Source organism: Notamacropus eugenii, chromosome 6, assembly GCF_028372415.1.
Source record: "Notamacropus eugenii isolate mMacEug1 chromosome 6, mMacEug1.pri_v2, whole genome shotgun sequence".
Lineage (NCBI taxonomy): Eukaryota > Metazoa > Chordata > Mammalia > Diprotodontia > Macropodidae > Notamacropus > Notamacropus eugenii.
In genome coordinates, this window is record NC_092877.1 from 117816714 (window position 1) to 118393429 (window position 576716).

Genomic DNA, 576716 nt, shown 5'->3' on the forward strand with positions numbered 1-576716 from the left:
TTCCGCAAAACACCATTATCACATAGCAAAATCAGAGTTGGAATTACGATATAAATAACCAATTACCTGCAAATGCAATTTTTGGAAGACATGTCAAAGGAAATCTTTGAGCAAAATATATGCTAGTTGTTTTCCCAGTGCTGCCTTTATATCAAAATTACTGTGGCAGAGCCACAATGGTGCTGCTTACAAAGGATTAACACTTAGGGGGAAATGCTTAGTGCTGTGCCCATGGATTTAACAACATTAATGGGAACTCGCACAGTTAAATCCCTCTACATCCCACTGACAATGTGCCCTTTGGTGTCAACTTTGCCTGACAAGATATTTTCAGTGATTCCAAAAGGTGAAATTTCTTATGGTGGAGCAAGATTAGTGGCTAGAAGAACTGCATTGTCACAGATATCACAAAGTATTTTTTTAAAAACGCCAAAGGGGATTTAATCTTATAGACGTTTTCTGTTAGTGGATAGAGAGATTTAATGCCATTTGGACACATGGGTGGCGGGAGGGGAGACAAACTTGTTTCATTTTTTCGATCGTATTCTTGCTTCTCTTATATGCATTCTAAATGCCTAAAACTTGTTATTCTACACTGCTAGAATCAAAACAATGGCAAAAGTACAAGCAGAGTATAGCATACACAGAATTCCCAATATGACCACCCCACCCTAACTCCAAAGTGTACCTAGATATGTAGCAAACTGTACATAATATACAGACATTTTCAGTAATTATTTCAAGAAGAGCAAACTAAACCCAATTTTATAACACAGAAAAATAAATATACACCCTGTATTGTATTTGCATTAATCAAGCAATATGTTTATACACTAGTCTCTATAACTTAATGCTGTGTAACAGCATTTTAAATTTATAAAACAAGAAATCTATTAAGAAAAAAATCTAATCATATTGCTCTTCAATACACTTCTGTAGACAATTAAGACTTGAAGTAAACTTCAGTAAACTGCAGCTTTTGTTAGCCCACAAATGGTTACAAAACCATTTCCATTCAAGTAAGTCATTGGAAGTATTAACATGTGCTGCCATAATTCAGGATATAAAGGTGCTTTACATATGTATATATTATATTTCACGTACAAAGTGTTGTGGGAAGCATTTTGTTTCTGCAGAAGTACAAGAAAATGGTTACCCTTAGCACAGAATATCCATTTCCTTGCTTAATGTGTGTTGTACTTTGACTTCATGATAAATGAAGGCAGAAGGAAGTAATGGAGATTTCCATCAAATACTGCTTACAAATTTTGTGGCTAAGGTCCTTGCTTGCCTTAGGTTATGAAATCACCGTTTCATTTTTTTCTGTTCCTTTTTGTCAAAATAAATCTCACGGCTAGTTTACAAAGTGCAGAATTAATCACTTGAGAAGTGACGTCAAAACAGAGTTATAATGGCACCATCCCATTGACCAGCTGGACCTTCATTTCTTGAAGGCTGTTCATTATCTTCTTCTGGTGACCGACAAGAGTCACTCCCAGTCGTCTCAAATCCCTGCATGAAGAAAGCACATATTGGGTGGATATATTTATTCAATTCCTTGCATACCTCAATATTTCACACTGATTTTTGCACTGAGAAAGTGACAAAGGTTATGCAGAAACAGACTGTCATCTCAAGATAAAACTCTGGAGGTCAAATTTTCAAAACTGTGCCTGGAAAATCTTTCTTTGGACACATATTATTTTGGTAATACAAAATCTGTATGTCCTTCTAACACTCTACAGTAGTTGAGAATGAATTTGTGTACATGCAAGCAGACAAAAACTTATGAGGGCACAACGTTCACAAGGTAGTTTTTAAAATGTTCCCCTATAAAGGACATTTTTGCTATAAGAAGTAAGCAGAAAGCATTTTTTTTTCATATTTCCATAAGTAGTTGAAGATACAATTCCATGTTTAAGTGGTATTCAATGGATATATTAATTCAATTCTGTGTATACCTGAATATTTAATGCTGATTTTTGCACTGAGGAAGTGCACTGGCAGACTTTTCAGTCAACATGAATACTAACAAAAAGTTATTAAGTCTACTATATATTTGTGATTACAGTACTTTCAAAACATTGTCCAAAAGTTCATTTTTACACAGAAAGATGAAATATGAATGCTTTCTTCCTTTACCAAATAATAAGTAAAATATATTGACCCAAAGTACATTATAAAGATTACATGAGAGGAGAAAGAATTTTCAACCAAGAGGGCTTTTTTATGATTATCTGTTAATCAACTTTAATAATCAAAAGCACAGTAGAGATTCATATTACTATACCAAGTGAGCGCATTATGAATGGCAAATAGAAAGCAGAGCCCACAATTCTTACAGATTATATCATAGGAAATTCATTAAATCTATTGTTGTTAGAGAATGATTATGATTTGTCAAATGAGCAATTAACATATGAAATGGGGAATTTTAAATAACTTTGTCATCTTAAAATTCATTGAACCAATGAAATCCTTAGAAAATTCAACCATAATTTTCATATTATATGAATCAGGGAAAACAAATCAAAGAAATTTTTTATCCGACACATTTTTGTTTCAGTATCATTTTTATAATTATTTTTGTCATGTATAAAACTAGCACTCCAATTTGAATGGCATAAGAGTAAAGGCAGACTTGTCAATAATTTTAGAAGTTTTAAATACTACAATCATTTTCATTATGAAAGTTAGGAAAAGAAAAAAGGACATCATGAAGGTGGTTTTTTATTAGTACAAGCAGATGTCATAAATATTAACATTCAAAAGTATTTAATTTTATCCTACTTTCCTTAATATATGGGTAACAGGAAGTATCTATTAACAAGTAGTAAAAAAGAAAAAAAGAAACTGATTTATCACTGGCAATGGACAGTCATTGATCTCCCTGATGAATCTTTATCAGGTAATGGATAATTAATTTTAAAATTATCTGTATTTATGCATACTAAGATCCAAAGTATTAAAATGTGGGTCACGATACTAGAAATAGAAGATAAAATGTCTCTAGCTCTCATTCTCATTCCCAAAAGACTTTTAAAATTTAATTTGTAAACAAAGTACATTTAATTATAAAATGAATTACTCTACTATAAAATAATAAATATTTGGAGCATTATGATATAGTGGAAGGTAGTAGAGGTCTTGGTTTTCACTTTCATTTTAACATGACCAAGTTGTATGTTTACTTCCCTTTAAAAGAATCAGGGAAAATGGGTGACTTTGAAGTTCTTTTCATCTCTTCTGCTGTAATGCTGGGAAGCTAGATGGTTCAGTGAATAGAGTATTGGGACTGTAGTTAGGGAGACTGTTCTCTGTGAGTTCAAATCTGGCTTCAGATAGTTATCTGCTGTGTGATCTTAGGGAGGTAATTAATCCTGTTTGCCTCAATTTTCTCATGTATAAAATAAGTTGGAGAAGGAAATGGTAAATGATTCCTTTGTCTAGGAAATCCCAAATGGGCTCAAGAAGAGTCTTACACAACTGGAAAATGACTGAACAATGACTATAATGATATGAAACTTAATTGCCTTTACCTATGTACAATAAAATAATAACAATCAGATAAAAGGAGACCCTCTTCCTCTTACTGTTCAGGTGGCCAGAAATTCTCAGGTTTATATAGGAATTTTAGATTCAATGCCAACTTTGCTCATTTCTTTGTGAATACAAGTTATAATATAGAAAGGTGTTTATGGTTTTTTAGTCTCAAGATTATGAGAATGTAAAATTTGTTTGGTTTATATAAAAAGTATGTCTAGCCCAGGTAGATGAATTTTTGAGAAAAAAGGGCATTTTTAAAAGCTCAATGACTCATTGCTCTGAAAATAATCTAGCATCTTCTTGTAAATTTTATCGAATATCTTAAATTATATGTTAAAATTTAAATTCTGTAGAGTCCTATAATTGCCAATGGCAAAATTGATTTCATAGATACCATATTCTAGGGAGATATAAAAGTATAACAACATTAATATTAATAATACAAGGAATAGCTAAAATTTACACAGTGCTTAACATTTTACAAAATCCTATAAATTATTTCATATGCTCCTCACAACAACCCTGTGAGGTAGGGAACACAAGTGTTACTAGGTCCATTTTGCAGACAAGGAGACAGACATTCAAAAAAGTAGACGTACACAAAGGCAATTAATGGCCCAAAAGAAACAAATTATTTTTTTTCCTAAGAACTTAAATTGCACCATACCTACCCAACAGCAAAAGTGTTAAAAAAATAAATAGAACTACATATCTACACTATTGAGTTAACCAACCGACAACTTACATACAGTAAAAGGGCTATCTTATTTTTTCCTTTATATAAATAACTGTCTTAGATATAGATAAGACTTACTTTCTGTGAAGAATCCTAGGGGGAATTAAGTTCAATTCTGTGTAGAATCTGAACTTTCAAAAGCTTTCATATCTTACTAGCCTATGTAACTTTATATGAATGCCTACACATCTAGCTTCCTTTCTAATGGATAAGTAGAATCTGTTCTTTAAAGCTTATAAAAGATTTAGGTTTTATTTTAGAGGCATTTCCTTCCTTCCTTCTTTCCTTCCTTCCTTCCTTCCTTCCTTCTTTCCTTCCTTCCTTCCTCCTTCCTTCCTCCTTCCTTCCTTCCTTCCTTCCCTCCCTCCTTCCTTCCCTCCCTCTTTCCTTCCCTCCTTCCCTCCTCCTTCCCTCCTCCTTCCCTTCTTCCTTCCTTCCTTCCTTCCTTCCTTCCTTCCTTCCTTCCTTCCTTCCTTCCTTCCTTCCTTCCTTCCTTCCCTCCCTCCTTCCCTCCTCCTTCCCTCCTCCTTCCCTTCTTCCTTCCTTCCTTCTTTCCTTCCTTCCTTCCTTCCTTCCTTCCTTCCTTCCTTCCTTCCTTCCTTCCTTCCTTCCTTCCTTCCTTCCTTCCTTCCTTCCTTCCTTTCCTCCCTCCTTCCTTCCTTCCCTCCCATTGGCACATCTTATTATGCAAGTCACTTTTGTTCTACGTACAGCTGAGATGCACAAAGAACAGACCCAAACACGCACATTTCCACAGGCACACATTATGAGAGGATGGGAGTTAGTGAATTCTATCACGTCATTCTCTCACTTGTAAGACAGAAGCGCTTTAACCATTCTGTGGCGATCAACTGTTTGCCATATCTGACTTTTCCTATCTAACTCTGAAAAAATGCTATAAAGTTTTTTAAAAAATATTTGCATCATAATTAAATAATATATGAGTAACATCAAATGTAAAGATTAGAACACATGGAGGAAGGGAAAATGTTATATGGCAATGATAATTTGTATCATTATTGTTATATTCAAGCTTTCTGAAAATCACTATTAGTGTCTTCTCATGACGATATACTAGAAACTTGAAACAACTTTAACAGTGGGTGTGACCTTAACTATATTCTCTATGTATTCAGATAATAAGAAAGTTCTATAAAACACTCAGCTTTTAATTAATTTTACTTTTATACCTGGTGTTATTTCTTTTCCTTTTTTTATTTTCCGATTTCATAATATTCTTCCCAAATTATACCTCAACTGAATAAATCAATAGTATTAAGAAAATGAAATTTAAAATAAATAATTTAAATTCAAAATTTAAAATAAAGAAAAGTGTGTTTTTGATGACTAGATCACTGGCACAGGCATCACTTGGAAAGATTTTCAATAAATTCTTTTGTATTAGGAGCCCAAGTGTGCCTTTTTATTGACCTTATTGTACTGGTTAGCATCAGGTAATATGTAGCTAGAGAGAACTGTAAATGTGTCTTGTTTAGGTTCATCCAAAATCATCAATCTGTTCTAATTTTTACCATATACCCCATGTAATCTTAAAGTAATATTCAAGGCCAGTTCCAATGAATATATAATAGTGGTTTACGGATTCAAATATGAGAACAGCATTATTACATAAAGTACAATTCAAGCTCAACTGACAATATAAGATAAGTTTGGGAAGAACTATAAATGTGACGACAGGTCACTGGGTGAGATTAAAATCCAGAAAACGTCTCATATAATTTCTACAATATTTTTTTTGCTCATACCAGTCTGAAGGCTGTTTGATTTTTAAGTCTTTTAAATCCGGAGTGTAGAAAAAAACAGAATAAAAAAAAGTTAAATTCATGTTTCAGTCAACTCAATTATTCAGAACTGACTTATCTGCTTTGTGCATTATCCATAGCCCCTGCATTTCTCCCTTCTGTTTTACACAGCTCTGAGGCTTATCGCTTCTCACTAGACCCACCACCAATGACTGGATAAAAGAAGGGAGGGGATGATTAAATACATGTACATTAAAGCTCAGTATGTCTCCTGAATCTTTCACCACAGTTACAACTTAAAATTGGACCATGTAAAATTTCAGGCTGATTTAAACCATTGAGATTGCAGCATAAATTTATCTGTATTAGGAGTCAGAGCTAGTGGATGGAGAACACTTACTCCACTTTTTGGCTGATATAGATGAGAAATTCCTAGAGGGTTATACCCACATTTATAATGCACAGAATATTATGCATATGTAGATATGTTATCACAATGTTAATTACGATGCTTCTCTCTCTGCCGTAAGAGCTGAAATGATTCATATCAAGTATTTGGCTTCATTATGCAAAAGCATGTACAGTTTAAAAATATAAAATACATACCCTTAAAAATAAGTGCAACACATCATAACTTATTTTCTGTGCCTGTACTGTCATTGTCTACGATTTGTTTTAACCTTTCTTGCCAATGGTTCCGTTATCTAAATAATCAAAAGTTGACTGTGTCGGTCTGATAGGCAATTCAGAAAGCAAGCTGCTACTCTTTCCTTAACTTACATCTTTGAATTTCATTCACAGCTCACCTAGAACACACAATCATCCTGTAGGCACCACAGAACCTCAGTTCTGTGTTGTAGCACAGACTACATGTTTTTGTCATTGCCATGATTGTTATTCATATGAATACTCAATATCATGAAGCAGCAATATTTAGGTTCTGAGATGCACAGACTAACTTACATTGAGTTCAGTAGATTGACTGAACAGAAAGACCACTCTATTGTCTATTTATAACAATCTCCACACCTGGATGCAAGTAGGGAAACTTGCCACTACAAGCCCTGGTCCTCTTATTCCCTTTCCTCACCTGTAAAGTGAGGACACTGAGACAGATAATTTTTAGGATTTCTTTCAATTTTTAATCCTATTACCCAGTGATGTTATAAACAATGGTATGTCTAAGATCCCTCTAAAACTGATGGGACAAGGTAATACCTATTTCCTTTGATTAGCTTTTGGCATCCAGGGCCCTTTAGTTTGCTGGGATTTGATTTGGAGTATAATTATCTGGTATATGTATGCACGCCTGTTGTTAAAGCACTCTTTCAAATTCTAGTTAGTTTTCCTCCTTAGCCTGGCACTGTTTCAGGACACAATGTTTTGTTTGTTTATTTTCTGTAGTTCTTTCCTTTGCTTTGATGATGGGATCCATAAAAATTAATATTTAAATACAACACATAATGATTACACAAAATCAGAGTCTGATTTCTAAAAGCTTATTTGTCCCTTTTGCTCATCTCCCAGTTCATTTTATCAACAGCTGGGAATTTTAGCAGTATTTTGCTGACTTTTTTTAAAACAAGAAGCAGCCAAATAAATGAATGTCTATTTCTCCACTTCTCATCTTGACCATATGCTTAACCTGTTCATCTCTTTCTATGAGTTATTTAGCATTCTATTATAATGAAAATGCTCTGGAAATTAGTAAAGAATATTTGGAAGAGGGACAGTTAATGAAGAGATCTGAGTTGAAGACCAATATTTCCACATTTCAGTTATTTCTTTATGGTCATGTGTGGCTATCATCTCAGTGTTCTGAATGGGGACTCCCCAGGTTCCCCATTATCTATGGACCCTCTATGTCTGATTACTATCAAGACTCACAACAAACATAATAAGTAAGGTCTTCGAGTAGTTCTCTGAATAACGTCAATTTCACCTTGCTCTTCCACCCAGGTATCAAGGACACAAAAAGACAGGAGAGTAAGTGGGTAGAGACAAAATAGCAAGAATGCAGAAGATATGAAAGCCCTGTAGTCAGTCAAGAGTAGTTAATGAGGCAGGGAACCAAGGTACAAGATCAGCTGCAAAACAGGAATTAAATAGGGAAGAGAAAACATAGATCCAGAAAAAAAGAAAGAAAGAAAAGACCAGTTAAAGAAAAAAGCAATAAAAATAAGAAAAAAAAATAGAATGGGAAGACGAATATGGGAAATATCAAAGACCGCCCCCCCAAATTTTTGTTTATAAAAAGGTGTCCCCACAGGAAGAAAAGAAGAAATTAGAAACTGTTACAAAATTATTTAATGTAACTTCAGTGATGAGAAGAGCAGTAAGCAGGCCATGAAGTTCAAAAACTTTAAATATGTAGCAGTTTTAATGACAAAAGGACACATCATTTAATGTAAATATGTTTATTATACATTTACAAGTAATCTGACAATGGGTAGAAGAAATACCTACAATATCATTTTAATATAAAATGACAAATAATGAATTTAATAAATTAAAATGACATTTTACTGAAAAATTAAATAGCAATCATATATAAATATTTTAAAATAATCAGTATATTTTTCAGTCCACTATTTGCAAAGTAGCACTGACATAAATCCTGTAGAGTAAGGACTAATAGTGTGTATATTCTGTATGACATTAGGTAGCTATTGTTTGTGTATTGTGGGGAAGGGCATAGGACAAACTGAGATTTCAGGCCCATTTAATAACGGGTTCTGAAGATGAGAAATGCTGATGCTATGGGAATGACATGATCTTGGCCACAGTTAGGAGTGCAATAATATTAATATTACAACAAGGTTGGTGTGAGAATGTTTATTGGGAATTGAATGGAATATAGAATATGAGGCATATATAGTGCTTGGAATAGTTTTAGCACCGTTCTTTAATCTCTCTTTTTTTGAAATATTGGTGATTGCAATGGTCTTGGGCAACTCTCTCTTCCAAGCAATGCCTCAGAGGAAGGAAGACCTAGGTTCAGATTCAAAATCTGATTCCTACTGGCTGTGTGAGCCTTCGCAAGTAACTTAATCTATCTCTCATGATCCCAGGTAACTCTTAAAACTACACATTGAAAAATAATTGCTAATTTGCATTTTAACCTGTTTTCACTAATGTTATTTTAACATGGAAATTTATAAATGGAACTATCTCTTCAAAATAAGTTCTTTACAGTAAATTTCCATTAAATTTCATAACTTTGATAATTTAATTAAAAAAACTATACTGCATCACCCTAATTATGGTCAATTTTTATAAATAACAAAGATAACATTAAGGTAATTATACATACAGAAAATATAATAAAAATTCAAAGAGACATTAGGGAATTCACCAGTTAATTGTAGTGATTTTTATTTCATAGGATTTGATCAATTGAATCTTTTATGTGCAAAAGAAAAGGACACAATTGGTTTTACAGAGCTTGCACTAAATAGCTAAGCAAAGGTAGCATCTGATGAATTCTTGCATAATTAAAATGCAAATATGTACCACCTATCAATCCAATGAGAAAACATTAGCTTTTATTAAGTTAGGTGTTACCTGGGCATCATTACACCGAGTCAATAAGACAAGGTGTAGTTCCTAATTTTTTGTCACTTCATCAGCCTAGCCACACCAATTGTGCTTACATTTTTTTGTATTTACATTCATGTAACATTTATGTTATATAGTAATATAAAAACTGTGTCAAGAAAAAAAGCATCTTTTTTTTTTCACAACACAAAGCAGCATCATACTAGAGAACTAGTCTTCCATTTATTTAAACCCAAATGCTATTTGCTTAAGGTAAAGAAGTAAATGTACTTTAGATATGTGACACTGATTTCAAGTTGACTTCTACCATGCATTTATTTGTTAACAACAACACAGATTAAAAAAAAAAAAAAGATGAAGCTTCTTTGGAAGCTGTTGAACATGGACAAAGATTATTTGATTTTCCTTGACCCTGTCCATACCGATTTTCAAACATTTTGCTTTTCACCACAAATAATGTGAAAATTATCAGAAAAAAAATTACTCACTCCAAGGTCACCTGAGCCACAGCATCCATTGAACTGTATCCATTTTCCATGAAAATCTCAGTATACCGTCCCATTTTGATGGCTTCCAGCCATTCACCCACTGATCTGTAGGCTCCAGTTCCTAGTGGACCATGCTCTGTCAACAAGTTTGATACTCTAAAATACATTAAAAATTATGAATGGCTTCTTTTAAAATGAAAGTATATCAGTATTTTCAACTATATCAAGAAGTGTTTTTTCAATATTTACAATGACTTTTTTCATATGAAAGTAAAATATTTTCTCTCTTCCCCTTTTTAGTTTAGGGTTTTACTGTCTTAGGGTTAAACACAATAGACTTTCAACTTAAAGAGAACATGAATTTGATCTAAAGCAATCATTGACAATTTAGCATATAAATGTAATACATAAATGAGAATTATATGAATTCACAAATGTAACACATTTAGAGAATCTTCATGTGGGCTTTAGAATGAGGAAGTCGTGATTTTTAGTCCCATCCCTGACTGTTAGAGATTTTGTTACCTTGGGCTATTTGTGTAACTTTTCTGTACCTCAAGCAAAAATCTAGGATTTACCTATTAAATTACAGATAAATTATGGTTAATCAAACATTTATTTATTTATAATTTATGACAAGGATTATAATTTATAATAAAATATTAAACAACAGATCTTTCAAATATATTGGAAATATCTTCTTGGAACTGTTCATTTTAAGAACAATATACACTGGGTCAATTGTCCTAGGTCATCAGTTATTTTTAGGCTTTACTGAAAAAAAAAACAAAAAACAACTGCATAGATATATCCTGATCACTTCAGAATTCAAAGAATTATCCATTATTTTAATGCAGGGTTATAGAATGATGTTACGTAAAAGCCCTGAGTGTAGAAATTAGGAAACAAAACACAACTTCAAGCCTCTGGCCAAAGATTTAAGCAGACTGTCTTGCTGGTATGATATCAAGTCACACTGGAATGCTGATGATCACAAAGAAAAAAATGACATTTGAATAATGATCTCTTCTAATGAATACAGCTAAAGCTTATTTTAAATGGAACCAGTTGTAAAGATGGGGATAAGAGAAGGGAGGGGTGTGATAGAAGGGAGGCCAGATTGGAGGAAGGGGTAATCAGAATGCATGTTTTTTTGGGGTGCAGGGAGGGGAGACAGAGGGAGAAAATTTGGAACTTAAAATCTTATGGAAATGAATACTGAAAACTAAAAATAAATAAATAAATATTCAAAAAAAAAAAGAAAAGAAAAAAGAAAATGAAGAAACTGAAGGTCAAAGAAGTGGAGAGACCGGCCTAAGGTTACCTAGGAGGAAATGAGAAAGATGGGAAACTGACTGCCATCTTCTGTCAAGTCCTTTGCTTTACCTACTAGTCCACTGCTGTGGGCAAGGGTGACACTTGTCTCCAGAGATTAAGCAAAAGATCTTTTTGGGAAAGCTAAAATTATTCCAAGTAAAGGGAGACTCCATTCTCCCTCATCAGTGTTATCATCTGGGCAATGTCATCATTACCTTGATGTCTGCATGTGTACCAGAAGACGGCAGACACATTAGGAAGTCACCTAGAAGAAAGAAGCAGCAGCAGCTGATGACAGCAGCTGTATTATGCCTGTGGAACTGACCTCAACAAAAGCCCAAAGCCTGAGAATAAGTATCAGCAAGCCAAAAAAAAACCCCACATAATTTAAAAAACAATAAGATTTGATTGACACAGGTCGCTGATGCAGTTTTCTCCTTACTGTTGATACATTGCTCTGGTGACCTTACACAGTTTGAAATGGTTTATGATTCACTTTATTACAAAATAAGGTCCACCAAAGTGGAGTCAATCTGATCTTCTGATTTAGCAGATGTCCAGGGTTGAGTAGATCACCTCTACCTATCCAGATAATCAGACAGGTGGCTCTTGTGGAAAGAAGAAGGGCTATATCTAGCCAAGTGAAGTATAATATTCTTGTTTAGTATCTGTTCTATGGGGCAGCTAGGTGGTGCAGTAGATAGAGTGCCAGTGCAGGAGTCAGGAGGACCTGAGTTCAAATCTCACCTCAGACACTTGGCTCTTACTAGCTATGTGACCTCGGGCAAGTCACTTAACCCCAATTGCCTCATCCTGGGTCATCTCCAGTCATCTTGACAATATCCGGTTACTGGATTCAGCTGGCTCTGGAGGAGAAGTGAGGCTGGTGACCTGCACAGCCCTCACTCACTCAAAACAAAAGTCAAGTGCAAGTCATGTCATCATTTCTCTGATGGCACGGTCTTCTTTGGCAATGAAGGATGAATACACATCTTTTCTATGCAAATATAACTCATTTTGTTGGCTGCTAAATGCCTGATGACAGGGTAGCTAGAGGCCATAGTGGATAGAGTGCCAGACTTGGAGTTTCTGGAGGATCTAAAATTCAAATCTGACCTCAGACACTTATTATTTGTGTAACATTGGAAAAATCACTTGAACCTGTTTGTATCAGTTTCTTCTTTTGTAAAATGAGCTGGAGAAGGAAATGGCAGGACCTTTGCCAAGAAAAGTCCAAACACAGCCATGAAGAATTAGATATGACTGAAAAAACTAAGCAATAATAAGTACCTAATGAGAGTCTTATTTTATTCTGACCTCATATACTTATTAGTTCAATTTCCCTGGGCAAATGAATTAACTCTGTTTTCCTCAGTTTCCTCATTTCTTTTCCTATGTATTTTACATGTAGCTTACTCACATATTTTTGAAGAAAGAGGTAAATAGAACAAGGGAAACCCTTTCTACCATGGCCACGATATTATAGAGGAAAAGCAACTTTTAAAGGCTTAAGAACTTGAACCAATAGAGTCCAGAAGACTGATGACAAAGCAAGCTTCCCATCTCTTGGGGACCAGATGATACACTGTATGTATAGAGTAAGACATTCATTTTCAGAAACAACCAAAAATTTGTTTTTTTCTCACTCTACATTTTGTCACAAGTGAAGGATTTTGTTTGGGGGAAAGTAGAGGAGCAATAGTGTTGAAAAAGAATAGAGGATCAATGAAAAATCTAAAAATACTTAAAAGAGAGTCAAAGAAGATTCAGTACTGAATAAGTATAGAAAGGGAATGTTATTACTACCACATTAATATATATGTGTACATATATATATGTATATATATATACACAAATATACATATATAAAGATATAGATGGTTTTATACTTCAATATACAATTATCTTACAGTCCTCCGAATTTCTTTGTTTTTAGCAATCTAAAAATTTGCTCTGATTTCATAGTACATGATGAGGGAAAAAAATAAGAATGAAAATGGTCAACATTTACTCTATTCAAGAAAACTTCTTGGGCTATTGTTGTACCTGCTTGATGCATTAACCAGCGTCTTCAAGCTGCTTGGGTTACGAATGAGCTTGTCCAACATGCTGACAATTTCATCAAACTTGGGTCTGCTGTTTCGGTCCTTCTGCCAGCAATCCAGCATTAACTGGTAGAGAGCAGCAGGACAGTCCATAGGACTTGGCAGACGGTATCCTTCCTCAACAGCTTTGATTACCTGAGACAAAGCAGATTTTTTTTTTAATCCCAGAAATTTACGATCTCTTCTTGGTAATATTTTCCACTATGCTCCTCACCTTTTTTGTATTCCTGGCCAAAAGAATATAGGTGAGGCTCATGAAGGTTGGGAACATAATCAAAATGAACAAATTTAAATTTTCTTATATCTATTTCAAAAATCCAGAAAACAAAACATGAACTACGTAATTAAATTAGAAGAACGATGAATGACAATTATTACTACTTAAAATTGATGATTTGTAACATTTTTTGAGAAATATATAGGTATATGTAATTCTTTTTTATTTATTTTTGTTTTATAAATATATCAATATTTCCAGAAATGTTACCTCAACGGTATTTTTATAAGGAACATTTAAACACAAACACATATTATTTTAAAATAATTAATATACAGTTTTAAAACATTAAAACCAAGTTATGCTTTAAATGACAGATAAGTCAAAGGCTAAAGAACATAATTATCTCATGTATCATTCATTATGTAAGAGTCTGGCTGCTTATAATCAACCACAGAGAATTGCCTGGAATCTGGAATGAATGCACACTACCGAGCATATTAAAAGTGGAATATTTAGTGGCTGGTTTTCAATGTATGTATGAAAGAAGAAACTTATAATTCTGCTGCATTATTTTTAAAAATATATTTATTCTAAAGAAATTTGAATACAAAGTGCTGTTATGGATTATTTAAAAAAACAGATTTGTTTATCATGTAGTACAAAGCAATACAGATTTCAATCAGATATAGTTTTTTCATCTTAAGGAGGTATCAAATATAAATAGCAATAAACAATGTCATAATACTCCTGTTCAATTATATCAACTACTATATCTAGTGGTGTTTTTCCTAATTATTGTTTTCCTCAGAGGGTAGTTGTTATCACAGATGAAAAAAAATAATTATTATTTCTATATGAAAAAAATTCATTCGGTGGTGCCAAAAATAATTTTTTCTCGGTATTTCCCACCTTGGCTTTCAGTAAACTCTTCTCTACTTCTTCTTGTACTCTTTTTGATTATTCTCATCTCTCTTTCTGTGGTTCTTCTTTGTCTGCCCAACCTCCCCAAAATGGATCATCAGTCACCAGTACTACTACCCCAGGGTTAGATAATTAAGGAAAATGATTGTAGTGTATCAACTCTGGGTAACAATAATGGGATGAGAGAGGTCATATTCGATCTTTAAGATATCAGACACTTAGAGAAAAACATTTGTTGGTAAGTAAATGATATTTCTCCAAAATCAAAATTATATCTGAAAAAAACAACATATATTAAATGTGATTACATAGACTTTACCATCATTAGGAAGGAGAAGATGAGGTCATGCTACAAATATCATTTGAAGGACTGAAAGATTACGTTGAAAAAAACAATTCTTAGAAGTGTATAAGGGGATTATAATGTCTTATATTTCAAGAAAGTTTTATAGTTACAAAACTCACGTACATGATCTCATTTGGTCCTTATCCTATGGCAGATGGTACAAGAATGAATATGCCAATGTTACAGATGAGAAAACTAAAGCTTATGGAGATAAAGTGTTTTCTCATGCAGAATGTTCTTTTGAAAGTGTTAGCTTTCAAAAATAAATTTGAGGAATATTTTATTGCCCTCTTTAGTAATTATATAATCGCCAGAAGGTCAGGACCTAGATATTTTCAAATGAGTGGAAAGATGTCTCCAAATGAGCTAGACAGTGGTTCTGCATAGGTTTCCTAGTCATTGGAGGGGAAATGGCCATGGACACCGAGTGCTAAAGCCTTTGAAATTCATAGCGCCAAAAGGTTTCCCTGATTTCATATAGTGTGATATTATGCCAATTTACCAGCTATACAGACAATTCGGTTCCTTTTTATGAAAATCACACTGCCAAACTCAGAAGACAACAAACTGCTGACTGAAAAGAAACAATTTATAGTAGTGTTTTCATGATGGTTATATGAAAGAAATCTTGTTTATTTCAGGAGAAATTTGAAAAAGGCACCCCTAAAATAACAGGATTATACACACTTCAGACTTTCCATTGACTTTATCTGGTAATGCCCCTTTCATTGACTGTGGCTATACAGACGATATAATTATATGTAACGGACACGCCTATATATAGGAAGGAAGACATGAAAGAATGCTTGTATAAGTTGTTTCCTATCACATATTATTGTAATTGTAGAATTTGTTTCATAATTAGACAATGCCTTGATGGTTATTGTGTCCAATCCTATTAGGTTATAGATATAACTGAGGCCCAGAGAGGCAATGAATTATCAATGATTATGAATCTAATTTGTAGGCAAAGCAAGAATAAAACTCTTTTTTTCTTGACTCCAAAATCAATGTTTTTCCATTGTGCTCTTCCTTTTTCTTCATTACATACGTGTACACACTCACACAGAGAGAGGTACACACATGGAGACTCCATTAGAGAGTGAGCACTATGATACTTTTGATAAATTATTTTGAAACTGTGACAAAAATACAATTTCAAATCATTTTTATCACTGATCAAGAGCAATACTTACTTGGTCAACAAAATTTTCATCTTAATCTAGGTTTTCAAATGTTATTTTTGGCAAAGAAAAGAAAAGAAGGAAGATATTGTGAATAGTTAGGATGTCAAGGACAAAAACCATGAAAATGCCCTCATGTTTTGTTGGTATGTTTGTACCTGCATACATAAGCATGTGTATATGTCTATGAAATGACTATTACAAGCCATCTAAAATCATTGTTTTAGAAAAGAAACAAAAAATTTCCCTGACATCCTACTGTTCAGAAATATTATTCTGAATGTCTAGATAAGAAGAACTACAACTATCCAAGGTCAATTTACCAAGACCTACATTTTCTTTGGAGAAATGCTAAAATGTAGTTTTGGTCACATTACAGTTTGTATCAAATTTGATTGGAAGAGTACAAGGACAAAGTTTTGCTCGAGATTTTCTTGTCATGATGTGGAATTTGATCCTGAGTTATGTTTACACTTCACACAACCCAACTCTGATCCTGGTCTTAATTTGTAACTGCTAATTTAAATGGCAAAGGAAAAGTGACAAACTTTTTATACACTAAAAGGTCAAATTCTATTGACTAATAAGAGAAATAAGATACTCATTTTTGAAGTGAAATGAATTGACTTCCAAGTCCCTCATATTCTATTTAATCAATTCTTTCTATTGTACTTCATCAGGCATTCCTGAATCATCTGAATCATCTCCTTGATACTTGACCCAAGGGAATCCAAATAATTAAATAAGGTTTTGCCCTTTTCCCAAGAGTAACTGGTGAAACAGAGCTCGTATTTGACTACAACTTTACAGGCATTATTTATCCCACTGAGCCAGATTATAGCATGGATTTACTTCTAGAAAGGTGAGAAGTAACTATTCCATTGCATTGAAGAATCAGTACAGATGAATGGTTCTCAGTTAATACAAGGTGCAGTGGAAATGATTCATATTTAACTTCACATGAAGAAAATTGTCATTTGCTAGTTTTCAAAGAGTTATTCTAACCTGGAGGGCATCATTGGTAATATCACTATAAACAAAATTTTGTCTCTCTTTATAAACATCAAAACAATACTAAATGTAGCACAACACATTTTTCAGTACTTGGTATATCAGACAATGTGCTAAGTAAGACAAAGAAAAACATTCCCTGTCCACAAGGAGTTTATGTTTTAATGGGGGAGACAATATACAGTAATTGGCATGTACAAGATAATTATAAAGTAACTGGCCATTAGGACCAGAAGAAACCTCTTGGAGGAGGTGGAACTTGAGATGAGTTTTGAAGGAAACTGGGCAATCTCAGAACCAAACATTCTGAGAGAGAAGACTGCAGGTATTATAGATAGCCAGGGAAAAGGCAGCGAGACAGATGGAGCATCATATGTGAGGAACAGCCAGTAGAATAGCAGAGCTAGATTGTAGTGTGGTGAACAGAGCAATATGTTAAAAATTCAGATAAGATAGGAAGACCTTTCTACTAGGAAGATAAATATAGGCTATATCCCACATCTAAAATATATTTGATTCATTCACATTTGGATCATTTCAATTTACCTTTAAGTTATGATTTATGTCTTTCCGACTATTATTATTATTTTTGGTCTGGGTGTGGATGGAGGGGGGCAGTTGCACAGGGAAAAGACCAATAATCTAGAAAAAGGAATTCTGGGATTGAGTTGGTCATTTATCCAGGGATCATATAGCTCATTACCTTTACTGGGGATTTTATCATGAAACTTCAAGAGTTATAATCGCATTAGGTCTACCATCTCTTATTACATTTATGAGCTTGAAGCATTTTATTTATTAATTTATTTGTGGAAAGCAAGGTTTTTCAGAGTTAACAAAGAAAAAGGTGGGGCAGCAAAGAGGGTAGCAGACAGACTGGCACCAGTTCAGCATACCATGCTACGTTTGAAGTTCTGTTATACACTATGCATGTTCTTGGCATTGACACTTAAATCAATAGTGTTAACTCAATTTAGAAAGTGCTACCTCTTCTGGCAAAATATAATAAAGGGCATAAAGAATCTGTAATGCTCAGATATCGCTTCCTTCATGTTATGTGGATATGTGCTTGGAAAATCAACTATCAGTAGAAATGGGAGCTGCTGAATCTCTGTGGTTTAAGCAGAAAAGGAAATGTCACAGGGCACATATTTTTCTCAACAACGTGTTTTCAGGTGAATACCTGATGAGACTAAGCTTCAGTATCCTGCTACATGCAATAAATTCAGATTTTCTATAAACAAGGAGTTTAGAGTAGTTAAGATTAAACAAAATATGCACCAAATTTCTATTAATTCATTAGTGTGTGCTCCACCTACCTACATAGATATTTTGTTTTAGTGTAGAATTTCTATCAGCTTCTATGAGTGAAAAAAATTGTACCACTTGATTTCCAGCCCTCTAGGAATGAGCCTTCAACTCCTCTTCAACCTACAGACATTCACGGAACCCATTCACTACAGGTATCCAAAACTTTTCCGGCTTCATAGAGTATGTCATACCTTGCACATAAGAATCTAGGGTATGAATATGTACAACCATAATTGTAGCAGCTCTTTATTGTAGTGGAAAAGGAATGGGAAGTAAAAGAATGCCCATCAATTGAAGCACCAAAAAATTATGGTACATTAGCATAATAAAATATTTTTGCTCTGTAAGAAATAATAAAGGGGATGTTTTCAGAGACAAATGGAAGAAGAAATGTATGAATTGATGTAGACTGAAATCAGCAGGACCAGTCACCTCTTCACCATCATGTCTATTTGTATAGCTTTATTGTTTTAGCAGTCAATTCTCACTTCGTGTGATACTTTCTGTCATCTTGCAGTCCATGTCAATAATTTACATTTATATAACAATTTGAAATTAGCAAAATGCTTTCTTCACAACATTTCCTTGAAGTGAATAATTCAAATCTTATTAACACAATTTTACAGATGAGAAAACTAAGGTTCAGACAAGTTAAAGGACTCCCAGAAGGTTATATAGCTAGTAGCAAAGTTGGGTTCTCAGTCAAAATAAGGAGTACACAAATCCTGGATGAGAAAGTAGTTCAAATCGATCTGTTTTGTGTCAGTTAGCTTGTGGTATGTCCTTAAAAGTGCTTGAACAATTGTGTTGGGTTTTTTTTTTTGCCCAAGTCCAGTAGCAGAGACAAGTATTCCAGTCAAAGAACTGGACTCAAATCCCAGCTAGGGTTAGGGTTGGGACACTTAGGGTAAGTCACTTTGGTGGCAACTTTTCTCATCTGCCAAATGAGAGGATTAGGTTACTTGGTTTTAGAGATCCTTTCCCCCTTTAGATATATACTATAATTATGGACTGAAATAGAGATAAGTACCATTGTCATACAATTGAATCATCTGATGAAAATAAATTTTATGTATCTAAAACACGACTTTTCATATAACTGAATAACAGTTATGGAAAATAGCTAAAATAATTTTATCAGAGGAATATTGGGGAGAAAGCAAACAAATTCTTATTTTTCAACTCTTTTTAAAAAATAAAATGTACCAAAAGATCCATACTTTTAATAAGTAGAGGCTGTATGCTTGGTTTGGTACTTACGTCCTGATTAGTCATCTCCCAGTATGGTCTCTCTCCATAGGAAACCACTTCCCACATCACAATTCCATAACTCCAGACATCACTGGCAGAAGTGAACTTGCGGAAAGCAATGGCTTCAGGTGCGGTCCACCTGATTGGAATTTTTCCTCCCTAGGAAAGTATGTATATAAATAAATAAAATAACAGTCTTAGAGGCATCCAGGGATACACTTTTCTCACCTGAAAGACTTTGGAAAGAGATGTAAAATTGTAAAGTAAATCTGTTTGACAGCACTTAGTCTCTTTCTGCATATCTTAGCCTATGAGTGTTTGTAGACTGACTACTAATTGCTTGTCCAGAAAGGACTGCAGCTTTAAATTCTATTTGAACCCCAGAGCACATATAGGATCCACATCTCTATTATGTTGCTTTGAATGTGTCCATGAATAAGGGAAGGCAGGCAGTCAAGCCGGTCAGTAATAGACCTACGTACATACATACATACATATGTATATATATGTATATATATATACGTATATATATACATATATACGTATATATATGTATATATATACGTATATATATATACGTATATATATATTTCTTCATAACTTTCAGAGAAAAGCAAAGAGAATGCAAACATTTTATATTTCTTTCTCTTCCCTTTCTACCTTCATTTCATAAAGATTCAAATTAAAAAAAAATTCCTGAGGTTTGAATTGTCCCTCACATGCCTTTAAGGAGCTTAACTGTAGGCAAAGTCATGCCTGAAGGTCAGATCAAAAAGAACAAATACGTCACTTTGGGAGTGGTAGATGAGTGGAAAGTTCACACATATGTGTACACACTTGGTTTGTTTCTTCTGGTTTTAGATTTCTGGCATATTTTTGTGTGGGTAGCACATTTGATATTACCTGGTCAAAGGAAATAAATAGAAATGGAAGCATAAGACAAATCTCACCAAATTACCCATTTTTAAAAATTATTCTGCTTGATAATTGCAATGGATAATTCTTTTTTAAATTCCCTCAGTTCAAAGAGGAAATAATTTTATTAATTTTATCTAATTTAAGTTGAAAGTATTTTTCCTAGTTCTTTAGAAAAAATAGACAGACAACCAAATGCTGCTTTTTGTAAGCTATTTTGTTTTTATTTTTGAGATAAAGTCAGGTGAAATTCAAATATTTGCTTAGGAAAAGGATCAACCATACTCATATCAAAGAGTAAAGACAACTCTCTATCTCAGAAATCCTTGATATAAACTGCTGGAATTTCCATTTGAGGAAAAAAAAATAATGCTTAAAATTATGTGCCAAAAGTGTGATATATAGACCATGACCATGGGACCATGATATATATGCAGAAAGCATTGAGCGGCATCCCACTCATTTCCAGATGAGCAAACTCTATGAAGATCAAGCCCTTTACTTAGTCAAAGCTGTGAGAGCCATGTTCTGGTAAAATCATGAAGACTATTGTCTGAGACCCCCACTGGCTCTTCCTCCTTCTTAGCAGCTGCTGATACCATGAAACTCTAGCCCCAACAGAATTTTTGCAAAGGAATTTTTGGAAAGAATTATTTTACAAAATAATTATTTTCATATAATTTCCATATATTCATGGTGATACCTATGGTAAAGATTTCTTTAAAAACTGCCTTATGAACTAAGATTCATGTAGGCACACATGGACATGTCCAGATACACACACACACACACACACACACACACACACACACACACTCAAAGAGGGAGTGAGAGATAAAGGGCAAGGAGTGGATAGAGATTCCTTCCTTTCCTGGAAACTTTCCCAGAGATGTGCAACTCATTTGCAATTTATATTCTTGAAGCATATTGCCTGAGGCACTGAGAGAGTTTAAGAGGCTTGTTCATGATGACACACCTAGTATATGGGAAAATCTTTTAGATTCTATAACTTATATCTGCTTCACTGTATTGTCAATCATCCATATTTATTTACATGTGATTTGTGTATCATATACCCTGTCCAATAAGGACAGAGGTCTATGTCTTTAGTAACCTCAGTGACTGCAGCATAAGGCTCTATAAATTGGGTGTTTAGTAAATATATGTTAAATTGAACTGACTTGATGTCTGAGAATTCTATTGATAGAGTAGAATTTCCATTGTCTATTCATTCAAATTAAAGATCTGAGATCATTTAAAAGCTTATATGGTGTTTCTAGTTTTTTCAAAGTGCTTTAAATGCATTATCTCTTTAAAGAAAAAACAATTCAGAACTATGAGAAATATCAAAAAAATTTAGCTACCAATTGAAATCTTTTGGTCTAAACATTCAGCAATCCATGCCAGATTTGCTAAGAATTCTGTTTATTGTGAATTACACTGAATAAAGTACTTAGTGAAATTTGAGTATGGCTACACTAATAGCATGCTGGAAAACTTAGTGACAGAATGTTAATAAAAAATAATGCTTATAATTTTAACAAATGAAGGTCCATGGCATATCTGTATTCAATGGAAAAATGGGATAGCAATAGAGGATATGGCAGAGGGGAATGACGTACTGGGTTACTACTTGGAATGTGTCCTACTGGAAACCCTATAATCTCTACTCTCTGAGCAATCAACAACCTTCATTCAGAGCGGAAATATAATCATTCTCTTAGCTCCAATTTTGCTCTAATGGAGCTGCTAAGAAAAATCTATACTTATTCCTTCTGTGACTCTGTCTACCAACATAAGGTAAAGTGAAGAATTAAATTAAAAAACTAGATAGTATGGGTTAAAAATGCCTTTGCCTAAAATATTCTTATAATTAAGATAAATGGGAAGGATATGGATTCATATTAAAAAATGCCTCAGCTTTCATAGTTAAAATTATTATACACAATTGATATAATGAAAAAACCACTTATATGAATAAAAATCTATCTAAAACATTTGGAGGGAACTTGAAGGTAAAGAAACATCAAAAAGGAAGGTAAACAACCATAATTTCCTTCTCAAGAAAGAAGGGTTGGCTTACAACAACCCTTAAATGGATGTCTCCAAATGTGTGTGCCTATTCTGTCTTGGGATTTGGTTTGCATAGTTGATATGATGGAATTTATAAATTAAAAAAAAGAAACACTTTTGATTTAGTGTTAGAGAATTGAATGCTACTGAAAAGTGACTTTAAAAGAGTAACTGGAGGATGAACTTTAAATACACACAGATGTATAGATATAGATACATGCACATTAAGTAGAAGCATAGGCATTTTTCTATAGGAAGGCAAATTTATAACCCAGATCAAATTGGGCTAGGTAGCTTCTTTTCTAGGAAAGAAATAGTGTAGGATTCATGGTAAATATCCTAGTATGAATTGAGATTCATGGCTGGAGATTTCTTGAAAGACAACTATACAAGAGAAACTACTTTTTCATTGACATGAATAATAAACTTATAATATCATAAGATATTTCTACAAGTAATTAAAAAAAAAACTTGGCATCAGTTTATTTGTTGTTAGAAGGTAAAAGTATAGATGTTGGGTTCAAGTTAATTCTATGTTCTAAGGAACAGGCAAATCTTTAAAATAAAATATTCATAATTTCTTTTAGTATAATGGCATGGGACTGATTTCTCTTATTATTGATACGGTTAGAACTTACTCGCGTGGTGTATGCTGCTTCAGGGTCATCTTCTAGTACTCTGGAAAGTCCAAAATCAGACACTTTGCATACCAGGTTACTGTTGATTAAGATGTTTCTTGCTGCAAGATCTCTATGCACATAGCCCATGTCAGAAAGGTACTTCATTCCAGAAGCAATGCCCCTCAGCATTCCTACTAGCTGAATTACGGTAAATTGCCCATCATTTTTCTGGAAAGAAAATGCAGAAGTATTAGTCTTACATAGAAATATAATGAGCAAATCATCAGTGTTGGGGCTGTCATAGCTGTGATGAATAAAATATATTGCAAATCTTACCTTTAAAAATGTATCTAAAGAGCCATTCTCCATATATTCTGTCACTATCATTACTGGCTTACCTAAAAAGAAAACAAAGCCACATAGTTTTTTTTTTTAATTTCATAAATGTATTAAACATGCTTTTGCAGATAAATAGATTAGGAGAATATGCTTCTTTGTGTTTTAACCTATTCATACTATGTAGTGATTTAAACTAATTTAGAAGTATCAATTTATTCATGATTTTAAAATATTTTATTAAGGTTCAAAATTTAATATAGTATCAACCAAGCAACAATTAGTAATTACTAATATTATGTTGAGTGCTATGGAAACTGGGTGTATGTGAAGACATCAAGGTGGTATGAATATAACCTAGGTAAATGAGTGTTTTAAACTATTACCCTGCCATCGTCAGATACATCACATTATTTAGTGATGAGTGTTGAGACAATTCAAAATTCTCATGCTATTATGTGACAGTTCGATAGTACACATTTACTTTTGCACTGAACTGAAATCGTAACCCCTAAACTGCACCCTCACACATGACCAATACATAGCTCCCTAAAAACATTTCTAGTTTCACTACTTTCCTATAAGGAATACTTCAAATTGAAGGTAGCATTTTCCTTTGTGCCTTCTATCTCCATGCAATGCTTAATGGGGTTCCTTTTACTTAAAATACGCTTATCCCATCCCTACCCACCAAAATCTTAGTAATACCTGAAAATTCAGTTCAAATCCCACCTTTTCTGTAAAACATTTATTTGTAGGCAAATTTATGTCTCTTTCCCTTAGACCCTTTTAAAATATTAAATGTTCTTGAAAACATAATTAAAACTTGTTTTAGTAAGGTAAGTTCTTTTGCCTTTTTTGCTTTCTTTATCTGAGATAAATGTTGTTTGATATGTCTGTCTCCTCTTCGGTGGCTTGAGTGGTGCTTTGAACATAGGGAATGGTAAAGAAATGGATGCAGAATGAGTAAATGAATAACTGTTTTACCTAGATAAATCTTAGTCTGACAAAGATAGGCTTTAACATGGTTGGTTAGTCTTGTCCCTTGATATCAACAGTATAGCATCTTAAAATAAAAACTGTTCCTACCTGTAGGACAAATTCTTTATCTCACATACAGCCATAAATGACATATGTTAATCTAAGGCTCTTGCTTTTAGGGAAATAACAGTGAGTAAAAATGTAACTGTGCATATATGTATATTTATAGACTATATATGCTTTCTGTATAATAATAAATACTGAGAAATATTCTCTTAGATAAATTAAGAATATCACTGTATAAGAGAGAATTATATATGATTCATGCAAATATGCTTGTACCATCACAAGCCAATCACGAGTGCATTATAGGTTACTTCCTGTTATTTACAGGAAAATATAAGTACTTTCTTGCTATTTACTGAATTCAAACCTGAACCTGCTTATTTATGTAGGCTATCATTTGCAGAAATTTTAAAAAATGGAGATAAGTATTATAATACCTAAATAGCATTTACACACAAAATATTACTTTAATAATTTTATTAATCTCAATAGGGTGACAAGATAGTTTTTAACATAGACAACTCTTATTTGGGAAATGTAGGTTCTTTTGATGATACTTGAAATATGACATGTTCATTTGATTAAAAGTAAAATATAAAAAGGAATGTTTATAATATATTATATAAAATATTTATAATATACAAGAATGTTTCATATCAAAATTTCATTACAAAGCATTGTTGCGCACAGCTAAGGGAAACTAAGAAGTTACAAAAAATACCATTTTTGGTTCATTTTCACTTTTTAATTTTAGCACCTCCCTCATTGCCCCAAAGAACTGTATTCTACTCATCCCTTTCCACTAACCTTTTTCAGTCTATTCTTCCCACAACCTCCTTTTGATGTTTAGTATAGGCTTGCCCTCTATTCAGTATTCAAAGTCTTGGATCTCTCTCTTTCTCTGTCTCTCTCTCTCTCTGTGTCTCTGTCTCTCTCTGCATGTCTCTGTCTCTGTTTCTGTCTCTCTGTCTCTGTGTGTCTTCCTGAATTTCTGTGTTCATTTCTGTTTTTGTCTTCTTTCTGTCTGTCTTTCTCTCTGTCTGTCTCTCTCTCCCAGTTCTGAGGTCCATAGAAATTGATGGTCATTTAGCTCTTAGGCTAGAAAGTAGACAGTCAGCTAATGGATACCATTGTAGCACATAATCACAGAATTCCAGAGATGAAGGAGATCTCATCGGTTTTTAGTTCAATTTATTTCAGTCAAATTCTCTCTACAATGTACTAGACAAATGGTCATCCAACCTTTGTTTGAAGATCTCTAATGTGGGAGAACCAGTACTTTTAAAGGCAGTTCATTTCACTTCAATATGCCTCTAATTATCATGAAGTTTTCAGAATACCAAGTCTCAATTCGCCTTGTTGCAAATTACACCTAATTGATCATAAATCTAACTTGCCAGAGCATGCAGAAAAACAACCACAAAAAAAAAAAAAAAGAAAACACCCTGTATCTTTTTCCATTTGAAAGCCCTACAAAGATTTTCAGTTATCTCTCATCTCTATTTCCCACCAAGTATTCACTTTTATAAACAAAATGCATGTGATTTCTGTTGTGCTTATTTGGATGTTATCCTGCTTTTTTAATGTTCTTCTCAAAATACGTTGCCAGAACTGAACACAATATGGTTCATGTGGTCTGATGAGGATGTAACCCACAAGTCCCAGATATTGCATCTCTTTTAACACAGCCTACTAGTTCATTGACTTTCCTATCTGTCATAACATATTGTTTATTTATTTTGATCTTTCAGTCTGCTAAAAGCTTCCCCTCATCTTTTTGAACTGCTGCCTAAACGTCTATGCTTTCCCCATATCAACCTTGAAGCTGATTTTCTGAATGAAAATATATGATTTAACATTTAATCATACTAAATTGCAGTTTATTTGATTAAGCTTAATGTTCTAGATTGTAAAGATGTGTTGGAATTCTGATGAACATCTATGAGGTCAGTTGTTCTTTCTAGCATTTTGTTATCTACAAAATTGATAAGTTTGCCAATGATACCACTATTTGCATAAGGGATAAAAAAACATAAACTATAGGACCAAGAACTGATCTCTGAGGTACTCCACTGGTGACTTCCTTTCAAAATGAAACAAAATATTAACGAAAAATGTTTGGACCAAGCTATTCAATCAGAGTTAAATATATGTAATTGTATTTTCCCAAAAGGTCAGCATTTATCATATACTTTGCTAGATGAACTTTACGTCATTAGTCCATTAGTTAAACAAATGTTTAAAAAAAGGAAATCATCTTTTCAAATCAAATTTAGGTTTGTCTCACTCCTAGGTAAGTCTGGCTGAAGTTCCTTCCTAGTATATCTTCTGGGGACATAAGAATTTGACTCTGAGTCACATCTCTATAGAGAGGATAAAATATTATTCAATCTCATAGAAGTATACAAGGTAGGAAGACTTCAGACAAATGATGCATTTTAATTTACTTCAAAAAAAAACAAGTGCATTACTTCAAAAAGAGTCAGGATACCTCCCCTTTTCTCTCCAATGTGTCTCTGATTTTCAGGGACACACATAGTGCTCTGGAATATTTCCCTGGGTAAGGACCCTTGTATGGGGTCAGAACCTGAGGTTTGAAGATAAATGAACAACTCACCTGTACTGTTGACCCCTCTCAAATGATTTATAATGTGTTTCAAGGGGTATTTATGTTTTAAATGAGAAAAAGTTAAATTAAAATAAGGAATTTATAGTGGTTAAATTTCTAGTATCAAGATCATGCCTGGCTGGAACCAGGAGGGGCTGGGTTTGGAGAAGAAGGCTGTCTATTCTTAAGTAAAGGGGCCTTCATATACAGTGACATGTAGCCAATTACTTTATCTATATCCAACCTTTTTTATATATTCTATATGTCCTTTGAAACCTCTTGCTTTTCCCCTCATGTGATTAACATACAATTCAGTTCCCTGCTCCTTCTTTACACTCATTTTTCTTGATGGAATTTCTTTCCTTCCCTCCTCCCCACTCATTTTCTACTTTTTAGAATCATCTATCAATAGAATGAGTTGACTGCAGGTATTCTGTAGACTGATGAACTTTAAGCAGGAATGAGTTAAAAAAATCTTTATGAAGTACTTGTTTCCTGGTTTAATGAACACCTTGGCCTTCTACCCAGACTTTATTGAGCTCGGAAGAAAGATACCATGCCGTAAACAGGATGCACCCATCAAAAATCTTATTAACATTAAATAATACACACACAGAAAGAGGAAATAATTACTTTTAAGAAGTTGGACACCTGGAATGCATGCTGTGCAATTTTTCAGGCAGCATCATCTGTGTTTAAGAGACATATTAATTATGTATGACAGCAAAGGCTGTAACAACAGAATTTTTTTTAAATGTTATTTGAGAAGCGTGATAGGGACTTAAAGCACCTCTCATATTTGAGAAGATTTGGGGAGGTATGAGCAATCAAAAATAAAAGTTTGCAAACAGGTATGATATTCTTTTGTTGACAAGAATAATAAGACTCTTCAAATCCCATTTGATTAATTTTCATGCTTGAGTCATTTTCATGCTAATTATATATAGTTTGGCTCAGCTTTTAGATCTCATTTCTCGCTAGCTTGCAAGGATGACATAGCAATAATTAATGTGGTTTCCTCTAGTCCTTGTAAATTCAATGAAATCCTCTAAGAACATGCAAGTTATTTTTATTTAAATCAATTTCCATGAAGTGGCATGAAATATAGACCAGAGAAGCTGTCAGTCATATTAAAATTGTCTAATAAATGCCTATGCATACAACCTCTTAAAGCTATGTCATAACATGATTATAATAAACTTTAAAATTAGTTTTTATTAAGATACTAGGATATTTTAAGGAAAGAATATTAAAATGTCTGTGCTTTTCTTTCATGCAAAGAAACTGCTGATTAATTACCGAACACTTCAGAAATTAGGGACATGGTTTCTAAGCTCATTACTAATTAGTAACTTAACCTCCTTAGGCCTCAACTTCTCATCTGTAAAGTGGTCTCTAAGGTCCCTTCCATCTTGTTATCTCTGATCATAAATCTAAAGTCAACAATTATAATCATATAGATTTGAGAATTTTGAAGACTTCAAGATAAAACCTACGCATTAAAAAAAGTGGTTAAACCCAATAATATTACTGAATCCTCATTCTACTTGAATTATTTTCAGTTTTTTACACATTTTTCCATGTCTTAGATACATTTTCCTCCATGCTTGCCTCACAAGATAATGATCTGTTGGTTTTCCTCTTACCTGTCTGATGTTTCCTTTTCAGTTTCTTTTTTATTTAATATTTTGCTTTTCCCCAATTACATATGAAAACAATTTTTAACATTTATTTATTTTTTGAGTTCCAAACTCTCTCCCTTCCTCCTTCTTGTAACCCCTCCCATTGACAAAGGAAGCAATTTGATATGTTAAACATGTGCAGTCATGAAAAATATATTTCCCTACTAGTCATGTTTTAAAGAAAACACAGACCAAAAAAAAGTTTTAAAAAGTATGTTTAAATCTTCATTAAGTTCTTTCTCTGGAGATGGAGAGCATTTTTCATCATATCTCCTTTAGAATTTTCTTGGATAATATTGCTTAGAATAGCCAAGTCATTCACAGTTGATCATCATACTGTATTACTATTACTATATCTAATGTTTTCCTGGTTTTGCTTATTTTACTCTGCATCAGGTTATGTAGGTCTTTCCAGGTTTTTCTGAAAGCATCCTGCTTATCATTTCTTACACTTGTTTCAGTTTCTTTTGCTGAACCATATTCCTTGTACTACTCAGTAAGGAGGAATATTTCCCAAAGCTCTGTGTTGCACCCTCATCTCTCTTTTCTTTCTACATTCTTCCTTTTGCTAATTTCTTCCAACTCCATGAGTTTGAGTGTTACCTCAATGTATATTATTCCAAATATTCCCTCACATCCAGTCCCATGTTACCATTTGCTGGACATTTACATCTGGATGTCTCATAGGCAATGGAAACTCAATGTGCCCAAAATAGAAACCATTTTATTATTTAATATTTTTATTTCATATTTGAATGACAACTATCGTTGTAATTCAGGTTAACAGTCATGGAATCATTCTTGACTCTTTTTCCTTACCACTCATTAAATCAGCTGGTAACCTTTGTCAATTCTTCCTCCATATCATTCTGCTAGCATAGACCCTAATCACCTCTCAATACGCTAACCCTAAATACTCTCCTTAATTCTAGTCAATTACTCTTCTCTCTTCTGGGCAGCTATGTGGTGCAGTGGATAGAGAACCATCCTTAGAATTAGGAAGACTCTTCTTCATGTGTTCAAATTTGGCCTCAGACTCTTACAAGCTATGTAACCCTAGTCAAGTCACTTAAGAGTGTGTGTCTCAGTTCCTCATTTGTAAAAAATGAGCTGGAGAAGTAAATGGTATACCATTCCAATATCTTTGCCAAGAAAAGTTCAAATGGGGTCACAAAGAGTTGGACATGACTCAAAAATGACTGAACAACAGCACTCATCTTCCATTCATCTTCTATATGGGAGTCAAATTCCAAAAACCTGGATTTGATTTCTAGGACACTTTCTCCATTTTATTCAACTATTCAATAGCTCCCTATTTGCTCTATGTTAGAAAGTAAAATCTTGAAACTGTCATTTAAAGTCTTTCACAATGTATTGCAAGTTTCTATTCATATTTCATATAATTCCTATTTATATACTCTTTAATATAAGCAAACTGAAAGACCAGATTTATGATGGTTTAATTTTATATTTGAAAATAAAGAGGAAATTTCAGAAAATGACTTTCATTGCCTATGATGCATCATTCTAAATATATGACTTAATTCACTAAGAATTTATGAAGCAGCTACTATGTGCCAGGTACTTCTATGGGCAGTCAGAATACAAAGGAAAAATAAAAGTAATTCCTGCCCTCAAAGAGTTTGTATTTCATTGCAATTATTAATGAGTCTTTAAAATTATTCATATCTAAATAAGACACAAAATAAGCATAAAAACAGCTAAAGGATTTCACCAGTGTTTTGAAACACATCCTAGGGGTGGAGGCAAGATGGCAGGGTAGAAGGATGGATATGTTCTAGCTCTCCCCCTATAGCCCATGAAATACATGTAAACATGACTCTAAACAAATTCTAGAGCAGGAGAGGCCACAAAACATCAGAGTGAAACTGGTTTCCAACCCAATACAACCTGAAAGGCTAACAGGAAAGTCTATCACATCAGACTCAGAGGGGAGCATAGCATAGCCTTGATGCACTGCACTGTAGAACTGGCTTCAGGGCATGAAATCACCAGGAACAGCTGTAGTTCCCAGATTTCTCAACCCATAAATGCCAAAGGTAGCTTTAAAGATCAATAAGAAAGCTCTTTCACCTGGGTGAGAGGGGAGTGCAGTCTAGCCCCAGCCTTGAGCCCAGGACTGCAACAGCATTCAGTTTTGGAGCACTTGGCCTAAAGACCCTGGAGGAATCAAGCAGCTGATCTGGGTCTCATTTCTGAGTGGCCTCCTGGGGTGAGGAGGAGTGCTGGTATGGTGGAGCTGGTGGTGGCTGTGGAAAATGAAACCTCCTTGCAGTTAAAGCACAGAAAAGAGTGCTTGTGGTTGCTCACAGATCACAACACAGTCCAAGAGAGGAGTAAACCACTCTCCCTTGATTGTGCTACCTTGGAAGAACTGAGAACTTACAGGTCCCTAGAGTATACCCTCCATTTGACAAAGTCAAGTAAATGGCTTGGAAAAGGCCCCCGAAAGGGAAAAAATAAGCCTGTAGAAGGTTACTTTCTTGATGAAAAGGTATTTTCTTACATGGTTTTGGACGAGGAAGAACAAAGCAAACCATCAGGGAAAGACATCAAAGTCAAGGCTTCTACATTCAAAACATGCAAAAAAATATGCAGTGGTCTCAACCAATGGAAGAGCTCAAAAAGGATTTTGAAAATAAAGAGAGGAGGAGGAAAAATTGGGAAGAGAAATGAGTGTGATGCAAAAAAATCATGAAAAGCAAGTCAAGAACTTGCTAAAAGAGACCAAAAATATGTGGAAGAAAATAATAACTTTAAAAATAGACTAACCCAAAGAGGAAAAGATGTCCAAAAAGCCAAAGAGAAGAACAATGCTTTAAAAAGCAGAATTGTCCAAATGGAAAAGGAGGTTCAAAAGATCACTGAAGAAAACAGTTCTGCAAAAATTAGAATGGAGCAGATGGAAGCTAAAGACTTTATCAGAAATCAAGAAATTATAAAAAAAAAACCCAAAAGAATGAAAAATTAGAAGACAATATGAAATACCTCACTAGAAAAACAACTAACCTGGAAAATAGATCCAGGAGAGATAATTTAAAAATTATTGATCTGCCTGAAAACCATGATTAAATAAAGAGCCTAGACATCATCTTTCAAGAAATTATCAGAGTGGATCCAAGGTGGTGAAGCACAAAGATGTACCTTCTTTAGCTCTCCCCCCATATCCCATAAAAATGACCCTAAACAAATTCCAGAGCAACAGAAGCCACAAAATGATAGAGTGAAAGAGATTTCCAGCCCAAGAGAGCCTGAAAGGCAGACAATATTTGCACCGGGCTCAGAACACAGTGTAGCCCTGGCCACCAGCGACAAACAGGCCTCAGAGGCAGAATCCCCAACAGTAGCTGAGCTTCCCAGATTGCTCAACCCACAATCACCAAAGGCAGCTTCAAAGATCATGGGCAGAAAAGCTTGCAGAAGCTCCCAGACAAGAGTGCAGGCCAGGACAGGAGCTAACTCCTCTCACTTGATTATACCACCTTGGTGTAAATGAAAGCCTACAAGTCTCCAGAGTATATGCTCCTTTTGACAAGGGACTCAAAAGAGAAGTAACTGACTGGGAAAATGCCCCAAAAAGGGAAAAAAATAAGACTGTAGAAGACTACTTTCTTGGCAAACAGGTATTTTCTTCCATCCTTTCAGATGAGGAAGAACAATGCTTACCATCAGAGGAAGATCTAAAAGTCAAGGTTTCTGTGTCCAAAACCACCAAAATAAATATACAATTGTCTCAGGCCATGAAAGAGAGCAAAAAAGATTTTAAAAATCAAGTAAGAGGGGTAGAGGAAAAACTGGGAAGAGAAAGGAGAGTGATGCAAGAAAATCATGAAAAGTGAGTCAACAGCTTGCTAAAGGAGACCCCAAAAATGCTGAAGAAAATAATAACTTTAAAAATAGGGTAACTCAATTGGCAAAACACATGCAAAAAGCTATGGGAAGAAGAATGCTTTAAAAAGCAGAATCAGCCAAAGGGAAGAGGAGGTTCAAAAGCTTACTGAAGAAAATACTTCTTTAAAAATAAGAATGGAGCAGATGGAAGCTAATGGCTTTATGAGAAACCAAGAAATTACAAAAAAAAACTAAAAAGAATGAAAAAATAGAAGATAGTGTGAAATATCTCACTGGAAAAACAACTGAAATGGAAAATAGATCCAGGAGAGACAATTTAAAAATTATGGGTCAAATTGAAAGCTATGATCAAAGAAAGATACTAGACAAATAATTTCATGAAATTATTAAGGAAAACTGCCCTGATATTCTAGATCCAGAGGGCAAAATAAGTATTGAAAGAAACTAACAATCACCTCCTGAGACTGATAAAAGAAACTCCTAAGAATATTGTAGCCAAATTCCAGAGTTCCCATGTCAAGGAGAAAATATTGAAAATAGCTAGAAAGAAACACTTTGAGTATTGTGAAAATACTATCAGGATAGCACAGTATCTAGCAACTTCTACATTAAGGGATTGAAGGGCTTGGAATATGATATTCCAGAAGTCAAAAGAACTAAGATTAAAACCAAGGATCACCTACCCAGCAAAACTGAGTATAATACTTCAGGGTAAAAGTGGTTATTCAATGAAATAGAGGACTTTCAAGCCTTCTTGATGAAAAGACCAGAGCTGAATAGAAAATCTGACTTTCAAAAACAAGAATCAAGAGAAGCATGAAAAGGTAAACAGAAAAGAGAATCATAAGGGACTTTGTAAAGTGAAACTGTTTACATTACTACATGGAAAGATAATATTTGTAATTCTTGAAACTTTTCTCAGTATTTGGTTAGTTGGTGGGATTATACACACACAGACACACAGACACACACATATACAGAGACAGAGGCAGAGAGAGAGAGAGACAGAGAGGATAGGGTGAGTTGAATAGGAAGGGATGACACCTAAAAAAATAAAATTAAGGAGTGAGATAGGAATATATTGGGAAGAGAAAGGGAGAAATGGAATGGGGCAAATTATCTCTTATAAAAGAGGCAAGAAAAAGCTTTTTCAATGGAGGGGAAAAGGAGAGGTGAGAGGAAAAAGTGAAGCTTACTCTCATCACTTTTGGCTTAAGAAAGGAATAACATGCACACTCAATTTGGTATGAAACTCTATCTTACACTACAGGAAAGCAGGGGAGAAGGGGAAAATAGGGGTAGGAGGATGATAGAAAGGAGGGCAAATGGGAAGGGGGGGTTATTAGAAATAAAAACTTTTGGGGAGGAACACGGTCAAAAGAGTGCATAGAATAAATGGGGGACAGGATAGGATGCAGGAAAATATAGGTAGTCTTACACAACATGACTATTATGGAAGTCACTTGTAAAATGACACATATGTAACCTACATTGAATTGTTTGTCTTCTCAGTGGTAATGCGTGGAGAAGGAGGAAGGGAGAGAAGTTGGAACTCAAAGTTTTAGGAATGAATGTTGAGAACTGTTTTTACATGCAACTGGGAAATGAGAAATACAGGTAATGGGGTTTAGAAGTTTATCTTGCCCTACAAGAAAAGAGAGAAGATGGGGATAAGGGAAGGAGGGGTGTGATAGAAGGGAAGATTGATTGGGGGAAGGGTAATAAGCATTTAGGGGTGGCGAGATGGGAGAGATGGAGAGAAAATTTGGAACTCAAAATTTTGGGAAATGAATGTTGAAAACTAAAAATAGATAAACATTATAAAAAAGAAATTATCAAGGAAAACTGCCCTGATATTCTAGAACCAGAGGGCAAAATAGAAATGGAAAGAATTCACTGATCACCTCCTGAGAGAGATCGCAAAAGCAAAACTTCCCAGAATATTATAGTCCAATTCCAGAGTTCCTAGGTCAAAGAGAAAATATTACAAGCACTCAGAAAGAAACAATTCCAGTATTATGGAAATGCAATCAGGATAACACAGGATTTAGCAGCTTCTATACTAAAAGGATGGAAGAGCTTGGAATATGGTATTCCAGAGGTCAAAGGAGACAGGATTAAAAATAAGAAGCCCCTACCCAACAAAACTGAGTACAATACTTCAGAGGAAAAATGGAATTTCAATGAAATAGAGGACTTTCAAGCATTCTTGTTGAAAAGATTAGAGCTGAATAGAAAATTTCACTTTCAAATACAAGAATGAAGAGAAACATTCAAAGGTAAACAGGAACGAGAAACCTTAAGGAACTCATTAAATTTGTACGTTTATATTCCTACATGGAAAGATGGTTTTGTAACTGATGAGACCTTTTTAAGTATTAGGGTAGTTAAAGGGAATATCTATATCTGTCTGTCTATCTATCTATCTATCTATCTATCTATCTATCTATCTATCTATCTATCTATAGATATAGATAGATAGATAGATGTAGATATATGTAGGTGTGTATGGGTAGGTATATATGATATATGTGTATGTATGTATATGTACATGGTTGTATGCATATTTGTATGTATGTATATGTATGTATATGTGTATATATATGTAACATGTGTATATACATGCATATATGTATATGCATATATATGTGGGTGTGGGTGTATACACACACACACATAAACAGACAGAGGGCACAAAGTGAAATGAATATGAAGGGAGAATACCTAAAAAATAAAATTTACTGGTATGTACTAGCATTAACAGAAAGGGAAAGGCAGAATGTAGCAAATCATCTCATATAAAAGATGTAAGAAAGAGCTTTTACAATGCAGGAAAAGGTGGGGGGAAGATGAAAGGAAATAAATGAGCCTTAGTCTCATGGGATTTGGCTTAAAAAGGGAATAATGCACTCAATTGGATATGGAAATCTATTTTACCCTGCAGGGAGGCAAGGGGGAATGGGATAGGAGAGGGAAGATAATAGAAAGGACAGCAAATTGGGGAAAGGGATAATCAGAAGCAAATACTATTGTAGGAGGACAGGTCATGGGAGAGAATGGAATAAATGAGCAGCAGGATAGGACAGAGGGAAATGTGGTTAGTCTTTTATAATATAACTATTATGGAAGTCCTTGCATTGTTACACATGTATGACTTATTGAATTGCTTGTTTCTCAAAGGGAACAAATGGGGAGGGAGGGAGAGCATATGGAAATCAAAGCTTTAAGAATGAATGTTAAAAATTGTTTTAGCATGCAACTGGAAATTAAAGTATACAGGCAATGGAGGATAGAAATCTATTTTGTCCTACAAGAAAATAGAAGGAATGGGGAATGGAAGAAGGGTGGGTAATAGAAGGGAGGACAGATTGGAAAATGGCTTGGATGGGGTGCATGCTGTCCTAGGGTGGTGGGTGTGGAGAGCTGAGGAGAAAATTTTGAATTCAAATTCTTGTGGAAGTAAATGTTGAGAACAGAAAAAGAAATGAATTTATATATCTATATATATCTATATATATATATATATATGTATATATAACACCTTATGCACAAATTTCAAAAGAAAGGTTTCCCTACAATTGGAGAAAATGTTCAGACCCTTCTGTTTGTGTATGAGTTTGGTTTAATGGTACATAGTCCAAAGATACTACAGAGTCTACTTTGAAATCCATAGCCATTTAAAATAAATGGATATAGTAACAAATTTTCTTATTTTTATAGTGCTTTGAAGTTTTCAAACTGATCTACCTAGATGATCTTACTTGATTACTTAAAAGGTAATAAAATTGTCTTTAACATTTTGTTGGATCAGTGGACAAAGTTGTGAACTAATACGATGGCTTCCTAGCTGAGTCCAGAAAGTTACATGGACCATTCTGCTGGCCCCTAAGGATTGACTGATGGCCCAGTATCCCTAACATAGAGGCAGAAAAGCTAAGTTCAGTTGAATCAATTCTCTTACCTTCCACTTATGTATAGTGTGGATCTTTTATTAATTTCTAGATGGACAATGTATGTCTCATTTTTTAATATCAGTCCTGAGGTTCCAATCCAACCTGATCAACATGGTCTATTTACTAATTCTATTATTATTTCTATTTTGCAAATGAGAAAACTGGAACTGAGAGATGCTAAGTTACTTGACCAGAGTAAGAGAGGTAGTATATATCTGAATTACATTATTTTAAACACTATGTCAGATTGTCCCTCTAGGGGAGTAAAAAAGTTCTTTTCCCTGATAAATATATACAATCTGATTATTCTTTTCTATCTGTATCCCTTCTGGTCAGTACAGGTAGATAATCATCTGGGCCCACAGAGAGAAAAGGGAAGCAAATAGGAGAAATTAAATTTGGGAAATGGTATAAATACAAGCTTTCCCCAAGGAAGACATTGCATTTCCCAATATTCATACTTAATAGTGATGTTATTTACTTATGAATCATGAGAAACAAGTAACTCTAGAGAACCAAAATTATACCTTACTCAAAAAGTGATGGAGAGACTCCTGGTGGGTGTAAGATGTCAGTACTTTAAGTATCTATCAATTCATCATCAGGAAGGGGTCTGCTTCTTTTGGTGATGACAATCTCAACTCTTTACCATTTCACAGAATGATTTGTGGAAATTCATAGTATCAAAGAATTAAACATTTAGATTAGTAAGGCATGATAGCAGTTATGAAATTTAATGCACTCGTTCACAGATGAGGAAAATTGGGGCTGGGGTTAAATGACTCAGACAAGTTGACATAGGTAGCAAGCAGTAGAGAACCCATCAGTCCCAAGTCCTCTGATTTGAAATCTTGCCCTTTGCACTCTATTTCATTTCTTATTTTTGTTTCTGGGGTTGAAATACTTATCATCTTTCTTTCAACATGGTTATGAGCATTTCTAAAGCAACGTAGTATAGTCTCACTCTACATAATAAACAGTGCACATATTTTTATCCCCATTTTATAGAAGAGAAAGTTGAGGTTGAGAGTTGATCTGAGAAGTGACAGGAAGTCAGCCAGTATTTGTAAATGCTAAATAAGGTATTTAATGACTACATTTGTATCAAGAACCATAGACAAGATCAGAATTCCTACTATCACGGATCTGATGTAGGCATAAAGAAAAGGCAACATCTAAATTACTGTGTACATACAAGATGAATACAGATTAAATGAAAGGTAATCTCAGAGGGAATCCAATAGCAGAACTGCGACTAGACAGGGTAGAAATCATAGAATGTGGAATTTAAACACAGTCTTGAGGAAATCCAGGAAAAATGGCAGGTCCAGATAAGAAGAAAGAGAATTTAAGGCACAGGGGACCAACAATGAAAGCTCATGAAATAATGAGAGTGTCAAATGTGACAAACAAGCAAATGTAGTTAAGTGTAAAGGGACTGGAAAGGGAGGGAAGTGGCATGTTATAAATGCCTTAAAATACCAAATAATCTATTTACATAGGATCCTAGGTGAAATAAGAGCCACTGGAGTTTATCAAATAAGGACATCAGGTTGGTCAGATCAGCGCTTTACTAGAATCTCTTTGGTAGCTGAGTACAGTGTGGTTAGGAAAGGGGAGAGACATGAAGTGTGATCAACAAAGAGGTTATTGCAATCATCTGGATGTAAAGCAATAGGTATATCAGTAACTGCTTGGGTGGAGATAAGGCAATGTCTGGGAAATTCTGTGAAGGTAGGAACAAGAAAACCTGAGAGAGAATTGTACTGTGAGATGATTTTGTGTGAGGAGACAAGAATGATAACTAGGCTAGGTGACTGGAAGAATGGTGGCATGGCAACAACATCAAGAAAGCAAAAAAAAGAGAGTTTTTTGGGGGGAGGAGGAACTTAATGAATTCTATTTCTGGACACTTTGATTTTGATCTGCCTAGAGAACATTCAGTTTTAAATATCCAAAGGCAATTGGTGATGTGGAATGAGAGGTCAAGAGAAATTAGGACTAGATATGGGAATCATCTTCATAGAAATGATGTGAGATATTAGAGCTCATAAAATTACCAAATAAAATGCAATAGGAGGAAAAGGAAATGACTCCAAGAAAGACCCTTGGATGACACATAAGAGGTCCCTAATGGAGAATGAACATGTCCAGGGTATTACCAGGAGTGATGATATCCATCAAAGGAAACTGGAAGAGTACTCATTTTAGGTATCAAGCAAGCCTAAAGAGAAGAAAGTATCCAGAAGAGGCTGATGGAGAATAGCAAATGCTGCAGACAAATCAACATAAGGACTCAGACAGGACGTCATTATATTTGGCGATTAAAAAATCATTGTTCCTTTTGGAGAGGGTAATTTCAGTTGAATGATGAGATGAGACAGTGCAAATAGTTTAGACTGAAAGGGCAGGAGTTTCATACACACACAAATATATATATATATGTACATATATACATATATATAAATATATACACACATATGTGTACATTTATATACATACGTACATATATATGTGGATAGATAGATAGATAGACAGACAGAGATAGATAGACAGGGATAGATAGATCAGTAGCTATCAGGGATGGCTGGATCAAGTGAGATTTTTTTTTCCTTTTCCTTTCTTTTTACAAGGTTGGGGGAGACATTAACATGTTAATTAATAGGCAATGGCTAGATAAGATGAGAAGAGATGATAGTGAAGATTAGTAGTGGGGATGACCAAGTAAGGAACCTTCTGGAAAAGATTGGTAAAAGGGTACAAGTAGAATGTTTTGCTTTGGAAAAAAAAAAAAAGAACCACCTCTCCATGTAAGAAATGGATGAAGGAAGAGAGAGCAGGGGAATATGTCTGAATGATAATAGACATATATGAGAGGAGAAGAAGGAGCTCTCATAGAAAGACTGCATTTTTTTCAGTGAAATATGAGGTAAGGCCCTTAGCTGAGAGAGTGGGGCCTGTCTTTAACTACAAATCCAGTGTTCTTTTCACTATGAATAACCATTTCCTTTGTTTTCAAACATCCTTGTAAAATTCAACTACAGTTTCATTTATTGATAGTCACTAATGACCTATAATCAATCACAGTAAAACCTGAATGTAACAAATAATCAGTTGATTACTTATTTGCAATATTTACATGATTCATGAATTTGCTAATGAGTTTTTCCTGAGGACTTTGGTCTGAGATCAGCATAATTACAGCATTCAATTCCATTCTATTCCAATTCATTTCATAAACTTTTACTGCATATATAAAGAGATAGTTTAGCTTAGTGTAGTGCACACTGTCACTTAAATGAGGAAAATATGCATTCAAATTCTGTGTCAGACATTTAATAACTGTGTAGATCTTGGTAAGTCATTTTACTTCCCTAGACTTCACTTTTTGTCACATGAAAAATGAGAGATTGAATTCTATGACCTCTAACATCCTTCTGCCTTTAGGTCTATGTTCCATCCTATGTACAACGCATTATTATCATATAAACAATAATTCCCACATAATGTTCAATTTTCTTAGAAAAAGATATGAGATGTTTTTCTTTAAAAATGAAAAAATATATGTATTTTAATAATTTGTCTTCCATAACATTGGTAGATAAATACAATTAACAAGTATATTCCGGAATATCAATAAAAACATTACATTGACAAACACAAACAGTCGTAAACTTATAAGCCACAATTAGGTCAAATTTTTTAAACAGTCTATGGCACCTGAATGTGCCATCCCCTTGGGAATGGAAGGAGTTATTCCTCAATTATGCTGTAAATAGTATTTTGCAAAGTATTTCCAGTCTCCTATTCAGTTTAAATTTAGCACAGCTCCATGCCTGACCTAATTTTAGATCAGGTAAATGTGTCCTAAGGCTCTTGCTTCCACTTTTAGTCTTTGTTCTGATTATGAAAAATTTTACATCACCTCAGGTTTTGAAGACGAACTCAACATTTGGCAATTCTATGATGTGCAAGTAGTGGTTCTGAATTCATTAACATAAAAACATCTAAGAAGAGCAGCCCCTTGGCTAATTTCCACAACAGGTAATACAAGGTAAAACAGCTCATGAGAAACTCAGGAATGCAATGATGTTTGGATGGGAGAGAGAGCTGACTCACATATTTTTTTTTTCTTTTCTGCCATTTTCTGAATCTGTTGAATAGCGTAAGTTGGCACTGTTGAGCATTTCATCAAAGTGCCTTGCATTGAAAATGAGCTATTTGAGTCAGGAGCTGTGGGTTTTTAGTCATCTGTCAGCAAACCCCTGCAGACAGTATCTCTCTTTAGGATGTGCCACGTTTAGCAACAGATCACAAAAGGATTTCTGAGTGAGGTCCCTTATTTCTAGCACTTAAAGCAATGATACAGAAAAAAAATGGAGCATCCTTATAGCCTTATCTGTGGGAGCGCTACTCCAATCTCCCCACCCCAGCTCCAATCAGAGAAATCACAAGATTTAGTTGCACTTATGCCTCATTATGTGTGCTGCAGGTTGAGAGTGATTGCCGAATATATTAGCATCAGATCAGAGAGCATGAAATTAAGGACACAAATAAAGTGAGTTTCAACATGGTAAATTAAAAACAAGTTGCAGACTTCCTAAGTTGAGCATTCATAGCTTACCTTTGTGAAGGAAAAATATGATTTCAATGCACACAGAACAAGAAATAAAGACAAAGATTCACCTTAAAAGCCATTGTTTTAGTTTGCCTATTAATGTTGTCATTGAGAGGTCATACTCAGAACAAGGTATTGGATTAAAAAAATTAAATGGAAACATTTTAAGCATGATTCATCATCATCCCCTATAATATTTCCACTTTATACTCTGGACCAAAATTTACGTATTTCAACTATGGTTACATTTATGGCTATAAAGAATGCAAGCATTTTGTTTCAGTTAAATTCAAATACATTTATTAAACTCATATTTTTCTAATTCCTGGGTAAGATAGGAGGTTTAAATAAGGCCCAGAACCTGACCCCATGGAGCTTACAATTTGTAGGCATTGCTGGGAAGGGACATGATATGGTCCATAAATAGGTAACTAAAATATAGAATTATAAATGACATTTTGTATGTATAAAACACAATGCTAGAAGACATGTAAAGGGTCTAATTTTGCTGGTTGAGAGTTCAGTGAAGACTGTGAAAGCTTGAGAATTTGAGTTCGTTTTCATAGCATAGGCAAGAATTCATCAGGAGAAGAGTGGACATTCTAGCAATAGGGAACCATAATTAGTCATGGAATTCAATATCCAATTGTTTATTGGTTTTAGATCACTTGAATTCCTAAGATGTTTTTCTAATTCCTCCTTCCTTTTTCTTTACAGATAGCACTTTTTTTCTATTTCCGTCATCTCTTTTAAATAGGCTTCTTTCCCTGAGGAACTAGTTTGCCCTTGAGTGACCTCACTATATATTGCCTTAGCAAGGGTATCCCACAAGCAGCATTTTGTTCGAGCAAGTCATATTAGTCTTGAAGAAGTAAAAGGGCATGATGGACAAAACACATAATGGAAAAATTTACTTTTAATCAAGTACTGTTTTATTACCTTGTTATATCTCCCCAGTGTTTCTCTTCCCTAATTACCCTTTAGGAGAAAATTCTCTTTAAGAAAATAAAATTATATTACTATGATAGTGTTAGTCAACATTAATTATGCTGTTCCTTGGGATCAGAGACAGGACTATTGAGCCAGCATTAGTATAAATGTATTTTAGGTATGATTTTCAATTGTGGTGGTAGGTTTGGAGTTAGGTATTTGCCTCTCTTTTCTTGCAGCATCTGTTACTAATGGCAAGCTACTATGTAATGAAATCTGAGGTAACTTTCTACTGAGCTAATCGGTGGAATGGATAGATTGCTGGCCATGGAATCAGAAAGAGTTGAACTCAAACTTGTCTTAACACACTTACTAGTATGACCCTACATAAATCACTTAACTTCTGTCTGCCTCATTTTCCTCAGCTGGAGCATAACTCCCCAATAACTTCCCCACCCAAAATAGCATCTTTCTTTGAAACAAATTGGTAAAGCCATGCAGAATGAATCAATACCTTGGCCATGTCTGAAAATGTATGAGAAATCCACACCTCTAGTCTACAACCTCTTTGCTAAGAGGAAGAAGGCAGCTGATTAAGACCGGGCTACAGAATTTAGATAAACTACGCTGCTTGTCTCATGGAACCAACACTTTAGGAATAACAAATACAAATAATTATAGGATGATACTACATGGATATATGAATATATTGTAATATTACTATACAAAATGTAAGAAAAGAATGAAAAATATTTATCAAACATTTACTTAATAAAGTTATTTTATGAGGTTAAAAGATAACGACAATTGCAAAGTGCTTAACATAATGATTAGTACAGGGGTGGGAAATCCGTGACCTCAAGGCCATATGTGGCTCTTTAGGTCCTCAAGTGTGGCCCTTTTACTGAACCCAAATTTCACAATCCCCTTAGCATTTATTCTATAAAATTTGGACTCAGTAAAAGCCACACCCAAGGACCTAGAGGGCCACAAGCCCTAGCACATAGAAGGAAGTTAACAAATGAATAATTGTTCCCTTGTTCCCCAATTTTTATTCTAGAATTATCTCTGTTTAACTAGCCGCTGTGGTGGTGAAAGTGGGGGAAGGGCAAGAGTCACACTCAGCGGTGGCCTCATTAATGCTGTACTATAGCGACTTGAGTTAACTTGCACGCACCCAGTCGATGTTCCCTAAATATTTGCTGAATTGAACTGAATAACATTTGCTGAGCATACATTGTACGAAGAATCCTCTTCTGGGTCATTTGAGGAGACATGAAAGAAGTCCATGTTCCAAAGTCTACGACCAATAGGGGAGCACAAATTAATGCCCGAGCCCAGTATTTCCAGTTGTCTCACTTAATAGGGTGAGTGTATTAGGAGATCTCAGAAAAGTGAAAAGAACACATCAGTGATCATGTTCCAAATCCATTACACTGAATGTGTCTTTGGATCAGGGGTTCTTAAGTTGGCTTATGCCATGGACCACTTTGGCAGTCTGATGAAGCCTGTTCTCAGAAAGTTTTCATTTTAACGTTAAACTCTGCTATTGAGGTATTTTCCAAATAGCATGAAAAGCCCTGGATTTTGAGATAAAGACCTTTGGTTTAAATTGCCACTTGGCCATTATGTATATAGTCCCGGGCAAGCTACTTCCCTGGGATTTTAGATTACTGCTCTGTAAAAAGAGGGGCTTTGACCAGATGACTTCAAAGGTCTTTTTCGGATCTGAATCTATGATAGGAGACAGACAAATCTAGAACTTGCTAGTGCACCTAAGATTCTTATTATGCTGCAGTAAATGTTAAAGAGTTGTTGTTTTTCTGTCATTTCAGTTGTGTTCAACATTTTGTGTTCAAACTTGGGGTTTCTTGGCAAAGATAATGGAGTAATTTGTCATTTTCTTCTCCAGCTCATTTTATAGATGAGGAAAGTAAGGCAGATAGAGTTAAGCAATTTTCCCAGGGTCACAAATCTTTTAAGTGTCTGACACTAGATTTGAAATGAGACCAGAAGCTCTATCCATGGTACCATGTAGCTAATGGGTCATCTTTCCTTATCTGTTTTGAGCTATGTTACCCCAGTGATCTGAGTGGCAATAATTATATGCTAAGGAGATATAGATGACTTAGAAGAGAGCAATATTGTTGATTATTATATTTTTTCTTCCCCCTTTCCTCCAAATTGAGAAGTATCTGCTCAACTGAATGTAAGAAAACTAAGATCTGACCACTAACAGCCAGAAATTATTTTTCTTCTTTCCTTCTTCTTGTCTTTAGGAGAGACTTACTACCAGTCTTATTGAGTACAGTAAGGAGATGGAAGTACTGCCTACTTTGATTATTTTGTCCTTGAAATAGAAATTCTGAGAGATCATGCTGGGGCAGGGTCAAGAAAAGTAACTTGTTGCTATTACTGTGGTGGGTTGCCCCAGGAGATATAGTAGAAGAGTCGAACTTGAACCCAGAGCTAGAAAAGTCAATCAAAGACTATTGTGTAAAGGGTACCAAATTCCAGGTGTAGAATCAAAACGTCTTGGGACAAGTCAAGACACCTATTCAACTCTTCTAGTATTCCTTGTTGTTTTTCTTTGGTTTAATATCAAATCCACAAGGGGTCTAACCCATCCAGACCTTATTTTAATTTTTCCATGATCTGACAAGAGTGAGGGAAGTACTATGCAATTGTCACTCAAATGCTCTAAGAAATAATGACAGGAAATTTTAAGAAGACGACTGTCAAAAATTCTTAATAGTGTTCTTTGCAATATGGCAAAATAAACAATATGACTAAAATGCTGATTGCCTGCATAATATACAGAACAATGAACTGAGTGAAGAAATTTCCCAGACAATATGTTAAGACTTTGGAGTTTAGCCTTTTTTAAAAAAAGATATTAAACAAAACAAAAAACCTAATATTTCTATACATACAGTAGAATACACAGAAAAAGGACACTATAAGAAACTGTAAATCTCTTTTATATCATTTGAATTTTTTTTTAAATGTCTGTAATAGTTTTTCGATGTTACTTTCAAAAATGCCTCGTTAGTCTGTGGCTCCTTTTGTTCTGTGCATTTAAAGAAAATGTTATAATGGCCCTCTGTAACAGCAATTTAAATGGAAAGATCTTTCTCATTCATTAATAGGCCCATGTGACTTGCTTAAATCACCTGGAAGCCTAAGTCACATTATGTGAGAGGAGCTTGCTGAACAGGTGGAACAGGAAGGATGGAGCAGAACCAGGAGGAAGTGAATGAATACAACCAGGAAAAGGAGAGAGGACACAGGCAGGCAGGCACAGCAAGGTTCAGGCTCTGGTCAGGAGCATCTGCTTGTAAGAAGGGCGGGCAAATGGGGTAGGCTTGGGAATGGCTTTACCCTCCAGAGTGATAATCTATATTGACTTCTTCATCACTATGACAGATTTCACTTTGTGGTTCTGGAATTTGGTTTCTGGTGTCTAAACAAATGTTTTTCTTCTGCCTTCTATATGGAGAGTCTTTTATATTTTGCAATTGAGAACTACACAGGAATATTTATAGTCACCACCAGTGCTGTGAATATTGCCTTGGCGATATACACCCTCTTTTGTTTTTTTTTCCTTTTTCTAGCCCCTCCTTCTACTTCTAATAATGCGAAACAAGATAAAGAAAGAAAAAAAAAATAAAAACCTAGTCAATCACAACAAACCCAGGTGATCCTATGTAAATCATATGGCTTGGTGAAGTGGGTGACATGCAGAAATCTAGAATATTCTATGCTTGTGCTCTAGAGAAGCATTGATAGGAACACTGGACTGGTTGCTTGAGTATAATACCACATGGTATAAAAATTACATAGTCTCCATTTAAGCAGTACTTTAAGTTTTGGAAAGCACTTCACAGACAATATCTCACTTGATTCTCACAATGATCCTTGGACACAGGTAGTAGTATTATTATCTGCATTTACATATGAAGATACTAAGGGGGTGTAATGGTAATTTAAATGGGAAGCTCTTTCCCATTCATTAATAGGCCCATGTGCCCTTCCTGGGTCACATGGGTCTAAATCACATGGAACAGGAAATCATTAAGCAGGAAGAGGCAAGGCTAGAGCAGAGCTAAGAGGAAATCTGGTCAGAGAAGTCAGAACTGAGGGACGGAGAGGACACAGGCAGCTGGCTAGCATGAGTGAGAGAGCTTGTTTGTGATTTGTTTAAGGGAGCTGGTTTGTGGCAAGCCTAATAGAGGGAAGCCTTGGGGATGGTGTTGTTCTCTGCATTGTTATTGTTTATGGATTTCTGTTACTATGATGGATTTGGCTTTTTGGTGTCTGAGTAAATGTTTTGGTTCTGTCTTCTCTATGGAAGCTATTGCCTTTTGCGATGCCAAATTGCACAGGTACATTCATGGCTGCCATTAACACTGTGAATATTGTGTTAGTGCTACCTGTAGAGAGAGTAATATTTCCAGGGTGACACAGCTAGTAAGCATGTGAGGCAGAATTTGAAATTAGGTCTTCCTGATTCTAGAATCAGCACTCTATCCATGATACCATGTAGCTTGCTATTCCTCTCTAGTTAATTAATATTAAAGGGTCATCCCTGAATTCCTGCAGACTTAAAGACATTAGCATAATAACTGATGTGAACTGCTACATCTACTATTAAAGCCCCTAAAAAATGAGCTAGGACACCAAATAAGTATCTATTTGGAATATACCAGAGCCTCAGAAGTTTCAAAATAGATGGGAAGCACTAGACATCATTTTGTGATCACAAGACTACAAAAAAGTCTGAGCCAAAATTGAACAGGTTGCTACTGATTTAAGGGAAATAATGAAGCCCGAGGGACATTTGTCACTGGGACATTTTCAGTCTTTTAAGGCTGCTGCTTTCCAGGGAGCTATTAAAATACCTCAGGGGAGAAAAAGAAAAAAAAGAAATACAGCTGTCGACACAAGGCTGCTTAAGCACAGCACCTGTGGATATACCATTCATATCAGAGCCATGTTCCCAGCCTTTGAGGATTGTGTTTCATTAGGATAAAGGGAAGTGGGATTGGGACAAAGATAACATTAACACCATTGCTGCTTCTTATCATTAACTGATTACTATTTCTGTGAGGTTGGGTTATTATTGAATTTGCTAGTTCTTGCAATAACCTTTAAAAATTCACCTTTACTTAAAAGCAGAGCTTATATACAGATAAGCTCAAATTGCCCAGGAATCTTTTAAAACAGGAACACATCATTTCAAAGCTACTTAGAATTAGAAAATATTAATGTCATCTATATCTGTTTTCCTTCTGTACTAAAAGCCACAACTTATCACATAAAGTGAAAGAAAATTGGAGTTTAATATTCAGAGAACATAATCACATAGAGGTAGGTACATACTTTTGGTCACAACACCTTCTAAATGGATGATGTTGGGATGATCAAACTGCCCCATGATACTTGCTTCCCCGAGGAAATCTCTCCGTTGTTTCTCAGTATAACCCACTTTAAGGGTTTTGATAGCCACAGGAAATTCTCTTTTTCCTGGTAATTTTAGACGTCCACTGCAGACTTCACCAAATTCACCTGGTAATGAAGATGAAGGATATGGGGAAAGCATTCATTTTGAGTCAAATGGCTCAAATTAGGGCCAGTTGACCAACAGACCATTCAAATTACTGGATTTTATTTTTATCTATTAGCCTCAGAGATCCCTTCCTATTCTAGATCTATGCAACATACAATCCCTAGCTTTTGATCCTTCTGCTAAAAGCATCTTCTGATGTTTTATTATGGCTTGCAACTGACTGAGGGTATTTTTCAAGTCCATCCAGTGAAAATGAAACTCATACTTACTTGGACGTTTTCCAAGTACTGGCTCAGTAATGGACTGTGTGTTTCAACTTTACTTGATTAGAACAGAATGGGCTTCTTACCAGTAGACTGGTCACCACACTTATGGATTTTTAAAAAATACTTAATCTGTGATCTATGTATAAATACCCACAAAGGCAAAGATTTTTAATAGAATGTATTGTTCAAGTATGCTCATATTATGCTATATCTTACTGAATATAGATTTTCATTCTTGAGCCAGAAAAGACAATTAAGAATACTCAGAGGGAGAAAAATATCCAAATAAGAAACTCAGAGAAAACAATAAAATGTTAAAGTCATGACTTTTTTTCATCCTTATAACCCAGCTAACCTGGATTAGAACTATTAACAGAAAAATAATTTTGAACTAGTACATTTCTGTTCACCTGCCTCTTTTTTCTTTATTCAATGGTGGTGACAAAGATAGTGAAGTGACTCAAAGGGTATTGAATGAGGAATAATGATTGACAAAAATGATGAACATTAACAACAAATGGGGTTGACAAACTAGATAATCAAAAGTTGGTATTACTTGGCTGAAATAAAACAAAATTGTTGTCATGAAGAAAGCTGAGTTATGTAGTTGGCTGTTAATTTTTTTAACCCAAGAGTTTGATATATGTTCATTTACATGAATTATGCTATTGTGAAATAGAAAAGAAGTAGCTTAAAAATCTGGTCTATTACTTTACATTTGAGAAAATTAAACCACATATTTAAAAACAATTTCTGTATTCTAATGCACTGATGAACACAACATGTATACATTAATTTATAAATATGAACCAAGATTTTATATTTAAAAGGCATTTTCATACCTGCTCCAATAACTCTCTCAATGGTGATGCATGAAGCTTCTATCTCCTTGGCAAATTCATGGACAGCCTGATTAGGGTCCTCATAGGTATGTGGATCAATATAAGTTCTGACTCCTGGCAGTTTAACTGTAAAAATAAATCAACATTAAAGTAGAAATGATACTAATTGATGAGGTGCATTGCAAATTTCATTAATATATTACTGTCTTTAAGTCTCAAGTAGCCAATAACTTGTTTTCTAAGGTATTTAAAAAATAGTACTGCCATGGCACAAGTTTTATTTTTAGGATCAAATATTTTAGAATATATTGTTAAAGTCTATGACTATGTATGTATGTGTGTGTGTATATATATATATGTATATATATATACATATATATGTATATACATATATATATGCACATAATTCCTTCCCTCTCCTTTTTCATCATTATCATCATAATCATCACCATCATCACCTTCTTCTTCTTTTTCTCCTCCCTTTCTTCTTTTCTATCTTTGCATCTTTCTTTTCTTAATTGCATGAGACTCTAAGTAGTTAAAGAACTTGACAGGGTCATTTTGTCAGCATCTGTTAGAGGTTAGAACCAGGTCTTCTTTATTCTAAGCCAAATTCTATACAAATTTATATATACATATATATATATATATATATATATATACACACACACACACACACACACATATACGCATATGCACAGAAATAGATATATACATATACATAAATCTATATGTATGTGTATGTGTGTATCTATATCTATCTATATCTATATAACATATAGATGCACACACACTTACCTCCCTTTGGGGGAGGAGTGGGTTAGGGAAGGTAATTTTATCCAGGAGTTTGACAACAAAACAGAAGGGAAGTTTTAGTATTTCATGTACAAGCACAGCTAAATATTGACAAATTTGTATATACACAATAAAACTTGAAAGTGAATCTTCCTTGGTGATTGTGCAGGGGGACATTTAGTAAAATCAGAAACACTACATGTTGTGCTTGGTGTTTACTTATCTTGGTGTGGTAGCTCAGATCATTTTGAAAATTCTAGACACATCATATTTCATGAAGCAACGCTGGAATAATTTTAATGAACCAGAGAGCATACATACGTTTTATATTTCTTTGTTAAATTATACTACTTTAAATTTCTACAACCTTTGAAAACCATCCATGTCATTTGAGACTAAGTGGTACACATGACCTGTTCAAGAAAATTCTTTACTACAAGAAAACAGCAAAGTAAAATTAGGAGGGGAGAAACGCTTAATGAGGGAATACTGAAGTTTTTTTTTAATCTCATTTAGACACAGTTTCCATAATTAATATGATAGATTGTTTTCTCCATTGAGTTTATATAAATTAGAATTGACCTAGAGACTTAATTTTCATACTATGTAAGAAGATTTTTTTCATACTATGTAAGACGATTTTATTGAAATTCCTGCAGTGTTCAAAAGTTGTTGCAAAAAGATGCTCATACTCAATCAATTAATTTTCAATGCTAATCAACATGCATAAATACTATATTCTTTACAGATTTGATATTAAAAATAGCAAACCTATCATTTGATTAATTACATTACTATACATATCAAGAAATGTAAACTTAAGTCAGAGAGAACTGTGGGGAAATTTGTACAATATGCTTACTGTGCCCATTATGAAAATGCATTTTTTCCTCTTCCGGGTCTTGTTTCGCTTTGCTGTAGCCACACCTCCTGGAACAGAGTAAGCATCAATCAGTCACAGATGTCAATCTATTGAAGCAATTCATTTACAATAAATAAGTAGAGGAAAGAGAAAGAGAACTTAAACTGCTGCCCTTTAGAAATACATCATACCTCACATTTATAGCATAAAAAAGAAGAGCAAAATAATCCCATTGATTTAATACCACTCCTACCTCCCACTCTTAGTCCATAAGCTCTTTAAACACTTGACTGAAACAATCAAAATCTTCTGACATGAATTCCTTCATCTTTCATCCTCTCAGTCTCAAGATATCTTCCCTTATTCTCTAATGTTTCCCTCGAGCTCCAAAGGAAGATGTGACTCTTCTTTTCCACCCTTGCACCTATCCTGTATATTCCATGGTTTCCTCTTTCTTCATAGACAATGGCAAATCAACTAAATCTTCCATTTTGAATCACTAAGCCTTTTTCTCTCAACTATTTCCTTCATGTCTTCCATAATCTGAAAAAACTTTACTATCTGCTTGAGCTCACATTTTATCTTCTATATTTTTTCTTCTGGAAACCAATGCCATAAAGATTAAAACAACCTTAGAGGTAACAAAATGCAACCAACACTCACTCTAGTTCATTTACATACTCAGTCAAAATCCATTGGATGAAACAACCATTCCAATGTACTGAAGACTGTTATATATATTGGTGTACCTTTCATAATGAAACTTCATCATAGCAAGCATACATCCCCAGTCCCTTCTTCCTTACCCTTCCTTTCCTCAACTTCTTGTAAACTGAATTTTGCTCCTACTGCTATATGTAAATTTCTCTAGAATGTCACTGATCACATCTTTATTCCATATTGCATCTCAAATTCATCAATGTTGTCTCTCTCCCACAGGTATGCCGGAGTGAGCTCAAATTAACTTAAAAATCCAATTTTAAATTTTCCATTGTAGTATTTACATTTCAGTTAAACATTTACAAGAAGACCCCTGTCCTCTCTTTCTTTCTTGACTGAAAATTTTTTCCCTTTGATTCCAAAAGAAATCACTTCCTGGTTCTTCTCTTTCCTGTCTGAAGATTGTCTAATTCTTTACTGTCCCATATTATTTTCCCAACCAATGAAAGAAGGTGGATACTCCCCAAAGTTTTGTCCTTGGGTCATTCCTCCTATATGTGTATTCTTACTCTTTTATCTCTTCTCTCCTCTTATCTCCTCTCTCTTCCATACTACAGTGTTCACTGCTCTTAATCTTTATGAAACGATATTGATCACATTTTTGATTGCTTAAAAATTTCCTGCCACCTAAATACTTAAATTCCTTTGCCTAAGACTTAAGATCCAGTTTGTTTTCGTCCCAAACTGTGTTTCCAGGTTTATTTCTCCCTATCTCCCTTCTAGGATTTTAGATTCTACTTATACTAAAACACTGTTTGATCCATAGTTACATCTCACATTGTTCTATACTATTTCATCTGCAAAAAAGGCTGTGTCCTCTCTCCTCTACCCATTCAATCACTTGCTACTAAATCCATGAAGTCTCCCTTTATCTTCTACAATGTATGCAGCTTTTCTCTATGCTAAGGCTCCCATAACATTTTGTAGCTTTCCTATGACATTTATCATATTTTAGCTTGCTTTTGAGTTCTTTGTTTATGTCTCATTTCCCCGACTAGATCTTGGGCAGAAACCAAATCTCATTTGTCTCTACAGCCACTTACATAATACCTTGTGAAGCAGGTGCTAAATAATGTTTGCAGAATGAATAAATGAATGCATGAATACATGAATGGATGATGTTTTTGGTTGTGTCCATACAATGATGAAAAATGTTTGGGGAAGGAAGGAGCACAGTCTGTCACACAAAGGTGAGTAATGATACCTAAGAACCATACAAATGTGACATTCAAACCTCTGTTAGAAAAACAAAAATGTCATTTCATTTAATTTTATTTTAACAAGCAAAAAATAACAAAATTTTCACAAAATTTATTTCCTGAGGTAATTGCATATTCTGAAAAAGAAAATACTCAATCTTTCATAGAGGATCAATAAACTTTTTTATCCTAATATTGGCTTGAAGATGTTTATCTTATATGGAATGTCACAAAAATGCACTCAAAGAGAGTATTTCATGGTTTCATAGTGTGTCTTGTAAAATAATTTGCATTGGGATAATAAAGAGGACAAGGTGTAATAGGGACAACTCTTTTAAAGCCTGTTATGCTATTAATTATAAAATTTAAGAGAGACATGATTAGAGTAAATATAGTGTTTCTTATTAAAGGCCTAATTTTTCATTAAACAATAGTAAATTTTAATGAGTACTAAGAGAAGACAAGAAAAATACTATCAGATTTTTCAAGCTGTACTATATTAACTAATTCAGATTACTTGATTAAATAGTAATTAAATTGAATAAACTACTCACTATGAGTAAACTATGAGATTAGCTAATTAATTCATTTCCTGCTCCTTGGTGAGATTATACACAAATAGAATCATAGATTTAGAACTGGAAAGGACTCTGGTGTCCTACAAGAACTCATTCACATCCCACTGATATTGTAATTCAGTGAAGATTTTGATAAAAATAGAAAAAAAAAAATATACCTTTTATGCTGAAATCATGCTATGTTCTTTTAAAGATGAAATTCAATTTATTTTAAACAACCTCTTCAATTTTATTAACATTTCTTTTTTGTATCTGCTATTTTTGGCTTCTATTGATTTATTTGTCTTTGGAAATATTATATAATCGTATTTAGATCTGGAAGATTTTTTGGAAATCATCTAGTTGAAACTTTTTTTTTATTTTACAGATAGGAAAATTTAGGGCCATGGAAGACTCAAAGGTTGAAAATGAGAGGCAAAGTTTCAACCAAAACCCCTCTAGCATCATACGGTGGGCTTTTTCAACTAAATTATCCTCCTTCTCAGGGAAAAATTAATTATCTCTCTCATACACATACATATCAATAATTACTTATATATTTTAAATATACATCTATTATACACACACACACACACACACACACACACACACACACACATACTGTGTGTCTACACATGTACATATACCCAAACATCCAAAAAAGCATTTGCCATATTTTCTGAGATCCAGGTAATATTTAAAAGTACACATCTAATACAAGGCATTCTTGAACTTATAAATTTACACTGATAAATACACTTGTGTATTGCACGTGCGCACATGTACACACACACACACACACACACACAGAAGTCTTACAGTTTACCTTCAAAAACAAATATCCCTTTCCCCCAAGAAACAGAACCTAAGGTTTCAAAACCATTCTGAAGTTATCTTTGTCATTAAATGAGTCTAGTGAAAATTTAAATTGTATGCAAATTCCTCACATGAAAGTAGAAATAAAACTTTAAATCTCTTCTAAAAATGATTTGGGAATACCTTTGTGCAGAGTGGATAACATTTTATTACCTAGGGTGAGATTCAGAAGGGCAATAGAATCGAGTTATTTTTGACTATGGGCATCTCTGGAGCTCGATAACATATACGGCAGCATGTTGCATTAACATATAAAATTAAGTTCTGAAACCCCCCAAAGCACCATTAAAACAAGCCTCAACAAGACATACCAAGGAAAACTGCAGCTGGCATGGACTTGCAGGCAAACAGTGGTTCAGCATCACTAACAAAGCATTGCAGGAAACCTGTTCATTCAGTATTATCTTCTGTAACTGCTCCAGATGTATCATTTGAACCAATCAAATAGACAATAGATATGCTACTCTTGGCATAAATTATATCCCCTGCCTTCTGGAACATTTTTTTTTTCTGAATGGAGAAGTTACATTTTATACATTTTGGTTCACATTATATTTTTAATGTACTTTGAAACATTATAAAATAAGTAAAATAAGGAGTTTATTTGGAGTTTGAGGCTAAACTTCCAAAATTGCTCTTCCATTAATTTTATCATTTAAAAGAATATCTTTTTTGGAAAGCTACTTGGAAAAGAGAAATTGCCTCATCTATCAATTCATTTTCAACGTGTTTAATAGCAATAACAATAATAATAAAAGGTCTAGGTTTATCACATTCATCATTAATATTAAATGTTTATGAATAATTTAGAAGTCATCACAATTTTCATTAATCTAGAACAGTGACTGTTACATTTTGATGTGGCGATACCTGGTTATCTTCAAAATCTTTTCAAGGAGTCCATGAATTCCAAATTTTGATTATAATAATAGTATTACAATATTAATACATACTAAATATTTTAATTTCCAATATGATAAAAATCAATAGATATAATTCAAATAAGGGATTTGAATTTGGAGGGGACACTTACACATTAAGACCAAAAAGTCTGAGGATCAATTCAGCACATATCGTGTGTGTCTGTGTCTATGTGTATAAGATGAGAGAGAGAGAGAGAGAGAGAGAGAGAGAGAGAGAGAGAGAGAGAGAGAGAGAGAGAGAAAGAGAGAGAGAGAGAGAGAGGAGAGAGGAGAGATTGGTACTTTGCAATTTCTCATTTTATATGAAATAAAAAATAAAGTAACACTGGCACAACGTGGTAGAACTCATGAGAATTTACTAAAAAATGCCTTGTTAATTCCTGGAATTAAATTTGAGATTGTGGGATAAGATGATACCATTATATACATGAGATAGAACTCATACTTTACTCAATGACATTAAAAGATGAAATGAATAAGCAACAAGAATGAATTTAAGGTGAGTTATTCTCTAGAGAGTAAAATTTTTCGTTTGCAGTGTAGAAGCCTTTTCACTATTCTCCTTTTTTCACATTACCTGCCTTTGGCAGGGGCAGGGGTCCTCATTTTTAATTTTCTGAAAAATTCAGACAATACATTGCTTAGCCATGGAAATAAGCACCTCTGTTTTAAATCTGTTTTACTGCTTTGCTACATAATACTCATTACCCTGTTTTACTTTAAAGAGAAAACATTCTAAAGGAAACTAATTTTCGGGAAATGGTGAAGCTTATATATTTCTCTTCTAGCAAAATGAGAACTCCGGGCAACGTTAGACTTTGGGAAAACCACATTAATAGGAATATATACTCTCATGTTTTGACAGAATAATGGCTCCAGCCATTGCATAAAAGCTTGGTTAAATACTTTTATTGCTGAAATCCTGAAAAGGATCAGTTACAGCTTTCTTGGAAATGGCTTGGCTCTTCAAGTTCAAGGATTTGCCGTCACTGAACAAAGGAGGTTTTGAATTAGATATTGGCAGTCTTGACCACAAGAAATGAAATTGCAAAAAAATATTTTTGATTAGTGGTGACTATAAGGGACATAAGAAGATTCCTAATTATAAATGCATATAATAAACACAGAAAACATGGGGTTACATTTTATATTGCAATTTCTTCTTTTTACAAAAGGTAATAATCTGCTGGTTGATACAGTGAATAGGGATGGTTGTCTTGAAAGCAAATGTTAAGGATATGGGTTAGATTATTGTTATTTGCAAAATGAAGATACTAACATACCTGCTGACTCCAAGGGGATTTTGAGGTCCTAAGAGATAGAGTGAGGTAAATAGAAGCTACACCTACTATATGATGACTCTTTCATATGACAAAAAAGAAATAAAGCCTTCTCTAGTTGGAAATGTCTTTTTATTTGAATTAGGGGATAGTACAAACAATCATTAATGATTATTAACCCATTGCAAACTCCTGAGTATAATGGAGCATAATCCCTCACCAATGAAAAACACTGATCAATGTAAAGAGTAAAAAGAGAAGTTACATGCTTTCATGTTAAAGAGACTACACATTGTCTTCCCATCTTCACTTCCTAAATATCCTATCAAGTAAAATTATTTTTAAAAATATCTAAAATAACACCTCCCCACCCTGAAATTGGCAAAATCATATTCCGTGAATTAAGAATTTTCTTCGAGAACAGATAGGTATGTATTTGAAAGTAAAATGATAACAATGCTTAGTCTGTTAGTTTGTATAATCTTTACTTATGTATTGGACTTTTAATACTTGAAAACAATGTATAATATGTGAGAAAAGTGAGAAAAATGTATCTTTGCAAACATTTGCGTAAGCATATCTGCTAGCAAATTCATAATGATCATTTAAATATTTAATAGAAGCTACATTTTATTTTTCATCACCTCAGTGGCAATTAATGTGTAATATAGTTTCTGCCTCATTCCACAGAAACAAAAAGAAATATCATTTCAAAACAATGCATGGTTACATTTTAACAAAGTAATCCTTCACCTAAAATTTAATATTCTATTCACATCCAACAACCCTTCACATCTGCCTGCCACAAAACACTTTAAAATGAAAGTCTAGAATTATTACAAAGGGATGGCTTTAGTCTTTGTGCCTCCTAGGTTTCCCAACTGTATAAAGGGGGATAATATTCCCACCTATCTCTTGGGCAGACATCTTTTGAGGACTAATGAGATAATGTCTGCAAAAGGGTTGCTGAAAGAAAGATGCAGCAGTTAAAACTGCTTCTATCAAAATTCAGGAGATCTGGGCATTATTAAAAAAATGTGGAAAGGTTATTAATAGAAACTATCATCTAACATAGTTTGTGGGTTTCAAAGTGCTTCAGGATTCCTTTTCACAGTTTTTTTTTTGTTTAGCAGTGACAATACAAAGAGAGAGACTAGAATCATTATCCTTGTTCATTGATGAAAAGATTGAGTTATTAAAAAAATCATTTGACTTGTAAGTTCACAGAATAAGTCAATGATCAGTCTCATTTGAAAACTGAATGCTTCTGAATTTCCATGCTGATGTTCAGCATACTGAACTCCATTTCCCTTACGACTTGAGCCTCTCTAAGGAAGCAGGAAAAGGCAAGAAAACACAGAAACTAATGAGTCAAGGTAATAGGCTGACATATGCTTGAATTCAATGTAAGCAAATTTAAAATATGCCAAAAAAGGTAATTAGGGGAATATGGGATTTTCAAAAGCCCTTTTCTTTGTCAGTGTTCTAGCTATACATTGGCAGACTTAATATAAACATGTTTTACTGAGTATAAATATTATTATCCTTTTAGGTAAAGAGGTTTGCATTATGAATATAGGAAAGTCTAGTGTGGGAAAAAATGTTCATTACATTGAAAACAACATATCTCAGCTTTGATGTTTAACTCTTTGATTTAAGAATTGAATGAACAAGTTATTTATTCTCACTTGAAGGGATAGAAATCAGAAGGTAGTTTATTGTTAAAAATGCACATTCCAGTTTCCCAGTATGGATCTGACAAATTTGAGGTGCTCCTCATGCTGAAAACAGTTATGATTTTTAAAGATTACAATATTTTAGGTACATTATTTTATCTGAAGAGAAAACCTCTCTGTCTCTCATAACAGTTACATTATTCAAAACAAAACAAATAGATGACCTGATCAGAAGAGCAAAGATTACCTCTTCTAAATAATCTACTTATACCCAATGGTACAGTGAGGATAATTTGTTCAATATTCAAGTGCTATGAAGATCATCACATTTAGAAGAAAATCCTTAGGTTTAAACAGAAAAGGAAGAAATATTGTTAGGTACAATTCCTGACATCATCTGTAATGGAGTGGTCAGTTGAAAACGGGAGGTTTGGAGTAGACAGATGAGGTATAATGTTAGCTTTTTTTTTAACTATTATTATTATTTTGGATGGGTGGTGCCCAGAATAGTTCTGAGATAATAAAGTTCAATCACACAGGACAGACCAGTATTGATCAGGTTACTGATAATCATCAACAATTGTGTGTTCGTCCTTTGTTGCTGAAGAAGACCGTGCCATCAGAGAAATGATGACATGACTTGCACTTGACTTTGTTTTGGGTGAAGGAGGGCTGTGCAGGTCACCAGCCTCAATTCTCCTCCAGAGCCATCTGAATCCAGTGACCAGATATTCATCAGGATGACTGGAGATGACCCAGGATGAGGTAACTGGGGTTAAGTGACTTGCCCAAGGTCACACAGCTAGTGAGTGTCAAGTGTCTGAGGTGAGATTTGAACTCAGGTCCTCCTGACTCCTGCTCTGGTGCTCAATTCACTGCACCACTTAGCTGCCCATAATCAGCAACATTAATATTGGCAACACGGTACATATTTTCAATTTTTTTTAAAAAAAGTCTATCCTTAAAATGATAATTTATGGATGTTCTAAAAAATTTGATGTTTTTCATTTCAATTCTTGGGTCTTATGTGGAGACACTGCACTGTCTTGAAGCTAATAGTTTGTATCCTTGAAAATCTATGAAGGCAAATATTTACCATAAACTACCATTCCTTCTGCCTGTGTAAGACTAAGCCCCATATGGCTTCAAGGCCACACTTTTCCCACCCTTGGACCAAGGCATGCTGGAAACATACTTGAAAAGTATAGAGACAGCCAAAGAGGTAAAGGGTGGAGGCTAAAAGAATTATAATGAGATCATTGAACAAGAGCTGGATAACACCATTTTCATGTGAGGAAACTGAGGCAAAATCAGATTAAGTGACTTGCCCAGAATAACTCAGGTCTTCCTTATTCCAAGTCCAATGGTTTGTTTTTTTTTTCATTTTTAATTTATATATCTTTCATAGTGAGCAGTGAAATGTATGGATGTATGCATATTTATGTATATGTATAGATACACCACTTTAACTTTTTTTAATTTTTGGTGAAAGAGAGAAAGAGGACTTCTTATCCGCATCAACAATTGAAAGATTCATAATTCGTGTCTTAAATCAATTACATGAAATCAATATACTATTTGACACAACTCCACCCATCACTTTCCATCCTACAGTTTTTAGTACTGTGTTCTATATCTGCATTCGAGGTAGAGTAAATGAAAAAAGACTTCTAAAAGTATCTCTTAAATGAAACATGTGGCACTTCTAATGATCCAAGACAATGCTTTAAATAGTGATTACATTACTACATCCTAGAACTTAAATAAGTAGCTTTTAATATTGATAATGGCCCCGAAACATAGATACAAGTGCCATGCCAATGGGGTCAGGAGAACGCTAAAATTGCATGTTCTCTCTATATATTTCAATGAGAAATAAACAGGAATCCTGGGTTAAGAATCTAAATATTTTTGAATATCTTTCAGATTTAGCTAAAAACTTGCATTAAAGCTGAAAGAAAAGATGGAAATTATTTAGTTCAAATCTCTTCATTTCACATATTAATAATAAGAATAAGCCTAGTAATGACAAAGCAACAACAGTTGCAGTATGAGAGAGGAAGTGGTTTCTTTTTCATGGTTACACATTGAACCAACGGCAGAATTTTACTATAAGCCAACCTCCCAGAACTGATGTTCAGTCCTATGGAATAATCCGGCCTCTCTTGCTTGGAATTCAAGTCTGGGGCTGAAGTTTGATTGGCTTGAGCATGACTACAGACCAGGTTTCACAACCAACCATCTCAGATGCAATCTGGAGCACATTTCATCAACCATTCACTAGCCACAGACATACAGCTGAGTAAACCACACCTAGCTTATTTCTTCTTATTCCTCAGGCAACAGTAATTATATGTCAAGTACCATTCCCTCTGGAAAGGACATGACAAAGACTTTTCCGTGGCCCTAAACACAATTCCTGTTTTAACATGAAGTGTAAAAACTAAAATAATAAGATAGGGATTATGATCTTATTCACAAAATAAACAAGATCACCTTCCTTCTAAGTTCTTAAGGTAATGTTTTATAAAAATAAAAAAAAATTGTTTTCAAAAGACTTAGATATACTTCATTGTTAATGATAATGGCCCACATGCTTTAGTTTTCTCCTCATGAAAATATAAGCTCCCAGAAGGCAAGGACTGAGTTCCATGTTTTTTTGTTTGTTTGTTTGTTTGTTTTTGTTTTTTGTTTTTTTACTCTATGGGACCTAGTAGAGTGCCTGATCTATAAGTTTAATAATTGCATTTCATTCATTCATCCATTACAATTCTGGATACTGCTCTTTTATTTGTTAGAAGTTAGCATTCATATTATATGAACCAAAGTGCATTCAGGCCTCAATTAATTAAGCCTATAAGACTATTTCTGTACAAGAATATGAGTCCAGAGGGTCTGGTGTGATGTCCTTGGATAGTTCACCTGCAAAAGCATTCTTCCCATGGTGACCTGGCAATAGCCTTACCAGGAGCAGCTTTTTTCCCCCTCTAGATTCATCTAGAATTCATGTTTTTTTGTCATACCTCCCACAGATTCATTAGAATTAAAATAGAAAGAATCCAATCATTTCTTTGACCATTGAAACTGTTGAATCAGAGTCACCAGATATTTCCGTACCTACTACTACAACCCAGAATCAATCTCAAAAAATATACTTTCTCACAAGATGATGTTAACTACAAAATGGAAGATTTTATATACATTGGTAAGCACTGTGGTAAAACTTTATTGTTCTTATAATTTAAATTCCTTTTTTATATTTAACCATTTTTGAGTTTCTATAGTTGTATTCCAAGGGTAGAGTTTTGCCCACAAAAGCTCTGTGACAATAAATATTTTTGTAGGAATATCTAGTTCTCTTTTGCCTGTTTTACTGATACCAAATCAAATGGAAATGGAGGAATTAGAGGAAAAATGGAGGAATTAGCATTGAAATCCTCTGTTAAAGGCCATCAATAAATCTGAGGAAACAAAGCATGCCTTGTGATTGGAGAGTTGTCAAGGTAGCCTTGGGTTTTGCAGAGCTTCAGGGTCTTTTTGAGATAAGTTTTGAGAGAAGAATCAGTGCATTTCAAATTATGTTCCATAATACCAGCAAATCCAACAGCATGTTTTAGAATTATTGTGAATAAACAATTTGGTTGCTCATGTTATCATAGCTGAAGATTTCTGCTTGTTTTATTATGCTCAGGTCCCAGAATAAACATGAATACTAATGAAGTAACTTTTAGGAAATCCACACATGTTATTAAACCAACATTTTGAAACTGCATTTCTGTGATTGAGAAGATGGCTCCATTCACCAAACCAAAAAGACTTCCTTAGTTTTTAATGTAGACTTTTATAAAAGATAGCATTTTCCAAAGGGCTTAGATTTGCTTATGTTTTCATAAAATAATATTATTGGTTGTCTGTCTCATCAGCTTTTAAGTTGACTTATCCTTACACAGGCAACTACCATAGCATGCTTATTTTGGGACTGTTTTTTTCTAGTTTTCTCCTTTTGATAATTTGGAAATCTTCAAATGATAGTTCCGAAAATAGATGGACAATTTTAATTTTTGTTATGTATCACAATTTATTTTAGGTGGGTTTGTCTCTGTCCTAAGTAATTATAAGTAGAATTAAATATCAATTTTAACAATGACCTACTTTCATCCAATGAGAAATCAATTTTGAAGGATTTCTTTGGGCCATTAATAAATCTTCTCATTGTTTAGTCTTTCAGGGGTGAAACAATTATTTTCTCTTCTCTCTTAAATGTGGATTGAAAGTTTGAGAAATCATTTTTGCTTTATAATATAAGTTGGTCATTACTGTCCATAACTTTTTTTTCATAACATGCCCAATTTACCTTTAATTGCTCATTTGGTACACACTATTTATTATTTTATTTCTTTAGATTCCGACTGAGAAGATTTTTGTCACTATTGTGTCTCCATCCCTTAGTGTTGTTGTGTAAGCTTCTTGAGAGCAGGAACTGTTTTAGATTTGCCTTTGTATTTTCAAAGTTAAGCATGGTACTTGGCAGAATTCTTTTTTAAATCAAACCTTTCATTTCACCAGTATTGAGAGCTTCTGGTGAGGAACTTTCATTATTAAAGCAGATCAGTCAATCACATTTACAATTTATAGTTTTAGAGAACTGCCTTTTGAAAATGAGGGATTAGGTGACTTTCTAATGATTCTAGAATGTCAGAGGTGGGATTTATATATCCACTTACCATGTCAATATTGCACTTTACTTAAAAAGGAAAAGTTTAATTGAATATGACACCACAGTAGCCATCACACACAATTTAGTTACTAGTCTTTATGTATTCACATGTTTTTAAAGTCATTGACAAAATTACGTCACAAAACTCACAGCTTTCCATATTGGAAAAAAATAGGAAGATTATAGCACTTCAGACCTTTGTGATTAATCCCACTGACAGTCCAAATTTTAGAGCATACATAGGAGCAAACTCATTCATTAATTAACCATCTACTTAACTTTATCTTGAAGATTTTTACAATTGAAATCATTTCTACACTATGACCTGAGGAAACACTCTCTAACTTTGGTCACAATTCAACAATTTCTTTATTTCTCATTGTAAATGATCCACCTGTATATAGAGGCATATATTTTTGAAATAACTTAAAATTTCCTTATGTAGTAGGAACCCAGCAAGCAGAATATTAAAACATTGTTCTGGTATTTCTAGAATTCCATGAAATATATCTCAGAAGATTTCAACTTTATTCATTTTTTGACTAAAAAGATTAAACCTATATAAAAGTATAAATTATATCCACTAACTAGAATAAGTGAATCAGTAGCAATTTTGGTGGTTGCAAGATATTGACATATGCCTTGTTTCAAACACATAGGGACGATATGTAAATTTAAGGAAAGCAGTATGGCATGTCAGTTGCATGGTTCTTTCTGAAGGAATGGCAAAGTCAATTCAACATGAAACCTATAATATGATAATTTCAGATATGATATGATTCTTGCTACATGGAAAGCATGCCAAATGTAGAATGGATATGACATCACTTCTAGTGCCATTTGTTAATCCTTTCCTTTTTCCTTTATCCCCAACCCATATTCAAACATTTGCTAAAATCTATTGATTTCTCTTCAACAAATCTCACAGTCACATGATCACCAGACTAGGTCAGACCCCTCCTCATCTCTCACCTGACTTATTCCAGCAGCTTTTTAATTGATCTCTCTGTGTCCAATCTCTCCCATCAATAATCTGTTCTCCATAGAACCAAAAAACTGATATTTCTAAAGCACAAATGAGACACTATATTCCCTGATCAAGAATATTTAGCGATTCCCTATTTCCAGGACAAAATGTAAACTGCTCTGTCTATACTTTAAAATCCTTTACAATCTGATTCTAACTTTTTACAACTGACTTGTAACCAAACTGGCTGAATTGCTGTTCTCCCAACATTGCATTGTAAATCCCATCTCTGCACATTTATCCAGATTGTCTCACATACGCAGAAAGTTTGTCTTCCCTTTTCTCCACTACTTCTTTGAATCACCAGTTTGCTTCAGGCCTCAACTCAACTGTCTGTATTTCCATGAAGCTTTTTTTTCCAATTCATCTAGTTGTTAATATATTCCCTTCTCTTCCTCCCCCAAAGAAAACAATATCAAAAATTTAAAGAATTTTACTTCTCTCTCAAAACAACTCTCTCTCTCTCTTTCTCTCTCTCTCTCTCTCTCTGAATGGAAAAACATTGAGGACAAAAAATATTTAATTTTTCTTCTTTGTATCCCCAACACCTAGCTGTGCATCTTGTATATAGTGTTTAAAAATGGTAATTGAATGAATAAATAATACAACCAGTATGACAGCTTTGATATAGAGATATAGATATTTGGCTCTGTTCTTACACATAGTATTTTCATATATGTATATATATATATATATATATATATATATATATATATAGTTTGGAATAATTTATTGCAGAAACATTTATTGGGTAACTTTTGGGGCATCATCTTAATTTTAATGAAACAATATTGTTTTACAAAGAGCCATTTTTATCTAATACAATGCCCTAGTATAGGGCACATGAGGTGGGGAAAACTGTATACTGCAAGTAAAACAGAAGAGTGAAATACTCAAGGGGAGCACTAACCATATTAGACTTGGATGGGCAACAGCATACAGGGAAGAAGCCCTGTCACAGTCACATTCACAGCAACTGAAAAGGAAAAAAAAAAGCCCAAGATAAGGCATAGATCCCACTACTCTAATGCCACATACAGAAATGTGAAACTTCATTTGTCAATTTTGTTTCTATAAAGATCTGATAATAAATGTGTAGAATCAAAGGTTTGCTTCAACAACTGGTGTGTGTGAACGAACTTGAGAGAGGATTGTACATGGAGACAAAGAGATCTGAGTTCAAATCACTTACTAACCATCTGATCGTAGTTAAGCCACTTTACCTTCCTTAGCCTTTGTCTCCTCATCTATAAGATGGGAACAATAATAGCCCCTACCTCACTGGGTTGCTTTGAGAATTAAGTGTGATAACACATTGAAATGATTTGCAAACCCTAAAGTGTACTTTCGCATTTAATTAACTTATTGTGAGGGCAGTTCAAGAAAATCATATAATAAAATAATTATAAATTTGACACTCATATACAATTTTATCAAACAGACTGAAATTTTGAAATCAAGAATGATATTTAGTATTTTATTTCTAATTCTCTTTTATGCATGTCTCTTTTTTGCTTTCTCATAGTAAATGAAGATATCTACAGAATGAGGAAGATGCATTCATCACAGGACATGATTCTTTCATTTTTAGTATCATTTGTACTGTGAATGATATGGTTGCTGTTATAAAAAAAAAACAAAACTGGAATAGGTTGGCTACGCTAGTCAATGACTACTTGTTCCTCATACTTCCATTGCAGAATTTATTATAGTTCTGACCAAAGAAAAATCTCACTTTAAATAAGGTGCCAAATAATCTTTGTCTATAGCAAGGTTTAAATGATCAGATTTCCACTATGTGAACCTATCAAAAATCTTCACTTTTAGTTTTTAGAAATACCTCCCTACACCATGAACTTGACAATAACTCTCAAATTTATATGATAATGCTGATAATGGTGTCATGTGAAATATCTAATTGTACTCTTTTATATTTTCCAATTTCTGGCTTATAAACTCAACTACATTATACTATAAAACAAAAATATATTTTATCCTAGCATCTAGTCATATAATCTCAAAATCTAAATGGAGTCCAAATTGATGATATTTTTGCATTGATGTACTCAGGAAAGTATGTTTGTGCCTATACTTAAATATAAAATCTTCAATGTTCCTAGTACATAAAATAAAAATAGTTAAGCTACCCTCTGAAGTTATATCATCTAGACTGTTCCTGTCTTCTATATACCTAAGATCATGCATCTCACTTTGAAGAAAGTGATCAGTCTAAATTGGGGGGGGGGGGCAGTGCACTCTTTTATAATCTTTAGGCTTCACAGAGAGTTAGGTAGGGTGGTGATGACTTTGGTTAAGACAACTGTTCTAGATATTTCTGGGCTATAGGTAATTTAGATTTGATTTATATCATCGAAGAAGAGTGTACAATATCACTGCCAATATTTTGGGAGTAATATATTTTCTTAATATATTTCCAACAGATGTATACTAAGGCACATAATACTGATTTGGTCAATGTTGCTTCCTAGTGCAAACATAATTATCATAGAACCTTATAATTGGAAGGGACATTAAACACCATCTAGTCCAACCTTTTCATTGAACAGATAAGCAAAGTAAGACTCAGAGAGGAGAAATTGCTTGCCAAGGTCATATAGAGAGGGTGGAGCTGAGTAAGCATCTGAAGATACATCCTCTAATTCCAGAACTGACATTCTTCCATTGTATCATGTTGATTACTTCTTAATATATTATAAGCAAATTCTACTGTAACATTGTCAAATCTCAATCTAATGTATTTCTGACAGTCTACCATTTATATGTCTATGCTATAATAATTATTTTGTACTTTTTATTTCAGGTGCTGAGAAGGATATCAGATCCAGCCCATGTTCTATTATACCACATTGCTTTCTTACTAGACAGTAATATATATATACATATATATATTTATATTTATGTATGTATGTATACATACACACAGAGACTGTACGTGAGCTGAAAATTGGCTGTAAATGGAAGATTGTTTTGTTTAGTTTGGACAGAACTAGATTAAAGCAATTGCATACAATAATGAGTGTGGTGCTTGGGCTTGAATATTTACTTGGACATATGGCCCTGGGCAAGTCTCTCTGGGTTTCAATTTTATTATTGTTATAATGAAAATAACACCTTCATTTCTTACCTGACAAGTTTGTTTAAAGGAAAATAATTTTATAAACCATAAAGTGGAAAGTCACTTAGTCATATATAAGATCTATCTTTCCTTTAATCCCACTTCCAATATTGTCTTTCAAGATTACTCCAACATTAATTGATTTCTTATTCTCCTTAACTGTTGGAGCCTATATTATCTATTACATGTAACTATTGATGTACTTTAAAAGGAATACTTTTCTCCAGAACTATCTTGTAAGTTCATTAGAATTAGGGATTAATATTTATGTTAGGGCAAAGAGAACGTTAAAGTGAATTTTATTGTATTATCAGTATGATTTATTGTATTATCAGTAATAGTAGTAATAATTGAAATGATTAGTAAACATTGAGAAGCAGCACCAATCAGAAGACTTAGTGTTTTATCAAAAAGTCTTTTATCAAAGTGATTAGACTTGTTGATAGATGAAGAAAATGCTATAGACATGAGCTATCTATTTTTTTAAAGCACAGAGATTTGCTTTTAATTCCTTTTTTTAGTTGCAAATTCCTTCTCTACCACTGCCTCTCTTCCATAAACTGAGAAAGAAAAGAAAAACTCATTAGAAATATGTATAGTCATACAAAAAATTGTGAATTATCCATATTTTCAAAATAATGAAAAAGGAAAGCCTTGTATATATGTATATGAATGTATGTATTTCAATCTACCCTCTGAGTCCATCAATTCTCTACCTAGAAATGGATAGCATGTGCCATTTTGAGTCTTTGTAATTGATTAGTCAGGGTTTTGCACAGTTACTAAATTATTATTTTTAAATTTGATTATCTTAATAATTTCTTATTATTGTATATTATCACCCTGGTTGTTCTCACTTTTGCACCCTATCTGTTCATATAAATCTTCCCAGGTTTTTCTGATGCAAACCCACTTCATTTATTACAGAATAAAAATATTCCATCACATCTGTGTTAAAGAGAGAACAACATATATTTTTAGAAGGGAATAAAAGACTTCAAATTTACAAATAAATATGAGAGTGGGAGAATAGGATAAGGGGAGATATAGAAGAATGTCTAGAGAATTAATGGGATTGAGATAAAAAACAAATAATACATATAATTGGGAAACTATAAAAGTCTACTAAATTTGGACAGAAACAAGAGGGCAAAGGGTAAGTGTGGGGGGTGAGAGAGGATAAGGTGGGATCTTTGGAGGGAGAATGTAGGGTCCCTATTGGTGAAAGCCATAACAAGGTCACATTAACCACAATAAGAGCTGGTATTTCTGGATATCTATCCAACAGCATTAGTCTCTTTCTTTGGTATCAAACTTGCCCACTCTTTGGGGTGAGAGGACCATGACTACTCATGGGCAGGGGAATTTTGGATCCTACGGGGGGTGGTAGGTTGAGCACCTAGGTAAGGTAGCACATGAGCACCTAGGTAAGTGAGCACGTAGGGCAAGGTAGAAGGTAGAAGTAAAATAAAGGAGTCAGGAAGGAAAGAAAATAAGAAATTCACACGAATATAAAACACAGATCTAGAGTAGAATTTATAAGGAAAAAAAGCAGGAGTAGTAATCATGGTCTCAAATAAAGTTAGAACTAAAACTGGCTTAATCAAAAGAGAAAAATAGGGAAACTACACTATATGTCATTCATATTAATCAGTGTTTTTAGACTATTAAACAACTTTACCGTATAATGTTGGAACACTGTTGTGTTATCAGAAATGATGTGCTGGTGGACTTGGAAAAATATGGAAATACTTGAACTTATGAAGGAAGATGTTATCCCCCTTCTCAGAAACAGGGAACAAAAAAGTGTACTACAGTCCAACTTAGATGTATATGAATATATATGTCCATAAATTAGCATGATTATTGGCATCTAAATATATGTATGTGTACATGCACCAACGCATGTATGTATGTTTTTGCATGTATGTATCTATGTATGTAAATATATGTGTAAACAAGTGTGTGTAGAGTATACATATATACACATGCATGCATACACACATGTAATTTTAGTCTTTAATTTAATTTTTCATTTTTAACACAGTTCATATCACATAAAACAATTCCAACTTTTGGTCAGGTGATACTTCTTTTTAAAGCATTTACAAAATAGAACACAAAAGAATTTTTTTTAAACATTAACCAACTGAGACATAAATAATATTTATGCTGCTAACTTCACAAGCTCTTGACCTAATTGTCTCCACAGTATTACTAAGAATTAAAGGACCCTAACTTAATGTTGTTGGTCTAAAGTCCTATGCCTAATAGCTTAATTTTAGACAGCCTCGGATGTTCCCCCGCCAATAATCTATAATTTAATAGATCTGGTATTAAGCTGACAAACTTTTTGACTATAGGAAATTGCCACTAAGAGTAGGGACATTGAAGGGAACCAATATCCCCCCAACTTCATGTCAGTTCCAGGTAGGAGTAGATTGTCAACTTGCATTCATTCAGGCTTAAAGTCTGCCAGGTGTCAGTGGGGAAATTGAGTCAGGAGAATCCCACCTCAGCCCATGCTGAACAGCCACTCTCCCACCCTTCCCATGAGATCACCTTTTTCAGTTCATACCAGCATCTCACAGGCTTACTGGCATCATGGATTGGAGGCTCAAATCACCTTTCTTGCTATCCATACTTGGAGTTAGACTCAGAAGAACAGTCACTTAACAGTCGCATAGCATCTTAAGATAGCAAGTTCCAATAACCAGATTTCAAATATGACTATAATTTCACTTTGGCTGAGGAACATCTTTTGAGGCAAGTTTTATGTGGTTTACATGCCTTTCTACATGTCCTAGTTCCTGATTAAACAGTAATCATAAAATCAAATTTACCATTAAAACTTTAACATTTTCATCAATGCCAAATTTTACCTGAGGTTACTTGCCTCTAAGAAATTTAGACTAATATTCTTTTCCCCAAACTAAAGATGTCTTTGATTTATTCTCAGTAATTAATTCAGTCAATTGTTTTAATATTAATTGCTTTTACATCACTTTGTAACATGTCCAATTTTTCTTCCCCTCACTCCCCTCCCCCCACTTCCTAATACCTTGCATTCTGATTACTCCTTCCCTCAATGTACCCTCCCTTCCATCACACCCCACCATTCCCTTATCCCCATCTTCTTTCTTTTCTTTTGGGCAAGATAAATTTCTATACCCCATTCCCTGTATTTCTTATTTCTCAGTTATATGCAATAAAAATTCTCAACATTCATTTTTAATACTTTTAATTCCAACTTCTCTCCCTCCCTCCCTACCCACCCCCACTGAGAAGGCAAGCAATTCAATACAGCCTAAATATGTGTCATTTTGCAAAGACTTCCATAATAATTATGTTGTGTAATGCTAACTATATTTCCCTCTATCCTACTCTATCCTCCCTTATTATTTTTTATTTTTTTATTCTCTCATTTGGTCTTGTCCTTTCCCCAAAGTGTTTATTTCTAGTTACTCCCTTCTCCCATTTGCCCTCCCTTCTATCATTCCCCTCACCTTACTTGTCACTTCCTCTCCTACTTTCCTGTAATGTAAGACAGATTTTCATGTCAAATTTAGTGAGCATGTGAGTTCCTCCTTCAGCCATATGTACAGAGAGTAGCTTCACTTTTCACCTCTCCCCTTCTTCTTTTTCTCCTCCATTGAACAAGATTTTTCTTCTCTCTTTTATGAGTTATAGCCTGCCCCATTCCATTTCTCCCTTTCTCCTCCCTCACCCCTTAATTTTTATTTTTTGTGTGTGAATATCATCTCTTCTGATTCAACATAACCTGTACTCTCTGTCTATATATGTGTATGTGTGTGTGCATGTACAATCCCTCCACCTACCCAAATACTGAGAAAAGATTCAAGAGTTATAAATATTTTCTTTCCATGTAGGAATGTAAACAGTTCAGCTTTAGAATTGTAGTCTTCTTGAAGGAGGAAAGGGGAAAAAGAGCACAGTAAAAAGTACAGAGTAGGAAACAAAAGAAAACTTTCAAGGAAGCAAAGATGGACAGTTCTGAACACAATGTATTAATTATATAGCTTTCTAGAAATAGAGACTAATTTTTGTATATTTTGAATCCTCTCTGATACTCTGCTGTGCACATGGCAATTTTTTTTATTTTGTATTTTAGTTGCTTTAGTACTTAACTTCAAAATAAATTAATTAAAAATTAAATTATCAAGGAACACTGCCCTGATAACTGATATCTTAAAAAAAGAAGGCAAAATAGACATTGAAAAAAGCTACCAATCACTTCCTGAAAAAGATGCCAAAATTAGAACTCCAATAAATATTCTAGCCAAATTCCATAATTATCAGGTCAAGGAGGAAATGCTGCAAGCAGACAGAAAGAAACAATTCAAATATCAAGGAGTCACAGTCAGAATTACACAGGACTTAGCAGTTTCTGCATTAAAGGATCACAGGGTTTGGAATATGATATTCTGGAAGACAAAATAGCTTGGACTATAACCAAGAATCAACTACCCAGAAAAATTGAGCATAATCTTTCAGAGAAAATGATAGACATTGAATGAAATAGGAGACTTTGAAACTTTCATGATGAAAAGACCAGAACTGAATGGAAAATTTGATCTTCAAATACATGACTCAAAAGAAGCATAAAAGGTAAACAGAAAAGAAAAAAAAATGTTATTTAATATGATTAATTTGTTTACATCCCTAAGCAGGAAGAAGATACTTGTCCCTCTTGAAAACTGTGCCTTTATTAAGGCAATTAGAAGTTACATACATAGACAGAGAGTATAGATATAAGTTGCATTTGATGTAATGGTTAAAAAAATTAAGGTGTTAAAATTGCACTTTGAGAAGAGGAAAGTGAGAGGTAGAATAGGGTAAATTATATTACATAAAGAGGCACAAAAGATCTATTACAGTAGAGGGAAAGAAGGGATGTGGTGAGAAATGTTTGAACTTTATACTCACTGGATTTGACTCTAAAAGGGAATAATATACACACTCAATTAGTTATATAAATTTATCTTATGTAATAGGGAAGCATGAGGGAAAGGTAAAATAACAGGGGGAAAGGGGAGCTGATAGAAGGGAAGGCAGATTGAGGGAGGCATTGGTCAGAAACACTGGTGAGGAGGAACAGGGTGACTGGAAAGAGAGAAGTATAAAATATGATGGAGGGAAATACACAATAATCATAACTGTGAATGTGAATGAAATGAATTCTCCCACAAAACATAAGTGGACAGCAGAATGGATTAAAAATCAAAATCCTACAATATGTTGTTTACAAGAAACATATTTGAGGCACAGAGACACACAGAATAATGGTAAAAGGCTGGAGCAGAATATATTATGTTTCAGTTGAAATTAACAAAAAACAAAACAAGGGTAGCAATCCTGACAAAGCAAATGCAAAAAATAGACCTAATTAAAAGAGATAGGGAAGAAAACTAAACCTTGCTAAAAGGTACCATAGATTAATGAAATAATATGAATACCAAACATATAGGCATCAAGTGGTATAGTGTTCAAATTTTTAGAGGAGAAATTAAGTGAGGTATAGGAAGAAATAGAGAGCAAAAGTACAATAGTGAGGACTGCAACCTCCCCCTCTCCGAATAAGATATATTTAATAAAAATAAATAAGAAGTTAAGAAGGTAAGTAGAATTTTAGAAAAATTAGATATGATAGACCTCTGGAGTAAATTGAATAGAGATAGAAAGGAATATATCATTTTCTCAGCAGCTTATGACACTAAACAAATGTATTAAGGCATAAAAATCTCACAATTAAATGCAGAAAGGCAGAAATATTAAATGCAATAAAAATTATATGTAACAAAATAAATCAAAGATATCTGTAACCATATAAAATTCTCTATATCACTCAAGTACAGAAATGCAGATTAAAACCATTCTGATGTACAACTTCACAACCATAATTTCTTAATTTGCAATTTCTTAATTGCAACTGTACAGAGGATGAGAGAAAATAGGTACACTAGTGAACTATTGATAGAAGAGTAAACTGGTCCAACCATTATGGATAACAATGTGAAACTATGACTGAAGTGCTATAAAACTGTGCATATGCTTTGACCCAGCACTGCCACTATTATGTCTGTATCCCAAAGGGATCAAAAGAAAAGGAAAGGTACTTATGTATTCAAAAATATTTATTTCTGCTTTGTTTGCTGTAAGAAAGAATTGGGAAGTCATGCTCATCAATTGTGGAATGACTGGCTAATTCGTGGCATATAATGGTGATGGAATTCTATTATGGTATAGGATAATGAGAGTTATGGTTTCACAAAAACAAGAATAGTAAAACACGTTAAGAACTATATGAACTGATGCAAAGTGAAGGGAGAATAACTGGGAGGTCATTGTACACAGTAACAACAAAATTGCAATGATGATCAACTGTGAACGACTTGGCTACTTTGATCAATACAATGAAATCTGAACAAGACAATGAAGTGCACTTTTCTCATTTTACTTTTTGCTGCTTTTGCAACATGACTAATGTGGAAATATATTTTACATTATTTCACATGTATAATTAAGGTCATATTGCTTTCCTTCTCAGGGAGAAGGAAAGAATGTATGGGGAAGGGAGAGATTTTGGAACTCAAAATTTAAAAAGAAAAGGGTCTTAAAATAAATCATTAATGAATTTAATAACATAATCTCACAAATACAAGAAAGGCACGGTATAATTAGGACATAATTTCCTTGAACTGTGTGTGAGAGTTTCAGTGAATTAAGAACTCAATATAAGTCAACAATGTAAAATGATTACACAAACACACATACACATACATGTAATCTTAGAGTACAGTGAGGATCATGATGTCCTGGAGGAATGAGGGCATAGTCATACTCTTACTTGCCCTGATAAGACCAAATGTGAATTAGTGTGTTCAGTCTTGGTATCAGTGAGGAAATAAGCTGGAATATGTGTAGAAGAGGTTCACAAAAGATGGGTAAAGCCAAAAGGACCATGGAATATCATGTATGATTAAAGAACTGGGTATGAGAAGAAGAAGAAGAAGAAGAAGAAGAAGAAGAAGAAGAAGAAGAAGAAGAAGAAGAAGAAGAAGAAGAAGAAGAAGAAGAAGAAGAAGAAGAAGGAGGAGGAGGAGGAGGAGGAGGAGGAGGAGGAGAAGAAGAAAAAGAAGAAGAAGGAGAAGAAGAAGAAGAAGAAGAAGAAAAAGAAGGAGAAAGCAGTTGTCATAAAGTTGATAAAGGACTGCTCTATGAAATGAAGATAAAATCGTGTGATGTGAAAAACTTTTGATTTTGGTTTCAAATGATATGTTTTTAAAAGATGACTCTACCACTTACTGCCTTTGTGATCTTGAACATGTTCCCTTAAGTCCCATCTTCCCTTAATTTCCTTATTTGTAGCATGAAGGTGGTTTGATTAGATGACCTTTGACATCCCCTCTAATTTTATCCCTATGATTCTGTGATTGTCCATTTTTTCTATAACTCAACTACTTTTTGTTTATTCTAATATAGGCTAATTATGGCCTTTACATGATGTCTGCTTGCATAAAATATGTAGGTAGGGTTTGCTTATACTACATTACATGTTTTTCCTAGCTCATCACTTCCCATCATTTCAAGTAACTTTCCATGTCATTGGCATAAACTACAGAAAATAGTTGCCTCACAATATATACAAACTTGGAAAAGTCACAGATTACAAATATTAATTTTGTTAACATACTAAATGACCCCCCAAAACATACTAGTTTAGCATTCTATGATTCCACTCAAAACAACTTTGTGAAACTTAGAAAACTATCTTAAATTTTCAATTTTTTTTCATTTTTTTAAAAATAGTGCTCTAATGATGTTTTATTAAGTTATGACTTAAACAGCTGTCCAACTACCTGGAAGAGTTCAGACATTTGCCTACATAGCAATCTTTCTGGGTAGCTGAAGTACTGATATTTGTAGAAAAAAAGATAAAGAGAGGGGGGAATAAGTAGAAACACTGAAAAGATAAAATGTAAAAACCACCCGTACCAATACTATTCATGACCAATGTTATTAAAGCTTTGTATAGTGACTATTAATTATGTTTTATCTAGACATAAACTGTGTTAAGCATATTACTATAAAAGCAATTATCTTGGAGAAAAACTAAAATGTATTATTTTTCCTCCCCCAAATCATTAGTGAGGAAAATATCCTTTTCTCACATGTTGTGAAACTCTGTATTTCTTCTCAAATAATCATATTTGGGAAAAATAATCCCTAAAAGCTTAAAATATCTATCAATAATTGTTTCATATCCATAACAAAAAGATATCTGAAGTTTGCAAAAAGCTTATTCACTTCTTTCTATATGATGCATATTATGTACTAATAGAATATTGTCAGCATCCTAAAATTTAGAGAGATAAGAGATCTTATAGTTCTTTTGTAATTCACCCTCAGACAGTCATTCTGTGCACAGAAGTCCAGATATTGGCACTGACTTGTCCAAAGAAATACAGTAAGAAAGGAACAGAATAAAGATGAAAACTTAGATCCTCTGCCTACGGTACTATTTCAATTCAATCAAGATGCTAAGTGGCATTCCAGCTGCCACTGACTATAGGCAAAATTGCATGAGTTATATATGATTTGCCTTTTTATCCTCTTCTGGTTCTGAATTATTTTCTACCCTTTCCTCTTTCACTTGACCCTCAGGAACCTGTATGTAATTCACAGGATTTTAAGTAGTTATGTTCCTTAGAGAGCATCGAATTCAGGTTTTCTAAAGCTGGTTCCATAAACTTGTTTTTAAAACTATTTTGATAACTATTACAATGTAACTGGTTTCTTCTATATTCCTATGTATTTCAGTTTATATATTTAAAAACATTTTGAGAGGGCCACGAACGAACGTGGTTAAGAATCATTCAGTTAATTCAATGAGATAGCATACATTCAGTCTTTCCTTTAAGTGAAAACAGAGGACCACAAAGATAAAATTACTCATCTGAGCTTTGTCCTAGTCCCATGTACAATATCCTAGAACTACATACTATGTCTTAGAACTAAAATTCAAATTTAGTCCTCTGACACCACAAATCCTCTTTCTCTCCTAATATACTGCATCTAACAATAGCCTCCACTGTTCTCTAGCCCTTCCTTACCAAATCTCTTCTTCCTTCCTTCTTATCCTAATCAATATTATCATTCAATGAAAGCATGCTGATTTTCACTAAGCCTTAATCTAGACTTGATCATGTCACTAAATTTATTCTCCCTTGAGTGTGCAAATGATCTCTTGGCTTAGTTTTCTGAGAATGTACATTTTGACAGAATCTGTTAGCCTAAATGCATGACTCATTAGCAGAACATTTTAAAGAGGAATGTTGGTACCAACTCCTATGGAAGCAACATTGTAGCTCATAAACTCATAGACTTAAATTTGGAGGATAATATCTAGTCCAATCTCCATGTCACACTCATAGAAAACTGAAGTTCGACAATGCTAATTGACTTGTCCAGGTCACAAAGATGCCAATCTAACTAGGGCCTCTGATTCTAAATCCAGGATTGAATACCATTGTTTTTCCTTTTCTTATTAGTCCTGGATGTTATTATATTTCTCTACAACCTGTATCACAGATATAACTTTTGCCCCATAAAGATGGTATATATTGGATGCAATTATTAATTTAATTACTTAATTACACCATTCACTCATTATACCTTTATTCATCATACCAACAATAAAGAAGGTTACTATGTCTAGGAAATATTACAACTGTATTTTGTGCCGGATCCTGGAAGACCTGGGTCCAAATCTTGACTTTGACTGCGTAACCCTGGGTAATTCACTTAGATTAGGAGATGCCTTAAGTCTATGTTTCACTGAAGGTGTCATCCTAAATTAGGAATGAGTTTCCTCAACTGGGAATTTCATGTACTAATCAAATCAAAGTTCCAATATCCCTCTCCATTGCTAAATTATATTTTGTTTAGTATCATCAATTCAAATACTATAAAATATTTATTAATATAGAACTTAACTATTTCTCAAATGTGAATTATATTTTCCTCAATTTCTATGTGAGTAACTGAAATCAGAAACAGAAATCTGTCTTTATAACAAAATATTAGACAAGTGTACATTTGGTTAGATAGCCAATGGCTGTGCAAATAAAAAAGAAAGTCAATCAAAAGACAGCAGTAGCATGAACTATGAAAAGGAATTGAAAAAGTAACAAAAATTGCCTGGGGGCCCACAAAGTAGAATATTCATACTAGTACTCTTAAGAAATATATATTTTTTTACTTGCGATTTAGTCACATGATTATTTTTTGAAAAGTAATTAATAGTTTTCAGCATTAAATGTCTTGCATGTACTACTTAAGTGACCATAGTTTCATATGTCAAAAAGAAAACTAAAAAATGCATTTGTCCAAAGTGATTCCCTATAGTAGTTTGCATAAAGTCTCACATGGAATTTTGTTCACTCCACAGATGAATATCTTCAAGGAATGCCATTACATATTAAAAAACAATTCTCCAGTCCTACACAAATAATTTATGAAATAAATTAGTAAATTGAAAATTACTGGGTGATATATTTTCAGGCACATACATCTAGACCATGATTGACCAGATGTCATAAACTGGAATATTTTACAGAAACTGGTCTATCCACAGAAAGGGTTTAATAGTTTTGAATGGCAAAACCAACATAACATGAATAATAATTTTTATAAATCTATGTACTACCTAAATAAATGCTTAAGAATTAAAATTAAAAATATGCTGTATTTGCTTTATAAAAAAAAATTCTAGATCATAGTATAATGTAGATCAATTCACCTTACACCAATTTTACCAAATCTATAATGATTTAAAGGCTTAATTAGAGCTCAGGAAATTAGTCTAGCCCCTGACAACAGACAGTTCTGACAGAGAAATATGGATAGAACACAACATTAAGCAGGTAAAAGATCTTTGTCTTAATCTTTTTTATACATAGTACCTAGCACAAGGCTTGGCAAATAGTAGATGCTTGCTCAAGGTTGACTTGAATTGAAAGCATTTGAAGGGCATGCCTATATACTCACTAACTAGTTACTAGGCAAAATATTCAGCAAGAGCTTTATGCTTTTTTGCCCTGACAGGAGTGTTTCCCTTTCCAAATCCCAGAACTTTATGTTAAAACTATTATTTTTAAAAAATTATTAATTACATAAACAAATATTTCTAAACTATTTTATTAAGCCACAAAAGTTTAAAACTCAAGAAATAGTATATTTCTCTGGACAGCATCTAATATCAGTTAGTTTGAGCCTTTTTGGTTATCACAGAGTCTTTGCCAAAGTAATGTTAACTTCTTTAAGTTATACATAATATTTTATTTGTTGGTCCTATTAATTAAATTATTTTACATAATATAAACAGCTCATATTTATATTGAATTTTACAATTATAAAGCAGTTTTTATATATGGTCTCATATGATAATCCTCTGGCATTTAAAGTTCTTTATAACTTTGCCCCTTCCTATGTTTCCATTTCCCCTCCATACACTCTATGACAGAACTATGTAGGCATGCACTGTATTCCTTGAATCAGAGAATTCCTCTCACCTCCATCCTTTTGCTTCTCTCTATTCCTTCAATATTCATTTCAAAGCCTACCTTTTGTAGGAAGTTACCTAGTTACTGCCTGCTTACTAGAACCTATCCCTCTGAGGCTACCTTCCATCTATTCTGTGAATATTTGTAAAAGCAAGGACCTTGACATACACAAGAGGGCATGATGTACAGGTTCTTAGATCTGCCTTCCTAAAAGGAAAACAACTTTTGAGGGTTCAACAATCACTGTGGTCAAGCACATATATTATTCACTTAGCTCAGGGGGAAAAGTCAGCACTCTGAACTTCAGGGAAAATGCAAACAGAGAAACAAAGATCGACCAACAGACAAGGCTTCCAGTTGTCTGACCATAAACAATACACACATCACAGATAAGACGGATCCAACTGTCTGACCATACATACATAGTTACCAGGGAAAGAAGCATCAACATTTGGGTTTTCAAAGCCAGAGGGCGTCAAAATCATTGAGAATCAGAGCCTCACTAGAAAATTAGCAAAAGGTGTGGGCCTCTCCTAATCAAGCTTCCCTTAATGGGGAAGCCCCTTAATGAATGGCAAAAGATCTTTAACTCTCATAGTTACTACTATAATATCTTGCAAGCAATCATTTGCTTTCATGTTGTCTCCCTATTATAATATGAGCTGTTTGAGGGCAGGTACTGTCTTTTCCTTTCTATGTCTGGTCATCACTCAGCACAATGCCTTGATTATGTTAAGTACTTGCATATATTAATTCAGCCTAATTAGTATCTGTGTGACTTTGGAATAGTCACTTAATCTCTGTTTTGTCTCAATTTCATCACCAATGAAATGAGAATTACAGTATCGTCTAACTCCCAACAATATTGCGCAGATCAAGAGAGGTGATATCTGTAAAGCATTTAGCACAGTCCTCACACAGAGTAGGCACCATATTAATTATAGCTATTATTTTAATTACTCAGTAAATGCCTGTTGGCTATTATCTGAACTTTACAAATGAGAAAGTTGAAACTTAAAGGGGTTACATAAATTGTCATATTTCAGACAAATCGTCAGAGTTGTGATCTTAAAACCCTGCTCCTCTGACAACAAAGTTCAATAGCTTTCTATTTTCTCATTCTTCTGGACATTTAAAAAATCATTTGATTTAAACATGATAATCTATTTTGGAATTATTGTTGCTACTAAGTTGGTATGTAAAAATAAAAGGCATCATAACTTCTAACTATTGAATCAATGCTCATGTTGATTTATTCATTTTCCCAGTCTCCTCCATTCATAAATTAATAAGCAAAGGTTTGATTTTAACAAGCTAATTTTGCAAAATCAGAGATGTTGCTTGAATAGTTTCTAATGTTTTTTTCTATTTTTTTCATTTAAATAATACTATAACACTAGGTTAAAATGTTTATATATTAAATGTTTCCTCTGCAATAAATCTATCAATTTAGGTTAATTCTGAAATGTATTCATTAAACATCAATGTAACATTTCTCCTTCATATCTCTAGTCCCCAGCATAATCCCTTGTATAAAACTGGCATTTAATAAATCCTTGTTTCCTTGAAAGGTGTACTTTGAGTTTGAACTTATTAGTATGTGGTAGCAGATAATTAGACATCCCATACCTCGCATCAATTAGTTCAAGATTAATATGAATTGTATTACGAAAAAGTCAAAATGTTAAATAAAACTGAAAGTATGAAGCTTGACTTGCAACATTAGTTCTGTAAATTGTTGTCCAATTCAATTAAAAACTCAAAGAGCTCCTACTAGTACTCTGTTAAAGAATGAATGGCTCTAGATATATCATATCCCTGCTTTTAGCAGGGATCAATATATCTAAGAATAATTTCTAAAGTAATAAGAATTCTGTAATCTATTTGCACAGGGCAGCTTATAGTTGTGTACTAGTTCTGATGTCTGTGATGACTCCAGTCTGACAACAAAGCAGAATCAGAAAAGCATCTCCTAAAATATGGAGCGGTTATAATCTGTATTGGTGGAGGAAGTGTAGTAATAGAATCATGACACTTCCAAGTTGTCACAGTCAGGGCTTTTCAATTGGTTTGCGTTACAGTAAAATTCTTTCAGTATCAATTTTCTCCTTTTATATACGGAAGTAATATCAGGGAGAAACAATTCTCTAATTTGAATAAAGACTTCTTAGGTGCTGATGGGTTTCCTATCTTTAGGCAAACTTACTGGAGAACTTACTGAGTACCTTAGAGTAGTTATTCTTTTTGAGTATGAATTGGGCCAGATGTCATGGGAGGCCTTCTCAAAGGTTCAGATTCTCTGAATAATTTGAATCAATTCAAATAGGAAAACTCTAAATCCTAATGCTTCTTTCCATAGGTAAGAGGAAAAAATAAAAAGTAGAAAACAAAAATAGATGACTCTAGGAACTTCGGGATTGTATTTTCACAAAACCCTCCCCTGTATAAATTTCCATACTTTTTTTTGATGGTACTATATCAGTAAGCACCCCAATATAGGGGGACTACTATCACAGATTCTTAGAACTGCATTCATAAAAGGAAAGGCAACTTTTGAAGGGTTAAAATCACTTTAATCAAGCACATGTATCATTCTTTCAACCAAGCACATGTATCATTCACCTAGCTCAAGAAGTCAGCACCTTGAATTTCAAAGAAAATACAGAAAAATTAAAAGTCAACACACATAACTTCCTCTGCCTGAATTCAACAGACAGATCCAACTGTGTGACCATAGTCAGCAGAGAGGGAAGCATGACATCTGTGTTCTCAAAGCCAGGGTCGGGGGGGGGGGGGGGTGCCCTTAACAGCTTCCCAGAATCCTTATCTGGCTAAACAAACACTTCCAGTCAGTAAGCCCCAAAGTATTCTACAGACATGGCTTCCTCTGCATCACCATAATTCAACAGACATGTTGACTGACCATGGTTACCAGAGAAGGAAGCAAGACATCTGGGTTTTCAAAACCAGTGGCTCCTTAATGGCTACGCAGAGTCCTCATCTGGTCAAATATACACTCTTATAAAAACTAAGTCCCAAAATAAAACCTCACCCTGAAAGTTTTTATACACCTTTTAGAGCCAGAGGGCAGCACATGCCTTGAGAACCAGTGCTTCATTAACAAAAGGCATGGACATTCTTACACTTCTTCCCAGGCCCAACAATAGGTGGGAAAGATTTACCTAAATTGTACTCAAATAGAGGCATTACACTTCTTGATTACACTAAAACAAAAACTGCAAATGATCCTATTTTACTTGCCATTACAGGTACTTATATTCTTCTAGGCTTCAAGGTTTAAAACCTTAGAATCATCCTTAATTTTCTTCTTTCGTGAAGCCTGTATATATAATTACTTCACTCTTGACAGTCTACAACATGTGTGTGTGTGTGTGTGTGTTCATCCTTCGTTGCCCAAGAAGACCATGCCATCAGAGAAATAATGACATGACGTGCATTTGACTTTGTTTTTTCAGTGAGGGAGGGCTGTGCAGGTCACCAGTCTCACTTCTCCTCCAGAGTCATCTGAATCCAGTGACCAAATATTCATCAGGGTGACTGGAGATGACCCAGAATGAGGCAATTGGGCTTAAGTGACTTGCCCAAGGTCACACAGCTAGTGGGTGTCAAGTGTCTGCGGTGAGATTTGAAGTCAGGTGCTCCTGACTCCTGTACTAGTGCTCTATCCGCTGCAGTACGTAGCTGCCCCAGTCTACAACATATTTTGTATTTGTACCCTTCTGTCCACTCACGCCATTTCTTCCCCAGCGTCTCTTTCATAAGGACTAGGAAAAGAGCCATCTAATTGGACTCTCTGCCTTCAATTATTTCTTCCCTCTCTGACTCATCTCCCCCATAGCTACTAAATTTGTATTTCTAAAACATAAGTATTACCATGGCAGCCCCATCCCACTCCCTCAAGAATCTTTAATGACCCCATATTTGTTCCAGTATGAGATAACAAAATCCTCAGCTTGACATTTGAGTAAGTGACTAAACGATATTTTTTATCTACCTTTTCTGTCATTTAAAATGACTGCTTTACACACTCCATTCCAGTTGAAATAGCTTACTAACTATTCCTCATCTACTATATACCAACTTCTATCCCCATTCTTTTGTCTGCCCCACCACATGTCTGGAATCCAGAGTTTCAGAGACAAGCTCATATTCCACTTCCTACATGAATCTTTTCCTGAAATTCCTAATTATAACTTCTCTTTCCTTCTTGAAATTACTTTATCCTTCCCTTTAAAAATGCAGTTTCTTTATAGAATCTTGTTTCTGAACTTTGTTTCCCCAGTGCCTTGCAAAATTTCTGAAATATATCAGGAACCTAATAGAATTTATTTTAATTGATTTTTTTTTCCCACCAGGTCATATGAAATCTTTTTTTGGAACCAATCTACTTAGAAATTCAAATCATGAGTTAGGAGAGAAAACAAGTGACAACATTCAAGTACCCCTTACCAGTAGAAGAAAGATTTGGAAAATTTCATTGTATTCTACATTTCTTAGAAGAAAGAAAGATCACCATTTATAGAAGCATGGCATGCTGTAAGGAACACAACTGAGATTCAGAAGATTAGCTCTGAATAACCCTACATTTTAAAGTCTCTTGACCACTCTAAGTCTAAAACCACTGATCAAGACAATCCCAATGAGCTCATAACGATACTGAGGAGATTAAATTTGATAATATATAAAAAACTTCTTTGAAACTTTAAATGTAAGCCATATCTCCACCATTGTAGGCTTTAGCCAACTCTAACATATGTATTTGTGTATATACACATACACAGACAGATAGAGTTATATATGTGTGTATATGTATATATATATATACATATACATACATACATACATACATACATACATACATACATACATACATACATACATATATACATAGACTAGCAACAGGATTTGAACATGCTCAGGTCAAATGTGGTCTAATTTACAACATAGAAAAATGTAAGTCATTTTTAATAGACTTTAAACCAGAATGCTGACTACCTTTTTAATCCCAGGACTGTCACAGCATGAGTCTATTTCAGAATAGTCTTTCAATCTGATCCAGTATAGAATACCATGACAGAGCCATTGCATTTCTATAGAATTGATAGCAGCTTTTTTCCATGTAACAGTCAACCCAGGCTTTATTTTTATTTGTGATCCTATACATGCGGGAGCACACACACAGACACATACACATATATGCATATATATGATCCTTTTTATAATCCTATATGGTTTATATTATGCATTTAAATAGCATTCTGATTATGATAGTAGGTTATTTCTGTTATTATCATCATTATTAATATGTAGAGCACCAAAGCCTTAGACCTATAAAGGCGCTTTGGATAGAAAGCAGTTTAGAAGCCCCTGAGCTGTAATTTCTTACCTCAATATTTTAAATAAAGTATACATTTCCAGAGATAATTTCAGTCACAGGTCTAATTCCAGAACCTCAGTTAGACTCATGAAAACACATTTTCCTCTCCTAGGGTCTTTAGTGTAGTTTGCGTTTTAGTCCTGCTTGATGCATTTGTACAAACATCTGAGGCTACAGGTTTTATTACTGACTCTGATTTTTTTTCTCCTGGAACATTTGGCTATCTCCTAATTATTCTTATTCGGCATTGTGGCTGTTCTCTTTATGGTAGCTAAACTGTGGGATATGAATACAGTTTTCTCTTTCTCCTTTCCTTTTTAGTTTAAAGTTCTTTTGATTCAATGTGCAAAAGAAAATATTTCACATTAATTTAAATGTGGAGGAATTAATTAGAGCTTTTAAAAAGTAGGAAGAGCTGCCTTAAGATGCAATGTATTGTCCTTGATTAGAGGGTTTCAATCAAAAATTGGATAATAACCTGTCAGTTGTTTTTTTAGAAGGCATTCCTTATCAAGGTAAGGCTATTGTCATAACCTAAGTGAGAGAAATTAAGATATAAGGTATATGAGAAGAGAGAAGGGGCAAAAAAAAATATTGTGGAATTTAGACTAGTAAAATATAACAAGTGATCAGATGGCTTACAGCAGCGTGAAGGGACTAGATTCCACCTTTAGAATTCCTTGTACAGGAAAAATATATGAGACCAAAGATGCTTCCATCTTTTTAACCTTTTGTTTTGGGTATTTTTGAGTATATTAACTCAAATTTCAGATTGGCCTGACATGATTATTCTGCAAAATTCTATTTAAAGAAACAGAAATTACACAAGCACCAGAGTAGAAATATACACAGATCAATGAAATTCATTTGGGCAGTGCTAGTTAGCATCTTCAGGGAAATAAATATAAGGAAAGAGAAGCAGTCAAAGTGTTTCATTAAAAATGTCCACAGAATAGTAAACTGCTTTCTTATTTTCTTCTTATTTACTTGTGCTTGTTATTAACTGTCAGTGTAAATAAATACATAAGTACATAAAAACAACGGAGAAAAATTTCTTAAATTGATCCCTGAACAAAAATATATCAAATTTCTTAAACCAATATGGCAGGAAAATAATCCCAAATTAAGATGTCATTAGAAATTTGTCAGTGTTGTTACTGATGATGGAAAAAAATAAAACTATTACAATATGTCAAAGAAATGAAAATGTTTAAATTATATTCATCTAATAATAATTAATATAATGATTATAATGAAATATATAATTATAATATAATAAAATATATTAAATAAAATAATAATAATTTTGCTGAAAATGTGGACATTAATTTCATAGTCTCATGAAAATGCACCTTAAACACTATTAAAATCACTCAATGTGTATTTCCAAATAGCCCTACATTTTCCAGTGCAATTCCAGCGGTCTAACTCCTTGAAAGGTAAAATCACTGCATTTCATTATTATTATATTTTACAATGTGGGCTAATTCTTTGTCTCTGAAAATAATTTAACCACTGCATAGCAAGTCATCACTATATTGTTCTTAAGTGTCTTTAAAAGAAATTCGAATGATTTCTCAAAAGTTTCACAACAAAAGATGTGTAAGACATCATGTTAAAGACGGATACTTCTATGCCAAGTCCACATCGTGCTCCTTGGAGCTCTAGCCTTTAACTGTGTTCAGAACTGAAGGTCTCACACCTATGATGTTCATGCAGAGTGGTGCACTTAGTCTTATATTGGCTAGTACTATGCCACCACAACATTTCTCTTCCTTCCTTCCTTCCTTCCTTCCTTCCTTCCTTCCTTCCTTCCTTCCTTCCTTCCTTCCTTCTTTCCTTCCTTCTTCCCTCCCTTCCTCTCTTACTCCCTCACTTCTTTCCTTTCTTCCTTTCCTTCATCTCTCTCTCTCTCTCCTCTCTCTCTCTCTCTCTCTCTCTCTCTCTCTCTCTCTCTCTCTCTCTTTCTCTCTTTCTCTCTCACTCCTACCTCCCCAATTCCTACCTCCTCACTGGGTTTTGGGAAGTGGTTTAGAGAAAAAAACAACTTCAAATCTTCATTTATACATACACACATCCAGGCTTGAATATATGGTATGTGTGTGCATATGTATATGTACATATGTGGGTATACATATCTACATACACACAAAGTATATGAATGCCATTAGGTAAGGTAGTATATTATTTATCTGTATTTGTATTCTTAGGGTTTAACTTAGTGCCAGGTGTATAACATATTCTTAATGTTTTCTTAATCATATATGTATATATACACACACACACACACACACACACACACACACATATATATATATGCACACACACACAGATGTGTGTGTATGTTTACTTTTGAGAAGATATCCTTTACAGAACTTCTCTGTAATACAGAATTTACTATAACAGGCTTATTTTTCATCCTTTCAATATCCACGGTGTTATCTTCAATTTTAATTCTTCAAATTGCAGTGTTGGTTAGCTTACAGTCCTATAACATCACTAGACAAATATCAGGGTTAAATAGAAACCTCTGTTTCAAGAAGCTTGGAGTCATAAATACTGGAATTGCTCAGATGTAATTTAGGCCCTTCTTCTCTTTCAACAATTGGTCTAACTTGTCTATTTTCAACGACCATCCCATGTTGATCTGGAAGTTGTCCCTCAAATTACTTATCAAAATGTGGACAATAGAAATTATTAATTTGTTTTTTCCTCCTTATATAGATTGCCACATCAAACTAGATATAAATGCCATTTGGAGGTCCTGCAATATTCTTGATCAATTAGCATAGTGCTATCCATAAAATAGAGCAGCCAGAGGACTTCACTATTTATAAGGAATCCCTCTTCAATTCAATTCGGAATCTGCACTAGAGCTTCCCCATGTCAGTAGCAACATCTTTGATAAGCATAGACCTGTTTGTTTTAAGCTTCATTTAATACTAAAGTCATTTGGTTATCAAACAGAATAATCTGTCTCATTATATTGCATATATATATAAAATACATTATATATATTATATACATTTTATATATATATATAATATATATAGCATGATTTTCTAATATAAGCACAGGAGACACCTTGATGGAAATGTATGTTACGCCCAGAGTCACACAACTAGTGTTTGTCAGACATAGAACCAGAGAAAATTTGAGTGTTTGTTCTGAGGCTGCTGTTGTATCAATTGTCAATTGGCACTGATTGTCAATTGGCAAGTCTCAACCTTTTGAGTCTCAGTTTCTTCATCTATAAAACAGAGATGAGTTCCTACCTAACAGGGTATTTTGTCTCTCAAATGAAACGTTATATACAATTTGATCATTATTTTAAAATGTAACCTTAGTGCACATCTAGACTAGATCCTTCATCAAGGATTGTGTTGGAGATATCACACTAACCTTGACAAAGGATATTATGTCATTCAAGAAATTCATATCATATGAAAGCTATCACTTCAAAAGATATCCAAGTATATTATTCTATTGCCAGTGAATGCCAAGGAGAAAGAGTAACCCTTCTTTAATGAACAATCATTACAGATTATAATCTATCTTGTATACAAAATGCAAAAGACTAATTAAATCTTTTTTTGCAACTTTAAGCTCTCCAATACTTATATGCATTCTGCTGATCAATTGTTATCACATTTCAGACTTTCTAGCATAATGGCATAAACTTAACTAAATTATTTATCCATTCTAGGTTACATTTTTACTGAATTTGGAATCAACTCTGCCATTTAGTTGGCTTTGTAACTTTCCTTAATTGGGCATCAGTTCCATTATTTGGAATCCAATCTGTATTTCTAGCCAAGCCTGGAGCATTTTGCATAAATGATGGAGAAAATGCTGGCACAACCATACTATGTTATGATAAAATGAAGGGTCTAGTGTAGATGAGTACTAAGGTTACTTTTTAATTATAAAATTCTATAATCCATTTCCAAATCAGGCATAAAAAGACAGCTCTAACCTAGCAACATCAACTCTCTAATGAATATAAAACTCCCCATAACTGACAAATATTACACTTTTGCTTGCTTCAACATTTGCAAGCATCTCTGTCTCTATCTGTCTCTCTGTGTGTCTCTCTCTGTCTCTGTCTGTCTTTCTCATTAGCTAATGATGTTCTTGATCTAATTTTCTAGAATAGAGTTGTTCAAGATCCATGACTGAGCCTATTATTTTGAAATGTGTTTCTTTTTGATAGCAGCATGTACTCTGGTCACATAGACATAAGAAAAGCCCTGGACTTTGGTGTGGGTTAGTCTGTATATTGACCTTGAAATGGGGAAAGGGGTGGGGGCATTCAGTGAGTGCAAGATTAATTTGTTTTTCTGTGTTTTCTTCCCTCGTTTTTATTTTTGTTACTTAAGAACATGGCTTTCTGGGTCTATTCTCTTAAATACTTCATACAATTCTTTGAATTTATAACTTTGCCAATTTTGAGAGTTTCTGGATGAATTTTCAAATGTCCAGAGCCACTGCTGCAAAGGCCATGAATAAATGAATAAAGTGAGGTAAAAGAAAATGAGGGAGAAACATCAGATAAAAGTTCTGAATGGAATATATTAGATTTAAAAATTAAGAAGCTCTATTCTGTGATTATTGAAAAAAATAATAATATAGAGAAATCACCATGGGGGAAAGATCTTTCTCCATTAGCAAGAGGGAGATAGGCTATCATTTTAATTTTTAATTTTTGTGGTCTATGGCTCTCAGTGTCAATGACTTCTGCATCATGGGATTTGTGCATCAGCAGTAAAGGCCATGTTTCCTGATAGTGTATATAGAGAAAACACTAAATGATGTCTCTAAGTAGAGGAAGGTGCAAGGTTATTTCCTGAGTATCATGCTCCTAATTTGCAAATGCCCCCTTAGAATTCTGAACCATGCATTAAAAGATAAATGATAAAATGAAAGCCTCATGTCACATTACTACTGATAAAAGTATAAGTCCTTGATCTTGTTTTTCCTGAAGGTGCATGGTATCATCAACAGTGAAGTTTAAGGCTGTTACTGAGTGTTTCAGTTTTGGAGTGTAAGTAGGTGGTGTGAGTATAATCTGGCACAGATATTTGTAAGAACTCTACCTGGGAAGAAACAGACTTTATTTCTCCCCAGGTATTTGTATTTACAAAAGCTTAAGTTATTTTGTAAGATGTTATTCTCATATAAAGGCAAGTATATTTATAAAGTAGTAAAAGGAAGTAGAAAAAAGAAAGCACCTCACAGTACTATAAAATCAGCTATGATACAGGATAGACCATAATCCTTATATGTGTCTCTGCTCCTGTAATGTACCTACACCACATACATGCATGCATGCACACATTCATTACCTTATTAAAGGTCATATAGTATTATGCTCTTTACCTGTTGATGACAGTGTCAGGAATGAAAATTTTCTTGGTATTTTGCAATAGAAATATCTCAGTAACCAAAGGTGCCCTTATTTATTTTGCCCCTAACAAAGGTTCCTCACTAATTGTTAAAGGAAAGTAAACCTTTATCTTGTATAGTAAACTAAACTGTCTAGTCACAGTGAATTAAATGGTACCCTAAATTACAGGCACTAAGAGAAATACTAGAGCAGCTAGGGGGCACAGTGGACAATTTTCTGACCCTGGAGTCAGGAAGACTGATCTCCCAGAGTTCAAGTCCTGCCTCAGACACTTACTAGCTGTGTAACTCTGACAAAGTCACTTAACCCTGTTTGCCTCAGTTTCCCCATCTGTAAAATGAACTGGTGAAGTAATGGAAAACCACTTCATTATCTTTGCAAAGAAAACCTCAAATGTGAAGAGTTGGACACCACTGAACAGCAATAATAAAGGCAAAGAGGTAGATAGATAGCTCCACAGTAGGTAAACTGTGTTTTTTTTTCAATTTCACGTAGGGCAGCTACAATTTCATTTAACATTTCTTACCCTTTTCTCTCCAATAAAATGGTGATCTTAAGTTATTCAATTTGACCCTGTGACAACTTATATAATCTGCTCTCCTACAAATATCACTGGGCTTTCAAATGTCTTTTTAATTTTCTTTCTAATCTGTCCTGAATAAAATTTACCTGATCTCTTTCAAATTCTCTTAGGGCCTTGCTAGGTAACAGATGCTCATTCAATGAGCTAATTTATACTGTTAATAGAAAATAATAGCTGAAAGTGTTTATCCTCATGTGAATCTTAATAATAATCATTCACATTTATATTGTAATTCTGGTATTGCAGAGTATTTTCCTTATAGCAATCCTATGAGGTTGAGGTAAGCAGTGTAAGTATTATCCCTATATTATGTGTGGGGAAATAAAAGTTCACAGAGATTTAGGAATTTGCTCAATAATATATGTGTTTAGTAAGTAGAAATACAACTGAGTTACAAACTGAGATTCCAAGTCCCAAAGTCTTTTCAATACATCTTGCTAACTCAAGACTGAACCCAAATACATTAATAAAGTCATAAATTTACATGAGAAGAGAAGAGGAAGAAAGACAGAGTCATTTAAAACTAAATTTTCATCTGGAATATAATCATTTGGGGAAACGGGGGGTGGGGGGATGCAGTGGAAAGGAAACCCTGAGAATATTCCTACTGGAGGCCCAGTTAAAGGGAGAAATGACAATTTTCTCCCTAGAGTTCTGGTCATCACTCCAATAGGGGGAGAGAGAGAGAGAGAGAGAGAGAGAGAGAGAGAGAGAGAGAGAGAGAGAGAGAGAGAGAGAGAGAGAGAGAATGTCCTGATAAAGGGGCAAAGGTTTTATGATAGGAATCTGAGGGTGCCAGCCAGCGGCAGAAGGCATTTGTAAACACAAATTTGGAGGTCCCTGCATTAAGGTTTCAGCAAAGTCAGAACAGAGATGAGATGCGATCAGAATAGACACTTTTTACTCTGTGCTTTGAAAAGAAATGAATAGGTCTCTGAAATCACACAACAAAGATGATACTTTTAAGCTGAAATTGAACAGGTGCAGGAGGGAGAGCCATCTCCTTTAATGACCAAAAAAAAAAAAAAGCTTAAGGCAATTTTTTAAATGAAAAGTAAGCTAAATCTTCAAAAAAAAAAAAAAAACTAGTTAAGACAAATGAATGTAAAGAGCTTCATTTACCAATTGGGAACAAGAATTTCTTTTCATTCTGTCTTTAAAAAAAAAATTTCCCAGTGACGTAGGGAAAAAAACCAGGTATTGACTTGGGACTGAATTCTTTGTTTCTAGGTCCTTTAAGCTACTTAAAGTGGCTTCCCTGTTTTTCATTTAAAACCTATTTTCATGTTCAGTTTTTTCCCTCTACTATTATGAATATAGAAAGCAGTGTTTCTCCTATATTTCCCCTTGCCTGGGATGTTATGGTTTCAAAATATTATGTATTTTCTTGGTTGAGGATTTGCAGAGACTTTGCTCAGAAAATGAAGGATTAAGCAATGGAAAGCGAAGTTTGGTCCTGTGACTAGGTAATAATTGTTGCAAGAATCAGCCCTGAATCCTTGGGGGCAGGGTAGAACACATTATCACTCTTCCTTAATTTAACAAATTCAGTCTTTAAATCACTTAGGGGTTGGATGATGGAAGTCTTCCTCCAAATTCTTTGAAGGTGAAAACATCAGTACTATTAAAAAAAAAACAATCATTATATGGAGGGGTTTGTCTTTCACACAGTGAAAAGGATTGGTCTGTGGCTGGACTTCATGAAGCTAAAGGTAAAGCATTGTTCTCATTAAATCCACACAAAACATATACTTTCCAGCAGGGAATATTTTCTGACTGTTTTTGTTAAAAACTGTTTTTTAATAGTATATGCTTGAGAAAGAAAGAAAGAAAAGGGATACTGCTTGTTTCCAAAAATGATCAATGAACATTCTTAAACTTAAGTACAAAGTACATTTTGTGAATTAAATAGGAATATAAAATGTTTCTTCCCAATGAAATTTAAATATGCAGTAATTGATCTATGCTGTCTGTATGATGTAGTATACTGAAAATGTTAAATTCCATGTATTTATGTGTTTCACTGAGGCCAAACTGTAAAAACAAATGAGTAGCACAGTAGAAATCCACGTTTATATCAATCCTCTGATAGGAGTTTTTTGGGGACCAACAATTTTCTACAAGTTCAATTTTTTTTCCATAAAGAGACTTGCATTAAGCTTTTTTGAAGGTCTGATTCTCAGACTCTTTTCAAATGGAAAGCTTATACCATGGAAGATCACTAATAGGAATGCAAAATTACTATATGTTTATATGTTTGAGGAAGGAGAATGTTGAATATATTCATCACATTATTTATCAGAGCTGCAAAGGACCTTAATACTCATCTATTGCAACCCTCTCATTTTACCCATCAGGAAAATGAGACTTAGAGATGTTATTTGCCCAAGGTCATACAGGTAACTGATTCAAGAATCAAACTCAAATCCTCTGACTCCATATTTAATACTCGGCTACACCACACTATTCAATTTACCATTAGGAAATAAATTCTATGCTAACCCTGTGCCGTGCCTTAGTTGAAGTTAAAAGTCAATTTGTTTTAAATTACGAGTGAATTTTGTATATTATAGTATTGGATATCTTCCTCCATGTTACCTTGTCATTTTGGAAATATAACAAATACATATTAGAAGTATTTAGCGGAGGATCTAATGATTTTTAAAAATAAAAACAAACTTCAATAGACATAAATATGAAATCAGTCTCACATAAAATCAATGCACCTCAATGATGACAGTGAAGAGGTAAAATCATTTGTGAGCTGAAGTCAATTTAGTCATGAAAGCCATCTGCTACCCAGCTGTTCTCTATTTTGTCAATCAACTTCAAGGAGTAGACTGCTTGTTATCTTTTTATGATTGTTTATCTCTCCTCTTCCTGTTAAGACACCAGTAGCAGCCTTGAACAGTCCCCAGTCCAGTGGAGCACTGCATTCACTGTGAACTAATCATTCAGGCACAGTTCTAAAACAAGAAAAACTATCTTGATCTTTTCTTCTCAACAGCAGAAATCACATTTGGCTACCTTGAACGCATTAAGTCCAACAAGACAATCTGATCCCAGTACAATATTTTTTTGGATATAGAACAGTTAGGAATTAACAATTTGTGTGATTAAAAAATAGAATGGCAAGTTCAAAGCAATACCTGAAAAATATATCCATATGATGAAGTCTACCATTTTTATATCATTTTCATTATTTGTGCCAGAATGCACTTATAAAAAAATAGATCAGCTCAAAGTTAAGATGATCTGTAAAGGTCAGGATCATAGCTTTCTCACTTACCTTCCACTGAGGAGGAAACCAATAACCACAGCCAGCAAAATAACTCCCACTGTAACTGATACAGCAATTATAGGAATCTGGCTTTGATCACTAGAGGCTGCTACTGCTGAAAGAGAAACAATGAATGAAGATTATAATTAAAAGGATAGTTAATATCACAATGAACATTGTTTAAAGGGTTGTAACAATACTAGTACAATAGACATTTATAGGATATTAAGAATTTTAAGGCACTTTGCATAAACTCACAACAACCCAGTTAGATAGGCAACAGATTTTATTGCATATATTTTACAGATGAGAACAGACTATATGTATATTTCAATATATACTTTAGCAAAATAGACTTGTACTTGTAACAATTCTCTTTTTCTCTGATACCTCTTCTCAAAAATCAGAACTTAATTTAAAATGGTTATTCTTTTGGAAAATATTTTGCATCGAAAATATAATTCAGATAAATCTGCAAAACATTAGTAATTCATTTGATATGTTACATATACTATCTCTGTTCTGAATAAGCACATATTCAATATGTTATTTGTCAAAAAAATCTAATTTTTGTTTCTTAAAAGTTAACTATTTTAGAATATAAAATTATCAGAATGTATGAGCCCTATATTGAAGTATTTTATACTCTAAGTGGGAGAGACTGCTTGAGTAACTTTTAAATTTTATAAGCAAAGCATATTCTAACATGAGAAACAATCTTCTTAAATCAGCCCTACCCAAAATCAACATGATTAGTGCTTAAATCCAAAATTCTATGGTAGCCCTTTTGACAATTAAGAAAAAATAACACTCTGAAATCCAGCCCACATATAATGTGTGAATGTACTTGAGATTAAAATCCTACTAAAAGCTAAAACTATGAACATACCAGTAGCAATAAGGACATTTATGCACATCTAGGAAGAGTGTGTAAGGAAAACTACAGAAAACATTACTTATATTAGATTGACTTACAACATATTTCTGGAGGACCAAACAAGATACACGCATCTTAGATTAAGGTAATCTAACCAGGTAAGACATTATCAGGTGAAAAATGCTGGGAAGCATTTCTTGCAGAGGATGGAATCCAAGGTGAATCTTCAAGGAACCAAGAGAAACTGAAAAGTAGTGATGAAGGGGCAGAATATTCCAGGTATATGAGAATTGTCAATGTAAGGGCATAGCGATGGAATATTTGATGTTGCATTTGAAAAATAGCATTTGGGCCAGTGTGGGTAGATTGCCACATGCATGGAAGGAAGTAAAGTACATAAAGATTGAAAGATGGCATAAGTTTATGAAGAATTTTCATTGCCAAGGAGAGCAGTTGAAGAACAATCTTCAACATGAGGATGGGGAGAGGAGTGAACAGAGATTTGAAACATAGAATAAGTTAGTGTACTGTAACAGAATATATTTGCCCTCACTTGCCCTCAATAAGTTCCAAGGATCAAACCTACATAAATTATATCACAAATCTGTGAAAGAACTTAATGGATACTATATATTGAAATCACTTGATAACTTTTGAAATAATCATGAAGAATGAATAAGGTTCCTTAAGACTAGAGGGAGAGGGAAAAACACTTTTGTGACTGTCAAAAAAAGGATCAGTGTAAATTATCCAAAAGATGGGTTGGTGATCTTGACAATGATTACCAGCAACATGCTAGAATCCTGCATTGAAGGTGTTTGAACTCTCAGAAAGAGAAAGATTTATTCAAAACCAATTTAAATGACTTGCCTAGAATGATCACATGTCCACTGTGCATCAAAAGTACAGATTTACCTACATCTTTTTGGCTTTACTACTAGTTTATTACTCTTTACATCATGGGTTTGTAAAGAGACTTGGTACAAACGAACCCAAACCAACTACAACATCTATGCAGACAACGGTTTGAGGTACTAGGGGTGTTAAATCTTGAAACATAATAATATATAAAGCTGACACAATCTCTTAATTTACACATCTGTAAAGCTTCATGGTGAAACATATATTTGATTTATTTTCCTTGGCCCTGGATAGGAGAACCTAAAGTAATGTTTACATGGGATCATTTGGAAAATGCAGAGAAGTAGATTTAAATTCCACATAATGAAAAACAATCTTCTTAGTAGTTTTATTCAAAAGATTAAAGGGCCTATATTGGCTACATATCTTCTTGTGGGAGATGCAGAGAAATGTGCTGTTCAGTGACAAGGGGTTGTCAGAGGATCTTTCAGATTGATTCCAACTTTAAGATTCTGTGATTTGGTCATTCTGGGAATTTTGTATATTTGAAGTAGATAATTACAGGCTAGTACACAGTAAAGAATCAAATGGCAGTTAAATTATGATAAAATTAACAATGCATTCCATTTCACCTGAAAAACAATTCACTTGCTAAACATCTGGTGCCCATACTATATTCTCAGTTGGTTGTGAACAATTTATTGTTATAGCCAATAATATTAGAGAACATATCGAATAGTAGTTGTTATAGAAATTGTATTCAAAACAGAATGAACCACAAGCAGCACTATTTCTGCTTGTAAATATTAAAAGTAAAAATCCATTACCAATTATTTGTCCTTTAAAAACAGCATATTGTATAAATTTAAAGGTTATGAATATTTATTTAGTAATGGTATCCTTCATTCATCCATTACATAAAATAATTATGTATCTATAATGTGTAATATGCGGTGGTAAATACTAGGGCGATAGAAATGTAAATAATACATTATCTCTACAAGTAAGAAGTATAATACAAAGGGGTAAATTTTATATGTTTATGAATAGATCAATATGAACACACATATGTACATATATATATTTGTATAAATGCATATAAATAGAACTAATAATTCAATAATTATTCTGGGTATCCTTTGTGTTCAAAGTGCTGGGTGGAACATTTAAAGTTGTGAAAAATCTTTTGGATTTTAGGAGTTAAATGGGAAATGGTGATGACAGCAACAATAGCTAACAATTGTATGTCATTTCAAGCTTTCCAATTATTTTATGTTACTTGACACTATGTTACTTGACAAAACAAAATAACTCAAACAGGTGGAGCAGATAAACAGCAATTCAAGGCAATCTATGTTGATTTACCTAAGTAGCACAAAAAAATAAGTGCAATGGGGGGAAAAATTGAAGAAATCATTTAGGGTCAATGGAGTCATGGTTTCAGAAGTATTATTTGGTTTCATAGTGAGTGAGAAAATGGTATTATTCATCATAGAAATTGATTTTTAAAGTTTCAAATCCTTTCCGAGAAGGCAAATAATGAAATTGACATACCTTAAATTACTCAAATTAAGTAATCTACATTAGATACTGGGACATATATATATACACATATATATATTTTTAAAGAGAGTATTTTGAATGATCAAGAAATTAAAGCAAAGTTAAAAAATACAGCCATGCTCTCTGTAATCTGTTGGTAAATATTTGACAAGACAGGAAGGGCAGAAGTTATCTAACAAACCCTGCTACTGCAGGTCTGCTAACATAATTGATGAAATTATTGAGGACACCAGGGGCACACATTGGAATAAATGAGGCAAGATCATGCTAACATCTTTCCTACAACAAACAGCACACAAATATGTCAGTATTTGTTGTATGGAAAAGACAAAGTGCCAGTTGAGAATGAAATGTTACTAAGTGTCTGAAAAAATGATTCAAACAAAATGAAATTTGGAAAAAAATTTTAAAAATACTTTACATTTGTCCTCAGTGCTGCTCTAATTAGATATTTATTCTACACGTGGATCATTTGCAAATGATGACATATAGAAAAATTGATTTTCACAAATTATTCATTTTTAAGTCCAAAACACTCATTGTGAAATAATTTCAATGTTAATTAACAAATTATTGAAAACCAAATTAGACATTTTAAAATTCAATTTTTCCCCTTCTACTCCAAGTTTCAGTTTGACTATATATATTGTGTGCTGTGGTTTATGCTATAATACCTTGGGAGAATTATTTTGGAGTTAGAATGGTTTTTCCAGATACTTTTAAATCCTGAGAAATGAATGGATTTTCAGTATAAATCACCTACCACCTCTGTTTTCCCCCCAAAAAAACCAAAGCATAGTTACTCAAACCTCTACTATATGCAAGAAACTGACACCTACAATGTATAGTAGGGAAAAGAGTGCTACTTGAGGTGCAAGGAGGGAGGTCATTCCTGACAGAATAATAAGGGAAGGATTCATGGAGTGAATAACATTTGAACAAGGGATTTATGGACTTTGTTTTTCAGACCTCTTTGGCATGTGAATGAAGTTAATGAACTCCTCTCTCCACTGGAAAAGTACAAGCTCCTTGAGAATATGAATTTTAAAAAAATGTGTATGTAAATGTATATGTATAAATATAGGTATACAAATATATGTGCATATTTTCTGTATGTATGTATATGCATGTGTATATTTGTATATATATATACATATATAATTATTCTATACATACAGTAGTATGTATCAGTTTTATCAGATAAATACAGAAGTATTTCTCAGTTTTTCACAGTTAATTTGGGCATTTAAAACAGACAAAATAACTTATTTCCTCAAAGTCTTTATTGAAACAATATTGATGTTACTGTAGACAGTATTCTCTTAGTTCGGTTCATTTCACTCTTACTATATTATTTCATGCAAGCCTTTCCCTGTTTTTTCTAAAATTATTGAGGTCATCATTTCTTGCAGCAAGTAGTATTCCATCGCAATCATACAGCACAACTTGTTCAGCCATAACCCAAACGATGGGCATTGTTGCAGTTTTCAGGTTTTTGCCACCAAAAAAGGAACTCATAAACATTTAGGTCCTTTTCCTTTTTTCCACAATCATCTTTGGAAATAGATGAAGGAATGGTATTGCTGGGTCAAAGGGTATAGGTAGTTTAATAACTCTTTGAACATAATTCCATATTGCTCTCCAAAATGGTTGAATCATTTCACAATTCCACCAGCAATGAATTAAGTTCTCAAATTTTCCACATCCTCTCCAACATTTGTCATTTTCCCCTTCTATCATTTTAGCCAAACTAGTAGGTATAAAATGATCTCAATGTTTTCATCATAACAACTACCCAAAAAATCCACTAGTTTCCATTTTTATTCTCTTTCTGTTACTATAGCAATCATATATGTGTGCATGCTTGTGTACATATGCATACATGCATATGTTTTACTTTTCTAACTATGTCACCAATATCTGGGTAGTTTCTTAAGTTTATAATACCTATTTTAAAAATTTATTTAACTAAACATTTCTGAATTTTGTGTAAATTTTAAAGATTTTTTAAAATGAATTACAAATCCTCTGCCTCTGTCCAGCTTTTACCCTCTCCTTGAGAAGGCAAAGCATGCTGCTGTCATTTATATATGTGAGGTCATGTCAAATATATTTTCATATTAGCCATGTTGCAAAGAAAACATAAACCAAAGAAATAAAAAAGAAGCAAAAAGCATGTGTCAATCTGCATTCAGGGTTTATCAGTTCTCTGGAGTTAGATAGCATTTTTCTTAATCATAAATTCCTTGCAGTTCTCTTGATTGGAATACCTAAGTATGTCATAGATGATTTTCCTTGCAATATGGCATTTATTGTGTGTATTGCTCTTCTCACTTTGATTTGCATAAATCTTCAGGCAAATCTTCCCATTCTGCTCTTCATTTCTTATAGCAATATAGTATTCAATCACACTCATAAACCACAACTTGTTCAACCCTTCTCCAATTAATGGGCATCCTCTCAATTTCCAAATATTTGCCACCACAAAAAGAGCTAATGTAATTTTTTTTTGCACAAATAGCATCTTTTACCTTGTTGTTGAATTTTTGGGGATTCATATTTCAAAGCCCTATTCATATTTAAAAGCCCTATAGAGCAAAGAGTACACACAGTTTTCTAGCCATGTAGGCTTAGTTCCAAATTGTTCTCCTGAATAAGATTATTTCACAACTCTAAAAACAGTGCAATAATATCTAAATTCTGCCACCGCATCTCCAGGATTTTAATTTTCTCTTTCTGTCATTTTGGTCAGTCTGATAGGTGTAAGTTGGTATCTCAGAGTTTTGGTATATCAGAGTTATTTTAATTTGCATTTCTTAAATCAGTTTTGATTATCTTCATATGAGTATTGATAACTATGGTTTCTTCTTCTGAAAACTGCCCATTCATAACCTTGACTGTTTCTTTTCATCAATTTCCATGATTTTTTTTTTTTACTTTTTGTTCTTCCAAATGAATTTTGTTAATTTTTGGCCTTTATAAAATATTTTGGTAGTTTGATGGGAATAACAATAAATAAGTAAATTAACTTAGAAAGAATTGTCATTTTTATTTTATTGGCTCAGCGTCTCCAAAAGCAATGAATACTTTTTAAGTTTCTTAAAGAGTTGAGTAATTGTGTTCATATAATGCTTAAGTTTATCTTAGCAGTGAGAATTCCAAATATTTTATATTCTCTGTAACTGTCTCTGTCTCTCTCTCTGTCTCTGTCTCTCTGTCTCTGTCTCTCAGTTTTTGTGAGTGTGTATGTTTGCGTTTCCTTTATGAACCAATTTAGATGTATGTTATGTTCAAGCATTTTCCTCTTCAATGTAGTAGCTATTCCTTATATGCCTCTTTTATGTGAAATTATTTTCCCTATTTGTCTCTCCCTCTCCACTTCCTCCAAGAGCATCCTTCTTTCTCATGCATTAATTTTTACTGCATGATCCTAACTTAATTCCACACCCTTTTTCTATATAGTATTCTTCTAACTGCCATAATAATGATAAAGTTATTAGAACATAAATATACCATCTTCTAATATAGTAAGATACACAGTTTAAACTTATTGAGACCTTTTAGATTTCTCTTTCATATTTATCTTTTCTGTTTGTTTTGAATCTTGTGTTTGAAAATAAAATTTTCTGTTCAGTTCTGATCTTTTCATCAGGAACATTTGAAAGAACTTCCATCAAATGTCCATTTTTCCAAGGAAGAATGATATTTAGTTATTCAGGATAGGTTATTTTTGCTTGTTATCCCAGCTCATTTGCCTTCTGGCTACCATCTCCAAGGCCACCCATTTTTTGAGGTGGGAGCTGATAACTCTTGTGTTATGCTAATTGTGTATCTATGGTTTTTGAATGATTTTTTTATTGATGCTTAAATATCTGTTCTTTGATTTGTGAGCTCTAAAATTAGGAGATTATATTCCTGGAAGACTGCATTTTGGGATGTCTTTCAGGTGGTGATTGGTGTTTTTTGTTTTAATTTTTATTTTAATCTCTGCTTTTATGATATTGGGGCAATGTCCTTGAAAATTTCTTGAAACTATTTTTTTCATGAAGGTAATCCAATAATTTTTAAATTCTCTCTCCTAAATCAATTTCCCAAGTCAATTTTTTAATAAGATATTTCACATATTTTTCCTTTTTTAATTTTTTAAAAAAATTTACTTTATTTATTTTTAGTTTTCAGCATTCATTTCCACAAAATTTTGAGGTCCAAATTTAATCCCTATCTCTCCCCTCCCCTGCCCCATAAAGCCTTGCATTCTGATTACCCCTTCCCTCAATATGCCCTCCCTTTTATCACACCCCTCCCTTCCCTTATTCCCATCTTCTCTCCTTTCTTGGAGGGCAAGATTGATTTCTATACCCCGTTTTCTGTATTTTTTATTTCCCAATTGTATGTAGAAACAATTCTCAATATTCATTCCTAAAACTTTGAGTTCCAACTTATCTCCTTTTCTCCCTCCCCACCCATCCCCACTGAGATGGCAAGCAATTCAATTAAGGCTATATATCTATAGTTTTGCAAAGCTTCCATAATAGTCATATTGTATATTTCCCTCCATCCTAACCTGCCCCCTAGTTATTCTATTCTCTCTTTTGACCTCATCCCTCCCCAGAAGTGTTAACTTCTAATTACTTCTTTCTCTCATTTGCCCTCCCTTCTATCTTCCCTCCCACCCCACTTGTCCCCTTCTCCCCTACTTTCCTGTAGTGTAAGATAGATTTTCATACCAAATTGAGTGACCATGTTATTCCCTCCTTAAGCCAAATGTGATGAGAGTAAGCTTCATTTTTTTCCCTCTCACCTCCTCCCTTTTCTCCTCTATTGAAAAAGTTTTTTCTTGCCTCTTTTATGAGAGATAATTTGCTCTATTTCATTCTTCCCTTTCTCCTCCCAATATATTCCTATCTCACCCTTTATTTTTATTTTTTTACATATAATCCCTTCTCATTCAACTCACCCTATGCTCTTTGTGTGTGTGTGTGTGTGTGTGTGTGTGTGTGTGTGTAATCCCTCCAACTGCCCAAATATTGAGAAAAGTCTCAAAAGTTACAAATATTTTCTTTCCATGTAGGAATGTAAACAATTCAACTTTAGAAAGAACCTTATGATTCTTCCTTCCTGTTTACCTTTTCATGCTTCTCTTGACTCTTGAGTTTTAAAGTCAAATTTTCTATTCAGCTCTGCTCTTCTCATCAAGAATGCTTGAAAGTCCTCTATTTCAATAAATGACCACTTTTACCCTGAAGTATAATATTCAGTTTTTCTGGATAGGTAATTCTTGGTTTTAATCCTAGTTCCTTTGACTTCTGGAATATCATATTCCAATCCCTTCCATCTCTTAATGTAGAAGCTGCTATATTTTGTGTTATCTTGATTCTATTTTCACAATACTCGAATTGTGTCTTTCTAGCTGCTTGCAATATTTTCTCCTTGACCTGGGAGCTCTGGAATTTGGCTACAATATTCCTAGGAGCTTTTCTTTTCAGATCTCTTTAGGAGGTGATTGTTGAATTCTTTCAATATTTATTTTACCCTCTGGTTCTAGAATATCAGGGCAGTTTTAGCTTCCATTTGCTACATTCTAATTTTTAAAGAATTATTTTCTTCAGTGAACTTTTGAACCTCCTTTTCCATTTGGCTATTTTGCTTTCTAAAGCATTCTTCTCCTCATTGGCTTTTTGGACCTCTTTTGCCAATTGAGTTAGCCTATTTTTAAAGGTCTTATTTTCTTCAGCATTTTTTGGGTCTCCTTTAGCAAGTTGTTGCCTCACTTTTCATGATTTTCTTGCATCATTCTCATTTCTCTTCCCAATTTTCCCCCCACTTCTTTAACTTGATTTTCAAAATTCTTTTCAAGCACTTCCATGGTGGTTGAATTTCAAGACCATTGAATATTTATTTTGGAGGTTTTGGAAGCCTTGACTTCCTCCAATGCTATGCATCGTTTCCCTCATCTGAAGGGATAGGAGAAAATATCTGTTCACCAGGAAAGCAACCTTCTATAGTCTTATTTTTTGGACATTTTCCCAGCCAGTTACTTGAATTTTGAGTCCTTTGTCAAGAGGAGGGTATACTCTGGGGACCTGTAAGATCTCAGTTCCTCCAAGGTGGCACAATCAAGGGAGAGGAGTTTACTCTTCTCCTGGTCTGTGCACCAGTCTGGGAGCAACCACAACCACAAACTTTTCTGCCCAGAATCTGCGGGTAGTAGAACTCCCTCTCTGCAGCAGCCTTCAGCTCCACCATGCCAGTGCTCTTCCTCCTCAACCCAGGGCCTGGCTCAGAGCAGAGATTCAGATCAGCTGCTCAATTCCCCCAGGGGCTTTCAGCAGAGGGCTCCAAAAATGGATGCTGCTGAGGCAGTGGTTGCTGCCTGCTGTAGACTATGTTCCCTTTTCACACAGATGAAAGTTTTCTCACTGACTTTTGAAGCTTTCTTTGGTGTTTGTGGCTTGAGGAATCTGAGAACCACCGCTGCTGTTGGAGATTCCACCCCTGAGGCCTGTTCCAGTCCTGTTCCTCTTGATGGCTCTTGGCCAGGGCTGGGCTGGGTTCAGTGGACTGTGATCCACTCTGTGCCCTATTTAATAGAACTTTCCTGTGAGCCTTACATGTTACCTTGGGCTGGAAATCTCTTTCACTCTGTGTTTTGTTGCTTCTGCTGCTCTAGAATTCTTTTAGTCATTTTTTACAGGTATTTTATGGGCTGTGTGGGAAGAGATAGAGTATGTACATCTTTACACTCCACCATTTTGGCTCCACCTCCTGGATATTTTTTTTATCCTTGTGCATGTTTTCTTGGGTCTTGATGTTTCATAGATTTACTGACTTCCACTTGCCCAATTCTAGTTTTTAAGGAATTATTTAAATCACTGAACTTTTATGTCTCTCTTTCTATTTTCCCAATTCTGTTTTTAAGGTGTTATTTTTTTTCCATGTTTGGTGTTCCTTTTTTACCATGGTGGTTTTTTTTTACTTCCTTTGCTTTCATGTATTTACCTAATTTTCCTTCTACCATTTGATTTTAGAAATTCTTTTTAGTTCTTGTAGTAATTTTTGTTGGGCTTGTGTCAAATTCACAACTTTTCTTAGAGACCTTGCTTATTATAACTTCATTGTCTTTTTTTTAAGTCTGTATCTTGTTTTTCCCTCTCACCCTGGTGGCCTCTTGAATTTTGGTGTTGTTTGTTCATTTTCCCCCCTTTTCTTGACTTTGAATTTTATGTAAAAATTGGGCTCTTTCCATGGTTTGGACTGGAGATGGTTTACTGTTCCAAGATCAAGTTTTTGTTTTTGTTTTTGTTTTTGTTTTTCCCACAATGCTCTTTTCAAAGCTAATTCTGAGGTTTTGGAAGTTTTTGGTACTTCCAAGGTGATGTGATCTATGCAAAGGCATGACCAATTCTCCTTTCCTCTGAACTCTGTTACATACTCAAGAAGGGAGATAGATCCCTTGGGACACAATAGATACTTCTTAGGGTCACTCTTCCCTTGGGACCAAAAGTGATAACACCCCTGAGGCTCTCTGATCCCTTGGAGCAAGAAATTATACTATTCCTCTAGGTTTCCACTCCCTCTCAAAGTGCCCTTGAATTATGACCCAAAAGTAGGTAAATAGGAATGGGTGATGGAATTGCTAAATGACATCTGGTCCTGCATCTAGTACTAGCATAGGGGTACCCAGTAATCTCTTTCTGAGTGATGGCCAGGCCCCTTTACCACATCTGGCTTGAAAGATCCAAAAGTTGCTAATGTTTCTGTCACCACCACTTTAGTTCCACCACCAGTGGTTCAACCACATGGGCTCTGGGCCATCCTCCCCCCAGCCATGTCATAGATCTCTCTTTCTAACCTCCCATGTTGTCTTGGGCAGAAAAAAATGTCTCTCTTTGACTTTTTGTTATCTCTGCCACACTAGAATTCTATAGATCTGCTATTTTAAAGTCATTTGGAGGAGAATATTGGAAGAGTTCAGCTGAATGTTTCTTTGTTCTGTCATCTTGCCCTTCCCTCTTAACTTTTTGTTTAAAAAATACCTTAAATTTATCACACAGAGATGGAAAATACTGGGTCATCCATCCATTCATCCATCTATTCATCCATCCATCTATCCATTCATTCATTAAATATGAATGATGTATTGTGTGTGTATGTGTGTGTGTATGTGTGTGTGTGTGTGTATGTGTAAGGAACTCTACGATGCACTGAGAGATTTCCAAAACCAATGTGAATGATTTCTTCCCCTAAAAAGATTACAATCCTTGTGGAAAATTGAATGAAAGAAATGAGAAAATTTTCTATAACAAATAGAATTCTGATAATATGGAATTACTTTCTTATGAAGTAAATTTATTTCTACTCATAAATAATAATGGCTACTATAATAAAACACATTAAATATGAAATGTTTCCTACATTAACATTTGAATCATTACACTTTTATGACATTACTATCTCAACTTCTCACATACTTCCACAGAATGTCCTAAGATATTATTTGTATTAAAATCATTTAGATGGGAAAAAGAATATGCTTTAAAAATAATTTTTCCCCCTTTAAAAAATATAATCTGACTTTAGGAAATTTAAATATATAAGTAGTCCTAAGGTATATTTTTTCAGACAATTAGCAGATTATGACAGAACAAATCAATTGCTCAAAAAATGAGTATTATATGTACTATGGAGAAGTCACTAAGGCAAATTCTTTGAGGCTTGTAGAAGAAATTCTTTTTGTACACTAAAAGGAATTCAGAACATCATTGAGAAATAAGACAGAAAATATGAGAAAAAAATAAATAACGAGATCATATCCAATATGCAAGAGAATTGCAAGGAAACGTGATTAATTGCCGAAATGTTGCTCTCCTTAGCAGAACAAGTAATAAAATTTTAACTTGCCTTAATGATATTATTCTTTAGAAGATGGAAGAACAGAAAAAAAGGAGTTGCTATTCTGTATTTAATACTGACAATAAGGAAAATTTGGGCCCTGAAATAGAGATGACAGAAATATCAGAAGGAAATGACTGCTACATTTTATACTTTTGGAGCAAATTGGAAGGGAAAATTGGGTGTAGTCTGCTTTTGGCAGAACTGATTTCAAAGGATATAAAGTGAGGAGAAATATCTTCCCACATTCAAAATTTTAGACTTAGAATCACAGGATCACAGATTTAGAGCTAGAAGGAATCTTTGAGATTAATGCAATCCTTTCATTTTACAGATAAGGAAAGGGACTCAGGGAGAACAAATGAATACCATGAAGTCACATGGCCAGTGGCAACCCCAGAATTCAAATTCCTGGCATCTGACTTCAAATTGGACACAACCTCCACTTCTTAAGAATATAATTCCCATATCGCAAACACAACAAATTCCACAAAAGAAGAAAGGAGGGAGGAGGTTAAATAGACTAATGAGAATATACAGTGAACTCTGAAATAAAAATAAATTATTAAAGAGTCATGGAAGCAATGGTAGGAAAGTGTCCAGAATATGCAGTCTCAGACCAAGTCCAAACTCATGAGGACTGTTAGGAAGAAAGAGGGTGTTTTAGTTATTGGGTCAGCAAACAAGTAAACAAACTTCCAAATAAGGAAATGAATATGGACAGTAGGGAGGTGGAAGATAATATGAGAATGGAAGACAGAAGAAAGAAGTCCTCCTCCCAATTCGATTCCTTTTTCCTCTAATATAGAGAATTATCTTCAGAATGGGAAATATAACAGTTATAACTCCCAAAAGTATGAGGGGAAAAAAGCAAAAAGAAAGAGGGAAGAAAAGACTAAGGCAATGAAATATATGATAAGTAGGGAACCACAGATTTATAGGAATGTAGGATTTGAAGCTTATATTTACAGAAAAGATTTTGGAGGTTATCAAGAATGGTCTTATATTTTTACAGAAGTAACTGAAGACCCTTGAAATGAAGTGATTTGTTCAAGTTTTCCCAGATCAGAACACAAATAAGAACTCAAACCCAGGTGATCAGATGCTAAAGCTTGTCGTACTATATTATGGAGAAATGGTAAGTAATGTGTGTATGTATGGGCGTATACATGTACATATAAACATACATGCATACACATATATGGACCCATCATCTGTATATATGTATATGTATATATAATATGCATGTGGACACTGTCACAGAATTCATTCATACATATGTATATATTTGCATGTGTATGAAATTTCAAATAATCCTTATCAAAACATTATTTCCTACTTAGAAAAAAGGAAAGAGAATCTAAACCTTAAGGATAGGGATTAGACTGGTAATCTCACAGATACTGGAATCTTCTATATACAGGAATTCTTTAGCATTGCAGGCTATAACCTTCTGTAAAACTCATAGTCTTAGAGAAATTGCTAGAACAATGAGAGTTATCTACCCAAGGGCCCCCAGCTAACTATGGTAGGTTCTGTTTTATTATAGGTCACAATCCTCTCTAAACCTTAAATTATAATAGTAATTCATTCCTCTATAATCCTTAAAATTTTCTCATTGACAAATCAAGTGTACATTGAACACTGAGAAATAAAGACATGAGAGGCCCTTATTGTGATGGTACTAATATAAAAAACTAAGTTAGACATACTTCACAATGATTTCCAAAATACCTGTAATATTAAATACTAATAACATTTTAATGGAATAACAATTCCAATCATTCCAAACAAAGATTTTCAGAAAAAAGCTTATTATAGCCACTATATAAATAAAGGGAAATAATAATTATTTTACCATGAAACAATTTTTTTTAAAATTTGTTTAAAATAGAGGATATGTCACTTTACTTTTCTGGTCCTGGCTTCTAGTCTATAAAGTAAGGGGGATGGAGCAATGGACTTTTGAGGTCCCTTTCAGATTTCACATTCTTGATTCCCATATGATATGCTTTAAAAATACTCAATTAAAACACACACATAATGTGTATCCAAAATTAAAAATAAAATTGCAGTTACATGTAATTTCAATGAAATACTGATACAGTTACATTAAAGTGAGTATAGACAAGAATGAAAACGTTAGAGAGTCTTCCATCTATATAGTTCAGTTATGGTGATTTTTCCAATCTCTTCCTCTTGAACTCTTTGCTTTTGCTCACGTCATAAATGCTTTTTGATAAATATTTCAAGCAAATATATATATATATATATATATGATTTTAATGCTTTTGCATAAAAGGAATATTGAAGCAAGATTTTCAAATGATACTGCTCAGAGCTCTGTTGAGGAAAAGACGGATGGTGTTGGAAGTTTGTTTGAAATCAGAGTGGTTTATAAGAGAATAGTCCTCCCTCCTACCCTGACATGCAATAAGTAAGGCTCTACATGGAATTCTCTCTTAAAGACTTCCAGGGTAGCATTGGAATGGGTGAAGGATACAATAAAACAACCATTAACAAATAAATGGCAACAATTGAATAAAAATGTAGCAGAAATAAATAGTTCTTTAAAAACCAAAGTCTACACATTTCCAAAGTTTAAGGATTTCCTGATGTTTTATCTCCCACCAGAATAAATGAGATAAGGAAACAGGGACAGATGTGCTAACCCACCAACTTAGAGTAATGGTGTGACTAATGTTTCTTAACTAAAGGGATCATGCCTCAGAGAGAATGAATGAGAATAAGACTGACAGAGTTCCTTGCAAGGATATTGATCCACTGACTCTTTTCTGGTAACCGCCACAGAGACATGGGCTGACAGTAATTAAAATGACTTACACACTGGGATAGTTTCAAACTCAAATCTTCGACTGAAGACACCATAGCCTGCTGCTGTGCGCGCTCTGATTTGGAAGACATATACCGAAGCTGGTTTCAAACCATCCGCAGTAATAGCTGTCTCTTTCGATTTGATAATTGTGTAGCTGGTCTCTTGATCCTTGGCCCGCACATACACACATATACCAACAAACAAAGACAAAGGTGAATATTAGAGAAAACAAGATATATCAGATCATTACTTAGTAAAGTACAATTAAGGAATGGGTACTTGGATTCTCATTTAAATTAGATTTAATTCTTGAGAGCAATCTATAAACGCAAGTACATTGTTTATGTGGGATCTAAAATTATTCCCTTTCAATTAACAGACTTTTTAGCTGGGTGCTGCAGATACAAAAGCAAAAATGAGACTTGATCTACTCTCAAGACACTTAGAGGAGAGACAATATATACACACTAAAGTGTATACAAAATGGATCCAAGCTAGTAGGAAGGAAGGATACAGGTTTATTAAGTACTAATTATTGACTCTTTGCAAATATTCTCTCATGTGATGCTCACAACAATCATGGGAGATAGTATTATTATCATCCCCTTTTTACAGATGAGGAAACAAGCAGATAGAAGTTAAGTGACTTGGCCAAAATCACTCAGGTAATCAGGGTCTGAGGCTAGATTGAACACAGGTCTTCCTGACTTCAGGTTCAGTGTTGTGTTTCTTTTGCACTGTCTAGCTTTCTCAAATGAGGAAACCACTGGGAGTATAGAATATATAATGTGAGCAGAGTTTTTGAAAAGAAAAAAAGGATTCTAGGAGGTAGAGGAGAAGAAAAAGGACATTCCATGAATTTAGACCAGCCTGTAAAAAGGAACAGACATGGAAAGTATAGTGACTATAAAGAATGTGGAGGAAAGTATAATATCCATCAGCCATATTTTGCAAAGGTTATTTTGGAGCTCTTCTGTAGTCATTTTGAAAGAGAATAAATTGAATTATTAATAGTGATTTTTTTCAAAAGGTCTGAATTAGGGAAAAATAACCTTCAAATATACTTTCTGAGTCATTGTGTTTTCATGTATTTTCAATCATGCTTCCAGTGATAGATTAAAATTTCAATAACGCTGGGGTTAGACATAGGTGGAATCTAGAAGGAATATCATCTAGTTCTTTTGGGGAGAAGTTTTTATTTCATCCCATTGATTTTCAAAGAATGACAAACACCTTTAAAGCCACTGTCAGTTTTATATCCTCTCTATGGTGTTTCCATTCTGTGGGAAAGACAAAAAGGAAAGGAAAAAGTATTGGAAAACGAGTAGTAAATGAAAGGAATGATAATTATCACTGCTCTTTCTTTTTACCGTATTTTAAATCCTGCCAAATTCATATGTGGTGAATGTGAGCTAATCTGTCCAAACCTAACTGAATTCACCAAAGGTTCATTAAGCACCTACTAAGATCATGACATTGTGCTATATGCTGGAATATAAAAATGAAAATTATATACAAATTGGAGCCTTAACATATTTTGTCTGCATAATACACATTCCACTAAAGCAGACATTTCTGATGATCAAAGATTGCAGCCTTTCTCAGAATTATCCTCCACATATTTTGTTCAACTGTTCAGTCATTTCTGACTTTTGTGACTCTGTACAGGGTTTTCTTGGCAAAGATGCTGGAGTGATTTGCCAATTCCTAATCTAAGCATTAAGGCAAACAAACAGAAGTTAAAGTGACTTGGCTAGGATCACATACCTAATGATTATTTAGGGCTAGATTTGAACTCAGATCTTCCTGACTCAAGAGCCAAAGTTCTACCCACCTATATTTTTTACATGTAGAACTTTGGGCATTGCATTTGCACACACGGTCACAATCAATGTCATGAACTTTTCCTTTCAGAACATATTCTGTGCCACATACTGGTTTCTAAATGTTTTATTGACTAAATACTTATGTACTACTCAGATAGACTGCATTTCTGATTAATGTTTAAAAAACCATTTAAGACTAGTTAATGGTTAATGTTAGGGTGAGAAACGGTTAAGCCTGATTCTTTATTTCCAGAAGCAGACTTCTCCAAGAACTTGATTACCTACTGTAACTCTTAATTTTCAAAAATATTTCAGGGAAATAATCTTTAAAGGCAGAAATGTGTTATTGATTTTTAAAATGAGCTAATGGGAAGAAGATGTAGATATCTTTTGTACTAAATGGGAGAACATTGTGAAGAAGCATATTGCAATCTGTCTGCAGACTCCAGTTTCTCCTGGAGAATCAGTTATAGTAAAACATTCATTGAACACACTCAATTATTTTATACTGTAATCCCTGCCCTCCTGAAGCATAATGATTATTGTCAGAAATTCAAAGATTCATATTGTTTTTCATGATTCAGGTGGATAGTGCAAGCAACGTTATATCTCATGAGAGGAAACCACAACTCAAATAAGAAACTCCTTATAATTATACCGCTAGTGTCAGAGCAATGATATCAATCTTTTTTTCCCTGACTACTACCTATTCTTTTTTTTTGCCCTGTTATATTGAATTTTGTCAGAATTCCATGCTCTAAATCAACCAGGTATGCAGAAATGTAGTCATATTTTAAAAAAAAAAGAACATTATTAATTTTATTTTTAAACTTTGTTTGATCTTTATTTTAATTTTACTTTTCCCATTCAATAAGATCAAAACAATTCTCATCCACTGATTCAGAACTGATATCCAATATATTTAAAAACTGAACAGCCAATGACAGAAACACTTTTTTCTTTAAATAAATCTATTAAATGCTCCTATTCCACTGATTAGTTTAAAAGTGACTAAAATGAGATAGTTGACCTGAGTTTGAATCCAAGCTGTGCCACTTATAATCTTTAGCAAACTCTCTGGTTCTTGGGCTCCTCATCTTTACAGTAAGTGTGTATGACCTCTGGGGTCCTTTTCAGCTCTAGAATTACAATCCTAGGAAATCACTTGGCTGGCTACTCATAAAACATGCCTGAATTTCTTTTTAATGGGCAGAAGAAGGGGGGTAGTTCTGGTTCTTGAGCCCAATGGGAGACAAGAGAAAATTATTCTGTCACAGTCTCTGGTTCTGACTCTATGACCTTTGGTAAATGATTTAAGTTGGTTTACTCAGTTTCCTAGGTGTCAAGGAAGATGAAAGCGTTTGCTTATTTGAGCTTCTGGGAAACTTGTTTTTACAATCCTCAGTGCCAAACATGATGAAGAAGTCCACGTCTCAGTAGGTGGAAACCAATGTTGACGGCTTTCTTTGCATTTCACTTTATGCTGGCAGGTAAAGGGCCAGATTTACCCCAGCAAATGTTACCGATGTTGATTGTTCTTAGAACACCCAAGTGGAAAACCTCAATGGTACTTGTGAAGACATAAGCTTAGTTGTACTAATCCACTACTTTCCCATTTACTTCCTGCCAGAAGGAAATGACTTCAAGGAACTTTGATTAGGTGTTACTTTTTTGCTGTCTGTCATAGGCTATAAGTAAAGAATGTGACTAAAGGTAGCCTAAGCAATTCTGGCATACTCGAATTCAATGCTGATAAGATATATCATCTTTAGACCAGAAGAGTGAATCATTTCTGCAAAAAGAAGTTGTGTTGCATGACTGTAATCCTATACAATTGAATATACTTTTTTCTATAATACGAAGGTAGGAGGCAAATAGAAAAACATCAGGACATTAGAAATTTACTCCCTAGAATTCTTTAGTATATCATATTCATTACACAGAATTCTGATTTATCTATTTATGTAATCATGTACTTCTCAGTGGTATTGTACCTAGGGACCTGAGAGTTTCCCAATTCTGAAAGGATTAAACATTTAAGTGTCATTTTCAGCTAACTGAGAACTGTTATATCACATGGTGACTAATGAAGCATACTACAATCATGCGTTTCAGAAAATACACACACACACACACACACACACACACACACAAAATGCCTGTAGCATGTCCAAAATGACCTCTTGTTGGTTTTCTTGTATTCTCCCCTAGCAATCCATGCATAAATCCTCAAATACTCTCTTTTTTTTCTGCATACTAAACTTTAAAAACACATACCCTCAATACCTCTACTAGCCCTGCCTTGAACTCTTCAGCTAACATGGTAGATCTGCCACTACTCCACTCCGCCACACCTCAGTTGAGCAAATGAGTGATACTAGCCAGCTGCCTACATGCTGGAAAGGGAAGTCTTTGGGATGAGGAGCCAGCTGGCATACAATCGCCCTCAATACAGCTTCTCTATCCATGCCTGCCTTGAATTAACAGATGGCAGTGGGCCCATCTCTATGTAGGAGCAATGAGGACCCCATTGACCTCTATTAGTTCAGGGCAATCACAGGCAGAAATGCCAGCTGGTGAATTCATAAGCCCCTGCCTGAAAATCCCTTCTGCTTGTGCTTGGATGGCAAGCATCCAGTGAAGGAGAATCATTGTCCAGAAAGTTCAAAGTGAGCCCTTAAAGCTGACAAATAACCACCCCCAAATTAGACACAAAGGTGGTAGGATGGCACCTGTGATTTCATTGCTATGGCAAACTTCTTCAGGAGAACATTCCCTCTACCGATGCAGACTAGCACATTTTTCTGCACTTTGATGGTCCTAGAGTTGCCTAGAGAACTGAAAAGTTATGTGACTGGTTCAGAGAAACGTAAAACAATATTTGTCCAGGATAGCTTCAAATGCAGATTTTTTTCTGACTCTGAAGTATGCTTCCTATCTGTCTGTTATGTACACTGCTTCTCAATCACCATTGAAATTTTGCACAAATCTGGCACCACTTGGAAGAGATTTTCCCAGAAGATCTCACTTATCTATTCTCTTCCTCCAACTTCAAGCAAGATGAACTGAATAAAATCTATAATATCTACATTGTACTTTGTCAATATCATGCTTTCACACTCTTTTGTGTACTTGCAAATTCCCATAACCCACTGATAATTTTTTTTTTGTCTTGACCCATAATGTCGTTCATAGAAGAACTCTCAGGTTCCAACCTCCTTCTGTTGTTGTACATCAAACAAACAATAGGTTTTGTTTTTTAATCACCTACTATGTTCCATGAACTACGCTAGGTGTTAGATCAGCAACTTTGTTGTAAGTTATAGAGATTTCTAGGATAGTGAGAAATTAAACACAGACACACAACTGATGTATGTCAGAGATATTCCAGCTCTTTCTAATGTCAAGGCCCGTCCTCACTTCACTATAACAGTGCATTTCCCATCAAATATCCAAAAATCTCACCTGCTTCAAGAAACTTTCCTGATATTCATACTACCTCCTTAGTCAGCAATGGTATTCTCCACCTAGGACATGTGGCATTTTGTTTGGATCACTTTTATAAACTGCTCAGTCATTATATTTACTTATGTTCCACATCCTCACACCCAGCTAGAAGTTTTATGAGGGAAAAGGTCATGTTTCATAAAAGTTGCTATCTGAAGCAACACAATAAATAACACTATGCTCTACATATAATTTAAAAAAATAAACTCAGAATATCTCCAAAAGACCAAAAAAAAGATGATTATTATTCCTATTTTAGAGGAAATCTAAGAGATTCTTACCTGAGATCACAGAGGAGTAAATGGTACCTATCGGACTAGAATTAATATAATTTGATTCCTGGTTCATTGTTAGGACAAGGCTTTCTGCTAAGGCAATTTCATTATTTAAAAAATCACCCTGGTAGAATCCAAAGAAAAGGCTCTTTAAAAGATGCAGAGCTACTCTGAAAATACGTTTGGTTCATTTTTCAAGGTGAAGATTTTTTTTAAAAAATGGATTACTCATTATGGACTGTGTTGGATAACAATAGGCACTAACAGATATTCACGCACTGAATCAAGACTTTATTAAACACCTTCTATGTGCCAGGCATTGTGCTAAATGGTGGGCATACAAAAAAAAGGAAAAAGACAGTCTCTACCTTATCCTTTGGACACGTGATAATCTCATAAAGAAAAGCAGAGGCTGGCTGTCTGGACCACTTTTCTAAAGAGAATATACGTGTATACCCCCACGTACATATACATGTATTCTCATATAGATATATAAACACATGTATTCATATATTTACTTTTAAATGATCACAACTATGTGTGGGTGTAAATATATATGTATGTGTGTATATGTATATGTATATATGTGTATATACATGCATGGCATACTTTTAAAAGATAAAGAGCAGAATCCTGGATATAAAGTTCTTAATTATATACATAATTCTAGAGTACTTTCTTGGCTTGGAATCATATTTCAGGGATTGCAGTAAGTAGTAGGAATGGCATATTTTCATGTAAAAATATTATTCTGTAATTAAGCATCTTTTATTAATTTTCTTTAAAAATATTGTTTCTGTCAGAATTTGTAGCAATAGATCATTGGTTATTGTACAGTTGAATATGGACTATATCCAGGTGCAGAGTACCTGAATTTATATATTACATCTGCAAGTTTCTAAATGTGTGACTGTGGTAAAGTCATCTCACCTCTTCAGGTCTCACTTTCTTCATCTGTAAAATGGGGAAGCTGGATTAGATAACTTCTAAAAAGTCCTTTCTTACTTTAAGTCTGCTAACCTCTTATCCCTATAAATGTAGAGTTTCTCTTAATTTGGTTTTAGTTTTTTACGTATAATCCATTTTAACAGCAAAAAGTCAAATAACTGAATCAGAAATAAGCATCATTTGGTATGCATGGTTCCTTCCATATGGCTATTTTATGTAATCGTGATGGTATTCACAAATACAGAAATACACATACACGTACGTTTCTCAGGATGATACAGCTTTTGGAGGTAATTTATACAGTATCAAAGGGCGAAGGATGCAAAACGAGTTTCAACATTGTCTTTGACTTGATCTCAGGTTGTTGCCACTTGGCTACTCAAAGAAATTTAACAACATCCTAGAGCTACTTGTATGGAGTAACATATATAACTATACACAAACACACTGTATTTCCTGATCTTTTCAGCCTATATGTCACTATTCCTTTCCATGCTATCTCTACTAATCCTACCAATCCTACTGTCTCCAATTCGTATCTTACACTGTTTGACCTTGGGACCCTTGTTCATGATATTCCTCTATGTCCTCCCCCAAATATCCCCACCTATTGAACAAAAACCCATCTTATGAGATAGAGCTTATTGGTTGCATGTTGGTGAAGTTATGTCAAGGAAATTTAGCTTTCTGCTGTCCAGAACTTGCCTTTGTTTGAAGAAGGTATTTTTCTACCTTTTTTTCCCTAGTTATACTATTCAGCATTTTGCTGACATCATAATATGAAAGAAAGCAACAGAGACTCCAACATAAAATGTTATTTCTAATCTGATAGATGTTGTATAATTAAGCAAGCAAGAGATGAGCATGCCTTCAATCTAGCTCAATTTTATTGCTGTAAAATATACTGAGCTAAATCTTATCCCAGTAATCAATGCAACAGGTCTCATAGGAATTTAAAAAGGATTATAAACTTACTAAAATTGAATCTCTGGTCATATGGACATATAGACTTAAGTACATACATGTGGAATAACTTATCAAGGCATATTTTTTCTTTTTTTTTCCTTTTTAATCAGTAAGTGGGCTCCATATTACTTTTGTGTCCCTATTTCACCATGCTACCATTGGCGTTATGTTCAGACACTCATGCTATTAAATAATTTAAAAGTTTCCTATTAATTTCAAAGTTTTCCACACCTCTTTACTTTTAATTGTACTTTTTTCATGTCTTCAAGGTCCTCATTTAACTACCTACATTTGTTTGAATAGTATTCTTCAAGACTCAACTTAAATGTCATATACTCCATGAAGCTTTTCACAGTTTCCCCATATAACACTTAAAATGTAGTGTGTTAAAATTATTTGTACATGAACTACATTTCCTTCATAAGCTCCATGACCTCTCTGTGAAGAGAAGAATATCATATTTAGCTGAAAACCTCTCCAGTGTGCAGAGTTCTGCATAAAGAAGTGGTTATATAAATGTTGACTTAATTGCAGTGAATTGAGGGACTCTTTAAAAGCTATATCTACTCTATGCCATGAAATACAGAATCCATGTAATGGCTATATTTCTGCAGTCACAATGACCAGATAATTTGTTCCCTCGACTTTGTGGTTTTTATGGGCCCAAAGGAGATATAACCACAAAACTCAATATCCTAAAATTCTAGAGGAAAGATCTCTAGAGCTTCTGCTGTTGTCAAGTCACCTTTAGAGGAACGTATTTCTTGCTGATCAACATGGCAAAGACATATCAGTTCACTCAGTGTGACACGGGTGGAAAGATCTCAAATTTCAATAGGACTAATTTCTGTCTTGATACATTACATATTCAGTAAAGAAAATCCTACCAAGCCTTATTGAGTTATATTTCCCAGTGGTATATTTTGGATTATGCTTAATAGTGTGGATGTACTATCTTTTCAGCCTGATCATTTATTGGAAGCTGATGAGGTGTGATTAGGACAGTTTAAATATAATTTATGTTCACAAATCCTTTGGACACAGTTGAGGACAATGCATACTCAGTATAAAAAAAAAAACAATTTTCTTTCTCAGACAATGTGTTCTGATAACTTGTTCAGAGCTGTGATTACTGTGGAACAATTTTGAGATGAAATTAGACTTCCTTCAAATAAATATGACCAGAAGTCTATCATAATTTAGAAGTTCTTCCCCTGGAATGGTCTCAAAACATCAATATGGATTCTTCACCAAGGTATCATAGTCACACCTCTCCAGAAAAATCAAGTGTTTTTGTTGGGTTAAGCTGAGTAGACTTCTATATGTTCTGTTTTCTTGTAGACCTTGCCATATTAGAATCACTCTTTAGCCATCAGTCACAGATGGTACCCAATGCATTCATGAAAGTATACTAAGTATATTTTTTCCAGTGTAACATTTCTGAACAGATATTGGAATTTCCCCCATAAAAATCATTATTTTTAAGAAGAAAATTTATATTTATAGCTTGGGAATAGTTTAGATTCTTCTTGAAGCTTTGCTGCTTAGTATTCACTCCATAATCGGTTCAAGACATGATCCACAATCCTAAACAAATAATTATTCTATTTGATCTTTTTTAATAGATTGGCCAGATATATCTTCTATCATCAAAATTTCCTTTAGATGAGTGTTTGTAATGATAAACTAATAGAATTATTAGTTGCCATTACTCATCCAGGGTTGTAGATAATTATTTAGTTACAAACATTGAACAAATAGTCCCTGGTTCATCCTCAAGATCATAATAGTGACAAAACCAGGGACATTACCTCAACAAAATCCCTTGGGACAAACTCTAAAAGCACATTAAGAGGAGAAGTTATATAACTTCTTGAATGGATGGACAACAGTTAGGGTTTCACTCTCAATTTATTCAAAATAGCATTAGATTATTTGATTATTTGAGTCACAAACATCTGTTGCCCATAGAACACCTGAAATTCTGTGGCTAAGCAAAGCTATACTTGAAACAGATAATTGAATGCACATTTGGAGCCTTCCCCAAAATAATATATTATTATTAGATTTTAGTCCTTGAATAATTATTGTAGCAGATAGCTGATAATATAAATTCCAGAACATCCTATCTGATTCAATGCCAAAGTATTTAAATTTTCTTTTCCCCTTACAGTAAACAGTAGATATCTAGCTTTTGAGTGAATTGTTAGGAAATCTGAATACAGATACTATGACACTCACACTCCTTTGTGAGCTTCTGGCTTCTGCATAATATGTTAAGTTTAATGGTATATAAATTCATTGGCTACAGAATCTTAGTAGTGTGAATCAGTTTCTGCCTTATCAGCCTCTGGAGAAGACGAAGTTTGTGGAGTTAGATTATATACAAAACATACCAATGTCTATTGGGTGTCCATTTCATTTTAAAAGATGCATTATGACCTAAAATTTTGTCATTGAACCTTTCAAAAAATATTGTGGAAAATATCTTAACTGGTTATGAATTTATCAGCATCAACCAATCAGTATTTATCAAGTACCTACTATATGCCAGGTACTTTGGTAAGTCAATATATAATCCAGCTTCCAACTTGAGCTCCTGGCTATTTTCTATGTTCTGGTAAGTGGTTCAATCATTTGAAGTACCTCATTATTGGTCATCTGAATGTCTTTCAACTCTAGGACTTGAATTTAATAATCAAGATCAGGTGGTACTCAATGATACATGAAATGACGAGATTGTTTTAAACAGTTTCTAAGTCTCCTTCCAGCCTTCAATTCATGACCCAGTAATCATATATGACCTCCTATAACCATTTTTGGTCTTTCTTTTGATGAACAATAAATGGCATACTACTGAAGGATGATTTATCTTACAGATTCTATACTTCACAAACTGAAATATTTAAAGAGAACATTATTTTAATTCCCTGCAATTCTGTGGACTGTGAATTTTCTGTATTCAGATAACCCATTTGGGGAAGGGGGTGTGGGGATAGGTTGGAAAATCTGCATAAGTGTTGAACATAATTTTACATGTATAGTGATGCAATCTCTCTAGAGAAATATTTTCTACTATTGTAAATGTTTAAGTAGTTTCAGTCAGTATATGCCAATGAACATCTTCATCAGGATGCTTAGTACTTCATAGGACCAAGATAGACATAATAAAGAGGCATCGCCCTCACCATGCTATTTAGTCTGAGTGAGAAATTTAAATCTCTGGAGAATGATTGTGTGTTGATACTAAGAGGAAGTATATTTTCATTAGTCCCATAAAATCATCCAACATCTCAACTGTAAGAATCAGAAGGATAGCAGTGTGTCTAAAATGAACACATTTGTTCTCCAAAGACTATCAGGAACTCATTTTCTTGTTGAAGCTCTTTGCTATGTTCCCTGCCCACCCCTAGCCCTGACAGAAGGCTAGTCACCCTGAAAGAGAATTCCAGATATTGAACTGACAGCAAACTTTTTACATTGCCCCAAAGCAGTCATTTTAAGTGCTGAGTCTGTTCATGTTCCAGATTTTCTATTGCTTAGCAGCAGTACTTGACAGCAGAACTATGTGCCTTGTAATTGTCCAGCTTTAATAGGATTTCATCTTTTGTCACAAAAATAGGCTCTATATCAGGTGTCAATAAACAGGCAAGGACGTAGCAGTCCTTTGTCATCGCTGAAATCTATTGCTATAAAGTCACTCTAGGCAAAATCTCTAGAAATAACTAAAGGACATAACTGCATGAACTTAAAAAAAGAACAAAACCCTTACTAACTCAAAAAACTAGCATTGTGTAATATACCAAGATGCTGCGCAGAGTTTTGGGGAACTGGTTCATCAGACCATTTTTAAGGAATATCAGTATTTTAATGCTATTGAATATACTGTTGAAAAATAATTTAGTTTGAATCTAATTTTTGAGTTGAAGGAATTAATCAGGAACATGTAGAATCCAGGTAGTATATGAACTGTAAATTAGGGGATGACATCAAGAAATTAGCATTTTTAGTCAAGTCAATAATCTAATGAACAGTTAGGCTTTTTCTGAATTTTGAAAAAACGTTTACATATATGCAACATTTTGGCAACTTGGTATCAAAAATACGTTGCTCTTTAAGCTGAATGTTTTTCCTTTAGGTAGTGAATAAAACTCATAGGATCACGTGTACTGAGACTAGAAGTGGCATCACAGATAATCTAGTTGAATCTTTTATTTTTCCACATGGGGAAACTGAGGCTCAGAGAGGCTAAATTATCTGCCTAACATCACTCAGGTACTTAATGGCAGAGTTGGGATTTATCTTATATCACAGCAACTCAATTTTCTAATTATACAAATTTATGCTAATTAAACTCAAACTCCTTCCTTTTCCATCCACATTTTACTTTAAATACATTTTATTTTGAACTTTCCACTTCACCATATCGATGATGTTACTGACAAATTAGTATATTTGTGGAATGATGGAAGTTCAAATGTGCTAAGAGGTTGCTTTTCCCAATTCTTGAAACCCACAACTACAAGTCTTTTTAACATAAACTGTTCTCCACAACCACTGCCTATCCAAAGTCTTAGTTAACAGAAAGAATCCAGGTATAATTGGAATGACTGCTTTTGCAGTTCACCATTATTCTAAGAAAACTCAGTAGTTTCAATCCCCTTGGAGTTTTCCTAGGACCTCAACCTTTTAAAAGTGACTAAAAATGTGGAAATACCTTTAAAGTATAAGTTTGGCAGAAATGGCACAGCAGGGATCATGCATCTTGCTGCTCAGAAGATTTTTTTGCTATTCCACTACCTTATTGTCAACTATAAACAGTGACTTCCATTTACACCTACCACCATTAATAAACTGACTTCCTCACAGTCCAGCATTCCAGTGGAGGACTCAGAGGTTGCCATGGTAGATTATAGTTTTGAAACATTTGGAGGGATGTTATGTGTGAGAGAGAATAGGCAATTCCAGGAGCCACAATAATGTTCAGTGAAAGGAATTTAAAGGAAGTCATTTTTCAACTTAACACAAGGAAGATTTCTAATAAAGTTGTCAATCAATGTACGGTATATGATAGTGAGTGTCTTATCACTGGAGATATTTAATTAGAAGTTGGATGGCCATTTATCAAGGATATTGTAAATGGGCAGTTAAACTAGATGAACTCTAAAGTCCTTTTCAACTCCAAGACTCTCTTCTAGAATATAATACATTAAAAGCCTTTCTAACCATGGACTGCAGAATCAATGGACATCAATTTACATGTAAAATTGCAAAACATTTTTAGACAAATTGAATAAATTGCTACAAAGAAGAAAAAAACTTAAGCTACTTGATAGGCAAGTCACACCTTTTCAAAATATTTGATTTCGTACTCCAGGATAATTCCGTTGGGACGATCTGGCTCTTGCCAAGACAAAGAGATGCTATTTTTTGCAATCTTTCCTTTTTTCACATTAGTGACTGGAGAAGGTGCTGGAAAATACAACAAATAAATAGAAATGATGATTAGTATGTTAATGCCTTTCCAATTTAAAACTCATGCCTAATGCTAGCAATGATTGCATGATTTGTGTATATATACACATTTTGTAATGTCACATATATATAGTATAAATATATATGTGTATATATTCATACATACCTATTTCCAATTCAATTTCATTCAGTTTATTCCTTATGCCCTCATAGCTCATATAACTTAAACCATATCTATGCAATAAAAATTATGAAAGTAGTGAAATGAAATTCATAGAGAAATTAACTTAAATAGGTAAAAGTTTATAGTATAATGGGACTACAGGTAGTGCTAGATTAGACTTTGGCAATAATCAAATCAAACCCTCTAATTTTATGGAGTAATAAAACAAGGCCAAGGGACTTGAAATGATTTTGCCAAGGTCATAAAGGAAGTAAATGGAACATTCTATGACAAAAAACAATTAATAGCCTATGCTGACTCAAATCCAAATTTTTGATTCTCAAATATTTATAAATTTCTCACTCTTTGCCTTTACTATTTAGCTCTATGCAGTAAAAATCTAAAAAAAATAGATGTCTCTAAATATCTATTTCATTGATATTTGGCTCATAAAATAGAACAGCACTTTCAACACATGCTAGTGCTTGTACACAATTGTCTTTGTAATTGCAATACAAATTACAAAGTTTATTTATTCATATGTATGCAATGTTCATTTTCCCCAATTTTCAGTTTCTGACATTTATAAGAGATAACAAAAGACAATTTTTGAATGGAATTTCAGGTCTTAAACTTAAATATAATTTCCGTTGTATATTTTATTAATTATAAACAATGGCATGCACCATAAACAGGAATAAAGTATATAGCTTGCCTTTTTTATTTTTATTTGTTTGTGTGAATTTATGATTCCATTGTTAAGGAATTCTCAAGGACATAACACAGATTGGTAATTCTCCTGTAACTTACATATTTAGAGAGCAGCAAGGGAGCACTGAGTTCAGTAACTTGATGCTGATCTCTCAGGAAATATGTGAGACAAATAAGCGGCATAGTAAATAAAAAATGCTTAACTTGAGAAGCAGAAACACATGAGGACAAAACATGCTTCAAAAAAATAATAGCCGTGTGATCCTGCGAAAGTCATTTAAAGTCTCTTTGCCCCAATTTTACTCCAACATAAAGTGGAGATAATAATAGCATTTACTTCACAAAGTGATTGTGAGGATCAGATGAGATAACATATATATAGTGATTTTAACATGCTAGCTATTTTTAGCTATTATTTCTATTACTATGTCTGTTATTAGCATTAGTAGTGGTAGTAGTAGTAGTAGGTAATAGCTACTAGTAATAGTAGTAGTAGTAGCAGTGGTGGTGGTGGTAGTAGTAGTATCACTGTTATCATTCAGAGGCAGATCTTGAATCCAGGTCTTTCTGACTCCATGGCTGACCATCTATCATATTGCCTCAATGCTTGTATCTCCCTAATGTCAACCACGTGAACATTGAAATAATTAGTGAATTTGTTTATATTTGGTATCACATATATAAAACACTTGGATATTAGTTAGAATTTTTACCATTGTAACTGACTCTGATCATTTCTATAGTATTAATGGTGGACATAGGACATAATGAATTACCGAAGAAGTGAGTATAAGAGGTGGCATAAAAATACCATCACAGTCCTGTGACCTGGCACATAATGAACGCTTAACACATGCTTTTAAGTTGACTTGATTTTGACCAGAAAACAAGGCAGGAGGATCATATAACAAAAGCAGAGGATAAAAGATGGGCAGGCCATGTTCCACTAGTATATGAAGAGGTCAAGAGGAAGGCTCTCCGGATATCGAGTAGATCTGAAAATTTAAGGAAGGACATAGGCAACACAAGATGGGCAGGAATGAAGGGGCCATAATCTGTACCCCTGGAGGCCATACCCACAATGATGAGCTCACAGATCCACTGAAGAGTTAAAGTACTATCTATCAATTGCTTACGAGATTATAAGTGGTGCAGTGGTCTTGTGACATGTTATTGATGTTATGTGATTTGGGGTTTATGAAGATTATTGTTCTTTAGGAATGAGCATGCAATTTTCCACCTATTTTGGCTTAAAGATATAAAACAAATCCAGTATCTTTTTTTGCCACAAACCATGATATATATTACACATATGGATGGACTACTTATGCTGGCAAAATGTAATAAAAATAATTGCTTGACCATCAGTATGAATTAAATGGTAGTTTTAGAAAAAAATGATGTGTTTGCTACTCTGGAGAATATGATGGACTTCCTATTCTTGTAAATCATACTTATTGTAATAACCATACTTAGTGTTCATGTTAGTTATACTTAGTCTTAGGTTCAAAATCACTGGTGATTTGTTCAAGGCAAGAATGAGCCCATATCAAATTTTCTATTGTAGGCCAAGCAGTAGGAACATATGGCAGTAGAGGAGGGTAACTTGTCTACCAATTATCTCATTCTCCTGTTGCTTTTACAGCAAAATAATTTGATAAATATAATTTGATAAAAGAAAAAATTACAATAGGGATTAAAAAAAAGCATACAGTGTTGACAATGATTTCAGATCTGAACCATCCAATTAGGAAGGCAACTTTTAGCTATCAGTACTTTTTCCAGCCATATACTTGATTATGGTCAATATATCCTTCACGAGAATGTACATATTCACCTAAAAATTTGGACCAAGAATGAGGTATGTGATTTGTTTTCTCCTTAACATAATCCTTAAATGATCACACAATAAAATTTAGATGAAGAAAATTTACTTCAAAATATTATCTGTTAAATTCATACATGACCTTAAATTTTTCTTCTCTACCTTGGGATGTGTTATTTTAAAATATATTGAAAATTCCTGCGCAGCATCATGAAAAATGAGAATGTATGAACAATGAACACATATATTACATGTATGTATATACATTTATACATATTATTCCATATATACATATACATTTCACATATATGTATATATCTATGTCCATATCTATGCACACATAGATGTTTGTGTGTTAAATCTAGGCACACAGTAAAATCATATCATCTTATATCTAGAATTATAAGGAACCTCAGAAAATGTTTGATTCAACTGACTAATTTTATAGATGAAATAATTGAGTTTACATACATGATCCAAGGTCATATAGGTACATGTCCAAGACAGAGTTTGAACCCAGATCCCCTGATTTTAGAGCTAATACTCTTTCCATTGTACCATACCATCTTAATTAATACAAGTACTATGACTTTTCAATAGACTTATTTCTTGCCTGTAAACAAGTTAAAAAGTCAAATTGACGTGGTTCACCTTAAAGAAATTACTAAAAGCAGAAATCATCAGTTCTAAATTCCTTGAAATATAATTCTTTAAGATTTAGTGGTATCTAAGTGAATATTTTCTCATATGTCATTCCACCAGTAATGGCTGCTTGACTTTTTCCTAAACATCAGCATCAACATCTGTCCAATAAACCCTTTACAATCTCAGTTTTTCAAAGGGTATAAAGTAAGTATTGTCAAAGGTTCCTGACCAGGACATCAGCTAAATGCCATTCCTAAGAACAAGTAGATTCTGGAGCAGCGTCCTCAGACCAGCCCCAGGATGGTGATAACTCTATAAAGCTGATGAAAGTCTGGACACTGGCAGCCACTAGAAACATAATGACCATGCACAAATTGTGAAAAACAGCACTACTCAATTACTGCAAATTATTCTCCAGGTCCGTTGTGCATTCAAATAACAGTAACTAGATATGGTAGTGCCAAGGGACAAATTTCTTTTTTCTTTTTTTTTTTTTTTACCTTGCTTCTCTCACCAACCCCTCCTAGTCATGTCCTGTCTACATTAGCATTTGTAGCATAAGTGGCATTCAGGTAGTATGTAACATATAAGAGATAATTTTGAATTGGAACATTCCTAACCTCAATGACTTAGCTAAATCATTCTGAACTATTAAAAATATTATTTTCTTTACTGAAGAACAATTAATTAACATGCTATAAAAACAAGTAATGAAGACAACAAACTAATTAATTTTTCCATTCCCTGATTTCCAGCCAAAAGGGATGTGGAAATAATCCAAATTATGATGTTCTGTTCTGGAAGTGGTCTGTGAATGGCATTTTATCAGACCAGATATTGTATTTGCTTCTCTTTCAGGCCAGTGGGTCAGAGTTCCTCAAGAGTGCTGCTTACAAATCTGTTGGCATCACTAACTATGGCATCAAATGGCCATCTTTAAGGAAAAATACAATGAGAATAAAAGTTTCCACATATGCTTCAAGAGGACACTGACCACCAATGCATAATTCCAGAGAGACTGGCCTTTTCTAAAGGGCTGAATACTTCAAGGAAACTAATCCAGAGACAGTAACTTGTGTAAAAATAGGTCCAAAATATCATAGCATAGTTGCCATTGAGTAAAACTTAGAAAAATATTTTAGAAAAATCCACGACAGTGGTTTTTGCCTCCAAGCTCCTTATCCTTGTGGTTGTCATTTAATAAAGAATATGCTATCTAGTATGTGGGGGAAGTACCCCCCTAAAAAAGTACTAAGGCATTGTCTATGTAATGTTCTTAGATCAACTTTACAGTAACAAAAAATTATAGCTGTGTTCTGTCCAAACTCCATATCAATTTCGTTATACTTTTGAAAATAAAATAATGTTCTTTTGAAGAAGAATTTTGTTATATAATTCCATCAACTTGGAAAACTCCAAGATTGGAAATTCCATGCATGAATGCAGATTTTCAACTTATCTATTACTTTTAATCTTGGAAAACTGACTGGGAGGAGCACAATTTATATGACAAACACCACCAGCAAAATAATGGCAAGACAAACAATTTTGAAAGACAATTAACCTTGATTAACAATCATAATAATAAAGCATGTGCTGAAGGTTACAAAGGCAGGTAAATGGTTGGACCTGGAGAAATAATTTTAAAAAACTGTCTCATATTTTTCCCCCAATCAATTTCGTGTTGGCCCCCAATCACCTTTATCAGTCACTTCTACTTCTTATTGTTATTACTCCTTTTGCTTTCCATGTGAGTGAAATATTTAGAATCCAATAGGAGACTCTCTCTCTGTCTCTCTCTCTTTCTCTCTCTCTCTCTCCCAATCTCTCTCTCCTTCTCTCTCTCTCTCTCTCTCTCTCTCTCTCTCTCTCTCTCTCTCTCTCTCTCTCTCTCTCTCTCTCTCTCTCTCTCTCTCTCCCTCTCTCTCTCTCTCTCTCTGATCCTTTTGCTAATGAAATCTAAAGATTATATCTCTTAACAAGGACAATGGGAATTTCCTCCCATGGCACAACCCATAGATGCCTTCTCATCTTGTGAAGATTATGTCCATGTTCCGCCACTGATCTTTAATATTAGCTCTATCCAAAGTGCAATAGCTTTTCTGTAGGATTTTTTTTTTCCATTCAGAGCAGCACTTGAGTTGTCCATCAGGCTAACTTTATCTCCGACTTATATAACCATCCCAATTCCTGTCACCCATTCTAAGTATCTCACATAATGAGTACACATAAATGTAGTGTGTTTCCAATAAAGAATCTATTCACTGGGGGGAGACATCAATAAAGGAATCTGGTAGGTAAGGACAAAATTGTTGAAAAAAAGAAAATAGTAACATCTTTCTTAACTTTCTCCTCTGTAATTTAATAGGTTATTTAAAAGTATTTACTTATCTTTTCTTAATAATATGTGGATATATCTCATTTCTGTCTTGTGTGGATTTTCACGTAGTCAGGGTCCAGTTGACAAAAGAGAAATTGGCTTGGTCATTGTGTTTTATCTCTTTTGTGTGTGTCTAGTATTTATAAGGCATTAAGAAATTAAGATACATACATGTGTATATCCATATATGTGTGTGTAAGTATGTATTCTCACACACATAAATCCAAACACATTTAGTATGCTAGTAGATATGGAAAAGGGAGATCTAGCACACGTAAAATTGATTTCATTGGTTCTCCCATAGCAGATACTTTGAAACTTTAACATATCTAAGAAGACAGAAAAAATATATGGGCTTTATACAATTTTATTTATCAAAAATATTTCAGTTTCTTCAAATGAACAAAACTCACAATCACATCTTAAAAGTCTGCAAGCGAAGATTTTGATGCATGATCTTTGTGAAGTTAAAAACAATTAATACTGAAAATGATTTTAAAAGTCATTGTTTCTATAGGAATGATATCTTTTTAATAAAAGATATTCACTAAATTTAAAAAAAAACATTTATGTTAGTGGATAGTTTTTCTTTTTCATGAAATTTGCTGAATATTAAAAAAGCAGTCCTCTTAAAGGGGAAGTAGAGGAGATGGCTTATTTAAGAAGAGGAATTATTTGGTACCATAAAACAAACCAGTTTAATATTATCTGCTTCTCATACTGTTTTCAATTCATGGCCAAACATACTAATACTATTTTGGGAATAAGTAAAAGAATAATTATTGACTATTATATAATTGAATTTGGGGTTTCTCATTCACCAAAATCATTTATATTCAGAAAAAATATTAAATAATACAAGTAAGTTCCAAAATGATTGAGTCTCACTTGCTTTATAGAAAACTTTGTCACAAACTAAATAAATTACCATGAAAGGACCCCTTTACCTTTTTGTCACATAACAGGTTAACAATTCACTAGCTTCAGTGAAAAAATAACAGTAAATATTATATATAATTATCTCTGTCAGAACATCCACTCTAAGCAATTCTGTAAGAAATAGATTGGTTTAAAAAAACACTTTTACTAGAACCTTTATTAAAAATAATACCATAGTTAATGAAGTGCCATTAAAGTGATGGTTTCTACCATCAGTGTCAACATAGAATCAACTCAGTAAAAACCTACTCCATTAGCGGCAGTGATATATTGTCATGAAGTACAGGAAACTATTTTATTAAGCCAATAAATATCAAGACAGCTCCACAGTAACTTCAATATGAGACTTGTATGGTGAAATAAACTCAAATACCTAGATTACTGTTGAAATTAACAAATAGCAGTTGCTTTAATTAAAAAAAAAACACTTCTCAATTTGTGTTTTAATTCCAGCAGAAATGTTAACAACTCAGAGTTATTTGAGTTTTCATTCATTCAACAAGCATTAAGCACAAGCATGCTGTTGTGTTCTACCATCTTTCTAAAGCGATGGGGGATGAAGAGGGAAAAATCAAACAGCTCATGCCCTCAAAGAAACTTTCTTCTATAAAGAAGATTGTATGCACACAGTTAAATCTATGGAAAATATATACTAAAATAATCTGGAGTGGTTGGAGAGGAGAGGTAGTACCAACACATCTGTGGAGATTAGAGGAGGCCTCATATGGGAAATAGGAGTTGAGGAACACAATAATTCTAAATAATGGAGTGAGTTACAGGTAAAAGGACCAAGAAACAAAAAATCCACCTGAAAAAATAGTTAATAAAAACAACTGTAATTTCTTCTTCCCCATTTTCTATGAACCATCAAATATACTATAAACACATTATCATTCAGCAATTTAAAGAAATTCAATATCCATCATTAACTTTTAGAACCAGATCAGTCTTCTCATATAACTGAAAACATTAAAAAAAAAATTATCCAGAGGGTAAAATAGAAATTTAAAGAATCCACCTCTTAAAAGAGATCCCAAAAGGAAAACTCCTAGGAATATTGTAGCCAAATTCCAGCGTTCCCAGGTCAAGGAGAAAATATTGCAAAGGGTCAGAAAGAAACAATTCAAGCTTTGTGGAAATACAATCAGGATAACACAAGATCTAGCAGCTTCTACATTAAGGGATCAAAGGACTTGGAAATGATATTCCAGAGGTCAGAGGAGCTAGGATTAAAGCCAAGAATCACCTACCTAGCAAAACTGAGTATAATACTTCAGGGGAAAATAGATATTCAATGAAATAGAGGCCTTTCAAGCATTCTTAAAGAGAAGACAAGAGCTGAGTAGAAAATCTGACTTTCAGATACAAAAATCAAAGAAAGCTTTAAAAATTAAAAAGGAAAGATAAATCATAAGGGACTTATTAAAGTTGAACTGTTTACATTGCTACATGGAAAGATGATATTTGTAACTCATGAGACCTTTCTCAGTATTAGGGTAGTTAGAGAAAATATGTGTGTGTATGTATGTATGCATTTAATGGATGATAGATTAGACAGACAGATGGATTGATAGATAGATAAATAGATAGATAGATAGATAAATAGATAGATAGATAGATAGATAGATAGATAGATAGATAGATAGATAGATAGACAGACAGACAGACAGACAGATAGAGAGATAGATAGAGGGCACAGGGAAAGTTGAAAATAAAGGAATGATGTATAAAAATAAAATTAAAGGATGAAAGATGAATATCTTGGGAGAAGCAGAAAGGGAGAGGTAGAATGGGGTAAATTATCTACCATAAAAGAGGCAAGAAAACGATTTCACAGTAGAGGAGAAGCAGGGGAGGTGAGAGATAAATCTCATCAGATTTAGCTTAAGGAGGGAATAACATACACACTCAATTGTGTATCTTACCCTACATGAATGTAAGGAGGGTAAGGGGGTGAATGACAGAAGAGAGGACAGACTGGGGGTGGGGATAGTCAGAAGCAAACATTTTAGAAAAGGACAGGATCAAAGGAGAAAAGGGGAGTGGGATAGGATGGAGGAAAATATAGTCTTTCACAACATGAATGTCATAGAAGTGATTTGCCTAGCTATACATGTATAACATGTTGAATTGCTTGCCTTCTCAATTAGTGTGGGGGGGGAGGGAAGAAGGGAAAGAATTTGGAGTTCAAAGTTTTAAAAACAAATTTTAAAAATTGCTTTTACACGCAACTGGGAAATAAGATATACAGGCCATGTGGTATAGAAATCTATCTTTCTCTACAAGAAAGTGAGGTAGAAGAGTATAAGGGGGGGGGCGGTGATTGAAGTGGGAGCAGACACATGGAAGTGGTAATCAGAATGCATGCCATCTCAGGGTGGGTAGAAAGGAGAGATGGGGAGAAAATTTGGAACTCAAAACCTTGACAAAATGAATGTTGAAAACTAAAAATTAATTAATTATTAGGAAAAAAAAACCCTATCACATTCTGATACAAAAATACCTTGTCATTCTCTCTGAGGTATTTTACCAAGTTAGTTCTATAAACTTGGGGTTTGTTACCAAAAATGAATTGCCATGATGGTAGAATCAAAAGTCTTAAATGAACTTTAGCAACTGTTACCACAACACCCCCTCTCCACCCCAAATCATCTTTGACCATGCTTATTTTAAAAATGTTGAGTAGCATCAATGACAGCTTTTTAGCCAGAAAAAAGTAAAGGTTAATGATTTCAATTAGCTAATCTTTAGTATCACAAATGAAAACTCATAACTTTCTGTTCCTAATTAGTGATGTTATCAGATATTTAAAATCCTGGTTCATACCATTGGGTTAATTGTGTTGGTGGAATCAAGCAATATATCCTCCAGGTGGGGTAAAATCATATTTGCGGTGACCAACTTCTCTAATGCTAAACTAAAATTTCATTGTAAATGAAGCCTTTCATCTACATTCATGTCACCAAAATTTCCATATATTAAGGCTATTGAAAGTATAGATTTTATACCACAAGTGTGTCATTACATTCAACTAAGAGCCAAGTTGTAGTGCTCTTATCATGTGGCATTTTATAGACCATTTATTTGTGAATGAGTCTTTTCACTTTAAAGAGAGGGATAACATCTCATTTTTCCTCCCCATGAAAGCCTAGCATAATACATTGAACATAAAAGAAAATCAGGAAGTGGTTGTTAAATGAATGAATTAAATGTTCAAGGTCACAAGTTTATATGTCCTAAGATATATTCATCCAAAACTTAAAATATTCTCAGCATCATCACCTGCTTTTTTCCTCTGGTCAAAGAACACATTAACATGGACATTTCATCTTCCAGCACACTCAGTTCCATTCCCACATATCTCTTCAAGAGCTATTTGCCTTGTACAAGGTATCTTCCCTTATATTTCCATTGATTTATTCCTTTTTTCCAAACAAACTTGATCACTCTCTACAGAAATAAGCCTCAATTTTTCTATAAACATCAACTTGGCTTTTACTTCTTGAATATGTTTTTTGATACCTTATGACTCTCCTTTACCCTCTCTTTTATCTCTTCAATTCTATAAAAATGTCATCCTCACCACTGTATTTAAATTGCTTTCTCCACAGTCACAAATTATGTCTTAATTTCCAATGATAGATTTTACAGGTAAGTATAAGATTTTACTTTTATCCTGAATATATGATATCTTATTTGATCCATACTATAGTTTATGGACTTCAAGGTATATGTGAATCTTTTTTCTGTCATCAACAATGTCTGTTAACATTGCTAGATCTGTGTCACATGGAAATTTAATAAGTATGTCCTGTAAACCTTTGTCCCGATTCACGGAGGGGAAACAAATAACATGCCTAACACCTATACCTATGGCATTCCACTCAAGTCTTCCTTCCAAATTATTATTTAAATTATTTTAATAAACCATTAACATTCAATCATTTCTGAACCTACCAAAATGGAATATCATCTTGCTCTTTCATCAGTGGCAATTAAGGTTTTTCTCATTATACCCTTTCCTAATGAAGGTGGGGTACACAGGAAAGTGCAATGAATATGAAGCTATAGGATCTGTATTTGAATCCTGGCTCTGTCATTTTCCGTCTATTTGACTTGACAGTTAAAAAGTCATTTATTTTCACCCCAAATCCCATCTTTACCCTGCTTTAGCCTTCCCATTTTCTCAGAAATATCTTTAAAAACAAATAAAACACACACTCTTTTGTTATTCCCTTTCTTTGCTATCCTCATCTTTTTCAATGAATTTAGGACTTTAGACCAACTAACACTACTAGAACCAACTAGGTTCTTTGTTAAATTTGTCATACATCTGCATACTGTTATCTTCTTTAGATCGCCTTTCCTCCTTTTTCCTCATTAGAACCATGTCTCGTTACATTTTCATAATTTTGGTTTTTGAGAATCTTTTTTTTCTCTTAGACTAACTTAGCCAAGAGAGTATTAGAATGAAGAATCTGGTTTAAACTTCAATTGAGGTCTTGGAATTCTAATGTCCCAAAATCTACATATCAGATTATTCCCAGAATTCTTCATGTTCTATATCAGAAATTGAACAATCATCTAGCATTTATTAGGCAATGAATATATAACAAACATTGTGGTAACTGCTACATAGCTAGGGGAAATGCTCATAGACAGGAGATGGAGTATCCTCTACACAGAAGAGCAAGAAGGCCAGGGATAGTAGATCTCAGAGTGGAGGGCAATAAGGTACAAAAATATTGTTGTTCGTCTTATTTTTGAAGAGGACCAATGACATCACAGGTGGAGTCTTGACTAGCACATGAACTGAATTCAGTATGAGCTGCACAAAGTTGTCAGCCACTTTCTATTCCTGATTCATCAAAGTCCAGAGGCAGAACCAAAGTCAAGATGACCTAGGATACAGTGGATGATATTGATATCCTCAGTAGCTAACCAAGCTCTAAGTTCTCCATAGTGACTGCTTCAGGTGCCTTCCTGGCCATTGGAACAAATTGTTTTCGTCCATTCATTCTGCCAGGGAAGGTTTTCACATACTTGGAGTAGATATCCCCCTAGCTCATTGACAGATTTAATGCCTGCTGGTTACTCTCAATCTTGGTTAGTCTGTCTCATGAGACAACTTACCATGTTGTAGGCACTGCATATACCCCAGCTGCTTAGAGTCACAGATGAGAGTTGGGTAAATCACATAGACACTAAATGTAAATGAGCAACCCTGAAAAGGACTCAGCAAACCCACACTCAAGAAGTGCTAGTCCTCATCAACATCCCAAGCTCTCTAATCTCTAGGGCAGCTAGGTATCAGAGGAGATATGGTGCTGTGTCTACGATCAGGAAAACTCATCTTGATAACTTCAAATTGACCTTAGACACATTAGCTATGTGAACCTGGACAAGTGACTTAACCTTGCTTGCCTCAGTTTCTTCATCTATAAAATGTTCTGGAGAAGGAAATGACAAATCATTCTAGGATCTTTGCCAAGAAAGAATCAGACATGACTCTACAACAAAAACAACAGCTCAGAACATCTCATGGAAAAAGAGTAGAAAGCAGAAATGGGCCAGTTAAAAGAAGACTTTAAAGGACAAACAGAAGTGTATGTGTATATCTGTATATGTATATATGCATATATGTATAAATGCACACATACACATGTATACATACAAACATATACAAACACATACATGTGTATGTGTTTGTGTGTGTATCCTAGAAGAAAGAGGGAACCATTAGTGTTCATTGAATAGGAGGGTAATATTGTCAGACCTGCATTTTGGAAAATCAAATTACTAGTTGAGTAGAGGGTGGACTATATTGGTGAGAGATTTGAGGCAAGAAGACCAACCAGCAAGTTATTATAATCATCCGTTTATGAAGTGAGGAGAGCCTGCATTAGAGTGGTGGCAGTGACAAAGGAGGGAATAAGTCATATATAAGAGTTGTTACAAAAGCAGATATGACAGGATTTGACTACTAAAGACGTGCGAGTAAATAGTCAAGGATGTCATAGGGTTTTGAACTTGGGTGAAGGGAAGGATAGTAGCACCATGAATAGTATTAATGAAGCATGAAAAGGAAAGTTTTAAGTAAGTAATTAATTCGATTGTGGATGTGTTCAGCTTAAAATGTCACTGGGACACTGTAGCTCAAGATCTCAAACAGAAAGTGAAAAGTACCAGACTATAAGTTGGCAAACAAGTTAGAGTCAGAGAAGTAGATCTGAGAAGGTCAACCTCCATGTACTCAGGGAATTTTAGACTGTGTGGATATCCACAGGAACTTGAGAATCACCATATCCAGCTCTGAGATTTAGACTTTCTCAATGGTGAGAATTTATAGAAGGTTTGGGAGAGAAGGGTGAAATATCTCCCAGAGACAAGTGTTACATCTTTCCTGAGTATTCCTGACTTGCTAAATCTAAATAAACCTTTTGTTAACCATTGAAAGATCTATCACTTTTTCATTTCATTCCTGAACTTGAACTACCAAGCTAACTTAAATAAGGACCAGTCTTTTATAGATGACATCATTTTCAACACGCCCCCCCCCCCCCCCCAGATAACTATTACTGAAGAGAAAAAGTAGGAAAAGACCAGAAAGATTTATGCCAGGATATCAATTCAGGGAATACAATGCAAATATTAAAGATGCAGACGACGGTTCATTGCCCCAATATTCCCAGTGCTAAAAACATGAAAAATATAATTTTAATTACTTGTATACTCACAAAAATTTTTTGTAGTGTAGCAACAAGAAAAATAATACATAATAAATTCTCTCAGAAGTTTTTTTTAAGTCATAAGTTCATTATTATTATAAACTCTACAGAGTAATTAGGACAGATGGATTTTGCTGCATTAAGCAATATAAATGACTATTAAGCACTTTGAAAAATAGATGATCATGTATAAGTAAATGTTACATCGTTACCTGGATAATTATAAAGCATTTCTGGAGCTGTGTAACCCTGAGATGCCCAAGAACAAATTAATGATGAAATAAAATCTCTCAGAAAGACTAGAGGCAGACTTCACTCTTGTTTAGCTCTTGAAAGAATTCGTCTGTTTCCACAGACAATCTATGTAAGCAAACATTTTGCCCATTTCAGTCACTTTACCCCTCATTTTGCTGGGGGTTACTTAGAATTACTGAAATAAATGTGTGCTCGTTTTATAATATCTATCATTAGCTATTGAAAGTAAATATCCCTCAAAAGAGGAAACAATAAAAGCCTTATTTATCAAAACCATCATTTTCAGTACAGCTTGCCAACAGAGTCACAAAGTCATCATGATAATGTCTCCTAACTCCCTATCCTTCTAATATATCAGGATATTTTCAATTGAATTAGATGCCCTTGGATCAAGTTCAAAGCATTTTCCTGCATATTATGACAAGAGTCACAGTTTAACTGATTGAAAATGAGCTAGATGTGCTCCAGAATTAGCTCATATATTTTTAAAGACATGCTTCCTTGTAAACATACACACACACACACACACACACACACACACACACACACACACATGCACACGTATGCACACACCAAAACAAAATAACAACAAAAATACTCTTTTTCTAATACATAGCTTTAGAGCCATAGTTCCTTCAAGGAAAGTTGGTTAAGAACAACCATGACCTTGGGATTAACGCCTGGGCCTTTGAATCTATAGAAAGGATATATATTCTGTTGCCGTACGTTTTAGTAAAAGGGTCTGTGGTTGTTCTTGTAATTTCTGTTGTTGTTTGATCCTTTCAGTCATATCTAACTATTCATGAACTATTTGGGGTTTTCTTGGCAAAGGTACTGGAGTGATTTGCCATTTCCTTCATCAACTTATTTTCGTTTTTTTTTTTTTAATTTAAAATAATATTAATTTATGGAATAAAATAAGCATTTTCATGAAATAGTAAAATTTAAAATATTACTATACATGAAACGGCAAATCTACTATGCACAATTTTCTATTCCTTACAAATACACAACAGAATCATCATGTCAATTTCTTTTTGTTATTCCCTCCCCTCACCTTAGATGAGTATCATTAGCACAAACAGTTATGTACACATATGTGTAAAATTATTCTATACATACTTAATTTACCCATTCTTTCTCTGGATGAGAAAAGTGTCTTTCTTCATATGTCCTTTTAGAGTTAATTTGAATATTTATAATAGTCAAAATAGCATATCCCATCTAAGTCATTCTGAAAACAATATTGCTCTTCCTATATACGATGTTCCTCGGTTCTACTCATTTCCCTCTTTATTATATTATGCAAAACTTTCCATGTATTTTTTTTAAATCATTGCGCTCATAATTTCCTATAGAACTGTAGTATTCCATCACAATCATACACCACAAAATATTCAGCTATTCTCCAATTCCTTTCCCATTCACATTCAAAGTTATAATTACTATTTTTGAATTAACATCCTGCATATTTTACCCACTATTTTCCTTCCCACCCTCTCTTTTTTGGTATATTTTTTGTACAAATAGGTTCTATCCTTGCTACTTTATTTTCCTCCCTTATCCTCCCTATTTTACCTTCCTTCCCTTATCAATGTACCACACTCTCCTAATTTTTTTTTTACCCTTTTATTTAAACTTTTTAGTTCCAAACTCTGTTGCTTCCTCCCTCCCCTCCCCTCTCCCTGAGACTGTAAGCAATCAGATATAGGTTATACATGTGCAATTATTAAAACATTTCTACATTAGTCACTTTTTACAAGAAGATTCAAGTAAAAGAAAAAAGAGCAAAGAAGAAAAGGGAAAAATATCATGCTTCAATCTGTATTCAGTCAATATCAGTTCCTTCTCTGGAGGCACATAGTATGTTTCATCATTGGTCCTGTGGGAATGTCTCAGATCATTGTAATGCTGAGAATCACTAAGTCAGTCACAATTCTGGATTCTGTTCACTTTATTATGCATCAGTTCAAGTAAGTCTGGGTTTTTCTGAAATTATCCTCTTTGACATTTCTCATAGTAGAATAACAATCCATTATAACCATATGCCACCGCTTGTTTAGTCATTCCTCAATTGATGGACATCCCTTCAATTTCCAATTCTTAGCCACCCCCCAAAAATATTGGTACATTTTTTGTACAAATAGGTTCTTTTCCCCTTTTTTACACTCTCCTTAGGATATAGATCAATGCCCTATGAGAATAGTTTCAAATTGCTCGCCAGAATGATTGGATCATTTCACAATTTTACTAATGGTGTATTAGTGTCCCAGTTTTCCCATCCCCTCCAACATTCAATATTTTCCTTTTTTGTCATGCTACTCATTCTTGTTGTTGTCAGGTGATATCTCAGAGTTGTTTTAATTTGCATCTCTCTAATAAATAATGATTTGGAGCAATTTTTTCATATGACTACAGACAACTTTGATTTCTTTGTCTAAAAACTGCCTGTTCATAGCCTTTGACCATTTATCAAGTGGGGAATGATTTGTATTTTTATAAACTTCAATCAATTCTCTATATATGTTAGCAATGAAGCCTTTATCAGAGATACTTGCTGCAATTTTTTCTCATTTATCTGTAATTTGGGTTGCATTGATTTTGTTAGTGCAATTAAAAAAAATTATATGACCAAAATTACCTGTTTTACGTTTTTTAATGCTCTCTATATCTTCTTTGGTCCTAAATTCTTCCTTCATACATAAATCAGACAGATAAAGTATTCCATGCTCTCTTAATTTACTTATGGTATCATTCTTACGGGTAAATCATGTTCCCATTTTGACATTATCTTAGTATACTGTGAGAGATATCAATCTTTACCTAGTTTCTGCCATATTTTAAGGTTTTCCCAGCAGTTTTTGCCAAGTAATGAATTTTTGTTCCAAAAGTTTGGATCTTTGGGTTTATCATATATTAGATTACTGTTGCCATTTTCTACAATGTAATTTGTATTTAATCTATTCCACTCATCCACCACTCTATTTCTCAGCCAGCACCAGATTGTTTTGATAATCACCACTTGATAGTACATCTTGATATCTGGTACATTTAGACTACCTTCTTTCACATTTGTTTTTAATTGACTCCCTTGACATGCAAGAGCTTTTGCTCTTTCAGATTAATTTTGTTGTTTATTTGCTAGCTCAATAAAATATTTTGTGATAGCTGATTGGTACAACCCTGAATAGATAAATTTAGACAGAATTATCATTTTTATTATATTGGCTCAGCGGATCCTTGAGCAATTAATATTTTTCTAATTGTTTATTTCTCACTTTATTTGTATGAAAAAGTATTTTACTGTTGTGTCCAATTGGTTCCAATACCAAAGTATTTTATACTGTCTACAGTTATTTTCAGTGGAATTTCTCTTTCTCTCTTCCTGCTGGACTTTGTTGATAATATATAGAAATGTTGATCATTGATGTGAGTTTATTTTAGCCAAAGTTAATAACTTCAAGTAATTTTAATTGATTAGGATTTTCTAAGAATAATAATATATCATCTGCAAAGAGTCACAGCTTTGTTTCCCCGTTTCATATTCTAATCCCTTCAATCTCTTCTTTCTCTCTTATTTATATAACTAAAATTTCTAGTACAATATCAAATAACAGAGGTGATAATGGGCACTCTTGTTTCATTCCTGATACTACTGGGAAGGTTTCTAGCTTATCTCCATTACAGATAATTCTTACAGATGGTTTTAGATAAATATTACTTATCATTTTAAGGTAAACACCATTTATTCCTATACTCTCTAGTGCTTTTTAATAGGAATGGATGCTGTATTTTGACAAAGTGTTCTGCATCTGTTGACATAATCATATGATTTCTGTCAGGTTTGTTATTGATGTGGTCAATTAACAGCTAGTTTTCCTAATATTGAATCAGCCCTGAATTCCTGGGATATATCCCACCTGGTCAAAGTTACATAGTCATGTAATAATTTGCTGTACTCTATTATTATTTTATTTAAATATATTGCATCAATATTCACTAAGGAAATTGGTCTCTAATTTTCTTTCTATGTATTGGCTCTTCCTGGTTTGAGTATTAACACCATATTTGTGTGGTTAAAAATATTTAGTAGGACTCTTTCACTTATATTTTTTTCCCAAATAGTTAACATAGTATTGGAATTTCTTTAAATGTTTTGTAGAATTCACTTGTGAATCTATCTCCTCTTGGGTTTTTTTTTTTCTTTAGGAAGTACATTGATGGCTTTTTCAATTTCTTTTTCTAAGATTGGAATATCTAAGTATTTTATTTCTTATTCCGTGAATTTGAGTAATTTATACTTTTGTAAATATTTATCCATTTCATTTAGATTGTCAAATTTATTGGCATATGATTGGCATATTAGTTCCTAATAATTATTTTAATTTCCTATTCATTGGTGACAAATTTATCTCCTTCCTTTTTGATGTTAATAGTTTGGTTTATTCTTTCCTTTGTTTTAATTCAAATTAACCAATGTTTTATCTATTCTATTAGTTTTTCCCCCATAAAACCAGCTTCTAGTATTATTTACTAGTTCAGTGTTTTCTTAATTCAAATTTTATTTAGTTTAGTGTTTAATTCAGGATTTTTAATTTGTTCATTTTGTAGTTTTTATTTTTAGTTGCATGCCTAATTCACTGATCTGCTTTTTTTTTCTATTTTTATATAAGCAATTAGGGATATACATTTCCCAATAAGTACCATTTTCTGCATTCCATAAATTTTGGTATGTTATTGCTGTGATTTTCTTTCATGAAATTGATTGTTTCCATGATTTTGTTTTTGATTCACCTGTTTTTTTCTTATTAGATTATTTAGTTTCCAATTCATTTTAATCTCTTTTCTTTGTCCATTACTAAATGTAATTTTTATTGCATCTGCAAAGGACACATTTACTCTTTCTGCTTTTTTTGCATTTTGTTGTGAGAGTTTTTTATCCTAATACATGGTTAATTTTTTGTTGGTTCCATGTACCTCTGAGAAAAAGGTGTGTTCCTTTCTATTCCCATCCAATTTTCTTCAGAATGTATCATATCTTTTTTCGAATAATTTAATTCATATCCTTACCTTCCACCTTATTGTTTTTGTTAGATTTTTTCTAGCTAGGAGTGGGAAAAGTTGAGGTCCTCACTGGTATATATTTATTATCTATTTCCTCTTTCAATTCATTCAGCTTCTTGAAAAGCTTAGATGTTATATTCATTGATGCTCATATGTTTAGTTTTGATATTACTTCATTGTCTATGGTACCTTTTTGCAAGATATAGTTTCCTCCATTACCCCTTTCAATTATATCTATTTTTGCTTTTGCTTTTTATGAGATAATGATTGCTACTTCTGATCTCTTTGCTTATGTAGCATTATAATAGATTCTGCTCCAGCCCCTTATTTTCATCCAGGGCTTATCTCTCTGCTTCAAATGCATTTCTTGTAAACAACATATTGTAGGATTCTGCCTTTTAATTCATTCCTATATGTGCTTCCATTTCATGGATGAGTTCATCCCATTAACATTTATAGTTATAATAACTGTGTATTTCTCTCCATGTTATTTTTCACTTCTTTATCTTCCTTTCTACCACCACCCCTCCCCATTTTCCCTCCTAACAAAATTTTTACTTCTGAATATCATCTTCCCCAATGTACCATCATTTTTATGAGTCCCTGCTCTCCATTTTTTATTCCTATTCCTTTATTACTTCCTTATAGAGTAAGATAGATTTCTATAAGTATGTATGTTATTCGCTCTTTGAGCCAGTTTTGATGATAGCAAGGTTTAAGTTCTTCCTGCCAGCCCACCATCTTCCCCTCCATTATAACAGTTCTTTCCTGTCTCTTCTATGTGGGATAATTTAACACATTCAATCTTTCCCCTATTTCTTCCAAAGAAATTTTCTTTCTCAACCCATTATTTTGCTTTTTTGGGTATCAAAGTCATCTCATATCCATATCTTCTGTCTACATACACTCCTTATAAATGTTCTTATATTAATAAATTTTACAGGTACAAATATTATCTTGCCATATAGAAATATAAACAGATTTACCTTACTATATTCTGCTTTCTCTTTCTTCTCTCTTTGCCTTTTTTGTTCCCATTGAGTCTAGTATTTCAAGGTCTTTTTTTTTATTCAGCTCTTTTGATTGGAAATGCTTGAATACCCTCTATTTCATTAAATATCCATTTTTTTCCTGAAAAGTTACATTCAAGTTTCATTGGGTAGGTGATTCTTTGTGGTAATCCTAACTCCCTTGCTTTCCATTATATCATATTTTAAGTACTCTGGATCCTTACTGTGGAAGTTGCCACATCCTGTGTAATTCTGACTCTAGCTGCACAATACTTGATTTTTTTTTTCTTTTTTCCTGTTTGTAGTACTTTCTCTTTGATCTGAGAGCTCTGGAATTTGGCTACTATGTTCCTAAGATTTTTCATTTGGGGATATCTTTCAGGTGGTAATCAGTGGATTCTTTCAATTTCTGTTTTGGGTTCTGGTTCTAATATATCAGGGCAGTTTTCTTTGATAATTGCTTGAAGAATGTTGCCTTTACTATTCTTTTAACATGGATTGTAGGGAGTTCAACAATTCTATTATTACTCTTAGATCTATTTTCTAGGTAAGTTGTTTTTTAATGAGAAATTTTACATTATCTACTCTTTTTTAAAATTTTTGTTGTGTGTTATGGAAACTCTCTGTCTCATTTGCTATTAGTTTGCAATTGCTCCATTTTAATTTTTGAGTAATCATTTTCTTCGGTGAGCCTGGGTACTTCCTTTTCCATAGGTCAATTGTACTTTTAAGGAAGTTATTTTCCTTGGTAAATTATTGTATATCTTTTCTTATACTATTAATTCTTTTTTTCATACTTTCTTGCATTACACTCAATTCTGTTCCTAATTTTTCTTCTACCTTTTTAATTTGCTTTTTCAGATGATTTTAAAGTTATTCCAGGAATTCTTCTTGGGCATGAGACCAAATTACATTTTTTTTAATTTGAGGCTTCAAATGTAGCCATTTTGATACTATTGTCAACTTCTCCATTTAAGCCTTGATCCTCTCTATCATCATAGTAACTTTCTATAGTCAATTTCTTATTGTTGTTGTTGTTGCTGCTGCTGCTGCTGTTCATTTTCTGCCTTTTTTGTGACTTGGTGACTATTCCTGCACTATCCCAAGCTTTTTTATTCTGGGTTTCTGGGTCTTGTTTATGGCTTTCACTTCCTTTCTGGCTTCTACTGTCCATTTTTTTCATTCAGGATTAAACTCAAATTTGCTATATGTTATTCTTGGATGCAACCTCCACTCCTTTACTCTTTGAAATAAAATATTGCAAGACTTACAGTCTTTTAGCATAGACATATTTACTTTTTTTAATGCGTCTTATCACATGCACAATGCTAATTAAGCATCTTTCCTCAAAAGAGGAAAGGTACCAATTTAATTTAGGAAATTTAATTGAGGAAAGGTACCAATTTGTCTTTGGCTCCTCAGGACCCAACATCAAAATGTTCAATAAATGCATGACAAAACCAAAATGTAACGTAAAACAGAAACAAGCACTGATATTTTGAATATTCCACTAGTGATTTCCATCCAACCTGACACACAAATATTGGGGCTATTCATCTACTTTTTTACCCTTAATTGTCTCTCTACATCATTTAAACTAGAATAAGAAAAGAGACTTTATCAGCTGTTCAGCTAAAATTGAAAAAAAAACAACATATTTTGGGTATCTATTGAATCTACCAATCTAGTAACATGGTCAGCAACAAAAAAAAGAAATAAGGTGAATGTTGAACAGCCAGGTCTAGGTCATCATGATTACTGCTCCCTATTTTTAGATTTTCCCTAAATATCTTTTAAATATCTTCCAAATATATCTTTTAAATTTTCTTTTAAATTTTTGCCAAAAATGCAGGCCATTCTCATTGGCCTAAGTTAGTATTACTCTATTTTTATGCTTTAAAAAAAAATCTGGAGGAGTGCAGATCCAAGATGGCAGAGTAAAAGCAAGGACTTCCTTGAGCTCTCCCCCAAAACCCCTCCAAATACCTGTAAAAATGACTCTGAACAAATTCTAGAGCTACACAACCTACAAAATTACAGAATGAAATAAATCTCCAGCCCAACACAACCTTGAAGGCTGGCAGGAATATTGCACCAGGATTAGAGTAGAGCACAGTCTGATGTGGGCTATAATGGAAGAGAGGGGGTTGGAGTACGCCTCAGGGGATTGAATCAGTGGTAACTTTGGCAATTCCCAGGCTTCTCAAACCACAAACCCCAAAGACAGCATAGAAGGTCAGTGGAAAAATTCTGTGGGACTTAGGTGAAAGAGGAACATGCAAGCAGTCTGGCTGAGGTCCAGCCCCTGGCCCAGGGCAAAGGAGATTGTGACTGTGGAGGCAGCAGCAGCAGCTTCCAGATCTCTGAGGCCAGAGATGGTGGGGGATCAAATGGCTGATGTAAAACCCCTGAAGCCTGGGATAGTACACCCAAACCATCCCCATCCATAATGGAAGAAAAGTTCTATCTTGACAAAGAGTTAAAAAGTCAAGTGACTTTTTTCCCATTTGACTGGAAAGATGAGCAGACAGTGTAAAAAAGATAAGCTATAGAATATTACTTAAGCGACAAAGTAGATGAAAACATATAGTAGAAGAAGATAACAAAGTCAAAGCTACTACATCAAAAGCCTCCAAAAAAAGGTACGAATTGGTCTCAATCCATGGAAGACCTCAAAATGGGTTGTGAAAATCAAATAAAAGAAGTAAAGCAAAAACTGGGAAGAGAAATGAGAGTGATGAAAGAAAATCATGAAAAGCAAGTCAACAGCTTGCTAAAGGAGACCCAAAGAATGCTGAAGAAAATAACACCTTTAAAGATAAACGAATCCAAATGGAAAAAGAGGTTCAAAAAGGAATAGGGAGAAAAATGCCTTAAAAAGCAGAATTAGCCAAATGGAAAAGGAGGTCCAAAAGTTTACTGGAGAAAACAATTCTTTCAAAATTAGAATGGAGCCAATGGAAACTAATGACTTTATGAGAAATCAAGAAATCACAAAATAAAACAAAACAAAAAGAATGAAAAAATAGAAGACAACCTGAAATATTTCATTGGAAAAATCACTGACCTGGGAAACAGATCCACGAGAGATAATATAAAAATTATTGCACTTCCTGAAAGTCATGATAAAAAAGAGTCCAGACATCATTTTTCAATAAATTATCAAGGAAAACTGCCCTGATAGGAATTGAAAGAATTCACTAATTGCCTCTTGAAAGACATCCCAAAAGGAAAACTCCTAGGGAAGTTGTAGTGAAATTCCAGAGTTTCCAGGTCAAGGAGAAAATATTTCAAGGAGCCAGAATGAAGCAACTCAATTATTGTGGAGAAACAATGAGGATAACACAAGATCTAGCAGCTTCTATATAAAGTGATCAAAGGACTTGGAACAGGATATTCCAGAGTTCAGAGGAGCTAAGATTAAAAGCAAGAGTCACATATATATGCAGGAAAACTGAATACGATATTTCTGGGGAAAAATGGACATTCAATGAAAAGAAGACTTTCAAATATTTTTGATTAAAAGACGAATGCTAAATAGAAAATTTGACTTTCAAATACAAGAATCAAGAGAAGAATTAAAAGGAAAACAGGAAAGAGAAATAATAATGGATTCATTAAATTTGAACTCTTTACATTCCCATATGGATAGGTAATATTTGTAACCCATGAGACTTTTCTCATTATTAGAGTAGTTGGAGGAAATGATAGCTAGATAGATAGACAGACAGACAGATAGATAAATGGATAGAGGGCTCAGTTGCATGTTGAACATGAAGGGATGATATCTAAAAAATAAAATTAATGAGTGAAAGAGGAATATATTGGGAGAAGAAGAAAGGGTACAATAGATTGAGGTAAATTATCTCACATAAAAGGGAGAAGAAAAAGGTTTCACAATAGAAGGGAAGAAGGGGGAGGTGAGAAAGAATGAGTGAACCTTGCTTTCATTGGAATTGGTTTAAGGAGGGAATAATATATACACTTAATTGGATATCTTACCCTACACGAATGTAAGAGGGAAAGGGGTAAGCAGGGAGATGACAGAAGGTAGTTTAGTTTGGGGGAAGGGATAGTTGGAAGCAAAGACTTTTGAAAAGGGATGGGACAAAGGAGAAAATAGAATAACTGAGGGGTTGGATAGGATGGAGGGAAATGTAGTTAGTCTTTCACAATGTGACTATTATTGATATGTTTTCCATAATTACACATGTATAACCTACATTGAATTTCTTGCCTTCTCAATTAGCATGAATGGGGAGGGAATAAGGGAGACAATTTGGAACTCAAAGTGTTAGAAGGAAATACAACTGGGAAATAAGATATACAGGTAATGGGCTTTACAAAGCCATCTTTCCCTTCAAGAAAGTAAGGGGCAAGAGGATGGGGTAGTGAAAGAAGGGAGGGAAGACAGGGGGAAGAGGTAAGCAGAACGCATGCCATCTTGCGGTGGGGGGAGAGATGGGGAGGAAATTTGGAGCTCAAAATTTCATGGAAATGAAAGTTAATTAATTAAACAAATAAAATAAAAATAAAAGCTCCAATGGTATCAGATCAAGTAAAGTTTTCAATGTCAGAGAAAAGACAGAAGTGTTTGAGTTTACTCAGTAGGAAATAAGAATCCACTGAAAGTTTAAGTAAGCAGAATAATAATTGGAGAAGATTTATGTGAATGTATTGGAAGGAAAGATAGTGGTAAAAGTTGTTCAATGGAGAAAACATGGAGACAGAAAGATCTTTTAGGAGACTATTCAAAAATGATTATGAAGCTTATTATGAAGGTCCAAGTGGTAGCAGTGGAAATACAGAAAGGAAAGAAAGAATGAAGAGAATTATGGACATGGATTGGATAGGACTTGAAAACTGATAAGAGAGATAAGAGAAAGAGAAAGGATAAAAATTCTAACGTTAAGAATATGGGATTAGAACATTATGATATTAAAGGATAGATTAGTGAAATCAGAAGGAAACGCAGGTAAGGAGGAGGGAATGAGTTGAATTTGTTAATCAAAGAAAATTAAATAAACATGTATTAAATTCTTAAAAATAAACACAAATAAAAATCTGGATATTTGCCCTTTTCTATCCTTTTCTATTGCTGTTTTTCATCATCTTTCAAATATTACTTACAGAGGCTCAGCAATCTTACCTGCCATTCCTATACTATCCTAGTATTTACTTCAACTGGACCTGATAATTTGAATTCAATAAAAAACACTGAGGTTCTCTCATAGTATCCCAGCTTTACTGTATGCTCTCAGATATGCTGATTGTATTAGTATCTTATTTGCATTTATACAAGTTTTCTCCCTTCAAAATAGATATACAATAGCTTTATCTGAATGTCAAAGGGTATCAGACAGGAATTTGCCACATCAATACCTTCCCATTCTTTATCCTTCCATGTGTTTCTTCATCTTTCCATCAGTTGCTATTTAATTCCAAATAAAATAAAAATATTCCAATGAGAGTCTGATAACTTTCTTTTAACTTGCAGCAAAATTTACTTTTAAACTAGTACTGCCACTCCACATAATGAAGCAATCTATCTCACTAATGAATTCTAATGGTGAATAAAAATTACTGAATAGTCTCTGCTGGGTTATAGGCCACCAAATATACTGACTTTCTGCTTCTGCCTCTCAATGGATTAGAGTGACTTCTTTAAAATATCTAGGAGAATGGAAAAATGCACATATAAATTATTTCCCTAAGAAATAGCAATTTATTATTGTGGGGGGGGCGGAAGATTACTCACCACTGTAACTCCATTCCCTCAATTCTCTTCCTGCTACAGAATTTGTAATTTACATATATATGTATCTATCTATCTATCTATACATATATATGTGCGTATGCATATACATATGTATGTAGATACACACACACACACACATACACAAAGGGATCCTCTTTAACATCCAACAACTGCCCATAATATCCATGTAAAAAATCCAGAAAACTCAATGTAATCACCATAATCTTACTTTCACGTGGGTCATAAACTTTGGGCACCTCAGGCAATTCCACAATGCTTAGGAGCATCATTAAATGTACCTTTTATTACTAACTATTAACACACAACTTACTGTCACTGCACATTTTTGATTTGTATAGCAGGGTTCCAGGATCAGTACAGAGATCTTTATCAGGTGTAACAGTTTTCTGTTTGCTGGTGGAAAGGGAGTAGGTGCATTGATTATTTCATACATATGGAGTCAAGGTTAATCCTTACAGCCTTGGGAGAAGGAAGTCACATGAAGGCATAATAAATAATCATGCTTAGCATTTATATAGCCTTTTCATCCTCAAAGAGTTTTAAAAGAGTAAAGAACATTGAAAAATCAAAGTACAAGAGGCCTTCTTACGTCTTTGTTCTGTGCTGCACAGCCATATCAAAAGGTCTCAGGTACGTAATAATATGACAGCCAAGAAATACCAAAAAGGAGACACGTTCTGGAAATGGGATGTTTAATTATTAACTCAATATCCTAATAACTGAAGTTTGTTTTGTCTTGTTTTCAGCGTGGGGAGACCCCTCCAACAAAGCGGACGTGGACTTATCTATTATTTGAGAGGCAAATCCTTGAGATTTTCCTCCAGTATGCTAAAGTCAAATGATTTGTATGAGGTCACACTGGATAACTATCAAAGGTAGGATTTGAACTTGGCTATTCCTGAAGCCAAGACCAGCACTGCCTAATGGACACTGCCTAAATGCCTCTTACATAATAAATATAATCAACAGTTTAGAAATCAATACACCTGATTAAACTGGGTTTACAAATGTTTTCATCTGAAATGACTTTTGATAAAAATAATATGGTAATATTGATGATATATACATGTAACACCAAAATTTTCAGTGATATATATATATAGGTATATATATATAGATAGATAGATAAATGACATACATATATAAATATAAAAAATGCATTCATTTGTTCCTTTGTGCCTTACAACAATCCCATAAGAGAATATAAGGAAAATAGTATTATAATATCTATATTGCATACAAAGTCATAAAGTTCAAAATGACTTGCCCAGGGCAAAACTAATCAAATGTCTGAAGCCAGATTTGCACTCATTTTCCTGATTCCAAGTCCAGTGCTCTATGCACTATACTACCAACCACATATGACTTTTCTGTTATGCTTTATGAATCTCCCTCAGACGTTCTTTTGAAGAGACTGTTCAGGTATACTATAGGATTGTTTGGAAAAGGAAGGAAGTTCAACAATGCAATTTGTCAGAAATCAAAAGATAATTTTTTTAATGATTGAGGAAAGAGCATCAGATATAAAAATGGATAAATGTATATGTGGATAGACTGAAATATGAGGAATACTGCAGATGGTTTGTTACATCAAGGTGAAGTGTATATAGGTACATTAGGATGCTTAGAAAATAAAAAAAAAATCCACTTTTGTGATTGGCTCAGATATCTGAATGAAGGTCTTTTGGGTCCACTAGGAAAGTAAAATAGTATATGCACTTCAATTATCTGGGATAATATTGTAAAGAAGAAAATTTAATTGTAAGCAATTATGATACAATCCAATGGTTTTATATTATGCGTCAACATTTTTATGGCGCATTTAATTAGAGGTTACTATGTGGTCATTTGCATTCCAACTTCAAAATTACAATATATTTTATTAATTGTGGCTTATTTTCACCCTGAGGGAGAATAAGGAACAGGCATCCCCATCTGGAAAATGCAATTCCCAAATATCAGCACCATATGAAGAAAATATCTTTCTAAAGGTTACCGAGACGACATTGAACACAATCAAGATTATAACTGTCATACTTGCAGAAAGATTAGGAGTAACAGTTTGGAGGAATCTTTCGGTTTTGAAGGGAACACAATCCCACAAATTCCTACTCTCATGCCTAATTTTGGTTTAGAGGTGAGTACTTGGAAGTTTTGGCAATGAAGAACAAGCTATTGCTGGATGGTTGCTGCAAAGGTCTCTATTTGAATTTTAGGGCTAGAGTGAGAAGTTTTTAACCCCAGAAGTAGCTATTGGGTGATGACTTTGAGGTCATTGAAACCTGAGAAACAAGAAATATTATAAAATGGGCCTCAGTTTTGACCAACAGTGACTGTGGTCAATCAATTAGCTGGTTGATATCTCTTAAGCACCTACTATATGCCAGGCACTGTGTGAAGCCCTGGAATACAAAAAGAAGCAAAAGAAAGAACTTGACCTCAAGGAGATTGCAATCTAATGTAAGAAGAAAATGTTAAAATTTAATGTGACAGAATACATTAAGAATCTGAGAGTGTCTAGAATATCTTTAGCTACTGTTCATCATAATGGAGATACTTAACCAGTGCCCAATGGGTAGGATTACTATTGGAGAAACTGAATTGTCTCTTCTTCCTTTTGTCTATTTCCACTAGAAGGTATGGAGAGTATTGATTGATGATATGAATTGTCTTGTTTGCTTGCATTTATATAGTTAACATTTCCTATAGTTCCTGGCACATAGTAAACAATTAATAACTGATCTATGTAGTTATTGTCTTTAATTTAAGCACAACAAAAGCAAGTTGGTGCTAAAGAATAACTTTTATTCTAAAAACCCAAAAAAAGGCATATACTCTTGATTCTCTTTCCTTTACCAACTCAGATCAAGAAAAAGTATACATTATAAAGTCAAACACAGCAGTAATAAGAGGGGTTGTGGGGGTGAACAGAACCCTTGAAAGTAATGCATATAGGAAAAAAACAAAACAAGACCACTACAAAACAAGAACAAACTAAATCCCTGAGCAAATGATTTAACCTCTCTTAGCATCAGTTTCCTTAACTGTAAAATGAGTGGATTGGACTTAAATGGCCTTAAGTTCACTTTTAAATTTAACTCTTTGATCCTAGAGACTACCCCTAGGTTACTTTATAGAATGATAGTGTTAGTGTTACTTCCACTTATTTTGTCCCTTCTGTTCCAAATTCCCTATTCTTACTCTTCTCCTTCCCTCATACACATAATACAAAGATCAAGAGATACTTCAACATTTACTAAACATATCATTAAAGGAAGTGATGTTAAAGGGCTACAGTGGTTGCTGTAGTTGTGAAAGTCAGAAGCTTAGGTATTAGCATACTAGTTATGGAATCCACTTATACTGACAACTGATGGAACTAGTTATGATAAGAATCAATCATAGGACCTGATCACAACAAGACAGCTGAGGCTTGGAATTTCATTCAGTAAGTAAACACACACACACATACACACACACACACACACACACACACATATATATATACATACACACACATACACACCCATATATACATATGTCTATATAATACCTACTATGTAACAGACACTGAACTAAGCCTTGGGGAAACAAGGAAAGGCAAAAGTCTATTTTTACCATCTCTGTCCTTGAGGAGCTCAGTCTAATAGGTGGATGGAAAGCAAACAAATATGTACAAAGAAATTATTTGCAGGGCTGATAGGAAACAATTAACAGAGGAAAGGCACTAGAATTAAGATGGATTGGGAAAGGTTCCTGAAATCTACTTCCTCCTATAGACTAAGTCCTCTGACTAGTTCTATAATAAGTCCTGAGTACAAGTTCCTAATTCATATATATCATCATACATCTAGATTAGAGGGAACTATGAGGTTGTTTATTCCCTTTATTTTGCATATAAGGAAATAGACTGTGAGAGGCTGACACTCAAGGTAAAAAGAAAATAATTAGCAGAGTCAGGATGAAACTTAGATTTTATGACTAAAATTGGTTTGTTGTCCACAGAAATATGCTGCTAATGACTTTCCCTACTGGATATATGAATTGGCATTATTTGTAGACTGTGCTATGTTGCATAGGAGGACTGTCTATGGGCACTCCATTAAATGAATGGTACATTTCCTAGAATTTGTGGGATCACAGCACCTTGGATAATGTACTGAGTCTTCTCTGATTCTGGGAGACATTGTGACCAAGAAGTCAAAGAAATGATATTTTATTATGCAATGTTTAATTTGATTATTTGAATTTATTTTTTTAATCAGTTCAATAGCAAGAGTAAAATAGGGCCATATTTACTATTCAAGAGCGCCAATCCATCACTGTAGGGATTTGATTCCATTCTGTCAAGGCAAAATAACTCAACTCTACCAATGTTAGGGATTAAGGAGGATTTGGTAGAGGTAAGGGCTCTAGGATAGTTTCTGTTGGGTAAATCTCTGTTACTTCATTACCCCTAGATAAGAAGTGTAGACTTCAACTCCATAATGATTATGCAGTTTGGCTTTTGCTTATATACTTAGAATGCTAGCTTTTAAAGTTTTAGCATAACTTCATTCCTAGATTGTAATTTCAAACTAAGTTATAAGATCTTTGAGGGTCAGGAAAATGTTTTATAGATTTTTGTATTCTCCATATTGAAAGGAAAGAAAATAAGTCTTTATATAATTCCTACCACATTGCAGGCTCTGTGCTAAGCTTTTTACAAATGTTATCTTATTTGAATCTCACAGAAATTCTGTGAGGTACGTATTAGTATTATTTCCATTTTACAGTTGAGGAAAATGAGGCAAACAGAGGCTAAGTGACTTTCCTAGGGTCATTCAGCTAGTAAATTTCTGAGGCTGGATTTGAATTCAGATCTTTTTGACTCCAGGGCCAATGCTCTATTCATTGTGTCACCTAGCTGCCTCCATAACACCTAACACAGTGCACATAGTAGGGGTTCAATGTTTTTTAAACAAAGGAATGAATGTAAAAGAAAAAAAAAGGCATCTCAGTAATAAATTGGCTTTGCAGACAGCTCTCTAATTCTTGGTTTGAATCTTACCCCAGAGACTTATTTTACCTGTGAGATGCTACATAGGCAAGTGTCTTATTCTCTCTGAGTCTGTTTCCTTGTCTACAAAATGAAAATATTGGAACTAGATGACCTTTAAAGTTTCTCCTAGCTCTGAACCTGAGATTCTCTGATGCATCAGTGCTGATGTTCCTTCTACCAGTGGAGAATACAACCCATTTATGCCTACCCATCCGGTGTCATTCTTTTTCATGTAGTTTCATAAGTCTAACACCAGATCTGCTTAATATAACATCATGAAGATACCAATGGAGCAGAGTCCATGCATTACTTATCCTTTGGTAAGACAGCAATTTTTCTTTTTTTGCAATTACTTTTTAATAACACGACTAACTTCTGTTGTTTATTTGCCATGCTACAAATCACTCACATATATTGCATGCCTTTCTACTGTTCTCGATGTGATGGTGATTTTTAATTATTTGGAGAGGAAACTGTAGTTTTAGATGACTTTGAGTTATAAAACATCCCTAACTGAATAGAGATACTTAAAAAATCACCCTTTAATTCTAATAATATGAGATAGATAGATAGACAGATAGACAGATAGAGATAGATAGAAATAGAGATACAGATAGCGCATGGATGTGTCTAACAAGTAGATTGATGAAGAATTCTTTTTTTTTTCCTATAACGTATTCAGGTCTATATCATCTCTTTCCATCTATCTATGCACTCTGTATTTATAAGTACTGACACATGAACCCTATGATTTCTCTAGTTAAGTATATCTTACAATATAAACAAAAGAAATTGTCCATCACATTTTTTGCATCCTTCATCTATAGAGTTAAGTCAAATTCTTGAGAGGTGATAATGGCTCTGTAGTATATTCAGGTTTCATCGAAGTAGGATAATGTGATTCACAAACACAATCATCTGGAGGAGCTCACCGTCGAAAGGAATCTGTCTTCAAATTCTTTCTTTCTATTTTAGATCTCCTCTTAACAGCAAACACTTTTGTCAAGTATACCAGTATAAGTCAATTCATTAGCATAGAAACTAAGACAGTATAGAAACCACATCAATCAGCAAACACTTGATATCCCTGATAAGTGGATAGATACCATAGCCAAGGACAATGCTGCTTGTTTAAAATATAAAACCATTTGAACAACGTGACAGAGAGGAAAGGTAGAAATTATGGGCAGTATCACTTCATAAAATTATCTAAAGTCATGGAAGAGAAAACAAGCTTAATGAAAGTTTGGCATGAGATTCAACTAACTAAATTCACTCGAAGGATATTTAAGGAAAGAATCAGAAGGTGTTACAAGAAAAGGAAGGGGAATATTCCTTACCACTGAGTAGAATGAAACTACCAATTTGCACTCTAATATCCCAGCCCCACATGCCCTTTCAAAACAAGTAGTTTTGGCACTAAAGAAGAGTCTCCCAGTGATCTTGTATGGCTTTGAGTCATAGATACAACTATAAGTAAGAACAACTGTTGTTTTGACCTTGAATTTCAAAATGTAAAGAACACTAATAATGCTTGTGGTCCATAATCATAAAAAATAATTAAACTTAGCACCTAGCTAGTAAAATATGTAATTAAAATTAGAAGTTCTGAAATTCTGTTTCTCCTTCCCACTCCTGCTTTCAGTAGAATGGTGTGATAGTATTGGTCATACAAATTCTGCTAGCTGAAAGAAATACTAATTATAACTCTGGCTACGAAATACCAATATCTCTAAATAGCTAAATTTGAAGATAATTCAGAAGGCAATAAAGGTACATAGTGAGTTTGAATATGTGTTAAAAATTACAAATGATGGGTATGGTAGGAGTAGTTAGAAAAATGTCAGCAGAGATGTAAGAATGTTAAAAGAATGAGCGAAAGTGAAAGCAAAAATCATATGGATAACAGTCTATATACTCTACACAGTGTTGGAAAAAGACAAATATGTCCCTATCATGTGAGTAGATCATCTATAATTAATTTTTGGGAGAAAATGGATGGGGAAGCTATGACCTATATTATTGGAGAGCTTAGCCACATTAATGAGATCGCAGACTAAGTGCACTGGGGATTCTGGCATATTCTTAGGCTACAAGATCACTGTGAAAATCAAGGTTATGTGGGGCAGAGCCAAGATGGTGGAGTAGAAAAATGCACCTACTCTAGCTCTTCCCTCACAGTCCATAAAATATCTGCAAAAAAAGACTCTGAACAAATTCTAGAACAGCAGAAACTACAAAACAACAGAACAAAAGAGATTTCCAGCACAAGGCAGCCTGGAAGGCCTACAGGAAAGGTCTATCACATGGTGTGTGGAGCACAGAGCAGCTCACAGAGCCTAGCCCAGCCTTGGCCATGCTACACCTGAAGGAACAAGATCAGAGCAGACCTCAGGGGCAGAATCCCAGGCAGCAGCTAAGGTTCCCAGATTACCCAACTCACAAATGCCAAAGACAGCTTAAAAGGTCAGTGAGAAAGCTTTCTCACCTGGGTGATAAAGGAGCAGGGTCCTCCCCTAGCCCTGGCCCCAGGCAGCAGCAGTAGTAGCATCCACTTTTGGAGCCCTTGGCCTAAAGACCCTGGGGTAACTGATTTACTGATCTTAGTCTCAGCCCTGAGTGTTGGTCCTGGAGTGAGGAGCAGCACTGGCATGATAGAGCTGGTGGAGGCTCCAGAAAAGGAATTCCACTTGCAGATATTGGGCAGAAAACCTTCGGTAGCTCCCAGACCCGAGTGCAGGCCAGGAGAGGAGTAACTCCTCTTCTTTGACTGTGCCACCTTGGAGGAACTGAAAACTTACAGGTCCCCAGAGGATACCCTCCTCTTAACAAAAGACTCAAAAGTCAAGTAACTGGTTGAGAAAATGCTCCCAAAAAGAAAAAAAAAATAAGACTATACAAGGTCACCTTCTTGGTGAACAGGTATTTCCTTCCATTCTTTCAGATAAGGAAGAACAATGCATATAATCAGAGGAAAACATGAAAGTCAAGGCTTCCACATCCAAAACATCCAAAATAAATATGCAATGGTCTCAGGCCATAGAAAATCTCAAAAATGATTTTGAAAATCAAGTAAGAGAGGTAGAGGAAAAATTGGGAAGAGAAATGGGAGCTATGGAAGAAAATCATGAAAAGTGAGACAACTGTTTGATAAAGAAGATCAAAAAAATGCTAAAGAAAACAACACTTTTAAAAATAGACTAAATCAAATGACAAAAGATGACCAAAAAGCCAATTAAGAGAAGAATGCTTCAAAAAGTAGAATCAGCCAAATGGAAAAGGAGGGTCAAAAGCTCACTGAAGAAAATAATTCTTTAAAATTAGAATGGAGTGGATGGAAGCTAATGGCTTTGTGAGAAACCAACAAATTACAAAAACTAAACCAAAAGAATGAAAAAATACAAGTCAGTGTGAAATATCTCACTGGAAAAACAATTGACCTGGAAAATAGATCCAGGAGAGACAATTTAAGAATTATGAGACTACCTGAAAGTCATGATCAAAAAAAAAAAAGAGACTAGATATCACCTTTCATGAAATTATCAAAGAAAACTGCCCTGATATTCTAGAACAAGAGAGTACAAATAAGTATTGAAAGAATCCACCAATCACCTCCTGTAAAAGATCCCAAAAGGAAACCTCCTAGGAATATTATAGCCAAATTCCAGAGTTCCCAGGTCAAGGAGAAACTACTGCAAGCAGCCAGAAAGAAACAATTTGAGTATTGTGGAAATGCAATTAGGATAACACAAGATCTAGCAGCTTCTACATCAAGGGATCAAAGGGCTTGGAATATGACATTCCAGAAGTCAAAGGAACTAGGATTAAAACCAAGAATCATCTACCCAGCAAAACTGATTATAATACTTCAGGGGGAAAATGGTCATTCAATGAAATAGAGGATTTTCAACCATTCTTGATGAAAAGATCAGAGCTGAATGGAAAATTTGACTTTCAAACACAAGAATGAAGAAAAGCATGAAAAGATAAACAAGAAAGAGCAAGCATAAGAGACTTACTAAAATTGAACTATTTACATTCCCTACATGGAAAGATAATATTGGTAACTTGTGAAACTTTTCTTATTATCTGTGTGGTTGGAGAGATTATACATATACATATATATATATATGTATATATGTATGCATGTATGTATACACACATACATATATATAGATATAGATGATATAGATATAGATATAGACAGAGGGCACAGAGTGAGTTGAATGGGAAGGGATGATATCTAAAAAATAAAATTAAGGTGGTAGAGAGAAATATATTGAGAAAAGAAAAGTGGAAATAGAATTGAGCAAATTATTTCTCATAAAAGAAACAAGAAAAATATTTCTTAATGGAAGGGAAAAGTGGGGAGATAAGAGGGAAAATGTGAAGCTAACTCTCACCATGTTTGACTTAAGGAGGCAATAACATTCACACTCCATTTGGTATGAAAATCTATCGTACACTATAGGAAAGTAGGGAAGAAGGGGATAAGTGAGGTAGGGGGTATGATAGAAGGGAGGGCAAATGGGAGGAGAGAGTAATTAGAAGTAAACACTTTAGGGGAGGGACAAGGTCAAAAGAGAAAATAGAATAAATAGGGGACAGAATAAGATAGAGGGAAATATAATTAGTCTTTCACAACATGACTATTATGGAATCTTTAGCAAGACTACACATATATAGCCTACATTGAACTGCTTGCCTTCTCAATGGGGATGACTGGGGAGGGAGGAAGGGAGAAAAAGGTGAATCTCAAAGTTTAAGGTATGAATGTTGAGAAATGCTTTGCATGCAACTGGGAAATAAGAAATACAGTTAATGGGCTATAGAAATCTATCTTGCTCTACAAGAAAAGAGAGAAGGTAGGGATAAGGGAAGGGAGGGGGGTGATAGAAGGGAGAGCAGATTGGGGGAAGAGGAAATCAGAATGCATGGTGTTTGGGGGTGGGGGAGGGAAGAGATGAGAAGAAAATTTGGAACTCAAAATCTTGTGGAAATGAATGTTGAAAACGAAAAATAAATAAATAAAAATAAATAAAACAGTAAGTCCTCTTAAAAAGAAGAAGAAGAAAATCAATGTTATGACTTCTAAAGTGTTTGAAACCTGCTTCTTAGCAAGTAGACAACTTTCATCCTTTATGGGATTTGAGGAGAAGGATAATAGTGGCTTCTACAAAACTACCTGCAGACACAGTGCACCTTCGATTAGGTTTGTATCATCTGGAGGACAGACAATGCTCTGCCTCATTTCATTTCAACAGAATACTGAAATGTAAACAGATATTAGCTAACCCCTCATGTACAAATCACTTAAGCTCTCAGAATTTTTTCCCCTCATTTGCAAAATAGGAATAATAGTAATTGTGCTACCACTATGAAAAAAAAAAAACATTTTACAAAGCTATCACTTTATCATTTTTTTTAAAAAAATTCTGGCTTTGGTTGAAACCTATGAATCTCTAAGTATGGGAAAATCTTTGTGCAAAAACATCTTTCATTAGATTTATCAATTCATCAATAAGATAGATAAGTAGGTAGAAAGAGAGATATACACATCCTGTACCATTTAGGACATTGAGAATTTAAATGACTTGTCTGTATTCAGTTTGCAATGTGTGAATATTTATCATGAGTTTTCTTGACCCCAAAGAAGTAGGAAGTACTCACTGGTACTCTGTCACTGTGGCTACCTCTCTTCTCCTCTATCTCTTCATCTTAGTCTATCTGTATCTCTCTTGCTCTCTCCTGCTGTTTTGTTGTCTCTCTATCTCTCTGCCTCTGCATACCTCTCTCTCTCTCTCTCTCTCTCTCTCTCTCTCTCTCTCTCTCTCTCTCTCTCTCTCTCTCTCTCTCTCCCCTGTTATAATATTTTATGATCAGCTAGGACTCTCAGAAACATATAGTTATATAAGAGAAAGTATACTGAACAGGAGATCATTAGACTTGACTTTTAGTCATGGTTTTATCCCTTACTTCTTGTGTCATCTTAGATCCATTTATCTCTTTGGATTTAAATTATTTCCTGGTTACATGACAGAATTGGACTAGATGTTTTCAAATGTCTCTTTCCATTCTCCAAAAATGTTCTCATTCTTATGCAAACTCTCTGTGATTGTAAGAAAATAGTATTGTGATATGTGATGATAAAAGGGATGGTTTCAGAGAAAACCATGAGTTCTATAAACTTTGGTAGGGTACAGTTAACAAAGCAGGAGAACCAAAAAGTACAAAGACAAATAAATCTAAAAGACTTAAAAAGAGATCAAGGGAATAGGCCAACCACAAGTTGATAAGGAAGCAAGCTTCCCACCTTCTGACAGAGAAGTTGTAGACTTCAGAGGCAGAATTTTTTTGGGACATGAACAATAGGAGAATTTGTTTTGTTTGACTGTACATATTTGTTACATGACTTTTCTTTTTCTTAAGTTTGGCGACACGTGGAGGGAGAAGGTGCCTACGGGGAGATTCAAATCCACTTTCCCCTCAAAAAAAAAAAAAAAAAAAGAGAAGAAAAATATAAAGCAATAAATCCAGAATGAGTCACGGGCAGACAGGATAGTTTTAGAAGTTGCATGTTGACCTTATTATCTACTTAAAAAGACAAGCAAGTAAGATAATAGAGATATGAAAAAGCTTCATGTTTTCAAATATAATCCTCATCTATTCTATATTGTATGTATCAATGATTGTTTCACTGGCTGTGTGTAAAGTTCCAAAAATATAAATGCTCTATAGATACTCTAGAGTAGAAATATGAAGTTTAGGGGGGAACAATATTAAATTAAGGTAGGAAAAAGCTAGGGTTTCCCCTATGTCACTTTTTTTTCTAGTGCTTTTTTTCTGAAAAATTGAAATATATAAAATATTTATGGGAAGTTGATTATATATTGCTACTCTGTCTTTATTCTCCACAACTAACTTGTAGGAACCATACAAATGATAAGAATTTTATGTAAAACTGTCTTTAGCATAAGCCATGCTTCAATTGACTAAAATTTGATATTATAGGCAGATTAATCCCTCTAGGTGGAGTTTGTTCAATAAGATTTGCCATAGGAAAAAAATTGTAGTTTGATTTCATTTTATTCCTGTGTTAGCATTTGATATGTGAAGAAAAATCTTCAACTCCAGTCTTTATTTTAGAAGTTCTGAAAAGAGGCAAGAGAGAATCTTCACTAGGAACTATAAACAGAAACTATAACTTTTAAATATTCTTTATTCACTTTCAAGTCAAGTCACCATTCTCTTAAAGAGTAAAATTCCCTTTGCTTAAAGGATGTTATGATCAAATCACTGTGATTAAATCCAGTCTGAGTAAGATGATGGGATATTGATAGCAGCAATTCAAAAATTCAAATTAAACACTGTTGTACTGCTCTTGCATTTAGAATTTGCTAATTTATGTTTTAATCTATTTCTTTTCCATTTTCTGAATAAGTACAGTAGTCAGGAAAATGACTTTTGCCTTCTATATTATAGTGAATATTTTAAAATGAAAATTTTCTTAAGGTCATGTATTTTAAACATTGTCAAATAAAATTAAATACATTGTGTGTGCATCATACATCCATATATACATATATATGTTTAAAAGAAGATTTATAGTAATCATAAATAATCTGTGCTATTTAAGCTTATGATTACCCAGGAAAACTAATTTACATTTACTGAGGACTCATGGTACCTTTTGATCAATTATACAATACCAGGGTTTTGAGTTTTTTTGTCATTTCCTCAGTCATTTTCTCCACTTCTTTTTATCCTCTGGTGAATAAATCATCTAATGCTTTAAATTTGTATATTTCTCCCATAATTACCAGGGAGGAAAACAAAAGGATCTTTGTAACATTGATGACCATCAATAAAGCATATGAATGACAACCTAGGTTTCTATGGATTTTTTCCTGTCTGCCTGGGCCAGTGTGATGAGCCATTTTTAAAATGTGAAGAAAAAAATACAGAAAATCAAAACGAAGCAAGTGTTATAATCCAACATCATCAAACTCAAAGAGCAACAGAAAGATAAAGGCTTCCCCATGTTACCAAAATGACTTGTTCTATAGAAGTTATAGTAATGTATTATTAAGAACAGACAAGATGAGGGCAAGAGATAGGCTAGACATGAATTAGTAACAGAGGTCCTGAAAAATAAAATAAAGGAGGAAGATCCATATTGTGTGCTGGTTAAATATGTAAAATCTATGAAAAGGCTATCTATACACACATACACAGGTATATACATACATACATAATACACATACATAAATACACAGCCACACTCACATTTATTTGTGTGTGTATGGGTGCATATGTGTAAGCCCTTTCCAAAGGTAAAATAAGCAGCTAACAGCAGAGCTGAAGCTGAAACTGATGACCCCTGACTCCTTGTCTAGTGCTTACCTACCTGCTAAAAAGCCAATTACCTTAATTTGACTTAATTACATAACATTAAAATGAGGCTTGCATATAATATTTAATAAATGGTTGCTTGCTTGAGCAAATAACATATACACTTGAAAAAATGTAATTCTCAGCCCTTGAAGAGGTCTTAGATATTTTACATGATTTTGTTACAACAAATATCCTTAAATCATTTTTAAAAATTAGAAATAAAACCTAGTCACAGTAGGACAACTCCTATAGAATATGCATAGAAGAAACTGAGGGTAAGAACTATCTCACTTTGATCTTTGTATCTCTAGAGACTAAAATTGTGACTATTATATAATAATATCCAATAAATGTTTAGTAGTTGATGAATTATTTTTCATCCTACACAAGAAACAAATAATACTCCAAGTCTTGTTTCAATGACTTGACTCAGCTTCCATTAGCAAACATTGCTGTCTGTGATGACATCTGATACTAGCAGTATTTTTATTATTTCTAAAGAAATTACTTCAACTTCCACAAATTCTTCCCAATAGCTTTTGGTTTTGTGAGGCATTGTGACATAAGTAAAATGAAAGACAAAACAATTATCAATTACCCTGATATTTGTGAGCATAAATGAAAGAAAAGCAGTTTTCTACATGTGTTTTTTTAAATTGTTTTCCCATCTATAGAACCATGATCAAAATCTAACATCTACTATGCATCAGTCACATTGCTAGTCTCTAGAGATACAAAAATCAAAGTAAGATAGGTCTTGCCCTCAGCTTTATACATATCCTATAAAACTTTCATAAGGTGAACAGGTTTGATTTTTTTTAACTTTTAACATATTTCTTGTGCCAAATCATGTAATAAGGACAAATAACAAGAAAGAGCTAGAGAGGCAGCATTCCTATAACACACAAAAGATAATTTATACCTTAGAGCAACACTCATGCAGGCATTCTTGCATTCTTGCATACTTTTATACTTTTATCCAGGCTCTAAGTATTTTACCAAACCAATGAGATTTAAAATTAAAAGATGTGTGTGCATGTGAAAGACAACAGAAATTTCAACTTTATAGAATTTATTATTCTTTTTTTTCTGTCCATCACTTACAAATCCTCAGCAAATAATAACAGAAAAAAAATGCAGTCCAGGGAGATTTCAATTGTTTTATTGTTGTTAGAAAGATATGTTCTCTCTATATAGGATAGAAAAGCACAACTCTAATCAATAAAGAACCTCTGTTAATCTTTTTGTAGATCAATGAATGACACCTGGGGGACCTGTTACATAATTTCCAAATTACCATTTTCTAAAATAAATTTCAATCCTAGGATTAGTTCATCTACTTTCAGGAAAGATTTTAAACTTATTGAAGTGTCACCTTATTGAGTTTAGAGGATTCAGAGTTTTGACTTCCTCGTTGCTACTGATGGTTGAAAAGAATTACAAGAGGGCCTTTGGAACTTTGCTGGAGCTAAGGCACAAATTGCAGCTTCTCCAAGGATGGATGAGTGCTGAGGACAAGACCTATCCTTGAGAGTCCAATATGTTTTGACTCTTCCTAGCAAATACCCATAGGAAAATCAATCAAGGAAAATGGTGATTTTTTTCTCTTTTTTTAGCTTTTAGATTAGTATGGTTTTGTTACTTGAGGAAAGAATATTTCAAGATCAGGCATTCTTTTTTCTGTGTCATGGATTCCATTGGAAGTCTAATTAAGCCTATAGATCTCTTTTCATGTTAATATTTTTTAATGTGTAAAGTAAGATACAAAAAATTACAATAGCTTATCTGAAGGTATAATTTAATTCCCATCCAAGTTTGGGCTCACTAAAATCCATCCTTTTCTCCCTAAATCCCAGATTAGAAATTGCTGCAATAGATATTAGGAATGAGATGAAGTTTTCACTCACTTTACCTGCAAACAGCACTCCTGGCTTTCCTGTAGTTCAGTAAAGAAAGCATAGCTAGGAAAGTGAGAGTTTATATCCATCACAGAACAAATACAAGGACATTTTCCCTCTGTGAATATCTGTGATAATATTAATAATAGCTATGCTTTAGATGATGCTATAAGTTTTGCAAGGCATTATACAAATATCTTACTTCCTCCTCAAAACTGCCCCAGGGCACAGTTGTTAATTTTATCCAAATTTTAAAGATAAGAAAACTGAGACAAGCATGAAGGGAATATTCTAGGATTACCAGGCTAAGAGGTATCTGAGGTAGAGTTTGACTGACTGCAGTTTAGGTGAGCCTGATTACAGTTCCAGGTCTCTATCCAATTCATTACCCAGTTTCATCTGTGTTTGTAGGATATGTCTATAAAAGATAAAGAGCTATAAATAAAGGAGGAAAGTCTACGGGGAAATCTCAGGTGTGGCTTTGCATTCTTCCAAGAGACAGTTATAACTGCTAGTTAGACTTGGAGCAGGCTTCCTAGAGATCAGCAAAGTAGCTGACCCGTAGTGAGTATTAAGTGTTTGTTTACTTGGAAGGTACTTAAGAAGATGTGTATATATCCTGAATGGCAACGAGAAGCCATCTGGTGGAAGATTCTAGAAAGCCGTAGGCACCAGTAGAATAAGCAACACTATACATAGATACACAGAAAACTCTGGGGAGAAACATAGCAACAGATCTCATGGGAATAATTTTCCAGTAAGAGATAGTGCCCACCTGAGTGACCCTGTGGCACTTTGAGTCAAATACATGTTGTTAAAAAAGGTAATTTTTAAAAAACTTCTTTTAGTACTTTATGACCAGGGTATCAGCAAGTAGGAAATTGATGTAAATCCCAGGGCTAGGGGATAATCAATTTCATATGATTACAGAGCTCAGAGACTTCAGAAGACGTATAAATTTTTTAATATTAATAGATGAGGAAACTGGTAGCCATAGTGCTCTGTCCATTTTAGAAAAATTAACAAATTCTTATTGATTGCTAAATCTTTAGAAGAAAAACTTGAACCCAAGTTCTTTGACTGTGGAGTCATGATTTTTCAATTTGTAGCCATATTAGGAGATTTTCTCACTATTTGAATAGACTTTGGAGTGAAGAGAAGCTTGATTTCTCTCCCCTTCCCTTTCTCTCTCCTATGTCTTTAACTAATGAAGTCTTCTTTCACAAAGATTATAGTAAAATCTAAGCAGTTTGGGGACAAATAACATTTAGCTTTTGTCTGAAAATGTGAAGTCTTACATAGTGCCCATCACATGATAGTATCTTAACAAGTATTTCTTGATTATCTGTTTAAGTGATTAGCAGCTACCAAGTTCCTGGATAATTGCTTTATATGAACTCTAAGTTACCACTGATTTTGTTTTCAAAACAGTGAATGTTTTTCCCTTAATTCTATCTTTTCTAGAAATCCTAATCATTCTAGTTTCAAAGAAGTCTGAGTCTAGCCACATATAAGTAAAATCATAGCAATAAATCATTTTAAATGACATATATTTGGATACCTTGGAAATATCTAAAACATTTTCTCCTAAATTTAAATTAGAAGATTTAACTACAGAATGTCTGCATGTAAGCTTCCATTGTCCTGTGTTCTAGTAACACTTGGTCATGAATATAATTTTCTAACCACCATATTTGGCTCTGGCCATGTTTACTTCAAGCAACCCCTGTAATAACTAGACTAATCAAGCTTATTGGTTAAAGCAGCAAGGCTCTTTTAGTGTACCCTGTTAAATTCTTTGTTCCCTGTCAAGGAAGTGCCAAAGAATACTTTTCATGGAAATAATGAAGTAGTTAAGAGAAGGATTCACGTGGAAATTTGTAAAAGATGTTGGGTGGGAGAGAAACTGACATTCAACAAGAAAAGGAAAAGGAAACATTGACTTATTGGTTACACCACGTTCATCTGGTTCTGTATGATTGTAGGAAGAAATTATAAAATTATATGGAGAATTAGGGAAAAGAATCAGGGATCTAGAAGCCAGAAGAGGGGCATAACTGTGAGATTGCTAGGACTGATTATACAAACATGTGAGCTAAATATGAGTGTTATGCTTGATGTAAGACTCATGCTTCAGCATGATTAAGGTGAGACTATACTTACATGAGACTGGAGGGAGGAGAGGGAGAAATATTTATGTAGTTACATTTAATTCAACATAATACTATTGAAATCCACTTAATTCTATTTGTTCAGAATGACAGTGGTATTTTTTTGAAGAAAACACTTAAAAATCCAAAGAGAGCATTTGTACAGTGTTAATTACGTGTTTGTATGTGATTGAACCCTGTTCTTAAGTTGATAGTTTGCTTTGCATTCATACTTCATGAAAAATGCTACTTTACAACTAAATAATACTTTGTGCATAATTAGTTGATAGTTTCACACTTGCATTAAAGGCTTCCAGTAGGATTCCAGAAATGGTTTGTGCCTGCTTCCCTGAGGTATTATAATAACTCTAAGTAAGGAGAGATTTATGATCATTTGGTGGCCACCAGATAACTAGACAATCCAAGAAGTCAAGAATAATGCAAAATGATCTTCATTCTTAGGCAGTGGATAGAATCAGGAAGTCAAACCACTTCTTGAAGTTAGGAAGACCTGCATTCAAATTTGGTCTCATAGACGTGATATTTTCGTGACCTTTGCCAAATTATTTAACCTTTCTCTACATCATTTCTTTCAATTTAACATCAGAATAATAATAACACCTAACTCCCAGAGTTGTTGTGAAGATCAATCAATCAATCAATCAATCAATATTTATTAATCTCCTTCTGTGAAAAGGAGGCAAAATATAATCCATGCCTTCAAAGAGCTACAATCTAATAGGAGAGATGACAAATAAACAAATATACATATGCGTACACACACACACACACACACACACATATATACATATACACATAAGACAAGCTATATATATATGCATATATATATATATATACAGTATAAATAGGAAATAAATAACAGAGGTAAAACATTAGAATTAATTTGAATTTGAAGCCAGAGAAGTTCTGTAATTACAGCATAGAAGGGAGAGTGCTCCTGGCATAGAGTACAGCCAGAGAAAGTGCCCAGAGCTAAGAGATGGATAATATTGTCTGTGGAACAGCCAGGAGTCTAGCGTCACTGGATTAAAGAACATGTTGGATGATAATGCATAAGAAGACTAGAGATAGACTATAAGGGACTGTGGATACCAAAGAGTATTTTTTCAAATGATATAATATGTATAAAGGACTTAACACATTTCCTAGCTTACAAGAGGCACTTAATAAATGCTTATTCTTTCTCCTTTCTCTGCACTTATGTAGTACTACTGGATTAATGGTGAAAAGTGGATCAGAGAGTTCCTGGAGTCACTAAATTTTTAGGTGACGTACAAATAGAAAATGATAGCTGGTGTTTTGAAGGAGACAACCATGGTCACTGACCAAGAAGTAAACTTAAAAGCCAATAGTCATTGGGAAATTTACAGAGTTCTTTTAATTTAGCAATGAGAAATTTGCCATATATCAACCACAGCATAATATTTAACAAATTCTTGTGAAAGGCAGCTAGATGGTATAGTCGCTAGAGGTTTGGAACTAGGAATTGAGTTCAATTCCTATCTCAGACTCTTATTGTCTGTGTGACCCTGAGCAAGTCATTTGACTTTCATATGCCTCAGTTTCCTTATTTGTAAAATGAGGAAAATAATAGCAATTACTTCCCAGGAAATGCCACTAAGAATGAAATTGAATTTTAAAAACCTCTGTGAAGTCATCCAACCATTCTGGGGAACAATTTCAAATTATACCCATATGGCTATCAAACTGTGCATCCTTTTGATCTAGCAATATCACTATTAGATCTGTACCCCTAAAATATCAAAGAAAAGGGAAAACAATCTAGTTGTACAAGAATCTTTATAGCAGTAATTTTTGTGGTGACAAAGAACTAGAAATTGAAGGGACACCCATTAATTGGGGAATAAAAAAGTTGTGATATATGATTTTAATGGAATATTACTGTACTATAAGAAAGGAGGAGCAGGATAGATTCAGAAAAACCTGGAAATACTTATATGAACTGAAGCAAAAAGGAAATAAGCAAAACTGGACATTGTACACAGTAACACCAGCATTGTAATTATGATAAACTGTGAAAGACTTAGCTATGCTGCTCAAACCAATGGTCCAAGACAATTTCAAAGGACCTATGATAAAAATGTTACCCACCTCCAGAAAAAAATTGATGAACTCTAAATAAAGATTCAAGTCTATCTTTTGCTTTATTTTTCTTGTTGTTTTATGTCTGTGTATTCTTTTACAACACAGAACAACATATGGAAATATGTTTTATGTGACTTCCAGTGTTAAAAAACAAACACCTCTTCTCATTAACTCTTCTTTTACCTAACTCATTCTACTCGAACTAGAATGCAAAATGGTCATATGTAAGCATATTTATCTTCAAGTTGCTGAACAAATTCTGAAAAGAACGAATAAAATTTATCTTACTGGGCCAAAAAAAACAGTGTGTATATCCTTCAAATTAATCAATATGATTTAGGCTGGAACTCAACAATCAATTTTCTGCAGTCCTATAACAACTCACTGCTTAACCAATTAAATTGATTTCTTAAAAAGAACTTTGAACCAGTTGTTTACAGTCATGTGGACCCAAGTTACTTGTAAGATAACTTACTGACCCTAAAATATTCATCTTCTACACACACCATCTAGAATCTGAAGTCTCTAGAGAAAGGAAAGGTAGCAGAGGCAAAGTGTTCTATTCTGACTACACTTCCCTTCAAGTGATCAACTCAGAAGATCTCTCAGAGGACCTTCATGTAGTAAATATACCTTTTGAAAACTATTTTTTATCACCTCTGGTCACATGAGAGGATATTGAGATACATAGGTAGGTTAAGTGACTTGCCTGAAGTTACAGATAGTAAGTCAGTAAGGTACTTAGGATTAAAAGTCTCAAGTCTCAGATCTCACCACTCAGTCCAATAGGCCATGATAGTTTATACAGTGAACTTCAGAAGCTACAAAACCTTTAAAATCCCTATTGGAGCAAACCTAATTCTCCAATAGTTCTTTTCAAAGAGCAGTGTCAAAAACTTCAAACACCTCTGAGACTTCCATTTCAGAAAAGCAAATCCAAAATGTCAGGTATGGTGGATGAGAAGGTCCTATCATTGTACCCTGGGGTTTGTCCCAGCTATTTACTACTTTTCTCAGCTCAGACTTCATAGGTATGTCTTCTTTTGAGTTGAAAGAGCTCGAAATTCATACAGTGTGTGTGTGCAAATATGTCTGTATATGTATACATATATACACACAACACACATTTACACATATGTGTTTATATACATATAACACATGTATACATATAGCGTACATAAAGGTCTCATAGCTTTTCAAATGAACAAATGGGTATTAACTTTCTATCTCACTTTATAAATGAAACAGTTCACATTTCATGATGCTTTTTAAATTTTTTTTCCCTGATATTGCTTTGGTTCAAATTTAAAGAATGACCACTGGACACTTACAGATGTTTTACTTTCCAAGCAGGAAGTTAACCATTATCTGTAATTGATGTACATATAAGCTATGTATTTGAATATATTGTTGTCAAAAATATTGCTCTACACAGATGTGTGAGTTAGAAAAAAAATCACAGTACAACTTTCTCATTTCCTATCAATGAAATATTCTTTTTTTCCTGGTATTTTTCACCACCATTCAAGGATCTGTTGGCATTTTAGTTTTGCATTTATAGTAGGGACACATACATATTCATACCATATATATATATATCCATGCATTTATGTGTATGTGAATATATTTTAAAATATACATTCATATGTATATATAAACATATGTATTTAAGTCTATATACACAGAGGTATGGATCTGCATTTCTCATTACTCAAGGCTAGATTCTTATGCCGACTATGTGCCTGGCACTATGCTAAGCACTTTTCACAAATATTATCTCATTTGATCCTCACAATAGCCCAGACAGGTATATATTATTATTTTCCCCAACTGACCATTAAAGAAATGGAGATACATTGAGTTTTAGTAACTTGCCTCAGGTTGTAAAACTAATATATTTCTGAGGGTGGATTTGAACTCGTCTTCCTGACATCAGACTTAGTGCTCTATTCACTGTCAGAATCAAAATTAATATTGGTAATGTTATATAAAAGGGTGAGAAAAAGAAGGAACATTAAAGATAATCTGATGAAACCATCCAATTTTATAGACAAGGAAAATGAGGCTCAGTGAGTTTGAGTGTGTTGTCCAAGTGACTTCTAAAGAGTTGAACATAAATTATCAAAATCATTAACCTTGTGGTCTTTATATGAAATAGAATTGTTAAACTACAAGTTAGGTATTTAAGCCCCTAACATATGTTTGGGATGTGAAGGAGAGAAATAGTAGAAGCAATATAATACTAATTCCTTTCTTTTTATGATTAATTAATTTATCTTTAGTTTTCAACATTTACTTCCATAGTTTTTTGAGTTTTAAATTTTCTCTCCCTCTTTTTTCTCCCTCCCCAAGATGGCATGCAATCTGATATAGGTTCTACACATGCATTCATATTAAACATATTTTCCATTAGCTATGTTGTATTGTTAGTTCAAAAGGTTAATTCCCTTCTTTTTTTGAGTCTTCTTGTTACTCAAGGCATAAAGATGCTACCAAAGTGGGCTATAGCAGCATTTCATTTATGCAACGTTTGATAGATAATCATAGGATCAGAAATCTAGAGCTGAAAGTGAATTGAAATTAATTCCAACACCATAATTTTATCAATGAAGGATCTATGCCAGGGTCACACAGTTAGGAAATGTCTGCAGTGAAATTTAAAACCAGATTTTCCTAATTCCAGATCCAGTACCCAAGCTATCTCTACATTTGAAGGCCTCTCTGAAAAGACTGTCTCCATCCTTTAAAATTGATTGTATCTAGTACAGTGTGTTGTTAAAATGGCTTAGTCAATTACAACTGTAAAATTCCAAGAACATGGAAACTAAATACATAATAGCATTGAATTTCCATATATTTTAACTTTTATGGAAGAATGATTTTGCTCCCCCTCTTCAGAATTTTCTTATTATTAAGGGTAGTTTTGGTTAGGTGAGAGGGAGATAAAAGAGGTTCCTTCCAATAAGGTATGCATTTGCAATGAACAGCTTAAAAAACAAACAAACAACAACAAACCTGACATCTGAGTGGAAATTAATCCCAGTCAATGAGAGAGCAACATTCATCAAGTTCTATATTCATTGTCACAGAATCATCTAACTTCCTCTTTTCACAGATGAGGAAAATGAAGAACAGATATGGTAAATGGTATGCCCAAGATCACAGATTTATTAAGCGTTCTGTAATTCTTGTCACAGAGTTAAAATGTGGAGCTGGAATTTGAACCTACGTCTCTTTACTCCAAGTACAACACCTTTCACATTATATTAGACTAGAGTTTTGCCTTAGTCTCACTCATCAGACTGTGAAAATGGGAAAGAGGGAGGGATAGCCATTGCTGGTTTTAACCCAGGTGACAGCAAGTAGAAGATAAGGAATATTTATCCTTTATAAGAAAGCATTCTTTGCAACTATCCCCTCTTTATTTTAGTGTTGGTAGTATGAACCTTTTCATCTAAAGTCATGTTCTTCACTCCAAGCAATAGTTGACAAGATGCTTTGAATAATGGGTAATCAGAATTGATTGTAATAAAATACACAAATTGCTTTTAATTTTTAGAAGATCAAATCATTGATTTTGTACATCTGGTACTTATTTGTTAACAGGACTTAAGATCATGATTCTTGAGCAGAATCAGGAGAATGTTGTACACAGTCACAGTGGGTGATGACTAATTTTGATAGACATCGCCCTTCTCACCAATGCAGGAACCTGAAACAATTTCAAAGGACTCATGATGGAAAATGTCATCCACATCCAGAGAAAGAACGATGGAGTCTGAATGCAGAGTGAAGTAGACTATCTTCTTTTTTTTTTTTTTTTGGTGTTGTTTTTTCTCATGGCTTCTCTCATTCATTATCATTTTTCTACACAACATGACTAATGTGAAAGTGTATTTAATAGGAATGGATGTATAGAGCCCATATCAGATTGCATGCTGTCTTGCGGGGGTGGGAGGGGAAGAGGAGGAGGAAGTACAAAGTTCTGAAGAAGTAAAAAGAAATGAAAGCATTTTCTCTACCTGAAAGTTCAAAAGTAACAAGAATGCAAAGATGAATCAATACTGTTCCCTTAAAAAGTAAAACTTATATAAGTAAATGTGGAAAACTAAAACTAAATAAATTAATGAATTGAAAAATAAAGAATACCACATTCTGGATCTTTCTATTTCACCATCTTGCATGTAGAAAACACTAAAAATGAGGCTTTTCTTTGAGTGAATTGAAACAGGCCAGATAACATCATATAGGTTAATTTAAAATAAAACTTTCAGTCTATAGCAACAATGCAGTATTTTATCTCAAGTGTTAATATTAACCCTAACCACCTAGACTGGTGGCACTAGAAAGAGTTCTCTGTTTAGAATCAAACTGGTGTTGAAGTGATGACCATGCTCTTGAAGAAGGGAAAGATTTTATGCCTCATTTTTCTCAGCTGTCAAATAAAGTAACATAACTAGAAGTACTTACCTTATGAGAACAAAATGAGAAAAGTGAATTGAAAAATCCAAAGTATTATCTAAATGCATATTGTGATGAAAGAAATAATGAAAATCATGGGAAGACAGTTCTGGTACACCTTCATCTCACTAACATACAAACTTCACTGTGGAAAATAATCTATTGTCATTAGAAGGCATTATAGTAGACATGACAATGCCTTTTGGCAGAAAAAAGATGTTGTAATTGTTACTGGAAAATCTGGGAATGTATTCTAGCCGTGCCACTTGCTAACTGTATGGCCTTGGCATCTTTGGGCTTCTATTTTCTCATCCCATCTAAGTAGAGGTTGAAGAGGATGACATCTGGAATTATTTCTAGTTCTAATCCCATGCTCCTATTCACATGCTTCTAAAAATGCATCTTTACTGATCTTAATCTCTTAAAGCTACACAAATATTTTACTGAATTTTAGGGATGTAAATTTGGCTATGCAATGGTTGTTCAATGAAATAAAAGATCCGGTTCAGCAAATTAAGTCATCTCTCCCCACCAAAACTTACCCAGCCACATGTTGCCATTTTCTCCTTCCTTTCTCCCTCATTTAATCCCATAATCTATTCATTTTTATCATCTAATTACTTCATTTTCTAAATACTGAATAAAATGTAGCTCTCTCAAAAGAGAGAAGAAAAAGTAACTGTGGATAAAGGTTGAACAATTCCAATGCATGCTTCCTTTTTCACTCTCTGTCTTCATACTGAAACAAGAGCAGCTCTTTACTTCTTTAAGAAGGATTATTCTATACAATGTAAAAAGCTTATTCATAAATGTGAAAAAAGATCTTTCCACCTCTGTCTAAATGCCTAGAGCATTAAGAGGGAAACCTGATTCTTTGGTGAACACCTGATAATGCTATTTAAAAGACTTACATAAAGCCTAGAGGGTGTTCTGGGCTGCCCAGAGTTTGGGGAGGGGGGAAATTCTAGTTAACAGAGCAAGTGACCTCAGTAGACGATGAGAAGCAGTTCCTATTGTGAGACGTTCTTTACCACATACACAGAGCAGGACAAAAGGCAAATGGTCCTCAGTAAGGAGCCTGAGAACATATCAGGAACACAAAGTTCTGAAGAAGCAAAAAGAAATGAAAGCATTTTTTTCTCCCTGAAAGTTCAAAAGTAACAAGAACACAAAGATGAATCAATACTTGTTTCCCTAAAAAGTAAAAATGCTCAGGACAGCCCAAGACAATTATACACATGTGTATAACACATGTGTGTATATACACATTTGTATGTGTATATACATAGATGCATATCTATATGTTTACACACACTATATATATACATATACATACATACATATATACGTATATATACATATACGTATATATGTATATATATGGAAGGAGTGAGAGAGAGAGAGAGAGAGAATTTTCTCCAATCAAGTTACACTCTATTAAATATCTGGCATAAATTATGCTTTCTTTGATTTTTTTCCTATCATGAATTTTAACATGCTTCATACCCATTGTACTAGAGCTATATGCCATGCTTTATACAAAAAAGTATGTACTAGATACCAGATAAACAGCACAAACAATGCTTCAATTAGAGTTTTATATGTACATGTTACTCAGCATTCCAGTGGGGAAGGCAAAATTGCTTTCTCTGTCTCTGTCTCTGTCTGTCTCTCTCTGTCTGTCCGTCTCTCTCTCTTTTTCTCTGTCTCTCTCACACACACACTTTCTCTCTCCTCTCTCTCTCTCTCTCTCTCTCTCTCTCTCTCTCTCTCTCTCACTCTCTCTCTCCCTCTTTGTGTGTGCGTGCGTGTGTGTGTGTGTGTGTGTGTGTGTGTGTGTGTAATACATTGCTATCTCTATAATATGAACAGAAACAGAAGATGATCCCGTAATGGGGAACAAGAGCAGGACAAAAATGTCATAGGATGAGGCATAGATTTTTTGATGCAGCTCTAATGTCCTTCTTCTGTACAAAAAGATAGACTAGATTCCCTCATCTATTGATGCTGCCCCTCAATCATCTTTCCTGAATTGGATGTCTATCATCTAACTAGCTCTCATTTTTGTCTATCTCTCTATCTAATTGAGACTGTGTCTTCCCTAATAGAATGGTGAACTCCTTGAGGGCAAGAGCTATTTCACTGTTGTCTTTTTATCTCAAGTGTCAGCATATATCAAATTGATGATGATGATGATGATGGCAACAACAGAAGTTGGCATTTATAAAGCACTTAAAGCTTTGCAAAGTGATCTGCAGATTTTATTTCAGTTAATCTTCATGTAAACTCCTTGAGGTAGGTATTATTATTCCCATTTTATAGATTAGGAAACTGAAGCTTCAGCATTTTAAGGTGAAGTGACTGTGTGATCAGAGCCACCCAGCTAATAAAGTGATTGAGATAGGATTTGAACTCATCTTCCTGACTTCACGTCCAGTAATTTTCTACCTTACAAAGTCACCTACCTGATCTATGAATGAATGAATAAGTAAAGCAATTATTAAGCACTCATTACATACCAAGCACTATAGAAAACCCTGGAGATACCAACAAACATCAAAGTAGTCTCTACTCATAAGGAGTATACTTTTTAATAGAATATTTATATAGGAGTGAGGTCCGGGTAGGGTATTGATTTGAGAAGTCAAAAGAGACAAATGTATGCATAGAGACAAACAAAAGGACAGTAAAAATGCTTGTTGACTGATTCAAATAAATAGATTTATATATGTTGCACCTCACAGCAAGGAAGTAGAATAACTCAAGCTGAACATGAATTTATTTGACACTACATCTAGAGCATTTTCGACAATGCCACAGTTTGGAGTTTAATCTGAATTATCACGAAGCATCATTTTACTTTCTAAATCTTAGTCAACATTAAAAAAAAGAAAAATAAAATTCAGACAAATCATAGAAAAATGTCTTCCTAAATCTGATTTGAGGAAAAGGGAAGGAAAGCATTTGCAAAAACTAAAGAATATTTGAAAAGTGTCCTCAATTACAGGCCAGACAGAGTAATGCATCATGTGGTTGGTATGGCATGGCAAGCTTCCTCACACAACCTAAGTAACTCACAAAGATACTCTGAAGCAGACCCCAGATATTGATGCCCTATGCCCATTACGTTTAAAGAGTAGAAGGCACTTGGCTTACTATTGAAATGTGTAAAGACTTGCAGGTAGAATTTGGCCAGGAATACCCAGATAAAAATGCACTGCAGGGATTAAAGAATGAGAGATGTGACAAGAAGTCTCAAAGGCTACTTAGGTCAATCCCTTCTTTGTTTTTAAAGGGGAAAATTAGGACTAGATTAGTTATCTTACTTGCTCAAGATAATATAAATAGTAAAAGTGAAAAGAGAAATTTGAATTTAGGTCTTTGACTATAAATTTAGCCCACTTTCTACCATATCATTCACCTTCATTTTTCAGGTTTGAATGTGAAACCAAAGTCAATGACAAAATTAAATTCAAACGCTTTTTCTGACTCCCAGGCACAGACTCATAACTGTCAGTTTTTAAGTAAACGTTCTGATTCTTTAGATAATTCATTATAAGCCTCCTTTGATCTGTTTAAAAGTTTTTTTGGACCTTGTTCAGTGAAATATTGCTAAATGTTTTTTTTTAAAAAAAATGATTAATGGAGAAAAAATAAATAGTATTGACAAAGTTTAGTGTGCTTTTATCTTTTGAAATAAAGCTCGCATGATAAGGACTCTATATTTTATAAGCAAAGTACTGTCAGCCAAGAAACTGATTCTTATTTAAAGAATACTGAATATAATGGGTAATTTCAGCAGAAAAGAGTTCCCTAAACAAGGATCAATTAAAGCCTGTACTTCCCCTCCATTCTAATTGTAATATCTGAAGTTTTCCTTTTAATAAAAGCCTAACTATTTCTTCCCTTGTCCTTAGAGTAAAGGCTCTTAACCTGGGGTTCATAAATTTGTTTTAAAAACATTAATATAATTTAACATAATAGAATTCCTTTCTGATTATATTTTATTTTATGCATTTGAAATACAGATCTGAAAAGGGATCTAGAGCTTTCCAAAAGAATCCATGATATAAAGGGTTGGAGTCAAGATGGTGGAGTAAAAGCAGGGAGTTCCCTGAGCTCTCTCCCAAACCCTCCAAATACCTGTAAAAATGACTCTAAACAAATTCTAGAGCTACAGAAGCCACAAAATGACAGAGTAAATCAAATTTCTAGCCAAAGACAACCCAGAAAGTTAACAGAAAGGGTCTTTTGCAATAGGCAGAGAGCAGTAGAGCAATCTGGTATGGGCCACACCAGCACAGACAGACCAGAGCAAGCCTCAAGGGACTGAATCATTGTCAGCTGTAGCGGTTTCCAGACTTCTCAAACAACAAATGCCAAAAAGGTCAGTAGAAAAACTCTATGGGACTTGAGTGAAAGAGGAGTGCAAGGTCTGGCCCAGTTCAGCGTGGCCAACAGCAGCAGCAGCAACAGCAGTGGAAGAGGCTGCTTCCAGAGTTCTGGGCCCACAAATGGTGGGGGATTTAGCCACTGATACAAAATCCCTGAAATCTGAGACAGTACATCTACCCCCACCCACACCCCACTGGAAGCAGATTCCTACCTTCTCAAAGAGTTAAAAAATCAAGCATTTGGTTGGGAAGATGAGTAAACATCATAAAGGAACTCAAACTACATTATCTTACTTGGCATACAACTAGAGAAGGATAACAGAACCAAAGCTCCTACATCAAAAGCCTTCAAGAGGAATATAAATTAGTCTCAGGCCATGGAGGGGAGCTCAAAAAGAATTTTTAAAATCAATTAAGAGAAGTAGAAGAAAAATTGTGAAGAGAAATGAGAGCGATATAAGAAAATCATGAAAATCAAGTCCACAGCTTGCTAAAGAAATTAACAGCTTAAAAAACAGACTAACCCCAATGGCAAAAGAAGTCCAAAAAACCAACGAGGAGGAGAATGCCTTAAAAAAATGCAGAACTGGTCAAATGGAAAAGGAGGTGCAAAAGTTCACTGAAGAAAATAGTTCTTTAAAAATTAGAGTGGAGAAGATGGAAGCTAATGACTTAATGAGAAACCAAGAAATTATAAAACAGAACCAAAAGAATGAAGAAAAAAGAAGACAATGTGAAATACCTCATTGGAAAAACAACTGACGTGGAAAACAGATCCAGGAGAGATAATTTAAAAGAGAAAATGGGGTCTAGAAATCTATCTTGCCCTTCAAGAAAGTAGAGGGGAAGGGGATAAGAGGGAATGATAAAAGAGAGGGTAGACTGGGGGAAGGGGTAATCAGAGCACATTCTTTCTCAGGGTGGGGGGAAGGGGAAAGATGGAGAGAAAATGTTGAACTCAAAATCTCGTGGAAATGAATGTTGAAAACTAAAAATAAATATGTATTTTTTAAAATTTTAAAAAGAATTCATTTATCAAATAGGTCAAAAACAGCTACTTGAGAAAAAATGAGCAATTATAAAAACTTAGCTGAAAATTGGAAGATTCATGTAGCTTTTCATAAGGAATATTCTGAAGAAATTGCATAAAAGGTAAAATTCCTTTATGTGTGTTTTTGAGAGAAAGAGACAGAGGCAGAAATAGAGACCCACAGAGAAAGGAAAATGACATGAGAATAATGGCAGATAACCCCCAAATAGATGTTATATAGAAAATATTTTATGATGATTAATTTTTCTGTAAGATCAAATTTCTGAGAATTTTAAAGTTTCTTTTTGTCTTCTATTTTTTAAATCACAGTTTGAATGGCAGGTTAATAACCAGGAGACTGCCTTGGCTCTGGACTTAGAAGAATCCACCAATGAAACTTTGTATTCCATTTTGGGCAAGTCATTTAATATTCCTGCACCTCAGTTTCCTCATCTGTGAAAGGAATGAGAGAAGTTGGACTCTGTGGCCTCTGAATCCTTCTCCCCTCTAATTTTATTCTCCTAAGACCATGCCTTATTTGAAAGGGTTGTTCTATCTTATTTATTCACACTCCTCCCTATGTGAAATAACATGTCCCTTGACAAATGGCCGTACAAGTCTTTCCTTGAAAGACCCTCCTGAAGAGAGCACCATCGCCTTTCTGCTATTTCTTGACTTGATGAAAGAAACACATTAAAAAAATCCTACTCTCTACCCTAAAACCAAAGAAAAAAAAGAAAGCAAGACTTGAAAACATCCAAAAAAAATAAAAATAAAAACAAAGAGGATGGAAAACAAAGGAGAACATTCAAGGGTTTTCACTATTTTTATATATTTGCCTGTGGGTTTCATTGTGTTCTTTTCTCTCTAACAGTATAATCTCAAGAAGCTTGAAATACACACACACACACACACACACACTGTTATAGTAAGTATACCATGGAAAAGCACTTTTAAAATGTCCATGTATTCTGAATCCATTTACTGACTCTCAAGTCACTCACAAATAGTTGGAGGACAATAGTCAAGTTATTTTTAGCACCTTTACTATCTCTTGATAATTTAAATCATGATAATAACAATTTTTCTCTAAGAAAGAAATATGATGTGGACCTAATTACATGCTGAGCTAAACAATATCCTTTCTCATTATCTTCCTGTCTTTTCTTATTTGTAGGTATGTGTGTTTCCAATAAATAAACAAAACTCCTTTCTCCTCTTTGTACATACAAACAGTGTTTGTTTATTTGTTTTCTGAGGAAGAAGCTTTTTGTAATCTATACAGAAGGTGAAAATTTTATTTGTAGTGACTAAGGAAAATCAGTAATTATAATAAAATGTAGATTTATGTGTGTGCATCGAATGTCTTTTTCATTTCATGTACATATTCCTTATAGTTTAATAACATTTTTTCAGTAATTGATTTCAAAGTGTCTCACTGATACAATTCAGTACTTTCACAGTACTTGGCTACAAGTTTCGTTTTTGTTTTTTCTCTCTACCTCTATAATATTATAGAATGCACAAAAACAAACACACAAACTTATAGTAAGTATGCCATGGAAACGAGCTTCTAAACTGTCCATATATTCCGAATTCACTTATCAATTAACAATATAGCAGAAAGTATATAAACAAAGGCTATAACTGAGGAAAAATGTTCTAAAAGTATATGGAGACCTAAAGAACTGGACTGTCAACTTTAAGAACTTGATTTAAATTCACCAAGCTTCAGTTTCATCATGTATAAAATGGTGATAATTTTGTGGGAATACTAATACATTATTAGAGAGTTGTTGTAACAATTAAATGAAACAATGAAGGTAAATATGCTTTGTAAATTAGCTAAATAGAGTAGTAGATACAGCATTGATTTGACTTCAAGAAGTCACAGGAAAACAAGAAAGAAATTTCACAAAAGTCTAGAGGGTAGGCACATCCCAGGGAGAGTATGCTCATTAGTGTCAAATGGTGGCCACAAAAAAAAAGTTAAAAGGGTTTAGGTTTGAGAAAAGATCACTGCATAGATCAATTAAGAGTTCATTCATTACTCTGGAGAGGAAAAAAAAATGTTTAGTCATTAAGCCAAAAGCCATATCCCACAGGATTGAGAAGTGAGTGAATGAGGGTATAGAAGTAAAAAGAGGTTTAGGTGCAGAATGCTAACATTTTAGTACTATTGCAATGGTTACAGCCTTCCTGTTCTTACAGCCTTATTCAATTGCTTCCTCTGATGTGAATACTACTTAGTAGTTAGGAATAATACTTAGTATTATACTTAAGAAAGATATGTGATATACCTATTCCAATAACAATAGCTAGATTTAAATCAATGACTGCAGTATATTTACATATTTAGAAACATTTTCCCTCTCATGTGTATATCAGATCTCCAAGATACTCTACATTCCTTTGAATAATGCAAAATAGAAAGAGGGATTGAAATTCAAAGTTATTAAGTCACATTTTCCCAAAATGATATATATTTATTTAAATCTATCTGCAGGCCTACTTGAACCATACAGCATATATCCCAATTTAAAATGACATTTAAAATATCTGATGCTTAGAAATGGATATTGTGAATTTTTGTTTAAAATATAAAATTACCTTTGATAGTAAAAAAGTTTTGAATGTTATGTTGTTCCTAATGCATGTGCAGACATGCATGTATATGTATACCAAAATACATACAGGTGAAATATATATTCTACTATATATCACCATCATGCTAAATTGAACATATATGATTGTGGGCTTGTGAAATGGGACTACTGAACCATTGCCATGTAATGAGAAGGGAACACAATGTGTAATCACTTCATTTTATAGGTAATGAAACTGAAGCCCTCAGCAATTAAATGACTTCCTTCAGTATCAGGAAGTTTCTAAATAGCCAGATTAGATTTCAAACCTATCTTACCTTGATTCCAAGTCCATGGATTCAGTTCAAGAGAACTTAAAAAAAAAAAAAACACAAAACTTTTCTGAATCATATTGAATTTCCTAGTTTAAAAACAAAACTTATAAAGTTTTATAAAGTACTAAAAATCACTGACTTTACCACTAGTGTCATTCCTCACTACTGACAATAATAAAGAAGAAAGATGCAGTTTTCAATTCATCTCTTATAACCCTCAATATTTTTATATATCCTTTGAGGAGAACACCTACACATTAGCTGAAATTGATCAGTTCTGTTTATTTTCCTTTTGGTAAAGACCACACTTCAGAGACCTTCACAAGAATTGTCTTGCTCTTGTATCTGAGTTAGGCTGCCAAAAGAAAGCAGGGAGGAGGAACGTTCAATGTAAAACCATGAGTCAGTATGAATACCTTCTATGCAAATTCTCTGGAACACAGTGGCAGTCAGGATGAATGCCTGAGCAGTATTCTTGCCAAGGTGGCACAGCAAACAATTAGAGACCTACGTAGGCACCAAAGGGGATTTCTGTAAGAGAGGCAGAGATCATTATTGCCTCTGTCTTCCCTGTCAGGGTTCACACATTGCCCTCATATTCTATGATTTTACATTTCAAAACCTTCTATGCTGTTTTTCAAAGTGCTTGTATCTGGCAGTAAAGAAAAAAAACAGTGGCAGTACAAATACAGTAATAACATCTAGAATACTTATGTCTATATACATTATCATATTCTGCACCAGCCGCAACAATTCCTAACAAAAATTTCTGGAGATTTCAGTGCACTGCAACCTCATTTTTAACCAATATTTTGTTCAGTAAGGGAGGAAGAGTGAAAGTCAGTTTGACTTAAGAGTAAAATATTCTGGACATTAACTAGGTATCCAGAGTGAAAATGATAATTTTAGCACTATTTTCAGGTCCTAGTCAGACCACATATGTGGTACTATGTTCCATTCTGAGTAACAAATTTTGGGAAGGACATAGGTCTATGTTCAGAAGAGATTATCCAAGATGATGTGAAGACTGATCAATATAACAGATCCACATAGTGATCAGTTCAAAAACCTGGGGTTGTTCAGTCTGGAGAACAAAAGACAAACAGGGCACGTGATACCTCTCTCTCTCTCTCTCTCTCTCTCTCTCTCTCTCTCTCTCTCTCTCTCTCTCACACACACACACACACACATATGCATCCATATATACATTATATATATATATACACACACACACACACACACACATATATATATATATATATGTACCTATACATCCATACATATGCGTGTGTATGAAGTGCTCCCATATCGGAAAGAGTTTATACTTGTTTGACTTAATTCAAGGAAAAAAATGGGTAGAAGCTACAGTGATGCAGATTTCCATCTGATGTAAAGAGTAATTCTTAACAACTAGGGCTATGTGAAAGTGGAATACATTGTATCGGAAGCCTATGGGTTCCTCCTCCCCGGAGGATTAAAAAATAGCACAGATGAATACTTATTTAAAATTTTGTATTAGGGTTATTTGTTCATGTCTAGATTGGACTAGAAGGTCTGAAGTGCTTTTCTGGCTTTCAAAATGAAGAATACTGACTAGATGAGCACTGAGGTTCTCTCCAGTTGTAACATACGATCCCTTGAAAGTTAAATATTACAGCAGCTGCTATATTTTTGCTAATTATCTAATATCAGTAAAGTCTAAATTCTAAAAGTTCTGAAATTATTTTTAGACTCAATGATAAAATACAGCATTTAACAATATGTAAAGGCAAGGTTAACTCTTATTTTCAATAATTCTATATATTCTATTGAGTGGAAGTTGTAAACTGTCATGGGAACCAAGTAATTAATTCAGATTAGGCAAATTTTAATTAAGATCTTTAATCATCCTTCCAGTAGTGCCCTATGTGAGGTATTTATTGTGGTGTGGAGGTGAGACTTGCTTCTTGAAGGTTATTGCAGCAAAGGATAAACTCTGGGAGTTCTAAACAAATTGGCAAAGCATGGGTATTTGTCATTGGACCTCTCCTGTTCAATTTAGCTCTATTTAAAAAGGCTAATCATCCAGTAGATTGTGCACGTCATGATTTTGTGAGTTTTGCACTTTGAGTCACAGCATCTTATTAAGAATATCTATATTGTGGGGGTCTGGAAGTTTTAGTCAGGAGACATACATATTCATATCAATAAAATCACTTAGGTTTTTAGGATTTTGGGAGGACATAACAATGAAAGGTATAAAAATCCTTCATATTATAACTTGACAAAAGGATTTTTAAAAAATGATGCAACATTTATCTTCTTTTTCAAAATTCTTAACATATGACATTATTTTGCTAATAAATAACTTGAAAAGAAGCAAATTAATATACAAACAGTCCACTTTCTCTCTCTGTTCCACAAATCAAGATAATGCATGAGCATGCAAAGTAATGGTACCAGCCTCAGGACTTTGACTAAAGTCTGCTTGACAAAATGACTGTAACTGTTCATGCTAAGTCTCATCTACCTCTGTCTTCTAGAAACCCTACCTTCCTTGAAAGCAGAACAAAGGTGTTACCTTCTACATAAAACATTACTTTGTCTATCTAATTACTAGCACTGCTTCTCTTATTTTTCCATGACCCTGCACAGTAGACTTTATAAGCTTTTGAATTTGTTAACTTAATTGAATACAAGCAAATGTATTAGTACATATTAGGTGCCAAGTACTTTTAACATACATACTAGGAAAACAATAAAATAAGATCCAATCATTGCCTCCAAAATCCTTTCAGTCAAGCAACTGGACATGATGGGTACAGAAATAATAATACTAATAATATTCATATTGTACTTTAATGTTTACAAACAGCTTCATATACATTCATCTCATCTGATCTTCACACCAAAGGCTTTAAGTACTCTGGAGGAATAGATGTTTACAGAAGTTGCTTACTTGCCCAAAGTGATCTTGCCAAAACACAGCTCTGAAAATGGCATGACCACCTCCACCTCAGTCAATAAACTCCAGAAGTTCCTTGTTACCTCAGTGATCAAATGTAAAATCCCTCTGCATTGAAAGTCCATCATAATGTCCTCAAACCCTAACTCTTCTGGACTTTTTACATCATACACCCCTCCTCCCATGTACTCTTCAATTCAGTGACACTGGTCTCCTTGATATTATTCCTGAAACAGACACTTCCAACGCTAGACATTTCCACTGGCTTTCCACATGCCTGCAATGTTTTTCCTCTTCATTGCTATTTTCTAGATTCCCTGGTTTCATTCAAGTCTCAAATAACATTCTACCTTCTGCAAGAAGACTTTTTCTTATCAAATTAATTCTAGAGTCATCTCTCTGAGATTATCTCCTATTTATTCTTTGTAGAGCTTATTTGTAACATAATTCTTTGCATGTCATCTATCCCATTAGACTATGAGATTTTCACGAACATGGACTACCTTTTACCTTTCTTTGTATCCCTACCACTTAGCACCATGGCTGACACTTAGCAGGTCCCTAATAAGTGCTTAATGATTGAATGCCCCAAAATCATATAACTAGATTTTTGACTCAGATCCTGTACTGTTTCTTTTATACAATGCTGTCAGTATATAAAATCAGAAAATGGTAGGTATATAGGAATGGTGTGTTAAGAACTATCTCAGAAACAGAGATATGAGATGTTTATGAAGTGAGTGATCACTTCTAGAAAGTAGAAATCAGAGAAGATCTCCTAGAAAGGATGACACTGGGAATAGGGCTTGAAGAAACAGTAATGCTATAGTGAGAAATTCATCTATGACTGCATAAGTAGCTAGTCTTTGTGAGGCACCTTCTATAAGGAGGAGGTTTGGAGAATGAAAGCAACAGAATCAGAAAGGAAGCATAGAGAGACACAGAAAAAGAGAGACCCACAGAAAGAAAGAGGAAATAAGAAGAGTTCTGAAGAGTCTAGCATGGGCAAGATGAAAAAAGGATTTTAAGAAAAGTTCAGTTAGTGACATGTTGAGTCTGAGTTTTTAGCAAGATATTAAGGTGAGGATTTCTAGTAAAAAACGTGAGAATAGGGTTCAATGGCCATGTCTCCAAAAGACCTTTGAATGTTTACATGCAAAAGAAAATGGCAAATAGAGAGGAAGAGAGTTACAATTAAAGAAAGATTGGGTCTTGATCAGTGAATCAAGGATTTAGATGAGGTGAGAGAGAAAGAAGATGGTACCAAATATGCAAGAGCAGAGGTTGCATCGACAAGGAGGGTCACTTTCTTCTCTTGAGGTCAGAGGGGAAGAGGAAAGGTTAGATTAAAACATGCTTAAAGAGGATATAAAGGATAAGTGAGGGAAAAGTAAGCAGGGCCTATCATCTCTTTTTCTTTCAGCAAGTTCATCAACTGATAGGTAGTAAGGTAGAGATAGAACTAGGAGCTTGCAGAAAAGGAGAAGGTTTGGAGCACCATTGTAGCACAGCACACTGATAATCAAATTTAACATTCTGAAGCTATGGGGAAAAAAAGAGAGGAGAAAAGGGAAGAATGGAGGAAGGTATGAAGGGGAAAAGGAAAGAGAAGAGAGATAAAAAAAGAAGAGAGATTAATAAAGATAAATGGGATCTCACTGCCATAATTTATTCATATATTCACATTTTACCATAAAAAATGATCATTTTAAAAGCATTTGTTTTTCCTTTGTGAAATAAGAAATACCTGGATGGGGGAAAATTCTGTACAACAGTACCATTGCATGGCTTGCTTTATGTTTTATAGAACTGCATTTCAAAATGGGAGCTCCAACTGATTTCAAAGGAAATCCTATATTTCTATGAACTACAGCAGTGCTGAGAATGATGAAAAGTATGTCCAAGATAGAATGTCAAGAATTTGAAAGTTCAAAATCATCTCTTTGACTAATATATCATTTTATCTTCATAGGTTACCTAGGGACCTCTTAAAGAAAAAAAAATGAGAAAATAAGACACTTCTAGGAGATTTAATAGGATTTAAAGTTGGCAGAAGAATTGCTTATATTCTTACCCAATCTTCTGTCACAAAGGAGGAAACTAAAGTCCTGAAAAGGAACCTCATTCCTCTAATTCCAGGGTTCTTACCAGACCAATTCATTTATTATTCCAATATAATCTACTTAAAAACAAAGTATCTTAAAAACAAAGTGACTTTTCTTTCCCTGATAAACAAAGTCAGTGACTAATTTTCTCAATCATTTAGCACATTTAGTTGAACCTTACTAAAAAAATCCAAATTTCTGAAATGTGGACTTATTCTGATGTATTAAATGTATCACTTAGTAAGAATTACTTAAGGCATTTGGAACCATATTTAAGACATAATGTATATAACAGCAAGTTGTGAAAATTCTAGCATGGTGATTCCACAACTCCAGATGTTTTAGTGGCTACTAAAAGCAGGAACCAAAGAAAGCAAAATTTCATTTATTTATTTTTATAGTTTGTACTTACTTAGTATAATAAATTCATTAGATCACATCATACTTTGAAAGCTAGAAGGAAACTCAGCAGTTACCTGATCCAACACCATCATTTTACAGATGAGGAACCACAAGACCAAAGAGGTTAACTAACATTCCTAAGTTCACACAGATAGTAAAAAAAAAAGTTATAATATTAAATACTAGTGCCCTGAATTCAAACCCATCCTCTATCTTTTGTGTAATCTATGTAGTCTCAAGCCAAGTATACTTAAGTTATTGAATGGCTAATGATTAAACACTGGAAGTATAGACTCATGGATGCAGAATTGTAATGAAGCTCCAAAGTTTGAATGACAACATGAATCAGATGTAAATTCTATTACAAATGACGTGGTGAAGTGAGAAAATACACTGGGCTTGAAATCCAACAACCTGGAAGTAAATCCCAGCTATTTCATTACAACATAATCTTAGACAAATCACTTCACATCTCTGACTCTTAAGTTTTGCCATTTTTAAAAAGATAACATTTGACTAAATTATACCTAACATCTTTTCCAAGCTCTTCTAGGACCCTATGATCAATATATATATATATATGTGTGTGTGTGTGTGTGAGTGTGTGTGTGTGTGTGTGTGTGTGATTGATCAAATATAATATATAAATATAAAGCTACGAGAGATGGATAAAACACAATGGATTAGAGAGTAAGGACTTAAGATCTAGGCATACTGGAATATTTGTCCAAATATAATCACATTCAATTTGTTGTTTATTCTTCATTGTTAAAGAGGACTAATGATGTCAGGAAGTTGATAGCTTGACTTAAATCAATTGGACATAAGAGAGGCAGAGCTGTATGTAGACCGGAGGACAAGGCCTCACTCACCTAGCACAGAGTGAATGAAATTATTAAATAGAAATAGTTTCCCTTCTACCCAGGAACCCTGAGGGTCTTTTCCTCCCAGTTAGATTCTTTTTTTATTAAAGGGACCATCCCTTGAGTAACTACTTAAAGAAGCCTATTCATTAAATGGATGTATCTCACTCAAACTGAGAATATGATAAGACCTTAGCCTGAATGGACCAGGGTCTCCCATTGCATCCTGGGCCACCTCCAGCCATCCTGATGAATATCTGGCCACTGGACCCAGATGGTTCTGGAGAAGAAGTGAGGTTGGTGACCTCACACAACCCTCCTTCACTCAAATCAAAGTCAACTGCAAGTCATGTCATCATCTTGATGTCATGTTCCTCTAAGAATGAAGGAAAAACACAATAAGCTGTACAAAGTGAGCAGTCTCACTGTATCCTGTAAAGTCATCAGAATACATTGGCAATTAGGCAGGACAAATGGCAATAGTCCCTGATACAATAGAACATCTTGGCCTTTTCAAGCCAAGATCTTTCCCAGGTCTGTTTGTCTGAGACAAGACCCATTCAGTAATTAAAATCTAGGTAAAATATTGAGGCAAAAGATGTCCTGGTCTGTCTTCACAAAACAATCAGTCTGGGAGTGGAAGACTCACAAACTTTTTGTCCAGAACAGAAAGAACTGTTATTTATACTCATTGTGAGCCATCAAAACTCAAACAATGAGCAAGTGAAGTTTGGGCTGGAACCTAATATTCGTCTATCCATGGGAGCCAGAGTGATTTGGCTCCAGTAAAATCTGAATTAACGTTATCAAAATCTGGTTTTCCAGAGCTATATTTCAAGAAATCATGAATGAAAACTACATGAGACAAAAGTTAATTGTCCCTGTTTTTCAAACAAAATAAAGACATAGTAAATAAGAGAAAGACCTAGCCCCATAAACCCAAGATACTTTGTGAAATATAAGGGATCAAATTTATATTTCTTTGGACAGAGCACCTAGATATAAGGATGTGACTCCTCATGTGGACAGAAGGAGAAGAGGAAGATTGTGGAGTAGATAGAAAAAGAGAAAGAGGAGGCTCCCAGTCCTATGGTTAGTTTGCCTAAGTTATTTTTATAAAATTTTCTGGGAGAGGGACATATCTTCTCCAATTCAAGCTCATACTATTTCATTTCCTCATAATATCAGTTTGCATAAATTTGCAAAGTACTGTATATTTATTTTCAGTTGGTCTGATACTTTGTATTATATGAACTTGTACTCATCAAATCAAATTAAATAATATGTGAAGTGTTTTGCAAGCATAAAAAACACTATAAAAATCCTACCTATAATTATTCATGTTATATCCCCCAAGTTGAATACTGTGCAACCTGTTGATGACATTCACTATCCTTTTTTCAAATATTCTTGGCGTAGTTCTTTCTTTCCGTTGATCTGCTTTCCTTTAAAGAACATATTTTTTTGTATGAGTGTATTTCTTGCATCATTAAATGCTTCTCAGATGCCTCATTGAGTTGTAGAGTTAGCCCATGGCTCTCTAAATTTGTAGCAACTAAACTCAATCTTTCTCATGTCCTGCTGATCTAAAAAGGTATCATGTAGGGACCCAGATGACAGACTGTGTATCTTTCATCAGAAGACTAGCCTAGCTAAGTTCAGAGAGGTTTATCACCAGGTTGGCTGCAGAGTGATGAATTTGTCAGCTAAAGCAATTCTCAAAGACTCTTCACTAAATCAAGAGGATGAGATGTACATTAGTGCAGGGAATACACACCAAAAAAAACAGGTCCTTAAAGAATTGGAGGAAGTACCTCTCATATGGCAAGCATCTGATCCAGCATTTATAGTGAATTTATCTTTTCCATATTTCTAGCTCTGAACTTGCTGTTGACAGTCCATTCATCATTTTCTTCCCTCCCCCACCTAGTATCTAGCACAGTTTAGTAAGGGAGTAGTATATGTACAAGAATAAATAAAATACAAACAATATGAAATTAGTCCATTGCTGAGTATAAACACAGATCCCTAGTATGATTGGGGGGCAAGTAGAGAGAAAAGGAAAAGAAACATCATGGTGTAAAAAGCTTATCTCAAAAGAGGAAGCTAAGGCAGAAGAGTCATGGCAAAGGAAAAGCTGTCCAACAGTGTCAGCTACTACAGAAACAATAAGGAGGACCTAGACTGAAAAAATGCCATGTGATCTGGTGACAAGGGAGTCTCCTAAGTGATCTTGAGAAAACACTTTCAATAGAGTGGTGAGGAAAAAGGCCAGATTTTACATTCTTGGGAAGTAGGGGAGTGATAAGGAAGGAGAGTTAACTTTCCAGGAAAAATAAAAGTTAAGCTAAGTTCTAGGAAACTGACAATATCTAGGAAACTGACAATATTATAACAGGTTTCAAGAGGTTGTTTTGGGAAAGTGGAAACATTGTCTTTATGATGTTATTGGGTTTTTTTTTTAGTTGATTTGGGTAGTATTATATAATCTATTTCTATATTTGAAACACATATTGTTTAGTTTACACATGAATAATTTTTTTTAAAGATGAATATACGCATAATAGAAATCTACTGACCTTTTATTAGTCCATGAAACCCTTTACTTTGCCAACTATAAAACACATATAGATAATATATGCATAATTATCTACAATCAATACTCTATACACAGATATATCTACTAAATTCTACATCACCAATTCCAATGTATAGCATGTGAAAATGTGAAATGAATTCTGGCTGCTATGTGTAATATTCAAGATATTAAAAGAAATACCTCCCTTACACTAGAATAGCTTAGTTGAAGGGATAAATACATGGATGACCCTAAGGCAAAAGAGAATGTGATAAGTTCATGTAAAAAGTATAAAGTGCCTTGAGAGATGGCAGAAATATTTACTATGAAATTAGCTTAAGGAGCTAGATTTATTCACCTTTTGAAAATATAACTCTGAATAAACTTGATATTTTATCTGCAAAAATATTATTCTACATAATTTTATGCTCATTTTTAGTCATTGTCTCTTATGTTACATGTAGTTCTATTTATAGACTCAAGACAAAATTTTATTCCATAAGATGTAATAAATTATTTTTGAGAATTCCTTTGTGGAATTTGTTTTGACATTTTATACTGGTAAAATATAAATAGTCATGACAGTTTAATTAAATATAAATTTTTACACCCTGGAAACATGGGGAAAAGAATAGAAATTTCCCATCAAATAGCTTCTTGCGATTTAAAATAATATAAGTACAATGTTAAAATGTACTAGTGTGTTTTCTGAAAGTGGAAAGTTTGCATCTGCCTAATAACAAACTAAGAGAAAGTAGAAATTACTAACAGGGGAGTTATAAATAAAACTATAAAATATTCAGCTGATCCATAATTCATTGGGTCACAGACATCCAACCATCTGTGCTGGGATGAACTTGAGGCATGGAAACAGTATTGCTTATGATGAAGATTTTATGCACAGAATGAATCTAGTCACTGTAAGTGATTTCATATTGTATATATACTCAAGGATTAAAAATAATGATTTGAGGTGTTTTTAAAATATAATGTTTCATGGATTTCCACTTAAACCCATAAATAAGTATTTATGTGAACAAAATTTGAATTCATGCAAAAAAGAAGGATGCCTATAATTTTGAAACTAAATGATTTTTTTAAGGTTACTAGAAGTAGAATTTCAGGAACAACTGCATCTTTTAGGAAACATGTCCATATAGCATCTGTGGAACTGCTGATGCTTGACACCAGCAAATATCACATCAACCTTGTTTTTCTGCCATTGGGGAAAAAATTCTCCCTCTCTACATACATACATGCATAATACATACACACATACATATGTATATATGTGAGTGTATATGTGTATATATGTATATATATATACATGTGTATATATGTACAAATATGCATTATATATACTTGCATATAAACACTCATATATGTACACACCAAGAAGTTGTAAACAGAATATCTGGGATCTGAATTGAGATCTTTTGGCTCCAATTTCATCATAATTATTCAATCACTAGAGAAAAAAATGGAGAGAGAATACTGGAAGATAAGGGAAAGAAGAGAACTTAATTAAAATACCTTACATATACAGGAGTTAGTAATGTTTTCTTTTTTTTTATCCCAGACATTCAAGAGTCTAGATTAAGATGAAAAATGACAATTTTGTGGGTATAGTTTATTGAATAAAACTTTACTATTTGTCTCTGTCTTGCACACACATATACATACATACACACACACACATGCATGCACACACCACTCCCAGAAAGAACCCAATATAGATTTCTCAGTTCCAAAATAACTTGAAAATCAAATAATATACAATCAGCATTGATGATATTAGGAAAAGACCTTCTTCTAATATGAGCACTCCAATCAGTTTTATGGAGTTTAGCTATACTCACAAAGATATAAATACAAATGTGCCCACAAATCGAGAGTAAAAACTGATGTTTTTATACAAATATAATGCTTGCTATTGAGAAGCCTGGAATCTTGATTGTTCAAACTGAATTATTTGTACATCATTGAGTTTACCTCCTAACAGAGAACACATATGAAAGAAGGAACTGGAGCCTCATTTCCTGCTTTTCCTTTGTAAATACAGGGGAAAAATGATTGCCTTGTCCATTGATGTGAGGGGTTCTTAGCCTAGGTTCAATGTGCTTTTAACGAAATCAATGTGTATATCAAAATAACTTGTGAACAGCTCTACCATGTACTGCCTCAACAAATATGCATTAACATACCTAGAGATTATTTTTCACTAGCAAAAAGATAATGTTGAAATGTTATTTGTTAATATATATATAAGTAAACCTATAAATTTTATTTCATGTATGTTAAGAATTATTCTGAGAAGAGATATATAGGTTTCAACATTTTGCCAAAAAGTTTCATGAAATACAAAAGGGCTAAAAATCCCTGATTTGTATTGAGTTAAATTAACTCGACACATGCGTATGCATATACATTGCATGTACATATATAAATGTTTGTGCATATATATATATATACATATATATATACATACATACATACATAAATGTAGGCTTTTGGTTTGGTATGTACTAGGTCATATACACCTTTGTATGTAACATAAAATATATAACATTCCATTTATCGATATGTTGAGAAATATGATATGCACATTTATGGGTACAGAGGTTCATGTATAAAGGCAGCTGTGTGGAGCAAGGGATAGAGTGCAAAGACTAGACCTAAAAAGACCGCTCCTCCTGATTTCAAATCCTGCCTCAGACACTTACTAGCTGTGTGACCCAGGGCAAGTTACTTAATCCTCATTTTACATATCAAGAAACTAAGGCAAACAGGGTTACACAGCTGGAAAGGATCAGAGGCTGGATTTGAACTCCAGTCTTCCGTCTATCCACTGCATCACCTACCTGCCTGAAACATGACTAAATGACAACAAGTAACAATAATAAACATGGATGCTTATGATGTATATGCCTATGTATAGAACATTTTGTGATCATAAGAAACTAGGTTGATATAAATGAAATTTTTGTTGCTTTTGCTTCCAAAAGTTACAATTTCATAAGATAAGCATAATACTCCATTGCACACTTTTTTCTTTATCACTTCAGTGTATTTTCTCTCCAATAGTATAGATTGCAATCCGTCTATAGCATCCTTTCCTGTGGACTTACTTTGGTAAATATCTAAGTGGATCCATTTAATAAGATGGATGACATCCTCTGCTCTTTTAACATTGTGTGGTTTGCTAAGGACACACAAACTACTCAATTGTTATTCTATCTTCTCACTACACCTTGAGCTCTTGTGCATCATATGTTAGGTAACCCTGCAAAGTGCTCAGTAAAATTACCATTAACTTAATTTCTTACATAAGAAAGCAAGGTTTTGGAGATATTCATTGAATTTTCCAAAGATAAAGATCTGGTGTACTGTAGCCAGAATCTGAACCTATATTCCAACTCCAAGAGCAGATCATTCTTCTACCCAGCATTGCCTTCTCTACTGTATGTGTTTAGTTTCCCAGATCCAAACTATGACATAGATTGCTTTCTCAGTAAGAAAGCTATGTAATATGAACCAACCAAACCATCTTAATACGGTCATTGAAATATAAAAGGATACAAACTTATGAAAACTCTAGTATGCTTTTTTCTTAGAACTTGGAAAAATGGTTTTTGAAATATGCTCATTAAATTTCTACTTGAGATTTCAGCTTGTTCATATATAGCAGTATTAAAATTAGTAAATATTCAGTCATATTGGAATATTTCTTTCATCTCTGACACAACTTTCTAAGTAATAAAAACAAAACAAAAACTTCAGATTAACTATGTCCATTACTGAATGTCAAAAACTCCAAATAAGGACAATATAGTGGAAAAAATGTTGAATAGGGAGTCATTAAGTACAACATTCAAGTCATAGCTTTGCTATGAAATTTTCTGTGCCTTCTTAGCAAAGTTTAGACTTTCTTGGCTGTCCTTTTTTTCCTCATCTAAAAACAGAGAGATTTGGAGTCATTGAACACCAAAATGTTATTTTAAAATATGAAAATATGAATTAAAATTAGTTGTCAAGCTTAAAAGACCCCATATATAGTTCGATTGTTTTACCTGTTTTACAAAGATCTGTCTTATTTTCATGGCAAAACGATATGGATATTCTTTTGGTCAAATATTGAAAACCAGAAACTCATATATATGTAATATTTTGTATACATATATATATATATACATATATGCATACATACACACACATATATATGTATATAATTCTGCATTCATATATAATACCACACATGAGTGTATGTGTGTCTGGAAATTCCTGTGTATGAGAATTCTCTCTCTTGCTACAGCCTGTAGATAGCTCCAAAGGTTACACAATTAGATAATCTCTGGAGACTTTGAGAGATTAAGTGACTTGCTGAAAGTCACAAAGTGAATGTGTACAGGAAAGATTTAAACTTAGACTTTCCTAACTCCAAAACCAGCTTTCTATCCACTATACCATGATGAGTTGGAAAGCTTATAAATGGTAAAAGTATTACATGATGGATTCTGTTCAGTACCTACTAAATGTTTTATTCCCTTAGCCATATTTCACTCAAGTCAAATAGTTAAACTCAATGCTATTAAATAAGCTCCATTCAAATAATTCAATATTAAAATTAGGGATAATACTCCAAGGGAGAACACTATTTAGAAAAAAAAGTTTATTCAGAACTTAGGCAAGTCCCTTCAATTCAGTTGTGTTTGACTTTTTTTGTACATGTGCAAGACATTTGGCTTTTCACTGGAAGCATAAAAACACAACAACAAAAAACCCAGTCTGTTATCAAGGAACTTACATTTAAATAGGATTGTATAATATGTCCAGAGGTATATAAATATGGGTAGCAAAGAATACTAATGGGGAGAGAAGGATGAAGGGGAAAGGTTTCTTTGATCAAGGTTCTGAAAGAAAGAAATTTGTGAGAGGATATGCATTCTAGCAATGGAAGATCCCTTATGATTTTTCTGGGGTTAAAGAGTTCTTTGAAATTTAATTTATCTAAGCCTTTTAAAAAATCAGGGAGGAGGATGAAATGTGTTCTGATGTTGCCTTCAGCTCTGAAACTCATGAGCCTATGTAATGTTAATATCACATGTAAACGATCATAAAATAATAAAGTGAAGAGAAGCTAAACCTTAGTATTGACTTATATAGTGATAATAGGAATACTCCAGAATGAGAAAAAAATGCTCACAGCAGGAAATTCAGTCATAGAATCCTGATTTAGAAGAAATGACAGAGGTTATCTTGTTCAGCCTGTAGCTGTATTGGAATATCCTTTATAGCATCATCAATGAGCAGCTGCCTAGACTTTCACTGATGAACTCAAGTAAGGAGCAACTTACTTACTGCCTTCTGAGGGATTTCATTTCATGTTTGAATAGGGGAAAATTGTTTGGAAAGTTTCTTGTACATGAAATTCAAATTGGTTTCTTCAAAAATCCCACATATTTTTACTAGTTCTATTATCTAGAGTAAAAAAAAAAAAATCAAATGATTAGTTGTGCGTGTGTTCGTCCTTTGTGGCCAAAGAAGACCATGCCATCAGAGAAATAATGACATGACTTGCACTTGACTTTGTTTTGAGTGAGGGAGGGCTGGGCAGGTCACCAGCCTCACTTCTCCAGAACCATCTGAATCCATGACCAGATATTCATCAGGATGACTGGAGATGACCCAGGAGGAGGCAACTGGGGTTAAGTGACTTGCCCAAGGTCACATAGCTAGTGAGTGTCAAGTGTTTGAGGTGAGATTTGAACTCAGGTCCTCCTGACTCCAGCCCTGGTGCTCTATCCACTGCACCACCTAGCTGCCTCATTATCAAATGATAGCCTCCACATGACAACCCTTCAGATCCTTAAAATGAGATATACATTCCTCCCACATTTTCTCTTTATTAGAATCACAAATTTAGTACTGGAACTCAGGACACGCAACTCTAAGCCTAACACTCCATCCATTATTTAAGGAGTCTTGTATAAGTTCTCATAGAAAAAAAATCCAAGAATGTTCAGGAGATTAATAAATTTAATTTTATTCAACAAGTATTGATTAAATCACTGCTACCTGTGGAACACTATCTAAGTATTAGAAACACAAGAATTCTAAAAGGGCTCAGCTCCAGCTCTCAGAGAGTTTACAGTGTAATAGTGGTAATATGCATATGTACACATACACAAATATACACACATAATACATAGGCAAAAATATCCCTATTTACATAGAGATACTTCTATGTATTCATGTATGCATACATATATAACATACATGTACATATTTGTGTGAATATATACATATAAAGTATGTTATGTACCAATATACACACATGGATATGAACACACACATATAATCGTATTCTATTATATTCATATAGCAACTTGTTCAGTCATTCCTCAATGGATGGGCATCCCTTCAGTTTCCAATTCTTTGCCACCACAAAAACGTGCTGCTATTAATAATTTTGTACAGGAGTGTCCTTTTCCCATTTTTATGATCTCTTTGGAATAAAGATCTAGGAGTGGTAATGCTGGATCAAAGGGTAGGCACAGTTTTTATAGCCCTTCAGACATAGTTCCAAATTGTTTTCCAGTATAGTTGGATCAGTTCACAACTCCACAAACAACGCATTAGTGTTCCTGTTTTCCCACATCTTCTCCAACATCTGTCATTTTCCTGTGTTGTCATGTTAGCCAATCTGATAGGTGTGATGTGGAACTTCAGAGTTGTTTTGATTTGTATTTCTCTAATCAATAGTGATGGAGAACATATTTTCTTATGACGATAGATAACTAATTTCTTCATCTGAAAATTGACTGTTTAAATTCTCTGACCATTTGTCAATTAGGAAATGACTTGTATTCTTACAGATTTGACTCAGTTATCTATATATTTTAGAAATGAGGCCTTTGTTAGAGATATTGGTTGCAAAAAAAAAAAAACCAGCTTTCTGCTTCCCTTCTAATCTTGGCTTCATTGGCTTTGTTTGTGCAAAACCTTTTTGATTTAATGTAATCAAAGTTATCCATTTTGCATTTCATAATGTTCTGTCTCTTTTTTTGCCATAAATTCTTCCATTCTCCATAGATCTGACAGATAAACTACTCCATACTTTTCTAGTTTGCTTATAGTTTCACCCTTTATATATAAATTGTGTGCCCATAAAAAGACTTTATTAATGTTATTAAGAAAAAACTAATCATGTAGTTCAGGGATCAAAAAGCTGTTTAATCAGAACATTGTGTGTGTGTGTGTGTGTGTGTGTGTGTGTGTGTGTGTGTGTGTGTGTGTACACCCACCTGGAAGTCTGGTGAAGTCCCAGGACCCCTTCTTAGAATAAAGGTTTATGATCTACATTCATTTTTGAAGACAATGTTAATTTCATATATATATATATATATATATATACACATATATATATATGTATGTATATATATAAGTGAATCTACAGATGTAACTTTTTTCCTATACAACTTCACTGAACCCCTAAAATCTATTCATGGCTCTTTGAGGTTAAGGAACCCTGAAAAAGACACTACTAGCAGAGAAAGTCAGAAAAAATTCTCATTAATAATAATTTCTATATGAAAGAATAGTTTCATGGGTTGTACCAGAGGATATCTAAGTTTCTTTTCAATCCTTAGTTTCTGGGTATAATGGCTCTTCTCTTTCAATTTGGGCTTTTTCTTTATCAATCAACACATATTTAGTAAGTATTTTCTATGTCCAGATTCTATGCTAGGCATTTAGGATGCAAATATAAAGGGAGAGCAAATCATTCTCTCAAGGAACTTATGTTGATTAGGCAATCCCAGGCTAAGAACTGCAAACTCATTTAGAGGAAATTGCAAAGGCATTTAAGAGTTTTTCCCATCACATAGTGAGAGGAGATTCATTTTCTCCTTTAGCTTCATGATATCATAGTGCAGAAATTGGAACTTTCTTATTTCGGTTAGTGGCATATAAGAAACAGACTGGGCAATGATGAAGGACTACTTGACACAGTCTTGAGGAATAATCAATTTCTTTTTTTTTCTCTAATCAATTGTAAAAATAATTGTTCAATATATTTAGGTTTCAACTATTCAAAACTGGGCAGGTGATCAAACTTAGTGCCCCGGTACTCTTCAAAAAGAATGAATAATTTTTCTTCCTCAATTATTTCCCTTTCTATATCCCAGCTTTCCAAATGGTTAATAAAGTATGAAAGGTAGGATATGTAATAGGACTATGCTGCTGATGACAGAAAATAATCTATGGAATTAATTCTTGCCTGATAATGAGATGTTTTCATCTTCAAATGGCATTTACAATTTCACTCAGGGTAAAGTCACTTAAAAAACAGACACACACCCTCCGAATTCATTGACTTTAGAGAGGCAGAGATCACTAAAGCCGACAAGCTAGCATTGCTGGATTGATGGACCTTTTCATTTACATTTGGTACACGCCATGAGCCTAAAGCAAATCATTGCCGGCATAGGTATCTAAGCAGCAATTTGCAATATAGGTCATATCCTGAGGCCCTCTACGCATGAAGATTCAATAAGAGCTCCATTCCTTTCTTAATAATGGAAGAAAATTTGCAATAAGGAAGATGAAGTTGAATCTAAAAGCACATTTTGTTTGGTGCAGATGACTTCACATCTTTAAGAAACTTCCACATGTTCAGCTCATGTTCTGACAAACACGACAATTACATCTTACTGCAGAACTAAAAACCTACAAAGCATGCAATAGAAACTGTTTTCAAATAATGTACCAATGGAGCATCAATTAAACCAAGAGTCATACAGAAAACTGCCACTAACTATATCAAAACTCAGCCTGAAGGGATTTTTCCCCCTTTCTTTTCTTGTCAATAATAGCAATGAACAAAGGGTCATTAGCACTCTATAACTGATTATACTCATATTAAAATTATCCACAAAGCAAGGGCATTTAACAAACAACAAGTACAATGGCAGAATGGGAAAGGATCTCTTTTTGATAAATGTAAATGTATACAATGACTTAAGGGGATTTAAGTGACTCTAGGATGGCCTCATGCATGTGAGAATGACAAACAAAATCAGAGAATGTGTCAAGTAAACTAGACTAGACATACAGACAACTAAAGAACAAAAAGATCTTGATCCGATTGTGCCTTTGCTAAAAAATAAGGGTTCACTTTAGCTACTCTCTAGCACAGCAGAAAGGAAGTCCAGTTGAGCTGTGAGAGCCAGAAAGCAGAAGCTATAGACAATAGCGCTGAAAAGTCTACTGGCCTTTCTCTTTTTCCGGAATTTCCTGAAGTTGTTCACACCTTTCACTGTGCATGTTTGGAAATTAGTCCTCATCCCATTGTCTTTATAAAACAAGAAACTGACAAGAGGGAGAGGACAAGCGGGAAAAGACAGGAATTAGAAAAGAGGGGAAGGATGTCATTATTATAGAACAGTATGAAAGTGAATGATTTTTATTTATTTCCCCTTCTGCTGTGTGTCCCTCTTAGCAGTCTTGTAGGCAAAGCCATCATACTAAACTAAAAGGAGTCTAAACCATTTGTCCATGATTCCTGTCATATAAGAAAAAATAAAACAAATGTTTGACAGCAAGTAGTTTATGACATTTCCTTTCTCTTAAAGTATGTATGTTTTAGAGATCATAGAACCTTTACAAAACATGAGAATTATGGAGATTACTCCACCCTGTCATCCAAAAACTCTTTTGATTTGAATTAATTTCTATCTAAAGAACAATAGGAACTGCAGGGGGTGAAAGCTTATACTGTGGCCTAGCTGGAGTGTCCTATATGTGTTGCCATGGCAACTGTCAATATTCTATGTGAAGGTGATTTGCTGCTACCTCATCTGGGGTGGGCATCAGCATCAGATACTGACCTTCCAAGTTCACTATAACTCCTATTTATGACTAAGCAATGTAACTTTAAAGTAGATCTGTTTCAGCTATTCTTAATGATGAGTAGATTGGTTTTTAAGATGTTCTAGATTGGGCAGTTCTGTTGGAAGAGAAAAAGTTGACAAAATTTTACAGAAGAACTGTAGCTATTTTCAGATGAAGTTGTTGAATGTCTTTGGATATCCTACCAAGGAGATTTCACCACTGCCATGCTGTGTATATTTCAGCAGGGATACACTTTAGTGGAGTATATGAAAGGATTGTATCACCTTTCAACTATCACTGGGCTAAAGGCGATACAGTGGTAGAGTAGATATAGAGTGTCATTTCTGATATTGAGTGTGAAAAATCTGAATTTGATTCTGTCTCATATGCTTACTAGATTAGAGGTGTGACTGAGCAAGTAACTTAAACTGTTACATCTCACTTTCTTCATTTGTAAAATAGAGATAATAATAGCTTCTGTGTCAGAGGACTGTTGTGTGGATCAAATGAGACAACCTATGTAGAGGGTTAGAGAGTTAGTTTATTAACCTAGAAAAATATCATTGTGAGGAAAACCTCTAAAAGAAGGATAAATAGAACATTTAAGGAGTATTTGGCTGAATTTATCTCATGGACACACTAGCAGTGGAAGGTAAAATTAATAGAAGTAGTGAGTAGTAGTGTAGAGATAGATATTGGTCAGATAGAAGACCTGCACTTAAGCAGTTAGGGAGTATGGCACAACGCTATCAGGGTTTCCCATGGGCCATGTTTCTGATAATGCATCCCTGATAATCTGATTTGACAGTTCTGGTCACTTTTCTATTGTGACACAAGAAAGACTTTATGGAAGGTAGGAAACACTTAAAGGAACTTAAAAAGGGTGCTATCTGGAGAACTTAAAGTGAGCTGGCAGCAAAATGCATAGAGTGCTGGACCTGAAGTCAGGGGAGTGAGTCTAACTTCCATTTCAGACACTTAACGATCTGTAGGACCCTGAGCAATTCCCTAACCTCTGTCTGCCTCATATTCTTCAACTCTAAAATAAGGATAATAATATTACCTATCTCATGGAGTTGCTATTAGGATCAAATGAGATAATAATGGTAAAAAAACACTAATCACAGCCCCCTAGGTATAATAAGTACTATATCAATATATATTGTCTACCCTACCCTATTAGCTTCTCTTCCATAGAATCCAACCCCTTTTTATTAATAGAAACCCAAAATGAATTTTCTAAGGATGGCGGGAAAAGAAAAAAGTCTTCTTTATTTCCTGGTAAATGAAAGTATCAACAGACAAGAGAAAGAAAGCTCTAAATGTATGAAGAAAGCATCTTGCCATTTTGGTTATGGGTTCAATTCCCACCTAAGACTTATACTTATAACAAGACCTGGGGTCCCTTACACTATGAAATATTGAAACTTCTCACAACTTATTTCAAAGTTGAAGGGAAATGATGACCTATATTGATGAAGATTCTTCCTCTTGGAGTTCCCCATACCAATGCAAAAAGAGGTCTAGTTCTTGTCCCCTAACCCGTTTAAAATGGTGTGAACTTCTCCACCAAGATTTGAAAGGCTATTAAACTCACAAAGCACTTGACATATATGGTGACTATTATAAAAAAGGTTATCCATGGATTAATATCAATTATTAAGTAGATAACAGTAACCCTCTAATGTACCTCAGTAAGGAATGTCTCAATCAGTGGAGACTGTAGATTATGATCAAAACTTGAAATAAACTTTTTAAGTAAATCATATAAATGTACATGAATTGTTGAATTGGGAATGATTCATACTCTGAAGAAGACTGTTCCTATTTGCATGTATAAAACACAATTTGGTACTGCTTTCCTTGTTCCCACTCCAACTGGTGTGTTAAGTATCCTATTAGGGCTATAGGGTAATGCAAAGGGTTAGAGATTCGAGAATTATTGCTTATGAAATTCCACAAGTATGCTCCCTACTGATTATCAGCCATAATGAATTGTATGTGTTCATCCTTCATTGCTAAAGAAGACCATGCCATTAGAGAAATAATGACATGGCTTTCACTTGACATTGTTTTGAGTGAGGGAGGGCTGTGCAGGTCACCAGCCTTGCTTCTCTTCCAGAGCCTTCTGAATCCATTGACCAGATAGATATTTATCAAGATGACTGGAGATGAGCCAGGATAAGGTAACTGGGGTTAAGTAACTTGCCCAAGGTCACACAGCTAGTGAGTGTTAAGTATCTGAGGTGAGATTTGAACTCAGGTCCTCTTAACTCTTGCACTGGTGCTCTATCCACTGCACCAACTAGCTGCCCTAACCAGATTGAATTAGATTTTAGAAAAAGCCCTTACTAAAAATGATCAATTATTACAGAAATTCAAGGTCCTGAAATTCATGGTTAACTCTCCCCTTGAACACAGAAGATCTCAGGGAACAGTGGGCTTAAATGCAGAGAGCCTATCAAAGGTTAGACTCACAGCTCCTGGTTATTAGAAGTCCGTTGGAGAGTTATCAGATAGTTTTTAAAACAAGCTCATACCCATCATACACTTTTTAAGTGCAGCATTTTTTCCATTATTTTCTTACACCCAATCAGCAAAATCAATAAATCAAAGTGTAATTTATAGCATTTGTCAATTTCCGATGTACATATGTCCACACTGAAAATTTACCAATCAGCTCACAAACCACTTCCCAATGCCTGCAGCACATCCCTACAGCCTTCAATACAGCACTCTGCTAGGATTCTAGGGTCAGTATCCTTGCAAAGTCTGGAAGGTACCTTTCTTCAGTCTATTTAATCAGTTTTCCTTATATGTTTAAGCTCCTAATACTATTAACCACTGTTGGTCCACGGATACTTCTAATACCTCCAGTAGCAACTTCAAATGTTCCAGCCCTCTCAAATTTAAATGATCATCATCATCTGGTCAATAGAAAAGGATGAGAGAAGAAAGGAAACCACCCTCCAACACAATGACCATTCTTCCTGTGAAGCATTTTACAACTAGATTTCACCACTGCTACATTGATCTACTGTTGATCTTCTTGTTATACTTACACCAAGAGAAGGTGTGTATGATTCTTTTTTCCAGACAGTCATATGATATTTCCTATGTGACTTCATCTGTCTTCATTCGATGTTCAGAGCACTTTATTTTTCTAAAATTAAATAAGAACTACTCTACTTTTAGTTTATTAATTGATTTATTTGGGCCTTCTTTGATTACATTAATCAGCATGAATTCATGATTTTCAAAGTCATCGTCAGCCAAAACCAAACTAAAACTAAACTAGAAACAATAACAACAAAGCACTTCAAGGAAATTAACTGAAGATTACAGAGGAATCAATAAGAACTATACAATCAGATTTAGCATTACAAAAGACTTTAGAGATCTTCTAGTAGAATTCCATCATTTAATAGTAAAATAAAGTGAGTTACCCAAAATGAACAAGTAGTAGAATCAGGACTCAAATCCAGGTCCTCTGGGCTCCAACCAGAAATACACATTTCTCTATGCTACACTAACTCCAGGAGATAGTCAAAATGTTACCTGAATGTTAAGCATCTTAAATAATAGGAAACCAGGTTTAGAGCACTGAGTCACTGACAACACAGCCACTACTAATTTCTATAACTGAAAACATCATTGCCACAACACTTATTTTCTACTTTATTTCTCTCACACAAAGGAAATGCATATGGTGGTATTGAATCTCCCAAGACTCATCTCTTTTCCTCCTGTGCTTCGTGGTCCCTTAAATATACACCATTTCCCTGTTATTGTTCCATTCTAACTTTTTTTAAACCATAAATGAGAATTCCCATGCGGTGCAATGCCTCTGAGTTACATGAAATTGATACTAAAGACATAATACTCATTAGAAAATGAAAGTTGGTATATTTGCTCCAGAAAATCTTACAGCAGTTATCTTTTATCACCTACATTATCAGGGATTCTTTCAAAGATTTATATTTTGCTTTCCTGCTGACTTTTTCTCCAGCATTGGGTTGTGTGTATTGCTGTGTACAAAGTCTGAATGGTCTATTGTTTCAACTCTTTCCTTCTTAAAAATCTCACACTGTTAGAAAGACTATACCAAGTTACGTGTTATGTAACAGAGCCTATGAAACCAAGGAACTGGTCTCTGTATAGCTCACTCTCTGTCTAAGGAACAAAGTATGGATGTTATGTAGAAAAAATATAAAATATAAACCCTGGCAACCTTAAAATATATATCTTCCTGTTCTACTTCACATAATTATTCCATCTCCCCTATCTATCTTCACACTGGCTGTCTTGGATACCTATAAAATGCTCCCTCCTTCTCTGTACCTCTAAGAATACTTGGTTTCCTAGAAGATTTTACTCAATATTCCATCTTTCAGAAAAAGAGCTTTTTTCAGTGCACCTAGCTCTTACTGTCTTTAATGCTAAGGTTATATTCTATCTACTATTTTTGTATATTCCAACTTAGCTACATGTTGTTTCACTTAGTAGAATGTATGATCCTTTAGGGAAGTAAATAATTTTCTTTGTATATGCCACTCCATCTAGGGCTTTCAGGTAGTTTGGTAATTCTTAAATTATCTCTCCTTAAGCTATTTTCCAAGACAGTTGTTTTTCCAGTGAGATATTTCACATTTTCTTATATTTTTCTCATTCTTTTCATTTTTTTTTCTTGGTCTCTCATGGAATATTTCCTTCCATCACTCATTTCTCTTCTCAATTGTTCTTCCACTTTTCTTATTTGATTTTTAAAATTCTTTTTGAGCTCTTCTAGGAATTCTTACTGGCCTGATATCCAACTACTTTTATTTTTCTGTTCAGGCTTTGCTTATAGGTGCTTTGACACTGCTGTCTTCTAGGTTTGTGTCTTGAACTGTTCTGTCACAACAATAATGTGTTATAGTCAGGATTTTTTGGCTATTTTTTCCAGTCTATTTTTTGACTTTTAACTTTATGTTAAAGTTGAGCTTTTTTACTCAGAACAATGGGACACTGTTCTAAACTTCAAGCCTTTCATACTGCTGTTTTCAGAGCTAGCTCTGGGGGTCTGTATGTTTTCATTGCTTCCAAGGTGGTATGATCTAAATAGTAGTATGGTCACTGCTCTCCTGCCCCTGTGCTCTGGTCTTTATTCACGAAGAAACTTTATTCTCTATAGTTTCAAGTACTGTCACTGCTCATGGGTCTGGGACTATGATCAGATTCCCTGATCTCCTGCAGTCACAATTACTACTGATCTCCTTTCTCTCTTGGAATTGAGATCAGGTTCCCTACATCCCCATGAGTGACCCTAAGCATTCCTCTTGGCCCTGGAACTACAATCAAGGCTCCTGCTCCCTTGTAGACACAAGCACTATCACTCATTTTGGCCCTTGGACTGTGACCTGGAACATGGTATGGGTATTTCAACAGAGTGAACCTAGGTAGTAAAGAGTCTCCTAAAATCTCCATCAGAAGAGTTGTCTGACATCCCCACCACCACCATCCATGGCCTTAGAGCTCATGCAGTTATCTGATCTGCACCGTTATCCAGTCTCTATCACCATCCTGATGAGACAGACCTTTCTTGTTGACCTCCTAACTTGTCTTAGACTAGAAAATTATTGCACCTGACCTTTTGTTGGTCCTGCTACTCAAGAAATTCAATATGAGGCATCATTTTAGCATTGTTGGAGGGGATTTTTGGAGAGCTCAGCTGAGTGCTTCTCTACTCTGCCACATCTTGGCTCCCCATCACTTTTATCAGCCTCTTTCCAGAATTATTTCATATTTTATGTTCCATTTGAATTGGCCTTCTTCTTGTTCTCTGAATTCAACATTTCATCTCCAACCTCTAGCTCTTTGAATACACTGTCTTCCATGTCTCAAATGCACTCTTTCCTCATCACCATGCCTTATACTTTCTAATTCCCTTCAAGATTCAGTATATGAGCCACCTTCAATAAGGGAAACCTTTCCTAAACCCCTTAACTCTTCCTCATATTACAAGTCTACATGCCTGTTTTTTAAGATCCATTAGAAAGGTAAACTCCATGAGGGCTGGGACTAATTATTATTTTGTCTGTGCCCAACAGCTGGCACAGAACCTTGCATAAAAGTGTAGAAGATATAAATATTTTCCATAACTACATACACACAGAGACAGACAGAGAGACAGAGAGAAAGACTGAGACAGAAAGACCAATAGAGATTTACAATGACAAAGACAGAGGAGACAAAGGAAGGAAAAACATACATGTATGGTAGAGAAGCATGGTTTAGTTCTTGCAAAAGAAGTGATATCATGCTTATATTTGTGTACAAGCATACAATGATATTTTTGCATGTGAACATATGTACTTGTATTTCTCAGTGCCCGAGGAAATTTTTAGTGCTACAAGTATTAGAGAAGGTGATGATCTTTGGAAGAAATTCCTCAATAGGTTCTCCTAACACTGATGACATCCTGGTCCTGATCCAAAAAGACTTTGGCATATAATATTATTCTTTTCTTCTCATACTAATGTGAAATTTTAAATGAAACATTCAGCACCACAGTTTTGATCATTTATTATTTAAAATATCATAGAATTACAGAATTTATGAACAGGTAGAGGTTAGGCCATCTAATTCCTCCTTTATCTGACCAAGAATTCCTTTTGCAGAAGCACCTAGCCTCTCTTTGAAGAATTCTAGTGATGAAGAATACAGTATATCTCAAGGAATCCCATTCCTCTATTTCTTTGGGAACTTTTCCTAATATTAAACCTGAATCATCTTCACAGAAACTCGTAGTTCCAGTCTCTTCTGATGAAGAATGTTGTCATTTTATTGTTCTAAATAATATACAGCCATTATAAACTCTAGAATCCAGAAGCTTATATGGTTCCGTGAATGTATTTTTGTGCGCATGCATGCATACAGATACATCTTTAACATTCTCTCTCTATCTCTGTCTCCCTCTGTCTCTGTCCCTCCCTCTCCCTCCCTCCCTCTCTGTCTCTCTGTCTCTGTCTCTCTCTTTCTCTGTCTGTCTGTCTGTTTGTCTGTCTCTCTCTCCCCTAGACTTTCTAATTCCTAAATGGCTTATCTTCTACATCTCTTTTTCTCCAGAAATGAAAATATCCCCCTTTAATTCAACTAATCCTCGTATTGCACATCCTCCAGTAGTCTGAACCAAATTGCCTTTTCCTGTCTAGTAAAACTGGAATATAACCTCCCTAGTTCTGCATTCTATGACTTGCTTTCTTAATGCAACCTAAAATCACATTAACTTTCTTGACTTCTATCTCACGCTGTTGACTCCATACTGAACTTGCAATTTAATAAAATATACAGATGTTTTTCAGTTGTACTCTTACTTGGCTATGCCTTTGTCACTTTGGACTAGCGAAATAGATTTCTTAAAACATATAGGACTGTGTATTTGCCCCAATCAGTATTAAGACTTAACCTGACGTCCTAATCTGACTTTTTCTTTTAACATATTCCCTATCTCTTATGGCTTTGTTGTCATCTAAACGATTGCTAAACATGCCATCCTTCTAATAAATGTTGAAAATTTTAAATGGTACCAAATCATGGGGAAATTGCACTGTGGTTTTCACTCAAAATTTCCAAAAACCAACTCCTTAGTGTTCAGTTCTTCAAATACTTCTGATCCCATGTAATAATAATAGTAACAAAATAACAACATCTAATAGCTACTAACATTTATACACTGTTTCTATGCTTTCTATATTCTCTGCTAAGTGCTTTGCAATTATTATCTCACTGGATCCTCACAATAATCCTGAGGGGTAGGTGCTATTATTAAATACATTTTATAAATGAGAAAAGAAGGGTAAACAAAAGTTAAGTGACTTGGCCAGGGTCACACAGCTAGTATGTGTCTGAAGCCATATTTGAATTTTGGTGTACCTGACTCCAGGCATTACATTTTATCTATAGAAACAACAGCTTTCCATCTAATTGTGCCCATATTTCCCATCTTATTAAAAAACAGCATTAGATGAGAGACTGAGACTAATCTTAAGGATAAGTATTATAATTCTTATTTGTGAGAGGCAGATGCTATTTATCTTCATATAATTCTGTTTTGTCTTTGTTACTTTATCATGGTCTATATCTCTTAATCTGAAAAAAAAAACAAAAACAAAAACAAAAAATAAAGACTACAGGGAGCCCTCCCTCTTGTCTCAGGGAGGCTACATTTTTCCGCAACAAGAAACCCTAGTACTTTGCTTCCCCTCACAATTTTGTAGTTTAAATTAATATTAAATCACATGCAAAAACTGCCATTTGTATTCAGTCAGTTTTTCAGAAAAGCAAGATGCCAGACTCTGTAATGATATCATGGAGGGGGAAATGCTTTAAATACTGTATAAACATCCATAAATTAATCATTTAATCACTCACCCTCGGCAGGAAATCATTATTACATTTTATAGGTTGATCAGCTAGGGTTAGCTAATCAATTCCTGCTCCCAGTTTAATGCAATATTTTTCGTCTTGCACACAGAACCATCTATTCCTCTTCTTGTACTTTCAAATCTAATTTTGAACCTATACAGTTCACACATGCCTTGCCATCAGGAGGGAAAATTATATTAACCTGAAAATGCTAGCCCAAATACTATTGCCAGTTACCAAATTGATACAAAGTACTTGAGAAAGAAACAATGCCCCCCCACCCCAAACACACACTCCAACCAGGAGACAATACTTAATGGTATCTGAAACCAGAGACATATATTTCCTCCAAAAATATTATATCCAAAAAAAAAAATCTGGCAGAGGTAACGTTTTTTAAACTCATGCTTTTTTGTTTTTCTTTGCTTCTGAAATGAAAAGAAAAAAAAATCAAAGAGATAAATCCTTTGTTTCTCTCATAGTGCCCGGCAATTAGCTATTAGAGCAGAATCAATGAAGCCTAAGATATTTTGACAGCAATATTCCATACATGTACACATATGCAGACATACATGCATATACAGGGGTATGTATGTACATATACATATGTACTTCTATGTACGTGGGTATATAAGTGCGTTGTGCACATGTGTGCGTGTATGTATCAGTTGTCCCATTGAGGGAAATTAGGCAGCTATTTAGAATAGGTGAACTACGAGAAAGTTCTTCCTGTTAGGTCCCTCTTGTCAATAGGTTTCCCATGTGAACTAGAGCGGGAATACCAGAGTTTTGCCTCAGGGCCCCAAATTTAGAAAATACTAATACTAGATAGTAATGAGTGTCTTGCACATTTCCAGACCCCATTAGTTTGTTCAGAGGATACCACCTCTACACACAGAAAGCACTGGGGAGATGTTTCTTGGAGAAAAACGATGCAAGGCATTTCCTTACAGACTATGAAGTTTATGTCAATGTTATATAACTGAAATTCTACAGACATTTTGTAGCTAGTTTATTTTAAGTCCTCACATTATAGTTACAAGAGGAAGACATCCTGTGGCTGGCTTCTTTGACTCACTGCTGGCCCCCAGAAGACGGGCTCATTGTTTCCCTGGGCTTCCTTAGACTAGATTGAATATCTTTGGATCCCTCCCATTCCTTTCTCCATTTCTGCACTCCAACTCCCCTCCACACTGAATTTCTTTTAAAAATTTGGTTTGGTTTAGATGCTACCTGACCTACTTATAATGGGAAGTTTGCCCTGGTGCTTTATGAAACTTGTTCTCTGGACCAAAAAAGAAAGTGGCCAGAGCTAATATTCTGATATATTTAACGTAAGAGAATTGAAACCTAAAGCCAACAAACTATATCATACGCATTTATAATTAAATAGTGGTAAACATATACCATAGAGTGGAAAAAACAACACTGAATTTGGATATCAGAGGTTCAAAGTTCGAATATATGAACTTTTGAGTCTTATACAACTCCCTTAACCTGTCTGATTCTGGGGTTCCATGCTACAAAATGAAAAAAAGGGGGACCAAGTAATCTCTGAGATCTCCTACAACCCCAAATCTATAATTCTGTGGTCTCCTAAGGACCAGTGTAGAGTAATGACTGGAGAAATGAAATTGGAGTAAAGGGGAGCTGTTTTCAGGACCTGACTCTTCTTACTGGCTAATAATCCAAGGGAAGTCACAATGTTTTCAGCTAATGCTTTGGTGGGGAGGGAGAAAAGAGAGGAGGAAATAAGCATTTATTGTGTGTCTAATTTATGCTAGACCCTGTGGTAAATGACTTACAAATATCTGATCCTCACAATACCCCTGGAAGGAAGGTGCATAGCCTACATTAGATGGGTTTGGGCTTACCTGGACTTCCCTAAAATTATTGAATCATAGGTTGAAATAAAAAAATCCAAGTAATAGCTATATTCTGATCAGTTAAATGAACACCAACTTTTCTTACTTAAATAAATCTTGGAGTTAAAGAACACTTAAACTTTATGGATCTGGATATGCCATCAAAAATGGAATCATAAGTTAACCACATCTGCTACTGAAATGAATAAATAATATCCTCTAATTTCTGGTTATTAGAAAAACCTTCCAAAAGTAGATTTATCAGAAGAAGAATCACAAAGAATTAAGTTGCAAGAGGAGGAGAAAAAAGGAGAAGGAGGAGAAGAAGAATTTATAGAATATTTTTCCCTTCCATTGTACAAAGTGATTTCTCTACATAGTAACTGGGAGATTCAAATGGAATTCAAAATTGGACTTGAAAAATGAATTTTTCATAAAGTTAACAACGAATCACAGTTTCTTCTGTTGTCCAGTGTTCTTATCAGGAGAGCTACTTGATGACAATGGCAACTCAGGATATAGAAGGAGCTGTGTTTTTGTGTGTTTATGTTCTGTCTCTATTTATGTCTGTTGACCACCTGACCACTGCAGAATAAAACTCAGGGAAGGGAATAGCTAAGTCCATACAATTTAGGGACCCATACTTTGCTTCGCCTCTTAGAATGAAAAAAAAAAAACACAACTAGCTGCATGATAGAGAAAGAAAATTCTGTGGAACAAAGAAGAGCTGCCGTGTTGATTTAAACAAGTGCCTTCAAAGCTGTCATTTGACATCATCTTTGCTACTTTTGGAAGCTTGCTTTTCTTCCTCAGAAGCAAGGGAACTCTCAATAGAACTTTTCTTTTCTCGAGAGATAGTAACATGGTTTATCTAACATATTCAAATTAAGTATTTGATTACCAATAACATCTTAGCCTTCCTAGTGGTTTTTAGAACCTCAGATGCATGTTAATATTATGACAACTAAGCACGGTGTTGTTCAAGCATTCTTATGTTTCATGAAGAAAGAGTCATGGGATCTATTTCCAGACCAATGAGAATGAAATGCTAAATACTAGAAATAGAAGGAGGGAGCTCTTTATGAATGATGCGAGGTGGGGGACATAATTCTTTCTTACAATCTCCTTGAAATTCTGTCTTAATAAACCATTTTAGATAACAATCAACCAAAAATAAAATTAAAAAAAGGGTATCACCATTTAGCATGTACTGAGTGTAGCTCTGTGTAGGCTAGTATGAATAAAAGCACTTCATCTGATCTAACTCTTCTTACTAAAAGGAAGAAGTCCTTAAAATTAAAAAAAAAAACTTTCACTCATAAAAATGAGTAAGTGAAAAAGACTGTAAAGCCATAACAACAGTTGTAAGAAAAACTTGATTATTATTTCATACTTAACAAGACTTAGAGTTCCAAAAGAAGAGGGAGGCATATTTTTAAGATCTGTGTATTAGTTCAGTCATCTTAATTTCTAGAAAGGCTTTTAGTAAAGAATGTTTTTGCATACAGCTCATTTTACAATTAAAAACAGCAAAAAAAAAAAAAGAAATGTTAAAATGCAAATAAAGCTGTACTAATGTGCAAAACAAGGTCACCTATATTTTATAGCTCTCCAGTAAATGCTAAATAAGTAAAAGCAAAAAAAATGATAAACTATTATTTCAATATGGAGTAACTGTCAATTATTGCCATCCCCATTTCATTGGGAGAAAAAAACAACCCGAAATCAAAACACTGTCATGAATATTTTAAAGAAAGCATTTTAAAAGGGAGGAAAAGCAAAACAAAGTTTATTGGCTTATTTTTTTTGTGATGGTTGGTGCTGGGGATTTAGTATGTGAGAGGGCAGAACTCACAGTAAGCACAAGAAAGTATTGGCCTGATCTGTCTATTCTGTGCTTGAAAGCCCTCTTCCTGAATCAAGGTAGAGCACTTATGCACAAGAAACTGTAATAGAACTGGGCCCTGAGGCGCCTCATGATTGGGAGTTCCACTTACCTGCTTGATTTGTGGTTACATTTACAGAGACATATTGCCGGGGTCCTGGGCTCAAGTCGGACACTCCATTCACTGCCTCAATCTCAAAGGTATAGTTTGTGTGAGCGAGGAGATCCACCATCATGACAGAGGTGTTTTTCAGGCCGATTTGATGGGGGAGGTACCTGACATGACCGCCACACTCCTCACACACACCTGCATGGGAGTTGCACTTCTTGCATGCAATATAATATGACACATCTTTCCTTCCACCAGTGTCAGCAGGAGGAATCCATTCCAGAAAGACACTAGTTTCGTTAACATTTGAGATCGCATTCCGAGGAGCTGAGGGGGGTCCTGGTTTGCAAAGTAAAGTGAGAAAAACATATTTTAAGATGATATTGTTATGCATTCCTCATCCCACCATTCCCTGGGCTGAAGAAATATATAATGTGGTTGATTTTTTTTTTAAATAGGAAGTAAATAATGGCCAATTTGTAATGAAACCTGAAGTCCTTTGTTAGAGGGCAAGATGCATTAGTATTAGGGGATTTTATGTCCCTTTTGAAATATTTATATTTCTTGGCATATATTTCAAGTTTAATAAAAGTAAGGCTTATTTTCCTATAAATTATTGACTAAGATTGTTAATAAGGTTTCAATTTTACTTATATGTGTATGTGTGCATGTGTGTGCGTGTGTGTGTGTGTGTGTGTGTGTGTGTGTGTGTGTAGATACTGAGCATTTAAATCTTCTCTTGAGACCTGAACATATAATTTTTCTTTGCTACTAGTTCCAACCAACTTGGAAAGTAAGGGCCAAGAGGAGATTTTTTTTCCTTTTAGTTGTAGTCCTTGATCCCAAATCACATAGCTGGCAGAAACATTTCACACATATTTCAAAATATATTCCATCACCTCATGCCAAATCACATACAGTATTTTTAAACCTTCCCTCATTCTGTCAAGAAAGCACCAGGTTTTAAGAGGCTGATCAAGCATTACAATCTGTAATAACATTTCTTCTCTCAATACTCCTTTAATGGCATAATTCTGTAATTTACAGATTATAATTTACAAAGTATATGGGGTTCATGAAACAGAAAACAATGACAGATAAGTCTGGAACATTTTTTTCTATAGTTTTTTTTTTTAATATACAACTGCTTAGTATGTAGAGATATAACATAATAAACTACATCCCAAGAAAATCAAAAGTCAGATGAATATATATGTGTGTATATATATATATATATATGTATATACGTATCTGTCTCAAACCTCACAACCCACCCTCCAAACTGATATTCCTACCTTCTAACTTAAGTTGTCAATGTTTCTATCGGAACTGAAATGAAAATATCATTACATAAGAAATAAATTCACTTTTTTGTCCCATTCAAGAACACCTTATCTTAATGAAATATTTGAATTCTGATGCCAATAATGAAATCAGCACAACCCTGGGAATTGCGCAATGCTTTTGCAGATATGTGGGGAGGAATGTTCTATTCTGTAAATTACTGTGACTCATTTGAGGTGAAAAATCAGCATATTGAAAATAATGGATTTTTGAATTACACAGCGACCTAAATATATAGCTGAATTTCTAACAGAGATTTCTAACTTTTGACAGAAAAGAAATGATCATAGGAATTCACAAAGGAGAAATGAGAAGTGTGCCTTTCTAAAAGAGACTTCTAGAGGAATCTTTTCCTGAAATGGCATGATGGGGTAAAGCAGGGTAAAGCATTCGATCATATATGGCTAAGGTGCAAAGCAGCACGAAATCATGGAAAGACTACTATCCTGCAGTCAAGAGCCCTACTGTGTAGTCTTGACCAGGATACTTATTATTTGCATTATCATAATAAGTCATTTTACTTTCCTGAGCCTCGGTATCCTCATCTATAATATGGAGCTTAGTATTGACGAAGCTGTATTTCCATCAGCCTTAACCACTATATACAGAAGATGCTTTGCAAGCTTTAAAGGACTATAACTATGCCACAAATTCAAAACTTAGTTTTCTCATCTGCAAAGTGCAGATACTAAAAGATGAACTACCCATGGTTTTTTTAAGGGTTTTTGTAAGGAATTTTTTTTGAAACTTAAAGGGTTATATAAATATAATTAGTATTAATATATATCAAGAAGCTTATGAAAGTCATAGACTTAAGTTTCCTACTATAGATTATCTCTGTGACAAACCTAAAAATGTGAATTAATTGTGAGTATTTAGAAGCGTACTTATGGTGGAGGTGAAATAAGAGAGGAAAGGATGTGTATTATCCAAAGCTTTATTTATGCAGTACTACCTTTTAAGAACCACACAAGTAAAACCTTAATACTTCTGAGAACTAGCACCACACTGAAAAAATCTTCTATCTTAACCCTTCTTGATACTAACAAGAACACATACAAGCATTCCAACAAAGAGATAGCACTTATGGCAGAAATGACTGAGATAGCAAGATGATTTAACTTGATTATCCAGCTTTCTAAAGGATAGACAGGAAAGAGGAGAATCGCACTTTCTGACTGAATTAGCATATGGCTTTTTCCCCCTCAGTCAATTAGAGATACTAGAATAAGACATGCATAATTTGTAAAATCCATTTTTTAAAACTGCATTCAAAATATTTGAGTGCCTTTTTTAGGGGGAAGGAAGCATTCAGATGAAATATTGAATGTAGAAAGTATTCATTTGGAATAGGAAACATGCAGCAAAGCCTGTTTCTTCTCGTGCTATGCCCCTCTCAAACCCTTAACACTCCTGTGAATACAGAAATGCCTTTGAAGTCAATGTGAGTGTTATACTCCAGCTCCACTCTGAAGCAGCAAGATAAAAAATGGACTGAGACTAGCGCTGAAGAATCATGTAATGGCATTCTGCTGTTACTAAGTATGCATTTTGGAGGATACAGATGAAGAAGTGGGGCTGAAAAGTATATTACTGAAGATTTATCAATTTGGTTTTTTTTCTTTTTTTAATTTCTGCATTTTCTCACTTCTTAAATAAAATAAGGCCTAATGTTAGTGCCATGAATTTAAAATTTATAAAGCCAAGCAGAGTATAACATTTAAGATTCTCATATGAACATTTATCAATCCATCTGGTTTTGGGAAACATATGCATTATGTGTATCACTCAGAAAGCAACTGAAAACAGAGTTACACAGTCATCTATACATATTATCATATAGGATTAACAGTACACCATATCAGAATTTTGAACAGTACAGAAAAATGAATGTTCCTTTGGGAAAAAATGGAAAATTTACATAGTCAGAGGGGTTAGCAATATGAAGCTTATGTCTCTGGACTCTGCTCCTACAACTATTCATCACCAGTCCTCCACCCTTCTCTCTTATTACAATGCCCAGTGAAAGATGGCACACCACCTACTGTTTGAGGAACCCGAAACTGTCTACTTGTGTGAAATTGTATAAAGGATTAATGTCACTATAAAAATAACTCAAGCCAGACTCCCTTCACTTCTGTTTCCTTTCTTTCCCCCCAAGTACCTTTGCTTCAAGGATCTGAATATTTGAAATACAACAAACATTTGTTGAATTCAATTGAATTCAAACTAAAACACATGGTTGAGGGACTAAAGGACTGAATTCTATGAAATGCTTTCCTTATGCCTTTATGTGATCTAAAACTCCTAGACATAGTCATGTTCTCAAATATTTCAAATTCAATTGAATTCTCTTTCATGACAGTCATATCAACATGACTGGAACATTCATAGTCACTGGGAGCTTATGCAGCTTAAAAAAAAAAAGAACCCTTAACTAATTAAAACACCAAATATGTGTTCCTTTTAGATGTATTCACACGGTACTTTTATATTTTCTGATAGTTGAAAGCTGCCAATAATTGATCATATGCACTATTTTGTGACTTATTTTTAAAAACTGGAGTTTTTCTCAACAAGACATAAATCACTTAAAAGCACCAGTGGGGTTTTGTGCAGAAGATTCAGCTTCTTTTCTCAAAGACTTAAAGACATCTATTTCAATGGCAATGCTTCGAAGTGAATGATCCTCTAACTCATAAAATCAGCATCCTAAGGGGGAATCAGCAAGAACTTCAGTCTGGAGATATTTAATAAGGACTATCTGAAGAATGTTGAAAATGCGTTTCAACAAATCTTTTGAAACTAGGAAGAAGTGAGCAATTTCAGGTGAAATATCACTTCGTGATATTCTGGACACTGCTTTTCTGAGAGACATCTATCTGTTTTTAGGGTCAAGATTTACCAATAATGATCCCTACCATGAAGACAAATACCAAGTTAAGAACTAAAATGTAACAAGACATGACTGAGAAATTGGCAGTGGGCTAAATGGAAGGGGACATGGGCCAAAGAAGTAGTTGGTAATTTGAACTCTTTTTTATGTTCCTTTTTTTGTTAACTTTTCCTTAAAATTTCTATTTGCAACAGACCTCTGAATATGCTTTTCAGTGATGAATTAAGTTTGTGTATATCATCTATAGAATTGAAGAATTGTGGTGGCAGTATGTCAGATTCCATACGGAGATGAATAGGAACAAAGGTAAACATGGGTGTTGCCAGTGCAGTTTTGTAACTCAAAGAGAACTTTTATGGATATAGCTTATATTTAAGATGATAAAGCATTATGAGATCACAGAAAAATAAGAAGCTGCATTTTAAGACATTCATCAACATGGTATTTGACAAAAGTCTGTAACCCTAAGTTGAGAAGTTGGGTTAGTTTTTGATTCTGGTATCTGACCTGTTAAATGAACTTGCCTATGTTTGAAAAAGCTCTATGCATGGCTAAACTTCTCTTCAAATTGTTTTTGGCAAATCAGAGGGGTATGTTGAGGCATGGCTGTCTCCTTTGTGCCAAAGGAAGTTCTATGTTTAAATGAGTTGAAAGAAGGAGGATTCAAATACAGCACATAGTCTACATGAACAGACAGGAAGTGAACTCAACCGTTAATGTTGTAATCATGAGTATCATAATTCAGCATAAAGCAAAATGAAAGAGTTGTCACCTAAAAATGTTTCTAAAATCTAACTTAAAGAATATTTATATGATTCTACTAGTGTTATATGAGGGAAGTTAGCCTTTATGAGTCTTGCTTAATGGAACATTCATGTGGCTAGGGTGAATGAACAGTGTGCCCAATGAAGAGAAAAAGAAACATGCAAGGTAATTGTTTTATTTCTATCATGCCTCTCCTTCAGATTGGCACAAAGTGAGTGTAGTATCATCGAAGAGACACAGGGTTTCCTTACTTGTACATGCCATTGTAGGTGGGTCAGACTCCCTCCTGAAATAGTCCTTTTCACAGAGACAAGAGGTCGAAGCTTCTTCATGGGTATAACTGTGAGGTGGACACTTGCTGCAGCTCTGGCTCTGAGGTGAGGCTTTGAAGAATCCAGGTTTGCACACTGTCAAAAGAAATCAGAGGCTAAGCTCTTCCCCTCAAATAGCTGCTGTGGGAGTGGCAATCTGCATTGATGGAGAGTGTAAGAACATTGATGACATCATAAATCCACTAAGATATCAAGTTTTCAAGTGCAGAATTATAGAAAACTTTATTTACAAAAAAGTTGACATAAGAACATTGAAATGTTGTTAATCATAGAAATTTCATAGAAAATTGAAGAAGAGTTCTAAGACCAGAGATCAGTAAATGGTTCGGTAAGTTTCTGAAAGAGGGAAAAAGGTGGGTTTTTACAAAGTATAAAGAAGTGAGCCTGATTCTAATCCCTAGAAAAATTCTAGAAAACATTATTAAGCCTATGGTTTGTGAGCATTTATAAGGGAAGTCATGACCCCTAAGAACCAAGAGCAGTTCACAAATAACACATCAGGTCAAGCCAAAAAAAGCCTTCTTTACTTTAAAAAAATATTATGCTATACTGATTATAGATCAGAGAAATGTTATGGACTGAATGCATCAATTTCAAAAAAAAGCATTTGAGAAGGTCCCTCTGTATCCTTATGGAAAAGCCAGAGATAAAAAAGCAAACTCATAGTTTGGTGAATGAACATTCTAAAAGAGTTGTATGCCTTGAATATAATACGCATATAATCAATGTTGAATTGAATGATACAATTAGTCAGTTGGTATTGACATGGAGGGTGGTTCCTAGTAGACTGTCTTAGGGCTCCATCTTATGCCCTATTTTTTTCAATATGTCTATCAGAGATCTGGATGACATAGAAAGTGTGTTTGCTGCATTTTTCAGATGTTTTGAAGCTAGGAATGATAGACAATGAATTCATTTAATGACAATTTAAATTTTAAGAGTTATTGAAAAACTGACATGATGAACTATATCTAAGACTAACTTTTCTGAGGATAATGCTATAATCCTCAAGACAAAGTTTGGTTAGGGAGAAGAGAGCTAGCGATGGAGTCAGGAAGACCTGGGTTCAAGTCACTCATTCCTATGACACATACTGACTGGACAGACTTAGGTAAGCCTCTTCACCTCTAAGTGCCTAGGTACAACATACTAAAAGTCCTAGTAGAAGAGTAGGAGCTGGTCTGCATGGGTAAAGGGAGTTTCATAACCAATGATTACCAAAAATCACAAAACTAGCTTTTAAAAAGTAAATATTGTTACTGTACTGAAATACAGTTAAAATAGTCAATATTACAATTTCCCTATAGGTGACACAAGAAGTATTTACTCTAACTTGAATGTACTTTGTCAGGACATGGATAGTTATTAATAAGTTAGCTCCTTATTCCATCAGTTTTGTAAATTCTGAATTAATTCTGGAAAGTTAAAAAAATCCATACAAGTATCAATCTGAACATTCATAAAAACTTGTCATTGGACTCAACAGAAAATTTTGCTGAATACAAAAATTTCTGTCTACTTTGCATGTGCTACAGATAAGATGAGGTTTCCAGTAAATCACTCAGAGGGTTTCCCACCATGACTGTAAGTAGGAGTTGGCTTTATTGAGGAGATTTCTTCAGTGGATCTAATTATGCTGAGAGAAGAGCATTAATGCTTTTATAAATTCATAGCGAATGTGGGGATATTTGAAAGATAAGGAGGAGCTTTTGATAGTACTAGTCCCTTTCTTGTAGTGAAATGATTGGAAAGAGATTTATTTTCATTTTAATATAATTATTCTGGGACATTATGCTACACTTAGATAAGTATTAAGTTCTTAAGTATTTTATCCTCCTTTTCTAGACAAGCCATTCACATAGGCACCTTCTTTCATCCTTTTTAGTATTTACTTTTAAATGCAAAGTGGCTCCTTGCAAATTCTACATATCTGGCAATCATGTCAATACATTCTCTTTTTTATTCTTAAGTGATCTCTAAACATTATGTTCTAATGTCATATAAAGCCTTATCTTACAAAAATCCCAAAGGTCTCTGAATTCAGACATGCAAGGCATTGTAGAGAACACATGAATGTCATTTTCTGTTATACACTCATTTTCCTAGAAAAAAATAATTACATTGTATAGTTTCTCTTTAAGTACCTTGGATATGCAAAAAATGTTTTTATATATTCACTTATCTCTCACACACATGAAAATGTAGTGATTTCTACCATTTCCAGGGCTTTGTTTTTAATTATAAGAATCTGATTTTATCACCTTCATTTATAAACAAAAAGAAAGAGCAAAGATCTCTGTGGAAAAAAGATTTTTTTTTCTTTTGGATTACATTATCTCTTATTTTAACATGTAGTTCTGTAAAACATATTCTTAATAACTTCAGAAAATAGCTCAATTAAAAATCCTATATTGACATTCCATTTTCACAAATATATACATAATTGACATTCAATTTCTTTTAAAATAGAGTTAGTTTCCTTAATTAGAATTCCTTAAATAATAACACTTTGTTTCTTCTGAAATACAAGTATTTATTTATTGACCTCTATTATTTAAAGAAAGTTATTTAACTATGTATCCAATATTCAAAAATAAAATGATTTCAGAAATGAAGATTAGTCTTATGAATATTAGTGGAAATAGTAAAATGTCAGATCATACATTTGCTTAACCTTCTTACCTCTCTACAAAATGTTTAATCAAATTATTTCTTTCAGACAGGCATCCTGCTGTACTTGCTAGAAGCCAGGTCCTGGGTTTAGGGAGCCCTGGGCTTAAGTTCTTCCTCTCACACAGATATATGAGCCTGGGCAAGACATTTAATCTCTATGTATTCCAGGCAAGTGCCTAATGAATTGTAAAGGAACAGCTGATTTATATTAACAAAGGTAGTCTCCACACCAGGTGTCTCTTATTCTGATGAAATCACGGCTATGAAGAAATGTACATATAGCCCACCAGAATGAAAGCTTGCAGGATTTAAATTCATACAGATATTGCATCTCTTGCCTAAGAATAAACCTAGAAATAGTTCAGTTATTTACTCCTATATTGACTTTAGGTGGATGAATTTGTCTGTTTCAACGACTTTCAAAAATTATCCATTTAAGCATATAAGAAGTTGTAATCCTAAAGTGTAAACCACACTGACAGAATTTAGTCATCTATTGATATGGAGGCTTGATATCGAGAAAGATCCAGTAAAGGAGATATTAAATAAGCAGTTGAACAGATAAGAAGAAAAACAGGAAAGAGTGGTGTCCTGTAAAGCTAGAGAGAACTGAATGTCAAGGATGAGAGAGTGATCAATAGTTTGAAAAACTACACAGAAGTCAAGGAAAATGAGGATTGAGACACAGTCATTGGATATGGCAACCAAGAGATCTTTAGCAAGCTGGAGAGAGCAGTTTTGGTGTAATGATATCAAAAGTCAGAATATAAAGGACTAAGAAGGGAGTGAGAGAAAGTGTAACTATCTATTGTAAATGACCTTTTCTTTTTTTGTCTAAAATTAATTAATTTTTAGTTTTAAATATTCATTTACATATGATTTTAAGTTCGAAAATTTCTCGCTATCTCTCTCCTCTCCCTTCCCCAAATGGTATACATTCTGATTACCCTTCCCCCAGTCTGCACTACCTGTACCTACCCTGCCCCCATCCCCTTCCCCCTTACTATCTTGCAGAGTAAAATAGATTTCTATACCCCATTGCCTATATATCTTATTTCCCAGTTGCACGTAAAAGCAATTTTTAACATTTGTCTTTAAAATTTTGAGCTTCAAATTCTTTTCCTTCTTCCCTCCCCACCCATCTTTATTGAGAAGGCAAGCCATTCAATATAGGTTATACATGTGTGGTTATGCAAAACACAGCCAAAATATTCAGGTCGTGGAAGACTATCATCTCCCTCCATCCTATCCCACCCTCCACTAATTCTGTTTTCAAATTTGACCCTGTTCCTTTTCAAGAGTGTTTGCTTGGGACTACCCTTTTCCCTAATTTGTCCTCCCTTCTATCATTCCCCTACTCTTATCCCTTTCCCCCTAACTTTCCTGTATGGTAAGACACCCAGTTGAGTATATATGTTAGCCCCTCTTTAAGCCAAATCCAAATAGTGTAAGGTTCATTCATTCCTTCTTACCTCCCCACTCTTTCCTTCCATTGTGAAACCTTTTTCTTTCCTCTTTTATATGAGAAAATTTATCCCATTTTATTTCTCCATTTCTCTCTCTCAATATGTTTCTTTCTCACTCCTTCATTTTATTTTTAGATATCATCCATTCATATTTAACTCATGCTGTACCATCTATCTATCTATTTTTCTATCTATCTATCTATTTATCTCTCAATATTTCCTCCAACTATCTTAACACTTAGCAAGGTCTCATGAGTTACAAATACCATCTTTCCATGTAGAAATATAAACAGTTCAACTTTAATAGGTCTTTTATGATTTCTCTTTCCTATTTACCTTTTCATGCTTTTCTTGATTCTTGTATCTGAAAGTCAAATTTTCTATTCAGCCCTGGTCTTTTCATCAAGAATTCTTGAAAGTGAGGCAGAGCCAAGATGGCAGAGTAGAAAGACATACCCACACAGCCCATAAAATACCTGTAAAGAAAGACTCTCAACAAATTCTAGAGCAGCAGAAGTGGAGAACAACAGATTGGAGGAGATTTCTAGCCCAGGGTGACCTGAAAGGCCAATGGGAAACGTCTGTCACAGTGGATTTGGAATGGAACCTAGCCTAGCCTTGGCCTCACAGCACAGCTCTGGGAGGAGGATGCAAGCAGTTCTTGGGGGTGGAATCCCCAGTCCTGGTAGCAGCGACTCACAGATCCTTCAACCCACAGGTGCCAGAGGTCAGTGACAGGTTTTTTTCAGCTGGCTAGGAAGGGAGAAGGGACTTCCCATAGCTCTGGCCACAGGCAGTGGCTGCAGAGGCCACATCAGGCAGGCAACAACAGTTCCCACAGCAACTCCTAAAGCAGCTCCCATCCATTGTTGGATCATAAAACCCCTGGGGGCACTGAGCAGCTAATTCTTACCTCAGCCATGTGTAGAGGCCCTACAGCAGCTGATCTTTATCTCACACTGAATGGCAGCCCTGCTCCTGTAGCTTATCTGAATCTTAGCCGCCAGTGCTGGCTTGGCAGAACTGGAGGAGAGGTGGTTGTGAAGAGGAAACTCTACTAAGATTCTCAGACCAGTGTACACGCTTGATTGCACCACCTGGGAGGAAATGAGATTTTACAATCCCCAGAGTATACCCTATGCTTGACAAAGGATCCAAAAGTCAAGTAACTGGTTGAAAAAATGGTCAAAAAAGAGAAAAAAATAATACTATAGAAGGTTACTTTCTTGGTGAACAGATAATTCCTCCCTTCCTCTCTGATGAGGAAGAACAATGCTTACCATCAGAGAAAGACACAGAAGTCAAGGCTTCTGTATCCCACACATCCAAAATAAATATACCATGGGCTCAGGCCATGGAAGAGCTAAGGATTTTGAAAATCAAGTTAGAGAGGTGGAGGAAAAATTGGGAAGAGAAATGAGAGAGATGAAAAAAAAATCATGAAAAGCGGGTCAACAACTTGTTAAAGTAGACCCCAAAAAAATGCTGAAGAAAATAAGACCTTGAAAAATAGGCTAACTCAATTGGCAAAAGAGATTAAAAAAGCCAATGAGGAGAAGAATGCTTTAAAAAGCAGAATTAGCCAAATAGAAAAAGAGGTTCAAAAGCTCACTGAAGAAAATAGTTCTTTAAAAATTAGAATAGAACAGATGGAGGCTGACTTTATGAGAAACCAAGAAATCACAAAACAAAACCCAAAGAATGAAAAAATGGAAGATAATGTGAAATATCTCATTGGAAAAACAACTGACCTGGAGAACAGGTCCAGGAGAGACAATTTAAAAATCATGTGACTACCTGAGAGCCATGACCAAAAAAAGACATCATCTTTCATGAAATTATCAACAAAAATTGCCCTGATACTCTAGAACCAGGGGGCAAAATAAATATTGAAAGAATCTACTAATTACCTCCTGAAAGAGATCCAAAAAGAGAAGCTCCTAGGAACATTATAGCCAAATTCCAGAGTTCCCAGGTCAAGGAGAAAATATTGCAAGCAACTAGAAAGAAACAATTCGAGTATTGTGGAAATACAATCAGAATAACACAAGATCTAGCAGCTTCAACATTAAGAGACCAAAGGGCGTGGAATATTATATTCCAGAAGTCAAAGGAACTAGGATTAAAACCAAAAGTCTCCTACCCAGCAAAACTGAGCATAATACTTCAGGGGAAAAATGGTCTTTCAATGAAATAGAGGACTAGACTCTTTTTATGTTCATGACTTTCAAGTAGTCCAATAACGTTTAAATTTTTTCTCCTGGATCTATTTTCCAGGTCAGCGAAATATTTCACATTGTCTTCTGTTTTTTTTTCATTCTTTTGGCTCTATTTTATAATTTCTTGATTTCTCACAAAATCATTAGCTTTCATTTGCTCCATTTTAATTTCAAAGGAATTGTTTTCTTCAGTGAGCTTTTAGACCTCCATTTCCATTTGGTCAATTCTGCTTTTGAAGGCATTCTTCACTTCATTGTCTTTTTAGACCTCTTTTGCCTTTTGGGTTAGTGTATTTTATTAAACTATTATTTTCTTCAGTGTATGGGGTGGTCTATTTTAGCAAGCTGTTGACTTGTTTTTCATGATTTTCTGGCATCACTGTCATTTCTCTTCCCAATTTTTCCTCTACTTCTCTTATTTGATTTTCAAAATTCCTTTTGAGCTCCTCCATGGCCTGAGATCAATTCATATTTTTCTTGGAGACTTGGGATGTAGGAGCTTTGACTTTGTTGTTTTCTGGTTGTATGTTTTGATCTTTGTCAGTAAAGTAAGATTCTATTGTCTGACTGTTTTTCTGTTTTTTCATCTTCCCAGCCAAATACTTGACTTCCTAACTCTTTGTCTAGGTACAACTCTGCTTCCAGTGGGTTTTTGGATAAGTTTAGGGGTGGGTGTACTGTCCCAGGCTTCACAGTTTTCATATTAACTGCTGGATCTCACACCATCTGTGGGCCCAGAGCCATGGAAGCTGCTGCAGCTGCTGCTGGCACCACCTCATCCCACCCCTAGATTGGGGCCAGATGCCTGCCCACCATGCCCCTACCCTACTCAGGGAAGACAGTTTTTCCAGTGACCTTCTATGCAGTCTTTGGCATTTGTGGGATGAGAAGTCTAGAAACTGCCACGGCTGCTAGCAATTCAGTCACTTGAGGTCTGCTCCAGCCTTGTCTGTGCCACTGTAGCCCACTCTGGACTATGCTTTGCTGCTAGCCCAATGTGACAGAAACTTCCTGTCAAGCTTAGAGATTGTTCTGGGCTGGAGATTTGCTTCACTCTGTCACTTTGCTGGATTCTACAACTCTAGAATGTGTTTAAAGTCATTTTCACAGATATTTTCAGGGTGGTGGGGAAAGAACTCAAGGAAGTCCCTGCTTTTAGTCTGCCATCTTGGCTCTGTCCCCCCTTTTTAAATAAATGACCTTTATAAGGAGTTTGTTTACAAAGTGCAGAAGAGAAATGGCATAATTGTTAGCAGAGGTAGAAGGATCAATTAGGGAATTATTCAGAAATGAGGAGAAATGGACATGTTGTGCTGCTCGTCAGTTGAGCAGTAGTGTTTGATTCTTTGTGACCCCACTGGACACACAACGCCAGGCCCTCCACTAGCTCTTGAAGTCTGTCCAAGTTTATGTTCATTGTTTCTATGGCACTATCCATATATCTCATCTTCTGTCATCACCTTTTCTTTTTGCCTTCAATTTTTCCCAACATCAGCATCTTTTCCAAAGAGTCCTGTCTTCTCATTATGTGAGCAAAGTAGGACATGAACTAGTACAGAAGGAGAGACTGAAAGCAAGTGAAAGGGTTAAGAACCTGGGAGACTGGAGTAGGGGTGAGGAAATGCCTTCTACATAATGAAGAAGGTAGAAAGAGAAAAAAGATTTAAGGGGAAAGATAATAAATATAAATTCAGAAATTTTGAGTTTAAGCTACCTATGGGATACTCAGTCAAGTTGTCCTAAAGGTAATTCATAATATTAGACTATAACTTAGTAAATGGATTAAGAATGTGTGTATGTGTGTGTGTATACATGGAGATAGGTAGATACATACATACGGATATGTGTGTATACACATACATGTATACATCTATGTATAGATGTGTGTATACATACACACACACACACCTAATAATTACTAGAGAGATTAAGGCTGTATAGATAGATGTGTATACACACATATGCATAGCTTATGTATACTGTATATATTATATGTGTGTATGTATATATTATATATATGTATATTATATCTATCTATGTTATCTATGTATTTAGGAATGGTCTTCATTGAGATGATAACTGACTTCATGAAAGTTTGATACTATAATAGAAGGAAAAGAGAAGAGGAACATGTTCAGAGCTTTAAGATATATCTTATTTAGTGGGCCGGACATGGATATAGAACCAGCAGGGCATAATTAGCCCTATTCAGTCAGGGAGAGGCAAAATCAGTGGAAAGGAGTATCATGAAAATCTAGAGAATAGCTGGGCAGAATTGAGCACTCTTGGAATCCCTAATATGGGGGAAGCTAATGACGGTAGAATACATTCATTTCAGTTGAATGTTTAGGCCAAAAATCAGATTACAAGCTAAAATATCACAGGAAAGGAAATTTCAAAATTCAAAAATATGAAGAAGGAATGGGAAAAGATTTACAATTATATATTTATTATAATTTAGAAAATAATTCTTCCCATTTCCAAGCATTTCCCACTTTTTTCCTTTACTAACTCAGAAATGACTGTTTAGTGCCACTAAAATCATTCCATTGTCCACTTGGATTACAAGCAATTCTTCAGTTCTATATTCATTGCGTGTAGAGATGTAAACATCACACAGATCCCTGACAGAATACCTCCCTCTCCTCTTCCCAGTTACTACTGAAAGCCAAACCAAATCTGCTTTGCAGGCAGACAGCAGAGAGAAAGGAAATGAAAACAAAAATGCACAACATATAACAAGGGCAGCTGATGTCTAGAGTGTACAAGATATAATTAGCCTTCAAAAAGGTCTTGAATTTATCTAATTATATCTGATTAAGAATGACAGAAAGTCATTATAGAACATGAGTTTACTATGCTTCTCATCTTTGTGAAGCAGCGAGTGAATGCAAGATAAGTCAGTTTATTTGGATAGATTTTCAGCTAGATACAATTTGAGGATGAGAGAGAGTAGAGGTAGCTTGCTAGTAATGAGAAAGAAGATGTGACTGTCTAAAGCTTTTCAGAATTACAGTAAAATAAAAAAGAGTTCAGTATTTGTCCCACTCCACCCGCAATATACTCAAGCATTTGAAAACAATAAGACAGTTGGCCACCAACATTTTTAAAACTTTCTCATTATCAGTGAAAAATCCTCCTTGCAGACCAACTCTATACCATGTTGCTTGCACTGAGCTACTTCTCCTTGTACTACCATCCAAAATGCTGTTCCAGATCACCTTGGCTTTGATAAGTGAGATTTCACATTATTTTTCTAGGAACCAGAATCCAGACCACCAAGGAATATCATAGCCATCTCTAAATCATGCTGACTTCAGCACCATATACCTCCCTTCCCCTTCCAATTCTAGCTCCTTCATATGTGTTATCTTACCTTAATAAAATGTAGTCTATTGGAAGGCTTTCTTATGAGCATTTTTTTGGTATAACCTAAACACAGTGCTTGTCACATAATTAGCACTTTAAGAATTGTTAGGTATTTTTTTTTATTCACTCATTTAAGTTTTATGTGCAATACATGAAAGTGCTATAATAATTAAAAAGAACAAGTTATTAAAAAAAAATGCAAGGACTGCTGTGGTAATCCCAGCCCTAAGGGAAGAGTCAGCCTAATACATCTGTCATAATAAGGAGTTCTGAGCTACAGTGGGCAAATCTGATTGGCTGTCTGCATCAATATCAAATACCACCGGTACCAATATTATGAGTGCTCTCAAAGGGGACCAACAGATTGCCTAAGGAGAGGCAGACTGACCCAGGTAGGAAAGGAGCAATTAAAGTTGCTATGCTGATCAATAGTGGCATTGCACTTGTGAATAATTTCTACATCTCCAGATTTGGTTGAGAAATAGGGCTCCTTAGGTTTGTGAAAATAATAATACTTTTTAAATTGTGAACATTGTCATTTTATGGTGTTTATGGTCACTACCTCCCATTCTGTACTTTTCTTTTTACCACCAGATCCCATATTTGAAATTTAAAAATCCTTCAGAATTTGATTTCTAAATTGATTTCAAATTGCTTCTTAACATGAAGTCTACATTCTAGCTAAACTAGAGAATTTTCTCTTCTATTTATGGTATATCCCATTTCCTCCCTCTCTTCCATTGTATTAGCTGCCCTCCATGCCTGAAACGTGCATTCCTCAGCTCCAACTCTTGGAAACTCCATTCTAGTCTGAGTTCTAGTGTAAAAATCCTAACTATTTCCTGATCCTTGGAGTTGTTAGTGGGTCCCCCACTCAAATCACTTTGTATTTGCTTTTATTATACATTGTATTTAATTAATGTTGTGCACCTTTTATTTACTTTCAGCAGAAGAGATCTTTAAGTAAAAGGTCTATTTTTCACTGTATCTTCTTCTATATCTAGTACCTAGCACAGTGCTGATAGATAAATCACTTTATAAACGTATGTGTCTTTCCCTGATGGTAAGCATTGTTCTTCCTCATCAGAAAGGAAAGGAGGAGTTATCTGTTTACCAAGAAAGTAACCTTCTATAGTCTTATTTTTTTTTTTCCTTTTCTGGGCATTTTCCCAGCCAGTGACTTGACTTCTGAGTTTTCTTTCCACCCCTACCTTGCCTCCAGATCCACCCAGCCAGCACTTGGGATCTGAGATTCAAATGCTGCCTCCCAGCCTCAGGCTTTGGGCGGGGGCAGGGCTGCTATTCAGTGTGAGATTAAGTTCAGGTGCTCAGGTGGGGGCAGGGCCACTGCACTGGGCTCAGCTCCCTCAGGGGGTTTATGTAGAGACCTTCAGCAATGGATACTAGCTTCTGCCTACTTGGGGAGCTCCTGTCCACCGTTGCCCCTGCTGCTGCCTCCTGAGGGGGCCCGAGCCATGGGGACATCCCACTCCCCTCTTGGCCACCCAAAAAGACTCTTTCACCAACCCGTGTCACCTGTGGGTGGAGTGACCTGCGTGGTCACTGGAGATTCTGTCCCTGAAGCCTTCTGGGATCTGCTCCTCTCGGTGCAGTGTGGCCAAGGCAGGGTTTGGCTCTGCTCAGGGTCCATTGCACGATGGACCTTTTGTGTCAGGTTTTCAGAGCTCTCTGGAAGGGAAATCTCATCTGCTCGGTTGTTCTATGGCTTCTGCTGCTCCAGAATTTGTTGGGAGTTCTTCTTTACAGACATTTTATGGGCTATGGGTTTGGAGCTAGCATATGTGTGTCTTTCTACTCCGCCATCTTGGCTCCTCCCCTAAATGTGTTTTTAATGATGTATTTTAGGAAAAAGTTATGTATATTTTTAATATATTTTTCTTATTTTATTAAATATTTCTCAATAAAGATAAATGTTTTCTTTTCTTTTAATTATGAGGCAAAAGATATTGTCCCTCTATCTCAGCTTTCTCCCCTCCTTGAGAAGGCAAGCAATTTGATGCCAATTGTACATGTGAAGTCATGCAAAATTAGGCATGTTGCAACAGAAAACAGACAAAAAACAAGAAAAATAAAGTTAAAAAGTATGCTTCAATCCACATTCAGAGTTCATCACTTCTGTAGTAAGTGAAAATTGAAATGGCTAAGGAAACAAAAGATTGATCTGAGCACAGTGATATATTAAGCAATGGTTACCAATGTTGTAACAAATAGGGACCAGGCCTTTTACTCAGCATAGGGATGGACTCTGAATACAAGGTAAGAAAGACTTTTATATATTAAAAACCCTTAATCATATGGGGGTAATTAATTAAAAGAAAACAATAAAACATTAGGTAATCTTATTTCTAATTGGAAGAAATATTAGGGATTTTGCTAGTTGGGAGGGGGGGAGATTGAACAGGTTCAATTCCCTGAATTCAGAAATAATGGTTCCCACTCCTCCCAAGTGCTAGTAAGCAATCAAGGGAACATGGAAATATGAGCTAATTGATCCATATAAGGCCAGTTTCCAGATAACACATATGGGTTATCTGAGATGTACAATTGTGAGAAAATTCTTTGCATCAAACTTTGGATCTGAGTTTATAGTCATTATAACCTATAACTTTTAGATCCTCTAGGTCTTCTAAGTAGCAGGTAGGGTCGTTCTAATTCCCCAACCATACAGAACTAGGTTCAAACAGTGCAACAAAGTTTTCTCCCAATTCCCACATCTGAATAAATTTTTCTCACAAGACCAAAGTAGGGCTAAACCCATAATTGAATAGGGATTAAACTAGATCCAAAACTGAGTCACAAGATGGAGTCAATGTGTTTCACTCAATTCCAACAATTAAGCACTTGCTGTCCTAACCCCCTGAATACCCTCAATTTTCTCAGAGGAAAGGAAAGACACCACAAAATGGACAAGTGAAAAACATAGAGTTTCTCACATAAGGAATGGCTTGGGACATGGGAAAGAAAAGGTCATAGAATGGCTGTGTTGATTTTCATGTGAGGTTTGAATCAGTGTCAAGGACTCAAAAATCCATCATAATAAAGTATGACTCCTAAAATGTATGAATTAGAATTATGAACTACACTCATTCTATTTCTTTCAAGGTCTACAACCTTTATTCAATCATGAGGGAATACAGTAGACATAGATGACCCTGGAAAAAATACTGAAGATTATAGTGTTTTTTAATTTCTTATTTTTAAAAATCCATTTTTAAAAAAGAAATGCATCAACTGACAATAACAGTAATTAATTTTAACAATGACTCACCTCTCTGATGGAAGAGAGAAAATTGAGCGATGTATGTAAAAGAGAGGATCAGGAAACCCTTCCCTTCTAAGCTATATGGAAAAGGTAACAGTAAATCAAAAACATTATTTTTTTTTGTCTGAAGGAAAACACAAAGAGAACAGTCGCTAAATATCTAAAAGATGGAATATTGGGATCAAGCATAAATAAGACCTGATTTATGAGTTAGCCAAGTTAAGCTTTCTTTTTGTTTTAATTTTATAAACCCAGTTAAAAGAATTAGTATGAGAAGATATCATCAAAGGACTTAGAGAGATTGTGTAAATATGCATTCAGCTGCAGTACAAGATGATGGTTTATAATATCAAATAGGCATGCTGAAAACAGATAAAATCGAAACATTCATATAGATTTTTTCACTGCCTGTCACATGGATACATAGGTTTTAGGTTTCTCAAAATACCATTGGCCATTTATAAAGCTAGTTAGACAGTCAGAGAAAATGATAATGACTTTCTTTTTTTGGTTGTATCTGATTTGACTACAAACTAATCTCAACCTAAGTCACTTAATCATATATTGCTTCTAAAGTTGTCAATTGAGGATCCTCTGAATCAGTTACACCTTTCTCAATGATTCAGCTATAAATGTTTGCACTTTTTATAAATCTATCATGATAATGTACTTAGTTTTCTTGTATACACTTAACATGTTGCAAAATTTCTATTATGCTTATGTATATTTATATCTACATATATATATATATATATATATATATATATATATAACTATGTTTATAAGCAAGTAAATACAAATATGTACCAAAAATTTGTCTTATTTCTTGATTACCATTAGATTGTAATCTCTTAGAGGACTAGATCTATGGTTTGTTTTATCAAGGTGTTCTTGATATCTAGCAGATGAAATTTCACATAGGTCCTTAACAAATGTTCGTTAAATTAAGCTGCTTTGGGATAAGAATTTCATGCAGAGATGAATATAAACAGAAAGAAGTAAAATATTTCAGCAAATATTCCCATATATCAAAATATTTGAATTAAGTACAATTTTTCAGATTCCTTCATTTTAAAAAGCCCACCCAGTAAAGCAGAATCTAGTCAAAAAATCTCCTTCTAGGGAAAAAATAGGTGGGAAAACAGAACCTCTCATCTCTTTTTAAAGAAAAAATATCAAGAATTTCACTGGAAAACAAATTTTGTATCATAGAATAATTCTAATGGGCTGTTAAGCAATAATCTTGTATTTACCTAACTGTCCTCAAACTCCAGCTTCCTTGATGAAGCTGTTGACAAGAATACAAAGCCACAGGAAAGGCAGAGATTTCTGAAAATGTCTCTTTTTGTTGTCTTATTTCCTCAGCAGGTGCAAAGAGATGCTGATTTTGTATCTGAGCATTTATTTAAACCATGGCTTATGGAAGCTAAAAGTAACTATTTAGGAATGATGCCGAACATCTAAATTTGGTCCTTTGTCAAACACCATGATAATTTCCTGATTAGTCAGCTCTACTAAATCCTGGATTCTTGAAGACAATGTCACTATACTTCAGGCTCTTTCAGTTTCTACCACACCAGAGAGACTGAGAGCACAGGTTTACTACTTTGTTGCCCAACTGTCAACTGATCACTTTCTTGGAAAATCTGGAGAAAAAGTCATTGGAAACTTTTACTAAAGGGTGATTTTATCTATTTGGGGTTTTGGTTTTGGCCATTCTAGAATATCATCTATTGAGGCATGGGTGTCATGATCAATTTTAGTGTGGAAAGCTTAACACAAATAAATTTTAAATATTTTGATATACTAAATTACTCAGAAAGTCATGGAACCTAATCTGTTATGCTATGTTCAGTTACTCCTAAGCACACAATAATCCAATTTGATCTGATTCTTGCAGGGAGATGTACCAAAGGAATTGAGAAGGATCCTTGCTGGGTGAAGATCTTTTTTGTTTCTATGACATATGAGTAAATTTTAAGTTACTTATGTGGAGACATATTATATTTTATATATTTGGATCCTTAATACTTCCTCACATATAATTGTGACTCAGTAAACAATTGTATTGAATACAAGTAGATGGAATTATATTCCTTTCCCCCTATTTACCGTGGATCATAATACAAAATTTGCTACCCTGTAGACCAAGGTTTCTTAACCCTTTTTATGTCATCGACCATGCCAGCAATTGATAAAACCTTTAGACTCCTCACAACAGTGTTTTTAAATGCATAACTCCACAGGATTACAAAGGAACCCAAAAGCTAGTGAAAAATAAAGATATGATTCCTTTCATAGAACCTCTGAAATCTGTATGTGGAATCCCTTGAGATAGATACATGGAAGCCACCAATGTTAAGCTCCTGATCTGGAACAATAAAGATGGCCTATGCAAACAGGAATTTTGAAAGTGATGGACATTAGTAAGGACATCAGCCACACAACATAGAGGCTAGAGAGCTAGCCTTGGGATCATGAAAATCACAATTCAAGTGCAACCTATCACTCATAAAGATTGGGTGACCCTGAGTAAGTCATTTAATTGTTCAGTGTATAAAGGCATAGAGTAGTCCAGAACCAGTACAAAAACAACTTTCATTTTTGAATAGAATTATGTTTCATTCTCATGATATAATATAAAACTAATCTGTTGAGTTTCATCTAAATTAAAACCCACAGAGGACTCATATGCATCAGAAATTTTATCACTTTTGATTTTAAAAAGGATCTTCATTAAAGTCCTTATCCAATAGGTCATCCTGAAAGTTAAATGTGTTCTTGTGTTCTTATAAAGGATATCACAAATATAAGAAATAGTTTGTCTCAATAAGCTAAAAAGACTTCAAGTTAAGGCATGGAAATGACCTATAAGCCATCTGTCAACATCATCATATCACCAGATAACAGAAAAGAAAAAAGGAATCAGCATTCATTAAGCACCTATTGTGTGCCAACTACTGTACTAAGTCAATGATGTTTAGAGAGATTCATCACCCAAGAGTAAACCAATTAAGTTTAGAGAGAGATTTATCATCAGAAGTGATGATTTTCCCCATTCCCCAGTCATGCCAATTAATGAAAAAGTCTAAGAAGATGTAGAGAAGATGTAGATGTATAAGCAACACCATTGGATCTAGTACCCACAGTGGTGAAATAATATATCTTTTGAGAATGCATTAATGATCCTTTTTAAATAGTGAGTATGTTATTCATGAACATAGGGGAAGGAGAAAGGAACAACATTAAAAGCATTTTTATAGTGCCCATCCCAAGATAGGCACTATTTTAAATGCTTTACAACATTATTTCATTTGATCTCAACAACTCTCTTAGGTAGACAGTGTTATTATCCACACTTTAAAACTGATGAAAAAGAGGCAAATAGAGGTTAAGTGACTTGCCAAGAGTCACACATCTAGGAAGTTTCTAAGGCCAGATATGAACTGAGGTCTTCCTGACGCCAGATCCACTGCTCTAGTCACTGTACCACCTAGGTGCCTTACAGCAGAAAGCATAATATAGTCTCAAATCTAAATATTGTCAAAATTGTTAGTGAAGTTGCTTCTGCCTTTTCAAAACTATCCCTTTTTCTACAGCCAAATGATGCAACTAATGCAAGAGTTACATTAAACCAAAACAACAGCTGTTAATTATCTCTTTAGAAAAAAAAAGTTGGTGTAACATATATTTGAAAACTATAATTGGCCTTAGCTTCTAATAAATGCTGAGATCCCATAATCATAGATTGAGGAATGACAGAGGCCACAAAGGTCGTCAAGTATTTCTATATTAAATACAGGGAAAATGATGAAAGCAGTTGTTGACACTCCTTAGGAAGGAACAATGAGTCATTTGCCATTCATTTTTACTGTGTACATCTCTAGACAGATCCCAAATGACAAAACTGATGGTATTGTCATTAAGACATAGTTTTTAAGAAGGAACATATGTCCCCCCCAAATCTCTAATAAAGATTAAGATTGTGATAGATTTATATTACCCTTCACCCGCAGATATGCTCATAGGACATACATGATCATTTCAAGAAGCAATAAAGCTTAGATAATCATAATAGATTATTGTTCATTTCACATTACAGTTCAATCTCTTCCTCTATATATTTTAAGGCAGACAACCTGGATTTATGAAGACAACTGTAAGTTTTAGTTTTATGTTCCAGATGCTTTACAGCCCCATTTTCATTTGCAAAATGGGTCTTAGCATTCTGCTGAAAGCCACCTAGATCAGGAACACTGAAGGAAGCCACAGGTTAAGAGGAGATAAAAGGAAGGAGAGAGAACCTAAGGCATTAACCCAAAAGTAAGCATGCAATATTGCAGTTTGAAAATAATCCTGGTGTGATAAATGAGATTTTCCCTTATATTTGGCTTGACTTATAGCTCAGGTATAGGAAGGGATGATATCGTTTGATTTCCCTTCTGGATGCTGCTCTTATAGTTGTTGGTGTTTATAAATTGACTCCCACCTCCAATTTTTAAAATATCAGTCTCACAGGACTATCATAAATAATGTGAGTTCCCTTAAACACTAACAAGGAATGGGAAATTCCCTTCAGAGGATATTTGTTACAAAAGAATGTTGAATTCACAATAATGATTCATTTGAAGCAATGTCATTTCCCCCCACATTCACTTTTAGATTTTACAAGTATTGCTACGAGCCCACAGGAATATCTCAAAATGGATTGGTTTCTCTATGCAATAGAAATTGTTATTTTTCAAAGACTTTCAATAGGAATATATTAGTCCAACTAAAATTGTGGCTATTTTGTGAGTTTGAGCTACAAGGGACCTGATAAACCCTTTAAAATGTGTTTTCCTTACAGATTACCTCAAAATGCCTACAGAGAGGCAGTAGAGTATACTGAAAAAAATACTGGATTTGGGATTCTGAAAACTGAATTCAAGTCCTGTCTTTGGCATGTATTGGCTATACTATGAGAAATAATGTTAACAGTTCTAAACCTCAGACAGACAAGTGGCACAAACATATATTTATATGTATCTACATGTATGTATACATGTATGTATGGGGGGGGGTTGCTGGTTGTCTATCTTTACTTATTTAAGTTTAGGCCTAGGATATTTCTGGTTTAGTGACAACGAAATAGAGGGAAAAACTTGAAAACCATTAGTCATTCTGGCTACAAAGATAGCCCTCTTTCTATATCCCATGATTAAACTAACAAGGATTTTCACTGGAGGCTATGTAGAGATGGAAATAGCGATACATAGACAAAGATAATATTATAGATATAGATCTAGTGTAACTATGAGCAAGTCACAACTTCTCAGTGCCCAAGTATCTTTCTAGGACTCCAGGTCACAATAAAGTCACTCATCGGGATCAGTGGAAGGAGTTCCCATACTGAAAGGTCCCAAACCAACAAAATCTCAGGTCTAAAGCTAAATAAGTAAAGTTAATACACATCAATAAACTGATAGATGATAGATAGATAGATAGATAGAGAGATTGATAGATGATAGATAGATGGATGGATAGATGCCATAGTCTTGACATAATGTGTTCTTATTCATTTTTTCCCTGATATAGATGCTTTCGCCAACCTTCCTACTACTGTAGATTTCATTGAGGATCCTTTGAATCTCTCAGAGTCTTGATGTAAGTTTATACAATGAAACAAGCCTGGGATGTCCTGGAAAACTTTACTAATTGTTAGTAAATTAATAGTAAACTAGATTCTTCCAGACTCTGTTTCATCCAAATGAATACAAGACATGTCATACTCATAAGAAGAGACCAAACACTATAAGCAGAAGATAAGTTTTTGTTGTTTTCGTTTTGAAGTTCCATTTCCCAGGCTCATGCTAAATTATAACCATCTGAAGGATCAATCTCCTTCAGATCTTGGAAACTCATACCTGTGCTGAGTCATGCAGAGTTTCGAGCCTTCTGGTTCTGAACCTATTAGTTAAAAGCAAGGTTGAGGTGAGATATTACCTTGGGGCTCATTCATGGAAGGATGGTTAGCCATTATTAAACCCCACCCTCCACCCCTCACTGTGAATGTGAATCACTCATCAAGGCTTGTAAAAGAGACTTCTGCTGGAGAGAAGAGGCATCTCAGGGAGAGAGGAGACCTCTGATGGAGGAGAACGCTAATACGAACCCTTGTGAGAACACAGGAACACTGGACTGAAATAAAGTACTAAAGAAGTGTATGGGATTTAGTGAGACTGGAATAGTTATCGGTATTTTGCTGTGCCCAGAGTGGAGTGATCCCTTCCCATGTAAGGCTGGGGGAGGATGAACGGGTCTAGAAATGGGGTGGTGCAGGCCACAGACAGAGTTTGGGCAAAGGAGTCCCTGGAGCCTGCTGTGCCTGGACTCAGGCAGAAGCAGGAAGAGCTTGGAATGGAGCAGTCCCTTCCCTCATGAGTAGGGATATGGAACCGGAGCATAAAGCTACCTGCGTGTGAACAGAGGCAGGAGCTGGAAGTAGTCAGCCCTTGAAAGAGAAGGAACCCCAGAGCTTGGAACTCAACCCCAAGTTGGGATGGAGGCTTTGCAGCAGGGCAGTGTGCTTCCCTGCTATGTCCTCATGGAATGAGTTGGGACCCAGGGGTGGAGTTGTTTATGGTGGGATGGGGGGAAGTGCCACAACCCCTGGGGACCCACCCTGTTGTCTTTGTCACCCAGCCACCCCTCAGGACTTGGTAGTGGGGCCTAGAGCACTGTTAGGGTTTGGATTTATACTCTTTGGCTCATTGGAGCATCTGTGCACCTGAAAGTGCTAAGTGGGAGCCTGCAACAGCAGCGTGGAGAAGACACATCCCCAAGAGGACTTTACTTGGACATTTTGTTTTAAATTGAGGGGATTGCTACCTACTGTGACTTAGGAATGGAGTCTGTTGCGTTCTCTGCTACCCTTGGGGATGTGCTGTGTTAGGGAAGACCCTGGCCTGGGATCCCCTGATTGTATAAACAAGTATTTTGGAACAGTCTATGTTATATTATATACTTTTGTGTCTGTTTAAAGCTACACGGCCACCTCGGTAATGTTGTTATGGATTTTGAAGTTATGTCGTGTATGCTTCAGTTTAGTTTTGAGCTTATACTGTGTGATTCAAAATATACGAACATAGTAACAGCAGCTACCCTGAAGTGGGCTATGTTGATTAGTGTTTAAAATATTCAATAAATCATTGAACAAAATTATCTTCTGAGGTAAAACTATCCTAGCATTTATATTCTTTCACCATGTGAATGGAAGAAACTTTGAGGAGCATCTTCATAGATGTGTCTTTTTCCCCCACGAAAACGTTGAAAACAAGCTACAACAACCTACTACACTACACCATCTACAACAAACCACACTACACCAACTACAACAAACCACACTACTCCAACTACAGCAAACCACACTACACCATCTACAACAAACCACACTACACCACTACAACAAACCACACTACACCAACTACAACAAACCACACTACTCCAACTACAGCAAACCACACTACACCATCTACAACAAACCACACTACACCACTACAACAAACCACACTACACCAACTACAACAAACCACACTACTCCAACTACAGCAAACCACACTACACCATCTACAACAAACCACACTACACCAACTACAACAAACCACACTACACCACTACAACAAACCACACTACACCACTACAACAAGTAGCACGATTTTGTATTGTCTACAACTCTTAGTTATGTGACAAGAAAAATGCAATATGCTGTAAAGTAAAAAATAGGGGAAGTAAAGGCTAAAATTACCCAAGTTTTCAGGAATAGGAAAACTCAAAAAGCTTGAAAATAAACAGATAAATCCATGTGGAGAACACTAACAACAGAAGGAAATAAGGCTTTCAGATCATGGAACTACAACAAAATTTTCCTGCATGGTCCAAAAGATAAGAATTAGAAGAGGGGAATGTGTGAATTTTGTGGCAAAAATTAAAGGCAGAACAGAAAAAAAATGGAATCTTTAATTGTCTCACTAAATGTGTCTCATTAAAGACACAAAAGAGGACATAAGCTTGGAAATTCAAAAATCACAGAAGTAAAGGACAATCTAGAAGACAAAAAATAATGACATTAAAAGAAAATATGCTTACTATGCAAGGAAAACATACTCATCTCAAAGAAAGGATGAGTAAAGATTACCTAAAGATTCTAGGTCTCCCAGAGAAACACAGAAGAGAAAAAAAAAGTAAAATCAAAATGAAGGGAACAGTAGAAGATAACTATCTAGTACACTGTATATAGAAAACGAAATACTAATTGAAAGAAATCACAGATCATCTCCAAAATATTTTGTAAATTCCAAGGCACATAGTGATTAACTTCAACAATTCAACACAGAAACAGCAAGTTCTATAAGAGCTCCAGAGAAAGACATTTGAATATAAAATTTATTCCTGTGCCCAGTGCTTGAAACACTATACTTGAAATATTTGTGATGCATAGGCTTAAGATTTCTGAGGATATCTAACCTAAATTAATTTACTTATTCAGTGCCATACCAAACTATCAGAAAATCATTTTATAGAGCTAGAAATTTCTTATAACTTTCTTTAGGAGAAATTCATTAATAGTTGGCCGTAGTCTGCTGTATGTATACCTACAGATATACTAGTGCTTATAGGTAGTAAGAATGATATGATTCTAGCATTTAATTTTTCTCTCTCCCTCATCATTCTGCCACTGTTGTTGCAAAATCAATGAAGGTCTATATATGGCTCTCTCTATATATAGATATATAGATATAGATATATAGATATAAGTATATCTATATCTACATATATGACTGAGGTCCATTTTGTGACTTTGTCTCTTTGCTATCCCCCATATCAGCAAAATTCTGATGATAACCTTCTCCATATTTATCTTGATAAGTCCTTAAACAGCATATATATATATATGTATATATATATATACATATATATATATACATATAATCTGTCACTGGGCTATAATTCAAGTCATTTTTGGTTGTTAGAACCTCTCTGAGGTTCTGTCAAGTTGGAAAACCTATAAGAAAGCAGGGTCATGTTAATATCACAATAAAATGTCAAAGTAGAACTTTGGAAGACTACGAATTATTAAAGAAGATGACTGTGTTCCCTTAAACTTTTAAAAATTGCAAAAAACTAAACAATTTTCTACAGTTCATGATCCCCTAATCATAAACTATGAAAAAAGAGATTGTATCTAACCTTTTCTAAATGGCATATACATCTTTATCAGTATGCATGCCAACACTTGCAAATCTGACAGTAATATCTAAGGGATGGGGGCAGGACTGTCTTTCCAAAATCCATTTGCTTCTTGGCATTCTAACATGAAGAGATTTTTTCACCTGTGTTTTAATATGCCACATAGATTTGACTTTTGCTGTCAGAAGAATGAAGAATTCTCTAATTATCCTGTGATTTGGACAACTGTGGCTAAAAATTATGACATTTGGTAAAAATTTTTGGATGATTTATGTCATGTATGCTTGTTCTAGCAGCATTGTATGAATTAAGTAATGGAAGACACACATGTGGTCTTTCAGAGGTAACTAAGTATTCTTGATATACTTTAATTTGTGTAAGCTTTTAAATTCTGTTCAATTTAGGCTTTTTAAAAAGCAAATATTACAGAGCAATATTACAGAGATAAAGGAATACAATTTAAGTAGGTAAATGTGGTCTTTAAAAAATAGATAACGTTTTGTCAAGACATAGTGTTCTTATAAGGAGTTATGAGCACTTAAAGAATTTAAAGATAGTTAATTTGCTACCATGTTTGAGTTTTCTCTATTATCACTCAGTTGACTTTTTTCAGCTAAATCCCTTTTTGGTCAGGAGAGAGGTAAAGGGAAGGATCAACCTAATCAATTGCTTCTCAATTAGCTCAGCTAAATAATCACTCTGTTTTGGTCACTGTGTCACCAAATGTAAAAAATTCACTATTTTCACATTAATGTTGTTGATTCAGTTTTTAGATGTGAGAAACAGAAAAATAATAGAGACAATTTCCAAAACAATTCAAACTGCAAACACATTCCCCCTTTTATTTTACAAACATTTTAAAGAAATGTTAATTTGACCTTTCTTTTATCTAGATACACACACATATGCATGCACACACACACACACACACACACACATACTTGGTTTTAAGTTTGCACTTTTGTTCATGCTTTATCTTTATTAACCATAAACTGGTAAGTTCCTATAATAAAATAAATCATGTTTTGTAGCTTTTTTCTAAACAGTTGATCATGCACTATAAAAAAAAATATTCATTTGATCAAATACAAAAAATAAAATAAAAAGATCATTTCCATGTACACAGCACAACATAAAGAGATGATTCAATACACAATCGTGAATTTCCATTTCAGTCAGTTCCTTTTTTTCTGAACAGCTTTGTAGTAAAATCTACACATGGTTTTCAGAGCTACCCTGCCTTTTTGTGCATCTTTCTACATTTTATTTTGTTCTCTGCTGTGAAATTTTCATTTTTTTTCTCTCTCCCTCCCCATCCTCCCTTAGAGAAGTCTGCAATTAAATATACACACATACACATATATACATATATGTCAAACCATACTATATATACTTCTATTTATCAGTTCTTTCTCTGGAGATAGATAGCATTGTCCTTCATAAGTCCTTTATAGTTGGTTTGAGTATTTCTGATATTCAAGATAAATTAGTCATTCAAAATTGTTCTTAGAACAAAATTTCTGTTGCTCTAAAGAATGTTCACTTGATACTGCTCATTTCACTTCTCATTATTTCATGGAAGTCTTTCCATGTTTTTTTTCTAAACTCAAACGGCTCATCATTTCTTATAGCACACTAGTCTTTCATCACAATTGTATACCACAACTTGTTTAGCCATTCTCCAATTGGGAATGACTTATAGTCATACAAATTAGAAAAATGATTTATATATTTGAGAGATGAGGCCTTTATGTAAGAAGCTTAATATTTTTCCCTAAATTTTCTGCCTTCCTTTGAATCTCAGGTACCTGCTATTATTTGTAGAAAAACTTTTTTTAAAATTTAATATAATCTAAATTATCCATTTTATACCTCCCAATGCTTTCTACCTTTTGTTTTTTCAGAAACTGTTCTCCTAGCCATAAGTCCAATACTAATAAGTTCGATGTTGTCTTAAGTTTTGGTGATATATCCCTTTATTTCTCTATTTATATCCATTTTGATCTTGCCTTGGTAAACTGTTTAAAATATTATTCTATGCCCAGTTTCTACAGATTGCTTTCTAGGTTTGCCAAATGTTTTTAAAAAATAATGAATTTTTATTTTAAAAACTCAAATATTTACATTTGTCAAACACAAGGTCACCATAATAATATACTACTATATATTGCATATCTACTGTATTCCATTGGTCTAGCTTTCTATTTCTTAGCCAGTATCAGATAGTTTTGATAATGACTGCCTTATAATACAGTTTAAGATCTAGTCCTGCTAAACCCTTCTGTTGCATTTTTATTATTTTTAAGGTTCTTGATGTTTTATTCTTCCAAATTGATTTTATTATTATTTTTTCTAATAGTATTTTTGGGCAACTTAGTTGGGATAGTATTGAATAAATAGATTAGTTAAGTAAAATTACTGTTTTGTGTTACATTGGCTTTGCCTACCCATAAACAAGTGCTATTTCTCCAATTATTTAAATCTGAGTTTATTTATATAAAGAATATTTTGTAATTATGTTCACATTGCTACTAGATCTAATTTAGTGGGGAGACAAATATCTCAGGTATTTTATACTATGCAGAATTATTTTAAGTGGAGTATCTATTACTATTTCTTCTTGAAGGATTTTGAGGATGAAATATAAACATGCTGATGATTTTCTGGTTTTATTTTATATCATACTAGTTTGCTAAAATTATTCATTTTCAACCAACTTTTCAGTTGAATTTGTAAGTTTTTTTCAAATGTATTGCGTATTGTCTGCAAAGATTTAGTTGACTACCTCATTTCCATTGTGATTTCTTCAATTTATTTTTCTTCTCTTATTTCTACTGCTAGCATTTCTAAAATAATATTGAATAAAATTCATGACATGTAGCAGAGTTTTCCTGTTTATCTCTTTTAATTAAATCTATTTTAACTTGAACTTTTCCGGAGTTCATGATTATAGCCCTGCTTTTTTTTTTTTAACTTGAGCTGAAGCATAATAAATTCTACTCTAGCCCTTTATTTTAACTCTTTGTATAGCTCTCATTTTGGTTGTATTTTTTGTAAACAACATATTGTCAGATTCTGATTTTTAATCCATTCTAATATCCATTTCCATTTTATGGGTGAATTTATCCCATTCACATTCAAAGTTATAACTGCTACCTGTGTATTTCCATCCATCCTATTTTCCCTCACTAGGTATCCTTCTTTTTCTATTTACCCTACCCAACCTCATGTGTCTAACTTATTTCTAAGAGCTTCTTTGCCCTCCCACTCCTTAATCCTCCCTTGTCTTCTCCCCCCCCCCTTCATAATTCCTTCCATTATTCCCTGGCCCCTCATCCTCTTATTTCTTTATAAAGTTAGGAAATTTCATACGCCCTAGACATGTTCCCTCTGTAACTCAGTACCAAATAGAATAATTTCCTAATGCTACCAGCCCTCAACTCCACTTGCTTCCTCTGTAACAGTTCTTCCTTTCATGCTTCATGTGTATGAGATAATTTTTTCATACCTCTCCCTACTCAGTTTTATTTTTTAGAATCAAAGAATCATATTTAGCTCAGGTCAAACTTTTCTTTTAAATTACCCAATTAATGAGGACAGTCTTAAGAGAATTGATAAAATTTGACATATAAGAAGTAAACAGTTTGACTTGATTGAGTCTCTTATAATTGGTCTTTAATGTTCACCTTCTGTCTCTCCTGAATTTTATATGTCAAATTTTGCATTGAATTCTGGTCTCCTTGTCACAAAAACCTGAAAGTCTTTCAGTTCAATAAATATCTTTTTTTTTTCCTTTCAGGATTATACTCAGCTTTACTGGGTAAGTTACTTTTGGTCACAATTTCTTCTCTTTTGCTTTTTGAAATATAATGTTCTAAGTCCTTCAGTCTTTTAATGTAAAGGTGTAAAGGTGCTAGTCATGTCGTACTCTGATTCTACCTCCACAGTATTTAAATTGTGTGTGTGTGTGTGTGTGTGTGTGTGTGTGTGTGTTGCTTGGAATGTTTTCTCCTTAATTTGGGATCTTTGAAAGGTTATGATATTCCTATAAGTTTTCATCCTGGCATATCTTTCAGGTAGTGATTTTTTTTCTATTTCTGCTTTGCCCTCTCCTTCTAGAACTTTAGGGCACTTTTCTTTAATATGTTTTTGCAATATTGTATCAAGACTTTTTTTATATCTTTCAGTTAGTCCAACACAATTCTTATATTTTCCCTCCTCAATCTTTACTAGAGATCATTTTTTTTCTAATGAGGTGTTTTCCACTCTCTTCTATTTTTCTTCATTTTTAAAATTTTGTTTAAATATTTTTGGTGTCATAACATCACTAGCTTCCCTTTGCCTAATTTTAGTTTGCAAGGAGTTGCCTTCCTCCTTAATTATTTTTGTATTTCTTTGTCCATTTAGTTGACTGTCTTTTCATAATTTTCTCAGTTTTCTTGAATTGTTATTTGTTCTTCCTGATTATACTTCTGTCTCTCTTATTTGATTTTTGATATCCTTTTTGTAGGTTCTTCCAAGGACTCATTTCAAGCTTGTATAGGAGCATCTTTTTTTTTTTTTTTTTTTGGTTTCACTTTCTTCCTCAGAATATGAACCCAGATATTCTCTATCCCCATAGTAGATGCCTGTGGTTGGGTTCTTTCTCCTTTGTTTTCTCATTTTATTTTTATTTTAGCAGCTTATTAATGAAATCAGACTCTTGTCTCAAGGTGTCCTTCTTACCATTTTTTTCTGGCCCAAAGGGTTCAACCTTGGGCATTCCTCTCCACCCTTAAGCCATAGCAAGGGCCCCAGGCATGCTATTCTATAAACACTCTTGCTCCTTGCTCTGAGCTAGAATGGAAATGAAGGACTATTCAAATGTGCTAGGTCCCATAGAAGCCCCACACCTCTACTACCACACTAACCAGGTGTGTGCTCCCTCTCCCTTGCCCATAGCCACAGTCAAGGACCATGAGTATCAGTACAGTTGGACCTGGCTTCAGAGACAACAAAGGGTACTTCAGTTTTCCCCTACTCAGCTGTCTGACCCCAATACTGTCTGTAAGGAGAAAGCCTCTGCTGCTAAGGCAGTAGTCCTACCCAGCTATCCCCAGGATTTTTTTGTTGATTTATAAGAGTTGGCCTGGAGGTATTTGCTCTTCGCTCTAGCCAAACCACTGCCCCTGGATATGGGGTCTTTCCAAGGTACCCTCAAGCTGTCTTAGAAGTCAGCTGCATTGCCCTGACTTTTATTTATTTCTGCTGTATTGTGTTCCCTTTAGGCAATGTTTTATCTTATTTTTTGAGGAAATTTAAAGAGTCTGGTATTTTCTGACCTACTCTACTATTTTCCCAGAATCCTTTATGATCATATACTGTTTACAGAATCTCTCTTGGAATGTGATAACAAATTAAAGTAAGTCTCAAAAGGCTCATCCATCCATAAACTTACATAAGGCTAAAAAAAATAAAAATATTATTCAAGCAGTATATATGAAATGCTCACATTCATGATATTGGTATTGATAAGATTATTACAAATTAATATACTCCTTAAGATTTGGTCTTTGTACCAGTTAGAGTAACTAAATAATATCAAATTTTAAAAATCATTGCTGTAACTATTAGAAATTGCTTTAATATAAAAACAGCTTTGAAAACACAAAACAAAATCATACTATGTTTTCAAATCATATTTTATCAGCGAAAAAATGAGAAATAACTACTCTCCCTCATACAAAGAATCACAAACAATTCTCTGATTAATACTGAAATAACATTTGCTAAATAATGATCTCCATGTGATCTTCCATGGAGCAGGAGAGTAAACTATATTTCTTTACATTTACTTTAATATTCAGAAAAGTTAAAAATCAAGTCCAAAAACATAAGTGGTGATTTAAATTCATCTCATTCAAAACACTGGAGAAGAGGAAACTTATTTTACACATTTAAAAACATAGTATTTCAGTCTTGACATTTTTGCTGAGTTGGCAATTTCATAAATGTGTCATTTATTTTGTAAGAATAAATCTCACATCTGTTTTGAATTTGTGGTTTTTCAAAATCTTTTGTTTCTTTTTTCTCATCCTAACTGTATACAAAAAATGTGGATCACTGAAAAATTACCTCCCTGTTTCACATTTTCTATTGCTTGAAGTCTCTAAATACGCCCTTATATGCAAATGGTTAATTTATAGTTTTTGTCATGCATTTATTTTTTGTTTGCCTTAAAAAAAAACTGTATATGATCAGTGATTATGCTTAATTATAAGAATACACTTTTGTGGTATTCAGGGTTTAACACACTCCACTAAAAAGCAAAGAAAATATGAGGCCCACGCAAGGCACTCAAAATGACTTTACAATAAAAGGGGAAGGTATGATCCCATTTAAACTTTCTATTCTCTCTCTCTCTCTCTCTCTCTCTCTCTCTCTCTCTCTCTCTCTCTCTCACATGCACACACACACACACACACATGTACAGCCCAACATATTTGGTTCTTCTATGTAGTACAAGGTAAAAATCCATTTAAGGTATTTGGATTGCTTCTGAACAGGTAGATTGTTTTCACATATTGGCAAGGATAAAAGTCAAAGGGGCCTTAAATGCAGACCTTCTGCTTTGAGGCTTATTCCTCACAGTGTTTCCTCTCATTTTCCCTGTCACATGTAAACTTCCATCAAAATTTAAGAAAACTCATTAAATACAGCAAGGACCAAACTGCCTTTTTCTTACCCTTGTCACTTGGGAGTAACTGCTATAGAAGCCTTGAGTGTAAGCAAGGCAAAGTAAATGTTTCCCTTCTCTTTCTGTAATCCCACTTCTATTCTGCCCCTAACAAAACCATTTTCTATTGCCTGGCTTTCACATGTCATAAAGTACTAGCCTGCAGCCAGTTTCACAGCAACTGTTCCAGCCACTTTGTGTGCTTGTCAGATGGAGAGCTGCCACAGCTTGATTTATGAAGCCTGGCTTCTAAAAACCATTAGATGATAGAACTTCTCCCTTCATGTCAAACTTCACAGTTCCTTTATGAATGTAGGGAAAAAAACCAGTATCATAGATTTCTGGTCCTTAAATAAACAGAAAGGACACATAGCATCACTGACAGATGAAAGGGTTATTAAGAACATCAGAAAATTGGAGATTTGCCCCTGGCCCTGGCCCCTGGTTGGCTTGGGAGGCTCCAGCCAGCCTTTTGTTCTGTTGTATCTCAGTTCTTTGAACCCATTACAGGAGATGAACTCTCTGCTCCCTCACTCAACTGCTGCTTTTCTGCAGCTAATTAATCATCGAGAATGCACTATATAAATATGCATATTATTAATGAATACAGGGAATTTAATTAAAGTCAACACCCTTTTATGCCTTCCTCATCACTTTCATATCTCACTCATATTGGCAAGCAAAAGATTTGTCTGTGTTCAAATAAAACGTATTTATGCAAGAAGCAGGAACAGGTCACTAGGGTAAGGGCAATGTTCTCTTCACCTTTTAAATGATCAGCTTCTACTTATCTTAGTAAATTAAAACTTGGAATATAATTCCATGTTGGGTGATCAGTTCCTGTTCACAAAGGCTGTTACAAGATATACTCAGCATGATAAGATTCAGCTATTTGATTCTAAACTGTTCACACGTGCAGGGATGGACATAAGCAAAACCAGAAGTGTACTAGCAACTTGCTTTTGCTTTCTTTTTGTTTTTTTGTATTGTTGTCATGTATCACTCTTCCTATTCCTGAGAACCACACTGTCTGTGAGATATTCCTGGCAAAGATTTTGGAATGGTTTGCCATTGTCTTTTCCAACGGATTAAGGCAAACAGAGATTAAGTGACTCGCCCAGAGCCACACAGCTAGTAAGTGTCTGAGGCCAAATTTGACTTAGGTCTTCTTGACTCCAGGTTCACTGCTTTATCCACTGAGTCATTTAGCTGCCCTCCATTGTACAGGTTGTTCTAGAGTTACTTATATTCTAATTTCATTATTTTAATCTTTTGGTCTAGCATTATTTTCTATCATGATTATGCACCCCTTAATTGCCAAGGGACACTAGCATTAAAAATCACAAAGGTGGAGCTTTAAGGAACCTCTAAGATATTCTGGTCTAACCAGTTCATTTTACAGAGAAGGAAAATAAGGCCCTAGAATACTAAATGACTTACCCAAGGCCACTAAGTCACTAGCCATTATGCGTGTATTCGTCCTTCATTGCCAAAGAAGACCATGCCATCAGAGAAATGATGACATGATGTGCACTTGACTTTGTTTTGAGTGAGGGAGGGCTGTGAAGGTCACCAGTCTCACTTCTCCTCCAGAGCCATCTGAATTCAGTGACCAGATATTTATCAGGATGACTGAAGATGACCCAAGATGAAGCAATTGAGGTTAAGTGACTTGCCCAAGGTCACACAGCTAGTGAGGATCAAGTGTCTGAGGTGAGATTTGAAGATATTTCCACTTCACAAAATCCATTCCACAAATGATACTTTAGTTTAAACTACAATTTCCCTGAATGAGTACTACTACGGGAATTTTTTAAATCAATTTATAAGCACTGTTCTAGATCCTGGAGGAGATACAGAGTTGTTAGAACTCAAACTATTCCCTCGTAGAACTTGCATTCTCATAGGAGCACTGGAGTAAAATACAGATATCTACAATAAACTAAATTACATGATAAATGGATTAGAGACACAGGGTGGGGAATTGTGTGTGTGTACGTGTATGTGTGCCTGTGTGTGTATGTGTATGTGTGCCTGTGTGTGTATGTGTGTGTGTTCAAGCCCCTTCTTTTATTTCAGTTTGAGTCTTTGCTGAGTGCCTTTTTTTCCTAATTAAATTTATTTATTTTCAATTTTCAACATTCACTTTCATGAAATTTTGAATTTCAATTTTTTTCCCTATCTTCCCCCTTCTCCCGTCCCAGGAGAGCATGTATTCTGATTACCCTTTCCTAAAATTTACCCTCCTATCACTGCCCCTATCCCTTCCCTTCTATTTTCCTGTAAAATAAGACAGATTTCTATACCCCATTGCCTATTTTATTTTTAAAGCTTTGAGTTCCACATTCTCTCCCTTCCACCTCCCCAACCACCATCATTGTAAGCAATTCAATATAGGTTATACCTGAGTAGTCATGCAAAACACTTCCACAACAGCCATCTTGTGAAAGACTAACTGTATTTCCCTCTAACCTGTACCACCCTCCATTTATTCTATTCTCTCCTTTGACCTGTCCCTCTCCAAAAATATTTGCTTCTGTTTACCTCATCCCCCATTCTTACATCTCTTCTATGGTCCCACCACTATTATTCCCTTGCACCCCCCCCCATTTCCCCTGCCCTCACTTTCCTGTAGAGCAAAATAAACTGCTATATCCTTTCTCCCAGTGCATTCCTCTCAAGACTTAATTTTACTTTCTTAGATGCCATCCCTTCCTATTCAATTCACCCTGTGTACTCTCTCTCTCTCTTTCTCTCTCTCCCTCCTTCACATATAGATATACACACATAACATATGCACACAAAATACACACATGTGCATGTACATGTATACATGTGCCTATATGTATATCTTTACATATGCATGAATATACATGCATATATAAATATACATGAATACTCATACATAAATACATATAAATTCACACACTTATATGGGATATACTCACACATTGCTATGTCACCTTGTCCAAGAGTAGGTAAGCTCCATGAAATTAGGGATTTCTGTATTCTTTCTCCCTGAATCCACAGCTTCTAGAATAGTGTCTAGCACATAGTAATAAATGCCTGTTCATTGATTGAAGATTATTAGAAATTGAGTAGATCAATTTAGGCTTCATAGGGAGTTGGAGATTGACTTGAATTTTAGCAGAATAGAATTAGACAATCAGAGGAATGCATTCCATTTTAGTTATCAGTAATGGTATAAGAAAAAACGTGTTGCTAGGAGAGATGGAGCATATTCAAAAAGTCATAGAGTAGTTCTGTTAGAATGTGATATAGAGGGAGATAATATCATTAGTCTTAGAAAATTTGAGAAAGTCTTAGAATAGGTGACACCAGGTTGTGGAGATCCTTGAACACTAAATAGAGGAGTATGACTTCACTTGTTAAACAACTATAAATAACTAAAAATAATATGATTCTTGAGTGGAGGACTGCTAATCAAATCTATGTATGCTGTACACACATATATATCTATGTAGACATATAGATATATATGTATGTGTGTACATATAGTTATCCACAACTCTCTATCAAATCTTCATTCTCTCCTCTTTTTGCTGGCTCCATTTCTATTACCTACAACTTTAACCTGGTCTCTCCATTGAAAAACAAACACCTCATTTGACCTGCCCACCCCTTTCAAGTTATTTTCCTATATCTCTCTTCTCTCAACTAGATTACTGAGAAAGCTAGCTATATAATCCTCACTTCCTCTTTTCTCAATAACTTCTCAACACCTTGCAATCTGACCTCATCACTCAGGTGAATCTTCCCACTCTCTTATTTGCTTCATTTAACACCTCTTTCTCAGATCATAATTTAATTTAAATTTGGAAATCGCTTTTGAAAAAAAGCCTTCAAGCCTGTATTTTATTTTGCCAAATTAAATTCTTTTAAAAGGTATAATAAACCAAAAAATTAGCAAATTTTCTTTTCTTTTCCTAAGTCAGCCCTGATGTAATGATAATGAATATTATGACTAGGATGAGGACGATGATGTGACTGCTAACAGTTACATAGCATTTACTATGTCCCAGGCTTTTTATTACATTTTAAATGTTTTTACAAATGTTATCTCATTTGATTCTCACAACAATGCTGGGAAGTAGGTGCTATTATTATCCCCATTTTACATTTGAGAAAACTAAGGCAAATGGAGGTTAAGTTACTTGTCCAATGTCACACAGCTAGTGCTATTTTGAGACTTGATTTTTAGCTGAGGTCTTCCTGACTCAAAACTAGGCATTCAATTTCCTGGACTAGCTAGCTGCCCATAAAGATATATTTTGCCATAGAAAATTTCTTTTGAAACCAACTTTTGAAGACAGGTATCTATCCAGTCCACCACCTAGTTACCTAGATCAGGCTTTCAAAAGAACTTCCTTATCATTTGAAAGATGTTTTAACTAAAGGCTAAATAACCACTTATTGGACAGTTATAGAGAGGATTTCTATAGAAACAATGGCTACACTGAATGCCTTCCTTCCAAATCAGAAGTATTTTTAATTATGTGACTAATGAATATGATCTGATTCTAAAATGAAATTATTTTTATAAATTCAGAATATTTTCATAACATTAAATATGTAATTTAGTTTGTGATCATACATAAGCAAATACACTCATTTATAGATGTTCCCCTCAAACACGATTCTTCAGTTTGTTGAAAATGTATTGTATTTTAATTTAAAATTTTCTCGTTTCTTATAGTTATGATATGTCTGCTTTCTTTTAGCCTTGGTACAAATTATATCTTTTTTTTAAATGTAATTGAAGCTTGAAAGAATCAAAGTCCTAAATTATTTTTATTTAATAGCTATGACCTATGCAACTCCTAATAATAACAATAAGTAATATTTTATTCTCTTAATTTTGGATTTTTTCTTTGTGCATTGGTGCTGCTGATCTTTATGTGATTTGTTACTCATAGTTTCAAAGACTATATTAGGATGGAAGTCATGCATATTATGAAGAATTACTGATTAGCCAACACTGCACGAAATTATCTTTTTTTATTGATTATTGGTCTATGTAAAGTAAGGGTTTTTTTTGCCACATACCTGTAGAGATGATAAATATTCAATTCAACCTGAAGAAAACAATTTTCAAGGTTTCTTTCCCATTCTCCTTACCTATTGTCATATAAAATAAGTCCTAACAATAAATCAGTCATGCTGATGTGATGACTGTATTTCCTATAAATATCTCTATATTTTGTCAATAAGGCTTACCAGCTATTTTTTTCTTGCAACTTGACATTTTCTCTCTATATACTGTTTTAAGTATAGGAGGCTGAGTGTCTCTCATATGGTTCAATGGATGTCAGTCTGCACTAACAGCATTTGACAAGATATCCAGTTAGCTTGGATCAAGAATAGGTACTAGGAAGAAGAAAGCTGCATTGCACTGTGCTACAAAATACGCGTTGATGGAATAGTATATAGCACAGAATAGTAGATTTCATTTCAGATTTTGCAAATCAGGCCTAATATTTCAACGGAAGCTTTTGTAGAAAATGAATTATCCAGACATCAGGAATCAGGGGTTGCAAATAAGGAACAGAGGCTTTATTTAGACAGAGAAATGTCTCCTCTAGGCATCTTTGGTGAATTTTAAGACTTCTCTTGATTTTTGTTTTTTGTAGCTTCTTGCTCCTCCTGAAAAATAATACTATCCACCAAGAGATCTGAATATCTAGGATGCCCAAAGGCAAGATGCCACTTACAAAGGAGTCATTCTTCCCAAATTGAACAAAGAAATAGAAAGATGGTAGACTCATTACTGAAGATAGTGGGGCAATTTATGAAACCAAGAGTAGGTGAATTCTTTTTGCATGGATTTAAATGGCAAGTCTACAGAAGACTAGAAATGGAAACCCATTAGCAAAGAAAAAAGCTGTGACTCAATTTTCATACAAAAGACAATCCTACTACTGCCCATTTGTTTTCATGTTCTTACATCCCTGTTTATAAGGACTATATCTGGTCACTGGAATCAGGTGGCTCAGGAGGAGAAGGGAGGCTGGTGACCTGCACAGCCCTTCTTCACTCAAAACAAAGTCAAGTGCAAGTCATGTCATCATTTCTCTGATGGCATGGTCTTCTTAGGCAATGACGGATGGACACAACAATAAGACGGGCTATAAGAATCAAACAAACATTAAAACAATGGTCAGAGGACTTACAGGCAAGATTCATGGAATGAAGACTTCCCACCAAAGAAATCCTGGGTTGTCACCATTGAGAGTTTCATTGGCATGGAAATTAAAGGTTACCATTGTGTGACCATCAAAATGAGTAAAATAAAAATTAGAAAAAAAATTGAAATAAGGTAGCCTGAAGCATTTAAATTATGAATAATGAAGGGTAATACCAAAGAATGGAAGACAAACAAGTTCTGCTGGATTGTCTATACCGGCAAAAAAAATAGGCAAGATTTTCGTACCATCACAACTGTTGAGTTGGTGTTTATGCTACTGCTATTTGAAATGCACAGTATTACAATGCATTGCCTTATTGTTCAGGCTCTTGTGAAGGGCTCCTGAAGATCATATTCATGGACTTTGAATTCTACAAGGTACTGTCATATTCTGATTTCTCTTCGAATTATCATCCAAGGAACAGCTATGAATAGGGGTGTGGGTAGGAGGCATTGTTTGATTACAGAAGCTTGCAAAATTATCTACAAAGCCACAAAAGGGTCATGATCTGTACCAGTAGAGGTGAATATCCCTACCAATGAAATCACAGAAGATTTTAATGAATAAAATTTCACATGAAAAGTTAATTAGATTTCCTCAAACTTTCTTCAAATTCTACTGGATTGCTACTCTGATAATTTTTAAGGGTGGGAGATATCCAAAATAAAAGCAACATTACTGTCTACATTTTGGGTTTTATTTTTGGATAAGACAATTTCAGCTTATCTGAGTTTCAGACTGAAATAGATATTTGTTAGAAAGATAATAAATTTAACATTGCAGAATGTCAATATCAATATTTACCTAAAAAAATATGATACAACATGACTTCAAAGATTACAGAAAAACTAAACTCCTAAGGATTAAAAGTTTTTGTAACAGACACTTTCCAGACTTCTTGGCATTCATATTTGAAGTGTACACATGTGTGTATATATGTATACACATACATACATATACATATATGTATCTGTATAGGTTTAATCATATTTAAATTTATTGAAGATCTTATGCTGTCTTTCCAAAAGAGGAGATATATTTTAATTTCTTCTTAATTCTTCAGAAAAAATACTGACCTTTTATTACATTGGAATACATTTTGGTGATGATATTTCATGTTCTAAGAAAGGTGAGATATTTTTGAGAAGGTACTCTGAAAAAAAAATTTGGCTTACCAATTATTTGAGAAGCAGTAAGGGACAGTAGAAAGAGTGATAGCATTGGTATAAGCAGACTGATATTCGTATTTTGTCTCTTTAGTTGTTATTCAGTCATGTTCAAAGCTCTGCGACTGCATTTGGGAGTTTCTTGGCAAAGACACTGAAGTGGATTGTCATTTCCTATTGCTATTTTCCTTCTGCAGCTCATTTTACAGATGAAGAAACAGGGACCAATAGGGTTAAGTCATTTGCCTGGGGTTATAGCTACAGTGTCTGAAACTGGATTTGAACTCAGGTCCTCCTGATTAAAAGGCAGGCACCTGATCCACTGAACCACCTATGTGTCTTTGGTCTCTTTTACTTAGCTTTGGGCAATTCACTTAATACCTCTGGGCCTTAGTTTCCTCATATGTAAACTGAAAGTGTTGAACATCTAAGATCTCTTCTAGCTCTAAATCTTTGATCCTGTATTCAACCAACTTCCATAAGCTGAATTCCAAAGTCATTAATCATAAATAACTTATTCATTCATGTATTGACTTAAATATCTATTTTTAAAGACAAATGGCAAGAATAGATGCTTTGGTATTTGTTTGTATTTACTAAATCTCCTTCTTTGAAGTCTATGATATCTCATTATAGTTCCTCTTCAACATCCACCAACTTACTAGGCTTCTTTATTACCCATGACCTCAGTGCCTGCTCATCCACTTCTCTGTATCAGTACCTACTATCATCATCCTAAACTTTAACATTTATGTTGATTACCCTTCTAAATTTGTGACCCCATAGTTCATCAATCCCTTCAAATCTATTGACTTACTGTCTAATTTAGTCATATCCTGATGTGATGACATGACTCATCATCACTTGAGAAACCACAATCCCAGATCTTTGCTGTTTGATAAAAATTTCCTATATTTTTAACTCTTGTATCCATACTTCATTTAGGACTTGCATTTCTTCCTTATATTTCTATTCTTCCAATCTTTGACACTATTATAGTTTTACTTCTTCCTCCTCATAGACAAGCCAACAATCAACAGTTTCAAAAAAGTGTACTTCCATTATTTATTTCTTGAAATTTCATTTAATACCCAATATTGAATTTTTACACCCACTCTTCAATTTATATGCTCTTATTGGACTATGTTGATAGAAATTGATGGAAAATGTCATAAAACCCTGAAGGATTCAGATGTAAGCCAATAAAAATGCATGGTATTTAAACTCAAGTGGGCCATCATAATTCAATAGTAATCATTTTATTCAAGTTAGCTTAATTCCTTATCACACTAAAACAATCTTTTATTATATGCCTACTGTGTCAGACACTGTACTAGGCCTTGGATATACAAAGGTCACTGTTTTTTTTGTTTTGTTTTATTTTGCTTTTTTGGCTTTTTCAAAGAAATTTTCTTCTGTATGACTATGACTTCCCACTGACTTCCCACACATTGAACCTCAAATCATAACAAAAGTAGGCAAGCAAAACAAACAGCATACTGAAAACATTTAACAACCCATTCCTCACTTTTTGCAAAGAAGAGAACAGATTTCACTCTTTTGTGATCCTGTTATTGTATGACTATCTGCCTTCTATATGAAAGATTGTTGCATTGAAGGATACACCAGTGTTTTCCACATTCATTACTAATTTGTTTAAAATATCATAATATTCCATAATACTTCTATAAAACAATCTGTTCAGCTGTTCTCCAGGTGAATAGATACACATCCTATTTCCATTTTTTGTATCATAAATCTGCTTATGTGTGTGTATGCATACATACATGTACATAAATATTTGCATATATAAACATTCCCTCTGTCTTTTATTTCCTTGGATTTTATCTAACAACGGTATCATTGGGTCAAAGAAAATACAAATTTAGTGATGTCCCCCATATTCATCCATTTTTTCCAGGTTCTCCAATGGTTACTACTTTACTATCAGATCCATTTGTTTTATTATTAGTGATCTGGGGTATTCTTTCATAGGATTATTCACTTGTTCATGGACAACTATGAGAAGAGATCCTCTGACCACTTATTTATTGAATTGAATTTAAGATTATATATTTGTTTTAATTTCCTATATAGCATAGATATTTAATGTGAAAATTTTTTCTCAATAAGTTCTTAGTCACACTGAATTTATTTGTGAAAAAGAATATACACATGCATATATTACCTGTATACATTAAACATATATAACAAAGACACGCACACACACACACACACACTTACACACACACATATACTCAACATGGTCTACATCATCTTTTATGATCATATCTTTGTCTCATCTGCTAACTTTCCTTCCCTTGAGATATAATGGTGATGTGTAACTCCTTCCATTTCCCTTTAGTTTTAATGATATGAACTTTAATATTTAGATTACATTTCCATTTGAAGCTTATGGTATTATAAGGCATAATAGGATCATCTTAAGCTAATTTAAGAACAAGCTAAGTGGTATAGTGGATACTTTACTGGACTTGGAGTCAGGAAAACCTGAATTCAAATCTGGTCTCAGAAACTTACTTGCTGTGCAACTCTAGGTGAATCATTAACATCTATCTCAATTTCCTTATCTGTGAAATGAGGATAATAATAAAATCTCTCAGGGTTTTAGAGAGGATAAAAGGAGACAAAATACTTAGAAAATTTTAAAAACATTGTATTAGGATTGTTGTTAATTTTTTTTATTATTATTTCTGTCAAATTGATTTCCAATTAACCTAAAAACCCTGGTTGAATAGGCAGGCCCTAACTGGTATTTTGTACTCTTGGGCATATCAAATACTATAGCCTATATTCAATGGATCATCAATTACTTAGACTTCCATTTACATACTTTTCTATTTTATTACAATAGGAGAAGATTTTTGAAGATTACTGTTTACTATTATCACCTGAGATCTGGTAATTGTAACTCCTTTTCTTCCTCTTTTTTAATTATTATATTCTTAGTCTCTTGCTCTTTTTTATCAATATTAATTTTATTATTTTAATTATTTCTATAGTTTATTAATGTGAAAAATATGTAAATTCATTTAGAAAAAATCATAATTTTAATTATACTGATGCGAGTCAAACATGAACAATGAATATCTATGGAATTATTTAAATTTTCATCTATTCCTAAAAAGTATATTTGGTACTTCTATTCATATAATGTCTAAATATGTCTTGGTAAGTGAACTGTCAACTATTTTATGAATTTTAATATAAATTTGATTTTTTTTAACTATCTCCTCTTGCTGTACTTTATAAATAATTACAAAAAAAGCTAGAATAGATTTCTATATACAATATTAGATGAAGTTACCATATAAAATGTCTTTCTTTTCATGATTACAAGGGAGGCTTCAGAAAAAAATATTCATCAGAATGAATTTCAGAAATAATTATGATTTTTAAAGCATCAATATGATCATTTTAGTAGTTTGTTTTTTTTATTTGGCTAAGCAAATTGCTCAGTGTAACTTTTTTATCTATTCTGTAATGCTTTTTTCACAACCATGGTTATAGCTATTTGGTTTATTTCTTTTTCTTCATCACATTCTTTTATTTATCTCTTGGTGCTCCATCTCACCTTCTTCAAAGGGAAGTACAAAAACAACAAAATATGGAAGTAATACAGTCGGGAATGATATCCATATCAGTATTTGGAACAGTCTGATAGAAATCCTTCTCTTCATTCAGTCCATATCATATCTCTGTTTCATGCTCTCTCTTATTTATTATTAATTTTAGCAATTATCTCTCTAGAAGTTTTCTTGTTTTTCTTGTGATTTCCCAGTTGTACAATCTCTTTCTTAAACTCCATCTCCTCCCTTTTTTCCATCTCGACACCTCATTTTTTTCATTATTTGTCTGCACAGTGTTCATCTCCCCCATCTTACCTTCTCAATCCTGACAGGAATGATTAATGAGATTTTCTCATTCCCCAAACTGAAATACTTTTTTCTTTAGCATTTCAATTATGAAAAAAAAATTATTTTCCCCCATCCCCATTCCTTCTATAAGGTATGCTTTTCCCCCTTTCTTTTTCATTTTTAAATCCCCAGGCAGGCCTTGAATTTGCCTTTATTTATTTTCTTACTGATACTTACAAGATTAAATAGATCATTCACACTAAGTTACTCTCAATGTAGCTCTTCATATTTTGCATATTGGTATATCAGATTCCAATATTTTCTCTCCTTCTTTTTATTTGGCATGAAACAGTGTAATTTTTATCATATTATGCATCCTGTCTCTTTTTGGCCTTTTTACATATTTTTTTTCTTTTTAATTATAATTACTTTTTTGAATTGCTAAAGTTGGGATTCTTTTCAGATTGTTTCTATTTTCACTTTATCCTCTGATTCAAATCGTTCTGGACCAATTTCTTCTATGGCTTCTAACACAGTATACAGGTTTCTTGTTTCATTAACCCAGTCATTCTTATTTTTCCTCAGTCCATATTCCCAATAATTTTAATAAGAGGCATAATATGTTTCCTTCATCCTTCTCACTTTTTGATTTATCACTATTATGTATGACATCACTGAATATTTGCATTTCCTTCATTTGATTTTTCAAAGTACTCAATATTTCAAGGATTTTCCATCTTCTATGACAAACTTTATTTTCCATTTGAGTTCCTCTTCAAAATCTCTAATTTCATTACTTTCCCTTATCTCTCCTTTAATTTCTTTTAGTGACCTTTCTACCACTCTGACAGTCTCCCTTTAAGAAAGGTGTTAACTCATAGAATCTATGCATGGATATATGCTGGCAATAGTGTTTGCAGATACACAGCTGCACTGGCATAATATTTTTTTTTCATGTCAGTGCAGCTGTATACCTAAAAATAATATCTTACCAACTGCTACCTTTTTTTCCTCTATACCTATGTATTCCCCCCAATCCCCTGTGTGCCCTGAACCTTGTTATGCAGGTTGGCCAGCTCCAAATAATCAACCAAGATCAAGGGACAATTATCCCATTCTCAGAAGGGCTCTTTGTAAGTACCCTCTTCTTGCTGAATGATCTCTTGTCTCTGTGCTCCCAGTGCAGTGTCACCTCATATTACTTTTACTCAGTGTACATGCATGAGTTTAATGGTGGGTCCACTTTTCCCTTTTCCATTTTCCTCTATTCCACATTTTTGGTCAAGAAAACTTTAGATTGAATGTTTTCCATAGGTTTACATGATATTTTTTAGCATCCACACTCATAAAGGGCTTGTTTTCCTCAACATCCCACAGAGGTTTATTTTTCAGAAACAAATCAAGTTTGTGGACAAGGACTTAACCTTTTAAGAGTTATGTCTATGCTAGAGGAACATGGCCCTTTTGAGACCAGTGGTAGAAAGCACAAGTCAATAGAAGAAACCAATGTATTCCCAAGATGTCCTCTTTTCCTTGGACATAAACAGTGTATACAGACACGGACCTAATTTATTAGTGGCTGTGCCTACACTGAAAAAGCTTGGTGTTGTGGGTCTAGACAAAGAAAGCAAGAGTCAACGGGGGAACTCACATCCTTCCTTTTCGGGACTCCCTTATGCCAGAAACTACCACAAATGTGGGTCTAGTTTTGGCTATCACTTTTTACATCACTATCATTATAGTGAAGTAAAATTTATAGTCAAATTTCACAGTGGCTATTCCAAACCTTCTATTTTCTATCATAAGCTATCGAATCAAATTCCTTCCTCAGTGGATGAGTTTGCCTCCTATTTAACTCATAGCTTAGGAGAAACTTGAGGGAAAAGGTCATGACTATGAAATAACATGGAAGGCTGATTCCAGGACATATAAGACAGAAGTCCTTTTCAGAGTTTAGGGGTAGTGTCCAGGTGCTCCCAATGAGAAGAAGCACAGAAAATGCAGAATCCCTAAAGTAGTAAAGGTGTTATTATAACTCTCAATTCACATGAGGAAACTCAGGTTTAGATATATTAAGTGACTTTCTTGTATAACACAGGTAGCAAGCATGTGATATGATACTCAAAGTTAGGTCCTCCTGGCTTTGCGTGACACATTTAATTATCCTAGATCAGCTCTCTAAATTAATCTTTGAGTGTTTGTCTGTGCTAGATGCTTGGGAAGAGATGCTTTAGCATGTACCATAGAAGACTTTTAGTTTCACCCTAGAACAACAGTTCTTGATACTTATTTCACTATATGGAGTGAGGATAGGATTGACAGGAAGAAAAATACACTGCATTCTATAAAAACCTTGTGATGACTGAGTAGGAGAAAGGGATGTATGGATTCATGTTCAATTTCAATCTGTAATCCATAGATTCAAAAGATAAATCCCTTGATAGAAATTGAGAAAAAGTCTAATAGCTTAAGATCATATTTATACAAGTCAGGGAACTGAATAATTTATACCACTAATTTGTGCCTTTATGTATTCTTAGACTAGTGTATGTGTAAGCATCCAGATTGACTGTTCTGTCTGGAACGGTTATTAATTCAGTTATTATACATCTCTTAGTGCTTTTAAGCTGGAAAGATACACATCTGTGGCCTATTTAAGTAATTCATTGCACCCTTTGGAACCATAAAAGACTACCTACTGTATTCTGAAGTGTATTGTTTACTATCTTAAAATGTTCAAATTTCAATATACAGCCTTGGCCAAAGGGGAAAAAAAGGTAATAGAGTACAATGACCTTCCTAAAAATAAACTACTTATTCGTTTCCCAGATAGAAGCTCTACAGTATAAGTGAAAAAAACAAAATAACAACAACACCAAAAGAAAACAAAACACTTTTAGGGGGGCAGGATGACTCAGTGTCCTATTTTGATTTAATTCTTTGGTAATGGAAAAGAGGATTCGCAATATTATCAGGTAGGCCAATAAATGCTTGTAGCAACAGGCCTTTCATATGAAGCTTTTTAATTTAAGGAAGGCAAGGCTTATTGCCTTAAGATATATCTGCTTGTGTTTTCAAAAGAACGACCAGGGCAGGATATGATCGGGGAAGGAGCCAATATCTACATATCAGGATAGTAACTGACATTATCTACAGGTTAGGGAAACCCAATAGAAGTGTACATCCCCATATCTGGAAAAGGAGAGTGATATGGTGGGGGTACCAGATGATAGAGATGGATATCACAGATTTAGAGGGAAAGGGCAAAGTCTGAATCAGGTGCATTTGCTTGATTCGCCATTACTGGTGTTATAGGAAGGTAAGAAGTGAGATCTGACCAGGGAAGCAAAACGTCTGAAAGTTTCCAGAAAAAGAAAGGTGATAGTATTAGGTAAGAACTGTAGATGATATAATCTTAATTTCATTTGGATCCACACTATTATTAATTAGTTGTAGACTTAATTCTTTCCTGTGAGTCTCTGTGTTAATAAATCTAGCATACTCAGTATATCCACTGTTATCAAGTCCTGTATCTCTCATTACTGTACCACAAAACTCACATAAATATTATTAGTTTATGACCTGATATTTTAGTTGATTCATAAGATTGAGATCATTAGTTGTAAGCTCCCTTACTATCCTATGTCTCTTCTTTGAAATATTTCTCCCCCTAGCCATCTTATTTTCCTCATAAAGTCAAAATATTTTAACAATGAAATCCTATGACAAGTCACATTCATTATTACACTCAATTGACTAAAGAGCTAGAAGCCATATAGTATACAGTAAGGTAAATGTATGTAAATTTTGTCAGAAAGATTATAACTGATGATGACTCAAGAAAAGGTGACCAAATAATTTATGTTTGACAGCCAAAAAGAAAACTAATTTCTTTATATGAGTAATAAAACATGATTTATTGCTTATATATACATCAAAATATAGACTCCGATCATTCTAAAATGAAGAGGTAGAATGGCATAGATGTAATTACATTTAACTTAGCATCAAGAAAGAAATTTTAACCCCACCCTTAACTCTTACTGGATGTCCAAAAATGGTTAAGTCCTTTATCTTGTTGGAAGCCAACTCATATAAAATAGGGCAGCTAATCTGCAAAGACATTCCCACAAAATGCATATTGACTTAGAAAACCACAAAAGAACATTAAATGCATTGTATTTTTATTGTTTTGTTCAATATTCCCTAATTAACTTTTAATGTGGTGTAGACTATACTGAAGAGGATTGCTGGCTGCAGTGCCTCAGGAGCATGTTTTACACCTCTGCCTTAAGCTCTTTGAATGTGTTTTTTGTTGTTGTTATCTTCAAAACTGAGATAATAATACCTCAAGCACCCAACTCATAGCATTATGTGAAGTTTGAATTAAACAATGTATATACAGTGCTTTGCTATCTTTAATGTATTATGTAAATTATTGTCAATAAAATACTATTTGTCCATTATAGTACGTCCATAGATAAAAATAGTGTATGCAGAGAGAAAAACATCTCCTTGGAGGTTCATCAAATACTTTACTATGAAAGAGCAAGCAGATACTTTCCTTTTTCAGGTGCTCCATGTGTGTATTTGTATATACCTGCATATGTGTGTATAAAAACATACACATAATAAACAAGTATGCCCACACATATGTGTGTTTAGATACATATGCTATTATCTACATGATCATATGATCATGACACATACACACATTTTATCTACCTAAAATTGAAATCTTCTAGAGGACAGTTGACTCAAACTGGGTAAGTTTCAGTGTGCTAGGTCTATAATTCATTCTTTTTAATTTTAGTGAATATTTATCAAGCATGACGCTATGCAAAGTTCAATGTTTTTTGCTGTTAGATCCCCACTCCCCCAGCAATCACAAGCATTATAAGTATCAATGTACACTGATCAAAAGAATTAAATGCTTGACCCTCATTATTCCTCATTTGACTGATATACAAAGTAAGTAATCTCATTAAATATAATGTTTCTCCAATATTAGATTAATATTATCAATATTATCAATATTAGCATCATATTAGAAGCTGAAGGGAAGGAAAAAAGAATGAGCAATTATACAGTGACTACTAGATGCCAGGCACTGTGTTAAGCATTTACATTTTTTAAAAATTATTCCATTTGATTCTCCCAACAACCTTAAGAAGTAGGTGCTATTATTTCCCCTATTTTACAAAAGAGAAAACCGAAACAAATAGGTGTTAAATGACTTGTCCAGGGTTATCTAACTATTTGAGGTTGAATCTGAACTTAGGCTTCCCTGACTCCAGGTCTAGCACTCTATCCACTATGGTATCACCTGTCATATAAAAATAATAAAGCAAATATTTATTACAATAGCAGCTTGATGTTCTGTTCATGTATTTCCTTTTGGTCTAAAGATATATTGGAAAAAGCGAAATGTATAATTTATGCTTAGATCCAATTCTGAAGACTTTTCAAAGTATATTAACAGGAATTCTAGATGCAGAGTCAAAATGGTGGAGTAGATAAGCATGCACCCAAGTTGTCCCAATATTCACCTCCAAAAAAGTTTAAAATAATCCTTACGATCTAATTCTGGAATGGCAGAGTCAACAAAAGTTTAGAGTAAGACATTCTTCCAGCCCAAGACAATATCAAAAGTTGGAAAGAGGGGTCTAGGACATGGAGCAATAGGTAGATTCAGAGTCCTGGTGGAGGAGACATCAGTGGTGGAGACAGAGGGAACATCAGGTCTGGGATTTCCCAAGCCAGAGATGATAAGGAGACCTGGCAAGTGGTCAGAAAGAGATTGAAAGGTAAACCTTTGCTAGTACTGGATACAAGACCAGATGTTACTTGGCAATTTCACTGTTTATTATACCCACCTCTGGGTCATAGTTCAAGGGAAGTGAGGAGCTCTTTCAGTAACATGAAAGTAGAAAGGCTGAGGAGCAACTATTTGGAAAATCTATTGCCTGTGCTTAATTTGGGGTCACAATTCAAGGGGAGAAAGGAGTATTTTCACTCAATAGAGATGGAAAGCTATGAGCAGCAATATCAATTGCAATCCCAAAAATCAGTGACCCTTCTTGGGTAAGGAATAGAATGCATCCTAAAAAGCACTGACCACACCTCTTCCCAGATCACACCATTTTGGAAGCACCAAAAACGTCCAAACCTAGAACTAGCTCTGAAAACAGCAGTACAAAAATACACGCACACACACACACACACACACACACACACACACATGCACACACAAGCACACCCTTTCAGAGATTCCTACTTTAACATAAAAGTTCAAAATTAAGAAATGGGGCTGAGGCAGGGGAGAAAACATCAATGAAAGACTCCAACCATAAAATGCTACTGTTGAGCCATGGGAAGATCAAGATACAAACTTAGAAGAAAAAGAAGAAATCAAAATAGCTACCAGCAAAGCCTCAGAGAAAAAAAAAGTTCATTGGACACAATCCCAACAAAAATTGCTAGAAGAGTTAAATTAATTCCCAAAATAAAATGAGGGAGGTAGTGGAAAAAAAGAAAATTAAACAAAAGCAAAGTTAGAAAGTCATTAAAAATATTTTCCAGCTTGGTAATACAGGAACAAAAAAAAACACCTTAAAAAAGAATTGGCCAAATGAAAATAGGAGTACAAAAACTCAAGGAAGAAAATAATTCCTTTAAAATTAGAATTGGACAAGTTGAAGCTAGTGACTCCACTAGACATCTAGGGGGTAGAAAAATCAAAGTAAAACAACAGAAAAATAGAAGAAAATGTGAAATTATAAAACATTTGACCTGTAAAACAGGTCATGGAGAAATAATTTAAGAATTATTGGATTTCCTGCAAGCCATAATCAAAGAAAGGGTCTAGTCACATATTTTAAGAAATCATCAAGGAAAACTGTCTCAATATCCTAGAACCAGAGGAAAAAATAAAAATGGACAGAATTCACTTATTAACTCCTGAAAGAGATCCCAAAATGAAAACTCCCAGGAATATCAAATTCCAGAGCTCCAAGGTCAAGGAGAAAATACTTCAAGTAGGAAGAAAAGAAGTACTCAAATACCATGAGGCCTCATTCAGGATCACAAAATATTTTGCAGCTACAAAAGATTTAACAGCTACCACATTAAAGGAGTAGAAGCCTTAGAATATGGTAAATTTAACTATAAAATAAATATGAAAGTGGTCAATGAGATTAATAGAAGCTTCAAAAAGTTAGATACGATAGACCTCTGGAAAAAAAAAAACTGAGTGGTAATAGAAAGGAGCACACCTTTTTCTCAATTGTACATGACAATTTTAAAAGAATTGACCATGTATTCAGGCATAAAAATATCACAATCAAATGCAGAAGAGCAAAGATATTACAGGAAACCTTTCTAGACCATAAGGCAATAAAAATATATGTATTTAGAAAAAAGGGACTAGGAAAGCATAGATTAAAAATCAATTGAAAACTATATAATCTACTCCTATAAGAATAACTAGGTCAAAGAAGAAATCATAGAGACCAATAATTTCATTAAAGAAAAAGACAATAAGACATCATGGAAAGATTTATGGAATGTGGCCATAGAAGTACCCAGGTGTAATTTTTTATCACAGTGCACATGAATAAAATAGAGAAAGAGTATATCAATGAATTGACATGCATAATGCAAATTTCTTTGATGACACAAATGTGTTTGGTAATATCTAAATCAGAGAGAGCAAAAATTGGCAAAGAAAACAATAGACCAATTTCTTTAATGAACATAGATCCAAAAACTTTAAATAAAATACTAAGAAGGAGATTACAAAATATATTAACATGTGTGATTTAAACCAGGAATTCAGGGCTGGCTCAACATTGGAAAAACAATCAGTATAATTGAACATATCAATAACAGTATCAACAAAAGTCATATGATTATATTAATAGATGAAGAAAAAAATCTTTGCTAAATTACAATACCCAAACTTATTTTAAAAAAAACAACACTAGAAAGCATAGGAATCAATAGGAGAATTCTTAAAATGATAATTATTATCTATCTAAAACCAAGAGGAAGAATTATCTGTAATGGAGTATAAACTTGAAGCCTTTCCAAAAGGATCAAAAATGAAATATGTTCATTATCACCACTATTTTTGAATATTATACTAGAAAAGCTAGCGATAGCAATAAGAGAGAAAAAAAAGAGATGGTAGGAATTAAAATAGTCAATGATGAAACAAAACCATCAGTCCTTGCAGAAGATCCAATATTATACTTAGATAACCCTACAGAATCAACTATAAAACTAGTTGAAACAACAGCTTTAACAAAGTTGCAGATTATAAAACAAATCCACATAAATCATCAGCATACTACTGGCAGAACCCAATATTAAGAGAAAGAAAATTGCACTTACAATAACTACACACAATATAAAATACTTGAAAATCTATCTGCCAAGAAATATCCAGGAATTAAATGAAAATAGTTGCAAAATATAGTTCACATCAAAGAGTACAGATCTAAACGACTGGAGAAATATAAATTTTTCATGGACACAGGCTGAGCTTATATAATAAAATGACATTCTTGTCTAAGTTAATTTACTTAGTGAGTAACATCCAATCAAACTACCAAAAAATTATTTCATAGGGCTAGAATAAATAGTTACAAAATTCATCTGGAAAAACAAAAGTCAAGAATATCAGAGGGATCAATGAAAAAAATGTTAAGGAGGACAGGAGAGTAGTTAAAGATATCTAACTATATTTCAACATGGTAATCATCTAAACAATGCAGTATTGGCTCAGAAATAGAGTGGTGGATCATTGCAATCGATTAGTTATAGTAATGCACAGTAATAAATGGCCATAAGAACAGTGTGTTTGATAAAATCAAAGATCCAACTTTTGGGGGGTGGTAAAAACCATTTGACAAAAATTATTGGGAAAACTAGCTTGCAAGAAACTAGGCATGGATCAACATTTCACACCATATACCAAGAAAAGGTTAAAATGGATAAATGACTTCAACATAAAAGGTGATATCAAGAGTAAACCATGGGAACATGGCAAAAGTATTTGCAAGGTTTATGGATAAGGAAAGAGCCCATAACCAAGTAAGAAATAGAGACGATTATGAGAAGTAAAATAGATATTTTTGATTATAAGAAATTAAAAGGCTTTTGTACAACTAAATGTAATGAAGCCAAAACAAGTAGGAAAATAGGAAACTGGAAAAATTGCAGCAAGTTTATCTGACAGATGTCTCATTTCTCAAATATACCCTGGGCAAATCATTCTCTTTTTCTAGACCAAACTCCATCCTTCATAAAACAGGCATATTTATAAGTGCAATACTACCAAATCACAGGAACACTATGAATAAAGTACTTTATAAACTTTGTCACTATGGAAATGTGAACTCTTCTTGGTAGACCCAAGGGTTACTAAAGGTGAGTGATGTCCAATCTATGCACGGTATTTATTTGGTAAAGAGATACCACAAATATTTTTAATGCTATTTCCAAAGGCTAAAAATTAGTCATGATTACCCACTTAAAGTAAAGTAATGACTGTTGCTTCTCAAACATATTCTGTCCATCTTAACGATTGTGGGTAAGTCACTACTCCCTCAGCCCCCTTCTCTTATCTTTATAAAAGGGCCTTGAGTTTTCTTTTCAGTTTAATAACCCTATAGGGAATCTGTTAAGGTTCTCATTCATTAAAAATCCAACCTTTAATGTTCATTTCAGGAGCTCCTGAGGGGGAAATGAATAGTTTAGAATAACCAGTAATTTACATATTATAGACTCATCCACAACTCCTCACCTTGTCTCTCCTCTTTCCCCAACCTCCACAAAATGCTTTGGTTGAAACTCTATTTTAATTTCATTCACATTCTGCTATTGCTAGTAAAGTGGCCTGAAGCAGACAGCAGAGGAGAACACTAAATGGAGCACTTAAATCACTTCTTCCTCAGCTCCATGGCAGATTTAAGGAGCGCTCTGGCACTAATGTGTGGAAATAATATACTGTCTATCCTGTCACAGCAGAGACATTCAGTTTCTTAGGCTATGAGAGTCTAGGTGACACTGCAATTACAATCAGCTTCTCGCCTACCATGTCAGTGACCAATGATGTCTGAATGATAGCTGTAAGACAGTCCCCCTTGAGACTTCTGAGAATACAATACACTTTAAAACAACAACAAAAAACTATTTTATAATTAAAACGTACCACATGCTCATTGTTTAGTGCTCAACGAAAGCTAAGAAATTAATAATACGCTAGTTATATTATTATAAAACAATATCTATCCATAAATAATAACACCAAATATTATTCACATATAATTATTATACAGCTAAATATGCTCAGCACAAGCCAAGGTCTTTCGAAGAAGCAGAACTAGTGCCCAGTCTCTAAATCACAGGACTCTGCCCAAATTCATTATTAGATCAAAAGCATATGATCAAAGAGGTCACAAGTATCCTGCCATAAATGTTTCTTCACTTTAAATCTCTTTAGGTTTTTAATTATCTATATTTTTATTTATTAATTCTTATTCTCTAAATAAAATGCTCGATATGAATTTACAGACTCAGTGTGAAAATGTGAAGGAAAATGAATACTCTGATTTATTAAAATGTTTGGATAAATGTTTAAATACATGCCTTCAAAAGTAAAATTATTTTGCACATGATAATTCCTTCATTGACGTCCTACTCTAGCTCCTTCTCATAGCAAACACTAGTTTTCAAAGATTAGGTTACTTTATCACTAATGCCAGCAGATCCTACCAAGATGGCAAGGTTTTGGGACCAGTATAGACATACAAATATGACATATAAATATAGGCCTACCAACATCACCAGATCACCAGCATAACTAAATTTGGGTAGGCTGAGAAATTGTGTAACAAAGGAGAATTCTAGCCAAAGAAAATATTAAGATTCCAGGTCTGGAGATGGTTATGAACACAGCATATTCATAGACCAGTGACAAGAATCAGGTTCACTAAAGTATATACCAAAATAAGGATGGAGGGAAGCTGACTTTGAGAGAACAAGGAGGAGTTTGAATCTGGGCATTTTGAGTTTGAATTGACACTGAGACTCAAACAGAAATGTCTACAAATGCCTTTCCCTTTCATTTTAATTCACTGAATGTATGAAGGGTTTTTATTTCTTTCTTAAAACCAAATTGAACAAACTAAGACAAAAATTTGCCTTTATATAACAAGTCAGCTTTAAAATGACTTCCTATATTAAAAAAAGGAAAAAAGCTTACTTTTTTTTAATGATTCAAAGTTGACAAATGTCTTTCTCACATCAATCATGTAAGGTACAAATTGAAATTGCTCTCAGATGAAGAAATTTAAAGGTTGGTTGAATAATTTATCTAGAATCACATAATAAATATGAAGGCAAAATTAAAATTCAGGTTTTTGGCCTCCAATGGCCATATTTGCTCCACTTTATTATAACGATTCTCGTAAAAAGACACCCATAAAGGAACATTCTTAGGATTTGCTACTTTGTAGGTAATTAATATTAACAGTGGATCATGCTATCTAAGCAGAACTCCCCAAATCTGTATCTTTTAGCAATGTATTGTTCAGAGATTTATGGAACAATATTTTTAATGCTACATGATATTTTGTATAGTTGTTGGTTTTATGAATGATCTTTGTGCAACGTGGGAAAAAAATTCTATTGATTCAGAAACAACTGGGAAAGTTTAAAATACTTTTAGCAGATGATTCCATGTGTATAGTAGTCTATTTTATATGAATTCTACTCCTCAAAAGTCTTGTACATGTCAAAACATATTTCCACATAGATTGCAAAGATTGCATTTGTAGGTGTAGTCAGCACCTGAGTGCCTGAAACATGGTAGGCACTTAATATTCATTGACTGATCAATTTAGGATTTATCATAGATTATCAATGCCTGATAAGTTTGTTCATTTTCTGTTGAGTAATTAAGGATCACATTAGTATTTTAACAGAATTATATATTTAAAATAGCCTTATCTAAAATTGTACATTTTAACTTCAAATAAAATTTATAATATATCTAAATGGAGGGGAGAGGAGAAGGGGAAAAAACAAAATAAAAGAATATACAGCAGAGAAGAAAAGAAAATGTACAAGGAAACAAAGAAAAGATGGACAGCTTTCAATACAAGTGTAGTGTTAAATATACAGGATTCATTGAAATGGAAATTCATTTCTATATATTTTGAATGTCCTCACACTCTGCTGTGCATATGACTTTTTTATTTTACATTTAAGTTTATAATAAGTTTCTTTTTCTTTTCTTATTATGCATGAAATTTTAGTAGTCAAGTCTAAAAGGAAAAAAATGAGCTGCTGGGGCATTAAAAGCTTAAGTGGTTAACTGAAGTCACACAGCTGGTATATGGCTGAGTTAAAGCTTAAATTCAATAGTTCCTCATTCAAAGGTTCCATGATGCCATGGGTTAACTCAGAATTATGTTGGGCATAATGATACAGTAATCTATTGTGAAATGAGAAGAGGAAAAATGAGGAAGAAGAAAAGTAGGAAGAGGAAGAGAAAGGAGATGAAGAAAGAAGATGATGATGGTGAAAGACACATTTCACAAATGTTAAGGTTCTTTTTCACCATCTTTTATGGGATATTCATCCGTGTCATGTCCACTGACCTTGTGTGTTTTACTGGGTCCCTTTTCTCATCTCCCACTATTTTATTTCATTTAGTAATCTCATAAGTTCCTATGTATTCAATTTTTGTCTCTGGCCTGATATTCTTAAAATCACATATATAGCCCTACCTTCTATCCTAAAGTACAACCTTCCATCTCCACCTGCCTTTCAAACATCTTAAACTAGATGTCTCATTGACATCTTAAATTTAACATGTCTAAAGCTAAATTCATTATCTTTTCCCCCAAACCCTTCTCATTTCTATACCTCCCTATTACTATTGAGGGCACCACCAACTTGCCAGTCCCCTAGGCTCGCAATATGTTAAACATGTGAGTCTTCACTCTTCTTTATCAATTCCCTATTCAATCTATTCTGAAGTTCTATTCATTTTGCCTTTGAAATAACTTTGTAATGCTCCCCTTTTCCCCTTTGATACTTGTACCACCCTTGTGCAGGGCTCCATAATTGAGCTAATGCAATAATCTTCTGGTTGGCTACCACAAGTCTTTCTCCACTCTAGTTCATCATCTCTTTAACCACCAAAGTGCAAGTTGAACCATGTCATCTCCCACCTTTTTCTCTTATTCGATAAACTCCAGTGACTCTCTATAACCTCAAAGATTAAACATAAAATCCTCAGGTGTTCAAAGCATTGCTTAACCTACACCTCATTTTTCCAGTCTGAAACCCCAAATATTTGTTGAGCCACACTCCAGTGACACAGGTCTCCTTGATGTTCCTAGAACAAGACGTTACTGAAAATGACCTCTTTTCTGTGGCTTTCTCTCATGGAATGCTCCCTCCTCATCTTTGCCTACTGATGTCTTTGGTTTCTTTTAAGTCATAGGTAACATTCCACCTTCTACTGGAAGTCTTTCCTAATCCTAAATTCTAGTGCCTTTCCTCTGTTGCTTCGTTTCTCTTTATTCTGTATATGGTTTGTTTTACACAGTTGTTTAAATATTTCCTCTATTAGAATGTGAGATTTTCAAGAACTATTTTTTTAACCTATGTTTGTATCACCAAGACTCAGCAAAGTACTCAGCACATTGCAAGTGCTTAATAAATGTTTATTGACCAATATAGTTATGGAATCAACCTTGTTGGTGAAATTCACCACTTTAAAATAATGGCCCCATTTTGGCAATCATGTGTATAGAATGTCAGGTAGCATATGATTAATTGATATCACAATGATTTGTTTCAATCACCAGTACAGCATATGTAAAGAAAATTGCATAAATGAAGAATTATTCAAAAAAATGATTACTAAGAAATTTCATTCATATACTGAAGAAAAATAGGAAACACAAAATTCAGGCTTAGAATTTGAGGACACACATAGTATGATCTATTCTAAATAACACAGATTCCGGGGTTCCAATCACAGCTATATTATTTATTGACTGTATTATATTGGGCAAAGTCTTTAATCTTTCCAATTCTGTTTTCTTGTTCGGAAATGAATACAATCAGAATTGTATTATTTACCTTAAGTGGATTTTATGAAACTTAAATGAAATGAAGTAACTCTAAATCCTTGGTAAAACTTTTAGCATAATTGGTCAAACTACACATTCTGATTATTTAATTTGCAACACCAATTAAGAAGCTACTATATTATCTATTAGATACAAAGTAAGAACTCAGGAGTTGACAACAAAATTCAAACATGTTTAATGTTACTCTTCTGAATCACTGAAGCTAAAAATGAGAATGCCTTTCTCTTCAGAGAGGGAGAGTATATACCTCTTCATCTTTGATGAGTGCATAATCTTTTGCAAACTTTGTCCCAAATTTATCTGTTCCATATAGGATTTTTTAAATAATACTTTAAATGACCCATTTTATATAATTTTATATTTTTTGGAGAGAAGAAGACAAAGCACAAAGGTCCCACAGCTAATAAGTGTTAATTGTCTGAGTGCATATTTAGGTCCTCCTAACTCCAGGATTGATACACCATTCACTGTGCCACCGAGCTGCCCCCATAATTTTATATTTTAGAATTACTCTTAAGTTGTTAGTATCTTAAGATAAGTTTCCTCATATTCATCACAAAAAATTAAAAGAAAAAGTATGGTGAATTTTGTTCAAGAATAATGTAAAAAAATTAATTGTTCTCTCTTCATTCTAATTCTGATTTTATCCTATATAGTTTTTTTTTATTTGGAAAATCATTGAGAAACTATATATTTTTTAAAATATAAATATCATTACCCAATTGATCTTGTGAATTGTGAGTAGATCCATGACTTCTGGAGATGATCTCACAGGGATGGAATGCAGTTAATTATAAATATGATTAGCAGAAAGGAATTCTGGGATGGGTAGATATTAATATTTCTTTTTCAAGATTTCCCTTTTGCATTCAGTCAGGGTGTTGTGACTTTATTGTTGTCACAGGATCGTATGTTTAGACTTTGGAAGGATTTCATCACATGGGCAGTGAGTTTGTTGCTCTAAAGCTACTATTCAAAATATATGTAAATGTTTCTGAAGTGCCTTCATGTTTTACAGAGAAATAATTTTTAGATAATATATTTAAATGTTATTAATGATAAGGGAAATGAAATATCACAGATCTGCATGAGTTTTAAAATGTTCTCCCTCATACCCATGTATTAGTACATCAACAATAATTTGTAATTCACACCTGCTAATAAAATAATATACCTCCTATTTCCTTGAAAAGGTGGATATTACCTGCTTCCCAGTGCTTCAGGCAGATAATTGCCCTATCCTAACCTCTTGTAAAGCAAACATGGTAAGCAATTTATCACTGTCATCTAACTTCATTCAACTTCCTTGCAGAATGACAGCCATCAAAAGTCTCTCATTATGGGTTTGTTATTGGGTGACAAGGCAATTGCACTATCTAACAAGGTCTCAAGGAGGAAAAAAAAAACTTTTTGAACTCTAGAATGCAGAGTCCTTTGCCCACTGGGTCATGAGCCAGTGTGTGTGCCCTGCGTGTGTGTGTGCCCTGCGTGTGTGTGTGTGTGTGTGTGTGTGTGTGTGAGAGAGAGAGAGAGAGAGAGAGAGAAAGAGAAAGAGAGAGAGAGAGGCATAACATTTTTCCTAATTTGTTATAAAAATGTAAATGCCTAAACTTGTTAAGTAGAGGAAGCAAAAAACAACTTTCATTCAATTTTTTTCAGGATTGTTTTTAGCCCTACTGTCCATATAAATATTTAATTTCCTTGAAATTAATTATTAAAAATCAAGTGTCAATCAGCAAAGTGAAAAGAACAGGCCATAATACATTCTGTAATATGCTAATATGAAATCATAGTTTGTTGGAAGTGGCCTCTTTATGATAAAAAATGCCTTAACTAACAAACTGAGATCAATTGCTGTCAACCAGGTGCTAGAGAAAGTTAAACTGTAGTTATTTATAGCAAGATCATAACTTCAGGAAAACTATAGAGAAACTACTGAGTAAATTGGAATTAATAAAGCATAGATTAAAATATTATACTCTTAATGCTTGTAAAGGAAGTCTACGCTAATTTAATCATCACTGATATCTACCATATATCATGAAATATTGAAAAGGTTCTTGGGAATTTCTTAGGTATTTATTAAGAAGAAAAGACAGGCCAGTTTTATATTCTTATAACTACAGACAAATCAATACATTCTAGAATTTATTTGGACTGGAACCTATAAGTTGAAGAGAAAATAAAATCTAGAAAACAACTTAGAGATGAAAATAGGAACACTTTTACTCTTGGTGGGGCAATCTTTAGTGGATTCGAAGGGAGGCACTGAGTGAGACAAAGGCCATTTTCCATTATAAGAAAATGAGATATTGGTCAGTTATTTTCTACTGAAGTTGTTTGGGTTGCCAACTATACAAGTCCTTGGATCTAAACTGAAATGCGATCTTAAATTTTGGAAACAAAACTAAAAGCTATGACCAAAACTATTATATTCAAAGGGCTGTGCATAAATTTGCACGTGTGTTTATATTTACACATATCTTTGCTCTGGAATATATTTGTATATTTTGTGAAAATCATATTAACAAACCATATAGGAGAACTGAGATCTTAAACAATGTCTTGCTATTTTAGTTCTTGTTCCTTATAATTAGAATAATAGCTGCTGGAGAAATAAACATCTGCACAGCTGAGTCATATTCATGGTTTTCCTGATAGGCCCAATTCATCTTTCCATGGAGACCCATTTGCTACCAGTGGCAAGAAAAACATAGGGAATCTGGTGCTACAGCTGTATCAACTCCATAAATGACTGTTTCTTTCCAAATCTACTTCCATTCATCTTCATAAGCCATCTCTAGGGAGACAATACAGTATATAGATATAACTAGTGAGAAATAATTTTACAACTGTGGTCTCCTATAAGGGATTAGAAACTCTGCTACTATGAAAACTAACCATATCACTGTTTGCTTTGTCTCTTCAGATCAATATGAATAATTCTTCCAGGAATCTCAGCATTAAGGAGGGGAAGGAATTCCCAATATTATCTTAAATCAAAAAATAGAAATTATTTTTACTAACTTTATTTGATTTTCTGTTATTATATTATATTGACATAAATCATATTAATTTAAATTTTTAAATGGCAGATCTAGTTAATTCTATACTAAAGACTATTCTCCCCCTTATCTTTTTTATAATTGCAAGACTACAATAAATGGATAGAGAGATCACATATAGCATTCAAGAAACTGGGCTAAGCATTGAAGACAGAAAGTCAAGAGCAAAACAATCTTAACTGTGGAGAAATCATGTGCATGTGTATGTATAACTATATACATGTGCAACCCATATATGCATGAGTGTTGTTTATATGTATATATGAATACCATATATTTATGCATATGATCTCACTCATATACATGCATACACACATATATATGCATTATATATATATACACATATACATATATATCTATCTTTATAAAAACAAAATAATTTGGCAGAAAAAAGTAGTAGGAGTTGGGACAACAGTCCTTCAGCAGAAGGCACCACTTGAGTTGAATAGAAATCAGTGACACAGAGATGTGAAAGTGAGTAGGGTGAAAATTCCAGGTATTGTGGACTATCAGTATAAACAATTAGAGACGAAGTTTAAGAGTCTTCTGCACAGAGATAAAAACTGAACCCATGGTAGCAAATGAGGCCACCAAGTGAGAGAAAGAGATAAGAGACCAGGGAAGAGCTTTGGGGAACACACATATGGGGTGTGACATAGATGAAGGTTCACTAAAAAAACGACTAAGAAGGGGTGGTCATACAAGTAGAAGGAGATCCACAAGCAGTGGTGTCATGAAAACCCTTAAAGGAGAGAGAGTCCAAGAAGAAAAGGTGGTCTGTACTATTGAATGCTACATGAAAGATCATGATTTATGTTCATATTTCAAATCTAATGCAAACTAGCTATGTGACAATAGGCAAGTAATTTAACTTTTCAATTCCCCAGATATTACTCTGATTTTACAAGTTCTATAATAATCATGGTTAGAAGTATGAAAACACAGATCTGAGGGAAAAATAATAATGAAAAAACTAAAACAAAAATTAAAACTATAATTAGAAAGATTCAGCTAGGTCATTAGAATAGCATATCAGGAATAAGAGATGTTCAGGGTATATCATCCAAATTCATAGAGATATTTCTTCTCCACTATTTCAATTTTTTTAAACCATATCTCTGATATCAATATGAACGTTTTCTCCTTTGCTTCAAATTGCAACACATGCATGTATTCTTGCCCTGTGAAATTCTTTTTCATATTCATATCGTGGGGATTGACTGTGATATGATAATAAGTCCATGTGAAATGGAACTAACTGTTTTGTGGGGGTGCCAGCATACTGGTCCTTCCTCATTTTTATTCTATCTTAAAATACTGGGAAGGAGGTTTAAAATGTTGTACAGGCATCAGAAAATGCCAGTTTTTATTCTTGTTCTTCAAAAAGAGGCTAAAAAATCCATAATAAAAGAAATTTTACAGGGAAAGAGCAAAGGCTTGATGGAGTGCTTAGAAAACAATTTGTAGGAATATTTCCAAAAGTCCAGTGGTAAAAGAAATAAGTCCATTGTGAGGCTCATCAGTTCTTTGAACAAGATAATCTTAGCTCTGGCAATTTTCTCTCTCTGCCTCCCATGCCTGGAATGCTCAACATCCTTCACTCTCACTATGGACCTCTCTAACTAACTTCCTTAAAATTCTAACTAAAATCCTCCTATAGGAAGCTTTCCTTAGCCCCTCTTACTTCCAGTGTCTTCTCTCTGATAATTATTTCCTATTTATCCTCTGTATAGCTTGTTTTTTGTATATATGTATGCATGTCACCCCACCCCACTCTCATTAGCTTTTACACTCTTAGAGGAAAGAGGCTATATTTTGACTTTTTTTTTTTTTTAACTCTAGAGTCTGAAATAGGGTAGGTGCTTAATAAATGTTATTGAATTTAATTGAATTGAGAGGAGAGAAGACACAAAGCAAATGGCAGCTTTAGCAAAGCAAATCTTGACCTGGGTTAATGAATTAAAGGTGGATCTAAAAAGGTCAAAGTACCAGCACTAATCTTCATCATTTGATTTTACTTTTGTAAAAAAGAATATAGGCTGAAAACTTGGTTGAAAACAGCTGAAAACAGCCCTGGTTCAACAGATGATTTCTTTGTTCTGTTTTTTGTTCCAGAAGTCTACAAACACGTAGGTTAATAAACAACGATGCTGCAATTGAGCTGGCAGAAACTGTTATCAGAAACAATGTCAAAGAGCTGGAAAACTGTTGTTAAGAAAAATAAACATGCTTTCAAATAGATAAACCAAAATACTTCAACAGTTATCTCTTCTTTGAAAGCTAATACAATGTAGTTAATACTAGACTTAACTTCAATTGTTTTGAATCTGCTTACATAGAAGCCTTCTTCTGATTCAACAATATATTTTAAAAATAATTTCCTGTGTTAAATATATTGATATTCATTTCTACATAAGCAATGTAATATTTTGCTAAATATCATATTACTTTTTCCTGATAAACCTTGAAATAATTTAATACCTACGGTATGTTTTCCCTTCAGTTTGAAAAGTGTACAGATGTAGATATACGTGCAATATAGGTGAGCAATGATCCTTATAGATGGTTCATCCTCTGTACAGAAAGACAATGATGACTTAAGATTAATCATATCAAATGAACTAGGCTTCCATGATTGTTTAATGTCTCGTATAAATGTCACAAGTTAAGAATAAAGCACATTGTCTATATATATATATATATATATATATATATATATATATATATATCCATCAGTGTAATCAAAATGTACTTGTGTGGAGACAGATATCTTCAAATTACATATAATTACCATGATATACTATCTTTACATACATTAAAATATAAAACTTTTAATTTTCTAGGTGAAAGAATTGAGAGAAAGTCAACTAGAGTGGTAAGAAAAGAGTAGGTGAGATGAGCTTTCTGCATGACTTCTCTGGCATCTCTGTCTATATAGAGAGCTGTGTTCAGGGAGATTATTTAGGAAACAGCAATGGCAGTGTTGCTGGTAAGGGAAATTAACCATTCATCATTCTGCTGTGATAGGAGGATGATACAAGTAGGGCTCTAGTTAGATCAAAGAAGCTCAGAGACCCTGGTGATCTGCCATTCAGTATATATGTCAGTGTGTCACTGATATGCCACCTTCTAGAGGAAGACATCCAAGAAAGTGGTTGGTGTTTGTGTTGTCTCTTAGATGTCTTGTCCGTTTAATAACTTTCCTGAGAGAGAGAAAAGTCTGTAATGTGTTCAGGTTCAACAGAAACTGAACCCACTGCCTACCTGACAGGTAATGTAATTGTAAATGATACTTTCTAAAACACTGGCATCTCCTTTATATTTCATACTTTGTTATAGCAACAGTATGATGCAACTCTATTATCACTGCCACTGTCAACATGCATTTGGATGTCAGTTTCTCCCTACCTCAACTCATTTCTTGCTACAAAACCAAGCTTCACAGGGATTAGATGATCCAGAAAGTGTTTTCAACAATTGCTCTTTTAGACTCCTGCCATACTTTCAATCAAGGAAACTGAACAAATTCCACTTAATAACGTCATTATGGTGAAAACATTATCAATATGGCAACAATCACTATGGACCATAAGATCATCAATTTAGAGTTAGAATAGAATTAAAAATCATGTAATGCAGAAGTGTCAGAATTTGCAACATTCTGGAGGGAGGTAGCAACCAGACTAAAATGCAACTGGAAAATGCTTAACAAAACAAACCAAAAACTAACACAACATGGATGATGAGAATTCATGGTTTTATAAGTCAATGTGGCCTCCAGGAATTTTTTTTCTATTTGATTTTGACCCCAAAGATGTAATTGAAACCCTTTATTTCACATTAGAGGAGAAGAGGTATGAAGCAACTTGCCCAAAATCACAGAGGTAGCAAGTTATACAGCCTGGATCCAAACGCAGATTTTTCTGACCCTGAATATAATGCTCTCTGTGCACCATTCTGCCTCTCCTCAAGTCATGCAAAGGCTTTAAAAAGTGCTATAGTGCATTCTTTAAAAGTTGTACTTGCCCTTATTCTTTCACATTAAGACATTAAGCCAACTCACCTAGCCCAGCTTTCCCTGTTTTTCTCTTGTCATCATGGGAATAAGCATTCTTAGCTTCAATTTCTAGGACAGAATCAGAGGAAAGTCATTTATTTGGATGAGAGACCTCTTTTTTCAAGCGCCAGACAGGGTCAGCTCAGACTGTTCCCTTCTGCCTAATTCCAAGGAGATGGCTATTTCTTAACACATGAAAGAGGACTAGAGATGACCTGAGCTCCAGACAGTTATGAGGGTATAGCGATCATACCTTTTCTTTCTTCTTTTTTCCTGTCAAGAAAATATAACATTCCGTTTATTCCCAATGTGAAGTTTGTGAACAGTCCTCTGCAACAAAACTGATAGGGCCATAAAGGTCACTTATGATAGCTTAGTTTTTGGCTTGAGAGTCACTCTGGCTATTGTCATTTCAGTTAAACTATTCACCATCAGGTAACCAAAGGGTTTTTTTAAGGCTCAGTTTTGTCTGTCTTGACCATGTTTGACTTAAAAACATTGAACTATAAGAAATGTTACTCTAAGGATGGTAAAGATCTCACATTCTTGCTGGCCATCACTTTTTATCATATCATGTCGGCTTATTTGTACCATTATTACATATTTCTCATAAAGTTAAAGAAGGAATCTACCTGGGTCACATGGAAAGCTGAATCAGGACTTTTTTTCTTTATGTTGGTACTACACTTAGTTTAAGGAGATTTTTTTAAATTTACAAGATCCTTAGACAAATATGTGAAAAATGGAGTGAGGGGTAGGAAGAACACTAAAAGCTTAGAAAGAGAAAACAATAAGTAAAGAATGTCTCTAATGTATGAGGAAATCAAATTAGTCCCAGACTGAGCATGGAGGGGAAAGGCACAAACTTAGATATTAGGTACTAGCTTGTCATTTTGAGTTAGATGGAATTGGAGTAAATGTAATGTGTAGAACTCAAAAGCTAGATAAGAAATTGGCAACTTTTGAAAAATGATATGCTGAGAGTCCAGAAGCATTAGTTCATCAAATTTGGAACTTAGAGTCAGGAAGACACCACTTCAAACCCCGCCTCAGATACATGCTAATGGTGTAACCTGGAAAAATCTTTGAACCTCTCTTGGCCTTAGCTCTTTGACTGTGCTTAGCACAGTGCCTAGCCCACAGTAGGAGCCTAATAAATGTTTACTGAATTGTATTGAATTGAAATATAAAATAAGTACCTGGACTGAGTGGCTTCTAAGGGTCTCAGGGCACTTAGGTGACAAACTGGATAGAGTACCAAGCCTGGAGTCAGGAAGACTCACCTTCCTGAGTGCAATGATGACCTCAAATATTTACTATCTGTGTGACCCTGGGCAAGTCACTTAGCCTTATTTCCCTGTTGTATCATCTGTAAAATGAGCTGAAGAAGAAAATGGCAAATCACTCCAATATCTTTGCCAAGAAAACCCCAAATGGTGTCATGAAGAGTCAGACGTGACTGAAATAACTAAACAAGGACCTTTTAAGTTTGAAATTCATGATTCAATATTCAGACACCTTTCCTACTCACATCTTCTTGGGGACATGGAAGATTACAGACCATGAAAGGACAGACCATCATCACCTAAGCACAGAAAGACAATAGCCACTGTCTGGAGAAGGAAATATTGTGGCAGCAACAAACTCCCTCACTAACAAAACACATCTATGAACTATCTACAGATGTAGTTAGTTGTCAACAAATGAGGCAAATGAAAGAATTAAAATAGTAAAACAATAGTATTATCCTAGTTGGAAATACATGGAAGCATATGCTGTGGTTAAAACTAGAACTGGTTTTCCAGGGTCATAGAGACAGTATAATATAGAATAAAGCAAACATTTATTAAACGCTTACTGTGTGACAGACACTATGCTAAACTATGGGGATATAAAAGAGGAAAAAGAAAGTTCCTGCCCTCATGAAGTTTATAGTCTGATGGAGGAGACAATACGTAAATAAACACATGCAAAGCCAGCTATATACAGGATAAAGAAGAAATAACTAAAAGAGGGAAAACACTGGAATTGAGAGATTAGGGAAGGATTCTAGGAATGTCGGTATTTGAAGAGAAGGAAGGAGAATTGTCTAGGCCTGGGGGACAGCCAGAGAAAATACCTGAAAACCAGAGGAAGTTCTTGAAAGCAAATCTTCTGGCTTCAAGTTTGGATCTTGGTCCACCACACTACGCTGCCTTTCTTACTAGCTTTAAGTGAATGAAAGTTCAGGAGGAGTACACTTATGCTTACTTCCTACTGCCATATATGATATATATCAAGCTTTTAAGATACTTATTGAATTATTAAGCTCCAACCACATTGACCACTAAGTAAGACAGAGTAATAGAAATTTTCATAGATTTCTACTGAGCATGCTCAGGAGTTGTCTAAAATGTCCTTATCGTCTATGTTTCAAAGTTAGCCACTGGAAGTCTTCCTCTATGAAACTAAGCCACCTGGATAGCTTCAGCTTTCCTTCCATGCCTCACAGAGCTGTGAAGGATGAATGTGACAATGCCTATGAATTGTTTCAAACGCCTTGGGGACTGCTTTTACAAAAATGCATAGAAGCATGATTTTGAACAGTCAAGCATCTATCCAGTAACAAACCAAATATCACTTTCAAAAAGGTAACATTTCTTTTTCCCTTTATCCTTTACTAATTCAAAACATTCGAAAAGACTGTGTTCAAACTTCCCTGATAGCCTATACACACAACGCAGACCCACTCCAAGAATGAGCCTTCTCAGGGTCCCCAGCAGACTGAAAGCAACAGTTCCACAACCGAAGTGTCACTGCAGCCTAACTATAGCGATTCACTACTGTGAAAATTGTAATAACAGATGCTCACAGATGCCTGGTGGGATGAATCAATGAGGTGAGAGGAAGAAAGAAAAGTAATCTGTCTGTGTGGGGAGAAGGGGAAGTGAAACACACAAGAGCAAACAGATGGCAATAATGAAGGCATTTAGGGACAAATTTTGCTTTGTGCACCCTGTGGATTTCCTTCCTCCACGGAATTCTTATTGACTTTAAAGCCAGCTCTACTTATGGACAAGATAACACAGAAACAAAACACAGAGGAAGAACAGAAAAAAGCAGTCCTCTTCTACATATATGCATAGTGTCTGCATCTCTGGATATACAGACAAATTTGGTTAAAAGTTAGAGGAGGGATCCTAGTGCAATCAAATTTCTAGGCTATTAGAATAATTCCAGTGAACACCAGTCTGTTGCATAGTTCTCCTTCTTACTGGACCTGGCTTTACATGTTGACTCGATTTGAATTCCACAAACATTCATCGAACTTTTCTACAAATGCAAAATATTTAAATTGCACACATGCTACGTCAATCTCACTTATTCACTTTTCTCTTCAGGTTACCCTGGATCATTCTGTTTCTGGAAATCATTTGTATTCTTCTAACCTTATAAATGATACCTTACATTTATATAGCGTTTTTAGGCTTACAAAGCACTTTCCTCACTTTGAAATCTGATGAGCTAGCTAATATAAGGAGTATTACTCTCCAGATAGAGAAGTGATATCGTGTAGCAGATCCAAAGAAGAATAATGAAGATAATGGAGAAACTGAGCCTAAATGAGGTTAAGTGAATTCTCCAGGGTCATACAAGTAATATGTATGGAGCAGAATTGGAATTTAGTTGCTTTGGAGACTGAACCCACCGCAGTTTCCGCTGCTCCATGAAGAAGCTTCATAACCACTATTTATACACTGCCAGAATCTTCAGGAGAGAAATCAGTCTTCCCAACGCACTGGCTGTGACGCGCTATTGTTTGTGCCAGTTATGGTGTCAGGTAGACCTGGGCTGAAGAACTTTCTCTGATGCATGCTGGCTTTGTGACTGTGGGCAAACCATTTAAATTCTCTATTCCCCCAGTAAATTCACTAAGGTTGTAAGTTGCAGAACATGTACAATCACAATTGGTAGAAGCACTTTGCTCACTGGAGATTTGTTTTCACTATTATATAAATAATAGAATATAGAATAAAAAGCCATAGAATGTCAAAATCAAACTTATGATCTTATCAATTGTTTCTCAAAATGCAAAATAAACTAGGATGGTAATGAGGCAAAATTTTAACTTAACTTAGATATTTAACTTTAATCCTTATAAAATGCTATGATAATGTTGTTTGCCATAATAATAAAAGCAAAAACTAAGATTTATATAACACTTTCAGGTTCATGCAGCATTTTATTCATAGTATCCATTTTATCATTGTGGCAACCCTGTAAAGCAGATGCTGTCATTCAGATCATCAGATGAAAAAACTGAGACCAAAGAAAGATAAGTTAGTTAACTAAGAGCCATAAAAGTAATATATATGAAACAGGATTTAGAATTCAGTCCTTTCTGAACCTAAATCCAACAGGCTAATCACTACTCCATGTAGAAACTTCATAAACATGACTTGTACTATCAGGATCTTGATCAATTGAATTTATATTTAAGCTATACTTTCCCAGAAGGGCATTCTGAGTTTAATAAGTCAGGCTTTCTGATGTACTGTCTGAATGCCTTATTTTTGGTCACATCATCCTCCATTCAACAAATGCTTATTAAATATCTATGCTATGTACATGGCATTGTGCTAGATGCTACAGGTCATACAAAGATCAAAAGACACGAATGGTATAATTTAGCAGGAAGAAATGGCACACAGACAAAGAAATACCCACTATGTAATATAATATGACATGTGCCCCATGTGATGAAAAATAATTAAATGAGTTGAGGAGTAATATAAATCACTACACCTCTAGCCCACATAGATCAGAATATGAATTATTTATGTATATTTTCAAGTAATTTTACAAACAATCTTCAGAAGTGAATTATAACATAATTATTTCACTGGTGGGTATCACATTCTTCTGTACTCACACAAAAGTGAGGGAAAAGAGCAACCTTGAATATAGCAAAGTAGATTGGAAAGGGAAGAAGTGAACAGTGGTTAAACTTAGGGCATTTTTGGAAGATTCTTACAAAATACTTGCAACTGAAAATCCTGAAAGAAATATTCCCATGAGTACATCCCTCTCCTGTGTCTCTTTCTCTGTACTCAATGGTATTTACATTGTTGGTTTCTTCCCTTGTCAACAACCTCTATTACTCCTGTAAAGAAAATTATGATGAAACACCAACCCAAAGATCCAAAAATATTTACTAAAATGGCACCAGTCATTCACTGAATACAATTGATGCTCCCAGGCTGCAAGAGTAGGTTTTGCCTTTACTGCTTGGCAAGTAAGAATTTTTAAAATGGTGAATTCCAGTGTCTTACTGTCAATTGTGATGAACTTTTGGCTCAATCAGAATAGGACATATTTGTTGAACAGTATAATCTATATAGCATGCCTCTTAATGTACTATATATTGAATCTTAGACATAATTTTTCTATCTTAATAGAAAGGCTTGCATTTATACCTTGGAGGATGATAAAAAATATTCATTTTGTACAACCTCTATAATCATCGGAAAGAGATGGAGTGAAAAGAAATACCAAAATAAATATGAATATAAATTATACCTATAGTAGGATGGTTGCTTAATTTTGAGAATGATATCTTAATAGGATAAGACCCCAGAATCACAAGATAGGTTCAAATATAACAGTGCTCCAGAAATGGGATGCCAGTTGAATGGAACGAATTGCAACTAAACTTTCAATAGTAGACAGAATTTTCAGTGAGGAGCTTTATCTACCAATGCAGAGCAGAGTCTTCTCTTTTATCTCAGAGGGTTACCCAGAGTAATGAGAGGTTAAATTACTTTCCTAAGGTCAAACAGCCAATATAAATTAGAGATGGACCTTGAACCCATGTCTTCTTTGTGTCCAAGTGCCATGTGTCTCTCCATTATATAACACTGTCTCATATATGTATACTTCTTATATCTGAAATCTTAGCATGTGAGTCTGTGACCCTAGTATATCTTTGCCCAGACATCTTCCCTCTCCCACGGTTTCATCTCCTACTAAACCTGATTGTCAATGCCCTCTCCCCATTTCGCCCTCTTGTATAGATCCAGTTGATATCCCATTGAACATTGGAAAAGTCTCCTGAATAGTCACTCTATTCCGGATCTCAGGTCTATCCCCTAATCATTTCCAAACAAAAGTCCTCAGTACAGACTCCTCCATTTCAGCAATGCAAGATAGACAAAGTAACTCACATCTATTCAACATACAGAAACTCACCAATTACAGTCTTTATGGTAAAGTACACGAAAGTACCTTAACATTTGGCCTGTCTCTGTACCCTCAGCACAATCAGACTTCACCATTTGCTCTGCAGATGAAGAGTTGTCTCCTAAGTGAAAATGTGAGCTCCTTGAAAAGAGGGAAAACCTTACTTTTCTATTTATATCCTTGAACTGGAATATTGCTTGATATATGGTAAGGATTTAATAAATGCATTTGATTTCATTCATCCATTCATTCATTTTCCTACAAATGCCTTTCCTGTGAACCTGTGTTTTATTTTTGTATTACCAACACCTAGCATAGTGATTCTTATGTAATAGATGCTTGAGTAATGTTTATTGACTGAATCAAATTAATCATGTTCTGTTCATTTTTCTTCTGACTATATGCTAGCAGAAAGTGACTTCTGCTAGCAAGAATATTCAAATTTGAACTTAATTTTCCTAATCTATTTTGGAGTTCACATTATGATAGACACAATTCCTGATGTTTTAAAAGTGTAGCATTTGAGACAATAATAATTTAATCAGCTTAGAGAAACCTAGGCAAGAAAAAAAGGCTATTTAATAAATTATAAGATTACGTATAAGTTGATTTATCCACAGAAAACTCCCTATTTCACACACACACACACATCATAGTTCATAAAACTTTCTCATTGTATAAAGCAAAATCTAAAAACTATTTTTAAGTAACATCTAAATATTTTACTTTTCTGATTTGGGGTCAAATTCACAAGGAATAAGTACACGGAGGTAAGAGAAAAAAACATTAGAGTATGACTCAAAATTCAGAAGTCACAGTTGAACATCATTAAAGGTGAGAATTAAGGACAGTGCCAAGAAGGATATTAGAATGGAAGAATTCTATCTAATTAAATCAATGATAATAGATACAAATATATACATACACATATATATGTATATATAAAGAGATTGAATACTGAATCATATTATTAGACCATATACAGTTCATATAAACCCTTATCATCATCAAATGAATTGAATAATAAATACATGTGATATGTGATTACACTACTAAAATTTTCAAGAACTGAACATAACTATGTTTTATTACTGTCAAAATTTCTCTAGAAGTCACTGAAGCTTGATTGATGTAAGAGTAAAGGAGATGATTCAATTATCACTGAATGAAGGGGAAAATGATGGTATCTAAAAAAAACTGGCAAGCCTAGCTGAAAAGCTGGCTTTGGAGGAAATATGTATTCAGTTTTAGATCTGATTTACATATGTTGAATTCACGGCAGGAATGGAGATAGGGCTGTATAGCAGACAGCTAGAAATGTGGAACTGAACATTTCAGAGAGATCTGTTAGAGATGTCAGTCTAGGAGTTATAAAGTAATAGTTGAAGCTCTAAAAGCAGGAAGGAGAAAAACAGGGCAACAGGGTCCAGAGTCTCAAAGGAGAATTAACATAGTATTTAAAAGTAGAGACCAAGGTAAGCGCTGATCTATGGATGGATGCTGTTTGTTCTGTGTCCTATTTTATCCTGCCTGCTGGGTTTGAGCAGCCCTAGGTCCACAGGTGCTCCTTTAGCCAGAAGGAGGTCAATGACCTAGTGCATTTCTGCATGATGTCCATTTTTTCAACTACCCCAAAGTGGTATTTTTAGGCAGACATAGCAGAATCTGAGGAAAAATAAGACTTTAGCTAAGCAAATAAAAAGACTCTGGGATTTTTATAAAGATTATTAAATATGTAGAAAATAGTGATTTCTAAAAATCTCACACTCAAAGGAATCAAAATCCATTTCATAGAATTGAGCAAACTAAAATTTTGAATAGAAAAATATTTCATTGCCAACTATTTAATTAACATGTAATTAAAAATAGGTAAGTTGTATATGGATAATATAATGAATGTGTTAGAAGTCTAAAATAGAATTTGGAACATTTAAAAAATGATATTTATGTCTCTAGAAGAACATAAAAGCAAATCTAATTCTCTTTGAATGTATAGATGATAAAATACTAAAAGCACATTTTTTTTTTGTAAAAAGTATTATTCCCAAAAATATCTTTAGAAAACAGAAAAGTAAGTTCTGGTAATTTTTTGTTACTGCTATTGTTTTTAAATTCAGCACTACAAAACTCTTTAGTCACTATGCAGAAGAACAACAACAAAGGACTTAAGTAAATTCATTTTATCTTGTTTTTCCATTCTCCAGCCAAAAAAATGTCGATATTAAAGCTGAGCCAGCCCTGAGTTTGCCAAAACTTTGATCTTCTTGCATACTTTCTGATAATATATGATAGAATCAAGTCACTCTTCACACTCCATCTAGTGCTTTAAATCTTTCTGTGAGGACATCTCAGAAACATACTCTCTTATGGACGAGAACAATTAGGTGATATTAACAAAAGTTGATGTAAAGAAGTAGAAATAAGCACTAGCTTTTTATGTCACTTTAACACACTTATAAATACACACATATATACATACATGCAGACACAAGCATATATGTATATCTGTGCATATATATGCATATATGTAGATTCACAAAAGCATCCGTATATGTTATATACAATTATTTATACATTATATATGCTTATAATATATTATATATAATTACATATATACATAATATATGATATACTAGTATTCTTCATGTATTCTCAGTGTTCTTACCACATTCATGGTAGTTCTTATTTTACCCAGGTATTTATCACTACTTCATCCATCCAATTAAGATTTACAAATAAATCTGTTTGCTTCCCAGGCCACTATGAAAGATATACAAGGTGACTGGAAATGAGGAAGGCCTAATATGCCCACGTGGATAGAATTCCCAAACCAATAAAGTTCAGAAATAGGACAGTAAACCAGAAGCGTATTTCGTTTAAACCAGTGGCCAGTAGGGTCTTTAATTATATCAGTGTGGAAATATCTGACAACATTATTTTTCCAAGGTTCTATTCAGATATTAAATTTCAGGAACCATTTAAAATGAATTTGAGAATTTTGTGAGAAATCAGATGTTGATTTTTTGTAATTTGGCCAAAATCTCTGTTTTGATTCATTTGATGATGTCACTGAGAATAAATACTATAAGTTAAGTTAAATCAGCAAGATTTTAGTTACAGGTATATTGGCAATAAAATTGTATAACTACATTGTGATACCAATCAAGTTATGAACAATTTATAACTAATCTAATGTACACTAATGTGCATCTTTCATAGGTGTTGGTAAGAAGCATTTCTGTAATTATATATTCTTTATGACCACGTGACAGTTAAAAAATTCATTCATTGTTGGGATCTTTTTCAACACACAGAAAAGCCCTGTCTCAAGGTGTACCACCACATCAATACCTGTGCATGAAATGATCACTTGTTTGGGTGATTTTATTCTCGGAGAGAAACTCCATCTGTAATGAAGCTGTTCAGCCTTATGTCTGAACAGTGAATGCAGAAACTGACTTCATCAGTGCTTAAGAGTTACTGGGGCTGAGAATGTTTTCCACTTGAGCATTGTTCCAGTTCTTTGAACCAACTGCCACAGATTCCAGGAGCTTGACCACATTACAATTTTCACACTTAGCAACTGTAAAATTGTTAAAGCGATATCTTTCCACACGGTTGCTCCGTTATTAGTGCTTAGTTTGGCATACCACCTTAGTTACGGGCTTTAAATGCCACTTTCAGCACTTCCCAGGGTAACCTTGGCCATGAAATCGGAAAATCAGATCATTTTCTGGTCTGTTTTCTTCTTTTTCTTTGGATGAGATTAGATTTTGCTACGCCTGACTGACAAACCTCATTTAGGATTCAAAAAAAGACCAGAGCCCTGACCTCTTTAAGATATGGGAGGTAAGATGTCTAAGGCCATGATGAGAAAAAAGGGACCAATTTCAACTCATCATATAAAGGGCAATGAGTAATTAATTCAAACTGTGAGACAAAAATATTTGTAAATGTGTGAAGAGTCTCTGGGTGTCTGGTCAAAACAGTGTTTAAGACTCTAAAAATAGCAATCAAGAGCTTCTCCATGTTTTGTTTTCTTTTCAAATTATATTTCTAGGTGTATTCAACAAGACAGAATAAAGCAAAGGTTTATTTTAGATGATTAAATTCCTCCCACAGCTAAAGGGAGATTTTTTTTTCTTTTCAAAATGAAACATTTGGAATATGCACTTTTCTAAGTGTATATTAAAGTCAACCTTTGAATATTCATCGTTCAACATTTAGCTGGTCATTATTCAAGCTTCTACATTCTCCTCCTCCCTTACGTTTTGCCTTTTGGTCATTTCAATTTCTCATTAGTGTTTTCATGAGGGGATAGGCAGGAAAAGGAGAGAAAGGAGAGGAGAAGTACAAACTAGGTGATTTTGCTACTTATTGGTGTAGCTCAAAAGGGTAGCTTGGTGATGGGGAAAGGTCTGAGAGTTCTTATTATCTGTCTGTGGATTTGAAATCTTAATGGTCATCTTTTCCAAGTGAAAGTGTGCCTTGGGAAAACTGGGTCACACTGCCAAACCTCACCCTAGAATAATGATGACAGATTACCAACTTAATAAGCAAGTGAGAACTTTAACTGCTATTAAAACTGGTAGGTGGTCAGTGCAATCTTTTCCCTGTAGGGAGCAGTATTATAAAGGAAAAAAAAGCTCAGAGGCTTGACTCAACAACATGCCAAAAGTCTCAGGCTCTGTCATTACAAGATGTGTGAAATTAACCTCTGTTTCCCAAAGAAAAGAGAAGGTTGTACTTAATGGCTTCTAAGTTCTCCCTCTTCCGTTTCAGAAATTCTGCAATTTCAAACTTGAATGAAAGTTTCCCTTTCCCAGTACATCTGACTGTCTTTGACATTCTCTACATTCAAGTTCACATAGAAAGGTCTGTAGGTCTTTCAGAAAGACTGTCTACTGGATGCAAATCTTCTGGCTATTAATCACCCCTCTGAGTATGATTATTTCAAATCAAGGAAAGTACTTATGTCTCCATCTGATGTGATGAGGAACTATAGTAAAATGCACTGTGGAAGAGCTATTTGAAAAATTACTTCTAAAATTTGATAATAGGATACATGTGTGAATTGCTATGACTCAAACCTAAAAAAAACCTCAACTCAATACATAGCATTTGAAGTTGTGCAAAGCACTTTGTTAATGACAATCATATAGGTCAGATAAATATTATTAGTCACATTTTACAAGTTAAAAAAAATGAGACTTGGAGAAATGACTTGCCTATTGCTCTAAACTCTCAAAGCTTATCCTTTATATCATAACTGCTGAATCCAGTGTTTTTTTTTTTCTCTCACTCCTTATTTCCCTTGACATTTCAGCAACATTCCACATGGTTGCATACTGCAGAAGTCTGTCTTCCTCTGGTTTCCATAACATGGCTTTCTACTGGCACTGTCTTGACCATTTCTTTTTGACCATTTTTTTTGTTCATTCCTCATCTGCTTTGGGACCCAAAGGTTTTTATCATCAAAGACTTTTTCCTAATCTCTTACATTCTCTATATATACCAGGAGTTCTTAATCTGATGTAATGGACAACCAAGAAGATTCACAGCTATGTTTCAGGGGGTCTATGAACTTGGAAGATGGGAAAGATTTTCATTGTCACTCACTGTTAATTTCCTTTTTAATTCTCTGTATTTTATTCTATACACTTTGAAACATTAGCCTAAGAATAATAAAACATTACTATGTTTCACCAGACTGCGAAAGGAAGGGGTTCACAACTCAAAAAAAGTTAAGAAGCCCTGATTTAAATATCTTTTAGTGATTTCACTTGTGTGAGTTACCTCTACAACAAATCACTCAAAAACTCAGAATCCCCAGCCTTAGCCTCTGCTCTGAGTCCTGAACACTTTTCCCCATTGCCTGATGGATGTAGCTCTACCTAGATATTCTTCAAGAACTCACACATTCACAATGAAATAAACCTCTTCTAGCTGATAAACCAGCCTTCTCTCCCAATGTCCCTATTTCTTTTGATGGTATTACAAACATCCTAGTAAGGCATACTAAAAAACCTGTGAAATCTCTTTGATGAGCCCATCTGTCTCATTCCCCACATTTAAAACAGTTGCCATGCCACAACATTTCCTTCTACAAACTCTTTTGAATCCTTCACTTCTCCACTATAGTTCTTTATCACCACTTGTTTGGACTAATGTAAGAACTTCCTAATTGGTCTCTTTGCCTCCAGTTTCTCTCCTTTTCAATCTGTCTTTCACAAACCTGCCAAATATTCTTCCTAAGGCAGAGGTATATTTCCTGTTTGAGAAAAAAAGTCAGTGACTTTCTATTGGATTTGAGTCAAAAAAGAACTACTTAAGTACCCTGGTATTTAAAACCCTCCAAAATCTGTCTCCAAATTTATTCAAACACATAGCTCTCTACCTACTCCCCTTTATGCACTCCACAATTCATTAGCAGTCCCACAAACTCATCATGTTATCTCTGTACTCCTTGCTCATCTCAGGAATTCACTCCTTCCTCTGTTTTGTCCTTCAGAATCATTCTCTTCCTTCAAGAATTAGTTTAAAGCTGATATCCTTCCTGGTAATTTACCCATGTCCCACCCCCTACTCAAAATCACAAAATTTAAAAGTGTCTCCTACCAATGAAGAGCAGGATTTTCTCAGAAAAATCTGGACTGATCTGAAGTAAAATGAGCAGAACCAGACAACATTGTATATAGTAACAGCACAATTGTATGATGATCTACTGTGAACAACTTAGCTATTCTTAGCAATTCAATGACCCAAGATAATTTTGCATGACTTATGATGAAAGATGCTATCCATCTCTAGAGAAAGAACTGGTGGTGACAGAATGCATATTGAACATACTTTTTTCCTTTCTTTTATTTTTTGTCTGTGTTTGCTTTCATAGAATGACTTACATGGAAATGTGTTGTGCACGAGTATACATACAACTATGATCAGTTGCTTACCCTCTTAATGGTGAGGGGAGGGAAGGGAATCTGAGAAAGAATTTGACACTCAAAATTTGAAAAACAAACAATGCTAAAATTGTGGTTATATGTAATTGGGGAAAAATAAAACATTAAATATTATTTAAAAATCTTCCCTTCTCAAATGTTCCTAGAGCATTTTGAGTATATCTTTCCTTTGTTCTGCTAACCCACTTTGAGATAGATAGATGCAGATATCTATACATATATGCATTCCTATTGCATCTTGGGTCATCTCCAGTCATTCTGATGAATAATTGGTCATTGGATACAGATGACTCTGGAGGAAAAGTGAGACTGGTGACCTGCACAGCCCTCCCTTACTCAAAACAAAGTCAAGTGCAGGTCATGTCATCATTTCTCTGATGGCATGGTCTTTTTCGGGAACAAAGGATGAGCACAACAACATATATGTACACAGAGAGATATGCATCTATCTATCTATGTATCTATGTATCTATGTATCTATCTATCTATCTATCTATCTGAGGTAAGTAATTTGGAGACTGATTTTGGAAGGATTTAAATACCAGGCTAAGTAGTTTTTAATCCAAATCCAATAGAAAGTTCCATTACATATTTATGCATATATATACATATATGTATGCATATATATATATATATATATATTATTCCTCAAATTAGATATGTTTTCTGAATGCAAGGATTGTTTTCTTTTCTCTTTTCCTCAGTCACTTAGCATAGTATCTTATCCATGGTAAGAGCTTAATGAATATTATTTTAATTTAATGTCCTTCAAATATGATCACAGAATCATAAATTTATAGCAATAAGGGACCTTAGAATTGATGTAGTTCCATATTTTCCTTTTACATGAGGTCACTGGGGCCTAGAAAGATTCTAAGGGACTGGCTGAAATTCATATAGCAAGTAAATATCAGAGCCAAGATTTGAACATACCATCTTTAGTGTCCAAGTCCAACATTCTGTTCACAACATCATGCTCTCTATAGAACTATAATTTCTGAGACAGGAAATATTTTCATCCATAAGGTTCAAATGAAAGGATTTCTAACTGCTTTTTAATTACCAAAACAAAACAAATACAATCCACAAATCATGCCAAATTGTCTTTTTGACTCCAATTATCCTCCTGCTCCAAAATTAGGACAATTCACCAAAAAAAAAAAATTTCTGTTTTAAAAAACTTGAATGTTGCCTGTAATGATGTTCTTAGTAAGAAATGGACAAAATAAATATTATGATGATAATAAAAAGAATGAAGCATCTTCATTTGAATTGAAATAAATGTCAAAAAGAATTTTCAAAGTCAATATCTAATTGGAATTTTTGTGTAATTGCTTGCCAACATATATCTATGTATATTCTTCTTTTTCAAAGGGATGTCAGTTTAAGGATATGGGACAATATTCAGAGAAGAGCAAATTAACACTTGCATTATGATCCCTTGTTATTTCTGTTCTAGAAACCTAAAGGCTGTTCTTATCCTATATAAATGTGTGATTACTCCCTTAGTATACCCCAAATAACCTCTCAAAGATAATGGCCAATTTATTATACCATAGATACAGAGATGAAAGGAATCTTAATCACTTTAAACACCAAATATCTCATTCTACAAATAATCATGCTTAAGTACAAAGAGTGTGACTTGCCCAAGGTAATGCAGGTACTATGGAGAAGAATTGGAATTTGAACATAGGGACTTTCACTTCAGATCCAACACTATTTTGACAGAACCATGATGTTTCAGTTGGAAAACTTCATCACTTTTCCTGTAAAAAGTGATTTGTTTTTAAATGTTTATTTCTAAAGTTGAAATTGATTTTCATAGAACTTTTTGTCATATTCTCCTTTGCAGAAGGATCTTTCTCTGATTTTCTTATATGCATATACTCTCAAAGGGATTTATGAGTGTTTGCTCAGTCTGGATTTCAGTCTGCAGACTAGGATTGGGATGTAAAAGACAACATATAACAGAAATTTGGCAGTTGTTGGCATTGAAGGACCTCAGGCCATTTTGGAACAAACTGTTATTGAAATGCATTGGTTTGGAAATAGTGGTGTATGGATCCAGTCAAGAGTCCAGTCTCTAAACTCACTCTGACACACAATGACTTATTCATCAGTTCAAGAGGGAATCTGTCAAAGGAAACCTTATCACCTGTCTTTTAGAAACAAATCAGACTTGCTTTGTTTTGAATTCTCCGTATTTCATTAGTTGGACATGCTTTTCAATTCTCAAACACCAGTCATTATTAACCAGCCTTTTAGGAGGTGATGTAATTGGAACATACTGACAACTGACAATAATCAATTATTTAGCATGAATTTTGTACTTGGAATCATAATGCCCCACTAATAAAATTGGTCAGATGCCTACTGGATTTTAGACTTATTAGACCAGATAAACACCATTCTTAATAATCAGCTAAAGTACTGAGATAATAAGTATTTCCTCCACTATTACCTTGGGAAGTAGGTACACCAGGCAGTATCATACTTAGTTTACACATAAAGAGAGACTGCTACTCATGCAAAGTCACAGAGTCATAAAGCACCTTAACTAGGGCTTGAACCCAAGTGCAATCCTGCACTCTAGGTAGACTTTGTAGGAGGTAGGAATTTCATTTCCATTTTCTTTGTTAATTTCTTGTAATTATATATCCATTTCCATACATAAAATATGAATGCCATAGTCCTCTTGCCACACTTGTGGGATATATGTCATGCTTGTCAGTAAATACATTGAATGCAATGAATGAAAAAAAAGGCTATATAAGTTGTTATTTTGCAGATTAGAGAAAAAAAATAGGCCTTGGGAAATATTCACTAGCCTTCCAATATTTTATTAATTAATGTTCACTGACTTTTTTTAACTGTGTTATCAACTGAATTTCTGATGGAAAGAAAACAGCAGAAATATTTTGAAGCTTGTAATGTGCTTCAGGCTTTTCCAATTCCTACAAATATTTTATCATGTCACAAAGACCTCAACACTAGATAAGATGTCAGGAGGTATTTCTCATAGAGGAAACATATCTTTCTACTGACATATCATTTTTAAAAGGCATAAACCCAGTATGACTGAAAGTAAGTATACATTACTTCACAACCAGTCCCATTTAATGGGACAGTCTCAAGTAACTCAGAGCAGAACTATTACAAAGTCGATAAAAAAGTTAGTCTGTGAGTGGCAGGGCTGAGCTGAGGACAAGCAGAACTGCCTCTGACTAAGGATCTCTGCTTCATACATAGATCAGATAGCAGGATGAAGAGAAAGACTACCCCTGACTGCAGTATTTGACACTTGCCTGGAAGTCACACCCACATGATATTTTACCCTAAAGATTATTATTTGGTGCCTACTGGTGACATTCTCCCCAAAAGAACCCAATTCATGAGTATGGATTAATAGTCAGTGGAAGATAATTGTATTAATATCTGTACCAATCATGAATATTCTTTTGGGGCTCGGGGAAAATTGTTTAATCTCCCTGTAAAGTGAAAATGGTGATCCATACAGTAATGTGAAAGTAAATTACAATAAATTTTGAAAGATAGAATCTGCAGTTCTACACTTAGTTTTTAATATCATCGCTATATCTTCTATATCAGATATAAGGCACGTTTGGGCACCAGATATGTTTCATCACTGATTTTGTTTCATCTCGACCATGAAAGCTTTCGCTATCAGATAATAACCTGGATTTATAACACTCCAGCACAAGGAATAGCTCTCTGCCCCACCCCAATACAAAAACATACACATGTGCACATGTACAGAGGTATACACATATCTATGTACTGAATCATGATAGCATTTGATAAAAATAAATAATCTATGAAGAATAGTAAAAAGATAGGAATAAAGATGATAACTTGCTAATAATGAAGCTTCCAAAGAAAAAAAAAACATAATACAAAGAACAAAACTTTGTATAAATTGCACAATATTTCTGATTTTCTCATTCTTTATAACTTTCAGTCTCTCCCATCATCTCCATCTCATTTGAAGCATGGCACAACAGTGACCACTGGACCTGGAGTCCAAGAACTTGGATTTAAACATGGTCTCTAAAACTCTCTGACTGTGTGATAACGAGGGAATCACTAAACCTCTCTGAGATTCAGTTACCCTCTTTAGTAATAGTTCTTGTACTATCTTACAGGGCCGTGGACACCAGAAATTACATTTCTAATAAGTATGTTACAAATGTTACAGAAATAAATGAATGTCAATTATTATTTTTCTTTCTCCTCTTTCTCTCCTCTTGGCCTTTCATTCTCTTCCCCTCATTTCTCTGTGTCCTTTCTACTCATTTTTTTTCTCCCTAATACTTTCATTCCTACCCCTGTACCTTTTAGAATGAACCAAAAGGTCATTTAGTCCAACAATCCTTCTAATACAAGAATCTCTTTTAGAATACCACCGAAAATAGCCTCACATCCTTTATGAGAATACTTTCAGTGAGAAGGAATTTACTGCTTCATAAGGTTGCTCAGTGCATCCCTATATCTTTGACTCACTAGTCTTCATTTAGTTTTCTGAGTCCAACCAATAAGAACCATCCCTCTTTCAGATGAGCAGCCACAGAATATAGATATTATGGCCTGTTATCTCTTTTCAATGTTATTCAAGCTTTGTATCCCAAGTTTTTTTTTTTCAGACAAACTTTATATAATATAGTTCCTACATCCTCATCATTTTTGTTTCCTGCAATGTCCAGTGGACATGGTGTAATTCGTTAAAGTTACTTCTAAAATTTAGTTCCCAGAGACAAACACAGAAACCCATCTTGAGTGTGGCTAACAAAGAACAGTGATTACGTTGGATCTTTATTTACTACTATATGAAGTGGAACCTGAGCTAGTCTAAAAAATAGTAAGAAGAGTGGAGTTATGCATAGTTAAGGCAGGGATATAGGGCTAGCCAGCTACACCTACCTTTTCTTTTTATTTCATTAGTATGTCCATCAAGGTCGATTTAAGCAGTGAGATGGATCTTACTGCCTGGACCTCCCTCAGAGATCCAGGGACATTTTAGAGGTTAGTATTCAAAATAGGTTTGGGAGACAATTAGACTTACAAGGAATTAATTATGAGGACTTGATCAGAAGTCAAAGACCAATCTGCACCAGCAAGCTGCCCAGTCAACACTGGCCAAAGGGTAAGTAAGACAAATCTATTTTTAGCCTGGTACCATTCTCTTGATTTCAATTTCTTCCTGGTCTGGGTTGCCTGGGTCTGGGTACTTACAAAGCATTACCTTTTCCTTACTGAGGAGAAGCTTTCTAGTAAATGCACCTTATTAGATGGGAGCAGAAAGTAACACATGGCCCAGAAGAACTGAAACCCAGAAGATATTAATGGAGGGTAGCTGAGGTGCAACGAAAACTTTAGATAGAACTAGTGTGTGTGTGTGTGTGTGTGTGTGTGTACATACACACACATATATGCATGCACACATATATACACACATACATATACACATGTGTCTATATGTATATAGACACACAATACACTTAGATGCACACATGTAACACATGCATGTGTGTATACATATATGCATACACACATGCACATGCACACACATACACACACATCTTCCACTGATGATATAGCAAATTGTAAATGAGACTACTTTATGTTTGTACCCAGTATCTCTTTTTCTCCATTTAACTCCTAAGTGATTTGTTTTGAACTGGTAAGTCCTTCACTATCTTGTGAAGTAAACTTCATGACTAGGGTTTTTTGAGCTGTGTTTCTGCATAGGTACTGTTGCAAAGAGGGCCTAAGATCTGACATGGTTGTTTGCTGGGGGCCCACATGTGAAGAAAGCTCTTCTATTCAAGAAGCCTAAAATTAAATTGAGCATTTTATCCTGTGGAGAATATTTATTATCTTACTTTATCATCTAAGGAATTAGATATTTCTCTCTTCTCTGTACCATCTGTTAATCTGATAAGTATGCATTTTAGATCTTCATCCAATTCAATAAGAAAAAGTTAAACAAGGGAAGCCTAAGCAGAGAACCTTAGGACATCTATAAACTATTCTCTATTGTATGTGCAAGTGGGAGTCCAGATTAAAATCATAAGCATTCAAATTTCATGGCTTCCATTTATTTACATAACCCAGAAGAAATATTGCATTAAGGAATGTCACAGCTAACACTTCAATCCTGTGCTTAGTAAACTCAAAATTATTTGTAGATTGTCTGAAAGGCAAAGGAAAAATATATTCCTACTCATATTCATTTTCAAAAATTATTGCCCTTCCACAAATGCAATAGCTAAAAATATTTTATCTTTTTTCTGTTTATTTTATTGCCTTATGCTTTCAGAATTCACTGAATTACTTCAAAAAGGCATTATGTTAAGATGATATGATTTTGAAATTCATTTCACACAAAAGTTTTATTCTAAATAATTCCATCCCACTTGGCCATCTGAAAACAAACAAAAATATTCATGGCCTTATTTTGTGTCTTAGAATGTAGCAAAATTTTTTAATAGTCAAATTTTTAGTTTCTTCCCCAAAGCAGAAATTTTTAATAACATCCAGGATAGAGGAGAAAAAGGAACAGTTATATTGCACAGAAACTGAAAAAGGAAGGCATATCTCTTTAAGTCATAAAACATTTTTAAATACATTGGGTAGTCTTAAAATATAATCCTTTATAACCAGTATGGTAGATAGAAGCAAATCACATTTCAAAAACCCTAAAGATCTTGGAATGGAAAGTGTTACTTTTGTAACAAAACATGATGCAATCTTTCTCATTTAAAGTAACTGTACCACAGAATGTTGGGGTAGAAAAATATTGCCAATTGTCACACTAAGTCTTACACTATACTTTTACAGAAAGAAAGGGTAGGCAGCTTAGCTGACTGCTCAGAAAACATCACCCAAAAGAAATGATTTTAACATCTATAACATATGCTATGAAGCTACTGTCCTCATCTCCACTTGTACTGGCAGCCTAGGCTGGACCCACAGTTCCTGGATTATATGGCCCTTGGATAGAATATAAGAGTAATCTTGAAAGGACTGGTGCATTTTCCAATGTTATAGATCGTGATTACTGATCGTTGTATTTCCTCTATCCAATGGTTATTAGGTTGTATCAATTATTCAGATTTAATTAGATTTCAGAAACTGATATTTAATATCACTATCAGTACAAAACCACTGGTCCAGTAGATGATGACAAGCTCTCCAATAAAGACACAGAGAGTACAAGAAAAAGTGAAATCAAGCTTAAAGCACATGTGGAAGAGGAGGTATCAAAATATTCCCCCTAGATATTTTGCTATCTTTTCCTTGAAGATCATTGAAATTGCCTTTCCTCATCACTCTTAAGTTTTTCTCTCCTGATGTAGACCGTGTTGTCAGTTATTGTTATTCTATGAACTCTGGTAGGACATCATCAAAAAAGTCCAAATTCTCCTGTCCTCTGAAATTAATGAGTTCTTCTTCTAAATAAGTTAGGAGAGAGTATAGAAGAACAAGGCTGAAGAGATCTTCCCCAGGTGATTCTTTGTCAGGGGCTTAGTTGGAAAGTTTTATCTGTTGCCAGATTCACCGATCACTTGGACTGACCCAGATGTCATGATGCAATCTCTAAACCACTGGTATAAGACCTATAACATCTCATTGAAGTTTTGATTTTTTGATTGATTGTGATGGATTGATGTCCACTGTGCAAACCTAGTTCACCTGATAAAGTACTCAAGCCTAGGCAGGCGGGGTGTTTGTGACCCTGACTCCTGCCATTATACTTTACTTTGACAGTGGTTTCACTGATATTTTGACTATGTGAGAAGCAAGTTAAGAATTCCAACATATTGTGCAGACACTCCGTGGTGAACTTATGGGAGGACATTGTCAATAGTCAAGCATGTAGTGGGTTAGACATGGATGGTTTGCAATCTGTTTCACTGAAAGGAACTCACAGATTGATGAGATCACAGATCTATTTGCATTTGGATATTCTAAAATTTATTTCTCAAGAGAGAAATACACCTATCCCTAAACATATAAAGGTGCAATTCTAAGTAATATAAATACTATCAGAATTTATCAAGTAGCAGGGAAATGAAAGTCTCCATCTTCTGCTCATGGCAAAGCTGAAGATCAGCAGAATCCAGGCTTTGAGAAAAGAGCTAGGAGAGTAAAATTCTGGTAGATTACACTATTGAGATATTCAGTTGATACACCATGTTTCCTGCTAATAGAAAGATACCAACTGAGGATAGTCACTTTATAGTACCACAAGCCCAGCCTTTACTGCTTGGCAGGTGCATAGTTATCACTGAAAGCACTGAAAAAAAATTCATCCCAACAGAGAGAATAAACCATGCTAACAATCTCATATTTTGTCAGTACTCAATTCTGTTCCTTGAACTCTTGTTGAAATTTACAAAATGATTGACTATTTAATGCCATTCTTCCTTTTTATGATTTATGGTGAAATAATACAGGTTCTGTCTAGACTGCTTCAATAAAATTGGCTTAATTTTGTTAAAGCTGCATCCCATATTAACCTCAGAGTCCTCTATTTTTCCTACCTCAGAAAAGGTTTCATAATATGCAGCCACAATTCTGTGAATGCTCCCCATGAGTGAAAATAGCTATGTTAATAATGTGCCATTTGTAACTGCTCCATATAAAAAGAGAATGGAGGTTACAACAGTAAAGACTTGATCGATTTGACCCCAGAGTGTAAAACTCAGTGAATTATGTGGCAGAATATTTAAGAGATGTGAAAGTTGGGGAAAGGATGGAAGGGACTTTCTAATCATTAGGGTTATCTAAAAATAGAATGCATTGCTTATCAGTTTTCTTGAAAAAAAGAAACTAGACTATGAACTGATGATAATGGAGAGAGGGATTTTTAAGGGTGTAGGTAGAACTAATTGGTCTTGGATGTCCTTTTGACCTCAGAAATACCATAAAATCTCAATAGGCATTTTTATATTGGTTTTGAGGTGGGGGATACATATGATTGGGCATGATGATTCCAGGCTAGCACATATGTTTTTTGTTTTATTTCACAACACCACCAATATATTGGCCTTAGACACTTCAAACTTATTGCATAGCTACAGTTATTACAATAGCAAAAGTGCTAGTGAACAAACAGTTCATTAGATTTGATGGACATTGGCAAAGGCATTCCTTAATGATTACTTATGAAAACATCATTAGATGAAAAAAACAGAAAAGTTAGATGGAGAACAAAGATTTCTAGGGGAAAATTTACAAGGATAGAATGCAGATTTCAAGTCAGAAGGAACCTTTGAAGTCATCTATTTCAACCCTTTAATTTATAGATGAGGAAACTGAGACCCCCAAAAGTTAGGAGAATTATTTAGCTTCAAAAAGATAATTAAGTGACAAAAATCAGATCTGAAACACCCTTTATCCTGTACCAGGCTCTACTTGTCTCAGCAGCCCAAACCCCAGAGAATCCAATGAACAGCAGAACTTTGAGTCTTTGGGAGGTTAGAAGTAGAAAAATTTTCTTTGGTTTTCTAGTACCTTCCTTTGATATAAGTAAAGAGCCCAGAGAAGGTCCAAGCTCTATCTTTCTTCTTGATCTCCCTCTCTCTATGTTACATGTAAGAGCTAGAGTCCAATAGTCTTAAAAGCTCTAGGGCCAAGGCAGGGACAGAGTTCCCATTGTTTCAATATAAAGAGTAGACAAAATTGAAGATTACTCTCTATTCCATTTTAGATGTAAAGATATTAAATATAGTTGATTTTCTAAGTTCATGCAATAAGTACATTTTCTTTACCATCTGTTCAAATACAAACACATGCCATTTTTGTTATTGTGAATTTGTGAGTTTTGTCTTCATGCTATTTAACTTTTAGTCCAATAGTGATTGCCTTGTACTAACCTGGGTAATAAGCTCCTCATCCCAGGCACTGATAATTGAAGCCTAATGTCAAAATCAGTTTTAAAACCAGAAGGAACCTAGAGATGATCTACTCCAACTCATTCATTTCATAGATAGAAAACACAGACCAAGAAAGTTTCAATAATTTGCCCAAATTTATATAGCTAGTTTGAGACAAAGTTGAGATTGCTTCTCCATTGTTTTATTCATCCAGTTATTTCTACCTCCTTAGGTTTAATAATTTTAGTATTGAAACTATTAATGTCTCATAGTGTATATGGTTGACATTTACAGTAGCTATATTTTAATGTGGCACGTCACTATCTATATTAATGAGAATACAGCAACTAAGGCAGAAGAAAAGGTATCCAAATGGTAACAGGATGATTGGATTAGAATGAAGCCTCCTTGCTAATCTTAGTGCACTGACAGTACTTTCTGAGTGTCATCTCCTTAGGTTATGCTATGATGTAGTGAGAAGTGCACTGGATTCAGAAAACTTGGGTTTAATCCCTGGTCCACACTCCTTCTGTAACCTCGGACACATAATTTTGCATTGTGGTTTACTGAACTGTAAAATTAGGTACCTGGAATACATGATCAATTTTTGTTGTTATTCACTCATTTTAGTCACGTCTGCCTCTTTGTGACTCCATTTGGGGTTGCCTTGGCAAAAAAATATTGGAATAGTTTGCCATTTCTTTCTCCAAGTTAACCACTAGGGTACTTTTTAGCTCTAAATCCTAACATTTTCTTCAAGTATACTCCAATATCTAACTTAGCTACATATACAAAGGCAGTAGTTTCTAAACCTTAACTTAAAAGAAACTGAGGAGTAGCAGTTGCATTTAGAGTGCAGACCCTCTGGCAGTGCTGAGAAGGCAGGTAATTGGCAAGGGATGCTGGACAGACCTCAGTGTTTCCTTTATTCAAGAACAGTGATCTTTTGGTGCAAATCGTAGTATAAATATGAACCAAGTCCTTTCGATTCTGCCTCATATCAAACATAGTACAATGCCTGGCACATAGTAAACACTTCATAAATGCATATTGACTGTCTCTTCATTTTCTCTGATCCACTTCATACAGAAAGCAATGGCTTTGATGGCAAAGCAAGCTTTGTCATGGTCTGTCTGCTGCAGTTACAAGATTCAGAATTTCTAGGTCTGACATTTCACTATTAGGAGAGGAATCACCAACATCTTCATGATGTGCACATATGTTTATAGATTACTTTTAATAAATAGATTGTGTGTCTATAGAAGCTGTTTTGTTAGCTCTGTATACATGTATCAAACATATATGTTCCTTAAATCTATTTTTACTATCTTAAAAATGTATGCATCTGATCAATTTTGGGCTTTTGGCTAGGGGTTGTTTTGTAGGGGTTTTTTGTGAGAGTTGTAGATGGGACAGGTCAGAGAGCCAAAGAAAGAATGAGCACATTAAAGCGTATTTTGTCCCGAGACCTCAATTCTTAAAACTTCAGAACTGATTGTAAAGATTTTATAGATGTTTTCATCTACTGAGGACAAAAAGTTCTGATAGCATCCTGATCTGAAAAAAATTACCTCATCTATAGTGTTTTTTATATAAAAAATAGCTCCCATTATAATATTGGTAGAAATATTACTTATATACTAATTAACTACATGTAGGCATATACAATAAGAAGAAACATTAATTCAATCATAATTTACTAGCTGGGATTTAAAAATTTACTATAATTTACTGTTTACATAATTTATTAACTTATTTGGTCCTTAGATAGATTGATCTACTTACTCATGAAGGTCAAGTGGATTAAACTTTGAAAAAAGTAAATTTCAGAGTCAAGGAAAAGGTTTATTAAAAATGAAAAAAAAAACAAAACCCAAAATAACTTTTTACCATTGAAGTCTAATACTCCCATATTATCAATGAAAGGACATTTGGGAGTGGTTAACAGATATTAATGAAGAGCTTCCTATCACATATCAGGTGTAAAGAAGTCTCTAAGAAATCTCAATGTAGTAAAAGGGTACCAATCTTTGTTCTAAGTCATTAGAAAAATATTTTAAAAGGAAACTTTAAAAGATCTACAAACCTATACTTAAAAGAATAACGTTGTAGAAGGAAGCAAAACTTTTAACCAATCAATTGAAAAACATATACCTAACAGCTACTATGCATCACACATTGTGCTGGGTGCTAGGCATAGAAGTACAAAGATTCTCTACTTGAAGATGTCTTAGATTCTAGCTTCAGAAAAAAACAAGGAGAAATATGAGTATTTGTGTCATAAACATACATTGAATGAATATAAATAACTACAAATGAGTTCAATACAAGATACGGATAAGTACTAGTAGTTGTGGCATCCAGAAAAAGTTTGATTTAGATGAAACTTCAATTGTATCTTAAAGGAAGAGAGACACTCTATGAGATGGAGATAAAGAGATTGTGCATGAAAAGCATGTAAGGCAGCAATTGAGAGGGGACGTGTAATGTTCTATGTACAGAAGAAAGAGAATGCCAGTTTGGTTGCATTATAGGGTGAGTAACCTTAATTGAAAATGAAGAAGTAGGTTGTGAAGAGATTTAAAAGTTAAGTAGAGAAGTAAATATTTCATCCTATAGTTGATAGGAAATCCCTGGAGTTGGCTGACTAGGGGAGTCAAATGGCCAGATCAGTACTTAAGCAACAGTGGGTAGGATTGACTAGAATGACAGGGAGAGCTAAGTCAGGTAGATCAATGAGGAAACTGTCATACTAATCTAGGCAAGATATGATGAGAGCCTAAACTATATTGACAGCTACAGAAACAGATGGAAGAGAAAGAAGATATTGTGGACGCAGAAAACATAAAATTGGATAACTGACTAGAAATATGGGTTATAGGAGAATAATGAGGTAATGATAATGCCAAGATTTTGGTACACTGGACGCTAAAAGAATGATGGTGCTGCATAGAAATATAGGTCAGTCTGGAAGAGTAAGGTTATCAGAAAAATGGAATGAATTTGTTTTTGGACATGTTTGACAAGATTAAAGATAAGTAATGGTGAGAATGATAGAGGGGGCAATCTGCTGGAAAAGAAAAGATAGAATGGGGTTGCTTGTACATGTCAAGGGGTTTGTTTTGGCAAAGAGAATGATTATCTTCTTATGTGATAAAAGAGAAGAAAGGAGATAGTGAAAGAAGGCATATACATAATATGAGATAAGGAAGAGAGGAGAAAAGGAATCTCCTGGTGAATGGCCTTAATTTCTAAATGTGAATTATCACTTAAGATATTACTGGTATAACAGAGCTATTGGGGTAAGCCTTGATTTGTTCTAAAGGCAATTAAGGAACAGAATAATATACTCTTATCAAAAGGAATTCTCCCTCTATGTTCTATTTCACAATAAATAAAAATGGTCAAATGATGCAAACAGGTATTTTATAAAGGACCAGAACTATGCTATCAACAATCACAATGAATTTTTTTTAAATGCTCTAAATAATTAATAACTAGAGAAATGCAAAGTAAAACAACTTTGAGATTCTGCCTCATACTTATCTGCTGGCAAAGATGACATAGAGAAAAATGAAATAGGTTGGCAGGACTATGAGAAAACAGGTAAAACTGTTGGGACAGGGGGGTCCCAACATTTTGAAATTTCATTTGGTGCTATGCACCATAAGTCACTAAAGTGAACATACATTTTTACTCAATCCTATAGCTACTAGACCTATAGCTCAAATAAAGTGAAGAAAGATTTTTAAAGAACTGTATGTATGCAAGAATTATAATAGCTACTGGCCGTGGAGTCAGAAGGACCTGAGCTTAAATGCAGTTTTAGACACTTACTAGCTGTGTGACTCTGGGCAATTCACATAATCCCAATTACCTCAAAAAAAATAAATTAAGAGTGTTTTTCTTGATAGCCAAAACTTGGAAATGAAGAAAATGAAGTAGATCCTATTGGGGAAAACCTAAACAAATTTCGATATGAGAATGTAACTGATTGTTACAGTTCCATGAGAAAGAATGAAATGGACAGTTTTAGAGGAAACAAAGACGACTTTGAATTGATACAGAAAGAAGTGAGAAGAAATGGGAGAAAATGTATGTAATGATAACATTTATTGAAAAATGACTTTGACATATTGCAGAACTCTGGTCAACACAATGATGCATCATAGAGTCAAAAGAACAAAGACTGAGAGGATTCTAGAAAGATGGTAGAGCAGGTCTGAAAATTCTAAGCTATTGAAATTTTTCCCCACAAAAGAGTTAAAATATCACCTTAGGGTGAATGAAGTGGGTAGAGATCAAAGAGAATAGGGGCACAATGGGGTCTTCAAGCAGAAAGTCTTGGGGTTATTTGATGTGGGAGGCTGCATCTGCCCCAGCCACGGGAACTTTTAAACTCACACAGTGGGGGAAGTTGGGTGTTTGAGCCTGGGAAGATTGAGGGAACCTCTGCTGATAATGAATGCCTGACCAGCTGTATTGTGAAGAGCAGTGGGGTGAGAAAGAACCAGTACATGCCTGGTGAGTACAGAAGCAGTGGGGCACTTACAGAAGGTTGGAGGTTTGGCTTCAGTTCCTAACTTCAGGGGAGAACTAAATACCTGGGGCAAGAGGCACCATTTCATTTCCCATACCCCAGGGCTAGAAGTGATTGCAAAAATTAAGGTAGTATCACAAAAAGAATACACAGGCAAAGGAGAAAGAATCCAATGATAGAAAACTATTATGGCAATAGAGATGACTGGAGTTCATCTTCAGAGGAGGATACTGAAGTAAGGAAACCCCCCCAAAGTAATATCAAATGATCACCTTCCCAGAAAGAATTTACAGATCTTTAAAAAGACTTTAAAAATTGACAGAGATATAAAAACAAAATAAGAATAATCCAGGTAAAACAAGAAGGTTATGAAAGGAAAGTCAACCAATTAGAAAAGGAGATGGAGAATCTTAAATAAGAAAATGAAACCTTGAAAATTAGAATTGGGATAAAGGCTTCATTTCTGGAACATATAGAGGACTTAGTCAAATGTACAACAATGCAAGTCATTCCTCAATTGATAAATGGTCAAAGGATATGAATAAGCAATTTTCAGAGGAAGAAATTAAAAATATCTATAATCATATGAAAAAATGCTCTAAATCACTTTTGATTAGAGAGATGCAAATCAAAACAACTCTGAGGTACCACAGCACACCTATAAGATTGGTAAACATGACAGAACAGGAAAATGATAAATGTTGGAGAGGATGTGGGAGAGTTGGAACATTAATTCATTGTTGGTGGAGCTGTGAGCGCATCTAACCATTCTGGAGAGCGGTTTGGAACTATGCCCAAAGGGCTACAAAAATGTGCATACCCTTTGACCCAGCAATATTGCTACTAGGATTGTATCCCTAAGAGATCATAAAAATGGTAAAGGGTCCCACATGTACAAAAATATTTATAGCAGCACTCTTTGTAGTTGTCAAAAACTGGAAATCAAAGGGATGCCCAACAGTTGGGGAATGGCTGAATAAGTTGTGGTATCTGAATGTAATGGAGTACTATTGCACCATAAGAAATGATGAACAAGAAGACTTCAGAGAGGCCTGGAAAAACTTACATGATCTGATGCTAAGTGAAAGGAGCAGAACCAAGAGAACTTTGTGCACAGCAATGACCACAGTGTGTGGGAGTTTTTTTCTGGTAGACTTGGAACTTCGTAATAATGCAAGAACTTAAAAAAAAATAATTCCCAATGGTTTTCTAAGGCAAAATGCATTCCACACTCACAGAAAGAACTATGGAATTCATTTGAAGAACGTAGTAGATCATGTTTGTATATGTGTCTGTGTGTATTATGTTTTTATTTGCTATATGATTTCTTCCACTTATTTTAGTTCGTCTACATAACATGACTATAGTGAAAACATTCAGTAAGAAAGTATATGTAGATCCTATATAGAATTGTTTGGCATCTTGGGGAAGGATGGGGGTGGTGGGGGGTAGGTGAAGGAGTAAAAATCTAAGTTTTTTGGTAGTGATTGTAGAACATCAAAAAAATAAATAAATAAATAAATGAAATAAGAAAAAGGTAAGTCAACAGGAAGAGATCCTGAATCAACTTGAAAAAAAAAAAGAAAATTAGAATTGGGCAAAGTACAGCCAATGAAATTATAATAGATCAAGAAATAATTAAACAAAACATGAATACTGAAAAAATAGAAGAGAAAGTGAAACATCTTATAAGAAAAACAACAGATTTGGGGAATAGATTGAGAAAATATAAAAATAATTGGACTAACTGAAAGTTATGATCAAAAAAGGAATCTTGATACAATAATACTAGAAATAATTAAAGAAAATTATCCTGAAACATTAGAAAAGGGAATAGGAAGAGTAGAAATAGAAAAAAATACATCCATCACCATTTAAAAGAGATCCTTTGAGGAAAACTCATAAGAATATCATAGTCAAATTTGAAAACACCCAACTCAAGGATAAAATATGAAAGTATCAAGATTAAAACAATTTAAATATGATAGAGTCACAAAGAATTACACAAGACTTTGCAGCAGAGACATCAAAGGACTGCAGGTCTTGAAACACTATATGTGTATACATGTGTGTATATATGTGTATGTATGTATGTATGTATGAATATGTGTGAGCAAAAGAACTGAGGCTCCTGCCAAAAATACCATATTCTGAAAAATTAAGTATTATTCGGAATGCAAAGAAAAATAGACAGTTGATAAATTCTTGGACTTTCAAGACTTCATTAAAAAAAAGTCCTGAACTTAATAGAAGATTTGACATACAAGCACCAAGAGACATATAAGGTGTATACCAAAGACTGATTATAAGGGACTCACAAAGACAGATTGTTTACCTTTTATACATGTAAATATAAAATGTATGTCTAAGACTCTTATTAATAATTGAGCAGTTCATAACAAAGATTGGGGTAAACCCGATTATGATATTAATTTTAAAAGTAAAACCATTTAGGAATAGCTATAAAGAGTATTTTATACAAATGAGATGCAAGAGGAAGAATTGATACAAAGGAATTCGATGGGGGAGGAGGACTAGTAGTTCTCATAACCTACTTTCACCAAGAATGGGTTAAAGAGGGAACACTACATATATATTTAAAAGAACATAAAAATTTTCTAAATTCAGAGGAAATAAAATGACAGGAGCATAGGGAAGGGGGAGGATAAGGGAAGGAAGTACCTTTAGAGGGGAAGTGAAGGAATAAGTCAAAGTGGTATAGAAGGTGTTTAGATTTATGAGAATGAGAAGATAGGGGAGGGATCCTTGGAGGGGGGTAGGCAAGTAATAGGAGGGCAAGGCAGTGAGCAGAAATAAAGTAGAGGAGGACAGAGGGATAGGAAACAACAGATATTCACAAGCATAAAAACCAATAATCAGGTGTAGAATACGTTTGGGAAAGTGTATATCTATATATGTATGTATCTATATATGTATATGTGTATGTACTTATCTATAGTTATAGAGAAACATATCTAAACTTTATTGTAACCTTCTGGAGTGGGGGGTAAGGGAGAACAATAAAAAAAAGTGCACAACAGAGAACAAAAGAATTCACAAGGAAGCAAAGAAAAGATGGACAATCTTCAACTCAAGTCTTATTTACCATACCGGCTTTCTTGGAATGAAAATATATAGTTAGATAATTTGAATCCTCTCTTATGTTCTGCTATGCACATGACATGTTTCCTTTTCTTTTTAACTTTATATTTAAGTTCCAATATTTAAGTTTATGATATGTTTTTGTTTCTTGTCTCTTCTGTATTTGTGTTCTGGCAATTGAGTCTAGATTTTTTTTTAATAAAAGAACAAAAATTAGACAAGCCACCCATCTCCTGATGAGGGGGATGAATTAAAAATGCAGTCATACATTTTCAGTATCAGTGCAGTACTTTGTTTTCCTGGATTAGTCACATACGTATCGAGGGCTTTATTTCTTAGTTTTGGTTTTGGTTTTTCTTTAATTGTGAGATAGTGCTAGGAACAGATTAATATAAATGGTTAAAAATAAATAAGTATGCAAATGAATAAATAAATAGATATTTTTCTTTGTTTTAGTCCTATCCAACTCCTTGTGACCCCATTTAAGGCTTTCTTGACAATTGCACTGGAGTAGTTCTCTATTACTTTCTCCAGCTCATTTTACAAATGAGGAAAATAAGACAAACAGGGTTAAGTGATAGGCATGGGATGGCCCCACAGTTAGTAAATTGCTGAGACCGGATTTGAACTCAGGTCCTCCTGATTCTAGACCCAGTGCTCTATCCAGTGTGCCACCCAACCACCCCAAAAATACATGAATAGCTGAATCAATAAATGAATGGATGAAGGAATAAATAAAAAAGAATGAAAGAATAAACAACTGAAATGAAGATGAATGCTACTATTTGAAATTTCTCCCAAAAAGGGACTTAAAACCATTTTGAAAAAGTTTCAGAAATTAAATGATTTGAAATGTCTGTGATGTTCCCTACCAAAATAGCATGACACATCCATTTTTAAAATAAAAACTTTTACAACTATAGGAAAATAAGATATTGATAATTTTTCCATTCTCAAATGCCCGTACCATCTAGGTGTAGTACAACAAGCTGGATTGGAGATTTGAAGCTGGATGATAAATATTTGAATTATGGCTCTCTTTATTACTTTCTTCATTTCTTTGGTCAAATCACATAATTTCTTTGAGGCTCGGCTTTCTCATCTTAAATGATGAAAAGAATGAAGGCATCATCCATGTCTCAGGGTAGTTGTGCAAACAGTTCTTTGTAAGTCTAAATATGCTGTGATTTTATTCACATATTATATATGTATGTACACATGCATATATGTCTATATATGTGTATAAACACACATATATAAAATACATAATCCCCAATCTCCTTCCCACAAATTGCTCTAACTAGTATTCTAATTCAAAAATTCTTTAATAGGTTAGCAAACGAATAGCAAATATTCCATAAAATATTTCCTAAGTGAGAAAGACAGAAAGCGAGAGAGAAAGAAAGAAAGAAAAGGAAAGAAAACTTGATAACTAGATTTACAATCATCATTTATCTCAGGTAATAAGGTATTTTCAGGATAAAAGAGATTTAAAAACATTTCAAATTCAGGCAACTAAATTTATATTTGTTAGATCAAATTCATATTTTGATAGCAATCATATTTTGAATAACAAAGTTCATACTTGCTCTCAATGAAATTAATTCTTCTTTCCCTAACAAGAGAATCTTTTTTTTAATTAGATCATCCAGACTAAGATAGAAGTATCTTGAAAAAGTAAAACTATCTTACATATTTATATATATATATATTTTATGCAAAGTTTCATTTATTCAAACATACATTTTAGTGACCTTAGGATTTTGAAATATGTAGCTTCAATATTAAATTGTATATGTCACAGAAAAGGTTTACTTTCCATATTATAATTAGGGCGTTGCTGGCATTCTGTTGTTATTCCATGAAATAAAATGAACAAAAAACAAGTTTTGTAATTAAGGACCTAATTTTGGTCACTAATGCAATGTGGACAATATGAAGATGTGAAAAAAATTATCTCCTTAACGAAACATGTTTGTCTCAATTATTCAAATCAACAAACAATTGTTAGGTGTCTACTCTGCTCAGTTATCAGACTAAAGTGGTGTTTGACCTCAAGTAATTAGAAAATTGCCATAATTTTTCACGCTAAGTTGTTTATGTGGTTCCAATCAAAGACTCCATTCAAAGTATCTTCTTAATTTTTTCAAAATGATCTAGTAAGAAAACACTTAGCCAAACTGGAGATTCTTCATGTTAGCTGAAGAAAATATGCTCCATTAGATGGAACTCTTTAGCAGAGTATGTTACTAATATTTGTATTAGTAAAGTAGCAATTTTTTAATTCAAAAAGTGATCACTTTCTTTAAAATTGCTGTTTTAAACATGACTATATCTAAAGTTTATTATTCTCAGAACTACAAAGTATAGCTGAAGGTATTTTCTTTTATCTGATTAAAGAATTGTACATTTCATAAGAAGCTATGGAGCCATAGATTTGCTGTAAATTTTGACAGTAATTGTCTTTGTTTCCCCAATGCTACTTTGTATTAGTAGACATGGATCTATTTTCATCTAGAAATAGCTAGAGAATTCATCATGCAGGTTATGTGGTTTTCCATAAGAGTATGTGATATATAAAAATACCCATTTCATGATAATGGACAGCAGTTAAAAGTCCTAAGATAAAGACCCAGAGAAAAGCACTTAACTTGTCTACTGTGAAGAGTATTATTATAAGCATAGAGCAGTGGGTGCTGAACTCTGAGGGCACACTCCAAAAATGAGTTGGCTGCTCTTAAGCAACAATTCATTTATTAAAAAAAAAAAGTTTTAATGATTCCAAGTCCCTACAGCCAACTCCAGGATCCTCTGTAGTCTGTTCTCAACTCATTGTTTTCACAATGATTTCACAGGCTACTAATTTTTAATACACAATAGCCTGCAAAAATGTCTGGGAAGGGACAAGTGTGGGGTAGTACGTACAGGAGGCTGCTTGCAGACAACTGAGTGTATACGGCTTGCATGTGAAGTATATGCACTCATTTCTTCCTCAACATATTCAATCAGCAGTTACTGAAAAATTTTGGAATGGTTGAAAGTTTTTGTTTTACATATTTCCTCTTCTCCTACAATCTCATAAATCTTTGTCCCAACTAAACTTCTAATTTTTCTTGATGATCTTGATGATGGATTTTTCCCAATTATTTCATCTCTTATTATATTAAATCAAAAATGAAAAGCATTCTCAAAAGAGATTGTAATAATCACTTTCTTATCACCTTCTCTTTTTTTCAAAAAAGCTTAACCTTCTTCTTTAAACATTTCTGTCTTTTCGTGAAACTTGTTTTCTTCTGTTCTGTTCCTGATTAACTTAAATCTTCATTTAGATTCAAGAAAAGTACTGGAAATACATTTCTAGCTCATGAGACGAAGAGTTAATTCACGATTCAAGCAATAATTTAAAGATCTCTCCAAATGTGATCTTTGCTTGGAGGGGAAAAATGACATTAATGAATCACTTTCATTCCAATCCATCTTTCACTCAGCTGTCAAATTTATTCTCCTACAGTATAGGTCTCACTGTGTCACTAGCCAAGTCAAACTTCTTATTGCCTGCAGGATCAAATATGAATTGTTCAAGTGTTTCCCACTCCAGTCAGTCCTTGACTCAGCAGTCAAAGTGATCTTCCTCAAGTGCAAGTCTTACCATTCCACTCCAGAGGTCCCATATCACATCAAGAATCAATGACAAAATGTTCTTTTTAGTTTTTAAAACCACTTCCCAAGTTGATTCTTTCCTCACTTTCCAATCTTCTTCAAGTTTACTTGCCTCCCCTGCTTTCTCATCATCTTCTATGACTCAGGGATCATCTCTACTTAAATACTTCAGCTTTAACTTCTCTCCTGACCTTCAATTTCACATCACCAACTCCTTACTGGGCACATTGAATTGGATGTCCTGTAGACACTTCACACTATATCACAAACCTGTCCAGAACACGTCATTTTCTTTACCCTAAATCCCTTTCCTCTTCCCAAATTTTGCTGTTCAGCATACCATCAACTCAGTTATATAGGCCAGGACTTAAACGTTTTCATCTCCAGACACCTTTTCCATTTGGGCAGTGTCAATTGGTGCTGCATGGCCTGAGGTCATGTGCCTGGCAAAGTGCATATGCTTTGTGTGCAGAAGCAAGGCTGCAGCGAAGTTCCATGAGGCAACAAGCGCAAGTGCTGCTGGAAACACCTCAGATTCATTACACATTTGATTTTTAATTACTGTTTGGTCATCATGCATTCAGAAACCTTTTACTGTTGCCAGATTTTTTGCTGCTCCATATGGGGTCATGACCCACGGTTTAAGAAGTACTGACCTAGGCTAATGACCTAAGTGTCATCCTCATCTCTAGTACTCAAGTACTTCCTAGTAACAATGTATATATTTTAATATATATAGTTGTTACATATTCTCTCCCATTAGACTGTAAGGTGCTCAAGGGCAGGCACTAATTTTATTTGGATGTTGTTTGTAACACACACAGAGTACAGTGTCTGGAATAGAATAACAGATTCACACATGTTTGTTGACTGACATCAAACTCAATTCTTGGAATATGAAAAGTTCTGAAAGTGAGAGGTATTTATAAACACATTTAACTAAAATTTATTATTGGTAACAAAATTATTTATTTCAGTTTGCTATCTCCAGGTGCCTTCAAGTATTACAAAATAAAGACGTGCAGAAGAGGTCTTCCAAACATGGCAATAGAACAGTAAAACATCTTATCTTGTCCAGTTATTCATTTTGTATGCGTACCTACGTACTCCATTCAACAAATAATTAGGCAAAAGAACATCATTGTTTCAATTTCCTATACAGATTTGCAAAGAGCTATTTTATTCTGAATATTCTGGCATTTTAAGTAACTTTTACTAATAATACAGTATTCCCATGCTCAAATAAATCTGTTATCATATGAATTTGGGAGTTCAGTAAAAACACGCAGAACACAAGCTATCTTTTGGTACTATTTTACCATATACTCCCCAAAGTTCACCATATTGTATTCATCCAAAGTGCTAGAAGCTTTATCCATTTTGGCTTTCTTGCTTTCTTTTCACAATGGCAGGCATGCAGCACTGTGACCATGTGTCTCACATCTTATTCATACATCATGATTAAGCCTATTTTCCCCTTTAATGACATCCCTACATTTTTTCTTTGAAGTTTCTTACTGCCTTATTGTGTTACAGTCTTCTCATACCCATAACACAATAAACTTTGGAATAAACACATGGAAATACATACCAGTTTTAATAAATTTTAAAATGTTACTTGTAACTCAGCAGGTGGATGCACAACACAATTACTTATGAGTTTGGAAGCAAATACCTTCCCTTTACCACCCAATAATTTTGAGTTGTTTGGATATATCTCTAACGTGTAGGTGACACTGATGGCCATTGAAATCATGAGAAAATTTTCTGTTCCTGAGAGTTTGTAAAAAGCAAAAAATAAGACCCAAATCTATCACTGGTTGCCCATGTCTCCTAAACTACTGATGTTCCTATGTGTCCACGTAACCTAGAAAAAATAGCAGCTCTCAGTTAACTATCTCATAGAGATGTTAAGAAGATGAATGAATTAGATAGTCTACTTTCAGTTTCTTCAAAAATGTTTCCGTCTTAGTGACTGGCCACATCTTATCCTCATGTGCCTACATGCGGAAAGGATGTGAGAAACCAGCAAGGCAAAAAATTAGGATACAATGCTATGTTTTTTGCTGCTTGTTCATTTTTCAAGTCTATTTCTTGACTTTTAACTCAACGCTAAAGTGGAACTCTGATTCTAGAATGGAGGGGTTACCGTCCTAAGCTTAAGGGTTTGTGTACATGTTTTCAGAAATATTTCTATGGAACTGTACACGCCCTCAGGTCTTCCAAGTTCATATGATCTAAGGGGAGGTGCATTTGCTACTCTCCTGGCCTGTGCTCTTGTCTGTGAGCAACCCCAAGGACTCTTTTTTTTTTTTTTTCCCTGGAACTAAAAGCAGGTCTTATTCCCTGCAGCTGTGATTTCTGGTATTCCTCCTTACTCTGGGAGTGCCACCCAGGACTGTGACTGGATCTGAGTATGAGCAATGCAACAGTGCCAGAAAGGGGACCCCCTTATTCTCCTTCTGATCAGTTGCCTAACTCCTTTACCATCTGTGGGCTGAGAGTTATGGAAGCAGCTACTGCCACCAATGATTCACTAGCTCCAAGTCCTGCTCCTGATTTGCTAGGGCTGGTCTACACTACTGTAACCTGCACTAACCTGCACTCCACTTTCACCCTAGTGTAACAGACTTTCTTGACACCCTTCTAAGTGATAGTGAGGTGGAAAATTGTTTCATCTCACCCTTTTGTAGGTCCTGCCACTCCAGAATTTGATTTGAAGCAGCATTTTAAGTTATTTGGAGGGGAATTGGGGAGAACTCAGGTAAGCTCTGCCATCTTGGCTCCAGTATCCAATTTACCTTCATTCTGATCTAATATCCAGTCCACTAGCCTCATGTATCTTTAAAGAAGATAACCATAATATTTGCAGCATAACAGAAAGAGCACTGGACTTTACTGTTTATTGGCCATATGACCTACAGCAAGTCCCTTCAGGTGATTCTGCTTCTGCTTCCTCGTTTAAAATGCGATATTTTTGCCAGATCTCTAGACTTCTTTTAAAATCTTTGAATCTATGATTTCTAGATCATTTTAAAACCAAAAGGAAATAGGGAGCCAATTCTAGCACTTAAACTTAATGGTACATATTGCCTCTAGAGAATTCTTTGTCTCTTTTTTATATAGAGTCTTTAACTAAATTCAAAAACCCATTAAATGCTTAATAGGAATGAAAAAGTACACACAGAGGGAAAACTTGTCCTTAATTTAAGTCAAAGTCATTAGCAAGGACCATGCATTTATGGGATGAATATCATTTCCACTGCACGTGCCAAATTGTTTTAATCCTCACCATTCAAAACATGCAATCTATGCATAATGGAGGGAGAATATCAGCAATAACTAGAGTTGGCATCTTAATAATGACAGAGTACACACACATGCAGAAATTCATTTTAGTTTTTTTTTTTCTAAAACACAAAGAGACTTTACTGGCCTAACCTTGGATTCATAGGTGAGAGGGGCAGTAGGGAAAATTCAATTTAGTTAATTATTGGGGATCAATTTCATGAAAGAAAGAGTCCTAGAAGTTGAAGATATTACGAAAAAGTTGAATATTCTTGCTTTCAACAACCTTACCATCTAATGGCAATACAACAAATATGAATTTATATGAATTGAAATTCAATTTACAAATATGAATTTGTAAGTGAATTGAAAGTGATTTGAAGAAGAATAGAGCACTGTACCAAAACGATCAGGGAAGACTTCAAAAAGAAATTGGCATCTGAATTAAACCTCAAAGATAAAGATTCTGAGAGGCAGAAGAAATGTGTTCCAGACGTGTAGGACAGTGCCAACAAAAGTGTGGAGATGGAAGATGGAATTCTGAAATTAAAGATATATTGGAATATAAAACATATGTAGAAAAATAATATAGAAGGTCTAGAAATATTGGTTAGAGCTACATTGGCAGGAAATTTCAAATGCCAGGCTGAGGAGTTTGTATTTTATCCTATGGACAGTAGGGAAATACTGAAGATTGTTTAGATTGTATTTCTTTAGAAGACTATTTTCACATATAGAGAATGAATTGGAGAGGGGACAAGTCTAGAAGAAGGAATGTCAAATAAAAGACTATTGAAATAAGTTGAACAATAGGTGATGAGGTGATAATGTATAGGTCATGTGCATGTCAACAACATATGAGACAAACAGGAGTAAATTTTTGATTCCCAAGCACCTCGGGGTACAAAATATGACATCCCTGAATTCAACCTGTCCTTTCCTAAGGTTAAATTGTCTACGTGCAATATCTTAGGACATATTCAATAATTAAGACAGTTGCCAGGTTGGTTTTCAACTTGTCCCAGCAACAGTTTGCTGAGTATCCAGTGGTCACTTCTTATCCTCATGTGCATTTACATGAAGAAGATGTGAAAAAGGCAGTAAGGAGAAGAATCAGGACAAAAGTCTGTTAGAAATAGGACACATTCTTTGGAATGTTATTTTTCCACCCCACTAACTGAATATGAGGATAAAAACATGTACAGCCTACTGTGTCACTCCCCATTCACCTTCGTTTTGAACTAATTTATTCCCCCAGTGCATTTAGAGATTATTGGCTCTAGTGGAAAATGTTACATTTGGAGTCAGAGAAGCTAGATTCAAATCCCATCTCTCCTATTTACTACTCATGTGACATTGGGAAAATCATTTAACTCCTCTGGGCCTCAGTTTCTTCCATTTAAAAACAAGGTAGCTGGAACTTGTGACTTCAGGTTTTCCTAGTTCTAAATATATGTTATGTTCCTGTGATTAAGTTAGTTTATATGTCCACTGGGATATATATATATATATATATGAAAGAGGCTGCTATAAACACAACAACAAAAAAGAAATGAAAAACCCACTCTAGTATGGCCTTTCCTTTAGAAAATTTTCTTGGTGCAATTTTCTTTAAAACATCATTTCTCAATACATCTCTTTTTCTATTCATAGGGTCAATCACTTGTGTGATAGAAGTCATATTCAAAAGCTATTCTCCACATGTGTTAGGTCTATATCTCTCCCATCTTCTGAAATAAAAAAAAATGACAAAGTCGTCCCTGGGATCTCTTGGTTTTTGGATATTATGGATTTCAGTTTCTTCGTTCCACTTCTGTTTTGGTAATTGTTGTGAGTATAGTCGATTCTGCTTATTTCAGTGTGTTAGTACATGTATGTCTTCCAATGATTTCCTTCTTTCTTCATATTCATAATTTTGTAATACAATAATTTTCTTTTACATTCATCTACCATGGTTTCCTCAGCCATTTCTTAATCAATAAACTTCCACTTTATTTGCAATTCTTTCCTACCACAAAATTATTGCTATGGGTATGTTACTACATGAAATTTTATTTCTGCATTTCATCTGAAGTATATGCCAAGCAGTGGGACCTATTGATCAATGGATATGTAATTTATTCCATATAGTTTGTACATTTACAATTTGTTTTCAGGATATTATTTCTGAGTAGGCCCATTTTACCAGTAAGTTGAAGTTCTACACAATTCGAGAACCATTGTATGACTTTGCTGACATCTGTGCTATATTTTCCCTGTGCTCTCACTAGATTGATCATCATGTGACACATCTCACCAAAGGGTGGGTTGAGGGATGCCAAAGTGACAACTCTCAGAATCAACAGGAGTGAACATTATCATGTAGGTACTTATTTTATGAACTTTAGCTTCAGGAATTCTTTGACATTCACTTCAAATGAATGACCAAGAACTAGAAGGCAGCTGTAGCTCAATAGTATTGAGAATTCCAAAACATTTCTGAAGATAGCTCCTTTTTACTAGGGGATATTTCCTGCAGAAGTGAGATTAACTTTGCCATACAATTGGAAACTATATATACCCCAATGCTGCATTTTCTCTTTCAGAAAAAAAAAATCATTTACATTAATGGGAAGTAAGACAATCTTTAGAGACCTAGGGTTGTCTTCTTAATGCAATTCATTTAAAATATAGCCTACATTCATAATGGGTGTTTGAAGCTATTGGAATGTATGGGCACAACATATGGTTCATTATGCAAAGGGTCATAAAGAATCCAAAGCAATCTTGAAACAAGCAAAGGATGAGTTTTCTCCCTAATGTTACTACCCTAATAGGCTAGTTTTATCATAGATATTTTGCTATACCACATCAAAAATATGCTACATTTTCACTCTTGTACCAATTAAATGACTATCTAAACCTGCCTTTTCATTAAATGCAAGGACATTAAAAATAGATAATGGGTTGTAGTTTTCTTTCTTTGAAGTATTTCTGGCACGATTTCTGCATAGAGCACTGCCTTTGTCCCAGGTTCTCATTTCTTATCTCCTTAAGGTCCCTACTGAATGGTTCACTTTTTTCTTCTTTCTATTACAGCTTATCTTTCCTGTCTCCCACTGCTTCAGTAAACTGTTAGTTAAGTGAATTTATATTAGCTCTTTGATAGTTTCTTGTGACTGAGTCAGTGTATTATTTCCTTAACTGACAGATATTGACTGACATATATAACTGACTCAAATTTGGTAGACTGTCTTTGAGACTTGCAATGGTGAGGTGGATTCCCTGTAAACAATGTGCTCTTGAGTCTGTCTTAACTTAGCTAACTCTCAGAAAATATACATCTATCCACTCCATGCCCACACTCAAAGTCATTCTACTTTGGAAAGGCATGTTGGAGTTTGTGCTCTACTGGCAGTCAATGACAACCAAGCTCATGCCCCTTCAAGTCTGGATTCCATGATATCTAAACCAATTTCAGCTTCCATACTGATAATTAATGAACTAATATTTTAAAGACTCCCCAGAGCCAGTTGAACTTAGGAAATAGATATTTCCTATTCCTGTGCCCCATGAAATATGCTTGGTAGAAGAAATAAAAATGTAAAACATGACACAATCCCTAATCTCATGAAATTTACTTCTATTTTAATAGTTACATTCCTCTGGACCATTTTGGTTGGTAGTAGAAATTTTAGCCACTATGATAAACCAAGATATTTGGTAGAGGATATTTCAAAACACAATATCACACAGCATAGATAGGTACTTATTAAACTAATGTATTAAGGTATACTCTGGGATAGAGGAGCAGAATTCAAGGCAACTGCCTTGACTGGAAAAATAAATGATGTTATTTTCTACTAGCATCCCCAACTGACCTACTTCAAAATTGCTCTAATTCAGGTCTAATGGTTTCTCCAAGACAAGAAACTCTGGGCTGACTTACCCAACTGAAAAAAAAAAAAAACAAAAAACATTGTGCATAGGCTCAAAGATAACCAGAATATCTGTTGCCCTAAGTATGGAAAGATCCGTCAACAGGTGAGATTTCATCCACAATAATTCAACTCTCAAAGACTATCTATCTACAAAATAGAGGATGTGGGTTTGTGCTGATCAGAGGAGGGAGATTAAATGAAATTATATTCATTTATAAAAATTAATTTACCTCTCCCCTTAAAATGTAAAGCATTTCTCATATATATATATATATATGTATATATATATATATATGCATACACACACACACACACACACACATATATATAACTCTCTACAATGTGCAGAAAATGCAGAATGCATATTCCATCATCTGAAGTACCAAACACCTAGACAAATGGATAAGCTTTACTGCTTTTTTTTTTTCTGTTTTTATAAACAAAGCACTGAAATCAAAACACATTGTTTGGGTTTCACTGGGAGCAAATAAAATTGATATTCTCTGTTTTCTTTCAATTTTCATTTCACATATAGATAAAAACCATCTCTCTAGTGAAATAAATTTTAAATAATAGCTAATATTTATTTAATGCTTTAAGGTCTGCAAAACACTCTACACATATTATCTCATTTGATCAACATGACTGAGGATTATCCACAACCCATAGTTTTATTATTATCTTTCATTTTACAGTTGAGAAAACTAAGGCTGACAGAGGTTTAGTGAATTGCCCAGGGTCACACAGCTGGTGACTATGAGGAAGGATTCAATCTCAAATCTTCCTGACTCCAAATCCCATGCTATATAATACTGTACTACCTAGCTTCTCCTAAATGATAGGAGTTAGAGGAATAGAGGAATTTGAATTTAAAATTCATATTTATGTCCAACTACATTTTAAAAAATATTACAACTCATAAAATTGACACCAATTAAATGCCTGCTTTTAAAGGATTGGAAATTTTCCACTACTATAAATATACTTTAAATGTGACTCTTCTCATTCTCTTGTTCATTTGTCAGGGTTAAATTCTAGACCAATTTGCTAATTATATTTATAAATAATTCCCAATGAAAGTCCTTGCTTTTGATCCATTATTTTCTCATAGTCCACTATTATAGTCAATCAAATTAGACAGCAAAATAAGTTTATATTCTCTCCATATCTTGTCCTCCAGTGCATATTTCTAGATCTTGGGATTTCATCATCATAGTCTATTCAAAAAAGTGTTTAATATTATTGCTGTTATTATTACAAATTCATGACAACTACACTAAGAAACATCAACTCTAAATATAATATTAGCCATAAACACAACTAAGAAACCCTGACTTTCATTCTCATTCATGGCAAGTCAGAGGATGCGAAACAAGTGTCCAAAGGAGTATAATATCTCACAATGAATCATGATCCCTTACTGAGGTGACTGTTAGACTAATACATAATTTAAATGTTATCATAATCACGCATCAACATCAACTTTAACTCTTTTTTCTCCAATTTGTGATTGGGGGGGGGGGGAAGAGGGGTTTATATGTAATGTGTGTGATGTGTCTGTTGGATTGCATTTCGCTCCACCCACGTATCTGTCAATCTATATATTTTGAGAGGTGTCATGAAATAGTGTGAGGAGAGCTGAACTCCGAGTCAGGAAAGAGTAGGTTCAAGCCTTGCCTCTAGCACATACAGTATGTGTGATGTTAGACAAATTATTTATTTCTCTCCATTCCCCAGGGAGCTGTTTAAGATGAAATTGTGAAATGTATGCCCATATAGAGGTGGAGATGATATCCTAATCTGGAACTCCCCAGACTAATGAAGTCATAGGTACAGACGAAATATAGATGTAGATGAAAATATAGACCAACACTCACACACATTTAATTTGTTTTCTCTACAACCCTCTTGAATATTCCCTTTGTGTATGGTAGACAGAGCAAACAAGCTTTGCCTAACTATGGGACTATATCAAGATTGATATATAGATTTCTCCTAGTCCTGGGATTTCATGGCTCTTGTTCAGGAAAGTCCCTCTGTCCATATGAACGGGCATCTCTTCCACAATTTAGTCTTAAAGGAGTTCCTGGGGAACTGAGGGAATAAGTGATATGCAAAGCATTATACAGAATATGTATATATATAAAAAAAAAAAAGAGCTTGAACTCAGTTCTTTCTGACCCCAAGAATTCTGTGATCTCTCATAAAGACGTAGATGGACAGAGATTCAGACATAATATGTATGCTAAGAGACACATATATATAATACAAAACAGACAGGCAAAATTATATGTAAAAATGTATAGGGCCCATACCCCCAAGTCACAGACCCTGAAAACAATGGGGGAAAATTAATATTAATTCATGATTAATGCAGTATTTAAGCTACATATTAGTTCTATCTAATTAGTCACCATAAGGACCTTCCTTATATAGAACTGTTTGCATTCTTTAATGGTTTACACACACATACACACACACACACACACACACACACACACACACACACCCCTTTTCATTTTTCCTTTGAGAAGCAGCATATGCCTCTTCTTTCATCTCATACTGGAGCTCAGTTTTGGAGAAAGAAATAACTGCTGTCCCATAACCTATCTGCACTAACCCCCTTTCTCTAAAACCCCTGCTATTCCCAGAAATGTCTCTCCAGTACCGTGCTGTACATTTCAACCAGTGAGATCTCTGTGAGACTTCAAAAACTGTGGGGGAAGTTATATTTTTATTACTTAACAAGGTGCAATAATTTCAACTCGAAAGGAAAAAAAAAGCATTGAAAAGCAGGTAGGCATGTGGGGCTAGCACACATTTACATTTACACACACACACACACACACACACACACATACAAACATGCATACACATATACTATAGGTGTGTGGAAATATCATTTCTCCCTGCTTGCCCACATTCCCCATTGCTAATATATACAAATCTATCTAATGATCTCTAATGCTACCATAACCTGTGCACTATAACTAGATTTTCCTGTCTCGAGTCCAGGTGCATTTAAGGAAAAAAAATAAACAGTCCCGAGTGTTTATATCAATTCTTCCTATTTATTCACTGAACAAAACCTATCACATAATGTAATGTGCCTACTCAGCTTCACTAGACAGAGGTCCAGGATCAGAATGATAGAGCTGTTGCAGGTCAAAATTTATATGCACTGGCAGACATTTGTGGGGAAGAGTGTATAACGCCTGCTTTCAGATTGAGTAAGCTCACTCTTCAGGTACACATGACAGATTTCAGCTCCAATGTTCCATTCCTTTCACATGCAATTAAATTCTACTGATATATCTGAGAGTTCCATAGAGACAAAGCAAACTATGTGTGAGTTTGCAAAAGGAGATTAGGATAAGATAAAGCTTTTGAGGAATTGACTGTCTACACAATGCCAAAACAACTAATCAACTCAGTATATTCAATGTGAAAAAAAATCAATCAAACCAGTTGTTTGATGTTATTAATGTACAGCTTTTCTCAATATTTAAATTATTTACTTCAGAGTACTTTCTGTGAAGAATTTAATAATCTCTTCACCAACAGGGAACTTCGAACTGTTCAGGAAGAAAAAAACTTGATGATGATCAATAATTTGAAAATGGGACAAAAATTAACATTTATAATTTAGATAAGCTTCATAGAATATTAATGTAATATAATTGTATAATGAAATTGTAAGTATTCTAAACTGCCTTGTGACCTTTTGAGTATCATCAAGTGACATATATGTGCATGCATATATAATTAAATTTTAGTATCTAGGTGAGTTTAATTCTATTTAAATTTCAAACATAGGTAATTTCTTCATTTCTTATTTCTAATATGTTTAAAGCAAATTTAACATATTTAATGTTCTGCTTGAATAAGCATTGTAAATATGGTCCTATTACAGGAATTCACTACAAAGAGTCTACATGTACTACAAGACAACAAGAATTATTTTTTAAAAATTGAAAAAGCATGATATACTATTACAGTTACCAATATGGAAGCAATTACGCAAGCTAAGTTGCATATACACTAAGCATTTTACCTTTTGACAAATCACATGCAACAAAATGGGTTTCTATATATGTTCAAGAAACTATTACATAAAATATCTTCAATGATGCTTTTCTTAAAAAAAGAATATTCACACATTATGTGGGAGTCATAAAAGAGATAAATTGAAAATATTTATGAACTTTATATTTTAAAAACAGAGTTGCACAAATATCTACTGCTTTTCATGCAGTCTGTCACATAGATTTTCATTGTTATTTAAGACTGGGGATACTTGTTGTCTAAAACAAAAACCATTGTGATTTTTATTTCAATATGTTCCTCTTTTAAGTTCTTTTTCTCTAATGAATGGGTGAAGTTCTCTAATAAGTAAGCCTTTTTTGGTGTTTTGTGATGATGTTTTTTTCTCCAAACCTTTTAACAGAGGTTTTGAAAACCCCATTGTCCTTTGCATTACAAAGAGACCTCTGTAGGGTCCCAAATTTGCAATATAGAAATATGGTAATTAAGAGCATCCCATCTACATTTTCTCATGGGCTCATAACATGGAAAACAATGGCTCCTCTCCTGTCTGTTTAGCAATTCCATTCATGTAACAGAGATGTTCAGTGTACATGTCACAATATAATAACAGTCTAAATGGATTAAATTGCAGTGTGTATTAAACACATAATTCTCCCTGGCAGACTTATTTAGATATCTTGCAGGGGTCCACTTAGCATTCTGCATATCCAGTGGTAAGGCACCAGGTGACACCTCAGAGGATGCCTGCAAAATTCCTCCCTTTCTAGAAACTCACAATGTTCCCAAAGCATCCCCCCATAACAAACTTTACCAGCAGGCCAACTGTGATGGCAATGATAAAAACAGAGACAGAAGACATCTTTCTTGATGTTTGCCAAATCATTTTCACACTATGTCTTCCACCAAACTCGCCCATCTCTCCATTTCTGTCTTTTTCCCCCCGCCTTTTCCTCATCATCTTCTTCCCTTACCCATCCTCCTTTCTCCTCCCTCTCCCCCTCCCTTCCTATGGAAATCCTGAGAGACAGAAAGTGCTACTCCAATTTAATTCACAGCAGTAGAGCTGGGTGAATGTAACCCTACTGCAGTAAAATGGCTAGAAACATCTGCTGTTAAGCAGATGCCTGGTCTTGTCAGTTGCATAAGCATTGTCTGCGGTGTACAGCTGATATCTTTAACAGGAGAGAATGCAATTGACAGAACACTAATTACTGTGAATCATCTTTCCTTTTTAAACTGCAATGACACTAAAGCATGCTTAGCAAAAAAAAAAATGTACATTGCTTAAGTTGATAATCAAGTTCTGACAATTCTGCACCTTAGGGTGGAGTTTATTTTCTTTCTCTAAAAAAGAATATAGAACTATTTTGCTTCACTTTCACTGACTGGTGAGAACATTTACAATAAATTTCTGCACTAATCTCATGACTATAAACATATTCTATCTATACAGTATCTCTATTTGCACATACATATGTACTCCATATGATGATAGTGATCATTATACATAAATAACACACACAAGCCTGAACAGAATTTATTTTAGTGGTATACTTTTAAACATTCTTTGTTGTTTACAGTTTATTCTAAGGCATTTGGCAATAGATGTTTTCAACACAATAGGTACCAATAGTATGAGTTAAATAATATAAATGCATACCTCATCCTTCAAGCTACAAACTCTCTGGAGCCTAAAACTTTCCTTTTCTTCTTCATGATAGTACCTTCTTTAGAAATGAAGCCTTTGCAAATAAAAGGAATCTCCTCTTCTTCAAATCTCTCATATTACTTTGTTTCAGTGTTTCCTAGACACTTGTTATTTTCTAATTTGTATTTAGTTATTAACATATGTGTACTATATCCTAGCAGATTATAAAGGATGGAGAAATACCAAAAGTTTTTTTTTTTTCATCAAATACAAGTGTAAAGACAGGATTCCTGAATTTCCCCATTGTTTACTCCTAGAAATTCTACAAGCAGCAATAAGAGAAAGGAACTAAAGGTATAAATATAGACAAAGTTACATAAAAAATTGCGAATTAGAGGAACTAAACAAGTCTAGAAAATCAAAGGAAAAATGAAAAAAGAAGTTGGAAAAAAGAGAGAAAATCATTTCTTAACTCAACAAATATTTCTAAAAAAATGTAACATTCACAATTGCTTGATACTTTTAAAGAAAAAACAAAGATCAGTGCAATATATAAAACAAGGAAGTTTTTTTGTTTTTTAATGAACTCTGTAACCCAATGTATGATACCCCCCAAAGATATATCTCATAAGAAAGAAATGGTATTTTTAAAAAATTGTGTGAAAACTGGAAAATAAAGTAGCAAAATTAGTTTTTAGACCAGTACCTTTTATCATATTCCACAATACATTCAAAATAGATATGTTAAAAACATAAAACAACAATCACCAGAAAAAAAAATAAGAGAATCAGATAAAACATCTTACGTTAATATTGCTAAGAACTTAATACTAAACAAGTGAGATAAAATCTTTTTAAAAATATAAAATAGATTAAATCAGATACATGAAACTTAAAAAGTTTTGTTCATAATCAAGGCATCCAGGAAATGTCCAAATTATAATATTAAGATAAATTTGAATAAAATATATCTAAGGGCCTAAAATATATATTGATATGTATATGTGCATATGTACATACACATAAGCACAATGAATAGAAGTGTGTGTGCTTGTATGTGTGTGTATGTGCGTGGACAAATACCTTTCTCCATAAATCAGTGGTCAAGGGATAATTATTAACAACTCTCCGGATAAGAGTAGTAAACTATTCACAATGAAAGTGTGCTCCAAGAGTAGTATAAATCAAACCAAATTTAAAGACTATCCTCAAATCCAGCAATGTGGAAAAGATGAACAAAGTCAAGATATTCATTGTAGGAGCAGTTGTAGAAGCATAGGTTCACTAATGCACCATTTGTAAAGCTATGAACTGGCTTAACATTTCCAGAACATAATTTGGAATTATAAAAAAAAAAGATGACTAAAATGTCCCTTTACTTTGACCCAGAAAGTCAACCTCGTAAGGTATATACTCTAAGGAGATTAGCAATTTTTTTTTAAGTTCCTATGTGCAAAGAAATATTTGTAGGAATTCTTTTAGTGGCAACAAAGAATGGGAAACAAATTAGATAGGTACAGTTTTGGGAATGTGTAAAAAACCAGTGGCACACTAAAAGAGATTTTTATGCTGTAACAAATGATAAATGAAATTAATACACAAAGACAATGAAGGATATATGAAATAAAAGTGAAGGAAGCACAACCAAGGAAACAATTTTGACAATGAATGCAATAATGTACATTGAGAAATCAGTATGATAAAAATTGAAAACTAGTTTCTATGAAGTGAGAGTGAACAAGTTTCCCTGTCTTCCTTATGAATGAGAAAGAGTATGGGTGTTTTAGTTAGCAGATATTGCTGAAAAGTATCTCAATAATTCTACAAAAAATAAGATAACTACTTAAATAGTCAGTTGGATTTTTCACGACATGAATTATACTAACAATTATATTGAAGATAAAAAGTCATCAGGTAAAGTTCTCTTATAATGTGTTTCATTTACCTGAGGATATTTACATACAAATAGAATGATTCTTCCTGAAATGTGAGCAAGCAGACATAAAAAACTTTGCAAACTATTGATGACCATATAAAAATGTTCCACATCCATTAATAATAAGAGAAATGCAAATTAAAACCACTCGCATTTTACCTCACACTCACAAACTGGCAAATTGACAAAAATAAAGCAAAAAGGGGTCTACATTAATGTTCTATTAATGAAAGCCTGAACTTTTCCTACCATTCAAGAAAACAATTTGGAATAACATTTGAAAAGTTGCAAAATAATCATATCTTACAACCCAGAAAATATATGAAAAAAGATACAACATTTAACAAAGTATCCAAAAGAGTATTGTTTTGTGGCAGCAAATAATTAGAAATAAAATTGGCTCTCATTGATCAGGAAAGAGTTGGACCCAAGTATAGAACATAGATATAATGGCACAGTATTGAACAGTTAGAAAACAAATTGTGATGCAGAGTGAATTAATTAGGATTCAAACATTAACATATATAATAACAACAATAATGTAATGAAAAGCAAAAAAAACCAAACTGCATTAAGTTCCCATTAATTACAATCAATCTCAGTCCTGGCATAAAACATATGCCCATCTTATTTGTCAAAGGGGAGTGACTATAGAGGACAAATTATGTGAGCCTTGGTTATTATTAATTATTGATATTTAAATTTTTCTTTGTTATAGAAGGTGTTCAATGCTAGGGCATGGTTTCTGGAAATGACTATGATATAAAACTAAAAAGAATAAATAAGTTATATGCTTAAAATATTCCAAAAATGAAAATTATTCATACGTAATTACACATAAAACCAGTATATGTTTCTTATTTCCCTTAATATTTATGGTTTAATCTCAATTCTTCCAAGTAGTATCTTATTTCACCTGAAGCTGAAAGCTCAAAGATGATGATTATTCAAAGCAATGTCACGAATGTCATTTCAAATTACTCAGAATACCAGATTCTTTCTGTTAGGCTTTCATGTTTTGGCAGGGAAGAAGCCTTAATATGTAGAATAATATCCCAAATGAATTTTATTTAGATGTATCACAGAAATAATCATCACTTTGTTTCCAATAAATGAGCTGAAAATAAAAGCAAATTGCACCTAATATAGTGACTTTTTAGATCACTTTACTACCATTAGGAGAGAAAGATGTTTCATCTAGTGATTTCAGTATCAATCTACTTAGTATTATTAATTATTATTATTATTATGGTTAAACATATGCTTCTTGAAAGCCTGCTTTTATCAATAATTAAGGGCTTGTCAGTAAAGAATGCTCATTCAAAAATTGAACTTTTCTTCAGTGACTATCACACGCAAGTGTACAAAGCCATTTTTTCAAAAAATGTGATGCTTCATCTCTGTGTTCTCTTATAGACTATCATTTTCTAAATCAGATTGGTTTATTTTTTGTACTTTACACCTCCTCAAAATAAATGTCTTCATTATATATAGATTTTTTAAAAAAATATTTTTAGAGATAGTAAAGTAAGACTATTCGTTGTTAAATATTATATTCAGTCACCCTTTTCTTTGCAATAGCAAAGTCTTTATTGTTTGCCATAAGCATTTAGTATATTTTCCTCCTTAAAATATCTTGAGTATCAATCTCCCAATATTCCTTCAAATTGCTTTGTCTCTTTCATATACTATTCACTTTCTTGTGTAACAATGTAGATCCTACCCCCTCTTTTATTCCCCATTTGGTACCATTTCTAATTTCACATGTAATTCACTGGGAACTTTGGTAGAGCAAAATGTGGTGGCCCCACTGACATTGATGGAGAAAAGAATTTGTTAAGAAAAAAATGCCTCTTTCTTAATTTCCCTCCTTCCAGTATCATCCTGAAATTCCTTCAGAATACTATGGCTGATTAACTTTTCCACCAAGTTTTACATCAACTTGACTTCCTTCCACTTTTTCTAACCATTTATGAGATATTGCAATTCATAATCTTTCACCACCTATAAGATTCTTCAAAGATATTTCTATTATAAATTGATCTAGCCCTTGGTTGACATGCCCAACGAATTGTTAAGCAAACCAAATGTTTGCCAGATGAGATTGTTCCTAGGCTCTTGATCTCAATGTGATAATTAATTTATTCTGGTTAAACTTAGGAAATGCTGGTACTCTAAGTTCATATTAATCTATTTTCTACTTTTGCTAGCACCTGCTTATTTCAATATACCACGTAGGTATTGCATTAATTATATACTATATCTGCCCATTTGTCTCCTCTTCTAGACTGACTGTGATTTTGATGTTTGCTCCAATAAATCTGAAATCTGAGAGTATATAGAAAGTTGTCTCAGAAATTAGTCCTACTAGGAAGCAGTTGCATCCTGTTCATTAATAGACAGACAGACAGATAGATAGATAGATAGATAGATAGATAGATAGAGAGACAGACAGATAGATATGTATATATGTATATATATATAGAGAGAGAGAGAGTGACAGACAGAGACAGAGAGATCTGTATCTATGTATCTATAGATGTATAAATAGATATAAAATCAATTTCATTTCTGTAATGTTATTTGCTGTTCTTCTGTCTACCATCGCCTACCCCTATGCTTGGAAGAAAAATAAAATGGTCTTCATATGTATATGGCTTGTATAAAGTCTGTGATTGTCTGCCTTCTCTCATTTTTTTTCAATTCCAGAAAATGTTTTTAGCACTCTCCCCCCGTCTTCGATTGCTTACCTTTAAATGGAAACCATTGAGTAATAAATAAGTTGATCTACTTTGGAGGGTCTTATTGAACTTTTTGTTTGATTTCCCTATCAGCATATTTGTAACAGTTCTGATTATACATTTATATATATATATGCATATATATGTATGCTGTAGTTATTTTCATGATGATCTCTTTGCAAATACCAATCATGAACAAGGCATGTATGAGCAAAACAAATAGCATATGAAATACTGTTTCTTATTGTCTTTGGATACATGATACTAATTAATTTAGCAAGTTCTGTTTGCCTTTGCAAGGAGAACACTGGGAATGCTTAAATTTATTTGTAAATTCTTTTGTGGTTTTCCTTTATAATAAGAATGTATGACTGGCAAGATACTATTCCTCAAATAGTATGCCCATGGTTTGGTCTCTGTACAATGAAAGTTTCATTTTAGAAATAAGATTTTCCCAAGTGACTGTTACATGAAAGTCTACAAAATCATATTTATTTATAAAAATAATTATAAAACATTCTATAATGCAATTTTCCTCAAATTCAATAATGGCTACATACGTACAATAACAATTTACCCTTTTAATAAGTATTTATCACAAACATTTTGGAATTTTACCTTTATAATCACTATCTGAATACTGATCCAAAAAATGGCCATATAAGTTGAAATGTAATAATTTCTATCAATTTCTGTCCTTATTATACCAATATCTGTGGAAACAAATGTGAACAGAAAGATATACTATAGTTTCCATCTAATCCCATGCTCTTATTTCATAGAAGGAGCAAGCCTTGAGATCTGTTTTGTCAGGAAAATACTAAACTTAAACACCTAGTTACTGATAGTATGAAACCAAAGGCCAGATCTTGATAATTCATATCTAAGTCCCTAGTAATTTGTTATAGGATTTCTTCCTATAGTATATTTTAGCTATTTAAAAAAAAAAAAACTTTTAGGAGACACAAATGAAGTCAATAATATTTATAAATGTTAAAAGGTTAAAAGTTTTTCTAATAGTCTAAAAGTTTTCCATTTTGTTTAATTTGATTATCTTTACTACCATCTAAGAAAAGTGGAGTAGAATATTGGAAATATCATTTATTTGGAGTTAGGAGGCCTGAGTTTGAGGTTGGACTCACTAATAATTATTAGCTTTGTCGCCTGGGACGTAGCACTTAATTTTTGTGAAGTTAATTTTCTTCTTATGTTAAAAGGAGAAAATTATACTTGTACTGCTTACTTTACAAAATTATTCCACAGAAAATTTTAAATCATGAAGTGATATACAATCATGACATTTAATCTGCATAATAAAACATATGTAGAGGATATCTGGTATAGAATATTAAAGAGTTTTGGACTTAATGATAGAAGCTTAGTAAATTCTATTTACTTTTTTAATACAAAGACTTGATGGATCAGCTCTTTATAGACTTTGATGATGGTTTATATGGAATCTTTTATTGAAGTAGGCCAATTAAAGCATTTCCACAAAATAACGTACATATTACACTTCTACCACATTTGCTTTTATCCAAAACATATTTGCAAAAAAGAGACAATTCATAAATGAAAAATGTAAATATATGAAAGTAAATGATTTGTTATTGATATGGCTTCTATATACGTATTTGATTATGTTTAGTATAAAACATATGAATATTCTTAAAAATGAGAGTTCTTAGAAATCAAAGGTTACCTTAGAAAAAGTTGATGCAAAAGTTAATCCTGAAAATATGCTACTACAGTGGTATCAAACTCCAATAGATATGGGGGAACCACCAACCCATTCATTAGGATCTCTACACACAATTAGTTATAAAACTTAGTTCTGAGACAGGTTCTAGAATTCATTCTCTTGATACATGTGATATCCTTTCTACTGTCATTTGGAGCTCTCCATGGTATTAGCTTTAATAAAATTGCCTTCAGTCCTCTTGGAAAACTTCTGCATTCAGTTTTGTTTTGTTTTTTTTTTCATTTTCTCCCATATAAATGCATAAGTTTTAGAGGCAAAAGGAACTTTAGTCATGGTATATCTATTTCCTATCCTCTCTTTATACAAATGAGGAAACCAAGACTCAAAGAGGTGAAACATTTTGCCCAAAGTCATTATGTAAGTTGCTTAACTAGCTTTTGAACCCCAGCCTTGAAAGTGTAAAAAAGCATTTTCCTTCCACTATATATATACTGCACTACAACATCTCTGCATAACAATTCTATGCTACAGTGCGTTTCCAGATTATAAGATCATCTGAACTGATGACATATCTCTGAAGAGCAGACCACAAACATCTTGCTTCCTCTAAACCACCTAGGTTCCTTATATACTGCTAGGAGATACTCAAGTCTGATACTGATTGAGAACAGTACCATAATGGATATGTATATTCCATTGAGATGACATCCTGATCCATAAGGTATAGTTAAAAATACTGAAAAAGAGGTCTACAATATGACTGTCTCTTAAAAAAGGTAATATCAGAACTAGGCATTCTAGGCAGAACTTTTCGTTCAATCAAGTGCAAGTGCTTTGCATGTCTATGCACTGAATATACAAAGAATGAACTAATCTGTCCTCTAAAGGAACTTAGTTTAACAGGTAAGAAAAAAATGCGTAGTAGATAGATACATATAGAATAAATATAAAGTAATTTAAATATAAGGTAGGTTGAGAGAGTGAACGCTAGAGAAACTGGGGGATTAGGAAAATTGATGGAGAAGTTCATGCTTAAGCTACATTTGAAAGGAAAGGAAGGATGTTAGCAGGTAGCAGAGAATACAGTGCATAACAGGTAACAGGGTCAGTCTAAAGATTCAAATATGTTAGATGAAGTATCATACATGAAGAACAGAATGAAATCCTTCTTGGCTGGATCATAGAGTGAAGGAAGTAAAGTAGTGTACAGCGAGGTGGAAAAGAAAGGTTCAGTGAAAGTCTTTCAAAGCTAAATAAAGGGTTCTATGTTTTATCTGAAAGGCAGTAGGAAGTCAGTGGAGCTTACTGAGTAAGGACATGACATGCTCAGTACATAAAGAAAATCACTTGGACAACAGTGTGGAGGAAGAACCATGGTGGAAATGTGAGCCTTGCAGAGCAATTAGAAAGTCACTACAACATTTAGGTGGGAGGTGATGAGTTCCTGAACTAAGGTAATAATGCTGTAAGTAGAGAGAAAAGGTTAAGAGACAAGAGATGTTGCAGAGATAGAACTTGCAAGATTGCTTGAGGGAGTTATGATTTGAGGGAAATGATATGGCAAAACTGAGAGACTAATAAAAATGTAATGCCCAAAGAAGAAATAGAGAAATTGGGGGGAGTGATTGTGGGTTAGGGAGGAAAAAATACTCACAAGTTTTGTTTTTTTCATATGTGACTTTTACTCCCACTATGTGACTACCCTTGTGTGTCTCTGATTGCATAAAAAAAATTGTCCGATCATTTAAATATGTTCATTTTGTCCTGTATGTTTATAATTTTGCTGTAATCAAAGAAAACTAAGGAAGGCATGAAACAGGAATAAAAGTCAGTCCTAATTTTTTAAGAGATCCAGCATTGTTTAGTAGATAGAGAGCCAGACACAGACTCAGGAAGATTTCAGGCCATGTCTTGCTTCTGACTCTTACTGGCACTGCAACCATAGGGAAGCCATTTAACCTCTCTGTAATCTAAATTGTGCTCAAAGACTATAAGGTATGGAGGTGTCAACCTGCATTAGTGAAAGGAGTTTTCTTATCTTAGAGTTCTTTATACTACTGAAATCAAATCTACTACTGGAATTAAAGGTCCATTCTCTATCCTTATACCTGATTTTAAAGCACACATGCTGTCAGATGTTGCTGATATCATCTCAGTTTTCTGAAATGTATGAATGTATGAAATATATAAGTACACATACATATAGGGTCTTGTTATATATTACATTAACTATTTCGATATCCTCTACCACACAAACACACGCACATATGTGTCTGTATGTATATGTGTATAATATATATACACATAAATACATATTCACATAGAGAGAAGAAGAAGAAGAAAAAGAAGGAGGAGGAGGACGAGGAGGAGGAGAAGGAGAAGAAGAAGAAGGAGGAGAAGAAGAAAGACAACAACCAAGGATCAAATTTTACTTCAATTGTTTTTTTCAAATTTTACTTCTAACACCTAACAACAACAAAAAAAATCATTGAATTTCTATGCCCCACTGACAGATGCCTAACAGTACCCTACAAAGTCATAATCTTGTGATGATCCATGTGGGTAGAGGAAGTTCCCACACTTTCAAAATGATAGAAATTAATCAAGGTAATAAGAATAATATTAAATAACAGCAATGACGACAACTACCAATTGTAGAACGGAAACAGTGCTGGATTAAATGGTACAGTACATAGGTTCGGGTTTTTGTCTTTGCACTTTACAACCCCATTTAAGACTGGATGAGTAATTATATATCATTGGGCCCCAATTCCTCATTTATAATGGGAATGGACTGGACTAGCTGACTACTAAGTTCCCTTACGTATTTAAACCTATGATTCCACGATCCTATGTATATACTGCCTGTTACATTTTAAGATAAATGACAAATTGCCAAAAAAAAAAAAAGGTAATGACAGCATGTTGCAATTTCCAAAAAGCACAGGACCCCTAAAACTGTGAGATTAAACAAAACATGTTATTAAGTATGTCTTCAGTGGTGCTACTCAATTTTAACTCAAGCACCATGAGAGTTCTTTGTAGAAAAAATAAAGTTGCAGTACAAAGGAGAGTCATAAAGAAAGACCACAGAGCAGAATGAATAAGAAACACAAACAATGGTATCGGGGTGACAAAACATTATGCTACAATGCTTTCATGGATGGGAAAAAATATAGGAAAATGTTCTATTATATAATAATAAATTTTAGGTGCTTAAACTGTATTGCCTATACTGGACCAATAATAAGTGATGTCAATATAATCATCTCCACAAATTAACAGCATTTAGGGTATGTAATTCAATCTTGACTCCAAAAGCAATTTTACTAGGGCAAAATAACATTTAAAGATCATTTCAGAAGCAACATGTGAAATCATATAAGAACACTTAATGCCCTAGAAAGTCAAGTGATTTTAAAAGAAGACAGTTAACTTTCATCTTCTTCTGCTTCAAAGGATTTAATAATGGGAGGACTTTAGAATCTTGTAAAACATTTGTAACAGAGAAAGTCCAGAAGATTTGTATTCAAATCCTGCATATGCAGGTTGTATGACCCTGGACAAGTCATTCAGAGCTCTAGGTAATTGCAAGACCATAAGTTTGGAGAAAGATGACATCGTTTTGTCTCAAGAGGTTTCTCTTCTTATATGATTCTCTTTCCTAACTAAATCATGGTTCTATTTCTTATCCCCCACTTCCATAAGAAATAGTTAAAGGAATAGATGGAACTCAAAGAAGAGGCACAGTTCTGATTTTACCAATCTATGTACTTTGTGTTCATCTTCTATGGTCTTTGTATTCTGGTCTTTTAACTACATGTGCTTTCTTTTTTAATGTAGGTTTTCAAATTCTTTTATGTACTTCTGTTTTACCTAAAATTGAAATTCACTTTGAAAAACTGCTTTCATGGTATCCTTTGACTAAGGATCACCAAATTCAACATTCTGTATTTTGGTTGCTACATGACAATATGCAATAACTTTTCAAACTTTGTGTGCCAAAGCTTCACTCTTATTGCAAGCATAAATCTTAACATAAATCAACAGAGTAAAGTAAAGCAAATAACTACATACTAAAAGAATAAGATTTACATCACATATCAGCATCTTACAAAACAATAAATATATCAAGTGTTGCTAATATTTTTTTTTCAAATCAGTGCTACTCTACCTGAGAAGAGATTTTTGAGATCTCATCTTTAGTATCTGTGTAAAGAACAAAATAAGATCCACCTTAAAAATCTCAACATACTATAATTTTTTTCTTAGGAATCAAATCTGACTTATTCAATGTGACTTCATAACTCTGAAAAATAAAAAGGGTTGTGCAAATCCATGAGAAGAGAAAGAATGCAGAATATCATTTCATAGTCCAATTATGGCCTTACATGTTAAAAAGAAGAGTTTCAGGAAAGTTATCAGTTATAATGATAATAATATTATCTTCATGTAAATAGCTCTTTAAGTTTTGCAAAACACTTTACATATGTTATTAATTTGAATCTCACAAAACTCGATTAGTTAGGTATTATTATGATCCCACTTTACAGAGGAGGAAAATGAGATTGAGAAATGATAAACAACTTCCCCACAGTCATACAACTAAGTGTCTGGCACTGAATTTGAACTCAGGACTTCAATATTGGTTTCATTTTTATTTATTTATATATTTCATATAAATGATTTTTAAAATTTATTATCAACTTATAATTATACGTATGGAGTTATATTTTTAAAATGGAATATTTATCTATTCATATTTTGTGGTAAGTCCAACCTCTGATTGAGGAGAAGTATTTCTCAGATTCAACAATTCCACTTATCAAGTCCAATAAATTAATATGGAATATGTTTACTACAACTTATATAATAAGTAGTAGCTAATTAGCACTGATGGCAATGAAAAATTTGGTAATATGAATTAATATATCATTTCAACATTGACATAGAAAAGGGTAAATCTGAGAGTCTATGGACAGCTTAAGAAGAAAAAAGATAGCTTAAAAATGAAATGTGAGCCCAAGAAATCTGAAATGTCCAAGGCCCCATTTGTATTGATATCATATGGAACCAAAAGAAGGAAGATAAGGAGAAAGGAGTATTCTTCCAGACATCTGCCACCTCCAGTAGTATATCTAGAGCCACATGGGGGTTGAAGAGGCAGGCCATCAGTAGAGGCATTAAACCCAGATCTCTACCAGAGGATTCCTGTGAGTCTATCTCTGCACATCATGACATCCACAGAATGCAAAATCATTTCTCTAAGACGAGGACAATAGTTGCTGTTTTGTTTTGTTTTTAATTCAAAAACCTTGTATGCTGAAAAAGTAATGAGTACAAAACAAAAGGTTTTATAATGCACGACCTCAAATTTTATGAGTAATTGAACTATGAAATGTTTATTACAAGCCATATCCCGCACCTCTTCCCCCACCCTGGCCAAAATAAGACATTGCTTTCTAGTTCTCTAGAAATTTAGATGCTGAATTTCTCTTACAAAGTTGCACCATGAAATCAGGTAAATCATTCAACTTCAACCCATCAGTTTTCCACACCTGTAATAGCACACTAATGAAATATATCAAAAACCAATAGATCCCTAGATCTATGATTTTGAAACATTGGGATCAAACACCACCCAAGGGGTAAAAGTGACAAGTAAAATAGAGTATAGGCTTACTATCCACCTGCCTGTAATTTTGATTTCATAGTATTATAGGAAAATCATTTTGTCTATGTAACATACCTTATTAGTAGTAAACCCTACTGAAAACAAATGATTTGCCAAGGGAAAGCTAAGATTGAGCAAAAGGCAAATTTGTCATGGAAAATCAAAGCTTCACCCAAATTGTTACCATGCTTAAAACCCCATTAATAACCCCATGATTTCTTGCTGAAGAACTTTCCTTGTAAATTGATATCTACTATTTTGAGGAAACATTTTCTAACTACTGTAAATTGATACAAATTGTTTAGAATGTAGGACAGTTCCATGAGAAGTGCTGAAGTAGGACAACACTGGGTTAGATTACCCCTCACTGTTTTGAGGCAGTGATCACTGTATAATGTTGAAACAACATTCTTTATCACTAGTAACCAAGACACTGCCATCAAAAAGGAGTGCACCATATTACTTTTAAGAGGACTCTGTTCTTTCTATTGACTAATGATGCATATTCCTAGTATGGAAGAAATCAGAAGAAATGTGAAACTTCATTCAACACCCCATTTTCCACCATAAAGTTTGGCATCATGTGTTTTCCAGATCATGAATTGTCACTTCTTAAAAAAGTTAGTTCCTCAGGGAGTTTAATCAGTCTAGGCATATACAGTACAAGTTCTTGAGCTCAAGACAGGCAGGCATATAGACTCACAGCTGGGAATCTAGATCTCACATTTATACATGATGCAAATGCTCTGTCCCTTGCTACTTCCTCACATGTCCATCAGTTTGAATGGCACTGCATACGCTAACAAAAATTGGAAGGATTTTATACTCCCTAGAAAAACAGCCATAGAGGCCCCACTTTTCTGGTACACATTAAAAAATATTATTTCTGTTACCTTTGAAGATAGAATGTTTTCTCATTCATCCAACTTATTTCCTACATTCTATTAATAGGCATTTATTGAAGATTCCACTGCTGAACTAATGTCAATAGTTAAATAATTTTTTAATCTGAAAAAATGTAAATTGTATCTGCTGCATCTATAAATTTTGATTTAAATATTATATACCACCGTGTTGTATTAAGATTATATACTACTTTGAAAGCCTTATACTCAAGTAAACCCTAGGAAAATAAACAAAAAAAAAGGTAATCTATAAAATAATAAAGATGTCAAGAGCAAAAAAATGGGTTTTATACTTAAGCACTGAGAACTGAATGTGAGCTTTGCAATTATTTTTCAAATATGTTACTATAATGCTCTTTAGCTTCTATGGACCTTAGCATTTGCAGGCTGTTTCCCTTAATTAAAACTTCCATCCTCATTCATTCATGTGATAACTAGACATTACATTTCAAAGTCATTTACAAAGCACTGGTGGTTACATCTTTTTATTTTTTTGAAGGAGGAAAAACATTCTGCTGTCTTTATGTGGTAATATACTATAACAAAGTAGCATATGAAATAAGTTACAGCACATTTATGGAGGCTCATAAGTAACTGATGAGATGCTTAGAGACAAAGGCAGGAAAAGCCATTCCACTTCAGATAATTTACATAATTACAGTTTAGACCCAATTTAGTTATTATTATGCTGTCTATAATCAACTTTTAAGCAAATACTGCATGTACACCATTATATGTACTTTAATATGAAATAGACTAGATTACTTACAACATAGTTTAATTTTAGTCTCAAACATTGGTTCATACTGATAGCAACTAACCCACCTGTGCTTAAAATGGACTCTACAGTGACAGAAGAAATTCCACTACCTATTTTCTAGGAATCAACCTAACGAAGGGCAAAAGTGATTTTATTTACTAACACAGTTGAGGCACATATTGCAAATCCCTGTGCTATTGTACTGTCCTCTTTTGTGAAACTTGAATTTAAAGCATTTTCACCACATAATAGTTTTGGGTTAAAAGGAGTGAAAGGTATTTAGAAGAAGATATAAAAATTTAAAGTTGAGGAACCTCAATATGATTAATGAGAATATTATTTTATAAAATGGCAAATAAAACACTATCAAAATACACAGCACAGTTTCTGGCAGTGATGATGAGGTTCCCCCCCCCCCCCCCCATTCTCTTTCCATGAGTCTTTTTATGGCGATATTAAGAAAGACTGGGCTTCACCAAGATGTCCTTTCTTTACTCAAAAAAAGGATAAAGGAAAATAAAAGAAAACAAAAGAAAAATTTTCCTCTAGATATAATCTACTCTGGCTTACAATAATGTGTATGCACACTCACAAGCAAACACACACACACACACACACACAAAATCTTTCCAAACATAACATGGTTACTGAAATGAGATTACTAAAATCAATAATAATAGCTAACGTTTGTGTAGAATCTTAAGGTCTGCACAGTATTTACATGTATTATCTCATTTGCTTATCGCAACAACCCATTATACACACAATCCATATGAAGAAACTGAGGCAGACCGAGGTTAAATGTCTCGCCAATGGTCACATAGCTAATCGGTTGCTGAGACAGTTTCTAACTCAGTTTAGAAGTCAGATTTCCTTACTCCCAACTATAACCATTCTATCCATATTGACAAAAAACAAAAATTAGCAAATTTTAGAGAATTACTACAATCACAGGTAGTAATTAACATCATTTTAATAACATTTTGTTGCTATAAAAGTGAAGAAGAATGGAAGGATATTAAATTAGCTTCTTAATATACAACCCAGTACAGGAATTTCCCAAAGCACTAAAGCATATTCTCCCTAGATTGACTATAGGGGAAAAAGCCTTAGCTCTTCCTCGGTTTTAAGGGCCTATTTCTAAAGGCAGTCAAGTATTGTAGTACTTTGATCCACACCAAATTCTAAGCTAAAATGTAGCATGAGATAAGATACGTTCTTTCTATGTGGCTTCCAAGGATGTTAATAAGATAAAAATTGCTACATAAGGCAGAGCTGTGAGGCCATTTTCGTTTTCAGTGTTGTTCTGATGTTTTAAACATTTGTGCACTTAGAAGCACAATAGTTTTCTTTCATATACGCTGTAAAATAAATAAGCCATTTTAAGGCAGAAAGTGGACATTCTAATGTATTATCTCAATATCTTTTATACTACTGCTCTTCTGAGAAAGGCTACCATATTCATTCAGAGGAACAAAATGTCCTGAGGTTGAAGGACAGATATGTGTGTATGTGCATGTGTCTGTGTGTGTGTGTGTGTGTGTGTGTGTAAGAGGCTTTTATACCCACAGCTAACTTCTCTGAGCCTCCAGAAGCAAGATAGTCATTAGAATCATTGTGAATTAAAATCATCTTAAGAATATAAACAAGTATTTTAATAACATTTTAAAATAGTCCTTATTTGACCATTAGAAAATGGGGGCATTCACTTATTTTATAAGGGTTCTCATGTAAAGACTAAGTTCAGTCTTGAAAAAAAATTAGACCATAAGAGAAATTCTTGGTAATTTGATTCATTTCAGTCCAACTATGCCCTCTTTCAAAGATGTACAGATTCAAAACAAACTTGAGCCAATCCAGATGTATTTTTAAGACCACTAAAATGATTAGTTCTCCCTGGTTGCTTCATCCCAATGTACAAAGTCACAGAATCTGTATGATTAGTCTAACATTCATACACACAAACAAACACATACATACATATTCATTCATGTGATGCTAGCAAAAAATGCTCATCTTTTGTGTAACTATCATCAAGGAAGCACAACAATTAAACTCTTGAGGCAGAAAGACAGCAGTTGCCAACAATCTAGTTCTCCGATGGGGTGCCTCTACACAGGTAAAATAAGGAAAATCCATTGAATCTAGCAAAATTCTGGGTTTGTATTCTGAAAGAGTTTCTTACATTATCGCTACAAAGCAGGCTTTCTCGAGAGGAGGGAACACAAGAAAAATATCTCCTTGTGTGAGCAGGGCAAATCTAAAGAAGGTAGGTCATAACAAAAAGCTGATGTCTTGGAGTACTGCTCTGTTGTGTCCATCTTTAGTTCCGTTAGCTGTGCTGGACACTGCCTGCCTGAAAACCTCGACACAAACAAATAACAATGAAGGGTTCAGAAAATAATAGCTTTATGTTAAGAGTTTTTTTAAGTTGCATTTTTGACATAGCCTTATGAGTTATTTTCTATTTTCTTAGATATGTCTAAATAAAAGGGAATCCATACATTCAAAGCTGACAGAACCCTAACCTACTATATTATAGAAGTCATTAAAGGTAAACATAAATTAGGCAAACGTCTGTTGTGTGCATAGCAATATTCAAAATTCAATATTCAAGAATTCAAAATTCAAAATTTCCTACCAATTTTATCCAGTGATCAGAAACTTCATGTACCTCAACACTTGTATTTTAAAATATTTCATTTTATCCCTATATCAGGCATTGTCCAACATGGATAAGGAAATGACTATACAAAATAAATTAGGTATGATGCAGCTGAACATGTAAAACTTGAAGTATAAGCCTGTGACTGATGAAAACTCAGAAAATAAAAAGTGTAAAACAAAAGGATGTCTTTCAAGATCATGTATTCCAAACCCATCAGATAAAGAGACCCAAAGATTAACCAAATCACATAGCTATTCTATCACTATGTAGGAGTGGAGCTAATTTGTCCTTACAACATCTGACTATGTACTATGAGTTCCAGTTTTAATTTTATGTTATACCTGTATACATATACACACATATATGTATCAGGTATATGTATATACATACACATACAACATACATACATATATACATACATACACATACATATGCATATGCATATAATCACTCTCACCCCAAACCTGAAACTTAGCCTAGTATTCCATGTCCTAAACTGACAGATCTCAGCTAATTTAAGTTGAAAAGTAATAATTTACAAAGCACGCAGGTTTCAAAACGTGTGAGACCATTTTTGCAACTCATTTCATGCTAAAATAGTCTAAGTTCAATTATTTATAATTTTCCACATTTATAATTCTTCCACATCAACAAATTCTATCTCCTTCAACAAAAAGTAGAATAATCTTAAATTTACTAGTATGACCACTTAATCAACATGTTGTAGTACTAAGACTACTGGATTTGAATTTAGGAGACATGAGTTGAAAGCCTTTTTCAACTCAACTCAATATAATAAGCATGTATTAAGTACCTGCTATTTGCAAGGTTCTGCCTTTGATACTGGCAATATAAAAAATTAAAGGAATAAGTTTTTACCCTTATTAAAATATAATTTCCCTAAGGCACTTATGTTCTATTGGGAAATATCATATGAAAACAGATAAGTCCTTACAAGAAAAATCATGATTTAGTTATACCTGCATTTTTATTTATGTTTTGCAAAGGCTCTGAATTATTTCAAATAGTGTCAAAACATGGTATGATCATCACCGTTCCTCAGAGTACAATTCTTTACACTATACACTTGGACATTTAATTGGACATTTAATTACATAACTTGGAGAAAAAGAAGATTAAAGCCCCATTGCATTTTGGGAGAAAAAGAAAGGAGATTTGGTGGATTATAATGAATCCTCTGTTTCTCTGAGTCTTTAAAATTTTCCTCCAGCTAAAGTAGGTGTCAAGGTTTTCACAAGCCTTGCAGCTCACCTTCCCAGGCACACCACAACTGTAGTCTAGTGCAGAAGTAAGGAAATATGTATGTTTAACTACATCTTGTATTTTTTTTCTATTTTAAAGTAAAAGTTCAAAGTCCCCAATGGAAAAAAAAATGATGTAAGACAGCTAAAATCAACTATTCTCTTTCTTAAGAATAATTGTAACTTTTTCCTTAAAAAGAAAGAAAATAAACATCAAATATCATTTCTAAAATATCAGATGTGACAGGTAAAAAGGAAAACCAAAACATTCCCCAAAGATTGTCCCTAATCACTTTCCTTGAGGGAATCATAAAAAGGGGATCAGTTTATGGTTAGGTGTACCACCACACAACTTTGTGCTGCACTTTGCAACACCAAAGAGTCTGTTCTCTAGACCATAGGTGTGTGAAGGTTATCCTAAAATCTCTGGGAGCAAGTTATTAGTCCCCATGGGAAAGCAAGGACTTCAACTGCATTCCAGCTTTTCCAGCTGCTGCCTGAGAATTCAAGGCCTGTTCTACTGCATAATTTGAATCGCCTGATCTCCCAGAAAAGCAGAGAAGTTAAACTGTATGTAAGCATTGACATAGGATAGAAGAAGAGGGAAGAGGAAGTAGCATTTTATGTCTTCTTAGGAGGAATTTGATCTTATTTTATTGCTTGTGAGTAGATCAATAGCATTTTCTGGGGGGAAAACACATTCTGTTATATCTCCACTTTGCTTTTTTAGTCTCCACCAATTTTTTTCATTACCCCCATTGTTTCTGCCTTACAGTGACTTACATCCTGCCCAAGTATGGATCTGTAAGCAGGTAATTACTGAAGTGACACATGCATAAGATATACTAGGAGAAAAAAATAATTTAAATAATTTAGGAATGAGGAAGTGTAAATCACTCAAATTTAAAAGCAAGTCGTCATTAATATAATTAATATGTAACACAGTGCTTGGTATATGATAGCTGTTTAATAAATGTTTATAGGATGGTTGATTGATATTATATAGGACCAGCTTTTCAGTAATTGTTTATAGGATATCCAGAAAATGAATTTAATTTAACAAACTCCTATTAGACAAAACAATGAAAATAGGTGTCTTAACGTATATATCCTAACACTCCCACAAAAAAAGAAAATGATTCTTTACACTCTAAAGACTCTTTTTCTAAATGGAATTGCCATGCTCAGAATATTTAAAGTTTATAAAGTAATTTATATATCACCAATATAGTTCAGTAAAATTAAAAATGACAATAGTATATCAAGGTTTTGTTAGTGGAAGTAAAACAATTTGCAGTCTATAAAGGCCCAGCAGAATAAAAGCTTGATTGCTGTGATGAATAATGTATATTGCCTATGGTACTAATTAACCTTGTACTCCAGTAAGATATTACTGAACAATAAGGCTAATTTGAATGTGGCCAAGCACTTTTCCCTATGGCTTCTTGAAATCGCACTTCTGAACATGTAGAATTTGGTTTTGTTAAATGAGAAAAGATTTCTAAGTATTAATTATTTTTCACATGAAATAATAAAGACCAAATTACAGTTTCCCCATTAATGAATTTTCCCACCAATGTTGAATATATATAAAATAATATGCATGCTATTATGCATATGATGCATCAGTGAAATCATAAACTAGAAAGATAGAAAAGTCTTACTGTAGCCACCAAATCCAACAATTTGAAATCATATTTCTAGTTATCTATTTAGCATCAATATTGCTAAGAATTCCATTTTTAATAGAATAAATATACTAAGTGAACAAGTTTCACAATATTGTGGGATTGCTTTCTTTCAATATAAGGCTTTTGAAATGTAAGTAAACCATTAGTTTTTGGTACTACCAAACAATAACATTCCATTGGGTAGAATTTTTCCCAAAGTCTAAATCACTGTTGAGTTGTGGAAAGATTAAATGTGACTCTTTAAATGTCTGATAAGTTAGATCTAAGGCAGGAGATAGTGACAAGTAGTTTAAACGTCTTAAATGACTTCATTCTCAAAAAGTTGTTCAGTTTCCTGACATTAATATTGAGTTTGAGAGTAGATAATATATCATTTATTTCAATTCTTCTGTACTGTACAAGTCATGAAGGCTTAGTTTGAGGGGATTACATGACTGCTGTACTATAACAATGTGCACCATAACAAACATGCTTCCATATTCAGTCACTTTGTCCTGTAGAATCCATAACACTTATGGATATTAATTTCAACATCTTCTTTAAATAAATACAGACTGATACTGAGTGAAGTGAGCAGAACCAGGGGAACATTATACACAATAACAGTCACAGTGTGTGAGGACAGTTTTTGATAGACTGAGCCCTTCATATCAACATGAAGACCTTTTGTGTTCATCCTTCATTGCCTAAGAAGACCATGCCATCTGCAAGTCATGTCATCATTTCTCTGATGGTAAGGACCTTTTAAAAACACTTCCAAAGGACTCATGATACAAAATGCCATCCACATCCAGAGAAAGGACTGTGGAGTCAGAATGGAGAATGAAGCAGACTATTTTCTCTTTTGTTATGTTTTGGTTTGCTTTGTTTTTCTCATGGTTTCTCCCATTTGTTATATTTCTTCTGTGTAACATGACTAATGTGAAAATGTGTTGAATAAGAATATATGTGTAGAACGCATATAAGATTGCATGCCATCTTTGGGAGGGAGAAGGAGAAAATCTGGAACTTATGGAAGCAACTACTGAAAACTGAAGATAAATAAATTAATAAATTTGGAGAAAAAAAGTATGTCTTCCCTAAAGGAAGGTAAATTCTATCAGGGAAGATAGTATACACATATATAAATAGATTCAGAAAAAAATAAATACAAAGTCAAAAATAAATAAATAGATACCAGCCATGATTATTATTAAAGGCATAGATAGGGGTTGCCTGGTTTCTTGAAGCCTATATAAGCAGCAGAATAAAAGTTCATTTCAGTTCTCCAAAGTCAACAAGTTCTCAAAAGTTCTCCATAGCCACAAAGGCATTAGGTAAAGGTCACATAACAAACAGACTATATAAACTTGGAGATCCATCACCAGAAGGAAAACTAGAGGATGATGGATTTTCAGCAATAGTCACTCACAAAGGCAATCTATTAGGTCATATGAGACTCAGGACTAACATGGGTGAAAAACCTAGGCCCATGACATCATGGCTCCTTGAAGAATTGAAGAACTAAGAGTTACACGCATAATAGATCCTGATGGAATGTTCTTTATATATTTGTATGTTTGCAAATACTCTTTATATGTTTATACACACACACACACACACACACACACACACACACACACACACACACACACATATATATCACTGCTCCAAGACAAAACCTATGCATTGGTCATGCTTTCAGTCTTAACATGTATTCAGGGGTGGGGACCTTGCAGCCTTGAAACCACATGTGGCCCTCTAGGTCCTCAAGTGTGACTCTTTAATTGAATCCAAACTCAGAAGGGCTGCACTTGAGGACCTAGGGGACACATGGCCTCAAGGTCACAGGTTCCCCACCCGTAAATGCATTTCAAAGTACTATATGAAAGTGAGCTATTGTCACACATCTGAAGCAGTAAGAGAAGACTCTAGGCAGTGGCATATTATGCACCTGAAATCAGAATTCTTGGAATTTTAGCATTTTATCATCTAAAACCATGTGTATTTCTAGCCTATGGTACCTTGGGCAAGTAATTGAACCTCTCAGTATCCCCTAGGCCACCCTAAGAATATTTGTGGCCGAGCAGGATGCCAGTATTCATAAGTACAGAAAGCATTTCCCTGGGAAATCCTAACACTAATGAATTCCCACACCTGGTAAGAAAGCAACATTTCTATAGATACATAGAGAGCTGACTATGTAAGAAAAGATTACATGAATATATACAAACTATAATATATATGTTTATATACGGCTATCTGTATCTTTATCAAGTGAAGAATTATGAACTACTGAGCAGGAAATATCTAGTCTTTAAAAATGGAAAGCCTAGCAGTTTCTTGATTTTAGTTGTTCTACAGGGTATTTCAAAAGTATTAGTGCATTTTAGAACTGTTTATGAGAGAGAGAGAGAGAGAGAGAGAGAGAGAGAGAGAAGAGACAGAGAGAGAGAGAGAGAGAGAGAGAGAGAGAGAGAGAGAGAGAGAGAGAGAGAGAGAGAGAGAGCAGGCAGATATAAAGACAATTGTAAACCTATACATGTTATATTTTTCTCATTAGTCAAGCTACCACCAAACAGGTCCACTCAATGCTTTAATCTCTTCTCACAAAGACTAGTATAGTAACAGATAGCATTGTCTGCAGTCCCTTCTTTCTGGGATCCATCTTTCACGTGCCTCTCAGATTAATATTCCAGATATGCAAGTCTGGGCTTCTCACTCTCCTTCTCTAAAACCTTCTCCTTATACTTGTATTTAAGGCCTACCACAACATGACTCCAACCTTTGTTTCCAACCAGACTTCACTATTTCCATGTAAATGCTTTATAACCTTACCTAATAGACTACTAGTCATTTTTTGATCTCCTAAATTCTACTTCTTCATTCCACGAATAAAAGCTGTCTCTTTTTCTGGGGAGATATTCTGTGTATAGAAATCCTCTCTTCCCTAAAAGATTATCTCAGGGATTACCTCTTCCATGAATCCTTCCATGAATCCTTCCCTGATCTACCTGGTTCACAGTGCTCTCTTCTTCCTCAAAGTCTCTTAAAACACCTTATCTGGAACTCCTTTCTTTTTTAATCAAATTAACCAAAGCCTTATCTATTTTATTGGTATTTTTCATAAAACCAGCTCTTTTTGCTTTATTTACTAATACAATAGTTTTCATAACTCCAGTTTTATTAATCTCTCCTTTGGTTTTCAATATTTCTAATTTGGTACTTAATTGGGGATTTTTAATTTGTTCTTTTTCTAGTGTTTTCAGTTGCATCCCTAATTCATCGATCTTTCTCTATTTTATTCATGTAAATATTTAGAGATATAATACTTTCCTTAAGAACCGCTTTTGCTGCATCCCATAAGTTTTGCTATGTTGTCTCATTATTGTCCTTCTCTATGATAAGGTTATTGACTGTTTCTATGATTTGTTGTTTAGGATTAGATTATTTAGTTTCCAATTGATTTTTAGTCTCTCTTTCCATGGCCCTTTATTACTTGTAATTTCTACTGCATCATGATCTGAAAAGGACACATTTAATATTTCTGCCTTTCTGCATCGGATTGCGAGGTTTTTATGCCCTAGTACTGGAATAATTTTTGTGCAGGTGTCACACACCTCTGAGAAAAAGGTATATCTGGAACTCTCATCTGTCCTCATGACACTGTACTTTGTACAACAATCACTTGTATACACTTGTTATTGTTCCTTTCGGGTAGACAGTACTTGAGGATGGGAGTTTTGTTTTTCAAAGTTTCGTTTAAATTACTATTTTTGCTAGGAGCTATGAGAATATCAGGCACATTTTGTTGTCATTTCAGTAATGTTCAACTCATCATGACCCCATTTAGGGTTTTCTTGGCAAAAATACTAGAATGGTTTGCTATTTCCTTCTCCATCTCATTTTATAGGTGACAAAATGGAAGCAAACATGGTTAAGTGCGTGGTCTGAGGTGACACAGCTAGTAAATGTCTAAGGCCAGATTTGAACTCAGTAAAAGGAGTCTTTCTGACTCCAGGCTTGGCACTCTATCCACTGCACCATCTGGCTGCCCATCTTAGGTACAAAGAGAGGCATTTAAAGGAAATCTTCATTGAATAGCTATGGAATAGTAAAAATGAAGAGTTTTGGCTACTCCTATAGTTAAATATAGTCTTTATCTTACAGTATTGCCTTCCCTCATTATTACAATGGCTGTGGGAAATCATTAGCAATTATGATTAAAATAAAACAAAACGAAACAAAAATAAATCTACCTCAAAGTGAAACCTCTGGTCATGTTGGCTGTTCTTTAATAAGACACTATGTGATGTTGAAAACTTCTCAGTGTTTTGAATGCTTAAATATTTTTTTCCTCTGTCCATTTGCTCAGGAACTCTCAGAATACAGGTGGTGTCATTTATCTTCTGTTGAATCACAAGCATTTAGCACAGTGCTGGGCACACAGTAGAAACATAATATTTATTTACTGAATCATATGTGAACTAAAAGAAAATGGTATGTAAATATCATTATACATTTTATTCTAATATTTATTAACACCAAACAATAAAGGTTTTATTTTTTTAAAGTCCTATTAGGTTTGGTGTGAGTTAGAGATATCAGGAAAGCAAGGAGAGTTATACATCGTAAAATGAAATCCAGTCATTTCTCTATTATCCACTATGAGAGAAGGAAGGTAACAGCAAATACCTAAAGCGTAGATGAACCAAAGAGAAATTATTTTTGTCTTTGATTTTCAGGAGGAAAATCGTGTTTATATATTACTTTACCTCTCAATGCTATAAGAAACTTTCTAATAATGCAAGTTGTATAGAAGGCACCAACCTTCATTAGAAGGGGAGAGGAAGGTAAGAAGTATTTAATGCTCATACTATGTGCCAGATAGTATGCTAAGAAGCTTTCAAATATCAGATTTTACTCTCATTACAACTCTGGAAGGTAGATGTTGTTATATCTCCATTTTACAGTGGAGGAAACTGAGGCAAACAGAGGTTAAGTTCAAATATCTAGTAAGTGCCTGAGTCTGGATTTGAATTCAGGTCTTAATTCCAGCACTCTGTGTACTGCATGCACCCTCAGCTGCCTAGAAGAGGAAATTTCATCATCTATTAGTTTCCTATACCAAGGAAATTCAAGGCTTTATCTAGTCCCTCCCACCTTGATAATTAGTTGAATAATGTGAGCCTTGAGAAAGGAGGAATAGTGTCAAAGGTAGGGAAGATAACTTAGATTGTTGAGAAAGTCAGAGAAAAAAAAGAAATGAGAACAGGAAGTAATGTGGAAATAAGCAAGCAAAACAAAATAAGCAGAGAAAAGCAAGCAGGCTTATCTGTTAGTAAGGAATAATTAAGAAGTGGGAAAGGATTAGCCTCTGGTTTTAAATCTTGTCTGGGCTCAGAATTTTCAGGGTCAAATCCCACTTCAATGAAAAAAAGCTTGTGCCAAGAGCTTTCTAATTAATAGATTAAGAGGTAAAGTAGACAGTTGCTTTCCCTAGTTTTCACAAAAGAAAGTGTTCAGTCTAGCACTAAGAGAATTGAAATGTCAGAAAACAATGCAAAGATACTAATCTTTTCTACACCAGGGCTGCATAGAATTCAACTTCTGCGGAAGCACCAGAGGGAATCTATGTCTTAATAAAGAACATATCTGAATTTAAATGGGTGTCTTCCCTTTCTAGACACAAAACAGAACACATTTGTTGCAATCAGTTCTTATAAATCCATAAACTCTTTGGCAAAAGCTCCATAGCTGTCAAAACAATTCTGAACATTATTTAAAATTTCTGTTATGAACTAGAAACAGATTGGATAAAATAGGAGAAAAGCAACATGCAATTCATTTAAACAGCTAGAAACAGCTTATAGTGTTCCATGGACAAAATATATCAAACTAGAGAAATCACTAATTACCAAACTGAAAAACCACTACTTTTTTTTTACCCCCATAAAGAAAATGAAAGAACCTAAAGCCAGACAAAACTTTAAAAGTATTTGCAGAGGCAGTTCACAATAAGAACAAGTTGGTGGAAAAATATTTGATTCAAGATAACAACGAGGATGTTGACCATAGACAAGATTTAGATGGTGCAAAGTTTCCCATCTATCAGATCTTTTAATCCTCAAAACAATCTTTTAACGTAAGTACCACTGACATTTTTTTTTTTTTTTACATTTTACAGATGATAAAAAACTGTTTTCAGAGGGGTTAACTTGCCCATCCATGGTCACACAGAAAATAAGTATCTGAAGTGGGATTTGAAACAATTTCTTCTTTATTTCATGTGAAACTTCCAATACACTGCACCAAGACACTTTGATTGACCCCAATTTCAATTTCATCCATTCATTTCCTCATTATTTCATTCTTCCATGTTAAGTTTAGTAATGATCTTTCTTGTCAGTATTATTTAAAAATAATTCTATCAAAATCAGAGTGGTTTCACAAAATAATTCTTTAGATATATAAAATTTACATTTCTAAATTTTCTCTCTATAAATAAATATAATTTACATACATATATGCTTATATGTATATGTATATATGTATGTTTACATATACATATAAGTACATATTAAAACTGGGACAATATCTGAATTGCGCATAAAGAAAGCATTTTATTTTAAAATACAAGAACCATCTTTTATGGTTCATATATAATACTTAAGGAATTAATAATTTTGAATTAATTTTTATTATGTTGTTTAATACTAAAATTCAAGTGTGTGAGACAGGTAAATAAAATAAGTAGATTTGTAGTAAAGAAGACGAGAAGATTTGGATTCAAGTCTTTGCTATGTCATATACTGACTGTGTAAACTTGGGTAAATTATGTAACCTCTCAGTGACTCAGGCAACTATCTAAGGTTAAGAGTTGTAGTAGAAGAACCTGCTTTGATTTGGGCAGTTTCCTTATTGGAATTTCTCCACAGATAATATTTAGACAGTACTTTTAAATTTGCAAAGCACTTTACTTACGCTATCTTATATGATTCTTACAACAACTCTCTGAGAATTAAATGATTGCCCAAGTTACACAATTATCAATCAACTTAGGATTTGAACTCAGTTCTCTCCTACCCAAAGACTAGCACCCTGTCAACCAGGTAAGTTACTTAAAGAGAGTATCCTTTTCTCTTCCCTTCCTATTTTCAAATTAAAATCATAGCTAGTTCATACAGTTCATTAAAAAAATTCATTTGCTATTACTATTAAAGAATTACTGAGTGGTAGTATAGAGAGAAAACTCAGAGATAATCAAGGCCAAGCCCTCATTTTAACAGCCCTGTAAATAACTGACCTTTACATTTCCCTTTAAGCTATTCAAAGCAAGTTCTAGGAGAGGGGTGGGGAACCTGTGGCCTTGAGGCCATATGTGGCCTTCTAGGTCCTTGGGTGTGGTCTTTTGACTTTGTCCAAGTTTTACAGAACAAATTCTGTGAAGCTTGGATTCAGTCAAAGGGCCTCATTTGAGGGCTTAGAGGACCACATGTGGCCTCAAGTCCATAAGTTTCCCAACCATGCCCTAGGTGGTTACCCCATTTTTGAGGCTGTGGGAAATTGAATGACTTGTCGATAGTGACATAACATAACTTAAAAATATCTGAAGCAGGTGTCAGACCCATGATGCTAGGTCAAACAGTAAGCCATTTCACCTCCAGTGCATGTATTATTATCTCCATTCCATAGATGAGAAAAAAGCTCTTGAGTAATTTGGTGATTTTCACAAAAAAAGAAAATCACTTAACTAGTAGAAAATAGGTACTAGACTTCAGTTGTCCTGACACTCACATGATATTTACAATTATTTCATTCTAACTCTTGGGCAGTTATCCATTGATTTTCAACTGCTGAAACCTGAGAGATTTCCTCCTCTAAAAATCTTGAAGTTTTAGGTTATTTTCTTATCTCTTCCCCACTGGCATCCCTTTCACCCACTACAACCATAAAGCTGAGGGCAAAGCAAAGCATTACTGTAATGCCTGGATATTTGGGGAAAACAAAGAGCATGCTGTTGAGAAAATTAATAGTCTCACATTATTGAGTTGGAGGGGGCACCATGACACATTCAAGCTGTCCATGTCATTACTGCCCTATGATTTCCTCTTGGTTTCATTTTTCCATTTCCTGTTCCTGCTAAGTTATCTCACTTTTAGCTCCCTCCATACTATGAACTGTTAACCTCACACTTCTTCAATATCCCCAGAACCTGGGGCCCTTCTCTCCCTCTGATGGGAAGTATTGCAGACTGTATGAGGCAAAGCTTCTTCCACATCCTTCATTTAAGGAGGGTGTCCAAGGTAGCCATTTCAGCATTTCCCAACCTGCTGCCTGACTTCCACATACCCTAGCACAAGGAACCTTCTCCACAGGTTCCCCTACAGCTTCTTTTTTTTAACTATGTTTTCCACAATTAGATTGTTAGCTCCTTGAGGACAGAGAATAACTTTTGTCTAGTTTTGTATCCCTAGTGTTTAGCAGGTACTTAAAAAATGGCCTTATCTATACCAAGCTTTGCCCCCTTTCACCAATGCAGAAAGACTAAAGTTTTATTTTGATTTGGGTTTTTTTGGGGGGGTTAGGATTGTTTGTTTGCTTGCTTGTTTTTTTTTTTTTCCTAAGACTGCAAAATTCTCCTTTGGATTCAGACTGAAACCGCTATAATGACAGATACATATCTCATTTACTTAATTTGTCTCTGTCTGGTCTCTACTGTAAAATTGTAGCTTTTTTGCTGGAAAGGAATTTAGGGGTCATCTAGCCCTACCTCATCATGTTACAGACAAGTTGTGACTCACTCAAAGTCATGTAGGTAGAAAGTGCAGGATCCAATATTGAAACTCAAGGCTTCCTACCATTTTATCACCCAAATCTGTAAATAATCCCTTCTCTTCTCTATAGGTACTCAGGCCCACAGCTTTCCTAAATTGAGACACTCAATTCTATAGGCCTGGAACTTTCTTCTTTCCAGTTCCATTCTTTCTGTTTTATTTTTATCTCCTGCCCTTATTCTAAAGCAGGGGTTCCCAACCTGGAGTTCAGGGGTCCCTGTATAGATTTCAGGGTGTTTGTGAACTTAGATGGGAAGAAAGTGTATCTTAATTTTCATTAACCTTTAATTTAAAAATAACTTCTCCTTCAATTATTTAAAAAAAAAATTTCCAAGCTAGGATGCACAGGTTTCCCCAGAGCACCACAGGAGTCTACGAGATTAGCAAACTCTCCTCTAGAAGGCCTTTCCCTAAAATACAGTTTTTACAGATTATCTCCCTTTACAGATTATACTTTCAGTAATTTAATTTAACCACTCCAATTGTGGGCTCCCTCATGTGTAATCATGGGTAAGGACAATGAAAATCTAGGAAGGCTAAGGACTCCCTATGTTTGGGAAGTCAAGCATGAAACTTAAAATGTTAAATACTTATGGTTCAAGATTTGCATATTGCTAAATCAACCTGTAGGGTCACTCCTGTCAAACACATATGTGCATGCATGAACACACACACACTCTCTCTCTCTCCTGCAAAATCTCTTTCTGTGAGGAGAGGTATTTTGGCAATAAAAAATTCTGCCAGCAGATATAAAGGAATGGCTTAAGAAGCACCTCAGGGAAAAAGCATTAGGTCAAAGACATGGAATCAAACAACTTTACTTATAGATGAAGAGGGGGAAAAAAAGGATGGGGTGAAGATGTTAGGAAAGGGTATTTAAGAAATCAGATAAAGTCGGTTGATTTTCGGGCAAATTTTCAAAGGATTCAGTCCTGGAAATCCAATCCAGGCTTTGCAAATGCAAAGAAAAAAAACTAAATCTCATGGAGAAAAGCAATAAAACTAAATTTGGATTGTTGCTGGTTTCCTTCTTTCTGGTGGCTATGTACTAAAAGCAGAAGCAACTCAGGAGCTAAGGATGATGATGTCTGTAAGAAATCAAACTATGAATTAAAAGTGCTATCTGTCTATTTTTGGTAAACTTTTTTTTTCTTCGTAGCTTTATTTTAAGCTTAAACTTCTTTTCCAGAGGAATTGTCTCCTGAGTATGCACCATTTACGTGGGTCTATGTATTCCTGTACACAGATGTGTGTTGTCTATGTGGGTGGGCCAATACTGCCCAAGATGAATTTAAGTCTGTTGGTATGACTGCTGTCCAAATTCCCTATTGCTAGAATTGTTAAAGGAAGCTGCTGTTGTCACAATAGTGGAATCAGGCCTAACTGCTGTGACACTTCATTTGTCTTGGCAGCAGTACGCCAAAGAAGAAACTGCCCTGTTTTAGGGGAAGTATGTAAGACAATCAAGCCCAGTTAAGCAAACCAGTTTTGACATATTAAATCATGCTTGAACTGAAAGAGCAAAAAGTGATGCAAAAACCCTTCTAAAAACACTCTAAAATAAATAAATCATATGGGTCAGTCCAGGACTAAAAAAAGAAGCTTTTATCATAGGGAAATACTGGAACTCTTAGTTCCAAGGTATTGTGGAAGTCATTTTAGGAATGGAGTCATTTCAACATGGTTATGCTCTGAAATTTCGATAGGCTCCCTACATCTTATTGATCCTTCATCATGTTTTTTTATCTTTAAAATGGATAAAAAGGATCCCCAGCTCCTGTCCCTCCTTTGAGGAATTTCATGAGATGATCTTTATTAAGTGCTTTGAACTCCCCAGAGGAAAGGTAGCCATATATATAAAATGCATATTATTATTCTCCTTTACAGCTGCACAGCAGGAACTTCTGGGCATTTATTCTGGACATCTGATTCCTGCTAACAATCTCCATCAAGGAAATGGAGTTACCCATCAGTCAAATTATTATTTGCTCTAATTGGTGCTTCCTACTAACAGTAGCTTCTTTTTTTCCTTTCTTTTCTGGTTCTATTTTAACCTATACCTTAGCAGCGCTCAAATTGGGCAACAAATCATCTACTATATCTGACAAGATCAAAGGATATAGAAGAAATCACTTGAGTTCTTACACATGACTCCCTACTGGCCCACATAAGCCAATCTGCACCATAGGGAACAGACTTTTGAAATGTACTATGTCATACATATACACACACTTCTATCTCTGTCTCTGTACCTATCTATCAATAGCAAATAAAATCAAAACATTTTAATGTAATAAAAAAGTTCCATTTCAATAGATTAGATTCATTCAAAGTTTTTTTTTTTTTACCACCAACTATGTTCTACGTATTATGCACACAAAAATAGAAATGAGATTCTACTCTCAAACAGCCCAAAATGGAATGAAGGGAGGACAAATCAACAAATATATGATACAATGGATTGTTAGATAAGTGTGAGGAAAAGCTCCAGACAAAGTGATAAAAGAGATATGGGAAGGGAGAGAACATTTTGGTATGAGTGAGGTCTTGAGGAAAGTTACTACAATCTAAGAATCTTAGTGTTTAATGCTTTAAATTGAAAGTAGCTCCATCAGCCTAGCCCCATCCTAAAACATGGTTCTTTTCTTTAAGAATCATATCACTTTCAGGCTTTAATTCTTTCTCATAATGATAGAACTTCAAAATAATTTATTTGGATTATGACATATCTTGTTTTTATACTCAGTAAAGTATTTATTGAATTATGAGAAATATCTACACATGACTGAGTTGCTTAAAGTTGAGAGATCTACAGGAGGAAACAGTCTTTTTTTTTGTTTTGTTTTGTTTTGCTTTTAAAAAAATCATTAGAAGGGCAGAGGCAAGAAGGCAGAGTAAAGACAGGGACTTGTTGGGTCTCCCCCAAAACCCTTGCAAATATCTGTAAAAACTGACTCTAAGCAAATACTAGAACTACAGAATCCACAAAATGACAGAATGTAGCCAATCTCCAGCCCAAGACAATCTGACAGGTTGACAGGAAGGATATATCACATCAGACTGGGAGCAGAAAGCAGTTCAATGTGGACCACTCTGGCACACACAGGGCTGGAGCAGGCCATGGGGGACTAAATAACTGGGAGCCTTGACAGTTTCCAGATTTTTCAACCTATAAATGCCAAAGAGAGCATTGAAGGTGAGTGGGAAAATTCTTTTGGACCTGGGTGAAAGAGAAGAGCTCTCAGGCTGGGGTCTGGTTCCAGCCCCAGGATGGAGTAAGTGGCAGCTGTGGTGGAAATGGCAGCAGCAGCAACAGCGACTGCTTCTGGAGCTCTGGGACCATAGACAGTGGGGAAACCTAGTGGCTGATACAAAACCCCTGTAGCTTGGGACAGTACACACACCCCTACCCCAATCCCTAATAGAAGCAGAGCCATACCTTGACAAAGAGTTAGAAAGTCAAGTATTTAACTGGGAAGATGAGCAGAACGCATTTAAAAACAAAAACAAAAACAAAAACCTCAGACCATATAATCTTACTTTGGTAACAAAGAATATCAAAGCATAAAACCAGAAGAAGACAATAAAGTCAAAGTTCCTATATCCAAAGTTACCAAGAAAAATATGAATGGGTCTCAGGCCAGGATTTTGAAAATAAAGTAAGAGAAGTAGAGGACAATTTGGGAAGAGAAATAAGAGTGATGCAAGAAAATCATGAAAATGAGTCAACAGCTTTCTAAAGACCCCACAAAAAATACTCAAGAAAATAACACCTTAAAAATAGACTAACCCAAAGAAAAAAGCAATCCAAAAAACCAATGAGGAGAAGAATGTCTTAAAAAGTAGAATAGGTCAAATGGAAAAGGAGGTCCAAATGCTCACTGAAGAAAATAATTCCTTCAAAATTAGAACTGAGCAAATGAAAGCTAATGACTTTATGAAAAATCAAGAAATTACAAAACAGAACCAAAACAATTGAAAAAGAAGGCAATGTGACATATCTCATTGGAAAAACCACTGAACTAGAAAATAGATCCAGGAGAGATAATATAAAAATTATTGGACTACCTGAAAGTCATGATCAATAAAAGAGCCTAGACATCATCTTTCAATAAATTATCAAGGAAAACTGCCTTGATATTCTAGAACCAGAGGGTAAAATAGAAATTGAAAGAATCCACTGAACACCTCCTGAAAGAGATCACAAAAGGAAAACTCCTAGGGATATTGTAGCCAAATTCCAGAGTCCCCAGGTCAAGGAGAAAATATTGCAAGCATCCAGAAGGAAACAATTCAAGGAGTGTGGAAATACAATCGTAAGATCTAGCAGCTTCTACATTAAGGGACTGAAAGGCTTGGCATATGATATTCCAGGGGGCAGAGGAGCTAAGATTGAAACCAAGAATGATCTACACAGCAAAACTGAGTGTCATACTTCAGGGGGAAAAAATGGTCATTCGCTGAAACAGAGAACTTTCCGGCATTCTTGATGTAAAGACTAGAGCTGAATGGAAAATCTGACATTCAAATACAAGAATCAAGAGAAGCCTAAAAAGATAAAAAGGAAAGCAAAATCATAAAAGACTTGTTAAAGTTGAACTGTTTACATTTCTACATGGAAAGATGATATTTGTAACTCATAAGACCCTTCTCAGTATTAGGATATTTGGAGGAAATTAGATAGATAGATAGATAGACAGACAGACAGACAGACAGACAGATGATAGATAGATAGATAGATAGATAGATAGATAGATAGATAGATAGATAGATAGATAGATAGATGGTGCAGAATGAGTTGACTATGAAGGCATGAGACCTAAAAATAAAATTAAGGGGTGAAAGAGAAATGTATTGGAGAAGAAGAAAGGGAAAGATAGAATGGTGTCAATTATCTGATGCAAAACAGGCAAGAAAAAGGTTTCACAATTCAGGGGAAGAGGGGAGAGGTGAGAGGGAAGGAGTGAACCTTACTCTCATCAGATTTGACTTAAGGAATGAATAAAATACACATTTATTTAGGTATCTTACCCTACAGGAAAGTAAGGGGGAAAGGGATAGGGGACAGAGATGATAGAAGGGATGGCAGATTGGGGGAGGGGGTGGTCATAAGGAAACACTTTTGAAAAGGGACAGGGTCAAAGGAGAAAATAGAATGTGGGGGTGGGCTGTATAGGATGGAGGGAAATACAGTCGGTGTTTCACAACATGACTATTGTGGAGGTCTTTTGCATAACTACACATGTATAACCTATGGCGAATTGCTTGCCTTCTCAATGAGGGTGGGTGGGGAGGGAAGAAGGGAGAGAATTTGGAAGTCAAAGTTTAAAAAACAAATGTTAAAAATTTTTTTAAATGCAACTGGGAAATAACATGTACAGGCAATGGGGTATAGAAATCTATCTTGCCTTACAAGAAAGTAAGGGAGAAAGAGATAAGTGGGGAGGGGTGAGAGAGGAGGGAAGACTAGGGGAAGGGGTTATCAGAATGCATGCCATCTTGGGTAGGGGTGGGGGAGAGTTGGGGAAAAAATTTGGAACTCAAAATCTTGTGGAAATGAATATTGAAAACTAAAAATGGATGAATTAGTTAAAACAAAAAATTAGGAATGGCTAAGTGGGCTTGCATGCCTTTCTAGCATGAAATGCTTCATAAGCTTTGTAGTATATCTGTTTTAACTATTTAATGAACCCAGATCCAGGACAGGGTCCAAATCCAAGAGCAATTCCTTGTGGAAGTCAAGGTCTTCCAGGTGTTCATGTCTGTAAATGTCATTGTGCCGGTGGACCTGAATCATTTGTTAGCCTGCAAGAAGAAATTTATAAAAACTCAAAAGACATTGACCTGGATATCTACAATGGAAAGACCATGTGGTTGAAGAATTGCCTAGACTTTGACATGCAACTGAATAGACAACCTTTTACATTTGATCACCATTATGTATATCTGGGACAGAAAGCACCAATGGGGAATTTAGGCAAATAATTAAATAGGGAAAGGAAATTGGAATGGATGGCTTTCAGGAAACTACAAAATTTACAGACTTCTAGAAACAAAGTATGATATACCAATGGAGGAGTGCAGGTCCCCAAGTCTAGAATATATTCCCTCCTTAAAATGGCCTGTTAAAGAAGCATTCTTCTTTTAGATGCTTCTTCTCAATGAAGTGTTTCTTGGTTTCTATCCCCTGCCCTCCTGTTGGTGCCCCTTCACAAAACTACCTTGTATTTAACATATCTGTCTATCGATCTCTATCCAGATAGATATCTGTCTCTATGCATAGATAGATATCTATCTCTATCCATAGATATCTATCTGGATAGAGATTGATAGATATTTAAATATGATTATACATGTGTGTCTGTGCATATATGCATATGCATACTTATATTTATTAATTTTATATTTATGTTATATATGTCTATATGTGCATATGTATACAATACATGTATATGTACATATGTGTATATATACATAATATACAAACACACATATATACATATACAAACATATTGCCTCTCCAATTAGAATATAACCTCAAAGACAGTAGGGATCACTTCATTCTTTGGATTTCTATTACTAGAATAGTGCCTGGTATATAGTAATCACTTTATAAGTACTTGTTGACTAAATGTTTGATTGATTGCATGGTAGGTTTGAGAAGGCTGAACATATAATCAATGAAGAAATTCAAAGAACAGGACTAAAAGATGCCATTAAGAAATGTATTCCAGGAAAAGAAGAGACGATGGTTAATACGGCAGGGTATAAGTAGACTGCCTGAGGAATTGACCAGTATCCTTGAAATGTCAAGAGGAATGGAAGATTTCCAGTGTATTGATTGGACTCCATCATATTTTTGTGTGAGGACATGGACAGGAGTAAAACAGAATGAGAAGATACATATAGATGCTATGAAAATGACATAATTGCAAGGAATATTCAAATTTATGAAATCACGAATCCATTAGAATACCGAGTACTATAATATGCTAATTATTACCAAGGGACACTTGAACAATGAAAGAAAAATCTAACCTATAATTACTCTCCACCTGACACATAACAATATTAAGTTTTCCAACTTTATTTCTATCTCAGCATTTGGCTATCATGAAGGAAAAAGAAATTTTTATGGCAATAAATATAATAAGGTAAATATCAAATGATAACTCAGCTGGGTTCTTTCTCAGAGCTCCTCAGTGCTGGAGGCAGGGTTAATGACTGCCTGTTATATGAAAGTTTGACCTATTGTTGATTAATATCATGATAAAATAATTTAAAAATCTAAACCAGACCATACATTATTTCTACCACTGTTCTTTTCAGTAATTTATTTTCTTAGTCTTTTCTATTTTCCATGTTTATCTTTCTTTGAGATGAAAATAAGTACCTATTGAGAAATATAGGTCTGTCTCAGAATGGTAAGATCATTTGTTATATGTGTGTTGCACACACAAAACGGAGTTTAAAATGAAAATGAATGAGCAAAAAGAATAAATTCATGAAAAAACAATTATATAAATAGCATGTCTTCTGATTTGCTTTGTGGCTGTTTCTTTTTTTCTGTTTTGTTTTATTTTTGCTTATTGAGGAGAAGGATGGGGTGTTTGTTAAAAATAAGAATTTAATGAAACAGCCTTTGAAAGAAATTGATTCCATTTTCTGGAGGAGAAAGAAAAATAGGAACACTGAAAAAGATGGAGAGGAATAGAGATTTTTTTAAGTTTTATACAACTGGTTTAATTCAAATGTTACAGCAGTTTAAAGCTTATTTCTTCTCTCATTAATGACTAGCCATTAACTGCTGCTCCCAGACGAAGACAAAAGTGTTTTTTTCCCCTTTCTTTATTAGAATTTATAAATGGCAATACCAATTCAAAGAGGTCCACTAACAATTTATTGAGTGTTTTAAATGGCAGAAGCAGTACCTTTTATCAGGCACCCTTCCCTTCCCACATTCAAATAACATTTAAAAATAGATTGAAACTTAGAGGAAATCTTGATGCTGAGTAGCAGCAATCACTCATCTATGATATATCTAATGGACTTATTACTTTTTCCTTTCATTTTGTAAGAGAAAATGTACACTTATGCTCATTTTAGTCCTCTAGGTAGATCAAACCTGTTACTCCAGAAATTTGAGTGGTGCTTTTAAAGGTACATCTTAATGGTTGGTTTTTTGATTACAAACATGATCACCTAAGCTGATAGCAAACTAAATTTCTGAGATAACACTTTCAAAACCAACAGAAAAATGTCAAATCAACAAGGTAAACATGATTAAAACTAGGATCCATCCACCTCCAAAATTCTATGAACCTGATTTTACATTTGTTGCCTACTTAAATTCTAGTTAGTCATCCAATTTAGCAAACTGTACTTTTCAGAATTTTGAAGAATTTGAATGGTTTGTGTATATATAAACATTTCTAAGGAGCCTCGCCCAAGATAGTCATCTCCATTAAAGATACCCACAAGGGCATCTGAAAGCCTTTCTGTAGTATCTGAAAAAAGCTAAGCAAAAAATAGTAAATGCTGACTTTTTTTGCAAAAAAAATTCAAATTCCTTCAGAGAACATCCATATATATATACTCATATATGTATATACATATGTATACATGTATATGTGTGCATGTATGTATGTGTTTGTGTTTATGTTTGTGTATGTGTATATGATATAGATAGATATATGAGGATACTCACATATACATTCACACATGTATATATATTTGTATAGGTGCATGTGTGTATACACATATGTATATTTATATGTATGTATATATGTGTGTGTATACATATATGTATATATTTTTTCTAATGGTTAAATTTCCCAGTGATTTTTTTAAAAATAGTAACCTGAGAAAGCCATCTGGAACATGTCTACTTCCATGAAAGTTAATAGGCTTGTTCACAAAGTACTGCAAACTCATCTTCATTCAGTATGATTCCAATATGACTTAAATCAATATGCAATAAAGAAGAATGTGCATTCTCCTCATATAATACATGCCATTAACAAAACAGACATTAATTGGGATGCACTAAAAATCTTTTATAATGTAGTGATCACTGATCCAAAAAACATAATGGAAAACATTTAACTGCTGTGTCCAATCATTTGAACCTGACAATATGTACTTATATTACTTAGTATAAATATATATATGTATATACTCACACACATATGTGTGTATGTGTGTGTGTGTATGTGTGTGTAATATAAAAGAAAGTACCTGAAGATTTTATTAACATTGACACTCCATCATACTTTGCTTCCAATTATGGGATTAAAATTTTTATAATTTTTGGCTTATCCAAATTCAGCATAAAATACATTTATAATTAATTTGTTTTCAGTTTCTAACAATCACTTCCATAAGTTTTAAATTTTCTCCCCTTCCCTCCTCCCTCAGTCCCAAAATGGCATTCAGTCTTATATGGGTTCTACAAATTCATTTTTATTAAACGTATTTTCACATTAGTCATACTGCATAGAAGAATTAAAACAAATGGGAGAAATCATGATAAAAACCCAAACAAAACAAAATTAAACAAGAGAAAATAGTCTGTTTCATTCTGCATTCTGACTTTATAGTTCTTAGTTTTCTGCTTCCCTCCTTCTAATCTTGGTTGCATTGCCTTTATACAAAAACTTTTCAATTTAATATAATCAAAAAAATTCATTTAATATTTCATAATGTTCTTTATCTCTTGTTTGGTCATAAATTCTTCCATTCTCCATAAATCTGACAAACTATTCTTTGCTCCCTTAATTTATTTATAGTATCAGCCTTTCACCTACCTATTATCAGGTACCATTTGGACTTTATTCTGGTATATAGTGTCAGGCATTGATCTATAATCAATCTCCACCACACTATTTTCCAGTTTTCCCAGTAGTTTTGGTCAAACAATACCTTCTTATCCCAGAAGCTGTAGTACTTGGGTTTATCAAACAGACTGCTATAATCAATAACTACTGTGTCATGTGTACCCAACCTATTCCACTGATCTACCCCTTTATTTCTTAGCTACTATGAAGTGATTTTGATGACTGCTGCTTTATAATACAATTTAAGATCTGGTATGGCTAGGACACCTTCTCTAGCATTTCTTTTCATTAATTCCCTTGATAATCTGGACCTTTTGTTCTTTCAGATGGATTTTGATATTTTTTTCTAGTTCTATAAAATATTTTTGGTAGTTTGATTGGTATGGCATTGACTAAGTAAATTAATTCACAAAGAATTGTCATTTTATTGCATTAGCTTGGCTTACTCATGAGCAACCAATATTTTTCCAATTATTTAGATCTGACTTTATTTGTGTGAAAAGCATTTTGTAATTGTGTTCATAGAGTCCCTAGGTTTGCTTTGGCAAGTAGGTTCCCAAATATTTTATAGGGTCTACAATAACTTTAAATGGAATTTCTCTATGTCTTGCTGTTGGTCTTTGTTAGAAATATACAAGAAATGCAGATGATTTATGTGGATTTATTTTGTATGCTGAAACTTTTCCAAAATTATTTATTATTTCAAGTAGCTTTTTACTTGATTCTCTAAGTATATCATTCTATCATCTGCAAAGAGTGATAACTTAGTTTCTTCTTTCCCTACTCAAATTCCCTCAATTTCTTTTTCTTCTCTTATTGCTAATGATACCATTTCTAGTACAATATTGAAAAACAGTGGTGAAAACTGAAATCCATGTTTCGCCCCTGATCTTATTGGAAATGGATCTAGCTTGTCCTCATTACATATAATGCTTGCTGATGGATTTAGATAGATATGACTTATTATTTTGAGGAAGGCTCCATTTATTCCTATTCTCTCCAATGATTTCAATAGGAATGGATGTTGTATTTTTGTCAAAAGCTTTTTCTGCATCTGTTGAGATAATCATATGGTTTCTACTACTTTTGTTGTTGATATGATCAATCATATTGATAGTTTTCCTTATATTTAACCAGCCCTGCATTCCTGGTATAAATCCTACATGATCAAAGTGCATTATTAACAAGTTGCTATAATCTTTTTGCTAGTATCTTATTTAAAATTTTTGCATCTATATTTATTAAGGAAAATAGTCTATAATTTCTTTTTCTGTTTTGGCTCTTCCAGGTTTAGGTATCAGAAATGTATTTGTATCATAAAAAGAATTTGGTAGGACTCTTTCTTTGTCAGTTTTCCCAAATGGCCTATATAGTATTGGAATCCACTGTTCTTTAAATGTTTGATAGAATTCACTTGTATATCCATCTGACCCAGGGGATTTTTTCCTAAGGAGTTCATTGATGGCTTGTTCAATTTCTTTTTTTGAGATGGGGTTATTTAAGTATTTTATTTCCTCTTCTATTATTCAGGGCAGTTTATATTTCTGTAAATATTCATCCATTTCAATAAGATGGTCAAATTTATGGGGATAGAGTCGGGCAAAGTAATTTCTAATTATTATTTTATTTTCCTCTTCATTGGAGGTGAGTTCAACCTTTACAGTTTTGATACTGGTAATTTGGTTTTCTTTCTGTTTTTTTAAAATCAAAATCACCAAAGTTTATCAGTTTTACTGCTTTTTTTTCATAAAGCCAGCTCTTAGTTTTATTTATTAGTTCAATAGTTTTCTTAATTTCAATTTTATTAATCTCTTCTTTGGTTTTCAGTATTTCTAATTTGGTATTTAATTGGGGATTTTCAGTTTGTCCTTTTCCTAGCTTTTTCAGTTGCATGTTAATTTCACGTATCTCTTCCCCATCTTTATTTATTCTTGTAAGCACTTGGAGATATAAAGCTTCCTTCAAAAACTGTTTTTGCTGCATGACCCAAGTTTCAGTAGCTTGTCTCATTTTGTCATTCTCTTGAATGATATTGATTCTTTCTATGATTTGTTGTTTGACCCACTCATTCTTTAGGACTGGATTATTTACTTTAAAATTAATTTTTGGTCTATCTTTCTATGGCCTTTTATTACATACAATTTTTATTGCATTATGATCTGTGAAGGATTCACTGACTATCTCTGCTTTTCTGCACTGAATTGTGAGGTTTTTATGCCCTAGTACCTGGTCAATTTATGTATATGTGCCATGTACTGCTGAGAAAAAGGTATATTCCTTTCTACTCCCATTCAGTTTTCTCCAGAGGTCTATCATATCTACCTTTTCCAGAATTCTATTCACCTCGTAATTCTTTAACTACTCTCTTATTTATTTTGTAGTTGTATTTATCAAGTTCACATAGGCAGAGGAGGAGGTCCCCCAGTAGTATAGTTTTGCTGTCTATTTCTTCCTGTAACTCCCTTAACTTCTACTCTAAGAATCTGGATGCCACATCACTTTGTGCATATATGCTTAGTAATGATTTTACTTCATTATCTATAGGGCCTTTTAGCAGGATATTGTTTCCTTTCTATCTCTTTTGATTAAAACTATTTTTGCTTTTGATTTGTCTGAGATTAGGATTGTTACTCTGGACTTTATGTTTACCCTGTGTGTATCCTCCCGTTTCAAATATGTTTCTTGCAAACAACATATTATAGAATTACAGATTTTAATTCATTCTGCCATCCACCTCCATTTTATGGGAGAATTCATCCCATTGACATTTAACATTATAATTACTATCTGTATCTTTCCATTCTAATTCCTCTCCTGTTTATGCTCTTATTTCTCCCTTCCCACTTTACCTCCTCAAGAGTTTTACTTTTGACCACTGCCTCCCTCAGTCTTCCCTCCCTTCTATCAGCCACCTTCCCTTTTCCCTTACTACTTCTTCATTCCCTTCTAACTACTCCTTCCTTTTTCTTCCCCTTTCCCCCCTACTGCCTCTAGGGCAAGTTAGATTTCTATATTTAACTGAACATGTTGTTCCCTCCTTGAACCAACTCCAATGAGAGTAAAGCTCAAAAAATGCTCATCTCCCTCCCTTCTTTCCCTCTACTATGTTTTTTTGCCTCTTCATGTGATGCCATTTATCATTTTCTGCCATCTCCTTTCTGCTTCTCCCTTTCCTCTTCATATCAGTTAATTTGTATCTACTACATTATATACATATATATATAATATGTGCATATATATCCCTCTTAAAAGTCATAATAAATATACTGTTCTCAAGATTAATAAGTATTATCCTCCCATAGAAGGATATAAACAGTTTGCCCATATTGAATAACATCTTTTCCCTGTTTACTTTCTTATGCCTCTTTTGAGTCTTGTACTTGAATATCAAATTTTCTATTGAGCTCTAGCCTTTTCATCAGGAAGATCTGGAAATCCCTTATTTCATTGAATGCCCATCTCCTTGCCTGAAAAATTACCCTCAATTTTGCTGGATAATTGATCATTGGTTTAGTCCCAGATCCTTTGCCTTATGGAATATCATATTTCAATCCCTCTGATCTTTCCATGTGAAAGCTGCAAGGTCCTGTGTGACCCTGACTGTAGCTTCTCCATATTTGAGTTGTTGCTTTCTGGCTGCCTGCAATATTTTCTCCTTGACCTGATAGTTCTGGAATTAGGCAACAATATTTCTTGGCATTTTCAATTTGGGATGTCTTTCAGCAGGTGATACGTGGATTCTTTCCACAATTATTTTGCCCTTTGGATCTAGGACCTCAGGGCAGTTTTCCTTGATGATTTCTTGGAAGATATTGTCCAGGCTCTTTTTTTTCATCCCAGCTTTCTGGTAGACCAATAATTCTTAGATTTTTCTCTCCTTGAACTATTTTCCAGATCAGCTGTTTTTCCAATGAGATATTTTACATTTTCTTCCATTTTTTTCACTCTTCAGATTTTGCTTGACTGATTTTTGATTCCTCATATAGTCATTAGCTTCTACTTGCCCAATTCTAATTTTGAATACATTGTTTTCTTCAGTTAGTTTTTGTACTTCCTTTTCCATTGTCCAACTTTTCCAGTTGTTTTATACCCATTTGGTCCATTTTGTTTTTAAAGAAACTGTTCTTCTTGTGAATAATTTTTTTTCATTTTGTTAACTGCATTTTTTAAAGCATTGGACAATTTTTTTTCCTACCTCTCTAATCTGGCTTATAAAATCTTTCTTGAGCTCTTCCAAGAATGCTTTTTGGTCTTGAGACCAGTATTCCCTTTTGATGCTTCAGATGTGGCTATATTGTCAGTGCTGCCTCTTACGTATTTGTATTTTGATCTTCCCTGTCCCCAAAGTAAAATTCTATGGTCTTTGCTTTTCTGATTAACTTCTTGCTCATAGTAATTGCCTTTTCTCTGGCTTTTAAAGTAGGTCTCTGCTTCTGGGACACAGGGGGCTCTGTCCTATGTTTGGGGCCTGGTTTCTGGCTTTCTGTGTTGTGGCCTCTAGTTCTTTCAGCTAGGAGCTATATAATGCTGCTGGTGCTGAGCTGACTAGTATATGGAAAGACTGAGGCCAAGTGAAGTCTGAGTTTCCCGGGGGTCACAATGAAGTTCACAGCATGAAGTGTGGAAGAAGGGTGATCAAGCCTGTGGGAGGTCTCCTTCTCCCTTAGGTCTGCACTAGAGCACAGGCAGGCTCAGTGGCTGGTGAACCCCATCCATGCTGGCGTCAGCCTCATTCCCCTGCCTGTGCTAAGGCACTCTTGAGGTCCTGGTGTTGTTCCTCTATCCCTCAGAGCTCAGGTTCTTCTGTCAGATTGCTGAGATGGGGTTTGATGTGATACTTCCAGTCCTGCCCTGGTCCCCTTCAGACACAGCAAGAGGAAATCTTCCCACAGATCTTTCTAGCCTCCTGAGCTGAGAGAGTGCTGTTCCCCTTTTGCTGGCTTCACTATTCCAGAACTTTTCCTAAGGCAATATTCTCTGAGTTTTCCTAGGTCAACAAAGGAAGGGTGAGAGTGCTTACAATTAACTCTGCCATCTAGGTTGCCAGAAAGCATAAAATATTTTCAATGGAAGTTTATATCTCTTTTGATTTCCAAAGCCTGGTAATCTGGCTCACTTCATTAGTTGCAAGTTGCATGGCCATAATATCTCCTTTCAAATGTTCATCTCCACTCTAAATGACCATTTCTCTTGATGCCTGCTTCATCTCGGCTATCCCCTCTTCTAGGTACACTTTGCAATTTCTCCTCAGCGAAGATCCATTTCTGTGAGTTTCTGACCAGAAAAATGACTTGTTCAAAGACGTTAAATGGAAGGGCCAGGATTTGTTGTTAGGCCATTTAAATCCAAATGAAATGCCCCATCTTATACTTTACAGATATAACTTTAGATGGACCCTCATTGATCCTCTATATACTTAATATTCTACTCATAGCCCCTCAACATAGCTCCCTGAAAACTGAATTCAGTTAATTGTTTCAATGAGCTTTTTAAAAATCATTCTCAAGGGTTCCTTAAGTACACCATCAGATCAACTGGAAAGAGTGACAGTTTTGTTTCCTCATTGCCTATTTTTATTCCTTCAGTTTATTTTTCTTGCCTCATTTCTAAAGCTGGCATTTCTAGTGCAGTATTGGATAATATAGTGGTGGTCATGGAAAACCTTGCTTCTGTTTTTATTGAGAAAGGGTGGTATATAAAAACAACAAAAACATGTATTGATTATTATCGATATGATTAGTTAACATTTTTTTTTTCAAATAGGTTAGAAAGTATTGGGATTAATTGTTCCTTGAATATTAGGTAGAATTTACTTATTAATCCATCTGGTCCTGTGGATTTATTTTTAGGGAACTCATTGATGGTTTGTTCAATGTCTTTTTTAGAAGATAGAATTATTTAAATATTCTACTTCTCATATTAATGTGGGTCATTTGTATTTTTTGCAAGTATTCATCCATTACAGTCAAGCTGTCAGTTTTACTGGCACTGCGGGGCAATATAAATCCTAATAATTGCTTTGATTTAATCTTTACTGATGAAACATTCAACATTTTTTCTTAAATATTTGATACTAGTAATTTGGTTTCTTCTTTTTAATTGAATCAATTAGTAGCTTTTCTATTTTATCATTTTTTTCATGGCACAAGCTCATAATTTTATTTGTTCGATTAATATTTTCATTCTTTCACTTTCAATTTTATTAATCTCTCCTTTGATTTTCAAAATTTTCATCTTGACATTTAAACAGAGATTTTTAATTTGTTCTTTTTACAGAGTTTACTTGTTTGTCTTTTAGCTGTATGTTCCAAATCATCGATCTACTCTTTATCTTTTGCATTTTCCTAAGTACTGCTTTGGCTGCATCCAACACATTTTGGAATGTTGTCTCATTGTTGCCAGTCTCTTTAATGGTTCCATGATTTGTTCTTTGATCTATTGTATCTTTAGGGTTAGATTATTTAGTTTACAATTAATTTTGAATCTATGTTTCCACAGCCCTTTATTGAACGCAATTTTTGTTTCTTTATAAACCTGAAATGGAAAGCCTGAAAAAGAAAATATTCCTTCTTTTCCTCAGTTGGTTGCCAGATTTTTATGCCCTAAAACATGGTCAATTTGTGTGTGTTTGTGAAAGTGTCATATATAGTTGAGGAAAGGAATATTCTGTTGTATTCCTATTCATTTTTCTCCAGAGGTCTATCATATGTAATTTTTCTAAGAATCTATGCATCTCCTTGACTTCTTTTTTTAAATTTATTTTGGGGTTAAATTTATCTAGCTTCAAGAGGAAAAAGTGGAAGCCCTCCACTTGTATAATTTTACTGTCTATTTCTTCCTATAATTCATTTAACTTTTCCTTTAAAATTTTTAATGCTCTATTATTCGGTGCATATAAATTTAAAATTTATATTATTTATTGTCTATGGTTCCTTTTAACAAGATTTATTTTCTCTGTTCATCCATTTTAATTAGTTCTATTTTTTCTTTTGCTTGGTCAGAGATCATGATTGCTAACCCTGTTTTTATTTGCTGGTTTGATTTTACTTCTATTGAAGTATGATATATTCTGCTCCTGCCTTTTGTTTCAAGTTTGAGTGGCCTCTCTGTTTCAAGTGTGTCTCTTGTTTCTTGTAAGTACCATTGTGTTGGATTCTGGCTTCTAATCCATTCTATCCACTTCCATTTTCTGGGGAAATTCATCCCATTCACATTCATAGTTATGATTATTAACTGTGTATTTTCCTTTTCTCTGATTTTCTTTTTCTCTGTTTTTATCTTATCCTTCCTCTATAATCTGTTTTGCTTCTGAGTACTGCCTACTTTTATGTGCTCTCTTCTCTTTTATAATTTTACTTTTTTCCCTTATCCTCTTTTCTCTTCTACTTCCCTGTTGGGTAAAATAGATTTCTATAACTAATTGAATGTATGTATGTATGTATGCATGCATACTTATATATGTGTATACATATATATGTGTGTGTATGTATATGTGTTTTTTCCCTCATTGAACCAATTTAAGTGGGAGAGAGGTTCAAGCACTAACACTCCCACATATACACTATTTCATCCTCCACCATGAATTCCACTTGCATTCCTTTTTTTAATGAACTAATTTTCCTCATTCTTTCTCTCTCTCTCTTCCTCCTATTCCCTAGACATCCCTCTTTCTCACTCATTCTTTTTTCTTTTTTGATCATCCTCAAGTAATCATTTCATTCCCATGAGGAAATGACACTATTCTTCAAGTTCCCTGATTTGAGGTGGGTATAGGCAATGGAGTCACGAAACAGTGTCATGCCCTACATCCAGTGCTAGCACAAAGATTCCTTTGATCTCTTTCTAACAACTTGTCAGGTCTTCTTATTGTCTCAAGCTTGAAACCTAAAGCTGTTGCTGCTTCTATCATCACATTTTGGTCCAACCACTGGTGTTTCATCCACATGAGCTCCACATTGTGGCACATATTTCTTTTTTTTAATCTCCTTAGTTGTCTGAGACTGGAAGAATGCCTCACCCTGACCTTTTGTTTTTTAAATTTATTTTGGCTCCCCCATCCAAGAATTTGATTTCATGTATATTTTTAAATTTCTTTAGAGGGGAATACTAGGAGAGCTCAGCTGACTTTTTTTTTCTGTTCTGCCATCTTGGCTCCACCTCCAGAAGTCCTATGATCTGATGTCATCCAACATTTCCCACTTTATCTTAGATGATTTTCTGTCATATTCTCTATGTAACCAGATCCAAGTGAATGGCTTTCTTATACATGCCAAGAATGTCTACACGTCATTCCTCACACTATTACAATGACCACCTTTGATGGCTGAATTCCTACGCATCATTTAAAGACTAATTCAAATATAACTTCTACTTTAAATCCCTTTCTGATCCCATGTTAATAAGAACCTTTTCACCACTGACCCTCATTGAGCATTCTGTTTTCCCTCTCTCTAAGTCACATATCTTGTGTTTTATTTTTTTAATCATATTTATGTGTATAGTTTCTTTCCTTCTTATAAGACTAGAAAGTCTCAGTGGTAACAGACTAATTTATTGGAACTTTCTATGGCTCCTTCATAGCATATAAAGTAAATAAGAAATGCTGAAACCCATTTTCTTGCTTTGATTTTGTCCAAACATTAGTCAACGCTTTATCATTGGAAAATAATTCTATAATGTATGTACATTTCTAAAAAAAAAATGACATTTAAAACAGAATATATATGAGCATAATCAAAGAAAATCAATTAGGCACAAAACATCTTGAGGTAAAGTACATTGTACCTTGACTGACATAGATTTACTTTATTCTGGAATTTCTTGCGACATTCTCAGTCCTCACGCTGTTATAATCTATAAGTGAACTTCTTGAGCTATTAGTAAGAAACCCTAATTCATATTTGCTTAAAGGTCAGTTCTAACCTGAAAGAAGCACACATGAAAAGATTTCTGAAGAATGAAAAAAAAAAAGCACAGTTGTAAATATTCTTCATCTAATTATGGTAGAATTACCCTCTGCCTCATCATTATACATGGTGCTTATCATTACTCATATTCAAAAGCACAATTAAATTAAAATAATGATATATGTAAATATGAAATAATTAAAGATGCTAGGCAAATAAAAGTTATTATTGAATCAATGATTATACACTTAAAAATCTTGTATACCAACAACCAGTCCTACATCCTTGAAATGAACATCCTAAGGAAGATTTCAATGTGTTTACATTTTTCTGGATAAAAGTTACACCTGTCATTATTTCTTAATGAATGAGAATCTGAAATAGATATCTATCCCATTCCAGATGATTAAACTTAAAGCCATATTTAGAACATGAATTCTAACATATAAAATATTAGTATTCATATATAAATTGCATATATGCACATACATATACATATCCACTTATATAAATATTTACTTACTTCTGTGTGTGTGTGTGTGTGTGTGTGTGTGTGTGTGTGTGTGTATGTAAACCTGACCCAAAGGCCCCCATTCTTCAGCAGAACTAATAACCAGGTCTGACTTAACTACCTCCATCCTGCTTAGGCTGAATATATAAAACCCTGTTGCATATGACAGTCTTTAGTTACATACATCGCATCAATGTCATGTTCAGCAAAGAACTAGGTCCAACAGGCATAGACTACAACCCATTGATGCATTCAAATATCTCAAATTATTGTTAATCAGTCATATACTCTCAGTAGGCTATAAAAGCCAAATTTGTTCTCTGAAAAGCTGAAACTCCTATCAGCATGCCGTCTTACTGAGTTCTTATAAATTTCTTTTCATTTCAATTTGGCTGCTCACTTTAATTCACCTTTGGTTTTATTGAAGTGCTATTGAGGGAGAGTCTCCCTTAGTTCTCAAGGAGCTCCAAGCTTAGAATTTCCCAATCACTTTCATTATTTATTTTTATATCCCCACTGTCCAGAATAGTATCTTCAACCTACTATTCACTTAATTATTCAGTTAGTTGTGGATTTGTTTTCATCAGGTAAGACACTAATAAGTAGAATAAATGTTTGTACTAGCATTGAGTTGATAACATGATAGATATTGTAGCCTTAAAGAACAGAGAGCTGGTCTTGAAATCAGAAAGACCTAAGTTCAAGTTCTACTTCTCCTAGGTTTTGAAGCTAGACAAGTGATCTCACCTTAATTCCCTAGGCAATACTGTAAGAATATAAATTGCAGAGAAGTTGCCAACCTACACTGATAAAGTGAATTCTCTCAGTTCCCTATAATATCAAAGTTACAAGTTTAGTCCCCTATATCCATCTCTTTCATCTAAAAATTTCATTTAAAAGGGGGAAAATGATTGTGGGCAAAGTGTAACCAAAAAAAGAAAGTGAAAATATAACCCTAACGTTATTCTTATCTATCAGCTGCAAGTGAAGGAATTTTTGATCAGCTAGAGAAATTAATATTAATAAACAATACATATTTACATGGCTGTATATGGGTATATATTTGCAAGAAATTGCTAACTTATATAATAGCTACCCTTTGTTAAAATTTAAAACTTACAATTCCTCTTGTTCAAAGGAAAAAAAGCATTGAAAAAGTGAACAATTCAACTGCTTTGATGTTGGTTGATAGTGTGCCTAATTGAAATTAACTAGACTTTACAGCACATAATTATATGAGCACCTAGTATATCATCTTCTTGGCCATTCTCTCTTAATTCTAAAAATGTACCAAAAGCATAAGGATAAACATGGAGTTCTTTGTTGCACTGATATATTTTCTGAATTGAGGTCTTTTCAAGAAGTCTCTGTTTTATTTCCATCAACTTTTTGCTTGCTGTGCAATCATATCCCAGTTGGAGAATTAATAAGTGCTTTTTTTATCTACTAGGCACACAGCTTGTTATTCCCTCTTACCCTGTATTTTAGCATGTACTTTATACCTTCTTCAGTGTGAATGACTTTGGCAGTGACCCACAATCTAAATCTCTTTCCACCATTTGGTAGAAGTGAAACTATAATTATCTAGGGGTAATTTCAAATTACTACTTCATTCCACGAGCAACTGATGAAGATTAGTGGTCTTGCCTTGCATCTGAGTAAGTCAGCAACCAAATCACAAGAAAACTCAGCAGGCAACATTTGATTTATGTGAACTCAATTATTTCAGTGAAACATTTTCACTTAAATAAAAAGCAGAAACTTACAAAATGGATTTTGCTAATAATTCTAGACTCTAAGAGATTCAAATGACCCCATGAAAAAAAATGGTGTGAATTTCATTAGAAATAATCTTATGGAGTAAGTAGGGAAAAGGACTCAGAAAAATGGAATTGATACAATAAATAATATATCTTTAAACAAAATTAAGCAAACAACAACTGACAAATCAATTTCCAGTTTGCAGAAATGAACTTCTTTGTATTAGGTAGTTCCATACTGAAATATTAGAGAGTATGTGTGTGTGTGTGGGGGGGGTGTGTGTGTGTGTAAGTATACATTTTTATAAAATGCTTTTTCTCCACCCCTAAATAAAGGAAAAATACCTTTTAAAATTAACAATGATAACCTTTTGCAAAATATATTTTGACTTCCCCATTCCTCATCTAGGAATAATTAATCATTACCTGAATTATGCTTAAGCTAACCAATAGAAGAAACAGTGATCATGGAGAATGAATTAATAGTAGGACAGGAAATGAGGAACCAAGCAATGGTTTTATTGTAAAACAGTGCTGTAGTGACACTATCTCATCTATTCCAGTGGGTCTTAACCTTCATGTATGACATGGAGTTCTATAACAGTCTGATGAAAACTATGGACTCCTTCTTCATATGTTTTCAAGTACAAAAAATGACATTAGTATGCATAGATATATGTATACATAAAAATTATTCATGTACTAGGTGCCAACTGTATATAAAATGGGAAATATATGTAAATATATATATGTAATATCAGTATATATATATATTACATATGTGTATATATAATGCATATCTCACAAAAATCACAGAACTAAGAATTGAGCTTAAAACAGTCATTAAGTACTATGATTATAGTCAATACAACTATAGGAAAACATTTTTCTTGCTAATAATAACAGATGAAATAAATAATTTGACACTAATAGCTAATTCTAGGGGAAATCCATCCATTTTATAACATTTAGATAACTATGAATAGTATCATCTTAATTTTGATCATATCATTAAATACTATTAAATATGATATTCATATATGTTATATATATATGTATATATATATGTATGGTATACACACATATTTAAGTCTGACTAAACAATACTTTATATTAGGACCATATTTACTACTCTAAAAACTTGCTTAAAACCAAATCCTTAAGGAGTTTCAGTTTCATGCAGTATTTCTCACATGAATACTTTAAAATTGAGTTTGAAAGCAATTGATAAGTAAGAGGTATATTTATGAAGATGATAAGCAGCTTGGGGTAGTTAAATTAATTATGGATTTGAAGCCAAAAACTCTGGGTTAAAATTCTTACTTAAATTATCTATTAATACATATGATTTTAAGCAAATCATTTTCTCTCTCGGGTTCTCAGATGTTTCATCTGTAAAATGGAAATAATAATATTAATGCCACTGTATCATAGGATTTCTTTGAGAATCTTAGGATCTGACATTTATCAAATTGCTTTATAACCATGGAACACCATATGAAGGGTAATCTGCAAATACATTTGAAAGGAAAAATACATTCATTATTCATTCCTCCCAATAGCTCTGTAAAAGTTGTAAACATTTTGTCTTATTTTAAAGCAGACAAAAATGAAAGTCTGCACAGTTAAGTGACTTCCACAAAGTCTCACAGATAGGAAACATTTTGATCGTATTTGAAAATTTCTCCCTAAATCCAATTCTTGCAACTGAGGTAAGTCAAAGCATGAATAATTAGCCGCAAATAATCAAAAATACAACCAAGTAACAAGTGTGATTTTGATCAAGCATTAATCTCTGAGCAACAAAAATTAAAATCAAATATTATATGATCTTCAAGATTTAGAACCATGCCAGAAATTAATGTAAGGCTCAGAAAGTTGAGAGTTTCAAAAAAGCAGGTTATTATTTACCTGAACGAACTTGACATAGAACAGAAGCACATGGATTTTATTTCACCTAAACATGCTATTGACATTCAAAAAAATGTTTGGTAATAACCCACATAATTAATAAAATAATTAGAGCTCATAGACTACAAAATTTGAACATTTAGAAGGGGCCCTTGTGTTCAGACCCAAAAAGAATCCCCACCACAGCATACAAATCATCATTGAATCTTTGTATGAAGACCTCAGGAATCAGTGACTCCTGGAAATTGGAAAGGACCTCAGATACTTGTTAGTCTAGGCTACACATTATTTGCTCAATTCAATTTCATTTTGGAAAATTGCATTTTTGTCCTGGATCTTTTGAGGTCTAAGCCACATTTCATAATTAAAATAAGGATAATAAGGCAAAACACAAAATTTCTGATATGGAAGAGAACTTAGAAATGATGTACTCTATCTGCCTCATACCTTGCTTTGAAAAAGAGAAAATTAAAAATAAATGAGACCCCAAAACCAAAAGACTAGATTAAATGTTCATTTCCTGCTCTAAGTCCTACTGCACCAAGCTTCAGGTAGACACAGATCACTTGGCTATTATGTGCCTTTCTCCCCAAACAGAAATGAAAAGATAATAAACTGAAAATATTACTGCTAATTAGTGGGTTTCAGGTAAAAGGTATTTTCATGGTTATCATGTGTTTCTGAGGGTCTGTCATGCTCATCTGCTCTAGTGAAACTATCATCTGCTGCTGAACATAGCAGAGTTCCTGCTTCTGTGACAACTTTTTGCTTTGCTACTCAAATTCAAACAAATATCAAAAGGCTTCCCACTTCTTGGAGCAATCCTTACAAGTTGATTTTCATTAGTTCCCAACTCATGTTTAAAGTATAGAGTCTGAGAATGTTGCCAGGGACACATACATCTTTCCTGAGACCCTGGCCAAGGTGTGCCTGGGAAATTCCTAAAAAGGGGAAAGTCAAACATAGATACCCAAGCCAAATACAATGTTGATACACACTTCTATAAATAAAGACCCAAGCTGTTAATGGGATTGGGCAGAGAGAATGAGAAACATTGGGTTATGAAAAAAAATGATCTACATAGAGGGAAGTCTCTAAGCCTTGGATCTGTCTTGGAGTTCTGGTGGGTGGGTGGAGAGGAAAGGACCAGAACCAAATTTTCCCAAACTCACAGATGAACTGCATAAGAAAATATCCTAATTAAAGTACTATTCTTGAGGCAGTGCTAAATGTTTCAAAGAAAACCCCAATGACTGGTTGTTTCCCATCCTCCATCCCAGAATCTCTGCCTGCCAATTCCAAAACACTTGGGGTAAGGAAATTTCTTTTCATTTTCTTTCCCCTCCTCCAACACACACAGTAAGAAACCAGTCGTATGCCTCTGGCAAAGTACTGAAGACAGAAACTGCAAAGTCTGGACTTATATGTCTATTCTGATGTGTTGTTGAAATCATTCTCCAACCCAGTCCTTAAGTGTCCTAACACAGAAATTGTTTCTCCAAATTGTCATTTCCCACTGTCCATAGTTCTTGTTTTCCCTGGGTTGTTGCCTTGGATAAATTTACACTTTCACTTCAGCTCTGAGTTGACTAGTAGTACTATAGAATGGGTTTCAATGCAGAGAAATATTCAAAAAATACCTTATTTCTTACTTGGCCAACAGGCCCACTAACTCTGGCAAAGCCCAGAGCTTTCTCCATATACGACACAGTCAGCCTCAAACCACACACATATGTAAATGTTCAATTGCCTTAGATTATACAGGAACTCTTATGCATTTCCACATTCATAATTTCTGGTTTCAAATATTCCTTGTGGGTTGTGCCAACCCACAGTATCTATCCCTGAAACGATTTTTTTTTTTTTAAAGAAGGCAGTGTGAAAATGACTCTGCTCTTGGAATCAGAAGACTTAGGTTCAAATACTTGTTCTACCACTTAACTTCTCTCTGATCTTTGGAAATTCACTTAATATAAGACATAATTTTCTCCCCTGAAATATTTGTCCTATGGGGGTTATGGGGCTAAAATGAAATTATATATGTGGAATGCACTTTGTCAACTGGAATCAAATATAAAGTATTATCTTTTACTTAGGTTGTATTGGAAGGTTGTGGAACACGAAGTCTTCTGAATGATGAGTAAATGCTAATTCTGTGCATTTATGTCCTAGTCAGATTAATTGCCCACCCATTCAAAATATATATCCTATATATTTTAAGTCACCTGTAAGTAAAGAGTTCCTTCTCTTTCTAGAAGAAATGCCAACAGGGAATGAAATAATAATTGATCTTGTATAGGGAATGTAATGGGCAGGCTGGTACCCTGCTGCTCAGTGTTGGAACAAATTGAGATTCTTATAAGTCATTCTGCAGTTCACTATTGAGGTTTATTTAGCAGTTCCGTGGACAGGATACTCACTATTGAATATGCTACAGCACTTAGGCTGAGTAAACGTAGTGCAACTCCTCCCCGACTTGACTTCATATGGAAACAACCAGTCAGAAGGGTAAGATAGAGTGACTGTGCCATCTTGGAAAAGCAGTCAAGTCTAAAGAACCCAGAATTTATATGCATGGGACATTTAATGCCCTTAGGTGACCAGAAAGCCATTTCAATATAATCAGCAGTCACTAGGACTTTGCCTTAAAAGCGCCACAAGCATGGGCCTTGGACCATTGTTGCCTTTATGGGAAGTTTGGAGACTAACAATCCAAGAAGGGAGTGGGGTAAGGAGAGAAAAGAAGAATGTTGACAGATAATGGTCCTATCAAAAGAGTGTAAAGTTTTCAGACTTTTCACTTCATAATCTCATTTGAGCCTTATGTTAACTCTGAGAGATAGATATCTCAGAATAATATTACTCCCCTTTTTCAAATGAAGAAACTGTTCCTCAGAGAAGTTAAGTGGTAGAAAAGCAATGTGCTACAGGGGGAAAGTTTTGTATTTGGAGTCATTAGTATTTTGGATCAAACTTCAGCGGCACTTACTAGCTGTATGATGTTGGCCAAGGAAACCATTTGGGCCTAAGTAACCTGCTCTGTAGTTCCAAACCTTTGATCCTGTCATTCATTTTAAAGAGAAGAAAACTACAACTTCTAGAAGTTAGTTAGATGACTAGTGTATGGTCACATTGTATCCAAGTAGCAAAACAAGGATATGTATCCAAAATTTACATGATTAAGGTCAGCACTCTTTCCACTATGTGTCTCAAAGCACAATTACTTTACAAGGTTATAAACAAAGATCAATTATTTTAATTACAGGGTTGAATCTGTATCTAGCTGGAATTTTCAGCAAATGGAATTTCTTTTTATATTGTAAACTTTGCACTAGAACAAAGGTTTTTAAAGATGTGTGCTTATGCCAGAAAGCATATGGACAAGTTCTCAGAATAATGTTTTTAAATGCACAAAATAAAATACAAAGGATAACAAAGAAAATAAATTATATTGGAATACAATAATCAAAATATTCAAAATGTTCAAAGATTTCAGGTAAAGTATTCTCTACTAGAGTATATGCTTTTTGAAGGTAGAAACTACGTATCTTGTACGTCTTTGTATCTCCCATTGCACCTTGCAAAGTGCCTTGCAAATAGGAGATGTTACAGAAATGTTTTGAGTGAGTGGATGACTGGGAGAATGAGATGGGAGAAGAGACAATTTTAGAGCATAGAGGCCTTCCTGGAAAGCTAGTCAGGTTGAAATGGATGATTAAATGGAAACATCAGGAGGTATAAGAAAAGAGAGAGAGAGAGCGAGAAAGGGAGAGCATAGACGGAGGAGAAAGACAGCATCAGAAAGGAAGAAAATGAAGTCTGAAGGGACCAGTGAAAGATGCTCACTACTTGGAAATTTTTTGACTGTATCTCTGTACAGTGAACATCATGGAATCACAGCTCCTATCATGGAAGAAACCTATTCTGACCTCCTTATTTTAAGGTAAAGAATAGGAATACCACAAAGATTAAGCAATTTGATCATAGCAGATAACGCTTCCAGGGTTCATAATGTACTAGTTAGCCATTGTTTGAACTAAGCTAGTAACAACTAAATAAAATTTGTGAAGTGTTTCATACAATTTCTCTTTTGAGACCCACAACAATTCTGAGATAGTACAGTTCTTAGTAGCCTTGTTTTACATATTAGAAAACCATAAAATAAAATTGTTAAAAAAAAAAAAAAAACAACTTGTCCAAGGTCATTGGCCATAATCATCAAAGGTTGTATTTAAATTTAGGTCTTCCTTCTTCTCGTTCAGCTTTCTAGTCCCTGTGCCATAGTGCCAAATGTTTTACTTGAAAGGCTGCCCTGTCCACATGAACTCAATTTCTTCAGGACAGCCTTTCCAGCTTATTGTCCTCTCTTCATTATGAGCAGAAAATGAAGAATAGAAAGGACAAGGAAGAGAAGGTCACAGCCCGTCACTGTGTAAAAAATAAGTTCACACTATAATTGTTATAGTATGCTACTTTCTTCCCCTTTATATTTCCCAACAATTCTTTCTCAATGTGCAATGTAGGCACTTTAAGACTTTCCTCCTAGAATATACATTTCAAGAGAAAAAGTGGATCCTTCACCCCAGTTTCAACGAAGATAGAGGGATGATTTTACTGATATCGTGGTATCATTATCTAAACTTCCATAGTTATAGAGAAGACATGTTACTTTAAAAACAGTTATCAAAAAAGAAAGAAAAAACTTAGAAATCAAATTGATGGAATTTGCAGGGTTTAAGAAAATGAGATTTGGGAAATGGTTTTGCAGCTTCTGGTAGGCTCATATTTGATACCGTTACAAATATCGGCTCTCACAAAGAAGATTGCTCCCAGAAAGTGATGCCACTCTTAGCATAAAAATATATCTATGTACACATATAGCAGATGTGGTAACTTCTTTTAAATCCTATCATAGACAAAACTTTATAAACCCCTTTGACAAATTTAACCTAACAGTATTTCAGTAAATTACATATCTAATTCTTAGTTAAATAAAACTTCTGCATATGTTACCATCATCACAGAGAGAAGGAATATAGATGACATGGAAATGTAGCTCTACTTTATTGGTAACTAAGAAGGGGGATGAGCCTTCTACTAAGAAAGGAAATTCAAGTACTTTGTTATGCATTTTGGCACAGAAATAATTAAGGGAATTCACGGTGATTTGTGGTTTCATTCAGTAGTTGAGTTTTCCTGAGAAAATAACTAATCTGTAGATAAAGGTTTTTACAAACTTAAGCCAATCTGACTTGTGGAAAAATAAAAGTATGATCTGAAACATTAAATACTTTGAAGATTCAAGGAATGAGGAGGTGTTTGCACGATCCTCCTTGAATATGCCTTTGTTTCCCATTTCCTTTAGGTAAGCTAAATGTATACACCAAGTAAGAGAGAAATTCTATTTTTTGTTCAGATATGAGAAAGAAAAATTGAATCAGAGAAGCATACCACCCATGAGTAGGAAGGTAAATCACATCATCCAATACAGGAGTTCTTAGCACTTTGGTATCATGGCCACTTTGGGCAGTCTGTAGACACCTCAGAAAAATGCTGCATTTAAAAATAATAATTGAGAGAAATGTTAAATTTCACTTAATGATTAGTAAAAATAGATATGTATTTTTCCCCAAGTAACTTCACAGAACCTTTGAAATTTGTCCTGGGGTGAAATCAGTCCATGGATACCAGAACTTTAGGTGAAAAAACACTTGATCTAGTGAACCCCATTATCTGAGCAGGAATCCCCTCTACAACATTTCTGGGAAATGGTGATCAAAGATGTTTGTGAAGATTTGTGGTAAAGGGAAACCTACCATCTTCTGAAACAACGCATTTCAATTCACTGCAATTCTATTTTTCTAATATCTAAATTAAAGAAAAATGTTTTTTTTTCTAAAAGATGGCCTTCTAATTCTTTAAAGACAGTTCTCCCAATGTCCATTATTCTCCAGATTAAACATCCATCACAAATTCTTCCATTAAATATTACAAGGTATAATTTTGAGCCTCCTCACCCTCCTCCTCTGGATGTCCAAAGTCCTTCCAATATTGCACTACTAAGAACTGAGCAAAACATTTCAAAGATGGTGTAATCAGAACATAGCACTTCCTTATTCTAATATTCAGTATCTGTTATAAAGGTGCCCAAGAAAGCATTCCTCTTCTAAAATTTATTTTTGTTGCTTATTTATTTTTATTCTGTTTTTTTTTGTCAAGTAATTCTGTTGAATTACAGCAAGTTTTTGGTCCAATAACACATCCAAATTTATATTACATAAACTGCTATCTAAGCCAGTAAGTACTGTCCAACTCCAAAATAAATAGAACACTGAACAGAATATTAACTTAGGAAACCATAAATTATAATTATCTATGATTAATTACGTTTTAAATTTTATTTTGTTAAATATTCCAAGTTACATTTTAATAGGTTTAGGCCACACTTGGGCAGTGGGTCTGACACCTTCAACTTAAGACATATTTCTCCCATCTTATACGTGTCCAGTTGATTTTTGAATCAACCCTTTTGGAGGCTTTCCATATATTACTATTTAGTTTCATTTTGTTAGATTTGTCCCATCATTCTAGCTCATCAAAATCTGTTTGGATCCTGCTTTTATTGTCCAATGTATTCATTATCCCTAACAGCTTATACGCAAATTTGATCAGCATACTACATATGCTTTCAACCAATCTACTATAACATATTGAACAGAGTAGTATCACATCAAGGCCCTAGAAGTACAGGACAAGAGAAATTCCTACAGATGGACATTCACCCACTAGTAACTACTTTTGGACTCCAATTTGTCAAACTAACTGAATCATCACATAGCCCACATTTCTTCCATATTGTCCATAAGGATTATTTAGTTTTCTGAAATTATGTTAGTTTTCTGAAATCCAGGTATATCCCATCTGTATAGTTTTCTTCTGATCTACCAGTCTAGTAATCTTGTCAAAAGAGAGAAACAAGGTCATTTTTCATTTTCCCAAAGATTTCTCTTCTCTTTGGAATAAAGAAAGTTCTATTTTACCAGAAAGTCATTAATAAATTTCCCAGTGGAAAAAGGGAACTTATTGTACTTTGGGCAAAATGAGAGTATTTTCAAATGATGAGGAGCACATGCATGATCAAGATTCAATTTAAAATGAAACATTCAAAGAAAAAGAAACCAGCAAGTGAAAATTGTTTTGAAATGACCTTTTTATCTTAGTTCTATCTTTAAATGGTTATTTTTTAATAACCTACTTATTACATGTTTAAAGTTGACACATTAAAAAAAATAAGCACGTAATAATAACTATATGTTTTTAATATACTAAATTGTTTTCCATTTAGAAGTCATTTTTCCCTACATCTTATTTGGAAGACTTTTCAAAAAATACTTTAAATATATATACATATGCATATGGATACATACATGTATATATATATATACATGCATGTACATATATGCACACACGCACAAACTAGAAGACAATGATCATATGAAATCCTTAGCCTATCTTTTTTTCTTTGGGGAAAGAACTCCAACAACATGATACACATTATGTTGACACTGAGAATATGGACATTAATTATGTATCTGAAAAAATGTATTACATTACATCTTTTGTAAGAGACACAAATTCCATAATTTAGCCAAGAAAAACATCATTTTCTAGTAATAGTTTGAGAAAAAAGATACATAAATAAAACTCTTTAAATAAACTACCCTTGACAATTCATATGCAAATCTGTATCTAATTGGAAATCCTTACCTTGACAGGTGCCATTTTTCTCCTCATACCCTGCTTTGCACATGCATTTCCCAATTGGAACCAACCATTCTCCTTCAGCACTGCAATGCATCTTGGGAGGTTCCTCAGTCACAGAATGGTTCACACAGGAGCCTGACACTTCCAGCAATTGAGAAGAATCTGCTCCAGTGATCGTGTCTGGAAAGAGTGCCAAGTTTCTAATCACAGAAGGACACTTCTTGTAGTACACACGCACTGATACTAGAGCAATGCAGGCACCCACATCTTGGAAAGCAAGATAAAATCCCTTTTTGGTCAGAGGTCCAACATCTCTGACTTCTGTATTAAGTTTCATGACTCGGTCACCAAGGTCCAGTTCAGTAAAACTTTCATCAGCAGCAATTGTATCTATCTTGATATATTGGTTTTCTTTGATGTTACGCCCATCTTCATCATCAGATTCAAAGTAATACATATTAAAAGTCTCCTTGCATGTCCCAAGTCCTCCTGGAAGGCTATTACAGTCCCTCAGAGTAAACTTAAGTTCTATGAATATTCTGGAAGCACCTTCATTGGAGATCCAACTGGTCAGAAGCCAGTTATTCTGGCTTTGTTCCATAACTTTGCATACTTGATAGGTGTGTATCGGGGCATAGTTCTCATCTACTTCTCCAATCTCTTCCCACTGTACAATTAAAAATAAAAAGAAAACACATTTCATTAGACAGGAAAAATATGTCATTTGTCACCTTTAATATCTTCTGAAAAATGCACATATAAGTTTCTATGATCAGTTTAAGTATATAGAAATGGAAGGAATGACATTCATTTATTTTCCTTCATATTTTCCTTTCCAAGTAGTGGACCAAATTACCCCCTCCTACCTCTTACCTGTAATCTTCATGGGTTTAGGGACTATAGAAAGCAAATTCCCCAAAGTAAAGTTTTAAAAGAAGACCAAGAAAAAAAGAAGTGTTCTGATAAAACTATCTGAGGAAAAAGAAGAATATACATCATGATGATTATATATCAAGAAGAGTCTGTATCATGATGGATGAAGTTGACATAGAAGAAGAATGGAAAGAAAGGAGATAAAATGTAAAAACAAGGAAGAAAAAAGACAAAGTGGGGGGGATAAGATATCATCTTCATGAGCAAACCTTCTAGTTAGTTTAATATGTACTTTTATAATTATATAAAATTAATATACATATATATATATATATATATATATATATAGGTACAGAACTATAATTATATTACTGTAGGCAACTCCTGTGAAGAAACTACCTCTACCAAGGTAGATCAAGAACTATTGTTCAATGTATAGTCTTAAAAAGTTGTCTAGGGACCACTATGAAATTAAGCGACTTCTAGGTGAACAAGTGGCTAAAGTATGTAACAGATGGGATTTGAACCAAGTTCTACCTCTTTATTCACTATGTATTCCTGCCTCTCTAATGCAACAATGTATATTGCAACAATGAAGTAGGTTATATCTAATAAATTCACCAATGGATGTTCTTGTGGATAGGCACTATATGTTTCTTCTCAATTTGGACAGACTTTATCTAACTGTCTTGCTATGTACATATATGTAGTAAGCCTAGATGTTTCCATACAGAAGCTATTTCTTTCTAGTATCTTGGTAATGAACTAATTATTTTCAACTGGTGATGAAATTCTAGTAACCCTAAGTAGTAAATCCTAATAGAAACTCTTGGTGCCATGGAGAAATTTACTTCAGCACTTCTGTGGAAATGTAATTTCAGTGGTACAGATGACCACTCTGCCAACAGAGGAGAGCGGGAGCATAGAAGACAGTCCTCAAGAGTTGCGGGGATTTAGAAAATGTATCACCTTTAAGTTAACCACGTGGTGGACAGCTGCTCTACGGTAAACCTTCCCTTGGAGACATAAGTCTTCTAAACAGGTATATATCATGGGGAAAAATTTTTGCCTTTGGGGAAAAATCAGATTTGACTTTATTTACTTCAGTTCTAAGACCCTCACAGGAATTGAATTAATTGAATGAAGGAATGCAATGACTAATCCCAATTCCAGAGGCCCAATGATGAAGAATTTGGTCCATTTCTTGAGAGAGAAATGAAGAACTCAATATACCGAATGGATATATATTTTTAGAATGGACATTATGGGCATTTTTTGATTGATTATGCATATTTAATAAGGATTTTGTTGGGTTTTTTTGGTTTGTTTCTAAAGGAGAGAGGAGAGAAACAAGAAAAGAAAAATGCTTGTTAAATTTTTTAATGTAAAAATAGAATAAAAGCAACATAATGTCATAAAAACCCACAGTGATGAACTGGTACTGATCCAGAACTGGTGATTTTGTTATTCCTAGAAGTTGTTTTAGTATAAAAAAAAAATCATTCAAACTGATGTATTTAGATACTACAGTATGATTTTCAAATTTTGATCACTCCATAAAGATCTGAAGAGGGAAAAGACACACGTAGAATGAAAATAAATTGTATTTGCATTTATTTTCATCATTTCATGACTCACAATTTCCACTTGGCATCAGAATTCTAACATTCATAAAAGATAAGGTAGATTAGAAAGTACTAAGGAGGTAAAATTGATTATCTCTGCCACATATCTCCCACAATGGGAGATATGAAGATTTATACAAGCTGTGTTGTTTTCTGGTTAATTCTCACGTACACATTTAGCCACTGTAAGAAAGTGCAAATTTTCTCCCAGCTTTTTGTCCCATGTTACGTGACAACTCTGTCTTTCATATTTGTTTCTTTTTCACTGGAAAGATTTGTGTTCAAACTCTAATTATTCCCAGTTTTTAAGGCTGATACTTCATGCAAAAGGAATACTGCAAAGAGCAGAGCTAACGCATAACATAAAGGAGACAAAGTAGCAAAGCTAACCAAGAAAATCCTCAAATTAATATAACTTAAGATGCAGTTAAACTCATTTCCTTCAAATGAAGTGAAATTGAAGAATTATATTAGAAAGCATTGGATTCTTTTCTTCTCCGCACAACAAATCAAGTCTATCCACAGAATGAAAACCAAAATGCTACATTAATTTGGTGCTAAATGTTTCCTCTACGTCTTTAATAGCCCTCAGAAGGAAAACACAAATGGATTTCAGCAGTGTGGTGTTAAATCATTTATAGAAGACCTATTTCTGCATCCGATATTACAGTGGGACACTTCGAGCAAGTTAACAGACCTGGAGGCTGCAGCAGACACTGAGAAAATGATAGTAAGCAATTCACACACTCGGTGTATGCAAAGATACTACAAATACTATTTTAAAAAGACAAGTTACACGGAACTTGACAGGCCTGCTCAACAGACACTTGCTTCAGGTGCTAATTTTCAAGTATGAGCATAAACATCTTATTTCTCTACATGTTCTCAATTAGATAGAGAGAAGTCACAGTTTCCCACAGTAAGAGATACTAGGTTTCCTTTTTTTTTCTTGTAAAAAGGATAATAAGGTAAATGAGGGCCTCTTATTTATATGGCTGATACTATAATAATAAAAAAGTTTTAACTGAAATAATTATGTCTATGTGTCTTTCTATAAGCAATTATGTAAGATACACAGAACAACTCCCACAGAGCCTTGCTCCCATTTTGGCAAGCCGGTATACAAATGGATGGAAAGAACGCATGTACTCATAGCTCACAGTCCAAAGGCAATATCTGAGGCTCCCCTCCCTTCTCTACCCCATAATGTATGTTCTCTCTTAGAAAAAAAGAAGACAATTTACTGCCCTCCACACAAATCCTTAATGGGGGGGAGAAGAATCAATAATTTAGGGACAAACACTAAACAATACACACAAAAGGATATTTGGTTCTTATGAATTTCTCCGGAAGTGCTTACTAAAGGATAGTGACATATGACGAGATTAGAAAAGGCACTTGAAAATACATTATGGCGATGGGATGCCACAGGAGAATAAATGATTCAGGCTTTGACTACCTGTCAACTTATATTACATATTTAAATGAGAAACTTCTTTAGACCTTCTGCGAAATAAAATGCCTGTGCATATAATGTACAGACACATACACAAATTAGGTAACCTTGAAAACGCATGAAGTTTTAAAACATACTTGAGGTGGGATGTTTTTTGAAATAGCAAAAAGAATGTATTTTTCACCTTTATTGATGTCCCATCCCTAACATGCATCAATTTACTTGCTGCATTATGAATTGATCAAAGAAAAGTTTTTCAAATATATTATACATACCTGTATTTATATGTGTGTGTTCATGATTAAAAGAAATATAATTAAAAAAAAACAAAAAACAACTTAGGTCTGTAATATATGTGAAAGGTCTGTTGTTTCCTACGTGGACCTCCCCCTTCCATAGTCAGACTAACCAGTTTATGACTTATTCCACACATGTTCCAATCGGAGTGTTGCCTGAGGCATATAGAGCTTGTGTCTAACTCAAGACATAATGGGTAAATGTTTTAAATTGAGGTTTTCCTGATCCCCAAACTCATTCCTTTATCTACCATGTCACATTGAAATTGTGTTTATTTGTCTATGTGTCTCTGTGTATGTGATGGCAATCAAAATAGGATTTTTTGCTGTTTTTGTTTTGGTATAATCAAGTGCCACTGATTGAATCTTGCCTTTATCAATCAAGAGTCTTTATAAGGAGTAAAGTACAGAAACAAGAGTTCCTTTAACTAGGAACAGTGTATGTATTTGTATTGTTAATTATTTTAATGTGATTAAAGATGTTTCCCACCCATTGATGGGCCTGCCCATTGTGGGAAACTAGATTAGGGGAGTTATTGTGTAGGAGGGTTCCAAGTACCTTTTGTTTTTCTATTGAGCCATTGGGTCAGAGGGTTATGTCCTCTGTCTAAAAAAAGTATATAAATACTCTGAGGGTGAGGTTTTACTGTGTGGCTTAGTTTTTGGTAAGAAGGTTTGAGTGCCAGATGAGGACACTGGAAATCCACTAAGGAGCTCCCCACACACACTTTGAGAACCCAGATGTCGTGCTTCCCTCTCTGGTAACAATGGTGGACAGGTGGGGTCCAATTATCTGTTGAATTCAGGCATTAGCAAGCCATGTCTGCTGATCTGTTGCTTTCTCTGTATATTCTTTGAATTCAGGGTGCTGACTCTGCGAACTAACTGAATGATATATGTACTTGGTTAAAGGAATGATGCCTGTGCTTGATTAAAGTGATTGTTAACCCCTTGAAAGTTGCTTTGCTTTTATGAATGCAGATCTAAGAACCTGTTGTAGTAGGCCCCTCAGTGTATATTGAGGTACTTACTGATACAGTCTATTATCTCTTTCTATACATACACAAAATCTGAATATATAAATATATCTATATATGTATCCATTGAAATGTATGTTATTTATATATATGTATATATATATATATATATTTTTTTTTTTAATCTCACAGCACTTAATAAATTGGTCTTCTTTATCTCTCTCCTGCTTCTGTAGGTATTGCTCTAAGCTTCACTGATCTACATTATAGCTTCTCTTTCTCCTCCCTATCATCAGAAATCCATAACCTTGCTTTATTCTGACCCCTATATCCCTATTCTTTTCTCTGACAGTCTGCCATTATGGTTTAACAATGATGGAGGGATCTATAAGTCCACCTGTTTCACAGGTAGCAACAAAACAACCAGATGTTCTCTTTAAGTAAAATAGTTCCTAAAATGTATCCCCAAATGTGACAGTTCCATTGAAATCAGCATATTCAGTTAGGCACAACCACCAAAGTTATACTAAGTGCTTGGGCTTCTCCCTTAGGATGTCTTTGGACTTGAGATATAATTGGAGTCCATTAAGGATACTCCTGGAGGGAATGGAGATGTTGAAAGTCTCTAAGATAAAGGGAGTGGGAAACTCATTACTTGACCAAGGTAGCCTATTCCATTTTTGGATGGTTCTAATTGTTAATTCCCCTTATAGTGAACCAAAATATGTCTCTTTCTATTCACTGGACTCTTTTTGTGCTCTGACACAACAGAGAACTGTGTGACATTTGATGCATCTATAGAAACAGAAATCAGTTTGTTGAGTTTACCTGTTTAAAATAAAATACCCTTTTGAGTTATTATGAATACTGCTAAAATTGTAGTATAAAATGAAACATTTATATAAACAAATGTTTATAGGCACAATAAAGAAGGCTTGTTGAGTGATGCGAATTATATACTATATTATATAGAGTCACCTCTAAGCAAGAATGTATTAAGTCTCTTTTATGTACCAGCCATGGTGCTCCAAAGCAGAAAAAAAATGAATAGCGCCTTCTATCAAGGAACTTACATTCTATTACAACAAGTATAACCCATATATGTATACAGAGAATTGTATATAATAGATATATAAAGTAGACACAAAGTAATTTCTGGGAGAAGGGCACAAGCAACTGGTGGGATCATGATTGGAGTTCTCAGGTTATTGTCATCTGAAGTGCATTTTAAAGGAAGCTAGGAATTTTAGAAGCTTATGATGATGAGGAAGTGCATTTCCCACACATAGAAGAGATTATGCAAAATTAGGGAGATGAGAGACGGCATACAGCACTTAGCATAGTGCCTGACATATAGTATGCCTTACACCATACAGAACAAGCAAAGTAGTTTGACAGGAACAAGGATGTGTGAATTAGAATTATGTGAAATAAATCTTGAGTAAAATTAAAAAAAAAAATTTTACTCCAGAGGTTCAAAACTGAATTCTTGAAATGAGTGAGCCTGAGGCTCCATTCAGTAATCTTTGGGATGGTAAATTGGGCCATCTTTTGTCTGTATTCTTACCTATCCCTTAGTCACTGAATGGGCATGGCCTCAGACAAACTGAGACCTGAGAAAGACCTTAATTTAGAAAGGTTAAAATCATCTACTGCTTCATGGACCATTGTCAGTCCTCTTGACCTCTGTCTTGCTACTGGACTCTGATGACTAAGATAATGAGGCTGATGATTTTCCATAGCTATGCCAGACTCAAATCTAATTCATGCACAAGTCAATACGTCACCCTCCAGATGTTATTATTCCTCTTTGGAAATGAAAGGTGAACAGCAATAGTATCAATGAGACTGGTAGACGATTGATTCTGAGGTTGTTAATCTGGGTGGTTGACTGGAAGGATGGTCAGTTACTAGCTTATTACATTTGCAAATGAGAGTAAACTGACCAAAATAGGTAATATATTAGATAACGAATCAGAATGCAAAAAAAAAAAAAAAATGAAAATCCAAGAGACTGGGACAGTACATAGAAGCTAACAAAATGTAATTGATCAGGGACAAATGTAAAATCATGTTTTAAAAAATATATATCACTTGAGATTAGTCATTGTGACTTGCAGTTTCCTAAGTTAATCAGGTGTTGTCTATTGGTATAAACAATATTTAATTCAGGAGAGCAAAATGTAAATTTAAAGGCTCTCTTTCAATACCATTCATGCTTAGATTAAAATCATACAACATTCAAAGAATCATATACTTAGATTTGAAAAGGCCCTCAGAAGTCATCAAGTCCAAACCCTCATTTTACAGATGAGGAAAACAAAGTTGAAAGAAATGAAATGATTTTCAGGTGATAATTTTCAAGGTATGAACCCAGGTTCTCTGACTCTAAATCCATTGTTATACCTACTATACGAAGAATTATAGAGATTACTTTCTTTAATTTAATTTTTAATATCAAATGAAGCAGAAAACATGAAGATCTATGCTCATGAAAGGCCTTTGTAAATCATGGAGGATATCCAAGGACAAAGTAAAATGGAAGAGGAATTCTCTCTAGAGGGTGAGAGTCTATTTAAAACAACATTATCTTGAGTGCACATGGCAGTCTTCTAAAGGAGATGCATTTCCACTCAAGAGAGTTTAGCCTAACAATCTTCACAGAAAAAGAATAGATTAAGAATACTTATTATGTGTACTATGATATGTATTCAAATGTACATCCTCAAGCCCATAAATCTGGTTCACATGTTCCAACTACACAATAAGATAAGCCTTGAATTAAAAAGCAGAAGGAGACTGGTCCAGACTGCCCTTGGAAAATTGTGCAGTACTTTTGATGGCCTGCTTCATATGCAAAGATCTATCTTTTTAGCCTCAATATTATTCTAGTATCACAGTATGTCGGTGAGTCAAAGAATACTGCAGTCAAAAATGAAAGTTGATATTATTACATAAAGTTAGATTGTTAATTTCTATTTTTAATTAAATTATTAAAATGTATTTATTGACACATTTGCATTTTACTTAAAGGCAATAAAGAAACATTCCTTTAAAATATAATGCAGGCTTTTGACTGACTAGCCTCTCTTACTATTTCATAAAACAAGAGTCCTGCATCACAGCATTTCCATTGATGACTGCATTTATCTTACCTTTCAGTCAAATAATGTTAAGGTAGTCACAGTGATTTCCTTTGGTGGAGAGATGTTAAAACCTGACTAACAATCAATTGCCTCCAGCTTACTTCTGACAAGAAATACTTCTTCTTGGGATGATTTTCTTTTCCCATCACACAGATGCTTCTCTCTTATTTGGATTTTGGATGACTTTATGACTGTTCTCTACGGTTGTGACATCACTTTTTCTTTTTTTTTTCTTTTTTGTAATATTTTGTAGAGTCTTTCAGACTCAAGTTATGAATTTCATACCTGACAATACAGCAATGATGTCTACACTTTTGTTAGATACTATTCAACAGCACTTTGTGTTGTGCTGTGAATGTTCTGCTTTCCCAAACACAGTATAACAGTATAAGAGGCATATTCCACATCCCAAATCTCAATTAAAGTAACTAACAAGATATTCTTTGTCTAGATGCTATCAGTGAGCAGGAATGCCTCTTTGACCAAAATGATCTATTAATTCCTAGATACATCCATCAAATAAATCAAAGGCTTGTACGAGGCACAATAGCATATATAATTACCTTGAAAGTAGATAAGTTCTTCTAGACATTGGATAAAATTAAATGGCAAAATATAATATGATAGGCTGAAAGAATTACAGACTCCAATGGATCTGCATTTATGGAAGGTGATTGGGGCAAGGACATTCCAACAACTGCTTAAAGAGTTAAGCTTTGGAACCGTCTTTAAAGCCTGTTTTAATTGATTTGGTAAACCAATAAAAAAGGGTCTCATCTTATATAATTATCAGCACATAAATCATATTGGTAGTTACATTAATTGTATTTTTATTTATTTAAATATTTCCAAATTACATTGTCTTTTATTTATAACATTTTTTTCAACTCTTGAGTTTCAAATTCTTTTCTTCCCTCCTATTCATTCCCTTCTCTAGGAGAAGGCAAGAAATATTTTTTCAATTATATATGTGAAATCATACAAGATGGTTCCTATTAGCTATGTTGTTATAAAAAAAAGTAAGAAAAATAAAGAAAGTGAAAAAAGTACACTACCATTGGAACTCAGAGTTCATAATTCTCTCTCTGAATGTGGATAGCATTTTTCATCGTGAGTCTTTGGAATTTTCTTGGATCATTGTCCTGATGAGAATAGCTAAGTTGTTCACAGCTTATCTTCGTTGTATGTTGTCACTGTGTTGTATGTTGACAATGTTTTACTGGTTCTACTCACTTCACTTTGCATCAGTTCATAAAAGACTCCCCAGAGTTTTTTTTTTTTTCTGAAACCATTCTTCTCAGAATTTCTGAGTATCCTCTCAATTTCCAATTCATTGCCACCACGACAAGAGCTGCTATAAATATTTTGTATATATGATGGTCCTTTTTCCTTTTTAAAATAAATCTCTTTGGGGTAGAGATCTAGCAGTGGTATTGCTGGGTCAAAGAGGAGGTACAACCATTTGGTCATAGTTTACTGGTATTTCCATTAATAAAGGGTGGGAGTATGAGACACTATTTTTAAAATATGATAGATTTAAAGCTGAAAAGTCCTGAATAGTTTCTACCGTTTGGGACTTCTAAACCTTAAGTCCATAAACTTGTTTTTACCAAACAACATAATTGGCTATCTTTTATACACATGCATTTTATTTTATAGGTTTAAAAAGAGTTATGGTCAGTCTTGTGACAGGTTTCTCTATTGAAATATAGGATTTAAAATTTGGGGATATTTTTAAGATTGGCCAAGACTCCTAATTTTAGAGTGGAAGAATCTAATTGGGCTCCAGAGAGAGAGTGAGTGAGAGAGAGACTTGCTCAAATTTACAATGTTGGTAAAACTGGGCTTTCTTTGGATGAAATAGAGCATGTTCTCCCTCTCTTGAGTTTAGTGAGTTGTGCTGCTGGAGTTCTGTTACTCATTGAGGAAAACCAGTATTCCATAAACACTATTTCAGAACAGCCAGTAAGTATACTTGAAAAAATGAACTAGCAAATGAACAAAAAAGACACAAAGCCGGGTGTTTGCTATATAGAAGACTTGTACACAGCAAACTGTCTAGTGGAAAATCTCATCTCTCATGCGTACATACTCAAAAGATCCCATTTTTCTAGAATTCCTATCTAAAAGAAAATAGGTAAATTCATGGCAAGCCCAAGAAAATGCAGAGTGCAAAAATGCAAAAATGCACAATAACATCAGTAGCAGCCAGGTGAAAATAATAACATAAGAAAATGCTAAAAAATAAAAAAAAAAACATTTGTATTCAGAAAAATCTTTATACATGGCACATTTTGTTTTGCCTGAATTTCACAAAAAAGTATATCAATATTCTCTTTTTGTTTTTAAAATATCTTTCTTCTTATTTAAGGAAGTTCTCATATTAACTTATTATGAAGAGGCTGGTCATTGGGTAATCATTTGTTTATTTGTTGGTTTTTCAAGCTCCACAGGAACTTAACAAGTTGATTGCCTACAAAGGTGTATGGGGACTGTGAAACTGCACCAAGGGAGAGTATAGCCACATATATGAAATCATTAACATCCTTCACATATTGAAGTTCCCTGGTTCATACTTAAATACAATTCAAATCCTTCTTAGCTTATGTTGCAAATTCTACACTAATTTTTGGAAGAGACTTTTTTTTTCCAAAAGATTCTGTAAATGACTTGAGACTCTAAACGAAATATCAGACTTAATATGCACCACACTGGTTAACAAAATATTTGCTAATTCAACAACCTCAAAACTACAACAGCAACTTATTAAATATTAAACAAAATAACAGATGGAATATATGATTAAAAATAAAGCAATTGCAACAGTTCAGTCCATAAATTTTTAAACTTGAATTAATCTCTCTCCAAATTAGGTTTTTTTTTGTTCACTAAGAAAAAGTGTACATGGTAAGATGCAAAAAAATCCCACAAACACTTTATTAAGTTGTAACGTGATGGTACATCATTTGCCTACCCTTCCCCCAAAAACTATTGTGGCATTTACCAATATTTAACAAAAATTTAGAATTTGCTGGTATTCAAAATGATGGTGGAAAAAAACGCAACCTGAGATTTTCATTAACCTTCTTCCACTACACCTATACATGACTGGCAATCCTTCACCTCTTTAGAAATATCCTTTTTTTTTTTTAATTCCCATAATGACTTTAACAGTTAACTGACTCTACCAGATGGCCTTCTTTAAAAAGTCTGATTTTTAACAGTCAAATTAGCAACATATTTGTCCTCTGCAACAGAACTCTTTATATGTCTGAACAAATTTGCTAATACAGAAACCAGACTCTTCTGTGACCATCAGCTAGAAGTGTACATGAATGTTAGAGGAACGATGACAAAGAGAGAGAAAAAGAATCTGCCAGGTGATCCTGTAATCCATTATAATATTCCTAAGGAATTATCTCATTTGATCCTCATAACAACCCAGTAAGCTAGTAGCTTACATTTTACAGATATGGATACTGAAGTGCAGAAATTTTAAATGAAAAATGAATTTTAAATGAAATATGAAAAAGAAATTTTAAAATGGAAAGAACCCTTTGAGCTCAAAGGACTCAACTCCTATGAAATCATATACTTACTACATGTGTGACATGGGACTACCTACTTCAACTCTCTGGGTTTCATAAGAATATATTGAAGTAGACATAGGATTACAAAGTTGAGAAGTACCTGAGACAGGTTTTTAATGCAGTCCTTTCAAAATTGCTAGCATGCTAGTCATTCAAACAACAAAAAATTATTAAGAACTTAACTGTGTAAAGCACAAGTGAGGGGGGAAAACATAGTACTAGCTGTCAAGGACCTTAAATTCTAACAAAAAAGAATGTGAAAAGGTAGGGGGAAGGGTAAATGACATCACTAGTGAGAAAAAAGTAACTGCCTGGTGTAGGTATTCTTAAAAAGGAGACTTTAGGAGCAACCATCCAATCAGAGAGAGGGGTTGCAGCAACTGAGGTTTCTTGCCTAGGGCTAAAGCCACCTGTATTACACAGTGAATTCGTTTAGAAAAATTTTGTTGTGACTTATGACTTAGTTTAAGCTTTATTGTTTGTAGTCTTTGCTTTGTTTCGTTTTTTAGATCAGTGAGCTATTGCGGACAATAATAAAGCCACTAGAAAGGTTGATATTACCGCAGGAAAAAGGTAATTACATTTTCAAATTTGAAAAAGAGGACCCTTTAGCCATGTCAACACAATGGCTAAACCATACCAAAAAAAAGGGAAAAAAATCAATAGGATGTTTTCTTTAACATTCACCACCTAAGCCATAATGGAAAGACCACTGTTTCCCTGATAGACACAGTCCCAATTACATCAAGTTGGGAACACTGTTAATACCTCATCCAGTATTGTTTCTCTAAACTTAATAGAAAGTCTAAGTGGAGCCAGAGGTTAGAATGGTCTATAAAAATAAAAGTAACTTTGAATTTTTCTTGTACTTTGATGAACAATTTTATTCATGACAAAGGCAGTGGCAATTACATAGGAAATTATGTATGTTTCTAATGTTGACATTCATTTCATCACTTTAAGTCAGTTTAGCTACATGAAATATACTCTGAAATCTCTGCTTCACAATTCAAGTAAACCAAAAGAGGAATACTTTTACATATTGAAACAATATAAAAAAAAAAGTAAACAGATCTTAAATGGGAAGGAGGAGGAAAAAAAGAACTTTGTCAAATCCAAGTATTACTTATTTGTGGCACTTATTTTTTTAAATAATAAATTCCTATGTGATGTGATCCATCTTTAGGGGTAAGGGTTGTATGGCCAAGAATAATAGATTTGGTGAGTTTGAGTCCAAATTACAGCTCAGACAAATGACCTGGGGAAGAAATTTCATTATTCTAGGTTGTATTTTTTTTTTCATTTCTAAAAGTAAGAGGGTTGAATTAGATGATCCACATAGTCATTTCTAGCCATAGGTCCTATGACCTTAAGCTTTATATAGTCTACTGAATATGATTTGCATAAAGCCTGATTTCTAAGACAAAAGCCTATATGACCAAGCACCTTGGAGAATTGGCATGGAAAAGAGCACACTACAAACAGAGTAACCCTGTAGTAGGAACAACATGTAAAGGTAGCAACCAATATAACTCAATTATTAATAAGCAGCAATAACTGCCAAATTGCTGCTACCTGTGACTGTTAACGGTAAGTTTTTTTTTAATTACTTTATTTTTTTCAGTGTTCTACAATCATTTCCATATATTTTAGATTTTTTTTTCTCCTACCTCTCCCTCCTTGTTCCCTTTTGCCCCACTCTTGCCCCCTCCTGAGACACTGTGCCATCTTCTATAGGTTCTACACATACGTTCCTATTAAATGCATTTTCTCTTTACTCATGTTGAATAGAAGAATTAAAATGAATGGGAGAAACCATAAAACAAAACAAACATAATACAAAAGAAAATGATCTGCTTCATTCTGCAATCCAGTTTCATAGTTCTTTCTCTGGATGTGGAAAGCATTTTGCCTCAAAAACCCAATGGAAATTTTTTACATCCTTGCTTTGCTATGTTAGACTAAGTCTACCAGAAAATATCCTCTCACACTGTGGTTGTTGTTGTATATAAAGTTCTCCTGGTTCTGTTCCTTTTGCTCAGCATTAGTTCATATAAGCCTTTTCAGGTCTCTCTGAAGTTTTCCTGCTCATCATTTCTTATAGCACAATAGTATTCCGTTATATTCATATACCACAGCTTGTTCAGCCATTCCCCAATTGATGGGCATCCCCATGATTTCCAGTTTTTGGCCACCACAAAGACAGCTGCTATAAATATTTTTGTACATGTGGGACTCTTTCCCATTTTTATGATCTCTTTGGGATACAGCCCTAGAAGTGATATTGGGTAAACACATTTTTATAGCCCTTTGGTCATAACTCCAAATTGTTCCCCAGAATGGTTGGATCACAGCTCCACCAACAATGAATTAGTGTGCCAACTCTCCCACATCTTCTCCATCTTCTCCAACATTTTAATTTCCCTGTTTTGTCATGTTAGCCAATTTGATAAGTGTGATGTGGTACCCCAGAGTTGTTTTGATTTGCATTTCTCTAATCAATAGTGATTTAGAATATTTTTTTCATATGACTACAGATAGCTTTAATTTCTTCCTCTGAAAACTGCCTATTAATATCCTTTGACCAAAGTAGTTTTTAAATATCTAGGTTTTTAGGGATCTTGGGGTTTTACATCACCTCAATTTCAGAATGTATTTTTTAAAATGACTGATATGGCTTAAATAGGAAGATCATAAGATAAGAACTGGAATGGTTAACTCACTACTCTAGAGCCACATGTAGCACTCTGAGTTCCTACCTATAGCTCTTTATGCAAGTATGAGAAAAAAGTTAGCAATTACAAAGACATTTTGATTAAGTTGTTTTAGTTATGTTCAATTCTCTGTAAGCCCATTTGGGTTGCTTTTTATTTTTTTGGCAAAAATACTTGAATGGTTTGACATTTCTTCCTCCAACTCATTTTATAGATAAGTAAACTGAGGAAACAGGGTTAAATGATTTGCCCAGAGTCACACAGCTAGGAAGCGTCTGAGGTTTCCTGACTTCAGGCTCAGAGCTCTAGCCACTATTTTCTATTACTCTTTCCACCCATCTTTATCATATAATTTTGTACTGTAATGATTTGTGAAAACCTCATATCCTGTTAGCAGACATAGGTCCATGAGAGCAGTAACCATAAATTACCTAAAATCTGTGTCTCTGTCTGGTCCTAATTGTACACTGTACGCAGTAAGAATTTTAATATTTAGTAAATTCAACTAAGTTTATAATGCAATGGGGACACATGTGAGTATTCTCTAATATAAACAAGTGACAGGTAAAAACATTTTCATATCTAAATAAATTGAGTAGAAATTCTTTAGGGGAAAATGATTGCAGACATTTATCATAAAGCCTATCAAATCTATCTAAAAAATTAAAAGTATGTAGTTAACCTGCCAAGAAAAGTGATCTTTTGACTGGAAATTTCAGAAAAATATTGGCTAAAGGGAAAGGAATACTCACAAATAAGTAAAGAAAGGCCTAGATGAACTACATCACTAAGTAATTTTTCAAAAGAGGAGTATGATTGATGACATAATATTAGTGATCTTAAAAAAAAGATCACAGAGAGTGGGTGAGATGTCAGGACTGAGGAAGAGCCACTGCAAAGTATAAGCCAGGGAACTTCATTTTGATTACTGGCAAAATTTAGCTATATATCTATGTATCTATGTATCTACGTATCTATCTATCTATCTATCTATCTATCTATCTATCTATCTATCTATCTATCTATCTACCTACCTACCTACCTAGCTATACACATACAAGCATGCATAATACACACACATACGTACATATATTCACAAATATATATAACATATATATAATATATCTAATGATACAGATTATTATTGATCTCTAAAACAGCTTGGTTTCATAAAGAACAGTTAATGCCACATTAACTGTTGTTCCTTTTTGTCAGGGTTAGTAGAATGGTAAATCAAGGGAATGTTCTTCATCTAGATTGTGGGAAATTCTTTGCCAAAGACCCTGCTGTTTCTGGCTCCATTCTAGCCTAAGCATCAGAGGAAGGCATTGATGTAACTGAGTGGTGCGATGTATATTAACTAAGAAATCATGAAGACCTTAATTCAAATCCTGCCTGTCTTAGGCATTTACTATTTGTGTGACCTTGGCCAAATCATTTAACCTTTGTCTCATTTCCTCATTTATAAAACAGCTATAATAATAACACCTTACAAGGTTGTTGTAAAGATCAAATGAGTTTATATATATCTATATATATATATACACACACATATATATACATATATATCTATATATATACATATACATACAATGCTTTGTAAAACATAAGGTACTATACATACAAATGCTAGATAGTAGTAATAGTAGTGGTAGTAGTAGTAGTAGTAGTAGTAGTAGTGGTAATAGTAGTAGTAGTAGCTATAGTTTTACCTGAGAGTGTCCACGTAAAGCCAACCAGAATGGTTAAGGTCCTTAAGTTCATTCCATGTAAGACTAACCAATGCTTAGGTTAGCTGCCCCATGGGAGAGGTTAGAATGTAATACCTAGCTAAACACCTTGGGTATTGGAGTTTAACACCATGGGTAAGACTGGAAAAATCATTAATGATGTTGATGAGCAAGGGGATACAGAAGGAGGTTTAAAAAGAGAAAAGATTACTGTGAGGGAGAGGAGGATCTGGACAATTAAGGCAGAAACATGGGAAACATGTCTCTGGGGAAGTCCTGCCCAATTTGAGATAGCAGAGTAAGCAATGGCAAGACACTCTTAAGGTGCAGCTTCCATTATAGGGATAAAAGGGTTCAAAATGACTCTGGTTGGTATCTAAATTTTAAGAAACAAAGAAAAACCTATTTTTTTCTTATTTCAACTTACCCTTCCCTACCCGTGACTGGCTGTCACCTGGTACCATTTCTGAGTTGTTTCTTTGCTATTATACTACTTTTTTCCCTTTTATATTTACCTTCTCTGACAACATAAGGTTAGAGAAAACCATGAACCTGCCTCCTGTACATATTTACACTGTCTTGGAAAAGAGAAGAAGTTAAAGGAAGACACAACGAATAAGGGATGTTTATACAAGATTTAAGATAGGATAGCGACCCCTGTCTCTGGCCAGCTATTAAAAGAAATTTCTTATCTAACTAAGGGATGGAAAAGGAATAAATATTTATTTAGTATCTATGATATAAAAAGAACTTATATCTATGATATAAAAAGCTGAGTGCCTTTTTCTGAAACTATCATCTCACTCGATCCTCACAACAACATTGTGAAGTAGGCACTGTTATCACCCCCAATTTACAGTGGAGAAAACTAAACCAAACAGAAGTTTAGTGGCTTGCCCAGCATCATGGAGCTAGTGCTCCACTGACTGTGTCATCAACTACCTCTTGATCATGGTAACTGTAAATAATTTAATTAATAACCAGTATTAGTAACATATACTTTAAACTATCTACAGTAGAAAGGAAAGAATCCATCAGGGTCTGGGATAATAGCAATATTATTATTGCTATAATAAATTATGGTTGACTGAATTCTCTGATTGACTCTCAAGAGATGGAAAGAGAGAAAAAAACCTAGCTCTTGCTCCTCTTATAGAAGATTTCACTACATAGGATGGAGAAAAAGGCAGGCACCTGAAGAGAAAGTTCTGCCTCTGAGATGATCAGAAGGAAGAGACAAGTTCAGTCTGGGAGGTTTCTATTTTTCACACTTCTCAGAAATGAAGAGGGAGTAAGTGGAAAAAGTAGATAGGAGGAAGCCACTCTTACTCTACAAAATTGTACTTGTACAGTTTGGACAAGTTTGTACTTGTACAAAAATGTACTTTTCCAATGAAGATCACATAAAGGAAATACGCAGCTACATAGTGCAGTTGATAGAGTACCAGGTCTGGAGTTAGAAGACTCATCTCCCTGAGTTTAAATATGATCTCAAAATGGGGTCACATAGAGTCAGACGTGACTGAAATGACTGAACAACAACAAAAATAATGAAACTAGCAATATTTGGTCTGGAGAATTGAACCAAGCATCTAAGCATTTGGAAGGTAGTCATATAAAAGATGCAAGATAGCTGTTGTGCTTTGGTGCTTAGGGCAGAACAAGTAATAGAGCAAACATGCAAATTTCAGCTTCTTAGAAGAAAAACTTCCTCACAATTAAAGCTGTCCACAAATAAAAGGGAGTCCGTTAAGGATTAGTGGAACCCCGTCCACCAAATGTCTTCAATAAAAATTTAAATGGACTCTTGTTACGTATGCTGTAGAAAGGTCTTCGTTTATATTCCATTACATCAAATGGTTCCTAGGATCCCTTACAAACACTGCTATTTTGTGATAGTGGGGAATATGTAATGTGAGATACAAATATAATTTGAGGAGGGGAAAATCTGTTCCACTTGGACCCTTTTAAGGTTATATGATGCACAAATTCCATTGAACTACAGAAATCATCCAAGTTTTCGATGAACAACTGATGAAGCATACTGAGAAAATCGCACTGCTAAATAGTACCAGAGAACCTAGATGTTCAAAAGTGATCTAACATAACTACTAATTGAAGTATCAGTTCCCTCCAAAAGTCCTTTTAAATAGTCACTTGGCATTTGACTAAGTACTTTCAAAGTTCATTCATTTTTTGGACAATTCTAACTGTAGAACAGTATTTTCTTATACTGAGCTCAACTCTTCTTCCAATTTACCATAAGGGCTGGACAGAACACGGGATAATCATTCAGATATTTTAAGACAGATATCATACTCTTTCTGTCTTCCTTTTTGCAGGCTAATCTCACCCCCTTCAGATTACTCAACTGAAACTAATATGACACTGTTTCAAACACACTTTATTATCATCTTCTTGGCAAGCTTCAATTTATACATAACCCTTCTAAAATTTGTTATCTAAAACTGAGTAAATTTCATACTTACAACTCTAAACAAGGCAAGGCATGATGAGCCTATTATCTTTCTTCCTGGGGATATTATATTTCCATTAGTTCAACCTATAATTATACTATCTTTATATAGATTTATCAACCATCAGAATTCGGAGGAAAAAGAGAGAACATCTAACACAATGCCTCCCATTTTACAGAATAGGAAAGTGAAGCTCAGAGAGATTAAACACACATTTCTGTGCTGGAGTCTAAAATGCTCTCTAATTTTTCAGTCATCTCATTTTTTCTAACTCCTATTGAACTTTAGGTATACTAAAATTCTCATGACTATTTCATATGAACTGTGAAATATGTCTCCTTTTGTGTATTTGTATCCTGGTTGAGGTTTTGAACCCAACTGTATGGTTTTCCCTACTTTGTCTTTATTGATTTGCTATGATTTTATTAATGTTCCATTCTTGGAAAACATTTTTAACTTTAGACTTTGATATTTATTATAATATCTACTGTCCCAACTTGTCATCCACAAATTTGAAGAGTATTCTACAAAAGAACCCAGTCGCAAATTTTAGAAGCCTCTGTAGAGGCCGAGGAAGATGAATTCATCAAAACATTGGGGTTAAGAAGCCATTCAGCTATTTACAAATTCAGATCTAGCCATGCTATCACTGAGCCTACATATTCCCATCTTTTCCACAAGTATGCTATAACAATCTTTCTCATTAAACACACACACAGACACACACAGACACATGAGCCATTATTCACCAGGAAAAATAACTTTTAGAAAATGGATATGAATATATACTATGTTAAAGCCCAGTGGCTACAGCATAAGCCTTGGAGTCAGGAAGACATCTTTCTGTGTTCAAATGTGGCAATCAGATGGCTCAGTAAATAAGAGTACTGGGCCTAGAGCAAAGAAAACTCATCTTCATGAGTTCAAATCTGGTCTCAGACACTTACTAGCTGTGCCATACCGGGGAAGTTCACTTTAACTCTATTTACCTCAATCTCCTCATCGGTAAAATAAAGTAGAGAAGGAAATAGCAAGTCACATCAGCATCTTTGCCAAGAAAACCCCATTAAGAGTTGAACAGAACTGAAAATGACTGAAAAACAACAAAAATTTTTATGGCATCATATTGTGCATTTTAGTAATTCTGCCAAAAAAGTAAAATCAAATTAGTCTGGCATTATTTCATCTTTAAAACCTTTGATTGTACTTGATGATTGACTCTTTCATTTCTGAGTACTCATAAATCATCTGTTCAATTAATATCATTATTTTTATGGTAGCCTATTTCATATAATGGAAGTGGACTTCGAGAAAAACAAGTATGTTGAGCTAACTAGTATTTTATAAGAACTGTTATTTGGACCATGAATCCTGTTGTTGAAGTCCTTCCACAATTTCCTCTCAAAAGACACACCAAGAAGAATAGAAGTTTGAGTGAAATGACGAGTCTATTAAATTTATGCTAGCCACTCAATTAAGTGTCAGTATGTGAAATAGATCTGAAGTTGACAACTTTATTAGCAGGGGAATACTACAAAGTTATGAACTCAAATCCAACCCAGAATACAAGTAAAATCAGTTGAGAAAAGATGAGAGTAAAGCCTAAGGGATTGCATGCATATTCCCTACATGCATTTCAATAAGCATTCGGGATTTTTATACATATCAGTCATGGCTTTCCAAAAGGTCTTTTTCTCCCAAAATCTCTACTGTTTTCAGAGCACTCTTCAACAACTACAACTCCAAAGTACTAATGCAATATTTTATATAATTAAAAATAATAATCCAAGTCAAGATTAAATGATCAGGTTTCAGTAATACAATACATTCTCATATCATCCACAATGTCTAAAAAGAAAAGATTCTAATTTCTAAAAAGAATAAAAACATCATACAGCTTTATTACCAATCTAATATTAATGAACAATGAGTATGCTCCAGTGATTTGTCATCAGAATTTTATTTAAAATAAAAGATTTAGCATGCATATTTGCATTCAGCAAACTAAAAAAATAGATTAAATTCTGCCCTTTATCCTTAAGAATACTTTAAGAAATTATGATCAAATTTTTCATTTAAATCAGTAGATTTATCTTTAAATATGTGTATTTTATCATTCTCAGTGTAGTAATTTCCCCACACAATATCAAAACATGTCACTACTTTAATGAAAAATTTTCATTGCTCTTTGTTGCATACCATGTAAATTTCAAGCTATTTTGGTTAGACTTTATACCTCTCCAAGATTTGGTTCTATACTACATTTGTCAAACTTATCTTACAAACTTGCAAAACAGTTTCCAATATTATATCATTATTTCCTTTTATATACTCAATGAGTCAGCTAAACTGATCTTTCTATCCAATAAATACCCATGCCCTTCTTTAACTCTTTGCCTTTGCTTATAGTACACTATTCCCATACCTAGAATGTCCTAGATCTCATCTTCCCTCCTTTAATTCTTACCCATCTTTTAAAGTCCAGTTTAAATATCGTTTCCTAAATTGAACCTTCCTTGAATCCTCTTGTGGTGTGCGTTTTAGTTAGCTAATTACCACAGTTGTCAATGCTCTAGTTTTTGGAAGGATTTGGCATTGTTTCATATACATTGATTTGTGTATATTTTGTTTCCCCCCAATAGGCTGTAATGTTGTTATTTTTGTTTGGGGGGGGGCAGGAGCTGATTTTTCTATCCTTTTCTATCCACAGTTCTTTAGCCCAGTGATTTGTGGTTAATAAAGATATGGTGAAAAACATAAAAGTGGAAATATAATGCATACTGAACTATAAGTTATATCAAGATATCAAGCATATTATAATAACAATAACATATTGCATATATACATACATACAATCATGCATAAACACATATGCATGCACACATGAATACATTTTTTGTAGTTCTTTAAGTTTTGCAAAGCACTTTACAAATATAATTCAATCCTCACATGGACCTAATGAATTAGTTGCTAACGCTATCTTCACTTACAAATGAAGAAACTCAAACTTTTGAGAGTTTAAGTGACTTGCTGGGGATCAAATATCAATTAAGTGTCCCAGGCAGAATATGAATTCAAACTCTTCTTACTTCAATTTCAGTACTCAATCCATTGAAACTCTAACTCTCCTAGAATCAGCACATATAGAAATGAACTAAGCCCTCGTCAATAGCATTGTGTTCAAGTATTCTATATTTCGTTTGTCATTGTAAATGTGACTTATTAGCTGCCTGTTAATAACAGAAAACAGAATAAGCTAGAGTACCTTCAAGACCAACAGGTTTTACCTAATCAAAAAGAGGAAGGGTAAGTATGTTTGAATTTCTCTTTTACAGCCTTAGGTGATGCTAGAATTGAGATGTTTGTTCATGTCTCAGAGAACGTTCTCACTTCTCAATACAAAAATAATTGCACAAATATCTTCAAAAGCATTAACAAAATTCTTTTCATAATTTATTATGGGTCTTTTGTTATTATAGGAGGGTGGTTTTGTTTGTTCCTGCTTTGTGGAAATGTACTATGGGATCTTTTGTATAGGGAAAGTGATAGAAGAATGAGCAGTATTTGAAGACTGATCTGGATGCCTCTTTGGAGCAAGAAATCTGTATGTCAGCCAACCTCTAGTAAATGGTCTGTCACATAATATGTACTTTATTTGTTGATAAAATACAGATAATGATCATTTTGTCAATTAGATCCACAGACAACTGAAGAATTTCAAAACTCTCTTCAGGTCCATTTGTGAGGAATTATAATACTGTCATTTAGAATTCACTATTGAACCTTGGAATGAACCTCTCTTAGAAAATCAAGCTGTGTATCTTATGAAAGGTAGACATTAAGAGAAATAAACTTTTCTACACCTCTGGGCATCACTGTATATATGGGCACTAAAATGGTCACATTCATTGTGATATGTTTTCCTAAATTCTTCTTCTTCTTCTTCTTCTTCTTCTTCTTCTTCTTCTTCTTCTTCTTCTTCTTCTTCTTCTTGTTCTTGCTCTTATTCTTGTTCTTGTTCTTCTTCTTCTTCTTTCTTCTCTCTCTCTCTGTATATATATATATATATATATATATACATATATATATATATATACACACATATCTGTGCGTCTATGTATATGTATATATACATACATGTATGCATATGCATATATATACACACAAGAACAGACTTTTAAAACTGATACTATTAATTTTCTTAACAATAAATTCTTGCTAATTGCTGGTTACTGTTTCAAGTAATTTCTGAGAAGACTTTTTTTCTTAAAGCAGTTTAAATGTTGGTAGTAAATGCAAAAGAGCTACTTCACTAAAGAGTACGCTTAATGAAAATAAAGTAGATTAACCTTTAGTTCTCTTAATGTTTTGGGCAAAGTAGATACAATTATACTATATGCTATCCCAGCAAAAACCAAAATGTCACTGTATACTATTTGCAAATCTAGATTACAGAAAGTCTATAAAATTTGCAAGACCTTGCCAAGGATAAAGTTTTTACCTAGGCTCCTGGGTTCTTAATCTTTCCTAAGATTTTCACACAGATAATATTACGCTTGTGGTTTAGGCCTCGACAACTGGGCCCATAAATCAATTTCAGATCTTGCATTAATCATCTTCCTGTAATCAGTGGCTATTCAGCACAAATTTACATCTCATTTTTGTTGGCCAAACAGCCACATTAAGGCTTTGAAGCTTATTCAGGCTTAAATGATTATATTCCCATAATAAACACTGAAGTCCTCTCAGGCCAGTTGCCGTGAGCTGCATTAATGATATTCAGTCGAAGGAGAGGCCATCTAAAGTCAGTGCCATGTGCACTGTCACTAGCTGGGGCTACTATAGAGAACAACTGTTTTATTTTTCTGATATCCACTGCTTCCCTCACTGGGGCAGGAAAGAAAAGAAGGAAGAGAAATAAGAGAGGAGCAATGGCCATGTATGGTTCAGAAAATCCATCCATTTCAAATTTCTTCACCTTCATCTGCTAACCCTTTAAATACTCCACAAGAAACGTTAAAAAAAAAAAAAAACCTGGGAAAATAATCAAAATGGAAATATATATAATATAGATGCTTCTTGGTAAAGAAAAGATGTTGTGAGTACTACACAATTTTTCCCGTATTTACTGTTGTTCCTGTTGGTGGTTGTGGGGTAGATAAATTCTTCATGCTGTATTGGTTCGATGAAAAGTTAGTTCTAAAACTATAACATATTACCTCTCCACCTCCCCCCCACACCTCTCTCTCTCTCTCTCTCTCTCTCTCTCTCTCTCTCTCTCCATTTTATTTAGTTGTATATATAAATATATATGTACATACATACACACATACACATATACATATATATGTGTGTGTATGCATGTATGTGTATATATATGTGTGTATGTGCATATAAATGTGCCCATATATGTATAAGTGTGTAAATAGACACATATTCTGTCCATAAATAATGATTGAAAATGGCCACTAATAATTTTCTCTATGAATGAAATAAATGCTATCTCAGACTGTTATTCCCTTAGTTCTGTCAAAATGGATGTTAAGTGCATTGTAGTTGAAGAAAACTTTTTTTTTTCTGCACCTTCACTATAGGTGGAGGAGCAAATTAAGGAAGAACCATAGTTAGATCTCTTCCCTCTCTTCCTATATACGCTCTTCTCTCCCATTTCTCAAGGTGTTTCTTTATTCGCTCTGAGGTGTTTTGCTTTCACTTAGTTAATGGCAGATGCAAAGCAAAACCTGATTATACTTGATCAAGCTCACTCAGCAGTATTTACTTTCACATGCTCATCATTCCAACAAAAAGCACGTATCAAATGTTTACCTGTCGTTCACACCCTTTCAGGGATGAAGGAAGGAATTACACTAGGATCATTCATTTTGAATTTTTACAGTTTTAATTTATAGTATAAAATATAGACCACCCTTACAGACAAGCACAGGAAACAGTCCCAGTAAATGAATGTAGGGCAAATGCTGATAATCAATAAAGAGGATTAGGTTTTTACCTTATTCTAGAGTTCAAAGACTAGGGGTTACATGTATGTTGAATGAAGAAAGTTCAAATAATTTCCACATATTAATATGTGGGGTTAGAAGATGTCTTCTCTCCTGCTTAATATAATAGGAAATACCACCTTTTTGAGGGTAGAGTTCTTTTTAATTTTTTAAAATTTTAAATAAATACTAAAACTTAAATATATAATAAAAGAAAAAGAAACATTAGAAACAAATATAAAATTTTAAAAAGAAAATAACATGTCATGTGCACAGCAGAACACAGAGTATTCAGAGTATATGGCAATAACTTGTCATTTCAAGAAAGCCTATATATTAACTATTGCATGTTATGTTGAAAGTTATCATTTCTTCCTTGTAGGTTTTTTCCCTTTTCCTCCCCCCTACCCACCACCCCAATTCCAAGGTTACAACTGAGCATGGATATGCTCAATATATAGGTATTGATCTATACATACATGTATACATATATACACATATAAACATACATACATACATATACATACATATACTTATTTTAAGAGATTCTACTTCTAATCTTGTTTGTGTGTTTTTATATATCTCTTTTTTCCTCTTTAACTCCCCTACTTTACTTCTACCTTCTCCTCCTATTACTTAACCTACCCCTAACTCCAGCAATCGCTTTCTCATCTTCCCATTCCCCTAAATATAAATACCCCTTTAAAACCCCCTTTGACCTATTGTGTCCCCCTCCATTCTCAAACTCCCTACCTTATCCTCCCATTCCCCTAAATTTAAGACCCTTCTATATCCTCCTTTAATCTATTCCCTCACCCTCCCCTCTAAAAATCCCTCCTTTATCCTCTCCCCCCTACTTATCCTCTTAGAGTTTTATTTCTTTTTATATTTAGAAGACTTTTATACTCTTCTAAACGTATATGTATTTTACTGTCTTTAACCCATTCCCGATGAAAGTAGGTTTGTAGAACTAACACTCCCCCCTCCCATCTAATTCCTCTGTATTCTTCCTCTTCAACTGCATTTGTATAAGATAATTACTTATTACTCTTCTTGAATGGTTTTATTTTTTTGAAGTCATATCATGTCTACCCCAGTCTTTCTTATAAGCTACCTAATTACTAGTAATAATCTTACACACAGGTTTTACATTTTCCACACTTAAAAAGTAAACGTTCTATCCTTATTTAGTACCTTGAAATTGGTCCTTAGTATGTATCTTATAATTTCTCTTGACTCTTGTATGTCAAATCTTCTTCTGAGTTCTCCTGAGTTCAGGATTGGAGTTTTTTGGGTTTTTTTTAAGAGAATCCTGAAAGTCTGTAGTTGATCAAATGTCCATTTTTTTTTCATTCAGAATTATGCCGAACTTTGCTGGGTGTGATATTTTCAGACTAGAGGCCCAGTTCTTTTGCTCATCGATATACAGTTTTCCAAGACCTGCGATCTTTTAGTGTTGCCAGTGGTAGGTCTTCTATGATTCTAATTGTGGTACTGTCATATGTAGAGTGCTTTTTTTCTTGTTGTTTTTAATACTTTTCCTTGATCTTGGGGGTTTTGGAATTTAACTAAAACGTTTCTGTGAGTTTTCCTTGTAGGATCTTTTTCAGGTGGTGATTGGTGGACTTTTTCTATTTCTACTTTCCTCAAATGTTCAAATGTTTCAGGAGAATTTTCTTTAATTATTTTTTGTACTATTGTATCAATTTTCTTTTTTATCAAAACTTTCAGGTAGTCCAATTATTCTTATTTTCTCTTCTTGATGTGTTGTCTAGATTCATTGTTTTTCTTATGTTTCACATTCATTTCTATTTTTTCATTTTAATGTTTTCTTTTGTTTTTATTTCATTGTCTCTTATAACTTTGCTGGCTTCCCCTTGTCCATTTCTGATATTCAAGGAGTCATTTTCTTCCTTAAGATTCTGGATCTCCTTTTCTGATTGGTTGACTTTCTTGTCATACTCTTCTTGTTTTTCTTGTATTATTCTTATTTTTCTTTTTAATTTTTCCTCCATCTCTTTCATTTGATTTTTAAAGTCTTTTTTTTTTTAGTTCTTCTTTTTCAGTTCTTTTTTTTTTTTAAATTCTTGGGCAAGTGACCATTTTACATTACTCCTTGGGGTAGAAGAGAGTTTCTTTGCTTATGTATCCTCCTCTGAAGATGAATCTCAGTCTTCTCTATTCCCATAGTAGCTCTCTATGATTGGATTCTTTCTCCCTTGCCTGTGCATTTTTTAAAATTAATTTAGTTTTTATAATTTCCTATAGTCCTGGCGTATGGAGGATGAGGCCAATAGCCTCTGATCCTCTTCAATTCTCCCCTATGACTTTGAAATCCAACCAAGACCCTCCAACCTCCTGGAAGTGCCCATAGCCTGTGGAGTCCCACCCCACTACTTCTTCACTCACCAGACAACAAACAAGCCATTAAAGGACAAAGTTTTTGAAGGCAGAATGTCTATATAAAAGGTCTATCCAACATACTGGCTACAAATTAGGTGAACCTGAATAGAAATGGGAAACGAGATATTTGAGGCTATCTTAAAAGCAAAATGACAAAGGAATTTGCAGTTGAGGGCAGTGACTTTGGGACTGATTAATAATATGATAGGAAGTTATCATAAGGAGAAAATAGGAATTATCCATATTCTTTGATATAGGCTTTAGGGAGATTGTTTTAGCAGCAATGTGGAGGATGAATTAGGTTATTCCAGAGTAATCTTCATTATTAATAGGGTTACTCAAGTGGCAAATCAGGGGAATAATAAAGATATATTTTACTTATATTTTAGCAAAGCATTTGAAAAAGTCTCTCATGCTGTTCTTGTGTCAGATGAACTAAAGCTCAGAGTGAAAGCTAAGACAATAAATAACATACAATTCAAAAACATCTTTATATGCTGGAACAGTAGTTTGAAGTACTTAAAGATGAAATTTAATGGGAATGAATATACGTACACATATATATGTGTATATACCATCTGCATACATATATGCATACAATATACATACATGTATATGTGCATACATGTGTGTTCTTATAAATGTAGGACTAGCACACACATGCATACTAAGTGTGTGTATACCTTGCAAGCTCAATGTGAACCAATGTGATATGGAAGCCAAATAAATGGATGCTATCTTAGGTTGTATTAAGAGAAACAGCAAAACAAAAACACAAAAACACAAATTACGGATGTGATAATCCCTGGAACATCACCTTTCTTAGACCATATTGGCTATACTGAGCTCATTTCTAGGCACACCACACCAATATACTATATAACTTGAGAAAGATAGATAATTATGGTGAGCATTAAGTTTATGGTACCTGAGAATCAATTAAATGAATTGTAGATGTTTAGTCCCAGGAAGAGAGATGATTTAAGGGAGAACATTATGGTTTTCTTCAAATATTTGAAAGTGGGAATCAGCTTTTGCTCCTTGTCCCAGAAGACACTACTTCTAATGTTGCATATTTCCATTGAAAGCTTCTCAGTCCCTGCTTTTATTTTTTTTCCAGTCTAAATGTAGCAGTTACCAGATTTGGGGAGAAAGGGAAGATGAAACTGAAATATCTCAAATAGTGAAACTCAGAAAAAAGTCAATAATCATTACCATAAGCAATGCTAGTAAACATTTTTGTAGGGAAAATAATTGAAAATAATAGCTGAAATGTACTATCTGGATTAGCTATAAACACATTTATCTGTTTTTCCTTTGCTAGTTGCAATCTTCATTAACATTAATAAGAACAGTTAACTAACATATTAGTATTTACAAATTATATATTATATGTATATCAATTTAAAGGTTCCACATTTATATATGTATGTCTTGATTTATTATATCTAGCACGTATTTGCAATATGTACATATATGTATGCTTTTAATAAAAAATACCTTCTATTCTTAGTATTCTGAGGTTTGCCTTTTGCAAATTTATCTTTGATTCTTTTCACAGAAAATAGTCTCCATGGAAGTATTCCAAATATGCTGTACTATCAGGAATCAAAGTCGAATCAATGGGTGGGTATAGATTTAAATCTATTGTCTCAAATTTCTTTACATGGAGAAAATAATTGAGCCCTAATGACCTATGTTCACTCTTACAGAATTTGCCTTCAATGAAATAGTCAATTGGCCAAATGAAAAATGCCAACGTCATGAGGAAAGAAAAGGCAGTGATATTTCTTTTAATTAGTTTCTTAAAATAAATATACCAGTAATATTAAGTTCAGAGTCCTGAGTGCAGAGGCATGGGGAGGGACATTAAAAGTTACAAAAAAGCTCTATGTGGCAGAAAAAAAAAATACCCCCACATCATCAAAAAAGCAATGTTTCAAAAAATGAACTAAGTGTCTCTTATTGGCAAAGAAATGATTTTCTTGAAGTTTATCTTATTAATCCAAATTAAATTCCATTTCTCATTTAAGGATCTGAAAGAATTGTCAATAATTAACTCTCCACAGAATAGGGAGCATGATTTTCAGAGCTAATGACCCTTTCTCTGAGCATCACATTGTAGACTTTTCTGACCAGCCCTATTCTATCAAAGTACTTTCTTTTTGACTTCTTAGTACAGTATTGCTGACAGAGTTCATTTGTGCAGCAATTCATACACTGTAACTAATATGCCCCAAATGTGCTGGCTTGTGTTTTCCTCATCTCTGATGGCAGAGAGGAGCCTTAATTCCTATTATAAGACTCTTGGATTTATTATTCTGAATAGTGTACCACACCATCCATAACAGCCAAATAAATCTAATAAATGAACAAAAATAAATTATTTACATCACTGCCTTGCTCAAAGACATTTACAAAAATTGGAACATGTTAAGATAAATAAGCCACCGTACAATATACCTCAGTTTACTTAATTTGCCTTCTTAATGGCAGACATATTCCATATTATTTTTAAAGTGACCATTTAGGATAATAATAGTAGAATTACTACCTCAGTGTAACAAGTTTGATGTTCCATCCATGCTCCAAATACATATCATTGACAGCCATAACTAAATATATTCAGAAAACGGAAATTCTTCAGTTTGACATCAGCCAACATGATTCTCATACACACACATACATACTCCTTAGTCCCTTAGTAGCTAAGACTCAACGTTGAACGTATATTTTTGTCCTCCACGGGAAGATACGCTAAAAATAGGATCTCCATGTACTTAAAATAGGAATATCCTATTATATTAAAGGAAGCATCAGTATCCAGCCAAATGAAGGAAGTCATAAAGGCAGAATAGAAATATCAAATAACTGGATATGATACATACCCTCAATGAGGAATGAGTGACTGAGACTATAAAATTTTACTGTTTAAACCACCTTAACTCAAATTTTTTTCCTAGCTTGACATATGTTCAAGCTAAGAAAGTAAAATGCTTAATAAAATAAGTACTCAAATTGCAGACACTCATTAATACATGTACATGTTTATATCTGTATGTGTGCATATATATTATATACGTAATATATAAACACATATGCCACATGCTCCTAGTTAAGTATCTATGTACAGAAAGAACTCCCCAAAATAGTAGGAGCTACAAAAATTATTTTAATATTTCATCTTCTGTAATTTACTCTCATCTTACCTACCTCTGATGGAGCCATAAATTCATTGCTGTTTCTATCCATATTTAGAGCTATGAATATTTGTCCAGTTTCCTTCATTTAATTTTACTTTGTATTTCTCATTATTGGTCTATTTTTGAAGCAAGGTCTCTTAATCTCCTCATAATGGATGATTATTTGAAGGAATCCAGTTTTCAATGGAAAAAATTATTAAAAAAAAACCCCAAAACCTAGATGGTTATATTCATACATGTAATAATCCCCTTTACTCATAAAGAGGAAGAAGGAAGCAAGTCACTTAACAAATATTAATTCATTAGATCAATTCTAGAAAATGAGTATTATTAACATCTCTATCTTATAGTTGAGAAAATTTAGGCGGACAGAAATTAAGTGGTTTGCCCAGTCACACATCTAGTAAGTCACACATCTAAAACTAGATTTGAACTCATTTTCTTGAATTCAAATCCTATACTCTAGCCACTGTGTCAACTGGCTGGCTCATAATTACTCTTAATAGTAAAACCAAATACCTAAAAATAAATGCAGAATATTGCTCATTATGTGTGAAATTGAAAAGATTTGGTTTGAAATATACTCTTTGGGATCAATGAAATGTTAGCATAGAAAGAAAGAGCAGTTAAATATTAATAAAACATTAATATATATATACAAATCAGCATCTATGGATAATAGTACTATGGAGTAAACCAAGTTCTTAGCTGCTAGGACTGCCTACCAACAGTGCTTAAAGAAGGAATAAGAGGAACACTTGGTGTTTTAAACTAAGTCTTATGTCACTGCCCATGGAGAATACTAGGAGAAAAGATAAGCAAGTATGTAGTTCTTCAAGATGGTGCAGTGATAAGGCAAAAGCATACTCTGAAAGAACTTACAAATAAACTCACAGAAGACTACTACCACCACAACAACAAACAAATATGGTAGAGATGCAGGGCTGACTGTGCTCAAGGCAGCTTATACAGGAGTAGGAGAGATGAGAAATTTTTGGTTTCACCATTTACACCTTATAAATCACCAAAAGCTATAAATCAGAACTAGATTTATTGTTTTGTAGATCATCTAGACTTAAAAAAGTAAAACAGAAAAAAGTTAACAATGCAGATTGAACTTAAAATGGTGCCTTTTATTTGTTTTTCTCACCAAGAGCTGGTTGTCAAGACATGGACCAGCACAAATCAAAGTAGACATGATTTTCTCAATTATACTAAAATAGAAGCTTATTTAAAGATGGAGTCATTCATTTCAAAAGAAGGAAGATAAATTCATCCTTTCCACCCTACCCTAACTTCACTGTTGCCACAGTTGCAAATGGAATTACAATTGCAGGATTTATGTGTGCTTGGATATATTACCCCTTCTACATCCTCCCACAACATAATTGAAAGTTTTCCTTTTTTTCTCAGGCAATTCTTGGGAGGTGGATCATGCTACCATTTTCTTGGTAGCTTTGAACACTAAAAATCTTTTATTGTGGTGAATCTCTTCCTTAAGCTCAACTCTGTATGATGATATCTCGATATCTTTTGAGCCTTTCTTTTTTAAGGAATGTCACTGTCTTATAAGGGAGGTCTCATATAGTCATGATCATGGGATCCTACAAAATCCTAACATGATGCTAGTTTCATCTGAAAAGCAAAGGGGGAACTGTATGAATATATAAATTTTATTTATATATATATATACACATATACATATATACGTATATATAAATTATATTATATATATGTATGTATGTATGTATGTATATATATATACATATATAAATTACAATTAGAAAAGGAAGCCAACTGAGTGGATTGAAAACTGACTTTTGAATCAAGAATTCCTGGGTACAAGTTCTTTTTCTTTTGAATAGCACTGACTGTGACCCAAGGTAAGTTACTTGTATTGCCCCAAACAATTCTCTAAAACTTTGAATTGTGAAAAAGCTGGACTAATAATACCACTCTGAATTAATAGAAGGAATTTTCTCACTGAGATGAAATCAATGAAACTAATGAAATCACTTCTGGACAAACAATAACAAAACTTGCAAAAGTCATGGAAAGAACAATATTTTAGAGACGTTCATAGAGCAACTCACAGGAAGGAGGAAAGGAAGAAATATTTCTTTATGGAGCTTCCACTTTGCCAAGCATTGTGCTAAGTATTTTGACATTGCTATCGTATTTGATCCTCACAACAAACCAGTCCTACCTCACTTTATTGTTAAGGAAACTGAGGTAGGCAGAGGTTGAGTGACTTGCCCAGCATCACACATAAGAAGTATCTGAGGCAGGATTTTAATTCAGATTCAAGCACTCTACCCACTGTATCACTTATCCATCTCTAAGTAACTACTCATCATAACAAAATCTATGACTTCTATCTCTTTTGGTATTTTTTGCTTTAATATATCTTTGATATATTCTTTAACTTTGCCCAAGAAAGATATTAAGTCAGTCAGCGAGTGTTATTCAACATCTGTCCAGAGGGTATCCCTCAGTAATTGTAGATTTCCTTCTGCTGGATTGAAGTCCTGGTGTGAACCTAGGAGTACAATACGCTACAGAATTTTCCAAGCATTAAAAAGGGAGAAAAATGTGGTGAGAAGTCATTCAGTGATACTTTTAAATAAAAGGGTCATTAATTTTACCTCTATGCTTCTGAATATGAATTATAAGCAAAATATTCTGAATGATTTTTGATACATTTTAAAAACGAGAGGGCAATATTTATATCAAAATTTTTCTTTGTAATCTATTCTGTTATTTTGCCCTATCCAAAAATGAAATCAAATGTAAGCCTTTTCCATATCCAGGAAACATCTTTTTTTGTTTGTTTGTTTTTTACATTTTCCAGAGCTAAGCAGAATAGACACTTCATGCTACAGCTGAAGACCATTTCCTCAGATTCTTCCTTCTTCCTCCCCCATAATTTTCTCAACCATTAGTGTTGCAAATACATTTTAGTTACTTTAGCTCGCAAAAAAGATCCTCATCATCATTGTCATAGTGAAATCCCAATGTGGAAGCAGATGAGAGCAAAAGTCTTCTCCCTTCTTTTCTCTCCACCACTCAATTATCTAGGGCTCGCATGGGGCAACAGGAAAGTATGGTATGAGGTATACATAAGCTAGAACTAGTGAATATGGAACTTCTTCTTGGTACAATGCACTTTCAAATATTAAAAACTATTATTAGGTCATATCGTTACTCTTCTCTGATTTAAAAAAAAATATTTAAGCTCTCCTCATGCTTATAGTTGTTAGTTTAAGTTTTTTTTAACATTATTCACAGGATCTGCCCCCAGATTGTCTTCATCTTGCCTTTTGCCAGTCATAAACATCAATAGTTTTCAAAAGTTATATTTGTGACTAGTTCCCATCCTTTCCTTTTAGGGGAATATAATCTCACAGTGATGTTTAAGTCCTGGAAAGGCTATACAGCATTGAAATGGAAACAGATGGAGTGTTTTAGGCTGAAGTTTTGTTCAGTTACAAGAAGAAACAATTCAGCTAACTTGCTTGCAAACACAGTACAAATCAAAGCCATAGCCAGGGAAGTGCATTTAGAGAATATTGAAGTTAGATAAGTAGAATACTATATTTAAGAGATTTTAAATGAGCAGGATTCTCCAAATGGACAATTAGAGAATAGATTTACATAAAACTACAACAGGAATTCCTCTAAGTCTTTACATGGATACACAAGTGGTATGGGACTACATGTTATTGTGTTGCTTTCTATACCCCAACTTATTTGGTGATAAGGGAAGAATTGGTGAGAGCCCAATGGCCAAAAACCAACCAAATAAATAAAATGTATTGGAGATCATCTGTACCCACCACTATAAATGCTACCAGTGAATAATGGCAGAATCTTTCTTATGGCAGATTCAAAGTTATGCAGCAAAGTAACCATCAACCTCTAGCCATAGAAAAATGACTTTCTCCTTCAATTATTAATCTTGTTTGTAAAGAGACTATTACCATGGCATGAGAGACTTTCTTCTTTTCCATCTTCCTTCACAGAGGACATCACTATGTTAATTGATCCTCATAATCTGGCAATCTATACCCTTTAAGAATTTAAAGGATAAGTTTACTAGAACATGAAAGCCACCTAACTGTTAAAAGAAAGTCATCAGAAGAGAAGGTATTTTTGTGTGGCCACCTATTCACTTCTATTCATTCAAAATTCAAAAATGAATTTTCTTCAATGTGCTAGGCACTGGGAAAACAAGAAAAAAATAAATAATTCATGCTCTCTTCTCTCACAGAATCCTTAGTGCTATGTTTTTGAATTTAATTAATACTACAAATTACAACTTCTATGCAACATACTCATATTATCCTGAGCTGAAAGGGTCTTTCAAATGATAGAAGTTATTATCCTATTTTATAGATCTTGATTTAACCAGTGTCATATGTCTAATAAGTAGAATGTTTGCTAGCTGACACAGATGAGAAAGTGCTACATTTGGAGTCAGACAACATGGGTTCAAAGCTCAACGACTTCCCAGTCACCGCCTGTGTTACTTTAGCCAAGTCATTTACTCTCTCCAAGGACAAGTTGCTCACCCTAAAATCAGGAAACTGGACTAAAATTCTTCCCAGTTTTAAAACACATGTGATCCTAGATGGGATTATACAACAAGTCCCCAAAATCCCTGTGAAGTTTTAAGCTTTGGGTTAAACTTTTTAGCGAGTACTATTTAATCTTTAGCTTTAAATTGCATGAAAATTTTAGGGGTACTTGGTTTTTAAATCAAAGCACATTACAGTTTATGAATCAAAGGAAGGGGAAAATGACCTTAGACTGGAATTACAGAAGGAAGGCTAGAAGTAGTAAGTAGTATGGGGAAATAAATAGTAGACATCTGATTTGTCCTTTGTATGAGGTCAGCATTTGAAGTTGGCTATTTGTATATTTTAGGATGAGGTTTCAAGGAGGACTGGAACAGAAGAAAAATTCTCCAAAGTCAAGGTTCAAAGTTATACGCTGGTACGGTGTCTTATTCTAGAAGATTTGTTTAATTGGTGTTTTACTGTGGTCTAAGTACTGTAGCTAAATCCTAAATGAGTGTCTCAAGGTTAAAGTTATTCAGTCAGGCCTAACTTGCTTTCGACATTCTTCGTAATGTTCCTACATTATCTTTCTCTGCTCAGTTTATTTTTCTTCTCACAAGATGACTTTGTTTTTTCAAGATTCAGCTAAAAACAGAATCTGGTTTGCTTTTCTACAAACCTCAAGGGTGAAAAGAGGATGTTATCATTAACAAGATGTTTATAAACCAGCCCATCTATGATTTTTATGACATACACACATACATACACATATACATATACACATATGTGTGTATATGTTTTCAAGGAACTTTTCCCCCCAAAATGTCTGCAAATAGGTAACACTTGTATTTTTGGAGAAGGAGAAACAGACTGAGGGGCTAATTGGTTTGCCCATGGTCTTACACCTCGTAAGTATCAGAGCCAGCATTTAAATACTGGTTCCTAACTCCAAATTGACTTCTCTATCAGCTATACCAAGCAACTAATGTACCGATTAATTCAACTCTATGGAAACAATGCTGATGTAGCTTTTCTCTTTCAGTTCAGAAGATTATAGATTCAAAGCTGGATGGTCAGTTAGTCTAACAGATGAGGGAAATTGAAACCCCCAAAGGTTAAGTGAATTCTTTGAGACAACATAGGTGCTAAGTGAAAGAACAGAGATTGCAATGTGGGTCCTCTCATTCCAAATCTAAGGTCTTTATCACTGTATTGCACAAACTCTTTGATTCATTCCTCAACAAATCTGGATGATATAGACTCCTGAGACCACAGCTTTTATTTCTGTCCGCTTTCTTGGATTTCATCTCCTGAAAATTTCTGGGTACCTTTGCTGGTATTCTTCCGTTCACATTGTAGCTACTTGCTATGATAACTAGCTTGATGGATATAAGGGAGTTTTCTCCCACCACTCTCCATTTAGTGTAAAGTCCTTTAGAATTAGATTTTTCAAGACCCGAAAGTCAATAGAATATTACCATTATGCTTTAGGTTCGTTCCATCCTTTCTCAGGAGCGAGATAATTGATATTTTAAGGGCATAGACAAAATATATTTATTTTTTTGAATGAAAAATTATACAAGTTCTTCAAATGAGTTTAAACATGATTGTTTCCCTGATGTAAAAAAAAAAAAACAAAGAAACAATTATGATTCACTTAAAAATAACTAGCAGAAATTATAACTCTGATGATCCCTCACAGGATGAAAGTGGTTCTGGGTTCCAGTTAAGCTCAAACTTTTATACTAGAGAGGCTTTGGACAATGTCTAAAGAATAGAATATGTCTGCTTTCCTGATATTAGCCTATGAAGAAGCCTGTCATCAGTAAGTAAGCATTGAATTATTTGACCATATCAGCTCAATAAATAAAGAAAAATGAAAACTGGATCTTTCATATAGTCTTCAAACATTTCTGATTTAAGAAAAATCTTTTTATTGTGAAGACAGTAAATCACAAACATTTTACTGTACAGAAAAGAACTTGAGAGGAATGTATAGTTCATGTTTTAAGAAATATCTATCTATGTTATGGTATGCGTGCTTGTGTTTGCATATTAAAAGTCAGTAATAAAACTGTTGCTGGTTCCCTTTTGTGAACCATTTTGGTTGGTTCTATTTGTTTTATGAGCGCTGAAAATAAATAAATAGATCATGTATACGTGTGTGTGTATTTATGTACACCCCAAGAAAAAGGCTTCCCATAATACAAACATGTATAATCTAGCAAAATCAATCAACACCTTGGTCGTGTCTGATAATGCATATCTCACATCTGCCACATCTCTGTGAAGAGATGAGAAGTGTAATTCAGTCTTTTGAAGTCACAATTGTTCACCAGTCTATTCAGATTTCTGGGGGTTTTTTGTTGTTTTTTTTCTTTTCTTATTTTTTTAGTCATGTAAATTTTTCTCATTTTACTCATTTAATTATTATTTAGTGCATAAACCCTTCCTGTGTTGCTATGAATTCATCACATCTTTTATCACATGATTAAAATTATATTTTAAACCAACACACGCATTGATGGGCAGCTACCTGTTTGTTTCTACTTTTCTGCTATATGTACGGGTGCCTTGCCTCTATTCTAGATCTCCCTGACTAATAGTATCACTGGATCAAAGGGCATTTTGGAGCATAGTTCAAAGCCTTTTTTCTAGAATTGTTAAACAAACGTAGTGCACCACCAAAAGCCCACTTTTTAAGACTGTTTTTTCAACCTAACAAAATTTATTTACTCTACTTCTCACCTCACTTTCCTTGGAAAGAAAGAAGAAAAATTTCATAGCAAATTTTCATAGCCAAGTCAGATAAATTCCCATACATCGAGTAAACTCCAAATTATTCAGTGATGGTGGTATACTAGGATGGAGGGAAGAAAGAATGTAAGAGAGTGTCCAGAAAAATAAAAAAAAAATTAGGCCATAAATTAATACTTATATGGTGTTACTCTGTGCAATCCTTATGTAATGAAAAATTAACATAATATTTGAACTGAAATATATCAATATTGTCATTATAATTATAAATAAAACCTGAAGAAAAAAGGAAGTCAAACCTAAAAAGATTGCCATCTTTGAAAGGGCAAGGAAAGGAACTGATAAAGTTAGCTTTATTATGTATCCAAAAGAAAAAAATACCATTTTACTGGACCCTTAGACACTTTGTATGGTTTTGAGTTAAGCATTTAACAAACCACCTTAAAAGTGTGCTGCTGTTCAGTCATTTTTCAGTCAGGTGTGACTCTTTGTGACTCGATTTGGGATTTTCTTGGCAAAGATACTGGAGTTTTTGCCATTGCCTTCTTCAACTCATTTTACAGATGAGAAAACTGAGGCAAAGGGGGTCAGGTGACTTGCCCAGGTTTACACAGCTAGTAAGTGTCTGAAGCCAGATTTAAATCCAAGCCTTCCTGACTATAGGACTGAAGCTTTACCCACTGCACCACCTAGTTGCTTATGTCAGTCATAGCCCATAGGAAAACACAGCATCATCGAAAACTGGAAGGAATCTCAAAGGTCATCAAATACAACCCATTTGTCTTACAGATGAGAAAACTGAAACCCAAGGAGTTTAAAGGACTTAGGAAAAGTTGACACAAGAACTAAGTGTCCGAGCAGGATGTGGTCTGCAGTCCTAGCTACAGAGTCATTGTTCTTTTTTACTGTTCCATACTAGATGAGGCAAAGAAATCAATGAATAACACCATCCAGCTAACTAAACCTATGAATTAAGAGACAGGAACTTCTTGGAAAATAGAGGTTGGTTGTGAAAAATACTCGAAAAACATAGCAGAAGAGTAATAAATAAGGAAGTACAAAAGCTTTCAGGCATTATAAATGCTTCATGACTATATGTTATGAATACATTCTTCAAGAAAAAAGTTGCTGGAGATGAAGAAGGTCAAATAATATAAGAAGAAATGAAATGGATTACATTATAACCAGGTAACCATGTTAAAAATAATTTCCATTTCATCTATATACAATGAGATCCTTGATTATTTAGAGCAAAAATCTAAATCAATATCCAATTAGGGGAAAATATGAAATAGAAATAGGGAAACTCAAGTCTGACTTATTTAAATAAGTTATTGATGAAGAAAGATTAAGAATGTATAAAAAGAACATACAACAACATAAATTTTCACTGTTTCCTGAGGAAGTTCAATTGATACTCACTAGCCATCACAATAAAGATACTAAAAGAAGCTAGAAAAGATCCCAGGGAAAAAGAAAGAAAAAAACTTGCCTCCCTTGCCCAGCAGAGAAATGAAATATCACAGATATTCAGGCTCAGAATAGAAGGTGATCGTTTCATGTAGAAAGGACAAAGGAAACAAGGTTAGATAAACTGCATGGGAGTACTAGTGTGAATTGAATGTCCGCAGACCAAGAGCACAGTGGATGGACCCCCCAAGGAACACTTATTCAGATGGTTCCCATGGGATGAGAAAGAATGGATGGGTTGCAAACAGCACCATTTGAGGAATGTCAGGGCCAAGAAGATCATAGAGTCATAGTGGCACTTAAGCATTATTTTATAGTAAACTCTCATTTATTAAAAACAGTTGGTGAATGAAGTATATTGTTAACCAGGATATTCTAGCTACCAATTTATAAATAATTAGATTACAATATCCTGAGTACTAAAATTCTATTTAGAATAATTTAATCTTCCTTTGAAGATTCAGTCTACCTTTGAAGTTATACTAAAGCTCTATTTTTTTTTTTTTTTGCTGGAGGCTGTAGCAGCTATGCCAATAAGAAAAAATTATTATCCCCTTGAAACAAGTATATTTGAGAGGGAAGTGTCTGGGAAGTGTCCAGAAGGAGCATTGCCTCTCCCCTACCTCCTGCAAAAGCCAGGATTTAATCTTCTAAAATATATAAAAAAAGAATCAAACAGAGTAGTACTATTGTTCTGAATAAAATGTGTTCAAATCACAATATGGAAACAACCTTTTCCAACCTTTTGAAAGATTTGTATAAAGTATGGTTTAGAGTTGCTATTGTTTGCTTTGTGACGATAAAATAATCATGCTAGTGCACACACACACACACACACACACACACACACACAAAGTTAAAGGAGCTAAAAAACAAGTTTAAATGCCAGAAATCATGGGTCTAATTCCTTACTCTGCTGGTAACTAACCATTTGACTATAAGCAAGTCATTTTACATTCTGAGTCTTATCTATCAAATAAGAGTAGTAACAAATTTCGGGAAAAAAAAGGAACTATTTGTCTTAGCGTCTGAAGAATTGGCGTTTAATTCCTTAATAACTATGTCCTTTGGATCAGTTTCCTAAATTAAAAGATGGGAATAATGATACTTTCATTACCCACCTCACAGAATTGCTATAGGAATAACATAATGTATGTCAACAGTTTTGTAAACAAAAAACCCCTTATATCTAAACTATCAACACTGAGATTCAACCTAATATCATAGAAAGAACCAGAATGCTTGGGTTGCAGTCCAACTTTTATCACTTACTCCTTACCCCTAGGTAAAGTTGGGAAAGTCACAGGATGTCTCTGAACCTCAGAGTCTTCCTCTGGAAAACTGGAATCATTATACTTGCTATACCTACCACACATAATACATTCAAACATGATCAAACATATATGTTGTCATTTTGTAAAGTGTCGAACACTGTATAAATGTCAGGTTATGCTATTATTAAGATGCCATACAATGTAGTAAAAAGGTCAAAAAATTCTGATCCAAGTTCTGGCTTTACTTTTCCATCTTTAAAATGGGCCTAATATCTGTCTGATTCACAAGGTTTTTCTAAGGAGTAAAACAATACCAGTAGTTGGCATTTATATAGCCCTTTAAGGTTTGTGAAGCACTTAACATGTAATCTGATATAACACAATAGTATTCCATTGCATTCATACACCATAACTTGTAATGGAATACTATTGTGCCATAAGAAATGATGAACAGGAGGACTTCAGAGAGGCCTGGAAGGACTTCTGTCAATTGATGTTGAGTGAAATGAGCAGAACCAGGAGAACATTATACACAGTAACAGTCACCATGTGCGATGACTGTTTGTGTTAGACTTAGCCCTTCACATCAATTCAGGGACCTAAAACATTCCCAAGGGACACTTGAGGCAAAATGCCATCCACATCCAGAGAAAGAACTATGGAACTGGTACGCAGATTGAAGCAAACTATTTTCTCTTGTGTTATGTTTTGGTTTGGTTTGATTTATCTCATGGTTTCTCCCATTCATTTTAATTCTTCTATGCAACATGACTAATGTGAAAATGTGTTTAATAAGAATGTGTAGAAGCCACATAAGACTGCATGCCATCTTGGGGAGGGAGAGGGGAGGAAGGGGAAGAAAATTTAAGACTTATGGAAGTGATTGTTAAAAATTCAAAACAAAAAATTAATTTTAAAAATATATTATCTCCTTTTCTCCTCACAAAAAATCTGAGAGGGAGGTAAGTCTTCATTTTACAGATGAGGATATTGAGGCTAAGAGTAGTTTCCTGACCTGCTGAAGGATATACAGAAGCTGGATTTGAACTCATCTTCCTGAATCCAGGTACAATACTCTTTCTACATCACCATCTATGTGAAATTATATAGTAAAGCATATGAAATTGGAAGGTACTATATCAATTCAATTTGTTATATATTTATTAAAAATACATACTACTATGTCCCAGACAATGTAGTAACTGGAAATTTAAAGAAAAAAAATGATGCAGTCCTTGAATTCAGAAGCTTATTATTCTGCTTGGGGCAAACAATATGTACAAAGATAAATAAATATAAAATTTATATAAAGTTAATATAAGGTAATTTGTGGCACTCTGTGAAACACTAAACATGATAGGAAGTTTTCTGAAGGAGGTGGCATTTGGAACAATAGATTTTAAATTAAAAATCCTCCCAGGTCATCTAGTCCAAGTTTCTCATATTACACAAGAAAAAAAGTTATACTCATAGAGGTTAAGTGACATGTCCAGAATCACACAGAAAATGAATGAGTAAGCCAGGATTTAACACTTAGATGTTCTGACTCCAAAGTCATCATTCTTTCCACTGTAAGCTTATCTACCTATCATCTATCTATCTATCTATCTATCTATCTATCTATCTATCTATCTATCTATCTATCTATCTATCTATCTATCTATCTATCTTTCTATCTACCTACTTACCTACCTATCTACCTATCTATCTATCTATCTATCTATCTATCTATCTATCTATCTATCTATCTATCTATCTATCTATCTGTCTGTCTATCTGTGTATGTGTCTGTATGTCTATCTATTCACTCATTTATTTGTCTGTTCAGTTATTCAACTGTTCATTTATTTATGTCTTTATTTGATAAGCAGAAAATTTCTTTAAAAAGGATACAGATTTTAACTCAAAACATTTCCTTTATAATCCACTTGCCACTTAAGCTAATAAAAAACAAAAAAAAAATCCAGAGCAATTAGTAAGCATTTATTATGTGCTGGACAGTAAAGCAAAGACTATCCCTGTAATTAAAGAATTTATATTCTCCAGTATTGTATGAATATAACATGTTCCTAGATAAATAATAAATATATACCTAAAACTTATGTCAGGAAAGGAGGAGATTTAACAACTGGTTGGGAACTTATCCAATTGAATCAACTGGAAAAGTCACATTCATTTTATTGAAAATTGAATTAGAAAATTGAATTTTGAATTGAAAATTTGAAAATTCAGTTAGACTACTACAGCGGTCAAATAAGCCAATACCACACTAAGAGATCTATGCTAATCCACATGACTTCATGACAAACTTAATAGCGCACCATACTATGTATATGACTCAAAGGCAAATTGCTTAAATCTTAATTTCTCTTAACTTCAGTCTCTTCTTCTATAAAATGGGAACAATATCTAGAATCCTGAATTCACAGAATCAAGTGAGGCAATATAGTAATACAGTACTAAAACACCTGAGATTTGAACCCTAGTAGAACTTAAGTTCCCTCAGAGTAAAGACTTCTAATTTTTGCCTTCATGTCCCAACATTTGCTTAACATTGAAGAGTCTTTGATATATGAGAGACTGGGACAATGAGAAAAAGCATTCTAGATATGAGGACTAAGCAAAAGCATGGAGGTGGGAACTAGAATGCCATGTACATTGAATGGAAAATCAGCCATTTTGACTGCAAGGTAGATTATATTAGAAATAGTCTGAAATAAATCTTAAAAAAATAGATTGAAGGAAGCTAGGCAAAGAATCTTGAATGTTTAATAGAGAGCAACATATTTTTTAGGGATGAAACTAATCAATGTACTAATAAAAAAAAACAAAATATTCTTTCTTAATCTTCTCCCTTATTCCAGACAGTGTAGAATAGTAAAGGAAAAAGTTAACCAGTTACTGAAAATTATTGTCAGTATTAAAGGAAGGTGGTAATGCAAAGTAGTCTATAGATGCATTTTTGGAGAAAACATATAAAAGGAGAATTCTAACCTAAGTAATCTGATGATTCCAAAAGAATCAAATAATTTTATTTAAAAAAAAAATAAGTAGTGAACTAAAAAGCAACATGTTGCCAGAAATAGAGAATCTACCTGAGCTTATCTCCAGTTTCCCATATATACTGTCTGGATGACCCTAAGTGAATTACAACCCCTCAGTCTCTATTAAGGCAACTCCCTGAAATTATAAATTGAAAATGAGAAGATGATTTTCACTAGTATAAGGAATTTTCTCACTGAGTTCACTGTACCAAAAAAAAAAAAAATTCTCTCCAAAAAGGTATCAAAAGAAATAGTTTATGAAAGGCAATACCACTTATCACTTTTATCATGTCAAGTGTTACAATTCTGAGTTACTGATATTAGAGAACTTTCCCCAACTTTTTTCTTGTATTAAAATTGTTGGTTCATTCAGTGTTAAAAGCAAAGATATTTGAGGACATGAAAGGATCCAGAAGCCTATTTAAAGAGGTCTTCAATAAAACTATTCCAATGAACTACTTATTTGCAGAAGTAGTACCTTTGCTAATGTCACAGTCCCAGGGAGAGGAAAAGTTCTTTGTTAAGGTTATGCCAAGTACACAGGAAAGGAATTGTTCTCCTCCTCACCCCTTGAGATAACGCTGCCCTGTCACTGTTCTAAGCATATCTTACCTTGGACTGACAAGGTATCATAAAATTAGAGCAAGAATGGGCTTTAGAGGCCACCCAGTCCCACTCCTATATTTTACAAATATGATAATTGATGCCCAAGATCAGGGGAGAAATAACTTGCCTAGTATCATATACTTCCCTGGACACCAGAAGTCCACTCTCTGAAACTTCTTAAAACAGTGACTTAATTTCTAAGAGTTTGACCAAGCAGATCACATCCTTAGAAACTCCCCTCACTCTGCAAATACTCACCCACATGAATAAAAAGGACTTCCAGATCCTCATTTATGATTGCCAGAAGCAAGATCTCTCAAATGGTATATTTGTTGGCATACCAAATCTGACTACTCTCCTTGCTCTCTTACATAAGGACTTCCTCTGCAGAATTGACAGTGTTGAATTCAAATCACCCACATGCCTTTGATCCTGAGTCTCAACATCCTCTGTGCATGATTCCAGGTTGATGCACTTTCCAGGTGATAATATGTGATGATATTCTGTCCTTATGCTGTATTCCTCCTTAAATTCACTAATGTATTGAAAATACTAGGAAATTGCTACAGCCGTTAATGACAGGATAAAGACTGAACCTCGTGATTTCTTCAGAATAAGAACTTTCAATTGGTTAAACACTTTCTGCCAATGTAGATTGGCACCTTCTCTTCAAGTCATAACAATAAGAATTCACATTCCTACTATATGCCAGGCATCATACTAGAACAAATTACTAAGGTTAAGTAATACGCTCATGGTCACACTCATGTCAGTGGCAGAACACACACCCACATGGTCAGCAACCTATGTACTGATTTCTCCAGTAGCAAAGCTGCATGATGCAGTGGATAGAGCACCAGGCCTGGACGCAGGAAGACCTGAGTTCAAATTTGACTTTAGACATTTGCTATCTCTACGTTCCTGAGTAAGTCACTTAATCTCTTTCTGCCTCAGTTTCCTCATCTAAAAAAATAAGATAATAATAAGACCTATGTTCCACGAATGTGGTTAAACCCAAATAAGGTAATAATTGCAAAGTGTTTATCATAGCACCTGGCTCATAGAAAATACTTTATAAATGTTAGCTATTATTATAATTATAATATTATTATAACAATTGCAACATAAAATTAAGGGACCTATTTAATAGAGCATGTCATATAGTCTAAATAAGGCCTCAGTGTGAGATCATAAATCCAAGTGCCATATCTAAGCTAGGAAAAATACTAGAATTAGACTGAAGCCATGATCCAAGAGGAGAGGTGATCAGGAATTCCAGTTGTTATGAAAACAAAACATGGGATTCCAGGAAAATGAATTTATGTTAATATATTGAGATTTCTGAAAGCAGAAGAAAGGTAGAAAATGAGGGGGTTGTTGAGGATGAGTTATGGCCTGAAGGGTGTGAAAACAGATATTGTTATAGGAGAAAGGGTACTCATCTTGGAGTCAGAACACAGTTGTGATCTTATCTCTGACATTTCCTCTTTGCAGGACCCTAGAGAAGTCACTTAGACCGTCAGAGCCCCAGTTCCCTCATTTATAATATGGAAGTAATAATATTTGTACTGGTTTTCTCACTGGGAGTTTGTAAGGACAGTACTATGAAAACCTCAAAGGGCTTTATAAATGTGAAATTTCATTTTTTGAGTGAAAATCCAGATTCTGATCATTTAAACAATACAAGAAGAGACAAAGAAGAAAAGATGTAAAGTTTGAAACTTCCAGTATTTTTGGTTACTTTGTGTTTGACCCTTATACTATGTTGAGCTTTACCAGTCATTCATCAAAGCCTTACTCATTGTTGATTTAGAAATTCACTATACAAGTTTGGTCATCATGCACTGATGGATTGCCAATTTGCTGAATACAGACAAGGGCAAGAACTCTCATTTATTATTATTAAACAGTATATTTCCCTCTGGGAATGATTACAAATCCCACCATTGTGTTCTCGATCATAACAATTTCCTCACACTATTTCAGTTCGTTAACAGGTCATATTTTAAATGCTGCAAACTGATGGAAATGATTTATTTATGATCAAAGAAACAAACTTAATAAACAAAGCATAAGTTTAAAAATCTTTGTAACTTAGAAAAGACTCATCAGCATAGGTGAAAATACTTCTAGGAATTAAATTGTTTAATTAAAACCACTCATTAAATAGAACTTCAATGAAATTTAGGATTTAGATAACTTAGAGAATGTTATTCTGATTTTTAAAAGTTATCTCCTTGTGGTACAATATGTAAAGCTTTCTAATAATAGATACTGTTGTCCATAAATCACTGAAAGCAAAAGTAATTTAAAGCACTAAGTTATGGAGGAAAATCATAATAAATATAACAATAAACTGAATTAAAGTTTTTTTTTAAAAAAAGAACTATGGTGTCTAATTAATATATATATATTTTTTCAACATCACCAATTAATCCAAGTACCATAAAATGTCACTTGTCCTTTTCAATTTACATATGTCTGCATTTTTAAGATCAATTTGTGGGTTTACATGTAGCACTCTAGCTCTCATTCATGAATGTATGTGAATATAAAAAAAGCATATGACTATATAGTGTATGCGTATACAATATGGTTATTTTAGCAAAAAGAAATTGTCACTCCTCTGAATCACTAAATAATACCAATTATAATGACATGGGCACATTAAGCTCTCACATAATTTAGTTATTGAATTTTTTTCTACTCAATCCTGTTATGAGGCTCATATTCTCAATGCTAGAAAAAAAAACAAAACAAAGAATTGACCTATTTTACAGGAATAGGAAGCAAAGTTGGAGCTAGAATTTAAATAAAAATCCAAAAGACTTTGTTGTTGGTGTTGTGATTACATGTAAGCTCATTAAATCATATGCTCCCTTTGGTTATAGTCAATTCAATGTGGAAAAAAAATTTTTTTAAATCCAGCTAACTTGCTATTCTGAATTTTTATGTATTTAAGAAAAAAACCATAATAAAATAGTAAATATGCAGCATACAGCTGAACTGATATTCAGATACCAGTCGCATTATTTACTGGTCCAGAACTATGTTTCATCAACATGAGAAGCTCTCCTTGTGCAAACTCTTTCCACAACTACAGATAAACCACTTTATTGTATCGTTAAGTATTAGCTAAGGCCGGGAGAAGTTATGTGCCTTAACTGTAGATGCACAATTATGATGTGAAGAGGACTTGAACTCAGGTCTTCCTGAATTTAGAGACAGATTTCTAGTGCTATGCCATTCTGCTTCTCTACAACATTAAAATAAGAATATACAGGAGTCCATATTTACATATATACCTGACAAGTGAAAATTTTAGGTTTAAAGATAACATTCTAATGTTAAGGGATAGATATATACATGGACATATATATGTACATGTACATATATATGTGTGTTTGTATACATTTATTCACATATGTCTCTGATTTTTCAAATTTATTAGTAGAATTTTCTATAAGGCTAAGAATTATTTTGGTCATCCTAGCTCACAAATGAATATCTGATAATGAGGTGGAGATTTGCTATATTTATGATCTTACAAAACCTTAAAATACTAAAACAGACAAAAGAATATTTGGAAAGAAACTGCCAAAGTATGAAAATAATTGTTTTTAAGCCTTTTCTGAAAATATTAATCTTACAATTCAACATTTTAAAAATATTTTAATAGCAGTGATGCGAACTTGGCAACTGAAAGCTATGCTGTCAACTAGAACATATATAACTTGTTTTATGTTTGTATAACTTTATTTGCATTTGTTTAAACATTTATTGGTTTAAATGGATTCGATATAAGCTACTTATGAATCTGAAAACCAAATATATGACATCTGATACTTAAAGTTAAATGTATCTGTAGAAAGCCTACTTTCATAAGTGTAATATTAGACTGACAAAGAATACACCATCCTCTTTAAGACATATCTGCTTGAGCTTCAATGTGGTACTTTCTCCTATACTATCAACAAAAAATCTCCAGAGATAATAGCGAAAATGCACTGTCAGATGAACAGAGAAGCTATATTACTATTTTTTTTTCTCTGCAGTTACATTGTGTAGAGAAGGAAACTCATCACAGACTCACTCCAAAAAGAAACAAGTAGTCGGCACATGCTACATTCTGTAACTTCTTTAGGCAGGATTATTATTCCATGTACTTTAATGTGATGATTATAATACTAAATTTTAATTGTAGAGCTAGAACATAATAGTAATAATCTAATCTAGCTAGCATTTACAAACTCATATCTTACAAACATGGAAACTGAGGGCTTATCTGCTGTCAAACATCCATATAATTCAGATATCTGAACCTCCAGTCTGGTGTTCTTTTCATTACAACACAGTTAGATTAATCATTTAATCTTAGAGTAAACTTTGACAAATTAATGCTTCTGGTTCTACAAAGAGTATGAGATTATTTTTGTAGCAGGGAAGAAGTGGTTGACACATTAGATGAAATTATATAAAAGGAGAAAGGATGTTTGCCTTTGGTCATCCCTGTTTTCTCTTTCTGTACTTATCTCTAATTTCCAGGCACTTCCTATTTGATAAGCCCCAGGCTCTCAGTGCCCAGGACCTGTCCAACTATTCCTGGAAGCCAGGAGAAAGCCAGGGGGAAGCCAGGTTGTATGGCACTTATACGACCTTGGACGAACCACTTTGCTGTCCTTACCTATAAAAGAAGGGGTTGGAGAGGCTGTTTTTTTTTCCCCTTCTGATTCTAGATGTATTTCCTTCCATCAACTCTCCATAAAAACTTAGAACCTTGAATACTCCATAAATAGCTGCCAAATTGCTACTGGTACTAAAGTACCTATGTGACCATTCCTCAACTCAAGAAGTTCTAATGGTTTCTCATTAACATAAAATATAAATTCTTCTATTTGGCATTAAAAGTTGTTCACAGTCTGAAGTCAGTCTACCATGGCAGATTTTACCCACAACTCCTCTTATCACACATGATGTTCTATGTCCTGTTTCTGTACCTTTGCACTCCTTTCCCATCTTCAACTTTTAAAATTCCTAACTTTCTTCAATGTTCAATTCAAGAACCGCATCCAAACTGAGACTTCTCTAACCTCCTTCATGTCTCACATCCAAATTTCCTAGCATTAACTTTGCACATGCCATAATACTAAATGATAAGCATTTTCTTAATCTAATCATAAGCTTGTCATCTATGAATGGCCTTATTTTCTCTTTGGTACTCAAAGATTCTTTTAACACCAGTCTTAAAATTATCATTGTTTTCCTTGATTCCACAATCAAGATAATTAAGATTCCATAATCTTAATCTGTATTTCTTAAGGACGTGAAATCAGCTCCAGAATGACAAGGAAGACAAAAAAGCAGCTACCACCATTAAAGTTAATTACACAAGAAAATTCAGTTCTTCAATCTGGCGTCAGAGTAAAGCAAACAGTAAACCAGAAGGAGCTTGTTTAATGAAGTGACTTTATCTTGCAGGATTATACTTGTGGTTACGTCTTTAATTGTGCAGTCTAGGAGGATTTGTGACACAAACTCAGTAATCTTGTATTATTGTAATAATTTATAATCACAGCAGTGACTATGATTTATGGGCTTATGGCAAATTTGCATGTTATAATCAACTAAGAGAGCTTTTGCACGCCCCACAATTCATACTTGTACTTAAAATGATATATTCTGCAGGATGCCTTGGCAACTGTCCTATCGTAAATTGTTTAGGGTTCAGGAGAAGGTAGGGAGGACTGTCTAAAATTAATTAAGTGCCTGTGCGTCTTTTTAATTGATGAGTCTAAATTCAATTTTTAAAAATGTAATTGAACTAGACAGCATGATATAGGAGATGGAAGACCTGAGTTCAAGTACATCCTCTGACACAAACTCTGTGTGACCAAAGAGAGTGAACCTCTCAGTACTATAGACAGCTCTGTAATACCCTAAGCTTCAGATATGTTGCTGATCTGTGCAGAGATGGCAATTTTCTATACCAATGAAAGTAAAGAGCCACCACAACAGCATCAGAAGCAGCCAAGAAACATCAACCACACTAACATCTAACCTAGAGGGCATTTACTAAAGATATTAGCATATGGAAGAAAGGCCATAAAATATGCAGAATAAAATTTAAATGAACTGTGATAATGAGAGATTACTATATAGAATTGGGGATAACCTATCTCATCTTCTCTGCCGGATATTTCTGTTTTGGTTCTTTTCTTGTTTGTTTTTAATGTCTTGATCCTAGGCATGAGATTTGACTTCGAGAGCAACACTGGGACTTTCACAACCAGGTCAGCAATCACAGGAGTTTTCTCAAACTCCAAGGGAAGAATGAGCTAATAGGATGCTATTAATATAATACCTATGCCTAACAAGTAGGTGCAGGCATGAGCTATAATTATATGCAGGAAAACAAAATTATACAGAAGAATACAGGAATTTCCATTGTAGATGAGAAAGGTGAAAACCTGAAGGAATGGGGCCTAAATACTGAACTTCTAATGTTCTGCAGTGAGGATTAAGAAATAGGATAAATATTATGATGACATGGAGTGAATTCGGAAATATTTCTTTTTTTTCTCCATATTGAACAGACCTGTTATTAGGAAATCAGTTCATAATGAAAACTTTAAAATAATGTTTTACTTTTACAGAAACATTAGGAAGGGAAATATTTTATATAAGTAAATTACTCACCAAACTATAAAGTCCATCTTTTAACACTGTGATTTTTGTTTTGTTTCTTTACTTTTGAATAAAATCTTCCTATTTACTTTTTGCCTTTCTAAAATGACTATACAGGACATAAATCATTTCTTAATGATATGCCAACAATAGAATGTCATCTCCTTGAGGGCAGGGACAAATTTGTGCGTATGTGTTCCCAGTAGCCTAGCACATGGTAGATGCTTAATAAATGGTAGTTGAACAGAATTGACTCAGGGGGATATCATTACAAATATCTCTAATGTGTTCAGCAAATAATTCACCTTTTACATGGGAAACATGTTGACAGACATCAAGTTAAATACTTTGTTCTAGACCAGATAATTGAAGAGCTGCCCTGATTAATATTAATATCTAAATATCTCTAGCAGACTGATTGTTCAATGACTGACCGACCATGAGGATGGCTGAAAGAATCAGAATATAGGCACACAACTTTCTGCATAATGTTTTGACTAGTATTCCTTAACTGCCTTAATGTGTCATACCTACCACATTAAAGACTCTGTGATGATAGCTAGCTGCTGAGAGATGCCTAGGACCTGATGATATAAGCATAACCTTAATGTATCTTGTGTCTGATTGTGAGAAAATTGTAAACTCTTAAAATATAGCTACCAGTGCAAGGCATTATGTGGTAAATGCCAAATGAATGAAAAATATGCATTCTGGTTTAAAGGAAGGAGAGATTATTCCTCACTGAGGCGATCTGAGAAGCTTTTATAGAGATGGTATCTAGCTGGGCTTTGAGGGATGTATAGACTTGAGATATGTGGGACAAAAATTTGGAAGGCCATTCTAGGTTGGGAGAAGAGAATGTGTAAAGGTATTTAGGAACATGACAGGTGTGTCCAGGGGCAATGAGTAAATCAACCTGTCTAGACTGTTTGGAAGACTCATGTATCATGAATAAAAGGCTTTAAAGGAAGATTGAGTTCATGGATGGTAGACACCTCTTCAATAGTGATCAGGATAACTGAAAGGAGAAAAGAGGAGAAAAGAGAAAACCAAGACCTAATGGCAGAAAATATATACATCTCTATATATTGAGGAACCTTGAAAGTTCATTCTTCTTTTGTATTTAGTGGAAATAATCAAAAGAATGATGTATGATTACAGCATATATAAGCATATGTATATAGGTGTGTATATGTATTTTGGGAAGAAATTACATACTCAAAAATACAAAGCACTTTACTTCCAAAATTAATTCAAATTGACTTGTATAGGAGTACTGCCATGTGAATTTGAAACAGCTGAAGGATACTAAGCAAAAGGCTAATGACAAACAGAAATGAAACTAAAGCAGAAAGGATCCTGGGGTTTGGTCATAGGATCTGTTAAAAGGTTGGTCGTTGTAGCATTTCCATTAATATCTAGGAGGGATTAGGATGCTAAACCTCAAATGACAGAGGCAAGCAGTGGAATGGAAAGACTACTGAATCTAGACATAAAGGACCTAGGTTTGAATTTAGCCTCTGCAACTTACTGACTTTCTGATCTTGGGAAAATTCCTTAATCTCTCTGGATTATAGCCCCTTATTTTTAAAAACTAAGGATATTTTTTAATTATATGTATGTATATATATATGTATCTATATATGTATGTATAGGTACACATATATGCATGTATGCATATATATGCACATGTGTGTGTACTACATACACACACAAGGTATTCCAAGTCTTAATACAGGTTTAAGCACTGATTGCTTAAAACTTCACTGTTTTTAGTCTAAATATATAGGTAAGAGATATCTTTCTATCCATACACATGTGTATACATATATGAAATGTATGCATATATTATAGCACATATATATGTATATGTGCATCCATTTAAATGTACAATGCATATGTATTCCTTATAGTTATTTTCTATTTCTTTGTACGTACAATTTATTGACTCATCTACATTGCACCACACCCATAAAATATAAACTCCTTGGAGGCAAAGATTTGTGCTTTGAGCTTTGTCTTCAGCACATAGCTCACTGCCTTGCATGTAGCAGGTGCATAATAAATGCTTATTGAATTGACTTGAATAAAATCCCAGACCCATCAAAGTATCAAAAAAATCTATGTGAATCTTAGGAATACAGGGGTAAAATTCAGTAACGACATAAAAGAAGTTATTCCCCATTATTGATCTCTTTCCTGCTGACATTCTAAGAAACTTTTTTTCAAATCACTCTAAAAAGATACCAAACTTTTCAATGACAAAACAATGTAAGATAGGCCAGATATGTAGTTTGTCTCTTAACTGTTTTGTGTAACACTTTTTATTGATGGAACAAAATCCCATTTGGCGTAGAGTCTACAGTTTTCAAAATATAAGGAAATTCTATTAAGAAGATATATAAATAATTTTATTTCTTCCTCTCTCTTGTAGATTAGAATCATTGATTGATTAAGGATGTCTGTAGACATAGTATATATTGATTTCATTTAAGATTCCCCCTTCATACTCTCATGGAAAAGATTGTAAAGCATGGACTAGGTGATTGTGCTGCTAGAAATTGCACCTAGAAACTTGGCAATAGACCATCTATTAATCTGTCTTAATTTGGAGAGAAGTCATGAGTAGGGAACAACAGGAATTTGCCCTGTTTGAATATTATAAATGATTGGAAAAAAGATTCCCCAAAGATAATTATTAACTCCTCAAATAGCATAAAGCTATGAAGAATACTTATAATAATATCTATGAAAATGAAATTTTAACATATAAAATGGTTATAGAGCTGACCCCAAGTCAAAAAATGAAACTGAACAGGGAAAAATGTAAAATCTTGCCTTTTGGTTTTAAGGAGAAAAGAGTTGTCCAAGCATAGGATGTGAGAGAATTATTTTGATAGCCATTCAAATGAGACAAAATGTGAGGGTTTAGCTGATCACAAGTTAAATCTGAGTCAATAATGTGAAGTCTGACAAAATTTGGGGGGAAGGGGATGATACAGGTCTGATTTCATGAGTTTAGGGAGAGCCTGGGAAGGAATCTCTCTCTCTCTCTACCAAAGCATATTGACGTGTTAAGTGATTTATAGGCAAGTGGGTCAATGGAAAGAGAACTGTCTGGAAGGCAGGAAGATCTGAGTTTAAATTCAGACTTAGACACTACTTGTGGGACTTTGGGCAAGTCATTTAACTTCTGTTTTTCTCAGTTTCCTCAACTATAAAACAAAGGTAATAAGAGCAACTACCTTGTAGGGTTGTTACAAGGATCAAATGAAATAATTTTTATAAAAAGTGCTTAGAAGAGTTCCTGGCACAGGACAGCTGCTGTGCAATGTAAATACTAGTGGCTGCTATTTTTATTGTCACTGTTATTACCTTAGTTAGTTGAGTGGGAAGAGGACATTGAAAGGTTAAGGAATTAATCCAGTATCACGTGGACAAAATATGAAAGAGGCAGAAATTGCCATGTGTTCCTAATACTATGGCCTGTTTGATAACCACTCTAACCATGTTGCTACCTTTTTAAAACAATTTAAGGTCTAATAATAGAAATATAAGTTCAGATCTCAAGACATTATAGTCTCTTCTAAGGATGTGCTGATCAGAATAAAACTAGCTTGGTTCAACATTGGAAAAGGACTGGACCAGGGAAAATTTTAAAGGAATCTTAGCTTAAGAATGGGCCAATGGAAATCTAAAGACACTGAATTTAATTCTTTCAGTTATATTTTAATCTGGTTCAATCACACTCACGAGTGTTATAGGCTTTAATTGGAACTCAGATCTTCCTGCCTTCCATACTCCTTTCTTTCTCTGTTGATGTACTTAGCTATAAATTACTTAACATTAGTCAATATAAATTGGTAGAGTGAGATTCTTTCCCAGGATCTGAAAATCATTAAGGACAAGCCTGACAGTAACACCCTGATAGTTTAAGTTTCATTGAAACACTTCTAAGTCACTGAGTTGTTAACAAAAAAAAAGATTTATTTAGCCTAATATAACAAAGATATGCAACAAGGATACAATATCACTTCTATGAATGTCACTCTCCCTAAATGCCTCCCTGCCATCTTCATATAGAAATTCATCTGTACAGCAGTTCAGGGTAAGGTGACTCAGGTGGTCTTCAGATATTCATTAAGCCAGAAGGCTTCTAACTCCTCTGGGTCTTTTTATGTCCCTGAGTAACCAAGAAGCCACATCAACACAGCCAGAAACCATCAGGAAATTACATCAAAGGAGGGAAAGCTTGAGCTTTGCTCCTCTTCCGAGCCAATGAATTTCTGTATTTTTGCCTTTTCCTACACTATGTTGGAGGGATAGGAGGATCAGTGGTGTTGGTAGATATTGATCGTATCCCAACAAGATGGAATTCACCTCCTTTGTCCTATCTCATATTTATAGATATATATTTTTTTTATAAAGTTAATTAACTCCAGTTGAAAAGAGACATAACTGTCATTGATCATCCAAAGAAGCATTAGAAATAGGGAATAAACATTAAGACTATTTGCTGAATATTTCCAAATTTAAAGGTGGAAAAAAATGTCTCTTTTGGTAGAGAGAATATTACAGAGAGCAAAAGCAGGAAAACAAATCTTAGGAGATTTAAGCTCCAACTTAACCTTGAGGGAAAAGTGTGACAGGAGCTAGGACCTCATGGTAAAAAAAAAATCTTCTCTGTATACTCCAAAGACTGTCCATTTTAAAAGAAGAGGTCATGTCACCTAATCCTCCATCTCCCTAGTTTGCTTTTGTGATAATATAACTGGATCTGATAAGATATCATTCATATCATACAGAAAAGATAGTTTGAAGAAACATACAGCCCACTGGCTTCATGTGACTCATAGCACTCCTGAGTGTGGTTTTACCAGATTAAAATACAATTGAAAACTTATAAATAAAATATAATAACAAATTGTTAATATTAAGTCAGTATGTGGCCTACTGTGATCCTCAAGTATGATTTGTTGAACTATTTGAGTGTGACACCACTGGGTGAAAGGATAATATAATAAATATTCAGAACTAGATGAATGACCAATCTCAGAATATACATAAAAAGTCTGATGTCAGTTTAGAAGTTCTTTAGTATGGTGTCCCACAGTTCTGTGACTGGCCCTCTGCTGTTGAATGTTTATATCAATGACTTCAGGTAAGAGATCATATGGTATGTTTATCAAACAAATAGCACAAAGTTAGTAGGGACAACCAGTGTTATGAGATGACTGAGTCTGGTACTCTAGTATCAAAAAAAAAAAAAGATCCTGACAGCCTGGAACATTGGTTTACAACTAAGATGATGAAATTTAATAGGAAAATGAAATATTATACATAGGGCAAAAAAATAAAAACAACAGAGTCACAAGTACAAGATTTACATGAAATAGATGAAGTGATTTTAGTGAGCTCCTAATTCAATATTAGTCAATAGTGTGATATGGATTGCATTTAAAAAAGTATGACTTCCAAGAAAAAAAAAGACAGTTTTCCTTTATTCTGGTCAAATCATATTTGACTATTATATTCAGTTCTTGCCACTCAAATCTAAGAAAGATAATGGTAAAGCAGAGCCTGCTCAGGGTACAGCAGCCAGTATAGTACAGGACCTCAAGTAAATTCCGAAGGAGTAATGGAGTGTTTAGTCTTGAGGAGATTCAGGGGCACCTGATAACTGTCTTCAAACATATGGAAAGTAATCATGTGGGGAAAGGATTTGATTTGTTTCATTTGGTCCTAGAGGTCAAAGTTAGCAGCAATGGGTAGAAGTTACAAGGGGGGAAATTTTACACATAAAAAAAAATAATTCCTACCACAGAGCTAATGTAAAGTAGAAATGACTTCTTGATATTCATTTACTTCTCTTCCAGAGTCTTCAAAAAGGGACTAGATTACCACTTGTAAGAATTGTCATTCCTTTGGGGTATGGTTTGGGCTAGGATTTTGTTAACATCCTTTGTAATTCAGAAATTCTATGGGATTCTGCAGAAAAGGACATAAGCTCGTGTATCATTGCAGAGAAGTGAACAGGTAACAGTTGTGGAAGTTGCAAAGACAGGTTTTGGTTCAATATCATGATTGTCTGCTAAGCAAAACTGTCCAACAATAGACTTTCAAGTGAAGCGTAATTGTTTAGACAAACAGAATTTGGACAATGTCTATCAATGATGTTTGGTAAAAAATATATATCTACATTGAATGACCTATTGGACTACATATATTTTAGAGCTTTCCAATTGATATAAGAAATACTGTTCAATAATATGTTCCAGAGGATATCAAGACCAATATCATGTAAAAAAAAAAACAACAAAACACTAGACTTAAAACTTGGAATAAGAAGACCTAATCTTGTACCCCATCTCTGCTTCTATTCTCCTAGGTAAACTCAGGGAAATCACTTCTCTCTCAGCTTTGAATTCCCCATATCCAAAATTAGTATGGTCACATTTGTTCTCCTTTCCTCACAGGATCATTGGATTAAAATGCTTTGTAAACTCCTGATTATGATATATTTGTGACCTACCAGTATTTAATATTATTGTTATTGGTATACTTTTATGTCCCAAATCCAGATAATTCAGTCTGCAAGAGTTTTTGAATAGTAGTTTTGTTTTCAATATCATGTCATGAGAATGACAATGTTGATGGGTAAGAAGAACTTTGAGATCTTCAAAGAAAGACTATCATGCCATTAATATCATCAATTTGTCCTTTCATTTTTTCATCTCATCGTAAACTGTGTCAAAGAGAGTAGCTTCTAAAATATTACATCAAAGCAGTTTACATAATGAACAGAGAATTAATGGATTTCTGTCTCATCACTAATCTGCAGTAACAGACTATGATTCTTAGTTCTAATTTATTCAAAAATGCTTGTGTTTCCTTAGGATGATAAAAAAGCATTTGTTTCACATGAGTTCCCATAGCTATACCTCTTGAAGAACTGATTTTAAAAGCAAGTCTACATATGGAGAAATCTAAATGCTATATTTTGCCTTCATGTATGGTTTACATTCCAAATTTGCTAAATTATTTATTTTGATTACCTTAAGGGGTATATGGTATGTGAGGCTTTTTTTTTCCTTTTTTTGTTTTGTTTTGCTTTAAAATGTCTAATACAAAACTACTTTGGATTGTCCTGTGTTCTTTATTACTGTGACATTAACATCCTACAGAATAATATTTGTCCCCCTTAGAATTGTTTCTTTCCATCACTGACCAAATAAAGAGCTTTTCTATATCCACTAATGGCTTCTTTTTTACCCACTTCAGCATTACTTTAATCTTTATTATCCTTCTCATGCTCAGTATGGGTCTCATTGTTTCACTTTATCCTTGGCTCCTCTTCCTTCAAAACTAAGCCACAGGAATATAAGTATCTGGAAATGTCCTTTACGATCAAAACTAAGTAAAACAATCCAGTAGTGCCCAGATGCTTACTTCTCCCCCTTGTCTTGCCTTTGTTTTATAGCTACTGGGACAACATGCCATGCAGCTCCAAAAAATCAAGCACTGAATGAGAGAATCTAGTGCAAACATTTTGGCTGCATTTAAATCTGCAAAGAGCACCATTTATGTATTCACAAACCATGCTGACTAATCTAAATTTTAGTTATTTTTAACCTCTAGCATACATATACACTCCATTTATCCTAAATGAAAAAATTAGAAAAATGCCACAATGTGAAAGGAAAATAAGATTGATAGCAGATCCATCTGTACACAAATAAATCCCCCTCACATCCCCAATGAATAAAGCCCTTACCAAACCAGTACAATTATTTTCCCCATTTCAATCAAAATATGTTTGACATGCTAATTTTCTAGCAGTGATGAGTAAAAGATTATGAATGATCCTAGCAACCTCTAACACAACTATAAGAAAAAGTTTCCAATGCACAATTACTCCTCTGAGCCTAAGAGAGAAAGCAAAAATAAAAACAGAGCATGTCACACACACACACACACACACACACACACACGCACAAACACAGCTCTAATACTCAGAGGAACTTGACAGAGGATTTTCCAGTGTATGCTGTAGGAAGCACAGAGAAATCAGTGGGGAAAAGACTACATACACTAAAGTCAAGAAGGCAAGTATGCCTTGGGATCATTTAGAACAACAACACATGGGGGTAAAAAGAGCAACACTGAAGGTTCAAAAAAAAAAAAAGTAACATGTGGCAAAAAAAAAAAAAAATGTGATGTTGTTTTATTTCAATGGAAACAAACCAGAGAGTAAATGCTTAAAACATCCCAGGAAACAAGTGCATTTATATTCACATGTAGACTATTGATAATGTTTTTAGTTGTTACTGATGTGATATAGGAGCCAAAGATATTGCCAACGTTTATTCTGACACCCTGGGAATAAAATAGGATAGATAAATAAATGACAGATAGGTAGATAGATAGGCAGACAGATGATAGATTCCATGTATATGACAGATTTAATATTGATATATGAATGCATATATGTATGTATATATGTGTATATTTAATGGAAATCTTTAATGTAGGAATTGTCTATTTTTAAACTGGCTTTGTGAGTAGACTGATATCCATTGTAATGGTACACAAGGAAATTATATCAATTGCCTGATTTTAAATTACAATAATGTTCATGGATCTATGGGATGTGATTTTCATCAGTTAGGAGTAGATATGATAACTTACGAGTGTCAGTTCAATTTTAATTATAGTACAGCATTATGATTTTGCACAAAGTTTGTTTAAAATTAGACTAGAATGTGAATTAGAAACCATATGCATTTGACATTCAAAGGATGGACAAGTTGGACACTTTTTTAAGTTACATATAATACCTGCATCTCATGTTCCTTCCCAAATCCTCTTTTATTCCCATTCTTGAGGAATTTTTTAAATTTTGATGTTCTTTGCCATTGTTTACATGATCATATTCTGATAATAACTAATTTACCTAGTGTTTGGGAGTTTGTAAAGTGATTTACAAACAAGGCTTGGAGGCATTCTGGGATTCTGAATGACAGAAAGGAGACAAAATGGGGAGAAGGGGGTAGAAAGAAAGCATGGAGGACAAACAAGTGACACAAGACATGGTGAGGGGAAATGGAACGTCATATGTGGACAATGGCACGTATTTTGTTGTGGCTTGAATGTAAAGTTAAAAAAAATTATAATTTTCTGTTGAGTCAAGGAAAAATCAATATAGTTCAATGATATTGTGCACATGATATTGCCAATTATGTGTATTTATATCAGAGAAGACCAACACAATGAGTCTCTTCCCACATTTCACATAACTGAAGCTATATTTTATTTTATTTGTAGACTGTAATTTGTACATTGTAATACTTGGAAAACTTACTGCTCTATTGACTATTAGCATCAAGTTTTATAAGTACATCCTAAAAAATATCTGATTTTTTTTCTGATTGCCATGTACCAAGCTGACCTCTGTTGCTTCCCAGAATTATGACTACGCTATGTCATTTGAAGTTGAACATGAATGTACCCTCCCAATTCATTCCCCTTGCTCAGTGTTCATGTAGTCTCCTCATCCCCAAACCAGGTCCGTGATGACAGACTATTTTTCATTCTGACTTTGTGTCACTAACTCGTAGTTTGATTGCTAACATAAGATTTTGTTAGATAAAATGCATTTGGAATGGATGGTTGCAGGATCCCTATTCTGTAGGTGAAATATTATTAGCCACATTAACCCTAAGGAAATTTCTCATGGTCAATGTAAAAGCATTTATTAAGCATTTACTAATGCCAGAGACTGTATGAAGCACTGGGGATACAAAGAAAGGACAAAACATGGTTTATGTGCTTAAGGATCAAGAAAGTATACTTGAATCAAAAAAATTTGTAGTCAAGTCTTTTGCCTCTAAGTCCATTGTACTAAAGCAAGGGTTCATAATGTTTCCATTTGCTTGTTCCACAGAGCTCATTGGGAATCTGGTGAAATCTATGAACTCCTTTTCCAAGTGATTTTAAATGCATAAAATAAAATGCATAGGATCATATAAAATCAATTATATTAAAATATAATTACCAAACTATCAAAAAAACTAACCTTACGAACCCTAATTTAAGAACCAAAGAACTAAATTTACCTTTAAAAGAAGCCAATATGAAAATGGTATAGTGCATAAAAGCAAATAGTCTTACAATTTAACTCTACAGAGATTCTTTCATAGAGGCTCCTAGAATAAACTGGTACCTTAGTGTAAGTCTTTTATGTTTCTTTTAAAGGCAAATAAAAACGTCATAGGGATTATATCAATAAATCAACAATGCAAAATAAAAACCTCTCCCCTAAATTAGGCTCGAACAGGAAACCAAAGAACTAAGTGAAGAATATAGAGGAGGTCTGGGGGATGTGGGGATGAAAGTATACAAAAACAAACCCGAGATGATTCACTGGGCCACCATACAGTGGGACCCATAATGGATTTCACAACATAGAAGCTGCTATGAGAGTTTTTTTATAAAAATTATGTGAACTGGTTATCCACCATTCTGAAAATGCTGTCCAACTGCAGGTAAAGAGTTGATAGATTTAAAATGCAGATTGAAGCACATTTATTTTTGTTTCTTTCCTTTCCTTTCTTTTTTTCCCTTTTGTTTCCTTATTTTTTTAATATGGACAATGTAGGAATTCATTTTGCTTGGTGATACATATTTGTAATGGAATTTATTTTTCTTGATTTCTCAATGGATAGAAAAAGGGAGGAGTGGGAGGCAGAGAATGTGGAATTATAAATAAAATAAAACTGAATTTTTAAAAGTGTTGTGGATTTTAATATATTCATTAGTTAAGTTCAGAATGCAGATCTTGAGGCTATTTAATTATGCTTTAGTAATAGGTATCAATGTCACATATACAACATAGCATTAAATGTCGAGAGAAATAACAAGGCACTGGATTATAAACTCAGAGTTGTAGCACTGACTTGCAAAACAACCATAAGTATGTCATTGAATTTATATGAGCCTTAATTACCTCACCTGGAAAAAGAGAGGGCTGCAATGCATTATCTTTCAGGGCTAATCTATCTCTGAAATCCCAGCATTTTAAGCTTGTAAAAAAAGCTTAAAAAAAGAAACAAAAGACTAATGCAGAAACAAAGACCAGTGTAACAGAGACATGTATTGTATGGATAAGGGAAGGATTGTCTAGGCAGCTGCTATGTGGTTAAACTTTTAGGCAAGAAAGAGGGATGGTAACTAAAGGAAAAGTGATCAAAGGGAATGCTTGAAAAGACATGCCAAAGTGAACTTCAAATGATGGTGTATGGTCCAATTTCAGGGAAACGATAGGGAAAGGGAAGCCAACTTGGTATGGACAATCAGAAAAAAAAAATGAAGTAACTTTTTTGGAAGGCATTATTCAAAAGGCAGAAAAGCAACAGGTCCTCCAAACACCAGCTCTCTAGGTAAAATCTAGACAAAACCTCAGCTGTATGAATCATGCAAAGAGACCATCTTCTGGCCTTGGTCTCCTTAACACTGAAAGCAACACCATCAGGAAAGCATCACTGAACAGTGTGAACCTCCCTTCTGCCTCACCAATTTCTACCTTTAAAAGGGAAGGATAATTGGTAAATTACTTAACTATGTATTGAAGATAAATAGACACAATGGTGGATCCCTGCATATGATATTCCATCTCCATCCATGACACACAATGCAGCCCATACCTAGAATGTTGTCTCTCATCACCTGTGTTCTTCAGGTCCCAGTTTACATAACATCTCCAGCACAAAGCTTTTCTTGATTTCACAAGTTGTTATCACTACCATCCCAAAGAAATTAATATACATATAATTTGTATTCATTTTCCTTTGTTCATGTTGATTCTCCCCAGGAGAATAGAAACTCCTTGAAGGCAAAGATTGTCCTAATATATAGTAGCTACTTAATAAATTTTTATTGAATTGAATTAAATCACAGTAAATTGAGTCTATGCACTTTTTTTCATTTGGCCACAATCAAACGTAATAAGCTCTCAGATTTGTCACCTACTGCACTTCTTTTTGTTGTTGTTATTGATATATACAGGCTGGTTATTTCTTCCCAGAAGTATGCAATTATATCAAAGAACTTCATAAAATTTCATTGACTTTAGAGCCAGAAGGGACCTCAGAGACAGTCTAGAGCAGCTCCCTCATTTTACAGATGAAAAATCAAGAACAGAGAGATTAAATTACTTTACTGAGATCACCCATCTAATTAGGTGGAAGTGCAATAAATAGAATACACATGTGTCTTGTGTCATTTTAATTAAGATGATCATCAATATAAACATTAACTATTTCAAATGAATTATACACTGGACTATGTTAATAGCTATCATTCTCAAGGAAAGTGTCTCAACTAAACTTCCTTCAGTTTATTTCCCTAAATTTACCTATTTTAAGTGTAAATGCTATACACAGTTTGAAGACCAAAGGTCTGTCCCGAAAATTAGTTATCAAGACATACTAAATAAAGGAATCTCAAAGTATACTCTTGATGTATTAAAGAAAATGCTCTCTGTATTTTGTCTTACCTAGTATAAAACCATTACCAATGAACTAGTATTATATCTTCTCCACATTTCCCTGGCGATCAATTAGCAAATGAAATTTTGCACTATTATATAACAATATACTAATAAATCCCATTTAGAAAAAATATTTTTGGCTGTACTTTGACTATATTATTTTAAATGACCAGAAGTATAATACATCAGATTTATTCTTCTTTGCTAAAGTTCTACAGTGGTATCTCATTTGGGTTGTCAAATACTGTGCCAATGGAACATCATCTCTGGTACTTCCTACAAAGGTGCAAAGACCTTAAATGAAAGTCTAGCAAAAGGCTATAATGTAGATTTTCTGAAGATTAACCTAACTAAATTTAGAGGGACTCACCCACATTTGGTTGGCCACCAGGTAGAGAAGCTCATTGGAAGGAAAAGCACATAAAAATACCATCTGCTAAAGACCTTAGTAGTTGTGGACTATTTTGGAGTGGGGAACAAGGATAAAAATGCAGTTCAAACTTGCTTTTTGTCAAACTTTGCAGAAGAATTGAGCCCAGTGTAATAGAAGCAGCAACAAAGGAACTGGGTTCAAGTATTGACTCTAAAGCTTTGTATTTGCGTAATTTTGGAAAAGTTATCTAACCCTTATGGGTCCTGCTTCTTTTTTTTTTATTTGTAAAATCAGGGACTATATGATTTTTTAAGACCCCTTCCAATTTTAAATCCTATTACACCAATTCTTAAAATATAAATACTAAATCTTTTCATTCTCTTTTACATCTCTATAACTGATTTAGGGGAGAAGACTCCCTGTAGCAATGCAAATAGGCAGCTATTCATAGAATAGTCAGGGTCACTAGGAAGCTGATTGATTTGCCCAGCTTCACAGTCAGTTAAATTTTAACCTAGGTCTTCCTGACTCTAAGGGTAGTAAAGATGTGCTACACCAAATGTAGACCTACTAAAAATGTCATGAAATGTCTCATGGAATTGCTAACTTAAATATAGACATTTCCAAGAAAAGTATCCCTTGACTTATGTCAATAGATAGTTACAAGTTTTGTGATTTGTTTTGGTTTGTTTTTAAGACATCCTGAGACATCTGATATAACACAAGGTCAGGTTAGAGAATGAGAGGACTTGGCTTTGTCCTTTCAGTCTTTGCTTTGGCATAAAAAGTCATGGTCTTCTGAAAAATGACTTAAGTTCTCTTTCTCATTTTCCCTACCATTAAAATGGGAATAATCCCTGAACAACCAACCTCTTAGTTCAGGTTTTTGTTGTTGTTTGTTGTAGAAGGCGCCATGGTGGCAGCTATGGTATTATAGCTAGAGAATCATGTTTGTACCCAGAAAAGCCGATTCCATAATTATAGCTTTGCCAACTTTGCTGTGGGACCTCAAGCTAGACATTTACTTCTACTTGGCCCTATTTTCCCATCTGTAAAATTAACACAAGAACCACTCTGAATGAGGTTATTATAAGTATAAAACAAAACAATATCTTAAAAATGATCAATTGTAAAGAACGAAGTAGAACTCAATTATTATTACCTACTGTTTGACTTTCATACTCACCCGCAGAACTTCATCTAGCACTTTGTTTTATATCTGCTCAATGACTGGCAGTAGCATAGTTGAGTAGAAATGGACTTAGATTTGGAGCCAGAAAACCTGGATTTAAATCCTGACTCTTCCCATGTGACCTTGGTGAAATCACTCTCCATGACAACGTTTCCAAATCAGTACCATAATAATATTGTTCTACATGATGTTTGAGATCCTTTCCATCCCTCAATCTTTGATTTTACATTCCACTTAGAATAATAATTATCTGTGTGTTATATCACCACCTCCACTAGATTATAAGCTTCATGAGAGCAGAAATGATTTCTATCTAAATTTTGTATCTGCCCCAACACAGAGCAGAGTACACTTCACAGAAACTTCACACATTTTTGATGAACTAATGTAACTTCCAGTCCATGAAAGAAAAAGCAAAGAGCTGCATAGCCATCCTTGTGAATAATGAACTTTTATACAAAAACCATGAGTTCAAGTGAATCAGCACACTAACTCCCCTACGTTTCTGACTATAATAGCATAAGATCATACTTCTGACTCAATCTCCCAAACTTTAGTTACCAAAGAGTATTTATATATTATTTTCAGGTTCATCTAAAAAAAGGAAAAATCTTTCCAATTATCATGCAAGTTAATGGTAATTTAAACGTTTCCATAATAATTTTTTTTGAAATTGTGCTTAAAAGACAATTGAAAATCAAACTAGCTTATCCTGAGCCTATGCACAGTACAATGGAAAGTGTCCTGGCTCAGGCTTGGAAAGGCTGCAGCTTCAAATCCCAGAACGGACATTTACATCCCATGTCACCTTGGGCAAGGCATGAGCATTCCTGAGCTTCTGTTTTGTTTTGTATAAAATGAGAAGCTTGAAGTAGCTGTCCTCTGAGGTCATCCCCAGCTTTAAAACTAAGTTTCTGTGTCAATGTTGTGCTCATTGCCATGACTATTTTTGACCATTATAGAGGTTGTTCTCTATGGATTATTTAAATAAAAAAAGTATGTCATCTAAATATCTAAATTCAAATAACAGTTCACATGTCCATTGATTTTTATGGGTTGCAAAATACTTTCTTCACAGCAGTCTTATGTGATAACACAATTATTATTAACCCTATGTTACAAATAAAGTAACTGGAAGTTATGAAAGTTGAATGCCTCTTCAAGATCACACAGCATGGAAAGAAAAGAGTTAAATATTAATCCCCAGTCCTCTTGACTCCAGATTTAGTGAGAGTTTTTTTCATTATGTAGCAAAGGTACATGGCTATAAAAATGACTATATTTGTTAGATCACTTCATGACGTTGACTTTTAAAACAGCAGAAGTCTTTGCTAGTGTGTACTAATATGTAAGGCAAGGATTTTGGCCAACTTTTCCTACTATGCAACTTGGTAAACTTAGACACAACCTAACAATTTAAAATTGACCAATTAATGTTCCTCATAAGAAAAATAATTTTAAAACCACTTTTGATTGTGATCCTGCTATCCTTCTATTCTGGATGAATGAATATAAAAACATTTGTTAATTGTTTATAAAATGACAAGCACTGTGCTAAGCATTGGGGCTATACATGTAACAGAAGGTAATTCCTCCTCTCAAGTGTCTCACACTCTAATCAAAGGAGACAAGAATGTAGAAAGGTTGATCTGCAAGGTAGATGGAAAGACTATGTCAGAGTAGATAGTAAGTTCGATCAAATACTTAGGATATGTCAGTATGCCTGTCCTTGATTCAATAACCATTCTCAAAAAATTAGTAACATAAGTTAAAATACCAAATGCCCACATTATTATAGCAAGGAAAATATAAAACCCATCTGACCTCTTAAAGTAAAAATAAAAAAGTCCAAATGTTCATCATCTATGAAATATGGTCAATATTATACATTTGTTTCAGAACTTCATGTTTTCTAACTGGTGTTTGCAGCAAAAACGTTTAAGTTCATTCCAACTTGGGATGTTTTTTTCAACTGAACAAAATAAATCTAAAGGATAATTTTTTTTCAATTTATCATAAGATCCTTGTTTTAAAAATAAAGATAAAAATGCAAAATTTTAATTTACTTACTTTAAACAATCTCCTCTCAAATAAAAATAAAATAAAATAAAAATGACAAACAAGTAGGTAGAGATGAAAGGGGGAAAAAAACTACTTTGTCTAGTTACTAAAAGTCATTCAGGGCAAATATGTTCTTCAAAAAGTCCTCAGTGGAGATGCAAACAAATCTCAAGAGAGGAACTGTGAAGTGTGATTTAGCTCCAGATTTAAGAAAAATTTTCCTTCAGGGGACCACCATGGAAGCTCTGAATGGTTCTATGTTCCCCATTATCATGAATAAAACAAAAATAGTCAGGCTTTGGCTTTAACTGCACTTGTTTTCATATACAAATAATTTCAATTCATCTTTTGTGTCCTATGCGATATACACATGTAATAGCAGTAAATCACCAATCAATTAAAATGCTCTACTTTTCAATAAATTAATTCTGGTAGTATGGCAACAGCTTTCCTCTGAAATATCCTGGCATTTTACATACTTGTAACAAGCCTCTATCAAAGCATCACAAAATAAAATTATAAACATGCATGAAAATGCCCTTCTCATAATAAATGAGTAAATAATGCAACCATAAACAAGCCACTGGCCTTCCTTAGCAGACCTTTCCCTCCAAACCTGAAACCCTCCACCCCACCCTTGCCCTAAACATAGGCTGGCTTTGTAGTTGTAAAATACTTCTAACAATAAGTCCCTTCTGGGAGTTTAAAATCATCATATGTACCTTAACATAGAAAATATTCATGCAGCTTATTACTTAAGAGGAAAAGAAATATTGAAAGACTTACCCCATTTTTTGGGTAAGCAATCCATCCCAGATCCCCCATTACTGTGCGTGAGTCTAGCAAATTCACTAAAAAAGAAAGAAAGAACATCAAAACGAGAATGGAAGAGAAGTCACTATTCTCATAGTTTCTGCAACTCTAGTGTTTTAAGAAATGATATTAGATTAACAATTTATTATAAAAAAAATCATTTTAAAAGAAATTACTTTGGTGATCCAAGATGTAAACTTGTTTAAGTAAATATTTGTTTGTAAATTAGTATACGCTGCAAAAACATAAAACAGGTCATTCTCCATGTTTATTTTTTCAACATACTTTTAACAGAAGATTCATATTTTTTACTTAATAGGAATCGTGTCACAAGTCAAGACTACATACTTCGGGCTAAGCTGCAGCCATAAGATTATGACTCAACTCCATAGCATTTTGTTCTAGAAAGCTGTTATGGAAACAATTAGCAAACAATTTACATTCAATAGCAATAAACTATTCCCAAGCCTATAACACTTTTTGCAGTATTACCCAAAATCTGTAGTTCAAATAGGAAGTGTAATTAAGAAATAAATCTACACACACTTAACCAAGCCAAGTAAAGTGATGGCTGCTCTCAAGGCTGTTACTGCAGTTAAAGGTCTGCTCTATTCTTTAGTGTTACACTGATCTCTTGTTTATAGAGTTAGATATGGCATAAAATATATCAAATAGAGAAATATTCTGTTTCCAATAATGGTGACAATAAGGAGAGAGGGAGAGGAAGAGGAAGAGAGGGAGAGAGGGAGAGAGGGAGAGAGAGAGAGAGAGAGAGAGAGAGAGAGAGAGAGAGAGAGAGAGAGAGAGAGAGAGAGAGAAAGAGAGAGAGAGAGAGATCTGTATCAACATAGACATAGATATATTTACACAGATATAAAGACTATGGAGAGATAGAAAGAAAAAAAGAAAAAAGGAAGGAAGAAAGGAAAGAAGGAAGGAAGGAAGAGAGGCTGAATTGATTTAATTGAACAAATTACCTTCAGGTTGTCTTAACCCTATAGTGTCAAGAAGTGAGCTACTTATACAAAGAGATGTCTAAAGTTGTAATGGACTGCCTTCATAGATTATAATGTGCCCTGATGATTACCAGATTGGTCAGTATGATTTGTCACTGAGAAGAGGAATTGAAATTCTGTGCATAAGCGAAGAGGAGGGAAGGAATCAGCATTTATATGGTGGCAGGTATGTGCCACCTACTGTGCTAAGTGCCTTTTAAAATAAATTTTATAACTGAGGAAACTGAAATAAACAGAGATAAGGCGACTTGCTTAGGATCACATGGATAGTAACTCTCTGAGACCACCTTTGAATTCAAGTCTTTCTGACTACAGGTGTAGCACTTTATCCACTGTGCCACCAGAGAGGCTATGTCTGTGTCTTATTCTGTACCTGGCCCATTCCATTCAAAGTGCCAAGTGTGAGATACACTCTAGACAATAGACAGATTGAAGGGTTTGCACCCTGGTAGGATTGGGCTTGAATTCTGCCAGTGATACTTGTGTGACCAGCTGTGTGACCTCGTGCAAATCACACACCCTCTCTGGGTCTCAGATTTTTCTTCTATAAAATGAAAAGTATTAGACTAAATGGCTGGTAAGGTCCCTTCAGGTCCTAAGTCTATGACATATGTATAGATCTCATAACCTCAAGAAACATGGAGAATGCTTCAAAATTGTATCCAACAGGAACAGCCAGAATTTGCTTAAGCTATGTCTGTGTCTAATTCAGTATAATTACAGTACAGAGAAGCACAAGGAATAGTCCCATTGAAAGTACTGGGAAGAAACAGGTCTGTACCCCTGTAAATCTCAGTCTCTATCCTCAAAATATTTTGGAGGAAAGACACAAGAGATACTACAGGACCAGAATGCAGAGGATTGTGGTCAGAGGTGTTTGCACATAGACACAAGAGACAAAAGTTCCCCCTGACTCCCCCAGGGAGAAAACATGACCTTCAGGGAGGAAAATATTTCTCCAGAAGTTAGAACCTTAGAGTAAATTCCCTTCACTCTTACTAGTTGTTACTCCACTCGGAGTTTTTTCCATCATACTCCTATTTTACAGCATTCCCATGGTATTAATGTCTGAACTAATTTTAGGTCACTGGGGTAATTCTGCATTTATTGTTCATGATATAACGGGAACACCATACAAGAGTATAGCTACAAGACAACCAGAAGTGATCACAAAAGGCAAAGGAGCAGCTTGGACACAGAATTGAATTTAGAGTCAAAAAGATTTCAGAATCTTCACTCTGACACATAATGAAATAGTACCCATTTTTTCTCCTCTGCCAAATTAGGATAAAAAATATGTGTACCAATCTCTTCATTAGTGTGATAAGAGCACGTTGCACGCCTTAAAGCAGATTATAAATATCAGTCATTATTACAGATTTTGGTTTGGATACCACTTACCAGTTTTCTTTCAGTCATAGCAACACCAGAATACCATCTACTAAAGCTTAGATATGACCTGAATCAGCTCACATTTAGCAGAAGTATATCTGTGTGCCCTAGTAAATAGGCCAAGGCCAATTAATCCATTGATTTGATTATCCTGGGGTTCAGTTCTATCAGCACCCACCCCAAATTCCCCACTATAACAATAAAGCCTAAATATCTGAAGCCAATAAAGGATTGGAATTTCATAAGAAAACTAGCAAAGAAATACATTATCTCTTCCAGGTCACTACAGACTAAATTTTTCACTCAATACACTATCTGTGGGAATGATGGTACAACCTAGAAGTCACTGTCCCTATGATGTTCTTTTTCACTTAACTCAGCTATTATAAAATAAGACACTTTTGAAAGACATAATTTACAGTTGTGAAATTTAGAAATGTATATCCTAAATCTATTACTGACTTGCTAAAAAAGAAGGGTTATCTTATTTTTTTTAACAATATGACAGTCACTAAGCATTCTCTAGACTACAATTACAGTAATTAAATTGTTCAGAACTGTATATATGCATGTTGTAAATTGCAATGGATGTACAATGAATATTGATCTTCATTGTACAACTTAATTAAAACTTGTCCTGGAGAAGCCACTAATGAATGTAATTAGAAGAAATGTTTGATACCACAGAGTTACTTTGGAAGACATTAATTAGGTAAAAGAAATTTTATGGAAAATGTTTTTAATTCATTGTCTTTCTTTTAGAGAAATTGATATCATTAGGCCCATAGATAACCTTCCAAGTTGACTTCTGTGTTTCATTGTCTAGTCCTGATAAATATAGGCTATTCCACCTACATAAGACTTCAGTTCATCTTGAAAAATTGCTCCTTCAGGGTCAATGAATATTTAGTCTGATTGTTAAAAGAATGCTTAGATCATTAAAGACATTAGCAATAAAAATGCAATTCAGGAAACTGCTCATTGGAACCAGTAACTGAATTGTCAATACAAATTTTATAGCTGCCAACTCTTACCCCCCCCAACCAAACAAAACAAAAATGAGATGTAACTAGATAACGTTCCATAGCAATATTAGACAATGATATAATTTTTAAAAAATAACCACCTATATCTGTGATGGTATTTGGAATGAAAGTATAAAAAAGCTAAACTGCTAAATCTTCCTCTTCTGTATTTCTGGGATGATTATAGGAGGAGATGATCTAAAGTAAAGGGCATCCTCAATATGTGCTTGCCTACCTTGTACTCATCAGTACCTTCAAAAACTCTTTAGCATATATCTATAATGCTTCTATGAGGCACTGTAATAGGTATGAGAATTCAAAGCAGAGATATAATCCAGACAAGTAGATAGATTAGAGTTCTTGGAGCCTGGAAGACTGGGATTAAATCCTGATTGTGACGTTTGCCAGCTCTGTGAGCTCTGCAAGTCATTTAAACTCTCTATATCTCAGTTGTCTCATACATAAAATGAAGAGAATTAGATTAAATGGCTCCTAAGATTCCTACCAGCTCTAAATCTGTTACCCCATGAACACAGATCAGGCATCAAGGAGCTTAAAATCTATTAAATGGAAATTGATTACATTAACCAAAACACATTTTAAAATGCAAGAAAACCCTCTTAGACTTAAGCCTATCTTTCACTGAAAACTTAGTGTGAATGTTTTTTTTTTATCCAAATGTGATTTTATTTTTATATGAAATTTACCATATAGAAACAACTTTTACCAGTGGGGTAGGTGCCAGTATTACTTGGAACACAGTCTTAATATCCTTGGGTCCCTGAGTAGCTAAATAACTTATCCATGCAGCTAGTGTCTGAAGTAGGACTTTCATTCAGCCTTGCTTGATTCAAAGGCTAGATTCTATCTGCAATAATACATCTCTCTTAGTATGAATTATGCATATTAACTAGTTTTCCTTTTCATACTCAAGTATATTTGAAAAGGGAAAGAACTGAGAGATGATTTTGGATTATGGGCTTCTTTGTTCGGCATCAGTTCTGAGTGGGATTTTGTAGTGGGAGACTTTAGGTAGCTCAATGGGAAACAGAAAGGCAGCCATGAAAAGAAATAGGAAGACATGATAAAGGGGTACAGAAAGACAACATGCCAGTGATGGAGCTGCTCTATCTTGTCATGTGATCTATGCCTTTGTCCCAGATGCCATCTGTAGGCTGCTGGTGCATGGTATTGTAATGGCACAATGGCAGATAATTCTACACTATTTTAAGTTTGACAAAATACTTTATGTACATCTCTTCATTTGGGATTCACAACAAACCTTTAAGATAGATACCAAAAGTTGATTAAGCCAAATTTTCCAGATAGAGAAAATGAGGATAAGATGGGTTGTAGGTTGTCCATAAAATCGTATAGATAATAAATATTGAAGACACATTTGAACCCAGGACTCTTTGACTTCAAGTTCAGAACTTTATCTACTATGCAAAACTGACTGGCGCATTATCACCTAGAATGGGGTAAGTCAATGCATATTGATGCAATGTATGAGCACTTATGTGTTTCAGGACAAACAAAGAATAAGTATTATTCTATGCCTTAATGAGCAATACAAATCTACTAGACCTCTCAAGAATGTATGGTTCAGCAAAAAGGAAGGGGAAGAAGATGAGAAGAAGAAGAAGGAGAAGAAGAAGAAGAAGAAGAAGAAGAAGAAGAAGAAGAAGGAGGAGGAGGAGGAGGAGGAGGAGGAAGAGGAGGAGGAGGAGGAGGGGGAGGAGGAGGAGGGGGAGGAGGAGGGGGAGGAGGAGGAGGGGGAAGAGGAGGAGGAGAAGGAGAAGGAGGAGGAGGAGGAGAAGGAGGAGGAGGAGAAGGAGAAGGAGGAGGAGGAGGAGAAGGAGGAGGAGGAGAAAAAGGAGAAATTGAATGGAATAACACAACTCCAGACTCTATGAAAACTCCTATATGCATCTCTTTTTTCCCATCTGACTTGACAAACTAATATTTTCAATTTCATCTGAAGATTAAAACTTTTGCCCTTTTCGCAAATTCATTCTTACCAAATAATTTATACTGAATCCAGCAAAACAAATTGACAGAAAGTTCAGTTATTCAGTGATATACGTATAACACAGTGCTGAAGGCCAAAATAAACTGTGTATGACATCATATAGGGTTGAGTCCATTAAAATAACATAATACAAGTTCTTTGCCTACATAATAATAAATTCTTCTGTTTGGTACTTATATTCATTCACAGATCAACTTCTAATTTTCTCTGCAGGGTGTTTTTATAATCTGTTCTAGTCAAACTCACCTACTTACTGTCTCCTATTTATAAAAAATATATAAATACTTTATTTCTCTCTTAACATCCATAGTTTGTTTTTGTTTGCTTTGCTCAAGTGCTTCCTTCTATATATGACTTTTCCTGATTCCCTCCTAAGTTAATATTGCCTTCCTCTAACAACATAACGGACCAAGTTGTTTATTTTTGTTTTTCCATCTCCTGTACTTAACAGAATGCTTTTCACATAATAAACACTCAACAAATTCCTATTTTGTGAATGAATTAAATGATTTTGCTTCCAGCAGTAAGGAGAGAAGTCACAATTTATCAGAGTTGTGGCTTGTGCCAAATGTGTGTGTGTGTGTGTGTGTGTGTGTGTGTGTGTGTGTGTGTGTGTAAGAGAGAGAGAGATCCTGTGAGTGCCAAATACCTTTTGTCAGTGTTTAAAATGCAGGGTGATCATTATTCTAGAAAAGAAAGTAAAGGACACCTGAAGAACACTTCTCCACTCTCTAAATAACCATGGAGAATGAATTTTTCCTTTAAAAACGTGGAGTAAGGGAAAGCTTCAATGAGAAAACAAAGTTGAAAAAAGAAAACATAAATGGGACTTTTGAACTATGTGGGGAATTTGAAGGTTGGCGAAATGTGACATGGAGGGGAAAAGGAAGATGGACTTGAGATGTTAAGTAGTTCTTCTTATTAATGACATAGATTAACTTTGCAAAGAAATACTGATGGATGTACAAATGTTTCGGGTACAGTTAGGGATTTTGAGCTAGAAGGGATCTTAAATACATAATCTAATCTTCACACTCTACCAATGAAGAACTAGTGCTAAAAAATGATGTCACAGAAGTAATAACTAGAAAAGGCCAAATTTAAACTCCTATCATCTGATTTTAGATCCAGTATTCTTTTCACTGTACCACAAGATCTTGCTAATTATTTTAAGTGTGAAAAAGTTATCATGACATGAAAAGGAAGTAGGGAACAGCGGCTATTGTCTCCCTAGTAAATATTGGATAAAAATCTTACTGATTTTGTAAGAATGACAGTTTTCATCTAGGCATTTGAGTTGTCTAGTGGATAGAATATTAGACTTAGAAATAGGAGGACCCAAGTTTAAATTTTACCTCAGAATTTAGTAACTCTGTGACTCTAATCAAGTAATTTAACTTACTTTAATAATGAGTAAACCCATTTCTTCATCTCTAAAGATGGAAATAATAACAAAGATGGAGTTATTGTAGGAATCAAATCAAATCTTAAAGTATTATATATAGACATTATTTTTCTATATTGTTATTGTAGTAATGATTATTTTGGTGATGAGAGTTGTTTCTGTGGTCATGGTGGGGACTGTTATGACTGTTACGAGATATATTCAGGACATGTTAGAGATCATTCCAAGAGTGGTCAAACCTAATGACTATTATACATGTCTAGTAATTTTCTTGGTCACAAATATCATGACCAGAAGAAAACCAGAAGGAATTCTTAAGGAAATTCAAGTTTGGGGCAAGAAATTGATAGCCATGAGGGGTAAAAAATTGCATTTTAATCATTGCTAACAAAGAATTTATTGGCTACCATAGAGAAAAAATATGTATTTCTGAGGTGAATATTTTAATCAATAGAATTTTTTGAGAATGGTATTTGGATTTCTGGATCATGTCTTTAAAATTGGAAAGATGGGCTAATGGTCAGTCATGGAGTATACTTTGTCAGATTATACTTTATTTTCTATCTATCATATATCTATTTAATAAATTACATTATGCTTTCATCTATATGTTTACTATATCTACAATCTATGAAGAAGTCAAATCATAGATCTATGTAATAATTAGTAGAAGACAAACAAATTAAAAATGTAGGAGTAACAAGAAAAGTGAGCTAAAGATCTCAACATGAAGAGATAAATGGGACTTCATAAATATCACAGAGAGTAGATGGAAAGAATCCATTACTAGACTATGGTTATAAAAGGTAAGCTAAAGGAAACTCAAAAGGGGAGTGGAATGTCATTATATATTGATTTATACTCATGCAGATATTTTAAAATCACAAGGATTGTGGTAGAGACAACTTGAATGCATACAAAATCCGAAACATTTTTTTCAGAGTTTACTACCAAGCACTTGCAAGGAAAGAGGTATGAAATGAAGGGTTAAAAAAAGACATCAAAGGCTCCATATGGAGGCATGGTATAGCAGTGATGAGCAGTATAAATTACCCTGTTAGCTGCTGGAAGTCTATTTCTGCCAAAAGCATAGCAGCTAATAATATATTGACTTGCTATAATGATAATTTAATCTTTTAAAAGTCAGAGAAATAGAAGAAGTTCTGCACTGGATTTTTACTAGTAGGAGGTACCGGTTGATGTAATGGAAATGATGAGAACTTTCCTAAGGGTGGTGGGAAGGAAATAAAATTATCACTTAATCTTAGAATTTGTGAGACCAATGGGAAAGAAAGTCATAGTTTGACATGTGGAATTGATTTTTGGATAAAATATGTCAATATTTGTGAGAACAGATAGGTGGAATCGAATGGCCTACAAGGTTCAAGAGAAGTTATCTTGGAAGGGAAGTTCTCAATAATAAGCATAATTAAAAAAAACATATACAGTGAAAAATTCTGATGAGGAGAAAGGGAAGTTGTTCAAAAAGACATCTTTCTGTACAATGAAGTCATTAACTAACTGAAATTTTAAAAGTTAAATAATAAAGATGGAAAAAAGCAAGTAACAATGGATGAATACAAAAATGTGCCATAGTCCTATAGAAGATCAATGGAGGTGTTAAAGCTCAGAATACACTGAAATTGTCAAGAAAATTAAGTATGAAATAAACTGTTTCTTTGTTAGTTTAAATCTATACTAGGGAAAATAGGATGATCAAAGAAGAATTAAAGTCACAATTATGTGAATTTGATGATAGTGACTGAACTGAGAAAAGGAATAATTTCTGAAATTTTCTTTTCTTTTTTTTTCCTGAAAAGGAGAATAATTACTGGAATGGAAAGTATAGAATAAAAATAGTTTAACAGAAAGTTGATTCCCTAAATTAAGTTAAAATAGAAATAAAGCACCTTGCTGCTCTGGATAAATTCAAGTCACTGGGCCAAGATGAATTCATTCTCAAGACAACAAAAGAAGGTAGATGTTACAAGGAGAATATGGTGGATGGCAGAGTCAGAATTCACAAAGTTCTTGAGGGTCTACATCGAATCTAAAAAGAGGACCCTTCACAGGAATAAATGTAAGGTCTCATCTTTATATACAAAAAATCAATTTCACAAGAAAAATACAGGAGTTATCAGAATATTGAAGTCATTTTAGTCTACGTCTTATACAAATTGGTTGAAGAAAATGGGAATGTTTAGCTTGAAGAACAATAGCTCCGTGTCTCTACATGATAGCTGTCCTATAACATTTGAAAGTTTTCATGCAGAAGGAAGGAAGCAAGGGCCTAGTATGTGTCAGCTATTGCTCTAAGTGCATTGCAAATATCTTATTTAATTCTCAAAATCACCCGGTGAGTACGTGATACTATTTTCCCTTTTTTTACAGATGAAGATGCTAAGGTCTCCAGAAGTTCAGAGTGCCCAGGGTCACACAGCTAAGTAAGATAGTAAACTGAATGTGAATGTAGATCTTCCTGACTCCAGGGCCAATGGTCCATCCATTATATCTCAAAGCAGCAGAAAAAACAAAAGCAAAGAAAAGAAACCAAACCAAACCAGGAGTATGCATGGAAATTGCCAAGTCATCTTGTGTTTATGTTTAATATTGGGGAGAAAAGTCCTAGCAATTAGAGGTATACAAAAATGTAATGGACTAGATTGAGAGGCAGTAGCTTTCCCTCCTTTGATGAACTTAAAGCATAGTTTAATCACAACTTATACAGAATTCCTTATTTTTGGGGGGGAAGATATTGGTTGGCCAATGATGTCCTTTCAAACTCTAAAATTCTGGGGTTCTGTTACTTACCTGCAGTGTCATTCATCTAGTTACACAGAGGTTTAGTTATTCCTGATGGAACTACAAGTCATAATCAAATTTCAAACAGTAAATTCTGACTTTTGAAGAAATGGAGAGATCTGTTTGGTGTACAAAGAGAAGCATAAATCTGAGGATCATATATAGCTTTATATTTTGTTCCTCCAAGGTTGGCACATTTTTAAACTATAGGCAGGAAATCACAGGGCATATACTTATCAATGCATATTTTGTCCTCAAATGTAAATTGAAACCAATGAAAACAATTAGAATAAAATGGAAAATGTATGCAAAGCTGATTCTATGTTTTGAGTGAAGCCTTACCCCAGTCCCTAATTATCTCTAATGCTTGATTGAAATATACAAAACTGCAAAAACAATCTATATAAGCATTAACTTTCTAGCCTTCAGGGTAGGATAAATGGTGATGAAGTCTGCACTTGTACCAAAGCCTTTTCTTTAAAATAACACACAAGGGGGTCATTTGCACATGCTCATATGGAACGTTTTCGCCAGGCCCACATGTATTAGGAACGGACAAACAGATGGGTGAGCCTGGAATAGTTCATCTACAATGAGTAGTGACTCAGATTTTCACTGAAAATTGTGCTAATCAAACAAACATTACCAGCGTTCATTTTGATAAAATCTCTGTAAACCAACTTATTTCTGTAGCTCATCCAGACAAAGAGGCGGGGCTAATATTTAAGTCACTTCATGGCATGGCATTTTTTCCCAATATCAATCAAATTTTGATCAACATGATCAAAGACACAATGGCCTAAGGTATCTAGTGGGGACATGTCAGCATTTTAGGACAATTATCTGTAACATGAAATATCCACTTGATTCTACATGAGTATAAAAATATCATCGGATTTAAAGTAGAGTGGGCTTGAGATTTCCAGGCAAGTTACTAAATCACCAAGCATAACTTAAAGGAATAGATTTAATCTGACTCAATTCTATTCTAGAGGAGTCACAAAAAGAGGTCTTTTTCTAGGGTCAACTTGAAGTTTTAGATCTATTGTGATCTATTCATAAATCACCCTAGAAGTATATGAAAATCAGAATTCTAAGTCTTCTCCAGCATGAACCAAAACACATACACACACACACACACACACACACACACACACACACACACACAAATTTATACCTTGAAGCCAAAGGAGGAAAGCCAAGTAAGCTGAACATCATTCTAATATATGTAATTTTGCTACTGGGTTATTATTACTTTTAAAATTTTATTGTGATACATCACTTAAATTGTTTAAAAGCTAATGGTAATCTTTACTTCCTGATCCCAAGCAAATCTGGCATTTTTAGAAAACTAAACACAACTTTTCTTCTTTCAAAATCTCCACAACCAATTTAAAAAATTGCTTAAAAGTCCAGTTGGTTGACCTGATTATCATGCTAAATGTAGTGCACAAAAAGAAATTAAAATTTCTATAATTCTAGATGTCAAAAAATGAAAAAAAGGCAAAGAAGTTCCACTTAACAAATACCTTCTCCTTAGACTCTACACGGAACCTACAAGATGAAATGTCTTGACAGTTGATTTCCCCAATTACTTGACTCTTCAGAACTCAGTTTTCAATCACCTTCTGAGCAGTCAATCTTTGGAGTCATTAACTTTCTCCTAGTGACTCATGGGATGAACACTTGGCATTCAGAAATGTATATGAAGCAATTACGCTGCCATTCACTAAAACATGTAGAGTATTAGGAAAAGGTATGGCATTTAAAAGTCACCTACCACAATATAAAAAAGTGAAGCTTCTTCACAGAAGAAGCATCTCTACTTGTTCCAAAATGCCTTCATTTGAAAGATCAGTGTCAAAACTTCATCCCTCCACTAAAATTCTCCTTCAATGCTTAATTGGGACATGGAATTCTGGAGAGATCTATCAATGGAGTGCAAGCTTTGGTATGCACAGTAAAGTATAAGCTAGTAAGGATGCGCCTGGCAAAGGCTTACTATAGGTATGAGAAGCAGCTTGGCTAAGTTAAAAGACACAACACCCACAAGACCTTTATATTTTGGTTTAGTTCTTGTCCACAGCAACTCTCAAATTGAAGGTACAGATATTAAAACCAACATCCCTATAAATGTAATTTTGACTTGTGGCTTTGTAATCTTTTAAAATCATTTCTTCTTTTACATTACTATGAATAGCCAAATAATGTATAAACCATTCTGTAAACTATCCTGTAAGTCTTAGGTACCTGACTTTATCTGCAGATTTGGTGAGATGCCTAGAATGCTATATTATTTTCATTCTGCCCTATTATGTGAGGAGAAAGTAGTACTTTTTGATAATGGCAGATCAGCAAACACCCTGGTACCCAGGAGCGCCTGCTGCAAAAGTTCTTAGATCTGCTTTTCTGAAAGGAAAGCAACTTTAAGAGGGGTAACAATCTTAATTACATATACCCACAGAGAAAATATAAGGAGGACCAACAGTCAGAGCTTCCAACTGCTTGACCATAGGCAATGCATGCATCTGTACCAGAGAGAGAAACACCAACCTCTGGGTTGTTCTTAAAATGACTGCCCAGAGTCTCATCTGGCACAGGAACCGTCTTCCAAAAATTAAACCCTAAAAGAAAACCTCACCTCAGAGTACATATATGTATGTGGGTGTGTATGCATATATATATATATATATATATATATATATATATATATATATATATATATATATATATATATATATATATATGTGTGTGTGTGTGTGTGTGTGTGTGTGTGTGTGTGTGTATATATATGCATACATGTGTGGGTACATATATATGTATATATACGTATATATGTATATATACACATATACATACTTTTTTCAGAGCTAGAGGGCACGACCTCTCCTGACCCAGTGCCTCATTAGCAATCAGCAAAATGTGTGGACCTTCATAGGAAACAAGCCTCCCCTAACCAAGCCTCCCTCAATAGGCCCACCTGAGGCTTATCAATGGATGGGGGATATTTTAAATTCCCATTACAAGTACATAGTATAAAATCATTTGGTATAGATATAGATACCCATGTGTATGTAGATAGATAGATAGATAGATAGATAGATACATATCTATATCTATATCTATCTCTATATATCTATATCTATCTATATATGTATATATATATACACAAATATACACATACATATATACATATGTTTGTATGTGTGGACATATACACATATCCATACATACAGGCACACATATTTATCATGTATATATGTACACATGCATACATTCATAGCTATGAACAAAGACAGATCATGCACACACACGTAGGTAAAAAACATATGAAAGATTTAGGGAATATGACAGAATTACGAAGAAAATCCAAAAGCCTTTAGTCCAATTAAGCTAGCAATAGCACGGCTATGTATTTTGGAAATTCAGCATATACATATGGATATGTATATAACATGTAGCACATATCATCCCTTGAAATCTGGATTTGGAACGGTTACAAGAATTCTGAAATCCTCGTAAAAACAACATTAATGCTATGATACTTTTGAATATAGGTTGTTTTCTTCCTTTTTCATTTTTTTATATGAAGGACATACAAGCACGACTGAATTTAAAATTACAGCACATTTAATCTATAACTAAGAAACCAACCAACAAAAAATAATTCCCCTTTTTTCATGCTTTCTCAAGGAAACACATGTGAAAAATGTATGATCAATAATGTTCAAAATGACAAAAAAATTCCCTACACCTATCATCCTCACAATAATGTTCACTAACAGACATTGATGAGACCAAGCTACACAAAATCTCTCCATTGTCACACCTTCAGTACCTCATTCCTTATATATCTATTTTGTCTATTTTATTGCTTTGATACTAGTCGTCATTTTCCTGTTATTTTTTCCTGCTGCGGTAAAAAATTTTTATAAACTTGTAAATCTAAAGTACTTCTGAATGTAGATGGCAGTCGAAATAATTCAGGAAATCAAAAACAAATGAAAGAATAACCCCCCAAAAGGAACCTAAGTCATTTTGGAAAACCTGGTTTTTATTAGTTACTTTCCTGGAGTCTAAAAGAGTGATGCCCAAAGAACAAGGAAAAAAGAATTCCATGTAAACAAAGGTTTACTCAAGGATAGTATTTTTTATTAAAAAAAAAATGTGTTTTAAAGAAAGAAAAAACAGAGAGGGAGAAAATCTGAATGCAGGAACAGGAAGACATCAGTTACTTCCCTGTTTCTGTAAAGGGGCATCACTAGAGGCTTCTAGAGAAAGGGTGGTAACTCTGCTTTGTAAAACACAGGAAATGATTATTGAAATACAGTGAATTACCTAAGGTCAAATAACTAGCTGATGGTAAGGCTGAGACTTTCACTCAGGTCCCATATTTATAATAGGTGACAGGTGGTGAACAACTCTGCCCTTTTTGTACTTGGTCTGGTCATTTACTATTGTGAGAACGTCAAGAATTTCTTAACAGCTCTTAGGCTACTCTGTTTTGACTAATACATACAATGCAAATCTCATACAAAGTCAAATCCCCAATAGCTTAGCCCCAGAAGTACTAGGCATTTCTTCTATTATTTATGGCAAAGAGAAGATTGAAGGGGGAGAGGGGGAATGTATAAAGAATGTCTCAGGGTATTGAAGATCAAGAAGTAGTCTTGCTAGGCAAGGGAGTTGAATACAATAAAACAGATTCACTGAATCATCATGAAGAATACATCTTAAAATCATCTTGTCCAATGCCCTAATTTTTGCCTATGAGGAAAATGACATCCAGAAAAATGAAATAGCACTACCTGATTCCTTGTCCACCTCTGATGAAGTCTGTTCCTTCTCATATAGTATTTCCTATTATATACACATAAACCTCTTTAGACTTATTGTATTCTACCATGTATCGTACTTAATTGTGTTTATCTTTTTTCTTCCTGTCCCCTCTTTTAGGCATGACTTTTGTTGATTTTCACCATTGTATGTGTCATATTTTTCACATGGGCTTAGACAGACTAGGCACTCAATAATTGTAATTGATTTGAATTGAATAAAATGAACTGAGCTGAATTGAGTTGAATTGAATTAAAGATACATACTTAAAGATCTTCAGCAGCAGCCCAGGTGTCTTGACTCTCAGTCCAATGTTCATTCTACCATAGCATGATGCTTCTAATGAGTTCTCCACATAAATATGAATCCTCAGTGATGTAACAGTAATGATGGTGAAATAGGAATAATATAATCTTAGTATTTCCTAATCTTAGTATTCTTTCCTTCCAGAAGGCCACTCTCTACCATAGTACTATCTGGTATAATAATGCACATTTCTTTTTAATGCAATCATTTTGGTATATTAAAAAAGTATCTACTCCTTTATACAGTGTATAGTATATATACTATACAGCACACCCACCATAAATATTCCTCCAAAAACAGATTCCTTTAAAGGGAATTTATGGAAAAGAGCAATGGGATATAGGGGAAAATATTTTATATTTGGCATGAGAGAATCAGGGTTTAGAAGAGCTCTACTGCTTACTAGCTTGTGACTTTAGGTGAATTAACTGGTCTGAGGCTTAGCTCCTCATGTATAAACCAAGAAGGTTGAACTAGATCATCTCTAAGCTCCCTCCAAGCAATAAATCTATGATTTTGAGTCATAGATTTTTACAGATGATTATTTAAGTATGGCAACTAGGTCATGATGGGGATACAGTTTTTGAGCTCAGAGTCAGGAAAACTCATCTTCCTGAGATCAAATCTGACCTCAGAAAATTAGTAGCTGCATGACTCTGAGTGGCTTGCTTAACCCTATTTACCTCAATTTTCTCATCTATAAAATGAGCTGGAAAATGAAATGGCAACACACTCCGGTATCACTGTCAAGAAAACCCCAAATGGGATCATAAAGAGTCAGACAAGAATGAAAAAAGTGACAGAACAACAAAAAATTATTTAGGTATGAGTTGGACAAGGTCCCTTACAACTTTGAAATTCTTTGAAAATCATGTAATACGGGGGAGGAGCCAAGATGGTGGAGTAGAAAGACACACATATACTAGTTCCAAACCCACAGCCCATAAAATACCTGTAAAGAAGACCTCCCAACAAATTCTGGAGCAGCAGAAGCCACAGAACAATGGAGTGGAGGAGATTTCTGTTCCAGAGAGACCTGAAAAACTGATGAGAAAGGTCCGTCGTGCACTGGACCTGGAGCAAAGCCCAGCCCTGCTTTGGCCACCTGGCACCTAGAGGAGCAGATTCGAGCAGGCTTCAGGAACAAAAATCTCCAGCAGCCAAACAGGTCCCTCCACCCACAGGCATCAAAGGGCAGTGAGAGAGTCTTTTTGGCTGGCCAAGAGGAGAGCAGGGTGTCTCCATAACTCAGGCCCCCTCAGGAGGCAGCAGCAGAGGCAGCAGTGGACAAGGGCTCCCAAAGCAGGCAGGAGCCCAGATTCATTGTTGAAGGTCTCTGCATAAACCCCCTGAGGGAACTGAGCCCTGTGAGGTGGCCTTGCCCCAACCTGAGCACCTGAACTTAATCTCACACTGAATAGCACCCCCCCAAAGCCCTGAGGCTAGGAAGCAGCATTTGAATCTCAGACCCCAAGCACTGGCTGGGAGGATCTGGAGGTGAGGTGGGGGTGGAAAGAAAACTCAGAAGTCAAGTAACTGGTTGGGAAAATGCCCAAAAAAGGGAAAAAAAAAATAAGACTATAGAAGGTTACTTTCTTGGTGAACAGGTAATTCCTCCCTTCCTTTCTGATGAGGAAGAACAATGCTTACCATCAGGGAAAGACACAGAAGTCAAGGCTTCTGTATCCCAGCCCACTAAATGGGCTCAGGCCATGGAAGAGCTCCAAAAGGATTTTGAAAATCAAGTTAGAAAGGTGGAGGAAAAACTGGGAAGAGAAATGAGAGAGATGAAAGAAAAGCATGAAAAGCAGGTCAATACCTTGCTAAAGGAGACCCAAAAATATGCTGAAGAAAATAACACCTTTAAAAACAGGCTAACTCAATTGGCAAAAGAGGTTCAAAAAGCCAATGAGGAGAAGAATGCTTTCAAAAGCAGAATTAGCCAAATGGAAAAGGATGTTCAAAAGCTCAATGAATAAAATAGTTCTTTCAAAATTAGAATGGAACAGATGGAGGCTAATGACTTGATGAGAAACCAAGAAATCACAAAACAAAACCAAAAGAATGAAAAAATGGAAGATAATGTGAAATATCTCATTGGAAAAACGACTGACCTGGAAAATAGATCCAGGAGAGATAATTTAAAAATTATGGGACTACCTGAAAGCCATGATCAAAAAAAGAGCCTAGACACCATCTTTCATGAAATTATCAAGGAAAACTGCCCTGATATTCTAGAACCAGAGGGCAAAATAAGTATTCAAGGAATCCACCGATCCCCTCCTGAAAGGGATCCAAAAAGAGAAACTCCTAAGAACATTGTGGCCAAATTCCAGAGTTCCCTGGTCAAGGAGAAAATATTGCAAGCAGCTAGAAAGAAACAATTCAAGTATTGTGGAAATACAATGAGGATAACACAAGATCTAGCACCTTCTACATTAAGGGATCGATGGGCATGGAACATGATATTCCAGAAGTCAAAGGAAATAGGACTAAAACCAAGAATCACCTACACAGCAAAACTGAGTATAATACTTCAGGGGAAAAAATGGTCTTTCAATGAAATTGGGGACTTTCAAGCAATCTTGATGAAAAGACCAGAGCTGAAAAGAAAATTTGACTTTCAAACACAAGAATGAAGAGAAGCATGAAAAGGTAAACAGCAAAGATAAGTCATAAGGGACTTACTAAAGTTGAACTGTTTGCATTCCTACATGGAAAGACAGTATTTGTAACTCTTGAAACTTTTCAGTATCTGGGTAGTGGGTGGGATTACATGCGCACACACACACACAGAGACAGAGAGCACAGAGTAAATTGAATAGGATGGGATCATATCTTAAAAAAATGAAATTAAGTGGTGAGAGAGAAATATATTGGGAGGAGAAAGGGAGAAATGGAATGGGGCAAATTATCTCTCATAAAAGAGGCTGGCAAAAGACTTTAGTGGAGGGAAAAAGAGGGGAGGTGAGAGAAAAACATGAAGTCTACTCTCATCACATTCGATTAAAGGAAAGAATAAAATGCACACTCATATTGGTATGAAAACCTATCTTACAACACAGGAAAGTGGGGGAGAAGGGGATAAGCAGGGTGTGGGGGATGGTGGAAGGGAGGGCAATGAGAGGAGGGAGCAATGTGAAGTCAACACTCTTGGGGAGGGACAGGATTCAAAGAGAGAATGGAAGCAATGGGGGTCAGGATAGGATGGAGGGAAATATAGTTAGTCTTACACAACATGACTATTATGGAAATCATTTGCAAAACTACACAGATATGGTCTATATTGAATTGCTTGCCTTCCAAAGGGAATGGAAGGGGAGTGAGAGATGAAGAGAAGTTGGAACTCAAAGTTTTAGGAACAACTGTAGAGTACCGTTCTTGCAACTGGGAAATAAGAAATACAGGTAATGGGGGATAAAAAGTTATCTGGCCCTACAGGACAAAAGAGAAGATAGTGACAAGGGAAGGGAGGGATGATAGAAGAGAGGGCAGATTGGTGATGGGGCAATTAGAATGCTTGGTGTTTTGGGGTGGGGGGAGGGGACAAATGGGGAAAAAATTTGGAACCCAAAATTTTGTGAAAATGAATGTTAAAAGTTAAATAAATAAATTTTAAAAAAAGAAAATCATGTGATAAGTTGATTATAACTAAAAATTAAAATAAAATCAACTGTCTTTGTGTTTCAATGGTAGATTCTTGGTCACAATAGAGGAGCTTGATTAGATGGTCCTAAAGTTCTTTTCAGGTCTGTATCTGTGATCTGTTATCTATAGAGAGAACATTATGGTCAATTACCATGTATAATTACATATTCAAATAATTAGGAGAGTGAGATAGGATATATTTTGTATAAGTCGTCCCTAATTTATGAAGGCTTAAGGTAGAAATAATCCATACGTATAAAGGGAAGTGAGGGAAGTCTAAACCAGAGACCTTGCCTTCCTCAGTGTAGCCAAAGCTTCCCCTTATTCACCAATTCAGAAAAACTATGGAGTGAATGACCAAGATTCATGCATTTTGTAATGTGAAAATAGTAGTCTGCAGAAATTCTTTCTTGTGCAGAAATCATGTATACGTAAGAATATATGTACATGTGCATCTGCATGTGTAAGCATGTATGTATCTATCTATACACATGTGTATTGCATGGTTATTCGACAAGATAGGGGAAATGTGTTCTACTTAAGAAATAAAAATAAAGTTGAGTTTCTGACACATTCTATTCGTACCTTCTTTTCTATTCCCACCCAGGTATTGTCTTTGTCCTCTGACAAAAATTACTGACAGCAAAGCCACTGGAACCATAAAAATAAAGATTCATTCCTGAGCTCCTGATTTGAAAACGATTTTTTTTTCAGATACATTGCTATAAATAGGTAGGTACTGTTGATATAGCTCTATTTTTATCTTACTTCTTGTATACTCTAAGCTAAATAGGCTTGAACCTTTATAAAAACAACATCACCAAACACTCATGACAGTATAATTTTGCTCTTTAGATCCTGACTATGAACAAAAAATCATTCCCTTCTATTTCAAATATGTCCAACTCTTCTTGACCTATTTGGGGTTTTCTAGGCAACGGTACTGAAGTGCTGTAATGTGAGTGAAAGATCTTCCCCCAGTCATTAACAGGCCTCAGCTGAAGCCCATTGAGGGAAGCTTGATTAGGGGAGGCTTGTTTGTAGGAAGGCCCACACCTTTTGTTAATTGTTAATGAGGCACTGGGTCACAAGGGTTCTGACTCCCTCTGGCTCTGAAAAGTGTATACATACTCTGAAGTGAAGTTTTGCTTTGGGGGCTTATTTGGAAGAAGGTTGGTGGGCAGATGAGACTCTAGGAAGCCATTAAGGAGCCCCCTTCCTTCCCCACTTGAAAACCCAGATGTCTGTGTTCTCTCTCTGGTAAATATGTATGTAGGTAATGGTCAGGCAGTTAGATCTGTCTGTTGATCTGTGGTGTATGTATTGCTTATTGTCAGACAGTTAGAAGCCCTGTCCATCTTTGTTTCTTTGCTTGTATTTTCTCTGCTGGTTAAAGAAGATTGCTGACCTTTCAAAAGTTGTTTTCCTTTTAGAAATGCAGATTTAAGAAACTGTGCTAGCAGGCCATTCTAGATGTGTCAGGGTGCTTCCAGCTAGAAGTGCCTTGCTATTTTCTTCTTTGGTTCACTTTAGAGATGAGAAAACTGAGACAGAATTAAGTGACTTGCCCAGGGCCACATAACTAGTAAATGACATGATTTGACAGGATTTGAACTCAGGAAGATAAATCTTTCTGACATCAGGGTCAATGTTCCATCCACTATATGACCTAGCTACCCCTCTAAATAGATTTATCTGTATCTATCTACATATACATAATTATAGATAAAAATAGTTATACGTTTTTACCACAGAGATAAACTTTCAGGATATAATCTATTCATAAATTCCATACTGTCTAAACTGTATTTCTGAACATACTTCAGTGAAGTAAAGATCTCCAATTTCACTGTGCTCTATGCTCCCTCTAATGATACTGGCAAAAATCCCTCTATCACATAATAAGTGGTCTTACTGAGTTTTTGTGTCTCAGAGAGGACCTTTAATTCCTTTACCCACTGCATGTTCTTTCCAAATTTTGAATATGCAATATAAAATGCAATGAATACATGTACTATGGCTTGTGTTTTGACTGAGGACATAGTCCTCAAGAAACTAGAATTACTTGCATTAAAGCATGGACCCAAAAAGTAGGAGTCTAATGAAAAATACCTATGTGTGCCTGTGCTCTGTATATATCTGTATATGCAAATGCCATAAATTATTAACATAATTGCTAATGTTTAGCAATAAATGAACGTCCAGTGTTACCTTACTAATCTCTTGCTTTACCCTGAGAGGTTCCTCAATAGCCAACATAAATTAAAAATCAAAAAAGTTACCTCTCCTCTAGCCCACATATGTGAACTATTTCATTTACCATATTAATCAATAAAGACATTTTTTCTGAAATTGAAGATATCTCAGGTAAGTGCTTTCCAGTATTTTCTTTGACATGAATATTTGATAGTCCTTCTCGATAATGTCCAGCAATCACCTATTTATTAAACATTGGCTCTTTGTGCATGCATGGAGATATATATATATACATATACGTGTCTGTGTGTGTGTCTATGTATGTATATGTGTGTGCATATGTAATAGAAAATATAAAGGTGGACCCAGGTTACTATGTTGAATATGTTTTAACAAAATGCTTAAAGAAGTTCATTAAATTATGCATTGACTACTAATATTCATAGGGAAATGATAGCTCAAACTAAAATTACATGAATCAAATTGTTAAGCGAGATCTTCAGTTCAAAAGACTGACAAGGATCTAACTTTTGTTTGAGAACTTTGCAGTTCTTTGTAAACGTTATTTTTCAAAGTTTGGATTATGAGATATAAAAGTGTAACAAACATCATACTGTAAAAAAGACTTAAGAACCAAAAATGCTTGGAGCATCTCTTCGTATTTCTGATTGTTAACAAGATCATGTGTTCACATCCTGCCTCCCATTAGAAAAAATGTAACATTTAAAACATGTCAACTCCATATTGGTATTATATGAATTAATCAGGAAGAAAAATCTTTCATTTCTTAGTTATTAAACATCAAAGGAAGAACAGCAGAAAAATAGGCCAATGATATATGACAGATTTTTATCTTAGCTATCACTGTGGGAAAATTCCCACATGCAATTTGATAACTAAAATTCTCCAACTTAGAATGATTTTCTGTCCCTGTTTGCCTTTAATTGTCCCAATTTGGAAATCAGAAAAGCTAAAAATTCTTCTAGGCATCATTTTTGTTTATATAAGGGAAAAATTGTCCATTCTGGTTTCTTTTTCTCTTGCTGTATATTCTCCCTATTTGGATCTAAAGATTTAGTTTCTGGAATTTAGAGAATTAAGCTTTGAATAGATAAATGATGGATAGATGAGAGAACAGATCAATAGAAACAGAACTGGATAGGCATGAATAGCTTATAGACACATACAAATATACCTATATAATTTATGCAAATGTGGCTTCTGATATTTAATAAAACATAGGCCTGGACAAGTAACTTTTACTCAAATAATCAATTAGCATTGTATACATGTATAGCAAATATACACATGAACAACTAATGTAAATATAGGGAATGCAATGTGTATTCATATATGACATATTATGTCACATTAGTTTATATTATGATATATCATGTGTGATGCTTTACATCATACTATATCTTATTATTACTTTAATCATATGCTTAATGTTTAATGCCCTCCCCTCTAGAAGCAAAAGCTTTAACTCTTTGGTAGGAACTGTTAAAAAGTAGTGAGGTTATATTAACAATGCTAAATATTGAAAGTAATTTCTCCATTCCCCAGACCTAAGATTTATTTTGCTGATACTTCTTTCCTTGTTGATGCTCTTAGGGGCAGCTAGGTGGCACAATGGATGAACTACAGGGCTTGAAGTCAGGAAAACTCCTCTTCCTGAGTTGAAATCTGACCTCAAACACTTATTAGCTGTTTGACCATGGGCAAGTCACTTATCTCTGTTTGCTTCATGTGTAAAATGAGTTGGAGAGGGAAATGGCAAGCCACTCCAGTATCTTTGCCATGAAAATTCCAAATGGGTTCACAAAGAGTTGGACACAACTAAAATGACCGAAAAACAACAACTCTCCTTTCTAATATATTTGCATACATGAAATCTTCTTAATCTGGTCCTTTGGAGAATGCAAAAGATTCAAATTATCTAATTGTTTTAAGGGACCTTAGAGAATTTTTGTCTAACTTTTACCTGAAAAATATTCCTCTACACTCTATTAGTATGTGATGCATTCTTGAAAGCTTCCTCTTCCTCTGGAGGCAGCATCTCCTTTAACATTCTAGGGTTTGTTATCCTACCTTTTCTTTTCTTAACCCCTTTGAAATCTCTTTATATTGTATGGTAGACTATGCCTGGTTTTCCTTTCTATCTCCCTTCTAAAGTCAGATGGAGTGGTCACTTTCTCCCAATGAACCCATCAATTCCCCACCAGAAACCAATTTTTTTTCCCTTATTGGGGAGAATCAAATCCAGAACAGAAGTTCCCATTGACTCCTCCACATTTTAGAGGATGGAACGAACTGTCACTGAAGAAAATCTATTGAAGTGCAACATCATTCACTGTTTTGCTTTGAACATACAGTTTTTCTGTAGATATCCAGAAAACTTATGTCCCCTCATTACCAGTATATTGGACTTTCAAGCAGTATATTCCCTATAGTAACAAAAATTATTTTAGTGACCACAAAAGAATGAAATTTGACCAAAGGTAGAGGTTATAATTTAAAATTTAAAGTCCTTAGGACACAGTGATTAATAAAAGCAAACTGGATGATATATAAGCTTAAAAATAAACTACACCTGGATCATCTTCCAAAATTTTGCCAGTCTCTGTTTCATATATGTAAAGCAAAAGAAATAAAAAAAGATTCAATTTAGGTCCAGAAAGCCTGGGTTCAAATCCATGTTATAATACCATTATGACCATAAACAAATCACTTTAATTCTCTAAAATGTAATTTTTTAATTTGCAGACTGAGGGGACTGAACTAGATAATCGCTTCCAAATTTGACCTTCTGTTGTGTTAAGAAGGGTGACATAATAAGAGACTGAAAAATGAAACCAACCTCCCTGACAAGTTCTATAGTGATCAAATACTTTGAAACAACAAGCAAAGCTTACATTCTTTGAAAATATATATGAATTTGTCCTTATGACCATAAAAGTCTAAACATGTTCCCCTTGGTCAAAAGGGCAATAAGCAATCAGTTATCAAGTGTCTACTATATGGCAGACTGAGGGATATTAAGGCAAAATTGTTCCTACCCCAGCACTTATGTGATTTTAGAAGTCTCCTTTTGTCACCTTATCAAAATGATGAAAATGGACATAATAACGTGCTAAGAAAATCCATTATCATCATCTATATGACTTGGAAGTATGTTGGGATTCTTCTGCAAATACCCAAGAAAGACTGTTGAAAGCAAATACTTGGCTCCAATGGGGCTTGCACTATGAGATTGACTTGTTGTATTGGTGCCAGCCCGGATACACCTGCAAAGCTTGTCTTTCCACTCAGCACACATGAAACTGCATCCTGGAATGAGGAAAGACAGTCATTGCAAAGTAACTAAATCATCTTTCTTTGAAAAAAAATTCAACAAACTCTATTCCAATTCTTATGATTCACCTCACCCCTCCAAAAAAAGACTTCTGCTTACTTTAAAAAAAAAAATCTCCTTTTTACCCTCAGTGATTAGAAATCTTGATTCTGAGCAGAAATCAGCAAACCTATGATGGAAAGGCTGCATGGTAGACTAAAAAGAACTCTGCATTTGGGAGGAGAAACCTGGATTGGGGCCTTGGCTGTATTTGTTACTGTCTTTGTTATTTAGGTCAAGCCGCTTCAGATTTCTGAATCTCAATTTTCCTGATTTCTTAAAGGGCTGGACTAGCTGATTTATTTAGTTCTAGGTATGTATGTGTATGTGTGTGCATATATGTACATGTATATGTATACACATGTACCTCACACACACGCTTATTTGTTCATCTATTTAGTTAAAACCATCCCACCTAATTTCTTGGCTTCTTTGATTGACTACAGGAAACCACTTTCTCTTTCTGTAGACAGGTGTAAAAATACCAACGATAACAGCTTATGTAACACTTTATCTTTGTAAAGCACTTTACACATATTATTTCATAAGATTCTCACAAAATCTTGTCAGAGTCACTACAATTTTCTCCATCTTACAGATGAGGAAACTGAGGCTGAGAAGCTAAGTAACCTTTCTAGTTAGTAAAGCTAGTATCTAAAGAAAAATTAAAATTCAGTTCCTTCTAACTCCAAATCTGACACTTCAACTAATATCTACCTAACTGCCTCTGACCAAGGTCTGGGAGTGGAGATGACAGTCAATTTTCAAAAACAAAGATGGTACCAGAAGAATCAGAGAATGTTTAAAAGTATTTACTTAAGCTGCAGGACTGCTAAATTCTGGCTCACACCAATCAATTGTTTGATTATGGTCTAGTCCTTCTGGTATTTAAAATCAATTGCTCAAAATAAATAATTAGACAAAGACAGGCTAAATCCAGGCAGAGGAATACTGAAAACAAACAAGCTTCCCAGAGAACTAAACTATCAGAGACAAATATTGAAGTCTGCCAGCATAACTACTTGAAAAATGTATGGCTGAGCCAAATGCTTTCCTTTCTGTACTGCCTAGCACACAAATCTTCCGTTGGTCATATCAACAGAAAAAAAGACATGACATGAATAATTATGCTAAGCTATTTTAAAAGAATGAGAGAAATACCACTATCAACTATGAGCCTTTTTCAGAATTACATTAAATCCACAAAGATATATTCCCCCATTCCCAAACTAGTAAGAGGCAAGAGATAGGGAGAAAAATAGTGTCGTTACTTTCTACATTTGTTCCAAGGAGGTTTTTTCTTTTAATCTTTGAAAAAAATGTACACCATGGTAAACATTTGAGTATGAATGAACCACTTGATCAGGTGTTAAAAAGCTGTAGGTACTCTCAAAGTAACCTCACTACAATGAATCTTAAAATAAGAACAAAAATGAATTTTCTTTAAAATTCTACTGAATTAGATATTTGTTTTTTAAAGATTAGTTGTAAGCTATACAAGCTATAACATTAATTTCCACATCTGGATATCTGTATGAACTTTATTTTAAAAAGTCAAGCTATTGATCAATGAGTCATTACTGGGGTAGAATAACAAGAGTTTTGTCCCAGGAAAGAGACTGATTGAGAAAAGAAAATTTGCACTGGCGTGGGGAATTTAACAGTCAGTTGGTAATCCTCAAAGACAGCAAATATGAAGAAGACCTCATGACTAAATGAGGATGACAGTATCACCAAGGACAGCCTTCTTACAGAATTTTGAGAAAGGAAGAAGGAATAGATTCCAGCTTTAATACCATGACATTTTCTGGAGTTCTGTCTAAAGCTGAGCCTGGGGGAACCTAGTAGTGAGGAGGCTGGCCTAGCCCTCACATAGCAGATAATCTCAATGTAAAGGTCAGGCAAACATTCAGATTGCTACAGAGCACACCTCAGTGAGGCAGGGAAAGATGGAAGCTTGGAGGCTGGAAATGAAAAAAATCCCCTCATCCTCTAAGCCTCTTTCTTCCCTCCATTAATTAGCCTGAAGAGAAGAATTCCAGATGGAAAAGGCAGGGAGAGGAAGTTCTGTTTTTGAACACTCAAGACCTTTATATCACTTCTTCTATCTCAGAATTTTTTTTTCCTTTCTCCTGAAGTCTTCTTTTCCCTTTTGCTTGCATCTCAAAATTTCCCAAGGGCTTGAGGTTTGAACAAAAAGATCACTCTGGAAATATGAAAATCAGGGAAAAGGCAGAAACATTCCACAGAAGAAAGGTCAGTCATGCCAAGAGAAGTACTCCCTAAATTCATTCAGCTAAGTGCATAGAGCTGGCTCTGGAGTCAGGAGGACCTGAGTTCACACCCAGCCTCTGACACTTAGTAGCTGTGTGAGAGTCTGTATTTCACCCCAATACATTATCTGAGAAGCTGCTTTATCTCAAATTGTCTTCCTTACACAAAAGTTCTTTTCCTCCCCATCTCTGGAAACAAAATATCTGTATATACAAAGGTGGCATTGTGTATAGAATACCTGGCCTAAAGTCAAGAAGACTCATCTTCCTGAGTGCAATCCTGACCTCAGACACTTATCAGTTGTGTGGCTGAGCAAGTCATTAACCCTGTGTGCCTCAATTTCTTCATCTGTAAAATGAGCTGGAGAAGGAACTAGCAAACCACTTTAGTATCATTGCCAAGAGAACCCCAAATGGGATCACAAAGAGTTGGACGTCATTGAACAGCAGCGACAATAAATTCATGGAGGAAAAAAATGCAGAAAAATCATGGTCTTGCCAAATAAGATTGATTGTAATTAGATGGTAAATGGTGAGGCAATATGTTTCAAAGGGAAAAAAGGTTGGCTTTGGAATCAGAGAACCCAGGTTTGAGTCTTAGATACATTAAAATTATTGCTTGTTGCTTGTCTGGCTTGAGGCAAGACCCTTCATTTTCCCTTTGCCTCAGTGTCTCATTTTATGAATAATGGCCCCAGTACATACAGATGGAGAGGAGGTGTCTGTGTGAAGGGCTCAGGACTTGGGGATGAAGGAAAGGTTAACATAGACCAAAGCTTACCATTCTACACTCACCTTTTATAAATCAGCCCTTCTGAATTTCAAGTGTGAAGAAACAACTATGCCTTTATGATAGCTAGATCTGAAGGTCAACTTAAACAGTAAACTACTTAACAATCTTTCTTTGGTAGTATCTATAGTTTCTTTCCCCATGTAGGAGGGACTGCCCTTACCCTAAACATGTGAGAGTGCCTTGTATGGTGTGGTGTGTGGTGCTTGCAATGGCAAAGAAAAAAAACCCTGCTGTTTATGGCTCTGGCTTTTAAATTTAATTCATTTTTAAATAATGCATTAAGGCAGCTAGATGGGACATTGGATGCAGTGCTGGACCTGGAATAAGCAAGACCTATCAGTTCAAATCCAACATCAGATACTTAGTAACAAACAGACCTAGGAGTCAAATAGTTATGCAGTTAGGGTAAAAGTAACTGACTCTGGGTAAATCTGCTTCTTTGGGTTCAAATATCACTGCAGATGGTGGCTACAGCCATGAAATGAAAAGGCACTGACTCCTTGGAAAGGAAACTGTGACATATCTGGACATACTAAAAAGCAGAGACATCACGTTGCCAATAAACAGCTATATAATCATAGCTTTGGCTTTTCTAGTACCAATGTAAGGCTTTGAGAGTTGCAATATAAGGAAAGCTGAGCACTTGAAATCAATCATTTCCAGAAAACTTGACAGTGCCTTGAACAGCAAGTAAATCATTCAATATTAAAGGAATGAATTCAGGCTATTCACTGGAAGATCAAATACTAAATCTGAAGCTTAAGTTACTTTGGTTACATAATGAGAAGATGGAACTCATTGGAAAAGACTGATGTTGGGAAAGATTGAAAGCAAAAAGAAAAGGGCATGGCAGAGAATGAGATGGATAGTGTCACAGAAACAATGACCATGAACTTGGACAGACTAAGAGATAGACAAAGAGTCTGACATGATTGAACAACAACGAAACAGATGTTAATCTGCCTTCATTTCCTTCATTGTTACAGAAAGAGAGAGAGAAACTACAATAATAGCCTTTAATACCTAGAATTGTTATAAGGACAAATAATATTTCTAAGTGCTTTGCAAAGTTTGAAGTACTATACAAATGTTAGCTATTTTCATCATCACCTAAAGATTTTCATGGTGGTTACCTTGTGAATCTGCAAAAGTATAATTATCTTTATTTTATAGATGAAAAAACTGATAGTTTCATCTATAAAGCCTATAGGAAACTAAACCGACTTTTCCAAGGGTAGTTAATATTCAAGAAAATTAACCAAACCCTTCTGACTCCAAATCCAGTGATCTTTAACCTATACCAAACTATTTACTATTTGGTAAATATCAGTACACTAAAGAATGAAGGAATAACTAACCCCTAAATGAAATTCTAAATCATGAACTTTCTAAAATATTTACTTTCCATGGTTTTTTTTCAATAAAGTAGCAAAGAAAAAAATTGGCAGCATCTAAATTTTCATGGATTTCTCTTAATAATTCTAATCCATATACATCATAGAAAAATATCCGGTTATTTTCTTCTTTTTCAACATTTTATTGAATTCTATCAGATAAGCAGAGAAACAGCTAAGAATTTCAGTTGATAGAAGAATGAATCTGGAGGCAAAAGGACTTGGGTTCAAACCCTGACTCAGTCATTTACTCATTGTGCTAACCTGGGCAAAACTTTCGATTTCATTTAGCCCCTGTTTTCTCAGATGTAAAAGTGGGACAATAAAAGCACTTTATTCCCAGATTTTTTTTTTTGGAGGATAAAACAAGATTGTTTAAAAACTTTAAAGTGCTATATAAAAACCTTAAAGTGCTTATTTGTTTTAAATATAATAGAGATATACAATTTTAAATAAATATTTAACTGATGAGGCATTATCTTTTATATAATAGTTACTACCCAAGAATCACCTACCACCAATTACCTTCTCCCTGTCAAAATAAAAGTTAAATAAGCTGATACAATTTCAAATTATTAAACAGATGACCTTCACTACAGGTCTGCCATAAGTTATCTGAAACAAGTATTGGCCACTGTAGTTAATCTCATTTCAAAGAAATAGTTTACATAAGAATGTAAATTCCCTAGAGAAAACCATTCCCTTATCCTTTAGTGTTAATCCCACAGCATTGTAGATGCTCACCTCTTCCATCCTACCATCCAAAGTTTGTATTTACACCATCTAAATGATTTGGTGGAATTAAAATGAAAATGGCTTTTCGGCCTAAAACACTGAGAAATCATAGGATGTGTATTGAAGTTGGAAGAGATCTGAGGAGGCCATTGTACTCCAAACCCTCATTTTAAAAATTAGGAAACCAAGAAACAGACATTAAATGACTTGTCCATTTTAGTAGAGGCAGTAAATTATGATCAGGGCAAGAAGACACATAAATGCTGAACATACTTTTTTCTCACAGCAGAACATGTCAGTTTATCTAATTGTAACTTCCTTGGCAAAAATCATATCTATAATCTAAGTTATACAGGTAAGAGACGTAATACAATTATAGAGAGTTCATCTATATTTCTACGTTACATGTCAATGATTTGTCACAAAATATGTATTTCATTTGAAATATGGTATTAAATTTTCATTTTCTTACAGGTTTTATCTATTTTGGAATTTAAGAAAGGTATAAGCAACAGATTTGTATGGTCAAAACAAACAAAAAACAACAAAATCATAATGTAAAAATATATTAAAAAGTTACTATTTATTAGCTTTGGATATTTCAAGCCAAATAACAAAAAAAAAATCACTTTCAAGTTGAAATGAAGGTGTCTTAAGGGAAATTTTCCCTATCCAACATATTAAAGTGGATGGCATCAATAAATGCTAAAATCAAAGAAAAATTGTTCTTGTCCATTTAAAAGCATATACATGACAGGTGAAAATGCCTCAGAGTTATTGGTCTAATTTTCTGCTTTGTAATGTACCTTACTGAGTGGACATGCAATTTCCTAAATAATTATAAATATAATTATTTGTAACCATATATATTTGAACAAAATATAGTGAAATACCTGTACATAATCTAAAGGTTCTCCAATAGAGCTGTTTCAGTCAGTTATGGATTAGAGTTATTTTTTTTCAAAATCTATATACATGATCACTAAGTATATTCATAATATACCATTATAACTCCTTAGAAGGAATACCTAGCTAATCATACACATGCTGATAAAATAGCTAAATATGTATTTAGCCAGTAGAGCAGAACAGTAGGAGACATTCCAGTTTATTAGATAAATACATACTCATCAGAGATATTAGAACAGCAAGAACTATGCCAGTCTCTGAGGTAACAGTTTATAATTTATAAGTTTCTTCTTACTCCCTATATCTACCCATTCACTCTTTAATGAAATGGGAAAGATGAAAAATAAGTCAATCTCTAGCTAATGAATCATTAGGAAAAAAAAAGTTGATGATTCAAACTTCAATTAAGACTCAATGTGTAGCTTTTTTCATAATTTGTAAATTCAGGATGAAATTATCAGGTGTACAATTTACAATTTTAAAGACATCTCTACCAACACTGATTTAATGTGATTAGGCTGCTTTTCTAATTAGGATACACTTTTGGTTGGTAATGCAGTAACTTGAACTTAAGGATGCAGTTTAAGGTAAGAAATCAGTAATAATACAAAACTAGTTCCTTATGTGTTATGTGTTTCTTTTTCCATGATAAACTTTGAAACCTACTTACCAAAAAAGTTACATCCTTTATAATCATTTAAAATGATCATTTATATTTTCATCTTGCTTAAAAAATCAAAGATAAAAGAACCAATTTTATCCAAATAGGAGTTTAAAGTAGGGTGACTAAAGAGGGAAAATCATGCAATCAATATATGCATATCGATATATACATATCAATAAATTTCAAAAGAAATATTTAGTAGACTACATTAAGGAAAAGTCAGTTCCTTAAATATAGCAATACTATTTTAAACTAAATAATTTTGGTATACTAACCTATGATCTGAATTAATTCCCATTATACTCTAGATAGATTGGAATAACATGTATAGAGAAAGAAGAAAAAAAAAATCTCACTAATATCTTAATTCTAACAGGTATTTTTTTTGTAAATAAAAATGCCTATACGTATAATGTAAACAACCCTTGTGCCATAATGTAATAATTTGTTTATATATTAAGATCCTATCTTAAATCTTTGTCACACATCACTATAGTATCACTGAGAAAGTGTCTTCCAAAGGAAAAATTACTTTAAAAAATTCTTAATCTTTTATTTTCCTGCATTATTATGCTAAACATAAACTAATTTATCAAATAAACATTTTGAATGTTATATATTAAATATATATATTTTTAAAAACACTGCTATTTGCTTCCTACTACTCCAGGAAATGATATTTCAAAACTCATTTTACCATTCACTTTTTAAGATTTAGAAACAAAAGAAGCCAAGAATATTTCTTTCCCCTTATGATTCTAGAGCATAGTTATGTTCCTGTTCCTGTTGGCTTCCCCAATTGGAAAGAACTGCTCAAAACAATGTATAGTGTAATTATAATAACACCCACATGGCACATTATTTTAGTTAAATACACTTGCCATAGTTGGGATCTACTGGTTTTAGAAACATGGGCAAAAACTTTACCAAAAAAAAAAAAACACCACAAACTTTCTTCTCCCCTTCTTTGTGAAGAAAAATTTATTATTTTCTCTTAGTCAATTCAAACATTTATTCTCATTTCCACCAAGAGCCTCCCCTACTCCTGTCCACATATTTTTTTCCTTTAATTGTAAGAAACCTTTAGAGAAAAGAAACTGGACTTTTCAAAAACATACTGCTGATAACTGTCAGTAAGTAGCACAGAAGAACTTTACTGATTGTGGTTTCAATGAATTAAGCTTGATTCACTACAGAATGAAAGGCAGAGCTGTTCAGCAGTAATTGGCCAAGCATCCCTGCTGCGAAAAGTACTTGTCAAATAGTCTTTGTTTACAAATAAATGCCCAGATAGTAAATTAATAATAATGATAATAGTAATAATAATTTAAAGGGTCAGCTATTGATTAAGTTTTTGCCTACATTCAGAATCCATACCTCAGTGGTCTTGCTTTCTTGTTCATTAAAAGTACTAAAAATTGCCCCTATTGTGGTTCAAAGAGCTAATGAAATCTGTCCTTTGCACTGTTCTACTTACCAAACACAGAGGACTCACTTTGTCAAATAAGCCTCTGAATTAATGTATTATTTCTTTTAAAGTTACTATACCCTGTAAGGTAGTTCAAAGGTCTTTCTGTATAGTAACAATACAAGCTTTATTGAAACAGGACAACTGAGCCAAAGAATAGGGCCTCTTCACTTAAAGGGACTGTTATCTGGCTAATAATGTTCCATACTACTGAGGCCAAAGAAAGCATATGCCTTCTTTTATATGGATCTCTTCTGTTATATTTTCCAAAAGCCATAATATTGGAAAATTCAGTTTATACTGATCCACAGATTCCAGATATGTCTGTCATTACCTATTTCATTTTCTTTACTTTTTCTTATAGAAGTCCAACAGCCGAATCATTAAAAGCTAACCATATCTTTTGACTTCAAACTTAAAACCAGTTTCTACTGGGATTGTTACTTATTTTCTTACATAATAAAGGCTATATATCTCATACATATAAATAGATTAAAATACTCAGGGATTAAAATATATATGTATATATATACATGTATATATGTATGTGTATGTATATATACATATATATATATATATATACTTTATAAGGAATAGGGGACACAGAAAAATAGAATTAACTCTAAGATCCTATATTTCTATAGCATATTGCACATGGCTGTCCTTCCCAAGAACTCCACCTGCTTCTCAACCTCTCAAACTGCTTAACCTACAGAAAGACACTGGGGGAGAGGAGAGGGGAAAATGAGAGGGGAGAGTAGTGTTAGAATAGATTCAGTATATAATTTTCTATTTCTTCACAATTAAAAGCAATGGCTGAGTGATGTAAGAAGAACAAGATTACAAAATTTAAAATAAGTACACAAGTAAAGGTCTGGGACAGTACAAGGAAAAGTCAGAAAAAATGATAAAGTACAGAATGGAGGTGAGATTAAGAAAGCAGAAAAGATTAGATCAACAATATTAAAGACTTCCTTTCTATTTCTATTTAAATTTCTTTCTCCTACTTTTATTGGGCTCTAAATACAAGTGTTGAATTGTGAACTATTAGGATCTTATGGACATAGGTTAGCTATTTCCAAGAAAGGATAATGTTCCTTTTTTTTTTTTTTTGGTCTAAAATCTATCTTCCTGCACCTGTGTCTTCCTCAGCTCTGAAAGGAGATGAAATACTACTATATAGTTTAGAACTAGTCTATGTTAAGAGACTCGGTTGTCTGATATGTTCAGCATGATCAGTTCTATGAAGTTCTTGGGGGGTATAGGTGGTGTTTCCCTGTTACATAATTCCATTCCCAGTTCATTATTTTCTTTCCTCTTTTTCCTTCTTGAAGTAAGTACGCCTTTTCAGATTCAGTTACATATATTACCCCCAAACATAGGCACACACTACCCCCTTAAAACACACACACACACACACACACACACACACACACACACGACCTAGTCTTCTCAGCACCCTCCTACCTCTCTTCAAGGCTACCACTAAAACATGGAGAAATGGACTTTCAACAAGCAAACTCTTCTGGGTAGGTGGTATTTATTAGAATGGTTTACATCCAAATCAGGAGCTCCTTTAGTAGGACTATGACCGTCTAGAATCAAGACAAAGTACCTCAAAACCTGGTAGACTTCTCCAGACTTTCAAAAGAGGAGATGCAACTTTTTTGGGGGGGAAGTAAGTAACATAAGGAAGTTATGATGAGTGAAACCCTTCCTTAGCTAAACCCCATTATAAGAGGGAATGAATCCCTTCATATCTCTGCTTAGTCTATCCTTGGCAATGGGGTATTTTAAATGAATCCACTTCGTTAAGATATTTTGGAATTGGGACCTCAGATATTAGGAGGAGAGAAAGGGTAGAAAGTCGATTTAGGGGAATGGGAGAGGGAAGGGAACAGTTTTAATTTTGGCACCAAATCTTGGAAGGTTGCATCTGTATTGATAACAGTTTAGCGTCTTCCCTGAGAATGGAGACTCTATGCATGCACACCAGGAGGTGGCTGACTGCGGCATCTTAGGAGTCTTTTGGCCACCTCCCGGGAAAGGCAAGGATTCTCATCCCCTTCCCGAGCCCCACCTCGAGGGTGCTAGTTGGAAGCTCGTTCTTGGAGGAGATAAATAAAATGACTAAAATGGCTTTCCTCCACCTTACGTCAGTAGGTGCATTCCCTAGATCCTGCGCTAAAGCCTGGAGTGTCCCGGTGAAGCTCAGTCAGTGTGTGTATGAAGAGAAATACTCGGACCCTGGATCGGGACCCGGGGAGACTGGCTGAAGGGAAGCGGCACAGGGGACTAGGCACAGGGCACCAGGGCCCCGCACCAGGAGAGAAGGCACAGGTGCTGCTCCCGCGCCCCAGCCCATCACACACAGACGGCAGTCTACATGAACCTCTAGCTCCAGAAAACAGAGGTAAAGCGTTTTGGAGGTGGGAAGGAAATCAGGAGACTTCCAGTATCCGGAGCTGAGCTTTCCCCACTCCCCAGAGGCACCGAAAAACCCGGAGAGACATTCATTCACAAGCTCCAGCAGCAACTTCCTGGCAGAGACAGCCCTCTCCTCCCCCACCCCAACCCCCCTGAGTTTCCCCCACCCCCCGCGTCTTCCCATCCCCCTCCCCCGCCTCCTACTGCACGGCCGCCTTGGTGTAATTATTATAGTCATAAACAGATGGGCATCCACAGTGTTGAGAGCCTTCCCTCCAACACTTGTGCGCCTCCCCCCTCCCCATAACAGCTCCCGCCACCAACCCTGAAATAGCAGCTGGTGCCACCCTAAATACCAGCTCTTGCTACCCGCTTTTGCCCCAAGTAAAGGCTTCCACTCACACACAACCCATAACGGTTTCTAGCTCCCGGGATTAAATACTGTAGCCTTCCAGCAGCTCTCCTTCCCCGACCCCCCACAATCATCTTCTCGCTCATTTTCCCTAAGTAAAACAGAGCTAGACCAGCCCCGCAACATAGCGGCTCAGGGTCCTGTAAATATACCCTCTCCTTGGTCAGCAACTTAGAGGATCCCCTGAATGGACCTGAGCCTTGACCTGCAACCCGAGGAATGCCAAATAATAACCCTCAAGAAGACAGTGGACTCGGTGGGCTAATGGGAGGGAGGTCATGAGCAAGAGCGAGGCAGTTGGGACAGTCCCCCCACCTCATGGCCAAGCTCAAGTGCATCCTCACCCCAATGCACCGCTCCTTCTCCCCATCCCCACCCCCATCGCTGCCCGCTGTCCATCTCCATCTCCACCTGCCTACCTTCATTGCTCGGGCTGGCTAGGAGCGTCCGGAGTGCGGCGCAGAGTAGCAGACAAGTCCAAAGCGGAGCCCGCCGGGGAGCAGAGCAGCACCCAGCCAAAGACACGGTGGCCGAAGACGAGTCGCAACTGCCACCGCCGTGGCCAGCGGCACCGCAGCCGCTGGGGAGACGCCGCCGCCGCCGCCCCGCAGCCCGGGGCTCGGAGCCCCGCATCCTCCCGCCTGTCTCCGCAGCTGCTCCCGCGCGCTGCTCTGTTCGTCCCTTGGCCGCTGCTGCTGCTGCTGCGAGACGAAGGGAAACGCAGGTCCTCTTTTTCCTCTTCTTTCTTGGTCCCCTTCTCCTGGGGGCTTTCACTTCCTCCAAAGCAGTAGTGATCACTGACCGGAGGAGATAGCTGAAGTTTTCTTGTTCCTTCCTCCCTCCCTCTTAGAGGAAATAAGTAATAAAAAAAGAGCAATAACAGTTACTGTTATAGTACTAGACTTGCACTAAAGGCTGCCGATCAGATCCCGGGTTCTCTTTCTCCTTGTCTTGCACTTTTACAATTAAAAAATGATAACAATAATAATGTCACTAGGGAAAAACAGAAACTCCTTTTTCAGTTTTTAGGGCTGAAATGCCAGAGGATTAGGGAAGATAGCACTTCTCTCCAGATAGGACAAAAGCAGCAATAAAAAAGAAAAAGAGAGGGAGAGGGGGATGGAAGGAAAGGCAAGAAAAGGTGAGATGGGGGTGGGAGGGGAGATAGGAGAGAGGTGAGAACGGAAAAGGAGCCAGAGATCTTAAAGAGGTTGGAAGAAGGAAATAGCTGTGGGCTGCGAGCTGAAGAGGGGGAGGAACTGACAGAGGGGGAAAAGAGACAGGAGCTTGGAGCTGCCGCTGGCTGCTGCTACCCCGGTTCTGGTGGAGGTTTCTGCTTCTTAGCAGAGGAAAAGGAGGCAGGCAGGCAGTCTATGTGCTGCCTGCTAAGGGAGCCTGAGTGTTCTGCCACGAACAGCTAGCTACTGCTGTGTCTGGATCTGGATCTCTTCTGCCTCCTTCCTTCCCTCTCTCTCCCTCTTTCCCCCTCCTCTTCCCAGCTCTCCCGCCCTCTCCTGCTTTCGCTCTCCTGTGAGTCTCTACTGTACGTGTGAGTAGTCTACGAAGTCACACACACACGCACACACACACACGCACACACACACACGCACGCACGGACGGGACTAATTCAGAGGCAGCAGATAGAAGGGTTGCCTAGCTGACTCCGAGAAGCGCTTTTTCCTCTCCTGATGCCCCAGGGGAAGAAACCTCCTAGCAGTGCCAGCTAAGACCTAGGCTCCCTTGAGGCAGACGGGAATTCTGCTTTCGCCATACACTGAGCCCTGGAGACGCAGGGCTCATTGATCTGGCATACTGCCCGTTGCCCACCGCTGTCTCCTTGCAAGGGAACAACCTTGTAATCCACACAATCACATGCACCGGTAGAGAGTCAGTGGCTAGTTTCTGACTTCACGTATTTCTCCCTGAATCTGACCCTTTCTATTACCCCATTATTTCGGCGGCTGGGTTGGGATGATTACATGAAATTACTTTGAGAAGCAAAATGTAGAATATCAAAATAGACAGGTGGTGTCTGCGCTTGAATTTCCAGAAGAGAATAGATTTATTTTTATTTAGGTTTGCAGCCAGCGTGATGGGCATGTGTTAGTTAACATGTAATGGTTAGTCTTATTTATTTCTTTAAATAGCACTTTTTAAACATTTTTATATTAAACTACAGATACAAGTAATGGGTTTTTCTGAGATAAATTTGAACCAATAACTTGAGATTTGTAGATTTCAGGTTTTTCACTTGCCTGTTTTCTAGTCCACAGTGAGAGGTTTAAAATTATAAAAAGACAGTTTTAAGCTTTCTCCTCATCCTTAACATCCCACATATATCCTTCCTCTCCTTTATCCCCTTTTCTCTTGTCTCATTCATAGTCACAAAGGGCCACCTCTGAAGAGTGATTTTAGTAGAACAGCATAGAAAAAGGATGGCAGATGAGGCAGATGTGATTTCAGAATAAAAGAAATCTCATTTAAATTTGATGTATCATAACTACAGTGAGGGTTGGGATTTCATTTGTCACTAATAAAGGTACATGTTCCCACCCACTTGTCACTACTGGATTCCCTTTTCTTCTAGACAAATTTCCTATACTCATCTGTTTATTAAATGACAATTGCCTTTTATTTAGCAATGAAGAGGAAAGACAAAGAAGTAGCAATGCCATTTTGAAAAGAGATGGGAACTCAGTCTATTTTAAATATATATATATATATATATATATATATATATATATATATATATATATATATTTTGACAATCCTAAGGCCCAGAAACAGTTTCTTTGCTTCTTTCTATTATGATATACCACAAATGGAGCAAACTGAGAGGAACAGCAGTGAACCAGTTCTTCCTTTGGATGGACAAGATAAAAGATGAAAAAGTTTCCATTCATACTGACATCATGAAACAAGAGGTAGAACTCAGGACCTGGAGTCAAGAAGAATTAGTTTGAAATCTTCTCTCTGAAACTTATAAGGTATATGACCAGAAACAAGTCATTTAACTTCTGTGAGTCTTGGGCAACTCTAAGCTACCAGAAGTTGTGTGGACAGATGCGTGAGAAGCTAACGTATTGACATCTGCATTTAAGATAGTTAAAGATAGCTTCTCAAACTCTTCTGCAAACTATAATGCAAACATTTATCTCCATCTGACTGCTGAGTAAAGGAAGCTCAGAGAGGACAGAATCTAAGTTTTAGAGCTAGCGTTTCTAAATCCAAGTTCAGTACTCTTACTGATATAACTTAAGTCGAAACAGAGCTGGGACCAGGGATGGGAAATCTGTGGCCTTGAGGCCACATGTGGCCCTTTTACTGAATCTAAACTTCACAGAACAAATTCCCTTAATAGAAGTATTTACTCTGTAAAACTTAAACTCAGTCAAAAGACTGTACTCACAGACCACATGTAGCCTCAAAGCCACCAGTTCCCAACACTTGACTTAGAAATATATAAATGGAGATCCTTAAAAGGATATAATGCAATAAATTTTGACCATGTGACCATGGAAAAGTAATTTAACTTTGCTGAATGTCAGTTTCTTCATTTGTAAAATGAAGGCATAAAACTAATCAATCTCCAAAATCTTTCCCCTTTAAATTTCTATTAATTTACCTACATTTCCCCCTATTTAAAAACCTTTCATAATTACCTATTGCCTAGTGCACTGAAGTGATACTGCTCAGTTGTCAGAGAGATCATAATATGTTGAGAATGTTCTTTGTTGGATAAATATTTTATTACAATCATGTAGATTTCAGGATCTACCCTCAGAAGAGGATTCAAATATCAATGACTCTGTCAGAGGGTGAAGAATGGGAACCCTGACCAGCAAAATGCAGAGAATTTGAACTAGAATTCAGTTAATATCAAGGCCAATATTAGGTATATGAAATTCACAAACTAAGATGAGAAGGCCAAAAGTTTAACAGTTTCAGCTAAGGATCATGATAAATTATAAGAACCTTTGAAATTTGTGAGTCTTTTACTTTTTTCTCTGTTATTATAGACACCACTCCTTTCTGTAACACTTTATAAAAAAAATCACCATTTATACCATCTTCTGCCTTCATTCTGGCTTTCCTCTATACCTGAAATGTTCTCCTTTCTTCCTTTCCCTCTTAAAATCTGTTACTGCTTTTAAGACTCGGCTCCAAAACATATAGGAATTTTTTTTTTTATTTCTGGGGATAAAGGTCTAATAATGATATTGCTAAATCAAAGGGCATATACAGGTATCTTTAGAAAGGCAGCTTTAAGGGAATAATTCTAAATCACTTTCCAGAATATCTGGACTAATTTAGAATTCCACTAAGGATGTATCAATGTACCTGTTTTCCTGTAGCCCCTCTAATACTTGTCATTGTCTTTTCCATTGTCCTTGCCAATCTGATGGGTTTGAACATTAGAACAATTTTAATCTTCATTTATGTTATTATTAGTGTTTTGGAGCATTTTTTCCATGCTACCTCCTATACAAAGATTTTCTGCAGGTTAGTTATTAGATTTCTTTCCTTCTTGAAATTATATTTACTTCTCTGTATATATGTGATCTCTATCTTTATAGAAAAATGTAAGCTTTTTTAGTACAGGACTTTTATTTTTTTATTTGTTTGTATACCCTGCATTTAGTACAGTGCTTTGTACATGTTGTTGATCAGTCATGTCAGACTCTTTGTGACCCTATGGACCAGAGCATGCCAGACCCTTCTATTCTACACTCTCTTTAAAAGTCTGTCCAAGTTCATCTTCACTGACTCGATGACACTGTATGCATCTCATCCTCTGCCATCCCCTTTTCCTTTTGCCTTCAAGCTTTCTCAACATCAGGGTTTTTTCCAATGAGTGCTGTATTCTCATTATATAATCACAGTATTTAAGCTTCAGCTTTAGTGTTTGACTTTCCAGTGAATATCCCAAATTCATTTCTTTAAGTATTGACTGATTTGATCTCCTTATTGTCCAAAGGACTCTCAATTCTGATTTTTAAGGAATTATTTTCTTCAGTAAGCTTTTTGCCTTTTTTTTCTTTTTGGTCAATTCTTTTTAGGGAATTCTCTTCAGTGAATTTTTGAATTTCTTTTTCAGTCTGACAAATTCTAATTTTCAAGGCATTCTTCTCCTCATTGGATTTTTGTATCTATTTTATGATTTGGTCTATTCTGTTTTTTAAGTTGTTATTTTCTTCAATATTTTTGTGCCTCCTTTCCCAAGCTATTGACTTGTTTTTCATGATTTTCTTGAATCACTTTCATTTTCTCTTCCTCTACTTCTCTTACTTGATTTCTAAAATCCTATGTGAGTTCTTTCATGGCCTGACATCAATAAATATTCTTTGGAGGCTTTGGATGTAGGAGTTTTGACTTTGTGCTCTTCTTCTGGTGTGTATTTTGATCTTCCTTTTCACTTTGTTAATTTCTATAACAAGAATTCTATTTTATTTTTGTCACTTATTTTCCAGCCTATTTCTTTTTAACTCTTTACTAAAGTACGGTTCTGCTTCCAGGATAGAGGACAAATTGCCCTAAACTTCAGGACTTTTCTGCACCTGTTTTTAGGGATACTTCTAGGGACCTGTAAGTTTTCTTTCTTCCAAGGTCTTCCAAGGTGCTGTGATCTAAGAAAAGGTATGTTTCCTACTCCCCTACTTGTGCTCTGGTCTATAAGCAACCACAAGCACTCTTTGCTGTCCTGCAACTGTGACAAGGGTCCCTGTTCCACTGAAACTGAAAATTCTGATGTTCTAGTGCTCCTCATTGCCCTGGGACTGAGATTCAGCACTGCAACCCAGATTTGAGTACAGGCAAAGCAAAAGTGTCCTGCACTCAATGCTTGCAAAGAGACCCCATCTGGATCTTCTGACCAGTTATTCAACTCCCTTACCCTCTGTGGACTGAGAGCTCCAGAAGTAGCCACTGCCTCTGCTGAGTCAGTTACTCCCTAGATTGACTCCTGGTTTGTTGACTCTGGTTTGTGTTGGTATGCCTTCACTTAACTGTGCTCCAATCTCCCCCTGGTGTGACAGACCTTCCCTGCCAATCTTCTAATTTTTCATGGGCTGGAAAATAGTTTTACCCCATCCTTTTGTGGATTTTGCTCCTCCAGAATTTGTTTTAGGGCATTATTTAAAGGTCTTTGGAGGGGTTTGGGGAAGAGCTCAGGTGAGTCTCCGCCTTTTCTCTGTCATGTTGGCTTCACCATCACCCCTCTGGTCCCCAACTAGGGACTCTCAAAGTACCACAACTAGGGACTTCTCTAGTACCACAATTTGAAAGTGATTATTCTGTGGAACTCAGCTTTCCTTATAGTCCAACTCTCACAGCCATACATTGCTACTGGAAAAAAATAGCTTTGACTATATGGATGTTTATTAGTTTTTTAGTATGCTGCACAGATTTGCCTTAGCTTTCTTTCCAATGAGCAAGTGGTTTGTTTGTTTGTTTTGGGTTGTTTGCTTTGTTTTTAATTTCATGGCTGCCATCTCCATTTACAATGATCTTTGAACCCTCAAATATAAAACCTGGCATTTCTTCCATTTCTTCTCCCTCTATTTGACAGGCGGTACTGAAACCAGGTTTTGTTTATTTAATATTAAGCTTCAAGCCATCTTTTATACTCTCCTCTTTCCCTCTCATCCAGAGGTTCCTTAATTCTTCTTCACTTTCTGCCATCAGAGTGGTATAGTCTATATATCTTAAACTGTTGTTATTTCTCCCAGGAATCTTAATTCAGTTTTTTAATTCATCTAGGCTTGGATTTCACATGGTGTACTCTGCATATAGGCTAAATAAATAAGGTGGCAACATGCAGTCTGGTCACACTCCTTTTCTAGTCTTAAACCAATACTTGTTCCATGTTGTAACTCTTACTTCTTCATCTGCCTACAGGTTCCTCAGGAGACAAGTAAGATGATCTGGCAGTGCTACCTCTTTGAAAATGTGCCACATTTTGTTGTTATCGACACAAAGGCTTTAGTGTAGTCAATGAAGTAGAAGTAGATTTTTGTTTGTTTTTTCTGAAACTCTCTTGCTTTCTGCATAATGAAGCAAATGTGGCAATTTGATCTCTAGGTACAAAAAAAATCACCTCCTGTAGGAAGAATCTTCTGATAATCCTCAGAGGTCAGTGAGAGATTGATCTCTCATTCTTTTGAATTTTTCTAACAATTTCTTTATGTTCCTTATATGGCTTGTGTCATATCCTATTTTGTATCATAAATTGAAAATATTTCCTTCCCCTCCTTACACAGGACAGTCCTTGAATAGTTCATTCATATCTCATGAATTTTTACATCTTCTACAGGGCCAACTATGTTACTCTGCACAGAACAGGTATTTAACTTTTGGAAAAAAGAAAAGAATGGGGGAGAGAGGCAGAAAGCAAGAATGAGAGCAGGGAGAGAGAGAGAGAGAGACAGACAGAGAGACAGAGAGACAGAGAGAGAGAGAGAGAGAGAGAGGATGAAAAGATGAAAAGACAGGAAGGAAAGAAGGAAAGAAAAGGGTCATATCAAGTTCCAGGGACCTATTAATTATGACAATTACATATCATCTTGCTTATCATTAGTCATCCTGACAACGTAGAAAACTACAATTAAGAAGAAATTTAAATACTTAACTAAATGAGAAGTAGACTGAATATAGACTAGGGGAAAAAAAAAGACTATGTAAAAGCTAAATAGTAATACCTGAACAATTAACATTTTCCTGGTTTATTTTCAATCAAGACAAAATATGTGGTGTAGACAGATCAAAGGAATTGAGGAAAAAACTAAGCAACCAAATAAGAAATTGAAAAGATGCCTCTCCAGAGAAAAATACCAACAAGGTTACAAACATATATATATATATATATATGTATAAAATAAGATGGAAAAGTAGAATGGAAAAAAAGGGAATTTTAAATTGCAAAATCCCTGTTCTGGACAGAGTCATATTTATCATCTAATCAAATCATATTTTTACATGGGGAACCTAAGAGGAATTTGGCTATCTAATTGAAAAGATATTAGAATTGAAAGGATAGTAGAATAGAAAAAAATGGCAATCTTAAATTTATTTGAATAATATTTATTATTTGTGTTATTGGTAATAATTACTAATACAACTTGAGAAGTAATATAAAATGTTATCCTGAGGGATTTGTTAGAGAAATTTGAGTTATTTTGTCTTATTTTCCAATTTTTCAAGAAATACTCTGAAGTGTAATATATTCACTTATGGAAGACAAAATTTGTTCAGAATTCAGACAGAACACATTTTTTACCAAGAAGGAGATAACAATAGCTAACGTTTATACAGTGCCTCTTATGCGCCAAGTATTGTGCTAAGCTTTTCATATATATTGTCTCATTTTTCTGAGCAGCAAAATTGGGAGGTAGGTGCTACTATTAGCTCTATTTTACAAAGGAGGAAACTGAGGCAAGGAGGCTAAATGACAGCCAAGGTCACACAGCCAATATATATCTGAAGCTGCATATGAACTTCAGTTTTCCTTGCTCCTGGCTCAGTTATTTGGCCTCATTATTTGGCCATAGAATTGATAATAATGAGGGGATATTGGTTCTGAATTCAGAGCAAATAAAAATAATGAGATATCTAAGATAAATAATGCTAAAATATACTTGCTGTTGGAATATTGCAATACATAAAAGCAAAATAATTCTGTTATTTTATATAATCCTCATATGATAATATAAAATAACAATGAGCAAATAAATTTAGATAATACTTTCTTAATGATATTACTGTTATTTCTTCTATGATCATTTTTTATGACAATACATTTTATTTTTTATGGGGGGGGAAATTTCGGTCTAATTCATTAAATTGCAAGCGCCATGAAGATGAGAAAATGCTTTATGGAGTTTTTGTCTTATGACTGGTACATAGCTGAATAGTTTGTATATAGTTGGTATTTAATAAGTAGTTATTGAATTGAAAAGGTCACTTCCTAAAATTACAGTTAATAAAAATCAATATGAAATGGAAAAGGCTAAGCATCTGCTCATTTATGCCCATTACAAGAAATGAATTGTAGATGTGATGCTGAGAAGAGTGGTGCTCATTGTCATTCTCAGAAAACTGTTTAGAATGTCTCTCCCTTCCTACACCCAAAGGGAAAGCATAAGTTTAAAATATTAATAATATATGAATAAATGTATTTTATAAAGTGGTAACTGGTAAGAAATGTTCAAAAGAAAAAATAACAAAGTAAAATCTTGTCAGTTTTGGCCCAGATCTGATCCTGGAAGAAAATACTTTTCTTTTAAGTGGGTGGTTCTCAAAATTATTTCATTCAAAAAAGTATGATTCTTTGTCCTAAGGAATTATATAACACTGTATGGAAGAGTCAGTATATTTGAACAAGGGTGTAGGACTGTAACTTCCACACACTTCTTTAGATACCTAGGTAAACTTGGAGCACAACCTTTGAGGACCATAGTCCTGGTTTCAGAGCCAGCTCTTTTCTTCAAAATATTGATAGAGTAGATACGGGAAATTCAAGTTACTCAAATGTCATGAGAGTAGACCTTACATATAAACGGTTTTTGCTTTATGTTTACAAAACTATTTTCACTAAATTTTTAATTAAATCGAACTACATTTATGATCCAATTAAGTTGGACCTCCTAGGTAGACTATTAAGGCAGTGCCCTCCCTGTGATCTTTTTGGATGTTTAGTGCCAATTATCTAACCAGGTACATCTTTAATTATAAATTCATAATATGACATTCAGATTTCTAAACCAACATTTTAAGAATTGTTAGCATGAATTACATTGTTGGAAATGTAACTTCTGCATGAGGTAATAAAGTAAATTTCCCAAGGAAATTCACCAATAGCATCTTTTAATTGTGACAGCTATTAAAAGATATCCATTCCCATTTTAACTTTGAAACTTGAAATAAAAATTCATATGCATACCTATGAAAGAGAATAGATATATAATTGTACCCACCTCTATGATTATAAAAAGTGTGTGTGCTTGTGTGTGTATGTGTGTGTGTGTGTATAAAATATATGACATGTATGCATTAGTGGATATGATTATTTTAACCTGAAGGAGGCAGCTGTGAGTCAAAGGTGGACTTGGTTCAGAAAAAAAAAAAAAAAAAGCTGGTGCCATTACTAAGGTCTGGGACGTCCCTTGCCCTCTGTGACACCTACAGATCATGAAATCATAGGTTTTAGAGTTGGAAGTAACTTTTAAAGGTCCTCTAGGCAAACTTCCTCATTTTGCTGTTGATGAAACTGATATCCAGAGAGGAAACGTACACATATGCAGATATACATACATATGTCTGTATGTATATACATACCCACATATTATGTGTGTGTGTATATGTATATATACATACATATATACATATATATGTATGCATATATAATAATTTCTTCACTTGAAAGTGTCTTCCTACACATATGCACACATACACACACACACAAACATATAATACACACATATATGTAAAATGAGGGCATGTCTGAAAACACGTCCAAAGAGGAAGTGTGTGTGTGTGCATGTGTGTGTGTACTTTTCCATCATCATCTAAACAAGTGAGTTTGACTTGGTCACCTTTGACGTTTTCTCTAACTTTAAAACCTTATGATTTTCTGATCAGTAGTTGTTGCATGCAAGGCACGTCCCATACCTCAGTATTTGCACTGATTCTTTTTCAGAGTCAAAGCCCCAGTTTGACTCACTGCTGCCTCCTTCAGGTTTGCAGTTGCTATGGTTAGACGAATGCCTATTTTGCTGTTTAGTTGTTTCAGAAGAATGCATAAGTTTTCCCCAAACCAAACAAAAACCACGTTGTTTCTTTTCCTCTGTTCTTTCTCCTCTTAGCTGATAATAACACACCCCTCTCAGGAAAAATCAAAGGAGATATACTATAAAGCAGCACTGAAAAACATGTATACATTTATTGCAAGGAAGGGAGGCAGGCTCAAGAGGGGAGATTCAGAAATAATTGAAGAAAAAGAGTTCCAAATTTGCAAGGGTGTGTTTATTTTTAATGGTTTTCTCTTTGCTACAGGACAATTGTAACTCAACTCTCCTCTTCCTATTTTTATTTTCTTTTAAGCATGGACTTTAATATTAACTTCTAGTTCCAAAGACATGGAATTGACAAGACAGGGCTATTCATGTCAATCCTCTGGAACATGTTTCCCTAGCTCACAATACAGGCTTTTGACCCTAAACAAGGACTTCCTTTCCACTATCCCTACAGGATAACTCTCTGACTCACTGCTCAGAGCCCAGAGAATATTATCCTTCTTCCTCCATAGTGCCAAAGGTAAAGCGGCCCTTCCTCTTTGGGTTCCCCCAATTACTTTTTTCTCATGCTTCCCTGAAGGTCTGCACTTCTCATTTTCCCAACATCCCTTCTTCTGAATTTTCTCTTAAAGCAAATTGTATAAACCAGAATTTGAAGTGGTTCAGTCCTTGATGTACGAGTTTTGTCTTCTACCTATGCTATGTGGGCTAACACACATAATGATTGTTATGCTTTTCCTAATTCTAAAATTAGTTTACATTCCATTATATTATAGGGTAGGAAAAAGGTCCCCAAACACACGGGATTATGCAGGACCAATATTTGAACATTTGTGGCAGAAAATCTGCAAATTGTTATTCCCTATAAGGATCACTGGAGTTATTAATGTTTTCTAGAAGAACTTAAAGAGCTTTGCCTAATTAATCCTTTTTTAAAAAAAAATTTGTTTTATTGTAAATGTTCACAAACAGGCTAATATAAAAGTAAAAGGCCGGAAAAAATAGCATCAGTCTTCTTTCAAGTACTAAGAGGAGAGAGGCATGCTGTAGATGAAGCATTGATGGTTTCACTAAACTTGATTGCAACCAGTCAAGACACTGACATGCCTTTTAGTTCACATTTGAAAATGGTTTCACATGTCATTATTGATGGTTTCTTAGAAAGTATCTGACTCATCAAATGACTTTGCATTGAACCACTAGCCTGAGGTTTGATTTGAAATTTGCTTCTACATTTATGAATCTAAAGTTGGCCATTATAGAGCAAAAAAAAAAAAAAAAAGGCAAATGAACTCACATCCACAAAAAATAGGTTCTCTGATGAGGGCTATCTCTGTTATCAAAAGGCAGTCATCAATCTATCTGGAACAGTCCAAAGGTTCATTTGGTCACAAATATCTCTTCCACCAGATTATTATGGAACCTGACATTTCCACCATTAGGGTCTCATTCTGGTTAAGGTATTATCTTTTGCAAGCCTCAGTTAAAATGCAAATGTGTTATCTGGAAAATGCACTAATCCATTAGCTCCATTAGCATATCAATATGGATTAGTTTATCACCTTGCTGCGAGAAAAGCCTTGAAAGAATGATACATAAAGCAGGGATATTTGATTGAAGAAAAGTCAAGAGGACCAAGTCCTTTTGGGCCACTGAATGTTTGTCTTGGGGAACTTGTTGGCCAAGAGATAACAATGGGGGCTCTTTGGAAAATGGAAACGCTTAAATCACAAATAATTTACCTATTTCATATTTTTTTCTTGCTGAGATCCTGCCTCATGCAAATATTTCTTTACTACTCCAGGAAAATAAAAGGATTTCACATGTAAATTGAATTCTTCTACACTTTTGCATGAAAATGTTAAAGGAAAAGTTCACGAAGGTAAAAATATTCCACGTCTACTGAAGTTCATATGATAGTCAACAAAATCACGGGAAGAACCCTCATTTTTGAAACACATCTTAGAGTTAATCCAAAAATTTTGCAGGAAGATTCCTTGGGTAATGTATATCTAATCTACTTCCTGATTTGTGAATTGCACAATGGTCAATCGTTATAGTCTAAGTGTCAGTAGAGTAAGACATGCTTCATACATATTTGAAGAGAAAAGAAAATAATTTTCATCAAATGATTGTATTAAATACTCAAATGATAATAACAGTTGACATTTATATAGGACTGGGAGCTTTGCAAAATGCTTTTAAGTACATTATCCCATTTGCTCTTTGACTTCTTATGTTTTCATGACTTTTGACCTCCTAGATTTACTTGCAAAATATTCTGCATAATTGGCAAAGACTTGCTAATGCTGGAAACATATGTTTAGAGATTTTTTGGGGGGAGTTTTAACACTTTTTTTTTTTTTTTGGTTTCACAAAGAGTTACTCATATCACCCGGTCCCAAAATGACATTTGAAAAGATGAGTTCAAATACATTCGCAGAGATATTTCTGAGTTCATTCAAGCTGAGCAGTACTTCTTATCTTTTGAAATGTCAGGCTGCTGGTCTGAGAAAAATGGAAACACATCCTGTTTAAAACATCATCACACACATGGCCCTATGATTTCATGACTCGGTTTCCCTATCCATAAATATGATAGTGGGAGGAAAAAGACAAACTACCACGTTTACTTATTCTGATAGTTGAATTTTTTTTTTTATTTTAAATTAAGCACTTTTTGGGCATGAGTTATTTGAGTTGGGTTTATTTTTTCCTCTCTGTTTATAAGATTATTAGGATTATGCTCTCTTTTTCAAGAAGAGGAGAAAAAAAATGTCTACTTTGTCATTTGCCAATTTTGGACTCTCTGATGTCCCCCAAATTAAAATAATTAAATAATAGATAGCCAGAACAGATAATAATTTTGACCACAACTGAATACTATTTCTTCTCAGATTAGACACAAATAGAGTGTTCCCAGTTCATTTCTAGTTCAGAACCCCTGTTCTTTGCCTTGCTCCTATAATTGCTTCTAAATATCTTGTCCCTATTTTTGGTTGGTCTGTCTAGAGCAAATCCCCCAGTAAGAATGCACCACCTGCTTCCACCCTTTATGGTTCTCCTACCTCTTGAACCACTTGCCCTAGAGGGAGTGGGAAAACAGGAACATTTATGAGTTGTTTGAGCTGTGAATCATTCTTGCCATTCTGGAAAACAGTTTGGAACTAATCCCAGAAAGTAACTAAATTCTGCTTTCCCTTTGACCCAGCTGTATGACTTCTAGGCCAGTACCCCCAAAGAAATCAAAGAAGGAAGAAATTAGCTACATGTTGCAAAATGTTTTATGAAAACAAATTTTGGTGATAGTTCAAAAGCAGAAATTAAGGTGCAATACTCAAACTGGAAAATGACTAAGCAAAGTGTGGTATATGTAAGTAATAGAATATTACAAATATACAAATATTATCAAAAAAGACAAATTTGTAAAGTGCTTAGCACAGGGCATGGCACAAAGTATCTGTTCCTTTCCTTCCTTGCCTTTTATTGTGCCATAAGCCATGATGAAGTAGACACTTTCAGAGGAAATTGGGAAGGTCTTAATGAAATAATGTGTAGCAAAATAAGCAGAATTTGGAGAATAATTTATACAATGAAAATGACATTTTAGAGTAAAACTAACTTTGAAAGACCTGAGAACTCTGATCAATGCAATAACCAACTTGAAGGCCAAAAGACTGAAGATGAAAAACTCTATTTACCTCCTGAAAGAGAGGTGATGAACTCAAAATTCAGAAAGAGAAACAAAAATTGTGGAGATGGCTAATGTGGAAATTTATTTTGCTAGACTATGTAGCTATATATTGACAGATTTGTTGGGGAGGGGGTTGTTTGTTTCTATTTTCTTTCCTTTTTTTAAAAAAAATTTGTTCTATGAGGATGATTAGTGGGAGGTACAAATTAATAAAAAAAAAAATGCTTGTTTTTTAAAAAGCACACATAAGGTATGAAAATATTCCCTAAAGGTCGTGTAGCCTAGATCAATGACATTAAGCCTGCTCTAATTCAAAATTTCTCTCCTTGTGACCCCTGTTTTTAACTCATTGGCAGATCTAAGTTGATAAATACATACTTAACACCAGTGACTAGTAGGTTCTTAACCTTCAGCCTAGCTATCAGAAGCAATTCTGTTTCTGCTCTTATGGTGTGTTTCATTGTACATATATTGACATTGTACCCTACTCTTCAAACCTTTCTGGAAGTCATTTATTATTTTGAGGTTTACAATCATGAGACATTCTTACACAATTCACATCAATAGAACATCCCTTACTACCACCATAAGTCAGGGTCTGGCACTACACAGCTCAGTGTAACATAAATAGAATCTTTAATGTCTAATGCTCTGACTCTGGCAAAGACCAAATAAGCTTGCTTCCTAGCAGAATATGAAAGGAATGATTCTCCCTAAGCCCAAGGATTCTTTTATGTGGCATTCCGTAAGGATTCTAGTCTGCTGCTTCTCATTAATTTGCTGCTTTATTTATTTCTTCAATTTCTGAAGCACTATTTCTCCAAAGAATTCAAGATGCTGTACAGAGAATTTTAAGCCTGTTCTTGGTATTATAAAATTGAAAATAAGGAAGGTGAAATGAAGAAGAAATAATGAAAGGAAAAACAAAGGCAGTTATAAGGGCAAAGTTATCAGGAAGAAGATGGTTAAAACTATGACCATCGAGAATATTTTTGAAATCTCAAAGGTATTGCTGATGAGCTTTCTTTGTTTTAAAAGAATTTTCCAACTCCTGTCTCCAGAAGAAGATCTGTCTCCTGGATCTTAAGAATTTTTGCAAAAAGAAAAATAAAAACAAATACAACACATTTAAGAACATGAAGAAGACATATGACAAGAAAATGAAGATGTGACATCTATGGCAGGTCTCCATTCAAAGTTTTTTTGTTTTTTTAAAATTACTTTATTTAACTGTTCAACATTCATTTCCACAAAATTTTGGGTTCCAAGTTTTCTCCCCATTTCTCCCCTCCTCCCACCCCAAAATGCAGAGCATTCTAATTGTCCCTATCACTAATCTGCCCTCTCTTCTAACATCCCTCCCTTCCCTTATCCCCATCTACTCTTTTGTCCTGTAGGGCAAGACAACTTTCTGTACCTCATTACCTGTATTTCTGTTTCCTAGTTGCAAGAACAATACTGAACAGTTGTTCCTAAAACTTTGAGTTCCAGCTTTTCCCCATCCCTCCCTCCCCACCCATTCCCTTTAGGAAGGCAAGCAGTTCAATATAGGTCATATCTGTGTAGTTTTGCAAATGACTTCCATAATAGTCATGTTGTATGAGACTAACTATAATTCCCTCCATCCTATCCTGCCCCCCATTGCTTCCTTTCTCTCTTTTGATCCTGTCCCTCCCCAAGAGTGTTGACTTCAAATTGCTCCCTCCTCTCACTGCCCTCCCCTTCCATTATTCCCCCCATGCTGCTAATCCCCTTATCCCCCACTTTCCTATATTGTAAGATAGGTTTTCATACCAAAATGAGTGTGCATTTTATTCCTTCCTTTAGTCGAATGTGATGAGAAAAGCTTCGTGTTTTTTCTCTCACCTCCCCTCTTATTCCCTCCACTAAGTAGTCTTTTACTTGCCTCTTTTATGAGACATAATTTGCCCCATTCCATTTATCCCTTTCTCCTCCCAATATATTTCTCTCTCACCACTTAATTTCATTTTTAAAGATATGATCCCATCCTATTCAATTCACCCTGTGCTGTGTGTGTGTGTGTGTGTGTGTGTGTGTGTGTTTAATCCCACCAACTACCCAGATACTGAAAAAAGTTTCAAGAGTTACAAATACTGTCTTTCCATGTAGGAATGTAAATAGTTCAACTTTAGTAAGTCCCTTATGATTTCTCTTTGCTGTTTACCTTTTCATGCTTCTCTTGACTCTTATGTTTGAAGGTCAAATTTTCTGTTCAGCTCTGGTCTTTTCATCAAGAATGCTTGAAAGTCCTCAATTTCATTGAAAGACCATTTTTCCCCCTGAAGTATTATACTCAGTTTTGCTGGGTAGGTGATTCTTGGTTTTAGTCCTAGTTCCTTTGACTTCTGGAATATCATATTCCATGCCCATCAATCCCTTAATGTAGAAGCTGGTAGATCTTTTGTTATCTTGATTGTATTTCCACGATACTTGAATTGTTTCTTTCTAGCTGTTTGCAATATTTTCTCCTTGACCTGGGAACTCTGGAATTTGTCCACAATGTTCCTAGGAGTTTCTCTTTTTGGATCTCTTTCGGGCAGTGTTCTGTGGATTCCTTGAATATTTATTTTGCCCTCTGGTTCTAGAATCTCAGGGCAGTTTTCCTTGATAATTTCATGAAAGATGATGTCTAGGCTCTTCTTTTGATCATGGCTTTCAGGTAGTCCCATAATTTTTAAATTGTCTCTCCTGGATCTATTTTCCAAGTCAGTTGTTTTTCCAATGAGATATTTCACATTATCTTCCATTTTTTCATTCTTTTGGTTTTGTTTTATGGTTTCTTGGTTTCTCATCACGTCATTAGCCTCCATCTGTTCCATTCTAATTTTTAAAGAGCTATTTTCTTCAGTGAGCTTTTGAACTTCCTTTTCCATTTGGCTAATTCTGCTTTTGAAAGCATTCTTCTCCTCATTGGCTTTTTGAACCTCTTTTGCCAATTGAGTTAGCCTATTTTTCAAGGTCTTATTTTCTTCTGCATTTTTTTGGGTCTCCTTTAGCAAGGTGTTGACCTGCTTTTCATGCTTTTCTTGCATCTCTCTCATTTCTCTTCTCAGTTTTTCCTCCATCTCTCTAACTTGATTTTCAAAATCCTTTTGGAGCTCTTCCATGGCCTGAGCCCATTGAATATTGATTTTGGATGTCTGGGATACAGAAGTCTTGACTTTTATGTCTTTCCCCGATGGTAAGCATTGTTCTTCCTCATCTGAAAGGGTGGGAGGAGATATCTGTTAACCAAGAAAGTAACCTTCTATAGTCTTATTTTTTTCCCTTTTTTGGGCATTTTCCCAACCAGTTACTTGGCTTTTGGGTCCTTTGTCAAGAGTAGGATATACTCTGGGGACCTGTAAGATCTCAGTTCCTCCAAGGTGGCCCAGTCAAGTGTGTATTGGTCTGGATGCAGGGAAGGATTTTTATGCCCAGAATCTTAGCAGAGTTTCCTCTCCACAGGCACCTGACCTCCAGTTCCACCAAGCTAACACTGGGGAGGTGGGATTTAGTCAAGCTGTGGGGTCAGGGCCGCCATTCAATTTGAGAGGAAAAACCAGCTCCCTCAGTGCCCCCAGGGGTTTTTATGATCTAGCAATGGCCTCAGGCTGCTGTAGGGGCTGCTGGCTCATTTCCATCCAGAGTTGAAAATCATGTTTGTGTATACACACACACACACACACACACACACACACACACACAGTTGTTGAAACCCTTCTGTCCTGCCTATGAGGACACTTTCCCTATTCCTCTCCTTCTGCCCTTTTGTCAATGGAAGGGAAAGGGACTGAAAGAGCCCTATCTCTGACAGTTAAAATATTAAGAGGCTGCTATTTATTTATGGTCTCCTGAGGAACTCTAATGAGAAGTATCTGGTGACCAAGACACCATTTCCCATTGTTATCAGTCAATTGTACCCTCAACCCCAGCCCTCATTAGAATAAGACACTGGGTGCTATTTTGTTGGGTTGCTTATTTTTCAAGACCTCCTCTTTATGTGCCTCAATATTAATCCATGAAAGGTGCAATTAAGTTGGAGGGAGTCACTCTGTACCTCAAGACTGAGGGCTAGTCCTTTTCCTTGCCTTTGCTATTATCACTTATCCTTTCTAAGGCCAGAACGTAGTACACTGGGATCCATGTTCCCTCTATGATTATACATGATGGCTACTCCTGGGGACACATATACTTTCTTTTCTAAAAGTTCCCATTGGTCATTGTGAGATTCCTGTCATTTCCCACTTACCCTCAACTCACTTTGGGAACAAGTTTCAATGGTACCTTTTTTATTTCCCCTTTCTAGTCTCCCTTAATAATTTCCATTTCTACAGTAGTCCTTTCCTTCCATTCTCCTAATATTATTCTCCCACAGTTCCTAGAGCTTGTCTTCAATCTGAACATATGACTATGCCATTCTGTTCAAAACTGTGACATATGTGGACATAACCATTTCTCTTTTAGCTTCTTGCTTATGTCACCCCTCCCTCAGGGAACTGATTTACCTATAGTGTAGCAAGTATTTAATGATGGAATATTAATTCATTTTTTGCTTTTCTCCTCACTTATTGTATTCCCCTCAAATCTTTAGTATCTGATATCCTTTTGTCCCTTGAAGGTCTATTTTCTTTTGGCCAACAATTGAGTTTCTTTATTCTCTTTTTCAACAATAGACTAGAGACATGAGATAATTTACTTAGTTCTTTAGTCATTTCTTAATAATTGTAATTATTTACTAAATCCAAATACTGTGGAAACACTTTATTGTTTGCTTTCAAAATTGTTGTTTCTTTGATAGCATTCCTTTCATTATGGAATTAACATGCAACTTATTCTCCTTGGAGACTTTTTATCTTTGAGTTACATCCATGGATTACTTTATGCATGCTGTCTTCATGATTAGTCACTTTCTTTTGAATGTGATTAATGTTTTCTGTCATTTTTTTCTTCTTTTCTTCCAATTTCTCTTCCCCATCTAAACTTAGAGTCCCAAATGTGCAACTTTCTTTTTAGAGACTATACTCATCTAGTGGAATTCTGTCATAGGTTTTAAGTTGCCTTCTCTGTTGTTTGCCTATTAAAATTTTTCTTTTTAAGAATACTAATTTCTGACCCAATTCCCATTCCAATAACTTTTCTTTAAAAGTTAAAATCTTTTTTGTAACCTTCTGGAATTCCTCACTATTGTTTCATTAGTTTAAGAATCCATAGAGTTTGTTTTCATGTTCTCTTTTTTATCAGGATTTTGAGTTCACTTTTCTTTAATGTATAATATTTATTCATTGTGTTGTGACCTTTATTTTTTTTACTCATTTTTTTTCTTCTATCTTGGAATCTCATTCTTCCCCCTGTCCCCCATCTTGAAAGCTAGATTTATAGTGTAGCTTTTGTCATCTTGACTTTTTTTTTTTCCTTTACCTTTATACTAGTAGCTTATCTCAAACTTTCCTACTCATTGTAGGGTCCTCTTTGCAAAGCTATTAGATGTGGTTTTTTTTTTTTTATTGTTATTCTTTTCCCCCTGTACAGACCCCTGGGACTGAGCGGGACAATACTTCTTTCAAGTTTATGTGGCGTAAGTGGAAGGGAGTCCTGACTAGATTCTTAGTATGTGTAATTCAACTGGAAGAGATCTACCTGTACTGAAATTTCTTGTTCCCATCCTCTTGGTCATAGCAACCCTTCCCATCTAGCCAGTTCTGCACTGGTATGCCCCTTCTGACCTCACAGCTGCAACTACTTTTGATTAACTAGTCAAGACCAGTTTTCCATGTCTTTTAAAAAAATCTATTTATTTTTAGTTTACTACATTCATTTCCACTAGCTTTTGAGTTTTACATTTTCTCCCCTTCTTTCTCCTCCTCTTTCCCCAAGATGTCATGCAATCTGAAATATACATTCATATTAAACATAGGTTCACATTAGTCATGTTGTAAAGAAGAATTATAGCCAATGGAATGAACCACAAGAAAGAAGAAACAAGGCAAAACAAAAAAGAGAGAAAACATGCTTCAATCTGCATTCAAACTCTGTAATGTGGATTTCATTTTCCATTGTGAGTCTGTTGGTGTTTTCTTAAATCTTGCAGTGCTGAAAAGAGCTAAGTTTATCAGTTAGTCATCACACAATGTATCTGTATATGTATACAATTTACTGGTTCTGTTTCCTTCACTCAGCATCAGTTCATACAAGTCTTTCCAGGTTTTTCTGAAGTCAGCCTGTTCATCATTTCTTATAGCACAATAGTATTCATTACATTCATATACCACAACTTGTTCAGCCATTTCCTAATTGGTGGATCTCAGTTTCCACTTCTTAGCCACCACAAAAAGAGCTGCTATAAATAATTTTGTACATGTGGGTCTTTTTCCCATTTGTGTGATCTCTTTGGGATACAGCCCTAGAAATGGTATTGCTGGGTCTAAGGGTATGCACAGTTTTATAGCCCTTTGGGCATAGTTCAGAATTGCTCTCCAAAATGGTTAGATGAGTTCACAACTCCACTAACAATGAATTAGTGTTCCAATTTTCCCACATCTTCTCCAACATTTATCATTTTCCTGTTTTGTCATGTTAGCCAATCTGATAGGTGTGATGTGGTACCTCAGAGTTGTTTTGATTTTCATCTCTCTAATCAATAGTGATTTAGAGCATTTTTATATGACTATAGATAGCTTTAATTTCTTTCTCTGAAAACTGCCTATTCATATCCTTTGACCATTTATTAATTGGGGAATGACTTGTACTCCTCTATTTGACACAGTTCTCTATTTATTTTAAAAATGAGGCCTTTATCAGAGATGTTGGTTGTAAAAAGTCTCTCCCAGTTTTCTGTTTCCCTCCTAATCTTGGTTGCATTGGCTTTGCTTATACAAAAAAACTTTTCAATTTATTTTAATCAAAATTATCCATTTTGCATTTCATAATGTTCTCTATTTCTTGTCTGGTCATAATTTTTTTTTTCTGTTCTCCATAAATCTCATAGGTAAACTATTCCTTGCTCTCCCAGTTTGCTTATAGTATCATCCTTTACATATAAATCGCGTACCCATTTGAACTTAATTTTGGTATATGGTGTAAGATGTTGATCTATGCCCAGTTTCTGCTGTACTGTTTTCCAGTTTTCCTAGCAGTTTTTGCCAGATAGTAAGTTCTTACCTCAGAACTTGAAGTCGTTGGGTTCATCCAACAGTAGTTTACTATAGTCAATGCCCACTGTATCTTGTGTATCTAATCTATTCCACTCATCCACCACTCTATTTCTTAACCCATATCAAGTAGTTTTGATGATTGCTGCTTCATAATAAATACAATTTAAGAAATGGTATGGCAAGGCTACCTTCGTTAGCATTTCTTTTCATTAAATCCCTTGATATTGTGGACCTTTTGTTCTTCCAGATGAATTTTGTATTTTTTTTTTTACTCTATAAAATTTTTTTGGTAGTTTGATTGGTATGGCACTGAATAAGTAAATCAACTTAGGTAGAATAGTAATTTCTATTAAATTAGTTTGACCTACTCATGAGCAACTGATATTTTTCCAATTATTTGTTCTGACTTTGTATGAAAAGTGTTTTGTAATTATGTTCATATACTTCCTGGATTTATTTTGGCAGTTAGACTCCCGAATATTTTATGTCTACAGTAATTTTAAATGGAATTTGTCTTTCTATCTCTTGCTGTTGGGCTTTGCTAGGAGTATGTAGAAATGCCAAGGATTTATATGAGTTTATTTCATATCCTACAACTTTGCAGAAGTTGTTTATTATTTCAAGTAGTTTTTTACTTGGTTCTCTAAGATTCTCATCATATCATCTGCAAGGAGTTTGTTTCTTCTTTGCCTATAGTAATTCCTTCAATTTCTTTTTCTTCTCTTATTGCTAAAGTTAACATTTCTACTACCATATTGAATAACAGGGTAATGATGGACATCCTTGTTTCACCCCTGATCTTACTGGAAATGCTTCTACCTTATCCCCATTACATATACTACTTGCTGATGGTTTGAGGTAGATAGTACTTATTATGTTAAGGAAGACTCCATTTATTCCAATGCTGTCTAGAGTTTTTAATAGGAATAGGTGTTGTATTTTGTCAAACCTTTTCTGTATCTATTGAGATAATCATGTGGTTTCTGTTAGTTTTGTTGTTGATAGTTTTTCTAATATTGAACCAGTCCTGTATTTCTGGAATAAATCCTACCTGGTCATAGTGTATAATTCTTGTGACAGATTATTTTTAATCTTTTTGCTAAATATTGTATTAAATTTTTGGCATCTATATTCATTAGGATAATTGGTCTATAATTTTCTTTCTCTATTTTGACTCTTCCAGTTTAGGGATAAGTACCATGTTTGTATCATAAAAAGAATTTGGTAGGACTTCTTCCCCCATTTTCCCAAATAGTCTATATATTGTTGGAATTAATTGTTCTTTAAATGTTAGATAGAATTAGCTTGTACATTCAACTGACTCTGGAGACTTTTTTGTTAGGGAGTTCATTGATGGCTTGTTCATTTTTTTTTTCCTCTGGGATAGGGTTATTTAGGTATTTTACTTCCTCTTCTGTTAATCTGGGCAATTTATGTATTTTGTAAATATTCATTCATTTCAGTAAATGACTCTTAATACTTTATAGTTTTTAAACTTGATATCTGCTTCTGGGGCCCAGAGGACATTGTGCCTGACTTCTTGTGCTGGTGACTAGCAGTTTAGTTATTAGTTTTCTGTGCTGGGGCCTCAGGTGTTGGCAGCTGAATGTTGTAGTGGTGTGGGAGTTTACCTGCTGCTGAGGTAGAGCTGCTGGTGATGTCTGATGTTGGCCTTCATCTGCTCCACAACCCTGGGTCTCAGGGTCTCCCACTGCTTTGCTAATGTGAGCTTGCCACTGGCTTGCTTGGACACCTCCTGTCCTGTACTGGTCCCCTTCAGTCACAGCAAGAGGGACCTTTCCCATTAATCCCCTTAGCTTACAGAACTAAAAGACATCTCTATCCTGTCTTTCTGCTGGCTCCACTATTCCAGGATTTTTCTTGGGGCAATATTCTCTGGGTTTTTCAAAGTCCATAAGGGAGGGTGAGAGCAACCTACTGCTTTCTCTGACATCTTGGCTCCCGGAAGTTTAAACAGGTGACTTTCAAACATTTGGTCTATGGACTGACAGCCCCAGGAGCAGCTGCTGCCACTGCAATAGGCCCTGACTAGGACTGTGCCTCTTTCACCCAGTTGTGACAGACCCCCATCCCCCTACACTGAGAGGTCTTGAAATCACCACTGCTGCAGTGGTTCAGTCCCCTTGATCTGCTCTGGCCTTGCTATGGTTGGGTATATGCTAGTGCAGCCTGCTTGCTAGACTGTGCTCCTCTCCCAGTCTGGTGCACCAGACCCTCCCTGTTGACTGTCCAGCTTGTCTTGGACTGGAAATCTGCCACACTGTCTCCTTGTGGATTCTGCCACTCTAGAATTTGCTCAGATTCACTTTCCAGAGGTATTTGAAGGAGTCTGGGGAGAACTCAGGTGAGTCCCTGCTTTCATTCTGCCATCTTGGCTCCACTCCACCCACAGTTTTCCACATCTTAGTGGAATACAAGCATACCTCAGAAGTATTACAGGCTCGGTTCGTAGACCAGCATAATAAAGTGAATATCATAAAGAAATGTCCCACCATATTTTTTGGTTTCAAAGTGCATATGTAAGTTACATTTATTCTATACTGTGTAGTCTATTAAGTGTGCAATAGTATTGTGTAAAAATAATGTACATAATTTAAAGTATTTTACTTACTAAAAAAATACTAACCATTATTTGAGCCTTCAGCAAGTGGTCATTATTGACGATTGAGGTAGATGTGTCAATTTCTTAAATTTAAAAAAAAAAATTTTTTAAATAACCAAAGAAGTCTGCTCCATGGATTGATTCTTCCTTTTGCTTAAACATTTAGAGGGCATTCTAGGGTTACTAAGTGACCTAATTTCAGTATTGTTGTGTCTCAGGGAATAGGGTGGACTGAGGAGAGGGACAGAAACAGGGAATGGCCTTTTGATGGAGCAGTCAAAACACACACAACATTTATTAAGTTCACCATCTTTTATGGGTGCAGTTTGTAGCCCTCTAAACAATTAGAATGGCAACATTAAAGATCATTGATCCCAGATCACCATGACCGATAAAATATTAATTGAAAAGTTTGAAATACTGTGAGAATTACTGAAATGTGACACAGTGAACACAACATGAGCACAGGCTGTTCGAAAAATGATGCTGATAGACATGCTTGTCACAGTGTTGCCACAAACCTTCAATTTAAAAAAAAAAAAAAGTCTACCAAGTACAATAAAGCAAAGTGCAGCAGAAGAAGATATGCCTGTAAAGGGAAGGTGGTGGTGATGCAAACTGAGTCACTGTTATGAGGAGACCAAGCAAGTGTCAAGACACCAAAAGCTTGAAACACAAATTTGCCATAGTTTAGGAAAATTGAGGCTGACTTTTGATTGTGTCAATTCTCTGATGATACTGCAGAATGTTTTTAAACTTATAATATATTGTTTCTGTCTTATCTTGTTGATACAATTTTAACAATTATAAATTAGTTATATTTTCCTTGCTTTAAAATTTCTACATGACACATAGCTCTGAACCCACAAACCATAGAACAGCTACAGGGAAGTAACTCATGGCAAATTCTGCACCCAGAGGCCATGGAACATTGGAGCGAGGGAGATTTCTGTTCCGGAGAGACCTGCAAACCTCTCGCGGGGGGTCCTTCGCGCTGCGGACTGGGCGCCAGGACTGGGAGCTGAGTGCAGCCCTGCCACGGTCGCAGCACCGAGAGGAAAAGATCCGAGCGGGCTTCAGGGACGGGATCTCCAGCGGCCACACAAGTCCCTCCACCCACAGATGACGGGGGTCGGTGAGAGAGTCACTTTGGTGGGTAGAGAGGGGAGTGGGGTGCCCCCATAATTCAGGCCCCCCCTGGGAGGTAGAAGCTGAGAGGCGGCTGCAGACCAGGGCTCCCCAAGCGGGCGGGAGCCTGAATCCATTGTGGAAGGTCTGTGCATAAACCCCCTGAGGGAACTGAGCCTGAGAGGCGGCCCTGCCCCAACCTCAGCACCTGAACTTAATCTCATACTGAATAGCAGCCCTGCCCCCGCCAAAAGCCCTAAGGCTGGAAGCAGCATTTGAATCTCAGACCTCAAACGCTGGCTGGGAGGATCAGGAGGCGAGGTGGGTGTGAGGAGAATATTCAGAGGTCAAGTCACTGGCTAGGAAAATACCCAGAAAAGGGAAAAGAAATAAGACTATAGAAGGTTACTTTCTTGGTGAAGAGGCATTTCCTCCCTTCCTTTCTGATGAGGAAGAACAATGCTCACCATCAGGCAAAGACACAGAAATCAAGGCTTCTGTGTCCCAGCCCACCCAATGGGCTCAGGCCATGGAAGAGCTCAAAAAAGAATTTTGAAAATCAAGTTAGAGAGGTAGAGGAAAAGCTGGGAAGAGAAATGAGAGACATGAAGTCAAAGCATGAACAGCAGATCAGCTCCCTGCTAAAGGAGACCCAAAAAAATGTTGAAGAAAATAACACCTTGAAAACTAGCCTAACTCCATTGGCAAAAGAGGTTCAAAAAGCCAATGAGGAGAAGAATGCTTTCAAAAGCAGAATTAGACAAATGGAAAAGGAGATTCAAAAGCTCACTGAAGAAAATAGTTCTTTCAAAATTAGAATGGCACAGATGGAGGCTAAGGACTTTGTGAGAAAGCAAGATATCACAATACAAAACCAAAAGAATGGAAAAATGGAAGATAATGTGAAATATCTCATTGGGAAAACAATTGACCTGGAAAATAGATCCAGGAGAGACAATTTAAAAATTTTGGGACTACCTGAAAGCCATGATCAAAAGAAGAGCCTAGTCATCATCTTTCATGAAATTATCAAGGAAAACTGCCCTGAGATTCTAGAACCAGAGGGCAAAATAAATATTCCAGGAATCCACAGAACACCACCTGAAAGAGATCCAAAAAGAGAAACTCCTAGGAACATTGTGGCCAAATTCCAGAGTTCCCAGGTCAAGGAGAAAATATTGCAAGCAGCTAGAAAGAAACAATTCAAGTATTGTGGAAATACAATCAGGATAACACAAGATCTAGCAGCCTCTACATTAAGGGATCGAAGGGCATGGAATAGGATATTCCAGAAGTCAAAGGAAGTAGGACTAAAACCAAGAATCACCTACCCAGCAAAACTGAGTATAATACTTCAGGGGAAAAAATGGTCTTTCAATAAAATAGAGGATTTTCAAGCATTCTTGATGAAAAGACCAGAGCCGAAAAGAAAATTTGACTTTCAAACACAAGAATGAAGAGAACCAGGAAAAGGTGAACAGCAAAGAGAAGTCATAAGGGACTTACTAAAGTTGAACTGTTTACATTCCTACATGGAAATACAATATTTGTAACTCTTGAAACATTTCAGTATCTGGCTACTGGGTGGGATTACACACACACACACACACACATACATAGAGACAGAGTGCACAGAGTGAATTGAAGAGGATGGGATCATATCTTAAAAAAAAATGAAATCAAGCAGTGAGAGAGAAATATATTGGGAGGAGAAATGGAGAAATTGAATGGGGCAAATTATCTCTCATAAAAGAGGCAAGCAAAAGACTCATTAGTGGAGGGATAAAGAGGGGAGGTGAGAGAAAAACATGAAGTCTACTCTCATCACATTCCACTAAAGGAAAGAATAAAATGCACACTCATTTTGGTAGGAAAACCTATCTCACAATACAGGAAAGTGGGGGAGAAGGGGACAAGCAGGGTGGGGGGAATGATAGAAGGGAGGGCATGGGGAGGAGAGTGCAATTCGAGGTCAGCACTCATGGGGAGGGATAGGATCAAAAGAGAATAGAAGTAATGGGGGACAGGATAGGATGGAGGGAAATATAGTTAGTCCTATACAACACAACTATTATGGAAGTCATTTGCAAAACTACACAGATTTGGCCTATATTGAATTGCTTGCCTTCCAAAGGGAAGGGGTGGGGAGGGAGGGAGGTAAAGAAGTTGGAACTCAAAGTGTTAGCATCAACTGTAATGTTCTTGCCACTAGGAAATAAGAAATACAGGTAAAAGGGTATAGAAAGCCATCTGGCCCTACAGGACAAAAGAGAAGACGGAGACAAGGGCAGAGAGGGATGATAGAAGAGAGAGCAGATTGGTCATAGGGGCAATTAGAATGCTTGGTGTTTGAGGGGGGGGAGGGGATAAAAGGGGAGAAAATTTGTAACCCAAAATTTTGTGAAAATGAATGTCAGAAGTTAAATAAATAAATTTAATTATAAAAAATAAAATAAAATAAAATTTCTAGATGAGTAATTACATTGAAAGAAGTTACTCTATTTACCCATCTAGGTGCTATATCCAGCTCCAGGTTATAGTTTATACATTCCAGTAATCCAGTACCAGGATCTCTCAGAATATCCAGAAGAAACAATTGCCTGAGTAGATTGGCTCAACTCTTGAGAAAAAGGGATACAAACCGAAATCCAGATCAAATCAATGTCTAGAGTGTCTGAAGGGCTATAATATGTAAAAGACTGAGAACTGTTGGGATCTAGTGGTTAATCAAAGGATTCAGGGCCAGGGAATATTCTACAGATAGGGAAGGCAAAATTCAGAGATCGCCACTTTGTTTGACCCATCTGCTGTCCCCAAATTCAGCCCTCTGTTACTATACAGCCCATTTTGCCATATTTCTGGCTGACATTCATTTCATTGTAAGTTTCAGGTGGTGCCTACCACATTTTCCTGACTCAGCTGCTCCCTTTTTGCCACTGAACCATATGGCTTCTTTCCTCAGAAGAAGAATCTGTTCATTCATGTCTTTTGGACTTCCTTTTAAGTCCTACCTTTACCTGTGAATCAACTTGGGTTTTGAAATAATTCACAGATGATTCTTGATCTGGTTAATTTACCAGAGGTTAGCTGATGATTTTTGAGGTGATCTCAGTTTAGTTCATAGACTAAATATTTTTTCTTTGAGAATATTCCATGGTCTCATGTGTCAAATAACAGAAGTGGTAATGGAGGAAGATAGCTATAGAAATTGAGATAAATTAGTATAGGAAATAGTTCATCGATAGAACTGAGAGAGTGAGATCAAATAAAACTTCATCATTAGTAGTGTGAGGAAAATGACTACCACTTCTAGATTTCACAAAGAAGTACCAGTGAAAACCAATTTCCAGCTATAGCAAGAAACCTGTCTCCCTGTTGGGAGAGGGTTCTGGGGAGATGGAGAAGTAGGTCAGAAAATTCCAAATTCTCAAGATTTTCCCCCACAAAAGAGATAAAAGAGCACCTTAGGGCAAACAAACTGTGGATAAAAATAAATAAGAATAGGGGTACAAACTGGGTCTTCCTGGGACAATTCTGAGAAGATCAGAAGAAAAATTCCAGGTCTCGGTTTGGTCCCTGTGAAGAGTAAATACTTCCAGGCTGGGATCTGCATTAACAACTGGCAGCAAGCCCTGAGGTTAATTAGTTTAGGAGGCTGCCTAGGCCCCAGCCAAAGGAAATTTTATCCCAGGGACAGTGAGGGGAATTGGGTGTCCGAGGCAGGAAAGATTGAGGGAACCTCTGCTGATAAGGAACACCAGACCCAGTTGTTCTGTGGAGACTGCAAGGATGAGAAGGAACCAGCACAGGCCCAATGAGTGCAGAAACAGTGAGGCAGAACACCCCTGGCCATGGGCACCTACAGAAAGTTGGAGGTTTGGCTTTGGTTCTAGGCTAAAGGGGGAGAACTGAAGATGTGGGGAAAGAAGCACCATATTCCATACCGCAGGACTAGAAGTGATTACATAAATTAAGCTATTACTATGAAAAAATGCATAGGCAAAGGAGAAAGAATCCAACCATAGAAAGTTATTGTGGAAATAGAGAAGGGTGGGAATCATCTTCAGAGGAGGATATTGAAGCAAATAAACCTTCTTTTACTCCAAAGAGCAATGTCATATGGTCATCTGCCCAAAAAGAATTCATAGAACTTAAAAATGACTTTAGAAATCAAATGAGAAAGATGGGAAAAAAAAAAAACTAAAAAAAAGAACAATCCAAGAAAAATAAGAAAACTATGAAAAAAAAGTCAATCAATTAGAAAAGGAAATCCAGAATCTTAAGGAAGAAAACAACACCTTGAAAATTAGAAGTGGGTAAACCAAAGCCAGTGAAATTGTAAAAGCTCAAGGAATAATTAAACAAAATACAAAGAATGAAAAAATAGAAGAAATGAAACATCTCATAAGAAAAGCAACTGATCTGAAGAGAAAATATAAGAATAATGGCACTACCTGAAAGCTATGATCAAAAAATAAAAAAGAATCCTGATATAATAATAAAAGAAGTAATAAAAGAAAATTGTCCTGAAGCATTAGAACAAGGGGAGAAAGTAGAAATTAAAAAACACATTAATCACACTTGAAAGTCTATGGCGAAAGCTCATAGGAATGTTACAGTCCAATACTGAAACCTCCAGCTCAAGGATAAAATGTTAAAAGCAACAAGAAAAACAAAACAATTTAAATATGACAGTGCCACAATTAAAATCACACAAGATCTGGCAGCAGAAACACTAAAGGACCACAAGTATTGGAACACTACATGTTGGGATCTGGCTGAAAATATTATACCCAGCAAAGTTAAGCTTAATCCTGAATGGGGAAAGAAAGGACATTTGATTAACTGTCAGACTTTTAAGACTTTCCTACAAAACAAAACAAAACCTGAACTTAATAGAATATTTGACATACAGGTACCAAGAGAAACATAAGGTACATACCAAAGACTGATTATAAGGGATTTAATTAGGACAGGCTATTTATATACATGTATACATAATATATAATATATATAATCTATTAATAGCCATCAAGAGCAATTTTTATGCCATTTGATATTCCATGTGATTGAGGGAGGAGGAGTCTAGAAATAACTTTTTTCAGCAGACAAACTGAGTCTCACATAGCAAAAACAACTCAGACAAGGTCACATGATAAGCTAATGAAAGAGATGAGACTATTCTAGTTCTCAAGATTCCCATATGGTACACTTTGTTTTGAGTGAGGGAGGTCTGTACAGGTCACTAGCCTCATTTCTCCTCCAGAGCCATCTGAATCCAGTGACCAGATATTCATCAGGATAACTGGAGATGACCCAGGATGAGGCATTTGGAATTAAGTGACTTGCCCGAGGTCACACAGCTAGTGAGTGTCAAGTGTCTGAGGTGAGATTTGAACTCAGGTCCTCCTGACTCCTGCAATAATGCTCTATCCACTGCACCACCTAGATGCCCCTCATTAGGAATATGTTTAAGAGAGAACAATACATATATCTGGAAGTGTATGAAAGTCTTCTAAATTCAAAAGAAATAAAATGGTAAGGGATAGGGAGGGGGAGAGGACAAGGGAGGGAATCTCTAGAGCAGCAGAGGGTGAGGGAATAGTTTAAAGGGGGGACATAGAATGATGTCTAGATTTATAGGAATGGGAGGAAGGGGAGGGATCCTTGGCGAGGGATAGGCTAAGTAATGGGAGGATAAGGCAGCAGGTAGAGTAGTTGGGAGGAATAGAAAATGAGATTTGCACAAACATAATAAAAACAAAGATGAGAAGAATTTCGTAGAGAAAGTTTAAGTCTATATATGTATATGTGCATGTATTTTTCCATCCATATAGAAATATATTGATACTTAATTGTAACCTTGGTGAGGAGTGGGTAAGGAAGGGTAAAAAAAAAACCAAAAAACAAAGTAAAAAGTGCACAGCAGAGAACGAAAGAAAAACTCACAAGGAAGCAAAGAGAAGATGGACAGCTCTCAAAACAATGTGTGGTCCTTATCATACATGCTTTCTTGAAATGAAAATTTATCATTACATATTTTGAATCTCTCTTATGTTCTGCTATGCATGTGATATGCTTTTTTTCTTTTCTTACTTTGTATGTAAGTTATGATATTTAAGTTTATGTAGGCTTTTTTTTTCTTTTCTCTATTCTGTATTTGTGTTCTAGTGTTTGAGACTAAAAAAAAAAAATTTACATGTAAGTTTGAAAGTTTGCTGTAGCCAAAATGAGTTTACCCCGATAATTTTTCAAAATCATTCCATTAAATGGAAATAATTACCATAAGACTGGTGGAGCTGTTACAGGAGAATATTGAAAGTGTAGTCATCAAACTCACTGGAGCTATAAATGTGCAAACCATAAGCAGTGAACTTTGTGTTAGGAAAGCGTGACAAAAGCAGTGAAACTCTAGGCTAGAGAGTAAGAAGTCAACTCTTGTTCTCTAAATAATTTGACAACCAACTTATTGCCAGTAAGCTAAGACAAAATAAAAACAAATAAAAGGCAAAGGAGGTCTATCTGTTTTCTGACAGTTTTGCTTTATATGTTCATACTTGGGGAATCTTCTATACATTTGTATATTTAGGAAACTATCGTGAAGTATGTTTTATGGTGAAATTACACCATATGTAAATGTCATTCGTTGCTCTCATGAAATTGTTTGATGCAACTGACCATGGTGTCCAGTGTACGATAATGGAGGGGAAAGTGTACCATATGGGAATCTTGAGAACTAGAATAGTCTCATCTCTTTCATTAGCTTACCATGTGACCTTGTCTGAGTCATTTTTGCTATGTGAGATTCAGTTTGTCTCCTGAAAAAAAGTTATTATTGCTAGACTCCTCCTCCCTCAATCACATGGAATATCAAATAGCGTAAAAATTGCTCTTGATGGCTATTTATAGATTCTCAATGTTTACTAGTACCAGTTGAGAAATCTTCATAATGACCCAAGTCCATTATCCCATTTTGTCAAGCCTGAGCTTTGAGATATCTTATCTTTGTCTAATACATCACTATGCATATTTCATCAATATTTTCTTGAAGTAGAATATAATATACAACAATTTCAACTTATCAATGGCTAAAATATAGACTGAAATGACTGAGACAGAAGAGAGAGAACAGGAGAGAAGAGAAAGCACATTTTCAATTTAGTAACAAAAAATTATAAATTATAAAATATAACAAATATACTAATCTATTTTATCTCTCTTATCTCTCCAAAAGACTCCTCTACATTTATTTTCTAGCAGTTCATGTTTGTAATGGAAGAGATATTGTCAGCAGAATAGAGGAATCCAGGAGCTAGATGGGAGAGGATGGTTTTGTAAGTTTGTGATTATTATACCTATGAGACTTACTAGGGCACAGAGTTATTAAGGACAAGATCTCAGGATAGAATGTGGCTCTAAGTATGCTTTGGGCACTTTTGAGTGAATTAAGTCATTCCCTCCAGCATAGTGGTAGATTTTATATGGTATCCTTGACAACAATGTTTAAATAGAAGTCTCATTAATTTTTTCTTGCATTGGTTATGAATCACGAACATCAGCTTGACATTCATTCTCTATAGTTTAAGAAAACAACTTTTGATATCATAGATGATCTTTTAAAGAAATGGATATTACTTACTTGGACATACATATCTTCTTGATAACTAAGATCTTCACATATTTCTATTTCTAGGCTCTCCTTCAAGTTGGAACATAGGTACTGTTGTTGCTATTTTCCCAGGAATCCTGGTAAACAGGCATTCTCACACTTTCCGTAGTCTTTTTCTGCAGCTATTTCCAGGGTTGAAGTCATCATTTTCTACAGCTTTTTCCCCTAGCCTGTAGCCTAAGCAGCTTCCAGTCTGCCTTTGTTAAAGAATAAGGCATTTCGCTATGTCAGACTGCTCCTCTAACCATTGACTGGTCTTTCTCCAAGTTTGTCACTATTAGAAAACTGAGCTTTGATTTTCAGAGTGTGCATATGCATGCTTGTGTATGTGCCTGCATGTGTGCATGAATGTGCATGCATGTTTTTCATGTGTTTTCTGCTTGCCCTTCCTTGTGGCCCTCAGATATGAGATGAAGATTGAATGTGGATGAAGTATATTTAGATAATGAGCTCCATTTAATTTTCAGGGAGACCTCAATCAGTAAGGATTCTGGGAAAGAAATTTCTCAAAAACAAAGCTGGCAGTCTTCAAAGAACTTCAGGTATCAGGAGAAACAGTGGTGGTGTATCATACAGGTCATATTCCTACTAAGTTGCTATATGAACAGCAGTGACCTTAGCAAAGAAAGTAGTGGATTGGAATTAGGAAGACCTGGGTTTGAACTCACCCTCAGACACTGTGTGTCTATATATACACCCTTTAACAATATCCTCCTCCACTCTTACTTTCCTCATTCATAAAATGGGGATAGTAAAGCCATCTATGTCAGAGATGTTCCAAAGAGATCAAATCAAACAACACAGTTTAAGCAGGAGCATTAAATTAATGTGAAATATTATTACTTTTAAATGGCTCTATGCATGTACAGTTCTGTTGGTGCATAGAGAGTTGAACTATATGTAAAACTGAGAATTCAGGGAAGGTCCTCACAATATTCCTAGCCTCACCTTTCTTGAAACTTATGCCCTTTTACAATAAATATCTCTCCTCCTTCAAGGGACCTGGTGCCTTTGAGTTCCCTAAATTCCTTAACAAGGGGAAACAATTGGCACTCTTTTACACCTGTTAATTGGTCAACAGATTATGATTTACTGTGATTGAACTGGAGTCAATGTGTTAACTGAACCAGACATTTGCATTTTACGTATTTTCTGACTAATTGCTGAATGAAAAGCACAGTCAGTCACCCTGATAAAGGGATTTCAGATACCAGCAACTAAATAGGAAGATTTGGGGGAAAGGATTGGTAAGTTCCACAAGAGGTTCCATACTAACATAGCCTGTCGTGAAGGTCAATCTGATTTCCTTCTTTTAGGCTGGGAGAGAGTAAAAGAGTAGGAAGGGATTCACCTTCTTCACAATCTTCTTTCCTTGTGTAGAAATAGGGGAGTGGTTCAGATTTAGCAGATGGAAGTCTGTTCTTGAGGAGAGAATCCAATATCTCCCAGCATTTTGAGCTCTGGGCAACTGGAATAAAACCTGACACACCTCACCACTGAGCTCAGTACGTAACAGCTTTCAGCATGTGTCAAATCACAGTATTTTTGGATCTACAATAATTAGTCAGGCCATAAGTAAAGGAGAAAACAAGACTAGAAAAAGTAATATTTTCAGAGTACTTGCAGACTTTAATGACCTCTGACACTCTTTCCAACTTCAAATCTATGATCATATTATACTTTTCTTCCTTCTCTACTAGAACACAGATCAGGTTTCTTCCCTTAGCTTCAATTTTTCCTACAGCCACAATTCCAAGATGCACATATTATGTTTGGAGTGGCAAGTTACTTAGCTCTGTTTGCCTCAATTTCCTCATTTGTAATGAATTAGAGATGGACATTGCAAACCTTTCCAGGTTTCTTTGACTACAAAACCCTAAATGGGATCATGAAGAGTTGGACGTGACTGAACAGCAATTATATATATCTATATCTATATCTATATATCATATATATATATATATATATACACATATATAGAGACACATACACATACAGAGACAGAGACAGACAGAGAAACAGAAACAAAGGCAGAGACAGAGAAAGACAGAAAGACAAAGAGACAGAAACAGAGAGAGATAGAGATAGAGTCTCCCCAAGAACTTCTAAGCTTTTTTGAAGACCATGAAATATACTTACTTTTATGTCTTAAGGAATCTCAATACCTGAATGAATAAATAAATGTGTAAATAAATGTTAGAGTTAATTGAATTCAATCTTGAAAGGTTCACCTGTTTCTTTTAAATATACAGGTTTTAGGCCAAAGGAGAAAAGACAAGACAAGTAGGAGAATAGCTGAGAATAAGCTACTAGGAGAGAAACTACTTGAATCAGAGTTGAGAGCAGAAGGAGATGAGCTAATGAAGGATGATATCTGAAAGGAAATATTTCTGATCTGATCACCTCAGTAGTTTGAAAATAATAGAGGGTTCTTAGTAACAGTTATTTTCTAACCCACTGAAGTAGATATTTGGGAGAAATGATGCCCAATAGATTGATGGGTCTCTGGATGGAGCTCAACGTCTTTATTCATGCTCATCATTATTTAGCAGTAATAAGGAGAATAGATAACATTTCTTTATTTTGTATTTAACTGACTACTAGATTATAACTGATTATTAAGAACCGTACCATCATTTCTGTGAGTGAATACATATTTTGGGGAATTTTAGGACCTAGAGCCAGGTTCAAAGTTAAAGAAATGCAGAAATTTGAAAGAGAAGTATATCCCCATGTAAAGTTGCAATGACTAATATCGACGTTACTGTTATCATAGTAAAAGAATCACAGTATAATATTTTGAAGGTCAATTGTTTCCCCATCTCAGCATCATTTGGTCTATTACCAAACATGCAAGGTGCAATACTTCCTATGGATGCATACACACACACACACACACATATATACATATATATGTGCAGACACTGAGTCTGTAGGTTTGCCCTTGAGTGTCCACTTTTCTCATGTAGAAAGTGTTATACAGCAGGATTTCTTGACTTGGGGGTCTGTGAGCTTGTTTTCTTTCTTTCTTAATGGTTTAATAGCTGTATTTCAATACAATTGTTTTTCTTTCTAACTAATTAATTTTACATGTCTCAAAACATTCTGAGAAGTGATCCACTGATTTCACCAAACTCACAAAAGTGTCCATGACACACACACAAAAGTTTAAAATCTTCTACTATAAAGGAAACTCTCTTATTGAAAACTTAATAAGCAAATCCTGGAAGACTTAGAAAGACAGACCTACATCAAAGGAATTGGAACCTCAGGGAAAAAAAAAAACACTAATATCAAGACCAAGGTCATAGACAAGAAATTTTAATAGGAGGAATCTTAGTTGCCTAAATATCTTTAATTGAAATTGGGGACCAAGATTAACTAAATGAATTTAAATTGTGAATTGTTAACTTTGTTATAATTTTGTTACTCTGATTTTCTCTCCATGTATCATTTTTCTCTATAGAACTTCGGAGTAAATTTTTTTTTTAATACCTAAAACATAGGGAACAAAGAAAAGGGTCAAGTGAAGGAAATCCCATTTTAATATGTCAGTGGGGATCTCAGGGATGGGGAATACCATGAAGTCAGAAGTCAAAACATATAAACGCCAGAAGGATGCACCAAAGTACAGAGACATAACTCTACTGGGTGATGAAAAGTGCTGCGAAATAAGTGCAGAAGATTTTTTAACATTTTAGCTACACTTGCAAAGCTTGTGATTTTCATAGAAATATCTAATGATGTCACTTGGAATGTGCCTATAGAGACACTCACCCGTGGCCCTCATTCCATTCGTTTGCCTCTATCTTGTGCGTTCTGCTCAGAATGTTTTTCTTTTCCCTGGTATATACACCTATTGAAATACTAACTGTTCTTTTTTGGCCCATCACAAAAATCCTACTTATCTTTTTAAAACCTTTTAGGTTTTCCTTATTCAAAATCAAGAAAAGTTTCCAGATTTCCATAACTAGACATGTTCTTTCACTCCTCTGAACCCTCACTGAATTCTGTTTGTTTCTTTGTTATGAAACGTCTAAAATATAATTGAGTGAGTTCAAGAATCATCTTCAGTTTCATTGCTACCTTTGTGAAAATTCTGTTTTGCAGTTATTGATACCAACTTAACCATGCTTTAAATTCCCTTGACAAGATTAATTTTTGTAAAAGGTATAAATTTCCCTAGTTTTGCCCTTTAACACTATATTTGAAAAGACTTATTCACAGCCTTTTCATTGACCAGGGCTAATCCACTGAATCCTTTGCAAGGAAGAGCAAAGACACAGGCACCCAGAAATAAGAAAGAACCACAGATTGATAACTAGAGATAGAGGAAACTGTCAGAGACATACACTTGGTAACCTTTGAGGGAAGCCTGCACAACAACATAGCCTTCCAAAATGTCACATTTACCAGGGAACCATATCCATCAGAAAACTTTGTGTATTGGGTAATAACATGGCACTCAGGAGAGGAGGAACCATGCATATGACCTAAAAGATAGCTACAGAAAGAAGCAGTTGTGTTATAGTGAAGAACTCCTAAATCAATTCCAAGTCAGATGTCTAGAAATGTTGAGCCATATAATGATATTAGCAACATCTCAGAGCAATTCCTGGACCAAGTATTAATTAGAGGCAAGAAGTGTCAAGTCATAAAACTATTATAGAGAGAAGAAAACTTCGATCTGACCTTCCACTGGCACCAGGAGCTCTCTATTTGAGCAGTTTAGGGGAAGGGAATAAATTCCTTTTCAGATCTTAAGAGTTTTCTCTTTGTGAAGGGCCTGTGTATCAAAGAAGTACTACAAGTCAAGAGGACTTTTTATAGGTTCTTGAAAGGCTTAGAACCCTTGGAGAGAGAGTTGTCAGGATTCTTAAGGGCTTGAGTATGAAGTCTATTCAGTGTTGTATTAACCTGAGTACTCATATAAATGGTGAGTGACTTTTTGCTGTTATGGCGGAAAACTGAACCAAATAATGATGTTTTTCAAGGCAAAACTTATAACAGAAAAAAGAGAATGATTTAGTGAGAAACATCATAATTTTACCCAATACCTACAAATCTGAGGTTTACTTCTGGGTCATGAATAATGCACATTTTAAAAATTATAATCATTCTTTCACTGATCTAATCCATCTACTTACTTTTATAAGGTTCCTAAGGACAGGGACTTCAACTTGGTTTTACTTACTTTATATTCTACGTAGCAACTAACACAAGGTTTTATGTATGTCAATCATTCTACTGAATTAGGATGATTCAGTTGGTTATGTTGTCTGATTTTATTTATATCTAAAGTTTCAATAAGTAAAAATATTAAAGTTACAGTGTTGCTTTTGTTTAGTTGGTCATCATGTTTGGTTCCAGTACATATCTCCTTTGTAACTGTGGTCGTAATTCAATAAGGTTCCGTGTCTGTTCTTCCTCTCACCTCTCTCTGCTTCTCCTCTCTACCTCTGAATAAACTGATCTTGCCTCATAGCTTCAATTATGATATTTCTCAACTTCATGCCTTTAGCCCATACTTCTGTTCAAAAATTGAGCTTCATATTCAGATCTCTAATGCCTGTAAAGACTTTGTAGGGAAAAAAAAAAAACAACAAGAAACAGGGACAGAAATCTCACAAATGAAATGGCATAGGAGGGCTAAATTTACATTGGTGGTGGAAATATCTATGCTGATGGGGCGAAAACATCCATAATGATAATAATAGGTAGTATTTGGATAATGTTCTAAAGTTGGAGAAGTAATTTGCAAATATTATGTCGTTTGATCCTTACAACAACCTTAGAAGATAGGTGCTATCATTGTTTTCATTTTTGAGATTTGCAAAATGAGGCAAACACAGATTGAAATGATCACATAGCTAGGTAATGTGTCTGACTAGATTTGAACTCAATTAGCACAGTTTCCAGGTTCAGGGTTTTATCGAGTTCATTGCCTATTTGCCCATCAAAGTATCAAGCTATGTACTTAACTTATCCCCACAAAAAAAAAAAAAATGTGAATGTACCATATTTGAAATGATTAATTCACAACATTTTCATTTACCAGGGCTAATCCACTGAATTCTATGTCCAGTTTCTGCCAAAATGCTTTCCAGTTTTTCCAGATTTTTTTTTTAAATGGTGAGTTCTTACCCTCAAAGCTCAGATCTTTGGGTTCATCGGATATTGGATTAATATGATCATTTCCTACTATGTATTGTGTGCTTAATCTATTCCACTGATTCATCATGCTATTTCGTGGCCAGTGCCAGATTTTTCTTCAATGGTTACCACTTTGAAATACAGTTTGAAATCTGATACTGCTAGGCTACCTTCCTTCACTTTTTTTATTGATTCTCTTGATTTTTTGAACTTCTGTCCTTTCAGATGATTTTTTTCTAGTTACATTCAATGATTCTTTGGTAGTTTGAGTGGTATGTCACTAAATAAGTATATAAACAGGTATAATGGTCATTTTTATTATATTGACTCAGTCCATATACAATTAATATTTCTCAAGTCATCCTGACCTATGTCTTGCCACTGGACTCCTGATGACTCTGGAAAATAGACTGAGGCTGGTGACTTTGCCCAGTCTTCCTCACTTAAATCCAATTCACTTGAAACTCAAGACATCACCCTCCTGATGTGATTGATCCTCTATGAGAAGGAAGTATAAACAGCAATAATATTTCTCCAGTTGTTTAAATCTATTTTTAGTTGTGTGGAAAGTCTTTTGTAATTGTGGCTGCTGCCCCATTCCCCACTTAATTATACACAGGTAAAGTTGACTAAATTGTTTAGAAATCTGGATATATTATTTGTAGATGATACTAGTTTCTTAATTGTATCAAGATTTCACCTTATGCTCTTCTCTAGACTTGCAATTCTGTAATCCGCTTAGATCCATAGAAGCCAAATTCATATGGTCTACCATTTTGGGGGCAGATGATGGCTCAGGGGATAGAACACTTGGCATGGAGTCAAGAAGTTCTGAGTTCAAATATGATTTCAGGCACATAATGGTTGTTCAACCCTGGGCAAGTTACCTGACTTCAATTTGCATCAACTGAGGTATCAGCAGTGAACTCGAGATAACAATGAGTCTCCTCATATGGTTAATGTGAGCCTCAAATGAGATAATATTTATAAAAAGGGCTTAGCACAATGCCTAGCAAACAGTAGGCAGGATATAAATATTTGTTTCTTTTCTCTTTATTCTGAGACTTTGTCTTCTTGACAATCTTTTCCACTTTGTCAATTATTACATTATTGAACACGGTTGTCTAGGTAGCAGAACTGAGTGACAGATTTCAGTTTTATGTTGCCAACATTTTTTGGCTTGAATTTGACTTCATTTTTTCCTAGATTTATTAAAAGTACATAATCTGTGTCATTGAGAATACCATTATTAAAATAGGATGCATAAAACTGGGACTACTTGTAGCCATGCTACATATTTTGTGATGGGAAATATATGTAAGCCACACACATTCAGGTCTGTTGAGATGTGATGGATTTGATCAATCATTTGAAGACCACTATCTTTCCTATCTGAAATATAACAAGAAAAATCTAACATTGAGTGTGACAACTGTAGCTAAAATTACAATGGTTGTGTTTTCATATTACCCTATTTTTTAAGGCACTTTCAAACTCACAGGCACCAATTTGTATTTCTAAGGATCCTTTCAGCCTTCATAATAGGAAATCCTTCTTATATTTTGATCAAGTCTAATCCAATTCATTGCAATAATCATTATATTAAGCACCTTTATGAATATGGTATTGCATTGGGGATACAAAGAGAAACAAAAAATTTCACTTTGAAGGTATAAACACAAGAATAACAAAATGAACAAATATATACAGGATAGTTTGAAAAAGAAAGGATGAGAATAATTAACTAAGAAGACTAGTAAAGGCATTTTGTATGATGTAGGACATAACTGATCCTTGAATTAAATTAGGCATAAAGGTGAGGAGGGAGAGAAGTCTAGTCCTGAGCCACAGAAACTGATGTGGGTTGGTACAGAGTGCAAAGGCAACAGGAAGGAATGTAAAGCCAATTAAACTGAGTAATGTATAATAGACCTCAACACCTTACTTTCATATTCAATCCTTTTCCTCTTGCTTATTAGCAAGTATCACAAATTCCTAATGATTTTTTCTTTCAAAATATGTATTTTATTTATTCTTTATTTTTTTCTTCTTATAAACTAGTCACTGAAATTTGATTTTCTTATTCACTGACTACACTCCATCATTTTTTTGTCAGCTCATCCTAAATTTGTCTTTATCAAATATTGAGCCAATATTCTACAATTATTTTTTTGTGGGGGCAGGGGAAGATGGACAATTCTAAAATTAGATTCAGTTTTTTTTGCCATCTATACACTAGTCACCTAGGGTTGAATACCTTACACTTCTCTTGCCCTCCTACAGATTCCTACCCTAAACTTCTCACCATCATACTCCTGCTAGAAGTAATTCAGTAACTCTTCTGGTTTATGAGCTGCTTGAGTTGTGAATCATTCTAGCCATTCTGGAAAACAGTTTGGAACTAATCCCAGAAAGTTACTAAATTCTCCTTTCCCTTTGACCCAGCTGTATGACTTCTAAGCCAGTACCCCCAAAGAAATCAAAGAAGGAAGAAATTAGCTACATGTTCCAAAATGTTTTATGACAGCAAATTTTGGTGATAGTTCAAAAGCAGAAATTAAGGTGCAATACTCAAACTGGAAAATGACTAAGCAAAGTGTGGTATATGAAAGTAATAGAATATTACCAATATACAAATATTATCAAAAAAGACAAATTTGTAAAGTGCTTAGCACAGGGCATGGCACAAAGAAGGTATTTAATTAATATCTGTTCTTTTCCTTCCTTCCCTTGCCTTTTATTGTGCCATAAGCCATGATGAAGTAGAAACTTTCAGAGGAAATTGGGAAGGCCTTTATGAAATAACGTGTAGCAAAATAAGCAGAATATGGAGAATAATTTATACAATGAAAATAACATTTTAGAGTAAAACCGACTTTGAAAGACCTCAGAACTCTGATCAATGCAATAACCAACTTGAAGGTCAAAAGATTGAAGATGAAAAACTCTATTTACCTCCTGAAAGAGAGGTGATGAACTCAAAATTCAGAAAGAGAAACAAAAATTGTGGACATGGCTAATGTGGAAATTTATTTTGCTAGACTATGTAGTTATATATTGACAGATTTGTTGGGGAGGGGGTTGTTTGTTTCTATTTTCTTTCCTTTTTTTAAAAAAAATTTGTTTTATGAGGATGATTAGTGAGAGGTACAAATTAATAAAAAAAAAAATGCTTGTCTTTAAAAAGCACATATAAGGTATCAAAATATTCCCTAAAGGTCATGTAGCCTAAATCAATGACATTAAGTCTGCTCTAATTCAAAATTTTTCTCCTTGTGACCCCTGTTTTTAACTCATTGGCAGATCTAAACTGACAAATACATACTTAACACCAGTGACTAGTAGGTTCTTAACCTTCAGCCTAGCTATCAGCAGCAATTCTGTTTCTGCTCTTATGGTGTATTTCATAGTAGTAAGGAAGGCTCCATTTATTCTTATGCTCTCTAGTGTTTTCAATAGGAATGGACGTTGTATTTTGTCAAAAGGTTTTTCTGCATCTATTGAAGTTATTGTATGTTTTCTGTTACTTTTGTTGTTGATATGATCAATTATGTTGATGGTTTCCCTAATACTGAACCAACCCTGCATTCCTGGTTCAAATCCTACCTAATCAAAGTGTATTATTCTCATGATAAGTTGCTCTAATCTTTTTGATAATATCTTATTTAAAAGTTTTGCATCTATATTCATTAGGGAAATTTGTCTATAATTTTCTTTCTTTGTTTTGGCTCTTCCTGGTTTAGGTATCAACACCTTATTTGTATTATAAAAAAGAATTTGGACCACTCCTTCTTCCCCTATTTTTTCCAAATAGTTTATGTAATATTGGAAATGTTTGATAGAATTCCCTTGTAAATTCTTCTGGCTCAGTAGATTGTTTTTCTAGGGAGTTCGCCGATGGCTTTTTCAATTTCCTTTTTTTTTTTTTTTTGAGATGGCGTCATTTTAGTTCCTCTTCTGTTAGTCTGGGCAATTTATATTTTTGTAAATATTCATCCATTTCACTAAGATTGTCAAATTTATGGTCATACAGTTGGTTAAAGTAATTTCTGTTTATTGTTTCGAGTTCTTCTTCATTGGAGGTGAGTTCACCCTTTTCGTTTTTGACATTGGTAATTTGGTTTACTTTTTTTAAAAATCAAATTGACCAAATGTTTATCAATTTTATTGTGTTTTTTATAAAACCAATGCTTAGTTTAATTTATTAGTTCAATAATTTTCTTAATTTCAATTTTATTTGTCTTTCTTTTGGTTTCCAGTATTTCTAATTTGGCATTTAATTGGGGATTTTCAATTTGTTCTCTTTTAACTTTTTCAACTGCATGCCCAATTCCTTGATCTCCCTTTTCTCTATTTTATTCGTGTAAGCATTCAGAGGCATCAAACATCCTCTAAGAACTGTTTTTGCTGCATCCTGTAAGTTTTGGTATATTGTTTCATTATTTGTCATTTTCTTGAATGAAGTTATTGCTTGTTTCTATGATTGGCTGTTTGACCCACACATTCTTTAGGATTACATTATATAGTTTCCAATTAATTTTTGGTCTATCTTTCCATGGCACTTTATTACATATAATTTTATTGCATCATGATCTGAAAAGAATGCATTGATTATTTCTGCCTTTCTTCCCTGGATTGTGAAGTTTTTATGCCCTAGTACTTGGTCAAATTTTTTTCTAGGTGCCATGTGCCACTGAGAAACAATTATAGTCCTTCCTATCCCTATTCAGTTTTCTTCAGAGGTGTATCACATCTACCTTTTGCAGAATTCTATTCACCTCCTTAACTTCTTTCTTGTTTATTTTGAGGTTAGATTTATCAAGTTCAGAGAGGGGGAGGTTGAGGTCGTCCACTAGTATAGTTTTGTTGTATATTTCTTCCTGTAACTTCCTTAACTTCTCTAAGAATTTGGATGCAATACCACTTAGTGCATATATATTTTAGTTATGATATTACTTCATTGTCTATGATATCTTTTAGCAGGATATAGTTTCTTTTCTTATCTCTTTTGATTACATCTATTTTTGCTTTTGATTTGTCTGAGATGAGGGTTGCTACTCCTACTTTTTTTTTTTTTTACTTCAGCTAAAGCATAATATATTCTGCTCCAGCCTTTTACCTTTACCCTGTATGTATCCCCCTGTTTCAAATGTGTTTCTTGTAAAAAAAACACATAGTAGCATTATGGTTATTAATCCATTCTGTTATCCCTCTCCATTTTATGGGAGAGTTCATCCCATTCAAATTCACAGTTATGAATAATATCTGTGTCTTTATCCAGTTTTCCCCCAATTTATGCTTTTATTTCTCTCTTTTTCCTTCCCCTCCTTAAAAGTTTTACTTTTGATCACCACCTCCCTCAATCTTCCCTCCTTTCTATCAGTCCCCCTCCCTTTTCTTTCCCTTTTCCCTTACTACTTCTTCCCTCCCTTCCAACCACCCCTCCCTTTTCTTTCCTTTTTCCCCTCCTATTGCCTGTAGGGCAAGTTAGGTTTCCATACTTGATATGAATATATTATTCCCTCCTTGAATCAAATCCATGAGAGTAAAGCTCTTCTCTCCCTCTACTATAATGTGTTTTTGTGCCTCTTCATGTGATGTGATTACCTTTTTCTGTCTCCTCTTTTCCTCTTTTCCAAATTCAATCCCTTCAAACTCCTTAATTAGGTACTTTTTTTTATCATCACTTCAGTTAAATTATACCAGACCCTCTATCTATGAATATCCCTTTTAAATGCTATAATAAATATGCAATTCTCAAGATTAATAAGTATCATCCTCCCATGTAAAGATGTAAACAGTTTGCCCTTTTTGAATGACAAATTTTATTTTCTTTTTTTCCCTGTTTATCTTTCTATGCCTCTCTTAAATCTTGTATTTGAAAATCACATTTTCCATTGAGCTCTGACTTTTTCATCAGGAAGGTCTGGAAATCCCTTATTTCATTGAATGTCCATCTCTTTGCCTGAAAGATTATGCTCAATTTTGCTGGGTAGTTGATCCTTGGTTGTAGTCCAAACTCCTTTGCCTTACAGAATATCATATTCCAGTTGCTCCAATCTTTTAATGTAGAAGCTGCAATATTCGGTGTGATCTTGACTGTAGTTCCTCAATTTTTGAATTTCCACTCCAAAAGAGCCACTATAAATACATACACACCCATAAGCCTGCATGACCCTGTCCTCTTTCTTTAATCTCTGTGTGAAGGACCATGCACTTTTTATGAATTAGCTATTTATAATTACAACTTGCTCTCTAGAATCATTTCCTCCTTCTCAGATCCACTAATAATAATGCACCAATATGTCTTTTTCCACAGTCCCTCCAATATTTTTTTTTCACTTTTCTCTTTTTTGACCATGTTTGTCCATTCAAATAATGTGAGGTGGAACATCAGACTTGCTTAAACTCGGATTTCTGTATAGCAAACGGTTAGTGATTTCAAACATGTTTTTCTCATAGATATAAGAAAATTGGGTTTCTTCCCTTGGTAACTGCCTATTCATATCCTTAAACCATATATCAATTTGGGAGCTCTTTTATAAATTTGAACCTGTTCCATGTACATCTTGAGAAAAAAAATCTTCATCAAAGAAACTTGCTTTAAATTTTCTCTCACTTAACTGTTTCCTTTTTTCTCTTTATTTTATTAATTTCCTATGAAAAAATAAAATAACTTTATTTCATCAAAAGTACTCATTTTCTCTTATGGGATTCTATATTCCTTGTTTGACTGAGAACCTGTCCCCTATCCATGGATGCAATATGTGTTTTTCCCATGTTTCCCTAATTCCTTTATGATGCAACACTTTATATCTAGGTCACATACCCATTTGGACTTTATCTTGATGTAAAATATGAGATGCTGGTCTAAATCTAATTTTTTTTTCCTATACTGTTGTCCAATTTCCCCAAAAGTTTTTTTTTTTAATCAAATAATGAATCTTTATCTTAGTAGCTAGAGTTTTTGTGTTTATTGAACAATAGACTTCTAGGTTAATTTACTTCTGTATGTAGTGTACTTAATCTGTTTCACTGATCAATCTGTTTTTCAAACCAGTGTACAACTGTTATGAGAATCATTGTTCTGTAATATAGTTTGAGTTCTGGTACTTTCTGCACTCCAAATATGTCTCTTTGGAAACTGACATGATTTCCTAGTGCTGAATATTGTGAAAAGAAACAGAATTCTTAATATTTCTACAGGCAGTTAAAGGAGTGATTCATAAAAATCAAGTTTTTAGGAGACCAAATCATTGCCCCCTCCTTCTCTGTCAGTGTCACCCTTTTCTAACTCATCAGTGTCCTTCCTAAAATATAGTGCCTATAATTGAATATTATATGCAAAATGTGATCTGACCAGGGTAGAGTTGAAGAGAGCTATTACCTTCTTAGTAAGTTAATCAATCAATTAATAGCCTAATACAGATAATTTTAATGATGTGAAATACAAAGAAAAACTTGGAATAATCCCAGCTCCAAGGCAACTTACATTCTAATGGTAATGATATGTAAAATGTTTACAATGTTGTTTGGGGAGAGAGTATACTGGTAATTGGGGGTGGGGGAAAGGAAGGGAATCAAGAAAGGTTTCATATAGAAGGTGGCTCTTGAGCTGAATCTTGAAGGTAGATAGGGATTTTAAGCTGTGGAATTGATGAGAGAATGCATTCCAGTCAAAGGTCACAGCTGGGAAGTGGCAAGATATGAGAATTGGAGTGCCACGGGACTACAGCAAGTATCACTAAACACAGAGAATATAGAAGGATCAGTATATAGGAGGAATGGAAAGAGAGGATGAGGTCAGGTTGTAAAGTACTTTATATGCCAAACAAAGTAGTTTGTATTTAGTCCTAAAAATAACAGGGTGTCACTGGAATTTATTGAGAAGGTAGGTAAAATGATCTGACTCATACTTTAAGCAAATCGCTTTGGCAGCTGTATAAAGGAAAGATTAGAGTAGAAGGGGACCAAATAGGAAGCTATTTCAATAGTGTATGTGAGAGGTGATAATGGTCTGAACTATGGTGGTGACTGTATGACCACATTTGTTTATTTCTCTTTAATTCACCAAATGGAAGCTTGGCAGTGTCCCAGGAAAGTTAGGACAAGAGATTATGTACATAGAACCTGTTAGTCCTCAAAAAACATAATCTTTTTTTCATCTCTATACCACTTTTAACAGATTTATGATCAGTTCAATCTAAGATATTTGTATATCTATGAAGAACATTTGTAAGAGATGTAGAAACAAATTTGGTAATTCATTTTATATGTGGGATATGAGCAGTCAAGGATGCATGATCTCAATACACCTTAATACTGCAGTAAATTTCTATGCTTGGCTTATCAGAAAGCAATGACCTATTCCTGATGAATCTAAGGTGGATGATTGTGATCTCTACTCAGTTTTTAAAAGTATCACTAACCACCCCTTTATGAACACATTCTAGAATTTTGCTAAGACTCCAAGTTAACCTCCCTTGTCTTTAGTTGAGACAGCATTTTCTTCTCTTTTATCAAAACTAGCACTTTAGCGCTCTTCAATGCTGTGATATATTTTATTTTTTCCAGAATATTTCCAATGTCAGTGACTGTGCTAAGCAACCACATCTGCTAGTTTCTTCACTTCTTGAATTCACTTCAATCAGGCATGGTCACTGGAACTCATGAGAGGCAGCTGGGCTGTCCTTTGTTGCCTGCCTAATTGTCTAGGTTATCAGATCCTTGTTAGCCATTTTGGCCCTATCGTTTCTAGTCCAAAGATCAAATCATAGTCTCCCTCAATGCTTACTATTTTACTTACATGAGCAATTATTCCATGGCTGCATTTTGACATCTTTTTTTCCCCAGAAGATAGCTTAAAAACAGTCAAGAATCTTTTGATGTTGTTTTCCTCCTTGGCTTTCATCAGTCTCAGTCCTTCTGAATTTTCTTCTGTATCCTGTGTGATTCTGGAACAAATCACTTCACTTTCCTGAGTCTCAGTTTCCATAATTGTAAAATGGAGAAAATACTTGTACAGTCTAGCTCATAGAGTTATTGGATAAGAAACATGTTGTAAGCATTAAAAGCAATATAAATGTGAGATGATATAACTAAATGAAGTACCATTTTCTCCTCTTCTTTATTGGTTATACTGAAAATTATTTGTTCATGACTTCCCTTCTCTGTATACATACTGGTTTCTAACATCTGTTTTGAGGTAAATGAAAAAAAAATAATTCCAAACAATGAAGTAAGTGAATTGTTTTTGTGCTGTGTGGACAGTGACATATATCAAAAGTTGTCTCATCAGATGTAGCATGTCACTTGTCTCTAGTGTGTCCTGTTTAAAGAGAAAATAAATAGACATGAAGTTTGTCATTGAGTTTGTTCACTGAGAAACATGACATGTTCTGTGGGATTCTGTCACCCCGCGCACATTTAGTAATGTTCCTTTATGTTTGGACATATTTTTCTCATCCAGAATTTTCTGCAAGAGGAGCAAAGTCATAAGTAGAATAATTTCACTTTCATGGAGATATTTTATGCTGAATTTCTTCTGAAACAAAGCAATATGCTGCCATTCATGCTAACAAACAGGCATGGTATAGTGTTCTCATCGAAGCATAGACAGAAAGCCCTCAAGGGACTGTCACATTTGAGAGGTCCCTGAGTGCTTTTCCACTTTTCCTTTCAATTGCAGAGATAACCAGAAAACATGTGTATAAAGTCACTACCAGCCAGGCACGTCTTTATTGACTATTCATTGGAGAAATATCATGTAACTGGGCTTATGGTAATTGTGCACTAATGACCTCTAACCATAAAATATGCGCTAATGCATTTGTTCCAGGAGAGAAAAGAGCTACTTCATATATAATCTTTCACCCATTTACATTTATTTTTGGACACTGGAGCTCGATGCAGTGGGAGAGTGTCAATCCTGATTCTGAATCTCTCCTCTGACACTTTCTTGACCATTGATAAGGTAAATTCTCTGAACTTTAGTTTCCTTTTCTATAGAATGAGAAAACCCATAACAATATTCCCAATAGCAAACTGACCAGGTTTGGTAAGGATCAAAGTGTGATAATAAATGCAATGTGCTTTGTAAAATGATGTCACCTAATATTTCCTTATTATTATAGTCGCAGTATCTGTCCGCCATATTTGTATGTCTAATTTACTGTGACTACAAAAAAAGGCATTAACAGTGACCACCATTTACGTAGAGCTTTATTAAAGTTTGCAGTATTTTGTCCAAGTTTTCTTATTTGATGTTCACAACAAAAATTGTGAGCTAAGTTCTATTATCCCCATTTTACAGCTGACAAAGCTGAAGCAAAGAAGGTCAGGTGACTTCCTCAAGGTCAGGAAGCTGCTGTGTGATGCAGTATTTTAAACTTGGTCTTTCTGAATCCAAGCCCAGCACTCTATCCACTGTGCCACGTAGTTACTATGGCATGTTATCTGGAAGCCTTGGCAAGCAGGAAAAGAGCTAAGTTCAGATGGTTATAAACTGTTTTATATCTCCTTGTGCTATTGGTTAGCAAAATTTAAGAATAAAGCTGAATATAAGAAGCTAATGCCTTTGAAATTTAGGTAAGATAAGGATACATAGAACAAGCCTCTTTTTGTGTACTATGTTTATACTGGATTACAAACAAAAAACTGTCACAGAATATGAGATTTGAAAGGGAATTTACGGCTCATGGAGTCCATCCCTTTTGTTTGATGGATAAGGAAATGAGGAATTAAACAGTTTGCCCAAAGCCCCAAGTTAAGACATGGCAGAGCCAATACCTGAACCCAAATTACCTTACTTTAAGACCAGCATATTCTCCACTACTCCACCGTAGATTTTTCCCTCTGCTAAAGGTCCATATTTATTGCTGGTCTACAGCATACATGTCTGAAGAGTATGCTGGGAGCTCTTTCTGTTATTCAGCTCTCATTTAGAAACACTGGCAACTTATTTTAAAATAGTCTATCTGTTCCTCTCTAGTTAAAATGTGCGAGACACAGAAATAGGAACATTGTGTGATGGAACAGATGCTGTAGCAATGGTAAGTTTACATGAGGTTGCTGATAACAGATGCTACCTTGGAGAATTAGCCAATAAAACTATGGACATTATTATTTACTACTTGCTCAGTATGAACTGGGCTGTTGGCAAACCTACAAGCATAGCCTCACTGTCACATACTGTAAGCATTCTGGTGTGGTGGACAGATTCAAGAGACAAAGTTATAAATAAACAGGTATAAAGGCAAATTCATTTAGTGTCCGGTAGAGAGAATCATGTCAGAGATCCTTAAATAAGTGTTTTTATTTTGAAGCGGCGTTAGGAATGTGTGTGTGTGTGTGTGTGTGTGTGTGTGTGCGCGTGCATGTGTGTGTATGAGAGACAGAGAGACAGAGAGAGAGAGAGACAGAGAGAGAGAGACAGAGAGAGAGGCAGAGAGACAGAGAGACAGAGGGAGGGAGGGAGAGACAGAGGGAGAGGGAGAGAAAGACAGAGAGAGAGAGAGAGAGAGAGAGAGAGAGAGAGAGAGAGAGAGAGAGAGAGAGAGAGAGAGAGAGAGAGAGAGAGAGATGCATGTAACATAACTCTTCTTGGGTAAGTAATTTACTCTGAACATCTGCTTCTGTGTACCCAGACTTCTCAGGAAGGATGGTGCCTTAATGGTGCCAATACCTTTCTCTGAAGGAGCATACATTTTTATTTAGAGAAAACAGTACAAGTCTTATCAGGTCAAACCATTTTGCAGTGAACTCTAAGGGGATCAACTGCTTGTTTTAGTATAGCAAAATTTTGTTATACCAAATAATGCTTGGAAAAAAATGTGTATTTTCCACTAGGTCATGGAAACCATTTTCGTGGAGGTTTTTTACTGAGTGCAGATTTGTTCTAGCTGAAGATGTGACCAATAAGCACAAAATGAACAGGCTAAGACATGATGAGTAAAGGTACATGAACCACAGTTATAGCAACAACCTCCATCAACTGTAAGGCTTACAAACAGTATTGCAATGTTGCATATTGCCTTCTTTATCACTCCCATTTTATAGATGAAGAAACTGAGTTTTAGGGAGATAATATGCTATCTTTGAGCCACTAGTAAGTGGCAGAAGCAGAATTTGAACCCAGATTTGATTGGATTGAGATTCCTTATTCTACTATTTTGCTGCCCCTTAAGGATTGTGTAGACATTTACTTGACTCTTTTGTGCATTATAAATAAAAGATGACAGAAACACAGAGATCAGTCATGCTATTCTTCATTTCAGTTATTAACAGACTCAAATTTTATCTTTGTATGACACATATCAAAGTCAGAAATTCCAATTCTATGCTTTTTTCAGTTATTTTTAAATAACTGCTCCTTTAAAAAAAGTCACTGTATAAGTCACTGAAATATTCTTTTATGCCACTGAATCAAATAGGAATTGAAAAGTAATGTGGCCTAATAGAAAGGCCATAGGATTGGCAATCAGAAAAGCTGGGTCTGAGTTGTGCTCATTTGCATATTAGCTGTTTTGACTCGGAGCATATCAATTTATCTCTCTGAGTCTCTATCCCTGTATCCCTAAATCTGAACTAATAATAGCTGTACTATCTACCTCACAGAGTTGGTGTGAGAATTAGATGGCAATAGAGATAAGGTTTTCTAAGAGTTATACAAATGTAAGATTTAAATGTGAAATATTTAAGGATAGTAAAATAGGGCTTTATGTGATTGATTCTTGATATGCTTGACTCGCTCTTTATGGGATTTCAGAGGACCTAGTTTAGACTCTTGGAGACTAATGATCTACCGTTTATGAAAGACTATTTTTGTTTCATGGCTTTGAATTGCCTATATGGTTTAACTCACCTTAACATCTTCCTATGTTTATACAATCCTGATATTATAATGCTTGATATCAGCAGAATAGCTGACTAACCTTGCATGTTTATCATCTTAGTTGTCACGGTCCAATTTTTCATTCTTATTGGATCACTCCTTTGTACTTTGTGACTGATTGGCCCAGAGTTTCTAGGGGCAAAAACTCTTAAAGGAAATTCATGAACAAAGGAATGTATCTTTGAGGTCATTTTAGCTAGGATCATTGGTACAAACTAATAGCTTTCCATCTCTCCAGAAGTGAATGTTTGATGACATCTTTATAGTTATGTACTCCAGTATTTGGAAATCCTGGGTGGAGATGGTGACTCCATGGTTCATGTCTTTTCATTTATCTTTTGCCCAATAAACACCATGCTTTGATATTTCAATTCTGAGTATGGTGATATTTTCTTTGATTCAAATCTGATACCAGAGAGGCAGGCTGACCTAAACAAACAGACTGTTTATACCTTACCTAAGATTATGATATTATTGCCTGTGTTAAATATTCTGCATCTTGGAGACACATCTCAAGAGGGGAAAAAAATCTAATTCTTTTTAATTTGTTCTGATCCTGTGATGTCTTCAAAATATTGTTTTACTCAACTGACATGAAAAGCTCAGAGGTATTCTATAAGAAAAATACTTGGTAAGCGTTAAAATATTTGTCATTCAGATGGCTATTTCTGTTGTCAACAATAATGACAATAAGAATTCTCTCTTCATAGGATTAGAATAGATTGGATTTATAGCTACCTTATTGCTTGCTATTTCTAAATCAGGGAGTGGTTCTATGGATACAGAAATTAGGCTTCTATATTCATCACCCACTTATCAGGAAAAGTTGAGAAGGAAAAAGTGAAAAAAATTATTTGCTTCACTTTAATGGACCCACAATAAAATCCGGATAATTTCAGCAGTCTCCAAATGTTCTCCACCATACCTGAAATCCTTGCAGTTTAATCTCACATGAATGGCACAGTGAGGAAAAGGTCAGAAGGAAGAATGTGCTTGGCTCTTTGTTCAACTTTCAGTCATGTCCTTCTCTGTACTGGCTAAACTCTTGAGGCTCAAAACTCCTCCTATTTCTCATGCTTCAGATTCAGTTATTTCTATCAGAGAATATTTTCAGAAGCTTTAGGGGTACGCTGAAAGTCCAAGATAAAGCTGAACACATAATGATTGTGGGCCACTTCCAATATCAGACATATTGTCATTTGGATCTACAGTTTTCTTCTCAACTTTACTGCTCTATTTTAATTATTCCAAAGGGTGATTTACATATGTGTAATATATGACTACACACCAAACATATACATGCATAAGCTATACATACTATGCATTTACATCATATATGTTCTTTATATTATATGTATTTGTATATAAAGGGGAAATTATATGTGCTTAGGAAATGAATTCATTATAAAACAAATATGAATAAGGCCTAGACTTCTCTTGAATTAAAGATATTTCAACTGCGTTTGACAGGAAGTATATTGGGCTTAGTTGAGGAGATTCAGTCATGTACCTGAGGGGATTACATAAAACCAGCATGCTAATTTGGAATTGGGTGTAACAGATGAGAGGAGAGAGCAATTAAACAACTCTTGGAAGACATTCATTTGGGAGAGAGGAGGACTGAGAACTGCTTCTGTCCAGAAGGTTTTGGATTTCACATCAGAATCTTAGCAGTATCCCTGGAAGAGCAGATGATAGTTCGCAGAGCTAAGGCTAAACTCAACTAAGGAAAGGTATTATTAGGACTCTACAAAGAATGTCAAAGTTACAGCATGGCTAAGATGAACTTCATGAAGACTCTTCAAAGGGTTTAGATCTAACTTGGTCTCACTCCCATAGTGCAATGATCCCTGGGAATTCCTACTGGCTTTCAAGTTTATTGTTTTTTTGCTCCTTTGTTGAGGATGTAAAAGTACAGACCTTTACTTTCTATCATCTGTATATCCAGACTCCATACTAGCCAAGAACACTCTTCTGTGAGCCCCAACATTCTCTAATCAAGAGCCCGGGTAGGAGGGAACTGACCTGGACACCCCAACTCATCTTGCCAGTTCAAATACTTCATCAGACAACACCCACTCCCCATTAATTGCCAACTGCCATTTGGGATGTCCTTTGGGATACAAGGTCCAGGCTAGCAAACAATCACTTCTATTTGCTTTGCTGCATGGGTAGCTCTGGTGGGTTCACACTGAGGTATTTTTTACACAAGCTGTTTCATCACTGGAGACAAATCTTGAGCTGTGCCCCCTCTCCCCACAATAGATCATGAACTTGGAGACAATCTGTATCTTTCCTTCTCAGGAGAGGGGAACTACCTTCCCTGACAACCAAGAGTCAAGGCAGGAAACCAGACCTTTTACTTCAATTCCCCTTCCTCACTGCCAAAAAAGTTTCACAGACTAGATTTAGAGGAGTGAGGGTAGGAAAAGGGGATTGGTAGTAGAGAAACTTTCCCCCTTGTCTTAGAAGCCACAGTGTCTCATGTATTTATCCCCTCCCCAGAAGAGAAAAAAACTGGTGATGAGTTCATCTTTCAGCTAAATCTTAGTCTCTGACTGTTGCTGAGGATCTGCTCCTCCACCTCTAGGAAGACAAAGCTCCACCCAGAGTTTGGACACAAGAGAAATGGCAGTTCTGGCTCCTTTGGGCTGTTTGCTTTTGACTATTCAGAACCTCTTCTTTAGATGCTGACCTTCCTAGTGACTGGTCATTTGAGACTGGCTATCCAGAGGACTGGTTAGTTCATCTTTGTTGCCTTTCTGGGAACATATTCTCATCTGGCTCTTCACCAATTATACGGTGAAAATACTCTACCTTCTTTTCAGATGAAGAAATTAAAATTACCTATAATCACAGGAAAAAATGTCCTAAATCATTATTGATTAGAGAAATGTAAATTAAAACAACTCTGAAGTTGTTTTATCCAATTGACCAGAAACGGACTCACGTGATGAGCATGCAGAGTTTAGAAAAATCTGGAAAGACTTGCATACGCTGATGGTAAGTGAAGTGAGCAGAACCAGGAGAACACTGTACACAGCAACAGCAATGTTGTGGGATGACTAATTATGACAGACTTAGCTCTTAGCAATACAATAATCCAAGACAACTCCAAAAGATTCTTGATGGAAAATGCTAATCACATCCAGTGAAAGAAATGTGGGGTCTGAGCAAGGACTGAAGCACACTCTTTTCATTTTTTTATTTGTTTTTTCTCATTTGTGGTTTTTCCCCTTTTGTTCTGATTCTTCTTTCACAACATGACTCACTTGGAAATGTGTTTGACATGATTGTACATGTATAACCTATATCAGTTTTCTTGTGGTTCTTGGAGTGGGGAGAGAGAAAAATTTGGAACTCAAACTTTTAAAAAATGAACGTTAAAAACTATCTTTACTTGTAATTGGAAGAAAGAAATATTATTGAAGGGGGAAAAAAGAAAATACTCGGCCTCATTCTCTTCCTCTTCAGACATAATGGCTGCTCCAGACATCTTTCCAGGGTCCTCTATACCACATTTCCTATCCCCCTTGTCTACCCCGGGACTTTACATATTGCAAACCTTTCAGGTTCCACTTCCAATGTTTCTTTTTTTCCTTTAAAGTTATGCTCAGCCTTTAGCCTGGTATCTGGTGGTGAGAGTGGTCCTCGGCTCCTCCTCAGACTTGTGCACAAGACAATGGTAGAGGACATTTCCATCCCTGATGTCCTCTTGGATCATGATGAGCAGCACAGTCATCCTGGTATCATCCTGGGGCTGGCCACTCTCGGTAAGCCCAAGGCACTCTGCTCAACCTTCATGCTATGTTCCCAAGTCTAGCACAGGCTTCTGCCTCACTTTCTGGCAGCCTGATATCCTCTAAGAAGCTCATGTTTGGGAAATTTTTTTGTTGATTTTTTTTCATTCCTTGTATGTTCAGCACAGGGACAACCTTTAGGTTACAGTGTCAGACTTGGAGCTTTTGGAAGTTATGGTTTTAGCTAAAAAGAAGGCAACAATTCACACAGTTCAGGTTCACCTTGTTTATATTGAAAGAAGGAAACAAGGTATGGAACACAGAGGCAGTGAGCCTCACATGAATTTCATGGGGTCCAAACCTTTTGAGCACTAAGAATGGTGGTTGTGAGAACTGCTGCTTGGGCATCTGGTGGCAGAGCAGGGGGGAAATAACTGGGAGTACTGGGAAGGTTGGAGTAGGGTCCCCAGAAAGATGCATCAGCCTAAGTGTTACATTCTTTGTTTTACCGAAGATGAGGAAGTGAGAAACCCCAAGAGAACCAACCATATCCACACGATCCTTACGGAAATTTGGCCTGTAGTGAGCCAATGATGGAGGGTTCCATGACCCACCATAAGGCCACACTGAGCTGGCACCCCCACGGGAGCAGAGTCATGTGTGAATAAGAAGGAATGAGGTGCTGTGAACTGACTTTGGCCTCTGCACTTCTGGTACTGGCTCTTCCCACAACTTCCCATGGTAAAGGTATTAGCACATGATCTGCTTCAGTTCTGACACTGGGAGCACACAGAATTATGTTCACAAAAACAACAAAAATCACATGTTCATGAGACTTGAATTGCAACTTAATTTGTTAAGAGAAAAATGTACGTGTATATGGAACTCCACGTGCAAGGGGCTCACAATCCAAACAAAAGCTTGCATATTTATGAAATTGCAAAAAAGGGATCAAAAGGGACAGCAATATCATCCTAAAGGGGAGAGGCATGGGAGGGGGAAAGGAGCAGTAGGAATGGCAAAAGGATTAATCCCGCTTAAAGGGAAGGAGAAAGGTGATGACAAAAGCAACCTTCTTTTCCATTGGGAACTCCCAAACCATAAAGATGCTAATGCCATTTATGTATCTAAGAACATTATTCTAAGGGGTCCATAGACTTCAATATGCTCCTAAAGGTATCCATGAAGCAAACAAAAAAAGTGTAGAAGCTCCGATCTAGTCTAAAATCTTCATTTCATAGATGAAGAAAACAATCCATTAAAAAGACAAGTGTTTTGTCTATTGTTGCATAGGTAGCTTATGTCAACGTTGGGTGTATTTATCCTCTTTTCTGATATTTAAGCTAGTAGTATTCCAGTTTCACAATGAAGTGTACAAAAGGTAGTGTTAGAAGAGTAACACAAAATTACATTAACCATTTAGCCCTTTAAATAACATAAACAGCTAACGTGCAGATTTGTCATGTTATTATAATGTTAACCTTACAGATGCTCTTTGAGATAGTAGAGCAGAGATTCTTCTTCCCATTTTACAAATGAAGAATTCATGTTTCAGAGAATATAAATGACTTGCTCAAGGTAATGCAGGAAGTTAAAGATGCAACTTGTTACAAACTCAGATCTTGTCTAAAAATCAGGTCTTTGGATGCCTATACTATGCTATATTCTCTGTAAAACACCACCACTTTATTAATAGAATAATCAAGACAGGGAAGTATTTGAAGGTAGATCAATATTGAGGGCAGGAAATATTTCATTTGAAAATACACCACCAGAATCTAGCACGATGTCTGGCAATATCTGAATACATACTACTAAACCCTATTGCATAAGTCCAACTCCCAGTTTCCTCTTTCATTTATTGCTTGATTTTATGTTCATGAATTTCAAGCTAGCAAATCATCTACTTATAAAATTCTCATTAAACTCAACACCATGAAGCAAATTTCTGTCTTTTTTTAGAATTAAATCAACTTTCAAAATTCTTCTTTTGGTATTTTCTCTAACGTTTTTCAGTTGAAATATTCAGAAAGCAGACAATTTGTCAAATACTTGACTTTCTATTCATATACTCTGTGCAGATTGACATTTCAATTGCTTGATTTTGGAGGAGTTTTCCAAATTGTATCCGGAATAATCATTTATGATATGAATTGGCAGAATTAATTAGTGACTGATACTTTCATAATTCTTAGTTGATGCTCTGTCACACCTTGGATACAGGCATAAGAAAGACAGCATGCTAGATGAACCATATGAAATCCACATGATTTACTTGTCCAAAATGATATAGCAAGAGAGGTGTTCGGTAGGTTTGCAAAGCTAGCCTTAAACTCAAGCATTCTGACTCTAAATCCTGCAATCTAAATTCTATATTGTACTCTGTCCCTAGAAAGAGATTACAAGCCTCTGAAGGGCAAGAACTATTTTTTTTCTTTATGTCCTCAGCATTTGTTACAGTACCTGACCCACCAAATAGCTTCATAAAGGCTTGTTTGCTGAATAAATAAATGAATGTGAGAGAAATGATTATATCTCTCATATTTAATGACTAATTATTGAATTAGGACCCAGGTTTTTCCTCTTTTTTACTTCTCATCCAGAAATCATCCAGTATGTGAAATATTGGACAAAGACTTACCCAGGCTAAGATGTAATCAAAGACAGTAAATGAAATTCTAAGGTTAGGTGACTGGGTGGATTCCTTCTCATTGTGTTTGCTCAGACAGGTTTGAGAAAATGTGGATTCTCCCTTTTTTCAGACATGTGATATGGAAATTGGTAAATCTCTTTGACCAAGATGTAGGTGCTCAGTGTCTTGTACACCACCATCTTCACTAGAATGCAGCCAAGCCCCCAAACATAATATTCATTTTCTCATGAATTGTTTACCAATCAAAATTGATTGTCACACTTTTTCAAGGGTATATAAGCATTGAGTAGGTTCCATAAGGAGTCTTTGGCATTTGAGAGGGCCACTGATCTCTTTTGTTAATAAACTGTTAGTGTTATTAATAAAATGATTAATTATTAGGAAATTATAACTCAAACTTTTCAAACATCATAAATGTATGGAGAATTGGATGGATGGATGAATAATAGAAAATGCTGACCTTACAACCCGTAATTCCATTATATCTCTATAATTAAATTGTAATTATCTAGTCACTATCAAAAATGTCTTCCTTCTGGGACTCTTGATACCATTGCTTCTATGCATTAGAACCTATGAATCCTTAATTTTCAGTGAAGTACTGGATATACTATTTCTCTTTAGAGTCTTTCTCCAAGAGAATTGTCTGCTTTCTACTGTATTTTGTATAACTCCAATTTTGGTATTTTTTTCCCAATATATTCTATTCTATTACTTGCCCACCTCTTGACATTGATTTCTTCCCTGCACTTCAGAATACACACACACACACACACACACACACACACACACACACACACACACACACACACACTCACTTCCCTTTCTGACTTTTTTCCAGGATTATTTCTGCCTTTCAATCCCAGACTACTTCAACCACTCTAATAAAGCAGTGAAAAGGGAAACACTGCTCAAGTTCTTTCACATTCTCTTTTAGTAGTGAAGCAAGCTTGAATTTTCTGCAAACATAATTGGTAATCATATCAGGCACAAACAACGATGATGACAGTGATAGCTAACATTTATATAGGGTTTTGAGAACGGTAAAAATGTTTTACATTTATTATCTCATTTGATACATAAAAATGCATACCTTTCAGGTCATTAAAGCAATTCTTTATATGGCTCTATATGTTGAAAATCTATTTGAATAGTGGCTGTTAGCACCTCCCGGAAACTAACTTTCCATTTTTTACACCTATTACTAATGTGATGTTGCTCGTTGGAAACTGGCAAACTTTCATGAAATCCCATTAAAATAAACATGCACAGTTACAGTATCTGAGGTACTGAAAGGAAAGCAATGGCTGTGTATATCCAGTAGCTGACACCATATTCAGTTATAGAAAACCATGAATTAGCATTTCTGATAAATGGTGAGGATTACTGATCTTACATAAGAGATTGTAGAAATTACTGCTATATCTCTTCTCCACTTATTATTGTCTCTAAGATAACTGAATCCCAGTCAATGGGTTATTCATTATTGTGCTAAATGCTGTCCTGCTTTTGACAAAATAGCCTTCAATACAGTATCACATTAAACTAATTTCCTTATTGAAAATGTTTGAGAAGCCTAACCTGTATCTTCCTTGCATATGAGCTTATGTACACTGTTGAGAGATTGGGACACATTGCTAAGTTTTATGTACAGTTCATATTTGAATAAAATATTAGAAACAGCCACTGTCACACATGTACACATGCACACACACACAGATACACACGTGGGGTAGGTAAATCATATATATATATATGTATATACATATATATATATATATATATATATATATATATATATGTATTTTCCCTTTGGCCACTTCAAAGATTAGGAAACTGAACTTCAGACACAGCCCATAAAATACCTGTAAAAAATGACTCTAAACAAATTCTAGAGCAGCAGAAGCCACAAAACAACAGAGTGAAAGAGATTTCCAGCCCAAAGTAGCCTGGAAGGCAGACAGGAACGGTCTGTTGTGTGGGGACAGAGCAGAACTCAGCCCACAGAGCCCAACAGAGCCTTGGCCTCCCATGGCACCAGCAGGAACAGGACCAGAACAGGGCTTGCGGGCAGAATCCCCAGTAGCAGCGGCAGTTCTCAGATCTCTCAACTCACAAACACCAAAGACAGCTTGAAAGGTCAGTGAGAAAGTTTTTTTCACCTTGGTGAGAAGGGTGCAGGGTCCTCCCTTAACCCTAGCCCCAGGCAGAGGCAGCAGCAACATCCATTTTTGGAGCCCTCAGGCTAAAGCCCCTGGGGGAATTGAGGCCCTGATCTGATTCTCAGCCCTGAGTGATGACCAGGGCTGGTGTGGTGGAGCTGGTGGAGGGTCTGGAAAGGAAATTCTACTTGCAGCTCCTGGGCAGAAAAACTTTGGTAGCTCCCAGAGCAGAGCACAAGCCAAGAGAGGAGTAAACTCCTCTCTCTTGACTTTGCCACCATGGAGGAACTGAGAACTTACAGGTCCCCTGAGTATATACCCCTCTTGACAACAGACTCAAAAGTTAAGTAACTGGATGAGAAAATGCCCCCAAAATGGAAAAAAAAATGGATATAGAAGTTTACTTTCTTGGTGAACAGGTATTTTCTTCCATCCTTTCAGATGAGGAAGAACAATGCTTAACAATAGAGGCCTCCAAAATAAATATGAAATGGTCTTGGATCATGGAAGAGCTCGAAAAGGATTTTGAAATCAAGTAAGAGAGGTGGAGGAAAATTTGGGAAGAGAAACAAGAGTGATGCAAAAAAACATGAAAAGCGAGTCTGTTAACTCTGAGTCTCTGTTGCTAAAGGAGACCCCCCCCAAAATACTGAAGAAAATAGCACCTTTAAAAATTAGGCTAACTCAATTGGAAAAAGAGGTCCAAAAAGCCAATGAGGAGAAGAATGCTTAAAAAGGAGAATGAGCCAAATGGAAAAGGAAGTTCAACCGCTCACTGAAGAAAACAGTTCTTTAAAAACTAGAATGGAGCAGATGGAAGCTAATGACTTTATGAGAAAACAAGAAATTACAAACACAACCAAAAGAATGAAAAAATGGAAGATAATGTGAAATATCTCATTGGAAAAACAACTGACCTGTAAAATAGATCCAGGAGAGAAAATTTAAAAATTATGGGACTGCCTGAAAGTCATGATCAAAAAAGACATCATCCTTCATGAAATTATCAAGGAAAACTGTCCTGATATTCTAGAACCAGAGGGAAAATAAATATTGAAAGAACCCACCAATCACCTCCTGAAAGACATTCAAAAGAGAAAGTCCTAGGAATATTGTATCCAAATTCCAGAGTTATCAGGTCCAGGAGAAAATATTTCAAGCAGCTAGAAAGAAATAATTTGAATATTGTGGAAATACAATCAGGATAACATAAGATCTACCAACTTCTACATTAAGGATCAAAGGACTTGGAAGACGATATTCCATAAGTCAAAGACACTAGGATTAAAACCAAGAATAACCTACCCAGCAAAACTGAGTATAATCCTTCAGGGAAAAAAAATAGTCATTCAATGAAATAGAGGACTTTCAAACATTCTTGATGAAAAGACTAGAGCTGAATAGAAAATCTGACTTTCAAACACAAGAATCAAGAGAAGCATTAAAAGGTAAAGAGAAAAGAAAAATCATAAGGTACTTACTAAAGTTAAACTGTTTACATTCCTACATGGAAAAATAATATTTGTAACTCTAGAAACTTTTCTTAATATTTGAGTAGTTGGAGGAATTATACATACACAAATACACACACACACACACACATACACGCACACATATATACACATAGAGAGCACAGAGTTAGTTGAATAGGAAAGAATCATATCTAAAAAAAATTAAATTAAGGGGCGAGAAAGGAATATTTTGTGTGGACAAAGGGAGAAAAGGAATGGGGCAAATTATCTTTCATAGAAAAGTCTAGAAAAAGGTTTTTCAGTGGAGGTAGAAAGGGGGAAGGTAAGAGGGAAAAAGTGAAGCTTTCTCTCATCACATTTGGCTTAAGGAAGGAATAACATACAAACTCAATTTGGCATAGAGGAGAAGCAGATAAGCAGAGTGAGGGGGATGATGGAAGAGAGAGCAAATGGGAGGAGGGAGCATATAGAAGTAAACGCTTTTGGGGGGGAGGCCAAATAGGAGAAGGTCAATAGAATAAGTGGGGATCAGGATAGGATGGAGGGAAATATAGTTAGCATTATACAACGTGACCATTATGGAAGTCATTTGCAAAACTATGCATATATAGCCTATATTGAATTTCTTGCCTTCTCAGTGGGGATAGGTGGGGAGAGAGGAAGGAAGAGACATTGGAACTTAAAGTTTTAGGAGAAAAATGTTGAGAATTGTTTTTGCACACAACTGGGAAATAAGAAATGGGGTATACAAATTTATCTTGCTCTACAAGAAAACAGAGAAGATGGAGATAATGGAAGGAAGGGGTGTTAGAAGGGAGGGAAGATTGGGGAAGAAGTTAATCAGAATGCATAGGGTTTTGGAGTGGGGGAAGAGGAGAGATGGGAAGAAAATTTGGAACTGAAAATTTTGTGGAAATGAATGTTGAAAACTAAAAATTAATAAATAAAGATTGAAAATAAAAGAACTTACTTTCAGAGAGAATGAGATTTACCTATGGTCAATTCAATTCATTTCAATGTTAATTAAGTGATCTAATATTTCAGAAGTGAGATTTGAATTCAGGTCTCTAATACTTCCAATTCCATTTCTTTTTTTTTTCATAATGTCTCTTCCACTTATTAAATGTCAAGCTTTTCAATTAAGTTTAAAAATCTAACTATAGAAATAGAAAATTATGGAAAATGAGGCTTGACAAAGTTTTATTTAGAGTTGCAAGTTTTACTGCACTTTTTTATATCCAGATTATAATTATGAGTCGAAAAACAAACAAAAAGCACACAAAGACTAATGCAATCTTTTGCTTCACTAATAAAAATGTATTTTGACAGTTCTATTATGCTTTGCCCTGGTTTACAAACTGTAGAGTATTACAATCACTCTTTGATGTCAAATTTTAAAAGGACATTGAGATACCAAAGTTTTCTGGATAAGGTTTATTGGGATGACGAGAGATTGAACCTATATCATGTAAGGATCTCATGAAAGAACTGAGAATATTATCTGCTGATAATGGAAAACTTAGGGAGGGGCTATATCACTGTTACATTCAAATTTTGAAGGCCTGTCATTTGGCAGATGTATTAATATTGTTTTGCTTGGCTCAAGAAGGCAAAACTAGGACTAATTGAAATATATTATATATGGAGGAAAAAATTGAATATAGGGAATATATATTTAATTATTTGAATTGCCTCAAAATGGAATGGGTTACCTAAGAAAATAAGGATGTGATGTATTCCCTAATGTTGCATATCTTTAATCAGAGGCCATTACTTTGTGGGATATTGGAGAGAAGATTCATATTTCATATATGAGGGGAAATAGATAACCGCTGAGGTTATTTTAGTTTTAAGATTTTTTATAATTCTATAATTTGTAGTGACTTTTCTCCTCCCATCTTCCCACACTTGCTTGATTAGTTTCATGTAGAGTACAAAGAGCCTCATAAGGCTGAAATATTTCCCCACTCCCTCTGCCTACCCTTTGACAACCCCAAGGTACAGCACAGAAATAAAGCATAGTTGTTCTAGCAAAGACATATTTTGAAACAAACAGTATGAAAGGTGTTAGATGCAAAATATCTAAAAACTATGAACACTACGAATGAAATATATATAAATATATATACATATATGTGTGTGTATATGTGCATATGGTTTTTAACACAGAGAACATGCCAGAAAACCAAAAGATCAATGAGTCATTTGACTCATCTATATATGCTTTGTATAAGAGTAACCTGAAAGTTCTCAATATTAATGATAATATTGCTGATGAAAATTGCATAGTGATGAAGAATTGAGCAGCTACACACACACATACACACAGAGGTGTGCATGTGTATATAAGTGTATATACATGTATATGTACACACCTAAGGCATAAGTTTATTTATGCTGGACCATTTACAAGTCTAAAATGAGGCAAACACTTTTTTTCATAAAACATGAATAAATGAGAAGAGGATAGTTCTCCTACTCTGTCTCTTTCCCCCTCATTTTAACTTCTCCTTTTTCTTTCTCTTCTCCTTCACCCAGCATATCATCTATGGTGTTTAATTGGTCAGTATATGTATATCAGAGCCAGAAGGTAATGATGTAAAGATGAAATAATTGACATATATCAACCAATTTTCCAGGTTTTCAAATTAATCAAAATTATTTAATTATTGCTTCTACTCATAAATAAAAATTAATACTAAGTTCAATGTTTTATGACTTGCAAAATAAGCAAGAAGAAATCTAGCCAGAGGATATCAAACAGTCTTTGACAAACTGTATGCTCTGGTATGGAATGGCAAATGTGATGACCGAGAGCTTTTTTGAAAATCAGATCAATATTTGCATCTTTCCAGTCCTGTAGTATCTCATTCATTCATCATGATGATTCAAACTAAAAAAGGAAAGATAATTCTATAAATTGCAAGCGAAGGAGCATAACTTCAATTTCTGACAAAATTCTGTAAGTTATTATTAAAAAGGATAGTTAGAAAACATACAGAAAAGGTAGTCATCATCAGAAGGATCTTGCATTGCTTTATATTGAATTGGCCATTCCTGGTTAATCATTTCTTTCTAGACAATATTATTTGATTGGTTAACTAGGAGAATGCAATTTCTATGGTTTATTCTTTTTAAATTCAAGATTTAACATAAAAAGAGCAGTTCCAGGTATATAATATATACACATCCATGCTTGTTAAATATACATATATACTTAATACACATACATGCATAAGTAATGCATTGTGTATATGTATGTGTATATACACGTACCCAAATAATTCATGCATGTGTATATATGTATATGTGTGTATGTGTATATATAGTATATGTATCTATATATGTATTGTGCATGTGTATATATATATATATATATATATATATAGAGAGAGAGAGAGAGAGAGAGAGAGAGAGAGAGACTGAGAGAGACAGAGAGACAGAGACAGAGACAGAGAGAGTTTAAAATTAAAATGGAACAAATTTTGTGAAATAGGGAAAGATTTGTGATTTCATCTTCAAATTTCTAATTTACTCAGTTTGATTTTTTAACAAGTATGTAATCATTTCCACATAATACTTTCTTTTGTAAAATTTATTTATTTATTTTTAGTTTTTGACATTCACTTCCATGAGATTTCGAGTTTTAAATTTTCTCCCCTTTCCTACCCTCACACCTCCCCAAGATGGAATGAAATCTGATACAGGCTCTACATATATATTCATATTAATTATATTTTCACATTGGTTATTTTGTAAAAAAGAATTAGAACCACTGGGAGAAACCATTAGAAAGAGGAAACAAAACAAAACTTTAACAAAAAAGACAAAGAAAATAGTATGCTTCCAACTGCTTGCAAACTCCAAAGTTCCTTCTCTGGATGTGGATTGCATTTTTCATCATGAGTCTCAGATTCTTGCATTGCTGAGAAGAGCTAACTAAGTCTATCAAAGTTAGTCATCACACAACGTTGCTGTTATTGTGTACAATGTTTTCCTGGTTCTGCTTGCTTCACTCAGCATTAGTTCATGTAAGTCTTTCCACGTTTTATTGAGAATTGTATTTAAATTGTATTTAAAAGCTCCCTTCTTTTCATCAGAAATACTTCAAAATCTTTTTTTCGTTGAATGTCCATCTTCCCTCTGAACGATGATACTCTGTTTTTGCTAGGTGGTTAATTCTTGATGGTAATTCTCACTCCTTTGCTTTCTGGAATATCACATTCCAAGTCTTCCAATTCTCTAATTTTGAAGCTCCTCAATTTTATGTTATTCTGACTATATCTCCACAATACTTGATTTTTTTTTTCTTTTTTAGCCACTTGTCATATTTTCTCTTTGGACTGAGAATCTGCATAATATTCCTGGGAGTTTTTATTTTGGTCTCTCAGGAGGTGACTGTTAGGTTTTTTTTTTCAATTTCTATTTAATCTTTCTGCTTCTAGAATATCAGGGTAATTTTCATTGATAGTTTCTTGAAAGAAGATTTCCTGGCTCTTATTTTGACCATGGCTTTTAGATAATCCAGCAATTTTTAAATTGTATTTCCTGGATCTATTTTCTAGGTCAGTTTTTTGTTTTGTTTTGTTTTGTTTTTTTCCAATGAGATCTTTCACGTTGCTTCCTTTTTAAAAATCCTTTTGGTTGTATTTTATTGTTTCTTGATATCTCATAAAGTTATTAGCTTCCACTTATTCAATTTCCTTTTTAAGGAATTATTTTCTTCAGTGAGATTTTGTACATTTTTCCCCATTTGGCCAATTCTGCTTTTTAAGGAGTTCTTTTCTTCAGTGAATTTTCATATACCTTGTTTCTCTGCTTTTCATGGTATTTTCTTTTCTTATTGGATTTCTGTGTCTCTTTTACCATTTGACCTATTCTGTTTTATTAGATGTTATTTTCTTAAGAATTTTTGTGGCTCCTTTTTCATGAGTTCCTTATAGCACTCTCATTTCTCTTCTCACTTTTTCTTCTTCCTCTCTTAATTTTTAAAATCCTTTGCAAACTTTTCCATGGCCCAAGACCAATTCACATTTTTATCTGAGGTATTTGATGTAGGAGTTTTCACTTTGTTGTCTTTTTCTAAGTGTATGTTTTGATCTTCATAATAGTATCTTTCTATGGTTAGATTTTTTTTTCTGTTTTCCAGTCCATTTTTTTTACTTTTATCTCTTGGTTAAAGTGGAGCTCTGCTTCCCAAGTAGAAGGGGCACTATCCCAAGTTTCAGGAGTTTTGTGCAGCTGTTTTCTAGGGACCTATAAGTTTTCAGTTCTTCCAAGATGATATGATTTAAGAAGATATGTGTTTGCTACTCTTGTGGCCTATGCTCCCATTTGTGAGTGACCATAAGCACTCTTTTATACTCTGGAACTGTGATAAGGGTCCCCAGACCATTGACACCACAAGCTCTGATGTTCTAGTATTCTTCTTTGCACTGGAAATGCCACCAAGGACGATGACCCAGATCCAAGTATGGGCAAAGTAAAGCAGTCCTGTACCCAGTGACAGCAAAGAGACCCCTATAATTTTCTAGCCATTTGTTAGTTCTTATTGTTTGTTTCCTGAGAGATCCCAAAGCAGCTTCTGTAGCTGCTGACTCCATAGCTCCCAAGACCTAGTCCTGGTTTTCTGGAGCTGCTCTGTGCTAGCATGGCCTACACTGGACTGTGCTACACTATCAGCTCATTGGAACGGATCTTTCCTGTTGACCTAAGTTGTCTTGAGGTCAAAAATTGTTTCATCCTTTCATTTTGTGGGATCTATGTCTCCTGAACTTCTTTTGAGGCATTATTTAAAGTTGTTTGGAAGGTCTTTTGGGAGAGTTCAGGTGAAACCCTGCCTTTTATTCACCATCATGGGTATGCCTACCTGTCTAATTATTTCATGAACATGTTACAGAAGCTTCTCTTGTTCAGATATGGGTCAAATTAGTTGTTGTCCTTTCTGAGATATTTTGTGTTTTTCTTTTCTTCCCAATAACTAAATCTTTCATAATCCCAAAACTTAATATCATTACTTTCAAAGCTATTTTTTTAAGTACAAATGTGTGTGTATGGGGGGGGAGGGTGTCATAGTCTTGACAATGATTGAAATTTCATTTTTTACAAGATGGTGTCTTAAGTTTTAATTGGCTAGTTGACTGTTGTGGTCAAATATTTGTTCCATGCATTGTCAGTAGCCAAGTGAGTTTAATATTGATAGTATACTCATGTTGGTATATCAGATCAGAAATACTTTAAAATGTATTATTGGGAGCAATAACCTAAGTGCATTTCAAATCTTAAATTGCTATATGAACACTAGCCATTACAGTTGCCACAATTGTTGATACATTTACCTAATGTAGAATGACATTTTAGTATTCCAACATATTTTTTCATGACTCATAAAATCATATATGTTCAGAAAAAAAGGTATGTTACATATCAAGCTTCCTATGGGTCCCCCAAAATGATGTTTATGGACTGCAGAGTATTTTGCCTATGAACATCAAAATATTTTTTCCAAAGCATGTTCCTGGTCATATATTCATTATATATAGAAGTAGAAAATTGAACCTTGAGTCATAGGTTTGTTAAACTGTTACTTTTATTTCAAAAGAGAAATTGGTTAATTCTTGGTACGCTAGGGATTTGTCTGTCAACAGCATCAAGATCGTGAACAACATGATACTAAATTCCTGAAGTAGGCTATATAATAAAAGGAAGAAGAATTTTGCAAGATTTCATTAAATAATTGAATTGTAATTGTTTTCTGGAGATGTTTGGCTTCCTGGAATACACACACTCACACACACACACACGCACATATATATATATATATATACACACATATGTATATATATATGTGCGTGTGTGTGTGCGTATGTGTGTATACACACATAAACATATACATACACATAGATATAGATACAGATTTATAGATATATAGACAGATATAGGTATACACATATATACACAGATATAGATATTGATGCAAATACATAGATATGTACACACATACATACATACATGTGCATACTCACATACTTAAAAGGGGAAAAATGTAAAGGGACATACATTTATCATTCCAATGTTTATCCCCCATTATAGTCTGGTCATCAGCAAAATTAGATGTTTTTAATTGGAAAAAGACTTTAGAGCAAGAATAGTGACTAATTTTTCTAATGTCATTGGAAAATTCAAAAGACAGTAAATAATCATTTCTTTTAGAATGAGCAATTTTATTTTATTTTATTTTTTTGGTTTTCAACATTTACTTTTTAAGGTTTTGAGCTCCAACTTTTTTTTCTCTGCCTCTCTCTCCTCTCCTGCCCACCCCCACCCCCCAGGACCACAATCAATCTGATATAGGCTATACATGTACAATTATATTAAACATTTCCACATTAGTCATGTTGGGAAAGAAGAATCAGAACAAAAAGGAAAAATCATGAGGGAGAAAAAAAAAAGAAAATAGTATGCTTTGATCTGCATTCAGACTCCATGGTTTGTTTTGTTTGTTTGTTTGTTTGTTTTCTTCTGGATATAGATAGCATTTTCCATCATGAATCTTTTGAATCTGTTTTTGATCTTTGGAATTGTTTTAGATCTTTGTATTGCTGAGAAGAGCTAAATCTATCAAAGCTGGTAGTCACACAATATTGTTGTTACTATGTTGAAAGTTCTTCTGCTTCTGCTCACTTCACTTAGCATCAGTTCATGTAAACCACTACAAGTTTTTCTGAAATCTTCCTGCTCATCATTTGTTATAGAACAATAGTACTCCATTACATTCACATCCCACAACTTGTTCAATTATTCCCTAATTGATAAGGATCCACTCATTTTCTTATTCTTTGCCATGACAAAAAGTGCTGCCATAAATATATTTTTACATGCAGGTCTTTTTCCCTTTTTTTTTCTTTTTCTTTTTCTTTTTTTTAACAATTACAGATCTAGTAGTGGTGTTGTTAGATCAAAGGGTATACATAGTTTGGTTGCCCTTTGAGTATAGCTCCAAATTGCTCCCCAGGATGGTTGAATCAGTTCACAACTCTATCAACAATACATTAGTGCTCCAATTTTCCCACATCTTCTTCAACATTTATCATTTTCCATTTTTTTTCATATTAGCCAGTATAATAGATTTGAAGTGGGACCTCTGAGTTGTTTTAATTTGCATTTCTCTAACCAATAGTGATTTAGAGCTTTGTTCATGACTATTTAAAGCTTTTCTTTCTTTATCTGAGAACTGCCTGTTCATATTCTTTGACCATTTATCTATTGGGAATTGACACATTCTTATAAATTTGACTCAGTTCCCCATGTATTTTGGAAATGAGACTTTTATCAAAGACACTAGATATAAAAATAATCTTTTTTTAATGGGAGAAAAATTTATTATATACATGGGAGGAAAAAAAAGTACCTGGCTCATAGTAAAATCTAGATCCCAGTTTGGATCCTGTTACTTCATAACATTGTGATTTTAGACAAATCATTTCATTTTTATTTTTCTCATATTAGGAAAAGAAAATTAAATGAGAAATTTGAACTAAATGAGTTCTAAATTATCTCCTGACTCTAAAATTATGTAATTCTTTGGTGAATTAAAAAATAAACAATCAATTTAATTTATTGATTTTCCCACTTATCACAAAATAATTTGGTGAACTGAAGTGTTTTCACAAATTAGATGTCAGACTGGCAAACTCAATTGCAAAACTAGACTTTTATTATTTGTTGAACCTCTATTATGCAATCTGCTACAGTGTCTGCTTTGTACTATTACTAGTAGTACATGCCAATGTCCTAGACTAAGATTTCTGTCAGTCTTACTTTGTTTGGAAGGAAATAATTTAATTTTGGAGTAATTTTAACTGTTCCAAGGACTTTGTTATATATGTACAGAAGTGGAAGAAAGCAGCTCAAGATTTTGGAGGAATAAATGATTAGTACAGTTTTAATAGTGTGTAGAATATGAAAATGAGAGGAGAGTGGGAAAGAAGAAAAGTTGGAAAGGCAAGCAAAAAACAGAATGATGAAGACCTTGAATGCTAAGCTTCAGGGTATATGTCTTATTTAAAAGGCAATGTGGAACAATTAAAGTTTTTTGTACAAGGGGCATCATTAGACATGTGCATTAATAAAATTACTTTAGTAGTAATGTAAAGGATGTGTTGAAGAGAGGAGCCAATGAAGAGAGGGATATCAGTAAAAAGATAACAAGAGTCATCAGGAACAGGGGTAAATAAGGTTTCAACTAGAACAGCAGTATCAGCAGCGTGTAATGACATAAATGACAGAGTTTATTACAGTCCTCCCACAATCGAACATTTTAAAAAATATGCCACTTTCTAGATATCATAGCAGGGTTATAAACACCCTGACAGTGTTGCAGTTAGATCATACCTCTCACTAGACATATTAGTCATCTTATTTCTCTTTGGGTTTGTCTCACTCTAATCTTCTCTTACACTAACAAGTCTAAATTCTCAGAAATAGAAAAATATGACATGGTTACATTCCAACTTTCTCAGGGTCCCTAGAGGTAACATTGTTGAGGGGAAATACACTACCGCCCTTACCTTTACAGTTCTTAGACCTCCACTGATATTTAAAAATTATTATTTATACAGCTAGCCTGTCACAATATTGGTGTTTTTAATTATCTAAAAAATATTTACTTAATAAGGATGATAGAATTAAAAATAATATGGATACTAATATAGAAAAGTAAATGCATAAAAATAAAATACATCATAATATATATATACATATATATATATATACATATGTATATATATATGCCTATATCAGTAATAAACTCAATAACTATGGCAAAACAGCAGGCACACATTTATAGAACCTGGCATGGAAACCCATGAGAGGGAAAAGACTTGGATTTAGTGTAACTCGCAGATCTGGACTTCAGTCTTGAATGTTATTAGTCCATTCAGGAACATCTGCACCACACAAAACTGTTGATCTTACCACTTTTCAGCTAGGAAAATCCTCTTGTCTTCTATACTTCAACAAGTCAACCTTAAAAAGACATTTAGAAAGTGTTAGCTTTTTAATGTGAACAACACATCTCTTAAAGCTAAAGAACCACCAAACTCTTTAAGGTGGCTATATCTGGCCTATACATAACAGCCCAGCCAGTTATTCAATTACCTCGTTAGTGTGCTATCCATATTAGTCATGTTGCAAATGAAAACACACACACACACACACATACACACACACAAGTTTATAAAAGTATGTTTTAATTTGTACTCAGTGTTCCTTAGTTCTCTCTCTGGTAGGGAATAGTATTTTCTATCTTGGATCTTTTATAATAGCCTTGGATCATTGTCTTGATCAAAGTAGTTGAGTTTTATGTATTAAAAATAATTACTCAAAAGGAAACAGTACAAAATAAGGTAATCTGATTTCTCTTTGAATGAAAGATTAGGGACTTTCCAGGTTGAGAGGGGGAGAGCAAATAGGTGCAATTCCCTGAATTAGAAAAAAAGAGGTGTCTCATGCCCCCAAAGTATCTGTAAACAATCAAAGGAACATGAAAACAATAGCTGATTGATTAATATAGGACAGTTTTTAGATAAAAAGTATATGAGTTTCTAGACATGTACACTTGTGAAAAAAACTTTCCAATAGTCTTTGGATCTGACTGGGCTTCTAGTCAGAATAACCCAGGTCACTAGTTAAGGGTCTCTAAGCAGCAGTTAGAGTTTCTCAGCCACAATAGCATTTTCTCCCCAATTCCCACAACTGAGTAAACTTTTATTGTAAGACAAAATTTGGACTGGGCCCATAATTGAATCGAAAGGAAACTGAGCTAACTCCAGAACTGAGTTATAAGATGAAATCAGTGTGGTTCACTCAATTCCTACAATTAACCACTTACTGTTACAATCTTTCAATTCTCTCAATTTTCTCATCCTAAAAATTGAGTGGATCAAAGAATATATCATAGAAAAAAATCAATCATGTCATTAAAGAAAATAACAACAATGAGACAACATTCCAAAATTTGTGGGAGGTAACCAAGACATTACTTAGGAGAAAACATATTTCTAAATGTACACATCAACAAAAAAGAGAAAGAGCAAATCAATGAATTGCACATGCAACTAATAGAACTAGAAAAGTAAATTAAAATTTCCAAATTAAACCTTAAAATGGAAATCTTGATAATCAAAGTAAAGAATAATAATATTATTGAATTATAAAATTGATAAATAAAACTAGCAGCTACTTCTATGAAAAAAATAGATAAACCATTGTTTAATTTGATTAAAAAAGAAAGAAAATGAAATCATCCAAATCAGAGGAAAAAGTGAATATATCACTAATAAGGATGAAATTAAAGCAATTGTTAGTAGCTGTTCTGCCCAGTTATATGCAGTAAAACTGACAATCTAAGTGAAATGGAAGAATATTTTTTAAAAAATATATGAATTGCCATATCAACAGAAGAGGAAAGAGAGTACTTAAATAACCATATTTTAGAAAATAAGCAATAAATAGAACATGTCATCAATAAGTTCCCTAAGAAAAAAAATCCCTAGGAATTGTGGTATACGATTGTAATGGAATATTATTGTGCTATAAGAAATGATAAACAGGATGATTTCAGAAAAACTTGTAAAGGCTTATATGAACTGATGCAAAGTGAAGGAAGCAGAATCCACAAAACGCTGTACACAATAACAGCAATATTGTACAATATGCAACTATGAATGACTTAGCTATTCTCAGCAATATAATGATCCAAGACAATTGCAAAGGAGCCATGATGAGAAATTCTGTCTCCTGCAGAGAAACAACTGAAGTTATCTGAATACAGACCAAAGCATACTATTTTTCTCTTTCTTTCTTTTGTGTTCAATTTTTCTTATACAAAATCACGATCAGATGTTTTATGTATGCATAATTTATATCAGATTACTTACTTTCTCAGAGAGGAGGGAGACAAAAAAGAGGAAGGACGGAATTTGTAATTTAAAATTTAAAAAAGAATGTTAATTTTTACATGTAATTGGGGAAAAATAAAATATTATTTTTTTTAAAAAGGAAAAGGAAAAACATCCCTAGGAACAGATGGATTTTCAAGTGAATTCCACCAAAATTTAAGGAACAATTAATCCATATATGCAAACTATTTGAAAGAATATGTAAAGAAATGCCCTACCAAATTCCTTTAAAGATACAAATATCATTTTGACACCTAAACCAGAAAGAGCAAAAAAAAAAAAAAAAAAAAAACAAAAGAGAGAGACAGAGAGAGAAAGAAAACTGTAGATCAATTTCATTAATGAATATTGATGCAAAAAATTTAAGTAAAATACTCCAAGGAAATTACAGTCATATATTATAAGAATTATATACCATGATCAGGTAATATTTAAATCAGGAGTACAGGACTGGTTAAATTTAAGAAAATTTTCAGCATAATTAACCACATCAACAACAAAAACAATAAAACATAATAATATCAAAAAATTAACAAAAAAGCCTTTGACAGAATAAAATTCTGATTCCTATTAAAATATATTAGAAAGCATAGAAAGAAATGGAACATTTCTTAAAATAATGAATAGCTTTCTAAAATAAAGATTGAGCATTATCTATAACAAAGATAAACCTGAAGCGTTCCCAATGAGACCAGGGGTGAAACAAGGATGTCCATTATCACCGCTAGAAATTCTACCTATAGCAATAAGGCAAGGAAAATAAATGGAAAGAATAAAAATAGGAAGTGAAGAAACAAAACTTTAACTCTTTTCAGATGATAAGATGGCATAGAAAATTCTAGAGAATCAACTAAAAGACCAATTGAAACAATTAACATTTTTTTGCAAAGTTGCAGGATATAAAATGAACCCATATAAGTCATCACTATTTCTATGTAGTTCTAATTAAACCCAACAGGAAGAGCTAGAAAGAGAAACTCCATTTATGAAATTCCATTCCACTGTAGACAATATAAAATATTCAGGAGTCTACTTGCTAAGACAAACCCAGAAGAATTATGAACAATTACAAAACACTTTTCCCTCAAATAAAGACAGATCTAAATAATTTGAGAAATAATAACTGCTTATGGGTAGGTTGAGCCAATATAATAAAAATGACAATTCTGCCCAAGATAATTTACTTCTGCAGTGTCATACCAACCCATCTACCACTGAACTGTTTCATAGAGCTAGAAAAAAGTAGTAACAAAATTCATCTGGAACAATAAAAGGTTCAGAATATCAAGGAAATCAATAAAAAGATAAACATGAAGGAAAGTAACTTGCCAGTACCAGATTTTAAACTATATTACAAAGTGGTAATCATTATAACAACATGGGACAGACTAAGATATAAAAATAGTGGTTCCATGAAATAGACTAGGTACACAATTCACAGTAGCAAATGAACCACAGCAGTCCATTGTTGCTGTTAAGTCATTTTGATCTCGTCCAATTCTTTGTGATCCCATTTATGGTTTCTTGGCAAAGATATTGGAGTTGCTCACAATTTTCTTGTCCAGCTCATTTTACAGATGAGGAAACTGAGGCAAACAGGGTTAAGTGACTTGTCTGGGGTTACACAGTTAGTGAGTGTTTGAGGTTGGATTTAAACTCACCTCCTCCTGATTCTAGCCATAGTGCTCTATATATGGAGACACCTTTCTACCCATATTAATCTACTGTTTCATAAACACAAAGATCTAAGCTTTGGGGTTAAGAATTAAACATTGGACAAAAATGCTAGGAAAACTGAAAATAGTTTGACAGAAAAAAAAAAAAACCTGGCATAGCCAAACATCTCACACCATATACTAAGATAAGATCAAAATGGATAAATGACATAAAGGATAATATTAGAAGTAAATTAGGGTTGCATGAAAAAATGTGTCTCTCAGATCTATGAATAAGGGAAGTGTTTATAACCAAATTTGAGAAAAAGAGGATCACAAGAAGTAAAAGGGTAATTTTGATTATATGATATTAAATTACATATTATATGGCTCATCTGATATCAAAAAGCTTTTGCACAAAATTAATGCAGCCAAAATGATAAGGGAAATAGGAAACTGGGGGAAAATTTTTCCATTACTTAAAGGTCTCAATTTTTCAAATATATAGAAAATAATTAAACTAAAAAAGAAAAGCAAAATGAGCTATTCCCCAGTTGATAAATGGTCAAAAGATATGAAGGGACAGGCATTCTTCAGAATAAGAAATCAAAGCTATCAATAGTCACATGAAGAAATATTCTAATTCATTGCTGATTAGAAAAATGCAAATTATAACAACTCTGTTGTACCACATTACAACGTATCAGATTGGCTAACTTAACAGACAAGAGAAATAAAAAATCCTGGAGGGGATGTGAAAAAGTTGGCAAACTAATGCCCTGTTGGCAGAATTTTGAACTAGTTCAATCATTCTTGAAAACAATTTGAAAGTATATCCAAAGGGCTATAAAATTTGGTATACTTCTTGACCTAGAAATATCACTACTGGGTCTGTTTCCCAAGGAAATCAAAGAAAAGGGGAAAAGAGGAGCTGTTAGTACAAATAATATTTATAGCATTTCTTTTTGTGGTGGAAAAGAATTGGAAATTGAAGGTATGCCTATGAATTAGAAAATGACTGATCAAGTTGCGGTATAAGATTGTGATGGAATAGTATTGTGTTACAAGAAATGACAAGCAGGATGGTTTCAGGGAAAAAAAAAGAAAATACCTGGGGAGATTTATATGAATTCATGCAAAGTGAAATTACTAGAATTAGGAAAACGTTGTATACAATAACAGCAACGTTGTGAAGATGATCAACTTAGCTACTCTGATCAAGACAATGATCTAAGGCTATTTTAAAAGATCCGTGATGGAAAATGCTATTGATTACCAGTGAGAGAGCTAAGGACAACTGAGTACAAATTGAAACATATATTTTTTAACTTTCTTGTGTGTGTGTTTTCTTTTGCAACATGGCTAATATGGAAATGTTTTACATGACTTATAACTGATAGAAAATATTTGTCTTCCCAAAAAGGAGCAAGGGGCATTCGATAGGGAGAGAATTTGGAACTCATACTTTAATAAAAATGAATCTTGAAAGGATTTTTTAATATATTTAGGAAACATTAATAAAACAAATATTATATATAATAATATATGCATATATAAGTTTTCTATATATAGTTTTTTTTTAAGTTGCACTCAGTTTTTTCAGTGCTTTATAACGTATTTTAGCTTGTAAGAGTAATTTTTATTTATTAAGATAGAAACATGGTATTTTATTATTTATTCACTTTTGTCTTGTTTCAGCTTTGTATGGAATGAGTGATTCAGGACCTGACCATTTAAGCTTTAGAGCAGGCCTACCCTTCTCTGCCTGTTACCAGGCCTCATGGAAAAGATTTTGGAACATGCTACAAGACAGGCTTCCTGACGTGTAATGAAAGGAACTTATTCCTCACCTCCATCAAAGCACAGACATACTGACTATTTTGACTTCTCTTACTATGTGAAGAACAGAAGCCTTTTGGTTGACTGCTAAGTAAGAAGTTGACATGAATTCAGTAGGCATCAGCCCATCTTTCTCTTCATGACAGCATTTCTTGCCTTGATTGTAGCCAGGCAGGTAAAAGAAAACCCTCTGGCTTTGGTCACTTTGTGCCTGATGAAAAGCGTTCTCACTTCTGACTCAGCAGTCATTTGCGGTTGTGATTTGTCGTTCATTTTAGAAGAGGACCATGACATCAGGGAGATGATAAAATGACTTGCAACTGACTTTGATTTGAATGAGGGAGGGCTATGCAAGGTCACTAGCTTCACTTTCTCCTCCAGAGTCATCTGGGTTCAGTGTCCACATATCTATCAGGACAACTGGAGATGAGGCAAGGTGCAGTGGGAGACCTTGGCCCTTTTAAATTAAGTTCTTATCAAGTTCTCACTTTGAGTGAGGCAATGTGCATTCAGTGAATAGATCTCTTTAAGGGCTGAGTCAACAGATAACCCCTTTAATAATAATAAAAAAATAAAACTAGGAGGGTAGACCCTCAGGGTTTCTGGCTAAAAGAGAAACAGTTACTATTTACATTCACTCTGAGCCAGGAGGGTCCAAAAATAACCATTAAGTGGTGCTTAGGTAGAGACCCATTGTTGTCCAATCCATGAAATCCAGAGTGAATTGGTTTTAAGGCTTAGTCTTTGAGAAAGAAATCTAGCCAGCAGAGAAAGAAATGGGCCAGTAAACTTTGGTAGCTTTTGGCCATCAAAATTTCCGGAAGAGGAGAGCAGAGGAGAAGAAAGGAGAGGAGAGGACAAGAGAGGACAGGAGAGGACAGGAGAGGAGAGGACAGGAGAGGACAGGAGAGGACAGGAGAGGAGAGAGAAGAGAGAGTTCTAGGTCTCCATTCAGGCAGCTTAAATTAAGACTTCTGACTCCATAGTCAATTAAATTGCCTCTCTTACACATTGTAAGGAAACTGGATATAACCAGAATGCCTCTGTTTCTGAATCAAGAAACAGGTCTGATCCATTACATGTTATCATCCCTTTCTGGAAGCAATCTTCCAAGATCCACATGGTCTGTCATTATGCAGACCATGCTGCATGTGCTAAGAGAATGGGGCTCAATGGGCAAGCTCCAGTTATTTATTTTAGTTTTATACTTTTTTGTTACCAAATAACTTTTTTTTGGTAAAAATTCGGTTCGGGGTGGGCTTTAGAGTCCTAGCTAAACTCATTTACTTGCTATTCCTCATTAGTAGCTGTCCACCTCCTGTATCTTTTCTTCTGCACACTCTGTACCTTGTGCTTGGAATTAATTCTTTCCTCACTGTTGTCTCAGAACACATATGGGCTTATCTCCTGTGCCACCTCCTACAGGAAGTCTGCTTACCTACTTGCTTGCTTAACACCCTAATTGCTATTGTCCTTGCCCTTGAACTTCCTTTGTATGTACTTTGTATATATTTTATATTTATTTGTCTTGGTTCATGTCGTTTCCTACATTGTAAACTCCTTGAAGGCAACGGTAGCTTCCTATTTGTCTTTGTTTCACTAGAACCTGACATAAAGTGGCATTAAACAAATAAAGGATTATTTATTGATTAAAAATAGTACCTTCAGTGTTAGGTGAATTCAACATCCATCCTCAGTAAGCTTCCATTTTTTTTTTTCATTCCTTGTATATGGAAGAAATATTCTTCCTTCATAATATCTCTCACATCCAACTTTTCCTCAGTCAGAAAAAAATATGTCTGATGTGTAATTATTTATGTTTTAATATTTGATATGGTCCCAAAATTGTTTTTGGAAACTCTTTTCCAAATACATTACTCCCATCCATGCATCATGATACACAAACACACACATCCATGTATATGTATGTGTGTATATGTGTATATATACATATATTTGTGTGTGTGTTTATATGAACATTTTTATGCATGTATATGTAAATAGGCATTTAAAAAATTTAAAATCAAGTCTTCCTGACTCCAAATTCAATCCTCTATCCACATTTGTTGACGATTAGATTCTTGAAGCAGGGAGAGCAATTAGAAAGATATTACAATGGTATAGGAGTCAACACTGAAGGCTTGAACTAAGATGGTGATGATCTGAATGGAAAAGAGTTAGATATCAGATACTATAAAGGCAGAACATTTTTCACAATAAATAATTGAAGTTTGCTTAGGTACTATTTTGTTATTAATAAAATCTATCATATATCTGGAACAAATAGAGTAGATGGGTTATGAGTTGTTCTCAGAAATGAACAAGAGGAAGAGACAGAGATCTGGGTTACTTTCAGGAAATTGCAAAGTTCCTTTTATGACATTACAGTGTCTAAAAAGAAGATACCCATCTTTTTTAATACCACTGTTACTCGCATTGCTACATGTAAATGATAAATAGAATGCAACTATCTCCTAAATATTAAAAATTAATATCACACAGAGGGTTATGTGGTGATTGAAGAAACTACAATAAATAACCAAAGATGAATTTGTTGATAGAATCAATGAATTGGGTTATATCTGAAAAGATAAATTTGTCACATGAAAATGATTCATTGGATGCCCTTTTGTTGAACTTATGGGAGGATATGGGCAAAAGTTCCACAAGATTTTAGGTTGAATGGGTAGCAACATGTATTGTTGAAAAGATTTTAAGAATTGATACAGATCCATTTGAATAATTAGTGACGGCCAAATTTATACTTTCTACCCTATATTTGCTACTCTGCCTGGTTTAAATAGAACAAGACACCCCTCCCAGGATGAGATCATCACTTCTTATCCCATTGCCAAGCTGTTAACTCAAGCCTAGATTGGCACCACCTCCCTCAGTCTCCTCGACAAAACTCTTCCCAATGCCCCAGTACCTTCCTCTATAGGTGCAAGAAGCTAGAGATGATGAGGTTTTGCAGCAATTTGCTTGTTGTGTGAGTGAAGAGACATTTGTGAGATGATGAAAAGGTAAAAATGACTAAATTGACAATGGATTGCCTATTTAGAGTTTATGAAGAGTCTAGGATGAAACCAAATTTATGCATGGTAATGACGTTCAGAGTAATAAGGAAGATCAGAAGAGACTTGGAGAGAAAGAGTTTTTTTGAACATGATTAATTTGAGAAGCCCCCAAGTAATCGAGTTCAAGGGGTTTGAAAGATAGCTGGTATTGTGATACTAGAACTCAGGAGAAGGACAAGATTTTGATACATGGAACTAGGAGTCAATTGAATAAAGGTGATTTGAATTAATTAGTGCTAATAAGATCATCAACTGAGATAGCATAGAAGGGAAAAAAAAGAGGTGAGTCCAAGATAGAGACTTGATGAATACCCAGAATTAAGAGAAGTGATAAGGATAAACAATTGGCAGAGGAGATAGAACTATTGGCCAGAGGGCCATGTGGAGAACCAGGGAGAAGAGTCTCATGAAAACCTAGGGTGGCAAGAGTTTATAGGAAGAGAGGGTAATCATCTATGTTTTATACTGCTGAGGGGTAAAAAGAATGAAGTTTTTGTGGGGAAAAGGTTGTTAGATTTGGTAACAAGAGATCAAAGAGCACCTTTTATGGAATAAGTTTCAATTGAATGATGAATTTGGAAACCACACTGCAGAGGGTTTTGAAGACAGGAGAGGACTACAAATTGAGGCATTTAGCTTAGATGACTTTCTCAAGGAAATTTTCAGTTAAAATGAGGAGAGATATGTAGTAATAGCAAGAATTATAAGATAAGGTGAAGAAAATAACTTGTGATCACTAAGTAAAGTCTGTATCTCATATCTCCAACTACCTTTCAGATAATTCCAGTTGGATATCCAGTAGACATTTTAAACTCATTATATCCAAAACAGAACTCATTATCTTTGCCCCTAAATTCTCTCCCACTCCTAATTTCCTTATTACTGTAGAGGGGAACATCTCCCAGTTCTTCTGGCTGAAAATATGGGAGTTATCCTGTATACCTCACTATCTATCACCTCCATGCCAAAGCTGATGCCAAAGCTTTTCAATTTCACCTTGGCAACATCTCCCAATATTCCTTTTTCTCTCTTCTAACACTACCACCAATTTATTACAGGACCTCATCCCTTTTCTCGCTCCTCTTCAGTCCTTGCTCCATTCAGCCACTACAGTGATTTTCCTGAAATGCGAGTCAGATCAAGTCACTGCCCTACTTAATAAACTTCAGTGGATTCCTATTATCTCTAATACCAAAAACAAACAAACAAACAAACAAACAAAAAGAGAAAAAAGAAAAAAGGACTCTCTCTGGCTTTCAAAGCTCTTAATAAATGAATGTCTCTCCCATATTTCCAGTCTTCTTACATTTTCTTCCCCAAACCTATGTTTCAATCCAGTGACACTGACCTCCTGGCTATTCCATGAACAAGATACTCCATTTCTCAGTTCTGGGCATTTTCTCTAGCTGTTAACCATGCCTGGAATACTCTCTACACATTTCTGCCTACTGGCTTCCTTTAAGTCTCAACTGAAATCTTACCTGCTATAGAAAGTCTATGTCCTTTAATTCCAATCTTTCCCTATTTTAATAATTTCCCATTTATTCTATGTATCACTTTCTTTGTATATATTTGTTGGCATATTGTCTTCTCCATTGGATCCTAAGCGCCTTAACGGTTTAGGATATCTTTTTCTTCTCTGCATCCCCAGAGCTTAGCAACAAATTCTGAACTGAATTGAAATTCTTTACATGTCTTTGTTATGGCAATCATGTCATAGTGTTAAATTTCTATTTTACAGTACTCTAGTTTACTTTTATATCTTTTTTTCTATATGCCATTTATATTATTAATAAATGGTTTGGATATGTCAAAATTAAGTTGTTTCATTGTCTTTTTCATTTACCGTCATTTTTTTAATAGCTTGTGATTTAATACTTGATCAAGCATCTCAAGAGTCTGACTATACTGAGACAGCTGATTGAAAGTTGACTCCTACTTCAGTAACAAGTGATTTCCTTCCTAAACTGTGATCTATTACATTTTTACAGCACTGTTTGCCATATCCAAGTATTTCTAATACTGTCCTTGAAAAATATGCATGATGTGAGTATGAAGTTTCAGTGAACTCTTTAGGTTTTTGCCTTGTCTTTTTTTGTTCTTGGATGCATACTTTTCAATAGATTTCTCACCTATTTCTACTTTTGCACTGAAGTTGCCAGCTATCAAAGTCTATAGGGAATTAATTTGGAAATCTTCATTCAGTTTGTAGAATTTCCCTATTTTATCTTCTTTTGCAATAGATGTCAGTGCATAAGCTGCAATTATTTATATGGTGATCTTTTAACAAAAAATATACCATGCATGCTACAATATTATCTGATTAAACATGCTAGTAAATAATTCTTGTTTCCTTTGAGCACAAAATAACACTAACTAGTTTCTCTAAGAACCTGAGACTTGTTCTATCATTTAGGTACACTTTCTTCTCATTTCATTTATATTGAAGTTAAAAATGATGTAATTCTATTTTTAAGTATCATGTCCATGAATTAGTTACTGGATAAAGAGTTCTCATTCACAATGTTGATGGCTGAATTAAACATTTCTTGCAGTCTAACAACTGTTATCACACCTTTGCTCACTATTTTCACTTCTATAAAATAGTAATGATGAAGATGGTGGAGTAATAGCATGGATTTTCTAGAATGCTCCCTCCAATTCCAGCCAAATACCTGTAAAAAATGACTCTAAACAAATTCTGGCACTGCAGAACCCACAGAATGACAGAGTGAAGTGAACCTCCACCCAAAGACAGCCTGGAAGGTCTCTAGGAAGTATCTATCATGCCACACTGGAAGCAGAGCACAGTCCAGTGTGGGCTGTGTATGCAAGGAAGGGACCTTGGGGGATTGAACCACTCACACATGTGGTAGTTTCCAGACTCCATGACCTCAAAATGCTGTGGACAAATTGGAAGGTCAGTGGGAAAAGCCTGTGGGAGTAGTGTGGGAGAGTGGAGTGGTCTGGCCCCAGCCCCTAGGCGACAGAGGTGAGGAGGGGGCAGAGGAACCCATAACAGCCACAGAAGCAACAAGGACAGCTGCAACCACTGTTTCTGGATATTGTGGGGAGATGATGTGGCTCACAGTACACCAGCCTCCCCCACATTGGAAACAGAACTATTTTGACAAAGAACTCAAAAGTTAAATAAATGGCTGGGGAAATGAGCAAAAACTGGAAAAAGAGTCAGATTATAGAATTTTACTTTGGTGACAAGGAAGACCCAAACTTGAAAACTGAAGAAAACAAAGTCAAAGCTCCTCCATCCAAAGCTTCAAAGAAAATTATGAATTGGTTTCAGGTCATGGAAGAGCTCAAAACGGATTTTGAAAATCATGTAAGAGAAGTAGAGCAAAAATTGGGGAGATAAGAGGAAGTGATGTAAGAAAATCATGAAAAACAAATCAAATGCTTGCTAAAGGAGACCGAAAAATGCTGAAGAAAATAACACTTTAAAAAATAAACTAATCCAAATGACAAAAGAGGTCCAAAAAGCCAATAAGGAGAAGAAAGCCCTAAAAAGCAGAATGGGCCAGATGGAAAAGGAGGTCCAAAAGCTCACTGAAGAAAATAATTCCTTAAAGGTTAGAATGGGGCTGAGGGGAGCTAAATGACTTTATGAAAAAATTGATAAATTATAAAGGAATGAAAAAATTGCAGACAATGTGAAGTATCTCAATGGAAAAACAATTGAACTGAAAAATAGATCCAGGAGAGACAATTTAAAAATTATGGGACTATCTGAAAACTGTGGTCAAAAAAGAGCCTAGAATTCATCTTCTATGAAATTATCGAGGAAAACTGCCCTGACATTCTAGAACCAGAGGATAAAAATAGATATTGAAGGAATTCACTAGTCACCTCCTGAAAGAGATCCCCAAAAGAAAACTCCTAGGAATATTGTAGCCAAATTCTAGAGTTCCCAGGTCAAGGAAAAAATATTGCAAGCATCCAGAAGGAAAGAATTCAAATATTGTGGAAATACAATCAGGATAACACAAGATTTAGCAGCTTCTACATTAAGAGATCAAAGGGCTTGGAAGATGATATTTCAAAAGTAAAAGGAATTAGGATTAAAACCAAGAATCAGCTACCCAGCAAAACTGATCATAATGCTTCATGCAAAAAATGGTCATTCAATGAAATAGAGGGCTTTCAAGCATTTCTGATGAAAAGACCAGAACTGAATGAAAAATTTGGCTTTCAAATACACGAATCAAGAGAAGCATGAAAAGGTAAACAGGAAAGAGAAATCATAAGAAACTTACTAAAGTTGGGCTGTTTACATTCCTTCATGGAAATATTGTATTTGTAACTCTTGAGACTTTTTTCAGTGTTTGGGTAGTTGGAGGGATTATATACATATAGACAGAGGGCACAGGGTAAGTTGAATAGGAAAGGATAATGTCTAAAAAAATAAAATTAAGGGGTGAGAGAACAATATATTGGGAGGAGAAAGGGAGAAATACAATGGGTGAAATTATCTCTCATAGAAAAGGCAAGTATTTCAATGGAGGGGAAAAGGGAGGAGGTGAGAGGGAAGAAGTGAAGCTTACTCTCATCACATTTGGCTTAAGGAGGGAATAACATGCACCCTCAATTTGGTATGAAAATCAATCTGACTCTACAAGAAAGTAGGGGACAAGGTGATAAGCAAGGTGTGGGGCAAATGAGAGGAGGGGTGATTAGAAATAAACACTTTTGGAGAGGGACAAGGTCTAAAGAGAGAATAGAATAAATGGGGGCAGGATAGGATGAAGGGAAATATAATTAGTCTTTCACAACATGACTTTTATGGAAATTTTTTGCATAACTACACACGTATGACATATTGAATTGCTTACCTTCTCAGTGGGAGTGGTTGAGTGGAAGGAAGGGAGAGAAGTTGGAACTCAAAATATTAAAAATGAATGTGAAAAATTGTTTTTACTTGCAACTGGGAAATAAGATATATAGGCAAAGGGGTGTGAAAATCTTCCTCACCCTACAAGAAAATAGTGGAGATGGGAATAAGGGAAGGGAGATGTGATAGAAGGGAGTACAGATTGGGGGAAGTGGTACTCAGACAGCACGGTGTCTTGGAGTGAGGAGAGGGGAGAGATGCGGAGGAAATTTGGAACTCAAAATCTTGTGGAAATGAATGTTGAAAACTAAAAATAAATTAATTAATTAAAAAAAGAATAAAGAATGCTTTCCACACCACAGGTAAAAAAAGAAAATAGTAATGATAAAAATTATGATGATAGTGCATTTAATATAGAGCTACAAAGTTAGCAAAGTGGTTTACAAGTATTTCATTTTATCCTCAAAAACTACCTTTGGGAGAAACATGCTGTTGTCATCACAATTTTATGGATGAAAAAAGAAATGAAACAGACAAAAGACAAGTTATTTACCCAGGATCACGCAGCTAGTAAATGTCTACAGTTAGATTTGAACTCGTCTTTCTGACTGTAGATCTAACGCTCTATGTTAAGTGCCATCAAAGGATAGGTTCACTGACACTCTTGGGGCTTGTCCTTTTAACAATGTACATCACACCTCTTCTATATCTTCTTATTCTATGCCTTTTTAATCTCATCTTGTTCCATGTCTTTCCATAAATTTCCACCAAAGATCGACCCTCCTCCCTGGAAACCTTGTTTTGTTATTAATTTTCTTGTGGTACCACTATATGGTAACTATTGCCTTCCTAATTCAGATATTCTCACCTCCTTTCATTTAATAACTAAACTGTTCATTTGGGGGAAAAAAAGCCTTGAAAAATTCAATATCTATTTCTCAGCAAGGCATTAAATAATCTAAACTTTGATTATAGATGATGAAAGAAAGGAAACATTAAGTATATGGTGATGTTGGAGACTAGGATTGGTTCATGTGGGGAAGAAACAAATGAAAATAAATGTATCACTTCCCCTTGACCTTTGTTTTGCAAACATTTTCTGACATGCCCCATGAGTAGCAGGACTAAAGCCATAATAGAGAATGAAAATCAGCCTATGATAGAAGAATGTCGTAAAACCTTAGGAAATGGTAAAGGATTTAAAGATTCATCCAAAGAAAAAAGTCTTAGGAGGCTGTACAGCAAGCAAGTTTATCTACCTTGGAAAATAGAAAGAGCTGAATCAACTCAGGGAGAAATTGAACATGTCATTTTACACAATTTAGATATGACAAAGAGGAAGCATGTGCCACTAATCCACCTTGCCAGCTTATACAGCTTTAGGGGGTGAAAAGCTCTCAATAATGACATTAATTAATATTAAATGTTACCAGCTTAGCACTGCAAAGAGTATCAACACCAATATTTACAGTCTCATGGTGAAATGAACTTTAAAATTTCTTTTAGGACACAGAGGAGTTGGCTATCAGTTTCTAACAGAACATATTGTGGATCTGCCATTTAATGATTTTTAAAAGCCAGCTACAGCCATCCCCCCTGTAAGTAGCACATGCTCCATTCTCTTCCTTCCCTTCATCTTCACCACCTGCTAGCAGTGTTACAGGCAACAAAACAGCAGTGTTCTCATCAGATGGTGCAGCCTCCAAGGAAATAGTATCAATTCCCATGGTTCAAAATAAGGCAAAACCTTTAGACAGAAGATAGCAAGCCTTGGCTGATCCACCTCCCCCCACTGCAATGCTAAGCTTTTAATCTTTTAATAACTGAGAATGAAAGGATGCTTCGATATTACACTTGTGAGAAAGATAAGTATCTAAATCAAAGAAAGAGTGGAGATGAATAGAACAGCTCACTGTTCATTCACACAGATGTTTATTTAGGGAATCAAATTGTTCTTAGTCAGAACAGCAATGTCCTACTTGGAGAAGACCATATCATGAAACTTTAGTTTTTTTTAATCTTTTTACTGATCAGAAGCTCTTTCCTTCTAATTTCCAGCTAGTGTTGAGTTTATTCAGTCATCACTGTTAGCTGTGGTCCTTACTAATAATGAACATAGACAATCTTTAACACTACTTCAAAACTGATGAAAGTAAAGAATATAGAATATATTCATAAAACTACAATACAATTAAAGTAGTAAAAATAATTTATGATTTTCTAACTTTTAAAATATCATTCTTTGTATTTTCTGCATATATCCTGATTGACTTGGAAGAATTTAAAAAAAAACATTTTTCTTTTTATTAGGTTGTATACTAAAGGAAAAAATGTATGTATTTTGCTATTATTGTTGCTGCATGAACTCTTTTCTGGCAAAGAGTAAATAATAGAAATAATCATGCAATTTTCAAAGGCTAAACATTCATGTCATTGGATATTTTCCTAAAGTTAAAAAATGATTTGAATACATAGTAGGGCAAGTGGGATGAAATCTGTTTACTTCTCTTATAATTTTAAATAGAAAATTGTGTGGGCAGCTTTCATCAGCTTGGGCCAAATTTTCTAAACAGAAGGAAAGAGATGATTAAATGAATGCTTTGAAACTTAAAGATACAAGTGCAAGATTGTCCATGCTAGAATTTGCTATTAAAATATATATCATATGACCTGGGAAAAGATATATGTATACAATATACATTTATGTATACATATATTTGTACGTATATATTATATAGATAATGTTATCTATATCTATCTACACACACACACACACGAAACCTAAAACTTTTTAAAGTGTCAAACTACAGTTACTCAATTCTTGACATGGAAACTGGTAGTTTGGGGGAGGTTCAAGATAAGACAATACAGAATGCTAAACGCAGAGTTGGCAGAGAACTGAGTCATCCTCTAGTGTAACCCTCATCTCTGTATTACTTTCTTGATGCTGATAAAGTCTCTTCCTCACGGACTCCACTGCCTGACAACATCTGATTCCTAACTGAAGGCTTCTCACAATCATAACTTCTATAGAGTTTAAAATGAGATATGACAACCGAATGAAGTGTGGGATGGAAAAAAAGAAGTTGATGACCATGGGGTTGGGAATCTGGTTGACTGGGAGTCTGGTGGTGCCCTTAAACCATAATAAAGATGTTGAGAAGAAAAGAGGTTTTCTTCATGAAAGAGTGGGGTGAATAAGAAGTCCTACTTTGGAAATTCTGAGTTCAAAATGCTTATGGGCTATTCGATTTTATGTATTTAAAGCACAATTCAAGATTCAGGCTGTAGCTCAGGAGACAGACTAGGAGTGAAAATGTGGACCTGGGAACTATCTTCATAGAGAGGACAATTGAACTTATGAGAGCTAATGAGCTCACAGAGATAATACAGAGGGAAAGCCAAAGAGGTACCAGGAGGCTTCAAGGACTAAAAACAAACAAAAACCCACTTTAGATCACTCTTGCAAAGAAGGACTCCAAATGACCCAAATGAAGAAGTACATTCCAGTTTTTGGGAAAAGTTTGATTAAATTAATAGAGGTAAACATTGGCATGTTGAGTTTTGAGAACAATGAGCAATCTACTTTTTAGAGCATGAATATGAATAATGTAAAATTAGATTATAAAGGTAGGCCAGAACCAGATTATTGTTTTAAAAAATATTTATTTTTAGTTTTAGTTTTCAACATTCATTTCCATGTGATTTTGAGTTCCAAATTTTCTCCTCATCTCTCTCCTCCCTCCCCACCCCAAGAGGGCATGCATTCAGATAAGTCCTTTCCCTAGTCTGCTCATCTTTCTATCAGCCCCCCACCTCCTCACTTTCTTGAAGTCAAGATAGATTTCTGTACCACTTTGTCCGTATATCTTTCCAAGTTGCATATAAAAACAAATTTTAACATTTGCTTTTAAAACTTTGAGTTCCAGATTCTCTTACTTATTCACTCTCTACACATCCTCATTGAGAAGGCAAGTAATTCAACATAAGCTATACATGTTTAGTTATGCAAAACACTTCTATAAGAGTCATGTGGTGAGAGACTCACTATATTTCCCTGCATCCTATCCAGCCCCCCCATTCTATTTTCTCCTTTGACCCTGTCCCTTTTCACAAACGTTTGCTTTTGACTAACCATTCTGCCAAACTGCCCTCCCTTCTATCATCCCCCCCATCCCCTTGCTCTTTGCTTTCCTATACAGTAAGATACACATTTGAGTGTGTATGTTATTCTTTCCTGAAACCAAATCCAATGAGAGTAAGATTCACTCATTTCCTCTCTTCCTTTCCATTGTAAAAACTTTTTCTTCCCTCTTTTATGTGAGATAATTTACCCCATTTTATCTCTCTTTTTCTCCTTCTCCATATATTTTCCTCTCTTTCCCCTTAATTTTATTTTTAGATATCACCCCTTCATATTCAACTCATCCTGTGCTGTTTATCTATCTATCTATCTATCTATCTATCTATCTATCTATCTATCTATCTATCTATCTATCTATCTATCTTTCCTCCAACTACCCTAATACTGGGAAAGATCTCATGAGTTACAAATATCTTTCCATGAAGGAACGTATACAACTTTAAAAAGTCCCTTATGATTTCTCTTTCCTGTTTATTTTTTCATGCTTCTCTTGATTCTTGTATTTGAAAGTCAAATGTTCTATTCAGTTCTGATCTTTTCATCAAGAATGTTTGAAAGTCCTCTATTTCATTGAATATCCATTTTCCCCTGAAGGATTATACTGGGTTTTGCTGGATAGATATTTTTGGTATTAATCCTAGCTCCTCTGATCTCTGGAATATCATATTCCAAGGCCTTCCGTCTCTTAATGTAGAAACTGTTAGATCTTGTGTTACAATGATTGTATTTCCACAATGCTCAAATTGTTTCTTTCTGTCTGCTTGCAATATTTTCTCCTTGACCTGTTGACTCTGAAATTTGACTACAATATTCCTAGTAGTATTCTTTTAGGATATCTTTCCAGAGGAGATTGGTGGATTCTTTCAATTACTATTTTACTTTCTGGTTCTAGAATATCAGGGAAGTTTTTCTTGACAATTTCTTGAAAGATTATCTTTTTGATCATGGCTTTCAGGTAGTCTAATAATTTTAAAATTTTCTCTTCTGAATCTATTTTTCAGGTC

The 576716-nt window shown here is 34.5% G+C and overlaps 1 protein-coding gene across 4 annotated transcripts; it reads right to left on the minus strand.

Moving 5' to 3' along the window:
* Window positions 1–530: 530 nt before the first annotated feature.
* EPHA5 (EPH receptor A5) lies at window positions 531–486893 on the minus strand. Of its 4 annotated transcripts, none has more exons than XM_072620887.1 (18): window positions 486481–486893; window positions 450908–450972; window positions 383069–383732; window positions 215355–215510; window positions 210102–210437; window positions 121009–121133; window positions 108148–108307; window positions 93120–93225; window positions 64632–64697; window positions 50747–50814; window positions 49090–49215; window positions 47795–47980; window positions 23702–23763; window positions 23384–23593; window positions 19767–19916; window positions 13455–13648; window positions 10092–10247; window positions 531–1512 (listed from the first exon to the last, which is right to left on the minus strand). In XM_072620887.1, exons 1-18 carry the CDS (start codon window positions 486692–486694, stop codon window positions 1407–1409), a joined length of 3150 nt encoding a protein of 1049 aa, XP_072476988.1. In that variant the 5' UTR covers window positions 486695–486893; the 3' UTR covers window positions 531–1406. The 4 variants fall into 4 exon arrangements, with proteins under 4 accessions (XP_072476988.1, XP_072476985.1, XP_072476987.1 ...); XM_072620884.1 differs by having other exon boundaries at window positions 93120–93222; window positions 486481–486781; XM_072620886.1 differs by lacking the exon at window positions 64632–64697 and having other exon boundaries at window positions 93120–93222; window positions 486481–486781.
* Between the last annotated feature and the right edge of the window lie 89823 nt (window positions 486894–576716).

Coding starts and splice junctions, on each gene's coding strand:
- EPHA5 (XM_072620887.1), bottom strand. CDS start 486,694: ATGCGGGGCTCCGAGCCCCGGGCTGCGGGGCGGCGGCGGCGGCGTCTC. Junction 49,216..50,746: donor GCATTTTCATAATGGGCACA/GTAAGCATATTG, acceptor TTATTTTTACAG/TTAAACTGCCAGGAGTCAGA. Junction 10,248..13,454: donor CTGGTTAATGCATCAAGCAG/GTACAACAATAG, acceptor AATGTATTTTAG/AGTATCAAACTTGTTGACAG.